This window comes from Thunnus maccoyii, chromosome 3 (assembly GCF_910596095.1).
Source record: "Thunnus maccoyii chromosome 3, fThuMac1.1, whole genome shotgun sequence".
Taxonomy (NCBI): Eukaryota; Metazoa; Chordata; class Actinopteri; order Scombriformes; family Scombridae; genus Thunnus; species Thunnus maccoyii.
The window spans coordinates 26,550,944-27,071,241 of NC_056535.1; the positions used below are offsets into that span (position 1 = coordinate 26,550,944).

Sequence of the window (520,298 nt, forward strand, 5' to 3'; positions counted from 1 at the left end):
ACAACAACCGTCAGTGCGCATGGCACGACCGGGGGGAGGGGGGGGCGGGGGGGTTGTGGGGGGAGGTTGGAGGGGTGGAATGTTTGACGTTGCAACTGCCCGCGCGTCACCTTCGCCAATCACGTAGTGGACGTCGACGTCATCTGTTGCTATTTGCAGCCCCCCTTTTTCATTGGTTTATCAATGAAATCCAAGTTGTTCATGTAGCAGCAGCAGATACATCACACCATTTGATGCACGGCAGAATTTCTAATATAAAAAAATAATCCCCAGAGAAATATCTGATATGGTCAATATCATCGTAATTATGGGTTAATAAAATTAACGTAAAATAATCTTACATTTGCACGTATGTGATCTTTGATATCACATTTCACGTTACATTAAAGCGACCTATTATTATTATTATTATTATTATTATTATTATTATTATTATTATTATTATTATTATTATTATTATTATTATTATTGTTGTTGTTGTTAATTGTGCACTGGTGTTACTTCTGGTCAATATTTTGTATATTTCATCTCATTCTTTTCCATTTAAAATGTAAACATGTAGCCTAGCAGTTCTTCTCACTTAGAATATATTTTACATACAATTTGTTGTATTGTATTTTTTATATTATAAAGGACTACTTAATTTTGTGTATATTTTTGACTGTTATGTACCACAATACCAAGACAAATTCTTTCTATGTGCAAACCTACTGGGCAATAAACCTGATTCTGTAAAATGTAAAAATCAGAAACCCTCACTAACTTGGTTTAGAAATGAATTAAAAGAATTATTTTTCTTCTTTACTAATATTAGCTGATACACACCAGCCAATACAAAAAAGAATTGGCAAACTATTGATTGGCTTTTGATGTCTTACAGAAAGCAGTGTGTAGTCGTATCACATTTCAGATGTGTATGTCAACAGCTACACCAAATAGTGATTTTTCCCTCTAAACTTCTCACATGGTTTCATTTCAATAAATGTTCAAATTATCCAATATTTCACTAAAAATCAAAGATTACAGAAAAATTCCAAAAACTGAAAACAGATTTGTGTATCAGAACTTTGTTTTTTCTTCTTTCCTCTCCCATTAATCATCTCACGACCCCTCAGATTTATCTAGTGACCCTTTGGAGGGCCTGACCCCAAGGTTGGGAACCACTGGACTAAACTAGCTAACTGTGTATAAGCTCCATCTCCAGCACACTGATGCTTCAGTATTAATAATCTAATGATGTCATACCTAATAATATATCAGTCAGAGGGACAAAATGAGTACTTTTACTTTAATACCTGAAGTACATTTTGCTGCTAATACTTATGTACTTTTACTTAAGTGGTATTTTTCATGCAGGACTTTTACTTGTGATGGAGTATTTTTGCATTGCTTAATTGGTACTTTTACTAAAGTAAAGTAAAGAGTACTTCTTCCACTGAATACTAGGATGTGTGTCTAGTGTTGTACACCATTTTTATCAATGAATGTAGACTAAATATCAGAATCAACTCTCATTAATTTAAAATAATCACAATAAAATTCAAACTACAGGCACCCAAATGACAATGAAGTTGAATCAACACCTCTCTAAAACAGTTCAAACAACAACTAAACATTCATGAAAGTAGGACTTATTGCAGGGCTGTTTTAGATTACATTAGGTTTAGCTGGTTATATCTAATAAACTGGCACATAGTTTGCTCAAAATGATTTTTTCCTTTTTTAATTTGTTTGGGACTAATCATCATCGAGTATGCAGCTTACACAAGTGTGATGTGGAAACTTGAAAGCTCCAGTGCACACACAATGATAATGGACTTTTCAGTGAAGTAGGAGATATCATGTCAGTTAAGCTTTTAAAATGAAAAATATTTACATATTCATAGATTCTGAATTTTTCAATGAGTGAGAAGCAGTAGATGTTATTTTAAGGATACTTTAACATGGAAACTGAACATTTTTTGTGGACAAAACATGTCAGACACAATTTATTACTTCAAGCAGAGGATTTTTATTTGTCCTGAAACATGTTTGGAGGGGATCTTTAAGATAAGGCATCACCCAATTCATAGCTGTAAGTTCACGATTAGAATAAAAAATATTTTGGTTTATCAATGAAATCCAAGCTACTTCATATGCAAGTCAGTACCAGAGTATACCAAGTGTTTAAAGACCCCCTGACATGTTTTAAAACTAAGTTTTGTGTGTGATGTTTTTTTTTTCCCCACAAAAAAAGTTAAATTAACTAGTTAAATATTCTTAAAATTGCTGCTTCTTCTCCCTCATTGAAAATCCAGAATTTAGAAATATGCAAATATTTTTCATTCCAAAAGTTTAACTTCTGGATGCAAGAAGCGTCGTACTTCACTGAAAAGTCCATTCTCAGTGTGTGTGCACTGGAGGTTTCTAGTGTCCACATCACACTTGTCAAAGTTGTTTACTGGACCACGATTTCAGTCATGCACTGCTAAGATTCAGATTTAAGGTGAGCGCAAAGAAACGTCTCCCCAACTTTTTTACTGACAGCTACTGATAGAATCATCAACTTAAGACCTAAACAAGTGTTCTGATGCTATCTCAGTTTTCCTAGGAAAGTTGAAAATAATCCTTTATTTTCAAATATTGGTAAGGGTGTGTGTAGCTGTGGACATGCATACATGATTAAGTGTGTAAATGATATACCTTTGTATGTAGGTGTTCTTGTCAGGTAAAAATAATGCTTTCTTTGAACCCCATATTCTTTTTCTCTCTGTTACTACAATGCCATATTTCTTTTTTTTATTGGTATTGAATCTTGGCCGAGTAGAGATTTTTGAGTACTACTACTTAGTAAAATATACTTCTTCTACCACTATTTATTTGCTATACATATGTTCAGTACAATGATATAGCAATGAATTATTTTGATTTGGAGGGCTGACGCTTCATTTTAGCTACATTTTTAAACAGGAGGAGGCTTGAAACAGTCAAGTGAAAATATTCTTGTTTTTCTATACTGATGTAAAATTAAGTCCACTGGGAGAAGAAGGCGTATTTTATGCACAGAAATTTATAACTTGTTCTATTTCTGAAAAAGTTAGGAAAAGTTAGGAAAGACTAAAAAAGGTACAAACAAACAGAACATTTGTAGTAAATATTTTCTCTGTACTTTCAGGCGGAACTTAGTATGGGTACGTCTCATATCTGGTGGGAACATTTATAGGGAACACCGGAAGCGCGCTCTTAGCGGAGGAAGCTTCGAAACATGCCGAAGTAAGTTCAGATTTTCCTTAATGTTAACGCTTAATCTCTGTCTTGTACTTTTCAGCAAAATCAAAAATTGTTTGTATTTGTATAGAGAGACACATTAGGTTAAGATAACCCCTGAAAACCAATGAAACAAATCCGCTTTTATCCTTCTGAACGTTGTGAGCTTTGTTTGGGCTGTGTCTACTTGCTGGAGCAAACCTCGACGTGAACGCAATTTACGAGCAACGGTTGCCACACAAAAGACAATCACAGCACCTTGTTATCAAATAATTTTATCAGCTAGAGGTCGAAATTACGTAGTAACGCAACGCTGGTTTACAAAACAATCTCAATTCAAGATCTGTTTAGTCCCCTGTTCTTGAGTTTTCGACCGTACCCCACGATCCTCATCAGCAGATTGTTTTCTCAGCTTTGATGTAATTGAAAATATGCTCAAACTTTCCATGATTTTGAGTATCTAGGTCCTCTCCTAGCTCAACAATTGTTTTTATAATATTATTATTAACATTGGGTCCATTGTAACTCGGTATACTAACGTTGTAGTTAGTTTTCAGGGGATAGGAGCAGATTATACTGATGGTGCACGAAGCTATAAAACGAAATCAAACGCGTATTGTTAGTAACTGGTTAGCTTCCAAGATTAAGGTTGTTAACTACAAGGTGTCGTCATGCAGCTGCAGAGTCATATCAATAAAATAAGTAGCTACAACTCACAAAGTAAGAACATAGAACTCAGTGATTTAATCAAGCCCCTTTTTAGTCTAACTTGACTAAACATGTTTCATGTCGGTCTTAAAACAACAATCAGGTGCCTGTTTTGGTGGTTTTTCTTGCTTCCTGTTCATGCTGGCCTTTAGAAGATCCCTTCATAATGCAATTACAATGTAAATGATGGGGGACAAAATCCATAATCCTCCTTCTGTGCAAAAATGTATTTAAAAGTCCCTCTTATTGTTCCTATACTTTTACTGCAGCTCAACAGGAAAAAAACTGTCCATCGAGTCACTAAGAGGGACGTTATTACTAAAAAGACTAACTGTTGAAGATATTCACTTTATCTGAAAAATCTGAAAGATGGCTGAAGCCTCATTATCTTCAGATAAACTATTAAATACATTTTTGCTCAAAACACGGAGGATCTTCTAATTGTCAGTATGAACAGTGAGCAAAATCTATTTCAATCTTTATATGGGTACCTGACTGCTGTTTTAAGGCTAACTTGAAAAGTCGTGAACTGGGGGTAGGACCATGTGGGTCCTGGGTGAAGATGTATAAAATATTATATAGATATTCTGCAGGATATTAAACTTTCTTGTTGGACATCTCAAAACTACCTGAATTGTCTTACTGGTGTACTGGAGTGCATTACATTGAAAAGTGTTCCTAATATTTTGCCCCCCTCATGTATGTTAATGAGGTGGACAAAATATTAGGAACACTTTTCAATATAATGCACTCCACCACCAGCAGTCACTATGACCTCAATAATTAACAAAGTAGAATTATCACCTTTTTGACAATGTCAACAAAAAATGAAGATGTATAAGCTTTGTAAAAGTAGAATTAATGGCAGAGCTGTTGTGTTGGATTGCATTAGATTGCACTGGTGTTCCTAATAAAGTGCTCGGTGAGTGTATGTCACGGCTCTAATGTAAAGTATGTTGTGTTAGAACAGGTCATGACTGCAGCTCTGGGATTTGTAACACTACCCTGACTCCTTTTTTTTAATTTTACTGTTCCACAGGTTTTACTGTGACTACTGTGACACCTACCTTACACATGATTCGGTAAGATGTTTGTTTGTATCATATATATTTCATGATTAGCAAAATCAAATACCTGAAAAGCATTAAAGAACTGAACTGTCTGTGATGTATTCTGCTCCTGTTAAATTTTATTCTGTTCTGCGTCTGCTCTAGCCGTCAGTGAGGAAGACACACTGCAGCGGTCGAAAACACAAAGAAAATGTGAAAGATTATTACCAGAAATGGATGGAGGAGCAGGCTCAGAGCTTGATTGATAAAACAAGTAAGTAATTATTGTCTTAACAGTTTTTCGCAGGAGTGAAATTGCTGCTTGATTTTGTTTGAGGGTTTCTTGGACTGTTCAAAGACGTGGGTTTACTCTGTTATCTTGGAAAACTTTTTCTCTTCAAGGCGTTTTACTTAGAGCTGCAAAGATTAGTCAATTAATTGATAGACAGATAGTAAATTTATTGCAACAATTTAGATAATCGTTTGAGGCAGTTTTCAAGCAATAATGCCAAATATTTGGTTTGGTTTTCTGTGTTTTTCTGGTCATGTTTCAATTGGTTCTTCACAGACCGCCACCTGCTCTCACGAAGGTAACAGCATTAAAGAAGAACACAAACTAGTACAGTTGATCCTCAGCTAAAGACAGTTAGTCAGGGGGGCTCAGAGGAGAGACAAAGTCCTCTGTTATTTCTGATAGTTGCTGGAATCTGGATAATAATGTTTGTAGTGTGGCAACAGCCAACATGTGACATGAAGGAGCAGAGTGGACTTTTAATTTGGTGACTGCTTAGCTGGAGTTTACAGATTTAATGGGCTGTTAAAGTGGATTTAAGGTAAATATACTGTAACATGTATATGTCTTAATGTGGAGAATTAACCTACTAGTTGACTCCGTGAGTATGAGAACAACCAGAACAGCCTTATTGTTTTACACAACAATTCCAAGCAAATTGTAATTAAAATTTTAAATTTCAAATTAAAATGCTTTTTTTAAACACAAAGAGTTTGATTACTTTATGAGATTTTACATATGCTTGTTATATAGAGACAATATCTCTATACAAAAATATCTCTATTAATATTGTCAAATTGATTTCAAACAGAAAGCTCAGCCCTAATGAGTATTAGTTTTGCTGTGGAAAGGGTATTAGATTTTCTCTGTAGAGGTCTTAAAAAGCATCAAATTTGATCTGTGTGCTGCAGTCTTGATTGAAGAGGCTTCTTCAGTTCAGAACTGAAGTTCTAGATATCCCATAAACTGAGAATCTTTGTAGGAATTTTGCTGAGTGCCCGGTGTGACCGGAGTTGTTTTGGGCTTTGAAATGTGGACTTCAGTGGATCAGCCCATGACCTGGGATACATTTCATGTGTGCAGCAAGTTAAACTTAAATATGAAAGTGACCTCTAGTGGCCGTTACATATTACTGAGGATTTGTTTAGTGGTGCAGTTAACTGTTCACACACCAGATGTGGGAACAGCAGTCTTTATATAATTAGTACCCTTGTTTGATGTATACAGTAAACTTAGTGTTTAGAGTAAAGCCTGTTACACAGCCCACACTAGTCATGCTTATGTACATGTGTGGGATATCCAAACTCTGCTTAAATAGTGTACTATGTTTCACTGGCTTACTTGGGCCCCCGTTGAGATTACAAACCACTAATCCAAATGAGGGATGCAAAGCCAGTGTAGAAGTAGAGTGTAGTATTGTCCACCGTGGAGAAATATGTTGTTTGACTGACAAAATTCTCCTACGCAAACAAAGAGAGCTTTAAGAAGAGGGAGGGTCAGCTACACATCCTTCCAGCATGTCAGGAATGCAATTTGTTTTTCATAAGTGACTCTTGATTTGTCATCAGTAGTCTGTGTTTAACATTAGCATAGCTTGGACATGTAGACAATGCGTTTCGCTATGCAGAAACGTTACTATACCTCATGCATTTCCCTTTTGGATTGTTTGTTTTTTTTCCATATGTAGCATATGTAACAGGCTACATTTAGGATAGGGTGCTGTACATTATTGATACAATCCATTAAATATTTGTGCACTCATGTTTTGTCTTCTCTCTCGACAGCGGCCGCGTTTCAACAGGGAAAGATTCCTCCCACACCGTTCCCCGGTGGCCCTCCCCCCGGTGAGTCCATCGTCTTTCAGCTCTGCAGTAATTCAATTAACTAACCATAACACGGGTACTGGATCTTTAGAGTTAGATTCCCACTAATATTGGAAAAAAACTGTCCTCATCCTGCTCTATTTCAAGGTCCATTCGAATGCATTTCATTAGAATAACAGAAGTGTGAAGCTTTATTGAATCTAAATGACTGCTGATTTAACTAGCTACCACCTGCTCATAATAGAAACTTAAATAAAATGGTAGTTTTTTTTATCTTTTTACATCCTAGGTGTTGTCATTCATCTTTGTTACAGGGTTTTACTCACCCACTATATCACTGAGTATCAGGATGTGGTGACTCAACTGAAATGAAGGCAGATATTAATATTATATTCAAACTGTCCATTGAATTTCAATCAAATGCAAATAAGCAGCATTCCAAGTTATTAAAATTGTCTTGTTTTCCGTACTTTGATGCGTGATTTTTCAAAGAGACGAAAGGCAGAGCTCCACGGAGAGCAAATCGCTGGTGGCCACATTTGCAGATGTATCAATCAAAGAATTGCAAAAATATTTTATGTGTCAAGGGGCACCGTCTGAAATAATGACAACAAATGCCGAACTCGGATAAAAGGACGCATAAAAGTTAACAACGATTTCCGCTAATTTGCTTGTAGCTTAATATGACCCACATTTGGAAGAGTGTTTGCAAAAGTGGACTTTTTTTTTTTCCAAATAGTGTTTGAATAATTTTATCTATCACTGAAATGTCTGTCTGACAACTGAATAGTTTTACATGACATTTACACAGATGTATGTTTTGCTTCGTCGGAGAGGCCAAATTCAGCTTAAATGTAACGAGATTCCTTGATTCCTGATTCCTCGTATTACACATTTGCCCACTAACACTTACTGTTATGAACACAGGTGGTCCTCCACGCCCAGGTATGCTACCAACACCACCTATGGCAGGTCCTCCTATGATGCCCATGATGGGGCCTCCGCCTCATGGAATGATGCCTGGCGGGCCGGGTAAGACGTGTTTTTCTCTGGGAAAAGCTTTATTACTTTGGAATTTGGTTAACGTAAAGGTTACCTCGGGAGTTTTAGACCCCTAGTAGCCGTTTGAAGTAGGGCTGCAATTACTACTAAGTATTTTCACGATCGATTCATCTGCTTGTTATAACTTCTTAGAGCCCAAGGTGACGTCCTGTATGACACATACAGTCTTCAAATCCTCACATTTATGGCGTTTTCCCTCAAAAACGACTAAAACTCTAAACTAAAGCTCTACTATGGAGTAATGTTTTTGTCGGTGCTGTGTAAGATCCTCATCCTGCCGTCAGTTTCATGCTGTTCCGCTGTCAGTAATTCACCAACGAATGCAGGCAAGAAGAGGACTGCGAGCTAGTTAACATGGATGTAAACAATGCAGGATTTAAAATACTTAAAAATTCAGGTTTGCAAAATGTTTTATGAAGAATGAGATGCATTCAACACATTTTGTTAGGCCTCAAGGACACACATAATCAGAGTTTTCCCAAATGATATGAAGTAGCCAGCCAATGGGGAAAAAAGTAGCCAGCTAGGAGGGTCCAAAGGTTATTTTTATTTATTTATTGACACCTTCACTGTAAGGTTTATCAAGACATGCCGCAGTGATGGTTAATGTATTGTTTTACTAGAAACATAAATGTACTCTTATTCAACGAAAGTAAAGAAGCTTATTTTAAGGGGGAACATGTTTTTAATGCCATGTCTTATCCAGCATATGTATTGGTTTTAAATTAAATTATTTATAGAAATAAATCTATAACAAAGAATGTGAATCACTTGACTCAAATCATGTGACTCTACTGAATCAGCTCAACTTGTAGTCATCTGAAACTATGGATAAAATGTATGATATGGAAAAACATATATCCTTGATCATATATAATACTGCGGGAAGTCCCATTACATCATATTTTATTCAGGGCTTCTGAGGCGTAGTCTACATCTTCCTCATATGACAAAGGCCTGTTACTTTGACAACATCGCCTGTTCTAGTGTGTGTTTGCAACGCGTCTTAAGAGATGGCTCTGCTGTAAAAAAGCACAATGTAAATAAAGATGATTCATTCATTCATTCATTAAGCCCATAAACGTCTGTGTGTGTGTGTGGTGTATATGGGAAAATGCAGCGTTTTTTCTGGACTATTTAATACTGCGCAGTCATCAAGTTGCTGCTCTGTAGTAGCCCGTCTGATGAGGACGTCCCCTGTCTGTGCAGTCAATGCAGTTCTTAATGTGTTTTGTCATCAGTTATTTTGCTTATATTCGTCAAACACTGGAGACGACTCTCTGCTCTCTATGCGGCAGGACACAACCTCTCAGCACACACACACACACACATATATATATATATATAATATATAGAGCATGTGGGGGCAGCACTGATACAGACAGATAGGCACGTTTCTCTCTCGTCACGCTCGCATTGTCTTGAAGCGAATTAATATAATAAAGTACTCGGCTGTTTGGCCGGCAGCAGGCGCTTATGGAAAGCTCTGACACAATACATTTTGGTGAATAACACTCAATGAAAACATAAACATTCACAAGAAAACTCCACAGGGCACCTTTTTTTTTTTTTTTTTTTAAGACAGAATCAAAAACCATGAAGGGAAAAGGAGTAAGAGATTTCATGCCACAGTAGCCCATTAAATATAAACAGGCATTTTAATATGAAACACAATATGAGCTTTAAATACACTGACAAGTAGTTTTAGGCGTGTATAAAGCCATATCTAAGCTCTGTGTCTCTACATTGTTAGGAGGCATGAGGCCGCCAATGGGAGGACCCATGCAGATGATGCCAGGACCACCACACATGATGCGTCACCCTCGTCCAATGATGATGCCAGTCAGACCAGGCATGATGCGACCGGACAGATAAGACAGAGCGTATTTTCTCCGTTCTTCGTTGCCATGAACAGACATTGTCGAGTGAGGACGCTTGGTTTAACACTTGGATTTAACGATGCAACTTTTTTTAAAATTGTCATCCTCTTCAACCTTAAATGTACAACCCCGGATGTAATTATATCATTTTTGTGTAATTACTTTTATTTTTTTTTGCCTGAATCTTGGTATTTATTACTATTCAACTCATTAGAATAAATTTCAGATCACTGTTTGAAAAGATTTTTTTTTATCCTCCTCTGTGTTGGTGTCAAGATTAGAATATCTCTTCTCACTTTGACGTACTGTTCAGCAAATACATCTTAGAGCGTTTTTGATTTGACAATATTTGTTACTACATTGTTTGCTTTGTTTTTAGGTTTTAATTGTTTTTGTTATATTTCATTGCATTGCTTTGTGAAATAAAGCGGTGATTTCAAACCTGTTTCTGTTGTTGTTGTTTTTTAAGGTCCTACACTTCTTTACAGGTGTTACTCTTTAATTACTCTGGCTGATTAGACCTCTTGTTGGGTTGAAGCTGGGTAGAGCTATGCTGAAATTATGTGATGTCACAAAACTCTGTGTGTGTATGTATGTATGTATGTATGTATGTATGTATGTGTAGGACAGGTGCAACAAAACTTAACAGGAGAGAGAGCAAATCTTTCAGACAGAGCTGTTTCTAGTTTTTATGCTAAACTAAGCTAACCATCACCTAGCTGTAGCTTTATATTAACTGGACAAATATGAGAGTGGTATCTCATCGAACTCTTAGCATTAATAAATGCATTTCCCATATGTTGAACTATTCCTTTTAAACCAGTTTGCGGAGTCTGTCGGATTTTGGGAGCTGTATGCTGTTGAAATTCCTTATGATGCTCAGAAATTCTTGTGGTTGTAGTAATGCACCCCTTATTGTTAAATTGACACTCCACCAATATTACACATTAAAGATTTCACAGGTGTCAGCCTATGAAAACAGTTGTTTAATGTCATCTGGCTGTGGAGGAGCTAAAATTTGAGAATAAAAAAATAAAGTTAAAAATTAGAATATTTCAGATTTTGACCTTTTTTTGTCTTTGTCAAGTCCTCCAACTGTATGGAGTTGCAACACTAAAACACTGGAGTGGCCCTTTAATATACCATGTAAGTGGAGCATTCCTGGTTTGATTCTGGCAAGAGACCGTCGTTGCATGTAATACCCCCCGCCCTCTCTCTCTCTCCCTGCATCCTGTCTGTATCTTCACTCTCAGTCTTTCTGATATAAAGGTAAAAAATGCCCCCCAAAGATTTGCCAGAAATTCACCAGATTACAAAGTGTGAAACTGGTACGTTCACAGATTTTTCACTGTGAGCCTGACAAAGCATCGCTGAAAAGAAATGTTTGCTGTAAGAGTAAGACAATGGGAACATTTTTAGTTGAATCTTGACCAAAATGGAGCATCTTTTGTCATTTTTTTAATAAACTTCAACATTCTGCAAACATCAGGTCTATTATTTAATCAAAACTATTAAACTTCAGATTAAAGCTCTCAAAATATTTTAGTATTTTAGGGTTAACCCTTTCACTTCATAGCAGGAAAAGTCCTCAGTTTGAACCCAACCCGGCCACCTGGGATTTCTGTCTGAGTGGCGTTCACATGTTCTCTCTGCCTGTAGGTGTGAATGTATTTGTCAAGTGTGTTAGACAAGTGACCTGTACTGGGTGTCCCCCCTGCGTCCTGCCCAGTGGGAGCTGGGATATACTTCCATCTCCCAAGACCCTGAATAGATTAAGACGATATATAGAAAAAGGGTGTTAAAATTATTGTATCATGAGACATGAAAAACTTGACTCCAACCCTCATTAGTTTATTCAGTCAAGCGTGTTTTGAAGAATTACCGCTGTTATATAAGAATCTGCTGCTGCTGCTGCTGCTGCTGCTGCTCACGAGTCATTATCCCAGCTGACATTAGTATCTACAATGCCTTGCAAGAATTCAGCACTCTCCTCTCGCTAGATTGTAACTTCTGTATCCCGTAATCACAAATGTCTCCCTATAATTATTTAAAAACTTCTCAACAGATGGAGCTAGAGAGTCATAATGCTTTGCAATTAGAACTTCAAGACACTGGAATGATGTGCAATGACTGATTATGTGCTACCATGGACTGTCAAATTTCTTTGTATCTCACACTCCCAGAGGACATTTTTTTGTGGCTTTTATGGTTAAAGAAATTTCTAGGCCACATATAAAAAAGAAACAAATTTGTTGGGGGGGCAATAGCCTTCACACTGTGTTTGCCAATTTATAGCCTATACTTGCAGACCGGAGGGAAAGCACTGCAAAGACAATCCAAACTGCACCGTGCAGCACGTTAGATAATTTTTTTGGTAGCTGTCAGTCATGCATGTTGTAAATTGTGATCTTCAAAGAGACTTTTGTAGATTACATGCAATCTGATGGCCACTCTAAGGGATGGATTCCATTAAATGTACTATAAACATCCACTCTCCACATCGCTGAGACAGGAATAAAACCATGTTAATGCACATTTTATGCATATGTCGAGCAAAGGCAGATGCCCGTGTGTCATCTGAAATCGGAAGAGTCTTTATGAATATTCAATCTAGCCATGAAGTGGAGCATTGCCCTGAAGGGAATGAAGTGGAGTGGGAAAAAGTGTTTGTGATTAGGGCTCAGGAGTTGGGGAAATAAGCCTTGATCATGAGAAATGTGTATTAGAATAAATCTTACAGGAGGGAAACCACTCATGAACAGCCACTGGCTAGCTTGGACAGATACTGTGTTAGATGGGGGGGGAGAAAAACAAACAAACAATTGCTCATAGATATTATCAACAGTAGCAGGAGAAGTGACCTATGTGCTGCATACCTTGATGATGCAATTACTATGAAACACCTGAGAAATCACATTAAATTGTCTAAGTTTTTTTTTGAATTGATGAATTTTCTCAACTTTTTCATTTTTTACAGTGCAGCTCGCACTCAGCTCTTTGATATTCCTGTCATACACGTGAACGCATTAATGTCCCGAATATCAACACTCAGGACTCACAGAGGCACTCCGAAAGCGATTCTCTGCAACCCCCGGACCCATCAGCAAGGCCACGAAGGAGACGAGCATGAAAGGGGGTTTTTGCGGAGGACTGCTGATTGATTAACTGTTTATACCAAAATGGTCTGACTGCGACCGCTGGCCAGTCAGATCCGCCCAAATTTACACTCTCTGAAGGATCATTTGGGTTTTGTATTCATGATGATGCATCTTTTGCTCCCAGCATGCAGTTGGCATTCTTACCACTCAACAGCCTTGGTTGAATGGAAAATGATAATCCGCTGACTGTCGATTCCTCTAAAGCCAATTGGCTCATAACTGCATGAAGACCAGGATGGTGCTTGGAAGTATGGCATGCAGGGGATGATTGCACAGGGATGCTGGGTGGGCTATTGATTAAAAGAATCACAGAGGGGAAGCGGTCTGCAAGGCAAAGATTTTGGTAGACTCTTTCAATACAATACCCCCCCCCCTATCTCTCCTATTCCTCCTGCCTTTTGTCTCTTCCACCATCTATATTCTACCTCCTCCTCCTCCTCCCTCTCATCTCATTCTCTCTGCTGCCCTGCTACCAACACTACTCTGTAATTTAATCCATTTAGTCATGCCTCCAGATCAATATCCATTTTCCTTGGCCTCAGGGAGAGCCTCTTGAATCTGCTGGTTTCGGTGGTTGTGTTGGCTAGCAGGGGCTCCCAAGGGCCCGCGGGCTGATACAGATGTAGTACATCACAGTATCTGAGAAAACAAAGCAAAGCTTACATCTAATCTCTCACTAACCTGCTGTAAAAAAAACAAGTCTGTAGATGCCGTAACTGTATATGCAATTTCACTTTTTTTTTTTTGTTATTGTGCTTTACATACATAAAAGTTTTTTTCAGGATTCACAGACGGATTACCGTCTTCCACAGATGTTGAAATGCAACACCTGGTCAGTTAGCAAATGAATGACATCAAATTATATTCAATTAAGAGTAATTTAATTAGCGGGCCTTGCAAGTGACCCGGAAAAAATGATTATTTCATCTTCTACAAGCAGTGATTTATATCAGCGCAAGTTCTTTGGCTTTACTGAAATGAAACATCACAGGTTCAGTCACCACAAACAGCCTCATGCGTCCTCAAGCAAAATGACAACATAACATCAGCTAAATACTGTAAATGAATGTGACTGTGAGAACTAGTTACTCACTGGGTGAACATCGTGTGCACACATAACATTGTTAGCTGCCCTACTTCAGTATTATCCATCTTGCGTTCGCCCCGCGGTGGCCCGCCACCGGCCAGCTGTACGCACTGTGGACTCTGACAGTGATTCTCCTTCACCTGCTCCACTGCATTGTGCATTGCCATGTTTTATAAATAACCATGTTAAATATTCATCTTTCAGCATTTGCATTGAAAGTATTTTGCACTTCACAGCTGAGTTTCATAAAGTCAAAAGGACGGCAAACAATTTACATAACGATTACACAATTCTAACTACTGGTGTGAAATAAGACATAAATTGGTAACAAATATGTCAAAATGTCATATTAATTTTTGATGGATTTTAAATCTAAAATTCATCCCAAACCACCCACCCTGCTTGTATGTGAAGTCAGATACTGCATTCAGTGATGTTTCCAACCTGGTCTCTTCAGATTCGCAGGTGGTCGTTTTACACCCAAATAATGTTTAAGCTTCAAAGTTCATACTTATTTTTAAGTATATTTTGGGGCATTTTATGTCTTTATTGGAGAGTTGACAGTATAGAGGTGACAGGAAATAACCTGGCTGGGGTGAATGCAACAAAGCCAGGCTCCTCCAGCTGGGGACGTTATGATTGCATGCTCAGTGCATTAAACCTCCAGGCCAAGGGTCTGCAGTTAGATTTAACCAGGAGCCAGTTTTTCACAATCTTTATTTGTGAGGAGGCTTTAACAGACACAGTAAAAAGGCAGGACTATATGGTTTGTTTATTTCTTTGAATCCATTTGAGAAAAAAGATTGATCTATAAGACTGTTTAGGGTTGTATCTGAGGGCAGCTATAAAGTTTTCCATCAGTAAGTGAGGGCTAACAGAGTTACAGCTTTTTTTAATACTTCAAGATGTACTTTATTGGTTATCCGTAGGCCTACACTGTATACATAAACAGTGGACAGCTTCATTTATGGTTGATTGAAAGTAAGGTTGTTGTTGTTGTTGCCTTTGAAAAAATGTCACCAACGCACCATTTCTGTTTGACTGTTCATTAATTAAAATAGTGTTAGAATTCACATTTCTGGTAGATTTATTAGACTTAATTTCAGCACCTTGCACTGTCCTGTTAGCACAGTGCAACCATGGTTTTAATGCCTCTCCTCATGTGAGGACAGTATTAGATGTAACAAGGTTATATTTAGAAAAGGTTAGATTAGTGAAAAATTATGTATCTTCAACATCTGCTGTTGAAGAACATGTTATACAATTGAAAGTTCCAGAAAAGCTACTGCATGATTTGTTTATAATTAATTCTTCTGAAACAGCTTTCTTGTTACTAAAATAGAGCTGAATGCAGGCACAAATTTACATTAATTAAATACAGTACCAGTCAAAAGTTTGGACACGCTTTGTCATTCAAGTGAATGGGAAGGTGTGTCCAAACTTTTGACTGGTACTATATGTTCACTTATTAAATAATGTTAATAGAATCAAGTGAATTCAAACTAATCAAAAACTGTTCACATGTTAAATAATTTTAAATGCAAAACAAAATGTTATTATTATGATTAATGGTTTATCTGGTAAGATAAACAGTATATCTCTCAGGCAACACAAACAAGTCTGACAGGATAATATAATTTCTAAAGGTGGATGAAAAAAAAGAAACAGTCCAGTACACGTTAGGTAATGAGATTCTTATATTCTGTTTTGGAGGTGTGTCCCCCCCCCCCCCCCCCCAATTCTGAAGGTCTAAATTTGGCATAACTTTACTCAATACATTTTTCATATGACCTCACCTCTAAAGGACTTGAATTTTTTATCAGGGTCCTCATCACCTCAAACATATGGTTCGTATCCATACATGCATATAAAAGTAGTTGCAAATTTCTGCCACTTAAGAGTGTCCCCAGCCCATAGCTGATGGGCCATCATATCTATATATAAACATATATATATAAGACATATGTATAAACGCACACACACACACACACACACACACACACACACACACACACACACACACACACACCATTCTAGGTTTTTACTTCATCATACATTTGACACAGTTTGATTTCTATTCCTATTTTATTCTATTTCTATTTTGTTATATTATTTAGTTCTCCTCATAAGCCAAAATGCTGCAAGCACAGATTTGGTCAAAATTTAGTTTGACTACATAAAAATAATTATTTCAAGGATATGTACAATTTCCATGAAAATAGCATGTAAAATTTGTAGTAACTACAAAATGGAAATAAAACCAAGCTGAACAACAGTAACTGTACTCTGGCTACATCAAGTAAAAGCTAGTTTTAGCAGCTAGCCTTGGCTAAAGATAACACTAAATGTACTTATCAATTGTTCCCCAGCTATAAGTTTTAATGAACTGTAAATCTTGGTAATTTATTTTTCTATTCACTACATAAATCCAATAATGATGGAGCTAAATGTCCGCTAAAGCTAATTAGCCTCCTGCTAGCAGAGTAGCAGTAACATTAACAGCTATATACTATCTCAGATTTTGTCTTGAGGAAATCTGTGATTTGGTGTGGTAAAGCCTTTAAATCACATATTTAGTTATTTAATTGATTAATTCATTATACTGATTTCAACATGAATATTATCAGTAGATGGACAGACACTCAACAAAGAGATTTAATCCATATGAATTATGTACTGTAATCAATCAAAATGAAGTTGATTTTCTTAAACAAATTTATTAAAAGACATCTCAATTAATACATTGTGTTGATGCTGCGTTCTGAGAAGATTATCCAAAGGCAGAGAGCAGTATTAGCATTTTTTAGGTATTATGTAAAGTCTATGGCAGTGATTTTTTTTGCATATATTAATCAACCTAAAAAGGAAATAAAATGAAGACATTCAGAATGATAGACATCGAAGTAATTCCTGAATTTAAATGGATAAAGACATAAGAAGTGTGCATGTGTATGTGCATGAAACTGGGTCCTCTGACCTTCTGCTTGTGCTTCAAGTATTTCTTCTCATCAGAAGCAGCACGAACAATCTTAAACCTTCAGTTCAGTCCTCTTTACCTGAACACAAACACTCAACATGAAGGACAATGAAGGTGCAAAATCTGCAGTTTTATTCATAATGATCGTGGAAGATTACCAACCTGCTTGAGCACCACAGAAAGGAGAGAAGTTTCACAAATCACTTCTTTTCCAACCTCAGATGCACACGTACGTAAATGCCTCAAGTAGCCCAAATTGTTTCTATCGGGAAGCTGTCTTTGCAATCAAGTGTCTCTCTGCTTATCTCCCCTACAGAAATTTCTGTTGTTCCCTCCTGTCAGTCAATATGCACCCAAGGTGAAATTGAAAAACCCATCATCTGTTACCATCTCACTCATGCATGTAATGGTGTTTAATACAAGGACTTCGCTCTTGTTAGAAATGTGCAAAATCCATCTAAGCATACAAGAGACTGCTTTCTACTGTTGGGCATTGTTCTCTCTTCACTTCCTTCTTTCTTTTGCCAAAGATTTGAGATAGATAGTCAACTCTCCAATAAATCAACACATTCAAGCCCTTAAAGCAAACCCCAAACCATTTCCACGCACATTTTACTCATTTACCGAGAGATATCCACCAACTTTTGCCATTAGAGCAGTCATGTTTTCAAGTCATGCTTCTCTGGAGATTAGTTCATTTTCACAGTCATTACTGACCGAGCTGTCCAAGATAAAGACAATAACATACTGTCCACAGAACAATAGGAACTTGTTCTAAAATAAGAATCACCAAGTGAATCCAGGTCAAAACAAAAATGTCCAGCAATATTACCTTTTAAATCTGACGTAGTCATGACAGCAAGCTAGGACTGAATACTAGAGTGCTGTCTTGCTTTTTACTCCAGTAACAAGTAAAATTGCTTCTAAAATTGTGCTCAATGTAGAGTCAAGTGCAGGGAGTCTATTTTTAAGGAAGGATTCTTACTCTATAAAATTCTTTGATGTTTGAAAGTTAAAAAGGCTAAGAGCCTTTGGCTAAGCACTGTGTATCTAAAGATGAAGGCAAATTTAGCCACAGCAATACAATTTTGCACATAAAAGAATGCCTTTTTTAAGAGATTTGATTTGAGACAGCGGGCATGGTGTGTGCAACAGGGACAGCAAAGCGATATCAGAGAGACGTTCATGGTATTTTGTACCTTGAGAATGTGCAAACTCTTCTTTTATTAATGGATTTCCCTGCACCTATCTTCAGTGATTAATGTCTTCATTCTCTATGTGTGCTCTTAATCTATCTTAAAGTGCTGTGTGAGCCGTGGAAGTGGATTGTCTAACAGTATCACTTCCCTGAGAATACATTTCTTGACTCTTGGCTGAATATACTGAGCATGTCTGATTGATTCATGACTGCCAATATCATTACTATCATTAAGACATACATCTCCAGTACACACTGGATATGGAGCTTGTCAAGGGCGGCTGTTATGGCGGTGTAACAGTGAAAGTGACCTGGCTGTGAACCGTCAGCATTATCTGTGGATTAATTACCTTGCCTTCTCATCCCCTCCCCTCTACCTGCTCTCTTTTGTGGCTCTCTGCATCTTTTGCTCACTTATTCCCTTTGTACTTTCTTCCCTCCGAATTTGAATGCGTCCCCTCTATATTCTCTCCGCATATACCATCAATAAGATGCAACGGGTTGTTGGTTATTACGCTTAATCGAAAACTTTTGGCCTTTTTATACCTTCCATTCTGGGCCAACTGCAATAAAATAGAATGTGTTTAATCTGTCAGTGGTCTTTGTCATCATCCCCCCCCCCCCCCCCTGATGAGAAACTCAAAAACATGGAGCTGTGCCCATTGTTTTCACTGAGAGCAGAGCACAGAGCATTAACCTAACACAGGAAGCTCTGCGTGCCTCCGGCTTCAGCACAAACATTTACCCCTGCATGAATACACGCACATACACATGCACACATAAACACACGTGCATGCACACATACATGAATACACTGCACACTCACAGGTGAAAACACACCTGCAGGGACACACATCCCTCTTGCACACAGGATGTCATGCCATCGTTTCTCGTCTTACATACAAATGAAGGAACTACAGTTGAATTCCAGGGTGTGCTTTGATTCAGATCTTTCCAGCATGCTAAATTTATCTGTTAAATTTATCTTTATCCTTATGTGGCCGGCAGCTGTTGTTGTGGCACATGATGCCATGCAGTGTGATAGAAAAGAATGAGCAATCCCTTATCACACTAGACCAAAAAATATTTTCCTTTTGGACAGGGATGCAGTATAAGTGCTGTAATAACATCACTGATAACCATTATTTGAAGAATGCATGGCAACAATGCTGGAACGTCCCGCTCAGGATTGATTGCTCTCTATTTCACATTGCGGCAACAATGCATCTTGTTCAAAAGCATCACCACGTTTTCAAGCCTTCAGATTTGGATCACATCCTGGTTGTCCAGCAGCCGTCACACTAAAAACATGATTATTTATTGGAGTGATTAGTATTCCATTGTGTGAGAGCTCTTGTAGTTCGAGGGTAAGATGCTTCCCGAAGCTTTCTCAGCTTTTTTTCGTAAGAGTGTTGATGCACCCTGAATCATTGTTCTTGAATGTACAGGAATATTTCTATCCCTCCCCCCATTAGACAATTACAACTAAGACTGAGACAGCCATGCCAGCAGCTGTCTGAGGCTGTACTCAAGGCACTGAGATGCTTTGAAATGCTAACGTCAGCATGCTGATGTTCAGCAGGTGTAATGTTTACCATCTTAGTTTAGCGTGTTAGCATGCTAATGTTTGCTAATAAGCACTAAACACAAAGTTGTGGCTGAGGCAAATGGCAATGTCATTAGTTTTGCAGGTATTATAAACCAATAAATTAAAAGTTTGACCTGATGATGTCGCTAGATGAACGGTTAGGTAATCACCAAAAGTTATCACAAGTCATCCTGAGGAGGTCATGAATGTCTGCGCCAAAGTTCATAGCAATCCATCCAATAACTGTGAAGATATGTCACTCAAAACTACAAATATCCCCTTTATGGTGGCATCAGAAGAAAAGTCAGGGGATCACAAAAGTCATTAGGATACATAATCTGGGAACTATGAATATGTGTATCAAATTTCATGGCAATGCAGCCAATGGTTTTTGAGACATTTCACTGAAATCAGCCAAGCGACTGACATTAGCATCCCTCAACTGGCTAAAAATGCCAGTAAAACACCCCACACCAGTAGGGATTTGCCAGATCTTTTCTGTGGGGAACTTCATGTTGATTTTCCCATAACCTACAGATGTTGTAGATGATATTAGATACGTGGGTGTTTGAGGAAATTTCACAGATTTTCCCAGTGAGATTACCGACTAAACCCAGTTAGGCGATGAGAAAAGATTGTATCACTACCCTCCGGTCTCTTTTTCTCGCTCCCACTTTCTAATGCTGATGGATATCCAGCGCTACGTCTTCACTCAGCCATGCACACTTGCCCTCCCATTTCCCTGCTGAGAGGTCAGCTCTGTTCGTGTTTGTTGGAAAGCTTTCACAGGAGCCACATCTTTAGCCATCTTGAGCTAACAGCAGGTAGTTTTGCTGTTGTCTCTGTTGAAGTGATTTATTTCATTCCTCGGCTTTGAAGTAACTTTTACAATGAAGTAATATAAAGAGTGTCATTTCAAAGTGAGATACCAGTTCTCAATAGCACCAATATAATGCAAACAGCATTGCTTCTACTGCCTGGATATCGAGTTTGTTTCGGGGGTTTTCATTATTATTATGATATGTTGTTGGCCTTAAATGACCGCTTTATTTATAGTCTTCTGAGCAAAACTTCATCTAGTACATTATTATTTCTGCCTGCACCGGGGAACAAGTGACCTCAAAGGTCAGCATCAGAGCGTTCTTGTCTGTGACTCGGGTTAATGTCCTCTCAGCCTCTCCAAGGAAAAAAACACAAACCAAACAAAATGCAATGGGATTTCATAGAATGAACCATATGACTGCCATTTGGGTCTGTAGATTCCCAGGCATGCTGGAGACACTGATTTGCACCATTTGTAGTTTTCTTGCCATTTGCAGATTTGTTTTGAACCCAAACAACCTATCTGAAGGTAATAGCCTCCTAGGTTGATTAACTTTATTAGATTTTTACCCAGTGGCCTCATTTTTGGTGGGAACTGCAGGGCACCAAATTGCAGACAAGGATAACGATTTATGGGCTGAAGTGGTGAGAGAAGTGGTTTTAGAACTTGCACAGTGTTATTAAAAATGTCAATTGTGGACCTGGGGACACATACAGCAGGTGGAAAGAACGTCACAAACACGCACAAGACTCCTGAAAAGGAATCCATGTGTCAAGGTGCACAAACAATTTATGAGCACACAACCATAAACACAGACATAAACTCTGTGCGCATGAAAACATTGCACTCCAGTGTGTGTGTTTACTGTACACGCTGCCTCTCTGTGACTTGCACAGTGTGCATGTCTTTGCTAGAGAAGAGTGTTCATGAGTCACCATTGTCTTTAGCCTGAGGCTCAGCAGCCAGCCAGCTGAAGAAGGGGATGCATGTTTTATTTTAGTCCCTCTAATATGCCGTGAAGACATCATTATCTTGAAACATGTTGTATTCCAGAGCCTCTATTGTTTAAAATGGCACAGTAGATGTGGATAACTTAAATTGTTTCATCCTCATCATAGTCATAGAGATCATTAGATGTGCAATTCAATTCAACATGCTTCATTAGATGTGGCTTTTGTTATTGCCAGCTAAGCAGTGTGTGGCAGTATGAAACCTTCCTTGGCGGGCGAAGGATGTTATCTTTTCTGTCATGCACATACCAGCGCTACCCATAGGGAAGAGGTGAGCGTGCAAGGAACTTGGCTGATTGAGGGCACAGGGCGCAGAGCCGGGCTGAGCGCGGCTACCGTTGCCTGTGAATACTAAGGATGCCTCACAAGAGCTCCTTTTGTCAGCATCAACTCCCTTTGAGAAGAGTCATGAATAGCAAAGTGTGTAAGATCTTTTCTACATTCCTCCCATATCATCAACATTTCCTATCCTGATTTTTCAACCTCTGCAGATCCCCAGAGTTCATGTTTCTCCCACACATCCAAGTCAAAGAACACAATAGAAAACACTCAGTATCATTTGGTAAATGATATCATCATATTTGCCCTCAAATAAATCACAAAATAGTGGAGAAAATCAGTGTAATCTAATGATTTTGGCATCAAATTCAGTGTGAAGTGTCACCACTTTGGCCTAGACTGGATTTGCGACTATAAAACATGTGCATTAGGTTCTATTAGAGCTTAAGCTCCTGATCAGGCAGAATTTATAGAGGAAAATAGGAGAAGAATCCAGGGGAATATCATAAATTTTATGATATTAGGAAAACACTGACGCTTTAATAGAGTTGGGCCAAATAGTATTCACAATAGACAGATAAACAGACAATCATTTGGCACTTCATGCTGGCTAAATAAAGGCTGGAAATATCATTTACTCCATATATGCTTTACCATAACAAAACTAAGTTCAAGTCAGTCCTCGGTCTCCAGCACACACACTCTAAAACACAGACTCAGACAGCAAAGGAGGAATCCCGTCTCGCCCTCCTTTAAAATGGAGCAGCCACCCAGTGCGTCAGTAACCTGATTACCCCAGCTGTCAGTCTGAATAAGGCCAGGCTTTGGGATCCTTCCGTCCTCTGATGCTCAATACGGGACAGAGCCGGTCCTCCTGAAGAGTCTGGAAACAACCTCGGAACAGGACAGCCACAGATATACAGAGCAAGGAAAGAGGCTAAAATAAGTCAGAAGGTAAGAGGAAGCAGAAAAAGAGGACTTTTTAAATGTTGTAGGTTTTGTGCTCAGTTGATTTCAGATGATAGTGATGAGTTTAAGTTTCTCAAGCATTAGGCAACCGGCTAAATCTTAAAGTACTATGGATACATGTCAATGCATCTCTGTGTCTCTGAGTGGTTTGCACTTGTGTTTTTGCCATATGTAGATGCCCATGGATATATTCATAGCTCTTGTTTCATATAATCCTTTTTGTTTCAGACTACTGGGAATATTCTCTTTCAGGAATTGCATGACCACATAAAATACGAGGAACAATAAAATATTTGGGTAGGAGAAAGTATGAAAAAAGTCACAGCTGAGAGGACGAAGGAGGGGGAGCCCGTCACTAAGGGGAGGGCAACAGGATACAACTGGAGGGTGGATCTTGATGATTGTTTCTCTGCACAACAAGTCTCTCACTTACATGCTCCCTTTCCCTCCAAACAGGAGCACTTTGTTTGAGTTGGCGTCTGTTGGCGCACAGGCAGATTCCCCCAGTCTACAGTACTTATATTTCATTCCTCTGTCTCTTACAGCACTACCATTAATTGGCTTTCCACAACATCCAACTAGACGTTTAAAAGACCCAGGATCACTCTCTGGACTGACCAGTGTCTACAAAAACCAGAACACTGCAGGAAACTGAGGACCCTGAGCTGCTGCACTCAGCAGCTCCAAAACAATGGCACAGTGCACGCCGGATGCCAATCCTGCCAAGGTGATCCAGAATCCAAAGCCTGACATTAAGGACTCGAGTGAAGTTTCAGCTGAGTCTGCATCGGCAGCGGTCAGAGTCAGACCTGCGGACCTGGGGCTGATTCGAAGTTTGTCCAAGTCGGACTCTGACTTGCTGGCTTCACCACTTGGAGAAGAGGATGGAGGTCTGGCTGGCCGCAGTGGATCTGTGTCTAACTGCAGCTCTGGGCAGCCATCCATGGAGCGCATGCCGTCTTTTGCCTCTGAGTGGGATGAGGTAATATTTGAGCTCTGGGGATGGGAAACAAGTGGGAGGGTGTAGAGGACAGAGGGAGTGGCACAGTCAGTGTTAAAGCATGGACAGGCTTTCAAATGGAGTGTGTTATGTCCTTAAGAGAGTGTGTTTTGTGAGTGTGAATGTGTGAGACGGAGAAAAAAAAAGAGAGAGACCGATAAGAGTAGCAACTGGGGATTAGCGTGAAAAAAAGAAAGAAACGGGGAATGGGCGAGGCAGCACATTTCGGGAGAAAGGAAGGAAGGAAGGAAGGAAGTAAGAGCCGGAGAGCAGAGGCAGCAGTATGAGAGCGATCAGGAGTCCAGTGATAGAGTGTAGTAAGTTTACCCAGGCAGTCAGCGTAGAATGCCTGCGGGCGAGTGCTTGAATGCATGAATGGCTTGATCACTTGCACTGACCTCCCTGTAGCAGCCCTGGCATCCAAGACTAATTGGGCTTGTGCTGTCATTCCACATCCACTCAGTACATGTCTCAGGGGCCGACCCACGCTTCCACTGTCTCCTCCTGCACTCCTCTGGCTCCTTTGCGTCGTCTTGCGCCATCTACTTTCAGCCCCAAAAGCCTTAACTTGTGATTTCTGAGCAATTTGGAGTGTCAATGCAGTACACCCTGAAGCACTGCAAAGAGTGAAATTAATCATCATTTCTTACCATAACTTCCAAACACACTTAAATAGTTGAAACCTGTGGCTACAATGGCTGATGACTGACAAGATATGATTATAGCACACAGCTTAGAGGCAATTTTTTTTTCATTTAAAAGAGCAGACTAGAGCATTTCTGACAATTTCTGCTGAGTGCTTAATCCCTATCACAGTGATAGAAAAAATGTAAGGTCATATTCAGAATTAATTAGGCTAAGTTATGGCAAAATGTCTTGTCATACCCAACTAATGAGTCCATTGTCTTGTGTTGCCATATGTTGATATTTGAGTGTTATTGCAATATGTCAGCCTCAGTTTAGGAAGGCTTCTTGTTTATATATAATTACACTGACTGCGTGTATTTCTGTCTGCATGTTTGGCCAAAGACACAAATAATATTCTTGAGAAAATGAGTCACAGGATGGCATATTTCCTGGGCAGAACTGTCATGATTCCAAGGTAACACTTGGGTTGGGCAACATTTATTCTTGTCTTGGTCTTGTGGGTGTTTTGACGCTGACTTGTCTCGGTCAAGGCCGTTAGTCTCCTTATTACAGTCTTTGGTTTCCAGGTCAGGAAACTCAGATCATTTTCTCCGTAATACTGTCTTTCTTTAAATCTGGAAAATTTGGGGGTGTTCATGACATGAAGAGGACTTTACATTCTACGATTACACAGATATTACACATATTGGGTTTGGCTGATTCTGATATAATTTCAGACATAATGTCATAAGATTAGATTGTTTTTAAGGCAAAAAAAAGCTAAACACAACATGTAGACCATAATTATGGGCAATAAACTTTACAGAGAATACTTTTGAACAGTTAAATAAAGAAGTAAAATGTGAAATTTTGTGATTTTTAAAGAGACACTCCCATTCTCTTATTACCGAGTTTGGTTACGGGTTAGTCCATAATTTCTTGGTGGGGCTCTGCTTGGGGAATTTATAGAACTCATGATATTCAGTATTTCTAACATCCTGGCTACAGACCTGTTGGTTTCAACTGATTTCAGTTTCAGTTTGGATCCATTTACCTTTTTTAAAACCTTGTTTCGTGTTTCTATCACATTTCAAACTTTACTAAACATCTTCTTAAGGACTGTACTGAATGATTGACATCACATCACAGTTGACATCCTGAACAACAGTATAAAGAATATTGAATAAGAACTGTTCTGTATTTATGTTCATGCTGTTGGTCTCTTGAGTCCGTTGGGGCTCTTAATGATCTAAAAGATGCTCAGACTTACTTCTATTAGACTCGACTTACGTGGTCTTGACTGAGCCTTGCTAAGGTTATGGTTACATGAACAGGGAATGGCTGAGGAAGCATGTACCTGATTCATCTTTACAACAAGGGCAATCACTTCACAATACTAAGACATCTTGAACTTCAACTTGGCTTTGAGTGCCGCTCTCTATGTCATCTCCCCCTGTCCCGTGCCTGATCTCTGCTCCACCCCTCTGCTCTCTGACAGAACTGTTTATTCAGGCCATGTTGGGTGGGGTGTCCTGTTCTCAAGGGCATCCTGTTTTGCAGCTGCTCTCGAGTGTCTGTTTCTCTTCCAGATTTCAAGGGATTTGTTTGGGTTGGGGATATAGATGTGTGTATGTGCAAGGGCAAAAAAAATGACTCCGGTTTTGTGTGTGTACCTCATGAAGCGATCAGCCACCAGCAAACATTAAAGCCATACACGAGGCTCAGCGGGAGGCTGGTGCTTTAGGTCACATACATAAACACACACATATGTTGGTGCGTGCGCACACAGAGAAAGACAAAGTACTGAATACAATGTTGGCAAAAGGAAGTTATGAGTTGAATGTAACCTTTAAACTCCATTGACATTTTCTGTGGTACATATACATTTGATATTTTATTATGTCTGGCAGCTTGTGTTTTTTTTGCATCGAAGGTACTTGGTTTTATTTAAAAAAAGAGAAAAAGTATGTGGTGAGACAGTTTTTGTTTTTGCACAGTAAAGAGAGGTGGATGTAGGACACCTCAAATCATGGTAAGCCTTTTCTAGGTGTTATTTGTTTAATTAAATGAAACATTAATGAAAGACAGTACTAAATGGGAAACATAATAGACATTCACCACATTCACTAGCAGTCCTGTAATCGTATTGTGAGTGTTACTGTCTATCTGATGGTCCTGATTTATGATGGTGTATTGTGATGTCCTCTACCTGTCCTGTTAGCTTTTGTTGGATTAGTAAATCATTTTTCTCACATCAGACTGAGGCTTATGTGTGAAAGCTCCCTCTGCATTACTGTTTAATATAATGTATAGTCAAATTGTGTAGCCTAAAAAAATATCTATTCAATTAAGTGACAATTAAGTCTACTATGTGAAGTGAGTCAGTTATTTTAAGAAAATTGTTCAAAGAAGTTGCTTAACCATATTTGGAAGATGTTTAATGTGAAGAATATTAAGCTTGTATCGACAACGACTCACTCACTCTCGCGAGATTTCAGAACATGACTTCTCTTTGAGCGATACTTTGTTAGACACACCAATAAACAGACCAGACTAAGTGGAAGGTAAAGAAAAACGTTTTATTTTCCTGTCGCTTTCTTTCCACAATGTTGTCAGACACCTATAATAACAATCTGAGCCTGTTAGTGACAAAACAAGCACTTGTAGTGGACGTACATTGACGGGGCGCTATTGCCCCGTCGGATTACATTGCAGGATTTCGCACCTGCCGGCTGAAGCGCTCTCTCTTAATACTGTTTCCCTTTAACCTTGACAACAACAACCCGCTGGCTGGCTGGGTTAACCCTCCACACATGTTTGACTTCACTGCTGTTACAGACGCTGTCCTCAACTCCTGTGACCATTTTTCCTGCACAATGTCAAATTTATCCATTGACGTTTGCAAGCATAACTACATTTTAGGCTCACTTTTTTTTAGAAGTTTTAAAACCAATATTCCCACCCCCAAATCTATAAATATTCTAAAACAAAGCTGATTAATTCACAGATAAAAACAAAAACACAAAAAACAAAAGTAACCAAAAAATGAGATCATGCAGGGCAGCGCTCATTAGTTATAATAATAAACATAATAATATAATATAATCATAATATCAATGAGCCCTGCATGCTGTGCCATGCCAAACAACTTTCCTGAATTATGGACAATTAAAGCCTCAAACTCAGGAGAAGTCGATAACCAACTAACCAACTCTTGATTAGTTCTTGAGTTTGAGTGAAAGGGTTAATGTCAATGAATTTAATTAAACATTGGTGCACAAATTTGTGTCTGCTACATCTGGCCGAAATTGTATGCTAAAGAGCTAATAATGGTGATATACAGTATATATTCCAATTTTTGCAAACAGTTAACTACATCATGTGCACATTATATGTCCTCCTCCACAATAAGATTAGCTAATATTTCATGTTACCATAGTACATATCTGATTAATCAAGCCATCTTTAATTTTGTCTTCACAAAATGAATCCATGGATACAAGTTACATCAACACTACTTTTTTACTTGCTTTCTCTGTGTGTTCACATGTTTTAAGGTGGATTTTTTTCCTCTCCGTTTTAAGATTAATACCACAAGTAACCTTATTATGCAAGAGTCCTCTATTTTGGTGCACACTTACTATTAATAAAAATGACATCTATGGTTCAGATGCCTGACGTTCTCACTACATCTGTTCAATACTCAAAGGCAAAGGTTAACCACAACAACACAACCACATCTTACAGATGCTTGAGTGGCTTCATTCGTGTGCGTACTCTAAATTTCCTGGTGGTATTCCTGAGGTCATTACACATGCAAGCTTTTAAAATGCATACAGTGTGTGTGTGTGTGTGTGTGTGTGTGTGTGTGTTTATATGCTTCTTCCCTTACTAATGTTAATGGTTTTACATAAGACAAGTAGATTGGGATTGGTAATGAAAATGAAAGGTTTCATGGGAAATGTAAAAAATGTCTAATATTAATATTCTCTAATCTTTTAATATTGAATTTAAATTCTCAGATGTGCATGGTAATCTTTAAAGTATGGGGTTATTCAGAATTTATAAGGGACGATTTCAAAAGTATGCGTAAGCTGGTTTATAATTCATATACAGGGCTACGGCAGAGTGAACACATCCCAAGATCTGGTTAGACAGTTGTGTAATGTGAATATGAGAGTAGGGCTGATGTTGAGGGTGCTGGTGAGGGGGTTGGGGGGGGGCTGGGTAGGTTGAGGCACTGTCCTGTTTCACCTGCCACATTGCCTGTAAAATTTCTCACCAGGTGTAACACGTGGAGACACTACATTGCATTCAGTCAGCTGTTTCATGCTGCTAATCTACATGTGTGCAAGTGTGTGGGTGCCTTTTTAAAAATGCAAGTTTGCATTTGATGCAAGTGCAAGTTTGCAAAATGATGTGAGGATTTAAATTTGAAGGTACAACCATGGAGGCTTCCTAATTTCATAGTAGTGACAAACTTTTAAAGGTTTGTATTATGTTGGGTAGTAAAGGAACTGATTTTAGTTTTTGGGTTATCCATCTGTCCATACGTACGTCCGTATGTATAACCGTCTCATTCTCGTGAACGCAATATCTCAAGAACACCTTTAGGGAATTTCTTCAAATTTGTCACAAACGTCCACTTGGACTCAAGGATGAACTCATTAGAATTTGGTGTTCAAAGGTCAAATGTCAAGATCACTGTGACCTCACAAAACACAGTTTTGGCCATAACTCAGGAATTCATAAGCTAATTATGACAAAGTCTCACACAAATGTCTAATAGGGTAAAATGATGAAGTGATGATATTTTATATCCAAAAGGTCAAAGGTCAACTCTTAATGTTCTGCAAAAACATTTTTCTAGCCATTATTCAATGCCATAACTCAGAAACAGAAGGGGAGATTGTGACCATACTTCACATTTGATCGGATACTGAATTGGTGACACTAATCTTGGGGGCCCACCTTAAAATTGTGGTGATTTTATTAAATTCCTTCAAAATCATCACTACAAATATTATATGAGTCTGGACAGACATGGATGTAAACTGCAACTTGACTGGTTGGCAGAGGCATACAATCGTGAGGCGGTATTTCTAGTTTAATATGAATATAAATTCAGAAACTGAAATCTGTCTTTTCTGTTGTCATACGAAGTAATTGATGTTCTTCAGTCAATGAAAATAATTGCAGCATGCAGTTTATGACTACCTCAGCTGCTCCAATAGCAGCTGCTTCTCTGAAAAGTCAATTAAGTTTCTTAGAAATTACTGTCAGATGTGACTAATTTACATTTGGAAAACACATTTTGTGACACACATATTGCCAACCACTAGCTGTTTTTAGAATAAATTTGCAAAACAGTGATTATATTCATTATCAACCTCTTGAAGTAGTTTAACATTTACAGCAAACACTACAAAGCAAAAACTCGGTGTGAGGTGCAGGGTGATGGATGATTATATAAAGCCTTTCGCTAACACTGGTGACGTGGGTTTGTGTCTTTTTTTATATAGTAAAAGGCATTTTAGTATCTAAACCTTACTACAAGCTATATGACCCTAACCTGAATGAAACAGTTTGTGTCACAGATTAGACCTGCAACTATTAGTCAATTAATTGATTAGTCAATTGACAGAAAATTAATTGGCAACTATTTTGATAATTGACTCGTTGTTTTGAGTCATTAAAAAAAAAAAACTCTCTGGTTCCAGCGTCTTGAGTGAATATTTTCTAGTTTCTTTAGACTTTTATGAATGTGAACTGACTGTTGTGATGACTGAATCTTGGGCTTTGGGGAACAGTGATCCACATTTTTCACCATTTTCTGACATTTTATGGATCAAACAATTAATCAATTCATCAAAATTCATCAGATATTATTCGGGATTGAAAATAATCATTAGTGGCAGCTCTATCAGGTACATACACTTGTGACGTCAAACATAATCAGGGCAGGATTACTTTCTCCCAAAACATAATTGCTAATTAAAGTACAGTAGATTCATATTGTTTCACTTGTAGGAGATAAAGTTGAAAAAATATTTTAGAAATGCTAATGTATGGCTCATACATTAAAATGCATGAAGGTGGATGGCCTAACAAAGTATAATGCACATGCGATAAAGATGTCAAAATAAAAGCCTTAACATTAAAATTCAGCTTTTAACCACCATTCATGTTTAGAGCAGCTAAGTCTCATTTTGCACAGGTGGAAAAATACACATTTTGAAATAAAATATACAATCATTTGACATAATTTGACATCTACTCCCAATTCCACCTGTCAAGCTGTTTTAAGTAAAGCTACATGGGAAAACCTACACAAAAGTAACAGTATATCATATAGCAGATAATTTAACATTTATTCTTATGTCCTTATCCCCATTATTCAATGATAGAACATTAAATAAATTTTTTTCCCATAAAAGATTGCTCATATATACTGTATTTAAACGCATTCATAAATCAGTCTTTGCACATCACCACACCTCGATACATTTACAATACTCCATGACGACCATCATGACTTAAATTTTATCAATCCCATTAGCTTTATTTATGCTATTTGGCTTGAAAGCTGTCAAATAAATAAAAATCAATCCAAATCATGAGCACTGCTGGATAAAATTATGTGATCTGGGTCTTGTACAGTGTAGAGTTACTGGCCCATCTGTCTTTATTGACAATACTGAGGCAGTAATCCGTTCTCCGGACCAGCGCCAGTGAAGCAGGCAGCCTTTTGGGTTAGTTTATTATATCCAGTCATCATTTCCATTATCTTTTCTGTTATGGGCTCACTGCCATTGTTTATGCACAGGAGACATTGGCACTGTCACGATTTCTGGGCCTGTGTCTCCCTACCTGTTGCCACTTTCCCAGTGGCTCTCTCTCTCTCTTTCCCAATGTGTGTGATTGTGTGAGTGGAGACAGGTGTGCTGGAGTCAGAGCAGAGCCCCACCAGCTGCAACCCGTTCCATAATCAAGACCTCTACTCTGGCTCCCTTCCCTGTCTCGGGTAGTCCTGTCTGCTCTCTCTCTGGTCTCTGTCACATCAGCCCTGCTTCCCTGATCCAGAATGCTGCTCTACCTAGCTTCCAGCCCAAGTCTCAGCCCCAGGTCCCCAACTTCCAGCCCCAGCTTTTGCAGGCCTACATTCTCTTTTCCCCTGCCTTAAAATAAATACTTTGTTTCTATCATATCCCAGTCTTGCTTCTGTCTGCACTTGGGTTCACCTGTTCTGCCCCCATGTGACAGTACGATCCAGCCAGAGACTTGAACCAAGCAGACATTCATCCACTCAGCCTGCCGAATACTTGGGAGGCTTTTGGTGTGCCGAGAGACATTCTTCTTGATGAAGAGCTAGAATTTTTGAGGCTACTCACTGCCATCTGGAAGAAGGATCCTCAGTTTGCCCTGGAAGTGGCTTCCTTCATGTGGAAAGTCACTTTAAACCCTGTTCCTCCCAGGCCCACCATTCCAGCTTCCTGTGTTTCTCCCAACTCCTCCCTGGAGCAACCTAGCAATTCACCAGCTCCAAGCTTGTGTTGCATATGGCTAACCTCCAGCTTAGGTCTGTTAGCTTTGGCTTTAGCCCCGACATGGCTAGCCTCCTGCTTTATCCTGCCCCTGAAGAACCCTAGCAGTCCCCTTTCTATGGGTCTTGCCTTTCACCCTTGTTTAGGAGCCCCCAGAAGAAAGCGTGGTTCCCAAGGCCGTCAGCTTTCTCCACTGCCCAGCGCCACTACTGAGGCCCAGCCTATATTCTCGAGCCAGCGGCTGCCTCTGCCGAAGCTCATTCTGTTCCAGTTCCCGAGTCATCTGCCACCTCTGCCGACCCTCAGCCTGTTCCAGTTCTCGAGCCGTTGGCCGCCCCTGCTGACGCTCAGCCTGTTCCAGTTTCTAAGCCATTGGCACCCCTGCCAATGGCTTGGAAACTGGAGCCCAAAGCTTGGCCTGGGTTTCCAGCTATCGGGCCTGCGTTCCCTTTCTCTCGTCTTAATATATATACCTTGTTTCTATCATATCCCGCTCTTGCCTCTGTCTGCACTTGGATTCACCTGATCCACCACATGTGACAGGTTCAAAGGACAGCGTTGTGCTTTGTATCTGTAAAACACGTTGTTTAAGATCATTTCACATTATCCCCATCTTAAGAAGAAAGATGGGAGGAAAGGGAGACCACAAGCAGAATTATAATACGTGAGACATGAATTTAGAGTAATCACATAGTGCCTCTATTACTATTATGCAGGTCAGAAAATGTAGGTGGTTATATCCCTGGCTCCTCCTGTCCACATGTCAAAATGTCCTTAAGCATGATACTGAACCCTAAATTGGTCATAATGGGTGTGCATGCATGGGAAATAATGTACTGTAAGTCGCCTTGGAGGAAAAAAATGAATGTAATGGGAGAAGAAAAATGTGATTGTTGGTGAAGTCAATTAAAATTGTATATCCCTCCAAAGACAGATGCTGTGTTCCAAGTCTATACTACACTAATTAGATGTTTAGCATGTGTTCTTCACACTGGAAAAGTGACAAAATTCAGTATATTCAAATACACACTTCTCTTTACTAAATTCACTTGATGTTTCATTGATCTGGTTGATGAACACTTTTGCCTGACAATAAAATTCATAAAGGAAACTGAGAAGCTCCTCACTGCTTGGCAGATTGTGGATGATGAGACGGCTTTAGGAACGTCTTATAAAAAGAAAGTAAACAATTTACTTTCTCCTTGTGAAGATTAAATGTCAATAGTCTTACAAATTCACAGTTCAATTGGTAGAGCATGTTTTGTCTGTCAGTACAAAATGATCTAGAGAGTGGCAACAATTAGTTGATTAATTGATTAGTTGATCAACAGAAAATTAAGTCTTTTTTTAAAAAGAATAAATGCTAAAATGTTCATAAATGTGAATATTTTCTGGTTTCTTTAATGTTCTATGACAGTAAATTTAATACCTTTGGGTTGTGGACTGTTGGTCAGGACAAGACAAGAAATAGTCTGCATCTTGGGCTTTTGGAAACCTTGATGGACATTTAATCGATAATGAAAATAATCGTTAATTGCAGCCCTAATGACAAAGTCATTTCTTAAATTCTAACTGCAAAAAAAGAATACAATAATGATAAGCATGCTTTGTAGAATTAGTGTGTAATATGGAGTTGGGACACTGCTTCAGTACAACATGTACTCAGACCTCTACAGTATTTGAAAATGTATTGATTGTACTTCAGAGCCTATAGCTGATTGTGATTAATCATGATAGAGGTTGTATATAGGGTAAAGCACTGGAAGTCACTTTTGTTGATACCAGCTGCTGGAATTGATTGTCTCAGTAAGTGTCTAATGTAATTATTCCACAGTTAAATTATGTTGGCAGCGTTTTCACCATTTTGTCTGTTCTCTCTTGCCTCTTGCCATTTCAATAGAGACATCATTGCACTATAACCCTTGGCTCAAAGTGACTGTCAGGACCAATCAGGGAACATTTTAAAGATACAGCATCAGCGATAACAGCTGCCCTTTTACTGTACACATTCATGTCAAAGTGAATGACATAAACCACTAGAAGACACAAGAGATTTCAAATTCCCCACAAGAAATACAAAATATGTCATTCATAGACAACACATTCCTTGCGTTGGCATGGTCAAATATGTCAAATAAGTAGCATTAGAGTATAATTAATGCAGGTTTTCATTTATTCTGAAAGGATCCATGAGCATCTTACCCAAAGCCAACATGGACAAAAAACAAAACACTGACCTAAACTAAACTGACACACCAGAAATATGACTCTATTGTAATCAGAACATTATGGACACTTTTACTCATTCACAATTTGCTGAAGTGTTGCTTCCAGTTCCTGTATTTCACCTTACCCAGCTCAAAATTTCCAATTAAAAATAATAAGCCCTTAACTTGTCTTGTACATTCAAACATTCCTCTTCCTGGTTCATTTTAGCATTTCAGGATTCTAACTTTTCTTTCTTGGAGAATTGCCACATATATATTGTATATTTTTTCAGTGGCAGTGATGCACTTAATGAATGTAGGTATAATAAAGCCTGTAGAGGAACACACTGGGGCTGACTGACTCAGGGAAAAATTGACAGAGAAAAAAAAAACAGGCACAGTTTCTAACATGATGAAGCCACATTGATTCAAGTCAACAATTTGTAGCTATAATTTTACCCGACAAAAGCTGCAGCCTATGTCGCTCATCTGATCTTTCGTGGGTCCTGTTTGGTCCAATCGAAAATTTTCACAGACCCATGATCAGTAAAAATTTAAGTCAGACCAGACTTCGTAACCTATCAAGGTGGACAAGAAAGCGTGGACCCAAGACCCAGTCTTGTTCGGGCCTGCTTTTTTGTTTTTCTAGGGCTCAAATCTGGCTGAAGACCTTTAGTAAACACTCTCTTAGATTGTGCAACTCAAGTCCTTCACCACATCTTTTTTTGAAGGTCTTGCTAAGGGTTTATATATCCTAGACCTAGACTGAAATGACTGAACACCCAGGACTTGTGCTCTAATGTTAATCTCTCAAGATAAATCAAGACCAATCTTTAGAAGAGCTGGTCTCCTAGACAGAAAAGGAGAACATAGAGCTGCTGCTATAGATCTTAGCAGTGCACTCCAACAATTGTCTGTTTGAACTTGTCCTTTGCTCAGTGATTTAGATTTAATAGTCTATAATTCTTCAAAAAAATGTTTCCAATGTATCTGCACCTGTCTTTTGAGTTGAAGAAGAACAAGTCCTGATATCTAGAGGCAATGCAGAAAAAGGCATGTACCAAGGACATTAATTGATCACAAAAATTTGCACGGGAAATACAAAGGACTTCACCTTACTGGCATATCTTTTTGACTATGAGACATGAACATGAAAAGATGACATAAAATGGTTAATTTTTGCAGTGTGTGCAGGAATTGAAGAGCAGATCAACCTGTATTAACATGTAAATCACTTCAGGATGTGGAGCTATCACTCAGAGTGGAGCACCACTGATTTAATGATACAGTCCACTCAGAGCCCCATGTGCTTCATAACTGCACTATCAATCACATTTCTGTGTGGATAGATCTTAGTTGATTATTTCCATCCTGCTCTCAGACATTCTCTGTAAAGTGCACTTTGTGTCAAATTAACTCCCACTGAGAGCTGGTTCATGGCTCAAGATAACTGGACCTTTCCCTTTTCAATACATGTCCAGTACTTAACTCAATTCTATTTATATATCATGTATTTATATGAAGTTATTATTTTGTATACCTGATTGTTAGGCCTGAGTGTTGCTGCGTAAGTGCATTGAGTTGTATAGTAGGTGTTATGCTTTAGTCATTAAAGGAATGACTCAACATTTTGGGAATGACAGATATTTGGTGCCGAGAGTAAGCTGAGATGATCGATACCACGCTAATGTCTGTACATTAAATATAATCCTATAGTCACTGGTAGCTTAACTTAGCATCAAGACTGAAACAGGGAAATGCTTGGCCTGGCTCTGTCCAAAGGTAACAAAATCCGCACCTCTAAGGTGGTGTTTAGACCGACATTAGCTCTGCGTGAAAAACACAGGCCTCTCATTTATTTGAATGGGGTCAGTCTGTTGACGCAATGGTGGTCTAAACTTAGAGGGCTCTGGCAAAACAACGTAGGGTTGTCCTGCAAAAATGTTGAACCTGGTTCAACTTTTGCCGCAACACAGCATCATCTGGCAAGGTGCTACGTTGGTCAATCACATACATGTAAGCAGACATTCCTGGTGAATTACTTTGTAACATGTATGCTGTGTTCCTGCTGTTTACCTCACAATCGTCACAACAAAAGATAAAAATAGTTGCTGCTGCGATAACTTTCCAGAGTTGTAAAATCCTGTCTGTGAGTATTACACGCCACTGTTTAGCGATAAGCATAAGCCTTTAAATGCATTAATTTATAGCTCCAAATGGACTCCCTCTCTTGTATTTCATTGTCTCACTGATATCTTAAACAACACACCCCCACCAACGCAGCCCCTTGCATTGTTTTAACGCTGTTTTCAGGCTGTTTTAACCATGAGGTTGCCAGGCAACTAGCGGAGACTCCAGGAAGTCATTGTGCCTGACCAAGAATTCCCAATGTCCACACTCACGGACTCACAGACTTTAAGTCCACGAGGGCTTAGGGTTGTCCCACTGTCAAATCGTCAAGTGCATGATGGCTCCCCCGCAGACATTTTGAGCCCTTTATGCACACTTTCGGTAAGTCCACATCTCTGCAGACCATTGTGACGTTAGAAGTCCGGAAGCATAAAAACAAAGGTAAACAAATGGGCACATGGGTGTTCAGCCTGGCATAGTGGGTGCGCTAGTATGCCTAAATTTACAAAGAAAAACTACATTAACAAGGATTTAAGATGGTACATCTAAAAACACATGACATCAGAGGAATGCAAGCATAGGTTATATTAAACACCTAGTTTATTCATAAACCTTTTCTTTTAATTTTTGATTAATGATGCTATTTTGACAAAAAATGAGTAAATGGATTATTTGACAATTAGGCTACCTCTGGTCCACTCTGTAAGGCAAGAGCCTGGAAATCAGGTAGTTGGTCCCTTATTTGACTGTCGAGCATATGATTATTTTCTGGGTTGGATACTACCTATCTGTTGTATACTTTGTTCAATGTATTCTGTGCTTTATGAGTGAGCGGTTTTTTGTCTTTTCTGTTTTTGTTTTAAGTGAGCTCACTAAAACAAATTCCAGTCAATCATGTTGAAGAAAGTAAAAAAAGGTGAAATAAAAAAGTCCCAAACCCACAATCATACAAAACATGTTTTGGTGTCGTCAAGATAACATGATATGCTGCAAAGTACTGTCCCATTCCTATTCATACCATTTTGAGCCCTTGCAGCCTCTTGAACTCAAGCACTTACCAGGTGATATCAGTTAAGTCCGTGAGGGTTCAGGGTTTAGGGGGGACATTGGGATCAAACCTTAGTCCAGCACATAACCCTAGTAAAACCACAAATTGCTACACCTACATTCTTCGCTCAACAAAGAAGATATAATGTGTTAATTAGTGAGCTTTAGAGGTGTTTTTTTTTTTCTTTTGGACAGACTAAGGCTAGCTGTTACCCATTGTTTCCATTCTTTATGCTAAGCTAAGCTAACCAGCTGCTAGCTGTAGCTTCATACTTGGTGGGTGGTATCAATCTTGTCATCTAACTCTCTGCAAAGAACGAATAAGCATTATATTTCTTGTGTTGAAAAATTCCTCTCACCTAATCGTCATCTGTAACTTCCATTTAGTTTAGTTTAGTAGTTAAAATTTCTAATGGACCAGTGAATTGACATTGCGTTCACATGGGAACTATTTAATGAAAAGTATGGTCGTATTACAATGTTTGACACCAATTTTCTCATTTGAATAACAAAATATGATATTACTACCATAACCAGTGCCAAATATTTAGCTATTTTCAGTGGATTTCAGCTCTTTAACCATGATGACGTTTCCTTAGAAGCAGCATTTTGATGCCAGGTTTTAATAAAGGTGCACTTAGGCTTAGATGTAATGCAGTGATGTGTGTGTGTGTGTGTGTGTGTGTGTGTGTGTGTGTGTGTGTGTGTGTGTGTGTGTGTGTGTGTGTGTGTGTGTGTGTGATATAGAATGTAACTGGGTTAATTCAAAGAGTAATGTGAGGTCTGTATTGCTGGAGGCATATGCCATGCGTCCCACGTGCCTGACTTCCAAATGAATCAAGGCTTTTCCACAGTGTTGATGCCACTAGCGAAGTGCATAGGGCTTTTTCAAACACTAAATATTACATCAAATAAGCCTGGCTGTGTCTCTGGTGTCACTAGTGAAAGCAGAATCAGCTTTTCAGGCTCTCAAAATTGTCATTGCTGATTGTGAAAAGACTACTCTAGTGATTCTAAATTTAGTTCCCAGTCTGATTTGCAAGTTTGCGTTGAGATTTTTTGTTGACCCCAGCCTGCTAACTGACATGTTTAAAGTTGTCAAAAATGTACCCTGAGCTACAGTCTTCTTTACAAAAGCTAAAGAATATTGAATGTTATTTATATGTATAGTAGTAGTCTGTAGTAGTCTGATCTCTTTATGATGGGATCAATGGTACATTTGTTCAGTCCATGGGGTCCTATTGAAGTGTCAGCAAGTAGTCTGTTGTTCTGTAGACAAATTTCTTATACTTAACCATCAATGAGAGTGATTATTATTCAAATATGCAGTATATATGATCAGTCAGGAATCATGACTATACTATTTTGTATCAATGAGTCGTTATGTGTGGAACATGACATTGTGTGCTTGGAAATGTCTGATCAATCAAGCCAATGCAATCCTTGTATTTGCATGAGATGCACTGATACCGTTTCTCTTTCTCTCTTGACGCAGATTCTGATACCTCAATTCACAGTATTTGCTGATTCACACTAATGATCCGATTGTAATTAAGGCTGCTACTAATGATTATTTTCATTATCAATTAGTTGCTTGATTAGTTTCTGTGTCCGTCACTGTTTCCCAAAGCTGATGATGCAAACGAAAATGTCTTGTCCTGACCAACAGTCCACAACTCAAAGATGTTCAGTTTACTATCATAGAAAACTAAAGAAACCAGAAAATATTCACATTTAAGAAGCTGGAACCAGAGAATTTAAGACAAATGCTCTTAAAAAATGAGTCAAACTGATGAGTCAATTATCAAAATAGTCTGTGACTAATCGATTAATTGACTAATCATTGCGACTCTAATACCAGGCTAATGCTCTTTTTTTCCCAATTTTAAAATCTTTATACTTCACTGCTTGGAAGTCTTTATATTCATTTTTATTTAAGATAACATGAGTTCAGGTATTGCTGTGACACTAAAATCTGAGCACTGAATGAATCATAGCGGAAAGACTTAATTTTATAATGACATTGACATTAAAACTGTATTTTGGTTTTGATTTATTCAAACGTTCTAATATATTTATAAAATACAATGTATCAGACATTGTCAGGGATAGAACTAGACTTATTTTCATCATTGTTAATGAAAATTGGTCACATTACGACAGATACCCAATCCTCTTAATAAGGTCAACATCAGGGCTGATACTAAACCAGTATATTGTACTCAATCCTAGTTTGGGATGAAAACATTAAATGTCATCATTTGTCCTACTTATATTGAATTGAACCAACTATCAGCACTTGATGAAACATGCCGCATCTAACATCGAAAGCATTTTCCTGGAACTTGAGTTTCTATTCATTTATCCAGTCAAATAAAGAAAAGCAAACAACCTGGAAATGTATTTTGGTTCTCCTGGGAAGTCAGAGACTACTTAAATAAACATTTTTGGCTCTAAGCCCCAAACAACTCTTCTCTGAGTTGCTCTGTAATCTCATGGATGCAGCATTGTGCTCACTTAACCTTGCAGTAAGCTGTTGCCTTATTCTGTGAAGTTTAAATAATACAAGTCTGAGAGGGCAATCAAATACTCACCGAGAAACAGTCAGTAATAGATCTGAATCTCTCCAGGTTCAGGTTGTGCAGCTTGGACTTGGCTACAGGACTTCAATAATTTGAAGTTTCAAAGTCTTCTAGATTGTAATTCACTCCATTGTGTTTTTGCTGAGTGGTGAGTTAGTCATTGAATTGCTGTCCACGTTGCACTGTTGCTTGTAATCCATCATTGCAAAGCAGCCCGCCTCCTTCCCAACACTACAGCACTCTGACACTGTGTCCCAACTCCTCACCCAGTGCCATTCCTTCAGTGTTCCTGGTCCATAATTGGTTTGGCTACATGGGGAGTTTAATGCATGTTTGAACATTGAACACCGTTGTTTTACTGTCTTTTTTCCCCCTTCTTTTTAGTAGTTGTTGACATTTCAATCAAATGAAAAGGTGATCTTTTCTTGTGTTTCATACTTCTTCTCTTTAACAGATTGAGAAGATCATGAACTTGATCGGAGCAGGCATTGAAACATCCAAAAACAAACAGCCCACGCCAAGCTCAGGTAATGCTTTACCACCTATCCTGTTTCCATGATGATAGAATTTAATTTATGCGGTATGAAGTAATTTTTCTCCCAGAGATATGTGGTGTGTAATTTATTGGTTACTTAATGCAAAATGACTGGGTCTGGGGGATTAAGTGAGACTTATTCATTAACCATTTATTTTTACTCTTTAATTGCCCCGGTGCTTTATTGATAATAGTCTCATAGAATTTAATGAACGGGAAATATATGTAATGTTAGCAGCAACCCCCTGCAACCATGTGACTGATTACATTTGTGAACCTCAACAGCTTTTCTAAGAGTTGCTATTCAGTATTCAAAGACACCTGAAAGGACGGAGGGTAGTTTTGTTGTCCTTATAAGTCAAAGTGATTCAAACCGACATTTGTTTGGCACGTCACTGTTGTTCTTTGTTACACACAAGCTTTCCAGTTTATGAGGAAATCAAATTCTAAATTCACTGTCATATTTTCTTTTTATTCCTGGTGTTACTGTATATCTCAATAGGGCTTGAATTGATACTACGCTTCATCAAGTGTCCTCCAGGCTGTACAGAGGGAGAAGCCAGCTGGCAAGAGCTCAGTTTGTTTAGATAACACTCCTGAGTTGATACAGTGTAAACCTACCTCCATTAGATACTCTGCCATAAGGGGGTTTCATCATACAGTATTGTGTAACAGCTTCTGTGGGTCTGCGCAGGACCGCCTTTTACAAGTCTCGTTAGATTTATTTAGATAAAATTTTCATCAGCTACAATATGCTCAGTAAGCTTCAAGGACTAACAATGTGCTGACCACGGCAAGGTGTAATTCCACCCAAGCTGAAACAAGACAGAACAGAAATGTGTGGCTGTGATAAAGGGATATAAAGCAAGGACACAGAAGAATAAAGAAAAAAAACGACACTGGAATTAAGAGAATTAAGACTTTTACTGCTGCACCTGAGGTCATGAGGTCTTTATATTATCTCTTACATCGCCGTCTTCCTATAATCCCATTACAAAGGCTGACAGTGTATACTGATAGTTTGACCTACAGTATGCAACCAATTTAAAGATCCCCTCCAGACATGTTTTAAGACATGAAAATCCTCAAGTTGGAATAATAAATTGTGTCTGACATGTTTTTTTCCACAAAAAAATGTTGAGGTAGCTTTTTTAAAAATCCTTTAAATGACATCTACTTCTTCTCCCTCATTGAAAAATACAGAATCTATGAATATGCAAATATTGTTCATTTTAATTGTTTTTAATTGTTTCTTACTGTACAAGTCCATTCTTAGTGTATGTGCAATAGAGGCTTCAAGCGTCCACACTACTGGCCCCTCGATCGGATCCAAACTAGTTGTGATGTCACAAATCATGCTCATAGAGGCACCCCCCTTTATAACTCAGATTTAAGGTGAGCACAGAGACACTTTCCACTTTCAGCAGATGAATGTGGAAACAGCCTTCTAGTGTCAAACTCTGCACCATACATCTTTCTGCACAGTGAAGCTCAAATATCCAACTGAAGGAGCAAGAAGAAAAGCACATTTTTGACTGGAGGGGGACTTTAACTAAATTAATATACAAAATGTCAAGGATTTTACTCATTTCATCAAATTGACTGATGCAGTCGGTGGAAGCTACAAATCTTTTAATTTCACATGTTAAAATTTAGTTTCATTTATGAATTTGACATGTAGATGAATGGTTAAAAAATATTCCCCAATAAATTTATAGAGAGTATACTAATTCATTCTAATATCTTTTTAACCATCATGTAATTCTAATATAATGTAACCAAATTATTATTTACATTTGTTATCATTTTAAGCCAAAAGGAGAAGCAATCTTATAACAAAGCTTGTGTTCATCTATGATTTTAATTGTAACTTGACTTCAAGCATTTTTTAAATTAATTGCTATCCCAACAATTAACACCTGAGGTTATTCCGCGTTACATAAGAGGAAATATGTTGTTTGTTTGTTTTGTTTTCTTCACGTATAGGTGTGTGCTATTTATAGGCCTTGTTTGAAGAACAGCATGCTGAAAGTGTCCCAGATTCAGCTGAGTCATGCAGTTGCTGCTCCGATTTTAATCGGAGATTGTGCACAAGTAGTTTCCAGAGGTTGCGAGGATACTTTTGTTGCTGTTTTTGCATGTGTCGCATAGTAAAGAGGTCATCTTTCTTTTTGCACAATGTAATGAAACGGAACAAACAGATACCCTTCAGAGCCATCGCCAAGAGAGGGAGGGAGAGAGAGGAGAGGAGAGGAGAGGAGAGGAGAGGAGAGGAGAGGAGAGGAGAGGAGAGGAGAGGAGAGGAGAGGAGAGGAGAGGAGAGGAGAGGAGAGGAGAGGATAGGAGAGGAGAGGAGAGGAGAACTATAGAAAGGAGGATTACACAAATATGGAAACCTAAATTGTCACTCTTTATCCCACCTTTATCTTTCTATTGTGACACTACTGGGAAAACCTTATCCTTTATCCTTGTTTTCGTGTAGTTTCCTTCCATCCACCTTTTCCCTCTTAATATCAGGACCCAAGGACGCCCCAATTCATCTCGAAGAAGCACATTTCCGAACATCAGATTTTCAACAAACAAACAGCCCTGCAATTTTGTGCCATTCTGAAATGCTCAAGGATGAGGTTGTTTGTGTTGTGTGGCCATCACGAGTGCCTCGATTGTGTGCTAAGAGAGCACTGAGTAAATGAGCTTAAAAAGAGAGAGGGAGTGGAGAGAGAGCTGAGCTAACAGCACACAGGAGGCATCGGCTCGGTTTGTGTACAGGCACACTCTGACGTTCAAAGGAAAAGAGTCCGCCTTCAGTTTCCCTGAATTAATTCAGCTTTGCGGCTCATTTTCTCCAGTGCTTGGGTGTGTTGACAAGGAGCTAGTGCTTTTCTCCTGCTCTGATAAAGAGGCACGGCTTTATCTAGGCACAACCTCTACCTCTTCTTCTGTAAATAGGTCTTTCTGGGCGCTCCTCAGAGCCAAGTCTAGACCTAGCAGTGCTCAAACAGTACAGAAAGCCACTTGGATAGATTTGACAGCTTGGCCTGTTTAACAGGGGATAAGACAGTGACCCACTTCCCCCCCACGGAGGAGCATTGGATACTCTGTCAGTCAGTAATTAGGTCCTACTACAGTGGGAGGTGTTGCTGTCCCAAATGAATGGAAGTAATTGGAAGGGGTGGCTGGTATTTTTAACAGTCTTTGTCTGGATATTGTGGTGTAAGAGCGGACTTTGGTATGAGGCTCAGGAGGAAAGAGTAAAGAAGGAGGAGGGGGAGTTGTGGGATCTCGTAGTGAATCATAATTAGTCCACTTCAATCCTTCTTACTTCCTATTACCATCTTATCTCGCCCATATGTTTCATCGCCTCCTCCTCTATTAGTCTTTTTCTGTCTCTTATCTGTCTCCTGCTCATTCTCTCTCTCTTTCTCTCTCTCTCTCTCCCTCTTTCCATCATTCTTCTCCTCAGTCAGAGCAAATCTGACAGCAGCCTCTCTCTTCCTGATAACGAATGATGAGCACTGGTCCTTGGTGGATGACTGACGGGTCACGGAAACCTGACCTGGCCTTTTACCTGATCATTAACGCAGAGCAACAGCGGTACAGGCGGGCCAATTATGGAGGAGGTTCAATCAATAGCCCTTCACTTTGCCTCCCTCTGTTGGCACTGCTTCTCCTTGCCCTGACTGCCTTACTGACTGGCTGACTACCCATCTGGGAATGTGTGAGGTGATTGCAAGCAGCTTGAAAGCCTGCATAATTACGCTCTGCCTGCAGCTGTACCCAGATAACACCAGTGACGGACGCAGTAAGCAGCCCTGCATAGGTGGGTGCTATCGCTCCCCGTGTAGACTGTGGCAATTCTTTCCAAGTCTTTTTACCCCACATCTATCTGAATTTTATATCATCTCACTTCTTTATCCGGGCTTTATCCTGTAAGTAGCCACCGTTGTGCTTGAAAAATGGTTGATGTGACATGAACAGCTGGAAGTACATAATGGAATTTGCCTCTTTTCTGTCATGCTGTATGACTGCGTGAGATGGAGAAGAAGACAGCACTTGAAAGAAGTGTGTGCATGTCTTCTCTTCTCTTCTCCCATTCTCCCTCTTCTGTATGAGTGCATTAGAGACTTCTGCTGACTTGAATCAATGCTGCCCCCCCTCGTTCTATCATCAAAGTAAGATGTAAATGAATTAAAGCCATCTGCTAATAAGCAGGGGCTTGAGAAGGCTCTTTATTTCAATATCCCATGTTAACCTAAAAAATTGGCGCCGCTCCTGCAGAACAGGATCAGGTCTCCGTCATCCCATTACATTCTAGTCATTCTTTGCAGAAAGGACTGTGATTTTGGGGGCTCTCAACGCTTGTTCCTTGCCTCTGATGGTAGTGTCCTTTCTGCACTGGCAAGATCAGAGTGCCTCTGTGCAATTCTAATCAGTGCAGTGGGGGGAGAGGTGAGGTAAGGTTAGAGAGAGACAGACAGACAGAGAGGAGCAAGTATATGTGCATTTGTAAAATAGACGAGGGAAAGGGGTAGAGAGACGATGAAGAGTGCATGTGTGTGCGCATCTGTCTGTGTGTTTGAGAGCGAGAGGCAGAGAGCGAGACAGAGCGAGGGAGAGTGCAAGCCGTGCAGAGAGAGAGAGAGAGGTAGAGGGAGGGGAATTGATATAGTGGGAGAGGGAGAGGTGGTTACGTGGAGCAGCACCCCACTTCATCAGGCAGCATACGGCAGCCCTGCAGTGCGATCACACAGTATGGGAATGGGGCTATGAGATCGAGAGCGAGAGAAAGAAAGCAGAGAGACACGAGAGCGAGGAGGGGGGGGGAGTTAAAAAAGAAGAGCTTGAGGGATTTGCTCGGATGAGAAGGGGGGATGATCACTGAGTCTGTTGCCTGTCGTGGATGTGGTAAGGACGTGGCAGCAGTAGCTGAGGCTGAGGCAGATCTGTGGTCTCCTGTGTAGAAGTAGCCGGCGTCAGGACGTTATGCCCTGTGAGCAGTGAGGGGTAGCGTGTGTGAGCCAGGAGCAGCTGCTGTGACTGCATCTGCACTGCCTGCATGTCTCAGACAGGCAGGGGATGCAGCAAACCTCTGCCCTGAGCACACAGGCTGCTAGCTGTACCCAGCGAGGAGAAGAACCAGGTGGGCTAGGGTGGGAGTGGGGGGCGCCTGCCTCAGGAAGGAGCTAGCTTAACCTGCACTGTGGTCCTGCAGTGATACTCGCTTCAGAGTAAAGAGACTCACCTGCCGTCTGTTGGATCTGAACCTGGATTTACTGCTTTGAGAGATGAGAAGCACGTTCTCTGGCGGAGTCGCACAGCCAGCCAGCCAGCCAGCAGCCTGCTGAAGAGTGTGAATGCTGGGCAGCACAGGGAGCACTGGCACCACCAAGGACACCAAGCCTTTTTCCAGTGGCAGACAGTTTACCTGGAGCTTTATCAAGGAATCTATACTTGGATTTGATTATGAATTGAGGAGTTTGGAATCAGCACATCAGCAAATCCTAAGCCAACAATTCTTTTTTGATGTAGGATTTACAATATGTCTACCTAACCATACTCCTTGTGGCTCTGGAGTAAGGACGAAAAATGATTTAAGCAAATGTATATTCCTTGATCAAAAAATAACATGAGTACCTCAACAGTACTTTAGAATGCTGCTACCTTCATTGTATGAGCCGTGTCCTAGCTCTCAAAGAGGTTGACCAATGAAGCCATGGGACTCAGCCAGAGCTTTACAAGTATGTGGTGAAAACCCTGACAAATTTATTTTGGGGGAACTGAATATTTCTGTGTTACACCCTGATGGAGTACTTTCTGATTTTTAGAAAAAAAAAATGATGGGGATAATTTTAGCAGAGTAAATAATGTGTGATGTATGTGAAAATGTCTGATTTAGTGATAATTAATTTCCATTTTCCCTCGGCCTGAAAATGATCTAGTCTCATGACTTGTAGTGTTCATTAATGTTATGTTTTTGGACTAGCCAAGCATTTGTTTTTACACTCGCTCATCTGCTCACTAAAGGAATGTTTAGTGAACCCTGTTTGTTGGAAGATGCCGTAGTGGCTCAGTCCAACATATCTAACAGTACCAACCTTCAGATGGGCTTCTTTCCCTGCACTACCTCCACCCTCGCCTGACATTTCCAGTCAGTCACACTAACACCAGTGGGTGTATATTAGCCTAGTCAGTCCCCTGCAGGGCTTGAGCTGGGCCTGCAGCACTTCCTACCCTCCTCCTGTGTTTGAGTTAGCCGGGCCCCCGCCTGTACCGTGGGAGCCCCTCACCCCCGGCCTGGACCCTGTCTCCCCCCCACCCCGCCTGGTGCTGCTGCACTCGGCTCTGCCTCTGCTGGCCGAGGATGATGTGGCAATGCCATGTGTCGTCCTCTGAGTGCCGCTGCTACCGGCTGAACGGCTTCTCCCTGCTGAAGCGCTTCCCTCTCTCGGCAGATGGGGCCTGTGGTAAAGCCCTGGACCAGCCGGTGGGAGAGTGGCTGGAGCACGTGGGGCTGCCGCAGTACGAGAGCAAGTTCCTGCTCAATGGCTTCGACGACCTACGATTCATGGTGAGTCACCTGCAGCACGTCATCTCAGGGGTCGGGTCCACTTTACATCACTCAATCTCTCCCTCCGTCAACCAAGCTGCATTTGTCTTTTTATGTCACCACTCTGCTCTTTCACCCTCTGCTTGTCTCTTAGCAGCTCCACCCCCCCCACCCCCCCACCCCACCCCCCTCCTTCTCTTTCCCACTCACCCCTGCACCCTCTCTCTTCCTTCCCCTTTTCCCCTCTCCCCTTCATAACTCCTCTTCACCTCCGTGCGATGCATGACCCTGCTAAGATTTATAGCCCCTCACTGAATCCCTTTAAAGAATATGGGCTGTCACCAATGGCAAGACAAATGACAACCAAAACCCATTAACTTTTCCCAGCATTCCCAATCATGCTATCTCATTTACTGTACAATTCTACAGTCACCCCCACCAACCCCTGTATTGAACCTTCTGATTTACAGCCACTGGACTTGACCTCTGCATACAAACAGTCATATAACCTGACATACAGTCCTCAATCTAAATATACTGTGGTTTATTCCAAATACACTTTGCATGGTTGCTTGCCAAATCTCACTAAATCCTCTACCCATTATGCTTTGTACTCTGCTTGTGGTGCTTATGAGCCGGTCTTGCAATAAATGCACAATGTATGATTAGACTGCAGTAGCATGCTCTAATGCTGTATTTATATACTGTACACTTGTAATTTTTAGATTTTAATTACATGTGTTTGCATGCAGACATTCATTTTGGGTTGCAAATGTATCATTTTACCAGTAAGTAGATTATCAAAAGCCACATTATCTGTCCACTGTGATTGTTGAAAAAAATGATCTGACAGATTAGTGTTTCTGGAAAGCATTGACACATTTTTGCATGAATGTTTTGCAGTTTTTAAAGAGCCCCGTCAGATTACATATCGATAAATTCATTTAACTGCAGCTCAAAAGATGCCCACAGTATGACTCAAAGCGTTATTGTGTTTCCCGTAAAGAACATTGCAAGTAAACTTGATATTGCATTTGGCAATGATTGTAGAAAACACCATTACATTTTCAGTGCCCCGGTCATGTTATTCTGAAAAACATGACTGTACACCGTAAATAACTAAGCCCAAAGGGTAAACACGGGCATTTCTCAGACTACAGAGCTGCATTAGCACTATGGGCTATATGTTACATCAGTTTGTCACAGCTGAGCTCAGTTAAGTGAAACCAGTGAGCTCAGAGGGAAAGTGGTTGTATTCACAGAGCGTTCCAGCTGAGGAGTGCTGCTCTCTGATCTGTTTTTCTTTCTGCTAAGGCGTGAGATCACAGCATAATGTGATCACTTTTACTATGAGATGCTGTGCAGATAAAGGCTTTAGACTCAGATTTGTGTTTGTTCACGAAGTGACAACAAGCCCAACAGGTTGCGGTGTGTGTGTAGTCATAGTAAAGGAAGAGTGATATGGATTAGAGCTAGACCAATAAATTGCTGATATATCAGCCAATATGAGCTTATTGCAGATATTTGTGTATACGTTGGCCAATAACTGCAGTACAGAAACGCCAAGGATATGTGATAACAAATTTAAAGGATCTTTTTTTTCTCTTTATAATTATTTTGGGACATTGTATGATTTAATTTGATAGTGGACAGTAGAAAGGTGACAGGAAATGAAGCGAGATAGAGGTGATGAATAAAATTCAAGTCTGTAATCAAACTGGTAACATTGCCTTCATAGTGAATGGTATGAGTCTTAACCATGAGGCCACTTGGATGCCCCCTAAATCTAAATGTCTGTTTATGCTAGTGTATGAGTTATTTTTTAAAAAATCTGCCGATATATTATTATCATATTCAATATCGGTGTCTGCCTTTATATGGATAAAAATCTTTCATCACTGTCTTGTTATATTGCAATAATCAGATATACTTCATCATGATATATTACATTTTCTGTAATTTTAATTGAGAAACAGTTTCTAGATAAAAAATCCTGTTTTTCATTAATTAATCAAAAACAAAGGTAAATAAATAAATTGAAGCAATGATCCAGTAAATCCGATACCTCCATAAATCAGTCCTGCTTACTGATTAGCAACGTTGCCCACAACATCACCACACATCAACAGAGATGTTAAAGAAAGAGCTACCTCACTATAAACTGCACAGCAAAATCTCTACCGGTTGACTGATTTTTATCGCCTCAGGTTGTGTATTGTTATATCGCCCGATACTAATATGCAGTTATCTAGACATAATTTAAAGGAAAACAAAGCCACCGTATTGTTTCAACGACTGGGTCGGATGATTCCATGTTGATCAAGATTTCCGGGGCGTGAGATGAGGACTATGGGTCATTAGGCATTCTGATGTTCATTTTCATGCTAATGTGTCTGCTGGACTTGATGCATCAAGGAGATAAATCATTAGTTTCACAAGGCAAATTACACACGGATATTTACGAGGATGTGGAGGTTGCAAACAAGGGAAAGGTCAGAGTAGTCAGGCAGACATTGTGAATGTTTAATATTGTGCCCTTTTAGATTCTGCCAGACTAGTTTCAAAATGTGATCAATCTAAGTTCATGCTGAACTTAAACATCCAGAGTTTGTTTGCGGGATTCATTGCAAAGAAGAAGGCAGCACAATGTGTCTCTTCATTTAATTCAATGTCATGTTTGAATGCAGTTTTCGCCACAATGAGGAACAAAACTATGAAGCAGATTCTTATCACACTATCCATAACGTCTGTGAGCCAGAGGAAGACAAAATCCCCACCGTGTCTATTCTAATTCTGCAGTGGCAGGGATCTCAGCATGAGAGCTGTACTATACCTACAAACAGCCACTGTCACAGCTTAAGCACAGTGCCGCCTGGGAAGTTTCCTTGGTCCCGCCCACCAGAGCAAGAGAGCAAGCACTCACATGAGTCGGCAAGGCTCTCTGCATGTGATGATTGCTCTGAGATGCAGCTTTTGAGGGATCATAAATTATGAACAGCTGTGTGCCCATTCTCATAATTTTTACACGATGATTATCATTTTGTGCTCCTTTCATGCTACCAGAAGTGGGACGCCCGTAGCTTTCATTCTCTTGGCCTTCATGCCCGCACATTTCATTTACAGTCAAAAATTCCACATCATTTCTTTTTCTTAAGTGTTACGCTTTGTTGCTCTGATGTCCAAACTAATGTGGCGATGAGGAAAATTGTCTACTGCAAAACATCTTAGAAGTTCCCCATCAGGCATTTACATTGCATCTATCCTGCATTAATATTGCATCAGATTCTGCAGCTCCCTCTTTCACAAATGTTATAATATGGAACTCAACATACATATTGTAACACATAAATTAAGTCTTTTTTTTTTTTTTTATTGTCAGATCATTGTCACGCCTACTGACTCTTGAAAAACTAACAAAATTTGATTTTTCTAAACAATTCCTCTGTGGGGCAAAGCAATAGAGCAATTCTAATTCACTATTGCATTAACTGAGTGCATTTAGTGAGATGAAGGACTTCTACCATGGCTACATCTGCAAGTCGTATCAGATTAAATCAAACTACCATAGCTCATAAGCTATGTAAGAACTGAACCATACATTCCCGTCACATGTTTCAAATGCAGCATGAAATAATAAGTTTGCCGAGTCTCCCGAGGCATCATCAAACTTCAAACTGTGTTAATAGAAGTGGAGAATCTATTTTGGGCCTCCCTTACATCAGACCCCGCTTCATTTTGACCTTTATTCTAGCGATCAGCACCCTGATACAGGGCCTGTGAGTACTGCTGCATTGTGCTCTGAAGCCAATCCAGTAAGAGCAGATTGAATAAAGACTACAGAACATTTTAACATTCTTGGCCAAGAAGAATCAATCTGCAGCAGTCCACAGGGAAAAACGCTTAGCTCCACATTTTCAAGGTTCCCCTTGTATCTTTATTCCTGCCTATAAACCGGAATAAGATGACAAAGCAGCTGAAGCTGTGAATATGAACAACTACATGAAATAGACAAGAATCTGCTTGTCAGTCAAGATTTCAGGGACCCAAAAAAACCATTGTTGTTCATTGTGTCTGTTGTTCATTGTTTCGCTCCTAAATTAAGGAATTGTTACAAACTGTAGTGAAGTATTTTTATTCAATTTCCTTGTGGACTGTTTAGTTTCTATCAATGAAACACAGCGGCAAAGAGATCCTGTAGAAGCTGCTGCAGTTATGAACGCTTTGTTCCCACAGAGTTGCACCAGATCAGATTGATTACTCTTGGCATGCACAATTTATTTGACTTCATTGTCCTCCCACTCTGGTGTTACTGCTTGTGTCAGAGATGTGCATATTCTGCGTGTGTGTATGTGTGTGTGTGTGTTTGTGCAGATACAAGTTTGCCCCGGTAGTTATATTGTGGAATATGTCATGATACTTTTATTGACCTATGATCTTACACAGCCGTGTCTCATATGTCAGAATAGTGTGTTTTATGTGTAAATAATGCATGCATGTGTGTAAGTAGGGACATTTAAATTATTGCTTTGATATAGTTCATGATCGATTACTGATTTCTTCTTCTTGTATTGTACTATTGTATGTCCATATTGTATCTTGTCTCTGTGCTTGTGTGTGTGTGTACTTGTGTGTGTATGTGACTATTTGTTTGCATGCATGTGTGTATGAGTGCGGCTGTGTGTGAATGTGTTTATTTGTATTTGTGTCTCTTGCGTTTCCACACATGCAGGGAAGTAACGTGATGGAGGACCAGGATCTCAGAGACATTGGGATCACTGACCCAGGACACAGAAAGAAGATCCTCCACGCGGCACGCAGCTTGCCAAAGGTACTTAACATCATAACTTGACCTCAGCACTGAGAAAGGATAATGAAAAAAAAAAAGAGAAAGAACGTTGAATTGTTAACCTGCTTATGAAAATGAAAGATAAGCCAAAACAAATGGATAATAGTGGAAAATGTTATTTTGATTGTAGATAGATACAGTTGGCATTTTGTAGACCTGAACAATACTTCAGAGTTGAAAACGTCCAATATAGAACAATGGAAAAACATTTTTAAACATGCTAGTGGTGTGGCAAAGTTGGTCGGTCCAGACTGAAATATCTCAGCAACCATGAGGTTGACATTTGTAGTTTTGAGTCAAACACTGTATCTCAACAACTATTGTATGGATTGCCATGGAATTTGGTACATACATTAATGTGACCTTTAGGATGAATTGTAATAACTTTGATGACCCCCACCCCCTGACTATTCATTTAGTGCCATCATCAGGTAACATTTTCAATTTGTCCAATACTTCTTCAGCTTATGACTGAATACTTGCAAAACTAATGACATTCACATCAGCCCAGCTGTGCTAGTGCTAATTAGCAAATGTTAGCATGCTAACAAGCTAATCTTAGATGCGAACATTTGATCTGCTTAGCATCAGTATGTAAATTATAATTGTGAGCATGTGAGCATGCTGATGTTAGCATTTAGCTCAAAGCACCACTGTGTTGATGATGATATAGATTTGGTGGCAAACAAATCAAAAGTATGTTGTTGTTGTATGGGTAATAAGACTGCCTTATTAAAAAATTGAAACTAAGCTAAACTACATATTGCCTAGCCTACTGTATGTTGCTAATTCTAATTTTAAGTTGTACCCTACAAAATGCATTACAATTTTAAAGGGAAAATTTGTACATTATGTAAATGTAAAGGTTAAACATGGGTTGTAATTGAAAAAAATCTAAACATTTAGAATATATCCAAAGTTAGACTGATGTGTGACATATTGAAAAAAGCCGCCAGTGACGTAGAATTACAGACAGCACTGGAAAACAATATTAATATGCTGTATAGTTTCTCCGTTAAGTATTTTTCTGGATACAGAAATTATTTACTGTACTTGTACCTCTTACACTTCTTTCTCTACTCTTTAGGTAAAAGCACTGGGCTGTGATGGCAGCACATCTCTTGCCTCCTGGCTGGACGGCCTCGGCCTACATGAATATCTGCCCAACTTTCTTTCAAGCGGCTACCGCACACTGGAGTGTGTTAAGAACCTGTGGGAGCTGGAGATCGTCAATGTAAGGAAGCCATGGCTTACATTTATCATTTACCCAATAACCGTTGTTTACTCACTCATGTAGCAAAGGCTCATGGGTGGTGATGGACTCTATGTAGCCATCAACTGTCAAACCTGAGCCACACTGAACCATTTCTCAAACGACGGTCTCCTTAATCACATGACCACCTTCATTTATGGATTTTGTTTGAGGTTAAGAAGCACTTTAAAATGCAAGCCTGAAATAACAGAGAAGTGCTTGATGATGGAAGCATTTGCATAGAACTATAGCAGAAACATTTTCAAAATGACTGGGTAATTAGTAGATAACTGTAAATTAAGGAGCTATGTGGTGACTGATGACAGGGAAATATGTAATTATTTTTTATGGAAATAGTGTAGCATTTTATGATAATTTGTAATTACAATGGAGAACTAATTTCTTTGGGGTTAAAATCTGTGGTGGTTATGGAGAAACGCATGTATGAATTTGGTTTAATATTGTGTGTGTGTGTGTGTTTGGGTGAAGGCAGCGTTTTCCACATGTGGCTACAAGGTTAATCTGAATTGAGATGATTAAAGGGATAAGAAAGATTTAGGTTTATTTTTTTGGACTTTTCTCAAATCTTTACTTATCACTATGAAATACAGGATAGTTTTACCTCTTCTGGCTTCTAAAAAGTATTTTAATGATCCAAATTTAGAAGGAAAAGTCACTCTGCGGTTGAATTATTCACAGATATTCAGTATAAAGCCTGCAGTGAGGGGTCACAAGTAGCCGTTGTATCTTTTTTTAGCCACAATTTAAAGTTGGGAACAACTAACCAGATCCATTTATGGACTAACTACACATACAGTGAAATGCTAACATCTTCAAATCTACCAGTTTCCCTTAATGTCAGATACCAGTTTGTTACAGGTGTGATAACCAATCATGTAGAAGTTAGCATTGTTAAGTTTTAGGAGCAGAAGATGAGCATGTTTAAAGCAATCATATTTTTTTCACTTATCAATGCTTATCTATGTGTGTCTGGCTGTGATAAACACAAAGACAGCTGTGGCAAAATGGCAGAAACCGGCAACAGCTGCAGTAACAGCAGCAGCAGCAGCAGCAGCAGCAGCAGCAGCAGCAGCAGCAGCCTAACATACTGTATATGCAGTGTAGGAGGGACAGCGTCCAGCAGACTGCGATGCAGTACAGAAAGATGGGTGTGAGAGCAGGGCACATTACTTTCAGTGAGCAGTGTAGCAAAACTGCCTCTTGGCAGAATTCGCTTTGCCCATTACATCTCCTCCATCCTCTTCAGCATCTTACAGAAAATAGTATCAAGCATCAAGATGATCTATGAGCTGGTTTACATTCCTATATAATCCCAAGGCTCTTTATTACTATTTAAATTTACTCTTATTTCACACACACCTCATGCATACTGGTCTCTCTGGGATTCTGCACATGAGAATAATGAAAACCGCACCAGAAATCCAGACCAGTTGCCTTTTCTGTCTCTGACTCTCACTGAATAAATAATTGAAGCCTTCAGACAAAGAACCATATGAGCCTGTTATAGAATATTTTGTCCCAGCAACATAATTGCGAATGTAACATTAATCACTCGACATCCACCTTTACCGGATGAGCGTGAATGTTAATAGCCAATTATGCAAATATACAGTATTAAGATAATGAGTTTTGACTACATAAAATTAACCTATGTTTCATCCTCTGAGGATTTTAGCCACACAAGCTGAGATGGCTTTTGTAAAAGGTTTTAAGAGACAGAGATACTGTGGATAGGTGATCTTGTAGTCTTAAAATACTGTAAATTGAAAACGTATATTTAAAAAAAATGTGACAAATGAAGTGTAACTATGCCATTCAGTTACCTACAAATCATTTGCTTATTTGCATATTACCTGTATTTGTCCTATAAACCACAGAGTTCCTCTCTGTTATTTAAGCACTGTGTCCAAAAATGAATTGTGAATTATGGAGTGTCCCAGGAAGGAGACAGTGCTGTACTTCAAGCTTACGGCAAAACAGATTGAGGTTGAATTATTGACGAGAGTCATTTCTGTTTGCCTGTGGATGCCTGCCAGTGAGGGGTGCATGCCACCAACTCTGTGTCAGTGTATTTTGGATATATCTCTATTAGTTTTGTCTAGATAAGTTATTTTGTGTGAGTTATTGATGTGACAATGCACTGGGACGTCTGCCTCATATTGTGCGCTGATGTTGTCCTCTTTAGGTTATTAAGATTGGTCCCCTGGGCCACAGGAAGAGGATCATTGCCTCTCTAGCAGAGAGACCCTATGAAGAGGCTCCGACTAAGTCACGTCGTCTATCCCCGATTATGGTAAGACTCATACAGTTTACATTTATTATAGGTCTTCATTACTAGCTCTCCATTACATGGCATTGATTTGATGTCTGCTCGTCCTAGAATCCACAAAAAGACAGCACGATCCAAGAGCGAGGTTTTTATCTAAAGCACTTTATGGCATCAACAGTGTGAATCAGACTGCAGCGATGTTAGTGCCACTATTTAACATACTGTCAACACTTATTTGGTTAATAGATTGGGTATGCTCAATATGCCCAAGTAGAAGAGTAATTCTGCAGATGCCCTCAATATGACCCATATTCACAGTTTCAACATGCATTTGAGAGTTATAGAAAGATATGTATATAAGGTTCATACATTAGTTTAGAAAATAGTTCATAATGCTCAGTATTTCATGTTTGCATGCTGTTATTTTAATTATTGAACAACAATCAAAGCAGAGCTTAAGATGGAAGTTAAACAATGTTGCATGGAAAGCTGTGTTTCTATACCAACATCATTTTGTGAGAAAATGGATCCATTTCTTTCAGCAGCGGATGTCTAATTTTGGAATGAGATTTTTCAATATCGTTATGTTCACAACAGTTAAATACTCAGGGCTGATTTCCCAGGCAGATTAAACCGGGCTAAAAAGAATTGAGAATCTCCATGGAAGAGGCTCTTTTGTCGAGGATTAAGCTTGGATGTAGATCAGGGGAAGCCAGCCCATGTTAGACAGTGCTGTCAAAACATTCATCTGTGGTGTGCGTCTTCGTTTGTGTTTGCTTTTTGTGTGTCTGTGTGTGTGTGTTTGTGTTTGTGTGGCAGTTCCATGACCTCCTGTCCCAGACCACATCTCCCCTCAGTCAGATGGACCCCTACACCAGTCGCTCCATGGACATGCTCCTGCCTCTGACTGAGTCAGACCGGAGGCGGAGAGGAGTCGACCAAGACTGTAGTGTATCTCTGCGTTCCTATAGTGAGAGGCCGCGATCTGTAGTGAGTTCCACCTTCTGTCACTTCTCTGATCTTCCGTGAGGCCACCAAACTTATTCTCCATGAGCTTCTAGATGAAGAGTGAAGGAAGAGGATGCTGTACTGAGTTAAATGTGTCACGGTGTCATTGTATGATAATTTGGAGAGGAGAATTCTGTTAAGCCTAACATGATATGATCATAGCATCATGATATGTCAAAAGTCAAAACACCATAGCATTGAATTATTGCCCAGACCTACCTACCATTGTTTTAACTAGTCATAATAAAGGTGTTAAGGTAAGCTAGCATGCTGACTCTCTATCATAAATACCATGAAAATCAATAAAAAAAAATGAATAGCCAAGTTCCCCTTTTACCTAACTTTTACTGGAAGCACTGCAATCTTCAATGAATTGAATTATAACTCAGCTAGTGAGATCAAGAAAGATCATTTGTCTTCAGAGTAGCTCGAAATTTTAGAAATATTTTAATAACTAAAAATCCGATGCAACACCTCCAATCACTGTCATGATTCGCTGAATTTCTTTGGCTCCTCCATAAGAGAATGAACTAAGAATAACTCGCCGATCAAGTTTTACCATTTGCTAAAGGTCAAACTACGGCTCATACACAAACAAGTCAAGCATGCCTGGTTGGTTGACTCACTGAGGCCAAAGAGAAAATGGTGAGGAGCGACCACAAAAAAGGCGAAATGTTGCACGACTGCAGTACTCAGGGTTCATGATATGTAAAATCAATATTTATCATTTTCCCAAATGCTTAGTGGGTTATTGTGATTGGTATATTTTACTCTGACAAGTGATTTATGGAAGAGCTGAGCACAGTGCACATTAACCTAAAGGCCCAACCCAGTGCATGAATATTTATAAGCCTAACAGCAGATCAAAAAGGACTTCTATTGAAGTGCTGACCAAGCAGACTTCCCTTGCCTTCAAACTAATGTACAGCAGTCAGATGTCTTCCACCTCATCACCTTGACCAAGACACACAGATTTATACTTGGAGTCAGTGTGGCCACGAGTCTGCTTTTCAGCTCTAGTACGATGCACAATACACAGTGTACCATCACATTTCATTTTGTATACTGACTGAGATGTGGCTCTGTGAAAAACAGGGCCCTGACACAAAGACATCAGAGGCTTTCCACTGCCTCACAGAAGAATTTGATATGTTTCATGTCACTGGTGTTAGTTGTGTATTCTCTTTTTACTGCGTTCACCAACCAGTTATTTTGCATCTCTGCAGGACAGACAGAGTGAACGACACAAAGAGTCTCGTTTAAATCTACGGCCACCAAGCCACTCTGCTACCTACGCCACGGTGTCCGCCTGGCATCACCAGCCTGAGAAACTCATCCTGGACTCCTGCGGGTACGAGGCGACTGTAAGTCACTTTTACTATCGTCAACATGGATGCAGTTTATATACAACGCTGTAAAGAATGATACACTGTAAAGAAAATATTAAGCATGCCTACTGTTTCCCATGAAATAGACTGACCAGGGTCTCTATTCTGTACTGTATAGATGATTTGCAGTGTGTCAGCACCCATGTTGAAATTGACCCAACCCTGGTGTGTTTTGATTGTTTTTCCTAGTACCTAGGATCAATGATAATCAGGGATCTACGAGGGATTGAGTCCACACAAGATGCCTGCGCTAAAATTAGGGTAAGTATTACTGAAAAGCTTTAAAGGGGACATATCATGCACATTTCCAGGTCTATATTTTCTTTATTCTGGGGTTCTACTGGAATATCTTTGCATGATTTACAGTTCAAAAAACTGGAAGCTGCCCCTGGGCAGACTTCTGCCAGCTCTGGAGGATACGTAAACAAACAATAGTAGTCGGATTTGACTTCTTTTTCCTGTTCTTTACTCGAAATATAAACTTCTCAAATACATCCATACATGTTTGAATCTGATCTGAAGTATGAGAATGGACATCACGAACAAGTCGTGGAACAACCTTGGCAACAAAGGCTTCAGAATGGACGGCCATTTGTGGTCATGCGTGAGCGATCTAACATCAGTTTTATGGTGAATAAGAGGTAACTTACGAAGCAGGCTGAAGCCCTGGCTTTAGACTTGAAGGCTGCAGTTTTACAAATGTTCACCAGTTTTGGAACTTTGACCATGTTTAACACAGACATCTGAAATTATAACAGTATATAAATGACAGAAAATCACAAAACGCATGTCCCCTTTAAGATTATTTTTTTTGAAAAACAACTGAAAAGGGTTTTATTGATCGTCAAAATTTATTTATTCCAGTAAATAAACATTAATAATGTTGGACATTAAACTTGTTATAGAGGAAAAAACCTGTCTCACAATGACTTTTCCCAGTCTGGGCTCAATCTAGGGCATTCATATTTCTGTTATGCCATTTATAATGCATGAACTATTGTGTTTTGTCATACTAAATGCATTTGCCTTTCACTCTTTTTACCCTTGTTCATTGCAGAAATCAAAGGATTCAAGAAAGGGTCCAGTTGTCATACTGTCCATTACCTACAGAGGGGTCAAGTTCATTGATGCAGCCACAAAGGTAATGGGAAAGTATTTTGGTGTATCTCTCTCTGTTTGTCTCTTTATCGATCTGTCCAACCCAAACATTCCAGTTGATTGTCTCCGTCTCCATTAGTGGTTGGCTTCCAGTTAGCACTCACGTCCTTCCTGTCTCTCTCCTACCATTAGACCATAGTCGCAGAGCACGAGATAAGGAATATCTCATGTGCTGCCCAAGACCCAGATGACCTCTGCACTTTTGCTTACATCACCAAGGATCTGAAGAGTGGCCACCATTTCTGTCATGTCTTCAGCACTGTGGAAGTGGTGAGTACTGTCTCATTCTTAAAGAGTCTTGTATTCACTTTTTCGCTTGATTTAATAGAAATATGGTTCAGCTCTCTAGATAACAGTACACAATATAACTGTAATAGTATAAACAGCCATACAGTCCATTGATGAAAACCTTTAAACCTTTATAATTCTTTAAACTTGAGCTTTTTGTAAATTCACTAGAGAAAGATGTAGAGAAAACAGTGTCCTTTGTGGGATACCAAGTATCCCACAGTTAAAACTGCATGCAGCATCCAACGGACATTATTTTCCGTGATTGGCTCATTGAATGGCTTGATTGAAGCTCTCTCCCGCTATGCATGGCATTTCCATGTATAGACAGAGATTATGTTGTAATTTGTGTCTCAGTTTCTGTAAAGGTCGACAACAATCTTTTATCCCTGGCAGATGGACCACTGTGGAGTGTCAGTTAACTGCAGGGAAATAGCTCAAACTCAACTGTAATGATCAAAGTTTTCAGGCCAAAAGTCAGTTTTCTTTTTTTAGATTTTTTTTTTGGCATTTTTGCCTTTATTTGACAGTGACTAGTGAAGAAACAGGAAAAGGCAGGCAACAAGGTCAGAGAGATGGAGCGAAGGTCTATGGCTGGAATCAAACCAGGGATGTTGCAGTTATGTGGCATGCGCAGCAACCATTTGGCTACAGGGGCGCTCCCAAAACATGTTTGTTTATATTCAACACAACCGCTTTATGTGCACTATGTTCAAAATTGGCCTTTGCTTTTCAGTGAAAATGAGCATGATATTCAACCACGAGCCAGCGGATAATTACACTAAGTAATTATCCTAACAATGTGAGGAGCACTGCTTTTGTGTGCTGCACAATGTTTTTATGTGTGATTCACAACAACAAATTGTAGAAAAACAAGCCCAATGAAAAAATGGTAATTATAAAAGAATATTGTAACCATTTTAGAAGTCAAGATAAAGTATGTGTACCATTGGTTTATATAGACCAAGCTACAGCACTTTGTTAAATCTTTTCACAACACAATTGTAAAACCAGTATTAGAAAAAAAATGTGTGTAGTCTACTGTATGCCTTAAGGTTAATATAAATTCAGTAAAATCAAAAGACAACCGCTATGAGGAAGTTGTTTTGTGTCTTACTGTTTTAAACACACTTAACATTTTTTTTTTTTCATTCACACAGACACAGACCTACGAGATCATCCTGACACTGGGACAGGCGTTTGAGGTGGCTTATCAGATGGCGATCCAGACTAGGGCGAGACACTATGTCCCACCTTCTTCTCTGGGTTCAGAGGTCATAGAGACCAAAACCAGCCGTCCTGTATCTCAGTCATGGAGCAGCATGCGGAGATCAGCAGTGAGTACCACCCTACAAACCCTAAATCAGATGTGAATTTTTGTGTGAATGTGAGCGTGTCCATGAGCATTAAATTTGCTCTACTTGTTAAATGGAAAGAGAGCAGAAACACATCATTGTGCAATCATAATTCAGAAAAGGTACACAGACCTCATGACCGACTTTTTCCCTGCGACTGAATCCCCCATTGGGCCACCTACAAAGGAAGATTTGCTGTCTGTGTGGTAGAAAGTGATGAGTCATTACTTTGCTACCAATTTCATCACGCCCACCCCCCCCAACCCCCAACGCTGTGAGTCACTCAGATCAGCAAAGATTTTCTTTTTGTGCATATGTGAAACATGATGAATGAAGAGTTTTATTTGTTGCTTACAGGCGAACATATAATTTCCTCTGGGACTTTTCTGGGGGCTCATTTCCCCTCTGGTTGGACCCATCCACCTCTTCCTCGCTACTGATTTAGTGTGTTGCGTAAATGTTTGCGTATACGTTGAGCTACGCTTTGATGCATTGACCTCTCAGGCTGCATTGAGCACTCAGTGATCACTGTCACCTGAGAGAGCTGCACAGCTGAGAGCACGCACACTACTGGACCACATGCTTATGCAGAGACACAAATCACTTTGTTTTACTACCTGCCTGTAAAGATAATATATGGAGTAATCACAGAGCTGCATAATGAGCCTGGCTGGTTGTTTAAGTTTGAGATGAGAAGGCGGGAGACTCCTATCTGCTGCAATTTGCTTTGATGCTTTTTATTGCGATGTGAATGTAACCAAATTTAGTTGGTTTAAACAAGAACTGTGACACTTTTTGTAAGTTCCCCAACAAGAAATTGACTGTTTGCTAAGCCCTGTCCCCTTTAGTTACCTTTGCCTATCAAGCTTTCCATTAAAATAATAACGTTCGTAGATTAACCACTCAAAATTATTTGTAATTTCTGAAACAACAGGTCCTTGATTTCAGACAGAGGAAGACGAAAGCAGCCTCCCATTTCTAGCATGCGTTTTTTTTTTCCCTATTCTAACTATCAGTGACAGATTTTATCAGTGGTAGCTAGCTAGCTAATTAACATTAGCTCCTTGAGTTGGTTGAAAACTCTGTTTACGGCCAATGTTTACAGCTGACTCATATTAAAATAAATATCCTGTAAAAGGGGTCTTAAATATACACTCGGTGGCTGCATACATGTGCTAAAAGTCTGAGGATAAAGCTACATGTCCCAGTTAGCACCGTCACCAGCTAATGATCCATGTTAATAAAGAAACTGCATATTTCTTGTTTGGCAGTGAGGAGCTAGTTAGTCCTCTTATTATAAGTATGACATAAGACGTAGAACTGTTACCTAACATAACCCTGTTATCACTTGTAGCATTATGAGAGAAAAGGTTGTTATAATGAGGAGTAACCAATGTGTCTGGCTGTCTCGGGTAAAGCTGGCTGGTGTTTGCTGCAGTGTAAACTTCCCCAACTCCAATAAAGAGCAGGATAGAGCTGCTGACTTTAGCCTAAATTCTGATATCCGTCTATGACCGGCTCCCACACAGTGTGGAGATACTTCACATCGGATGTACTATTGTGCACAGGCTTTTAAAAAAGTAATCTGTAACCCCACAAAACTTTATTAGCTAATTAGCTTTGGTTACTACTGTAGGTAACAAGCCAGTTAGCTGGGCATGCCAACATTTGCAGCTAATGTTAGAGCAATTAAAGACACTATTTAATCAGTTTTGCTCTCGTATTTTGGATTTTTGAAAGACTGAAGCATACCATCCTCCAAATCCCCATCATTTCTTACTACATCCCTGTGCACACTGCTTCACCATGTGAAGAAATGCAAAGCTTGACAGGCCTGCTGTGCTTAATTTCAGTTGCTAAGCTATGACTGGACAATTGCTGTATGTGGGAGTGGTTTAGCCAATGGTCAATTACAAGAACACGAGAAGTGGAAGAAATTTTGTTAATAATTTGCCTTCTTCAACTCTAAACAGGTGATAAACTGCTGCTACTGGATTTCTTCATTGTCCACTCGGTGCATTTAAATGCTCTGTCCCTCTTTTCTGTCCTTTTTTTAACATGTCTTTGTTCTTGTCTTCTTGGTCCTCCTGCCTCCCAGGGTGCCCCTCTGCTCGAATGCCGCTGCTGTCACTGTCACACGTGTACTACCCACCGTCCTTCCTTCCTCCCGTTGCACTCTGTTAGCCCTGGAGTCCAGGTCCTTCTCTTTCCTTTCCTCTATTTAACCCTTAATCATCACACATCTGCTTACACACCACACCACACCACACCCCTCCCCTCTTACCTTTTCTTGTTGTTGGGGTGCCACAGTGCACTTTTTCTCTTTGTTTCGTGCTCCTAATATTTCAACCATAAACGTTCTCCTCATCCCTTTACTTTCCCATCTCTCATCTTCATCTTACATTTTAGGATCTAAGATGCAATTAGTTCAAGTTCTGTTGTTAAACACATTCAGGGAAGAGAGAGTTTCTTGATGTGATTTAGCTTCTCTATATGAGGACTGTTGGCTTAATTGTGCCAGTAAGGGTTTATTCTATAGCGCTCATAAACAAGATGGTTGGAGTGGTCTCTGTTGGATGGTTTTAACCTTTCTTAATTGTTTATATCTATCTTTTTAAGACAAGTTGAACTGAAGATGTCATCCATAAGCAGGGAATATAAAATGGTTTCTAATGCCTACCTCCATTTCAAATTGTAGCTTTAAGTAAATTAATCAGCAACTGTATGTCTTGACTGCTTATGTTATGACAAAAGCCACTGGTGTAGAGCAACATGTTGCTTTTTTGAACTACTAATCAGTATATTTTTTTAACTCCCAGAGGGTTGTAGCTTTGGTTTATTGCTGCGGCTTACAGAGCGTCAGGCTGAGTGTATTTTCTGTCAGACATCATCCATGTTGTGGATTGAGCCCTGAGTGTCTGTGATTATAACATGATCACTGGACTGTACCTCTAATCCACATGCACATGTGTGAGCTGAGGACTTGTCAGTGTGGCGCAGTGGCCTTCACTGCCACCCGTCTCACGTCCTCCTCTCGTCCCTCCTCCCTCCCTCCCCCCGGCAGATCGACCCCCTGGAGATGGACGCAGACATGCAGTCCCTGGGCAGCACCACCTGGCTCTTGGATCAGCGGGACTCCAACAGGCGCCCCGTCAGCACCAAGTACGAGACCACCATATTCTGAGGCCGGATCCCCACAGCTGCCCCTCTGCACCCCCTCGTACTTCCCTCTCCCCATTGCATCCGGTTCTCCATTCTCTCTCTCACACACACACACACACACACACATATATAAACATGCGAGCCCCGTGCCTTCTCACTGTGATGGTATAGCATCCCTCAGGGCTGCCTACTTCCTGCACCCCTCCTTTGCCCTGCCCAGTGACCCACACCAACCTCCCACCCGCCATGACAAACACTCCTGCGGCTCTCCCGTGCCTCCCCAACAACCCCTGGCAGCCTCCCTCGCCTGTTGCTGCTGCAGCCAATGACGGAGCCCTGGAACGGATGATCCTGGACACACATTTTACAGTGGCCCTGCTCTCTCAACCAAACTGCCTCTTCCTCCTCATCCTCCTCTTCCTGACAACTTGCATCTGCCTCCAACCCCCTGATAACTCCCAGAGGTTGCATCTTTATTATTCTTCCTCTTTCAGGCCATTTAAAAAAAAAAAGAAGAAATTGATTCTTTACAGGCAAAACAAGCATGTTCAGTTTTCATTTTGTTCTGTTTCAAGACATCCACTTAAACTAAGATCAAGTTTAAAGTTGATACTGAATTACAGGGGCCAGTGTTTTACACTGTCAACAAGCCCTTTTGATATAAAACAGATTCTAAATCTGTTAAATGAAAGTATAGTTTCTTTTTTGTTTTACCATGATTTAAAACATTTTTATTTTACTGAATGATTTGATTGTTTGGTTGTTTTGCCTCAAGACAGTTATTATTTTTTTTCTTTCTCCATCTGTAGCCTGTCCTGTCTTACCAGGCATCTTCCACTGTGAGGCACTATGAGGAGGCTGCTTTTGCTAGCATGGGATGCAAGACGGACAATTAATCAATGAAAGACAAAACAGCAACATGCAGCAAACAATCTTTTTTTCTACGCATTTGTACAATACTCATATCCATCCAACACCACGATGGATTGGTCATGAATCTGTCGCTGATGTCTGAACTCAAACGGACCAAGAACTGAAACCCTCGTCCCCCCCCGTCCCCCCCGCCGGATACACACAGACAAACACATGCACACACACACACACACACACACACACACGCACACACAGGGGGACACAACTTTTCCTACACTTTACTGAGGACAACAGCCTTACTCCATTTCGGTTATCTATAATCAACGAAGCCCCTTACCCCTCCCCCCTCCCGCCCCGACCTCCCTGAACACCACCCGACAACTGCACGCCTCCCCCCCCCCCCCTTTTGCTTCTAAAAAGACCAAAAGACAACACTTCTGATTTCCTGGTGTATTGAATTGAGACTGAGAAACGTAGGCTGGGATGACGTGTTCTTATGATGGTACAGTTTTGTCCAGATGAGAGTCTTTGCTCTGGCCTTGTACTGCCCTGTGCCTCTCAGCATTCATGGTAGCACCGAGAGACTGCAAATCACAGCATCTTCTTCTTGTCAATTAAAAAAAAACAAAAAAAACAAACACTGTGTTTAAAAGATGGCACTATCCCTTTGAATACCTTTTTCTTTTTCTTACGGTGCAAAATAGGACATTTGTGATACTTTTTGATAGACTGGGGCTGACTGAAATATTTTGGGACAAAATGATTAAGATGGGATCATGAAGGATCTCGACATTGATACAACCAGAAGCAAAAAAAAAAGGAAAAAAAAAAAAAAAAAGAGAGAATGCCACTAAATCGAGTGTACTGACATTGGTTCCACATTTCACAATTTTTGGTAATCTAAACAAAACATCCTCAACACGATTTCATTCGACTCTAGTATATTAATGAGCCCCTAAGCACAATTTGGCGCACATTTCCCAACATAGCATCCTATTATCATGATTACATGGGTTGGTATCCGTGCTGTTTCACACCAATTTAGAATTAGGTGCAGTACACGCAAAGTATGTCACTAGAGAAGAAATGGCAGCGGGAAGATTTAATTCCACCACATTAAAAGAGCCAAATCTAAATGTTGTTCTGGTGTCGTGTTGATGCTAATGGATTTGCTATGCTGAGAACGTGACACCATTTTTTTTTTTTTTTTTTTATTTATTTATTTATTTTTAAAGAATTTTCTTCCTGCACTGTGACTCAAAAATTGCTCGTTGTGGAGTCGACACATATCTGTGGGTTCTCCCTTGTGTGCACTACCTGCTGTGCGTGCTGTATGCCTTGTTTCTCTGTCTGTCCTCATGGGAGTTTGGACTGTTACATCACTGGCCACTGTCCTTGTTTCTGTGTGCTGCAGGAGAAGTGAGGTATTGAGCTCCTCTCCAGAAAAGACGGTTTGTCTGGAGACTGTCTGTTAAGATGTAACTGGTCTGTGTGCGGTACCGTGGCTGTGTCATTGCCACTCTGTTCTGACTGTTAACTGTTAGCTTCCACTGACTGATGCATGTTGGCAGTGTTTTTGTGTTTTGTACCCTTTGATGCACTTGGCCTGAGCAGTCTTTGTATGTACTGTAGCAGTGTCTCGTCTCTTCTCACTCATCTGCCATTTGCTTTTTATGTTCCCTCTCTTTGTTACACCACCAATACAGCGATTCATCTTCATCCCTCCACGTTTCCATTGTCGTCATTCCTCCCAACATTTTGTCACGTATGTATCTTCCATTTTGTGTGTCACCAAGACAACCTGCTCTAGTATGGATGCATAATATAAAAGCATTACATTTTAATGAGCAGCAGCTATTTAAAGCAAGTTTTGGTGGCATGATATGGCTGTGCATGTACCGGTCTTTTAACATTGGTGTTTTCCTTGTGTAGCTCACCCCAGCGTTCAAGTTTCCGGATACCAAGCTGTGAGTTGAAGGGGAGCAGCCGATGTGAGCGTGTGTGCGTGTGTTGAGTTAGTGGGCAGATCAGTGGAAAAGAGATAGAGAGAGAAAATGAGAGGTAAGCCTTTTCGCAAACGTGCAGGGCCAACCAGCGCTGACATTTAGATCTCACTCTGTATATCCCCTGCTCCTCCACTGCCCCTGATATGAATCCCAACACACGGACGAAAGGTAACCTGTTGTCCCACATCACTGGCTAAACAGGACCTGTTTATCACTCCTGTCTTGAGAAAGGTCAGTCAGAAAGGTCAAGTCTATTTCCTGGCCTCCATGTGACTTTCTGATCTTGTCATGTAGGTACTGTAATGTTTAGAGCACTGTAGACCATTAATGATATAGACCATTAATGAGCATTTCTATTGATTCAGGTCTATTGGAGATAGTAACTGTGGGAGTTATTAAGGGTAAACAGAAATGTAACAAAATGTAGAGAAAAAAAAAAAAAAAAAACTGTACCAGCATACAATGCTTTGCCCATGTTTGTGGACAGAGTATGGTTTGTCAATGAAAATGTGATACTGTTTCAAATTTCAAAGCAATATTATATTAATGAAATTAAATAATACAATGACAAAAGAATCCCTCTCAAGTCTGTTGTCAGTATTGATTTTTTTTATGGTTGAGTAATAAAAGACAAAAAGAAACATTAAATCAACTGTTTAAAAATTTAAAGTGACAATTATAACAACATGGTAATTACTGTACAATTATACTATCAGTGTTTCCCCTGCGGTAGACTAGTGGGCGTCGAATCTACTGATCTCATCCAAATGACTAAAACCAGTTTGTGCCTCTGATGTTATAATTACATTCAAGTCACACAGCTAAACATCTGGTTGTTTTTTTTTAAAGGTTAATACCTCACAATCTTTCATAAAACCAAGAAGGTCATTTAACAATAGCTGAAGGTATTTTCAGCATATTTCCATCTCAATAAAAACATCTTAGTTTGTTACTTGATTTTTATAAAAAAAAATGGATTTCCAACCTGTTTCCCAAGTTGCAACTACATTTCCTTGATTTGTATGACTTGAACCAAATTCTTGTTATTAGTTATATTTGTTAATATTAGTGTAAATATATATTTTATTATATTTTCATACATAATAACACATTTGTATTTTTCTTGTGCCCATACCAAACAAGTTAAGAGATATGGAGAGATATCGAGTTGCAACTTAGTAAACCAGTAAAAAAATCTTTTTTTCTGATGCATATTTGGTAAGTTTTATCAAAAAAAACCTTCTGGGTTTTGCAAAAATTGCCAGACATTTATCTTTCAGATGAAGTTCAGCTGTGTCACTCTAATGTAATGATATGGAAGGCATAAATGACATGAAAGGCAGAAACTGGAACCATTAAATGACCACTAATCGCTGCAAGAGTTGTATCAAAATTAGTCGAAGTTAAAGGACGTAATCATTTATATTTCTAATCACAGCTCACCATTCTGCAAATCTTTTGAAAGTTTTATGTATTTTAACATTTATCAAAATTTCAGGTATCCATTGGTGTGTATTTATTTGTGCACAATATGAAAATATGTTAGCTGACTCTCTGAACTTTCTCGAGTTGTGTAATCCATCACAGCAAACGTCGAGTCTGCATTATTTTTTTGTCAAAGTTACATTATTTTTGTGAAGTGATGGAGTGCAGACTGTTCCAAAAACTGATAAAAAAAAAGTGTTAAACTGCGTTACCTCACAAAGATAATGTAACACTTACAAAAATTTATATATAGTAGTATAGACTTGACACTGTAATGGATTACACAATATAAATAAATGACATAAATGAGAGAGTCTGATAAATAATTTCCATAGTGTACAGAAAAAGAAAGGAAACTGTAGGAAAAATGCATATAATCATCAGAAATCTTCTGCTGTGCTCGCATCACAGGCTCCATTAACAGTTGTTTGCCGTTGGCTACGGCGCTTGAATCGCAGCTGTGTAGTAATTTTTCATACACTGGAAAATGTTTCTGGATTCAAGATTCTCTTTAAATTTCAATAATATAGCTTGTAATGCAAAACAAATGAGTTATCTGAACCATTACTCCTTGTAAAAAAAAATAAATACAGTTTTTATAAGAGTAATCTGAAGCTTTTAGTTTGACCTTGAAACTTGCTTTTGTGTTTAGCTTAGTTATAAATCTATTCAGTAAAGATTTTCACCAAATGCTGCTTTAAATTCAACAAGGTGAACAACGATTTGTTACAGAAATTCTGTATTTTCATTTGTTTTGTTTGAATGCCCATTTTTAATTAATCAATTGGGTATGTATCTTATTTACAAAATAAGCCCCGCAACCACTAAAACCACTACAACTGCTGTAGGGGAAACACTGAGTATAATTTTGGTTTGTGATTAAAGGTGCAAGGAAAAAAATAATATTTTTTAAAAGTTTAAAAAAAGTGCACACTATCTTTGGTAAATTATACATTATCTTTGAAAGAGTTTCATATACACATCTATCAACATAAACATAAACCAGCCACATATTAAAACTTCAGTGTTATTTACAGACTGTTAGCATATTTTCTTTGGTACTTTGTGTTTTTCCTGAGGGTGTTTTGTCTTGAGAGTGAAAACCAACTGAGGCTTTTTTCCAAGCATCTGATAATTTCACAAACATTTCTGAGTCACAATCAGTCTCTTGCAATGACTAAAATATGACTCATACAGAATTTCCTCATCAACACGCTACACAAACTATTAGTTACTCTTATCAAGGTGAAAGCTATTACTCATTTCTGTCACACAATCCATCAGGTTTTCTTAATGTTTTCTGCACTCAAATGTGTGGTTAAGAATAATAATTCTGTTCCTGCCTCATGCTTTGATTCAGACTTTTCTTTTTAAACATCTAACAAAATATAATCATAGAAAACAAAATTCCTTTTTTCCAGAGAATATAAATGTCTCTTCAAAAAAACAACAGGACCAACAGAAAGATGCTCTTACGTCAGTCCCTAATTTAGCTTCCTTTTTAAGGCAAATAGTTTTATATTTTGGGTCTGACATCTCACTACCGAGCTCTCCTTGAACATTCTCACTCACTGTATTTACACTCTAAAGCTATATATCTACAATGCGAGACAGCGGCTCATATTAAGGTCATTAATGGTCGTATGGGTCGCCCTTAGCTTAGCGCGAGTCCTCCCCGGTCTCGGCCTCTCCTGGTGGGAAGAGCAGTTTCCTGAGGATGGGTGCGTAGAAGGGGCCAAAGACCGTTCGATTGAAGTGGGCGATTCGCCCAAAGGCCGTCCCCAGCTCAGCTAGCTCAGCACTCACTAGCCTGAGGGCAGCGGGCAGCTCTGGACTCCTTTTAGCGGGGCCGCCCTCCAGCGTGGCCTGGAGGAAGCCCTGTACCCTTTCTCCTATGTTTGATCGAGTGAGGGGGTGGAGAAAGACAGAGAGAGAGAGAGAGAGAGAGAGAGGAGAGCAGTCAGCTTTGCAGCAGGACACATTCAAGTTTAAAAACATCCATGTGGACAAAAATAACCTGAACTAAATGACATTAAAAGGAATGTTCCTCCTGTTGAGTAAAAAATGTTTCATCTCCAAACTGTCAACTAAAAATACAATCCTGTTTTAATCAAAATGTATTTCTAATAAGACTTGAAAGGTTTGTTTTATCAGCCTGAAAGGTCAGAATTGTCTAAACCAATCCTTAAATGAAGTGAAAACTGTTACCATAACAACAGTTTCCAACAATAAATAGATGGAAACTTAAATCTCATATGTAGTACTTTCCCTGTCGGTGCTGGAGCTAAAACAATTGGTCGTTAAGATGATTTATCTGCAACCGTTTGGAGAATAATTTAATCATTTGATTCACTTTCACTTCTCAGATGTGCAGCTTTTCTCTCTGATATGATAGTAAACCGAATAAGACACTGCCTCGGGCTCTAGGAAACTGTAATAGGTATTTTTCAGTCATTTCTGACATTTTATAAACAAATGATTCATTGGTTAATCAAGGAAATAATCAGCGGAAGAATCTATAATGAAAAGGATTAGTTGCAGCTCTATTATATGTTTTTTTTTCCTGTGGAGTGAAAATGGTACTAAAATATACAACTCTGTCTTAAACTAATATTTTCAATAAGCTTTGAACAGATTTATCAGCCTTAAAATGTCAGAATTTTCTAAACCACACCTTAAATGAAGTGAAAACATGACAACCAACAACATGAGGTTATTGGTTATTCCAGGAAATTAATCTGCAACTATTTTGATAATCGACTAATCATTTTAGTAATTTCTCAAGCAAAAAATGTCAAACATTCTCTGGTTCCAGCTTCTAAAATGTCAAGATGTCTTGTATGACAGCAAACTAAAGATTTTGAGGTTAACGAATTGTGGTGGGCATTTCTAATTATTTTCAGGCATTCTACAAAAAAACAATGAATCAATTAATCAAGAAAATATTGAATTGACAATTAAAATAATTGTAAGTTGCAGCCCCGTTGTGCTTCAGTTAATTCATGGCTGACCTATGAGTGTGCGAACAGGGTTGTTGTGCTTCCACAGGTCAGATATTTGTCCTCTCAGCAGATCTTGGCTCTCCTGAGGCATCGCTGCTCCTCCCTGGCCGTTCACAGCTTCGGTCACTTGCTGCAGTACTGTCTCCCCGAGACCCAGCAGCGCCCCCTTCAGGTCGGCTTCCCTGTAGCACCAGACAGCAGCATGAGGCAAATTACCTGCAGGCTTCATTAGATGTGTAATAGGTCACAGGCTTATGAATCTGTCCATTTATAAGGAGCAAAGGGTCTTGGGACTCCCCGGTAAATAGGGGTCTTTAATAACATCTAGTTCTTTCAAAAGGCGTTTAGAATAAATAAAATTACGTTTTAATAAAGTGATTAAGAGAGAAACAGCCTGTGCCGCATTTTATTGCAGCTCGGACCACAGTGTGAACAGGCTGTGAACATCACAAGCTGCTGTTTCACATTTATCCACTAATCATGACGATGCTTCTCTTGAACAGAAAGAATGAGGTTAGCTGGATCCGTTCTGACAAGCTAGTTGCTGCCTGTCACCCCCATTGGTTTCCTCCTCATACAATACCTGTTCCCCATGACAGCCAGTACATGCATCACCACATCCTCCTCTTACCTGGTGTGACTGCCCTCCAGCAGGGCAGTGACGGACTGCCTGAGTTTACCTACAAACCCCTGCAGGGAGAAAACGGCGCCCCCACACTGAGCTTTGGTCAGGAGCAGCACCGACGCCTCCAGGACCAACATCTCGAGCCGCCGACCCAGAGCGTCCAGGCGGGTGCGGTCCATTAGCACGGTCTGTATGCGGAGGTCAGGTCAGGGTCACATGTCATATGGTTACCCACATCTTTAAAATATCTAAATAAAATCAATATGTAGATGACAACGTTCTGGTTGTGGATGCAAACCGCTGCGGTGGATATTCTGTAACGCTACATGAGCTCTAACGTGTTGTCACACGCTTTAACAGGCAGCAGTGTGAGGAGGAGTGTGTAGGGAGACTGAATATTCCCTCATAATCAATAAAATATGGCTCAAATGAAAGGCATAGTGTGATGTAATTTTGCAGGCTGCAGCTGACCTCGGGATATTTCTGGTCTTGCGGGTCCCAGTGTAGCAGACGCATGTAGGCCCGGTTGAGGACGGCGGTGGCGCTGACAGGACCTCTGCTGTCAGGACCGAGAGACTCAGAGCGAGCACTGATGGCCGACGCCTCCTCTGACTCTGCCGCCTGAAGCCAAGCTGTGGTGTTGTCCAGAGAGGCTGAAGAAAAAGAGCCAATAACATAATGAGAAAGTCGTGTACATTAAAAAACAACAATCAACAAGATTAAGATAAACTGCAATGTAACTGAATTATGAGAGAGTTCAAGAGATATTTTGATAAAAAATAAAGAGATAGATACTGAATATACACGTTATCTTTTGAAAAAAAAAACTGACACTGCTATCAAACTTAAATACTGCTGGTATTATGGGAAAATATAGAATACTGTTCTACTTAGAGCTGAAACAATCAGTCAATTAAGTTATTAGTTGATTGACAGAAAAGTAATTGGACAACTATTTTGATAACTGATTAGTAATTTAAGTTTAAACATAAATGCCTAAAATTATTTGGTTTAAGCTTCTCAAATGTGAATACTGGCTGTTTTTTTATAGTCTTTATAGTCTTTTTTTTTTAAAGTTGAAGATTTCACTTCAGTCTCTAGAAACTTGAGACGGACATTTTTTACTTTTTTCTGACATTTTACAGACCAAAAGATTAATGCGTTAAACTTAATTAAGTCATTAACAAAATATATATTTTGAGGGCAGAATCGTTATTTTGTAAAATATGATTAAAGGATGATTAGTACCCCAGCTAACATGATAGGAAGGGCTCTATCACTTTGCCAGTGACTCTGATTAGCCAGATGTGTTTAGATGGAATATCTGAGCCGAACAACCAGAGTTCACTGATCGGCCATCCAGCACCTCAACCAATCAGATTCAAAAAAATGACAGGACGGTGCTTTAGGAAGAGGAGGGTCAAAATTTGTTTAATTGAAAAATTGATAATATCCAATGACCATAAATCCTACAAGTCACAAAGTCACCTTTATCATTCATCTCTCCTGCTGTAACAGTCGTGTTACGTATTGAAAACACTGGAATGAAATCCTTCCTCACCTGGCTGCTTGTCCAGAATCTGCTGGAATTTGGCCCTTTCATACTGCACAGCCTGCTGCAAGAGGTGAGGCCTCAAACTCTGGATGGTGAAGTTGACCATGTCGGTCTTCATGAGCCCCAAGACGCGAAAGATCTCCCTGAGAAAAGAGCAAGGAGTGGATTACTTTTGGGTTAGAGAGCTTTTGGAATGCTTTAGCAAAAAAATACTACAACTGCAAGCAAACTTTATTTATATAGGACATTTCAGAGCACAAGAAGTGCTTGACAGGAGGAAGAAAAGGACACAGGGAGAGAGGATATAAAAAAGTACATCAACCACAGAATAAAGGGCATCAAACAAAAAAGCCAAAAGAAAACAAATTAATTTTAAGATGCTTTTATAAGATTTGCTCTTATTTAGCTTCTCTGGGTTTTTGTGGATGTTCCAGAGTCGAGGAGCAACAATAGCAAAAGCACCTTTTGTCACCTTTGGTTTTGAATGGAAGTAACTGGAAGTATAAATGTAAAAGTGGACGTATCTGAAGACAAGCTGGCATACTAAATGTCAATAATGTCTTCTGCTCTTGGTACATTGACTAAAAATATATTTAACCTGTGGTAGATTTAGAAAGAAATACATTAAAACTGCACAATGAAAACTGTTCTAAAAGGCACTGAGATGTGATGTGAATGAAAGTCAAAAAAGCAAATGTATATATATATATCTATTAGATTTGTTGTAATAATGTAGTAGCAATGATATTATGTAAGGAGATACAGTTGGATGGAGAGTCTGGACTTGTGTTAACTGCAGCAAACAGTGATGAATACATGAGTTTATTTATTCCACATCAGGCACAAGCCTCACCTCAGGAGCTCCACAGGGTCCCTGAGGTCCCTCAGAGCTCTGACCTCTGGGTCACGCACAGGTGCACATAAAGACGCCATGGTGTTGATGACGTATCCTGCCAGTCTGTGGAGGTCCAGAGCTCCGTGATCGACCTCCTGCTGGATCAGATCCATGTCCAGCACCTCGTCCAGCTGAGATCTCAGCCTGACGTGACCGGGAAGCAGCAGGGACTGAAGCATCTGATGGAAAATATCTTTATTTATTATTAAATACCTTTACACGTACATTTTGCTTCATGTAGTTTAGAGTTGGTGTCTTTTTAACAACTACAAGGTTCCTCTACATAAGCAGATACAGAAGCTGACATGTTGTTATCAGGACCTGCACAAAAAAAGGATTTATGGCATCAATGTCTTTGCAGCTTCCTCTCTATTTCTCATTTAATCACTGAATTCAAATTGTGATTAAATGAGAAGTTGGTTCATTGACTATGTGACTGACAATTTTGATAACCAGACATCTTTTTAGTCATTTAATATCAATGCTCGTTCCAGCTTCTCAAATGAGAAGATTTTCTGCTTTTTATATCATTTGTATTTTGGGATTTATTTGAAGATGTCATCTGGAATTCTTCAACTAGTTTTTACACACCAGACAATTAATCAGTTAATTAAAAATAATGTCAGCAGCAGAGCTTTACCAATTAATTCGCAAAATGATATTATCAATCAATTTCAGCTCATATCAGATATTTTGGTGTTGGTGTACATGTTGGCCAATAAGTAACAAGAAAGTTCAGAACAGTAATACCAAAGGTATGTTGGAGGTAATTTAGAAATATATTGCGATTACATACTTTGTCCACCAGGGAGCACTGACAAGGCTAGCGTATTTCTGAACTGTAAAACGTCCCGCGCAGTTTATATCTTGTCCACAATTCCTTAAAACTCAAATTTGAAGGAATACTTTTAAATTTCAGGAAATACTCTCATCAAAAGCACTCTGTGTGTGTGTCGGGTAATTTTGTAGCTAGCAGCTGGTTAGCTTAGCTTAGCATAAAGACTGACAACAGTAAAACAGCTAGCCTGGCTCTGTCCATAAGTAACGTATAAGGTATCAGTTACTGTGCCAAGAAACAGTCCAGCATGTAACATCCTGTAAAACCACAACATGTTGTTTTTATGAGTATTGTCAAGATTATTTATTGTAACATCTCATTACACAAGTATAAGAGAGTAAAAATCTTAGGTTAGCTAAGCTAAGTTAACTGGCTGTTAGTTCCAGCTTAATATTAACTGTACAAACAGTAGAGTGGTATCCATCTTCTTATCTAACTCCTAAGCCTCTAATATTGGCTAGTGTGTCTTTATCTGACTTTTTGAACTCTCAAATATCAGCACCGGCCTCAAAAACCATTAATTAGTGATGTAAATATTCAATAGTTCTATGTATTAATATCACCAACTTAATGTTTATATATTATTTTTCATTGCGAGTAGCAGATATTTCTAATGAAGTCTGACATCACACACTTTTCCCCTTGTGTAAGGTCGGCGTTGTGTTTGTGTTTATCTGACATTTGTCGACAACGTACACGCTTTGGTTTTGATGCTCAAAGCATGTGAGAATGACAGAGGTCAGAGGTCACAGTGTACCCTCTCCCTCTGCTACTACTGCCTCTGAGCTACCAGACACACCAGATACCAGACACACTTACAGTCTTGACCTCCTGCAGCAGAATGACCGCATGGTTGTAGTTTGGAGGGTCGCTGTTCAGCTGCTCATGAAGACTGTCCCAAAACGCCCGGTGAACAATCTCCGTCACTCTGCCCTCCAGGCTGCAAAAGGAAAAATGGTTGGAAAAAAAGACAGCTCAATGGATAAAGAAACTCTCAATTAATTTAGGAAATTAGAATAACCAAGGTCACTTTAGCTGTGGTGGAGTGTTATTTATTTATTTATTTCTTGCCTGTCTGTGGGAGGACTCTTGGGTTTGAAGCTGAAGTCTCCATTCACCACTATCTCATGTGCGAGGCTCAGGTTGGAAACACAGTTTTCCAGCTCCATCAGACTGGAAAGTGAGGCAGTGGGTGGGCTCCCTGACACCAAAGACAGGACACACACGCCCACTGATCATTAAAACTGCCATGCTGCTTATAATTCAATTACTTTCGGTCCCTAAACCTGCCTGAAAACAGTAACTACCACAATAAAGCTCCATACCTGTAGGGGACTCAAGTTTTTCCAGACAGGGAAGGTCAGTGGAGGAATCATCAGGGGCCTCGTCTCTTTGATTTGGCATTTCAGCAATAGCCTAGAGGTTTAAATTAATCAATAAACTCATTGGTCAGTTTGCTTGTTACAACAATGTGTCCAATAAAAATATTAAGAGCTGCAACGATCAGTTGATTAATCGATTGGCCAGTCAACAGAAAATGAATTGGCAACTAAATTTTCTTAAGTGACTAATCGTTTTAATTTTAAAAAAGCCAAACAATGGATAGTTCCAGCTTTTTAAATGTTACAGGGCTGCAAATAATGATTATTTTCATTATTGATTAATCTGTCAATCATTTTCCTGATTAATTGATTAGTTGTTTGGTCCATATAATGTCAGAAAATGGTGTAAAATGTTGATCAGTTTCCCAAAGCCCAAGGTGACGTCTTCATATGTCTTGATATTCAGTTTACTGTCATAGCGGACAGAAAATATTCACATTTAAGAAGCTGGAACAAGAGAATTTTTTACTTTTATTCTTAAAACGATTAATTGATTATAAAAATTGGTGATTTATTTAATAATTGGCAACTGATTGACTAATCGTTGTAGCTCTAAAATTTTAAGATTTGCTTCTTTTCTTTGACACATATGGTTAACGGAATATTTTTGGGTTTGGGACTGTTGGTCAGATAAAACAAGAAATCTGAATACATCTGCTTGAGCTGTGGGGAATTATAACAGCCACTTCCCTTTTTTTATGTAGACAAAACCATTAATCGAGAATATAATCAGCTGCAATTTAATATGTAATGCAAATAATCGTTAGTTGCAGCCCCAAAAATGTTATAATTATAATCTAATGTACTGTCATGACACTTAAAAGCAGCCTACAATGTGATTTTACAGAGGGAAAAAAACCCCCAAATTTTAAATACAATTGGCTAAAACATTCAAAACAAAAACCCAAACGTCACCATATGTTAAAAACAAAACAGCAGGTAAGAAGAAGAGTCAAATTGTCCTGTAGTATGACGCTTTTTAGACAGTCACTTACCTGGTGTTGGTGTGGAGGTGAATTTAATAACACGTAACGTCACACTCACTTCACAACAATATATCGATTACTGTAACTGCCGTTAAAAACCACGTAAAGACACAGGAGCAGCGTTCAAGTTTAAAACCGGACCAAACCATTTTAATCGAGGTACGGGGGGGAGCTTAAAATTTTCACGCTTTAGTGACGTTTTAACTCATAATCTAAACTTGTATTTGGGACACTTTTGTGATACAACATGTTAGTATAAATGCATTAAACGCCGCATTTTGATTCATTCATGCATTAATAACAGGAAATGACGAAGGCTTCATGTGGTTTGGTCCGTTTCTTAAATCAAAACAGTGGGCGTGCCGGTGCTGCATGTTTCTGCTTCTCTCCGCCTGCTCCAACAGCTACAAACACTGCAGCGTGTCACTGCGTTTAAAAAGACAACTCACCCTACCGGTTTCTTGTTTAGTTTATGTGCCCGCACTGTGGTTCAGTGTAAACAAAATGGAAAGCGTCCATTGTAATGAGACACAGAGCGTGTGACAATCACCTGTGAACAGCTGGAAATTTCTCACAAACCAGGAAGTTCTAATGCAAACCAGAAGAGATAGAAATACTACAACTGCAGAGGAAATACATACATTTAGTCATTTGTAGATTATCAACAATACACTTTTGTAAATACTATTTATGTACAGTGTATATAGTACCTATCTGTACTTCTGTTTTTATTTTTGGTTATTTATTTTCACCTGTAGCAGATGCTTCCCTTACTGTTTCACACTATAGTTCTGTCAGAAAACATTTGAAGAATCCCTTCTTTTAAGAAAGTCATGATTTTGTATTTGTTTCCATTTTTGTATTTTGTAAAGGATCTAACTTATTTGACATTTGTAGTTTTGTTCGCACATACTTCCTTTCATCACCGTCTTGTAATGTTATTGCCTTTTTGTAAAGTTGTTTAATACTACTAAAAAAAACTGTTTTTGTCCTTCCTTTTGTTGCTGTGGCACTTTAATTTCCTTGCATGGATTATATAATCTTATGTAAGGCTGAAACAAACTGTTGATTGATTGTAATTTGCCAACAAAAACTTGGATGATTGTTTAATTGTTTCAGTCATTTACTGAGCAAAAGTGCCAAACAATTGCTGGATCCAGATTCTCAATAGATTTGCTGCCTTTTTTTTTTTAATCTCTACTATCACTGAAAACTGAATCTTTAAGTATCAGATTTTTGGTTTCCCACAAACCTCTAATGTCACTGAGAGGACATCAGTGTTATACTACAGCGGGTAAACCGAGAACACAGTAAATGTAAGAAGTGTACAATGTAATACACTCCAAAGCCCTAAAATAAATATTTCCTTCAATATATCACAACAAGCATCAGCGGAGTAATAATTCAACATGAGATGCTTCATACAGCTGGTGTTTGTTGGAGGGCTGTTGTGTCCCTGCATTTGTTTTCCAACCCGACAGTTTCTTTCACACACACGCACAGAAAAATAGTCTAAGACAGAATTGTATTGTAAATTATTTATAATTGCAAAATGTTGTATAACAAACTGCTTTGATAAATACAAGCATTTGACAAAACATTATCTAAAAAAAGTTGACCTTCCATCACAGCCACAAAACACAAATAGATATGATCTAGCTTTCATTAGAAAAAGAAACATTAAAAAACAACTCCCAGGCCATGATATTTATACATTTGCATATTTCAAAATATTAAACAACATTTAATTTCTGTTTTAAAATAACAAGGATAACTTAAAAAAAAAAAAAAAAAGACAGTTTCACACATCGTCTCAGTCTCTTTCCTCACTTGAGCTGCTATGTACATATAAACTTGTTTCCAGATTCCTCACATAAAGTCGGAGTTAGTCGGAGTTCCTCGTGACTCAAACAAAAAGAAAAGTAAGTGCCAAAAACAGAGCTGTGTCGAGAGAGCAGAATGTCCGAACTGTTCGATGGATAACTCGGTGTTCTTCTACGGAACAGACAAGAAATTGATGTTCATATTTTAGTAAATCATTTTGAAAAAGCAGCAGGAAAAAAAAAAAAATCATTTCCAAGCAGTTTAAATCTACAGGAGAAAACTGGCGAGTCCCTTATGAAAGGAAAAAAATCGATGTCACAAAAGAAGCTGCTTAAATGGTTTTCTCCGCATTCGTGCTTTGTATTCAGGAGCTGTGTGAGTCTTATTGTGAGAAAAAAAAAAAAAAAAGGCAAAAGGAGCATCTACTGAATAAAAATGAGCAAATTAATGAATGCAATCTTGTGTTCCCAGCCACACACACACATACAGCCATTTCTCTGTCATTCACAAACTAACAAAACTGTACAAAAAAAACATATCTAATCATATAATAAAAATAATAAATTTAGACTTCACTCATGTTTAGTCTCAATGCCTCGATTCAGCTACGACTGTGTTGCGGTATGACCCGACACGGGGCACGACTGAACAGGTAGTGTGCACTTTTGACACTGCTTGTTCTCTCAGCTCCGTTTTTGTCACGGTTTTCCTTTGAACTTCTACAGATTATTTTTCTATAAGCCAAATCCAAGACTCCGTTTACATCCGGTATTATCATGGAATCTGTATCTATATATGGTATTAATAAGCGCTTGTTATCTCAATTCTACCTACACTTATCGGATCTCAATATGCAAAATAGGTGCGCAGCGCGGCCTGTCACAGGTAAAGGAAAGCAGCTCGACCTTCTACTTGTAGCTTTTTTGACGTGCAGCTTGAGATAGCAGAGACGGGCCGAGTTAGGTGATCTTTCAGTTTGCTGAGCAGGTCCCAGGTACTAACTATGAACCTCAACATCAACATCAGCTCCCGTCATCTCTCAACTGTCGCCTCGCTAATAAAAGCATAAAAAGCATGAATGAAATCCATTCCAACTGTGTGCATTTACACCTGCGTTAACTGGATATAAATGAGATATCTAGATACAGATCACATGTTAATACCCTGTAAATGGGCTCCATAAATCCCTTGTCTTTTCCACATAAATCCACTCGTTTAATCAGAATCCACATTTTGGAATTTGGCACAGCTGTGGATCATTTCATTTCAGTCCACCGTCTAAGAGCTGCTTAACTGGTTTGAGTGCATGTAAACACAGACTTCCTCTTCGCACTGTGGGGTCAGTATGATCCGAGCGCTCCGTTTCGATGAGACGACCACAAAGTTTGAATGGTCACGTGGTTGTTGAGTTGATGCCGGTCGGTATGAGTAGTTTGTGGGGCCGAGTCCAGCTAGAGTGAGAGAAAGCAGCCAGTCCAGTAGTGTGGAGAAGCGAAGCCATAGTGCAGTCAATACTGTGTTGTCAGTGCTACGATGACACCTCCTCTGCCCTGTGCCGAAGCTCTACACTCTGCTCCTCTGTCACACGCTTAAAAACACACACACACACACACACACACACAAACATACAAATACATATGCACTCAGATCAATGCATGTGTGCATGACCACACACACACGCACTTTCCTGCTAAGAGTCTTTGAGCATGTTGATGCGTGCAAAGATCTTGAGTGCAGGTCCCAGTTTAATGTTCATGGTGCTCATGAGGTGGTCTTCCTTTAACAGGAGCAACGCTTGTCCATCGATCTCCTGAGAGCGAAACTCGTCTGCTATCTCCTGACAACCTGGAACAGCAGAAGAAGAAGAAGAAGAAGAAGAAGGCTGCAGTTAATCACACTAAAAAAAACAGGATTCATACACAAAAAGTATGTGAAGCTTTATTGGTTTCTGTTTACTCCGCTGACCTGGCAGTGAACAGATGAACTCGTACACCTCTTCAACATTCCACTTGGTGGGGTCGTTGGGTAAGAAGTGCTGACAGAGCGTAGACGCGTCTCTCCCGGCGCAGCCCTCCTGGTCCGAGGCCCTGCTCGGCTGCCGGTGGACGGAGACCTGAGCTGGGGCCGGGGCGGGAGCCAGGGGTCCTGAGCTGGCGGCTGACAGGGGAGACGGCGGCTCCTCGTAGCTGGACATGTCCGAACACGGGCTGGACTCCTCCTGACTTGGCTGCGACGGATGTGGTGAGGATACAGAACCCCCCTGAGGCTGCTGCGGTGAGGGGGACAGCTTCTAAAAAAGGAAAAAAATGGCGAAAAGGCATGACGTCAAAGCTCAGCATTTGAGAAATGAATGGCTCATCAGTAAAAACACTGCTTGGACATTGTGATAGTACCGGCAAAGATTAAAGGGGTAATAAGTAAGATTGATGCTGTACAACAGCTTCAAATGACTGTAATATACCTGCAGGGAGTTGATAGGTTTGTTGGATCGATACCAATGCCTGGAAGATTACTTTGTCAGGTGCTGAGCCCTCTGGATTATAATGCTCCCATACAGGTCCAAACGAGACAAAAGCACCCCCCACTGGATGTTCACGGCCCCATCCCCAGGACATAACTCTAAGATATAGTCATATTACATCTTCGCTTGACATTTTGGTAGAATTTCTGCTTTAATTATCCAAAATATTTGTCTCTAGTGTAAAGTATTTTGTCAAAGTCTTGGCAAAAAAACCCCAAAACAAAACAAAAAAAAAACAGCAAACCCAGTTGCTTTTGATGTCTAAATAATTTGTGCAGGAGGCAGAAAATCTCTACTAATGCTTTCCCCATTACCTCCGGTCACCAATAAAAGGTTGACAAAGATCATAAAGTACTTAATGACCCTTCAAAGTCAGGGAGATAATCCAGCACTGACAGAAACGATGCTTTAGTTCATTAAGCGTAAGGCATGAAAAGTGCAGGGTATAAAATGTGCAGTGGCAGCAGTATCTGATGGGAGTAGAAGTGTCGATGAGGAACTTTTACAACAGTGAAGAAGCGCCTGCGTCTCTGTACCTGCTTCTTAGCCTCTATACTCGAGCGGCCCTGGGATCTTCTACGCCAGCGGTTTGTTGGTTTACTCCTCTCTGGACGGAAAAGGCCTATCCTCTTTGTACAGCCCACGTTGTACCTGTTCAGAAAGGTCAATTAGAGCTTTTCTTTTTCACATGATATATATGGAGAAACATCAACTCCACTTTGCATATTCATGGATCTGGATTTTTTTTTTAATGAGGAGAAGGAGTAGATGCCAAGATTTTTTTTTTTTTTTACATGATAATTTAACTTAAAAGGTGACTTGCCTCTTTGCACAAACCATGGAGCAGAATCTTTTAGAGCCCTTGAACGTGTAGGCGAAGTCGACCCAGCCGCAGTATTCACACGTCAGTTTGGGCTCTTGCTCTTTTTCTGTAAAAACAGCAAAAATATCAGACATGCACACACAAATATTAAGATTTTCTTCTGAAGTTTAACATTCGCTCTTTGAAAAAGTCTCTCTCCGACTGACTGCGATCATCAAGATAAACAGCTCTGGAAATATATTTAATCGTTATCCCAGTTGCATTTAAAATGAGTCAAGTTTTCGGTGTCCTTGACTTCCACTTGACAAAATCCTTTTCAGCCTAGCACCAGCACAGTGCCGCACAACCTGATATACTTGTCTAATCTTTTTTTTTTTTTTTTTCCCCCTCACCTGGCTGGTTCATGTCCTCAGGCTCAGAGTCAGAGTTCGCCGCGTTGCTGACGGGGGTTTTGTCAGGGTCTGACGAGAGCTGATGATCCAGCTTCTTCGGGCTGTCGATCAGAATGGGCAGACGCTCCACCTGTCGTAAATATAAAAAATATTTACAATTATAAATGAAACATTATGCGCTCCCGGACAAATATCACAACATCAATATGAAGCGCAAAAGATTTCTCTACATGTGTTTATCCTGACAGGCCAGCAGCGTCTCTTTGACCACTCACTAATGAGTCTCCTTGTGCTACTTACGTTACTGTAGTATTGTTGAGATGAAATGAGGTGAATTCAGACACTTTCTCTGTTTAACTCATGGTTTTATGAATGGATTATCAATAGTGCTGAAATTATTATTTGATTGATATATCGAGCATCTAAGTATCTGTTTTCAGTTTCTCAAATATGAGGAATTTCTGTTAATGTCATTTTAAATTGAACACAAATAAGCGTATATTGGACTGCTGGTTGGACAAAACAGTCATTTGAATGTGCACCTTAGGCTCTTAGAACATGTAATAAGTACTTTTTTCAATCATTTCATAGAAAGAGCCAAAAGATCCTGTACACTGTCCATCACTTGTATTCACTTTATTTACGTTGTTCGTCTGATGAAGGTCTGAGGACCAAAATATTGTTAATAAAGTGAGAACAAGTTCTTTGATCCTTTCACAGTCTGTTTATGATCCAACACACCTGCCCATAAAATTTCTACAGTGCAAGAACTTTGCAGTACCCGTTATCATTTCATATAAAAATTAACTATAGAGTCATCAATAATAAAAATGGTAATTAATTTAAGCCCTAATTGAAAATAGCGCACTAACTCCTCTGTGATGTAGATACTGCATTCTCCCATGTTTATCAGTATCAATTCAATGTAACATGTTTGTTCAGCCATATGCATGTAAGTGAACTGTGCATTTACAGCACATGTCCAGTAGGAGGCAGTGAGCCCAAAGTCTTAAAATCACAACAAGCTCTTTATATTACACCTTAAAAATGTTCTGTGTAACATTTCTGCCTCTTTTTTTTAGTTATAATAAAGATGGATGATACAGGTGTCTACACTGTAAACAATATAAGCTATAATAACATCCATTATAGGTTAGATGACATAGATTAAGGAAGGAGATAACTGAGCGCTGCACTGTGCAGCTCATTACACACAAACACCTTCATCCACTTGTATTCTTTCGCGATAATTAACGACTGTATCAAACAGAAGCTGTGAGCTGTCACTACAGCTAGACGCAGAGGTTTTGCTCGCTGACAGCTCCCCGCAGGCGTGTACGCTGGAGACTGTGGTGGCTCTGGGGTTGTTTATAATGTCTCGCTGCTGGTAAAGCAGAGATCGGGGCCACTTACACACACTGGGAACGGTTCGGCTCCCTCCTGGATGACAAAGCCTTCGATGACATGTGTGAGGACCTGGGGCTTGACGATGGCCTGGGGCGGTTTGTTCTCTCCGTTCTGAGGCGTGCTGCCCGTCACCGTGGGCGCCTCGCTCTCGTTTCCTGAGGTCATGGCTGGAGGTGGTGTCCCAGGTGCAGCGCTCGGCCTCTTGGTTGAGCCCCCTCCTGACCGGGAAATTAATACAACATCCCATTAGGGCTGAGTGATATGACAAAATCAAGGAATCAGGAAAAGATGCCACGATATAACAATATCCAAAATCTAAGAGGATGTCTAGTCTCACATCACAATATCAATAATATAATATTGATATATTGCCTGACCCCACATCCTGTTAATACACAAGAGCGTGTACTCTAGTAAAGGTGGTCACTAATGGATTCAGACTGACTGAAATCAGAGCTGACTAATTGTTGAGGTCATTTCTCAGGCAAAATGCCAGCAAAGTTCAAGCTTCTCACGTGTGAGGAATGATACTTTTCCCTCTCGTGTGTGATAGTAAACTGTTTTTACACTGTTAGTTGGACAAAACAAGTATATGTCACCTAATTGTGACATTCTAGATACAAAACATCAACATGTCATTGAGAGAATAATTGGATTAATTGATAATGAAAATAAATTGTTAGTTGCAGCTCCAGATTAATGATTGAAGTCATTTATGAGTAAAAATGGAAACATTTTCTAGTTCCAGCTTCTCAGTTGTGATGATTTTTTGCTTTTCTTTCTCTTATGTAAAAGTAAAGTGATTATCTTTGAGTTTTTAAACTGTTAGTCGTCATATTTCAGTATTTTCTGACATTTTTAAAGACCAAACAATGTATTTTAAGTCAACAATGAACAGATTTACCTATAATGGAAATAATTGTTATTTGCAGCCTTGAAGGAAATTACATTAAAAGTATTTACACCAGGAATGTTGTGGAAGGTAAATACACTGTATATCTACCTGTATTAATTGAATTATACGAGTTGATCCTTACTATCAAACTGGTGAAATGTACAATAATAACAACACGAGCAGCTGATGCGTCATTTATATAATCTGTTTTAGTATTATCAGCGAGCTAGTGCTAGTTTGTCCTCATATAATCACAGATTATAGCACTGACGCATCAGATACGCAGCTATGAACGCTTACAACGTTATTGTTTGCAAACCAGACACATGCTGTAATGATCCTATTATCTACATGCAAACCAGTATCCAGTCATATTCATCTCCCAGCCGCTTATCTAAATAACGTTTCTGTTGTCGACGATCCGACAATAAATCACCATAATGAAGAGACCCAGAGGCAGACTGTTGCTCAACAACAAACACTAAATCCATGATGTATCTCTGCTGCCATCACTGGGACGCCCTCGACTCTTTCACTAAAAAAAAAAAAAAAAAAAAACCCCACAAAGCGAAAGTAAGCATCAAGTCGCCATGCTTTGTCATCTTAAAAGCCACCAGCGTTGAATGACAAGAGTTTTCTTACCGCGCCAACTTCCGCTGTGTTCAGACAGAAAACATGTGCGGTTTGGTTTGTGTTTTTGTTGTTGTGATGATCCGACAGAGACACCGAGCTGCTGTTCGGGACCGTGTTCGGGATTTAAGCTTCAATGCTTGCTTCAGTCCGTAAATGAAACGCCTCATACAGCCGGGATCCGCCTCCCCCCCCCCCCCACCTCTCTTCCTCCCCTCCTCCCTCCCCCCGGCCTGTGTCCTCCCACAGCAGCTCAACGATATGCTGCTGTAGATCAACATGTTTCAATCCGGACTCTCGACTAACAGCAGACTGCCTCCTGCTTCTGCCTGCTAGTTACTGGAAGAATCACTCATTTGTCCCAACGGGTATAACCAAGTTTTACGACAATCGTTATCACTGAAGCGCCAAATAAAAGGTGACACCACTCCATGTTTTTTCAGCAGGGCCGTACCCAGGATTTTAGACACGTGGAGCTCGTAAAAGCCCCCCAATGCACCCTCTCAGAAAAAAAATGTAACCACACACCAAAAAGTGCTCCGAATTGTTTTATTAATCTGGATTTTTTTATTATTTTATTTACTGATGTAAAACTAGCACATTTACCAAATATACCAAGTCTAAAAATTCAGAATTATTTTATTTGATGATGTACTTAACAGTCTAACATAGAAAACAGGTCAGCTGGATGACGTAACAGGTTTGTGTTATGGCAACTTGTTTTATACATTCTTTCTTAGTTCCTGAGAAATCAGTTGCGGTTTCGGTTGCTGTCGCTGCGGAGAAGTGAGTCAGAGGTAACGAATTCAAAACACTACGTCATCGCCGCTGTAAACCAGAAACAGCGCCATGGTTACAAAATGTACGCGAAATTGACTCAGAATCTGAAAGTAAATATATTAAAGCTGCAAACTGTAAAAATCAGTTTTCCGGACACTGTGATCTTTAGCTTCCGACAGCCATTAGTGGCACATGCAAAGTATCTCACATATAATGTAAGTAATAAATAGCCAGTAATAAATCATCAGTAATAGGTTACAAAAAAGTGTTTCAGTAGATAAACACAAAGTCTCGAAATTATAAACTATAGAAACTGTAGTGTCCGCTTAGTATGGTATTAATGCAATTCCCTCTACTCAGTTTATACAAGTATAAAAGACAACTGACAGTTTCTTAGAAAGCAGTAAGCAGCATAGAAACGTATCAAATAAACGTAGTGAAAATAATCTTTGTGGCTGGTAGCTGGTTTGTGAAATCAAGAAGCCACTTTGACTGAAGAAGAACATCTTTTGCCTGAAGGCTTTTCTCTTAAATGTTTAATTTTTCTACAGTTAAAAAAAAACAAAAAAAAAAACTTTGGGAATATCTTCATCAGCCCCTGCGGTCAGTGGATTACAAAAATAGTTTCCTGCTCTGGCGGTGAACAGTGCACCTCCACTGCACATCACACCCAAATCCCCGTCTTAAAACAGTCATTTGTGGCTTTACAGAATGTTTCATTTTACAAGAAACACAATATTAGCACTATTTCCAACCATTTAGGAGAAATGTTACTATAGAAACTGATCCGTGTCAGCCTCTATAAAATACACCAAAATAACTATGCTCAGCAAGAAGAGTTTAACCTCTACATGATGACGTACTACCTCTTATAGAGTGTCATGGTATTGACCGCATGAGCTCTGTAAGTGGAAAATCATTTAAAGTTTCATTGAAGAAAATAATAAAACACTCCCTACTTGCTCTTTGTAAATGACTCAATGTAATTTTAGTTAAAGGTTAAAAAGTAAACATCAAAGGCAACACTGTTAAAGCAGGATATGTGGTTCCCATTTACTAAAATACACTGAAATTACAGTTTACAAGGTATGCCTGTGCAATCTCATTCAATCCCATAGAACAGCCGTGATCTTCTCTTCATGTGAGATGTTCATAGACTGTATATAAAGATGGACGTAGGTGTGACATCATCCATTGGAGCTGGTTTGAAGCCCAGAATAATATAATATATTATTTACAGGCAGCTGTTTATACATCATATTGTCAGTCTGGCTACACTACTGTATTTCTTTCTTAAATTCCACCATTTGTTTGTCTTTGATTGTTACTTTTCTGTGTGCTCAGTACACAGGACAGCAGTGAGTGAATCAGGTAAAACCTTTTGGCCACAGCACAGGGATGTCACAAAGATGACTACAAATAAATAAGAAACAGAACAGTGAAGCTCAACGTGCGTCAGACGCAACATGCACTGAAATAAAAATAAACATCGACTTTTCGTCTCTTCCGTTGCGGATTGAAAGAATAGCCCAATTTAAGGGGGCAGGGGTGGAAACAATGGAACATTTTCTGTGTCAGAAGCTGCCGTAAACACTTAACGAGGTTTTTAAACTGCTACCAGTCTTCTTGTTCCAGTGGCTAATTGGTTTAACAGTTAATTTACCAAAACGTTTGAACACTCCCCAAAGAGTAATCTAGCAGCTTAGAAAATCATGCTGAATCATTACCTTGTGGCTGAACAGCTGGTGTGGCTGGGTCGACCTTGGGCTGCTCTACAGGCTTGGCAGATTGTGATGGTGATGGTGATGTCGCAGGTTGCTGCTGCTGCTGCTGTTGTTGTTGCTGCTGCTGCTGCTGCTGTGTGGCGGGTGTTGGACAGGTCTCTCTCACCACCAGTGAGGTTGGCTTATCTTTACTGTCTTGAACCAGTCGAGAGGCCTGAGATGTGAATTAGGAACAAAAGGTAGAGAGTGTGAGAAAAGATATCTATTAGAGACTGTTAGTTCTTTTAATGTTAGTGGCTCAAAAATATAAAACCATTAGGCTTGGAAAATATCACACCAGCAGGAAAATATTACAGCAGGAATATCAAACTGAGAGGATTCCTGTGTGTTTTTTTTTTTTTTACATGTATGTCTTGGAATCAAAACGGATACTGTGGGTGTCGTCGGAACATCAGTTTTTGTTTTACTAGTTACAGCTTTAAAAAAAAAAAAAAAAAGACGTCAGCATGTGAAGTAGGACAGAAAGCCACATCCCATTAGAAACAAATTGAGGAAAAAAATGGATCACATCCATCGGGCAGTTCTGGAAACACCTACAATGGAAGATTTATGGTATATTACTGTTAGAGATGGACTTTCTTAAATCCTTACATCTACTTGTGTAGAGCTGCAACAATTAGTCAACAGACTTAATTGATTAATCAGCAACTATTTTGATATTTGAATAATTGCTTTTGTCAATTTTTAAGCAAAACTAATGAACATCTGCTGGTTGCAGCTTCTGAAAGAAAGCTTTTCTGTGTCATGCATAACACTAAACTGAAAATGTTTGGAGTTCGGACTGAACAAACTCCAAACTGTTCGGACAAAACAAGACATCTGAAGACGTCACCATGGGACCTAAAAAATCATGTGGACTTTACAGTATTTTCTAACATTTTATAGACAAATAAACAGTGGTGGAAGAAGTATTGAGATATTTTACTTAAGTAAAAGTATCAATAACACAATGAAAAAATAAGCCATTACAAGTAAAAGTCCTGCATTCAAAATCTTACTAAAGTAAAAGTACATAAGTGTTGCAAGCAACATGTACATATGGATATTATTGGCATATAAATATTGATTAATCGACATGTACATTAAAAGCAATACTTGAGTAAATGTACTTAGTTACATTCCACCACTGCAAATAGATTAATCAATTAGCTGAGAAAATAACCTGGAGATTAATCAGTAATGAAAATAATTGTTAGTTGCAGCCCTAGAAAGGTACAAAGTTTATTTTGGACTGTTATTTGCCTGGATTAGAATAATTTTCCCAAGCATATGAAGGTTCTAAAGAAAACCATCTCAAATAATTTTGCTTCTAATTAAGTTACAATTACTAGGACTCCTCTTGAAGACTGGCACAATGGTACTGCACCTTCATATGCCTTTGTAGCACCAATATGTGACTTCACAAACAGGATGTTAAATTCTTGTGTTCCTACCGTTTTACCCTACAAAATGAACTAATACTATCATCTTATGCAGGGATTTTCAGGATCTATGCGTCCAAAACGTCATCAAGTGTGTCAAAACAGCCAGTAACTGGACTTAAGAACAAAGGGCATCTCCCCGCCTGAATTAACACCAACATTAGATCTACTTTTTAGACCTGCTAAAAGGTTTTATCATTATCATTTGATGCTGGCAACAGTTTGGTTTAACAAAACTTAAGCTGTTCAAATGCTCGTTTGTTTGAGACCTTATTGTGTTTAACGATACTTACTGTTGGCTGTATTTGTAGGTTGATGGCAGTGAGCTGGACGGGCTGGGCTTTGGCATGACTGAGGGAGGAGTGGAGTGCGTGGGGGCTGATGGTGGAGTGGAAGATGGTGGCCTGTTGGCTAGGCGTTGAGGGTTGGTGTGGAGCAGGTTTGGGCAACACGGGGACGGGGTGCTGTGATGGCTGAATGGATGCTGTCTGCAGCAGCTGGCCCGGGGTCCTTTGGGAACTTTGGCTCTGATGGACCACAAACTGCTGCTGCTGCTGTTGCTGCTGCTGCTGCTGCTGCTGCTTGTGCTGCTGAACCAGGGAGTGGGGCTGGATCTGGGTGTACGCTGAAACAAGAACAACACTTATCTTTAAAAATGATGAATTCAGATAACTATGTATCCAAAATTCACCAGCCAGTGACTACTTGTAAGTCAATACCTTTAAATTAGGGCCTTCAACTTAGTTCATTGTTAATTGAATATCTGTTAGACGGACGAAACAAGCAATTTGAAGACATCACACCTTGGGCTCATGGAAATTGTAATGAGGGGTTTCACCACTTTGTTTTATTTTGATTAAACGTCAGATTATTCAGTAAGAAAATTAACCATTACTTGCAGTCCTAGAGCTAAACAGAGATTGCACAATTAAAATTGCATACCACAGTCTTTTCTAAAAATTATGTACTTCTATAAGGTAATTCAGAAATATCTTTACAGGTGGAACTGACTTGGGTACTTTATTTCTTTCATATGTGCTCAGATCTGTCAGGACTCCGTGTAAATCAAGAACACTGCGCCACAGGCTCATAAACAGTGAAAAATGTTGACATTTGCACAAAAGAGCTTGTTTTGTAGCGCTCCCTTCACCTGTGTGCCCCTTGTTGACAGGATGTAATATTAAGAGCTTGTTGAAAGGTGCCCAGAGAGGCCCGCTGTTGCAGTTTTGGCCTGACCATTACTCATAAATCGTTTCAAAATGGCCTGTCACCACCTGTCAGTGATGTTGTGGGTAAAAAGACATCCTGAGCCCATAACTTGCCCTGAAGCCCAAGACACAGCACATTAATCTTGTATAGTGGGAGCATGTGTGAGTGGGAGCGTGTTCAGCGGAAGTAGCCTGAGGCTAGTCTAATATTAGCAATGCCTCAGGAACGAGCATACAGAGCCAACTGTCCATGACACTCTTTATAAAGTTAATGGTGAGTCAGAAGGTCCCAGCCTGTGCTACCTCTTTCATCTCTAACAACTCTACCAGGAAATCAATAATAACTAGTTGAGTCATTCTTATTACTGAAACCCAAACATGAAATGAGTTACCCCTGCACAGAGGCACTATACGGTAGCTCCTGCTATATGAGCCGTGTGAACATGGAGGTGTGTTTGGTAATGTTAATAAATCCCCCAATAAATCCATGCATGGAAAACTGCCAAGTACTTAGTGTTTGTCTCAAATCCCCCTCGCCCCCACCCTCCTCCTCCCCCTGTTCTTTTCATGATGTTTTGTGTGGGATAGGCTCCATCTGGTTTCAAAGTTTCCCTGTGAGGCACTAACCGCAGTCTGTACCCTGCTGTGGAAAATATAGATGTTTCTATCCAGCAGAGTTTGCATGTCATTAGTCCCTTTAATGCTACAGGATCTGCTGAAAAACTGTTTTCTTTTTCACATGGTGAGACACAGTGGAACCCACCAAAAGAAAATGTGGTTAGCTATGGTGTACATAGAAGGCCTTCAGTGAATATTTAAAAATGTTCAGAGCAGCATGGATATGAGCCTTGGATGGCATGATACGGCCGCCAGCATGATAATCAAAGATGCGAGCCTATGAGGTGGTTACTTGAAAAGCAATTTAAACAGACACTTCAAGGGATAATAACATCCATCAGTTCTGCAGCGATGCTGGATCTGAGTTGAAGGTGGCAAAAATAATCGATTCTTAGATGCATCATGGGTCTCACTTGAAAGATTCAGCATCAATACACAAACTACATTTCTGGTAAACTTTTTTTTTAATCAAAGGAGTATGTGCGGTACAAAGCAGTAACTACTGCGCTAAAGATGAAGAGAACACATAACATTACACAAATAAAGTTAGGCATGAAAGTTCATTTTTGATGTCGGAAATATAAGTTTGACAAACAATTGAGATCTACTTACTAGCTTTTTCCAGACCTTTCTATCACACAGTCTTTATCAGTGGGTGGATTTTGCTTAGTTGTCTTTCTCAAGTGTGTTGGCTTAAAAATTAAGCATGAAAAATAAGTACCTTAAGTTGGGATTGTTTTGTTAAACTTCTATCTACAAGGTCAAGAATGAACGGTCACACACATTTTAAGCCATCACAGATGAAAAAAACCAACAAAAAGTGTTATGGATGAAATCCTAACAGCTACTGAGCTGTCAGTTGTCATGGAGATGGATCTACACATCAGATTCATCTCCTTGACAACTGAGCAAACTCCATCACCTGATGACGACTGTGCACTGGAAAAAGCTAGTATGTAAGCCGTGACTTGGAATTGTTTTGTCAATTTATAAAATTAGTTACGTCTGCTAGACAATAAGAAATGTGCCATATGAAACGTTTCAACATTACATTTAAAATGGAAACAGGCTACGCAAGGACAATGGAGCATGTTATTAAACTACAAGCTGCAAGGTATCCACACTCGTAATTTGGTATTGAAAACCTGGGTTTTTGCTTAATGTAAATTACATTAGAATCAAGATAAACTGCACTCACTTCATTAAATGACTAATAATGGGAGCAAATTCACCTGATTTTTTTCATGATTGATATTTACACTTTTGCTGTTGTAAATATGGTCATAAAGTAAGAAACACAATAAAAAAACGCCGAGCAAGGGTGAAAATGCATCAAGAATCTCGCCAAATTGTGAGGTAGCAAGAGATTCCCAGCTCCAGTCTGAGTAAAGGAGGGGGATTTTTGAATTGGTGCACACCGGATACAACCGGCCCTCCCCATGAATCCTGACAGCTTTCTCAAGCCCCTAATGAGGAACAGAGAGAAGTCTTGGAAGAACAGGAAGACAGGGGAATTTATTTCAATGCTATTCCGCCTCAAGGTCTTGGGATTAAGGACTGGAATGGCTCAGACCTCCACGCCCACACATGTATATACACATGCAATCATACAATCTTCAGAGTGTGGTAGTGGCCTGGACTCCCTCTTTGGTTTGCGTGGCCCTCTTACTCTATTTGTGCGTTGTTGCGCAATGTCCCGTGGATGAGGACAGTATACGTTCCTGATGAGTTTGTAGCACCAGGCCCTGGAAAATCCCTGAGTTTCCACATTCTCACTGGCTGCCGCTGTGGTCTACTGTCATGAAACACATTCCAACCTAAAACAACAGAGCAACAGCAGGCCTTATGCCATCTTTCCTCAGATGAACACAATTCAACATGCGGTTTGCAGATACTTTATCAAGAAGACATTAGTGTTAAGAACACTAGCTAAAATAATCCAGTTGTTGATTGATTTAAAGACATCTGTTCCAGAGAAAACAAGACCCCTCTCATGTTTGACAGCGAACACCACAATGGCAGGCCCTTAAGGAGGAAACCAAATTACACATCTCAGCATTTTAGTAGTAGGTATATGGTACAGGAAGGATATATTTACAGATCAAAGAAGGAGATTATTTGAAACACTAGATGTCAATAGACTATTAGGCAAGAGATACAAGTAGGTGAATTATTAGCACAGTAAAAAAAAGTTTTGCATAAAGTTTAAGTCTGGGTTTTCACTTTTTAAAAAAAAAGAGGCTTCTTAAGCATATCATTTCTTGCCTTCCAAGAATTTTTGTAATTACAGTCAAGCGAAACTGGCAACTGATACTATTGCCAGCAGCTACATAAATATGCCAAGACACAGACATCATGTGCAGATCTGCTCTTTTCATCTGTAAGCATGGGGCTTTTGGGGGTTCCCTGCTGTGGTATTTATAGTAAGGTGCTGGCTCTTTCCTGCCAAGAGGAGGTGATGATGACAAGCAATTACTCCAACAAGCCAGACAGCATAACATTTGTTTCCAGCCCAATTCGTATTCAAGGGAAAGTGACTGACTCATAATGTTTGTGGCGTTCACATAAACAGAAACATAGCTTCAAAACTCTCTGCCGTCCTTTGGACAGCAAGATGAAAACCGATGACAAAAAATAGCAAGCACAATTCATCACACCTCTACCATTTGTGTTGTTTTCTCAGATCAGGCCAGACTGATCTCTGTTGAGTCACGTTGAACACCAGAAAAGCAAAGATGTGTTTGGTGCCTTCCCTTCTTCCATCTATTCTTGATGCAATGGTGTTGTTCATATCATAAATCAGTTAAGTCTAACAATGTTGGGATTAGTAAAGTGAAGTATTACTGTTCCAATTTTAATAATCACATTATCATCTTTACTGTCGTGCTATATAATCAAAAGATGTTGCAGGTCTAATCTCATCTTCCAAGTCATGTCAGAATTATTCTGGGCAGAGCACATATGGGGCTCTATCTTACGCCTGGCACAAAGCTGCACCAAGTGCGATGCAAGTGTCTTTGTTAGTTTAAGACCTACGCAGTTGTCATTTTCCCGTCCAACACCCACGTTGTTAAAATAGCAAATGCACTTGCCCATCAGAGGGCGTGTTGGTCTTAAAATGAAGTGTGGTCAGGCGCATTGTTGACCCATTGCTATCTTGAGGCAGCAGAGAGTGACTGCACTATCGACCAACAAAAACCTGGTCTGAAGTCAATGACGCAGTGTTTCACTGTTATTTTAAGGGCACATTATCATTATAGTAATATGTGCCTACACAGGCCGGTGCACAACATACACTCTGCTTGTTACACACACAGGAGCGCAGCAGCGCACAGACATGCAAAAGATTACAAATGAAAGGATTACAATGTGAAAGATTATTATTGTGTATATTAATATATTTTAAAAAATACATGTCATAAAGCTGAGTCATAATATTTATCAGAATTAACTAATCTCAGTAATGACAGATTAAATAGTCTAGTTATTTGACCAAATCGTGGCAAAACATGTTGGTATTTAAACAGACGGGCAACGTAGGATCAGACACAGATCGACTTTCCTGCTGCATCAGTACATGATGACATGAGGAACACATGGGGAAATAAATGAGGTGGAAACAATTATTAAACTAAAGAAGGAAATAAATCTGCACAGCTTCTAGCTGCTGCCAGCAGCAGGATCAGCACCTTGGAGAGCTGATCAAGTCCTGATAACTGTGTTGATGATTCTTTACACGATTAAAATTAATGATTTAATTTTTGAACAATATTTTAAAAATATTCTTTAACATTTTTGAGAGTACAGTGATCAGGTATCCATAATTTCAGCAATTAAAACCCCGCTGATTTGACCTGTTACTCCATTACTGAACAAAACGATTTTAAAGAAACCAAAGCTGTAATTAAACAAATTAACCTTTTCATAAACCTAATGAAAATAAATTTTCAACAAATTAATGAACAGGATCTTAAACTGGTGGTCTGGGGCTGGCCACGGGAGGGTCCAGGAGCAGCAGGGGCCAGTGTGCTAGTTATGGTTCATGTGCTTTCACTTTGCGCACAAGCAGATCCGTTTCCTCTGCAGAGAAGTGCTCCTTCTTACTATTTGGCAAATGAGCCATCATAATAGCAACCCACCAAGGTGCAAGTGCACCTGGCTCTTAAAGGGAATAGGAGACGACACTCTGATCGGTTTATTGCGTGTTACGCTGAAAACACACCCATGATTAATTAGGAGACTATGGACAACCCCTTTGAACCATGTGCCTGGTGCATCGACAATTTTTCAGCCGTTAAAATAGCAGAAGTGGATTTGGACACACCCTAAATGCACTTGCGCCATGTGCTTCAGATCATGCGCTTTAGATCATTAAAATAGGGCCCATATTCTCAAAAAGAAAGAATTGAAATAAAAAAGAATGTCATTATTTACCCTAGTTATGCTAGGAAAGTAGGTCTATTTATTGTTTATTTATCCAATGAATGTGAGTTCAGCACAATCAATTTCAGATGGAGGGCAAATATAGCACTGTAAAATAGTATATAGTGGTGAAGAACTGTTACTTAATTAGAGCAATATACTTATTCGAATCATTGTAACAAGTAATGTGTAATTTACTACATATTACAAGAAACAACAGTAATTAAAGCTGCAAGCTGCGTTGGTCGGGACCTCGCACTCTGGCCCGTTGGGATCAGATCATTTTGCTTTTTAAAAATGAGGGATATTTCTTTCTATTTGAAAGTTTGATTGAAATGTGTACTGTCAGGTGTGTAGAGACAATGAGTAACTGCAGCTGGACACAGAAAAATACTCATATATTTGAATGGAGAGTGTGAGCGAACCCACACCTTTTTGATCATTTACTGCTTCCACATAGTTTTAGATACAGACTTCATTTGAACTTTAAATGAATAAAGAGACTTTGACCTACAAATCTTGAATTCACATGTGTTTTCTATCTTTTATTGTTTTTGAGATATTAGAGTGTGAGTTTTAACGTCTTTTCTTGCTCCTCCTGTTATTTTATAATAAGTGTGTATTGCAGAAAGTTTCACAGCACTGAGGGAGTGACATCACCAGGAGCAGTTGGAGAGTGAGAGTACACTTTTTGTGAAATATCCTCATAAATCCCATTACTTTGGCCAAATCTAATATTAAAAATCGTATTTTAGTAGGAAATTTCGTTGTGAATCCATTGATACAGGTTTGAAAGTGGTCAGACTTACAGTTTAGACATCAGAAGCATCTGTTTGACACAAAGTTCATGCCCATAGATTGCCTCCCCATTGGTTTACATTGTAAGGGTGATGTGGCACTACAACTTTCAGGGCTTATAATATCTAAACCATTCAAGTTATTACAAAGTTTTTAACATTCTTTTTTTCAGCACAGTGTCATAAGTCATGTATTAAAGTTTGAAGCTGATACCATTAACGTCCACGGAGGAGATAGCGTTTGTTCAGGGTCCAAAATTGGGTCAAAGTCTTATTTTGAAATTGAGATTGCAGACTTCCTGTTGGATTTAGGTCAGGGATGTCAGCATATGGTTTGTAGGTCTTGATTAGACGAATAATTGAGTTTTGGTTTGATCTCTCTATGACATTCCTACAGGTTGTGGCGGCAATTTTAGTTACATGGGTGGGGCTAGAGAGCACATTTTGGCACTTTAGGGGTTAATTTTTACATTTTATCAAATTTTTCACCAGACCTGATGTGCATGCCAAATTTGGTGAGTTTTTGAGCATGTTTAGGGGGTCAAATTTAGGGTTTAAGTGGCATAATAATAAAGAAAGAAAGAAACAAACAAACGCACAAAAAACAATAGGGTCCTTGCCCTTAGGCGAGAACTACTGTTTTACAGTAGTCCCCTGCCTTTTGGGCTCGGTCCCTAAAAATGACACAGAATCTGGTTACATCTACAGTCTTCTCTTTCAAGCTAAGGTTACATGCAAAATGTGAAAATACCAGCCACCAACAAAATCTCTAATGTCTGATATCTTAAAGGAGATTTCCGGTTTATTTCAACCTGACGAATTTCCCATGACTGTGGCCATTGTTCACTGAATGTGTCATGCCAACTTTTGCACTTACCATCACCAAGATTTAAGGGAAATGAGGACAAAACAATGATAGGTTAGTCAGCAAGAGATAAGCATTTGAAATGATTCATGTGGAAAATCAGGTTTATTTGGAAACCTTTAGGAGGCTAGCACAGCTTGCCCCGATATATGTTGTTTTGCACGAGCCCTTGTTTCCTCTATTACAGAGTTTGGGAGTACAAAGTTAGCATGACCCATAGAGCCACAATGGCCACATTTATGGGAAATACATCAGGTTGAAATTTTCCTTTCATTTGATTTGTCCATTCTATCAACCACTGCAACAGGAAACTAATAATTTATGAAAGTAGTGTAAATGTACGATTTACAAAAGACAGTGTCATATCAGTAGAAAAGGTTTTCTCTGATTTAAGATTAAAAGTCAAAGTGCATAATGACCCAGTCAGGGTCAACCAAGCTTTTATCCTAATCTGAATCCCATCAGCTTTCTACACAGCCTCTCCTCCTCTTGATCCACAGCGTATTAACTCCCCAGCATCTCATGTGCACACCTGTCCCTCATGGCCTGCTGCTATGGCAACCAATGTTAATTTTTTCAGACAGCGTGCTGCCAGATTTTCAGCTTCCATCCTCCCTCTCATTTTATGTGAATCCATTACTGCAACAAAGAAAAACACAGTGGTGCACTGACACGCTCAAATAATCCCTACCCCCCCCTCCCAGATACACAAACACACACACACCACAAAACATACACTCCAGTCTGAATAGGCACACAAAAACAACACCATGCATTAACACAGTGTACAGCAGTGTATGTACAATAAGGTTTACAGTCATGTATACTCACTAGTACGCAGTTACACAGCAAATGTGAACAAATACACATTTAAAAAAGGTCTTACTTTACTTTATCATCCACACAGTAAATTATATTGTGAAATTTGATGTCTTATCAGGGTTTTCTTAAAAATTAGATGATGCATCTCAAGGGGTTTATTTTGCAAACAAACTGGACTTGCACTGCTGGCATATTCACAACCATTCACACTAGAGGTGGGTGGGGGAAAAAGGAGAAAAAAAAAACGATTCACGAAAGAATCTTAATTCTTATCTCCTACAATTCTGAATTGATTCACCAATATCAAAAATTGATTTTCTAAATGTTAGTTAATAACATGATGTTGATGGGAAGAAATATGCAGAACTGAAATGTGAAGGTCAGCGCAGCACCTGACAGTCTACGGCACACACACGCTACAGTTCATCTTATAGTTCACCTTCAAAATAAGTCAAGCATTTAATGGCTAAATAATTACCCTTGCGAGACGAATGTGAAGTATATTTTAGTCATGTTAGCGGAGCAGCAAATTCCGGCAGTAACAAACTGACCGGCTGACCAACACACACTGCAGCATTAAAACAACTTAAACCAAGTCTGAGGTGAAGAAAATAACTCGGTGCACAAGTCTGTTTCACCTCAAAAACCCTGCGCTCACTCAGCGTCCCTGGAGCTAACCGTGCAGCAGAGAGGCTGCTCTCCACAGCAGTAACACAGTGGAGCACTCCACCTCCCCCTCATTTTGTTATTCTCATACAGGAAGGAGACTGTACGATGCTTTGAATGAATTAATTCGTCAATTAATGCAGTTAACTTTTTATCTTAAGTGCCAGCTATGTTTCATATTGTATTTCAGTGGACTAAGAACACCGGTGAATGGTTTGGCACACAGTGTACTGAAGCAAGAGACTGAAAATAGTGCCCCCTTTTCTATTCATTCAATCGAGAGTTGGTTTGATTCTGAATCGAATCAGACACCAAGAATCTGAATCGAATCGATTCATGAGATTCCCAAAGATTCACACTCTTAACTCACACTAAAAAGAAAAAAAGAAAAAATTGACTTTCAATTACACAGTAAGTGGTTTAAAAAGCCTCTTGCATGGCAGCGTGCCTTTCACAGCTTCTAGTTCACAAAGCAGCTCGACTGTTCCAGACACAACGTAACACTCTGTCTTTACGGCTGGTTTCACCCCTATAGTGAGTGAATGGGTTTGTGATGCAGGTCCTGACATGTCACATTAACAGCAGAGAGAACGCTATTAAAAGCTCAAGTGTAAAAAAAAGTCTTTTCTCATCTAATCTAACTATAAGCACAAGAGCATATTTTCTATATGACAGCTGCCTGAAGCCAAGTCTATTTTAAAGTTTTAAATGTACTGTACATCTGTTACCAAAAAAAAAAAAAAAAAAAAGAGGCATGCAGCAGCTGTTCGACAATTTGGCAGCTTAATTTAACTGCCCGCAAAAATGAAAACAAACTTCCCATTGAATTACAGCGTCTGTATAAAAATAACACAAACCATGCATAAAAAAAGTGGATTGTTTACATTTAATATACACACTATTTGCTCTGTAACCAGAGTGGACTCTAGAGGATAAAAGTACTTCAAAAGATCTTGTATTAAAACTGAGGCTGATCTAGGAGAAATTTTGAGGTCCTTGTTTGACTAAAGCTTGTTTGTTAGATTTGGAGAATCTTCTGGTTGACCAACTAGGCAATAAAATATATGAGCGATGAAAAGCAAGTCTCAGAATCTCGATGAGGAATTTGGTTGTGGGGATCAGCGTATTGATCATCTGTATTTAGGTTTGATACCCAGTAGGGTTGCAACTGACAATCATTTTCATTATTGATTAATGCACCAATCATTTTCACAATTCAAAATTGGTGAAAAATGCCCATTACAATTTCCTGAAAGACTAAGTGATGTTTTCTAATTGCTTGTTTTGTCCGACCAAAAGTTAAAAAATACTATTTTTTGTTTACATCACACAAGATAAAGAAAAGCAGAAAATCTACACATTTGAGGAGCTGGAACGAGGGAATGTTTGTCATTTGTGCTTGAAAAAAAAATCATCTTCATTTATTATCAGTTATCAAAACAAGTGCTTATTAAATTGCTGTGGATCAACTAATCTATCAATCGACTAATTGTTTCAGCTCTAGTGCCCATATTATCAATATCCATTATTTTCACTACCTAGACCAACACATCAGACTTGGTCTGGTCTAATGTGGGCACTGTCACAATCAGCTTCATGGATAAGAGACCAGCAAACATTCAGATTTTAACACATTATTTTACGTTTTCAGGCTTTCAGGCTGCATAATTCACTTACCTGGAGCAATCAGAGGCTGGGCACTGACAGCTGTAACACTGCGGCTCATGTTAATAGCTCGGACTTCTGTGACTGCTGCGCTGTCCCCCTTCTTCCCTACTTCAGAGGAGCTGTCGGAGGAGCTGGCCTTCCCTCCCGCAGAGGCTTGGGTCCCCTGACTGGGATTCTTGATCAGTGAGGCAGGCTGGATGGGCACAGGGCTCTGCTTCAGGCTCAGAGCCTGCAGAGTTTGAGTCTGAGAGGAGGACGTGGTCGCCCCCTGCTGGCCACGGATGGCCAGATTCTGTACCTGATTCTTGGAGAGAGAGAATGATAGATTATTAACACAAACAGATGCATAGAAGTGAATTAAAGGAGCAGATTTTATTAGTTTGTCAGAACTGTGATTATTGCAAAAAAAAAAAAAAAATTATATAAAGATTTTATTGTTAATATCACAGCAGTAGGTACAATTTCATTCATTGTTTATCTGCTAAATGCTAACATTTCCATTACCATTTCACATCCTCTGTAGCAATATTTCCAGTCACTGCAGCAACTTTCTCTAAATCTCCAAGTGTCATGCTTACTTCCGCATTTGAATTCGCACTTGACTGATGGATTCGGTGCAGGACGTTGATAATTAATTGTAATTTTTTTTTGTAATCTGAATTTCGGAACATGGACCTACCTGTGAGGAGGCCTGCGTGGAGCTCTCTGACTGGACAGCCGTCACTGTAGCTGTCGGAGTGAAGATGAGCTGTGGGGACAGAGGAACGGCTCTTCCCAGGCTTCTGGCCACTTGTACCAGGTTACTCTGCTGGGCCTAGAGAGCATCACACACAAAACATAAAAAATGAGAAGTGAATGAATAAGACAATGCCTCTTAGATTGTATTTCTCCTCATATTTCTGTGTAAGAGTTAATACAAATCATATGAACTAATTTAACAGCAGGAGACTATACCAGAAACAAAGGCTGTGACAATCTAAATATGTGACAAACATGTTTTGCTATCTGTCATCACACACATCTGATCATGTTGTGTTATTTGTCATAATGAGGTGGCAGGAACAGTCTGTGTGCCAGCTGCACAACTGACGTCAAATTGGAACCAACAAGTTACCCGCAACCAGCTGTACCAAAATAGCACACCAATGAGCATGGGCAACAAAAATGACTTTATATTTCTTCAGCAATTCAGGTTAAAAACAACTGGACCTTAAGCCGCAGTGGAAAGAATAACCTCTGACCTCTGAAAATGTTTTCTGAGCATAGTCATCCTGACCACCTACTCTGGTGTCGAGATGAGAATAAAGCACAATATTTACTATGGCAGAGTGAGCATGCACACATAACACACACACACCAAGTCCAAAATACACACTTAAGCCAAACTTATTGACGTCAAGGACCCTTAAACTGACCCCCCTTTGATAAAATTTTGTTTCAGGGTTCCCCATCTGATAAGATTTTTGCTTTTAAATGTTTTATTACAGAAAGTGTATGAAACCCGTGACCAAAATAGTGATACATTCTGTCACTGCGTTACATATGGATGGAATTATAGTGAAATTAAATTATTCCCCTTTTTACGTGGGACCCTATAGAACCCCCTCAAGGATTCCTGGGGGTCCCCAGACCCCACTTTGAGAATCACTGTTCTAGGAGGGAAAAAAAAAAATCTGTGCTCGAGCATGTTATTTATTCAAGCAGTACGTGTGTGTGCTTGTGTTTATGCATATATGCACGCTCATGTAAATGTGCCGGTGGCTGTGCTCCTTGTGACTGCAGTCTCACCATCTGTGCGCGCAGGTACATCTGTGCCTGGCTGGCCGTGAGAGTGGGGCTAGATGGGCTGCCCAGAAGAACAGCCTGCTGGGAAATACTGGTGGGGGTGGAACTAATGCTCTGAGCCCGGCTGATCAGCTGAGCTGCTGCTGGGGAGGTGGTCAGATTGATCTACGGGGAGAAGATGAACAGGATAATTAGGTTATACGCTTGCTCTTCCACTCCTGATATCTCTACACTAATTTCTTCTAAACAACACATGCCAAATATACAAAACCACAAATTTGATAAGGAAAACATTATTACAGAATATTTTACGAAAAGGCATTTCAGCCTCTTCAAATGTAAAAGGAGCAGAGTGCATAAGAGCAAAGCATCTTAGTGCTGAAATCAATGTAGTTCCATGTTAATCTAATGGATAAAGATAACTTAAACTTCAAGAGGCTTTTAGGAGACAGGCCTGACATTCAAAACTGCACTTACTGTAGCCTGAGTGGATCCAGTTTGCTGAGATGAAGTGCCGTTCTGTGAAGAGCTTTGCCGACCAGCTGCAATACTGGCCTATCACAAGGCAGGAGAGAGGCGAGACAAGAGAAATGTACAATTTCCTGAAACATGTCTTGCAGCAGGTCAACAATAACAGCATTAGTAATCATCTGTACACTGTGAGAATGATTCTTTGGTGTGATGACTGTGGGCTGACCTGCTGTACAGCAGCCAAGCTCTGAAGCTGAGCGGTGCTGAGGTTGTGCTGCTGGAGGGCAGCAGTTTGTAACATCAGATGCTGCTGCTGAGCAGCGTACATCTGCTGCAGGTACTGTGCCGCTGTGTTAGGCTGTCTATGTAACGCTTGCTGGAATACCTGCAAATAAGAACAGAAAAAAAAAACAGAGGTGGTTGAGAAATGTAATCCTAGGCTTCCAGTGCGCCCCAAGAGTGTTCATACATTAAATTTAGATGACTCGTGTGTAAAGATTAATTAAAGATAGAGATTTGGCTATATTTTTACACAACCATAAATCAGGCCCAAATTCTGCATGAAAATTAGGAGAGAAAAATTTATTCATCAAACCTCACTACTCATATTAGAGGGTGATGTGTCCTCTGAAAGTTAAGTCAGAGGAGCTCTAGCATTAGCAAATATGTTAATGTTAATTCCAGTTGGCCCCAACTAATCCTAGTTATTGAAGCCATGTGCGGATTTATTTACTGAAAATGACTGAGGATGACACTGACACCACCCAGTCGGCAGCATTTTAGTGACAATTCATCCTCCTTTGGGACTGGCAAAAATTTTATCCAGTGTATCATGGCCTGTGTTTACTAATGTTTATGTGGCAGATGACATCATTTTATTGGTCATTTCTGATGCATCTGAAATACAAAGGTAATTCATTTTAGTCTCATTTGTTCTCATTAAAAAGTAACAACCATTTCCCAACCATGGCTGAATTTAATTGAATTTGAAATGCAGCAAATTGTATCACCACAAATGTATCTGTATCATTTTTGTAACTGTGGGCTGTGTATCTGGAAATCATTTGAGAAAGAAGGATACACATCACTCATCAACAGTGTTTGAAAATGTCTAAAAGTTTTGATCACTTCAAGCAGACGGACATGAATAAACCAAGTCTCTAAATCACTGTCAGCAAGAAAAGTCTCAACAATTCCATGACCTAATTATGACAGAGCTAAACCTCTGTCTTTGAAAATAACTCTCCTCATTCTTCACCTCTGAAAGCGCCCCCCTGCCTGGTTGCCAAGTAACCAGAGAGGATGTTGACCTGGGGTCCACGGTGTCACAGAAGCATCCGGACCCACACCTCTTGGAATGAGGGTAAAATTAGCAGAGATGCGAAGCATACTTTCATTCAACTCTCGCTGACCATAAATGACCAACAGTCCTTTCTGCTCAGAGGGCTGCTTGGTGACAATAGTGTTTGTCTTTTAAATGTCAGCAGATTGAGTACAAGAAAAGGAGGGCTGAATAGACAAAAACCCTGCTGTCAAAGCATCAGCACTAAAATCTGAGTGGACCTTATTCAGGGAGAGGGTAAGCCTGTGTAGAGGCTAATCCTGGGGTCAGAGGGTCAAGAACACTAAAGCACAGAAAGCATTCCTTCCTTCATCTTGGACAGATCCTGTGAAATTTATTTGAGTTTCCTTTATCAGTAGACCGGTAGATTTATAAAGAACACAAATGCCTCTTATTTCATTCCTTTACTTCAGTTAAAAAAAAAATGGATCAAACATAATTTCCAGAGTACATCTAAGGCCTGTATGTGGCTTCATGTTCACCAACAGAGGGCAGTAGAGCAGAGGAATGTAGGCTGAACTCAAGTGCATTTATATTTTACCAACTTTGTAGGTTTGTGGGCATCTGAACATGTCAGCACATGTCACACACATTACCGCAACTCAGCAATTTTAATCACACAGAAAGGGACTTACCTGCACAGTTTGTCGATCAGGTATCCCACTGTAAACAGATATCTGAGGCACTGCCTGTCTTCCTGTTGTAGTACTACTACTGGAACTACTACTAGTGTTAATACTACTGCTGCTACTACTAGTAGAAGTAGTAGCAGGAGTAGTAGTAGTAGTAGTGTTAGAGGTACTACTGCTGCTGGCAGCTGTGGTGCTGGAGGCGCTGGTGGTGGTGGAGGAGGTGCTGGTCCCAGTATTGCTGGCCGTGGAGGCAGGGCCCCCCGGCTCACTCATGGTGCCCTCTGCTCTTCTCACCTTTGACCCCCGGCTTTTCTGAATGGCTCTCCTGTGCCTGGAAGAAAGAAAAAGGAGAGCACATGAGAAAATGTCAACCAACAAAACATCTTTGAGGCAAAACCCAAGAAATTAAAATATTTTATCTAGTTTAGAAAACACACAACTGACAAGCAAACGACCGAATTCAGTAGCAGAAACTGAACTCACAGTTTGTATATGACGAAAGATGAACGGTCAACTTCAAGGGAAAGCGAGACTAGCAACCCATATAAAATGTCAAGGAAGAAACGCATACGATCTGATAAAGAAATCATGGGGGAGGGAAAATGAGTATGAGCATGTCAGAGATAAAACATTTGATCATTTCAATCTAATGCTGCACTTTGAATAAGCAAATGCAAACTCCTTCATAACCTGCAGTGTTTCCACTATATTCACTCTGCAGCAGCACACCACAGCTGCAGAATGAATATAGGGAATAATATATGACGGTGATTATTCTTTCATCAAGTAATCACTATCATAGACACACGCAAAGAAATTACTGCTTGCTTTTTGTTGTTGTTGGATCATTTTACAGTATGTCATTGTCCTTTCTGTTCTAAAATAGCGATCTGATGCTCTTCTTGTGTTTTTGAAAGCACGATTTGATCACTGTGTATTTATGCATTTAATAAACTGAGCTGAATAGGAATTCAGCCCTACTCTTCAGAATACTGACTACCAGAATGACTCTATTTATCATGCTCAAATCACACCTTTATTATGCCCAGAGTAATACCATATGACTGCAGACGGCCACATTGGTTGCAAATAAAGTTCCGCATTACGCAAATCTGCAGCAGGACATGAGCATCATCTGGGAAATTAATGATTCTTTTGAAGTCTGTTTTCAGGCACAAAATTCATAACAGAAATACTGAATCTAAATTTAGGAAGCCTGTTCAAAGCTTAACTGTCCCTGCACCGTTCTTCTGATTACAGATGAACTCACTTTTTCGAACACAACACAACCAGTCTGACTTCAGAGCAGATTAAAGCTGGGTAGAAACACACACACAAAAATGCAATTTGGGAAGCTCATGAAATCCACTGAATTTAGTATAAAAAAAGGACGGGTAGCTGGCTGACATTAGTGGCCACCCTAAATTACATCCTAAACACTGGAGCAGTTCACATAAACAACAACACACTCATTCAGCGAAAGTTAATTGGGAGGGGAGCAGTGGCTGTTCCGTTCCCATCCAAACAGCTCAAACCATGAGCCAAACACCACATCATCCACTTTAATATACCAATAGACCTAATTATTGCTCAAACTCCTCTGATTAGAGTCCAATATCCTTCCTACTATGTCAAAACCACATTCATGACATACGGAAGGAGGCCTAGCCTAAACGTCTGTGCATTTTTTCCCAATGTGCTAAATTTTGACATTGAATAAAAGAAACAAATCAGAATGATTGCTTTTTTGTACTTTTTTTGACTCTGACATACAGTATCTCGGACCTCTGAAAGAATTTCTCCTTGAAAGTCATGTACACAAGGGAGAAAGGAACGAACGATTTAAGCCCCTTCCATAAAAGCCTTTTTAAAGGTTGGTCCCCTGGTGCTCTGCTATCCATTAGCACAGGAGGAAAAGGTTCAGAGGTGTCCAGGCGGATGAGATGGAGGAGGCCTCAGCATGACAGGTGATAAGACACGGGAGAGCATGGGAGGAGAGAAAGGTTCCTTCTTTGGTAAAGATTATGTTTTGTTAAAAAAAGGATAAGAGGAAAGTTCAGAAGTCTTTGATGAAGCTGAGCTCTAATACAACAAGACGAGAATCCGAAGTCATTAAGAACTTGAGATGCCGGTGTTGTCGAGGAGGGGACTGCTGAGTGTGAGTGTGAGTGTGTGTGTGTGTGGTGGGGGATTCAAACAGCATGACAGCTGATGTAACGGAGCTGAAAAGAGAGGCCAAAATGGGGAGGATGGAATTTTTAGCCTTGAGGTTAGAGGTGTGCACATTAAGTTATAGGGTGGAAAGCTGGAACGGGAAGAGAGCAAGTGAGAACGGGGGGGAAAAGGGGGTGAAGGTTGAGTGAACAGGTTGAGGATTTTAAATGGGTCAGAGTGGGAAGAGGGTGTGATGGAAGTAATTAAATAAGGAGCAATGCTGCCGCCATGCCGCAATTCTTAAGCTATTTCCTCCTCCTCCTCCTCCTCCTCCTCCTCCTCCTCCTCCTCATTATTCGTTTGAGCGGATTAGGGGCCAGCTCTATAGCCCACTTATGCTACAAAGCAGACTCAGAACAAACTGCAATCTTAATAAACCATATGCTATTCCTTTAACCTTCATCCCACCAACATATTTAACATACAAGGACTACTGACCGGGATCCCTGAGGAATCCAAGAATAAACTACTGTTATAGCAAAATGTTAACTTATTTCTTCTCAAAACATTATTAGTTATACAATTAATACAAATTGAAGCTTTTATCCCAAGTACAATCTTCCCACTTCGCCTTCAAAATGACTGACAGAAGTGCCCCTACCCCCCCGATAGTGTGTGATATTTTAAATTAGGACTCATTGCAAACATGAACTCAATAAATAGTCCCATCTATTAAAACTGCATAGGTGGAATTGGCTGCATTGGACTGGGGTCCCCCAGGACTCCAATACACTGGTATTTTTAAAAAGCACAGTAAACAATGATATGAAGTCATTAAGAACAAATTGATTGACAAAGTCATGAAAACTGGAATTATAGAATAAAGCACCTGTGAGATATGACAAAAAGTATATCTCTGAGGTCTGCAGTTACCCCAGTCAGGAGGATTAAGGTTAAAGCAGAACAGCCCTAAATACAGTCCCAAGACATTTAAGTAAACAATCACTAAACGAGGAAAAGACTGGAATTTGAGTGTGACTTGTGTTTGCAGAACTGTTTGTGCTTTACATGACAACTTCAGATTTATAACAATGACAGAAAACACTCCTGCTAGGCAGTTGGCGCATATATATACTTGTTTCAATTAAACATTTTTGAACATACAAAACAGACCAAACTTCAAAGCATCAGAGCATGAATCTAATGGTTCATTGCATTAAATCTGAGAATTAAAACTAAACATAGATAGCAAACCTAGACAAAAACACAATGTAAAAAAATATAAAAACAAATGTAAATTATAAAATTGGTCAAAACAAAGAAACCATGAGTTTGCATTCAGCAGTGTCTCTTGTGAATTTAAATATATATATATTCACGCCTTTGAAAAAGCTGAAATCCAGTCAGACAAAGTGGCTTTCTGGTTGTAAACAAAGCACCACCACTGCCAAAGCCTGTCTGCTGGCCTGTATGCAGTCATTAGCCTACATCCCAGAGCCTGCTTTCCATTGCTTCCTCGTGTGTGTGGAGAGGGGAGGGAAGGGAATCCCCTCTGGTAATGATGCCTTTGGCCCCTGTCTTTCTGAGAGGAGTCACCCATCCATCAGTGAAGGGGTGCGATAGAAAACACCCCCCCCCCCCCCCAATCCTGAATCCCACTTATACATCTGCAACTACGATCGTGCGTTGAGTTGAGGGAAAAACCTGGTACCCATGACAAGTGGTAAAGCCAATGTGTTTGAGAGCACATCAAAGCAGCCCCGGCAGCCTGTAATACACTGCAAAGAGCCAGTCAAAAATCATAACAACACAATTTCAGCTGTTTGCAACCCTCTCAAGAGGACAAACTGATCTACTCATGCTGGCATTACAAGACCACAAAAACTGACTGTCAGATTTATGTCTAGAGGATTTGCATAGCCTGCAGGAAGATGAGAGCCGTTAAGAGACTGTCAGACAGACTGTCTGTCTCTACAGCGCTTAGATCACAGTCAGGGAAGTGCAGGAGCCTCCATCAGTGTCCATCCTTCAGTCCATGTGTAGGAAAACTATCCTGACCCACATTTAAAAAATACCACAAGAACGCATTTGTCAGCTGCACAAATCGATTGATGTGTGATAATGGCTTTAATAGCCAGAAGATCCACAGAGAAATGTAAGCTTGTGTGTTTGTGTATGTGTGGAGGGGTACTCTGCTGCTGAGACAAAGCCCCCTAACCCTGGTGCTCCTACCTCCTCCGGCCCCCCCAACGCGATGCAGGGGTATGATGCCCCATCCCCTGGGAGCGTGCTGTCCTCCTGCAGGATGTTGCTCCTCTTTGTCTGCCAAACTGAGTGGCTGGCTGGTTGGCTGAGTGAGTGAATGAGTGAGCGTGTGCGAGCGTGTTCCTGTACTATATCAAAACCCCCCAGCCCCTCTTGTCTACCCCCAACACACAGCTAGCTCGTCGTCCCAGCATCAACACCCCTCTCCACCAACCAGGCCGCGGCCTGCCTCCTGATTATGTGGTATCCTAGCGACAGCCAACGGGGTGCCTACGGAATCCCCGTGCAGAGCAGCATGCTGATTGGACAACAGGATCCTCTCTAATGAAGATGATGGTAATGATTTTACTCTGTCTCTCCCCTCCCCCTCTGCTGCTGCTTGAATGCTGATTTTTTTTTTTTTTTTTTGCGCATGCATAGATCTTCCAACATAAGGTAAGCTGTAATCATCACCTAAATTAATTTTTTTTAAATGACAAATCCAAAGTAATGAGGTATTTCATTAAAATGACAGGTCTGCAATTACATATTTCCTATTTTGCTTAGTCTAGGTGGAGTCTAGGTCTAGAAGGCTGAAACTGAAGGCTCCATTTCAGTGTCTCAAATTTGAAGACTGCCGGTCTACAAGATAGCTTTTCAACCATTTATAGGAAGTGCCATTTCCACAAATAACCTGCAGCTCTGAGTGGGCCAATTTTGTATCATAACATTCAGCTAAGGACAGGAGCAGTGACTTATGGCCAGACTGAACATCTAACCCATTATCTTACTAGCAGGACAGTAATCAACATCAATTTTGAGACATCACTGACACTGAAGCTCGAGGAGGAGAAGAAAGGAATTGTCATCTATCGAAGAAGCATATAACCTAGCAACAGCCTGTTATGTGAGGTAATGGTGGCCTAAATTGTTACGAAAATTATCCTAATCCCGGTGAAGCGGCGCCATTAAAGCACTAACTAATGATATAAATCAGAATCTATGAGTGACGTGCCAGCCAACTCACAGCAGGAAAGAAACAAACCACCTATTTATAGCAGTCATGGAAATGAAATACAAAACAATAGGGGGAGAAAATTGCAATCCCCTCATAAAAGTGAAATGGGATAGCTTTGCAGTTTAATTCAAACCTCACTTTAATGACAACAGTATTCATTTATGTGAAATAGGGAAGATAAAACCAGAGGATAATGGCATACTTATGGTCTGCCCTGCCACATTAACACGCCACACAAATGTCTGCTTCTATGAAATGCAGCCATTTGAGTCGTTTGCTGGTGCAATGTGGTATTGATTGGGGCCAACCATGCGTAAACCTCATTGATTATTATCTTCTCATTAGCATATAGATTAGCTGGCGGTGCAGCCTGAAACACAAGCCTGGGGGTCTCACGCTAGGCTAACGGAGCTGTGCAGCAGAAGGGGTCAAAAAAAAAAGAAGGAAAAGGACAGTGATGGGGTAATTCAGTTTGTTATGAGCTGCTTGATGATGTACTTCAACATCTGAAAGACCCTGAACTGTCATGAGATACTAGAATAAACAGCGCAGCCGCGGTGAAGTGAAGCGTAAGGGGTGTTCCAGCAAGGGGCTTTAAAAACAAACAAACCCCACCTTTTGTTCAAAGGGCATTCAAGCTCATTATCAATTTCGAGAACGCTGACGCCTAACAAGCTCTTCGAGGGAGAGCGGTATAAAAATAAATGATCTAGGCTCCATATGAGCTTTGCTTTTAGAGTTCGACATCAAAGACACTGCCAGCCAATGCACTAAAAACTTTGCTCGAAAACATACATCAACTCCGTACTCATTACGGATCCATTTAAGAAGTTTGAAATGAAACAAAAGTCTCTTGACACATTAACTGCTGCAGAATAAACTGTACAGGAAATAACACAAGAGTAACCCTAACTGACTTGTCAAACATTAAAATCTTTTATGACAGTAAATAATTTCTTCCTTTAAAGGGGCTGACTACACTCATTAGATGTGTCTGTCTGTCTTTTTCTGCCGTCAGTTATTTTTCTCTTTTTAAAGGCCGACGTAATATCTCTTATCAATTTCTATGGATAGAGTATTCAAGCTGGTTGAAATTAGAGCTGCAACTTCCGATTCATCTGCCAATTATTTATTTGATTGATTGATTGATTGATGATTAATCATCTGGTCTGTAAAATGTTCCCAGAGCCCAGGGTGATGTCTTCAAATGTCTTGATTTGTTTGACCAATAGTCCAAAACTCACAGATTTAATTTACAATGATATTAAAAAAAAAAAAAAAAAAAAAAGAGAGAATAGCAGCAAATCCTAAATGATAATCTGATGATAAACTGATGATAAATGATAAACCACGTAATGTTTGGAGTTTTTGCTTAAAACTGATTTAAACAATGAGACCATATTCAAAATAGTTGCTGATTAATTGTCTGTCGATCTCCTAATAGATTAATTAACTAATTGTTTCTACTCTAGTTGATTTTTTTTTTTTTTTTTTTTTTACAAAATGTAGATAGTGTAACTAGCAGATTTGTCATTGTTTATTTATTGCAGAAGAGGTGATCCATTAAGTCCTTGAAGGAATGTCTGCAGTTATTCTGTAATACAATTTATTAGCATAAAAAAACGACAATAAGACATGTTAGTATGATCTTAGGTTCGATTCATTCTAGACCTGAAACAATTAATCCATAAATTTTCATTTGATCAGTTGATAAAACAGAGAATTATTCAACAACTATTTTCATAATTGAATAATTGTTTAAGTCATTTATCAATGAAAAATTTCAAATATTCTGGTTCCAGCTCCAATAGAAGCTTCTTCTTCTGTACAGACTTGCTGCTTTCCTCCGTTTTAGATGACAGTACTGTGAATTGAATACTTTTGGATTTTGGGCTGTTTGTTGGACAAAACAAGCGACTTGACGACATCACCATTGACTCTGGGAAATTGTGATTGGCATTCTTTGATGTTATAGACTAAAAACAAATCTACAAATTAATAATGAAAATAATATTAATAATACTAATAATGCATAATCAAATAAATAAATGAATAAATAAATACATAATGACTGTTATTGTTATTATTATCATTATTATTATCCAACTCCCAAATCTTTTCTTAGCAGAAAACAATGCATGTAACCCACTTTCTGATAGATGAAAGGGCCTGCGCTGTGAATCTGAACGGTACGAGTCAGCATCCACATCCTGCGCGATAAAGCAGCATCTCCTTAGAGGACTCGTTGGTGATGCTGAGGTCATCCCCTGAGGCTGATGATGGTTGATGGGTCTTGTCCAAACAGAGTAAGCAGGGCAATGCCTTTGTTAGAGTGTGTAAGACAGATACCCCCTGATCCCGAGGCCAGATTGGTCGGGTAGCCGTAATTGAGCCATCTGACTCAGATGGACCTTGCCTTATGCAGCTGAGTAGACCAGTACAAAGAGACTCTGGCTGCCTTCCAGGTTAAGTGTGCCGAGCTTGTGTGTGCCATTCCAGCACACGTAGTCTCACGCTGTGATGATACAAAACACTTTCACTTGACGCTGCCCAGAGGACTGCAGTCTTTTTCTGTTCGGCTTCATTTAGTAAGGCCCCGGCCTGTTATGTGCAAATCTCACCACAAGAATAACAAGAGATGCTAAAAATTGCCTGGACTGTTAATGACTCCCAAAATAAACACAGGAGAAGCAAACAGAAAAGCACTGCGATAGGGCAGGAGACTGACAGAAAAATGAAAGATTCTCACTCTGATCTATAAATACCACAGTTAAATAGTTCTTGCAAATCTTGCAGATTAGCAACTCGCTTCAATCCAGACTGTTTTATCAAAGCAGTCTCTCTGAGACACCAATCTCAGGCGTTTTTCACACCAAGAGAAAAAAAAATAGGTCAGGTGTGAGATTAGATGAGCTGCAGCACTGAGAAATGTAGTGCTTCACTGCGTTCATCGGAAACAAGCAGTTTAAATTTATATCAATGACACAAGTGGACAAGCCAGTCATTAAAAGTTCCACTAATGCGAAGGAGAACAGAAATGCCTCTGGGTCACAAGAGACACATAACTTTTAAGTAGCTTGGCAAACTTAATTATTATATGCGCAAGGATGCATTTCTTTGCTACCCTTCTATGAACTAGATGATTGGCCCCAAAAATGTTTATAGCACAGGAGTTATCTCATGAGGTTAAAAATGCAAACACTCAATTTCTTTTCCCCTGATAACGAGATCTCTATTCTTTTGCATGAATGTTATCTTTATGACAAAAATGCCACATTCTGATAGCGGTATCCTGGTAGAAAAGGTTGGTCACTGCTTAGTATGTTAAAAACAATATTAGTGCTGTTGAAAAGATCAAATTCATCATTACCAGTGTGTCATGTCAAAACATTAGATAATACTCGTAAGAATCTTAATGTGATAAAAAAAGAAACAAAAAAACTCTGCAGTCAGTCAGAGTCAGGTGGGAATGTAAAAGGAAAAAGTCATTGCACAAGCAGTGGAAAGCAGACAGCGCTGCCAGTCAAATAGCAGGCTGAAGTTAGTTTGATAATCACTGGCTGGACAGTCAATACACTGCACTGAAGTTAGTTTAAAGTTCCGTATTGATCAGCTGGACTCAGCTGATTGCTGTCAGTGCAGCAGGTCTGTTTAGATCACAGACTCTGATCAGAGAATTATTTTAAAATCAGAGCACATAGCAACAGCTCTGCCTCTGTCTGCTCTCCCCAAACAACCTGTGAGGAAAGTGAATGTAATATGGATATAAGATGAGGGAGAATCAGGGCCATCTTACATGTAAATCACGTCACAACAAAACACAATAATGTGGCTACAACTCTTGTGAAATAAACAAATCAGCCTTTTCGTAAGACTCAGATAAATAGCACAGAACAAGTCATTTGAATATAAACTTCCTGTATTAGACCAGGTGTGTGCAATAGGAATACATTTGCAAGTAATTGTCTCTGGCCGATTCTCCTGGGCTCTGTGATCGAAGGTTTAAAAAGGAGTCACTTTATTCCATAATAACAGCATGCAATGCTTTTAAGTGGGTAAAGCAATCATCCCCCGACAATTAACCCCAGTAGCCGTGAGAAAAATCTCTGAGCTTCTCCTCTGAGCCTGTAGCCTCTTTTTCGTTTTGAAATAAGCAAATTACTGAGCATGATCTGACCCTCTTAAGAGTGCAGATAATACGAGGAGAGGTGTGTACCATAGGCACCAATTACAGAGATGCTCTGGAGCTCGGGTAAATCAAACTAAGGGGTGACCATATCAGAAGAATATTAATGTTGTCCAATAAAGATAAATAGTGGATAGGACATGGTGGCAAAGCAGTGCAAGCTAAACCTCCAAATTTCTTGGTGTTGTCCAACCCCTGTACAATTCGACCATTCACTGGTTTCAAGTGCTACAAAGCATGTAATTTTGCATTACTTCATGAACCGCCGCTACTCTATTTCACTCTAGTGAATGCACATTAAAAAAAAGCACACAATAACTTCCAAACCAAGGCCCTTGCAAGGAGAGTTAACTGCCAACTCACTCTGTTCATTAACAACCAGACCTTTTGAAGAATGAAATATCTTTCAATAAAACATAAAAAGAACAGAGATGGAAGCTGTGGTAACTTGCACTGACCTGTCAAGTGACACCAGCAATTCGAGGCAATGAAAAGCGACAACTCTTGTGACTGAGCCTGCAGCTGTAGTGGTTTGTCTGGATCAAATGTGCATTTTGGTCCATTGCATTACTTTGCCACTTACTTAAACAGCTTCTAAAATGTACTGATCTAGCATCCAAGCGTGTTTTGTACAAATATTTGAGGAAACCCAATCAATCTTGATTTTATTTGCACTTCTTTTTTTCCAATTTCTATCTGTATTTATTTGACTTGGATTTTTGTGATGAAACTGATGACTGTTTTGACTTAAACTGCAGTTTTACATGTAGAGTGATGTTTAGGGCAAGCCATAGTATAGTGCTGAAATGATTAGTCAATTAATTAATTAGTCAATTGAGAGGGCACGACATTGGCTATTTTGGTAATTCAGTGGGGGTTTTCCCAAGTATTTTTTCAAGCAAAACTGCTCTCAAATACTTCTTAAATATGAGAATTTGCCACTTTTCTATGACATCTATGTTAGTAAACTGAATATCTTTGAGTTTTGGACTATAGAATAGACAAAACAAGCATGCTGAATGTGTCACCTTGTGCTCTGTAAAATAATAACAGGGCATTTTCCACTAATTTATGACTTTTTATAGACAAAATGTACAATCAGTAATGAAAACAATCGTTATTTGCACCTCTAGTGTGTAACGTTACAGTCAATGACACACAACCATGCACTGTGGCTGAACACACATACACGCACACAGTGAAGGGCAGACTTGCTATAGCTGTAGTATTTTTTGACCACACATGGGTCACTGTAAGGCCATGGGCACACTATTCCCGTTCTAGTAGAGGATTATAGCTATCCTTGGTGATGACCTAACGTAACACTTGTCAAAATAACTCCTCCTCTGTGTCAAAGGTCATGACCTATGGGACCCAAGTCCCTCAGGAAAACACCTGGCTAACTTTAGCCAACACTTTAAAAGTGCAGAGTTAATGCAAAAACTAGCAAAGCAGCTATAGCCAAAAGAACAGACGTTAAGTTATTGCTTGTGAGAACAGTTCCTGTAAACGTTTTGCTCACACGCTAATATTCATTCATAGCTAAAATCAAAATAATAGCGCGTAATGAATTCCGTTACAACATTTGCTAACATTAATGCCCCTTAGGTTGTTATTCGTCAATCTACTCCTGTTTTCATCAACTAAGTTAGGCCTATATGAGGCTCTGCAGACTAAAGTTAGCCGTTAAACAAACACCAGCGTTAGCACACGAGCTGTTGCCTGCTGCTGTTTTCGGGGCCTGAGTACACGTTAGCTAGTGCGACCGATTAACCTCGCACGTTCCGACACACAAGGTAACTGACACTCGTGCCAACCGTGACACACCGTGCCAAGAGGCGATTTAGTCGTCCACATACCGTTGTCGTAAGCCGTGTAGACTCGCTCCTCTCTATGGCCCTCTCCCTCGCTGTTTTTCCTGATATTCTACACCATTTCTGGATGGTGGCTGTAAAGAGCAGCAGCAGCAAAGCAGAGCAGGGGCGGGTCGAACAAATCTTTTCATTTGCATTCCACACTGGCAACGTGATGCAAATATGACCAATCAGCAGAGAGTATGACATTAGACCCCACCCCCTCTTGTCTCTTGTTCCACGCGCCTGTCAAGTCCGCGACCGCTGTCTTGATCGCCATGGTAACAACAAGGATTTTTAACCCTTGCACTGGATTCGGTTGTCCAGATGGTAACCCTAGATTTGCGAAACTCTCGCGATATTTGTAAGGCAGTAGTAACTTTGAAGTGATCCTTTTAACCTAAAACATGATCTTTCCCTAACCCTAACCAAGTGGTTTATGTGCCTGAACCGAACCAGACCTTAACCACAGCGTTATCACATCATAAAACAGCGAGACAAGATTTTTTTTAAGTCGAAGAGAGTTTCCCAAATCTAGGGTTACCATTTAGTATTATCTTTGTGCTGTAGGTACCATAAACAGTGGTTCTCAAACTGCGGGTCACGGACGTCCCGTTGATCCTTGATGGTCTTACGGGAGGGCCAGAGATAATAAATAAAAGTAAAGATAATGTGACACTTTATTGCCCCACTTGAAAACTGCCTTTGTACATGTCTACTCCAGGGAGGTCAGAGGTCAGGATCAACACCCCTGGAGCTGGTAAAGAGTTCTGTTCAAGGGCACTTCTGCAGGTCAGATGTTTGTCAAGGTAAAGGCGTATAACCTTTCACTTTTAACTGTGAAGTATTATGTAACCCTGCAGGTTTTGAAAAGTAATATACAATAAGATAAAATAAAACAAGATTTATAGATACCGTAGATGGATAGATTAATAGATAGAATACTTTGTAAATCCCAAAGCAACCACTTGACTTAAATCATAATATAAATACAAAGAAGTAGGCAGAAGAAACAAATGTAGTTAAAGGCTAAATTATATACAATAACTAAATAGACTAACTCAAATATAAAATATAAAAAGAATAGAGATAAATAAATTGGATAAGATTCAATACTATAAGACTAGTGATTCCAAAGGTGTACTTCATATGTTATAGTGGTACAAAAACAATCTAAAGACATGGGATGAGTAAATAAAACAAAAAAAGGAAGAAAGGAATATATATACATTATATACGTTGCAAAGCCTACGCAATCTGTGCAATATACACTGTATGTGAAGTTATGAAGTTATGAGTCTAGTAGTGCAATCTGCAGGCCTTACTGAGGCAGAATTGCGATTATATAAACTTTTGCTCACTGCCTTGAGCCCAGCTTTTGCATTAGAGCGGTTTCTCTACTCACTAAGACACCACATTGACTCAAAGATTATTTTGTTGTCTGTGTGACAAAATAATCTCAATTCAAAATTCACTTATCTATGTTTTCACCAACTTTCCACTTTCCATGAGCTTTCAGAAAGATAAATATTTTAATGGCTTTATAGACCTTTTTCACAGTAAACATTTGGAATAGTCATAGCAGGAAAGGCACAGGTGGAACTAATAAAATTAACGACTACTCCGTTCCGTTAAGGCGTGCCAATAAGACATAATTGAGTCAACATGCAAAATAGGGCTCTACAACTGGAACAGAGTGCAGCCATCATTATATTAAGAAAATGTAGGGAAGGAATGTTTAGGTGAAAACAAACAAGAAAAACCTGTGTTTTCCAAATGCAACCCATTTAAGGCATAATCTGTCATTCAAATGCAAGTAAAAGGACAGTCCCTCTTCCAAAAATCATGTGCTGTTACACCATTAAAAGTCTTATGTCACACAAACAAACATTAGACAAATCTAAATGTCAACCGTGATGGGAAAAATGTAAAAAGTGTATACACAGTAATGTTTGCACCAAAACAGACCCATATTTTGAATTCTCACCATCTCATAAACACAAATAATGATGGTTTTCCATATTTACCTCAAACTTTTAGTTGTCAGAAACTTTTAGATTTGGATTTAGAGACTTTTAGATGAAGACATTTCTTTAACATCAGATAGGATATATGGGATGAGTCTCTTTTTTGACTTTTTTTGTTTGTTTGTTTTATTTAACCTCTTCCACACCATCCCTGTTTTGGAGAAAAAACTAAAATGACATACCCAAATTAAAATGATTGTAGCTCCTGAACCATAGTGACTATATGGATAAATAAGGTCTTGTCAGAAAGAAAACATCCCAAAGTTTCTTGTGAAAGCATCAGAAGCAGTCAAGGTAATACTCAAACAGAGCAGAATGTCTTTGAAATCAGTCCTCCTAAAATAAAAATGCTCTTCAGTCCAAATAACTGCCTTGGGTTTTGTCTCTAAAGATGGAGGGCAGTATGGGATTGTAAACTAAAATACCAGTGAATACCTGCCTCAGATTTGAAGAAGATAGCACACGGTCTGTCAACTCTACAGTGTTTTTTTGTTTGTTTGTTTGTTTGTTTTTTTCATGAAATGTCCCGGCGGATTTCCAAAAAGGACATTTGGAGACTCTATCTTTTTGAGAACACCAAGTCTTCCCGATAATAATATAACTACAAGAAAGAGAGAGAGAGAGGGAGAGGGACAAGTAGCAGACAGCGTCCATGCAGAGTTAATGAGGTTAAAATTATTCTCTTATTTTGGTTAAGTGTGGATTTCTACAATGCACTAATCCATCAGATCTCAATATTCTTCAAACTGTGCCAGACAAGAGTGTACAAGCTTTGAATCCTTAATGCACATACAGATGGAAATGACCCAGCATGGTAATAAAATGGACAGCAATGAATTGCAAATGTTTCAGGGAGTCGCTATTATGTTGCCTGTAATATGAGGAGGGAGTGCATTCATCCGCCTGCAAATACTGAATAATTTATCAGAATATGACTTATTTGGTTGGCCCCCTGAGTTAATTATCTGGTCTTTCATAGCTCCCTTGACACCTCACTCGCAGCATCAGCATGAACACAGTATCATTCCAGTAACTTTAATCCCTAAAGACATATTATAGGCTTACAGCCAGGCAGATTGTGTGATATTCATGCTGTAGCAAAGGTAACGCTGAACTAGAACACTGCTCTGCTGGGCTGGAACATACCTTCAAAGTGATGTTTACACAATATCATGGACCAGATGTAATGGTGTGTAGATAATACATGAGAATCTTAATGGAATATTTATGTGGGCTCCCGTTCAGCTTTGTTGAGCCAACGTTTCAACAAAGTCAGGGATGGGGTGTTTTCCTCTCTCAGATCAAGCAAGTGTCCCTGTGTTTCCACAATGCTGCTCATTGCTTTGACACAGATCAGTGTGCACACACAAAGAGTGCAAAACTAAAACTGATTCACTGTGATAAAGAACTTTAGCACTTTAGTGAAAATGCTCTTTTTCTTGGGCCATACTGCTAGCAACTTCTGACTGTTTTGGGGTTGGTAGTGGATGTTTTTTTCCAAAATATTTCATACACAGCTGCATTTCCGAACCTCTCATTATTTATTATTTTAAGCCAAAACCACAGACAAAGAGAGATGGGTTGTTAGTTAAAATACTGCTGCTTGATGATAAATCTCTTAATGGCTTCAGACCAAAGTATATTTCTGAATGTCTTTTTCTTAATGAACCATCCAGAGTCAAATCAAAACATGAGGAAGCAGCATTTAATTACATTATTATGTTGCACTGAGCTGTAACATACTTCCAGAAGATAATAAAACTTGCCTTTTGATAACTTTTAAAACAGTTTTATATGCAAAATTTTATTTATTTGTCCTTTAAACTTCTTTAAGTTGTGTTTTGACCATTTTAATTGCGTTTAAATGTCTTATGGTATATTACATATTTAATGTCTATGCCTTTATAAAGAATAGAATTTCCTTTGTTGTTGAAATGTGCTATAGCCTATAAGCAAACTTGCCTCTCCTGAATATATAGAATAGTTTGGTCTATAAATGGTATAGTTATGCACCCTACCAGATGTTGACTTGGTAAATTACATGTATTTATTTATGCATTTATTTTCTAGGGAGGCAGTGGCATATTGAGGAAACGATTACTGTGACTACACAATAATACAGCCCCCTGCTGGTGGAAATACTGATACTGTATGATCAAGTAATATTTTTTGATGATAGTTTTTATTAAGAGATGCCACATCACATTTGTGTAAGTTGAATATTGGACCACTACTGGCTCCAAACTAGTCTCAAATCATGCTTGTAGGTGCTCATGTAAAACTTAGATTTAAGGTGAGCAGAGAAAAACTTTCACCTCTTCAACAGATGAGTGTGAAAACAGCCTTCTGGTGTCAAACTCTGCACATACATCGTTCCGCACAGTGAAGCTCAAACATCCAACTGAGATAACAATAAGGAAAACACAGTTCTGAGTGGAGAGGGACTTTAACAAATCAGTCAGCGCTTCAAGGAATCACCCTCAGTCAGACCCCATGATGGGTCAGCTCTTCCCTGAAACATGATAATGACTTCATTGCATTATAAATCAGGTGATGGGTGAAAAGGAAACGGGCACTTTAAGGAAACAGTAAACTGTCTGTGAATGAACAGAAATGGCTACAACTTGGATACTAAAACCACTTTAATTCCTTTCTTTTTATTTATTTCTTCTTTTTTTTATTTTTGATAAATATTACTACACAAGATGGACTTTTGCAGCAGAGAGTGTTGCTGCAGTGAAAGGCCCCCGTGACACCAAGGTAAGTAATATTTTTGCATAATTTCCACTTCACTTGTTTAAAAGGAAATTGAATAGTAATGGACACACTTATCAGAAATAATTAGGCTTCACAGAAGTTTTTTTTTTACATAGAAAAAGCTATTTCCATTTTCCTTTGTTAAAATTCAGACAGATTGATGCAACATAAATGAAGAGATGGTCTGATATTTTGGTGGTAAAAGAAACACAACTCTTATTACACTTACACTATTGGTTTCATGATTGGTATCGTGAGGTTCATTCACCTGAGAACATTGATTCTTTATAACAATACAACTTGCCCTGCATTTGGACAGTTCACTGTTTATATCCAACTGACTGTGACCATGATGTGTCACTAATCATGTGTCACTAAATTTATTGTTATCATAAAATATTTCCTTTCACGTAGCTTCCCTTTATAATCACACGTACTGCGCTGGAAATCTAGTGTCATAATTTGTCACAGAAATCTTTGACCCCAATGTTGAGTCAATCATTCCCACCCTTAGTGATTCATTTTATATGTTTGTGCCCATTCAAATAAAGAGGTTGGGCTATGATGCCATGCGGACGTGACTCCAGACTAATTGATGTTTACCATTCTGGTTATTCCTATTTGTGTACACCGATTGTGTGTACAGCATATATTTTGAATAGTTATCCCTTACAACAGGAACTACACTTCATTCAAATTTGAAAGGCAAAATATACACATATGAGAAATGTGGTGCTGAAGTTATTTACTTCCGTTTAGGTTTACAGCTGCACCATTGATCAGATCACCCACGCAGTGAGACATTGACGCCTTTCAATGAGTCAAAATTAAGTCTGGGATTTACCCGAAATGACGTTGCATTTATTTCATCAAACTATCTGAAATTTGCCTCACTGAAAGCAAACACAATGGCCCTGACTGTGTCTGTCATAGAGGTTAGGGGTGAGCTCTTTATCACTGTTATTCATCTGGGAAAAGCCTGGCACAGATCATTCTCCCATTCAGAAATCACCCCCTCCTCTATGGGACAGATGTATCTTCATCTGGAACTTGGCCAACTGAATCCTTCTCTGACTACTGGATTGACAAAACCCACTAGAGTAGCTGGTGATGTAAATCCCTTACTAAAGGGCAACACAGAAATTGATTTTAAAACCTTTTCTTTTTTTTGTAGGAATGTTTCTTTTAACCTCTCTCCTCCTTGTGTATTTTATGTGTGGGTGATTTTTCTGCAGCTGTACAGCAGAAACAGTGTGTTACATTAACTTTTTCATTGTTGCTGTTGTTGCAGATGCTGTATCTAAATGCTCAAATGCTGCACTACTGCAACACCTTTTCTTTTTTTATAAATCAGATGTTGATAAAATATTGTAATGTTATTGCATTTATATTCCACAAGGGGGTGCCATTATCTTACCAGTCTACAAAGAAAGAGTTCTCAGCCCAGGCGGTACACTCTACTGGGACAAAAATGTACAAGGAAATAAAAATCCAAACAAGCAACAAGCAAAGATAAGACACATCACAAAAGAGAGATGTTCTCAGATGTGCATCAGACACTAAACTTTGCTATCACTACTGGTCAAGACTGATTTTCCAGATCATTTTTTATAATGGAAATGTTTGTGTGAGGATGGTGCACAAAATCCACCGATAGTTTTCAAAACACATATGTAAAGATTTAATTTTCAAGCATGTATGAACATTTGAAAAATAAAAGTTTAAGCAGTAATCTTATTTCCACGTTAAGTCTCGTCTAAAGTCTGAAATGAATGTGAGAATTCTTTTCTCAGTTGTCATCATTCGAGTGAGTAGACGGCGTTCAAAATAGAATCCAGGAACGGGGATAATTGTTCCCCTGAAACAATGAAAATTCCTGAAGTCAAAGGCTGTGTGCGGTTGCTTCCTCTCTGGCCAATCCTGTTGTGTTTGCTTTTATTAATTTCTTCAAAGAGTCTAAACCACCACCTTGATGCCTTTTTGAACTGTGTTGAACTGCATGAAAGAGCTTGGGAATGGCGATAGAGTGGCCTCTCGCATCAAAGTTTGCTTATTAGTTCAGGAATTACTCCGTTTTCTCCTCATTGTTGTGTAGTTCTCCGATTTGTCTCACTCGGTGTTTGTACAGCAGGGATGACTATTGTGAGGAAGGATATTTAGTCTGATGCAGCCCAAGCAGACATCCCCTCCCTACGGCATAAGACAGACTTCACAAAAAAGGTTTGGCGATTACAGACATCCTGTACGTTGGCCTCTGCATTGGACACTTAATCATGGTGCGCTTACACTATTATTACCGACATTTTCACTTATTTACAATTAGTGTAAAGCTATGAAAGGAATCGCCAAGCTTATACGGTGCACACACAGACTGATATATTAACTATGAAATGACCTTAAGGCCTTTCCAGTCACTGTTCTTGACATGTCAAGATCAATTAAGACACCTTTCTGACATGGAAAAATGTTGAGTAGGATTTCCTCTGCATTCTGCTCTCTCATACCTGTGCGTGAGCAGCTTCAAACCTTCTCCTTGTGTGTTTTTTTTTTTTTCTTTCATAAGACCATGTGGTTCTTTATAGTGCCATTACTGGAAAACCTCAGCCCCGGTAGCTGAATTACAGCAGCTTAAAGTGTCTCCGCCTTCTCGGCAGAAACTGAATGGCCGAGTGCATCGAACACACTCATTACTTCAATTCCCTCACACCCGATCAAAATAATAGGATTTTTGCCATCACAATTACAGCGTGCTGGGTAGTGTGCAGCGATGTGTGTGGACGAACAAGGGTCCAGTGTTTTGCAGGGTGTTTCACTGCCAATGAATGGCCCATGCAACTGTTTGTGTGCTGTGGCAGCCTGTGCCTGCGTTTTGGCTCAGCTCACTCTCGTCTTTTTCCTTGCAGTTGTCAGCAGATTATATTTGAATTTCAGCTATGTATAGTATTTGAAACATAATTAAATATACTATTAATGCAATGGATGTTGTGATTTGTGTATTTCTACCTACATTATACTTAAAGTTATTTGTCCACAGCAAAAGTAGCATTCAAAGTCATAATAATAGTAATTCTTCACTACTCCCTCCTGCCTCCAAGCTTGTTAAATACCTGTCAGTCATTTTCACGTGCAGCACAACTTCATTCCAGTGACGCAAAGTGGTATTTAGAAACATGACGCTGTTCCTTAAGATTAAATGTTCCTGTACAATCTTCAGTTAGTTGTCCTTCAATAAAAAAGCTCAGCAGCACAGCGGAAACATTCTTTAAATAAGTGTGAAGGTTGCGTTATTATGTTCTTGCTATTCACTTATTTTTTTTCACACAGCTAAAAACAGGAATCTTTTGGTGCAGTATCATTAAAGTAAATCCTACAGCAGGGTTTCCAATTCCTCTTTTTCCTATCAATATGCAGATTGGTGTCTCGCTGCGAAACTGAAATGATGAAACTGGAAATCACCAGTGTGTCGATTAAAAGCATCCTAGTACGTCAAAGCTGCACAAACATACAAATAAGCGATGAAACTGAAATGATGAAACTTGAAATCAACCTTGTGTCATTCAAAAGCATCCTAATGTGTCAAAGCTGCACAGACATACAAACAAGCAAGCAAACAAACAAACAAAACAAAACCTGACAGTGTGAGAATTTTAATGTGCCCATATCATAATTGTAGACCTCATGAAAGTAGGTGTACTAGTTGTTTATTAGTGTTAAAAGTTGTCAAGTAAAGAACTTGAATATGCAGATACAATTTTGTTCATAACATATGCATCCTTTAAAATGTTAATTCAAAAGAAAACTGTGATGTTGAAGTTAGTGTGAGGAGAGTGCAGGAAACAAAAATACATTATTTTTAGCTTGCTCTGGGATTCTAGTTTATGACAGCTGACAGATGTCAGCTAACAATACTGTTTTGCATAAACCAAGCCAAACAAACCAGTTTTCAAATTCTTTTCTCGTGTGTGTGTGTGTGCATGCATTCATGCATGCGCACATGTGTGTTTGAGCATTTGAGGTTAAATGAGGTGACTTGACGGGGACATTGTACAGTAGGTGGAGCCTCAGACCAACTCTGCACTGCCAGAAATGATGTTGTGGTTTGACCTACTAAGATGCTCGATGTCTTTCTCTTTAAAAACCGAATCACATTGGTTGAAAATGCAGTGTAGTTAATTAGATTGTTCTGCTGTAAGTTTACTCGTTCATTGGGGAAGTCAGCCATAGGTTCACTCAGTGAGTGCGGCATGCCTGCCTGCACGCACACATTTTCTATTTACAGTCAGTGCGAGAGAGTGTGGAGGATTTGAACCACAGCAGCTTGTGAACTGTGAAGAGGCAGAATATGAAAAGAAGTGTGAAGTGTTGGGTAGTCTGGCAACCAGCAGTGACTCAGACAGAAAGAATGAGAGAGTGAACATGAGACTGTGCACGTCTACCATGAGCGCCTAAACCAATGAGAATCAAGGAAATAGAAAGAGTCACCACTTTTTTTGTTTATGTTAATTTGCTTCAGTTCTTCGGAATTATAAGCCGTTCATGATAACTACTTTTAATGCAAAACATTGCTTTGGAAACTGATGTCATTAATATCAAAATAAATGTTTATTTAAGCTGGGCTGAACCAAGTTCCCATCAATCACACTTGAGGATGCACAGTTAGTGCATTCAGCTTCAAATTCCAGTGCAGATGAGATGTTTCTCAGTTTAATTGACCTGCATGAATTGAATTGAAAAAGAGAAAAGGACTGAAGGAAATGGATGCGACAGAAGATGGTGTTTGTCCCCTCAGTGGCATGAGAGTTAGCATACCTGCACAAATAAGGACATGATGTAGGATGTCCAAAGACACACTCTTTTAAAGCACTGTAAATACTGAGAGATCGTTTGTCTGATGCAGACCTTGCTTGTCAAAATGTTGCAATAAATACTTGGGAGCCTGCAAATTTCAGTGTGCGGACAGCATCTCCTTTCCCTTGTTGCTGTTTTTTTGTCCTGTACCTGTACCCAATTAGGGCTGGATGTGCATATGATCCACTTTTTTTGCTAAATATTGAGAGCATGAAATATACATAGATTGCTGTTGGTTGTCTTTTGCACAGTACTTTAATGGCTGGTGTTATTTGACAAATCCCTGAGGAGACTAATTTGTAAATACATTACAGTAAGTGGATCCCTAAAGAGGGAGGGAATGACAAAAGAGAGAAGAAATCGAACGAAGAGAAAGGAGAGACATAGAGGCAGAGATATGGAGAGATGAGATCTAAAAGAGAAAAGAGTAAATACAGAGCAGGCAGACAGAAATGCAGAGTGACAAAAAGGGAGAGAGAGAGAGACAGAGAGAGGCAGGGCCGTCTGGGACCAGTCATAGTCACATGCTGGTGAGTGAGGCTGAACTAGTGTAGTCCTGAATGTGCTGGTTGTTGCACCGGTCCCTCTCAGTGTTTAAATAATACATCATCATCCTGAAAACAACAGCCAGCTCGGGTTTCCTTTTAGTTCCCATGACTCACCATTCACATGGCAACATGTAACAACTAAATATTATTGCATCATCAGGATGCAAACGATAATAAAATCTGTCATTTGAACAAAGGTCTGTCTGTCTGTCCAACACCTCATTGTCCATGAACTTTGGATGGATATTTGATGTAGAGATAATTCTGATTGGAACGTTCCAGTGTTTTTGAGTGTTATTAATAATTTGTGTCTGAAGTGTTTTTTTCCACAACAAAAGTTCAATTATCTTGTTAATATTATTCAAAGTAGAGTATTTTATATACATTTTAAAAGGTGTTTTAAGATTAAGATTATTTTTGTTAACTTCGTTCAACACTTTTGCGTTGTGAGGTGTATAAACAGACTTTCTGACCTTGGGGAAGTGGGTGGAGGCTAAGTTTGATAGCCTGAAATGTCAGTCAATAAAACAAACATACTGCCTTGTAAGCCTGAATATTTGTTTAATGGTTAAATAGTCTTCAATCTTCACACTCAGACACAGTACAAGAAGTGTAGTTTACTAAAGAGATCCTAATATTTATTGTGAATAATTTATCAACCATTTATTTTGAGAGAGACTTTTTCCACTGAATATGATTACTCAGAGAAAATTTGTCATACTTCCCACATAGATGCAGGGAAATGTCCCCTCTGAAGATGATATATAGATAGGAAAAGGTCGATCTGTAACCTCACCCACCCTTTTCAATATGCTACATCCTGTTCATGGTGGTACTGTCTCAAAAATCTATCATTTGAGTATTAAATATTCACACTCGGTAGGATAGGAAGGGTGCTTGTAGCTTGTTCCTTCATGGAGGTCAGTAGCCGCGGTCAGCAGCTCAAACTCCATATATAGGTATTCACTATGTTCCAAACAATCGTCACTTCACCAATAAGTCAATACACTACTTCCAGCTGAGCTTCAGAGCTACGAGGAGACGATAGCATGACAAATAATTACTGTGTTTTACCACCACTATTTATGTATGTTGTATTTCTGAGTCAGTTTTGTTATATGGGGCATGATTCATATCCCTGTAGATAACTGATTGACATAAATGACAGTGAATCTTATCAAAGTCTGAGTAGACTGAGTCTGATTTTCTTAATTATCCTCAAAATGTACACTTTATGTTCAAATATTTGTTATTGATTTTATTGGTTTGATTTTTTATTTATGCCTGTTTGTGCATGAAATAAATATTACAGACACTGTTTTTGAGGAAGAAACAATTTTCTAATAGTTTAATTTTCTCCTTTCGTGGAGACTGTAAGAGGTATTTATGTATTGTAATAACACCACACATTAAGTTGAATTTACTGTATTTCCAAGTAATACTCCCATCGGCAAATTATATATATTTCCACTCTTTTTCACCAATATAGTGTCTTGTTGCACAGACATTGATGGTAAAGTTATCTTGAGAATCAAGCTGTATTCACAAACCTCAGCATCATGTGACAGTGCAGCATAACAGTTGTCATAAATCACTGTACAGTTACATTTCTAATTTACCAAAAAAGGGTTTACCAGGAAGACTGCAGGTTTGCATAGCCTCTCTTTGGCTTCCTTCCACTCTTACGTCATTTGGCTCGGCCTGCAGACCTCAGAGATGCTCCAGTGAATTTCAGCAAACACTCCAGCGCCAAGCTAATGCCATGTGACATTCTGTTTTTCTATTTTGCACGGTTGTGGAGGCAGCAGTGGGAGCGACATTTTTCTAATTGGACATAATGATGAGGAGAGATGGAGGTGGGTTCCCTGTTCAAGATAATGTGCCCATTTCTTTCTCTTTATGAAGGACAATGTGCAAGTTTTAACCCCTTGATAACACTGGTTGGAAGAATAGCATCATATTGAGCTAATATCACATTTGTCAATAATATTATTATTATTTACTACATACAAAATCAGATGTCAACACACCGTCCTCTTCCTCCCCTTACTCTTTTACTTGCATCTAAGCTGGCCTTGTATTTTCAGGCACTCTGCTTGTGACCTTTGCCCCTCCTTGCTACTTAAAAGGAATTTCAGCTTATTCTGCTGCTCTACTGCTAAAAATTCTTCTTCTTCTCCATGAAACCGATACTTGACATGTAAGTTTTCTGTGTCTTCGTGGGTGTGAGGTACAATTTGGTCAAAATCTTTGAGGCACTTTTGGTATTACCTTTTTCATTGCACTCTATAGAACATGAGCATACCAGGAATGTATAAGACCCCAACTCCATGCATTAAACTAACACTAGTGGGCACTCTGTAGAAACCCTTTTTTAAACACATACTAATAAATTAACTCCATCCAAACTACTGTAATAACTCACCCAACAGATACACAGTAAAGTAGAGAAATATTAACCAATAATTCTCTGCAATGTATGTTGGAGGCAATCTCAAACAATGGCAAGAGGGTCATGGGAAAGTTTACCACTAACATTTACGTTAAAGTCTAATATTTCATACTGCCTTCCTTTGTATCTGGCTGTTTCATTACTGTGGGATTAGACACATTCAGCTCTCCCCAGCTCCCTCTCCCTTACAGCACCTCATGGGCGTCTTAATCGGGACCAACTTAGGGGCCCCGTGGCACCAGGGGTGCGGCCTTTGTGGGCCCCGCAAAGAAAGGAAAGGCGTGTGTCAGCGATTTAGCCGAGAGCTACAGCCTCGTTTGGCCTCTCGCCTGCTGCCTGGTCAACTGAGTTTCGGCAGGGGCACTGGGCAAAGTGACAGGACCAGTTACAGTGAATCAAGACCTTGTTGGATGTAGGTGAGTTTGCAAAGATAGATGAGGCGAGGTGGAGAGAATAAGAATGGGCGTTTAGTCCCCGCGCTGTGGTTCTGGCTGCCTCTGAACCAGCCGGTTCATTCTGGTTGGTCTTCGGATTGATCACAGTGCCAGGAGCGATGCTTTGTTCTGTTCCTTCATGTAGTCTGGTTGGTGCTATGCTGGCATGTGCAGGAAAGAGTCTCTAAAACATTTCTGATGTTGCAAAATACATAGATACAGATTGTGCATGTTCATAGATATGGATAAACTACCTGAGAAATTTAGTTATTCCACTTTTATGTTTTTAAAGATGTACATTAAAAACATGTATTGTAAATTGCATTTTCTAATGGCTTAATAATTGCTGGATTCTTCTGACTTTTAATTTATTTTGTTGATTCCTGATTATTCTGAATATATTTTATCTTTTCTATTGTGTACGTTCAACATTGAAATAATAAAAATGTTGTCAAGACAGCAGCAGCATGCAATACAAACAAGTTTTACGTGTATATTATTTCATTGAGGCCTTCCTTGTTAAAAATAAAGTTGTGCAAAATACTTCAAGAGATTAATTGCCTCACATGCAGCCAACACTTTGGCCCTGATATTGTAATCTCTCTAGTTAGTGGGAATGAGTTGTCTGGAAAATATGTTTCCATTCTACCAGTAATTTTAAGATACATACTAAAAAGAAAACCAACAACTTGCCAAACATCACACAGATATTTAAGTACTTCCCTATTTCACATTTGCAGCATTAGCATGTCTAAAAAGATGACAGGATGAGGGAATCAAGGGATTAAGCACCAGTTGAAAGTATCCCTGCGAACTGATATGGGGGCAAAATAAAAATGATATGACTGGGAGAGGCCAGTGGCCTAGTGAGGGCTACACAATCATAGTTTTTCACTTTTTGTCACACATGAACTTTTGGTAGCTGCTGTGCTTTATCTTTCAGTTTCACAACCTCTCTGGCTACGGGTGAAGTGAAATGGATGGCATTGAGAAATCCTTAGTGACTGCAGTTGACACGCCAACTCTCTTAGAGGCCTCCACACACTTTGGCATGCTGCATCACTCTGTTGTCTGTTGCCTCGGTGAACGTTGCTGTTATTTATTTGTCTCCTGAGCTGAAGCGTGCATGTTAATTTTACCACACCTCATGTGTCACATAAATTACATCTCACATTACCTGTTTCTCAAGACACTGTGGCTTCCATGCAAATGATCTAATAGATGTTCATAAACTGTCTGGAGACTATTTCAATACACTTAAACGAGTAAATATTTTCACATGATGAACAAATGAACATTTTTCAGCAGCAGTTCTGCAGCATTTACTGATCTGCTTTTAAATCTCTACAGTATTGTTTGTAGACATAAGACTTACTTAATATATTATATAATCAAAATATCACTGATTACTAATACTGGGTCCAGTGGCTAAAAAGGGGCACCAGTGAATTTGATGCCAGTTGGAGAGCTTCACTGGGAATTGTTGTGCATCTAGTTGATAATACAGAATGAAAATTGTGGACATCATGGAAAGTGTAATGTCAATTTGACAGCTCCTTTCTTCAAAAATGGTGTTCAGTTCTGGCTGTTATTATACTTTATTCATCATTAACATTGACCATAAAACTAGACTTAATTGTGTCAGTATCCCAACAATGGGGAAAAGGCCAGTTTTGGTTTTATACAAATATAATAAATACAGATACAAACACAGATATTAATGTCTGTGAGCATCCCAGCTCATTGCTCTGTGGTAGGTCATTTACTCTTTAGCTGTTTACTTACCATATAAACTGCAGTCTGGGGAAAGGGAAGTGGACTGGAACTTTCTGGGTGATATGTCAGGTTTCTTGCACCAAAGTGTAAAAACTTCCTAAAAGTCTTAACAAATATACAGAACTACTTCCTGATCTCTTTACTGTAGAGATGTCAGTCTAAATTCCTTCTTCCATTGTATTTGATATGCACCATCAACCACCATCAGGCGGTGTAGAAAGATCTTATGCACAGTTATTCAAAAACTTTAACAAATGTGTGAGGACAAAAACCTTCTCTGTGTTAGTGAAAAAAGAGCTTAGCAGACATGGAGTAAACAAATACTGAAACAATGCCCATGTGTTTCCTCATGAGTATGTTCATCAGTCCACCCTGCACTTTTACCTAAGCTGAATTACAGCAACTGATATCCAGTAAGATTTCAAACAATGAGTCCTCACACAGATTTTTTCACTTTTATTGTCACATACTGGGATGATTTATGCAAATAGAGCAATGTGAATAAAATACAGGCCTTTTCCTTGTAATACATAGCAAAATTATTATTATTTTACCTTAAAGAATGTCTTCTGGGTTGGATTTTTCTGCAGCACACTCGTCAATGCTTCTCATAGTTCAGATTTTTGAGCTTCTCACCTGCACATGAACACATCACACAACAGCATTAGTGGCCTGTTACACCAAAAAGTGATGCAAAATTTATTTGGGAGTCCAGATTAAATAGGTGGTGCTGGAAACGTGGTGATGTAATGACTCTTTCTGTATCATGCAGTAGCTACTGTTGGTTTTATTTGTGGCAAAATGAATATGGGGAAGAAAGCTCTAATTGTGTTGTTTCTTATTCAGCAGAGCAATGTTGGGGTTACAGAAAACTGGGTGGTGAGACAGGGCTATTATGAAAGCATCCTCAATTTTAGACTGTACGGTTTTCTGCATTTCCTCAAAGGATTGTGAATCCCACACTGCATAACCTCCAACATATTTATATGAAAAATATTGTATTTATTGTAATGGATAACCTGGTTCAAGCAAGTTTCAGAGTGATTATACTGAAATGAAGCATATGTGAAAAATATTCAATTAATTTGCCGAACATCACACAACTGTGATCCATCTCGTCAATAACACCTGACAAACCACAAACCTTTAGAAGTGAATCTTCCCATTGATGGTCCGCTTTATGTATTTGCAATTATGCTGTTTAGAAATTAATGTGATTTTTTTCCCTATGAAATGCTACATGAAGAAACTTAAATAAAGAAAGTGTCAAATATGAATGTTTCAGAAATGAATAGAAGACAAAAATAATCATGCTTTATTTACCGAGCACAATTTGACAAAAGACATCCCCAGTATTTGACATTGAAGGTTAACAAATCTGGTCAAGGACTCAGGACTTTTCGTAACTAATGGGAATAATTGACAAAAATACGGAAGATTTTTAAACCCAGGATAGTGCTTTCTCAGAAGTTGATATTAAATAGAAAAAATGGGAGTTCTTTACTTTGAATTAGGTGGTGAGCCCGAATACAAATATGTTACACAAATACTGTTTGTTTTTATGAATATTTCTTTCATGCAAATACTTTAAAAATTATTTGTTTTTGGGAAGAAAAAAAAAACATGTCAAATACCAGCACGCAGGTTGGCTATCTCTGTCTCTCTCCTCTTCTCTGCTGTTACGTCTATCAGGTCTCAACAAGGGAAGTCAAAGCCACCTGCTACATGACACACATTTCCTCATTTGGACATCCCTCCCGGAGTTGGGCGTGTTCCCCAGAGATAACGCTGAGCTACTGGCACACGCAAAGTGCTTACAAGGAACTCTCCATTAACCTGTAGTTCCCCTTCTCCTTTCCACAAAGTTATGTTGTAAAAAATAGGCAATAAATGAAAGCAATAATTGCCTTTGAAGTTCTTTGTATTATGGTTATATAAATAGGTAGAGGTCTGTCTGCAATGAGGTGATGAGTAAAGTTTTAGCTCAGTAGTCAGCGCAGTCATCTATGATCTGGGGGACTCCAGTTCGAGACCCAGTGTGGGGACCTCCTTTGAGTTTATTCATGAACAATTGTTGTGACACTTTATTTTCTAAAATTAAAAGTGTAATAAAAACAAAAACAGGATTTTTAAGCGTCTTTCCTCTGTCATTCAAATACAAATACGAATACAAATATTTTGGCTGCCACAACAAATACAGATACAAATACAAATACTGGGTTCTCTGCACATCCCTACTTTGAATTTGACTCATCTGTACCGGAGATGAAGTCCCCAGCTGGGAAGCTCAGTGACCGCCCAACTTTTTCCTGTAAAGAATAGTAAATGTGGACATCATTAAAACAATAATGTGAATTTGACAGCTCCTTGCATTTAATATGGTGCTGGTCAAACCAGCAGGCAATCACCTGACTGTACAGTGGGTTAGTCAGCAGTGACATTTGTTTTCAACAAAAGGAGAGACCAGTAACCCCGCCAAGTACAGCTTTAGCCCTCTTATGTCATAAACCATGGCTTTGGCACAAGTAATAAAAATCAATGCATGCTCATGCTTTAACTCATCTCTCCTGAATGAGACCATTATCTCAATTACAGATGTGCCAAACTGTTTCACAAGACAACTGTTAATGAAGACATAACGAGTGTGAAAACCCTAGTGGTTCTTTATGTGTGAAAGGAATCACTTGGGTGCCACAACAAACTGCAGCATTTTCAACAATTCATTTTCATATAAACTAACAACCGTTAATGAATCGCTGCTCACACAAGTTGAGTGAACATGAGCTTAGATTGTTTTCCTGGGTGTCTGAATTCCACCTCAGTTATGTAACATATTTAGTGTTAATCCTGCCACTCAAACAATACTGGCATGAAAACAAACAAGAAAAGCAGACTTGACAAAAAAAAAAAAATCTACAGGTCTTCCTCATTCTCTCCACGAACTCCTTTTCAGAAGCATAATAACCCTGTTGGCACTTTCTCCCTTTGTTGGAGGAGTTATCAATTTAGAAAGGTAATTTTTTTAAAAACCTGCATTAGCTTCAAGGTGGCTGGGTAGGCTTCCTGGAAGAGGGTCAGATTTATAAGCAGTTGAGAGGGATTCAGATTTGCACAGCTTTAGAAGGTCACAACAGAGGTTCAATTGTAAGGCACTTCTGAGAGAAGTGGAGGATTAAATCAAGGAGAGCTTTTTTTGGAGAACTCTTTCTCATTATTTGTATTTTAAAAGCTGTGAAAGCGTATAAACATTGTCAGATGAGGCCAGGGGCAGAGGTCAGTGAGTAAAAGGTTATCAGTGATCATGAGCACAAAAGCCTGTCAAATGTTATTAGACACACTTCAACTTATGCAACTCAATGTTACTGAATGTTGCATCACATACAATCATGTAGTGTTTAAATAGAAAGGAAAAAGAACAACTTAAAAAAATACAAGATTAACATTGATTACCTTTTTTCAATGCTTTGGAGTTAATTTATTTGCTGCTTCTATGATTAAAATATTTTACTGAAGTTTTTTCTTTTTGCTTGTTAATGATGACATTGCAGTTATTTTTTGTTGGGTGTTTTTTGTGTCAGTGGTTAAAGTGTGAAAAAAAGACTAGATGATCTTTAAGTGTTGTAAAATGATAGCAACATTTCAAACAGGATGTAGCTTCCTCTGTGTTTGTTAATGATGACATTGCAATTATTGTTGGTTGGTTGTTGTGTCAGTGGTTAAACCTCTGTGAAGAAAAAGACGATGATCCCAAAGTGTTGTAAAAGAATAGCAACACTTCAAACAGCAGGTGGCCTCCACCTGGATTTTTAAACCCCTGTGAAACATTCCTTGTAATGAAATGTCAGTCATACAACCTTCATAATCAGGGCTCAGGTCTTTTTCATTTCATGTTGCCCCTGGCTGTTCTTCATTATTACCTTTCCCCCCCAGTATAACCATTGTCCTTTAATCTACATGGAATGCACTGTGCAAAGGTAAATCCAGCAGACAGTCCTAAACTACAATATTCCTGTTGACTGTAGATATTGCCTATTGTGTTGCCTAAAAGGTATGTGACAATACAGTAGATAGTTTTATCCGTGTGTGTGATATTGGATGTTTAAATGGGAATGAGTGCGTGTATGCGCACATATAGTCGAGGTTATCGGTCCTTACTGATAGGCACGGCACAATAGAGATTAGGCAAACAGATGTCCCAATTTTAGACGTGTTGGCATTGTCCTGCAGCAGCTCTGGTTTCAGACCTCAGGGGAGTGTGAATGAAATGAAGCATAGCTTTGTCACAGACAGTGAGCAGATTTTACTCTTCATGTTTTGTTAAATAAAAAGGATTTTGGAGCCAGTGATTGTCTGATTGAATGACACCTCTGTTCTGAGCTAAAAGAATGACCCATCTTTGGTTCGGATAACATGGCACAAATATTAGCATAGCATTCGCTAATTAGCACTAAACACAAAGTACAGCTGATGGCTGATGGTAATGTCATTCTTATAGCAGGTATTTGGTCATAAACCAAAGTGTTTGACAAATTAAAACTTTGACCTGATGACATTTCATTAAGAAACAAAAATGTCAACCTCATGGTGGCGCTAGAGGTAATGTCAGGAGATCACTGAAGTCAGTAGGATTTATCCTGTGGGCACTATTAATATCTGTATAAAATTCCACAGTAATCCGTCCAGTAGTTTTTGAGATATTTCAGTCTAGACCAAAGTGTTGGACAGACCAAGAGACAGACATTGCCATTCCTATAGAGCAAAGCTGCTACTGTAGCTAAAAAATGGTGTGAGTGATTGTGGTCCTTTTTGGCTCGTTCCTTTTGTCCCAGTGTACATTTCTTTCGATTTGCTGTATCCATGGTTTTGTAAGAAATGCCCCTAAGAGTAATGGTTGTCCTGTATACTCCCATTCAGACCGTAGACATCACTCAATATTTTAACAGCCAGCAGTAGGCATGTCTTGGCATGAGATCCTGTTGGCCAATTACCTTCCAAATGTTTGAAAAGATGAATGACAGGTCAGCCTATGGCCTTGCCCTACCAGACACGTTAGTGATGAGCCAAGGGAAAACTTTTAACAAAGAGGCCAAGTCCATAACTCTACGCCAGTGACACAAAACAAGGTCCACAGGAAGGTCACTGCTCACTTACAAGGCTTCACCACAGTTTCGATACTGGAAGCTCCACATATGTAACTACTGACCACAGTTAGATTAAATCATAGAAACCCCAGATGATATGTCGTTTTGCAGGATGTCCAATTCTCCACTTCAGTATGTTAGACTTAGGGGAACACTAAACTGCACTTTTTCCTTTTTTTTTTTTTTTTGTCCACTAGAAGGGCACCCGTACAGACCTTCCAGCTCACCCCACTACAACGGCATCATAGGGCACTGACTGTATTAATTCCCCTTCATTTAAAGTGCACATCATGGTTTCTCGTTTTTGAGGATTCTTTACAGGGCACTATCACATTTTCTTCCACTAAAAGGGCACCATGAGGGCACTTCATTCCAGATTGTCACATATAGAGGTACTCTATTGGGTATTTCATTCTGATTTACCCATAACTTGACAGTCATTACAGAACTTTGGTGTGTTTTCATCCTTGTGCGGGTACTTTAGAAGGAATTTTATCATACTGTGGGGGCACCTTAGAGAGCACTTTTGCGGTATTTTTTGTCCTCAGGGGCACCAGGAGGGTAATATTATGTATTAATATTACTTAAACAATATTACTTGTTTAAGTAATATTTTATTAATGTATATTTAAATGTATGCTGTTGTTCTAATTTTTTTTCCATGTATGATGGCAAAAAATAATCAAAAAATCCAAGCAAAATTGGAAATATTTGGTAACATGACACCTCGCTGTGATGTTTCTATTAAAAGTATTTCTTAGCCAACCATGCAAACTACTCTATACTGTTATCTGTGATGTCTGAAACTTCAGCAGCATCTTTACTGGGGCCACTGAGGCCAAATCTGACATCTCAGGTTCTAATCTTACATGTACTGTAAACAGCAGTGACACGCAGGAACAACAGGCACCAGTGATGTACTGTTATGACCCCATGATGAAAGAAGGCCTTTGATGCATTTGTGTTTTGCAGGACCACAACCCAGGCTGTGCAGAAAAGGAAACAAATCTGATAGACCCAAGCCCAGGCTCTTGGGAGTGCCCGTATTACGTCTGCATGTTCGGTTTACGGAAAAGCTCCAGCAAAGATGCAAAGTATGCCGAACAGGTGGATGCCGTAACACGCATCCTGTTGTCGCATTTCCGCTCATACAGTGACTCCCTTATCTTTGTACATTGGAGATACCAGGGTTGAATGGTGTGATCACGTTAGGTCAGTTTCAGAATTCAGAGTTGAAAGTACAACATCAAGAGAGACAGAAATAATGTCACCACTGTCTTCATTTTTGATGCAGGTGTGAAAAACCTACAACAGCAACAGCGTATTTAGAGCAGATAATTGTTTGTTACTTTGGAAGCAGCCCTGTTGCAATGTTGCATAGGTTCTGTAGTTTTAGAGGAATATTTTGAACATTTTTTTATGGAACAAAGCAGGAACAAAGACAGGCAATAATACAGAAATAAGGATTTTACATATGGTATGGTTACAGGTTAGCTATTAAAACATAAAAAACCAAACATGTATACCTGGATTAGAAAAGAAAGCTGCAGTCACATCAGGACTCTAGGTGAATCAATTATGTCCGACCATGCCCTGATGGTATGAGTTTGTGCGCACTTAAAGGGAGAGTACCACAGCTTAAGAACAGATTTCGTTGCCACTGTAAGACAGTCTAGAAGGAGTATATGCTGGGGGACCAATAGCTGCAGTGGGGAATCGTCATTAAAAAGAAATAGGGTTGGTGAGGATATGATTGTAATGTTTAAAGCAGTGGACAGGACAGAGGATACCTATGACTAAAATTTGGAAACAGGCTGACAGTCCCAAAATCTATGTGACACTGTCCCCACAGTTCTGATATTGCAGAGGTAACTTTAGAGGAATAGTCTCACCTAACTCTCGCCAAGAGAGTTAGGTGAGAAGATTGATACCATTCTTGTATCTATCTGGTAAATATGAACCTACAGCCAGCACCCGGTTGACTTAGCTTAGCATAAAGACTGGAAACAGAGGGAAACAGCTAGCCTGGCTCTGTCCAAAGGAAGAACAAATGAAGTGTAAAAACAACAAGTTTTATAGGGGTTATGTGTGAGACCACTTCAAGAAAGTCACGGCATCTTGCCAAGAAATAGTCAACATTCTCCTAAAACCACATCCTGGGTTAACTAGTGAGCTTTAGAGGTGTTGGTAGGCCGATTTTACTTACTTTGAACAGAGTCAGGCTAGCTGTTTCTTGCTTTTTCCAGTCTTTATGCCAAGCTAAGCCAACCAGCTGCTGGCTGTAGGTTCATATTTATGGGATAGATACAAGAATGGTATCAATCTGCTCATCTAACTCTCACCAAGAAAGTGAATCAGTGCATTTCCCAAAATGTCAAACTGTACCTCTAAAGTTACCTCTGCAATATCAGAACTGTGGGGACAGTATCACATTGCATCAAGGTTTTGGGACTGCCTGTGTCCAGATATTTTTACTACTATATTACACTATATATATATATGTACTTTGTGGTTTAAATACCTTCACTGCCCACATCAATGCCCTGCCAATCTGACACATACCAACAACAGAGAATGAAAAGAAAGTGTATGTTCTTCAGGGATCTCTACATAATTATTTGGCTTTTGTGTTTGGGAATTTTAAGGTATGTAACCTGTTTCTGTCAGTCATGCAAATAAAACAATTGTGAATAGATCTTTCTTGTATTTTATAAATTAAAGACATTCACTGTGTATTTGAATTAAATATACTTCACAGTAAGCATAGGCACTTCATTTCTTTTGTACCAATCATCAGTTTGCTCTCTGGGAGTCACTAGTGTCATTTGTGTGCTACGAGATAGTCAATCACAGTCATTTGAGCATACGCCCCATATAAAAGCTTAAATTAGGATTCCTTGAATTTAAAGATGAGTCAGAGTGTCAAAGTTTGAGGAAGATGCCCTCAGCTGATGAGTCTTACAAGATAAAGAATGGGTGTAGCTCACTGTTTTATAGCAGATAAATAGACAATCCAGTGAAAAGTCACTGAGAGAAAAGCATTGAAAGCCGGTCCTGAGAAGAGTCTTAGCGACACAAAGGCTGGTGATGGACACTGACTCGTGAGAAAACATGCAAGGGGAGCCTACGTGCATGAGGGCACAGTCCCAGTCCCGGGCTCTCATTGTTACAGGAGAATTTGAGCTGCCAGTTGACTCTGGTGAAAATTAGCCTGGTGTTTTTCAGTAGGGGTGCCGTCAGGTACTTGGGAGGTCAGCATGTTGCAGTGAGGGGAGCTTCTGACATGAAATCAACAATGTATTGATCCACCAGATAGAGCAGAACATTATACATTTAAGTTCTAAAATGCAATAAACAACAAACTTTTACAAAAACATTACAAAGAGTAAGATGAGAAAATTGATACCACACCAACCAGTCAAGGCAGATGGCTGCCCACCTAGAGCCCAGTTCTGCTTGAGGTTTCTTCCCCTTAAATAGGGGTTTTTCCTTGCTGCTGTGGCCAAGTGCTTGCTCATGGGGGAATTGTTGGGCCTCTCTAAATAAGTATGTCTGAGTATGGTCTAGACCTACTAACTTTTTGTTATGATTTGGTGCTATAGAAATAAAATTGAATTGAAATTGAATTTATTTATTTTTTATTTCATTTGATAGGGACGATGCAATTTAACATAGTTCCGATACAGAACATGAAACTGATGTGCTGCAACGAGAGTTTATAGCTATTGCTAATTTTCAGCTCTTGTCCCTGGTTGAGCTTTACAAATACAGTGTAATTAAAATATACAGCTTTCATCATCATAAAAAACACAGTGCACTACAGATATGGGAATACAATAAAATACACATACTGAATAACATTGATTGTGATGTACAGTTTGAAAAAAAACAAAATTAACAATACAATACAATTACCTAAAAATGGGTACAGCTCTGGTTTGCTTTTAGCTGGCACTTAACCTTTGTTGTAAAAGATTTTATATCTGGAATTAATTTGATTTCAGTTGGAAATGTGTTCCAGAGTTGACAGCCCTATATGGAGAAGGATAATTGTCCAAATTTAGATCTACGATATGGTATTTTACAGTTGCCATTCAACATGCTCCTAGTTACTCTGGTACTGTCTTGTCTTTGGATATATCCAGAAAGAATTGAATTGAACTGTAGCCCTGATAGCCTTTGGATCAAAGAGGATTCCTCAACAAGGAACAAGGAAACAGCAACCATAATCAGGAATCAGGATTATTATTATGTGTTGCAAAGTGCAAAGGTTTTTTTTAATGCAAAGGCCTTGTCAAAACAGGACAAAACTTGGACTCCTTGTGACTGGCATCCTGAGCGTTTGATTTAGTGCACAATACCATCCGTCAGAACATTCGCTTGGGTCTTTGTTCCCGAAAATGTCTGTTATTGTTTTCACTGGATTTTCAAAGGATTTGCATGTTAAAACCAAACAAACTGTTCCATAATGTGTCATTTTTCCTGATGTCCCCTCGCTGCTGCTGCTGCTGTATGAATACAGGCGTTCTTCCTCCTTTACCATCATGATTATTTTCTCTTCATTTCAATATGCTTCAACCGGATGCCACCCCACCACCTGCAACAAAAGGCATGCATCATGTGTGACGTGATGATGTCACTTCATCTGTGCTTGCGTCTGGGATGTACTGGTCCGGGACAGGCAGAGGAAATGGGGGGAAATGCATTCTCTGGTTTCAACACTCATATAAAAAAGTGTTGTTTACCTTTACTGCAAATGTGTGACTGATGTATGACGCTTTAGAAATGACATAAATGAGAATGATCAGAGCGATTCTTGGAAACATTGTTGCGACAATGTGATACTTGTTGACGTACAAATGAAAACTTGGATGTATTGTTAATTCTTCATTTCAGGCATTTAAAAAAACAAATTATTAGGGGTTCACACTTGACCTTTTCCTCAGTATTTCCCTGTTATTGTTTTCCCAAAGTTTCAAAGGCAGAAGATGAAATGTGAAGGGAACAAATTTTTACAAATGCTACCCCTTACCCCCTCCTTTCCCTTGTGCTTTCGTGCACTGTGCAAACACATGCATTTCCCTTTAAGTGCTCACAATTATTTTCTTAGTTCTTTTTACATACACCCTAACCGGACATCTCCCTTCATTCCCAAACAAAAGGTAGTGCACAGTTTTCATTTTAAAAATTTGTTTTTTCAAGTCTTTTGGTAACAAACATCCCAGATCACAGCAGAAGGGTTGAATGGAGGGCAGACATGTCATATCACCAACGTGGTGAAAGATCATAAGATCACACATGTGGATGAACTCAATAAGCCATTGTTATAAGGCGGAGAACTGAAGGCAGCCAGATAGATGGTGCATTCAAAACCAACTGGAAAGCAACATGGTAATAAAAAAAAACCACAACCATTAATATAAATATAATTATCTCAATGCACATTATTCCAAATACATCTTTGAAATTAAGTGCAATGATCAGACATTTGTAACTTCCTTATATCTGAAACTGACCAAAAAGTAAATAAGAATGAGAGGAACAAACATTGCAAGCGTACTTCCGTTTACGTAGGAGCAACTTGGGCCAAACTTGTTTGAACATACAAACAAATGAAAAAAAAAACTTCAGAGAAGCCTTAAAAAGTTCTCACACATATCAGGTAAATTAAGATTGGGCGATTTTGATGATATATGTACAAAGTATAAATTTATCTATTGTCGATATTGTTTATATCATAGTACTTGTATTTATCCCTTTCATATCTCTAGGTGTATTGGGCCATTGTAGGTAACACTGCAAATCAATAAGCAGAACAGTTTTACAGCAATATATGATTTTTGGATAAATGTGATGATGTACCTCATTTGTCAGATATTTAATTCATTAGTCTGGATTGGCCAAAAACAGACATTCCTGTCTGGCTATTGTATTCATCTACAGTTTTTCTATAGATTTTCAAGGCATGTTACCAATATGATGTGATAATGCTTTAACCAATTTGGGACCCATTTCTAAGTGGTAACTAACACCTTTATTAACACTTGATAAATCATTTGCTTTATAGATCACTTATAAACAATTAAACAAGTTTTGGGTTGCCAGGTTGTGAAAAATGTCTTTGGCTGGTTTTTATCCTTTCTATTTGTTAATAATGCAGTTATACATATTGGTAATCAATACATGCTGAATAAGTCATTAAATGGATTTCAGACCACATCCTCTGCAGCCCTTTTCTGGAGGATAAGTGGTCAAACGGTGCAATCAGTCAAAGGGATTTTTCACAACCTGGCAACCCTTATAACAGTTTTATAAAGCATTAGTAATTGATTTTATTACAACTGTTTGTGAAGGATGCCTCATAACAAAGTGGCACCAAAATTACACTGTGATAGAGGGTTTCATCCATATTGTCCACCCCGACACTTGCACGTTGGAAAGTGAAATACAAGAATAATCACACATATACAATACTTTCAATTGTACATATAAAGTATGAACATATATTTATGTCCATGTTTATGTAAAAACAGCATGTATAGTATATGTATAGTGCACTAATGACCTCTTCATCATGTTGTGTGGTCTCATTCTTTGAGTGAAAATGTCATTTTTATCCAAAAAAATTAAAAAAAAATAAATAAATCTGGCTTTATATTGAGAAAATCACGTGTTTCCACTGTCAGTATCTTAAGAGTTGAAAAAGTGATTCATGACTGAAGAAAATCTTTAAACAAACTGTGACTTTTAGTTCATTTGCATTATAATATATTTTTAAATTGAATGGCACTTATTGCTCAGTGATTTAAGAGGGTTTTTTCCCCTGAAGTTGCCTTTCCTCCGTCAGCCAGCAGTGCTGTATTAATCATACAGAAGCTTTGTCATTGGCTGAAAGGAAGGATGGGCTTCCAGGGACACACCCCACAAAATTGCGTCAGAACGACGAATATATGCTGTATGTCCACAAGGACTAGTTTTCATAAAGCTAGACAGGCGGTACCTACTACCACATCAGCAGCGGTTAGAAAACTACATCCTGGACGACTTTTCACATCCATGAGGCTGTGAATTAAAGCTGCAGGAGCTCTGAAATATAACGACAAAGGACAGAGAAAGAAGAGAGAGAAAGACAGAAACAGATCCGACCTCCAAGTGAGGCTTTTTGTTTTTAAAAAACAAAAAGCCACTTTATAGTGACTTCCTTAAAGAAAACAAACACTCGACTGAAGTTTTGAAGTCATTTCAACGGAGCAAAAAACTCTTTAAGATGACTGCCTTCTGAACGGGACCACCGGGAGACCCCGAGGAAGTTCTTGCATCGCCTTTCAACTAACACGAAGACAAAGAAGAGCAGATATTTGCCTTGACAGTGCAGCCATGGACTCAGGAAAGGTATTTATAACTGTGACTCACAAACAAGCTTTTGAAATCCTGTCAAACCTGTCAGGTTTTTTGCTGTCAAAGTCTGTACGTGTGTGCGTGTGTTTCTACTAACCAACGAGTTCATCGAGTTCACTTTTTAACCATGAGGCACTTCCACATGTGGCATGACGGAGCGTCAGCAGCAACGATACAGCTGATATTAATCAAATCTGTTGCGTCGTTATTATTCAGTAATGTTTCTGACTCTCAGCTGCCATTTAATATAGTTTTAATTGACATTATCGTACTTTTTTTGGCGCCAGTTTACCTCCTTTACGTGAAGGGCTAGGCGATATGGACAAAAACAAATATCACGATACTTTTGACCAAATATCACGATATCGTTATCGCGACAGTAATGTGGGGATGACTGTTGGTGCTTTCACAAAAGATTTACACCATGAGATTTTTGGTAAGTTCAGAAAATTACATCAGCAATTACATCAGCAGTTATTAAAACCAGGAAAAGATGACACTTACGTAGTGTCACGATATTACGATATCCAAAATCTAAGACGATATCTAGTCTCATATCACAATATCGATATATCAATATATTGCAAAGTCGTACTTAACGTTATATTTTAGTATTCCAGTGTGTGATTGCACTTATTACAAAATATATCCATATACTCTCTACATAAGAATCAATAGTTTTTCTGTTAAATTTTAACTTTCTTCTAGTTTTATTGTAAAGTTTTCTTGTGTGTGTGTGTGTGTGTGTGTGTTTCTATGTGTGTTTGGGGGGTATTATGCAGTATTATGTCACTGTAGACTGTAGTTTAAGGCTTAGTGACTAAAGTTTGTCATGAGCTATTCATACCCCGCAGTCTTTTATAACTGTGCCTTAGGCTAAGACCAGTGATGGATCTATTCAGTATTCAGACCGTTTACTTAAGTTAAAGTCGCAATGCAACAACTCCATTACAAATAATGTATTGCTTCGGGACAAAAGGAGATATTTGAGCACATCATTGTAGGTTTTAGGAAACAGTGATGGACACTTTTCACTCTTTTGGGGCATTTTATTGACCAATTGATTAGTTGATTACATATTAAGTAGCAGGTAATTGAAATAATCAAAGTAAAGTACAAACAAGTTCTCAGAGGCCAAGGTGATGTTCTTAAATGTTGTGTTTTTGTCTGACCAAGCATCCAAAATCCAAAGATATTCAATTTAAAATGAAAAGAAACTGAGAAAAGCAGCAAATCCTCACATTTGAGAGAATGGAGCCCCCAAATGACAAATGACTTCAACTATTTATCAAGGATTTTTTGTGAATTGACTCATTGATTAACAGTTTAAGTCTGTGTTTTTTAGTTTTGGACGGACAAAGCAAGACATTTGGAAACATCATCATGGGCTCTGAGAACTCATGAGAGTTACTAGTCGCTGTTTTCTGACATTTTATTAGACTCACTGATTGATTAATCACAAAAATAAAGGTTAGTTGCGGTCATAAATGCAATTCTGAGTATCAAAGAAACACAATTAAACCATTATTGTTTTACTAGTGCATCCAAACTCGATCTACAGTAGATAGTTGCTCTACAGGCGAGGTATCAGTGTTGTACTGTACTGTGTCTTTTTTTATAGACCGTGATGCTCATTGCTCAGAAAGTAAATGTGACTTATCTGGTATCTGATAATACTGTCTCTGTTTTAGTGCTTGTGGTCTCTGTTACATACACAGACCTACAGTACAATTCGGCACGTACACTAAAAGACGTCACTCTTCTTTCTCCCTCTACTTCCTCATTAGTGTAAGTTAAGCCTAGTAGAGCAGTGCAGTGCAGCTCAGTCTGACACAGTGGTCAGAAAATGTTTCCCTAGCTGTTGTTATTTTATCCCTGCACATGCATGTTGTGCTGGGTGGGTTTGCTGTGTGGACGTGATGGGAATGGTCCTCTCTGTTCCCAGTTTCCACTGTGACACCAACACAACAGATATCCAGAGAGAGTGAGAGTCCACCGAGGGAATACGCAGTAGCCGACCCTGCGGTGTCAAAAAGCCTTGACTCTTTCCTTCCCAGGATGTTTGCCTCGCCCCCCTCTTTTATGTTTTGTTGCTTCCAGTGTTGCTAGCAGTGCTGTGTGTAGTTAAACAGCAGTTGAGCACAGGCTAATAAACATCTTAGGGGTCAGAATTTTCATACCTGGCTCGTGCACGGTGTTGCCTAGGTGTGTGCAGATGAAGTCAAGTATGCGGAAACTGCAGCAAGTGATGCCGGTTCACAGGAAAGGATAACATACTGTTGGAAGTTGTAGAACTAGTTAGAAGTAATAATTATTCAGGGAAGTGAAAATGCTTTTGTTTAATAAAGTGTTTGTATTAAAACCTGCCCAAGCAACTATTGTTTTGGTAGAGGTGTGGTCCTGTTCTCAGAGAACAGGCTTGGTCCATGTTTATGAACTGTGCAGTTGTTTCAGCTATAGAAGCACAGACTTACAGATTTTAATTTCTTACTTTTCACTCACATTTCAATTCAATTCTCTCAGTGCTGCTGTAGTCTAATTATAGTGATGTTGTTTACCCTAATCACACAGCTTCTGCACCAAAACATGACGTTAATGATGTCTAACTTCACATTCCTAGCCATCTCGAAGAGCTTAATTCTGAACAAACGGCTTTGTTTTGTGCTGAAAACTCACCCCGGCCCTCTTATGTTCCTCGACAAAGAGTAAAAATGGTAATTGGGGTCAAGCATACAGTTGACCTGGTGTGTTTAGAATGAGACAAGCCTCCAAATATCTGCTTCCTGACAGACTTGACAGCCCAGGTATTTTGATTAGAGTCCAGAGCCAACGACCAGCCTCACATTGTACAGACCTAATTGCACAGGCTTAATTCCTCTCCATCCACTGCTTTTCAGCCATCTGCCAACTCCTGCCCTCCTTAAGACAGTCCTCTAGATTTACTTTCATCTGCATGACTAGCTCCCTTCAGTATATCTTATAGTGTGACTGTCAGCCGTGCTCTAATGAGGCATAATGAGGCTTTGCTGCAAAAGTTGGGATTAAGAGATCTAGCGGGGTTTTAATTGAAATGAACAAGCAAGAGTGCATGTTTAATTCACTTTCTTAGCAAACCCGATGGCTTGGTGCATACTGTACTGCTCACTGTTCACATGGAGGAGATGCAGGGACAGCTAGTACCCCCCCCCCCCTCCCATGAACCACCAGCTGCCAGATTTCATAAATCAGAGCTGATGAGGGGTTTAACGTCTGTGTTCGACCTTTAAATCTTTGGCCTCACCTCTGACTTTCACACATCCGTTTATTTTCATTGATGGTGGTGTATAATCAGTTTGAACTTGTCTGTTACATTTGGCTTTTACTGCATTATGTGACCTGTGCACTGAGAACCTAAGTATCCAAAAATAGTATTGATAGATTAGACTGCTGGGGATTTATTACATGTGGAATCAGAGCTGCAGCTACAGTTTATTTTTATGATTAATGAATTGCTTGGCCTCAAAACACCTGGAAACTGAAAAATGCATCTGAATATCAGTGAAAGAATGTCTAGCGCTCAAGGTGACGTCATCAGCTGTCTTGTTTTGTTCTAAGCAACTGTCTAAAACCCCCAAATATTCAATTTATTATAATGTAACACAAGGAAAAACTGTCAATTCTCCCATTTTGTTAGCTTTAAATTGTGTGTTGCAAACTGCTATATAAATAAAGGTATTATTATACTATTATTTGAGAAGCTGAAGTGTCAAATATTTGGCGTTTTCTTATTGTAAAATGACTTAAACAACTATTCTATTATCTGTTGATCGATTAAATGATTGATTAATCATTGCAGCTTCATGTGAAATATACTTTGTTGACCTGTCAAAGTGTAAACCACATTATATATTCATACGGTTTGGCCACTATGTCACATTGGATCAAAGCCCAGTGCTCTTCCTGGGTGCTCGGTGCTAACAGACACAGACGGAGCACTCACTGTTGCTGCTGCTCCAAGGAGGGAGGGGTTACTGCTATTTGCTAACAGCTGAGTGGACATTTCCATTTGAACAACCCAGAAAAAAAACAGAGATGGAGTCATTCTTTAATCTAATAATTATGCAATTATTACACACTTTACCTCTAACTCGGTGTGTCTACTACCATGATAGCTATGTACGTGTATTTTGTACTCTCCCTCCCTGTAAATGTTCTGCTGTTGATGATGACAATCTTGTTTATCCTGTCTCTTACCTCAATGAAAAATGTCACTCACCACAGTCCTATTGTTTGTATTTGCAACACTAGCCTTCTAAACAAAGAGACAACTGAAAATACATTTTTATCTGATTACACTGCAACAGGCTGGAATGTCACTGGCCCTGGCGGATTAGCATTAAACACTTTCCAGTCGTCTTTACTAATGTTGTATACAGCACATACAGATAATCTCTCTAAGGCCAATAGAGAATGCTTAAGGTCAAACACGCAAAAAAGATAAGCTGTGTTCTTATTGTTCTACGTTGTTTGAATAATAAGTAAAAAGTATGTTTTCATAGGCAAACCTGCCCATCCCTCCTACATTATTCATCTGGGTTTTTTTTCCATAGAGATCAGCCTTTAGAAGAAGGCAGGATGCAAAATTAACTTCTTTTTGTCTACCAGTCAAATGGCTAGTGAAGGTTCAAATTTTACCAGCCACTCTATAGATTACCATTGCTTTTTAGCTGGTGAGTGAAGCAAATCTACCCAGCACTTGCATATTTTACCAGGATTTGGCTGGTAGCCTGTGCTAATTTTGTGCCCTGAAAGAAGCCACAGGCTGCACATTCATTTAAATACAGGATGGCAGGATGGATCTTATCAGAATTATGAAATGAGGTAGATATTCTGTTACAGAAACACAATGCCTTTGTTCTGCTTTGCAGTTCATGCTAATTTCACTTTTTAAACTTCAGTTTATTTACAATGCACATCACCTGAAGCGCAAATGTACAACAGTAACAGAATTGAAGTCAAAAGTTATCAATGTAGAAGTGTTTTATTAATCACATAGCAGTCCCAGGAAAATAATACAAAAAATACAAAAAATGTATAAAATAAAAAGATGTCTTTTTAAAAATACTACATTTAGGCATAGTATTTGGGCCTGAACTTTAATGACAGCAGTGTCCTACAGTCTGACTTGTGCTAATCCAGTGGATTACGTCCATCTCTGCGCCGAAAAAGTTAAAACAAACATTCAAGATGATTTGGAAACTGTCCCCACAACACAGGTCACGATGAGGAGGAATTGGAGCTTAATAGAGCAGAGGGGGGGGGGGGGGGGGGAGTCGGGTGGAGGTGAGGACGAGGCACATATTGGATTCTCCACAGCTGTGTAAGCTGAGACTGAAGAGGTGACGTGTGAAGGGACGTGATGCTCGCTGCGTAGGCCATCACCAAGAATCTGGCTCACTGTGGTTAAGGAGGAACTGAAAGGAGCCGTATTGCAGTCTGCTTCTGCCTTTTTTTTTCTCCTTTTCAATAATTTAACACTGACAGTACTCCTTTAAAGGAAAACCTCTGCGAGTTCAGCAGTGAGTCACAAACTTTGTAGTGTTATAATAAAATGATACAACAGGATCGGCCGTGTAGCTCACAGGAAGAGAGTCATCTACTGATTTTATCAGTTTACTAATATGTGTCATTTAGAAACTACAGCTTCTACATTCGTCCCCTGATGCATCCTGTTGGCTTGAAATTGAGGTGCATTGTGGTTTAGTGTTGAGGTATAGAGTCACCTTATCATCCTTATTTAGATACTTATCTAAATACTTTCCCTTTTTTCAGCCGCTATGCTTTACTTTGAGGAGTAAGAGACACAACTGTAGTGTTTGAGCATACTGCAAGAATAATCCAGCATTACAGACACAAACATGGGGCCAGATAACCACTCACATTTTAGGGAACAACTAATGGTAAATGTATTAAATTATCTAGTGGCTTTAAACAACTACAGTGCACCTAAAAACTATTCTCATCTGTCTTGTTGAAGTTCAAATATTGTAGGTTGTCTTCACTTTAACTTAGACTTGCTGTTTGCAGCACCGTGTCTTTCCTGTTGACATTCTTTGTTGTGGCCAAACCCTGTCATTTTCTTGAAAGAAGACATTTACCGCAACCTCCTTGTGTTTTTAAAAGATTAACGTCACCACTCTGTCAGCTGACTTCGCACGTCAAAGCATAAGTTACCATTTCCTGGTGGTTCTCTAGGTTCTCTGTGTTGAAGCGGAAGTAGATGTGATTTACTGAAAGAAAGAGTCACATTCAATAACTGAACATGTACTTTTAGGGTTAGTGATCAGAGCAGGGTCATGTTTGTTGAATCTCATCGATCAATTTTCTGTTTAAAAGAGGTTTTAGATGTTGGATGGGGCTCAGCTTAAACATAAATACTGGAAAGATGGTTTACATATTAGCTGATATGGTTGCGTAATATCCTAATTTGGACAAAAGAGCTCTTCTAATTCACTCCGTCATTATCAGTAATCCAATAAAGGTTTCTAGAGAAGGAATAGTATTGTAGAGTGTGGGCTGGTTTGTTAATATTTGCACATTTTCCCATCTTTCTACCTGTATCATGTATCAAATGACTTTGTTCACTATCAGTCTTTGTTGGCTGTGTTAGTGTTTACCCAATAAGAGAAGTGAGTCTGTGGTGCCAAGCAACCAAAGCTATTACCAACAGCCAACCTGCATCACATGGTTTACTTTTCACATGCAAAGAGGTTGGATTTGCATGCTGGTTTATCAAAAAATCTGAAGCATTTAAATAAAGTAAAGTCATGAGAGGAGAGAAGGGTTATAACCTTCAACACACCAGGTGCTGATGCAGTATGTCAAATGCTTAAATTAACCTCTGATATCGTGTTAAAAGATACTTAATTTTTTTAAACATCAAGGCTTCAAAATTTGATGTATTTAGTCAGAAAAAAAAAGCACCGATGGAAATTAGCACCAACATCCAATCAAATCCGGTTTGGGTTCGTCTGTTGTATCCACGCCCAACCAGAGTTTTTCTTTTTTTTACATTTCTAATCGGAAGGTAAAATAGTGAAAATGTGAACAAATTCCTAAGCGACATTTTGCATTTTCTATCCGGCCTGTTTGTTGTTGTCAGTTTTCCATTTTTAATGTTCTAAGAGAGTCAATTCCTACTTCTGTAATCAGATTCAAGGGTACACGTGTAGATTAGCATGGTAGTGTGACCGTTAGCGAGGTTGTGAACGCCTAGCTATGCCATTATATGTAAGTAAACGAATACAAAAGCTCCATTCAGAAATGTAAACACGATTGAAAGCTGCTGCTGAGTGAAACGTGGCACGGCGATCACCAAAGGTAGTGTACTGCCAAAGGTAGCGTGTCCTTACCTCTGTGCCTTATTTTATCTTCCTTGTTTGGCTTTGTTTTCTTTTGTAAAGCACTTTGTAACATTGTTAAGAAAAGTGGGATATAGATAAAGTTTGGTATTATTATTATTATAAAGGTCGTCCTTAATGCACAAGAGGAGGACTGGCCATCAGTGGTTAATTCGAGGCTGTGATCATAAAATTGTTTTTTGGGTGTGACATCAATGTTTCCCCAGAGAGGAAGTGCATTCAAAAGAAGAGCAGGGGAGGTTTGGCTGATATCCATGATATGACACTAGAATAAATGTTAACAGTAGAACATTTAGATTTCCTGTAATAGTAGATGAAAGCCTATTTATCACATTTTAAAGAAAATTTTTAATGAAAAATGTTTCTAAACATTTTGATTGCAACATGTTGGACTTAAACTTCTGAACAGTAAACGGTATGTATGCCCTGAGGCCAGGCTGAGGGAGGTCTCCTAGTATGTAGGTTAAAGGTAAAGATGTCACAAAGAAGTGAATTCACACTGCCATCCCCACGTTGACAGCAGCTGGATTCAAACATCCACATTTAAGGGAGTATTAGCAATAGCAAATAACTCCAGCTTTTTTCCCCAGAGACAGTAAAACTCAAACAGACTCCAGCGAAGGCTTTTCCCAGAGACACAGGATTTCTTTGTAAAAAAAGTCAAAAACAGATGGTAGTTCATTGAAACCTTGTGTTGTTTCTTGTTCATGTCCAATCAGTGACAGAATGACATCAGATCTGGTTGGTCTACCCGTCGGTAACGTGGCTCCTTTAAGAGCCCGGCCCACAACGCTGAAAAGTGTATGTGTGTGTTTATATACTGTGTCTAAACAGTCCTGTCATGGACTTGCTGACCCTCCTAACAAGAGTCCTTATTGGCTCAGAAGCGTAGGTGGGTCTTTAAGCGTCCATGCCTCTCTTTTTCGACCGAACACGCTGGAGTGACTGCACCCAAAAACACACAGGACTTTTTTTTTTTTTTTCATCTAGCTTGCCTCGTTCTTCATGCAGGGGAGGAATTCTCATAAACAAAACAAAAAAAAAAACCCTTGTAGACTCATGTTACCCAGGCTACCCCTGTCACCAGGAATACTGCTATTTAAAAGAAGCCTGAAGCACTTTTTTTGATATTACAAAGGAGCATGCATAATCCTTTCAAATAGTTTCTAAAGACTATTCTTTTAATGAAATCTGGTGGGGTCGGTTTGCCTTATTTGTCTTCTTCTTTGGAAACTTAAATGGGAATTCCAGTGAATCAGCCTCAGGGTTTTTTAGTCAGAGTTGTCTGACTGAATCTGAATCAGTACTTAAAGTGGCTATGTTCAATATATTTTTTTAATTTTCATCAACAATAAATCACATGTCTACTCGTGTGTGTGTGTGTGTGAAAGAGGTCACTCATACCGATGAACCCCTTCAGCTCAACAGAGTTTTAATGTCTCTTAAGTTATTGTTTTGGTTTTCCATTCCACGAATTTACTTCAATGTCACCGCTCTCATCACCATCGTTTCCAAGCATCAGGCAGCTGTTTTCAGTGAAAGAGTTGGCAAGAAGCTGGTGAACATAATGGAGCATTTAGCAAGTGCAGAGCACTCAGGAGGTGGCATAGACTAAAAACATAGCCAAAAGGAGAGTGAATATTTGGACTTATATTCACCAGGTGGCCAGAAAATAATGCTAATGTTGCTTTATATTTGCTGGATGTGTAACTAGGCAACTGTTTTCTAATCGCCATATCAACCTAAAAGGTAATATTATGTCAATGTTATGTTTACAGCTTGTTTCTGCTGCCCCCAAGACGGCAAAAAAACCCAGTTAATGCAGGTTTAAAAAAATACTGCTACTTATTATAGTTATATTAGGTGCTGCCATGTTTGCAAAGGTGCAAGTGCAATACAGACATAGACTGAACACTGTCTTGCTGAAGGACACATCACCAGGATAAATGTGGGCTGTCGCAGTTTTTTTGTTAATGCATTGATCTAATATCTTGGTGGGTCATAGGACTTCAGGTACTCCTGGGTTTGTGTCCATTCTCACACATGGTCTACAGGTAAAATTAGAAACATAACCGAAAGGATGTAGGTTTGATCTTTGGAAAAATATGTTCTATTTCTGCCCATTTCTCTGCAAGTAAAGAGTCTGCCACAGGATAAAAATCCTTTGTTGCCATATCATAAGAAACTTATCTGATGTGAATCACTGTGGCGAAGTGCTGGTATGAATCACAGGACTTAAAAACAGTCATCACCCTAACACGATGACTGGTGGTGAGATATTACAGATGGAAAAAGTAGTCAACACTATATTTAATTTGAGACCACGTGCACTTTTGGTAGATAAATCTGAAAACGTGGTGTACGTGCAACATCGACTCGCTAGTGTTTCAGGTGATTTCTCCGTCCTCACTGAAACACATATAGTATAAAAGTAACTTAGGATGGATGACAACAAAAAAGGTAAATCATATCTTGGAGCTGTTGTTCTCCTGTCTGAGAGGAGGAAACAGACAGCGACATACTCCACTCTGGTTTATTAACTTCGTGGTATGAGGAAAATCACTTCTAATCTGCCGGGCTTTACCGAGATCACCTCTGTAATAACAGGAAGAGGAACACAGACAATAACATGCTTAGACCTGGGGTCAACCTGGACCTGTTCCAAGAAGCAGGTTTACTTAGTTATCTGGATAAACTCTGCTGAGTTATACTTGGAAGCCCCTCAGATCTGAAACCTGGACTGAGATGCGGGAAGACATGACCTCAGGAAAGTTATCTGGATAACTCAGTAACCCTCCTTCGTGGAACTAGTGTCTGATTGCTTCATTGTTCAAAGATACATCTCTCCACCTCTTCTCTGCTTCTCTTGAGAATACCCCTCTAGGTGTCATGAGACATCTTTTATGTGCAGTCCGATTTCACCGTATTGCATAACATGGCCTGATACCAAACATCTCCAGGATATTTTAGGACATTTCTCACAGAGCATTCATTATACTGGTTATGAACAGGCAGCGAAGGTAAAATTAGATGCTCCTCAACCTGAACATTCTGTTAAAGAGGACATAACATGCACATTTCCATGACTATATTTTTATTCTGGGGCACTACTGGAATATCTTTGCGTGATTTATGGTTTTAAAAACTCCTTATTTGTCTTATACTGGTCCTTTTAAGCAGTTCCTCAGTTCAGCCTCTGATGAAACGGGCTGTTTTAGCTCCTAAAATATGCAAGTGGACAATGCGAACGACGTTAGCAACAAAGGTAAAACAAGCAATCTGATGTCAGTTCAATGGGGAAATACAGGTAACTTTGCAAATGGAGTGTTCAGAGTTTTGGGACTTTGCACATGTTTAATATAGACATCAAACATCACAACAGTATTTAAATGACAGAATATCTCAAAAAGCATGTTATTTTCCTTTTTAAGTCAGATATTTCCAGGGTTGCTGAGGCATACCAGCAAGAGACAAAGTCAGTCAGTGATACAGCAAGACAGTATACGCTGTATTCCAAAAACATTTTGCATCCGTTTGATTTCATTTCATTTTGTAAACTGATCTGCATGGGAATTTGTTGTCAAGAAAAACATATTGTGCAACTGGAAAGATACAAGTTTGATCATATTTGTTTTCACTCATCCTAGCTCTATTGGATGGTTGTATAAAGAACCTGCCAAAATGGTCTCTTCACTGACAACACTTCCTCCTCTTCTCTCTATTCTCCCTTCCAGCAAATAACGTTCCCGTTGATGATGTGCGTCGGAGCAGCTGTGATCGGCTCTCTGCAGTTCGGCTACAACACGGGTGTCATCAATGCCCCTCAGAAGGTGAGATATGTGTCTGTGTGCATATATTTGAAATGATGTATTCAAGCAAGCAAGATGCCAAAAATCTGGAGTCTGTTTATCATTCATGCAATAGATCACAATTTCAGCTAGGCTGATTCCAGCACTTGGTGTTCCTTCCCTTATGGGACTGGAGAACAAGACAGAAAGTAGGAGTCGGGTGGGTTAAAGGGTGAGATAATAATAGCCGCATTCATGCCTGTCAGATCCAAGGACAGTGATTCCTGTGTAAAACAGCGTGTCCATGCCCAAAAATGGGCCTCCACCGACAGGCAGCAGGCTGGGAAAAATCTAGACAAAGAGTTTTGGAGGAAATTAAATGAAGCAGGTAGACAGCCACCTGTCCCCATGATAATGCAAGTTAGTACAAAAAGCCCCCCCCTCTGAAGTAAATCTAAAGTAGGTTTTATTAACAGAGAGGTACACCTAAGAAACTCATTTCCTGGAGTATATCTACACTGTATTGCGTGTCTGCCAGTTTGCGTTGGTCTGAACACACCCTGTGGCAACGCAGCTGTCTGACCACAGGTCACAGGTGTGTCGCCAGACAATCCAGAGCTCTGCCTTTTATTTACCTTTGACATACGCAGCGTTCTCTGGTGCGCTGCTCCTGACTGTCACAGTGATCTACAGTTGCAGCTGTCAGGGCAGCCTGATTTTCATCTGAACCGCTCACCCAATATCATCACACTGTCAAAGCTGTCCTGGACTTTGATGTGAAGGATGCTTTCGTAAAATGAGGGCAGCTTTCATCAGTTGTCTCTGAAAATCGGGGAAAGGTCAAGTGCGTCCCCTCATTTCTTAAAAGTAAAAAAAAGCTGAAATAGACAGAGGAGAGGGTCTGGCTGGAAATATGATCTTTTATTCTTGTTGCGTCATTAAGGGAAAATGAAACAGGAGGTAGTTGTTAAAGAGGGCGTTCAAGGCCTTACGACATTCAGGCAAAAACTGCAATGGTCATGGATTGTGCAAACACAATAGAAGTGTGACTCAGTCGTAACAAAGCCTTTTATTAAGTTATATGAATTAGTTATAGATGTACCAGACTGCAGTCGGTCTAGAGCTGCAGATAATGATGAATTATTTTCACTGATTAATATGCCAATCGTCTCAATTCATTGATTAATTGTTTGCAAGGTGACGTCTTCAAATTCAATATAATTAAATAAAAAGATATTCAGTTAACAATTATATAAACCAGACAAATCATCACATTTAAAGAGGCTGGGAATGTTTGGTATTTGAAATGTAATTAAGACCTACTGATATTTCATAACAATTAATCCGCTGCGTTTCCTCTACAACACTTCAGTTGTTAGCGTAGCAAAGCTTTGCCTCCACCATGAAAACAGCACGTGTTCAGGTTCACGTAGCTCAGCCGAGTGCCCTGTGAGTGGTGAGTGAGGGGCTGCAGATCGAGAGGGAGGAGGTGAATATGCGGCTTGTTACACACTGGGCCAGTGTGAACATGCCCTCCCAGCTCTTTACAACCCCCCCCAAATAGCCTGCTTAGGTCTCTCTCTCACACACACACATACACATAAGTCTGAGCAGTGTCACGTGCAAACGGAACAAGCTGTTACTCAACACAGGCTCTCATAATCCTTTATTACTAATGACCACTTAAGAGGCTATAGTTTTACAAATAAAACTTTCATACAGCAACAACACTTGAGATTATCGCCAGCGTCTCTCTCCCCCCCGTGCGTGATAAAGGCTGCGGTAAAGGCTGCAGTGATGCTGCTGCCGCTGCTGGTGACGCAGGCCCTTGCAATGTGCAAGAGCGTCTCTGATTAGAGACGCTCTTTCAAGGGCCTTGATCCAGCTTGATGTCCCTCCTCCCTCCTGCATATCTGCTGGTTCCACACCGCAAAAACATCCTTATTTGGGAAGTAATTTAATGGAAGGGTTATTATCTTTGTCTTGTTGTTAGTATTAAAATTCTGGAAACAGAATTGGTAGTTAGGGCTTCTCTGCTTCTTCTGAGATCACTTTTTCTGTTGATGAAGTTAGTTTCTATAGGTTTTACTTTTCTTTAGCTTGAAGCTATGAATTCTAACCACTAAAGTGCTGTTGCTGAAGCAGTACACAGCGCTTAAAGCTCTCAGGCACTATGCATGATTTCAGGCATAGAGCAGTTTTAAATTCATGTCATACTTGATTCAATACATTGTACACATTTCCTCCTGGACAACTTTTCAGGCTCACATATCTTTTCTTGCTTTAATCCCTAGTACATATATAAAATACTGTTCATCACTTCCTGTGTGCTAGATTATTTTTGGACCTATTTGAATCCAAGAAGGGTTAGGATTAATTATTTTTGCCACTTGTTCAAAGATGATTGAAGAAAGATAATTTCATCTGTTAAAGTTGTTTTTGTGCGTGCTACGAAGACAGTGCTCACCTTAACGACCTGGCCACAAGCCAGATCAAACAACATATGCTGACAGCCTGACAGCATGAATAGACAGCTTGTTTCATGGTGTGGTTAGAGCCAGCAGGTGGTTTGGACTATATAGGCCAGTCTATTGACAGGAAGACTGCGGAGGAAGCAGAAAATAACATGATTAGATATTCAGGTTTCCGTCTGCCGATCAGTGGTTGTTAAAGTGTCACGTTAGCAATATAGCCTGATAATTATAGCTCCTATACACTGCGAAATGTGGCTTTTTTGACTCTAATCAACAGAAAAACAAAACAGATACACGTGTATTACTCTACAAACAACCGAAACCGCTTCGACCACACTCTGCTTTAGCTAGAGCTGCAACGATTAGTCAATTAGTCGACTGACAGAAATATACCACAATACCACAAATTGTCTGGTTCCAGCTTCTTAAATGTGAGAATGTGGTTTTTCTTGGACATACTGTATGTAACAGTCAATTGAATATCTTCTGGACGGACGGTTGGATGAAACAAGCGAATCGAAGGCATCACTGTGGGCTCTAAGAAATTTCAAAAATGATCAGCAGATTAATCGATGATGAAAATAATCATTAGTTGCAGCCGTACCCCACTTAAATAATTATGTGACTTCTGAAGCCAATTGGCATGGTGTGTTGTATTAAACCTTATGCAAACATTTATTCTATATTTTATATTTGTCAGTAATCTAGGTCACTTTGTAGAGTCACTCTTGTTGATCAGTTAAAAAAAATCCACATTAAATGTACTTTTATTCAATATTGTAAAACAATAAAATATGAACACCTTCACTTTTTATAAGCACTCTGTATTCATGGGAGTTTTTTTTGTCACAGCCTGGCCTTCCTTGCAAATGTGCAAACTCAGAGCTCAGTAAGAGTTCTTCTAAATAAAGCAGATTTTTTATGGGTAGATGTGATGCAGTGAAGGTCAGGGGGTACAGTACAGGGTATGATGACAAACTTGTAATATCACTGAGCAAGGTCTTGTGAGTGTAAGTTGATAGTGGGTTTGACCCAAGTGCTGTGTTCATAACGTCAAAGTGTCATTCTATATGCATCCCTCCACCATGGAAAAGCCCTTGACGAGATGATAGCCTTACTATTCATAACTGGTTGATAAGGACACTGCTGAGCAAAGGCAGAACATGTATTCCATACGACACCACTGAGCTCTAGTGCATTACAAGTTTTGATACTAGGTCAACAGCCAAGTGTTTCAAAACAACTACGGGTGACCTTACACTATCACAGAGGCGTATAACAGAGCCAGAGTTAACATTTGGTAATGAGCGTGGTAATGATGAACAGAGGTGAGGTCAGAGTTACGGGAGGTTGCAGACAGGGTTGTGACCTTTCTGAATCATATGAGAGGTCTCACTGTGATGTTAACAGGCGGAGGTTGTTCTACTTTACCCGTCACTAGGTCGCCAGGGTGTGTTTGTCAACATAGTCATCTGTAATAGGAGCGGGGGAGGGGAACAGAAACTTGACACTTGGCTCAGTCTGGTAAACTTCCTGGTTGCCAGGAAATAGTCATCATCATGCAGTGCTGCCATCTGCTGGCCACATAGAAAAAGCTCAATTATACAAAGCACATCATCTGGCTCTGAAGATCTTATACAAATGTAATGATGACATTAATACTGTGACATAATACCACTACTATAATGATGAATCCTCTTTTTATTCAGGTTGTGCTTGTGTATTTTTACAAAAAAATACATTCAACTTTTTTTCTTCTTCCCCTTTGGCAGATCATCGAGAACTTCATCAATGAGACATGGTTCGAGCGCTACCAGGAGCCCATCACCAAGAGCGCCCTCACAGCTATCTGGTCCATCTCCGTCTCTATCTTCTCCGTCGGTGGCATCTTCGGCTCCTTCTCCGTCGGACTCTTCGTCAACCGCTTTGGAAGGTAAAAAGTAAACAAAAGCCTTGATGGTATTAAAATAGCACATGCCTCGGGCTTTTGTAAAAGAAACAGACCGTGGTGCATCCATATAAGGTGTAGAAAATTAAAGATCACAGCTGAGATGAGTGATTGTTAGAAGGTTTTTAATTCAAAGAGCAGCTGAACGCTCCATTTTTAGCTTGCATATGTGCCAGACACATAATCAAATGATAAATGATTTACTGTGGAAAAATGCTACAAAATGCGCTGTATGTTGTAATGAACACTGTAGATGAGGACCAGGATCAGTTGATAGCTTTATAAAGTGACTTCACATATAATTTTCTAATTTGAAAAAGTGGATTTAGTGTTAAGTTACTTTTTCATAATGTTATGATATTAATTATATATTGATTATAGCCCATATTCTTATTTCTGGTCCACACAAAAAACTAAAAAAAAGTACATAACACAAAACTGTGACAATCACAAGATAAAGATTAAAATAAAGGACATTAGAACTGTATATGAACAAAGAAAGTTAATTCCAAAATATCAACACTTACTATTGTGCTTGAAGGTATAAACACACATTAATGCAAATCTGTACATTTAGGGTTTAACTTAAATGTGCTAAATCTGTTCTCTGCTGCCTATAGGAGGAACTCTATGCTCATGGCCAACGTCCTGGCCTTCGTGGCGGCCGCCCTGATGGGTTTTTCAAGGATGGCGAGTTCCTGGGAAATGTTGATCATCGGTCGTTTTGTGGTGGGCCTCTACTCCGGCCTCTCCACAGGCTTCGTGCCCATGTACGTGGGCGAGGTTTCTCCAACATCCCTACGAGGAGCGCTGGGCACCCTCCACCAGCTGGGTATCGTCCTGGGGATCCTCATCGCACAGGTCGGTGGATAGTAGCTGTATATTTTCATAACACTGTAACATTGTAACAATACAACCTTGTTGATTTTGTGCAGGTTATTTTTTTACAAATGCGTGCATTGTGTGACGTGTGTCTTGGTTTATTTTGTAGGTGTTTGGATTGGAGTCAATCATGGGCAACGCTGAATTGTGGCCGCTCCTCTTGGCCTTCATCTTCCTCCCCGCTTTGTTGCAGTGTGTCCTGCTGCCTCTCTGCCCTGAGAGCCCTCGTTTTCTGCTCATCAACAAAAATGAAGAGAACAAGGCCAAGACTGGTAGGTTCACACACAAAACAAAACACAAAAGAGGTTACAGAGTCTAAAATGTGAAGCTGTTATTGTGAGGTGACATTTTGATAACTGAGATATTTCTATCCTAAAATTCAAAAGGATTCTCAACTTTCAATAGTCATCACAGATTCCAGTGGGCTTCTAAAATGTCCAAAGATGTTAACAAAAAGAAACAAGGTGACAAAGAAAAGCAGAAGTAAAAAAGCAGACACCTTTTTCCTTGCACCCCTCAGTGCTGAAGAAGCTCAGAGGCACCACAGACGTGAGCGCCGACATGCAGGAGATGAAAGAGGAAAGCCGGCAGATGATGAGGGAGAAGAAGGTGACCATCCCCGAACTGTTCCGCTCGACCCTCTACCGCCAGCCCCTACTCATCGCCGTCGTCCTGCAGCTCTCCCAGCAGCTGTCTGGCATCAACGCTGTGAGTTTCCAGGCCCAGACATTATATCATTATCCACTCTGAAAACTGTCATCGAGGTTCTGAAGAAAAGACACCGAAACCAAAGCATCACTTTCGCTGACATGCTTGCTACACGTTCATACACGTTTCACACTACATCACACACAGCTACATTAGAAACAGAGGAAGACATCCTCAACATATCGACATGTCAACTGTGTAAAAAAAATAAATAAAAAAAAGTAAACTCCCTCATGTTTACTCTCTGTGGTTGTCATATTTTTAGGTATTCTACTACTCCACTCGTATCTTTGAGAAAGCCGGAGTTGAGCAGCCGGTCTATGCCACCATCGGAGCCGGTGTCGTTAACACAGCTTTCACTGTGGTGTCGGTGAGTACAGCGTAAACCTTTTACGTTTATAGCAGAATCATCACAGTATAGAAAGGTAAAAGGTGTCAACAGCATCGAGTTATGGCAACATTTTTACCCAGAAATTATAGTTAGTGTGGTAATTTGGTCATTCCTGTGGGATCACTTGGCAGTCAAACAGTGTCAAGTCTCAGCTTTTGTTGCTGCTGCTAAAAATGTAGAAAGCATCTCTTCTCTTGGTGCACTGGAGTGTTTTCCTTTAGGATGAGTCCTCAGAGTTCAGAGTAGCAAATATAGAAGCTTTATTGAGCAGTAAAGGATAGGTTGAATCACTTTCTTATTTTCTTATTCTCCATCTCTTTTTTTTTGTGCTGTAGCTGTTTGTCGTGGAGCGTGCAGGACGCAGGTCTCTGCACCTGCTGGGGCTGCTGGGAATGGCCGGATCTGCCGTCCTGATGACTATTGCCTTGGCTCTGCTGGTAGGTTTCTCCTCAACAAACACATGCTTTGATGTTGTAATTATTCTAAAATAATGACTCGCTGGAGGTAGTTGCCAGAAAATAACCTCATACTTGTGCTTTGTTCTTGTAGGACCAACTCAAATGGATGTCATATTTGAGCATCGTGGCCATTTTCGCCTTCGTCGCATTCTTTGAGATCGGACCGGGTCCCATCCCCTGGTTCATCGTGGCGGAGTTGTTCTCCCAGGGACCCAGGCCTTCAGCCATCGCTGTAGCTGGTTTCTCCAACTGGACTGCCAACTTCATAGTGGGAATGGGCTTCCAGTATGTAGAGGTGAGTGGAAGAATACACTGGATCTTGTATTTGTAACATTTTTTTTAGTACAAGAAGTCACTTCTCTGTGATGGCCACCTCATTTCACACTATAAGTAAAACACACTTTCACTTTGTTATCACACTGTGTTGAATGATTGGTTGATAAGTTGTTCTGTTCCAACTGATTACGGCCGAGAGCCACCAGTTGTGACCAATCAAATTATCCGCTGCTTAATAATGCTTAATATATATAATAATTAATAATAATATATAATATAGTTAGAATTAGACTGTAATAATTAAAAGTGAAAAGTATGGCAGAGGGAAAGAGTGAATGATAATGATTCAATGTGTTGTAAGTAGATGGTGACATTATAATGTGCAACATTACAGTTGGGCCGATAATCTTTAATCCTAAAATAAAATATGTTTTTCCCCTCAGATTACATGTCCTAACACAAATTACACATATAGGCTTTAATTTCAGTTATGACAAATTTCCACCATTTATGATTTTTAAAAGTTAAAAAGTCTTTTTCTCCTGCAAAATCGATCCTCTCTCACGTTTTCATATAGTTCTACAAACGTCAGTCATAATGGTAGTCACCCGCAGTTTTGAAAATCAAAAAATTTGGTTGTGATGCACAAATCTGGCATATCACCAAGACGAAATGGGGCATAATTGTTGAACGTGTGATGGGAAAGCAACTACATTTAACGTACATGCTTGCGATAGTCACACAAGGGAGATGAATCAGTCTACTCTGACCCATTACCATTAAAAACCTTTAAAAAAATTAATTACAAATTGTCCTGGAAAGTTGCTTCAGTCTTCACAGAATTGGAAACAGGCAGCTTGATCATCATAATGATCATACTTGAAATAATTAATTCACAATGCACTAAAGAAGAAGACGACATAGACATGCAAGTAGGAAAAGAGGCTCAGTTCCTTAATACTACTACAGCCTGAAAGTCATCACATTTAATTTAGCTCTCCATAGTATCTGTGAAATCTACATTTTCAATGATATTCATATGATTAAAGGCTGAACCCTGTTAGGACGCCACTAGATAATTGTTTTTCCTCTTTCTCTTCTCTTTACAGGATCTGTGCGGCCCCTACGTGTTCGTGATCTTCACCCTGCTGCTGCTGATGTTCTTCATCTTCACCTACTTCAAGGTGCCAGAGACCAGGGGCCGGACGTTCGACGAGATCGCGGCCGGCTTCCGCCAGACAGCCGCCACCGGAGGCGAAAAGCATTCGCCAGAGGAGCTCAACAGCCTGGGAGCTGACTCTCAGCTCTGAGTGACCGCCTCTTAACTCTCTTAACAAACTCTTTCTCAGACCGAGGCGGAACGAGAAGGGTCTACTAACTAGAAGTAGACAGATCCATTGGTAGAATAATTTTCTCACTGTCACCACATTTCGGGGTCATTACCAAACACAGAGCAGCCCTGTGTGATTCTCCAACATGACGTCTTCTGCTGCTCCTCTCGTGTCACGCAAAGAAACAGAAACTTGATGAGCAATATCACCTGGTGGATGTGGAGAGGGCAGTTGAGGATAGATTTGGAAGGTTTTTTTTTTTTTTTTTTTAAATATTTTAAAGATATTTTAAAGAAGGAAAATGTGTGTCTGCATCAGTCAAACAACCTTTTTTAATAACTTTTTCACTGAATATATTACTGATATGTGCTTATGCTATGTTCTTTGTAGCCTGTTACAATGCAGTTTCTTATTACCTGCCAAAAGAGCGCGGTAGCTATAGAGATCAGCGTCACTGTGCAAAATACTTGTTCTTATTGATCACACTGTAATACTGTATCACTGTAGACTCTTAGCACTGTAGATTCTGCACAGCTCGACTTTGTTTCCCTCCACCAGATGGAGCACCACCCTTTAAAAAAAAAAAAGGTCGCCACTGATAAGGAGTTGTAAGTTGTGTATATGTACCTTTTTTCAGAGAATGTTACTGAGTGTAAACAAACACACTGTGATATGTTGGCGTATTGCTGTGAGGATTTCAATATCCTCAATTAATTTTTTTTAGATTAATGGTAACACGCCACCTATTACACCTATTTGTTACTTATTTACTTATTCTTTTGTCATTTTATTTTTTAGATTTTTCAGCCACAAAGACAAATCAGTTTCAGTGTGTTCCCGATAACGTATCAAGAAATTCATCCGCTATTTATGTATTTTTTTTTCCACCATTCCTCTTTAGCAATACATTCATATCAAAGTGGGTATGTGCAAGAAAGAACAATATCTGTACAGATCAGATACAGAGCAACGACTCGGCAGTGAAGTTGAATAAATAAATCTTTCATCCGTTTTAACATGACACGAAATAAGTAAACGCTCACAATCAGCAGCCACAAAACCAAAATCTGTCTCTCAAAACCAGAACATTGGTGAGTTTAAGTGCCTGTCTAAAACAATCAAGCCTCGTCTGCCTCCATTTCAGCCTTTATCAGTTTGAGTTTCAGGTCAGACCGGCTTGATCCAGACTGAAAGCTTCAATGGAGGATCTTCACTTAAGTATTTCTGAGTTGAGATTATCTGCGGAGCTTCGACAGTCTGGTGAATCGACTTGAGAGCTGTCCGTTTTTTTTTTTTTTTCTCACACAAATGGGAGTTGCTCTGTGACAACTACGGAGAAAAATGAAAGAAGTAAAGAAATAATGGGGACCAAAAATGAATGTCAGTCTCTTTCAAAAGGTTTTTCGTTGTCCTGAAAGTGCTTGTCACTCAAAATCCCAGTATTCCTTGCACACCATTATGTCCATTATCTGTCCTATGAGGTGGACACTTGTTGCTTTTGTGCAAGGCCTGTTTTTTCGCCTCGTGCACTGAATTCTGCAGTAATGTTTAGCTCTCTCTTTCGGTTGTCTGTGCTGTATGGTATACAGTTGCTGGTGAAATCTCACTCCGCCTAGCTGTACAAGTAGCTGTCTATGACTGCTGTATCACTTCGAACCTTTCTTCTCTTTAAAGAAGGTTATCTTTTTAGCAGCACTTTATTATTCACAGTGATATTTCTTTGTTGCTGAAACAAACACCGCTTGTTTCAGCTGTTTTTTTTTGTTCTTTGTACTGAAGAGAGACTGAAGTACTGCTGATGGATTACTTGATGTTTTTGAAATGGGATTGTATCATTTGTTCATATCTTTTTCTTGGTCTTGTATAGAGCACATTTAGTTGTGTGTGTTAACACACAGGTCAGTTGTAAATTAATACGATAATATTCATAGTCTAATGAAGACTTTGATCCAAATCCAACCCTGTTGTCAAAATTCATCATTCCAAAACAGGTTGTTAATTATTGTATATAGTAGATCTTTATAGTATAGTATGTCATATGATGGGTGACCTTCTTGCCTGTCCTGGAAAGCACTGTGACATCCGCTCTGTGCCTTTTTGTGTGGTGTTCACACACATCTTCACCAGCAGAATCACGTAATGGCACCGCCAACACTGCCAATGACAGCAGACAAAATAAAGATGCACTTCCCCACACAGACCGATGTTTGTTGCAAATAGCTGTATTGTAATGTACATACTGTTGATTCATACTTCTGCTTGGGCATTCGATTTCTTAAATCTCCTTATGGCACAGGTCGGTGGTCTAAACACGCAATGTGATGTAAATATGACACACTACAGCCTCACCCCACTCCAAATTATGAATCAAATCTTTTAAAACCTTTTGGATAGATAAATTAATGATTATCACTGTAGTGCTGTACATCTCTATGCATTTAGCTTCCACACTTTTATTCCCTCTTGATTTGATACCCTAAAGATTAGTTGTGGCCTAATAATACTTTAATAACTTTAATTCAGATTTTACATGTAAGGATTGTGTTAATGATATGCATTCGGTAGTGTTTTCTTTTTAGTGCACAGAGCATATTCTAATGTTTGTAATAAAAAAATGATCTGTGTGCATGGTGTCAGAATGTGTTGGAGAAATATAAATTGTGATGGATGATGTCCTGAATGGTTCTATGGTCTTGTGTAAGTGATTTAATGGATGAATAAAAGAAGTCATGCATACAGATGAGATGTTTTTGGATCAATTTGTTGCTTCTGTGAGTTAAACTTGCATTTTAACTGAGTTTTTTTGGCCACATTGTGGCAGCAGAAACAAGCTGTAAACTCAACATTTGACATATTATTGGATTATAAAGTTGATTTGGTGAACTTTTTACACATCCAGCAGGCACACAGCAACACTTGCATTCATTTGGAGTTGTGCTTCTGGCCACCAGATGAATTTAAGTCCAATAATCACTCTTGTTTTTGCTCTGTTTTTGTTCTCCACCAAATCCTGGAGGAAATTTCTGGATATTTAGTAGCGAAATGCTCCACTATGTTCACCAGCTAGTTGCTAACTTTCTATGTCTGCAGTTCGGTGCTGGTTCAGGTAGCATACAGTAGGTGTTTAGAGTTTTTCCATTGAAAAACCAAAACCCAAAACAATGAGCTGAAGGATGTTAAATGAATGCGTAAAAATGAGAGGAACTGTTGAGTCGAGTGATAAATATCTCTGAGGTTTGTCACCACGGAACGACACCTCGTCACTGTCACAAAGTCATTTGTCATTGATCCGTTGTTGATGCAGAAGAATCCATAATAGCATCTTTAAGAATTGAGGATGGGAAAAGCTCAAACGTCTTATTCAGTGAATGGAGCTGGCTCAGGTGTCATCAAATAAACTATGTCACTTTGCTCATGTAATAACATGGTCATACAGAATATGACCTGAGCTGGCTCCCTTAGCTGGGGAAGATGTTTTGGATCTGGATCTTCATCCTCCAGTAAACTCAGCCACACCTTCTGTCCCTGTCTGAGTATCTCAGACCAACATCTGTATCTGTAGCATCTTTTAAATCACTTTAAGAAATGATAACTTTTATCAGAAAACCTTTACTTAAATTTTAATTATGCTTTTAACCTGTCTTTTTAATGGTTTTGTTCTTATCCGTATTTATATATACAGTATGTAACATATATATCATATTAATACATGTTTACAGTCTATCTACCTCATATTGTCATTCTGTTTTTTGCTAGTGTTATTTCATCTGTACATCTTTGGTGGCCTAAAGGTTAGAGAAGGGTTCAATCCCCTGGTCAGGCATGATACATCTGGGTGGGGAAAGTGAAAAAGAGAGCATCGCTCTCAGAAAAACTCACCTGAATGAGAAAAGGTTTAAAAAAAAAACCCCATCTATTGCACATCCATCAGTCCTGGAAGACGGTTTCCTCCTATGTTGCTCTTCTGGAGGGTTTTCCCTGTTAAAGGGTGTTTCGAGGGTCTAAGGACAGAGTGTTATAAAATATGTTGTACAGATTTTAAAGCCCTTTAAGGGAAATGTGTGAATTAGATTTTTGGCTACAGTATATAAATAAAAGTGACTTGACTTGACAAGACTGTGAGATCCAGTTTAAAGCTCCAAAAAGCTAGTAAGCGTACCTTTGAGCTAAGATTATTTTGTCACAACAATATGAGACAGTTACAATAAAGAAGTGTATTATAGTGTTATTTATGGGTTTCTTCAGGCCTACAAGCATTTTTCAACAAGACAAATATATAAATAAACCAGTGTGATTTTTTTTTCACTATCTGAGTGACCAGATGTGATTCTCTGGCTTCAAAGAAGTCTTTGAAGGTGGCAATACATGAAATATAAGATTATTCCTCAGAGCTTAATTCACAGTTTCTCTCTTTCTGAAACAGTATCCACCTATACCCTGCCGAGATCTTATCTGTGTCCGTGTCTTACAAATAAAAAAACCCCTCACATTTTCCTTTAACCTATTACACAACAGTTATGACATTAGATGACTGGTTTAATGTGCCAACAAGGCCTTTGAAAGGCAAAAGGTTTTTTTTTTTTTTTTTTTTTTAACCACATCTCTAGAGAATATTACAGGTGCACAGACCTTCTCAGAAAATGAGTTCATGTTAACCTCCACAGATGACCTCAAGATGAATGAGATTACGGTTATCATGCTGGAGACATGCTTCACTTCACCCATGTCCTCCAGCTGTCTTTAAAGGGCAAGAGTCTCACCTCCCTTGTGTGTCTTTTTCATAAACCTCTGTTGAATCTCAGCACCAAAATCTCACACGTTGATCTGATGCACCTTTCAGAGCAGCAGCGGCCACACACACACACACACACCGGCAAACATTAGAGTGTAATAGTTATCCATCATCTGTGACCTTTAAGATTTAAACTGTTTGCACAAAACCACTTTGGCAGCAGACGGTAAACAACCAAAACACATTCTGAAGTCCTGGTCTGTTCCTGTGAATTTTAAACAATTCCCAAGGTCGCCAAGAGCAATACACCGACTAATGAGATACAGGAGAGGCCCAGGCAAATACAAGCATTTGAATATGTTTGATCGTGCCATGGCACATGGGCGTTCGTAGCCTCGACAGACAGTGAGGCAGCCAGAACCTCGAGGGTGGAACAAAGCAGAGACGCCTCCAACAACCGGGACCCTGGGCGCAGCTTCCATATCGCACTCCCTTGTTATTATACATATAAATCCCTCCCCCTCCTTGATGGATAGGATCGGTTCAAAGGCGTGTTTCCTGATAAATATAACTGTGACGTCGCCTCGTGTCCTGCCATTATTGATTTCAGCAAGGGGAAACAAGAGAGAGGCTGGAAATTCTCAGGAGGGGAAGAGATATACACAAGGTTAGCTGACCCCTATTAAAAAGCAAATTTACACAATTTCCACGGATTACTGCAGATTCATGCATGTGTAATTGTTGTGACCATTGGAGCCTCTGTCTTTGATTGTCTTCTTTGTTCCCTAATCCTATGCTTATGCGCTATAAAACATATCCTCACTGTGAGTCTATCGATAGAAACAAACGTCCCGCATCCCACACAGAGTTAAAAATATTACTGATAAGGTAAATCCAGGTATAAACCATTATAAGGTTTGAAATGAATCCTTAAAACTCTAAAATAACTGAGCTGAGATGTAAATTATGCTAAATTATGCAGCTGCAGATAATATTTTGTACCTTCAGTTTATGTTTGTGTGTTCTAAACCCACGCATCAACAAGCCACAAACAAACTGTTGATGAAGGGGAAGAAAGATTTAACTGATGATGAAAATGAGACAGAGATGAAATCGATACATGAATACTGATGCGATGAGATGTATGTGAGGAAGTATGGGTGTTGACTTAAAGTCGATCCGGCAACAGAGAATTACAGGGCAGTCAGATAAAAAAAAAAAAACCCAGCAAACAGCAGGGTGTGGGTGATGTCTCTGTAGAACAGCAGCGTTAACCTCTCTGTGATCCCACTGCATATGAGAACAGACATTAGCCGTTACGGGTGGGTGGCGTTGCTCTAAAGTGCACAAAAAAGTCGGTTGTGACCAGAGGAGGATCACTGGCAAACCTGGAAAGTGAATAAGAAGCTCTTTCTGTCGATTTGCCTTCGCGCAAGACGTTTGACCCCAATTTGCTCTGGGAGAAACTGCTCAGGAGCCAATACTAATAGACTGTGGTTTCACGGGAGAGTGAACATCAAACAGGTGGATTCTGACAAGTGAATGTGTGGCCAGATAACCTTCCCTGGAGAAATAAATGTCAGCGTGAGAGAGAGAGAGAGAGAGATGGAAAGATGGTCGAAGAATGGCAAAGGAAAGAGATATAAAAAAAAGGAGACAAAGTGCTTGATAGCACAAAGAAATCCATCAGCAACAGCGGTACGACTGATTAGTTGGAGCTGTGATGTGATATTCATGCATCAAAATGTTGTTTCTTCACCTGATTTCCAGAAGCAGCAGTTCTGAAGTGCTTTTGATTCAATTCCTGCACGAGTCCTGCACTAAACGCTCCAGTCAAGGATAAAGTTTTATCCTTGGTTCCACTCTGCTTTGACAAATACACAACTGTCTCTCAAACAATGAGGTGAACAATTTTGCAAATTAAAAACAAACAAAAAAAACAAAACCATCCATCACAGACATAAAAAGTCTTTGAGCATTTTCCATTCACTAACTCCACAATTCTCTAAAACGTTCTCTATAATTCTCTCTAATGTTTCCATTTTCAAGTGTCTCATAATCATCACAGAAAGAGGATCGTTCTTGTTTTTTCAAGGCCTCATGCTGTGTTACAGTACTTCCCACAAAATGCTCTATCTCTCTATTTCTTGCTACTGGAGGTAATTTTCAGATAAAATGACTCATCCAGATGCTATAAGACGGTTATTTCAATCTTAAGAGTTAGATGTTAGCTGTCAGGAAGGACATGTTTGAAAGGCTGTTAATATATTTTCTTCGTGAACATCCGTGTTGTTTGTTCCTTCGGTGCTTTTTCTCATCCTACCTTGTTCTATTACAATGCCTTTTTTTTTTTTTACTCTCATTTTCTGTGTGTGTAGAACAGATAACTGCATCTCAACAATTGCATTTCATTGTGCAATCCTGTGCTGTAGAATGACAATAAGCTGCCTTTGAACAGTGACAAGCCATGCTTTTGTTGACTTTCATCTAACTGTTCCTGTCTTATCACTGGCTCCTTCTTTTTGAGCTCTAACTTTATAAAACTATTACTTCTGTTGAATGTTTCAGAAGTCTACTTTTCCAAAAAAGTACATTTTTGGCACCATTGCAATAATGAAAGATAATTTTGCTTCTGTATATGCAGGTCTTAATCCATAACACTGGCTCACCAACTCTTGTTTCTGCCTCGTCAGTGACCTTCTCTTGACCCTTTTAAAAAGTCACTGCAGTCTGTCACCAGGTTCTTTCAGACTGGATCTTTATCTATAAAATTCTCCCAGTAGTCAAGGACAAGATACAGGAGAGTCTTCCATGATAAATTAACACAACAACTGAGACACTGAACTGATACCTTTTAATTCACAGTAAGGACAAACACAAATTTGAAGTGGTTTGACAGTCATGACATATGAGAGTACTTGGCTTATAACACTGGAATAAAATACTGAACAGTAAATCAAAATGAATGTGTTTGTGAGAACATGACATATACAATATATACATAATTCTGTAAGTCTGCAGTCCCAGTCAGTGAAAATCCTGCATTTATAAAATACTAGCCTTATAAAAGCTACTCCATAATTTAAAAAAAAGATGAATTATACATCATATAAATAATTCCATAAATAAATTGATGTGAGCCCCCTATTTATGATAATAACACACAAGGTCAAAGAAATAATACACATGGAATGTGAATAGCTACTCCTTAACAATATATACAGTACATACACATGTATACAAGATATACAGACATATACAGGCAATACTGTCTCATGGATTTTCGATTAAGAACATTTGTGAAATGGTGAAGGCGGATTTTACTCCAACAGTATGAGAATCTTTACATATTCAACTGATTTTGAGAACAGAAATCTCTGGGAGGAGAATAACTAAAAGTGCATTGAATGATTAACTAATAGGAAGTGATAGTTTGCTGCCATCTATTGGATAGATCACACAGTAAAAGAGCATAACTTGAGGAAGTTATCAGATATAATATTCTGTTTTACATGCATGATTTACAGAACATACTGTACATGAATTCAAATATTATATGCAATGTGGCATTCCCACATAAAACTGTATGTACTGACAGTGTTATATGAGAAATGTTACATTGTGTGGATGAAGATTGGTACAGACATCAGTGTCCCCCTTAGGATGAATTGTAATAATGTTTGTGACATTTCATCTAGTGCCATCATGAAGTTAAATTTAATTCGTCCAATTCTTTGGTTTAGAACCAAATATCTTCAAAACAAATGTCATTCCCATCAGCTTCAGCTGTACTTTGAAAATGTTAGCATGCTAACAAGCTAAATTAAGACGGTGAACACTCTAAACATTACACCTGCTGGACATCAGGATAATAGCATATCATTGTGAGTATGTTAGCATGTTGATGTTGGCATTTAGCTCAAAGCACCACTGTGTCAAAGTACAGTCTCACAGCGCTGCTAGCGTGACTATAGACTTCAGGATGTTCCTCATTATAAATGTAAACTATCTTGTGTTTTATGAGCCAAGACGATGGGACGACTAATGGCATTGTTCCTTGAAAAAATAATACATTTCCATAAATACCGTATGTAATAATTAATATTATTGGTGGATAATCTAATTGGCTGAGTGATTCGTTCCACTGACAGAACAAATGGATGAGGGGACAGAGGGCAGCCCCGCAATGTGCCTCATGTTATCCTAATGGGACCATTGACTGCCTGTAAATGTAACAGCAGAGGAACTGAAGCAGAAAGTTTTGCTCATACTGTTGAAAGGAATGTGTATACCCATATATTCTATGATATAAAATAAATAAAAACAAATAAAACAACAACAACAAATGAAGACAGATGACAGATGTACAGTAGGTATCCTCTCCCATCCTGTTAGGAGTCGTGGAGCGGAGCCCTCATATTGTTATTGTTTCTGCTGCTCCTGTGGTGTGTTCATTAACCTGGTGCCCCTGGTGATTATGCCATTTCTGAGTCTCCCTGCCTGCCTCTCGGCCCCCCCCCCTCCCCGCCACAGGTGTTCTACCGCCAACTTATGACCTGAGGATAGTCCTGTTTAAACATTGTATGGGTCGATGATGCCAAGTTAAGGTAGAAGATTAACAAAATTTGTAGAAAACGCTTAGATACTGCAGATAATAGAGGTGATAGCAGGGTAAAGTAAAAACAAGTATAGCTCTGTTGGAGGATTACAAAAACATTTTATCAAGTCAGTGACAGCAATTAATATTCGATCCAGCTAGATTGCGCCCCCTGAAGGAATAACAGGTCAACATGTCAGCTGTGTATTCTTGACACGGTGCAAGATTTTACATTATCAAACACCAGTGATTCAGCTCACGCCTTTTTTTTTTTTTTTTTTGCAGTGAATGTCATTGTAAGTCAAAACACTATTTATTATGCACAAGAGCACGAGTGTGCCTTTGATTTCTTTTTTTAATCTTCAAGATATCTCTGCTGAAGTCAGCACTTTGCACCCTCATGAGGAACACATGAGGAAGTAGATTATGATGATGAAGACTGATATCTACTCGGGAAATGCAGCGAGTAACATTTTAGGAATAAATATCGATGAGTGTGGCATACTTAAGATTAAGATTCAGACTTTATTGTCATTTCTCTGCACTCGTATACATTGAAATAAAAGTCATCCTCTGCTTTTCACCCATCCAATACACTACGAGCGATGGGCAGCTGCAGTGGGCGCCCAGGGACCAACTCCAGTTCTTTTTTGTGCCAGTGCCAGTGGTCAGGGGCACTGACAAAAATATTCACATGCATGTCTTTGATGGTAGGAGTAAACCTGGCAGAAACCCACACAAACATGGGGAGAACATGCAAACTCCACACAAGGGGGAACTGGGAAACCCAGGACCTTCTTGCTGTGAGGCAACAGTGTTAAGCACTGAGCCACCATGCTGCCCAATATAAGGATACAAAATGAGTTTACACATATAACATATAACAAACACATATTGTATATACTGTACATTAGCGGCCTTGTTAATTGTGAAGCAGAAACAGAAATTATTTCTCTCTGGAAGTTCTCCAAGACACCTAAAAAATACAGAAACTTGTTAAAAAATAATTATATTTTATTACAACTTGTCTTGCTTTGGTATCGTTTCTATTTGTTATGGTAACATTATACCCACCAAAGTAATTGCTGAAATCTGGGAACATCACTATAATAAAGGTAAGAATGATGACAAAATCTTATAATAATAAAACCTCAAATAAGACCCAATTGTGTAAAAAAAAAAAAAAAAAAAATGCAGCATGAGTTTATGTCAAACAAACAGCTCGGGGTGCATATATGTCAGCTGTATTTAATGTCCTGCAGTTTTAATAATTGTAAAAATCTTTTTTGAGTCATCATTTTTAACAAGCTGTGCACAGTCACTCCTCACAAACAGAGTTGAACTTTGTAAGACTTAGTAACAGCGTACACACGAGGCAGCGTTTATTTTAGCAGTCGATTAAAGATGGAGGGCGGGATGGGGGGCACTGTAAGCTTTTAGCTGACTTTGTATCTTCATGAGGAGTGAGCATTCATCAACTTCAAAATCCCCTCTGATAGCAATTGCAATCACTGTGTGTAATCAAGACTTTGTTATGCAAATCAACTTAGAGATCCCTGATCCCTCTGGGTCATACAGCCATGCTCCAGTGACTTCAGTCAAAATGCAGCCTCTCTTTAGATTTGTGGAAAAAATAAGACATCGCAGCGGGCTTGTATGTAAAATTTCCCCAGAGGCAGAGGACAAATTAATCAAACAGGAATATTTAAGAGAAGAGATTCAATTCTAAAATGTTTCAGCAACAAAAAAAGCTTTAACATAAGCCAAGAAAGTGCAAATCCCTTAATCATAATTATATATATCTATGTAGGGTTAAAACATCCTGTCTTATTCTCGTCTCAGTGTACCTTATTGACCCCGTGCACTGAAAGGAGAGAGATAGAGAGAGAGAGAGAGATGCCTGAGTACACGCTGCTATTCATTTTCTTTCTTGAGCAATTATTTCTGACGTCGCACATCAGCTGTGACAAACTGTGACAGCTTGAGACATTCAGGACTGACACAGTGTGAGCAACATGACGACGAAATGAACCTTGAGATAAAGAAGGAGGGGGCAGTGGGGAGAGTAAGATGGCAAAAAGTGTTAGGAGCAAACAGCCAAACAGCAGCAGGGCATTAGTGGGTGAACAACAAGGAGGTGAAGTGGACATAAAAGGGTGAGGATGACGCTGCTGGGGGAGGGAGCCACAGTTGTGTGTGGACATGATGTGTTCTAGTAAAGGCTATGTGGAGGAAATTATGATGCATTGAAAACACCACAGGAGGCACAGCCCACCCCCTTCGCTTTGTAGTTTCATTTCGAGTCAAGTGCTGGAGAAACTGAAGAAAACCTGTGGTCTATCCATCTATCTATCTATCTATCTATCATGGAAAACTCAGCATGAGGAACAGTAGCCTGCGGTTCGTCTTATAAGGCTCGCCTTCTTGAGACTCTGGTGAATGCTAATGAGGAGCAAAACTAATTCTCATTAGCTGGCCTAATACTGAGCTGGTGGAAACGTGCGGTTGACGCTTTCTGTCTGCGAGGTGAAAAGCAAATTTGGCATTTTGAAGGAGGCTGATGGGAAGGAACAAGTACAAGTGCTCCCTCAAGCATATCCATTTTCTACACAGTATCTAAGGTCAGACAAATTTAGAGCCTCCTATTTATACAGAGGATAGCTTGGCCACTGTTTAACACCACCTCTCAGGAAAGTTGTGTGGGCCTTGAGTGTGAATGTGTGTGTGTGTGTGCTTTTTTGTCAGCACATGAACTTGTGTAAGTGCAAGTAACAGATGTGTGCAGTATGTTTGCTTGAGCAAACAGCTCGCTTGTGGTTTGTATATTCCTACAGTACAAGAAATATTGATTTCAGTGGTGGTGTTTTTATCTTTCCGCTTAAAGTTTAAAATGAACACACAGATTTATGCTCACGCTCACAAAATAAGGGAAGTAAAATAACCTCTGGATCATCCTTTGTGCTAAAGTTTTGGTATTAATTCAGTCCAATTTTGGCACCTGTAATATTCTGTGGTATCATGATGAGTGTATCTAGTAGCCGCCTCCGTACACGTTGCTGCAAAAACCGACAAAGATCCCCCCATTTACGATTTAGTGAAGGGGAAAGACAGATCTTTCATTCACACTGTTATGGAGGTCTCAGTCGATGCACTGCAGAGAGGAATGTAGGCAGGCAGGGTGGGGGGACATGAATAATTCAGCAGCTCCGCCACAGTGAGCCCTGGATTCCCATCCTCCACCCCACAAGCCATGATCCCAGAGGACCCACAGTGGGCTTGTAGTACAGCTCAGCCAGCTCTGCATATGCAGCGGTGCAGCACTCCACTGAGTGGACGACCACAAGACCTTTAGGTCCAAAGGTGACAGTGAGGATATCTCCTGAATTCAGGAATGAGAATATTAAGGCAGAAACCATCGTTTTCAGTCACCGTGACAAACTTGATGAAGCCGCCCACGCCGCCCAAGTTCAACCCTTGAACTTGTGTACTGTATAATTAACATGTACCACACTAATGGGAGGAGTAGTGGTTGGCACGCTAGGAAATTTAGGAAATTTATTCTGTCGGTTCGCTCAGTGTAAGCTGCTTTGGATGAGAGCATAAAAATGCAAATATGATGCAAAATGAAATATGAGCCAAACAAACTTAACCAAAACTCAAAAGCTGTTCAGTTAAATTTCAAGTCCCTGCAATAGAAAGATAGGTATCATCAATAATTTGACTCTATGAATACAAATGAGACACTAAATTATTATAAACCTTTGCCTTCATCTCATGTCATGGGCATTTGAGATTTTAAGTACACAGAATAAGCTTGTGTTGGATGTGGTGATGTAGTGTTACACACACTAAACTGCCTACATAATAAGCACACAAATCACAGTCACATGCACACACACATGTTGTGTGTATCTCATTTAAAAAAAAAAAAAAAACAGGAACTAAGAAAGAAAGCTGTAATTAAACAACGTCACTATGCAAAGCAATTACCAATATCCACTAAATCAGCTGCACTGCAAAGCACAATCCCTTCTCTTTTAAATAGTTGTGTGCAAAGTGTCTCATGCACACACAGACAGACACACACACACACACACACACACACACACACACAGAAGCGCGTGCTGTCTGTTGATATATACAAAGTGAGTTGGAGGGAGGATAAGAAGACAGGCTTAAATACTCTGTTACAGTAAAACAGCGGGTGAATCATCTTCAGTGTTTCTGCGTGGTTTCTTTGAGACAGTATATGTTCTGTTATTATACTGTATATTGCTTTTTATTTATGTGCATTAGATGGTGTCAAAAAGGAGCACAAATTTACATCTTCCATATAGCTCACTTACTCACTGTCACATACAGAAGGGCTGGAGGCTATCCCAGCATGCTTTGGGTGGAAGGCAGAGAAAAGTCCATTGACAGAGCTTTGGGTTGTGGCAGGAAATTAGAGGGCAGCCATGCAAGGATAGGAAGAAATACACACAGGGTGCTCTCTGCTGTTCCGCCTCAACCATGAATGAATGATCGGGAGGAGCACAAATGTAAATGAAGTATAAGCTGAATATGCTGAGTATAAGCTGAGTATTTTATTCATCTGTGTGGTTGTGGAATACTGAAAATGGCGTAAAACTGTGGTGGCAAACCCTCTCTGTGTTCTGATGTTACAGAGTCCTCATTTGCAGAGTCACACCTGTCTGCTCGACCACATAAATTTTTGAAATTCCATCAAATTTCCAGATGCAGCTGTTTTCAGAGGAAGAAGCTTATTCATACTCACTGTATGCTGCATGTCCAGCACCAAACAGCAGAAAGGCAAACTAGTGACTAACATGATGGAGCATTTAGCAGTAAAACCAGAACCAGATATTTCCCTCAGAAGTTAGTGGGGACAAAACAGAGCAAAAAGGAGAGTGAATACTGGACTTATATTTATTAGGTCACCAGAAACACTCTCCTATTGATATGTAAATAATCTACTGTTTGCTAACACATTCAACTTTAAAAGAGGATAATATGTCAATGCTGATTTAGAGCTGGGAAGAAAATAGTAGGTTTAAATTTCATCAATTGCATTTTCATTCCAGCAACCTAACGTTGCAAGCACATGTTGAACCTCTATCATCATTGCTGTATTTTCACAGTAAATGTGCATCTTTGCAGTAATCTTGTATTGCCTCCTACTGTGTGTGCCTGCTACCAATTTATAGGCAGAGAATCTCCATTAGGCTGGTACATAAACTGAACACCTATGTAAAGAAAAGTTCCTTAATCATATCAATGGTTCATACATTTGACAAACCCAAACTTTGCCTTCCACCAGTAAAACATAATTTATGTTTATAGTATATCACCCCCTTTTTTGTCCTCTTTTTTTTGTCTTTGTGGATTTGTTTGTTGTCAACTCTTCTTTTCGGTGGATTATTTATGTCTAACTGTTTTTACTGATGTGCCATTACAATTGTATGAGCGCTTATGTATACGCTTACACAGTGTATATAAAATGTCACGTTAATATTTATATGCTTTGTTGTCAATGCTTAACAAGCCAATAAATTGTTGCTCATAAAATAATAAATGCAGCGCATGTAGCACATGGTTGCCTGGAAAAGTGCTGGAATGAAAAGCAGGAGGTGCACAGTCCGTCATTTCTGACCCCTATAACATCAGAGGTAGAATCCTAGAAATAACACAACCACGCCTTCATGCCGCTCCTGGATTGCAGGTTGTCACTGCCTCCAATCATCCGCAAAACAAGCTGTGTCTCATCTGACCCGTGTTGTCTGACCAGATCAATAAGTCATGAGGTACATGTGTGATGGATGATTCCCACAAATAAACCATCTTGATAGATGAACCCACTGACTCGTCACACATATGTATTCTATGAGGGCCAGCAGTCACAGGGACACTGGGGACGGACATGCTGCTGCAGCCTGACAGTGGTTGTTGAAGTAAAATGCAGATTAACAGAAGCAAGAAAAGCAGTAAAAGAAATATGTTTTTCTCCTTAGTGAAAAGCCTTGGAAACGACCTGTGGTTAAGTTATAGTCTCCTCAGCGGGTGGTTAAATTAAATTCAGAATTGAAATTGGAATCCTCTCTCTCTGCAAAACAACATTACTATAATCTGTTGCGAGATTAGGCTGAGTTATGGTGCCTTACATAGTTTCAGCTCCAGCGTTTTCACTCTTTACGGACGACAAACAGCCTCTTACTCACAGCTGAACTTATTATCCCAACAAAAAATGTACATTCACACCTTCCAACCCACACACACACACACACACACACGCACACTCCACAGATCTGGTTTTCAATCATGGATGGGGGGGTTGGGTGAAGCTCATGGTGGAAGCTCTTTTCTCATACAGAAAGCACCCAGCAGTAATGCACTGGCTTATTACACCAGCACTGAGATTAAACTGGGTTATATCGATCCCAGGCTCAATGGAGCTTGAGGCACGGACGAGCAGAAACAGATCACCCAGCCATGTTGCCCCTGGAGGAAAGGATAAGGATGCTTCTAAAGGGGATAGTGGGTAAAGCGTCTTAGAAAACCTTATCAATCTACTGGAATCATCAAGCGGGAGACCGTACAGATGTTTTATACCTGTGCTCCCTTTGGATCAACATATCTTCCAGCACTGATTAAAACTTCATCTGAGAATCCTGAACATTTTGGCCCTTCACAGATCAGAGGATGTAGCGCTGTAGATAACCTTCTTCCTTTTTTATTTTCCTCTGCAGATAAGGAGCCACGTATTTTGCTCTGAGCATGTTATTGATGGGCGCAATTGTCGTTTTCAAATGCACGAGTGACATTCCTCCCACAGGATTTTTGGGCTTCTATTGTCCTCCTCCATCTATCCTAAAGAGCATCACCCACATGTCAGGATCATGTGGCGTCTGCGGAGCTTAAATTAAAAGCACCTTAGCGGACAAATCAATTTGCACATGCATCTCAGCAGAAACAAATCACCTTTACTGACAACATGCAGCATTATCCAGAAAAAAAAGAGTGCATACAGCCTATGTAGGACTGACAATAAATGTGAGTGCTGTCATGATTTCTTCCTACCGACATCAACATAATTATGACTACAAACTAGTACATTCACAGTAGAGCAAAAGCAGTACTAAAAACAAATCTTTTTGTCCTCTTTGTACAAAAAATTGAATTTGCCAGAGGATGAAACTGATTACTTTCTCATCCACATGAGTCGAGATCTTGCAAAACTTTAATAAGGCCTCTCTTACAGATACAGTAGACATTCAAACAGCAGATAAAACATCAAGTAATGGAAGCACATGCAGACAGGCAGTATAACTGGCATCAGCCAATGTTTATTGAAAAGCCAGCACACATAAAATTGTGTAATTTAGGCATCAGTCCCCCAGTGGTGCACAGTCTCCCACTCTTATGTGAATAAATCGTGACTCATGTAAAGTGGAAAGTCTATGGCACTACACACGCTGGCATGAATAATGGGAAGAATGAGTAATTACCTTTGATTTATGAGATGAAAAGGATTTATAAAAATGTTTTCAAATGAACGTACATGCTTATTCTCCTTTGCATTAAAACATCCATTATCAAACATGTCTCAGACGCCGATGACTCTAAAATGGGGTGACATAAACCGACGAGAGCACATGCAGAGAGGGAGTCACGCTGCTCTACACGGCTATTGAAAAGCCAGCACATAACAATCACAACCAGCGCTTTGACGTTCTCCATCCTCCGGGGTCTGTCTCTCACTCTGAAATGCAAGTGCATCCTGACTCATGTAGAGAGTCTATTTATACGGAAGCTCTGTGCCGAGAGGGACATAAAGTTCTCTGGTTAGCAGGAGAGCCTGGACCTGACTTATGGAGAATAATGACGCCCACTCGCATCTCTGATTTACCTGGCTAAGAGGATTTGTCCTCATTAGATAGGGCTCGTGAACAGCGCAGCTCTGAATTAGTTCACTAAAATGACATGATTAAGGTACTCTAGCATGGGACTTTTTAAAAAATCGAACTGACTGCAGCCTCTGTGAGAGATGGTGCACGGTTTCTGCCAGATACTGGAGTTATAGCCTTCTCATAATTCCCCAAAACCCAATTTACCTACCTTTTGTAAGCACAAGGGTATTAAAATCCTCTCACAAGAATAGTTTGTCATTTTGGGAGTCACTTATCTTGCTGAGCGGCCACATTCAGACCAACATTAGCTCTGCATGAAAAGACGTAGCCCTCTCATTCATTTGGGTCTGTCTGCTGATGGAACAGGGTGAGACCTCCGACAAAACAACGCTAAACAATGTTCAGCTAAAAACTTAAACCAGGCACAACTTTTGCTGCAACGCATTGTGAAGTCATCCAACAAGCTGCTGCGTTGGCTAATCACATACACGCAAGCACATATTCCTGGAGGATCAATTTGTAATGTGAATGCCTTATTTGACTGACATTTGCGATCGTCATGACAAAGGATAATGCAGTTGCCACCGTGATAATTTCCCAGAGTTGTAAAATCCTTTCTGTGAGTGTTACAAACCGCTGTGCAGTGTTTCGGTGTCTGAAAAGCCTTTGAACACGTTGTCTATGAATGAAACAGGACTACATAATTAATTGATGATTCAGTTAATCCATCGACAGAAAATGAACCTGCAGGTATTTGGTTCATGTCTTTATCATTTAGGTCTCATTTTTCAAGCTTCTCTAATGTGAGTATTTGCTGCTTTTCCTCGTTTCATCATTGTAAAGTGAATATCTTTGAGTTTTGGACTGTTTGTCGGATAAAACTAAACATTTTATAGACCAAACAATTAGTCAAGAAAATGAAAGACCGATAATCATCAGATTAATCAATTATGTATTAAACAAACACAATATAACCTGTTAATTAGTGAACAGAGGTGCTGGTAGACAGGTTTTTTAAAAATCTTTGGACAGAATCCAGGTTAGCAGCTTCCCCCTGTTTCCAGTCTTTCAAGTCTTTGTGCTAAGCTAAGCTAACCGGCTGCAGCTTCATATTTACTGTACAAATATTATAGCACTATTGATCTCCTCATCTAACTCTCTACCGGAGGATCAATGAGTACATTTCTCAGAATGTTAAACTATTCCTTGAGAACTATCTAATCAGTGCAATACAAGATTTATGCATACTGTAAAAGCAGATATGTAAAATGAAATACTTGAACCTAAAGTGACTAATGCAACATATATTAATGTACAATGTGTAACGAGAAGAAATCATTATTTTAAAACTCTTGTAACAATTATGTTTTCTGGATCCAATGGCGAAGCTTGTGCTACATGACAGCAAACCAATAAAAAACAACACCTCATCCTTTCAAAAGCCCTATCTCTATCGTGTTATGACAGCGCAGCTCGTTACAGGCACATTATGTTGACATTTCTCTGCAAATTTTCTGTGCAGTGTGGAGCCAAGGTCTGAATAATGAATACAGATCTATTAGGCAGCCTTGATGCCCTTCTCCCGACAGGCAGACCGTGTCCTTGCTCAGCCTGCTGAAACGCGGGCCTGCTCTGTGGATTGTTCACCGACTTCTATGCCTACCATCTTCACATCCTCACTGAGAAGAGCACTGCATTGAAGAGCACATGGTTTATGTTTTATATAAAGATGTTGAAATGATGAATAGACTCAAATTATCCTGATCGTAAGATTTGACATTCAGACGTTGAAGTAGCTCTGAGTAAACTAAGTAACCCTCAGCATCATTATAAAACAAGACACAGTATTACAACACGAGGTCATACTGTAGAGGGACAAAGTCTCATTGAATTAAATCCTAATTTCTTTAAATTGTACATGATTATCACTAATGATCTAAAGACTTAACAAAAGGGCAAACTTATGCTATAATGTTGCGTTTAAAACATCTGTTCAAGTTGTTAAAGCTGTCAAACTCTATACTGACTGGACCATTATTATGACGGAGTGTCTTTTTCCTCAGGCACTTCCACCTGAATGACATTCATAACAACGGCCTGTGCTCTGAATGTCACACTATGATTTCTGAAATTGAATTTTCCAAGGCCACAGAAATCTAATATCCTCCCAGCTAATGACAATTGAGTCAGAAGAGATGACTGAATCGCCTTCAATAAGCTGTAGGTGTTCCAAAAAGTCAATATCCATTTGCTGAATATTTGGGCTCAGACCAATAGGACTTCGTAAAATATGAACATGATTTAAGATTGACTTTTCTCTTGGGGGCAAGCAGGAACAAAATCTCCACATCTCTGACACAGACACTAAAAAAGCTGAATAACGTTAGCTTCACAAAGGTAGCATCAGTGCAGGGATACTGAAATGCATTAGATTGTGTTCATGTTATTTTGTCTATTCCCTATACGTTATACGAGGAATTTTTATTTATTTATTTTCTTCTCTCTCTCTCTTAAATCTTAAAAACTTTCTCTTTTCCTCTTCTTCTACTGTGTCTTGTGTCCTTTCTTTCATTTTGTTTTCCTCTGTGAGCTGTAAAGCACTTTGGATTGAATGTGTTTTGTGTAAAGTGCCACATAAATAAAATCGAGTTTATTGGCTTACAAGAGAAAATTGTTTTTGCAGCAAGGCAGCACAGAAACATTTAACACACACAAAACACAATAAAAACCGAGGACATTCAAAGTGCTGCTACTAGACACGCAATACAGATAATAATACAAAGTTAATGTGATAAAGAAAAACAGCAACAATAAGAATAGGGATAAGATGCTAGGCTGTTCAGAAAAAAGCTAACTAAAATAGTTATAAAAACATCCTCCATTAATAGACCATACTTTAAACAAACATTTATTGTTAAGTGAACTTCCAGATACTTGAAACTGGACAACTGGTAAAAAGATTGTTACTGGATGATTCCTTCCTCATGTTTTCACCTGTTGAAATTTTGCAGTGACTTTTTACATTTTATCTTTTTTTTATACATTGTGCAAATAAACAAACAAAGAATCTGCTACAGAAAGGTATCTCGTGGCAGTTTGTGACCTTTATTATTTTGTCAAAGTGTGATAACGCAGTTTTGATTACGGACAGTTTTAAATGAATGCTCTTTGATGACTCCTTGTACTTAGGAAATCACACTTCAAACAGTTAACACACACACGCCTACACTGAAGTAGTTGTGTTGTTTGTTGCCTACCAAGAGCTGTTAAACAAGTGTTTTTATCCCTCATTATTTCAGACAAAAAAGGGTGATGAAAAAACAAAAGATTGTCAAATCCATACTGAGCAAGAGACATGCCTCTAAGCGGTCAATCATGAGTTTACACTCTAGATAAGATTGATGGTACATTTACTTAAGGTTAGAGAGGTAGCCCTGACAGAGATTGATGAGTATCTTGTACAGTGGACAGGCTGAAGGTGTAAATTCCCGAGGCCTCTTAAAAAAAGTTGATTCTGATTTTCCCCTGATTTTGGACTGATCCTCCTTTGCTTGATAAAATAAATATAAACTTCCGTACTTGATAGACTGTCCCATTTTTATGTTGGTTTAGTGATAAAGTTTTCTGTTATTGTGGTGCAGCCATGACTTGATAAAAGAGTTGAATTAAACTTAAAGCAGGAGCCTTGTAAAAGAGATGACTTGGAAGGAGGTCAGGGTTTTGAAGCCAAAATGTGGGATGAAAGAGAGGTATGTAAGCACCTTTACTCTGTTTATTGTTGCTTTCAGAACAACCCATAAAGGGATTTTTACTGTCCTTGCTCAGAAAAGCAGCTGTGGTAAAGATGATCGACTGTTATTCCAGCGAAGGTGAATTCAACTTATTTCTAAAGGTGTTGACTAACTCCTGAAAAAAAGGAGAAAGATGAGGCTGAGATGACCTGCTGCTAGAAACATACTTTTTGATAAGTGGATGTGTATTGATTTTGCTGTGAATGACGGTCAGTATTGAACCTCAAACAAAAATCTGGCAGCTGGGTTGGCTGCCAACAAAATATGAAGACAGAGAGAAAGAGGTACAGATGAGAGATGACATATAATGGTAAGAGACAAATACCAAGAAGAAAAGATAAAAACTAAGAAAGAGGCAATACTCTGGACACAGCATGGTGCCACAGCTTGTCTGAAATCCTACACAGATACACATGCTCTCAGACTCATTAAGTCTTTTGACACCTCCCTGCTCCAGACATTTCTGTAGCCTCTTATAGTAAGGATCTCTTGTCTCTTTCACACACAGCAGTGCATTAAATAGGGCTGTCTGGATGTTGCCTTAAGCATGCAATCTACACACTGAACACCAAGGCAATCACCTCCCAAACACTGGCTTGGGACTCGAAAAAAGAAGACCTCCAGGCCCTATCCTATCAAGCTGCAGAGGTGGGACTCCACTGTGAGGTTTGGGTTTGAAGTAATAAGCTCTTCATTAAAATGCATCTAAATAATGCTGTTACACAAGAGATACTCAACTGCTGCAGGCAATTTGGCATGTATTATAGAGGAGACAGTCAACAGAGGATTTCCCTCTCAACTCTGCTTTCCATTCATCTTAAAAAATAGATGCAAGCGACTGATGTCACTGTACAGTGTTAACTGCTTTGGCTAGAGGTTCAAGCTTTTACTGTAAAAGAGAGATATTTTTGTTTCCACCACATAGAAGTGTTCTGTCTGGCTGTGAAGGTGATGCAGAGATATGGATGTTTGCCATAAGACACAAAAGCTGATTAAATGGTGACAGTTTTGTCTTTTAGCTTTGTCTAGAATGAAGAGACACTGTCTACCAATGATGAGGTCAGTCTGTCCTTCCATCTGTCCAATTGTCTCAATATATCAACAATAACTGGCCGTAGCCACATTGTCGTGTAATTTGCTGTGAATTTTCATTGTTCTCATTATCTTGGTCCCTAATTATTTTGGTGACCCACTCATATCATTGGTCTAGTGCCACCATCAAGTTAAAATTTCCAGTTGCACAAAATAAATTTCCAATTCTGAAAGACAGACTGCCATGAAATTTACTGAACATATTTATGCTCGCCAGAGGACGAACACTCCCATTTTGGAGACTAGTAGTTTTCCTCTATAGCACCAGCCTGTGGACAAAATGTTGACTTTGAAATCTCATAATATAATAATAAAACAGTCAGCCTGCCATTAAATTAGCTGAGAAAATTAATTCTTCAGAGAGTAAATACAGTGCAAGTACAGTATCAGGTTATTGTTGGTTTTTGGGCATTATACTTTAAAGATTATGATGACAGAGCAAATGTTAGTAATGCTTTACTAATAAGAGTCTGGGCACATGCTATAGGTGGAGGCTGGACTCCGCACGTCTGTACAGGTGGAGATGGAAGTCATCCCTGGATACCAAACCCATTAACCCTGACTAACCTGAACAATCTCTGACAGCAGTCTTTTATGCTAACGTCATCATGCTAACATGCTCACAATGGCAATGCTAATGTGTTGATGTTTAGCAGGTGTAACATTTGCCATGTTTATCATCTTAGTTTAGTATGTTAGCATGCAAAAATTAACTAATTAGCAGTAAATACAATGAACACCTGAGGCTTAATGAGGAATATCATTAGTTATGCAGTTGTTTTATCCTAAACCAAACTGAAATATTGACCTGATGATGGTGCTAGATGTCACTAAAGTCATTACAATTCATCCTGGGGGGACATGAATATCTGAACCAAATTTTAAGGCAATCCATCTAATAGCTGTGGAGACCAAACTGCACGAATTAAATTATATTAATTTGCCAGACGCTTTTGTACAAAGTTAATTACAATAAGTGCATTCAAACCACATGGGAGCAAGACCATCCAAAATTGGCAGTGTTTTAAATAAACGACTGAAAACATGTTCAGTGTCACAGCATAAGTGCTTGAACATGTCTTTTTCCTCTGTTTTTTAAAGAAGTGAGACGTAAGTAAGTGCTAGCGAGGATTAGTGAGATGTAATCTGAAAAGGTGGGTTTTTGGCGTGCGACAGAAGAAGATGGGCAGTGACTCTGCTGTCTTCACTTCAGTGGGGATTTTATTTCACCATTGCAGAGCCAGAACAGAGAAGAGCTTTGACAGAGATGAGTGATGGGGCGGCCAAACGTCCAGAGGCAGAAGAGGGCCAAAGTGTAAGTAAAAAGTGAAAATGTCAAGCTGGCACCGGAGGACAAGTCAAGGGATCATCAAAGTCTTTAGGATTCATCCTCTGGGGACCAAGAGTGTCTTTACAAAATTAAATGGCAATCCATCCAATAGTTGTTGAGATATTTCAGTCTTGACCAAAGGACATTGCCATCTATATAGCAATGTTGCTAGTATGACTAAAAACATTAAATGAACACTGTTTTGCTCCCATAATTATTTATTTTATTATAATTTTTTTAATATTTTGCTGCTGTTGAGCAACTTTCTGATAAGCGATAGATCTTCATCAGGCACAAAACATTTCTACAAGCACATTATATCACGTACATATTAGAAAACGATTGGTCCAGCACCTGTTGAGCTGAAGAGCTTTTTTGAATTACCTTTACTTACCCTTAATATAACCATTGTCAATTTAATATGTAAACATGCCAATCTTAAGGCTTACTCCCAAACATTACCATCTTAATCTTGTGTCTAAATCTAACTTTGTGGTTTGATGGGTCACTCACCGCGCTTCTACCCATAACCCTGACAGAATCCATAATTTCACCTGCTGGATTCACGTGGTTTCACACAGACCGTAGACATCAAATCCCTCACATCAGCAGTGCCTGAGGCGAAATCCAGCCAAACACAAATCGCTGATGGACGAGGAATGACACGAAAGATGGATGATGCTTTAAAGAGAGGATGGTGTGTTGGAAGCCAAGCGGGTTACATCAAGAAGATGTCTCACAAAATGGAGAAAAAGCGTACCCTTGAGTTTGAGTGAATGAGCTTTTCATGTTTTTATGCTTTTAGTAAGTAAACCACCAAAAACCTTAGTGTGTCTTCTAAGAACACCTCACGCAGCATCCCCTCAGCTGTCTGACTGCAGTGAATTATGAACTGTATGAAAATGAGCAGATGTCCTTAAGATCCCTCACAATTATTCAAATTAGTTTTTTTTTGCTTGCAATGCATTCAAATTAGCCAATTATATGCAAAGTATGTAAGTCGAACGTATATCCCCCCCCCCCTCCTGCCGGCTGCTAAAACCTGCATAGTAAGCTGCAGCATTATTTGGTGTGCGTGGATCATAAGACAGTGTGGTGTGTGTGTGGATTGAGGAGTAGTAGGGAGCGCATTGGTCGGTGGGGAATGATCACATGACAGTGACAGCATGTGCGATTTAAAAGAAAGGAAAAGAGAGACTTGAGCATCAGATACGGGCTGATACGTGCGGAGGATCTGTCTGAACATCCGCTCACCTCTCTGCTCTGCCGCCTCCAGCAGGCTGCTGAAAAGGGACAGCAGCTAAAATACGCTTCTTTTTTTTTTTTTTTTTTTTTTTTTAACGCTGTTCCACCTATGCGACAATAATTCCCTCCCTTCATCTTCTGCAAAATTAAAGCATTGACCTACCTTTGTTTCGTTCATCTTCACAGCGGTAAGGAGAGGATCTTTCATAATTCTCCACAAAGGTAAGAGAACTTTTTTTTTTTAAAAAGCAGTCATTTCAGCAAAATTGTTATTGTTCCCTGGGTATAATCTCGCGTTGTTATACGTGATACGAACCCAATTAACAACTGCAATCAGGGATGTTTTTCTTGAAATATTTGGGGGGGAAAAAATCCCATGCATGCTGTGGCAGAGCATGTGCACCTGACAAAGGAGGAGACGATCATATATTCTAAGAGAAATCAGATTCAACTGTATATTGGATATATTGAAAGGTATTTTTTTAATGATGTTTTTACAGGCTACATGATTACTTACAGTTACAGCAGCAGCCTAATTAATTAAACAAATCATGTGTGATTAATTTCGCCTTTGCTATTAAATATAAAATCCCCATTTCCAATTAGGAATGTATATTAAATAACTTACTAAATATAGAAAAATACATTTAATCAACATGCAGAGGCAATCCTGATTTATTTTTGTTCTATTTTAGTTTACTGTGCAATTGCAGTAGATATCCTTTGATATGGCACAAGTGAGTTTAAAACTCAGACAACTCAACTCACTGCAGGAGCAAATATTGCTGATTCTATATTTTTTTCTGCATTTTTCCTTCTGCCAAATATTGTATATTCAATTAAAGGGACATTTTGAAAAGGGCTTTTGTGTTGAAGTCTTCTGGTTTGAATCCCATCTATGAAAATCTTGGAGGGGGAATGAGACAATAGATGACCCACTCTCGCCATCAAACTGTAGTGCCTCTGAGCAAGGCATTCAACAGCCGGTGCTGAGCAGCTCTTGTGTGAATATGTGTATCTGCGTGAATGTGCAAGGTGTCTGTGTCTGTTTGTCCATAAATGGAGGTGACTATTGTGGAGGGGATTTTATCCTTTGCCAGTACAGACACATGAAAGAGTGTCACAACACTCCAGTTCATCCTTTGATCTCTGTAGCGTTACAGCTGTTATTTTAGTAGTTTTCTGGCTGCCAGTTTGTCCAGAAAGTGAAGGAGAATGATGCAGTTGATTCGGTTTTGAGGTAATTGCTTCCATACAGTAGTCCATCTGGGGTACATGTGTCTCTTTGAATCCTAATGACAACCTGCACAGTCCTGGACAACCTGTACAACCCTAGACCTGGGCGTCCTGGATGCCCAGCAGGCTGCAGGCATTTATACCATAACCTCGCTGCACACTGGGCGGTCTGGTCGATCACCTTTGTTGAATGTCAAACATGCTCTCTTCCCCTTCCAACTTGCTTTTTACTTTTCAAAGTGTACCATGTCATTACAAATATGCCTTAAAACTTTGATCTTGACAGCTAAAATGAATAATCCATCTTCTCTGTAATATCCTGCTGACCCCTAAACCATTTTTTTGTAAGTGAAAATGAGGGTGGTATATTCCTTTTTAGTTCATGCACAATCACTGTAATTAAGCCTGCCAGTCAAATGGGTAAAAGGGTCAAGAGCGGCGTGAGAGTGCTTTATTCTGTCCAGAAAGGACGAATAATGTGTTGTTTGTATAGATTAGATCAGTGGATGAAACATGTATGACAGCTGCCTTGCTAGTAATGAGAAGGGTTAGACTTCCTCAACACATGAGCTCTCACTGACTTACAAAACATAATTATTGAATAAACAAAAAACTACATTAATGTAAGAATCAACAACATTTTACACAAGTAAATGTCAGTGGCACAGCTCGCTTTCCCACATTAAATCTAGACTCTGGTTTATCAAAGCTTTAACTTTTATATTTTCTGAAGAGACATAAATAGTATAAAAGACATTGAGTGCCAAGTTGGCTTGGATTTTACTGACCACTTAGGAGCCATAAACCATTCCCTATAGTAATTGGCTTTAGGAATAGTTGAGAATCTATCATCTGTCTTTAATAGTGTTTAATACTTCTCTGACAAATAAAACATATTCTCCCATGGTTATTAATACTCAAGTTATTTTAGTGTAGTGCAAACACTTTGCTCAAAATCTTTCTAAATCATTTGAATGTTCAAATAACGCATTATTTTGCAGGAAAGTGTAGTTTGTATGGCTATATAAATAGAATTTCAGATCCAGATGGGGGTATTTAAAACAACAACTTGGATATTAAAGTGAGTCCTGAATTCACCGAGACTCAAATAGCTTGTTGCTTCATGGTCCATGTTGGGAATCTCCGGTTCCTCATGAAAGAAGGCCAATTAAAGTAACATCAAACCCAGATGGTCAAGTCACCACCTGAAAGTAACCACCACTAATGGTCCAGAGGATTCATGTAGCATTGAACTTTGTTCACACAGGCAGTGATGAATCAGCACGTCACCACAAGTCTGCTTTTCTTTATAGTTGAGTCATACGTTTTTTTTGCCCGTCACCATGTACCTTTTAGTTTTGCCCAAACCCTCCTAAGATCAACGTATTTGGCTTTGCAACTAAAAGATTATAAGGCATTAGAGGATTTGTCACACGCAGCTCAGCAAATGCTACAGCTGTTCCTGTGGCCTTAAATGCATCGATGAAACTGACCGCCAACTCTGCACTCAGATCAATTAACACTGAGGGAAATCATCCATTTTCATTCTCATACTGTGTGCCACACAGTATGAGAATGAAAATGTAGGCACAATACGTACAGTACGTACAATACGCACAAATTCAGAGCAAACAATTTTCAAGTGTGAAGGCAAAGTGATTCATTTAAAAAAAAAAAAAAAACAACCCTTTTTTCTTTGAGCTTAAATTTGCCCTACTTTATGAAGCCTCTCTTTTGTTGTTCTTCTTAATGTAGCTGCAGCTACGTTGTTGCCCCTCTTTTGACATGTTTCTAATTTAAGTGGCATTTATAAATTATTTCCAGTAATCCTTAAAGCTTTCAGTCTGTAGTTTCTCTTCAATTTTCAGGCAGTATCCTAATTTAACATTCACCTTGTGGACTTCTCATGTACCTCTGCACATTTTTACTGTAAACAGACTGCATTTATGCCCCAAGTCAGGCAGTTTTACACAATAAAATACTTTGCAATTATCCTTTGAATGACCCAGGGCCAGGAACTGTTTACACTTGTACCTTTATTGCTTATGTAAGAAATGCCAGTAACTAAGTGATATTACATTATATTCTTACAAATTTTCTCACAGTGTTCTTCACATCTTGTTGACAGTACAGTAAATTAGCACTGAATCACATAATGTAGAAAACTGTTGGAGGATGTTCCTCTGTCCTTCAGTAGATAAGTTCAAGTTGACCATTTGCCTTTGAAAACTGATTAAAAACATTACACTGTCAGTCTGCCACTCTGGTGTTTATTAATTACACAGAAGGTTAAGGATACAGTTAACAAAGATCTAAATTTCAGGTGCTCAGAGGTCATAACTGATGCACCACCAGTCTGATTTTGATGAAATGGGGAGGAACTGGCTGCCTCTAGGGGTGCCTGCATTATTTATGAAGGATGCCTTGTTTGCTTGATTTGTCTTTTTATTTTATTGTCATTATGATTGTACACATCTCTGCACTGTGACATGGAGTCAACCTAGGACTGCAAAACTTTACAGAAACATGGGGCAACATGAGGCAAAACTTTTATTACCCATTTCAAACAAATATTCTGCTACACAATCAACATTCAAAATCTTAAGCAGCTCATTGTAGGGTGTTTTTTTTTTTGAATTTCTTCCATTTCTACATCTTCGACAACTATAACTTTGTATGTATGTTTTGCTGAATGTAGATGAAATGTGGATCTCAGGATACAGGTTCCAATTAGGAAAATCAAGAATAAGGACTAGACAGGGTTAGATTCTTCCTTTTTATGTGTGAACTTGAAGCAGAAAGTGTTTGTAAATCATGAATGCATTGACTCTATGTGTTCATTGAATGTATTTAAAGTGCAAGACTGAATGTGTAGTAAAATGTATAGCATGCTACATGTACTGTACATGGGGGATTTAACAGATTATTATGTTGGACATGGCCTGTCAGATATTGTAATTGTCTCAGAACATGAATGAACATTGTGACCTATGTCCGATCACACGTCCACACACACACACACACACACACACATAAATGTATACTCCTTTGCACATACTGACATCATTTTTGATTCTCAAGTTGACTCATGTTACATTTCATCAAAGAAAAATTCACAATTTGCCTCATTCTGTTGTACTGACATTGATTTTTACAAAGGATGAAAAGATGAAAGAGAAATTTTAGTATGTTAAGCCTATAAGCCATAGATGAGAGCCAAGTGAAAAATGGGGAAAACTGCACAGCTACCATTGTAAAGCTCCTGTAAATGTAAATAGCAAAACGTTGGTTTTCATGTCATGCCATGTTTGCATACATGCGCCCTCCTGCTGAGAGCATGAGCTTGTGTTGTTTTTAGTCCATTTATGCATTTGGCTAGCTACAGTAAGGCCAGACTTCATCTCTGTACTCTTGTGTAAAGATAAACAAAATAGTGAACAAAAGCAAAACAAATTACTGTTTACCTTACAGTCATGATTAATGAGTTTCCCCATTGATATTCCTGAAAGACACTCCAACTGCTGTACTGAAAGAGGATCAATGCTACTGTTGCACAGCAGGAAATCTATTGCTTAACAGCACTTTGCTAAAAAAAAATGTGAGCAGGCCAATTTATAGCTTTTTCTGCCACAGAAAAAGCTATAAATTGGCTATATTTACTATGTTGTTACTTGCAGAAAATAGCAAAACAGCGTATAATAATTTGTCAGCGTGATGCAATAGTTTGAAGTTTGATGTATCTAAATTTAATGGATTGAATCTGTTATTTTATATGTTTTACCATGCACATCCAGTAGCATAATGATACAAATAATAAACATGGTTAGAAATGCAAGTAAGTAAAGAGAAAATTAGACTTTGTGGGAGCAGTATTTAAAGTTGTCAGTCTAAAAACTGTCGCCCACTATTCTCCATAATTACAGACACCTACACTTAATTGAGCCTAATAAGGTGTCTGAATGTGACTCCATTATGTCAGCCAGCTGTGCAGCTCTGTATGTCTCCTGACGCAGGTCTAGTGTTATCACAAATCACTAGTTTTCAGCCTGCAATCATTTAACCACAGCTGATGGCACCTCTAAAGGTAATAGCTTTATTTGTTCCCATTTTCACACAAAGGGCTCTCTTTCCACATTAAGGGTTATAGTTAACGTATTTCCACACAAGGAATTCAATAATAAAAGCTTAAAGTTTGATTCTGCTTTTGGTTATGTGATTCACAGTATGTTGATGTTTCTTTACTATAAGACACTTGTTTTTTGAAACATCATCACTGCTCAGTTCATCTATTTTCTCTTAATTTCCATGCCATACAAATAATGCCGTGTAGATAAATCAACATGTAGGACAAGAAAGAAAACTTAAAAATACAACATTAATGGTGGTAGAAGGGCTGTCATCACTAACATTAATCAAATATATAACTCTAATCTCATCTTAAAAGACAACGACCAAAAAAGTCACAATTGCAGACATACCATTAAGATGTTGTTGCTCAAAATTGTTTTCTTCAAGTCTTTGAATCCTCTTTATGTCCCTATGTTGAACTGTTCCACTCTCAGTGAAACACTAATGCAGCTCCTTACAGTCTGTTGGTAGTACTATAAATCTCAGAAACAGAGGCTCTGAGCTATTATAAACAGGAAACTTGTTTGGTATTCTGTAGTGCTACCAGAGATCCCATTTCATGTAACAGCTTTATTGCCAGATGGAAGCACGAGAGCAGTCCGATCATTTCTAGCTTCCAGTAATAGTAAGGATGTTTTTGCCCGCATACGTAGGTAATGAATGCCTACTAGCCATCTTTGCACTCTCTCAAAGACAGGTCGGCGATAAGCTTTCCCAGAGGCACACTATTTGTTTTTCCTTGTGCCACTGATTTGTTCTTTGATTGCTTTTGTGACAATAGTTCACAGCAACATGAAATCCATTATCCCTCAGGTATCAGCACCTTGGCAGAGACAGAGCATGCTATCAAAAATTCCTCCACTTTCATTATATTCTCGTTTGCCCGGGCAAGACATACAGCACATTTTCACATTTTTCTGTGAGTTCAACAAATCCCCCAGTCTTCACATTCTCAGCTGTAAAATGACTGGATATGAGGTTTCGTTTTGAATTGCAGGAAGCCGAGTCATCCTTTCCTCTTTCCTCCTAAAGAGCATCAGCCCTGATGCTCAGAGAGAAAGCCAGATTTCAATTTACGTGAGACATTGTGTGAAGAGGTCTAGAGGAGCCGTACTCGGCATCTGTGAAACATGAGGTGCAGTAATTCATTAGTATAATACCTGAGACCTGGCGGCATTAACCTGCAGAGAGTGGTTGTGGGAAAGGTTAATTCTCAGCCATTGACCCCAAAGAAGGTCTCTTTTCTCAGTACTGTTGCTTTCTCATTAGTAGTGTGATTTGGCACAGAAGAAATTGAGAATAAAAAGACATAAAAAACATTCCAGTCAAACAATCATCCTGTATTACTAAATAATAGCAGCAAATTACTCTTGTCGTATCAATTCATCCGCACACGTTTGTGAAATATTTGATTCTACAAGCTTAGTCAGGACTACCTGCAGGACTTATTGGAGAACTACTCTGTAGCTGGCAAGCTAACTGCTAATATGCTAGCCAGCTGGTAACATGCTAGTGCCAGACAGTCACAATATGCTCTAACCTTCCTTCTTTTTTATCTATACTGGGCCATTTACTTCCCCCTGTGATTTTGTCCTCAGTGTCATACATTATTTTATTCAATAAATAGTTATTAAAGAGAATAAAAAAGCTAACAGACAGTTAGCAAGCTCATCAGCTCAGTTGCTAAAGAGGAAATAAGTTGTATGAATAAAAAGACATATTTGTGCCATCGACTCCTGTCTCATCACGGTCAGAAAACCTTTCCTCTTTTGTGGTGCAGCATCTACTCCGACAGATGAGGTTAAAAGTGGATGAAACCACTCAGCTAATAAGTTATACGATAGCTTCCTCTGTTTTGGACTCCCTGGCTCTCTGTTCCCCTAAAGGTCAGGATTTCACCTTCATGAGTGAATCCAATGATCAATCAGTCAGTTTATTGAAATTAATTGAAACAATTTTGGAAATACTTGTGAATCCTATCAGACCTCTCTATGGCTCTAGCTTTCCATCTTAATTTCATCTTTAGTGGTTTGTCTTTTTGGTTCAATTTAGATTTTATCTGGCCGCTAGTGGAGCCTCTGTCTTACAATCCATTCACTTTTGGATGGTGTTTTTCTTGTTACTTAATGCAGCAACCTGTAATAAACCTTTATGAGGCTTGTCCTATTCTTGTCATAAACTTGCAAGTTTTATTGAGATTATATCAAAGAGTTGTTTATGCTGTTCTGGATGCTGTAGTTTGTTGCTCTGTTGAAATGTACTGGGATAAATTGTAAAAATGCAATTATTAAGGGCTTATTGTAGGGCTGCTGTAGAGTACACTTTTGAATACAGTATGGAGATGAGATGAGGAAATGCTCTACCTGTCGTGCAGCTTATCACCATTTACAGATTCTCCTTATTAATATGTTCTCGGAATCTCAAATATTTTTCCTGTTAAGGTAAGACTCAGTGAGGTGCAAAATTCCACGGCACAAGAAGGATAGAAGAAAGGATAGCCTTGATTTGAGCTTCAGGGTGTTATTTCATGTAAAATAATAATAAATCTGTATCTTCTTCAGGAATGCTAAGGTGCAACAGAATTGAAATTGACAAATGTGACAAATTATGATAATGACTTCCCATTTATCTCTCATACATATCCTTGAATAATCATGTTTAGAACAATTTAAAATATGCATAATGGTTAGCATATCTAAATTGGTTATGAAACATAGGGTCACAGTAGGAGCCTTTAAATAACACAAACATTACCAGCCTGGGATTATGTGCCAGAGCGTAGGATGACACATTCCTTATGGTCTATATTTGTAAAAACTGTCAAATCCACATGCATGCTGTACCAAGGCAGTGCACAGTAGACAAATGGATCACAGGGTCAACTGGTATTGTTTCAGTTATATCCCTTTTTACATATTTTAGCTGTGGGATGCAATGGGTAGCCTACCAGTTGCAGTACCTCTAATCACAGTAAAAAATAATCACTTCAGTGTATTCAGGGTTTTTATTATCAATCATTCAATCAATCAATCAATCAATTTTTATTTATATAGCGCCATATCACAACAAAAGTCATCTCAAGGCACTTTTCACATAGAGCAGGTCAAGACCGTACTCTTTAATTTACAGAGACCCAACAATTCCCCCATGAGCAAGCACTTGGCGACGGACCCCGGCAGACCCCAAGCAGACCCCGGCTCTTGGTGGGCGGCCATCTGCTTTGACCGGTTGGGTTGAGAGAGAGAAAGAGAGAGGGGAAGGGGGAGGGGGGACAGAAGAACAACAATCATAACAACAACAATAAGTATAAGTATCAATAGCCAGGGAAGGATGCCATCAGGACTGTGAATTATGAGTAGATCAAATCATTGAGATGTTGCATCTGATATCTTGGGATATATAAATTAACTTACCATACCATCCATACCAACTAAGTGTGACCAACTAAGTGTGTGTAGGAGCAGTTATGAGATGTTTTGAAGGTTTTGTAAATGTTTCTGTCCATGTACAGTATAGCAGTGCCAATGAAGCCAGAAACATTTTTCACATTCTTAAAGTGTAACTTAATTTGAGGCTGAAAAGCAGTGTTGTACTGCCCTCTCTGGTCAAAAACTTCAAGTCTGTTGCACCTGTGATCACACAGCATCACTGATGTCTCAATTTACTTACTTTCTCACCTTAGAGTTCACTTCTGGAGGTCAGCAATAATACAATTTTCAGCCAAGCTGCTCTTTAAATCTTCATCAGTTGATTTTTTGGCCATTTGGAGGCAATGCAACAAGTTATAAACACAACTTATTGACATATTATCACCATATAAAGTAGTTGCAGCCAATGTGTTAGCAAACAGTACAATTCTTTTGGAGTTATGTTTGTACAAGGCCAATATTCACTCTACTTTTAGCTCGGGTTTGGACTCCCTTCTCCACTCCTGAGAAAAATGTTTTGCTTTTAGCTGCTAAATGCTTCGATATATTCACCAGCCAGTCACTAACTTTGTCTGTCTTCTGATTGGTACTGGGTAGCAGCCTGTGCTGTTGGAAACTATGCGGAGAGTGATGAGAAAACGTGAAACAAAACAATGAGCTGAAAGACACTAAAACTTTGCTGAGGTGAAATGCAAATTCTGGTGATAATTCTCTGTGAGTTGGTCACTATGTGACACTTTTCACATTACAGTAGTCATTTGATTAGTTGTTGATATGAACCAGTCAAAAGTTTGGACATACCTTCCTATTCACTTGAACGAGAAAGTGTGTCCAAACTGACTGGTACTGTATTTTTGTGCTTTAAAGTTGTAGTTGTAACTGTATATAACATTGTCATGCATCAGCATGCCAAAGAAGTCTGACACTCTTGATTTATTACTAGATAGATCCACTCCTTCATGCTGAGAGCTGTGCAGTGTTAATCGATTAGGCAGGATCTCCTAAGTGAAAACCTTTGCAGCTTCTCTGGTCGTTAACCTGTTATGCGAATGGAGTATAGTCTCTTGTGCTGTGATTTCTGTGGAAGGGTGAGAAAGGGTAATGGACAACTCTGGAACTGTGGAAAGGTCAGGAGCCAGGAATGAGTTCACTGATAAGAGTCATAATGTGCTCTGGGGCTGATGGGCAATGTTGGCGGCACAATCCCTTCCATTAGTCATGCAGCATGAGGACTTTGAATCAGTCACCTCTGTAATTAAGTTGTGTAATGACAGACACCTCCGTACACACCATTAAGAAAAAAAAGACATCAAGTCCTCATTGGGGCACTTGATTGAAACCACTTACCTGTTTGCCACAAAGCCACCATAATTATTCATTTATACATTATTACCTTTATAGGTGGTTATTATTACCATAGGTGGTTGATAAAGCAGATAGTTCACATGTAATCAACCTTTCTAATTTCAAGCTAGATTAACAAAAATATAAAGGAAAAGTATAGATGGACAATAGCAAAGGCCTTAATTATGCAGCTAACCCTCTGAACAGGTGAGTTGTGTTTTTTTGTTTGGTAACATCCTTAACATTAAATACATTTTTGAGGTAACATGCTGTGTCTAGCTAACTGGAAAAATCTACAGTGACTAAAAAAAAACAACAGAAGAAAGCACTCAGTAAACTTATTTCAGAGCTTACAATCATCCAATCAGTCTCCAATCAATTTCCTTTAAGATTGCTTTTGCTGTAAATTTTCAAATAAAAGCTGCAGAGAAATGGGATGTTTAAAAAAACTGCAATCAACAGCTCATACATTTTTCATGTACTAGGGGGAACTGTTTTGCAATAAGATCACATCAACAGGGAAACAAAAAAATCACAGAATTCTGTTTGGTTGTTGATGACAATTACATTTCAGCCATGGGAAACTTTTCTCAGCTGAAAAACAGGCAACACAAAAGTATTTAGTGATTAAACCATATACAGTAAAGTCATATTTTGTATTTAAACAGTACTATGCAAAGGTTGTAGGCACTAAAAGGAGGATGCTTTCAAAAATAATGCCATGAATAGTTTTTATTTATCAATTATAACTTTATACCAAGTTCAATAAACAGGAAAACATAAATGAAACCAATATCTGCTGTGACCATGCTGTGCCTTTAAAACAGCACCAGTTTTCTCGGTACACTTGCACACAGTTTTTCAAGGTACTTGGCAGGTAGGTTGTTCCAAACATTTTGGGGAACTTGCCACAGTTCTTCTCTGAGTTTAGGCTTATGAAGCCAGTGCAAACAAGCAGGAGAGCAAGAACAACTTGCCCTGGCCGAGCTGACAACTATCTTGAGGCAGAAGATCAGGGGCCTGCGCCGGGCTGAGGGGCACTGGAAGCGTCACTGAGAAAGAGCAAAGAGAAGAGCTGCTTTCATTTCCAACCCCTTCCACTTCACCAAGGAGCTTTTGGGCAAGAAATGCAGTGGCAAGCTGAGCTGCTCTGAAGAAGAAATGAACACCTATATCAGGAGGGTGTACAGCGACCCACGACAACACAAAGATGATGTTTTGCATTGTTAGACCCACCTGAGCCAAGCAAGCAGTTTGATGAATCAGAACAGAAGCTGAAAGAGGTGAAAGATGTGGTACACAAAGCAAAACCCAGCTGTGCACCAGGCCCTAGTGGCCTCCCATACAAGGTATATAAGAACTGCCCAAACCTAAGGGTCATCTGGAGAAGAGGCAGGATTGCAGAGCAGTAGAGAGTAGCTGAGGGAGTCTGGATTCCAAAAGAAGATGACTCATCAAGGTTAGACCTGTTCTGCATAATCTCCCTGCTGAGCATTGAAGCAAAGATCTTCCTCAGCATTATCTCAAACAAACTCAGCTCATACCTGGCAGATAACAACTACATTGACACTTCAATAAAAAAAGGAGGAATTGGGGGTATGTCTGGGCGTCTCAAACACACAGGAGTGGTGACACAGATAATCAGAAAGGCCAGAGGAGAGAACAAGGGCAATCTGACTGTGCTGTGGCTTGACCTGCCCAACGCCTACGCTCCCTCCCTCACAAGCCAGTGCAACACACTTTGCTGATACATCATATACCAAGCAGAACCAGAGACCTCATCAGCAACTATTACAAGTTGAGTGGAAGTCGAAGTGGGGATAATAACTGGCTGCACCATTTCAGTCACCTTGTTTTAACTGGCGGTGTACATGCTCATACGATCAGCAGAACTGGAATGCACAGGGCCTAAAATGAGATCTGGCCTATGTCAGCCTCCCATACAGGCTTACATGGATGATCAAAGTCACCACAAAGTTTGCACCAGGTGGCCAGTGAATTCTTCAAGGTCTGGAGACACTAATGGACTGGGCGAGAATGAGCTTCAAACCAGCCAAGTCAAGTGGTTGTTTCATTCCACTTCACCATGGCAGGAACAGCTATCCCCACCATCTCTGAGAAGCCTGTGAACAAGTCTCAGCAAAGTGTTCAACACCTCACTGAGAGATTCAACATCCATTCAGACTGCGTGTGCAGAGCTACATGAGTGGCTGAAATCAGTGGACAGATCAGGCCGGGTGGGAAAGTTCAAAGCTTGGATATACCAGCATGCGATTCTCCTAAGAATCCTTTGGCCTCTCCCGGTGTATGAAGTGCCTGTCTCAACAGTAGAGGCTTTAGAAAGACAGGCAAGCTCCCAGCTTTGAGGATGGCTTGGGCTGCCAAAGTTCTTAACTAACATCACACTCTATGGCAACAGCAACAAACTCAAGCTTCCATTCAAACCCTTGGAAGAGGAATTCAAGGTAATGAGGAACAGAGAAGTACTGCAATACCAAGGAAGAACCCATGGGTGGCCAAAGCAGGAATTGAGGTCAGAATGGGCAAAAAATGGCAGGCAGCAGAAGAGGTCCAGCAGGTCGAAGCATGACTCTGCTGGTAGGCATGGTCACACGTGGCGGAGCTGGACTGAGATCATTCCCTGCTCCTCACATGAACACCAGCGGTCAGGAAAACTGGCACCTGGTACAGCAGGAGGCGAGGGCAGCCATGGAGGATATAGGAGCTTGTAGAGCTGTTGGCATGAAGAAGCAAGGAGCCAGGACAAAATGGGACAATGCTCTTGAAAGGAAAGTGACCTGGGCAGACCTGTGGAAGTCTATGCCCCACAGAGTAAAGTTCCTAATCCAGGCAGTGTATGACCAAGACCCAGCCCAGCTAACCTCCACACATAGGGCAAAACAGAGTCAAGAGCATGCCCACTGTACTCAGGACATGTAACACTCAAGCACATACTGAGTGGCTGCTCAAAAGCCCTAGTAGGCAGGAAATATTGCTAGCACCACGATCAGGTTCTGAAGGTCATTGCCCAAACCGTCAATGAAGGACTGGAGATGAACAGGCACACCCGTTCTTCCAAGCTCATCAACTTTGTCAGAGCTGGGGCACAAACACACCTGCCATTAGGAAATCTGCAGGAATCATGGCCTCAGCAAAAGAATGGAAGATGTCTGTGGCCCTGGAGACACAGCTAAACTTCCCCCAGCACATTCCCACCACCTTTCTACATCCTGATGTGGTTCTCTGGTCAGACCCCACCAAGCATGTCATCCTATTGGAGCTCACAGTATTGTGGGAGAAAAACCTGGATGAAGCCTATGAGAGAAAACTGGCCAAGCATGAAGATCGTATCAGCCAGTGCAGAGAATCAGAATGGAAGGGGAAGTGTCTTCCGATAGAGGTTGGATGTTGGGGGTTTGCTTCCCATTCACTGGCCCTCAGCACACTGAGCATTGGAGGAAAAAAGAAGACAACAGCCATTCGTGAGACCACTAGCACAGCAGAAAAAGCCTCTACATGGTTATAGCTGAAGAGAGAACAACCCTGGGTGGACACAAGCAGGGGTCTGATCAGCCACTGGTGGATCGCTTGGGGGAAGGAGTATGATGTTGAAAGACCCGAAATTCCCGATGATTCCAGGAACATCACTGACGATGCGTCCAGCAGCATCAGAAGATGTTTTTTACTCACCACTGTGACAGGATTTTTCCTGTTGTAAGAAAAGATTTCCAGCCTAAATCAGAGACAAAATGACTGGAGACACATATTTTATAGAGGGTGCATGTGCACATGGAGGTTCTGCCAAAGTCTCTGTAGTACAGTAATTAATGGCCTGTGTAGGAAGTAAGCCAGTGGTGTAAATCTAAGCCCTCTTTTTATATAAACCTCGACCTGACATAGTAACTGTAATAAAATGACAGAATGGAAGCTACATCCAGTCCAGGGCCAGACAGTCTAGTGATGCACTGTGATGATGATGTAATGAGAGATAGAAATTTAAGGTTGGAAGAGTCTGGACCTCAGTGCATCGCTTACAAGCCTGCGGGAGAAATGAGTCAGACCTCATGATGATGATGACCTGTTTGACATCCCACTGCATCCCCAGTGAAATGTCTCAGTTTCTCTTCATTTACTATTCCACTGGCTCAGAAATGCAGATTTTGAAATACTTTTACTCTTGAGGGCAATAAGTCACTGAGGTGATGTAAAGTTTTTTTGTTTCTTAAGTTTCTTGAGATAGACAAGACAGTGATAAAGCATATACACATATTTTGCCACTTTTTGAAAGAGTGAAAGAAGATTTCTACCTCCAAAATACATAATGCATTTATGCAGGGAACAGGCGACTCCATCCACAATTTAAACAGCCCACATGGGAAATCTGATTTAACAAGACAGGCAGCAAGGTTGCAATTGTAAACACGATAGCAGGAAATCTGATTAACATTAACATAAGCCAACATGGATGTTTAAATTGTGATTTGTGTATTAATGCAGTAGTCGCTTGTAATGATAATCTTTGGATATATTTATTTTTGTATAGTATCCACAATGTGTAAAAAGTAGCAGTAGTTAAACTCTGTTTTTTTGTGTACAACTAAAAAAAGAAACAATTGTACGTCATCTATAACCTCACTGCCACTCTCACCACATACAGTTACTTCTTATGCTCAGTCACACACAGCCATGCAGAGAGCATGCTGTTGTGAAATGTCAGCGAGATAAGCAACACTGCCTTGCTGCTCCCCAGAGTGCAAAGAGAGGAAAACACAATTACTGTAATGAGGAGTTAGTGCTGTCTGCACTGCAGCCTCATCACAGCAGGTAGACCTCTAACTATGATTGCAAGGGACAGCATTTACATCAGGAAGGTGCTAGTTGAGGGACCTGAGCTATGTTTGCACATTTATTTTATATTTTTCCAGTCTCCTGATGGTCTATTATGACTGTTCGTGACACAGAGAAAATCTTGAGGCTGCTGTTGCTTATGATTGATTGCTCTGGTAAGACATCATCGTCATTTATCTAAAACATGCCTATACTATGTATCAGACTGATTGGAAACGCCTTTTCAGTCATGAGTTTGTGGTTCTTTGATGTGCTGTCAAACAGTGATTATTCCTGGATCTCATTGGTAGTGTAGATGATTCTCTTTACTATGTATGTGCAATTTTAATCAATTTCTCTCCTCCAAACTCACTTTTGAAGTAAAATTCCATCTCAACCACGGACCCATATTTGTAGTTTTGGCCATTATATACAAGGTCTATTATAACATTTTACTCAAAAACTTGACTGTTAAACTGGGAGTTTATTGATTAATCAGTTCATTTTTCAACATAGTATTAATCAGCAGCAATTTTGATAAGCAATTATTTGTTAGTAAAAGTTATTTTTAAGAAAAAATGTCAACATTCTCGGGTTGCAGCCTCTCAAATATAAATATTTTCTGGTTTTCTCAGTCATATATGATAGTAAACTGTGGTTTAGGACTATTTGTTGACTATTTGTTGACTTTTGACTTGGGCTCTGGGAACTTATGAGCATTTCTCACAATTTGCTGACCTTTTATAGACCAAATTATTAATTGATAAAATAATCAGTAATTAGGAGTAATCAGTGGTAATTGTCAATTGCCTGACAATTGTTTGATCATCTCACTGCTCACGTTGTTTGCCCTACTGGTCTCACCTTTAGCGATGTTGGCACATCCCATGATCTTACTAATAAAGCTGGTGATTAAAATGTTATGTTGACTAATATGAACAATGGCAAAATCTACAAAAATATAACTCAGGTTGGAAAAAAAACCTTTAAATTATTGAATAGTATCAATTCTGTACAAAATGTCTTACCATCACTTACTTTGAATAATTACTCCACACAGCATTTCCCTCTGGTCCTGTATTTTGAGAATATGAACACTTAATTGTAAAGGCTTTGTTTACTTCAGCGTTTTCCATGTTTTTTCTTTTTCTACCTCCTGGCTACTGATTGTTTCTCTTGTCTCATCTTCCAAATGTTTTCCACGCCTGCAGCTCTCAGGGACATCTGCTGTTGCCAGCGCAGCTTCGATATGTTTTTATTTCCCTTATTGTTTCGCTACGTCAATCCTCGGGGGACATTAGACAAGGCGCACTATCAAATATTCATTAGCACGTTATTTGATAGGCTTTTAAAAATTCTAATTAAGCAATTGTAGTGTCTTAACTGCTTTACAAGTTCAATAATCCGGTATTTATTGACACAGTGCGTGTTGTGACCTTTGTGCGTTGTTTTCATTTTGTTCTCAGCGGTGTCAGATCAAAAGCTTATTGTTTACTTGTGTTAAAGAGACAATTGCACACATGCTGTATTACGTTTACCCTGTAGTTTTGCTGCAGTCGGGGCGTTTGGGATGCTGCTCTACTGATCCTCATCCTCCGCCCTGCTTCGATCCATAGAGATGTTTCTGTGTGAGAGGGATGAGAGCAGCTTTCTTCTAAATCGGACGGTGTGAGCGATGCTTCCTAAGAGCTTTGCCCCCTAGTGTAGGAGGTACCGTTGTGGAGAAGTTTAAAGCTGAGTTTTATTTGTGTCATAACTTTTCAAACAACAGCTGTATTGATCTTGCTGTCCAGTCACAGGAGACTTATTTCTATAGTGAAGGTGAGAGAAGTAACCAAGAGAAGAGAGTTTCGACAAACAGTGTTTGCCTCAGCAGTGAGCTACACTGCTAAAGATAATGAAAAGGATCCCTGACAGACAAATGGAACATTACCTCAAACAGCCCACATCCCAAATACCTGACAGAGTGTAAAAAGTATAGAGCAGACTGAGCAATACGTCTGTCTTCTTCATTCCCGACACCGCTGCACTTTTAAGAGTAATTACTTGCTGCATCAGTCATTGTGTTGTATGAGATGCCAGAGTCTCTTTAAAGCAGACAGATTTCATTGTGAGCATGAATTTTCTTTATTGTGAGTCTTAATACGTCGTCCTTGATTGAGTTCGGAATTCATTTATTAAAGAAAATGTCTCACAGTCACTACTCTGATGTTTACTCTTGTTTCCATTAAAGAAGTCAATGTCAAGAATTTTAAAAGGCCAGTAAAACAAATTGGGAAAAAAGATACACTATGTACAAAGTGCAACGTTTAATTTTCTCCCATGATGATAACTACCAAGTTTAGATGTTGGACCTGAGGCTGAAATCCATTTCAACCAGGCTATTTTAACACCCTGTGGTGAGCTGCTTATGCAGACTCTGGGCATCAGGTGTATGCAGAGGTTTAGATAGAAAAGCAGAATATTTATGTTGTTTATTTATGTTTATGTTGATCAGCCCTCCCCAGTTACAATTACACAGCAAGATATATGTTTCTCTCCTGCAAACTGCTTGATACCGGGGTTGATGCGAAGCTGAAAGTAAGGCAAATAAGCTGAAATTTCTGACTTTTTTTAATCACAGTTAAGGCTGCTTTATCTTCTCGACTCAGAGAATCTCTCTACTCCAGCCAGGCAATTCATATTTAAATCATTTATTGTGCTCTTCCTGCACCTGAAAGCACGCCGTATCAGTGATGATTAGCCCATTTCTCTCATCAAGACATTGTGATTACAGTTGTGGTTGACTCAATTATGTTCATTCCTTCTCCGTTTTCTCCTTAGCGGAATAGGTAAATTAAGATAACTGGACTGACTGATTAGCCCCACCTCCTACCTATTAATTAGCATTAGCGCGCCCACCAGTCATATCATTGATGGTGGTGATAATGATAATGGCTCTACAGTCTGAAATTAGGGATAATGTGTGAGGTACTGTTGTGTGAAGAAATTATGTTTATTCATATTTAATGAAATATGAATTAATGTACACCTTGGGATGCATTATAGAAACAGAGTGAATTGTGAGTGAAGCATGGGTTGAACTCCTAGTGACTTGAGTTTTTGTGGTTTTCTCTATACTCTGTGGCAGAATATATCCACATAGAGTCAAAAACTTACATTTATTTTCACTGGAGGCTTCTAGTCTGGAAGACATCACAATTGATTAGTTTGAAGCCAGGCCAGTCAGCAAACTGTGTCCCCAGAGCTCATTTCATTAGGACACTGGGTGTACTCTAGGTGATGATGTGACTCGCCACCTCTCAAAACTCTCAGACTTTGGCTTTTCCAGGTAACTGGAAATGGAGAGATGAAGACTGCTACCCAAATAATGGCCAGGTCTCAAATCAGAGCCTGGGGAAAAAGGAAGAAAAAGACAAACATTTATAGATTTTTTTCTTTTATATAACAAATCCCATGACTAACAGTGTGTTAGGCTTTGTACTTTTCTGACTTTCCTACACAGTTAGCTGGCAGTCAGCCCCAAGCCCATTCATTCCTACTGAGGGTGTACTTTTTTAAGAAAAATGTCATAAATATATTGATGCATGCTGAATAAACAGTTTGTTTTATTGTTCTTATTTGCTTGTTTTTCCACACTTTTAATAAATCCAATGTTTTGTGCATGTCGCTAACCAATGATATAGGCCCACACACATTTTCAATTTATTATTCAAGCTTAAGGACAGAATTGTCGTGGTGGCTTAGTACTGGCATTAACCCAACAGTTAAACGCCTGTCTGAGTTTCCATTAACCTACACAATAGAACCGCCCTGCTAATTTTCACAGCTCCACTTAAGCAATAATTGATATTCATGATGTGTGTTCTTGCAGCTGCCAGTTAAATTCAGTGTACACAAACTAAGGGGCGGTGGGTGGTTTAATCTGCTTGGGGATATGTGTCATATTTACGTAAGTCAACAAATCAGTGGAATTCAAGCCAAATAAGGCAAAACATAGTAATGTTTTTTGGAGCACATAAGATATGATTCACTGTATATCATACTGACAAATGAATATGCTATTAATTGTTATAAAATGGGGAGATTCAGCCAAGCATCCTGCTTAGTGATGCATGGGCGTATGCAACTGTGGCTTCGTGTGCTTTTCAGAAAATTTAATATATTGCTTTCTAGCTCTTGTGGTGCTTTTTTCCACTGCTGTCAGTTAAGCTTAAGACCTATAGCTAAAGCCTTTTTAATTATTTATTTAGATATGTCTTTTCTCTTTTTCCACAGGAACAGCTGACAAGAGGAGCATACAACTTGGCAGTTTACAGGTTGGCCAACAATCACTTGTACATATCATTACCCCGATCACGTCACAACCTCTTACTGAGAGCAAAAGTGAATATAGAATTCAAGCATAGATATTGTCACTTACTCTGCGGGGGAGACGGTCAGAAAGTTGAAGTGCGGAGAAAAAAAAAGAACACATGCTATGGTACTGCCACACATTTATGCCGAGCTGCCATGTTGTGGGATCGCTCCTGGTCACTTCCTGTGGTGTTTGAGATGGCTGTGACCGCTATTTGTTGAGATTATTGCCTCTGCATGGAGGCAGCAACAGAGGCACCAAGCAGTATGCAGCTCTTTATACCCTGCTGTCTTTATACAGACTGTGTGCTTTAGTACAGAAACTACCTCAACAAAGATGTGATACTTAATAAGAGAGGAAACATGGCCGAACCCTTTATGCATTTCATTTGTTTGTAAATAGAGGGTTTCTACCTTTTTATTAAATGCACCGTCTCATTTCTGTTTGCTTCGGGTCAATATGTCGATCTACACATTTTTTTGAGGTATTTATAAATGATTCAGTGAACCGCCTTAAAAGCTCAAAGCTGCTGTTGTGTCTTTTTCATCAAGCGGCTTTACTTTTACAATGAAGCTGAACTCCTGATATCCCCTAACTGCACCTTATTTCTGGCTCTCCCACTTCTCAGTTTGATCATTTTCAGTTTTTATAGTCTCCAGTATATACATGAATCCCATTTCCCATTTGTACCATAACCATAGTCAGGTAAAAGCTCAGATCTTTCATGAAATATCTAAACCAAATATCAGTGTTTTCTGGTGCAGAGATTACAAATTTACAAACAGAAAATGATTTTTTTGTGTCGGCTTATTTGGAACCAGTCTGTGGTATTCAATTTACAAATCAGGAAACTATGACAACTTTTCAATTTGTTTTCTGTTGCTTGTGTTATTTTTCCAGGAGTTGTTTTATTTTGTGTCATACTAGCAGTGAGAAAACAGTTGGGTTGTCATAGAAACTCCTGTAGACCAGGCAGTCTTTAATGTGTATGACATATCCTGTAGCTGAGGAAAATAATCACTGTTGTATAAACTCAGCTGTCAGTCCGTTGTCACCTTTTCTAACTCCACCCCGCTCTGCAGCCATTTATGCAGAGCTTTGACAACTTTTCAAGCTGCTGATTATTGCCAATACTACAGTTGAGTGCCTCTATCCTTGAGTTATTGACAGTCAGGGTAGTGAAAGCCACTTCAGTAAACAAGGAAGCAATCTGTATTGGTTGTCTGTGTACCTCAGGTTGAATAATTCATGACTTGGCCTACTGTCAGCTCAGGTTTCAGAGTGCATAAACTGTACCCTGTGTTGAATGCCAAGGCTGGGTTACATGAAAATGACGTGAAGTTTTTTTATTCATTTTCATAGAACTGTCATGCTTGACAATGTACAAGGTTTACTATATTTCCAGTTAAAATCTCTAACTGACCACAGAAAACATGAAACCCCATGCTAGCCCCCACCCATAGTGTTATTTTAATCTGAAGTCACACAGCACAACTCAGCTGAATATTTGAATCACACCTCAGATAAACGTAGTATATTTCACGTTTTTTATTTCCTCTTCTCCCAACCACTGTGTCTTACATCTTGCTGCAACAACATTCATACTGTACGTGTCCAGAGTGCTTACAAACATTTATGTAAGGAGGGCTAGCTTTGAGAATGGGTTTCGAAAAAACAGTCAATCATTATTGACAAATTTGGCTGAATGATTTGACCGTTAACAGATTTGTACATTGATGGCTGACTCTGTGCAGAGGCAGCATTTATTTCACATTCTGTGTTGTCCTCTTGAGAGTAACAGTATGTAGGAATATGACTCTGATAACAATAGAGTGGGATGTTTTTCTTCCCCCCTCGGTATCCACATTTCTTGTGTGCTGCAGATCTCCTCACATGCACTGCTGTGTAGGCTCCGACCTCAGCTGTGAGGGACTCCAGTTTTATGAACCTTGGGTCAAAGAATGATGCAGTAAGCAGTAGCAGCAGAGGGTCCAGCTTATCAAGCTTGAAATGACAGATGAGCCTGTCAAGAGGGGTGTGTTGCACGTTCTAGGCTACATTTCTCACTGCAGGGTCATCTTCATCGCTTGTATTTTTCAAGTGCAACATTGCCTACCCCTGCAAAGAGACCACTGTATTAGATATCCAGCAAACAGACAATATAAATCTACACAGAACCGGTTTACTTACAGTAACAAACCTAGTTATTGGCTGCAATAGAGCTTGCAAAATGATTCTAAGGCTTCCAAAAAATAAATATAAAGAAGTAAAATGTTGCGGTACAAATGTGACAAAGCTTTTATCCTTAATGTAGTGGAATCATTTGCTCCAGTCGCTCACTGGATGACTATCCTCAGTGCATACAATGAAGAAGTCATTATATTTCCCATTCAGGCAGCAGTGCTCTTTGCATAATAACTAATGTGGCTGCAAATTGTCTGCAGCAAGCGGTGAGATAGCTGCAGGATGTGTTTTTCTGAAGTTTAGTTTGGTTGTTACAAATCTTGGTTGTGCCGTGACTCAGCAAAGGGTGATAGGAAATGTTCAGACAAGATGAAATGTCTGCGTTTCACTTCATCATTACTATTGATTTTATCTTATTATTCACACAGACATCCTATTGTTTGCACTGAATTTCTCTTGCACACACAAACATACACACATTGTTTGCTAACCCCTAACCGGCTCTACTTGACTTCCCCTGGTGATGTGAAGCATCACACTGTACATTATACACATGGCCAATTGCAGTGCCAAGGCCAAAAACGCACTTACCTTTATGCAACCAAATCAGAAATAATATAAAAGTACCCCATTCATTTTTATTTATTGTGTATTCTTCCATAGCGGGTCATAAAGGGGAAATCCCAAACATTCATTATGTATTCTGTGCAGTACATTGTGTCTACAAACATCTTCTTTCTGTGCTCAAGAAGTCTATTTTAGAATATTTACTTGAGTTAACAGAAAAGTGACAGAATTTAAATGGCATCATGGATTCCCTGGATGGTACCAAGGTGAAACAAATAATGAAAAAGGTTTCTGAATCACAGCCATGTTTAGTGAGACTCTGACCTCTCTGGGGATGGGTAAGAGGAAAGAGGAGTTCTCTTTGGGGAGCAGTGGGGTATGAGGTCATTGTTGTGATCCAAGCTATGGCGAATGTAATATGTCAGCATTCATTACAACACTTTTTAATTAATTTTAGCACTCAAGAGCAAACTGCCGTAGGTATTAATCCTAACTCACTTCCATATTGCTACTGCAGGATGTACCTTTTAGACAATTTGTGTTCCTTCACTGCTGTAACAGATTACGCTCTTCATTTTTGATTCATGCAGTGGTTTATAAAGAAATATTTTATTTCATTTGCATTAAGCTACACTTTGCCTGTTGGCTTAATGCTCTTAAATACAGCTCTTTATTCAAAGCCCAGTCACCAAGGAAACATTGAATTTAAATTGAATTTCATCATGTGTTTCTTTCCCCCCGTCGTCTTTGATATGACCTTGTGTCGCCCATCATCCATCATTCCAAAACATACTCTTTTTCCCTTTTCATTCATGAGCTGAATACTATTTATAAGAAATGGATGATGACCCACACCCCTGACACTCCTCTTCCTCTCTCCCTGTATGCTTGGAAGCATGTCTACATTAAAAGATTGGTAGCATCAGAGCTGGAGAGTGTAAATGCTATTTCTGCACAGAAATTGATAAGGCAGCAAAGAGGTAGAATTGGGCTTCAGTGTTGTTAACGGCTGAAATACGGTACAGTGTATACTGCTCCTGCTTTATCATACAGAGTCCAGATGGACATCTGTGTTTTAGCTGGCACTAGGCCGGCTATTGTTAGGAATTTTTGAGCACTGAAACCTGTCGTGAGTGTACAATTTGATAAGGATGATTGTCGTTATTGTTAGAGTGGGGAGGCAGGAGTGGACACAAACACAGAGGCTGGAATGCAGATTTGATGAAAATCTCATTTAATCGTGGATGGTCAAGAACAGGCAAACAGAGCTGAACAGAACTAGCAGACTAAACAAAACGAATGATCCAACAAAGACTCAACTCAAAACCAGACTTTAAATACAGACTAAACTAATCAGGGAATGGGGAACAGGTGATGAGACACAAGGGCAGGCTGGGAGTGATTGGCTGAGGAAACACAGCAAGCAGGGCAGGGCTGACGAGACTGATACAGGGCAGGTGTGGGGAAGTACATGAACACACAAGGGAAACACAGTAACAAAACCAAAACCCAGAAAACACGATATTCTAAATACAACCCACACCAACCTGTCCAAGAACCACCATGAATCTTAACTAAAGTATACAACACACCAGGCTAAACAACAAAAGGCAGTCCAAACCCACCACCCAAATATAACAAGAAAACCCATATGAACTGAAGGACTAAACAGAGGTGCAAACCAGGAGACCCCAAAGAACACAAGAACATAAAAAGACCAAAAAACACACAAAGTCCAGGCAGGGTGTGACAGTTACTTATTTAGTATTCTTTGTGCAATAGAGTTGATGTCCTGTTTATTATTTGTACATCCAATCTGTCATAATAAATAGTTGCTCAGTTAATTCCCTGGCTAATCAGAAAGTAGCAATTAGGTTGGCAATCTTGACATTTGAAGCTATTCATAACATTTCTATATTAGATTAGATTAAATTTTACTTTCATTGCACACAGTAAGTACCAGGGCAACAAAAAGCAGCTTATATATATATATATATATATACACATATATAACAAACCAATGTACAGACTGAACAATAAACCAATGAGGCACTGTTAGAAAGAAGTGATGTAACAGTGAAATACAACAAAACAATATACAAAGTATAGAGTCAATGAATGCAGCTATGTTATGTAATGTAAGTATGAAATATACAGTATGAGCAGAAACCAATACACAGTAGAATGGATGTCATATTATATACAGTATGAACAATACGCATGGATATAATACAGTGTAAAAGAAGACGAAATGTACAGTTGTCAGAGTTAAATACAATCAGTTAAATATAGATAATGGGAAGTGCAAATACAGCAGACAATGAGCCTTGGTGGCAGCAGCAGCAGTAATAGTGAGGTAAAAGTGATGTAAAGCTAAAGAGCCTGAGGTAAACAGAGATGTCTTAGGTCAATGTCAATACTAATATTTACTAAAATGCTAATAGGTGCCGTTATTTAAATACTCAGAGTCCCTGTAGAAATAAATTTCAGGCCATATGTTCACAGGCCTGTCAGAACATACCTGTGGTGCGTGTTTGGCTTATAAAACTCAGAGTGTATCACAGCAAGTCGTCACCACACAGGAACAAGCATAGCAATTCCCAGCTGGGGTCTGCAGGCCCTCAAAGGGTCAGGGTCACAGCAGGGATTGGACAGTGCCAGCACCGTCAGATTTTGGTAAAATGCCACAGTGGGAACAAAGGCAAATGAAAGAGCTGTCCTGCTCTTTGATGCAGGAATTGAAGTCGAAGGCTATTGCCAAGAGACGTAGAGCTGTACAAACACAGGGATCACACTGCACACTGAGACACCATGCCACAAAGGACATTCCCTCACCTTCAGCAGCTGTTTCACTCTGGCATATCTGAGGGTTGTAAAATTTGTGGAAATACTGTTGTTGTGTAGGAAAAGCATGCAAAATTATCAGTGAGAGACTCATCCATTTAGAGCCCAGTAAAATTACGTCAGGTTCTTACTGGCTCTAATAGATTTAGCCAAGATTAAAATTTGATTTGATTGATCCATCCCTTCTCTTTTATAGACTTGCTGATTAATGTATCACAGGAATTGTGTCTGATTGGGTCCAGGATACATCATTTGAATCGATCCATGCCTGGAAAGCCTCCTCTGAGCTTTAGTTTATCCAAGTTTATTTAAAAGTTTATCTGAGATTAATTAAATTAGCTGATATTGCCATGTCTGTACTGTAAGGATGTAGTTCTCAAATTCATTTAATCAAGTGAAGTAATTAGAACGCTAAATAGTCTGTGATTCTTACCAGCTAAAACTGCTATAATTTATCATAGCTTCAGTATGACATCAAATGAGAATACATCTCCCTGTAATTTATCATAACACATGTAGTGTTTTTAGGAATCTTCACTAGATTTTAAAAGTAAACAGTAAATAGTATTCAGTGGGGTTGGACAATGTTGCCCCACACAGTATGACCTTGGAGTGATGCACAAACACATTCAATGAGCTCTGTATCTGTATAGAACTGCAGCTGCTGTCCGTGGTGCTGAAAGCTTTCAGCATCAGCACCCCTCAAAAGCACAATATAGTTCATTGTCTTGCAAGTCCTGTGTTACCAGGAGACCGCATGAGATGGCTTATTGTCAAGCAATGCTGGTCACAGTCTCAACATCTTGCTCAAATAGAAATGTTGCTGATTTAAAATTGCTTGTAATTTGTTTGATTTGATGCACTGTGAATTCTCAACCCAGTCTCACATGAGTAATAGCTACGTTGGTCCACAGCACAAAAAGTATTAGTTTCACAATAACAGCTCTAAAATTGTAAGATGCCTTTTTTTTTAGCATATTCTTTTCTATTAGCCTGCGTCCACGTGACGTGACTGTCAAGTTTCTGTCAGTGAAAACAAACAAAATGGCTGACATTCCTTTTATTCTCAGTGGAAAATGCAATATTTTAAGATAGTTTCAGTATTAAAATGCATTTTGATAACATTTTAAAGAGATTTATTTTCATAATCTTTGTTCAGTGAATGTATATGATGTTTAGTTTGTTAATTATTATTAAGAAAATTGATAGAATGCAACATTTTCTATTGTTGATATGGTGGTTGCTATGGACACTGCTATCGCTGAAAACATGTAGCTTGCATGTTGTTCATTAATCATTGTCTTTGCGTTGTGTAGTTATCTGAGCTGGTGTGTTATTTGCATTATTTTCTGTAACTGTTTGATGTTCTTTCAATAAAAAATCATAGATTTTAGAGCGCTTCTTCTTCTTTGGATTTCCGACAGATCATATCAGTCAGGTGGGCGGCCCAGAGGACCTGCTGCTAGGAAGTAGCCCATTTTCCTCACTGTTGGAAATCCAAAGAAGAAGAAATATCTCATCCCTGGGGGTCTCTAAAATCTGTTTTTTTTTATTGAAAGGATATCATCAAACAGTTACAGAAAATAATGCAAATAACATGACAGCTCAGATAACTACACAACACAAAGAAAATAATTAAAACAACTTGCAAGCTATGTGTTTTCAGTGATAGCAGTGTTCATAGCAAACACCATAGCAACAAAATGTTGCATTCCAACAATTTTCTGGGGTGACCTGAAGCAATCTTCGTAAAAACTGACAAACTAAACATCATACACATTCTCTGAACAAAGATTATAAAAGTAAAATGCACATTTCTCGCTATAAAATGTAATCAAAATGCATTTTAATGCCAAAACTATCCTAAAATATTGCATTTTTCACTAAGAATAAAAAGAATTACAGCCATTTTGTTTGTTTTTGGAGACAGACACTTGACAGTCATGTGACGTGGATGCAAGCCAATAGAAAAAAAATAGGTTAAAAAAACATAGGCATCATATATGATGGTTCTGTCCCAGTTTCTATGTCCCTTCACCCGTCCACCAGATGCTCTCAGGCTTTCCTGCCTGTTTCAGACTGGACTGAGTGGGCAGCAGGACAGATAAGAGAGGTTGCAGATTATGTTTGAGGACCACTTGAGAAACTGTTGCTTCTACATTGACTCTCATTGGAACTAAGGGCAAAAATGAACTGAATGAACTTGCCTTAATATGCAGACCACTACATTTGACAGATTTATTGGTTCTTGTTCGTCTTGTTTGTCTTGTTCTGTGCACAGGTTCCTGGGTTAGCAATGTAACGCTGAAGTTTATTTACATGTTTATTTGCTGTGTTTGCTCAGTGTGATATGTGCACATTTAAGTTTATTATTTAATGCATAATGGTTTTAATTATTAACAGGTTTGTGCATGGTTTTATTGTGTTTTCTGGGTTTTTGGTTTTCTGTTTGCTCTGTTTCCCTTCTGTATTCCTGTGCTCCACACCTGTCCTGCATCAGTCTCAGCCCTGATCCCTGTGTCTCCCAGCCAATCAGCTCAAAGCCCGCCCTTGTGTCTTGCCACCTGTTCCTTGTTGTTTCATTAGTTCAGTTTGTATTTAAGTCCTGTTTTTTAGCTCAGAATTTTTAGATCCTTTGTACAGTTTGTTCAGCACTACATTGTTCAGTTTTGTTTTTGACTTGCCAGCTTTGTTTTTGCCTTCCCAAGCCGAGAATAAATAAGTTGATCTTCATCTTTGGTCTGCCTGATGTCTCCTGCATTTGGCTCCACCTGCTCCGCTCCACCTAGCATCTCACAATTTTAGAGCATTTATTGTGAAACTAATTTGTTTTGTGCTATGGACCAACGTAGCTATTACACATTTTGTTGTGAGACTGGGTTGGCATTCTATGTCTCGTGAGCATAGGGGAGACAAAACAAAACATGCAAAACAAATAACATTCAATTGTTTTCCAAATGGTGCTGCTGCACTTTCATTAGGAGGAAAACATCAACAACAAACACGGCTTATAAAAAGGATAAATTGCCCCAAAATTTAAAAAAAAAGTAGAACAATTCAGATCTTATGTTTATTGTTTACTGCTATGACTCCTCTTATCGGCCATGAAATGAACCCTCTCCAACATAACTCCAATGTAAGAGATGAGGGACAAAATCCACAGTCCTCATTGAGTGCAAAAACACATTTTAAAGATTAACTGAAGCTATTATCACACGTCAGTTAGTCAAATCAAGTGGATGTCTTCCAGAGCTACAATCTTTTTTTTGTACAAATTCCTCTTACACTAGGGAAGGATCCCTCTGGTGCCAGAATGAAAAGGAGGAATGATAAACTCCAATAACTTCCAACGTGCAGATGGGCTGCAAGTGACAATAATTTCATTATCAGTTAATTTGCTGATTATTTTCTTGATTAATCAAATAATCATTGTCCTTCAAATGCTCTTCACAATGTACTAAGGTGAGGCCACTTTACCAATTAAGGTCATGTCATCAAATTGCTTAGTTTTGTCTAACCGACTGTCCAAAACACACAGATGTTCAGTTAATGATCACATAAGAAATGCAGCAAATCTTCACATTGAAGAAGCTGTTATTTTCTTATTGACTGACTAGAATATTGTATTAATATACACTTGAAAAAATCTGACCCAATCATTTCAACCATTTTGACAGTATTTGCGTACTAGTTCCTCTATGTTAAAGGCATAAAATATGATACTCTTTAAACAAAGGTCAGTATTTAGGAAACATGGAGATAATCTGATCACATAATCTGACATTCTCTCTTCCTCTCTGACATTCTTTCTTACTCTTTAAATGTCATTTTATTGGAAAGTGACAGCTCATTTGCATAGTGCCAGTTCCCAATGAAATGTTACATCCACACATGTTAACAACAGAGGACAAAAAAAAAAAAAAAATCAACATATTTGCTGATAACTGACAGCTTTGCTTGATAACCCCTGTCTCTCTGTAGCATTGCAACATCTTGTTGATCTATAATGTCTGGTCTTAGTTTGCGGAAGTTTCTTGAAGAATAAGGACTTCTCATTTAATGGCAGAAACAAGGAAGGAGGAGAAGCTCCAAACAGCCGGTGCAGGTCATGTCGAGGTTGTTGACAGTGGACAGACCTTGGGGCCTGAATGAATTTGATGAGGCTGCATGATTAGAAATCTTTCCCTGCCTTCTCTTGCTCCCTGTCTAGCCCTCTCATGTGGATAAATCAAAGTCAGCCCCCTAACTGAGTCTCTGTTGCTCCTCTGTCTGCAAAGTCATTAATCCAAGGATGTGGCCCACGGGGTTCTCTCCTCCTGCTTGACTCAATAGTTGTTACATTAAAAATAAGCTTCTCTCTCCCTCGCCTCTCCACGACTCTCAGAATCTCTCTGTTATTTGTTCTAATGGGCGTCTTCTCTTGGATTTCACCCGAGAGGATGAGTTATATGTCCTGCTGGGGTTTTTCAGTCAGATTGTGTGTGTGTGTGTGTGTGTAACACTGCTGTAAATTGCTACGCCGTGCCCACACTCACACATTGCTCTAAGGGCACATTCACAGAATCTCCCACTCAGTTGGTGTGATTTGTGTCCTCATATTTCTTCTTTGTCTGCACTTCAACACGCCTCTCATGGCTGTAAATGGGCTGTATAAAGACAGATAAAGTAGAAATCAAGGCAACTAGGTCTTGTTAGGCCCACACCCATGTCACCAGTGTCAGTCCCACTCTTTCTTTTCCCTCTGTCTCTCCTCCCTCTGTCACCCTAATTTTTTTTTTTTTTTTCCTGCAACTCCCCCACTTCCCTCCTCCTCTGTTATCATGGCCCGGAGAGGAGTTGTGAAACTCATGACATTCAGATCTAGAGGGGCTGGGTGATAGGAGACAAGAATAGTCTCCCCAGTTCCTGCTGGAATCTATCTGTCTTTGATGAGCAAGTTATACAATGTCAGCACCCCCGATAATCTCGCTCTTGCAATTTGTGGCAGAGAGAGAGAATCTCATTTGTTGCGTTTGGTTACGGAAGAGTGGCTTCCTCAGCAGGGCCTGTTTCTGTTCCGTAACCGCACAACCGTAGTGACCGGTAACGTGTGCACAACCTGAAATGGAATAACGGCCAGTGTCATGAAGATAAAAGGAGATAAAATCTTAATGCTTTGTTCGTGAGCTAGTGTGTCTTTTCTCTCTCTCCTTCGCTTCTTTTCTCTTCCTCTCTAGTGTGAAACTCATCATAGGCAGTAGATTCTGTTGCTTGGATGGCAGTTGAGTCTATCTGCTTAAAATTCAAAGTTGTGTGTGTCAAACAGAGCTCTCACACAGCCCCTTAGACTCAGTAGCCTGAGAGGATGGAAAGTAGTTCCTCTGGCTAACAGCAAGAGGTAGTGTTGCTCCAAGACAACTTCATTAGTATTTTGACGTCCTTTCTCCTGTTTGCTATTCTTACATAAAACCCTATCCATAGTGAGTATGATGATTATTCAGCTTCATAGTGAGTGGTGAATACATGGTGAGGTTTTTTTGCATTAGAAATTTGAAGTTTGCTATTAAACTGCCTTTTAAAATACAATTGATTAAAAGTCAGAACTTTAAAATGTAATTAACTATTGATGATTTTGTGATGTTTGCCTAAACATGATTTTGAGCATTTCAGGCCACTGAGGCAGGAGCCTGTTGTCCTTGTGATCTTGTCAGGGAAGTTGTTGTGTGCACAGATGGTAAATATTTAATGTGTCTGTGTCCTGCTTTGCTGTTGCCACAGGGGAGGGACTGTACAGTAACTATGTAATAGCTCCTTAGCCCTTAAGACCCACATTAGCAGAGCTGTTGCTGCACTTGAAGGTTTACTGACTATTCTCACCTGAGGAGAGTGTGGTTTGTTTGGATGGCGGCTACTCCATAAGCCACATCCAGATCAATTTGTTTGTGCTCAACTCCTAGTACATCAGCAGTTATCTGTTGTAGGGGCAGGGATGTCAACTGCAGTATGAACCACATCATAGGATCTGTGTTTTTGTTGATTATTATCTTGCCTTTTTTGAGTACAAACTATTGTAGACAAGAAAATCAGTGCAAAATTTCCTTCACCAATAATTTACTAATCAAGTTCCTTCACATAGTTTCTAATCTTCATTCCGTGCAATTATTATTTCACTCTCCATATTTTTCCTCCTTACAGCATCCTGTATTGATCATTTTCTGCTCGATATAGTATGTGGATAACAAGCTACTTTACTCTGCGCTGTAACTCTGTCTCTTGGTCTGGAGGTGATTTGTTAGTAAATTTTTTATCTACCATCGTGACAGCAGTATTTCAAGGTGCCCTGAACCCCCATCTGACAGAGGTCAGCCTGTCATTACTGTCCCGCTCCTCCCGTCGTCAGTCAAGTCCTCAAAGTCAAGGCTGACCCTGACCCAGTTTAGAGGAGCGCTCCAACCAGCATGCTACATCTCCCGAAAGAAACCTGCAGACATAGACTAATTACACCAAACCGCCCTTTCCTTTTCACCTGCCTCACACAAATCACTCTGGGTAAATAGCTTTTTTTTCTTTTTTCCCACATCCTCACTAGGGACATCTTTTGAGGGACACGAGGGATAAGCAATGGTGAAAAGGGCTCTTGAAACTACATTACTGAAGTGACAATAACAAGTTTGTGAGCAGAAGTCTGGCTCTGGAGAATCTCTCTGTTAGAGACATTACATTTCAGTGCCATTATCAGCAGAGGAACCAGGGCAAGCTGACTAGAAAGGAGGAGCAGTCATTCATGTCCCCTTTGATTGAAATAAAAAAGATCTTACAAGAGGAGGATGTAAATTTTTGCCTGTGGATTACAGTACACTATGCCTTGAAAATACATGTGTATACTTTTTCCAGTGCAATAAAGAAAAGCATAGCAAAGCTGGCAAATTTCAAATGTTTACAAAAGATAAATACAAAGACTAAAATAATGAACCCTCCTAATACTCAGATCCTGCAAGAGTGAACCACCTCCGCTGAGAAGAGATCTTGAATGTCTGTTTCATTCAGGCTCAAATATATTTGATGTCAGCCCTAGGTCATGACCTAAATATATCAGATGAGACACACTGTTCAATGAATTTGCTCTTCATTTCCAATGCCATCAATTTATCTTACAGTATAATTTTTCTATTGTATTTAGGTCCATTTTCGCAACAGATGCCTGATTTGAAAGACAGAATAGTCAAATGTAATGCATCAATGCTGGGTAATCAACATCAATATCAATCAATAAAGGAGCTGAAGCACCTTGGTGGGGACACATTCCTGTGTCCTTTCCTCCAAACTTCTGATTTGATTTATAGCTCGTGTCTGGACAGAGTCTAGTCAGACCTAATAGAATCAAGAAAGGTTGACTGAGGAGTCATCAGGGCACCCAGACATTACCACTGACGTGAGGTAGGACAAGAGGACAATCAGTGCACTTGAACCAGACAAGGCAGGGAAGGATATACTGTCCCATCATAGCAGAAAACTTAATAATTTACTCAGATAAACAATATATAAGACAGGTAGTGGAAAAAGCAGCCAGAGGCACAGGGAGGACATGAAAGGAGAGAAGGGCAGCGGGGAGGATCGAGAGAGGGAGGTGAAATGGAGAGGAAAGAAAATGAGAAGAGACAAGAAGAAGATATCAGAAGATTGTCTCTTCTTGTTTGACTATAAGCAGATAAGTGCTCTGCAAGCAGATTGAAAGAGATATCACTTTAACCACACCCTGACACGGGTGTCACTTTGACATGCCTCTCCTTTTGATTTATTCAGGACATTCAAGGAAGACTTTGAGAAGTGTGATCGGAGCAGAATGTTTAAATGTTAGCTACAGAGCTAGAATTTCCAGGCCAAAATAGTTCAGGTAACATGAGAGGTTTGGTGTGGCAGATGATCTTTTGGCATGCCTTCTTTTCAGTCTAACTCAATTTCAGGGGGAGTTGTAATCTAAGACGTGAACCTGGTAATTTTCTAGCAGAGTAAGGTGTTGTTGGACAAAATGTTCCAATTACAGAAGAGATTTATTTGGCTCATACAGTTGGTGAATCTCAAATATGCTCTTTCAAATCATCATGTTGAACATGTAGAGTCCAATGAATCAAATTAAAATGAAAAGGAGGTGTGCCAAATAAGCTAGCATGGCACCTTGATATTGCATTTAATTTCCAGCTCAATGCAAAGTTTCTGCCAGATCACAGGAACATTTCAGTCCTGAACATGTGCAGCATTCCACCTCATATCTACAGAGAGGTTTAAAAAGTTGCTTAATACTGTATATAAATGATCAAGCTGTCAAATTCGGTTTAGTGACTGCCGCCTCTGTCATGGCAGTTTCTCTACTTGGACCATACCACATGTCTTACTTTGATGTTTAATCCTTACTTATTTTCAAAATGTATACGGTGTGTTGTGTTTAAACAAGACAGAATCTACAGCCACGTTTGCAGCACTGTCAGGCTGTACCTAGCCAGAGGCGCCTGAGCAATGGATCTCTCCTTTCATCCAGCAGCTCTGCGCTGTGCTTTCATTATTATGATTATTCTCTCATTTTCTCATATAGGGTAAAGGAGAGGTGCAAGTTTACTCTAAGGTTTGGTTTGGCTGTAAGGTCTGGTTTTTGACTAAAATGGCCCCTTTTTTAAGTCTTGAAGAGCAAAAGCCAGGTTCTGAATTGTGCATTAAAATAGTCTTTGATTTGAGATAATTTAGGTTCAAATGATCTGCTTTTGAAGTTATGATTATTCATTCCTGTATAACATTACAACTACATCAGCTAGTGGTGCTATTGAGAAAAGTTACCACTAGAGCCTGTGTGTAAAATAAATAGCTGCAATGCAAAAAACTTTGCTGCAATTGTTAGACTTTGGAGATGGCCTTGTGAGTATTGAGAATAACAACCCTCAGGTTTATCCAGATTTAATTATCCAAATCATATTGTGTTGTAAGGCTATTTCATTTATATAATTTGTTTGTCCTTGTTTAACCTTGAAGATGTCCTAGTAGCCTGCATCATTTTAGGCTACATAATAAATTTCATTAATATAATTTCAAATATGAAATAGCCATTCTTCTAATAATCATTTCCTGTCCTGATCCACTAAATTATATACTCTTCTTGATGCATTCTTGGTTTTCGTAGCAACCTCAATTTAACTAATCTAGACTAATGCAGGTGGCTGTTTCTTGACCTAATCCAAGAGGTTAGGTGGTTTAGAAAAGCAGAAAATTTGTTTTAAATTACATTATTTTTTTCTGGGGGAGGATCCACAGACACCCCCGCCCCGCCAATTATGTATCTTTCCAAGGTTGTTCCCCCATTTGAAAACATAACCAGGTGCCCATGTACCTAGCCACAACAGTGAGCAGCATGCTAATGTGCTGAAGTCAAGCAAGTTTATCATGTGGGTGTTAGCATGCTAATATTAGCTAATTAAACACAAAGTACAGCTGTGGCTAATGATCATGTGATTTGTTTAGCAGGTATTAAGTCAAAGTATTGATTATGGCGCTAGATGAAAAGTCAACAGATCACCAAAGTGCTTACATTCATCGTACCAAATTGAATGGCAATCCATTCAATAGTTGTCAGCCTCATGGTGGTGCTAGAGGAAAAGTCAGGGGGAGTCACCAAAGTCAGTAGGATTCAACCTCTTGGGACCATGAATGTCTGTCAATCCATCCAATATTTGTTGAGATATTTCACCTGCCATCCATAGAGGCACTCAGCTAGCATGGCAAAAAGGTCAGATTCATTTATGTCAACAGAAGCCCTGTCATGTCTCTCTGGCCAACCTCCAAGTGTGTTGTTACCTCTACATGCCTATTTCCCACAAAACCATTGAGCAAAGAGCTCTTATGATTCACATCATGAGAATTGCTTGTCAGAGGTGAACAGCAGGGGGACGTTGCCAGGACATGCTGTAGGTAGGAAATATAAGTATTGTGTGCCATCCTCCTGCTGAACATGAAAAAAATATTAGTCAGATAGCGGCTGAGAAATCATCCTGTTTGTTACCAGGACAACAGGACAGCCGGACGCACCTTTCTCTTAATCTGGCAAGGATAGGAGCTATTTAGTCAGAGAGCACAGAGGAGAAACAAGGAGGGAGGGCCTGGACGTGTACACACATAAAATACTCTCAGAAAAAAAAAAAACACACACACCCAATGAGGGCTCAGACAAGGAGGGAGGAGAGAAGAGAAATAGTTAGAGGTGTAGAAAGAGAGGAGAGGTGCACAGAGAAACAAACAGAGATAGAAAAAGGTAGAGGTATGACTGTTATTCTGTAGCCCTGTGTTGTAAACAGCACTGATATTCTGCACACCCCTGGGAAGCCTCATCAGCCATTCAGCAGGATGCCTCAGAGGAAAAGGAGTTTCACATTTGGAGCTTATGGAGGGTAAGATGATAGAGAATTAATCTCTCAAATGTGCATTGATTATGGAGTTTGCCAGCTAACTAGGAATGAAACTGTAAGGCAATACTAATGCACCTGTCGCACCCTGTTATTAACCCACCTTACTCTGTCTAAGAGGAGTAGTGAGAGGAAGGTGTGAGACTGCTCTGGGACTTGCACTGCATCTGCTCAGCAACTGCAGAACTAGATGACTCTGACAAGGTCATTGACTGTCAGCACCGTGCTCTCCTAATTTACAGCACGAACCATTAATAGTGAATAGCTGCCTTGATGCCGAAATAATGAGATCAGTTTATGAATGTTCAAAGCCAAAAAGGTAGAGGTTAAAGAGATTCCTTTTGTGCATGTGATTGGCTCATCAGGATCATGATTGTCTCATGTCTCATGTTGACCTATTCCAGCGTGTTTTTTTTTTTCTGAGACTTCTCATAAGTTGTTGGGCAGACAGTAAAGACTACTCACCAAAATATCAATGCACTGCTAGTTTGAGAAAATTCATCCGGCCTTTAGTTGTAAATAAAGATCAAGACACAAGGTGACGTTCTCGTCTCTACTGGATTCCTGTAGGAGGAAACAAACACATTAAAAATGAATCACTGGTCATTCGTCATCAACAACAGTGTTGTTTCATTTTCAGACAGACAATTAAATGTTGCTAATATTGCGTTATTGTGAGATAAAGTATTCAATTAAAGGCAAATTTAGGCAGTGCATTTCACTCTAAGGGAAGAAACAGAGAGCTTTCAGCAGCATCCTTACTAAGTTAAATATATCATCAGCATGTTTGAAAAGAGGATATAAAAGAGAAAAGTATCTACATGTGAATGCCGACTTTGGATAGTCACAGTCTTGCATGAGTGTAAGTGATGATTTTGTAGCAGTAAGAAGAACGTGAATTTTTGAGATATGAAAATACTTTGGTTTATGAGCAGTGAGCCGCTCAGCCACACAGTGCATTAGAATTCATGAGGCAATGAAATTACTTTTTACTATTGTGTTTTGCTGCTCGTGGGCTCTGCCAAGTCTGCTTAGACTCATGAGGCTCAATTTGACATTTTTGTGGTAGAAGTCAGGTTTAAAACTAGCCTGAGTGCACAGGCAGATGCCGCTAACCAGTACTACACTAGAAAGTGCTATGTAGGGCACAGAAAGCAACATTTCTGGAGCAGCATCAGACACTTTGTTACTAACATGTGCAGTGAGACTTTAGGAATAGTAGTCCAAAATAAATATGCAGTTATTCTCAAAAATGCACTTGAATGCACACCCTGACTGTGATCTAAATTATATACTGAAACTATGTTCAGAGTCTTATGTGTAAAGTTACTAAAAAGTTTACATTTTATTAATCATTTTTTAGTGTCAAGTCTGATCTGGAACAACGTTTTCTTTAGAGTTTGTAGTTTTAAATAAGGCTATAGGGTTTTTATTTCCACATATATGAACTAAATGATTCACTCATTGAGCCAATTGAAGCTATTCAGTCACAAGTCTCCACCCCACCGACAGAGTTTCAAAAGATGAGACCTCCACTACGGCTATCAGACAGTCTTCCCTCACTTAAAAACCCAGCCTGTAGTAAGAAAATGGACACTGATGAGCTGGTAATATCGACTCAACTATTAGGTGCCAGATGGTCCAGGTCAACTTATGGGATTTTGGCTAATTGGAAGCCATGAAGTGCTTTGCTTTTCCACATCCTTGTTACCTCTACTAATGAAAACCCTAGTGGACTGCACATCATTTACGAGTCTATGAGTTTGGAATTTAGGTGCAAAAAGGGCCATTGAGGCTCTGTTAACTGCTGTTACCTTTTACATCCCATCAAGAGTCCATAAGTAGGGAAAGTCCCAAAAACAACAACAAAAATGTTTGGTTGTTTCTGTGCTTGTTGTTTTTTTTTCTTCAGTACTGTTTGTTTCTAGAAATACATCTTAATTAAAGCACCATGCCAGGACTTTTTGTGAACCCAACTATGAGACAGGGGGATGGATTATGGCTGTTATCCACATTATGGTTGATCTTGTTTTTGGGAAATTATTCCATTGCCCCATTTTGGCATCTTTTTTTTTTTTAACTGCACTAATCAAGAATTTTTATTAACAATGGATCAAACAGCTATGTGTGAGGTGTTGCTCATAGTGACAAAGCCATAGGGAATTATCACCTGACTCTGCGGTCATGGAGCTTTATAGCATCTCTCAATTCATTGTTTTGGTTTTACTGCCTGTGACTTTGCTGTTTTTGTTCTCTCTCAACCTTCAGCTACAACCAGCAGCCGGTTTCAGCAAAAAAAACCCCTGATAAACCCACTGTAAACAACTTGCACAACACCAAACAGCATAGATATAGATACAAATGAAGTTAGCGACCAGCTGGTGAACATAGTGAGATAGAGATATTTACATCAGAAGTTGGTGGATGCCAAAGTAGAGCTAAAAGGACACATTCATCACCAGAAACAAGACTCCAAATGAAGGCTGACTGAGTAAATAGATAACTGTGTGCCTTAAGTTGTGTTGTGCCTTAAGACGATGATTGCAAGTGATGACCTGTGAGATTCATGTTGATAAACTTGTTTTATTCATTTACCTTGCTCCAAAAATTTCAAGCAATCTATGATCCAATCTGATACCCTTCTAGTCACAGGCAGCTCCTCTAATCTTGCAACTACAAATGTCTCGATGTAGTTCGAAAACATGTCGCTGTCTGATTTGAATGAACATGTTTGTTTCAAGAAAAGTAATGATTCGCTTTTTTCACTTTAATGTGTCGAACAGTTTCAGTTTGTTTGCAGTTGCCAACAAAATGTGTCCCTGTTGTTAAAAGCCTTGTTGCTCATAAGCAGTGTCTCCAGGGAAATTAATGCCTAATGAATAAAAGGAAAAGGATTCTCTAACAAAAATGGATGAAGCCCAGACTTGGACCATCAAATTACCAGTCTCCATTTGTTTCAGGATCTGTCCTTGAAGAAGTTATTTGGTTGCAGCATAATTTCCGCTTACAATTTAATGGAAATTGCTGTTAGCAAATAACGTGGCTGTTTTCTACATGTTTTTCATCATGTCTTGTTAGCAGTAAGAAACTGCTAACAAGACATGATGAGCTGAAAGAACAACTGGAAATCGTGCCCTATTTGAGCATCAGTTTTACTGTCACCTGTGCCGGTTTCCTTGTGGATGTGACACTCTTTTTTGTTGTATGCAAATTAAGAGCAGGCAATTATGTGAACTACGCAACATGGTTTAAGAAACAATAGATGGTAGAGTGCTGTGTGGGTGAATGGGTATTTTTAACGTTGTTTGCTAGGTTGATGTTCAGTAAACTTTTTCTTTAAACCTCCCACTTGTACTTAAAATCCATAAACCCTAGGAATGAGCAGGCGAGGTCAGTGCCCCCTCATAAACACCCCTACACAAGCAGAAGCTTAAAGGCCTTGTTTGATTTGAGTGAGTTGTCTATTTTGAGATTTGAGGATGTGGTGCTGGTGTTTTTAACAGGCTCAAAATTATTGCTGGCTGGTTCCCTGCTGGTGAGTAAAGTCAGCTTTAAGCCTGAAGACAACTGGCAAATATTCAGCCTTGTGAAATATTATAGTATTGTGCACATAAACCAACTGCTCTGTTACAGTTTCCCTCGCAGGTATTATACCTAATTAGGAGGACGATGGTGTGATTGTGCATTCAGTACACCTTCACTTTCAGGCATTTCTGCTTTTCATCTCTACTGTATTTTGTTATTCATCTCTTAGATCCGTGTAATTGTTTTATAGAGCCATTAGTATGCTTATACAGATGCATTTAATGATAGCATGTTTATGAGCATGCAGATGCACGTAGCAAGAGTTTTTATCTGTTAGTTTAATTTGATGTCTCTCATTCTTATTCCACCCCTGACAACATTGTGGAAATGTAGCTCTCTTGCTTCAGTCAGTCCACATATCGTATTGGAGATTTATTCTGTAGTCTTGTCTATTCAACTATTCACATGATTTTGAGAAGATTAAAATGTTTACTATTAGCATTATCAGCAAGCTGCCAAGCTGCATCCTTTCCTAGCAGCCAGCCAAATGCTGCCTTTTGCCCCCTCAGGGCTTTGGTGGTCACTTCCACTAGAGCTGCATTCAATTTAGTCCAATTATTTTAAAAAAAAGTTTTATGGCAGATAGAAAATTGAATTAGCTGGTGAAATTCTGGTTTGCCACTTGAGCTGCAGATGCTCATGCAGCTCAAGCTGGTATGAGAGTGGACTGCTTGAAAAATAGAGAAAATGTGAAAACTGTAGATTTATGTCAATCACAGTATGTCATAAATCAGACTTTACTACTGTGAATGTTTGAGTCCTGCATACAGAACCTAACAGCCCTAATTTACTGAGCCTAGCAGAGGAAGAGTGCTGATGTAGGATAATTACTGAAGTGCTCTTGACAATCTCGTTCTGAATGGTAACACTGCCTAGTCCTTCCACTCAAAGACAGCTTGATGAATACACTTAGCTGCATCTTATATTGATTTTCTCGCATTTAACATAATTAATTGAGCTTATTGTCTGAATGGTTGAATTTTCTATTGTTGCTTTTCCTGGTAGAGGAAGACATGCTGTGATTTAAGGTTAGGTTTTATTCTCTCAGCTGTCCACATTATTCTCAAAAGATATTTGTCATTATAAGACAAAACAAAATAATCAATTGAAGTACCCACCTCACCAAGGTTATTTGAGCTAATGTAATATCAAATTATCTTTCTACATCGGGAGATAATTAATATGATTATAAGAACATGGAGGCATTTAACATGGGAAATTAGCCATTAAGTGAGGTTGTTAATCTATTTTTATGTCTTTCTAATGAGCAGAAAATCTTTAAAACACTTCAATTATATAAAAGCTCTGTGTTGAATGTTTAAATTGTCATTTTAGCCAAGCTCACTGTGTTACCTTCTACCTATTTATGTGTCCTTCCTTGAGTGATGGTAGGATGGAGGTGTAGTTGTTTATGTGACGCTCTGTTTCTCACCAAAACAGTATGTTGCCTGTGTCAGCAGTGGGATAATCACTAACCGTACTGCTGACTGGCAAGCTAATATTTCCATTCGCAACACTGGGCAACAAACACAACAAAGGAACAGAGCCCTTACCAGCAACACACTTAATGTCAGTGTTTGCATGTCAAATACATTTTACATTCAGTGTTCAAAGGTGACTTGTATCTAACAGCAATACCAAGTACTAAGAGTGTGCACTGCAAAAGGTTCATGAAATAACATGTTTGATGTCAGACACACTGGGGAGATACTGTTTCAATTTCTTACATCATCCCATCATCTCTCATATAGTTTTATCCAATATTTTGACAACGGGCACACGTACTGAAATAAAGATGGGAGGAAGGGAGGTAGAAAGCTACACAGCTGGCAGAAACAGATGGATATCAGGACGGAGGCAGAGGTGTGCACAAATACACAGATAAGACATGCAACAGCCCTCTGAGCTCTATCCTGCCACCTAGTGGTGTGGGCATGTTATTGAATATTGACCCACTGCTGCCTAAAGGATGGATTCACAATTTTTCAAGTCTGTCTTAAAACAATAGACAGGATCCCAAAGGAACATTGAAACTGGTTTTTCTTGCCATAATCATGCCTCCTGTTGATGCTGGCTGTTTAGAGATCCCTTCCTAATCCCCTTTAAATGTAAGTTACAAAATCCAGTTCTTTTTTTGTGTAAAAAATTAAAGTTTATCTGAAGCTATAAGCCTTCAGCTATGTAAATTAGTCAAATCAAGTGGATATCTCCCAAAATGATCCTCTTTTTAGTACAAAATTCTCTCTTTTTGCTATTATCCCTCTAGTGCAGCTCAACAGGGGAACATTGTCTAGGGAAACAAAAAGAGGAAATTTTGTACTTTGAAAGATATCCACTTGATTTGACTAACTCAGCTTAGCTTCAGATAAACTTTTAAAAAACATTTTTGCACCAAATGAGGACTGTAGACTTTGTCACCCATCACTTACATTGACAGTGGATTAGGAAGGGATCTTTAAACAGCCAGTATAAACAGAAGGAATGATTACAGCAAATCTGGTTCAATGTTCATATGGGCACCTGACTATTGATTTAAGACAGACTTGAAAAATTGTAAACCTATCCTTTTAATGCTGAATCCACATTTTTTAAGTTAATAAATTGTATGTACAGTAGAGCTGAAACGATTAGTCGATTAAGTGATTAGTGATTTCATGTATTTTTCTTGTGACTTGGGGCTCTGAGGAAATATGACGGGCATTTTCACAACTTTCTAACTTAAAATAATTGTCAGACTAATTAATAATGGAAACTGTTAGTTGCAACCTCAATGCATTTATTGTACTACTGTATCAAATGATCCTGCGCCCAGTCTATAGTGTTCATTGTAACAGTACTTCTTTGTCTTTTTAGGGAAAATCAATTAGTCTTGTATCTTGTATCTTGTATATGTTGGGGTGGTGGGGTATAGCTGTGTGTCTGGAGGCATTTTTCAAATATGTGAAGGAGGTGTGTTCCAGTTAAACCAAGGATTTTGTTGAAAACACATACAGTACCATACTGTTCACTCTGTTCTCATGCATCCCTAACCCTCCATGGCATAAATAAATTATTTTAAAACTGAATAAGATGCCTGTCTACGGTATGAATATTTCATGGAGGTGATAATAACTCACATGAGATGAGCGGTATAAGTGTATGCTTGCGAATGCAATTATTCCAAACTCTCCTTGGTTAAATCTTAAATGGTTTTTTGACATTGAGGAGAATCTCATTTATCATTTTGAAAGGTTTCTCGTGGGATGAAGCAAGGATAAGTAAAAACCAGTGTCAATGTCAACAGATTGGTGACAAAATGTTAGTGAATAGCAAGCATGTATGTTGTTTTTGTAGCATTTATCTATGCATGATGTCAGTCAGTATTTTAGTATTTTACTTCTATAGAAATCTTGTAAGGTTGAGAGATTATCTTTAAGATTGACATCTTACTCAGATGGCCCTGCAGTAACCCCACACAGAGTTAAAATCGAGTCTCCCTGACACAAGGAATGGCTTCAATTACATTTATGGTATTTTAATTTTGTTGTTTACCGTTGAATGCAGCGAGTGCCTGTGAGTGTGTCGGCATCAAATGACAATGGTAATTATTTGATTGGCTTAGCCCTGGGGAGGACAGGATAAGCGGTGATAATCAGTAGATTGATTGTCCACAGCCAGCGTCTACTCTGGGGCTGCTTCAAAGATTTATCCAGGTGGGAGAATTTGCCCTGCAAAATTGTTATGCAGTGTAAATGTAGAGAGAGAGAGAGAGCACCAACCATCCAAAACTCACACCAGCAGAGGAAAACAGACAAAACACTTTTTTTCTTTCTATTGCTGGCTCTTCTTTTCCCTCTTTCTCTTTTCCTAGCAGTTAATTTCACTCATGAACACACACACACTTTCTTTCTCTCTGTGTAATTACACATGCCAACCTACGTTTTCCTCTCAGGAAAAAGAAAATATTTCTTGTTATATCCTACTTGCTTTGTCAGCTTCCTGCTTTAATTTACCCTTTTGATAGTGATATTTGAACCTCCTTTTGGTGAAACCTGCACTAAACCACCCCCTCATTCAGACATTTCTAGACTCCAGTGCTTTGTCTGTCTGCCTGCGCAGCACATCTGCCAGCCGCCCTTTTCCATCCTTGAGACGATCCCACTCTAGATGTACTTAGCGAGTGGCTGGCAGGCAGAGGAGTAGATAAAGGAAGTGGAGGGAAGAAAAGGGATCAGTGGAGGGAGGCGATGTGGATCACATTCATCTGGCTTTCATTGAGCCACATTTTGGTGTAAATTGTTGAAAACATTAAAGCTGCTCTAATCTAAAAAGTTTTATATTACAAATGGATCTAATCACCGTGTGTAATTTAAAAGGGGTTGCCTGTAGTGACAAACCCACAGAGAATTATCGCTCAACTCTGCAGTTTTCCTGAGCTCTGCGGAGCATTTCAGCATCTTTTAGCTCACTGTTTTGGTTTTAGAAACCCGCAACTTTGTGGTTTTTGTTCAGTCTCAGCATCATTTTTGGCTGCAGCAGACAGTTGTATTCAGGAGAGAAAAAAAAAAAGCATTACACACTACCTGCCTCGCACCACACTGGAGAGAGATTAAGGTTGTGACTAGCTGGTGAATGCAGATGTACCTTAATAAATTGGATAGAAACACAATTCCATGTCTGCTTGATGTGTAAATTGGCGAAAAGTTTGCTTAGAACTTAATGAGTTGATATTGTGCTGCCCCAGGTGGCCAAAAAAGGACAGGAACAATAAGCATGTTTACATTTGAGGTTTTTTATCAAGTATTTTCATTGATATGGTAAACAATAAACTCATTAAAACTTCATATCTTTATAAGTTTATATCTACTGTTAATTAGTCTAAAGAAAAAGGGAAAATGCCCATTATCAGATAAAACTCTAATAATAATAAGATTGCTCAGTTATCAGTAAGCCTACTTTACACATCTTTCTTTGTTTTGCCTCAACTTTCATCTCTCAGTGATGGGAACCAAGATTAATCTGCTGTCAATTTATTTCTTTCCAGAGTTGACAAGAGCTTCTCCAGGAGCAGAAACTTATGGTGAGTCCTCTCCCAACTGAAAAACAACATTATGCATCAAAAATCTTTTTATCATGCTTGACAGCCTGCAACACATCCTTATCCAATGATTCCAACTATTGAAGTCTTTGAGATACAGGCTATTTCAACCACCATCTTGATTACATATCCAACTTCAATCATCTAAAAGCAGAACAAAACATGACTTGGATGTCATGGCTTAGCTCTAATTCTGTATTCTGTGTCTATCGAGGGATACAATTTCACTTTATGTGAACATTCATGTTGTCCTTGTATTCCAACAGTGTTCACCTTCAGCACGGCTGCCTGTTGTGTGCTGCAGCAACAAACAAGAACTTTGCCGTACTTGTATGTTAGGGGCGGTTGACTCTACATGAAGAGCATATAGCAAGGCTTTGGTTTGTCCATCAGTTTTATGCTTAGTATTTTTAGTAAAGGCACGCCTCTCCACTTTAATATCCTTAAAAGAGAATTAAGTGTTGATAACATGACGACAAAAAAGGGTGAAAGGATGATAAGACGTATATTTTTAGAGCAGTAAAACTAGGAGCAGGCCTTCCTTCCTCTTTATCTCAACCCTGGCTTTTTCCTGGCTCATTATGAGATTTCCAATTTATGCATACAATTATTTTCACACTGAGAAAACGTATCTCTTCTAAAGGCTTTTGACATCTGCATATGATGAAAATGGAGATTGTGGAGCTTGTAATGTTCCCTGCTTGGCAGGTAGTCTCTCAGCACGGAGAAGGGAATGTGTGACTGTAAATACAGGGGCAAGAGCAGATGGAGGAAGACAGGGAGCAGAGGTATGTGTGTAATGCCAGCTGGGCATGTAGAGCACGAACCTTTGAGATCACAACCTCCACAGAACAACAGATACCACTATGATTTGCAATATTTCAATTATGTTCCACTCTAGCAAGGAATCCATGAGCATATTTGTTTATAGGGCTATGAGTTATGTACCTTTTTATTCAAGTCCATGTTTATATGCTTTTGTGATATTTTATTGATATTATTATTATGGTATAAATATAGTAATAAGCATATTAACAGTTTCAATGGTATGGAATGAAGGCAGCAAATGTCAATGTCATAACAAACACATCACCTGCTATAATGATGAGTAATAATAGAATTTTTCTATTTACTAATCTAACACTGAACACAGTCCGTCCCGAACACAGTGAGGGAGACGAAATCTTATTTATATTTGTAACTTTCTGCTAGAGTTTTTGTGTTTGTCTCTGTGTCATAAAGCAAAAGAATGTATTCTTTTCTTCAGAGGGATTTCATCCTTTTGTTTACCAGGCTGTCGGCCAGCTCGCCAGCAGCTAAAAAAATCATGTTGTTTCATCATTATATATCAAATGGGGCATAGACTCATAAAAAACTGAGTCATAATGAGTCTGAAAAGGACAATGGGAGGGTATACTGGGAAGGGGAAATTGAAGGTGCAGTGATGATCCAGACTCATCAGAGGAGAATTCACCCTTGCACACCCGCTGAATTTCATTATGAGGATTCGGGTTTCTCTCTGTTGCGAACAGGTCTGTAGTGCATGCTAATGTCGCCTCAGGGCTGGGTTGTGCAGTTCCTAGCTATCCACAGTACAGCTCTCTGATTATAATCACTGAGTCATTATGACAATTGTGTATTCCATCACTAGGAGGGATTTCTTGAAGATTCCATTTTTCTCCACATCCAGTAGGGTTTGTTTCAATATCATATATGGTTGCATCACTTTAGAAAAGGTTTATGACTTAATTAGGACATGTCTCAGTTTTTGTCCGTAAGGAAGTTGGTGAAGGGGGTCTCTCCATCTCCGTTACCAAGCCTGTCACACAGCTCTTGTGTTAGGAACAGCACCATGACAGCAAGATTTACACCAGTGGCTTCAAACCACAGTGTCTGTCGTTAAAAATTGGCTTTCCTGGATCCCCTGCCATGTGCCTCAAATCCATCACAGCATTATCCTCAACCAGCCAGGTGTGTGCATGTGTGTGTTTTTGTGTGTACAAACAAACACACAATGCCCACACTTTTCTGTCACTCTTACCGTGCACCATCATCACCATCTCCATCATCTCACCTTGGCACACAAACACTTTCTGCTCGTGTTGATTTGACTTGAGTAGCCCAGAATCATTTGGGCACGGTGGTGCTCTCCATGAAAGGTGAGAACACACTTATTTCACTGTGCTAAACTGCTCACAGCACAGTGTTCCCAATTAAACACTCATTAACTTGATTGCTCTCGATAATGGTGGTGCTTATCTTCCTCAGTCTAAAGCTCCTGCTGTGCTGCACTAAGGAGGCCAGAATAAATGCCATGGCATTTCTGCAAGATGTGTCATTCTGGATGTAGGGTTTTTGTCCCTAACAACTATTCTTCAGTAAAAGGGGGCAAGCATTAGAATGGCATATTGCAATTAAAATTACTGTCTAGTTGCATGCAAAGAAAGTAAAACAACACGATCAGCATGTTTATTGTAATCTAACTATAAATTAAAATCATTTCTTAATTAACTTGTTTGGTTAGGAACAGCCTTCAAGGGGGTCCTCTTTGAGATAATGTGATATATTATGTATGTGCACAGCTGGAAGTACGCCTGTTGCCTTGCAGCCATCTCCTCTGAGCTGTGCCAGGGCCATGAGCCTGAGACACTCTTTGACTGACATGAGGAGCTGGGTGGTAATGAAGTGGTCCTCAGTGTTGAACGATGAGGAAGAGTCAATTGAAGAGGTCTCTGATTGGGTATTTTTGCCTCTTCAGATTGCTGTTAATGGCCGCTCTCCATCCTAATATAGGAATCAGTGTCATGAGGAGAAAGCAAACAGGAAAAGGAAGCAGCAAACTGTGGCTCAGTAGGCGGATGCAGGTTGATATACTGAGTCAGGTCATGGCTTTACTGTCATGGGGATATACAAACCGTTTACATTTAACATATTAGATAAGATAAGATAAGATATACTTTATTGTTCCCTTGGGGAATTTTTTCTCGGCCATCACAAAACATTTTAAATATTTATCTCCCAAACATACTTACATGCATACATACCTTACATCATTCATACAAAACAAACAAACAAAAAAAAACGCAATGACATTGATAAAAACCACTACAGCTTATAAAACAAGATAAATAATATTGCACCAGTATTGCACATTGTAGCAGGATATTGCATGTTCAACATAAGACCAACATACACACATAGTGTGTGTATACATATATAGACATATGCAGACATTCTGGATGGATAATGGCAGTCACCATATGAACAAAATATAAGTAGAGCCTTCCTGATATTGAGTTTCACCCAATTTTACCTCCTGAACAGCCTGGATGACTTGCTCCATCTCATCTCGCAGATGTTCAATTGGACTGAGATCTGATGGCTGAGCGGGTCAGTGCATCAAACTGAACTCATTGCAATGTTCATTGAACCATTCCTGGACAGTCATAGGCTAGAAGTACAGGGCAGAACCCTGCTGCCAAGATATCCCTGAGCTTCATTTTTTTTTTTACCATGGAGCACCAGAGGAGCCCACAACAACGTTTCTGTTGTGTATTGCTCCCATTAATGTGATGGATCCTTTAACTGTGTCAATGTTTCCACAGTTCCACAGTGTAGTACTATATAGTTCTATTAATTAATGAGTCTGTGGAGCCCTGTAAGATCTTTGGCTGCCATACCCCAGTCTTCGGTTCGACAACTTTATGTGTTCCTCAATAAGTCTCTCAGCACCACTTTTAGATCAGACTTAATGAATGTCACTTGGCTGGACCATCTGTTGCTCTGCACAGTTCATTTCAGCCTCCTCTGACCTCATCCTTTCCCCCCATCTACACTGATTGAAATGGATTATACAGGTTAGGTCAGTTAATGTAGGAACCATAGCTTTCACCTGGGTTCACCCCACCTCACTATTACCCTTGTAGTTTTCCTCACACCACTAAGTGTCAGTTCAATCAATAAATTAAATTATTGTCTCCTAGAGTCAGTGATCAAATTATTCCACTTTGAGTGCCATGTGAGACAAACAGCTCCTGTTCATTCTTCATTCTACATTTGTGTATAAGGTTCTGATGATGTTTTAATTATAGAAACTTTAGAGATCTGGACACATAGCTACTGTATGGCACCTACTGGGAACACAGAGCCCATGCCTCAGGCAGTTTAAACAAGTCCAATATGGCTTGACTATCTAATCCACGTAAGAACTCAAATGCAAAAATTAAAAGGCATCGCTTAGAATTTCCATTAAATTACTGTAGTACTACTGTACCTCTTTCAGGAACGGCAGAGTCGTATAGTAGACAGTATATGGCTCACTTATATCCAACCTACAGTACACCTGCACAGTAGATTTGGAATAGCATGGGAGATGCTGTTGCTGAGGTGTGTCTAGTGATGTTCCCGTGTCTACAATAACCCTGACTAAAATCTTTTCATGATGATAAAAAACTAAAAATCCTACAGTATTACACTTGAGCTCAAGGCTTTACAGAAATATGCCCCTTCCAAATATGCAGTTGTTTTATGAATCCTCCTATCTTATTATTCATATCTTGCATAATAAAATTAATGTGACTAATGTTAATTATCTCTGGAGGCTTACAATGAGAACAGAACAAAATCCTTTCTGAGCCTTTTTTGTATCCATCAGAGTGGGGACGACAGCGCTCATTAGACCCAGGTTGTGTCTCTGGGAATGTTTTACTGAGAGAGAGTGTAGCTGAGCTTTATCATGGGTAAAAAGCACTGAGGCTCTGGCTTTTTTTTGGGGGGGGGGGGGGGTGATGGACTTACTGTGTGCTATTTTGGCTGCATCAAAACCGGACAGGAAAGAGACCCCCACCACGACCCAGACGGGTGTGTCCAGTCCTCAGTGAATTCACAGAGGAAAACATTATGATCCAATGCAGTTGCAATGTGGTCTGTTCATGCAGGTTGCGTAGAGGGCACAGTCAGAGTGCAGCGCGATGATGGTAGTGGTTATTTTAGCAGATGGGGTTCGCCTGTTACTCGGTGCACCTGTTCAGTTAAATACATGCTAGACTGCAGCTGCCATGGCAAATGAGGAAAGAGCCATGCGTGTTAAGATATTTTTGAAGTACTTGTCCACTCTCTTGCCACACTGCAATCACGCTTTTTTGAAGATTAAAATGTTCACTTTTACACACTGTGACAGAGAGGTGTTGTTGCTGTTTTGAAATGTATTACTGCATATTGAAAAGTGTTTTTGCCCACTCTCCATTTACACATATTATTAAAAACACCAATTATGATAATACAACAAACACACATAAGCACCTACAGTACAGCACATCCCTCCCAGTTGGGCTTCATTAGCCTCCCCACTTAGTAAAATCATATTCATGTAATTAATTGAAAAGCTCGGACTTACTGAGGGGGTAATGTTGCTTGCAGTTGCAGCCATTTAACATTATCAGGAGGTCGACTCCATGTAATCAAGCTCTATTACATCTCAGTTGAGGAGACACTTCAATTAGGCACCATACATACCTCACTGAGTCAGATGACAGTGAGCAAAGGAGAATGATGGTGGAGGAAATGATGCGTTTCTGGAGTCACTCTTACAGTGCAATAGTTTCTCTCAGGCGTGTTTGGTTTGCTTTGTGACAATGTGAATCATCACATTGGTTCAACAATGCATATGCGAGTCAATGTTGTCATTGACATATTTCTAAGACCATCTCTGGGGCCAAGTTGTCACATGCAGATGAAATGTGGCACATTCTTTTGTCTGAAAAATGGAGAAGACAGTGTAACGTGTTGGTGATGAGATTTCCAAATGACAGTTGCAGCACGGTTCATAAACACTCGGCAGTGGCAGATGGTTTTAGTTTTTGTTCATTTTCTATAAAATCGTGAACGTACTTCACTGTATTGAGCCTCTAAACAAAACAACGTTAAGTAGAAAGGGTGCGTGCTGGTTTTATGCTTCAACATTACCATATTAGCATGTCAACATTTCTCCGCTTCAGTCTCAGCTTGACGACAGCGGTGTTGTTTACTGTTTTTTCTCATTTTGTGCTCAGCAGCCACTGTGCCCACCTGAAGCATCTGCTGGCAGCTCTGCAAGTCCACATAATGACTCTAATCACACAATTAGTCACCGGGGCACTCAGAGACACCACAAACTGGGATTAGGTTCAATCCACTTGCCATTCAGTCAATTCAGGATGAGAACATACTGGTAGAATTTTAATTTTGAAAACCTTATGTTTGGGAAAGTTTGACTTTATTCACCTGCTGATAGATAATTTGGAATCGTACAGTATATTGTAAGGAAATTAAATGCTGAAATGCTGATTATGTTAGCTGTTTATATGTTTTGTTAAAGTAATTGAATCTAAAGCTCTATATTGACCTGTGCCTTGGTGTTCCTAGAAGCAAACAAGAAAACTTCGGTAGCTCTTATTATCTTATTTTTAACCAATGCCCAGTCCTTCTGTAACACACCCATTAGGCTAAATTAAGCTCCCAATTAACGTCTTTCTGGTTCTCAAATTATGTCAAGATGATAATAGGCTAACAGTTTTGGTACAGTTTAATTTTGCAGTGCTTCAAGAAGTGATATTTACAGAAACTTGTTTTCTAAGGCATGTTAAACACTCACCTACTGACAATTTATGAGTTTCCAGTTCCTGTTGGTGTGCACGTCAGCATGTTTGTCTAAATGTACATAATGTTAGACTCATAACCTGTCCAGGTGTACCCTATCTGTTGCCAAATACATACTGAGATAGACTCCAGCCCCACAGAAACCCTGAACAAGATAAGCTGTATGGAAGATAGATAAAGAATAACAATAACAATAACAATAACATGTCACACATTACTGTTAAGTTATGTTTTGTAATACAGTGAAAGCCTGACAGCAGCTCTGTAGTTTCAGTCGTCCTTGATATATTTAAATGTAATATAAATCTGAATTTTGGTTTAGTGGATCCACATAAATTCTATCTAATGTGAAGAACAAAAGATGACAGTTGAGTTCAGCCTGACAGGAAATCAGGGAATTGCTGTGTTGTTGAACTGTGGATGAGCTACAGCTTGTCTTCCATATGTTACCTGCCTTTCTGACGGTCCTGTGGTTTCACACTCAGTTTGGGTCCAGATCTATCACTGCCAAAATCAATAGAGAGGGCCACCCAAACGCAAGGTAATTATGAGAGCCAGCGGGGTTCTGGGAGTGCTGACAACACTGTTGTTGTGTTGTGTTGAAGAACGGCTTCCTTTCCTACCATTCAAGCTGTGAGGGAATGAGGGCCACAACCAAGTCCTGCACCCCTAAAGCTGCTCATGTTAATTGTATTTTAGAAAGTGGTTTGGGGCGTTGACTCTTGTATCAGCCTGATCCCACTCCCTTTTTTTCCTTCAGTACCAAACATAGTGGAAAAGGTGTCAAAGTGATTTATTTTTTTCATCACAGGTTTCTTTAGGCTTAAACTATCCCTATTAAAAGCAAACAAGGACTTGTAAACTAAGTTATTGAAGGCTCCCAAACAACTTGCTATGTTTTTTCTAATTTGTTGACCCACGAACTGGGGAATTTTAACAACAGGGGGAGTCAAAATCCAAATCTGATTCTACTTCTATAACTTACTAAAATAATCACAATGTCAATTTTTCAGCTCTTTTCTGTATTTGCCTTTTCTGGTTTTCATACCGTGTTAAAAATGAGTAAATCTTGGTTTGGTTAATTGGAAACATTTCTGTGCATATCCCCTGGAAACTGAACATTTCACTACCTAGCTCTGGATTACAACACAGGAGGGAAATCATGCACAAATATGTAATTAAAAATATTTTGATTAATTTAGTCAAATTAAATCAACATTACCTCTACACCGTGGGTTATATGCATATGTCAATTATACAGGAGTATGATTTTTCTACAGTAAAGCACGTACTTTTAATTTTCCAACCACATGAACCTTAAATCTTTCATCCATCAATGGGCAGACCTGAGAGGAGCCTTTACATTTTTAAAGGACTACTGACAATAAAGTGTCTCCACCTTTGAACTGAGAAGTTCACTGAGAGGAGAAACAGCTGCAGAGACATTTTCAGAAATTTCATCTGTACCCTAGGTGTCACTAGAGTTCAAATAACATTGTTCACACTTGAGGAAAACTGAGTTGATCCAAAGGTCGGGGGGATGGAGAAAAGAAAGCTCTGGATAAGAAGTATGAGGTTGCAGCTGCTACACTGCGTTGGAGGAGGGGGACTTAACGCTTGAGCTTGTCCTTATGTATATCATGGGTAAAATTCTTGTAAATTTAAGTGTTACCAAGGCTGTTTCAAAGAGTTTTTTGCTACAGTTGGGTGGTGTGTAAGTGTTAAATTTAGTCAGGCTGCCTCAGGAGAGGACTCTGAACAGAGTGGGAAGCAGACAGTCACAGTGAGAGACAAAGACAGAAAGGGGGATGAAACTAATGAAATGAGAAATGGAAAAAAAAAAAAAGTCAGAAGAATCTCAGCATGACCCACATACAATTGCTGCTGTAACTGCACACCATCTGATTAACTTGACAATTGTGAATTCTGAAGTACTCACTTGGAAAAGAACACACTGATAATTTGTTTAGTCAACCTCTTCATAACCTGGTTTGACTCTGATTTGTTCTGCCCAGTTGTAAGCAAAGATCCCCTTTCATCTTCAGCTCCACCCCACTGGCACCTCAGAGGCTTGAAACAGACAGGAAGGTGTCAATTGTACCTGCATGTGTCATGCTCACTTTCTGCCTGTTGGAGTTCAACTATGTTCAGGTGACTCCTGCTCTCACTGGGGTAACACTATCCTCCCTGGGTGAGTGGTAGAGCAGCTTATCTGGGACCTGTGCTGGAAAACCACAATGCAGGTTATCCAGTGTAATTCAGAACCTCCTGAGTAGTAAATGAAAAGAAAACAGGCTTTGTGTGCTCTTAGCTAGCTAGCTCTGGGCTACCTGTAACATTATACTCACATGAGGGTGTGGACGAGCCAACCGGCCGCCAAAAGGCTCAGCTCACATCCCCTTATGGGTTTGTTTAAAGGGCCTGCAGCCATGCTTATTGATTGGCACTACCACCATTACATTTTTGTGCAGCCCTGGTATTCCTAGCAGAACTACAACTCTTAGTCCTGCAGGCAGCTAAATCTATTCAGAGGTCATGCTTCAGAGTAAAGATGCAGGAGGAGGAAAGGTGGGCATGAGATTCTGGAGAGGCGGCTTTTCTGACACTGTTTTCCAAAAGGTGGAGCATATTTGGTAAGGTGATGGGTTACTTATTACATATCTATAGATGTTTTTCACACTTTTGTTTCGTCCTGCATGGAGCACTAAATATGTGGGATGATTCAAATTAGAAAGTTGAGTCACAGCAAAGACATGTATGTGACGCACCCTGAATCATTCTTTAAATCTGAAAACATCAGCCCCTGTTGCCTATTTTTGTGCTACTACCATTTATGCACATCCTACATTGGACCTATTTCAGATGATATTACTTAGAATTTAAACTGTTCTTTGTAGATATTGTATTAGGTTTGGTGCAGAGAGGTGGACATGAGCAGGTGGTGTGATATTGAAATCCAGTGAATGCCTTTTATGTGAGACTACTTTCCTGTGACTGGGCATTTAATGCGTAGCGATGTCTTTTACTGTCTTACACATGAGGATTTTGCCTCCCACCAAATAGGAAAATGTGATTACTCAATAATACATCGGACAACACTGACCTGTGCTTATTCCCCTGTGGGCTGAGCAAGTGATTTTCTCCATTATGTGTGAATGTGCTACGAAATCTGCAGCATTTGAGAGCTTTTCAGCCAACTGCCTGCCACTAATGTGTCAAATGGACAATGGGATGGTTAGGCTAATTTCTGCAGAAGGGGTTTTATGATGTTGGAACAAGCTGTCACAGTGAGGCAGATAATAGGACAGAGAGCTTTGATGTCGCCTTTCAGATGAGGTAATGTCCCTTTTTTTTTTTTGAAAACTTTGCTTTCAAGCCTACATCCGGCTGCATTTGTCCTATTGAATGAGCAGAATCTGTTATTAACTAGCAGGCTCACTGAAGCAATAAGCAAAGCAACACCCACAGCTTGGATGGGCAGCTCTCTGTCATAGACAGATCAAGAGAGAAGACAGGAGGTGGAGATGGAAAGCAAACAAAGGGGAGACATCGGGAGAGAGAGCAAGAGATAGAGAGAAGAGAGCATTTGTTAGCTCGCCTCAGAGTAAAAACAGTCAGGAAAATGCACGCATGTATGTGAGGAAGGGGGAGAGAGGAAAACAGGGAGGGGAGGACGGAAAGAGAGGATAGAGGGAGGGCTGCTCTCAGCATCATCTGACAGGAGAGAGGCTGATCTCCAACAGCAGGTGTTGGAGGATAGAGAGATTGAGTCAGACACACGGAGGGAGCGATACGTAGAGGAGCACCAAGTTGTTGAGGAGGAGAGACTGAGCTGCAAGTGAGGCAGCACTACACACGGGTAAGCATGGATGGCTGCGCTTGTAGGGAAAAAACTGTTGAAAGATAGATACATTTTTGAAGAAGGAAGTCGATACGAGTTAGATAAGAGAGAGAAACTGACATAGCACCTTGTATTTCTGTGTCCAGCTCCAGCTGATCTGCCCTGATCTCTTCATCCTATGTCACTCTAGACCCCGAACTTTCTCTGCTGCGTCTCTCTTCCTCTCTCCTTCTCTCTTGTCCAGCCAGGAAGTGGCTGTCTGGCATCTCGAATAAATGACTCTGCTTTCATTGTGCATTAGCTGCTGTACTTGATTAGATTAGTTGCTCTCCACTAAGTGGACCTGCGAAGCTTAGAGGTTTATGTGTAGTTGTCTCTGTTGGACCGAATGTGTCTTTCTGTACGTGTGTGTGTGTGTGTGTGTGTGTCCGCATGTCAGGCAGCCAAGAAAGACATTACTCTTAAAGCAAAAAATATGATCTAAATATTATTTTTGTTCAGTATTTACGAATACTAGGAACCGGAGCCCAGAGCAAGAATTTAATCTATAATGCCACTGAAAGGCAAAACCTGGAGCCACTCCAATTGGAAAATAATGTTCTGGTCTCGAAGATTGCTTTGAGCACTCACATCCAATTGAGCTTCATTTGATTGCTCTGTCAACAATTATCAAGCAGAAAATGTGCCAGTATCTCTTCAAAGTTTGTACTTTGCCAAAGCCAGTTTCCAACTCACTCTTACTGGAGCAACTCCAGGATTTGTCTTTTCTCCACATCAAGAAGAGGAAGTGACTGATGATGATAATGATGATGATGACCCTGTATAGTATTAGCAAAACACAGTTACAGCTCTGCACCCAGTAAAATGAGTGCAAGCAAAATAAGAAAAATACAAGCACTTTTGAGCTGCAGTAAGAAAGGGCTAATCATTTAATCTTTTCAGTCTGGTATTTTGAGCAACAGTTCGAGCCAAAAGGGTGCATGCTTACAGACAAACAGACAGATTGCTCCAAAATCTTTAGATTAACGTTGACATTAAAGTATTGTTGCTGACTGACTGAGGTTTACAGTCACTGATTGATTTACTTGCCGATCTGCATCAGAGTTGCTGTTTTTTTATTGTTGTTATTGCTGTTCAGAGGGGTTTGAATTGGAAATATCTTCAAAATATAAGTCCTATTTCATGTGCAGCACAGATTGTGCAGTTGAGCATTTTATTCTATCAAACCTTTAATAACAGAATCTTGTAATAATCACTGACTTACTGTCATTAGTAACAGAATTGAGTATAGCAAGATCATTATGGTGGCCCTCTATTTCCCATCAGATACATCAACATTTTTGTTTCACATCTCGCTGCAAATCATTACTCATTTGGGATATAGTTACAAAACGATGGATAGCACTAATGATCCCTTTATTAATGCAAGATGGCCCAAGGTCTTCTTGCAGAGGGAGACTTGTCTGCTGAAGCCCATTTGGCTTTAATGGACAAAGTTACTCTACCATTAACAGACAAGGTTACTCTACCATAGCAGCACTCAATGCAATGTCTGACTCTTCCTGCAATGCCCGTGGCTATCTTTTGTTTGCCAAAGAAACAAATGCATCCGTTGAGCTGGCGCACATGCAGTCGACATGTTCGCATTGTAATTAGCCTGGGGTCAAGTATTCACTAGAACTGTTGTAGTTTTCTGCTGATGAGCCTTCCAGATTGGCCTTTAGATTAACCTCATAATTCTTTGTCTTTTATACTGTATTCTTTTTCATTTTTTATCCTAATTGATTTAGTCTTATAACATATTTTGGTAACCCTATGGTGATTTGTTTTTCTGCTGCAGTGAAGAATATCATACCAGCACATGCTGGCAGGCCTGATGTTCAGCTGACTGTGGTTACTCTGCCGAGACATTGTGGGGCTAACCACAACTGATAAAATGGTAATGACAAATTATTTGTACACTGACTTATGTAGTGCAAAATCAATGCAATTATTGTAGTCTAATATGATTTACGTTATAATCACCTCATCTTTAGATATACCCAATTATCCTACAACACTATCAATGTAATATTAAGATGAATTGGATGGTGGAAATGCTGTTTTAAAATGCTTTTGCTAGGGTTAGCAGTATGCCAAGGATAATCAGTAATGAATTATCACAATATACAATAGATACAGCAAACCACACATGTTGCTTCTGGGACATGGAAGTTACAACCTTCAGTCCAAAGATTACAAGACTTACCTTTAAAGGAAATGCATACCGTATTTTATTGGACAGCAGATTGTATAGTTGACACCTTGACCCTTAAAGTGTAAAATGATTGTACAACTGGTTTGACTGACCTTGACCATCTCCACTCTCTTCTCTACCTCTGACTACAGCAACACACTACAAAGTCACCCCACTTAAACGTATGTTTTAAATTCAGTTTGCGGAGCGTTCAGTGTTGCACTGCTCCTTTGTAGTTGCAGGTGCTGCACAGCCTGAGCCATGATTGGGCTACAGAAAGCTTGAATTCTTATCAGAGCTCATGACCCACTGGTCCATAGAGACAGCTGCTGCAACTCACAGGATTTATTGGTGGATTTTGTTTCAGAATGCTTTGTGTCCATTTTAGAAACGATCTCCTGACAATAATTATAATTAGATACATAAAAACATGTGATTCTATCTTGAAAATTATCTTAATTCAGCAAGCTAAGGGCTTGAGTGTATATACTAGATTTTTGGTGTTTGGTTCTCTGGTCTTTGTAGATACAGCAGATGGCAAAGTTAACCATTTGTTCCTGGTAGATTATTTTTTTTCTGGTTTGGACACTTAAGAAAAGGTAGTATTATGAGTAACCAAAGGTGACTAGTGGTGTGTTAAAAACAAAAACCTGTAGCGTCTTTTAGAAAGCAGTTTGAAATGAAATGATTAACATTTAAATGATTTTTCGAAGTCAGTTTCCTTGCCTCTGATGATGATAGTGAGCTAATATCTTTCATCAGTGTAATGCATGGTAATGTATGTTATATGTTTTATTCAGCAAGGCAGCACATGATCTCCCGGACACCTGGGGCTCATTGTTTAAAAAATAAACTGGTCAGTCTCCCAAAACCAGCATATTCCTTTAAATTGACTCATGAGTTTTAGTAATAACGCCTACAGTTTTCTTTAATTTTATGCTAACATTTATTCCGTGCAGTAGATTTTGTTTTGATCGTCAAATGGAACATCTCTCAGTATTTCTGGGGATAGGTAATGTTGCTAGGTGACACACACATTTATACAACTGCAGCTGTAACAAGACATCAACTTCAATATGGAGAGAAAAATAGGAAGGAGGTTTGCGCACAGTGTTTGTACCACAGAGCAAGAGGTGATGATAACTGCAAGATGAATGTGTAGTTAAAAAAAAACACAAATGGCAGCAGACTCAGGAAGGATCTTTTATCAACACTGGCATGAGAAATGTGTTTTGCGTGGCAAAGGACAGAGAGAAAGTGACACATCATGTCACACCGTAACTCTTTTCTGTTTCTCTCATGGCTCTTTGCATGTGAACTTATACCCACAAGATGGTAAATAGTTAATCAGATGTGATTGAAGAATGAACCTTTCACCTTGGATTATGTGTGGGCTGGCTAACTGTCATTGTTTAAGCTGGCTCAATAAGTGTTACTTGGGATGTGCCTCCGATGTGCCAATCATCCTGTCAATGTGACACAGCAAACCTGCCACCTGGCTGCTGCTCTGCACAGGATTGACCTTTGCCAGTCACCAGGTCCAAAACTCATTAGGATGTACGAGAGAAGGCTATTTAATGAAGCAGTTATTTAATTTTATGTATGTGTCCTTCTAATTTCAATAAGATTATTAATACAATAGGCCTTTGTCAGTGTAGACATTGTGGCTTGCCAAACACATAGTAGTTGCTTTATTAATGTGAGTAATTACATGAAAATTAATAATGGCTGCATTCCACCTAGGAATGCATCCAGACCAACAGCGCAATGAGAACATTCATCCCAAAATGAAAGGAAAGGGGGGGAAATGCAGAAATGAGCGTAATACAAAAGAAGCGTAATGAAGAATGTGTTCTTAGTTTAGTGAATCACAAAGATCAAAAGCACTTTTTTAATCCGGAAAGCACTTTGTGCTCCTGCCTAAAAAGTGCTGTGTGAATAAAATTAGTTGTAGTGTTAGTAGTAGTAGTGTTAGTAGTAGTAGTAGTAGTAGTAGTAGTAGTAGTAGTAGTAGTGGTGGTAGTGGTAGTAGTGGTGGTAGTGGTAGTATCACTGATGGTGTACAGGTATATTGAATATATATTGAATATACAGGATTTGTAGCAGAACTCCAGTCAACCACTGAAATGAATGATAGAGCAGCTTAATAACAGCTTCTATAACCTTGTTAATAACCATTAGTCCAGACTATACAGTTCATGCTTTCTTCACACGATTATGTGAATGCTAATAATTTATCTACTTCACAAGAGCACCCCAGTGCCTTCACAGCAGATGAAAAATTACTGAATATTCCTCTTTGATTTGAGACTTAATTAATCCATATCATACTGTATCATCATGTCATCTGTCAGGATGGTGGCATTTGATAATGTGTGCTCCCTGTGATAGTCAGAATATGCCAGCGTGAAAATTTTCTCTGATTCAAACTTAGCATTTACCCCTTTCACTGGATATATTCCTGTTATCTGCCATGTACATCAATGCCCTGATGGTATAAACAGACACACACACACATAGCCACAGAAACATTATTCATCTTGTGTGATGAGAGCCACCAAGCATGCCATCAGTAGTGAAAGTGGCAGGCTGTCAGGCAGCCTTCATCTCTCTGTCTGTTGAGTCTTCTCAATCAAGATAGATGTGCACCTTTGTGCTTTTATCATGGATATGGGAGGTTTGGGTTTGCTATTTGCATACTGAAGCAATGGGCAGGTGACATGTACCTACTGTACAAACTTGAATAAAGAAACCACCACAGGTACAATTTTACATTACTATGTTTTAATAAAATATTCATGTCCCCCAGTCATTGACTTTTCCTCAAATAATGTTGTGTTGCACCCCCTATTGTTAAAAATAGTGAAGATAAATCCAGATTAAAAACATGGGCATTTATAATTGCCATGAGTTATGGAAGCCTATAGGGGACTATATTAAAATGATAATGTAAACTTGAAAATGAACATGTAATTCCACAAATATTATAATTTTCCACATATGTATGTGTTATTTGAGTAAAATTTAAAATGAAAATGCAATGATACAATTTGCATTTTCATTTTCATATACTCGTATAGGCGCTCTATGACCAAAATGAAAATGGAAAAACTGTTTGACATTTAATTTTCAAAGTCATATCCACTGTACAGTGGACAATATTCAAATGCAGTAAGTGAAACAGTGCCCCCAGGCTATTGCATTTACATTTACATGTCACCACACTCTTTTGATGTCAAAATGAAAATACAATCTGTCATTCCTTTCATGAAGGTGGGTCTTCAGTTAGGACGTCACTTCCTCGTTTAGTAACTTGGTTCATTAACATTTACAAGTTCTACCATTGACTGTATATGGACGACAAATGAAGCCAAAAATAACCTCATTGACAGAGAGATGCAGTAAATTTATGTTATTCAGTCTGTAATGTAGCTATAATAAAAATCATGTGGCTTAACAAAATAAGATCAAATTTAATATAGACTGATCTGTTCATTTTAATACATTTATATTTATTGAAATGTGGTGACATTTGAACATATAGAGACCCAGAGGAAGCGCTGGAATTAATGTGGCAGCTACAATTGTTAGATTTCATCTGTGAGACCAACATTTATCTTTCAAAAGGAATTACATCATATATCAAAATGCTACAAAGACATTAGAGCTGCTCAGATCATTTCATCGGATCATGTTCTCCCAGAGATGATGAAAGATGTTGACCTGCCGACCATCTCAGGAGTCGGGCTGCTAGCGGCCGAGATGACTGGCCGGACTCACCCGGCCAGCGGCTCTGAAACATCTCCCAACACGTTACAGCAAATTTCCAAACAGGTGTTATTTAGATAAACTGACTACATATTGGGAATCTAAATTACTACTTTCTTGCCTGAAAAATATGTAACATATTAACAATCCTAGACTGAAAATTACAACTGCCTGGCTCAAGATCACTCAGGTATCTACCAAGTCACTGAATGAGGAAGTGACGTCTTTACTGAAGACCCGCCTTGATGAGAGGACTGACAGTTACATGTTCATTTTCATTTTGACACCATAAAGGAGCGGTGGCATAAATGTAAATTGGACTGGGGGCGCTGTTTCATTTATTGTATTTGAATATTGTCCACTAGACAGCAGGTTAAGTCTTTGAAAATGAAATGTCAAATGCGTTTTCATTTTCATTTTCAAATGGTTAGAAATTTTAATTGTGATTTAAATATTGCTTGCATAAATGAAAGGCCAGGTTACTTGGTTTATATTGCATTTTAGTTTTCAAATTTGAATTAATATTGTCACTGTACAGCAGGTACGACTTTGAAAATTAAATGTCAAACAGCTTTTCCATTTTCATTTTAATATGGTCATAGAACGCTCATATGGGTATATGAAAATGAAAATTTAAATTGGATTATTGCATTTTCATTTAATTTTTTACTAAAATAACACATACATACATTATGTGGAAAAATTATAATGAGGCTATTTTGTTTTGTGAATTAATTTTCATTTTCAAGTTTACATTATCAATTTAATATAGTCCCCTATAGGCTTCCATAGTTTTGCCACGTTACCATGTATTGTTTATAGGCTATTGAGCCTAATTTGCCAGTTGATTTCCTCTGTTTTCATGAGTGGAACCAAAAGAGAAATATATATTTGCGTTATGATGTTATAAATTTAAAAAAGCTTTAATTGTTACCTCAAGTTTCTTCGTGATGTTCTCTTATTCAAACATTGTTGAAATGCCTAAATTGTGCACTTGACTTTGTTGTGTCGATTTTGATGCAACATTAAATCACCCGTAAGTGCGGTGGTTGTTAATTTTTATTATTATGGCTCATTATTGTCCACTTGGGGTATTTAGGCTACTTTGGTAATTTAAATAACATAGGTCATATGATGAATGTCGTTTTATAATAACATCACACCACCCAAATATGCAAATATTTCCTTTTAATACCCATTTTCAGTGTAATTTAGAATGAATTATACTGACGGCCATGCAAAGCGATTAGTACTCTTAAAGATACTTAGATTTAAAAACGAGGACCAAAACACAGGTGATGATTAAACAAAATCATTTCAAGATTTTAGACATTCCTTTGCGAAGACAATGCCTTAATACAATTACAGAGTACACTTTTTAGTTTTAGAAATGTGGTTGCTAGGTACACGGATAAATTTTACCCGTTGGCAGTTTTAGGTATATAGCACCCCTTGGCGGTTCTAGTGTTGAAACAAAAACACCTTCCAATTTAGTCTGTGTCAGAAAAATATTAATCAAGCTTCAGTATGCAACCCTGACAGACATAAAGAAGGTGTCACCTCAGTATAAGCAGATTTCTGACTGAACAAGCTCAGTAAGCCACTTCCTTGTAGGCAGATATTAATGCATCGTTCTTGGCTCGAAGCAGTGTTTGACATCATATTTTCATTGTGTTCCGGCTGCATTATATAAAAGACGCAACAAAGTTCACACTCTGGAGGAATGTCAGTTCTGAGAGGCTGAAGATGCTCCAGGAAAGATCTGACAGCCCCATTCAGTCATTTATATGGATTCAGCAGAGATCAGAAGGAACAATGAACAGTGTTCCTGCTATGTTACAAATAGATTTACTAACCTCAACTCCAGGTCAGCAGTCTGTTGTCATAAAAATGCAGCTCTGTTTACTCAGAGTTACTCAGATTCTCCCCAGCCGTAATAGGCAAGGTCTTGCAGTCGGGGAGAGCTGCAACATCTAATAACGGACTGTGTGCAGAAGAAAGACTACTCAGAAAATGATTAGATTTCAACCTCTCCAACTTCTGTGCCAAGATGGTAGAATGGAGGAAATATCTGAGTGCATTTGTCCTCACCAATTCTCACTCCATTCTCACCAAGAAATCAGATTGTGCTCTTGTTCTGGGTTTCTTCTTCTCCTGAGTTTAGAAATGTCGTGTGCTGCAGGTTTATGAACAGGATGCATGCACAGACGGGCTGCCAGTTCTAGCAACTGACTGTTGTGTGAGACAAAGTGTGAAGTAATATGATGAGACCAGAACCCTGGTCAGACTGGTAATTCACTCCAATCATACAGAGAAGAGAAGGGCTGAGAGGATCAGAGAAAGAGAGGTGAAGGCGGCGAGTTAAGATATGAAAGCTGAGGGTTCTTCTGCTTTATATCAATTTTCACTTGGTTCTCCCTCTTCGCTACCACGCTACCCTCCTCCTCTGTGTAGTTCTACAAATGTCTACTGCTTCACAGTCTAATCACACTCATCTCTTTGCATTCAACTTAGCTGAGGGTAAAAAAAAACTGCAGGCAAGTTATACGCAAAGGACAAAGAGATTTTGTTTGAACAGAGGAATACTCTCAGGACAGCGGCGTAACGATAGCACCATTCTCATTGTAGTAAGATTTGAATGATCCTCTTTGATGGGATGAGTCAATTGTGTTACAGACATTTTCCTGTGCTCTTACTGCTTAAATGAGAAACTCAGCTCAAGGCTAACCGTAACCTCTCTCCCCACCCCTCTCTCCCTCTCTGACTCACAGGAAACAAGATGGAAGGATTCCTCGTATCTCTGATGAAGTAGAGCCCTCACTAGAACACTCAAATTCTCCATTTCCTCTTTCAAAGGTAACGCAAGGCTTCAACCCGCTGCTGTTCTCCTTCCCATTCAGGTTTTCCACTAGTGCCGTCACTGAAATAAAGAGTCTGACCAGATAAACCTTAAACTTGATGGCAAAATAACTATGTTACTCTTATATTTTCATATAATTTGATCCCACTAACAAGTATTGTATACGTGGCTAAAGCCTGATAGAGCTGTGCCATAAAGCTCCATTGTTGTTCTCCATAAAAATTACAACAACCTGCTGCCGTCAATACTACACCAAACATGTGTTAATGTGCAGCTGAAAATACTACCCAACAAATATAGTTTTGTTCTTTTCAACGGACAGTAAGAAAATACTTAGATACTCAAATACATAGATGCTCCCCACTGGTTTCCTTCCTCGTCCCATCATATCCTTTAGTTGTTATATACAGGTGAAAGGTGCCTCTAATGCCCCACCCCCACCCCCGTAACACTTGGCAGGCTGTTGTGGTGCCTGACAGAGGAGTCCATGCCCTCTGTCACAGGCTTCTGAGACAAATATAGATTACAGCAGTTGTTCCTCTTTGATACATACCATAGGAGGCACATTGGTGTTATTTCTGTCTCTGCATGCCCATGCACTGGGAAAACATTTCTCAAGGGATTAATAATGTGTAGTTGTAAAGAATAGACTTCCAAGTATACATCTGATTTTATTTTTCACATGTTGTTCCCATGTCTTCTTGTGAAGTGTTCACATATTTTCATATTTTGTTGCGCCAAATTGTAGATTAATGACTTTATGATGCTACAAGTGATATGGAGACCAGTGTGATTTCTAGTAAGGTAGCTTCTTGTTACACATGCAAAAATAGATGTGTCTGTAATGACATGTAGCTGTAATATCTATATATATCCTTATTTGCTGCACACAATAGAGTTGTTAAGGCCAAGCACATAAGAGAGCAGCTCATTATAGTTTTATTGCTGTAGAAATTGCTGGCGGTTGGAGTTTAAAAGCTCCTTATGTAATTCAACAAGTGTTTCTGAATTGAACAGAGCTGACCCACTGTGCATTCTTATGACCAATTCATATAGTGGTGCTTGGATCAGAGAGATGCAGAAAATACTGAAGATGAAATACTTTATATTGAATTTTATATATTGCAAGATGGTCTTTTCATACATAACACACAAATGTTAGCTTGTAGGTTGCAGCATAACCTTCTGTACATAGACACAGCTACAGAGAACTGTGGGGGTTTACAACCCAGTCTCAAAATGTGTAATAGCTAAGTTGGTCCACAGCGCCAAATGTATTAGTTTTACAATGATTGCTCTAAAATTGTGAGATGCCTATGTTTTTTTGTTGTTGTTGTTTGTTTTTTTGTTTTGGCCTATTCTTTTCTATTGATCTGTGTCCACGTCACATGACTGTCAAGTTTCTGTCCGCGAAAATATTCCTTTTATTCTCAGTGGAAAATGCAATACTTTAAGATAATAGATTTGATAATATTTCTAGTGAGAAATGTGCATTTTATTTTCTTCGTTTAGTGATTGTTTATGATGCTTAGTTTGTCAGTTATTACAAAAAAATCATTCAGGCTTTCTATCAATGCTATGGTGTTTGATGCTATGGAGTTTGACATTTGTGTTTTTTAGTGAAATATCTTAACAGCTGTCATGTCATTTGCTACACACATTCATGCCCCCCGTGGGATGATTGTAATCACTTTAGTGATCCCTTTCTTTTCATATATCACCACCAGCAGGTCAGAATTTCAGTTCATCCACTTCGGTTTATGACCAATTATCTGCAAAACTAGTGACATTCCCATCTGTCTCAGTTGCAGTTGTGTTTCAGTTGTGTTTTGTGAATATGAGATGGTGAATATGGTAAATGATACACCTGCCTCACAGAGCCACTAGCATGGCTGTAGATTCATGAACTCATTCATGTTACATTATTACCCCCAAGTCAGGGGGTAATAATGAAATACAGAAATCCTTTTTCAAACAACATCATATGTTCATCCACTCATGCTGATGAGGATCCATGCACATACTTTATGTGTTTTTGTCTTAATGTTTTTATTAACCTGCATACCTTGTCAAGGTCAACAGTAATAAATGGCTACTAATGGATTCAGCAGCTTTGTGCTTTAAGTTCAAAGTTTTTGCTTTCTGAATAAAGCACTTAACGCTAATAATGCATTGTGCATGCCAATGCCCGACAGATGTGAATCAAAATGCAAGTAGTGTTTTATATTACAGACAGATAAAGCACCTCATTGTCTATACTGGTTGTTCACTGCTTTTTGCTTTTTTGAAGATAGTAGGAGATCTGCTTCAGAATACAGAAAACTCAGTTGTGTAGACCCTCACCTCTGTGGCAATCAACCAGCACATGAGGCATTGATGGGGTGGAGGCGGCCATCTGTGTGAACTCTGTTTGTGTCCCCCCTAGGCCCTGGTGGCCACAGCAAGGTCAGGCTAGTGTCTGCAGCCAGACCTGATGAATTGACCCCAATGGATTTTCTCTGGCTGAAATGATAGGCTTATGTGCCCATTGATTGACTGTCTTTGAAGTTTAGTTTTCCATTTTACTATATTGCCTTTGAGGATGCGGCTAAACCAGAGAGCATAAATGGAGGGATCTGGAGTGAGTAGGCGTAGGGATATTGCTTTGGATGCAAATCATTTGCAATTTTCCTGTGTAAAATCAAATGGGGCTCTGGTCGCGGGGAGTTAATGAAGTACTGGAGTCAGAGCTTTACTCCTCAGCTTGCAGACTGAAGAGAAAGTTCTGGACTGTATGGTTCATGGATATTATGTAATGCCCCTCAAATGTACTCTCTTACATACTGTACTCACTCAGCCATTGAGACAAGTCAGTCAGTCCATGAGTGAATCAATTGATCTGTCAGCCACTCGCTCTGCCTCTCTCATGTACTCTCACTCTCATTCTTAGGCACACACACATGCTGCAATTGCTGGTAATCAACTCAAGAAAAAGAGATGTGTAGCTCTCAACCCCTCAAGCTTTTAAAACAGTGAGGGTGTTCTCTGTAGTGGCTCCATATTTTGTCACTATGACTAAGGCTTTGTTCAGACTGCAGGCAAATCAGATTTGTTTCTCAAATCAGATCTTTAAGACAGATTGTCCGCACTGTTATTTGCAAGTGATCAGATCGGATTTGTGTGTCCAGACATCATCAACCTATCTGCATGTGTTGCTGTGGTAACGACGTAGGTGTCAGTAACTACGTACTCCGGTGACGCCACTTTCCAACGTAGAAGCATGAGAAATGGAGATCCAAGCCTCTCCCCAAAGTGCCAGCAGACAATTTATTCCAGCGTCTGTCCACAGACTGTTGCTCTCTGTGTTGTCCTCCGTACCGCTCTGATAGTAGCAACATGGATTCTGCTCAGTGCTCTCATGCAATTCCATCACTCTGGATTTCACATCATTGGAGCCACAGAAGTATTTATACAACTTTTTTTTAAAAATATATAGTATTGCTCCCCAAGGCATGTAAATGAACTCTGATGTGTAAAATCTGTGGAGTTGCGAAGTCTGGAAGTCCAGAGAAGACACCAAGTCAAACCTGTGGTTCTTTCCACTTGTTTGTCGCTGGTCTTGGTCTTCTTTAGTACATATTGTTCTATCAGATTACACCACATAATCTAGTATGACTGTACAACAGCAGGTTGACTTTCTTAACAGCTTGAGCTCAAATGTCGCACTGATCGATACAGCTTCGTAATCAGTATGCTTTATAACTGAAGGGTGCATAGTTTGAATCTGAATAGCAATTAATATCTCTCTCACACTTTACCGTCATGTAACAATTAAATGTGATTAGCAGCCAGGTATGCAATTAGTATTCAGCATTCCTCTGTAAATGTTCTCAAATCCCCGTTTGGCATTTAACTTAAGCCAGTCTAGACTTGGGTAAACAGTCAGTGATGTAATGTAACCTCAAGATGAGCCAGTGTTATAATGGCAAGACTATTTTGGTGCGGTATAATTTGTTCCTGCACTCTCCTGAAAGTTACCTCCATCCATATAAAATCCATATTTGCGTTCACTTATTATACAAACCATGTAACCTCTCCTCCTTTTGTGTACTTCCTATCGATTTTCTTCAAGGGAAATCAATGGGGACGGTTAGCTGAGTGTGTTTATCTTCTATTACAAACTGAAAAAACGCTTAACATATATGGCTAGAATCTATCTTCTTGAAAGCTTTCAGCGGTATTGTTTTAAGAAGTAGGTCAGTGTTTGTTGATATCTGATGTTGGATGTGCATCTGATGGAGAGAGCTGCACAGAAAAGGCTCTGCTTTCACAGAACGACAGCTCCCCTTTCATCCCACAGTGCTTCCCTTCTCTTTTTATCTCTGCTTTCCTACTCTGTCTCCCACTATCTCTTGTACTCTCATGTCATACCAATGTTTAACTATGCACAGATGATTTCAGAGATGCTGAGGTTGGCTAAGTCCTCCATCCGACTGTAGCATCTACACATGCGGGGCTGCTTGCCTGTCTCACATATCTTCCCCTAATGGAAGTGATAACACTTTTTTTTATGTTGTTGTTTTTTACCAAGGACATGATGCGGTGAAAACTTTCTGTTGCATCCCCATGAACACCAGAACCTCATTTATTACGTTTTCTCATCCATTTACGATTGCTGCTTGATCTTATTAAGCATTAAATTAAGAAACTATCTATGCAAGAAAAGGATTGGAAATATGTCTGAGTGCCTCCACTGCAATATAGAAGCATATGAAAAACAGCTCATAATCAGTATTTTGAATCTATAAGAGCACTGCAGGTATAATTAACCTACTTCTCAACATGTGCTGTAAAATGTATGGAAACATAAACTGTAAAATGGAAATGGAAATTTCTAGGTTTGTCCTTAATTACAGTTGAGGTAAAACAAATGCCTCCACTGACCTCTTTACATTTTTATAGCTGCCTTTATGTGTGGAACAGAAGAGAGGTGTTTCTGATGTGAAGACTTGGCAACTATGAGATAAAAAAAAAAAGAGGAAGAGAATCATATTGTAATTCAACAAAAAAGAGAACTGTGCAGTTTTGTGTATGTCCTCGTGAGAGTCTGTATGTCTAAGTGTGTGTGTGCATTAAAAAGAGAAGATAGTGGTGTAGAGTACACAGGGAGGGGAGAAGCATTGTCACATCCTCCTCCCTTCCTCCTACAGTTGTGTGTGTCTACGGGAGGTGGAGTGACAGGAAAGAGGAAGGAAAGGAAATTATATTCTGATATTACACCACATCTTTTTACCGCACACACGGATATATGGATCCTGATTGACAGCTATCAACTTTTTCTCTACTAGTTTATCGCCTGTGCAACAGTGAGTGCAAAGTGTCATTGTCAATCTCGCCTTTCTCCTTGTGGCTGAGAGTGACATCAACACCGTTGCTCTTGTCAGCTCGCCTGCATCTGTAACTTGTGGAATGATGACTGAGCTCAGGATAGCAAAGAATGCCTTACCGGAGGGACGATTCAGCAGTCCCTCCAGTAAACCTTTTCTCAAGAGACGATGCCTCAGTGATGTGAGTATTTTTCGCTTGCTAGAAGTGAGAGATTCTTTTAGCTCTGTTGAATTCTTAAGGTGGCTTAGAGACAGACATATATATGTTTGGTGTTGTAGAACAGTAGATAATTGATTTTTGCTCTTTGTATAGATATATACATGCTCCATTGCTCCAAGATTTTTTAGCCCAACACACACAGAATCAACTATGTCTGGGGAGAAAATGAAAGTGTGTTTTTTTTAACTAATGCATTGTCAAAACCCTTTTATAAGCTTTAATTCTGTTACGATGCTTCTTTCATTAAGAACATTTAAATAATGGCTCCAGTTCTGCAGCACCTTCACAATCCAGCGGTGGGTTGCTTCCTTTCTTCCTCAGGAGCGATTAAGTCCTGATAATGTCACTGTGGCGTCTGTGTGGTTCACTGATAATCTGGTCAACATAGAACAGTGTTTGTTGATGTTTGTTTTGCAGTCAGGAGAGCAGCATCTCCCTGAATATCATATGGCACTGTTTATTTTCACATGCAACAATAGATTGAGGCTGCACCTTTGGCTTTACTAGGTCAGGGTCAGGTGGGAGTGTTTGTGCGAGTGTGCTTTTATATGCGTACGTCAAAGAATATGAGTATGTTTTAGTACATGCGTGCGTGAAAAAATGTTTATATGCATGCATGTGTGGCTTTGTGTGTATGTGTGTGTGTGTGTGTTTTGCAAACCATGCAGTGCCCCTCAGTAAATTTAAGCTGTTGTGGAAACATCAGCTTGGCACTTCAGTCCACTTGTGTTACATGGTGAGCAGAGGGCTCAACCCACTACAAGCATTGCCTTCAGAATCGTCTCCTCCTTCATCTCAGCCTGGAGCTGCATCCAAAATCTATAATGTGGCCTCTGCAGATGAGAATTGCATGCCTGCAGGCGTTTTCTTCTACTTTAAGCTGTACCACTACCTTTACCATTGGACAAAACACTGAATTATGGTCTGTGGCAGTGCTTGGTCAGGGTGTAATTATAAATCCAGTAGTTGGATTGATGCCTCTTTATTTAATGAGCAGCACTGCTATCAGTACACCACCTGGACACATGTTGATTACAAAACATCAAGATTAAACACGGCTGACAGGAAAAACCAGTTGCCAGACCATCCATGTCAATTTATTTTTACTGCCTGCTTTTTACATTCTGTATCTGCTTCTTACCTGGTACGTTGAATGTGTCTCTTTCATACATTAAATGAACCGAGTACTTCAGACACCAAAACAACACTGTCTTCCAGCTAATTTGGCTGTTGAGCACAGTCAGATGAGCTGTTGGCTGTAGCAACAGAGAGAAGCTCCGTGGAGCTTTGAGTCTCATTTCCCCCTAAGAGTTACTTGTTTACAGTGTGTTTGTCTTGAAGCATGGAGGAACGATTCTCTTGGCGTTGAATGAAGCCTCAGTGAGATCGGTGTCAAGTGGGGTAGGGAATGCATTAGAGAGCGCTGTCATAGTGAAATATGGAATTAGAGGGTGTCAGAGATTCCAACAGGAGGTCTCGTGTCTTGAGACTGCACAGCCTGCTTTTGTAGCGAGCAGAGTTGAAGGATGAGTGAAGACAGCAGGGAAAGCATATCAACACAGCTCTGCAAACTATCAAATCCATGTCCTTTTTTTGGATCTGTGTCAACTCTCTCCCCCAGAACTCGGACCTGTTTGCCATGATCGAGAGGATGCAGGTACTGTTCGAGGCCTCCGACTCTGCCTTTTCTACTCACTGCCTAAACTCGTCTGTTCTCCTTCTCAGGCTTTAATCAAACACCATCCTCAAAGTTTCACTCGATTTGGACTTAAAACTTCCATTTATTTCTATTTTGAGACTCAAGTTATTCTGCTTTTCCTGCTATTTTTGTATTCCAGATCACAACCCTGCAACTGCAACACTTTTATGTGCGTGTCTATGTATTCTTCTATTTGCCATGAATGTGGTTTTTGTATTTTAGCAGTGACAGCCTCAGGCTGTCTTTAGAAACCTGATGCTTCTGAATGTGTTGAACAGGGCCTTTGTGTCTTCTCTACAGCTGAGTAGTTTTGCCTGCATCATCAGATATGTGAAATATTGTTGTGTTTCTTTAGTATACTGAGGTATCTGTAGGAATATAGTTTGTTTTGTAGCTGTTGATGTTCAACTCCAAAGTAACGTGAACCTGAAGTAAGAACAGTAGATTCTAAATAAGCCAATGAAAAGACATCAACACAGTTTAATAAGAAACTTTGATCTGAGAGTGTCTCTGACAGTTAAAAGGGACAAAATGTACCTTTTAACTGAATTATAATAGAATTTTCTATTTCTATTTCTTTTGATCTTGAATTAAATAGACAAAGTCTATTTTTTCTTACATGCATAGTCTCTTAAGTGGTGAAATTAACCATTTAGCATTGGCATTGCAATCAACATAACATTGGAAGGACCATTTCTATCTGAATAGTCACATCTTCAGCATACATCCTGTTATTTTGGCTTAGAATATGTAAAACACTGAGATCTCAAACAATAACATCTTTTAGAAGTTGCTGGAAACAAAGAATCACAGGCATGAAAGGCATGATGATGTGTAGGTGTGAAAATATGTATTGCTAATGCATTCATTTTGGTTATAAAGCTATTCTGAGTGATTTGGAGATTTTTGAGGGGATTCAAAATCAAAAAAATATTTTTCCTGTTTATCTTTGGTTGTTCAGCACCTGAATAACAGCGAACAGACAGCGGTAGCATATTTTATTATTAGAAATGCAGATTCTCCAACAAAAAGTAAAGGGAATGTTGGAGGGAAACAGAAACAGAAGCAGTGGAACAGTCTTCAAAGAATGAATTTAATGAAAGCATTTCCAATTTCCATTTGATTCATCGTCCTTATAGCCCTAAAAAATTGTGCATCAAATTTGATAAGTTTCAAATCTTACTGTAGGGTATTAGACACAAAGGGGGCACTGATCATTAATGCTTCCCTCTGGGCTTTGGGAACTGTCAGTAGTTATGAGTCAGCAGAATAAGAATAGATAGAGTACATGGAAAGCTCTTTTTGGCACTTTATGGCCCGCTATTGACCCTGAGATATCACTCCTCTTTTACTTCCTCTTTCTGCTGCCCATCTGATTGCACTTGTGTCGGGTAAACATGAATTATTGTCACAAGGAATAATCTGGCGCTGTCATGCTTTGCAAGAAATTTCATGGAACTTGACCTGTGTGTACCTTTGCACATGTGTAAACAAGTTTTGTACATATTTCACCTGCTCTGTGAATGTGCTATTATTTTTTTTTTCTCTTCCTCTACAGGGTTGCAGAATGGATGAGCAAAGATGTCCCCTCCCTCCCCCCCTCAAAGTGAGTCGCAAATCCTCACATCTCCTCATAGACCACAGTCTGGTAAAACATCCGTAATGGCAGAGTTATAAACCTTTCCTTATCAGCTGTCAGACAGGCTTTAGGATGCTCACCGGCTGAGTTATAAACTCGACGGGGACTAGAACTTCAAAATCTGCCGCTGTCCTATTACCTAGACAGGCTACCGCAGTTGGCATTGAAGACTGGGGGATATTCTCAGCAGGGGGTCTGGGGTCAAGTCAGAAAGGGCACACAATAGATGATAATCGTTAGAAAGAAGGATATAAAACTATTTATAGCTGTGGACTGAGAACAATCAGGCAAGTTGGTGAGGGTTGGGCAATACCCTCAAATCTGTGTAATGTAGTTTTAGAGTTTTAAGTAAAAACTCTAAAAAATATAAAGGCTCCTATACAGCATAATGTGGAAATATCCATTGTTCTATAGGAATAAATAATTAAAGGGGAATGCCACCTATATATTATGGCCAAAAGTGTATCACTCGAACGCTTTGTGAGTTTGTGAGTGTTAACCTGACTGCAGGGATTTGCTCCCTTTCAGCCAAAAGAGCATTAGTGACGTTGGGCTCTGATGTTGGGGCGATAAGACCTGTGCACACCAAACCTGAAAACCATTTCTTTTTGGTTTGCTTTGCACATGGGAGTCATTGTCATGCTGAAACAGGAAAGGGCTTTCTGTAAATCCAATAGTTGCTGCAATGTTTAAGCACACTATTGTCTAAACTATCAGTATATGTTGTAGACTTCTTGTATGACATTAAACTAAATATTGAGCAAATATTGGTTGGACAGAAGCAATTCAGGAAATTGTGATCTGCACTTTTTACCAGTTACGGACCAAACAATTATTCGATTAATTGAGAAATGTGGATATGTAACGCTGCTACAGTGGAGACTGTGTTTTTCATCTATCTTAAACAGCAATAAAAACATCTGGATTTCCCTTTTTAGAGTCAACAATAAGCAACAGCTTCTGTCTAGAGCCAGCATTTTAAAAAATGTCTTTAATGCAGTGGCATAAGAAGTGTTGTATTGTGGGACTTTCACTTCGTTGAATGAAAACATTTGCTTTCCTGATCTTGCTGTCACTTCTGCTACATATAGTCATAAATTTGTAATGGGCCAAGTGCAGGCATGCTCTGCTCGGGTTGTCGAAAGGCATTCTGTGGAAATAGAGAAAATCACTATTTAAAACTGAGAGAAAGTGGATAAGCCAAAAGTAAATAGCAGCAGCATGTATCAGGAGGTGAAATTGGAGATGAAAGGTTCATTATTATGTGATGTCCAGCGAGCAGTGAGCTTCCGCAATATAAATTTATCTCACACTAACACATGCATATCTAGTAGGAAGCAAGACTTTCTTTTTCAGAGTGAAAGATTATGCTGTCCTTATTTTCACATCAACACTTAGAGGTTTTAGCACCGAGTCTCTCTTAAATGGGTCCCAACAGTTACATAATAATAACAAATGCAATGAGTACAAATTGAAGTATCAGATAACTGTTACCTGCTAACAAAAAAAGGGTTATGTATTCACTAGAGTGGAATAAGAAATTTGTCAGCAAGGCTGCTAATGTTGCCTCTGTCAGGTTTGAAGGATAAGAAAAGTTACCATGGAAAATGTAGAACTGCATGATAGTTGATCACTTGTCACGGTATTTATATTCATTTTTATGTTTCTCAAAAAACCAAAACTGAAAGTTTAACTGTCAGCATGACTCATATTCGTTTCCCCCCCTGCAGACAGAAGAGGACTACATCCCTTATCCCAGCGTTCATGAGGTACACACAGTTTACTTTCTGCACAAATAACTCACACTACACTCTATATATTTTATAGATGTCAAAAACTGTAAAGCTACGGTAAAAGGCAAAAGTCAAAAAAAGAAGATGGTTTTCTGCAACAATGAAAGAGTTGCTATGCTTGAGGCAACACATCAACTAGTAGTTAGGTATCAGTGTTCTTTCTCAACATTATTATTTTCCATCACTGTCAGGTTCTGGGTCGTCGTAGCCCTTTTCCACTCATCCTGCTGCCCCAGTTTGGAGGTTACTGGATTGAGGGAACCAATCATGAGCCTAAAGACCCACCAGAGGCAGATCAACCTCCCTGTCCTACCTCCCACATCAAACTGGAGACCAATAGCACCGCCAAGATCTACAGGAAACAATTCATGGGCAAGGTGAGGATGAGAAAAATGGGTAAACAAAATATCCATCTTGATTCGTTTAAACTAGTTTAACTTCTCACTTTATACCAATAGGCTGGGGAAAGTGCACTTGAAATCAACTTTTCTCAACTTTTCTCTGACTACATTGAAAAGAATTTATATTATTTTATACGAATAAAGGGGATGAAGGAAAAGAAAAATGTTCTGGGTTTGTATGTGGGTCCATTTGTTATCATTTGCATGTGGGTTAGCTATTATTCAGTCACCTTTACAACTACTAGGACATTTTTTTCAGGAACATGAAGCAACATGTGGGCTTTCCGAAAAGATAAAAACAAAGAACCACTGTCTGCTTCTGAGTTTTACTTTATTTTGTTTAGCTATGCCATTAGTATTCGTTCCCAAACTGATAAAATAAAGAAGTACATGTACAAGTGCGTACACCACACAAAGTGAAAAAAAAAATTCACAGTGTTGACATATTATGCTATATGATAGTAAACTGTGAAACAATTTGCATACTTGAAAACACTGAATTGTGCATTCAGTATACTGTAAGATTTGTAGAAGTTGGTACATTGTACCTTGTTTCACACCTTTCTCTCAAGGGCAGTTCCACCACTTTCCTTAATTAGAGGACGATTAATCTCCCTTCTCCATTTCTAATTTATTATAGCATTTTTTATTATTGTGTTACCCACTACTGTCAGCAGCACATCCTTGTACTAAAGCTTCTTCTACTTATCTGCCCCCAGGAACACTTTAATTATTACACCATGGATGCTGCCCTGGGCCACTTGGTCTTCTCCATGAAGTATGATGTCATTGGGGATCAAGAGCATCTGCGCTTGATGCTTCGGTACAATTTCCTATTATCTTTATCCCTGACCTGTTTTCTCTCCTATTCGTGCTTCTGTTGCTTAGTCTTCATGGTCCTTGCCTTTTCAATATCCGGCGCAATTTGTCTTTGCCTTTATCCCCTTTTCCTTTTTCTGGTCTCTCTTTCTATTTTCCTCTCTGCAATGCAGCTTTCTTCCCATAACCCTGCAACAATCATGGCTTCAAACATCCATGTAATGCTGTGATTTTTGGCATATACACATAATTTTCCCAAACAGAACAATTCCATACAGTCTTTCCACCCATGACTTGACTGTTCTGGGTTGATTAAGTTTTTTTTTTGTTGTTTTTTTCCCCATTGTGAATAACTTTGAGTTGAGTAATAATGACTCACAGGAAGAAGAGCATTCCCACAGTGATGAATTAAAAAGTATTTCACAATTTGATTGCTATTAATAGGCTATGCTTCAGCGTAACGTCACAAGCCACCAAATAACTGTTCCCATCAGTTTCATCTTCAGTTAGATATGACTTCACATTTGTGCTGCTTATATTACACAGGCAAACAATGTCCACACCACTATTGTTAAAAGGATTGTTACTTTTATGAATGTGCTTATCTGTCTTCTACAACATGAAATTGGCTCATTAACAGTATCTTGTTTGTGAAATATGCTATTTAAACAATTCCATTATAGAAAGTGCTTCATAATACCTGACTAGGTGGACATTTGTTCCATTGAGCTTCTGTTGGTCTTTGTTGAAGTCACAGTGACGTGAAAAATAAGGTTTTCATCACAACTAGTCCTGCTTCTCATAACCTGCAGTTATGTCACAATAAATAGTTCAGAACAACCCTTTCTCCTATAAATTATGTCTATATATGTCTAAATTGTTTACTCAGTTACTTTGTGTTGGCCAATGTAATCGCTGCCTGAATTCTGTACACAGGTCATGAAGTGCAACGTTAGTGAAAGACTGTGATTTTAGTTCAATGTTAATAAACCTGTTGTACTTCAATTCACTGTGGACTTTTTTAAACCAGCCATGATCTTTTCCAAACTTTAACCAAGTTCTGCTGGTGCTTAAACACATAACTATAAAAAAGTTTAGTACGATTGGATACTTTGACGCAAAAAATGAAATATGTTGTCACTGAACATTGGTTTGGCAGAACTTCCCAGATACGTTTACCTTGTGAGGCAGCTGGATTCGTGAGATCACGTCATCCACAAGATCACGTGAGAATACATTTTGTCAGGCTTGTACCAATCAGTGTCACGAATCCAGCTGGCTCGCAAGGTAAGACGGTGATAGACAGATGGTTCATCCAATCACCTGCCAAGTATTTTTTTGAAAGTGCCTGCCCGTTTCCAAACAATTTCGAGATGACTTCTCAGATGGTTCTATATAACAAACCATCTGGCGTGTCAGGTTACAGACACATTGTGATTTAGGCGGTATTACATTTCCTGTAAAATATTTATTTGCTGCTGCAATTTAGTAGTATATAAATGTAATATCTCGGCTTGCCAGGAAATAGTTTTATTCATGTTTTTTTATTAAGTAAATAATGAATGAATCTAATGAAAATTAATTGAAATAATTCAATTAATCTGTTGAAATAAGAAGACAATCATAGATTAGCAAAAGATGCTGCTTTCGTATCCTTAGAAACACAACAAAACATGTCCCTGAGTCCAATAGAGATGTGTGTTAGTCATTTATGTTCTAATCGTTGTGTAATACTGTGAGTACAAATATAAGCGTTCAAATGTTTGTGTGGTACAGCACTCAAGCCTCTCCCTATAAATATTGACGTAAAAAACTGTGCCACAAAGTGCTCAACAATCAGCACACTATTCATTCGTGTTGTACAAGTATAATGCCTCCCACCCACCCAACCTCGTACTCACTCTCTGAAATGCTCTCCTCCTTCACACTCGGCTAAAGACAGACGAGGGGGAGAGAGGCAGAACTCAATGCACCACATAACCTGTGAATTAATTTTAGCACCCGAGAGACTCCACTCCAGATTTTAATAGCTGCATTCCCTCTTTGTTAATGGAGCTTTAGAGTGGATGAGTATGTAGCGAGGTAACAGTCACTCAGCCCTCAACATTTTTTACCTGGTGATGTTTTCCATTGGGTGGGCACCACCCACACTCACTCCATCACCCCAGTCAAACTCACTCCCCTCAGCTGTTGTAGTCACACGCACTGACTCACAGTCCATATTTAAAGTACTGACTGTATGCAAAGATCTACACTAGCCTTTTTTAAAATTTTACCATTAATACACTATACACAGCAAAAACACCAACTTATATTCTTTAAGTTTATATTCTTAAAAGTTGTTTAGTGTTTGGATTCTTCTGTTTAAAATGGCAACTGTTACTCGCAGATTTTAACAGTTGTAGCTAGCTAGCTAATGAGGATAACTTTAGCTCCATGAATTGATTGAAAACTGACCTTCTAATGTTTCCAGCTGATTGGTTTTAAAACAAGAATCTTGTCAAAGGGGTCTTAAAAATACATTTGATAACTCAGAGGATATTGTGCTAAAAGACTGAGGCTAAAGCTGTATGTCCCGGGTCAAACGGTCAGCATCCATTAGTTAGATATGGAAATGAAAAATAAGCATTGTTCTTGTATTGCAGTGTAGAGATGGTTCATCTTAGTATGATAACTTGGATTATAGTCTAACCCTGTGTGGCTGCTTAGCTTACACTCTCAGTATGTTTTCACTTTTTAAGCGAAACTGCTTTTAGGACTAACCACTGTGTTTGGCAAATGTAACGCTATCTCAGGAAATAATTGGCTTGGGTTGCTGGAGTGTAAACTTCCCCAAATCCAATAAAAATCCATTCCTTACACACTTATGTTTTTGGAAAGGCTCAAAATTGTTGCTCTTATTACAGGCCCATGCACACCACTTCAGCATGTGAGGAAATCTGAAGCTTACCTGCGGTGCCTAGTTATGGTTGCTAAGCTATGATTGGACAATCGGTGTTCATGGGAGGGGCTTGGGGAGCAGTCAATTATCAGCATTTTGTGGCTTGTTTGTTGCCTTGAAATTCAGCGTTTTCTCTAAATGTACATTTTTTCGATTTAGTGAACAGTTGTGGCAATTGTATTGTGATGCTTTTGGGGCAACAAGGATGTGAACAGTGTATGCGATCCTGCATTGGTCAATACACTAAGTGGCTGCTGTATAACTAACCCCTGAGAATAATTGTTAAGTAATTTAAAGTACTCCAGTAATTATCTCACTAAATGTGAGCTACTATCAATTGTTCTGACTTTCTACACATAGATCACTTTGTAGAACTCACTGGCTTTTCCTCTTTGGATAGATCAGTGACCCCCTAGAAAAGTAATTTGACTTTCTCATAAGCAATCTTTGCACAAATACATGAAGTGTAAAGACCATTATGTTCCCAGCTCCACACAGCATCTATTGGAAAGGTCCCCTTGGAATTTGTGATTCACTTGCATGACTGCAAGAAAGCATCAAAGAAAGAAACCATTAAAGCAGGAGAATTGATTTGGATTAGTAATAAAACAGCGAGCATGTTGACTTTTCAAGCTGTTTGACTTTCAGCACCAAGCTAAAAACCCACCATGATGTGATTCCCATCTCCTGCCTTACCGAGTTCCCCAATGTGGTTCAGATGGCCAAGGTAGGCAGTTGATATTGTGCCAAAAAGATTGTCATAAAAATATTTTTCTGCATACAGTATAATTAAAACGTACCTTTTCACTTACAGCTTGTTTGTGAAGAGGTAAACGTGGATAGGTTTTACCCTGTCCTCTACCCAAAGGTAGGCCCTATTTTTCATTGTGATATTTTTCAATTATAATTATTTCTCTTGGCACTTACCTCCATGTAACTTACTGGACACTTTACCCTCTCGTCCTCAGGCATCAAGGCTCATTGTCACCTTTGATGAGCATGTGATCAGCAATAACTTCAAATTTGGGGTTATTTATCAAAAGTTTGGCCAGGTGTGTACACTGCGGAGATACTGCTCCTAATCTTTGCTTTTGAAGTCACTCCTCCTGAAAATGTCCTTCACTTCCTCCTTACAGACATCAGAGGAGGAGCTGTTTGGCAACATGGAAGAAAGCCCTGCCTTTGTCGAGTTCTTGGAATTTCTGGGCCACAAGATCGAGCTTCATGACTTTAAAGGGTTTGGATGTTTTTCAGTTCAATTCCCTTCCTATTTCTCAACAGCAGACTAAGCGCTTTTTGGTTCATTCTTAGTATAGCGCTCTACATCATGTCTTGTCAGAAGCGGGCCATCATTCATTTTGCTATTGATCAGACTTGGCTTTAAATTAATCCCTGAAAAAGCGAGTTAGAGTGTCCTGATATTTGTAGTGTTGCTGACATCATGATTGAATAGGCAGAAGAAGTGCCCTTGGCATTCCCTCAGTGATGAATGAGCGTAGAAGGACCGGGTGTTCTGACGGCACGTACTTATGTTCCACTCCTAACACTGCTTTGTTCTTCTCTATCTTGCTCTTAGTTGGTCACCTCAATCCCCTCCTTGCCATCTCCTATCATTTTATTCTCTTTCTTTTTCATGCTTCTGCCCTTAAATCTCCTCTTTCTGCTTCTCCTTTTCTTCTCCAGGTTTCGGGGTGGGCTGGATGTCACTCACGGGCAGACGGGGACAGAATCTTACTACACAAGTTTCCATAATAAGGAGATTATGTTCCATGTGTCCACCAAGCTGCCTTACACAGAGGGAGACTCGCAGCAGGTATAGTTACATTCCAGTGATTAATTAACAGGGTAACTAATAGCTGTTTCAGCACAGTTTTCAATATCCTCGACTAATTGATTTGTAAAGGTCTCTTCTTGTGACTTCTTCATGTGTCGGACTGTAGCAGCAGCAGAAGCTAATGAGTCAGGGTGGTTGAAATCCAAAGTGTTGATTAAGTAAGACGAATAATTATAATCTGTAATTGCCCTAGTTCTGAGGTGCGAAGTGATAACTAAAATCATAAATGGAATATTCAAGAACTTTTACTTTACCTTTAAATCCCTACTTGTGCTTTACAAGTGTGCCACAGATATTACTGAAATGTAGGTTTGCAGGTTTGATGTCCTCACTTACTCTCCTGTCCTAGAGAAACATCATTTTTTGAGGGTTGTCATTTCCACACATTGCAGTTTTATCTTCTGGCACTTTAGTTACTGTAGTTTTGAAGCTGAAGACTTCTTTGACACCATGTTGCAATAAGCTTGCATTAGTCCTCAGCTGCTCTTCGCTGCCTCTCAGAGTGGTTTGAACTTAGTTACCACAGTAACCCTGCACAGACTGTCCATATTGCCAAGGCATGAAGAGAAACAGAAGACATAAACAACACCCACATGGGATGATTCATGAGGGAACTCGAGAAAAGGAGGCAAGGTGCAGCCATAATAACATAGCATTATTTCAGGATGGAGAAAGCGCAGAATTAATGGAGCCTGATTTGACTGAATTTGATCTGATTTGAGCGGATATACAGCATTAACAGATGTCATGTGTCTCAATCCAGACCCACGCTTGCTGAGTTCATTTTAAGTGTCTAACTGTCCGTGATGACGCTCGAGTTACGCAGTCCATCTGCACAGAGAAAGTGGGATGAATGTTATTCAGCTATCTGGGTTCAGAAAGCCCTTGTGTGAGTAAATATTAAATCTGACAGCCAGTAAGCTCAGGGATGATGCAGTAGTAACCCGGCCGCTCTGCTTTTGCAGCCACATGTATCCTGTTCCCCTTTCAGCCTTCACCACTGTCTTACATGCTAAGACATTTCTTCAAAATGGGAAAAGGTACATTTTTGACAAAAAAAGTACCCAGAATTTCATCGTCTTTTTGAGTATTTAAAACATTTTCTATTCATTAGGCATGTACTTAATGTGTATGGCATATGTATGGCTGTTATAACTTCAACAAGCCTGAAACAGATGGTTGATTGCTCTTATGTGAACAAACAGAATGACATAACAGACAGAGGCTGTAAAGTAATCGGGCTGATATACTGGAAAAGAATCATATATAAAGCCCAGATTAAATATTTGCTGTGTTGTACTGTGCCCACAATTGATCTACTCTTGAGACATTTTATAGCAGCACCAGCTAACACTAAAGTCAATATCACCAAATGTGAAGTGGCTTTGTTAAAAGGCAGTACTAGTGTAGTGCTAAATAGCATGATGATTGATGGAGGGTAATCAACGCTCGCTGTTGCTGAGCAGGTGTCACGATGTTGGAGGCTTTTACTGAGGAGCAACACGGGAGCTGGGTCTGTTTTTGCCAAGACTGTCTTCACTGAGCATTTCTGTTTATCACCAAACTCTATCTGGTTGCAAAATCTGATAAATGTGCTTCCACTCACATGCTGTTGAAAGGCCTGGGTCACACTGTCTCCATGATAAGAATCTATTTTGGTGGGCTGAACAGAATTCATTTTGACGTTCTTCCAGCATCATAGTATTTTTTGAGTATTTTACTGTTTGATTGCGACATTTCTGGACAACATTTAACAAGTCTCAAACAAGAAATTCACCCCAATGAAGACAGAAAAGTCATATGTTCTCTCATATTTATGTGAGCTTGCAAGCCCGAAATAAGAGTTCTTAGCGAAAGGCAACAAGGTGAAGACATCGATTCATGTTTCAGCAGAGGAAGAAGCCCCTAATGCTTGGCAAACACCAAGCTTTTTAAAAGATATTGCTTGGATAAAATTTTAATATCAGGCGCTCCGTCCTCCAAGTGCACGAATGTCCTTCTGGTTACTTCGAGCTTTTTGGCAACAAGGAGAATACAGCCATTCAACAGCAATGATTTTGGTCACTAACACTCAGCCATTTGTATTATCATTAACTATTTCTGTTTTACTTTGTGTTGCCTCCACTGGTATTCAGGTTCATTCATGTTCACACCATCAACAGCCTTTGAAAGCTTGGATCTAAATTATTCAAGCATAGTCATGGCTACATTCAGTGTATAGGGACTTTTAACAAAATACCAATGAAGACATGATACAGCACTGGATCAACTTTAACTGGTGTCACAGTAGCAATTCACAAAAACAGTCAGTTAATAGGTGTGCTATATTTATTCCCAGTCAATCTTTCAGTGCAAATCCTTGAAGTGATTCTGTGACAGACAGACCTGTGTTTGTGATTCTCTAACTGGTTATTAAAGATGTGTCTGCTCTTGTTAGTTTTGTTTATCTGTGTCATCCAGCTGCAGAGGAAGAGGCACATAGGCAACGACATTGTGGCCATCGTGTTCCAGGAGGAGAACACACCCTTTGTACCAGACATGATCCAGTCCAACTTCCTGCATGCATATGTGGTGGTGCAGGTGGAGAACGCTTGTACAGACAATGTCACCTACAAGGTTGGTTTTGAGGACATGTGTGACCTGTAAAACCCTTTTTGCATTCACTCATTCATTATTCAGGAGCTTGTATTCTTCTGTGTGTCTTTTTTAAAAGTGTCACCAGTGATATGTATCATGTATCACAGTGTGTCTCGCAAAGGGGTTTCATAGCCTCTGGTCATCTGAGCTCTCCTCTCTCCTCCAGATGTCTGTGACAGCGAGGGATGATGTACCTTTCTTTGGGCCTGCTCTGCCTGACCCTGCCATCTTCAAAAAGGTCAGTGGTCACACCAGTGCACAAAGTAAATTCCACTTTACAAGCAGACATCATAAACCTTCCTTCACTCTGCATTCTCTTCTCTATGTATGCCTTCCTCAGGGCCCAGAGTTGCGTGAGTTCCTCTTCACCAAGCTCATCAATGCGGAGTACGCCTGCTACAAGGCTGAGAAGTTTGCCAAGCTAGAGGTGAGAAGAGTGTTACAATGCAAACATCGGCATGGAGGTGTGAATACTTGTAGTGTGTGTGTACATGTGTGCACACATAAGCACACACCTGCATAGATGTGCATCCTGCTGGCTGTATTCTTCAAAGGAAGTAATTTCAAGTGACAACATAGATTTATTTCATCTATGCTTTCTCAACCAACCACAAAGCAAATGAGCTCTAGTCCTGATGTTTAACATCCTGATGTGGTGATGTTGTATCATTTTCTTCTGTGCTAACCACATGATTTAATTTTAAATCACTAACTAATTTGCATCTGTCAAATTTCAGATAAGTGCCAGTACTTGTGTGAACTGTCCTTGTTGTTTGGTTTCAGGAGCGTACACGTTCAGCCCTGTTGGAGACTCTGTATGAGGAGCTGCACATCAACAGCCAATCCATGATGGGTATGGGTGGAGATGAAGATAAGCTGGAGAACGGAGGCGGAGGAGGAGGAGGAGGCTTCTTTGAATCCTTTAAGGTACAGCTCCATCCCTCATTTGATGAGACGCACTGTTAATCTGCAACTCCACATGCATGAGAGAGAATGGTAATGAGTGGAGAAACTTTTAGGATGCTTTTTTTTCCTCCCCTGTCTCTTGGCTGGGATTCTGGGTATTCACACATGAGAAAACAAAGCATAAAAAATTGTCAGTATCTCAAAGGACCAGTCCTGTGGCATTTGATTCCCTCACTTGGCTTGGACTGCTGAACTCGGTGTGTTTTCACATGATGGTGTGGTTTTGAGACTGGGAAGCATCCTGTTGTGTATGAAGGGCACTGACTGAGAGTGCTCCATCAATGACCATTAGGGGTGGTGGAGCGTAGCCCAGCCGCTGAGGCACAGCAGTGGGAGCTGTGATTGTGTGTGCCTGATGAACGATTTAATGACCCCTCATTAGGGAGCTGATGATGCAGTTTGCATGTCTCCCCATGGGCAAGTGTTCCCTTGCTGTTTTTCCTCTTTTCTCTGAGTCGCTGACTAGTTCTCAGCCATCTTTTCTGTATTTCTCTGCAATGTGAGAGAAATGAATCCACTTTTATCTCAGTCTCTCTGTCTCTCTGTTGTCTCTTTGGATCCATCTGTTTCCCATACCATCCCACAAATCCTCTCTCTCTTTTTCTTTCTACCTGTCGAGAGCTATCGTGCCGCCTCTCCTTCTCTCTTTCACACCTCCACAAATTACATGTGCAAAGATGCCACACGCTCTCTCTCTTTCTCTCTCTCTCTCTCTCTGCCTCTGTCAAGCTGTGTAGATTCTGCCGTCCTGCTGTCTCTCCTACTTTCTCTCATAGTCCTGGTCTCCCTTGCTCACGCTGTGTCTCATCTCCCCCTCCCATGACATAAAACCCCACTATAGACTCACCTTTGTTGAATGACGACTCAGTACATAGGAAATGCGGTTTCATCCTCCTACACTTCAAAGCCTACACTCATCTCGACCTTCTGTGAACCTACATTTCTTTCACGCAGTCTCTCCCTCCTGCCTGTTGACCTGCACTGCCCCTAAGTGTTCAAAAATATTCCTGCATACAAACATGTATATGTACATGTGCACACACAAATACAGACACATTAAACACATTTGTGCCCTCAGAAATTCATCACGTTTATTCTACAGTGATCACATGTATAAGCTCTTCGAAATAGGTTCAGTATGTAGTCATATTGACAGTATGAGTAGCAGTAGACAAAACTAAATATTTATTTAAAAATAATTGGCCAAATGGAGCAGTCTATTAAAAAAATGAACATTTCTGACAATGCATAAAATATATCTGCATACGTAATATAATTAGGAACATATTAGTCAATATGTTCCAGTGATTATGACCAAAATTTGTGAAATAACAGTGGGAATAAAACACACTGTGTGTATTTATTTACTAATATGCACATGTACAGTACATCCGCATTTGAAATGGACTTAATTTGGACTTAATTTGAGCATAGATTCATATATACTGTACGTGTGTGGTATATAATGCCTTGAAATATTGGTCAGTGTGTTGCGTTTCCACATAGTATCAAAGTGGATCCACTGACAGTATCTCCTCGTTTCTCTCTGTAGCGGGTCATCCGCAGCAGAAGCCAGTCTATGGACGCCATGGGCCTCAGTAACAAGAAGTCACACACAGTCTCCACTAGTCACAGTGGCAGCTTTACCCACAATCCCGCAGAGAGCCCCAAAACCCCAGGGATTGTAAGTAACGCAGTTTGGTTCACATATGATGCCCACCCAACACATACATTCATGATACAAAATTTCTACAGTATTTCTACCTTTTCACAGCAGTGGGTAAATACACATACGCACACCTCTAACCCCGGTTCTTTCTTACCAGCAGCATTTTAACACTTTACTTACATCAGTAGTTTAACATCAAAGCGCTCGCTTTCATTCCTGACATTTTAAATTCATTCTTGCTTTGTACTAAAGCAGCTTTCACTGATTACCTTTTTTCCATTTACAGCTTATAGAGTTCCTATTAATGACAAGTTTTTTTGTTTGGAAAATTAACAGCATAATTCATTCTCAGCATTTCATCCATTCTCATCTGTTGAGAGAATCCTCATCACCCCATAGTGTGACAGTTAAAAATCTAGTATTAAAAAAAAAAATAGTGTGTCCATTGTGGAATGAATTCAACAATTTCCTTCCTCAGTACAAGGTGACTCTGATTGTTTGTGAGCCCCGGTTTAGTCTCTGTCCTGGGTCTTGAAGTGAGCTCAGTGTAGCAGCTGTTTGACTACCCAGACTCCCTCCCTCTTTAATGTGCTTTTGTCATGACTGCACCCTCCTGTAAATGTTATAACTTCTCTACGCAGTCGTGTATATGTGCATGTGTCGCTGTAGTATATGCATGGCACAAGCCACAAATATAAGAAGCTCACTGTCCTGTTTGTATTTCTTTCAAAGGTGGGGTTGATTATGTTTCAACTCAGTTCATTTGCAGTGTGGAATTTGGTTATTGACGATATTTTGAATTAGAATTAAATTAACCCCAATTCTGAAAGAATTAAAGTTTTCTAAAAGCTACCCATTTGGATTGTGTCCTCTTTGCCCTTTTGTTACTTCTGAATGCATCACTAAACCGACCTGTATCCTTCAGGGCAGAAACTGCTGACATGCCTGCTACCTCGGTGGCCCTCTTACTGCTGTCATCTACTGCTGTGCCCTCCTGTGTCGAACCCCAGGCTGCTTTTGCTCCAAAAAGCTTCTCACTGTTATTTTAATATCATGTGTCCTCTATTAAGTCATGCTGTGAGCTCCTTTTTAAGCTCTTTTGCACCGTGTTGTTGAAATTCTGTGTGTTGTGCGCATGAGATCTTATGATGTATTCTTTTCTTTTCTTTACCCCTCCTGCTTTTTCAATCTATCATCTCTTTTCTCTCTCTGCTTCCCCTGCCCTGCCTTGTTGGTCCTAAGTCATTGCTTGTCCCAGGGAAAAGTCCCAGTAAATATGGACGGCGAGGCAGTGCCATAGGGATAGGAACCATAGAAGAGGTTCATGTATATTTTCTCCCTTCTTGTTTACTATTTTTTTTGTCTCTGGTCTTAACTTTTCTAATGTCTTTTTATCATGTGAGTGTACAATTAGTAGTTTTTAGAGTCAAATGTGCCTGCTCAATGTTTTAGTTCCTGTGGCTGTGAGAGATTTTCTGATATGTAGGTTTAATAAATTATGCCATTTGCTTAGTTATAGTTTTAATTATAATTTCATTCATTTCATTGATTCATACAGTGACTAAACCCCCTTGCATTCATGTATTATGACAGAGGGAATGATTTATCATGGACTGAGAGATGCTATAGCTCATTTACTTTGGCCTAAATCCTTCCTGTATTGTAAATACTTTTTACAGTTAGATGATTTCATTTTTAATGATTCCTGTTTTCTTGTTTCATGTTATGCTTTCCATGGCAGCAGATCTCAGGGCCTCATGCATGAATTCCTTCACTTCATTTGACTTTTAAAGTTGTTATCAAACACTTTGAGATAAAAGCAATAACGTCAGTAAAGAAAATGGTGCGCAGACTCCCACTTATGTTCTTATACATAGTAACTCATGATGAATCATACCGCATCTTAAATTAGAAGTGTGTACCAGACATTTTGAAATTTGAACAAGTAAACTCTTCAATCTGACCTCAATACTTAAATCATAACTAAATAGAAAACCCAGCAGAAGGCTTTCTAAAGGGAAAAAAGGCGCTAAAGCCTGATATAAAAGTTAAAATAAGAGAATTAATCTGAAAATCTATCTTAACTTGTGTGTTAATATAAAATAAATTCCTGTCTGAAGCCCACTGCATCATGGATTTGTAAAACATGTTGCCAAATGTGTCATTACATCATCAGTCCATCAGTTCATAATTTCTTCACAGTACATATATTTTACATGTAGATACTTCCAGTAGCCTACCTTGTCATGTACTGTATTTCATTTCTACTGTGGTTGTGAAACGGTTACACTGTCCCCATAGTGTGTCTGACTTTCCTCTCCCTACCTGCTGTCAGTCATTGATAATTCCTGGAAAAAGCCCAACCAGGAAAAAGTCTGGGCCCTTCAGCTCCCGTCGCAGCAGCGCCATTGGCATCGAGAACATCCAGGAGGTCCAAGAGAGGAGGTGAGAGGACGGAGCAGAACTGATAAGCAGGGAGTGGGTAGTGAGGAGAGAGTAGTGTTGCAACAGATGGAAACAAGGACATTAAAATGAGGAATTCAGCTAATGGAAGATACACTGTGGAAGATACAGGCTCTTGTTGGATAGCTGTCTTGATTAAGAAAGGGGATTATGAATGATTTACGCTGTTTGTTGTGCTTTGGTGTTTCTTGAATTACAGAACTATTAAAATGTTACATGATTTCTGGGTTGTAACAACTGAACAGGAGCTTCATAGCAACCAAAATCACCTAATGGATTATGCTTAATACTAATTACTTACTTATATGAGGTTTAAATCCATGGAATATTACTGTCTCTGGATGTAGGAGATAGGAGCTGTCAGACCAGATAGACAGATGCTTTCTTTAACAATGGTTTGCTATATAGAACAGACTTTTCTGTTTAATACCAGTGATTTTTCTGCAGATATTTACCACCCTAGACCATTTTCTTTTAGACAGTGAGGGAAGTATACTAACAGGTAAAAGTGAATGTAAGAACTGATTCATTAAAAGATCTATCGACATGAAACTTGACCAGCTTCCTCAAAGTAGATGCTGCTGGGTTTTTTTATAGATCATGTAAGTATTGCTGTCAAAGGTTAACTTATTGTCTACTGTAGTACCAAAGTACTCATAAGACTCTGTGATTTCTACCTCTTGGCCAGTAATCACATTGTTGCCTGCGGTGTAGTGGTGACAGCTAAAATCAAAGAACACTTTCTTGGTTTTTGTCACATTTAGTTCTAAAAGGTCAACTAAAATGTCAACAATAGTCAAGTCTCAGGTTGTGGATTGTGGCACTTTAAGACCACTTTTTCTGATCAGGTAATGTGCATGTGTTGTAACATTAACTTACAGTATTTTGATGTCTCAATCTCCATCCCAATCTCCGTCCCTGAAGCCGGGAGGTGTCACCCAGCACCCAGAGGTTACCGGACAGCAGCCTCTTGTCACAGGAAAACAAATCAGACAACTCCTCCAATCATAGTTCTCCAGAGTTTGCTGCTACTAAGAACAGGTGACTATTATTTAAATATATGATCTTATCTTATACAATATAATATTCCTGCAAATTGGGAAGTTATTTGTGGTGGTTTATGCCTTAGATGTGTGGGGTTGCATTTGTATACATTGAAAAAACTGATTATCTCCTCGAGCATCCACCTTAAAAGCCTAGTTTCTAATGCTTTCTAGCATTTGTAATGCAACATGCTGAAGCATTTACATGTCCCATTTCAAAATGTCCCTTTCTGGTTATTTTTTCTCAAATTATTTTCCAAATGTAGCTTGTTAATTTGTCATCTCTCATTTTACAGACATTACCCACATGACAGGTTTGATTTAAATGTCTAGTTTAGATGAAAGGGTAGAATACATTTTTGACTTTGTATTTACATCATGCATAAACATGGGGATTGTGCAATGCATAATGTTGTTAAGTAATGTTCTCAGTCATAATTAAGTCAGTGCACGCTTAATCTTTAGAAGATTAGGTACATGCATATACCTGAGTTAATCTGAGACAAGATATCTGACACAGATGCAAACACACCTCTGTCTACTATCTAAGGGGAATAGATGCGGAACAAAGATGCTGAATTAATTTGACTCTTGAAATGAAAAATAATAAACACAAAAATGGAAAAAAGACCATTGTGATCATGCCGCCCAAATAAATTCAATGTAAGGGAAACACAGGCGTTTGTGCGGTCAGAGTGACCCAGGTGTGTAGTTTGGCGATGTGTTGCAGGGCGCCGTCCATCCCCGAGGCTCAGGACCTTTCCCGCTCCTCCTCCAACGCCAGCAGCTTTGCCAGCGTTGTGGAGGAGCACGAGAACGAGCATGAGGCCGAGGAGGAGTACGACACTGGACTGGTGGGTAGAGAGTGATAACACATCATTAAAGTGCATGTCTCTTCCCTAATCCAAAACAGCAGGCAACCTCTCCCAGTTGATGACATGTTTATATTACCATTTGTTTAACTAATTTTATTTGTTTTTTTCTTTGTTGTTCGCTGTTACCTGAACAGCTGAAAGGATGTGAGATGGTTTGATGGATTTCACCACATCCCAGTAATGACAGGTTTCAAAATGTATTGCATAGAAATGCATATTACTAGGTCCATGTGTTTCTTTCGCCATTTTGTATTCAAAAACAAAAGAAAAAAAAGTAAATGCATATACAGCCGCAGAGTAGAGCTATGATTCTGATTATGTTCCCTGTCAGACACCAAATTGCTTGTTCTTGTTGTTGGTATCTTGTATTGTTGGTAAAAAAAGGAAATATTTCTAACTTCCTTTTACCACTCCTGCAGGAAAGTGTATCCTCTGTTACGCCACTGAAGAGAGACTCATTTGGGTACAGCTCTGGGGTGGAGGACAGTGCGTGCAGTACCAGCCAGGGAGGTTTTTCAGGTGAGTTAAATAGAAGAAGAGGAAAGGGCTCCTCATATTACTAGGCCAGTGATAGCCTGAAGGTGTGGGAAGCAGACAAGTTACTAAAAGGTCGACTGTTTCACACATCCAGAGTATCTGGGGGAAAATCTAGATGAGGCATATTTAAGAATAACACTCTCTGCTTCCTGAGCAATTAATATTTGAGTGCCCTTCAGTGATGAGTGCACCAGTCCAGCTCAGTGCCAGCAACAGAAGGCCTGCGAAAAAAGAGCTCTGACTCTTCTTAAATGAGTGAAGTTCACTATGCCTAAAAATTACAACGTTATCTATGATTCCCACACAACTTCTGTTATGCTGCACTTTTTTTTTCTGTCACTAATGATTCACCCTGAACCATTAATCTTTTGGATGCTGGGGTATCCTTTTTTTGGCTAGAACAGCTGGCAGCATTATGTGCTTGAGTTTATTAACCATGACAGCAACACATCTGTCGCCTCCCTCCCAGCAGCTTCTCGTCCTCAGCAGCAACCTGACGGAGTGAAGGCGTCAGAGCCAAAAGCGACAGACAGCCGGCCCAAGACAGAGCGCCCCCCGCAGGAGCACAAGTTCTCAGCGGTGAGACAAAGTGCTTGGCGTCAGTCATTAGGTGACACTCAGATGGTGTCGTTGCATGTGGAGATTTTACAACGTCACTCGAATGAGTGTTCCCTCTGATGTAGTACTCAATTATCTTATTGAGATTCAAAGTTCATTGTTTCCTCAGGGTCCGTTTAGTAGCTTTTCTGGGGCTTTCGATCCTGTCACATGATAGTAGATGTTCACATTGCCATTGTTTCTGAGCACTCTAAAATCATCTTTTTAAAACAACATGGATGAAGATGTCGAAAGCTTCAAAACAGTTACTAAATGGATCTTGAGGTGAGATTGTTTTGTCAATAACAGTTTGATTAACAATGAAAGTATTCAGCAGAAAGACCACAAATTCATCGGTGCCAGTTTCATAGGTGTGAGGATTTGCTGCTTGGTCTATTTGATATATCTGGTTGTTATGGATACTCTTTTATTGCATATGTTGATATTAACGATGTCATCATCTCTCCTTGTGTGTATGCAGAACTGTTAGCCACGCCCCACTGATCACTACATCGACATCCATTTTCAGGTTGGACATAACGTTGATATGTTAATTAAAGTATAGGTTTGCAATTTTTCAAGTCTGGCCTAAAACAATAGTCAGGTGCTTAAATGAACATTGACATGTTTTTCTTGCTGTAATCATTCCTCCTGTTCATACTGGCCACTAAGAGACCCCTTCATGATGCACTTTAAATGTAACTGATGGGGGACAAAATCCCCAGCCCTCCGTCTGTGCAAAAATGTATTTAAGAGTTTATTTGAAGCTAATATGAGGCTTCAGCTGTCCAACTTAGTCAAATCAAGTCAATATCTTTCAAAGTTACCAATTTTTTAGTGCCATATTATGCAGCTGAACAGGAAAATACTGTCCGTCGAGACACAAAAAGAGGGACTGTTTAACTAAAACGACTGGAACTGTTGAAGATTTTTTATTTGACAAGCTCCTTATATTATCTTCAGATAAAGTTTTAAATACATTTTTGCTCAAAACTTAGGGATCTTCTAATGGTCAATATAAATGGGAGGAATCATGACAGCAAGCAAAACCTGACTATTGTTTTAAGACAAACTTGAAAAATTGTGAGCATATCCTTTAATGACAGCACGACTGCAAAGATATCTTTCTTTATCTTTTTTAGGCTGTTTTCCTCTCTCTCCTCATCTTTTTACCCTTCACTCACTTTCTCTTCTTTTATGTTCATCTGTGTATCTCTCCCATTTCCCTTTCTCTGTCTCAGCTTTCCCTCAAGAGGCACATCTTGCCAAAAACGAGCCAAGGGCATGTGAACTCAAACACAGACGCAGAACAGGAGCAGGAGTTAGAAGCCAGATGAAGAGACTGACTGATCTTCCTTTGTATGTTTGGCATGGATCTGCTGCCTGTCATGACAGACACCTCGCTCCATGGACATGTACCTATAGCCTCCATTCCAGCTCCATCTGGCACCCTTCTTGAAAGCTCAAGGCAAAGGAAAAGAGACCTCCGCACCCACGCAGCATCACTACTGACTGTCATCTGTCAGCTGGTTTAACAGAATAACTCTGCCCGCCTGCTCATTCTTCAGGCCAGTAAGCTCCAAAACCTTGTTTGCCCTCTTTTAAAGATCAGGATTTGAATGAAGGTTTAATCTTGTGACTGAAAGCACGATGAAAGAAACCAATCAAACCATTTAGCTTGTGAAACAGTGGGTCTGCAGAGAGGAGAGTTGTACTAGAAAGGAAAATGGTTTATTTTTTAATGTCAACCTCACATCCCACTGTGATATTGTACATGGGTCCAACTTTGATGTGCTGAGTGTGTGTTTGTGTGGCTGTCTGTCGGGCCATGTTTTTGTGTTTAATTAATGATCTATTCTTCTGAGTATTCTGCAGTGGATATTTGTCGTGTTTTACGACAGCTTCCGTACATTTGTCACGTTTTTGATGGAGGGCATTTCTTTGATGCGGTTGTTGGTGGCTGTAATAGCATCAATCACCTTCTTCTTAGGTGAGTGAGGGATGAAATATACTACAAAAAATGTATCTGCAATTTTTAAATTCAAATTCTAATTGTACAACAGTAAATCTGTAGATAAAAAATACATATTTTAACATAACTGTTGATGCTATATGGTTATAGTAAAAAGCAGAATTACTGTAATGCCCCAACCAGCAACATGCATCCTCAATCCACAATTCAAGGTACTGCTGTTTAGAAGTTTGTCTCCAAAATGCTCTTTGTCACGCACCACTTGTTGATTTGATGTCTGTGTACAGGTGTGTATACAACGATACTGTGCATGGTGTAAATCTGCTTGCAAAAAAAACTCTCCTCTGTACACTGGTGCCATGCTTGACATAGAAGTGTTGTCCCTGTGATTTGTGTTTTATTGAAAACCAGCCAACATCTCCAGATGCAGTGCACATTGCTGATAGAGAGCCAAAAACCAGTTTCCTACTTCATTTGTAAAGTGTAATATACATATGTGACCTAAGCACTACATTTTCAGAGTTATACCGAAATGGTGACCTTTTGAAAAACCTGATTTGTCGCTGAATATGAATTACACTGTGACTCGTCTTGAAGTTGCCTTTATCATGATTGTGTCACATGAGCTGCTGTGAAGGAGGGTCATATTTAAAGGCTTTGCGTTGCCAGCTGGCTTGAATGTAAAACAAGGTAGACATGTATTTATTTGTACATATCTGCTGCAGCGAATGGTGATAATGTGTTGACTGCTGACCACAGTAAACCTGAGTCTGAAACAGCTCACCTTTCCTGAGTGGAGAGGCTTTTCCCTATCTTCAGTTTGTTATGAAGGAAAGAACTGACACAAGGATTTTTTTTTTGTTATTTCAGTGATGAGAGTGAAGCAGACATGATATTTATTGTCTAAAGTGAATTAATGATAGCATTTACAGTATGTGAAATTACAACAGATTTGAAGACACTGGAAACAAATGCAAAACACAGCCTGTTAATGTATACATATAGCTACAAATCACTCAGAACAAATTAAAATATTCAGCATTTGACTCTACTGGAAAATGGCTTAGTTCACTTTTTAGTTCATAATGACACATTTGTGTATTACAGCCTTTTGAAGTCAATATTATGAATTGAAGGACATGATTTCAAATGATTTTCCTCTGGGCTGGAAATGCTTGAGTAGATGGATTACGCCCTCTTGTGGCTCTGTATTATTATTGCACATCACTATGTGGTTCCATTCATCTAACTGTGCTTGCACTGTACGCCAATGGCCGATCCAAACCACAACAGATTGGGAGCGAATCTTCTATGTGCTCAATTCAAATGATTGTATTTCTGTTCTTGTCTGCTTAAGCCCTTGTTCAAAATATTTGTTTGTAAATATTGCTTTACATCCTTTTTTTGTAAATAAAGCCAACAAAAAGGTTTAATAAAGATGAAGATACAAACAATATATCAAAACACTGCGGTTATGTTTCCTTAATAAATGTTGATTGTTACTTATTGCAAATACTTTGGTATGAAATTAGGCATACATTATATGGAGAAAAAAAGTGGCACTTATTGAAAAATGATTGAGGTAATGTAAGGCTTTGACAAAAAAATCCCTCTTCAAACATAATCATTCCTATGAAATAGGTTTTCCAAAACAATTTACAATTTTTGAAAATAAAGCCCTCTATCTGCCTCTCTAACCAATCTCCATACAGTTTTCATTCACATCTCCAGATTCCACCACTTGAAGTCAAACGGTTCCCTGCGGACATTGGAGCCACAATGGACCTCTCCCAGCAGTTTGTGGTAAGAGGCGAAGTCGTCAATGAATGTGCACGTGAGGCCCAAGCCCTCCATCAGTGAGCACATCTCAGCCTCCAGGGCACAGCGTCCATTCACCTTGGGGCCGAAGGGCTTCGGGATGCCAAGGTTTTTCCCCAAGACAATCATGTTCACCTGGAAACGTGACGGATCATGTGAAAACCACAAGTGCTATCAGCTCCTAGAGTTACTTACATCTTGTTAACTGATGAGTGCTTTAATGCCTCTAAAATGGAAACAAGCTTTGGAAAATTAGCCAAGTCATATGCCAGTTTACTGGCAAACCTACCATGTCAGGGTAGTAAGCCACTGCTCTGTACTCGTCCTCGAACTTGAAGAGGATTGGCAGGTCAATGATGTCCTCATCATCCAGGCCCAGCTCTCTCTTCAGTACATCCCTGTTCCAGTCGATGCAGCTCTGAGAGAGAGTAACCAGTAAAAAAGACACCATGCATTGTTTATGTAAACAAATTTGCTGGTAGCATGCAAAAGAATTGACCACAATAAACTGTTTTATTTTAAAGATAATTACTTCTTTGATTTTCACTTGGAGGTCATGCTCCAGTACTTAAATTCATTTTGTTTAAGCTACTTTGACTTCAAACAAAAAAAGACACTATGTGACCAAAAGTATATGGAAACCCCTGCTAATTGTGAAGTGCAAACAACAACAGCTCATCGTAAAGCGATAGGCCACACAAGCTCATAAAATGAGGCTGCCAAGTGCTGAAGCATGTAGCAAGTAAAAATCATCCACTACCAAGTACCAACCTACTTCAGGAAGCAACATCAGTGCAATAACAGTTTGTCAGGAGCTCCATGACATGGGTTTCCACAGCAAAGCAGAGGCACACAAGAATAAAATCACTATGTCCAATGCCAAGTGTCATCTGGGATGATGTAAAGCAAGTGTGTTTTCTGGAGAGATCAATCATTCTTTACTGGCTTTCTGATGGACAAGTCTGGGTTTAGCTGATGCCAGTGCTGTCTGAATGCATAGTGTCAACTGTTAAGATTGGTGGAGAAGGAATAATGACGTGGGCTGTTTTTGGGTTGTTTGGGTTAAGTCCCTTAGTTCCAAAGGGTAACCTTAATGCTACAGTATATCATATTATATCACACGACAGTGTGATTCCAACTTTGTGGCGACAGGTTAGCCTGTCTAGCCCTTACTTTTTAAGATGCACACCACATAACTGCAACATCATACCCTTCTCTCTACTCATGTTTCCGGTCTCTCCTAAAAACATAAAGGGAAAATACTGCAGATAACAGCTGCAGATGGCTGCAAGAATTTATGTTATGATTTTCACAGATTGAACTAGTCTATCAACTTTTTGATATGTCTCATCTTATAATGTGACTCACCTGTACGTAGTTATTTTCAGCTTGCAAACTTCTATCACTAAGTATCTCATCCAAAGTGACTGGTTCTTCATCTCTCCGACCTTTTTTAAAAGTATGGTAGAAGTATTGTAGAAGTGAGTGTCAGGAGTTTTATTATGAATTTGTTCATTACACATTGTAGATTTGCCACAGATAAATTGCTGAAGACAGGCTTACCCTCAAACATTTTGGCTTGTCCGTGACCATCGTTCTGTAAGTCTCTGAATAGTTTGTAGGCCGCATCTGGGCTAGCCAGCAGCAGCCGGAAGCCCTGTGAACAGATACACAAGAGACAAAGACAACACTGGCTGTTTCATATCCTGAGAGTTTATGCAATCCCACTGTGTAGGTTACAGCATTTCAGTATGGGCTAGTAACAGCTAAAGGCTTCCTGTTCCACCTGTATTCTCCCTATTTCTATTTGTCTATTTAAGAGGAAACATTTACCTTTCTGTCAGGTGCAGGAACAAAAGACATGAATTCATCTACGTGGCCGACAACGAGCCAGTCAGAAAATAAGGCAATGGGCTCCTGAACCTTCTGGGCCCACAGGAAGTCTTGAACTACTTTGGTCATGTTCCGTCCTTTAGTTGCCCTTAAAGAAAGACAAATATGTCGGTTTGTATGACGAAAGTCTTCTGTCACATGTTCTGTTTACTGTGCCATCCTACAACAAGGAACTGGATTTATTAATCATTTGCAAAGCAATGACTGAATAACTCATATTCTTAATAAGTAAGGGGCTTATCTCTGAATCTGTTGCAAACTCACGTAGGAAAGGCCACTCCAATGATAATTCTGCCCAGGGGATAGTTTTTCCCGTTCACAGTGACGGGAGGACTGACCTCCAGATTACCGAATGAGTCCAGACCGCTCACATCCTTGGCCACCCTTGTCACATATCCAAAGTCGGGTCCCTGAAGACATGAATTTGGTTGAGATAAAACTCAAAAAGCTTTTCCATTTCTAAAAGCATTATATATCTCCAAACATTAGATTTAAAGAGAAATCTGAATCCGTCACTCACCAGTAGCTCTTTATATGGAAAGTCCTTGAGTCCTCTATCTCGAGGGGAATCCAGAACAACAGGGAACCGGTGGTGTGGTGCGTCGATATAACCAAACTCCAGCTCGTCCTAGAAAATTGTAGAATTAAATACTTTTTCTTTCATTCAGAGGATTTAACATATTTTTTCAGTTTTTGCCTAAATGTTTTATGTGAATTTGACAAATTTTTCTAAGTTTCACTTCTCTTTCTTGTGACGGGGCGGTTGTGAAAGATCCCTCTGATATAATTATGAATATAATTACAGTTACCAGATAAACTTGGTGGTGTGACTTATCATATTTCCAGTTCCTCTTTCTTTTTCTAAGACGTGTCTCTCTTTCTATGAGGAAGACATAATACCTGTAATTCTTTCTAATTTTTTTGGTATCATCATGCAAGGATTGTGAAACACAACCACATACTGACTGTAGCTGCTGTCAGATAAACCTTTCATGACTTGGCTTATTGGTTTGGTTGGATTCGCAGGCACTCTTAAGGCTTTCCACATTCTACCAAAATTTATAACATGTTTTTTTGAATTTTGATTGAAGAGATAATCGTAAGTAGCTGTAATCTCCATGATATTTATTGCCTGTAGAAACATAAATTTAATGTGAGGTTGGGTTCTCAAATTAGTTCATTGACAGTCAATTCAAATGAAGTTGTACAGCCTTTAATCAAAGGCTCAGAGGGCATGATTTCACATGATTAAAAGCTCTCAGTGAGACACACAAAGACTTCTGCAATTTTCTGTTGTGGTTCCAGTAATATTTGCTGTTAAAGTGCAGTTCTAAAAACAATACTTTGCACTCATATTTTGGAATGTTTGATTTAATCAAAGGCTCAGCGGGCCTCACCCACCCATGTTTTCACATGATTAAAAGCTCTAAGTGAGACACACAAAGACTCCTAAGAAAACTCCATTTAAAAAGAAATAAAAAGTAATCCCAATGAGGAGCTTCCCAAAAACAGAAAAGGTGAGAATGAGGAGCAAACATCAAATGATTGTTTATCACAGGTAAAGCTAAGCTCCACATGAAAGTGTGACACGAAGCTTGCATTTAGTTTTCTTGCCTGCATCCAGCGATCTCCTCTGTTCATGTATTCGCGGCAAATCTTAAGTTGGTACCCACTCCTGGCTACAAGGTTTCTCATTCCTTTCAGGAATTGATGGTTGTCAGATGTTCTGAGAAGACAACCACAAACAGAGAAGTGATTCTCATTAAGAAATCTTTTGCAAAATGCAAATTCATGAGTATGAGTCAAAATTAAGGGGAGTGTGCTGTTGAAATAGCAGCTCTCTAACATCCTATTGACACATCTATTGTCATCATTATCTTAATAATTCACCAGTCAGCTTTTACCTGCAGACAAACACCTCTAGAGGCTTGAGGGTGTTGGGTGTCATGATCCAGGGTGCCACTCTGAACATAACTTTGTCTGTGAAAATAGGCGTCTCTGGAAGTCCCTGTCAAAACACGAGAGAGGCTGCTGAGCTTCATGTCTGTTTACACTGAATCTGCGTTTGATCACTTAAATATAATAAGACACCAAATTAACTCAAAGAGAGATTTTGTTATTTCCAAGTAGTGACACAGACACAGCAATTGACCTTTGCTTATTTAGAAGCAAATTGACTTATAAAAATCTATCTAGTTAAGTTATATTATTGATATGCATGAAAGTTCATTCTGGGCCTCTCAGCATAGTTTAACATAAAATATTGAATAGAAATGAGATTAAACTGTAAAACCCTGTAAAAATAAAGATGTGTAAAATGGTGGATGCCATGTTGCAGGTCTTACTGTAAAGATGGGCTCTAACAGACTGAGGTTGATGCTGATGAGCCCGTCGAAATCTTTGTCAGGAAACCTGAGGCCCTCCACATAAAAGTTCATCTCTCCTACACCTCCAAGGTAAGGCACTTCCTGGGACAAGGAGTCACTGCTCAGCACCAGTGGATAGTCTTTCCCAAATTGGTTGTGTAGCATATCTGCCAAATTAAGAAAAGCGTAAACAAGGTTAATTAAAGGCATTTGCTTTGGGGAAAAAAAGTGATTAAAACAGCACAAAGCCTTAAATAACCAACTGAATTACTTGCATGTTACATCATCTGTTTTGGGGCTTTCTCCGCCCTAATCTTTACTCACACAGGACATTATTCCCCACTTCAGAGGATCTGGCCCTGAAGACTCTGACACTCTCTGCATCTCCCTGAGAGATGTGCATTGTGAGCTTGTAGCCCTCTGGGAGCTTGGCAGGGCCTCTGGTCCGCAGCACCATGACAGACATGTCCTTCAGATCTGAACATCCACAAATAGTCATCGGTTTATCAAACCGACCTCACACATCACCACTTTAATCCGGTGACTAATATGAGCAAATATGAGTGACCTTTTGATGCCGATAACAGTTATGAAAGTTAATGATACAGAGGGAAGAAAGACTGGAGTAAGAGTATTCACTAGTGAACAAGAAGCTGTATTGATTCTCTTTTACCTGACACTCTGGAGATGTAGTCCTGCTCTGTGTCTGGCTTCTTTCCATAGGACCGCTCTGAGTCACAGTTGACCAAAACGATGGCTCCATGCCCATTAGGACCCCATTTCCAGGACCCCTAACAAGTTTTCAACAAACACGATACCCCTCCCCCACATTATGATTCAAGTTTTTATCTACAGGTACATGTAAATGAATTAGATTGACAGTTCCCTTGAAAATCTAAATGCAAAAAGTTTAATAAAAAGTGTAGAGTTTAGACTTGCACACACCAAACTGCTGAAACACAAATATTGCAAAAGCACAGTTTAGGTATTGGAGCAACACATTTATAATAATATCAACAGACAGACAAACGGAAGATAAATCAAGATGACAGAGCAAGGCAAACCTCAGCTACTGACTACAGCCTTATAAGGCTTGTAAAGAGAAATTATCTCACACACAGTGTGCAACATGACAAGCATAAAAACCTTTAAAATAATTCATACACAGCATAAAATCTGCTCCATAAATATAATCCAGGTTGTTGTACACAGCATGTTATTTATTGTCTATCAGAAAGTGAAAAGAAGAAAAAATATCTCCTTCATTAGGTGTCACACTTTGCGCTGCCGTCTAAAACTGACACATTTGAGCTCACCTTATTGGGGTTGTTCTTCTCCACAAAACCGTCTCTGTCCGCATCCACATCCAGAGAGATCTCTGTGAGACAGACATACAAATATTCCAGATATTGTCTCATAACACAACACAATTATTGTTTTTTAAAAGGCTGTTTAAATACATTTATATTTCACAAATCTGAACATCACCATGTACATGAGTCAACTTGATATCCAAAATAAAGACCATTACAGCTTATATATGAGTCATGTTCAGATTACGATGTGCACTTAAACACACCACTAACGCTGACAGAAGAACAAATCAGAGTTAAAGATTAAACTAATAGTTTGTACATATCTCTTATATATTTTTCTTTGGTAAAATGCATCTTGTTTTATTATGTTTTCACATACCAAGTGCAGTCAGGTGCAGGACTGCTCTCCCCAGAACATCTTTATTCTTCCCATAGTACCGGATTGACAGCTTATAAAGTAAAGGCACAAGTCATTTATACACACAACATTATTATTTTTGGTACCACTTTTATCGTTAAGTCTTAGAGGAGCATGACTGAATGCTGTACATTACAAAGCTCTTGAGTCCTGTTCAGTATGTAATATCTCCTCTTATTTGAAAAGTGATAAATGAATCATCAAAATAACAAAAGGTACAGATGCTGCAGGGAGGGTGAGTGGACTTTGGCCACTCTAATTATAAAATTGATTTATCCAATGACTGCAGACAATTGAGTTAAAACAAGAATGTCACAGATTTTTATTGTAGCGGTTTGCTTTCAGGTTCTGCAACTTACTCATATTTAATATCTGAAATGCAGATATTTTACTTTATTTTAAAGTACTTTATTATTTTTTATTATTTCATCTGAATTATAAATAATGATGATCATTTTACATGACTACAGTTTTCACACGAACTTGAATCATGTTCCTGAGTTTGCATTTTTTTCATTTATGAGCAGTTGTTTCCTGGAGCTGGTTATGACCCATACGTTAGCACATATTCATCAAGAAATACGATTAATTGTTTTATCATCAGCATCTAAGGCCATTCACTTCTGTCCTACTTTACCTTGTTATCATTTTCATACTGGCTGGCACGGCTCATGCTGATGTGTAGCACTGAGTTTCCATTGAGAGGGATGGGAGAGAGGTGGGATGTTTCCTGGGACGGTGGGCTGATGCTGTACTGAACATTGGCAGTGCACTTCACAGAGAAGAACTTGGACCCGGGAGGGGCACTCCTGAGAATCAGAAAAATAACATATTCTGATGCATGTCTGAGCTGTTTACACAACACAGGCCTAGTGTATTAAACATAAAGAGCATGTCTAAGAGCAGATATTTGTTCCTATACAAGTAAGGAAGAGCATTGACTGTAATGGGAAAAAATACAATATGTTATACTTAGAAGTATAAGAAGCCTACTCTTGATTCAGGTGTTTTAGCCAATTATAGACCTATATCTAACCTTGCATTTCTATCTAAGATCCTTGAGAAAGCAGTCTCTAATCAGCTATGTGACTTTCTACATAACAATAGTTTATTTGAGGATTTTCAGTCAAGATTTAGAGCGCATCATAGCACAGAGACAGCACTGGTGAAAGTCACAAATGACCTCCTAACTGCATCGGACAAAGGATTTGTCTCTATACTTGTCCTGTTAGATCTTAGTGCCGCATTCGACACAATTGACCATCAAATCCTTTTGCAGAGACTGGAACATTTAATTGGCATTAAAGGAACTGCATTAAGCTGGTTTAAGTCCTATTTATCAGACCGATTTCAGTTTGTACATGTTAATGATGAATCCTCCGTGAAGGCAAGGGTTAGACATGGAGTTCCACAAGGTTCTGTACTTGGACCAATTCTATTCACCCTGTATATGCTTCCTTTAGGTAATATTATTAGGAAACACTCCATAAATGTTCATTGTTATGCAGATGACACCCAATTATATTTATCAATGAAGCCAGATGAACCCAATCAATTAAACAAACTCCAAGCATGCCTTAACGACATAAAGACCTGGATGACCTGCAATTTTCTACTACTAAATTCAGATAAAACTGAAGTTACCTTGCTTGGCCCTAAACACCTTAGAAACACATTATCTAATGATATAGCTACTCTGGATGGCATTACCCTGGCCTCCAGCACCACCGTAAGGAATCTGGGAGTTATCTTTGATCAGGATATGTCCTTTAACTCCCACATAAATCAAATTTCAAAGACTGCCTTTTTTCACTTACGTAATATCGCAAAAATCAGGCACATCCTGTCCCTAAAAGATGCAGAAAAACTAGTCCACGCATTTGTTACTTCTAGGCTGGATTATTGCAGTTCTTTATTATCACGCTGCTCTAATAAGTCTGTAAAGACTCTTCAGCTGGTCCAAAATGCAGCTGCACGATTGACTAAAACTAGAAAAAGAGATCACATTTCTCCCATTTTAGCTTCGCTACATTGGCTTCCTGTAAAATCTAGAATAGAATTTAAAATACTTCTCCTAACTTACAAAGCCCTTAATGGTCAGGCACCATCATATCTTGAAGAGCTCATAATACCGTATTATCCCACTAGAGCACTGCGCTCCCAGGATGCAGGCCTACTGGTGGTCCCTAAAGTCTTTAAAAGTAGAATGGGAGGCAGAGCCTTCAGCTATCAGGCTCCTCTTCTATGGAACCGTCTACCAGATTCGGTCCGGGGTGCAGACACCCTCTCTATGTTTAAGAGTAGGCTTAAAACTTTCCTTTTTGATAAAGCTTATAGTTGGGGCCGACCAGGCTCGCCTTGGATCAGCCCTTAGTTATGCTGCTATAGGCCTAGACTTCTGGGGGACTTCCCATGATGCACTGAGCTCCTCTCTCCTCCTCCTCCTCTCCATCTGTATGCATTCATGTAACATCAATGCATGTCAATAACCAAAGTAGCAGCTGTAGTCATGTTTAAGTTATTCAGTCTATATTCTTTATTGGTTGGAGCGGAGCAGAGCAGGGGGAAAATACTTTAAAGACATACTGTTGGTTTTATTAAAATGAAAATTAGGATAGTGTTTGAGTTCATGCATGATGAAAAATTAAGTTGCAAATAGCAGCTACAGAAAACCCGCAGATAACATCTAAACTTTTAGCTCTGAATTTTAGATTGGACTGTTTTTCTGACCTCATATTATTAATAAATAACTCCAAAAAAGGAATGGGACATATAGACTAGACTTTAACTGTCAGTTAAGTCTCTAACATAACAACATAGCAGTGGTAACCAAAATAATGGACTAGGGTCTAAGGATAGAGGATGTTCAGCCTGGTCGCCAGAATAAAACGTTGGCACTGTACGTTTCTGCAAACCACAGAAACGTTGAATATCTACGTTTCAACACGGGAAATACTTAGTATATTAACATTTCGACAAAACGTATCATCTCAACATTTCTAAAGTGGCGTAGTTCACATGTGATCTATATGAATTGATCTTTCCTATATATAGGAGGAGGAGGGCCAGGTTGATGGATAGTAAGTTTCTTGGCAGCAAGTTGGAAATCAGCAGAGAACTCGGTTCGAGACCACCTCGAAACCGAAACCAATGTCCGCTTCCCGTTTCAACCGACAAAAGCGGGTGTTTTTACCACGTCAGGACATTTGCAGCCGTTTTTCTGGCGAGAAAACCGTTTTTTTTTTTCAGTGAGACATCGGCCGTTTTTATTTTATTTTTTATTTTAATTTTAACCCAAACCATGATCTTTCCCTAACCCTAATCAAGTGGTCTTTGTGCCTAAACCTAACCAGACCTTAACCACAGCGTTGTCACACCATAAAACATCTATTCAACGGGTAGAAATGTTAATATGCTACGTTTGTAGAAATGTTGATATGATACGTAATTCACGTGTTAAAACGTATTCAGCGTTTCTGTGGTTTGCAGAAACATTCAATGCCAACGTTTTCTTCTGGCGACTGTTGTATGCTGTACAGATTGTAAAGCCCCCTGAGGCAAATTTGTGATATTGGGCTATATAAATAAAAATTGAATATATTATACTATTCTATATATTTATATACTATACTAGAATAGAATAGGATATTTCCAGAACCTAATATTTATTCCATAAAGACCCAATTTTAACAGAAGAGATCGGAATAAAGCAAAATAGCATATGTATCTTTGTGTGTGTGTCGCTGTATATAAGAGCAGGTTGAACATATGCTCCTACCTGTGCAGCTTCACCTTCAGTTCGTAGCCGACAACGCATACAACTTGTGTAGGTTTGTCATAATCTACTCTCAGAGTCCGGGAGTGCATCATTGCGCAGTCAGTCAGAGTGGTACAAACGCCGTACAGCTGATCCGTTACCAGCACAAGTGGAGAAGAAGACTAGTCTTGCATACAGACTAGTCTGAGAGCAACAGGTGATTATGAGGGCTGCAGGCTGGAGATTTTAAACCTCTGGGTTCTGGGCGGTGTTTGTTCAGAGAAGGTTGGGATATTTCCTGGGACGGTGGGCTGACGCAGTACTGAACATTCGTAGTGCAGAAAAATAGCATATTCTGATGCATGTGTGGGCTGTTTACACAACACAGGCCTACTGTATTGCCATTTACGGGACTACAGTATGTTTTCACACGAACTTGAATCATGTTCCTGAGTTTTTTTTCATTTATGAGCAGTTGTTTCCTGGAGCTGGTTATGACCTATACGTTAGCACACATATCAAGAAATATGACTAATTGTTTTATCATCAGCATATAAGGCTGTTCACTTCTGTCCTACTTTACCTTGTTATCATTTTCATACTGGCTGGCACGGCACATACAGATGAGTAGCACTGAGTTTCCATTGAGAGGGATGGGAGAGAGGTGGGATGTTTCCTGGGACGGTGGGCTGATGCAGTACTGAAGATCAGCAGTGCACTTCACAGAGAAGAACTTGGACCCGGGAGGGGCACTCCTGAGAATCAGAAAAATAGCATATTCTGATGCATGTCTGGGCTGTTTACACAACACAGGCCTACTGTATTAAACATAAAGAGCATGTCTAAGAGCAGATATTTGTTCCTATACAAGTAAGGAAGAGCATTGACTGTGATGGGAAAAAATACAATATGTTATACTTATTCTGATACTTTGCCAGGTACACTAAACTCAGATGATGTTTTATAATCTGATTTATGGTGAAACCATTTTGCAGATAACAGGCCAGTCGCATCTGTCTGTTGAAAGGATAATGACAGACTGTGTGTGTCTGTAGAGTTAGGAAAAGGAGTCCAACTGACCTGTCCGTTGAGAGAACAATAAAGAACTGTGAGTGGAGACATAACTGAAGAAGAAGCTGACTGTATCTATCTGCTGAGAGTATAATGGACTGCTCAGAGCATAACTTTATACTTTACCTAAGACAGCTCTCTGTATCTGTTGCTGATATTGTACCTGCTTGCAGATGTATTAACCAAGAAAGACATCCTGGTTTGTGAGTCTTTGTTACAGAAACTGCCACCACACTTCCATATGAATATAAGCCACAAGCTCATATTTTGTAACAGATGGAAAACCAAAGTAGCAGCTGTAGTCATGTTTAAGTTATTCAGTCTATATTCTTTATTGGTTGGAGCAGAGCAGAGCAGGGGGAAAAAATGCTTTGAAGACATACTGTTGGTTTTATTAAAATGAAAATTAGGATGGTGTGGGTTCATGCATGATGAAAAAAAAGTTGCAAATAGCAGCTACAGAAGATGTAAAAACTGTCAAGACAGAATAAAGACCAAGATCAGCTGGTGGGAGAATTGCCCTCATGTTTCAGTTGCAGTTCAATCATTAACTGAAAGGAGCCTCCAGGAAATACAATGGGCCCATATTTACCGGTATGTTTGCAGAATCTGAAGCTTTTCCTGGTATGAGACTGAGATGAGGACATTCCTACATTCAATCTAAGGACCAAGACACGTGATAGCCCCTAACACTCCATCTCAGGTTTTCCATGAGTCAGCTATCTTGTGGTATTGTAATTACCATACATACATACATTGTAACTAAACTTTTGTGTAGTGCTAGTCAACACTCCTGTCAGAACAGCAGGAAGCCTGTGGCCTGTGAAGCGAGCCAAAAATTGTGTGCTGGGTATCCATCAGTCTCTCAAAGGCAGTAGATACAATACTACTACAATACTAGTACTATCAAATGCTGTCATTTTTTCCCAAACCCTCAAAATATTCATATCCACATCCATTGTCATGTCAGCTGTTTAAATACCAAAACACCATCACAATTTAAAATACTTTTTAAGTGATTTAAGTTATTTAAACTTAAAGTAATCAATTTCCCTGCTGCCTCAAAATTTTTAATTAATTGATCTAGTGGATAATGGGCCATTCAGAGTTAAGTTGTTGAAATATGAAACTCACTGGACTCAAGAAGAAACATTTAACACCCTGCTGCATGTGTATAGATTGATTGCATTGACAGGAGGTAAAGTCAGCAGCAGATAAACTGTGCACAGACCCATATACATACATTACAAGCAGGCAGGACATTGGATTATAATTAGATTTTAGTATTCTTCATTGTGAGATTTAATAATCTTAAACCCCACCAATTCATTCGTTTGAACTTGAACAACTTCAGCTTTAACAGTTGGACTCCCTGGCTCCTCCATAATTTGCTGACACATTGTTAGACAAAACTATATCATTTAAGAAAAAGGGGTCCATGTATCATCTGTTGAATCAATTATTTCATTCAATCTGAAAAAACTGTCTCACAGGGCTGATCAAGTAAGTCATCCTCTGCCACAATGTTCACAGACATGTTGAGTTGTTGGTTTCTGAGGATTTCCTCTTGGTACTCAATAATCTTGTCCAGTTTCATGAGCACTCATCTGAAAATCTGAAAAAAGAATAAAAAAGATTAGTTTTACTAGTTTGAAAACATAATCTTGTATACAGACCGTCCATTATACGTGCATTTTAATAAAAGTAAAGGCCCTGCACATCCACAAGTGTTTTTCTTGATTCTGGCTGATTAGACCTCTGCTCAGGTTTAAGTTAGGCAAAGCTACAATGGGAATTGTGCATATTTATAAAACTAAGAACTAATAAGAATGGCTGTGCTCTTTCTGGCTATGCTATGTGCTGTATGTTACAGAGTGGCAATGGTAACTTCTAAAATAAAGTGCATGTTGCATGTGAGGTCGCAGGTATGAATCTCTGTTAGTTTATGATTAAACACCAGCGGGTACTGTGGAATATGCTGTCCTTTGTTCTTGGTGGGGAAAACAATTATTTGTGTGTATGTAACCAATGAAGCTTTCACAGCAGCCTCACATCAATTCAGTCTTTTGACAGCTTTGAAGTGTTTGGATTCAGCAACGGCAAACCATAAAAAAGATATGTTTACCAGTCTCCACTTTTTACAGTGCAGTTGGTCTTTGTTTTATTTTGTTTACTTGCCACATGAGCCATCTATTCAATATGGCATAAGTGACATTTGTCATTTGTTTAAGTCTAACGGACACAAAAAAAGTAACAGAAGATGATTTGCTTAAATGTGTTTGAGATGCAGTGAGTTCTGTGCACCTGTTCTCCTGACGCTGTGTTCAGGAACTTGCTGATGGCAGAAAGATAACGCCAACTCTCTTATCTAGAAGACAGAAGAGAGAAAGAGAAAATTTATTGAAACAATTAAAAATTTAGGTTACCGCACCAGCCATAGTAAAAAAAAAAAAGGAGCGGTCCTATCACCTTCTTATCCAGGTCGTTGTTGATGAAGGCTGTGGCTGCCTACTGAGGTTAAACATCGTCTCCCTCTCCTCTCCAAACAGCTACTAGCTGCTCCACCCAGCGGCAAGGGTACAGCAGGTGGTCTTCAGTGTGACCTATAGGTGTATACATACATTTGAAAAAGAGAATGAGTGTGCGTGGAATGTAGGTGTATGTAAGTGATAGAGAGGTGGTGTGTCAGTCTTTAACCCCAGATACGATAGAGTGTGTTGTATGGCTTGCTGAGCTCCAGCAGGCCGCAGTGTTTGCTCAGTTTGGTGACAAGTGTCAGATAACGGCACAACATCTTGTCTGCTCCTCTCTCATCCTGCTCCTCCTAGATCTGAAAGAGAGTTTTCCTGTTACAAAAATACTCCTTTTTCTTCATATTTCAAACAAAAAATGTAATCATTTTCATTTATTCTACAAAAGTAAATGATGTCTAAATCTTGACCCGCATCTTCATAGTTGTCAGGGTTGATCGCTCTCTCCAGCAGCAAGTCGTCCACGCAATGGGTAAACTTCTCCTCCAACCCCCTTCACATACAGACCACAGACCTGGGCCTGGGAGAGGGGACAGATGGGAAAATTATAGATCACATTCTATATTATTTAAGACACTGAGATATATGAGTCAGTAGAGTGAAACTGCATTAAAAAAGTACAAGATAATAAACAATGAATTATTTCATGTTCAATTGATAAAAATAACCTTGAAGAACGTAAATGTGAGCGAGTGGATGTATGCTTTTTCTGCATTCAGCCAGAATATATAAGGTGGTAGCCTGGCGAGACTGATCAGAGATGTCCTCCTCAGCGTATCCCAGCAGCACCTGCAGTTGCATCTCTGAAATCATATTGCTTTTGACATTCTTCACCAGTATGGTGATGGCCTGAGAGAGACATTGAACAACAGAAAAAACAGTCCACGTCAATACAATTTAAAACACACACACTAACATTATCATAAATGAAATTTAAATTTGTAGTAATGTAGTGTTTTAATTAATTGCTGTTATAGGAAAACACAATGACATTCAACTGAGGATATTTTGAATATACATGAGAATAGATTTTTTTTTTTTAAAGTTTATGAAATTGAATGGCGTCTTTCTCTTTAATTTATCCTCTAACTCTGGAGCTCCTTGTATGTCTCACAGAGCTGATCGATGATATCATTCACAGCCAGTGTTAGCAGACATGGAAGCAGACAAGTTACTAAAAGGTCGACTGTTTCACACATCCAGAGTATCTGGGGGAAATCTAGATGGGGCATATTTAAGAATAACACTCTCTGCTTCCTGAGCAATTAATATCTGAGTGCCCTTCAGTGATGAGTGCACCAGTCGAGCTCAGTGCCAGCAACAGAAGGCCTGTGAAAAAAAGAGCTCTGACTCTTCTTAAATGAGTGAAATTCACTATGCCTAAAAACTGCAAAGTTATCAATGATTCCCACACATTTTTTCTGTTGCACTTTTTTTTGTCACTAATGATTCACCCTGAACCATTAATCTTTTGGATGCTGGGGTATCCTTTTTTTGGCTGGAACAGCTGGCAGCATTAAAGCGACAGACAGCCGGCCTGGGACAGAGCACCCCCCGCAGGAGCACAAGTTCTCAGTGGTGAGACAAAGTGCTTGCCGTCAGTCATTTGGTGACACTCAGATGGGTTCACATTATGTGGAGATTATCTTATTGAGATTCAAAGTTCATTGTTTCCTCAGGGTCCGTTTAGTAGCTTTTCTGGGGTTTTCGATCCTGTCACATGATTGTAGATGTTCACATTTCCATTGTTTCTGAGCACATTAAGAACATCTTTTTAAAAAACGTAGATGAAGATGTCGAAAGCTTCAAATCAGCTACTACATTGATCTTGAGGTGAGATTGTTTTGTCAACAACAGTTTGATTAACGATGAAAGTATTCAGCAGAAAGACCACACATTCACTGGTTCCAGTTTCATAGGTGTGAGGATTTGCTACTTGGTCTATTTGATATATCTGGTTGTTATGGATACTCTTTTATTGCATATGTTGATATTAACGATGTCATCATCTCTCCATGTGTGTATGCAGAACTGTTAGCCACGCCCCACTGATCACTACATCGACATCCATTTCCTCCTGTTCATACTGGCCATTAAGAGACCCCTTCATAATGCACTTTAGTGATGGGGGACAAAATCCCCAGCCCTCACTCTGTGCAAAAATGTATTTAAGAGTTTATTTGAAGCTAATATGAAGCTTCAGCTGTCCAACTTAGTCAAATCAAGTCAATATTTTTAAGTTATCCATTTTTAGTGCCATATTCCCTCTTTTTGATCCTTCCACTGCAGCTGTCCGTCGAGACACAAAAAGAGGGACTGTTTAATTAAAATGACTGGAACTGTGGAAGATTTTTTATTAGACAAACTCCTTATATTATCTTCAGATAAAGTTTTAAATGCATTTTTGCTCAAAATGTGGGGATCTTCTCATGGTCCATATAAACAGGAGGAATCATGACAGCAAGCAAAACCTGACTATTGTTTTAAGACACACTTGAAAAATTGTGAGCGTATCCTTTAATGACAGCACGACTGCAAAGATATCTTTCTTTATCTTTTTTAAGCTGTTTTCCTCTCTCTCCTCATCTTTTTACCTTTCACTCACTTTCTCTTCTTTTATGTTCATCTGTGTATCTCTCCCATTTCCCTTTCTCTGTCTCAGCTTTCCCTCAAGAGGCATATCTTGCCAAAAACGAGCCAAGGGCATGTGAACTCAAACACAGACGCAGAACAGGAGCAGGAGTTAGAAGCCAGATGAAGAGACTGACTAATCTTCCTTTGTATGTTTGGCATGGATCTGCTGCCTGTCATGACAGACACCTCGCTCCATGGACATGTACCTATAGCCCCCATTCCAGCTCCATCTGGCACCCTTCTTGAAAGCTCAAGGCAAAGGAAGAGATCTCCGCACCCACGCAGCATCACTACTGACTGTTATCTGTCAGCTGGTTTAACAGAATAACTCTGCCTGCCTGCTCATTCTTCAGGGCAGTAAGCTCCAAAATCTTGTTTGCCCTCTTTTAAAGATCAGGATTTGAATGAAGGTTTAATCTTGTGACTGAAAGCACGATGAAAGAAACCAATCAAACCATTTAGCTTGTGAAACAGTGGGTCTGCAGAAAGGAGAGTTGTACTAGAGAGGAAAATGGTTTATTTTTTAATGTCAACCTCACATCCCACTGTGATATTGTACATGGGTCCAACTTTGATGTGCTGAGTGTGTGTTTCTGTGGCTGTCTGTCGGGTACATATCTGCTGCAGTGAATGGTGATAATGTGTTGACTGCTGACCACAGTAAACCTGAGTCTGAAACAGCTCACCTTTCCTGAGTGGAGAGGCTTTTCCCTATCTTCAGTTTGTTATGAAGGAAAGAACTGACACAAGAATTTTTTTTTGTTATTTCAGTGATAAGAGTGAAGCAGACATGAGATTTATTGTCTAAAGTGAATTAATGATAATTAATTTACAGTATGTGAAAGTACAACAGATTTGAAGACACTGGACCAAATGCAAAACACAGCCTGTTAATGTATACATATAGCTACAAATCACTCAGAACAAATTCAAATATTCAGCATTTGACTCTACTGGAAAATGGCTTAGTTCACTTTTTAGTTCATAATGACACATTTGTGTATTACAGCCTTTTGAAGTCAATATTATGAATTGAAGGACATGATTTCAAATGATTTTCCTCTGGGCTGGAAATGCTTGAGTAGATGGATTACGCCCTCTTGTGGCTCTGTATTATTATTGCACATCACTATGTGGTTCCATTCATCTAACTGTGCTTGCACTGTACGCCAATGGCCGATCCAAACCACAACAGATTGGGAGCGAGTCTTCTATGTGCTCAATTCAAATGATTGTATTTCTGTTCTTGTCTGCTTTAGCCCTTCAGAAGATGTTAATATTGCTTTACATCCTTTTTTTGTAAATAGAGCCAACAAAAAGGTTTAATAAAGATGAAGATACAAACAATATATCAAAACACTGCGGTTATGTTTCCTTAATAAATGTTGATTGTTACTTATTGCAAATACTTTGGTATGAAATTAGGCATACATTATTTGGAAAAAAAAGTGGCACTTATTGCAAAATGATTGAGGTAATGTAAGGCTTTGACAAAAAAATTCCCTCTTCAAACATAATCATTCCTATGAAATAGGTTTTCCAAAACAATTTACAATTTTTGAAAATAAAGCCCTCTATCTGCCTCTCTAACCAATCTCCATACAGTTTTCATTCACATCTCCAGATTCCACCACTTGAAGTCAAACGGTTCCCTGCGGACATTGGAGCCACAATGGACCTCTCCCAGCAGTTTGTGGTAGGAGGCGAAGTCGTCAATGAATGTGCATGTGAGGCCCAGGCCTTCCATCAGTGAGCACATCTCAGCCTCCAGGGCACAGCGTCCATTCACCTTGGGGCCGAAGGGCTTCGGGATGCCAAGGTTTTTCCCCAAGACAATCATGTTCACCTGGAAACAGATGTGACGGATCATGTGAAAACCACAAGTGCTATCAGCTCCTAGATTTACTTACATCTTGTTAACTGATGAGTGCTTTAATGCCTCTAAAATGGAAACAAGCATTGGAAAATGATCATAGCTGAGTCATATGCCAGTTTACTGGCAAACATACCATGTCTGGGTAGTAAGCCACTGCTCTGTACTCGTCCTTCATTTCCTCCATCAACTTGAAGAGGATTGGCAGGTCGATGATGTCCTCATCATCCAGGCCCAGCTCTCTCTTCAGTACATCCCTGTTCCAGTCGATGCAGCTCTGAGAGAGAGTAACCAGTAAAAAGGACACCATGCATTGCACATACTGCATAATACACAAGTTAAAAAGCCATTTTTTCTCATCTAATTCCATATTAATTGTTTCTGTAAACAAATGTGCTGGTAGCATGCAGAAGAATTGACCACAATAAACTGTGTTTTATTTTAATGATAATTTCTTCTTTGATTTTCACTTGGAGGTCATGCTCCAGTACTCAAATTCATTTTGTTTAAGCTACTTTGACTTCAAACAAAAAACCACACTATGTGACCAAAAGTATATGGACACCCCTGCTAATGAGTAAGTTCAACTGCCTTGGCCACACCCAGTGCTAAAAGGTTCATGACATGAAGCATACAGCCAAGCAATATCCATTGACAAACATTTGGTTATACTGAAGCACTCAGTGGTTTTCAATGTGGCACTGTCATAGGATGCCATCTTTCTAAAAATGTCAACCCTGTGAGACATGCATCAATCAGCTGTAAGTGCTGTTATTGTGAAGTGCAAACAACAACAGCTCATTGTAAAGCGATAGGCCACACAAGCTCATAAAATGAGGCTGCCAAGTGTTGAAGCATGTAGCAAGTAAAAATGGTTTGTTCTCATCCACTACCAAGTACCAACCCACTTCAGGAAGCAACATCAGTGCAATAACAGTTTGTCAGGAGCTCCATGACATGGGTTTCCACAGCAAAGCAGAGGCACACAAGACTAAAATCACTATGTGCAATGCTAAGTGTCGTCTAGGATGATGTAAAGCAAGTGTGTTTTCTGGAGAGATCAATCATTCTTTACTGGCTTTCTGATGGACAAGTCTGGGTTTAGCTGATGCCAGTGCTGTCTGAATGCATAGTGTCAACTGTTAAGATTGGTGGAGAAGGAATAATGATGTGGGCTGTTTTTGGGTTGTTTGGGTTAAGTCCCTTAGTTCCAAAGGGTAACCTTAATGCTACAGTATATCATATTATATCACACGACAGTGTGATTCCAACTTTGTGGCGACAGGTTAGCCTGTCTAGCCTTTACTTTTTAAGATGCACACCACATAACTGCAACATCATACCCTTCTCTCTACTCATGTTTCCAGTCTCTCCTAAAAACATAAAGGGAAAATGGAACGACATATTCATCAATCACATATGAGACTTATGTTTGGCTGTCCACATACTTATGGCAGATACAGATTACAGCTGCAGTAGGCTGCAAGAATTTATGTTATAATTTTCACAGATTGAACCAAGTCTATCATCTTTCTGAGCTGGAAAGATTTTTTTTTTTTTGAGAAATTGATATGTCTCATCGTATAATGTGACTCACCTGTACGTAGTTATTTTCAGCTTGCAAACTTTCATTACTAAGTATCTCATCCAAAGTGACTGGTTCTTCATCTCTCTGACCTTTTTTAAAAGTATGGTAGAAGTATTGTAGAAGTGAGTGTCAGGACTTTTTATGATGAATTTGTTCATTACATATTGTAGATTTGCCACAGATAAATTGCTGAAGACAGGCTTACCCTCAAACAGTTTGGCTTGTCCGTGACCATCGTTCTGTAAGTCTCTGAATAGTTTGTAGCCAGCGTCTGGGCTAGCCAGCAGCAGCCGGAAGCCCTGTGAACAGATACACAAGAGACAAAGACAACACTGGCTGTTTCATATCCTGAGAGTTTATGCAATCCCACTGTGTAGGTTACAGCATTTCAGTATGGGCCAGTAACAGCTAAATGCTTCCTGTTCCACCTGTATTCTCACTATTTCTATTTGTCTGTTTAAGAGGAAACATTTACCTTTCTGTCAGGTGCAGGAACAAAAGACATGAATTCATCTACGTGGCCGACAACAAGCCAGTCAGAAAATAAGGCAATGGGCTCCTGAACCTTCTGGGCCCACAGGAAGTCTTGAACTACTTTGGTCATGTTCCGTCCTTTAGTTGCCCTTAAAGAAAGACAAATATGTCGGTTTGTATGACAAAAGTCTTCTGTCACATGTTCTGTTTACTGTGCCATCCTATAACAAGGAACTGGATTTATTAATCATTTGCAAAGCTGCTCATGCATAACTGAATGACTCATATTCTCAAGAAGTAAGGGGCTTATCTCTGAATCTGTTGCAAACTCACGTAGGAAAGGCCACTCCAATGATAATTCTGCCCAGGGGATAGTTTTTCCCGTTCACAGTGACGGGAGGACTGACCTCCAGATTACCGAATGAGTCCAAACTGCTCACATCCTTTCTCTGGGCCACCCTTGTCACATATCCAAAGTCGGGTCCCTGAAGACATGAATTTGGTTGAGATAAAACTCAAAAAGCTTTTCCATTTCTAAAAGCATTATATATCTCCAAACATTAGATTTAAAGAGAAATCTGAATCCATCACTCACCAGTAGCTCATTATATGGAAAGTCCATGAGTTCTCCATCTCGAGGGGAATCCAGAACAACAGGGAACCGGTGGTGTGGTGCGTCGATATAACCAAACTCCAGCTCGTCCTAGAAAATTGTAGAATTAAATACTTTTTCTTTCATTCAGAGGATTTAACATATTTTTTCAGTTTTTGCCTAAATGTTTTATGTGAATTTGACAAATTTTTCTAAGTTTCACTTCTCTTTCTTGTGACGTGGCGGTTGTGAAAGATCCCTCTGACATAATTATGAATATAATTACAGTTACCAGATAAACTTGGTGGTGTGACTTGTCATATTTCCAGTTCCTCTTTCTTTTTCTAAGACGTGTCTCTCTTTCTATGAGGAAGACATAATACTTCATAGTAATTCTTTCTAATTTTTTTGGTATCATCATGCAATTATTGTGAAACACAACCACATACTGACTGTAGCTGCTGTCAGATAAACCTTTCATGACTTGGCTTATTGGTTTGGTTGGATTCGCAGGCACTCTTAAGGCTTTCCACATTCTACCAAAATGTATAACATGTTATAAATTAACATGAGATAATCGTAAGTAGCTGTAATCTCCATTATATGTATTGCCTGTAGAAACATAAATTAAATGTGAGGTTGGGTTCTCAAATTAGTTCATTGACAGTCAATTCAAATGAAGTTGTACAGCCTTTAATCAAAGGCTCAGAGGGCATGATTTCACATGATTAAAAGCTCTCAATGAGACACACAAAGACTTCTGCAATTTTCTGTTGTGGTTCCAGTAATATTTGCTGTTAAAGTGCAGTTGTAAAAACAATACTTTGCACTCATATTTTGGAATGTTTGATTTAATGAAAGGCTCAGCGGGCCTCACCCACCCATGTTTTCACATGATTAAAAGCTCTCAGTGAGACACACAAAGACTTCTAAGACTTAAACTCCATTTAAAAAGAAATAAAAAGTAATCCCAATGAGGAGCTTCCCAAAAACAGAAAAGGTGAGAATGAGGAGCAAACATCAAATGATTGTTTATCACAGGTAAAGCTAAGCTCCACATGAAAGTGTGACACGAAGCTTGCATTTAGTTTCCTTGCCTGCATCCAGCGATCTCCTCTGTTCATGTATTCGTGGCAAATCTTAAGTTTGTACCCACTCCTGGCTACAAGGTTTCTCATTCCTTTCAGGAACTGATGGTTGTCAGATGTGCTGAGAAGGCAACCACAGACAGAGAAGTGATTCTCATTAAGAAATCTTTTGCAAAATGCAAATTCATGAGTATGAGTCAAAATTAAGGGGAGTGTGCTGTTGAAATAGCAGCTCTCTAACATCCTATTGACACATCTATTGTCATCATCATCTTAATTATTCATCAGTCAGCTTTTACCTGCAAACAAACACCTCTAGAGGCTTGAGGGTGTTGGGTGTCATGATCCAGGGTGCCACTCTGAAAATAACTTTGTCTGTGAAAATAGGCGTTTCTGGAAGTCCCTGTCAAAACAAGAGAGAGGCTGCTGAGCTTCATGTCTGTTTACACTGAATCTGCGTTTGATCACTTAAATATAATAAGACACCAAATTAACTCAAAGAGAGATTTTGTCATTTCCAAGTAGTGACACAGACACAGCAATTGACCTTTGCTTATTTAGAAGCAAATTGACTTATAAAAATCTATCTAGTTAAGTTATATTATTGATATGCATGAAAGTTCATTCTTGGCCTCTCAGCATAGTTTAACATAAAATATTGAATAGAAATGAGCTGTAAAACCCTTGGTGGAAATGAAATAAAGATGTGTAAAATGGTGGATGCCATGTTGCAGGTCTTACTGTAGAGATGGGCTCTAACAGACTGAGGTTGATGCTGATGAGCCCGTCGAAATCTTTGTCAGGAAACCTGAGGCCCTCCACATAAAAGTTCATCTCTCCTACACCTCCAACGTAAGGCACTTCCTGGGACAAGGAGTCACTGCTCAGCACCAGTGGATAGTCTTTCACAAATTGGTTGTATAGTTTATCTGCCAAATTAAGAAAAGCATAAACAAGGTTAATTAAAGGCATTTGCTTTGGGGAAAAAAAGTGATTAAAACAGCACAAAGCCTTAAATAACCAACTGAATTACTTGCATGTTACATCATCTGTTTTGGGGCTTTCTCCGCCCTAATCTTTACTCACACAGGACATTATTCCCCACTTCAGAGGATCTGGCCCTGAAGACTCTGACACTCTCTGCATCTCCCTGAGAGATGTGCATTGTGAGCTTGTAGCCCTCTGGGAGCTTGGCAGGGCCTCTGGTCCGCAGCACCATGACAGACATGTCCTTCAGATCTGAACATCCACAAAGAGTCATATTAATGTTGTTTGAGCTGTTCATTTCTAACCTTGATACCACAGATGTTAGAAAATACACATGTAATATGTACAGGACTACATGAATGTAATTGAGTGACTTTTTGACTTTAAGTTTTAATGCTAAAGCCACATACTGTCAGTTTGTGGTAATATTTATGATAAATGAAAATACAAGGACAAATTAAACTGATTAAACTGCAACATGACGCCTGTTTTTTATTATCAAATTTTAGTTTAACTGGTTTATCTACATCAGAGGCCTAGGGTTAGTTTATCAAACCACTACAGTCACCCACACAGAGTTCTCTAGAATTGTAGGTTTATCAAACCGACCTCACACATCACCACTTTAATCTGGTGACTAATATGAGCAAATATGAGTGACCTTTTGATGCCGATAACAGTTATAAAAGTTAATGATACAGAGGGAAGAAAGACTGGAGTAAGAGTATTCACTAGTGAACAAGAAGCTGTATTGATTCTCTTTTACCTGACACTCTGGAGATGTAGTCCTGCTCTGTGTCTGGCTTCTTTCCATAGGACCGCTCTGAGTCACAGTTGACCAAAACGATGGCTCCATGCCCATTAGGACCCCATTTCCAGGACCCCTAACAAGTTTTCAACAAACACGATACCCCTCCCCCACATTATGATTCAAGTTTTTATCTACAGGTACATGTAAATGAATTAGATTGACAATTCCCTTGAAAATCTAAACGCAAAAAGTTTAATAAACAGTGTAGAGTTTAGACTTGCACACACCAAACTGCTGAAACACAAATATTGCAAAAGCACAGTTTAGGTATTGGAGCAACACATTTATAATAATATCAACAGACAGACAAACGGAAGATAAATCAAGATGACAGAGCAAGGCAAACCTCAGCTACTGACTACAACCTTATAAAGCTTGTAAAGAGAAATTATCTCACACATAGTGTGCAACATGACAAGCATAAAAACCTTTAAAATAATTCATACACAGCATAAAATCTGCTCCATAAATATAATCCAGGTTGTTGTACACAGCATGTTATTTATTGTCTATCAGAAAGTGAAAAGAAGAAAAAATATCTCCTTCATTAGGTGTCACACTTTGCGCTGCCGCCTAAAACTGAGCTCACCTTATTGGGGTTGTTCTTCTCCACAAAACCGTCTCTGTCTGCATCCACATCCAGAGAGATCTCTGTGAGACAGACATACAAATATTCCAGATATTGTCTCATAACACAATACAATTATTGTTTTTTAAAAGGCTGTTTAAATACATTTATATTTCACAAATCTGAAAATCACCATGTACGTGAGTTAACTGGATATCCAAAATAAAGACCATTACAGCTTATATATGAGTCATGTTCAGATTACGATGTGCACTTAAACACACCACTAACGCTGACAGAAGAACAAATCAGAGTTAGAGATTAAACTAATAGTTTGTACATATCTCTTATATATTTTTCTTTGGTAAAATGCATCTTGTTTTATTATGTTTTCACATACCAAGTGCAGTCAGGTGCAGGACTGCTCTCCCCAGAACATCTTTATTCTTCCCATAGTACCGGATTGACAGCTTATAAAGTAAAGGCACAAGTCATTTATACACACAACATTATTATTTTTGGTACCACTTTTATCGCAAAGTCTTAGAGGAGCATGACTGAATGCTGTACATTATAAAGCTCTTGAGTCCTGTTCAGTATGTAATATCTCCTCTTATCTGAAAAGTGATAAATGAATCATCAAAATAACAAAAGGTACACATGCTGCAGGGAGGGTGAGAGGACTTTGGCCAAATAAAAAAATATATTTCTCCAGACAAGAGTTAAAAAAACTTAGTCATAGATTTTTTTTGTAACAGTTTGCTTTCAGGCTCTGAAACTTACTCATATTTAATATCTGAAATGCAGATATTAATTACTTCATCTGAATTATAAATAATGATGATCATTTACATGACTACAGTTTTCACACAAACTTGAATCATGTTCCTGAGTGTGCATTTTTTTCATTTATGAGCAGTTGTTTCCTGGAGCTGGTCATATGTTGGCACATATTCATCAAGAAATACGACTAATTGTTTTATCATCAGCATACCTTGTTATCATTTTCATACTGGCTGGCACGGCTCATGCTGATGAATAGCACTGAGTTTCCATTGAGAGGGATGGGAGAGAGGTGGGATGTTTCCTGGGACGGCGGCCTGATGCTGTACTGAACATTAGCAGTGCACTTCACAGAGAAGAACTTGGACCCGGGAGGGGCACTCCTGAGAATCAGAAAAATAGCATATTCTGATGCATGTCTGGGCTGTTTACACAACACAGGCCTACTGTATTAAACAAAAATAGTGTGTCTAAGAGCAGATATTTGTTCCTATACAAATGAGGAAGTGCACTGACATATGAATATAAGCAACAAGCTCATATGTCGTAGCAGGTGGCAAACCAAAATAGCAGCTGTAGTCAATCTATATTCCTTATTGCCAAGAAGACAGCAGAGCGGGAAAAAAGACTTTAAAAACATATTGTCGGTTTTATCAAAATGAAAATTAGGATGGTGTGAGTTCATACATGATGAAAAATTTGCGAATTGCAACTGCAAAATATGTAAAAACTGTCAAGACAGAATGAAGAACTAAATCAGCAGGTGGGAGAATTGCCCTCATGTTTCAGTTACAGTTCAATCATTAACTGAAAGGAGCATCCGGGAAATACAATGGGCCCATATTTACTTGCATGTTTACAGAATCTGACGCTTTTCCTTGTATGAGACCGAGGTGAGGGCGTGCCTACATTCAGCCTAAGGACCAAGACACCTGATAGCCTCTAACGCTCCATCTCAGGTTTTCCATGAGTCAGCTATCTTGTGGTATTGTAATTACCATACATTTATGCTAGAATAAGCACTATGCTGTCAAAATACCCACTGAACAGTACTGGCATGCCCATTGTACATTGAAATTTGCATGAGAAAGTATCTCTTGTTTTACAATAAACAAGTGAACTAAACTAAAACAAGGCACCTTTACATAATCACTGGAATGGATATCCTTTCAAATGATATCAGCCTTTTATTTCTGGCTAGTCCGAAAAGACCTCAGAGCCCCTGGGGGTCCAGGCCATGTCCTAGTTTCCAGCTCTGCCCAGTCAGTAATCCAGCCTCGCTCTATGGTGTTGTGTTGTGTAGGTTGGTATTTGGCAGAACAGATAGCCTGCATTTCTTTGGGACAACAAAGTCTCTCCTGTTGGCCAGTAACAAAAGAGGGCTGTTGATTCTCCCCATTGTACAAAAAAAAACAACCCATGAGATCTGTCACCACCAGGATCTACAAATGATATCCTTCCCACAACACTCTCTGTGGGTTAACAATGGAGTTCTTACTATATACGTTTCATAAAAAAGGAAATAAAGTAAAATTAATAAAAAAGGAAAAAAGGAACATATAGATTAGACTTTAACTGTCAGTCTCTAACATAACAACATAGCAGTGGTAAAGAAAATAATACACTAAGGTCTAAGGATAGAAGATGTTGTATGCTGTACAGATTGTAAAGCCCCCTGAGGCAAATTTGTGATATTAGACTATATAAATAAAAATTGAATTCTATACATTTATATACTAAACTATAATACAATATAATATTTTTTTTCCAAAAATAAACATTTTTTTCTGGAAATTAACATAAGAGATCAGAATAAAGCAAAATAGCATATGAGTCTTTGTGTGTGTGTGTCGCTGTATATGACAGCAGGTTGAACATATGGTCCTACCTGTGCAGCTTCACGTTAAGCTCAGAGCCGACCACGCATATGACATTTGTAGTTTTGTCATAATCTACTCTGAGAGTCCGGGGGTGCATCATGGCTGCGGTCGCCCCACAGAGTGTGAGGCAGTCAGTCAGAGAGTTAACAAATACCACCGGCTGATCCGTTGACAAGACAAGCTGAGACACGAACTAGCCTTGTTTACGGTCCGGTGTGAATGCAACAAGTGATTATGAAGGCTGCCTGTTGAAGATTTTGCCCATCTGGGCGGTGATTGGTCAGACCCCCACCCCCTCTGTCCTTCGTCACCACTGGGCTACCTCCTGTGTCGTCTCTCTCTCTCTCTCTCTCTCTCTCTCTGTTATCTCTCTCTCTCTCTCGTCTCGTCTAGTCTCTCAGATTATGTGTCTCTCTTTATGTTGTCTTTGGTGTCTTTTTGTGTGTGTGTGTTTATTTTTCTCGAGGCAATATTTCGCATAAAGAAACCGAGATAGGACAAACAAATACTGTAGCCAATTTTACAAATAATTAATTATAGCCTACAGCGTCTTTCACGTGAATTCTACTGTATATTACAGTAATTATAGCAGGCTGTACCGTAGTTTTATTTAGTTTGATCACCTAATTGTAGCTAAAAACTCGGAAGCAGCACAACAGCTTTTCCTAAATTACATGAAAAATGTAAAGTTAGTTAAAAACAAAAAAGCTCGTGCCAAAACGCAAAAGCCACCTCCTGCTCAATCATCACCACCATCATCGATAATAACAAGCACAATGTATGTATTTTACAGGTTAAAGTTTTCTTGCCCAGTGGATAATTACGAAACAGCTCACCTGTACAGGTTTGCCTTCAGAGAGGTGCCAACAATATGGAGAACACTTTGGGCGTTTTCTGTGTCCAGACGACATGTTCGAAGATATTCTTGTTCAACTCTTTTCCTCTTGTTTAAGAAAGCAGGAATGTCGGTTTGGGTTGTTTGTTGAAACATGGCTGGTTGGTTGATCTCCTCAGACTAATGACAGATTTGTGGAGCGATAGTTTTTGTTGCTTCTAAGTGCTTCCAATTTGTAATTTGAGATAGGAGGGACTCTGCCTTTTGAATCACATATTTGGCAGGAAACCAAAAAAAGAAAAACCTGTTAAATATGGCATTAAGTTCTCTTGTGAATTGTATGGAAGCCCAGTACTGCCAGTAAAAAAAAAAAGATGTTACCTGATAATTTGAAAAAAAATGTTCATTGTAAGTCAAAATTATGATATTAAAAAGCCAAAAGTACAAGATAAAAAGTCACAAATATGAAATAAAAAGTCAAAATTATGAGTTAAAAAGTCGAAATAATGGGTGTTAGTTCAGTGCACATGCGCTCTAGTGGCGCTGTTTTCCAAAGGTCCTTCCATCAGGTCAGTATTGCATTGTCAGCATTGTAGTTGATTCAACATCCAGCCTAACATGTTATTATAAACTGCAATAACTACCAGTAGTAGATCATCCAGTGTTGTCATAAACTGCCTCAAACTAAAATCAAATGGAGTGATTATGCCCCCTTACCCACTTTAAAGTATTGAATATGTGATAATAACAGAGGGCAGCCTCAGAAAATCAGAAACCAAGGGACCTACTTTAAATATTAAAAGGAAAATATAATATGAAATAATGCTCCCTTTCTCCCTTGTTGAAGGATTTAAGATTTAAATTTAAATTTAAGCTTTAATGTTATTCCTCAGAGGTGCAGAGGTTCTTTGAACTGCCACAAGATAGATGAGCTAAGTGCATACATGAGGTAACAGCATGTGTCTGAGGAAGATATACAGCAAATGGAACAGGAGAAGGTAGTTAATATAGGAAAGGCTTAATTCTGACAAAGGCCACATAAACATTCAAAAACGCAAAGTTTGAAAGAACTTTGTAAATAATATCTGGTGCTATGCAGGTTGTTCATTGTTATAATTTAATGCACTTGACATTACCTCCCTGCTCTTATGGAATAACCGCTCTGCAAATGTCAGACAATCTGAGTCCTTTAAATGTAAACTTAAAACTCATCTTTTTGCCTTAAACCACAATTAGTTGCCTTTAATTAAGTACTTCATGACCTTGTACTGCATGGCAGGTCGGTTTCTGTCTCAATGAAATTACTGAGCGCCGTCCTGCTGACGAGACTATTGATTATTGCAACTGTTCTGACAACCATTGCATCTCTCTAACCTTCTGTTTGTTCCACAAGCACATGAGTGTCCCCGCTGTGTGCCCCTCTCTCTTCTCTCCCTTTTTTCTACTCCTATCCTCTCTTGTCTCTGTGACATCTCCTGCTGGACCAGCACCCATCCTGGAACCACTCTGCTTCGCTGGCTGTCGGTGCCATTCCCTGAGGTTTTGGATCTGGTTCCCCATCAATGATGTCTTTATCCTTCTCTCTCTCTCCTGTGTGAATAATGTCTTTTCTTGTCTCTTCTCCTGTGTGTGTGAGTGCTGTGATGTGAGTCTCCCCTGTCCTCCTGCCAGGTCTCCATGGTGATGGAGGTCACGCGGCTCAGGTCCTATTCTGTTCTGGTGGCACCTTAAAACAGCTTGGCGTCCACTTCATCACATTCTTCATATTGTAAATCCATTATAATTTTGTTGTAGAATAATGCTGTATTCTGTAATTGTGTTCTATTCTGTATACACAACATCTATTGCACATCTGTCCGTGCTGGGAGAGGGATCCTTTCTCTGTTGCTCTTCCTGAGGTTTCTTCCATTTTTCCCCTGTTAAAGGATTTTTTAGGGAGTTTTTCCTTATTCGAATTGAGGGTCTAAGGACAGAGGTTGTTGTATTGCTGTACAGACTGTAAAGTCACCTGGGGCAAATTTGTGATTTATGATATTGAGCTATACAAATAAAATTGACTCGACTAAGAATTCATGAGATATTTCTTCATTTTAGATTGATCCATTGTCATAGGCCTCATGACAGATGACCAGCTAAGAGAGTAACTGCCATCCTATGGTGATCGACTGGCTGTTTTTGGATACTGCAGATGGAAGGAAAAAGAAGCCAGCAGTCACAAATCAAAAGTCTTTGAGTGACTGAGAGGAAACCTGTCAAGCAATAAAGGTGATCGTGAACATGTGTCTGAGAGAGAGTATCAAACCACTCCAAAGAATGCACAGAAGAATCAGCGAAAAATTGAGTTGGGATGGATGCATTTCAGACACAGGGAATTGGGCAAGTGCGAATCAGAAAGGATGGAGGAACCAGAAAAGAGAGTGTGCCGAAGGACAGTAAAAAACAGAGCTTGAAAAGGCTGTGCAGCTGATTTTTTCAGGTGGAAAAAATGCAGAGGGGAGCCCAACTGATTTTGACACTGACTTAACTGACTTTCAGTAGAATTCATTGGAGGATAGTACCACAGTCAGGGAAGTGTATGAAAAGACAAAGTTACCTATACAACCAAGAAGAAAGACATTGCCTGTGACTTAAATCAGGAGGAGGAGAATAGTGATGCAACTGCACAAGAAGGTGAAAAGACACATGACAGACGTGATATCTATTGCGACTCACCAGACACTTCTGCAGTAGGCACTGTAGAGATAAATACTTTAGATGTCAGTTATTTTTAATCATCGTTCAATCTGCTGGTTTCCAGTGCTCGTCACACTGTCTGTTCAGTTTGGTTCTCAGAAAACTTCAAAAAAGTTGATGCATTTCAGCCATATGGCCATTTTCTGTTCCTAAATCAAGTCTAAATCTGGCAGGGCATCCACTAGCATGATCATAGCATCCACTAAGTAGCCAGTGATGATGTTTGGGTCACTGGTTGTTTTATAAGCTTCAAGCCATATCATCTTTCTGGAAAACCCTTCAATGCATCCACTGGTTGCAATTCCAGATGGCTTAAGCTTTTCATAGCCATCAGTGTGCCAGACATAGTTTGGACCAGAGCTGTGGTAAACACGCCTTCGCAGTCTGTGACTTGACCTCAGGTCATCACCTTCACCATTCAATAACTGTAGCAATATTCAAACTGTTTCTCTGTCACAATTCCATACAATATTTTTGGTGCATTCATCTGTAACTGTGACACTGACCAGATATTTCCAGTTGCTGTTCAATGAAGGTTGCCATGTCAGCCACATTGGTTTTATTCTTTCTACGCCAGAGCTGCTTCTTGCTTAAAATCTGTCCAAGAATGTGTTTGCTTAGTACACTCTCATGTGAATCAGCAAGCAAATGAAGTATTTTATCTGTTGTAGAGCCATGTTTAAAGTATTCCTCAATGACCTCACAATCCATTTCTGTATCAAATTGAATAGGAGGCCTCATGCCAAAGAGCTGCTACCTTGTCTGTTTATCTTATTTTATTGTGGCGTATTTTATTCTACCTAACCTTCTGTACCTTATTTGCTTGATTTTATTTTATAGTAGTGCTGAAATATTTAGTCTTTTCTGTACATTCATGTAGAGAACATCATGTAAATTACTATTTACAGTGCTGCTTGGAAGTTTGTGAACCCTCTAGAATTTGCCCTCTTTCTGCATAAATATGACCTAAAATGTGATCAGATTTCCATTCAAGTCCTAAAACTAGATAAAGAGACATCAGTTAAACAAATGAGACAAAAACCTTACACTTGTTCATGTATGTGAACCCCTAGGATTATCAATTCATTTGAAGGGGAAATCACAGCCAGTTGTTTCAATCAATGGGATGACAATCACGTGTGAGACTGGGAGGCCCTACCTTATTTAAAGAAGAGAGATCTGGGTCTTCACTGTCAAACTCTGAGCTTCACAACACAGGTTTGTGGAAGTGTGTCATGGCTCAAACAAAGGATATTTCCGAGGATCTTAGAAGAAGAGTTGCTGATACTCACCAGGCTGGAAATGGTTACAAAACCATTTCGAAAGGGTTTGGACTCCACCAGTCGACTGTCAGGCAGATTGTGTACAAATGGATGACATTCAACACCATTGTTACCCTCCCCAGGAGTAGTCGAACAACAAAGATCACACCAAGAGTAGGTGTGTAATAGTCTGGGAGGCCACAACGGACCCCAGGGTAACATCTAGGAAACTAAAGATCTCTCTTGCAGTGGCTACAGTCGATGTTAATGAGTCCACCATCAGGATAACATTGAACATCAATGGTGTGCATGGCAGAGTTGCAAGGAGAAACCCACTACTCTCCAAAAAGAACATTGCTGCTGTCTACGATTCGCTCAAGACCACTTGGATAGCCAGAAGGTGATTAGAACAATGTTCTGTGGATGGATGAGACCAAAATTGAACTTTTTGGCTTGAATGAGAAGCGCTATGTTTTGCAATAAGCAAACATTGCATTCCAGCATAAGAACCTTAGCCCATCTGTGAAACATGGTGATGGTAGTATCATGGTTTGGGCTGCTTCACTGCCTCTGAACCAGGACAGCTTGCAACCATTGATGGAGCTATGAGTTCTGAGTCGTACCAGCCAATTCTACGGGAAAATGTCAAGGTATCCGACTGAAGTTCAACAGGAAGTGTGTCTTGCAGTAGGACAACGACCCTAAACACGCAAGTCATTCTACAAGAGAATGGTTGAAGCAGAAGAAAGATAATGTTTTGGAATGGCCGAGTCAAAGTCCTGTCAGGACGAAAGAAATGCAGTGGAAGGACCTGAAGCATGTAGTTCATGCAAAGACGCCCACCAACATCCCTGAGTTGAGACTGTTCTGTAAGAAGGAATGGGCTAAAATTCCTCCAAGCTGATGTGCAGAGCTGATAAACAGTTACCGGAAATGTTTGGTTGAAATTATTGCTGCAAAAGGAGGTCACACCAGTTACCAAAAGCAAGGGTTCACATACTTTTGCCTCTCACAAATATATAAGATTGGATAATTTTCCTCAATAAATAAATGAAAAAATATTTGTTTACATTTGTTTAATTGGGTTTCTCTTATCTAGTTTTAGGACTTGTGTAAATATCCAATCGTGTTTTAGGTCATATTTATGCAGCAATACAGAAAATTCTAAAGGGTTCACAATCTTTCAAGCAGCACTGTATGTTCTGAAAGGCACTAAATACACTTTGTTAATATTATTGCTAGAACTACCTCTAACATTAGTAATAACCCCATGACATTGGCTCCAGGCACATGTTGCATACCTTTATTTCTACAAACTATTGTCATCCTTTTTTCACTCATAGGACCATAGATTGTATATAAAGATTTTCATATATCCACATAAAATATTTATGTGCAGTCTAGATGAGGTCGAAGACTTTTATATTTCTATATAAAAATATTTATGTGTAGTCTAGATGAGACTTTGACTTTGAAGAGGACTTTTCTGTTTGTATATAAAAATATTTATATACAGTCTATGTGTAGGACTCATACAGTCTATGGTAGGACTCTCGATTTAAAAAGGGCATTGTGCGTTTACGTAAATTGCTTTTACACATGTGAAATTACCTTATGTGGGTTACTATATAGACCACATAAGATTATTGAAGAACTATGTGATGAACTCAAAAGGCACCATAACATCACACCAGAAATCACCACCAATAACCACAACGATGTGAAATACTAACTGTTAACTCACTCCAGCAGTTCTGAAAAAAAACTTTCTGCTGTGTACAGTATAGGCTACAACGAAAACATATTGGAATGAGATCCAATCAAATTGGTGCATATTTTTGACAAGCTTGAGTACGGACCAATAGAATCACTCCAAACACGCTGGAAAGGGGCGGGACGTAGGATATCCTATGTCATCAACTCAAGGCGCTTTGTTGTTCTTTCGGGATAGAAAGACAGAGAAAATGAATTTAAACTCGTTGTAAACAGCGTGGGTCAAGCAAAGATATCGTGCCATTTGGCTCAGTATAATCAAACGCCAACCAGGTGTGGAGTTAATCCGGTGTCGTCTGCAGGAAAACTGGCATATTTGTGGGACTAAACAATCTCAACAGTGAGCTAGCATTAGCCTCTCCGGGAGGGTTTCCAGATTGGAGCGGAAGGGATTCCAGGCACTGGGAAGAAGGGGGTAAATCTTTGCTAGGATGCCTCACGCAAGTTGGAAAAAAACTGTATTTTACAGATCAGCTTGGAATCGTGGCACTTCAACCCTGAAGTATGTGTTTGTTTGACTGATAATCAAACTGCAGGTACAATTTTATGGTGGTTTTGTAACTGTTAACGTGCTAGTTTAGCGAGTTAGCCACGTAGCTACGTAGCCTTCTTCTGTAGGAAGACATTTAAAATGGCGGAAGACTGGCCCATTCCTTCGGCCCTCGTCTTCATGCTTTTGAGTTTGAGTGCCTGGGCCCTTGAGTCCTGTCCGGCTCCGTGCTCATGTTCTGAAGGACAAGATGGGCTCCATATCCTGGACTGTAATAGAAAAAGGCTGTCGACGGCTCCCCTGGACCCACCAGATGGGATAACCCAAGTGTAAGTAGACACCCAAAGACGCAGATGTATTGAAGTTGGTCCTGTACTGAATCCAGTCCACTGATTTGTTGCTCAGCCCAGGGATGCACCATAATATACCCTGAATCCCCCTTTTACATGTCTATAAGCCCCTTGACCCTCACTTGATTAGATTTATATAAGTTTATTTCTGCTTTGGTATACACACACACTTAAGATAAGATAAGAATTATCATCACATCCACACTCAATCATTTAATAACTGTGTAAACTTTGTGTATAAAATAAAACAGAATTTATGCACAGTTGATAGTTTATTATGTAGGTTATAATGTTAGGTTTTTATGGAAACTGCTCTATTGCTCTTTAGTCGATTGACTAAAAAAAAAATAAAAGTAATTATTTTGATAATTGAATAATTGTTTTAGTAATTTTTTTTAAGCAAAAATGCCAAACTTTTGGTGCTTGGAGCTTATCCAATGTGAGAAGGTAAAGTATTTTTGTGTGATGCATGATAGTAAACTGAGTATCTTTGGATTTTGGACTGTTGACCAGTCAAAACAAGACGTTTGAAGACGTCACCATGGGCTCTAAGAAGTTAAATATCTATTTTCTGACATTTTATAGACAAAATGATTAATTTAGAAAATAATTGGCAGATTAGTTGATAATAATTGTTAGTTACATCCCTATTACAGTTTGTGGTGCAGTTTCGTTGTAATGTTTCCAATATTTAGTCTACCTTTTATCAGTGTAATGCAAAATATTAGAAACACCCGTCAATGCAATACAGGTCAACAGAACTACAATTACAACCTCCAGAATGACATAAAGTCAATTAACATGTCTTAAAACCTGAGCCGGTTAGTTTGGGAAGGAGTTGTATAATCCATGATTAGACTGATGCAAAGGAGTTTGCTAATTTCATTCATACTGCAGCAGGTCTTCCAAAGGTTTTTTTCCAATCCTGATACTAATGTTTTGTTGAATTTCATTTCAGCACCATGAACCACAATGAGCTGACTGCTCTTCCGTATCTTGGAGATGTTTCCTCAAACATCACGTCGCTGTCACTGTAAGTACACAATCCCCTTCAGGTTTTCTTGCCTCTCCTGTCATCACTTAAACCAACTGTTACATGTTAATACAAACTCTACTTTATCTTAAATAAAGACAAATTACAATCATTTTCTGTATAGTTTAGACACTGTTGATGAAATGGAAGATTTTAAGGCTTTTCATACCATTTTTATGCATGGTATACTAATATACTGACTGGTTAGGTACCATTTGGTATTGTCTTTTTTTGTCTTTCCTCATGTTGATATGATTTGGGTATAGCATAGCTATAGCTTGAAATAGTAATCTGTGTCATTGTGACTTACACAATAATACCTCTTTTTTTTTTTTATTATTGTTTCAGAGTCCACAATCGGATCTCAGAGCTGTCGATGCATCAGCTGCAGCCATACGTTTCCTTGGAGACGCTGGACCTGACATCTAACTCCATCTCTGAGCTCAAAGTTGGATCCTTTCCCTCCATGCAACTGAAATATCTGTGAGTGGACACATTTAAAATAATCTTCATTTAACCTTTACTTTATGCAGGGAGGTAAGAACAAATTATTTACAGGATAAAGCATGACATTACAGGTTGAAAGTCAAATAAAAGAACAGAGTGCATACCTCTGCTAAGGGTGCATATTTTTATATTATATTTTATAGTTTGTTGTTGGTAAGAAAGCGTCTTATTGTAGACAGACTGGCTTTGTGGTGCCTCCTGATTGTGTCTGTAATGTTTCTGCTCTTTTATCTCATAGGAATTTGACTAATAACAAGATCAGTGTCCTCGAGCCTGGCTGCTTTGAAAACATCTCTAGCTCCCTGCTGGTGCTGAAGCTGAACAGGAACAGATTAGCTGTGCTGACATCCAAAGTCTTCAAACTTCCACAGCTTCAGTTCCTGTAAGTATCATATATAATGTGTTTGTGGTGCAAAACCAGAATCATCAGTCAAGAGTTAAGTGGTGGATAATTGGCAGACAAAACAGTGGATCTTAATTCTGTTGTAACAACTCTTATTTAACTAGCTGGCTGAATTACCTGGAAATCCAAATGAATGCACTTAGTCATAGAAAAATGATGCTTATTCTCTTTGTAGTGAAATGAAGCGTAACAAGATCAAGACAGTGGACAGCCTGACATTCAAAGGGATGGACTCACTGAGGTCACTGAAGATGCAAAGGAACGGCATCTCTAAGCTCATGGATGGAGCCTTTTTTGGACTTAATAACATCGAAGAACTGTGAGTACAGTGTTATTGGCTCCTTTAAATTGACATTAATAGCATGTTCATCAGCAGTTCTGTACGGTATATTGTAAAAGTACAGAGTAAAACCCTGTTTCCTGGAAGCATCTTGGGGCTTAAATGATCTTTGTCCCATTGTACGTCTATATTCTAAGATCATATCAGATAGCCTTAAGATGCTTCTTGGAAATGGGGCCTCGGTCTGTAAATGGACACAGATAGAAGAAGGGAAAAAAACTCACAACCTCTACTGTATTTCTCTGAAACAAACCTGTCCATCTGTTGTCAACATTTTTAGAGCATGTCATGTTGTTAGCCAGTCGATCATGTTAACAGATTTGTTATTAAAACAAATCCTTCCTCTCTTTTAATGCCATTTTATTTTCCCCATCTGTGTCTCAGAGAGTTGGAGCACAACAACCTAACCGAGGTCAACAAGGGTTGGCTGTATGGCCTGCGCATGCTGCGTATCCTGCGGGTCAGCCAGAATGCTGTCGGCATCATCCGACCAGACGCCTGGGAGTTTTGCCAAAAGCTGGAGGAATTGTGAGTGTGTTCGCTTCATAGCTAAAATCCCCACGCAGCTAAGAGTCCCCACTTTCTTTCCCTTGCTCCAGGCTCTGAAATTCATTCTGTGTGCTCAGAGGACTTACTGTTATCTTTCTACAGTACTGTTCTAGAGCTGATTCACTGTTGTCTCGCCTCTGGTGGATATATACTGTATTTGTTTATAATAATTCTGCAGAAACATCTCATTTTGGAGTATCATTCTTGAATGCGGTGTCACATTAACATTCAAGAGCGGTGTTAAATAGGTCATTGTCGGAACTGATTTGTATCATATATGCTTTTTTTTTTTTTTTTTGTGCAGAGACCTGTCCTTCAATCATCTGACTAGACTGGAGGAGACAGCTTTTGTAGGATTAGGTCTCCTGGAGAGCCTGAACCTGGGAGAGAACTCTATCAGCCATTTGGGAGAGGGAGTGTTCAGCAGCCTGGCCAGTCTGCGCACGTTGTAAGTGCCACACTTCAAAGAAATCTGTCTGAATTATGTATTACCTGTTTGATCCAAGAAAGGTAATGAAGCTCAGTTTGAAATATAACCCAAGTTCCAACTTGTTCTTGGCTCTGTGCATTCTGAAGAAAGCTGCAGACTACAGTAGGTTCGTGTTTGCTTCACTCTCCGTGTGTAGTTCTGGTCCTGTCTTGAATATATTTCCCAAGTAATCCTCAGTAGTTTGCAGAAATAACAGTAGATATTGCCACGATTTTAAGTCTGGATCCTCTTAATATAGTCTGTTGATTTCTAATCCTTCTTGTCATTAGTCATCTGTTTAGTCTCAAATCAAACCACCCAGTATGTGATTTCTTAGAATCCTCTTCCCTTGGGTTCTTGGTCCTCCATCCTACCATTCACTGTGGGCATAACTTCAAATGAGTCGAAATGTTCTGCTCATCCATTAGAGCAGCAAGCCTAGGTGTTGTATTTTTTAAAGCACTGAAAGCTTTATCACTATGCACAAACACAAACAAAATCACAGATTTTCAGTAGCGGCGGTGCCATGTCATTCTTGTGAAACATGTACAGGAGATTGTTGTAATATGTCACAGGTGAGAGAGCAGACTTGAGTCTTCACACTCTAGCTGAGGCAGAGGACAAGAGATGAGTCGTTATTCGCATTGTCAGTTTCGATGACAGGGGGAAAAACTGGAATACGCTTTCTCGGGTGTTGAAATTCATTGACACTGATCTGTTTCAGTAATAGTCCTCCCTGTTTACGCTACCAAATGTATTGCTAACAAATACATGAATCGGTGCAAATGTGGTAAAAGTCAGCTCGCACAAAATGTGTGTGTTTTCAGGAGAGTAGATTCATTAATACCACCCCAAAAGCTTTGAAAATACCTCACATCTCAGGTCCATAATATCAGCCTAATTAAGCAAATTTCCTCTCCTGTCATACATCCTATCTGCAAGGTAAGAAGTACTGAGAAGAGAGGAAGTTGCGAACTGAATTATTTTGCCACACGAAATCCCACTCGAGCCGCCGAGAGCTGCAACAAGAAGGAGGTCAGCCGTGGGAGGGCTGACACACCATCCTGGGTGCTTTCATGGGAGAGGGGAATCGGAGAGTGCCGAAGTTCTTTCAGAGGTGGCCAGGCATGAGGAAAGAGAAACAAAAGAGCCCATGACCCATCCTGTAAACACAAGGCCTCTCTGGGCTTCCAGCGGACCCATGAATTGTCCCAGTGCTAAACAGAGCCAATTAATTTCCCTTCATCAGAGCAGCAGGGGCAGTGAACTGTGGCTCACTGTGGAATTATGGTGTCTCAGATTGTTAGTCTCCCAACTGAGAGTCACTGCCTCTGACAACCACGGTAGAGATAATGTGCCTTATCTGTGGTCTTTATATAAAAAAAAAACCTATTCAGTCAATGTAGATTGTGTTTAATATCTAACACGCAACTCTTTTGTTTTTCAGAGATATCCGTAATAATGAAATCTCCTGGGCGATTGAAGATTCCATCGGTGTGTTTGATGGGATGAAAAAGCTGAACACACTGTAAGGACATTTAAATTCTTCTATAGATGAGTAGAAATATTCATAGATTTGAATTTAATACATAAATGTCTATTTAGACAAATGTAGCAGGTGCATCTTAAATTAAGATTGTTCCAGAGATTTGACTGTGTACTACCGGATCTGTTGTTAATTCTACAGGTTTTATTTTGCTCTATTCTAACTTGTATTGAAAGGCCGGTCAAACGTTTTAATTTAGTTTAAGCAAAAGCTGCAGATAAAGTGTACAATAAAACGTTACCCAGGAGAGGCTTTGTGTAGCAGCCGTTTACTGAACACCGTATGAAATATTTTTATTTTCCAGAATCCTTCAGCGGAACAAAATTAAATCGATCACTAAGAAAGCGTTCGAGGGACTGGAGGAGCTGGAGCACCTGTGAGTGAAACCTTTTTCTCTCCACATATACTCATACTCATGTCTGGGAAGGAGCTGCTGTTATTGTGGAATGATTAAAGATAGCAGAAGGCTTTTATCACCATGCGCTGTTGTTGTCTTATGCTTGTGAAACAGGATGCCATTTCGATCGAATCACACGGAAGGTATGTCTAATCATATTTCTGTCCCCTTCGCAGGGACCTCAGCAAGAACGGCATCATGTCGATACACCCTGAGGCGTTGTCCCACATGAAGCTCAGAGTGTTGTGAGTAGACGCAAAACGAATCTTACAGCTCTCATAAGCACATTGGGAAGCTAACATTTCCGGATTTATCAGTGCCGCCTTCATTAAAAAGGAATCACGATGATCAAGTAACATTGCAATTAAGGGACATGATTAGTATTTTAAAGCGGCCTTTTATATAGTTGTGTGAAGAAAAGCTCAACCAGTGAAATGGGAAGTTAATGAAAGTTATTGATCTACCAGTAGCTTTCATAGTGAACAAATAAAGGAGCACTAAACTTTTTGAGCCTTTGACATAATTGGTTTTTGGTGATGACATTTAAAAATATGCACAATTGCTACTTCATTGCATTGTTGTTTTTATCAAAACGGTAACATCTGTGTAGGCTCAATTAGACAACAAAGATTTCCCATTCAGCTTTTGAGTTGCAACAACACCCTCCCTTCTATCTGTGAGAGAAGACAGTGGAAATGTTAAGTCTCCTGCCTTTTTTAAAGGTTTTGATCAGCCCATCATAGGAGTGTCTCAAGCAGCGGCTAACAAAATGCCCCAGCAGCTGTCAAACTCAAAAAATATACCATGACAGTAGTCATATCCTCTTGTTATTAATTAAGTCTGCTGCTTTAATAGAACATTGGCGAGCGGATAAAGTGGCTTTGCTTAATAACTTAGCTAGAAGAACATAATGACAACACCCTCGTAACTGAAGTGTATTTTAGGACAAAGTGTATTAAAAACAGGGTGTTTGACATTTCGGTGTCACTGCCTGTCTGGTCTAAAAAGTAGAGCCCTGGTGTTGTTATGCTTAGAAAATCATTAAATGATCCCTTTCATTCGTGTGAACCTGGATCAATGATTTTCTGTATGATTAATTTGATCATTCACAATCGTTTTTAGTTTGTGGTGTTGTTTTGAGTTGTCTAGTAGGATTTTATTTTTTATGCATCTGAACTGTCACACAAATCATCTCAGTGTGATGTTAAAGTTTTATTAAGACAGTGTTCGGTTTATCAATAATATTTCACGTTGGGATTCAGAGAAAAAGGACAGTCTTTAGAAAATATGCCACAGCTTTCATTATCTGAAGTATGATATACCATACAGCTACTCTCGCTCGCATGTTTATTGAAAGTTCATACAAATCCTGCAAATCATAAAAATTTATATTCACGTGTCGAGTGAGTTCATCTCCTCCTTTTATCTCTAGAGTAGTTTGATGATTGCGACTAATTTGACAGTGACTCATCTCACTAATTTCCTCTCTGTTCTCAGTGTCCTGAACACGAGCAGCCTGCTGTGTGACTGCCACATGCAGTGGCTGGGGCCTTGGCTGACTGACAGCCAGTTCCAGCAGTCTGTGTCCGCTATCTGCGCCCATCCTGCCAGCCTACTCGGTCGCAATGTTCTTTCCATCAGCCCAGAAGAGTTTGTTTGTGGTCAGTCCCTTTTTTTTTTTATACTTACAATGCTTCCAATAAAACGGCACAGCTTACTATCACGTTTCCTGTATTAGCATACAGGAAACGTCATGTTGAACTAAGTTGCATACCCTCTGCTCCCGCTCCTCCACAGATGATTTCCCCAAACCGCAGATCACAAGTCACCCGGAGACGTCCGTGGCACTGCGGGGGAACAACGTGACTCTGAGCTGCGTCGCGTCCAGCAGCAGCGATTCGCCGATGACCACGGCGTGGCGGAAAGACGGGGAGGTGCTGTATGATGCAGAAGTGCAAAACTATGCGCAATACCAGGAGGGAGAGCTGATCTACACCACCGTGCTTCACCTCCTCAATGTCAACTTCACCGATGAAGGGCGCTACCAGTGTGTGGTATCCAATCACTTTGGCTCCAACTACTCCAACAGGGCCAAGCTTACCGTCAACGGTGAGGATGTCGATGATCTCCTGTAACTTTGGCTTACTTTTTCTCTGTTTTTGCCGTCTTAAGCCTCAAAGTGCTGCTCTATACACTGACTTTTGATACTGCTGAAATGATTTTATACTCTTGAGGGATATTTCTTGTACATGACTTTCTCTACTATATCTTTCAGAACTGCCATCCTTTCTTAAGACACCCATGGATCTGACTATCCGGACTGGGACCATGGCCAGGTTAGAGTGTGCCGCCGAAGGCCATCCATCACCCCAGATTGCTTGGCAGAAGGACGGAGGCACCGACTTCCCCGCCGCCCGAGAGCGCAGGATGCACGTGATGCCCGACGACGACATCTTCTTCATCGCTAACGTGAAGACGGAAGACATGGGAGTGTACAGCTGCACGGCTCAAAATGCAGCTGGCAGCCTGTCAGCGAACGCTACGCTCACCGTCCTGGGTGAGTCACCCACCTGATTAGTAGAGTGTGTTACCGATGTATTACTACTGGGTCATTTCAGCTGACTCACTCCGCTCAAATTGGCTGCTCATTCATGTCTGTCACTCATTACACACACACACACACACACGTGTTTGTGTCGCCTCCTCTGCAATTTTAACTAAGGCAGATGTAAATGCAAAGCTTGTTATACTGTGGCTGTGGAGAATATTTAAAGGTATAGTCAGTGATTCTAATCCAATATACTTTTTTTGTCAGATTCAGTGAATATCTCCTCACGGTCCACTAGCTGTCTGTTCTGTGTGTGTGCACTGAAACAGTGGTCATACACAGCAGCGGTTCTGTAAATGGGCATGTAAACACAGTGGCTTGGAGCAAGCCACACAGCACTGTTCTGGCCAATCAGCAGCAAGGGGGGGGGGGGGCATTCGTGCTCGTGCACAGGACATCACAGCAGCTACTTACGCTTGTTCATTTCTGTTGCGTTTATTGAAGCCTAATCCGAGCAGGCAGCTGTTCAAATCACACAAATGCCCCGCCGTGCATGTGTTTTGAACTTATTGACAATATCAATATATCAATAAACACAAACACTGTTGAGTTCTTCCCATGGAGAGTGTGGATGGACTGTTGTGCTCAATTGTTGTGATAATGTGTGAGAGGAACAGAAATGACTGACGCATTGTTCTGGATTCCACCGTATTTCTCTTTTGGTCGTTTTGCGTCCATGAATTTGGGGGGGCAGAGCTTCCGAAGGAGCACGAAGGGGTATTTGCTTGGATGTTTAGTTCAAATATCAGCAATCTTTCTCCAGAATGACTGATTATACCTTTTTTAAATCTGTGTGGCCGGAGCATCTCTGACACACCTGTTCGATCACATTTCTTAATGAGTGTGCTTTAGAGATTTAAGGTTTAAGGCTGTGTGCCGGTATATAATCAATCCCTCAAGGTGAAGTCTGTGATCAAAGCTTAAACATTGGTTTATTAGAAAAATATCAAACTCAACTTCATACACATCTATCCAAACAGTTTGACACAAATGCCTCTCGGATAATCCTCGTCAAATCAAAAATCAATGAAATCCTCTTTTTATTCCAGAAACTCCATCCTTCATGCGGCCGCTCGAAGACAGAACGGTGGCTCGCGGCGAAACCGCCGTGCTTCAGTGTATAGCCGGAGGCAGCCCCGCCCCCCGCCTCAACTGGACCAAAGACGACGGGCCTCTGGTACTCACAGAGCGTCACTTCTTCGCCGCCGCTAACCAGCTCCTTATCATAGTCGACGCCGGTCCCGCCGACGCCGGGAAATACACCTGCATCATGTCTAATACTCTGGGAACAGAACGCGGTCACATCTACCTGAGCGTCTCACCGTCACCAAACTGCGATACCGGCGTGGGGTACGACCAGGACGGGTGGACCACCGTGGGCATCGTGGTGATCGTGGTCGTGTGCTGCGTGGTCGGAACCTCGCTGGTCTGGGTCATCGTCATCTACCACATGCGCAGGAAGAGCGAAGACTACAGTATCACCAACACAGGTCAGCACAGCGTGTCACATAACCATCTGTGATTATAAAACACCTTATTTGAAGCTTTACCCTATAGCAATGCTTCATAAATCATGAAATGCGTCCACGGGGACATGTTGTGTGGATAAAACTGCTTCACAGAACTTAGCGTCTAATAAAATATGTCTCCGTCGGTTCCAGATGAGATGAATTTACCAGCAGACATCCCCAGCTACCTGTCCTCTCAGGGTACTTTGTCAGAGCCTCAGGAGGGCTACAGTAACTCTGAGGCCGGCAGCCACCAGCAGCTCATGCCTCCTCTCTCTAATGGATATGTCCATAAGGGCACAGACGGTGAGTAATCTTCCCTTTTTAGATTTGGTGAATTCCACCATGTTCGAGTCTGTAACACAAACCTTTTTTTTCCCTCAGGGCCACGTATGATGATGCGATCAGAAGTATTTTATCATCTCTACATTACAAGCTTCAGTTTATCATAATCATAAAATAATTGTTTCATGATCTGGATATAACAAACATCGTTTCCTTGATTGTCATAAGCATACGAGATATAATAATAATCTTCAGTAAACTGCAGATATAAGGTGAAGTATAAGGCTGTTATCGCTGCATACACCTTACATCAGCAGATAACAGTGATCGGTGCCTGTTACAGCTGGAAACCAGTCCAATGTCCTTTATAATAGTTCAATATAGACTGATACCTACTCAACAGTTAACTTAATATATATTATAAATTAGATGTAGGGCTTTGAAGTAATGTTATTTATGATAAGTAGTAATGGTGTGCCTTTTTAATAGTGAATAATTCACTAGTTTGCATTATAGTGACCTTTGATTAGGCTTAAAGATATCTCTGGTAGAGACTGACTATATCTGTTTTATTATATGTGATTATCAGCACATTACATTCTTGTGGATTTTTATCTAACAGGTTGGGTTATGTCAGCATTGTGATCACAAGGAAACGAAGCTTGTTATCTCAACATCACAAAGAATATTGTGTGATCAAGAGAAATCAAAGTAATAAAAAAAAAAATACACCGCAGACTCGCCTGCCTTCCGTCACAAGTACCTCTGGCATGAAAGGCAAACAAAAATTTCAAATGTCTCAAAACAAAATGTCTCAAACAAGGATGTGAGTCTTAACATTCAGCAGTTTCGGACACTCCTGTCTTTATTCGTTTCTAAATCGGAACACCTTATTTTGTTTTGTCCTTTTTTTTTTTTCCGGATAAGATTCTCGCTGAAACGAGACAATGACTAATTATCATGTATGTCCCAGGCGTGTGTTACGGAGACACGGGCAGCGAGGTGGAAACCGAGGGCAACGGCATGCTGCACTGCAGGGTCGGCTCTCTGTTCACTGGCCGTAGCAGCTTCCACCCCGGAGAGGCTCGCGAGGGACTAGCTGGAGTCCCTGCAGGTCAGTGTCACCTACTCACAAATGGTCATGTGACTTTTATTTATCTTTATAGTATTTTTTTTTTTTCTGCATTCTTCTTCTTCACATTTTTTTTTTATGGTTTCTTCAGGTTTTAGAGATTTTGAAAAGGCTATATTCCTGCAGCTCAACTTCAGTATATATGTCATAATTATGTAATGTTGATATATTATATAACAGTTGAGCTAATTAAATCGAGAGGCCTTTTTTTCCCAGCCATTGTCGGGATACATAATACTGACCAAATCTCCAAACGGAGCCACAGTCCGGAAAAAGTGGATCGTAACACTCACGAAGATGCTCGTCTTCTCTTGTCAGGTGGCGCGGTCCCGCTGGTCATCTGCTCCGACTGCTACGACAACGCCAACATCTACTCTCGCACGCGGGACTACTGCCCCTACGCCTATCTGGGGGAAGACGACCCGCTAGACAAGACTCTACCGGGCCTGAAGGAGAGCTTCAGTGAACACGCCCAGCATGAGGACACGACACTGGAGAGCCTCATCAACAACCGAGACTCCTCCGTCTTTCTCACCTCACACGACAAAAGGTTGAGCAGCCACACTCCTCCAGAGCACTACGCTAACGGTGAGACTTTCCAACCATCTCGGTGCAAACTATTATCTCCCCCTGCTGAGAGGTTTTGGGCAACACACTGAATCTTTTTCCATCCTGCAGCCACTAAAAAAATTTTAAAAACCCTGTTGGATTCTGTAAACATTCTCTTCTACTGACCTGGTGCTCAGGCAGCTTTTCTTTTATCTTTCCTTTTTTATATATAAACACTGAGGGCATTGAGTCAGTCAAGCCAAGTGTTTTACAGATGAGAGATTTCCCAAAGAACTGGTAAACCCATGAGATCATATTTCTTGGAGATATTGATCTTCCGGATATAATATGTTTAGATACACAGAGGCTTCTTAAACGGGTTGTTCAGGTGATCAGAGGAGGAGGAGAAAGCCGACAGTCAGCACGGCTACCTAAATGAAACACTTGATATTTAAACTTGTCGGGTGATAATTCCTCACTACAGGTGATCCCTCAAACTCAAAAGCAGTCATTTGATCCATCGTTAGTGTAAAAATATTAATTACGTTTCACCACATATCAAAATGCATGCTGTTTGTGAGCGGATAGAGATGCGTAGCCTTCTAAATATTTTCTCTCTCGCTTGTCTTTGCAGATTCTCTTAGCAGGTCATTCTGGGGAGAAGGGGAAGATCCATCTTCAAAACCCCAACCAGGCATGTCCCAGCACCCAGTGACTGTACACAGGACACCCCCTCTGACTTCCTCTACCGACGGGGCAGAGGAACAGAGTGAAGCAGAGGCGGCGGACTGCTTTCCCAACCAATGCACACAGAACCACAGAAGTGCCTCTAATAGGACTAACCCTCAGGAGCATCCCGCTCCCACATAGGTCCTAACACTACACCCGTGTTCTGCCTCTGACTCCTCGTCGCTGCACCCCTCCTCCTTCACCCACTACCTCCTCACATTCTGCCAAAGATGCTCTCTTGTATGTTTACATTCCCCTTTTCACTCAAGAGGACATGCTGAATTTCTCTACTGTGGAAAAAGACTGCTGTGTCAGGCTGGGAAAAAAAAAAAACGGACAGGTGATTTAAAGCGACCTCCTCCTCCTCGACACCTCCACCTCTGCAGGACCCCCTCACTCACACACACACACTCCACTATATTCTTTGTTCTCTTTTTCTAGAGAAAGCTATGAATGTATGCTTCAAAGAGCCATGTCGGATGCTGCCATGAGAGAAGATATGGTAGTGTCTTCACAAGCTCTCTCTCCTCTCCTTCCCTGCTGCTGTGAGGATCAAATTCTCGTGCCGGTGCGCATCACACTGGCAATTTTTGTCTCATCACACCCGGTACAGACACCCGTCGGAGCAGCCCGCATGACGTCGGTAGAATCAGGAACCACCTCTTCCCAAGTGGGTAAAAAAAAAAAGGGGTTTAAATAGGGGACAATTCCCTGACCAGCAGTTTTGTGGTTGTTCATACAGGAAAGAACCTTGAAAGCATACATCCTCACATTCCCCACAGCCATCCCTACTGACTCCAAACGATGCTATCTGGTTATCCTGTTATGCAAATCCCAGAGACAGTGACACCAAAACGTGGTGTATATTATGAATATATATGAATATATCCTATATCATCTTTATCTGAGTTTGTTTTTTGTCATACGTCAAAACGGAATCGTTTATTCCTTCATTTCGTGTCTTTGTAATAATAAGCAGTTTGGGGAGAAAGCGTACAATTTTTTTTGCACATGTGACAATCATGGTTTTGCTGGCTATTTGTTTCATGGTTGTCTGTCGGATGGCCTTTTTTTTTTGTTTTTTTTAATAAGCATTCTCAGTAACCTCCATCAGGTGACTTTTATGGTTTATATAGACAGTATGCACTGACTTCTTTTTCCCTTTATATCTTACAGGCACTTAATTTAATGGTGGTAAACTTTATTATGCAGTGTGCATGTCATTTTACATCGTGAGGATTTATCGTCACAGTTTTCTCTCAAAAAAAGTTCATGATCCTTCCGTAGATGTCGATAAAGGTTTTCACTTGGGACTGTGAAAAAAAAATGAGAATGTATTATATTATTTTCTACATGTATGTATGTTATTTTATACATGTACGTGTATGTATGCGTGCGTGTGTGTGTGTGTGTGTGTGTGTGTGTGTATTAGGGCTGAACAATTTTGAAATATATCTAATTATTTTTACTGATATTGCACTCGCGATATGATTTGCAATATTAGAGGGAATGATCACTTTTACATCATTATTTTCATCTTAATTGAAAAACATTCAAATGATTATGGTGTGATTATTGCAGAGATCTGTACCAAACAAAGATGTTTTCTTAAGCCTGTAGAATATATATGATATATATATATATGATGTGTAGGCCAGGACGTCTCCGCAGCACCACAATATTTAATTTAAAATGGTATATTGACACACAAAATTGCAGTAGGTCATGTTGCGATTTTGATAAAAATTTGATTAATTGTTCAGCTCTTATATGTATGTATGTATATGTATGTGTGTGTGTGTGTGTGTGTGTGTGTGTGCGCGTGTACATAAGGCTAGTAATCTATTAAGTTCCATGTCTGTTTGCAGAGAGGTTCGAGACATAAGCTGCAGTAACTTTTAAAACACTCATTGTAAGCCTTTTATTGTCCCAGAGTTATCATTGTTTTCTACGTGTCATGTCAGGTAACAGGATGAAAACATTTTCTTTAAAAAAAATGGGCGTCATAGCGATTAAACAGCTGCCAACTTCAGCTATCTGTACTGTTTTCAAGGCGTCAGCTATTAAACCGCTTTGAGGATTTGAAAATGCTTCTTCTTGTGCAAAGGAAATTAGTCTTGTTTGATCTTATGAGTTCTCCTTAAAAATCCTCTTGATTATTGCACTTCAGAGTTGCTCAGATGTGATTGGTTTTGGCTTTGTTTGTGACAGAAATCTCACATTTCCTCAATATATTAAGCAAATGATATTCTACTCATTCTTCATGGGTATGGTGTCTGACAACAGATTGCTTTCCAGATTTGAAAGTTTTTCATTTTCGTTATTTCCATTATGGTGATAATCGGTACTGTCTGCTCTTCTCTGTTTGATCAAGAGAGGACCCGTCATGTTAAAGTAGTGCTACACTGAGTGTTCGAGGGTACTGAGTTCAGACACTAAAAAATCAAAAATGCTGAAAAGTTAATCTACAGGGCAAAAACGTGTGATTGTGTAAGTCGATGCTACATTTTGGATTTAATGTCACAAAGTGGAAACATGGCCGAACAAGTTGTTGTTGTTATTTTTGTTTTATCACATGTATGTGATAAGCATCGGTACACCTCCACCTCCTCAGTGGTACTTGCATAAATGACTTTCATGTCAGTCTTGCACTCTCTCTTTTTTTTTTTGTTCTAACTTATTTGTTCAATCATGTTTGCCTTTTTATTACCAAATCAGCACATTCCAAGCCTTTTCCTCTGAATTTAGCCAGAAAGGTGTCAACCAAGTGGGTATGTTTTGGTTTTGTTGTTCAAGCCAACTTGACTCTGACTTTTTCCTCTGTATTTTGACAGTCCTTGTTTCAGTGGAAGCAGATTCTCATTGTTGATGTTTTTTCCTGACTATCGGCCAGGGTCAATTTCATGCGCCTCTTGAGCAATTGAGCATTTGAAATGAAAACTTGCAGTGATAAGTCATCCTAATGGAGCTACATGTCCTGGGGGGGGCATACATCGATTCACTGTTCAATATTTTCTGCCAACGCAGCGCAATATAATGTGCATTTGTATTGTTTTATTCTCTGAACGTCCTTTTATGACTTTATACCAAAGTTTAGCAGTAAATGCTCTGGCAATATTCCATGCTGCTTTTTTTTTTTTTTTTTTTTTGTATTGTTGAAGTTTTGCATTTTATTTTCAATAGTATTTTGTTTACCTGTACATTCTGTAAAGCATGTCTAAAGAGCCTTTTTTTGTTACGTAGCCATTACTCAAACATTAAACATGAATTCTGATAATTTGGTTTGAATCATGAATGTGTGCCTCAACGCTCTGCTTAGGTAGAAAATATGAAATCAGGGCTGACACTTAATTATTTTCTTCATTATTTATGTTGTCAGTTATTGACTTGAGTAATTACTTTTCTATAAAATGCCAGAAAATAGTGAAAAATGGCCATCAAGAGTTTTCCGGAGGCAAAGGTGCGTGACAAGAGTAGATTGTGGGAGATGCTCACATTTTAGAACTCAGTTTGGAAAGACTCAAGTTTGGCAACTATTAGGATAATAATCAATGTTTGTTGATTTATTAACTGACTAATTAGTTCAGCTCAATATTAGTAGTAGTGTCTGTCTTTACTTAAAGCTGAGAGAAAATGTTCTTGTCGGATTTGATGTAGGTTGCGTGTAATTCCCGAGGCAGGGGTCTTAACCACAACATGATTCCTGGGCACACCATGGAATTATTTAAAAGGCCAAACCATCTGTAATCTGGATTTAGTCATGTCAAACCAACACAAAGCCAGCTAATGTGGGCCTTAAAAAATTATTAATCTATCATCAGTCATGACGTTGAGAGAAAAAAAAAAAGACCCTCCTCCGTAAATCCGGTAGAATCTCAGGAAACGGCGGATACGAGTTGAACCTGACAATTTCCGTTTCAGCCTTTTTAAAGTTCAGTTTAGTTTGGATCTGCGCTCCGCTGCCCGGTCCCCATCAAAGACATGATAGCATTGTTAATCATCCTCTACACGGCTATGAATTATTCAGCACAATGTCCAGGGTGGCAACTCTGTATTTAAAGACTTCTACTGCATCACACCCAGAGAACAGAAACTACTGCTGCTTCATAAATACCACAGAAGGTGTGTTCCCCGCTTCCAGTTATAAAGTTAATTAACTCCACTGACATCGCTACACAGCGCTGACATATGACTGTACTGTGAGTCAACATGCCCAAATTGTCAAAATCCATCATCCTCTATTCCAGAGATTTTGGCAAAAAAGGAGTCGTGCATCATTTATAACATGCTGTGAAACATGACCAGTTGTCCCTGGAGCTGAAGTGATATTTACAAAGTTTAATTAACTACCAAAGCTACACTTAAACACAACTTCAGTTTTGCATCATCTTGCAGCTTTTTTTCTCTTTTACATTAACATCTGTCACAAAACCAACATTTAAAGACAAAGGAGCTGTTGTATCTCATGAATCCTTTCATGCACAGTTCCACAACAACACACTGTTACAAGTTTATGTAAATGTATGAGCTCATGAAAAACCTGTGCTTTCAGGCCATGAAATGTGTAGGCTTCGCATGTAGGTGGGAGAACAGTTACCCCTTGAGTAAAAGGTCAGATATACAGCACCGGTCCTACTTATATGATGGTAATGTATGCATGAACATACAGTAACAGCACTCTGCACAAGTATACAGGCTACTGGAAGCATTTCATGTATGAACAATTGGAAAACTAATCTGTAGATAACAGTCTAGTGGTAGTTAATGATTAAATCAATTAATTATCTATAAATCATGCATGGATAAATGCAGTTGAATGCAGTCAAGTGAAATGGCATGTAGGTATGCAAATGTAAATCAAAAACCTCAGGGGGGGATGAACTGGAGCAGTAAATCGTTTGAAATGATCTGATTACGTCAGTAGGTGGCGCTGTGGAGACACTGATCCTGGTCGATTTTACGGAATTTCCTCCTCAAGAATACCTGCTTCAGTCTTAATTAGGTGTAATTTGTTTTCCTCGCTTAATGTTATGTTTATTTTATTTAACAATGCACATTAAGTAACATTAGCACTTGTGTCCATTAAATGTGCCAGATTTAGCCATACAGGCTAGTTTCTCCCTGGCAGGTTGATGGCATATAAAAAAACATGTAAAGAAAACATACAAGAGCACATAAGCACAGACAAAAGCATGATAATATGCTTTGTGTTTTTCAGTTAGTCTTTTGTGTTGCACTTCTGATATGCAAGACAGGTCCTGTACATGTTGAAAACATTCAGATAAACGCAGGGATTGTGTATTTTAAACGAGGGCCAAAATAACAATAAGTTACACTGAACATTTCTGGACTGATACAGTATGTTTTTCTCATTTAGTACCACAGCACACCGGAGGATGGAGCCCGCCTGAGCGACTAGGAACCCACTGCTGCTGCTGCTGAGCGTAAAAAGGGGCGTTTCGGAGCCTGGCTACATCTCTCCTGGCGGTGCCAGGTGTGTTCAAACCTGTAGCAGACAAACGTTTGCAGATGTGTCTCGTCGACTCAGTCATCATGGGTTGGATTTCACCGCATAAACCGCCTACCTGTGAACGCTGCCGCCGTCTATGTTCAGCCTGCCCACAGGTATGAGGGATTTTTCGTTGACGCACTACATTACAGCGACAGACACTCCACAGTCTACCGCCGAATGAGTAAAATAGTCTCTGTTTACGTTTTTGTCTTGACAACTTGGTAATCGGGAGGCTCCTCCAGAGACGAAGAGCAGCGCGGATATGTTTCCACAGTAGCGATGAAGAGCATAAAACCTTGATTGTTTCCCTTTTAACCATCTCGCCGCTATCAACTCTTCTGTTTTACGCACAAGGAGCGCTTGGAATTACTGCAACCGAGGCAACTGCGCGCACACCGGAGCATATATACCCGTGGGATGACAGACCTGTTTAACCTCAGACCTCAACGGCAGATTCACGGGTGATATTCAGCCTCGTAAATGTCAGGAAGATGAAATCACCAGCAGGTCGGGAGGATAACTCAGGAGGGTTTATTAGGCCGCGTCATTTCGCGCTCATTTAACAACAGAAAGCCGAGGCGACTGTTTCCAGTTAGATCGTTAGTTATTCGATAAAGGGAGTAACCATGTCCAGAACACTGAAGAAGAAGAAACACTGGTCCAGTAAAGTGGTGGAGTGCGCGGTGTCATGGGGCAACCTGGGAGACTTTGGTTCCGTGGTGGAGGTCCTTGGAGGAGCAGAGCTGGGACAGTTCCCCCACCTGGGCCAGATGAAGCTGGACGTGCTGGTGTGTCACGTCGGGAAGCTGCCCTACTACGGGGACGTTTTGCTGGAGGTGAACGGGACGCCCGTCAGTGGACTTACAAACCGTGACACTCTGGCTGTCATACGCCACTTTCGGGAGCCGATTCGTTTGAAGACGGTCAAACCAGGTGCGTCCCTGCTTTTTCTGTTGTCCCCGCTGCTGCTGTGTCTCCTGAGCTCTGTTTGTAAGATGAGCGTTTTTTTTTTTGACATGTGGCATCCACTAAACACAGTAATCCTCATAATAATACACACACACACACACACACACACACACACACACACACACACACACACACAGTAATAGGGATCAACAGAAAAAATGGTACCAATTACTGTCAGTATATGATCATCTCAAGACAAACATCCTACAATTAGAAAAATCAGAATTAATATGAAAAAAAAACATACATTTGTAGATTCATCCTTAAAGATTCCCTCTTCATATAACTTGCATTAGGTTCATATGTCTCCATGTGATGTATGAATTTATACATGTCAGCTAAAGTTGACTAAACCTTGGCAAAATAAGAAGGCAAATTAAGCGAGTTTAGTTGTGCCCACCCACCATGACATCCCTACATACTTCCAAAAGGACATCCCAGATTTCTGCTCTAAACGTCCTACTGTCCCATAATATCTAATTGGCCAATTCTCTCACCACTTTCTCAGGGAGATCAAATAGTGATAATGGTAATAATGGCATGTAGCCCAGTTGGAGCCTTCTAGCCTAAGTGCACTTACATGCATAGAAATAAGGCCTAATTACATCCTCCATTATTCAAGCTACTCTGGTGCCCATTGGCCACAGAAGCTGGAGTGGTTAGCTGTGTTGTATCCTGTTGTCCCATCACTACGCATCCAGCTCTCCAAGGATGCTGCCTGTAATGTCCAAACACTCTTATAATGAGGTCTAATGGCTGCGATGGCTGTACTGTACTGCTTCTGACTCAACCAGAATGGCTCAGGTAAAGGGTTTTAATGGCACTGGAGGGACAGTTGTGTGTTTACGGATGAGAGAGACGGCCCCGCTCGCTGCTTTGCTTATGTGCCTGAGCTTGAATGTCTAAACAGCAACTGAGACCGTTCAAAAGGTTACATCAGCAGCAGCAGCTGAGTCCCAGGACCCCAGGCCAGGATCCCTGAAGATCAGCTGTACTGTATGTGCGCACATGCATACTTATAGATAGTGTGTGCATGTGTGTGTATGTGTAGTCATTCCTAGGAGCTACCCAGCATTTTTTTGTTAATATTTTATTGGATTTTTTTTTATGTTTTATAAGCAAACAAGAGATGAAAGGGGGGGAAAAAACATGTTTGCTTAGATTTATGAGTCCAGTGCCTATTAGTGTGCATGCACATGAAGGTGTGTGTGTGTGTGTGTATGTGTGTGTGTATTTCATGGCTCTACACTCCCCAGAGCTCCTAACACCACGCTCTCTGCCCCACTAACCAAGGATGATTAATAAAGGGCATGGAGGAACGAGAGAGAGAGCGAGTGAGGGGAGAGAGACACAAAGAAACAGTGGGAGAGAGACGTAAAGAAAGATGGGGAGAAAATCGGCTCTGCATTTGGCTCCAGGCTCGACTCCCACGCGAGGCTGTTTTTGCTCTTTTAAAGCTCACAGGGAAGTAATAGGTGGCAAAGATGGCAAAATTCCTCATCACCCATATCCTCACTGTCATACTTACCATTCTGCCCTAGTTGTCCATGTTGTCTGTGCTCATGAATGTGGCATTCGGTCACAAGTAAATCTACATCCACTATAGATCAGTTCGGTTTGTAAAAAGGCCTCACAAAGCCCCCCCTGGCATCAGCATACAGATGGGGTTGTTGTATTGTATGATTACGTATTGTGCACGTCTGTGTGCTGTGTGTGTATACATTCCTGTGTGGTAGCCTCATGTTTAATTCACACCTCTTGCATAATTGAGTTGAGCGAGTGAATTTTCTCCACTCTGATGGAGGCAGTGGGCCTGGAGGATCAGCTGTTACCAGGAAGCCCGGGAAAGCTGCGATGACATGACGGCGGGCCGGCAGCGACGGACAGGCTCTCTGGGTCTACCAGATGTTCCTCTGTGCTCTTCCCAAGATCCTCTGTGCTCTTCCTGCCTTGCCCTCTGGAGCTGGTGGGCTTCCTGTGCCACCGCTGACAGCTGGGGCGGAGCTTGGAGGGAAGAGACGGAGAGTGCAGAGAGGCAAAGGCAAAAAAAAATGGGGATTTGAGGCAGAGATGGAGAGAGACAGGATGCAAGTCTCTATGGAGGCTATTATCTATCTCAGCCATTGATCGAAAAGGAATGTGCGCTGAAAGAGTTGCGCGCAGCACTTCACTTACTTTTCTACAGCTGCCTCTAGTGCATCATATATTCTCTAGGGGCTACCAAGAGGCTGCACTCGCATACGTATGTCCTCACGTATACCTTTTTTTTTTTATATATAGCTTTGAAATAAAGAAGCTCACACCAAGCCTACGCCAAGACTTCACAATGTAGCATGAGGTGGATGTGCCCATTTCCTGGGTATCTTTGATTAAGCTGGGAGATGCCTCTATTAAAAGCTCTGTGCTCGGTACAGGAATCTATTTCAGCCGGTACCCCCAGCTAAGGATTGGAAAAGATGCCTGATGAAAAGGTTCATGAATGGCATCCCAGAATTTCCTCTTCCGCTGTGTAGTTATTTTCTGCTCTGCCCCCTATATGTCTGTAGCTTCAATCGCTGTGCAATCAAAAAAAATACGTACAACCTGTAGCCATTTATTTGCAGCTGAATGGATGATGACTTTGACATCAGATGAATAATTTCACATCGCAGTACAGTGGAGCCAGTTGAACAAGCTTTCTTTAGTCTTTTACTAATATTAGCTGTGTGAATGTATGAAACACGTGTGTACAAGCCTCATCTTCCTTCTGCAGCTGTTTGTGTCTCAGTCAGGTAATTAATTGATGGAACACCTTTGTGGTGTGGTAAAACAGCATTATGATTGAGGATGATGTCATTATATCGTAAGTAATCTTAATGGATGGTAATTGTTGGTGTGATAATGTGGACATATTAAGTTAGCAGAATGGTTCTGTAAGCTACTGAGCTTTAGATACTAATTTGATTGTCTTTGAATACTGAAGACAAATTACATAATCGAGTTTGAACACAGCAGCGATGGATTCCGCTATTGATAATAATTTGTTGCTTACTCTAGATTACATTTTGAGTTTCAGTGGCTTCTCCTCAGACATCAGCATATTTTCCATTACCTGCTGATCATGCCAATAGAGAAGAATACAGAGTGACATGAGCCCCTAAGCCCCTGTATCAAACGGCAATAGTGAGTGTGGGTTAATCACATTAATGCACCTCTCATATCAGGAAGTGCCTCTCAATGGAATCATCCTCTTGACAGGCGATGCTTTGTCACTGCAAAGAGATTTGCAGTCGGCTGCAAAAAAAAAAAAAAAGAAAAAAAAAAAAAGGAGGGGTAAGGGATTGAGAGCGAGAGTGGGAATACAGCAGCCCAGAGAGCCCGGTCGAATAACTAGAGACATCTTTTCTCGCCTTAGAGATGTTTCTGACAATCAGCTGAATGAAGCAGGAGAGCCATCACGTACACCGCTGCTTAGTTCCTTTTGGCACAGAACTCATAACAAAGTAATTTAAAGCTGAATGAGTTATTTCTTAGTGAGTGTAAAGTGATTATGAGTGGGTTTTTTTTTTTTTAATGCCGTTTCATGAAGAAGTCAGCTATGTTTTGTTTTGCTAAGATGTGTTTAGGCTTGGGCACCGATCCTGCTGTTCTGCTATTAGACTGCTCATTCCTTTATGTAGATATGTTTGCACCTCTTTTATGATTTTAATTACCTTGTTGCATTGTATACATGTTACTGTATGTTGCCTACAACTGCCTTGATACCGCTTTCTGGGCCAGATCTCCCCTTTGGAAAAAACATTCGTAATCTCATTGGTGCCAACTGGCTAGATAAGAAGTGAATGGAGAAATAGACAGGTAGATAAATTGATTACTGCATACATAATAAACTGTAGGTGGTAGTGAATTCTCAAGTGTCTCATTAATAATTTGAAATGTGGGTAACACCGAATATAAAACCCAAACTTGGCAAAGCTCTGCTAGACACTTATATGAATGAAATATAAGCAGAATATTGCACCAGCGAAATTCTGCTGCACACACATCGCAAATGGATTATTTATTACAACACCACCGCTCCTGGACAAGCTTAAAGAACCATAGCAGTGTTTTTGCATGTTTCAGCCCGTTTAATACAAATACATATGCTCTGTATTACTGCCGACAATTTTTTAAAGCACAGTGTAGTGTTTTCGATTGCTAAATATGTGTTTCCTTCCTTCCGGGCTTCCGCTGTTTTCAGTTCATTTCAATACAGTATGAAAATCAGCCCAGCAGAAAGTTTCATTGAGGTAATCCATCACAGCGGATATATGTTTGCTTTTATTGTTGTCTCAGTTACATTATCATTGTGTGGCATTTCAGCAGAGATTTCCCACTTCCACACCTGCATTTCCACACGATTACAATGTGACATCAATAAAAGCAGACATGATGTTCACTCTGATCAAGTTTTAGGTCTCTATAATTTGATTTTCACACTGATATCAATAACTACCTGGAAATGAGCAACACAAATTGACATTGATGCGTTTGTAAAAAAAAAAAGTGGCATTAAACTTTGCTTTTTGCAGAGCTTCCATATCATACAATCTTCATTAGCGGATGGAGTTGGCATGGTTGTCATGGAGACGGATCTGTTGACTATTGGTACGGCCCTTTTAAAGCAGCATTTCCCAGCCAAGAGTACGTGTACCCCAGAGGGAACTTCTGTAGTTGCCGGGGGCTACGTGGAAAGATTGTGGAGTAGCTCAGCTAATTTGAGGAAAAATATATAATTTGTTTAAAAAACATATTCACATATTTCTGTATAGGAGGCAAATAAACATACAAATCGGATAACAAACTGGTGTGACACTAATCTTTAGTAGATTTTATTGTTACAATCACCAGTAGGTTAAACTACCAGGTATGATAAGGCGACTGCGAAGGACACACCTATCACCACATGCTGCCAATAAGAGTGTTAGCAAGAGACTAGACAAGGCTATAGTTAAAAATAATGAATAATTCATTGAAACATCAACTTTTATATAGTTATTAATAGTGTTAAATAGCATCCAGATTGAAATCCACTTAGAAGAACACATTTTGACCGTTTGTGTTGATGAAGGGCTACTTGAGCTCATCTAATTAAGTGCCGTTGGGGTACATCAAATAAAAAAAAAAAGGTTGTTAACCACTGCTTTAAAGCTTACTCCCAGCATGTGCTGATTATCTGATCGTTATAATATTTAACCCCGAGCGGTGTTCGAGATGAGAAGTGCAGCAGCAAACTCTTGATCACAAGCCCTCTTGTTTTGTTAACACGAGCAGGGCACTGGCATGTCACCACACTCATCAGCCAGTGTGGGTTGTTTGTGCTGCGAGGGGACACTTGAGGAAGACTTTCACGGTAAATGCAAGACGGTTGCCACGGCGGCAGAGTATGACAATTAGCAGGGGTGTCGTTCCATAGCTGAATATTGTCAACCTTCTCACCTCGTCTCATTTATGTCTTACTAACCTTCGCTGCTGCTTTCTCTCAGAGCTCTCTTCCCTTCACTCTTTGGATCAGAGAGATGTTGCTCTGTCAATAGTCTTTATCAGAGTAATGTTAATCTTCTTTTAAGAATATTAGTATCCAAGTCCTTGTGATGACTATGATGCAGTTTCCAGCATAATTTGAAGCCCTTCACCAGTAATTGATTTTAATGTGACATTGTCATTAGAAATGTGTGGTAATGATTATTATATTCATAACCATTAACGATATTTAAAGAGACTTTTGGACTCTAATAGGTGGAAATAGGGATTTGTCTGTTTTCCCTTTTTAGTTAATTTATTTCTTTGTAACCACGCTACGCTTCTTTGTATCTGTTTGGTCTTTCGCTATATCATCCTACAAAGTATTTTGTTGATATACAGCTTGTTTGTCCTCTGTGACTCTCATCAAGCGTCTCCCATATGTGCCTGAGGCAGCTGTCAGGCTTGTAGTGAAGTGATGCTGTCTTACTACACACACACACACACACATGCACGCACATACACAGAAATAGATCTAAAAGTACACTGTACAAAGTGTCCATCTTGACACATGATTTAAAATGAAACTAAGGCTTAAAATCATCATTTTTCCTAAAGACCTGCCTGACTGCTATATATCTTTTTAAAAAAAAACATGGATTCTTAGGAAATTTGGCAGCTAGATGGGGTGAAGAAATCGATTAATTTTTGGTGGTTGTGGAGGAGTTTCCAACATAACACGATTAACAAAGGTGAAGAAATCAGTTCTTTTTAACACGTGTGTGTGTGTGAATAGTATAGTTGAGGCTTTGCTCTCTAAGTGCTTAATGACTTTTACATTTCCCCATGCAGTTTAACTCATTTCAAATTGTTTTGCAAGAGAAAAAAAAACTTAAAATGGGGTAAACAAATGATCTCGATCTGCTTCAGAAACAGATCTTCCTGCTATTTTCAGCAAAGTAAGATATTAACACTAAATACCAGGGTTTATGACTTGTTTTTTGCAGTACAATACTGCACCAGTTTCCTAATAATGCTACTGCAAAGCATTCTAGTAGAGAGCCCATTCTCTTGTGCCACGCAGTGTGTTTGTGGGGGCTGAGGAGGGGGGGGGGGAGTCGGTGGGGGAAGGTGGGTGGAGGCGTAATGCGACTACAAAACAAACGAGCGTAAAGTTGCTCCCAACCCTACTCCAAGTCCTCAATAATTCATCTATACTAGAGCCACTGGTATGTGTGTGTGTATGTGCGTGCGTGCGCATGTGAGTGATAACTGATGGTATTAGAGTAAAGCAGTAAGCTTTAAAAAAAGCATAACATGACTCCCAGTCCCCAGCTCTCTCATCATTCCCACTTTAATCAAATTGGTGCTGCTCTACACACACACTCCACCAACACCTGCAATGATCACAATGTAAACAGCTTGCTTGATGACATGGTTTGAGGTTGGAATGATACATTTTGAGATTGATGATAAGAGTGTTTCATGATTGCTTGGTATAATGTAAAGTGTAGTTGTGAAACGTACGCACAGATTTGTTTCATGGATGTCGGTTAGGCTTACATTTAGTGTTGTGGGTGGGTAGAACCGCTCCTAAACCATGATTTCTAGATAATTTCAGTGCATTACAAACAAACCATTGTAAGAAATCATTAACGGTTTTTTGTCATACACAGTGTTTTTCCCTATAATCACATCAGTTACTGCTGCATTCTGCAAATAAGCAAGAAAAACAGTTGAGTGTAAATGGGTTTACCCTCCACTACATCCCTGTTTGGATTCGCTGAACTAGAAATCCTTCCTGGCATCTGTCCTGAGGCCACCAATAGGAAAAAGTGTTTTTAGTGTATAAAAAAAGAAAGAAAAAACCATATTGGAGCCTCTGTAAGAGTGCGAGTTGCATTGTAAACCTTAATTTTGGCCCCGGCATCATAAATTAATTTGTCACTGGGCGGCGTTGGGTCAGGACTCAGGACATATTACGGTGATCAAATACCCAGGGAGCTGAGAGTGGTGGACTCAGGTCATAGTGGCAGTGTTTAATGAGCAGTGTGTGTATTGGATCGAGAGAAGGGGGATGGAGAGGGGATGGTGGGGGGGCCGAGGGTGGGGGGGGGCATACCAGTACAAGCAAACAACATAATCTCTCCAACGCAAACCTACACTACATAGAAAAAGCCCATTATGGGAAGTTGCATCTTCAACATAGGAGAATTATCTCTCTAATTGCATTGTCTATAGTAGCTTACAATAGCATTGGTCATACAGCCATAAAGCATACAAATAGCATTTGGGTGTTTACAGTATGTACAATTTCCTCTGGGATATTTTTTTTTTTTTTTTTTTATCAGTGGGAGGTTCTGGGGATTTCAGTTCCTCGGTGCCTTCAGTCCCTGTTCCAATTAAAGACCCTGTTGTCATCTTAAATGCCTGTTAGTGTTCATACTGCCATATAATGACTGCTTCTAATCCTGGCTCGGTAAATATGTATTTATTATGGGGTTATAAAATAATTTTTTTGCAATTTTAGTTGGATATAGTGTTCTAACAGAGGAGTTAAATTTGCAGTTGGGGGTGGGTTTCACTGCTGACTGAATAGACGAGGAGTAATGGGTACTGAAAGTGGTTATTTTTTCTTTGACCTGCATCCTATTTGCCCTCATTACCCACTGTTCCCTCTGCCTGCATTGTGGGGAGCTCTGCTTCTCTCTGCCCATCACCACAGCTGCCTCTAGTCATTAATCTCTCTCTTTTTCTAAAATGTTTTATACACTAGCTGTCTATCAATTCAGTAAATGTCCAGAGATACTTTGGTGTACAGCTCCAGTACCTGATGGTTTCACAAAAAACAGATTTAGTCTTATCATTTTATCCCCTGGAAACAGAAAAGACCCCTAAATATGTAATCATCAAAAAAGGATCATAGCAGGAGCTCAAAAATCCCCAAAAGAAGTTTATGTGTGATATGTAGCTACAATCTGAAGATACAAGTGTTTATCCCACGTGTAATAATTCCAGCTCTTTTCCTGCTGTCTGCTTCCCAGAGTGCATCAGTCACCTCCTGTGAAACTGGATTTGGGGAGGGGGGGTATAAAGGGCCAGATGTGAGTCTGGCATGGGTCGTCTTTTGGTTGAGCATTGTCTCCGTCAGTGTCTGAGAGCAGATTGGAGGGGACGGCTGGTGAGGAGTCACTCCTCGGTCTGAGAGCCTTGTTTATTTTACCAGAGGCACAGAAGCCATACGGTGGCTGACTGACCCAGCGCTGTCATGAAGGACGTTATCTTTATGCAACAATGATTGCTACACGCCATAGCCCCCCACTCCCACCCCCCCTTCAGCTCCCTTCAGTGATTGCACACTTAGCCAGCATGTCACTTCCTACTTTCCTATTATCCAGATGTGCATTATCCTCCAACTGGTGTTTATCACCGCAAGATAGGGGCTCAGGTCACCTCTAGACAGCTCACAGGTAATGGGCCTTGACATCTGAATTAGTCTGCTCTTTCAAAGGGTGATTAGCAAGCAGCTTAGGATTCTGGGGGGATGTCGATAGGCAGACATAAACACAGGCAGGGTTGGTGGGCTGGGGGGTTGCTGTCTCTCAGAGGTTCATGATGGGAGGCTTGCCAGTAATACGCCTCATCATGAAGTGGTCACGGTGTGGTTTTGTAGATGACAGAGGGTGGGATGGAGGGGCTGACTGGGGCCAATGCGATTATGCGTTTGTACTGGTGATTTAGCCACTTGAAGTATATAATTTTCTTTAGTAGATACTGCAGTGTGAACAGCAAACCAAGCCACTGCCCTCATAAACTTTATGAATAGTGGAGCTTTCAGATTTTATACCAAAATCCTTTTCCCATCACTGTATCTTGGCTGTGTGACTGGCTGGCCCAGCTGTTACGCTCATCCCTTCCCCAGCTCTTTTATTATTCCTTGGCTGTGTGATTCGCTGTGTGCTTGTGGCGGCAGGGGAACGGCTGGCTTTGTAGAATCTTAATAGCGGTGAGCTAGCTCCAAGCTTTCCATTCGCCATTTGCTGCAGGCGTGTGACTGAATGCCAATGAGACATTAGGGTTGAGGCAGGATGGATCAGGCCAGGCCGAGGCAGGCAGGATCTGAGTGGCTGTAGAGCCCTTTACCAGGTGTGGAGCGTACATGTCTGCTCCTAGAGGCTGCACAGCAAGAGGCACTCTGTGTCCTAGGGTTATCTCAGCGCACCTAATTGTCAAGATGTGCCCTCGCTTGTACTTCTCTGTCAAGAGGAAGATAATCTAGATTCTGATTCAGTAATGATACAATGATAAATGGCATCGAAGCCGGGGACACAGCCCAAGCTAAATCTACACAGGTATTCTAGACAACCATATACGACCTCTTCTCTTCTCTTCTCTCCTCTCCTCTCCTCTCCTCTCCTCTCCTCTCCTCTCCTCTCCTCTCCTCTCCTCTCCTCTCCTCTTCTCTTCTCTTCTCTTCTCAGGACTTAAATGTAATTTTCACTTTTTCTTTTAGGTCGGACTGGGAAATAAAGTCTGATATTTTCCTTAATTTCCAGTGTATGATGATGTTTGCGTCCTTTCTATTGAAAATGCATCAATGTGATGTCTTGTTTAAGCCTTTTCTTGTAATAACACTGTTTATACTTTTATTCAGATATAATCTCCTCTCGTTTGATTGTCACCACAAATGATTTATTATTGCCTCTATATAATTTTATGGTGAGTGAATACAAAACACATCACTGAGGACAGCATTATAAAACGACACTAGTTATGCAAATAACATTTTATACCTCATATCATACATTGCCCAGCCTTTGTGCTTGGTTTCCATTGCAGTATAGTACATACCCGGTATCACTGCAAAGGCAAGGGATGACTGAAGTGTGGCTGTCTGTGTGTGTGTGTGTGTGTGTGTGTGTGTGTGTGTGTGTCTGTATGTGGATGTATGTGTTATGTCACATCTTGAACATAGAGCATCCTTAATTCTGAAGGTGACACCAACAGCACAGACTGTGAATGTCAACATTGGACCTGTTAATGTAACAAAAATGGAGAGCTGTAACACTTATTCTCTCCTGTCTAAGCACACGTGCGCACACACATACACACACACACACACAACACACACACACACACCAGCACATTAATCTGTCTCTTTCGCAGCATGCACATGGTTCTCCACATGACGCAGATGTTACTAACAGTGGGATGGAATGATGGGTGGATGCAGAAGCCCCAGTCACCCAGTCGCTGCTTAATCTGATTACAGACAGCTTCACACAGTCGTCCTGCCTGATGAAGGGAGGGCATCAGGGAGGGGACAGATGGACGAGCCATGGTTGTTAACAGCTGTGGTTAACTCTGTTGTGTAATATACAGTTGTGGTGTGCAGGAAGAGGAAGGCATATGATAGACTTTGCACTGCATTATATTGTAACCATACTATCAGCATCCATCCTGTGCTGACAGAGAGATCTGTCGGTCCATTCTCTTAATACTTTGAACCTCACATTACTTAACAACACTTCCCATAATAAGTAATTGACAGTAGCTGCTATGACCTGTAATGTTAACCTCTTTCATAGTGCACACAGTGAAGTAGGAAGAACTAAGTTTGTTTATACTACATTGCATAAAACACATGTTTCACCACTGATTTAAATACATAAAATCAAGAAGCAGAGTGGCTTGTGCTGATTAACATCACATTCATTATGCTTTTTAGCCTCTCTAGCCATCCACCATCCAAAATGTGTTTCACAGCAGCACGTAAGAGTAGCAGGAGTACCAGAGCTGAGTGGTGGCAGCTGGAGCTGGAGGAGCCCTCTGTCAGGTGTGTAGGCAACTACCACAGCTTGAGGTTGAGGCCAATGCAGGAGTGCCTTAAAGTGCAATGCCACCGACGGACGCTAGATGCTGGCTACAAAAAACACCAACTCCATCTGAGTCCCATTCAAAAAGCATCTACTTCTCTCCAGAAATACTGAGTCAATAATTGTTTTTCAATGAGTAATTATGGTCTCAACTGCTAATTTTTTCCCTGTAATTAGTGTGCTGTTGGTCATTTTGGAAATTATTGCTCCATTAATAAGATTTGAAGACTGGTTGATTGACAGTTGGCTCACCTGCTGCTCTCCAAGGCTCCGGGACTCGCACTGAGTTGGACTATTGTTGCAATATTTCTGTAAGTTTAATCTTACTTGATAATGATACCTGATGTGTTAGTTAGTTAATGTTAGCAGCACTCTGTGTTCCCAGTAAGCTAGTGTGAACTTTGGTCTGAAGTAGCGGGATGTGTTTCCACTTTCCAGGGGGCAGAGCTTATGAGATTTATTATCATTTAATTATTATCTGTTACATTTTTAAGATAAGATATATTTTATTGTCCCCTTAGGGAAATTTTTCTTGGAAACCATACTTGTGGTGCATCACAGAACATTTATCTCCTATACAATCATTCATACATAACAAAAACAACACGCACAAGACCAATGAAATCAATAAAGCCATGACAGCTTATAAATCCAGTAAAATAATATTGCACTAGTATTGCACATTGTACCAGTATATTGCACATTCAATATAAGACCAACGACAAATACTGCACATGCCAATACTCTGCTGCTCGTATACTATTTCATAAGCAAACCCGCCCTCCAACAGTACAATCATGTCTTCAGTTTGGCTTTAAATAGCTGCGTCAAACTTGTACTTGAAGCCAGAAGCAGGATTTCCTGTCCTGCTGTTGGCAGCTTGGGATCACATCAGCATCTCTTCCTCAAGGGTTTAGTCCTGGTTGAGATGCCAGGAATTACTGCTACACTCGATCAAATTAAAAATATTTGCTGCTCGTACTAATATGCATAATGTGAGTTGATGTCTTGGCTTTGTTCAGTCAGTGTTTGTGGGCTTGGCAATCGCAATAAGCTAACGTTACAAGGTTACTGGCTGTTTTATTTCTCTCGCAGATCTTGTGGGTGATGCCATTGCTGCTCACTAATTTCTGCTTTCTTGTGCTGCTGCTAGCTTTGTGCAATTAATTTGCATTGGTAGTAATTAATTCTGAATTAATTTTTTGTAGTGGCTTAGCTTTTTTTTTTCTTTTGTTATTTGATATGTGCATTATGATGCTTTGCTGTCATGCTGTTTAAGGAAGACATTTTTTCGAGTCTGTCTTTAAACAAATGTACAAACCCAAATGTACATTTAAAGTTATTGGTTGCTGTACTTTAACTCAGGTAGTGATGGAATATAAATCTCTATCTGTAATTGATTATTATGACTGTTGGATTGGCTGAATTGGTTTTAAAGCACGTTTCCTTCTGTCAAAGTTCAACCTTTCCTGCACTAATATCACTTACTAAAGAAAGCTAACTTAAAAAATCCTAGTGTGGTAGCTAATACTCATTTTCTCCTCTCTGGTGGCAGTTTTCAGGGTTAAGGTCAATTCCCTGCAGTCTATTTAAAATGCAGTGTTAAACTGTGATTCATTCATTCTTTATTAGTTCATCATGATGATAGGTTTTCTTGCTCAGTTGAGGGATTTGAAAGAAAATTTCTCTCTGTGAAGTTGTTCAGATTAAATTGAGGTGAGATTGCGATAATACTGCTCTGAAGTACTTTAGTTTAATTTGAGAAGATATCCCTGGACAACATCACTGCGGCTCTGAAAGTTGCATACTGAACTGCTGGTAGCAAAATAAAAATGTTATACAACAAATCTTAAAAAAAAAACAAAAAAAAAAAACATGAAAAACAATCTGTAATAGCAATCTTCCCTAGATGTGACAGTCATAGCCCTTCCTCTGGTTAGGGAAAGCTGTCTTACTGTGTTTAAGCTTTAAAGACAGTCAGCAACAATGAATCCTGAGCTCCACATTTCTGACTAATTTAGACTCATAAATATGAAGGAAGCTTTCCTAAAGTGGCCTTTATAAATAATTATATAGCAGTGACTAAGCCTATGCATGTCTAGAGAAGGCAGACCGGCCTCAGCATGCAAGGTACAATGATGAGTCAGGTATTTACAATATTTGAAAATTGTATCTCAAAGCAGCGACATGAACAACGTCTGACATCCAAAGGATCTGAGCTCATAATCAAGTAAAACAGGTTTAAAAAAAAAAAAAGAACACCACAGTATTTATTTGTTCCTAGACTCAACATAAAAGCAAGCAACATAAGTTTGTTTCCGAGGTAAAATCCTACAGTAAGCCTTTGAAAAAGTTTTCATAGTGTGGATTAAAAGACAGACAGTCATCAATTAGAATCCAGTTTGACACCCGACTGCTGCTGCTTCCCTTTTGTGTGCTTACAATATGTGAGCGCTTTGAAGATTTGTTTCTCACACTGGAATACAACTTCTTTTGATTCATCTGCATTTCAAACAAGCTTGAGATCATATAGCGGCAACCGCACAAAACATAAAACCTCACTTGTGTATATACATTCGCTGTGGGTGCAGACGAATCCATGTCACCAGTCTCTAAATTAAAACGTGTTCATACAGGCCCGTGTTGCTGACAGCCTTTTATCTCGTCTTGTAGTTAAGTGACGAATAAAATTTAACAATCCAGCACTCTCCTCTGTCAACTTTCTCTTCCCGTCGTTCAAGGGCGTGCTGTTGTCTGCTCCGTTGCGCTCGGTTCTGTGTCTGCGATTTCATACGCAACGTCAGTGACGCGTTCACAAATTGTGGTTTTACCTCTGAAATTTTGATACAGATCTGTTGACTCCATCTGTGTTTCTTCCCTCTCTCTCTCTCTCTCTGACCTCCCTATCTTGTACAAGTCCAGGCCTGTTGTGTGTAGTGTTGCAGAGGGATTTAGTGCTGGCGGTACATCATCTCACTATTTCTTTGGAAAATTGGACTTTGTTTTAAAGCAACAAAGGACCGTGTTACATAAATTGATATAAAGTGTATAACAAAGCATCTGACTCCTGTAATTTACACATTTATAGAGCCGTAACCACTATTTTTTTTATTGTGAATCAATCTGATGATTGTTTTCTTGATAAATAGATTAATTATTTGGTCTATAATGTCAGGAAATAATGAAAAATGCCCATAACAATTTCTTAGAGCCCAAGGTGATGTCTTCAAAGTTCTTGTTTTGTCCAACCAACAGTCTAAATCATAAAGGGATTCAGTTTACTATCATAGATGACTAAGAAAACTAGAAAATATTCACATTTAGGAAGCTGGTGCTTCAATTACTCTCAAAACTGTCATTTTTAACTGCTTTCTACTTGATCATAAAGTAAAGACATAGTTATGCAACAAATATATGTTTAAGTACTTTCTTCTTGTTTTTACCCAGTTAAAGTTTACAAAGCCTATAACATATTTATCTACCCTCTCAAGACATTTGTTAGCTTTGATACGAGGTACTGGGGCTGTGCTTTGGTGCTTGAGGCCATATGATGCAGTGTGGCATCATGATCTCTCCTCTGATTCATTACAGACTGAGCCAGTTTGTGTTTTGACATAGCTGACTGTGACCCCGAGCCCTAGTCTGTCTGGATGGCTGTTTTTATACCTGGCTGAGCAACCCTGCCATTGGCATTCACCCACACATGAACATACCTACAAACAAATCCAAAAAGACACACTCACATGTGCACCCTCACACATAAGAGTATGCACACACACACACTCACACACACACACATGCACAAAGCTCCTGGGCTGGACAAGAAGTTGAAAGTGGAAGTCGGTAAAAGGCTGTTCAGCCGTCCATCAAACTGAAGTTTATTTCCAGATGATTTGTGTAGCATGATAGTTTTTTTTTTTTTTGGTTTGTTTTTTTTCTACCTTGAAATTAGCATCAAACATTAGCAATATTATTATTATTATGTGTATGTGTATGTGATTGTGGTGACAGACTTTCTCTGGGTAGACTAATGCAGGAGCCAGTAGAGGCAATGCTCCTAAAAGTTAATTTAAAATATGGATGATGAAAATTACATTTTTAGCTCCCTCCAATATCGTGAAATGGATGTTCATTCTCATACTTTCCTTGTTTGGTGCTGTCATTTTTAATAATGCATAGAATCACTTATGAGGGTACATCCTTGCACATTATTAAATTAAGGGAAATGGAATCTTGCATGCTAGTGAATCACAAATTACGGACTCTCCTCTTTTATTGTATTTTACACTTCGTATGATATCCAATTAACAAAAAAGAATGAGTTAGAAAACAGACATTGTTTCTCTGCACCTCAAAACACAGAATCAGCCTTGCGAGGGATCCCGCTTTCTATTGTCTGACAGTGTTGTTCACATAAATATACTTAAAATGACTGCATTGTCTGCATCTCCACAGACAAAATTGATTATAAAATCTCTGACTCACTTAAGATTTGCAATTTGTATGTTAAATGTAACAGGAGTTGCAAATGTCCACCACATAGTCGTGTATATTCGTGTTCTAATTTCCTTACCCGCGTTTTTCATCTTGCACTTCTGAAGCACCAAAACTCCTCAAAACAAAGCATTTTTGTGGAGGGATTTGTGAAAAGAAAAAAATCCAATTTTTGTGTTGATAAAAATCCCATTTACGGTCCAGCATTGCAGATATATATTTTTCCATTTGTGAGTCAGATGCTTTGGAAAGACCTCTGCCGTTTGGAATTTTAGATTGTATTTGCAGTAAAAGGATGCAAGATTGAAAGAACAATCCAGCCCAGGAAAATAGTCTGTTTGGCTAGCACACTCACACAATGTCTCAGGCTCAAGGCCACGAACCAAACCAATTTTGTCACTCTGGCACATAGAAACAAAAATTGATCTGTGTAAATGGACTGGATTGCTGTTTCACTGGAGGGGCCTAACTGAGGAACACAGACGAATATATCCACTTATCCATCCATCCGTCCATCTATCCATCTGTCCATTCACCCATCCCTCCAGACATCGGTTTTCCTGACAGGGATGTTGCTCACTGTGACAGGCTTATTGGCAGGCCCGAGAGAAGCAAAAGATTATGGGACTATAGAACGACACAAGTGCTTGTCAGCCTGATGTGGAGAGAAGGGTTTAGACGCTGTCAACAGGCTGAACACACCTCTGCGGTATGCATGGAATCCACGTGGCTGCGCCTTGACAGGGAAAAAAAGGCTTTTTGATAAAAACCAGTTGAACCAGTAGCCTTGGACATGGACGGTTGCTGTTGTATATTTTGTTTATTTATCTGTCTCGCTCAGAAGAAGGGGAGATATATGTGAGTTGATTTAATTGCGTTCCTGACCTTTAAAGGGGAAAGAAAAAAGCTATTCAATTAATTAATTTCATGGTCTAGCTGGTAAACCACTGAGGGTAAAAAACTCCTGTACTTAAAGTATCTTGTATATGCTCCATCAGGAAAGATCTGCCTTAAATAGAAAGAAATAACACCACAAATGTGGCTGTTAGCTTATAAGGTAGTCTTTTTTTACTGTTAATACTATTTTTTTAAGGATTATGAGATAATATCTTGAAAGATGTCAAGTACTGACGGATAGCCTCCATTATGTTGAATGAGTTCTTAAAAATGAACCACACGTTCAGGTTTTCACATGTCGTTACCTTGTTGTTTCAACCAGATTGCGTAAAACCAGCTGCTTTCTGGTTGCTACTGTCTAACCAAACCCTTTTGTTTTGTGATTCTAGTTGCTAACAGCTGACTGGAGGCCAACTTCCCCCCAAGCTGTGTCTTAACATTGCAATTCCATGTCCAAATGTTCTAAATGCATACATTATATATACGTAAAATATAAACACACATGCAATATGTAATGCATATGTGTAAGATGAAATCATACAATGCTTTTCATTCAACCGCCGACGAGTTAGTCTATTATTGAGATGTATCACGCAGTACATTTTTTGTGGAGAGCTCAGAGGCTTTGACAAACATACTTTCTTATAAAGTCAGACATTTTAAGCATGTTGTTGAACAGAACATGGATGAGTGATCACATTACTTTTCATCTCCCCTCCAGGACATAAACTCCAACCTGACACTCCATATAACTTGCAATGTTCAGGACAGAGTTAGCCCTGGGTTATTTGTCAATTCTAATGTTCATATGTGCGCGGACACTTCTGCATGTTTTTATGTATGTGGCAGCCGACAGAGAAACGCGGTATCAGCTGATGTCTGCGCCTTCAATGTTTTCACAGGATTCATGTGTTAATCCATGTAACTAATTGGTGTAATTCCTGAGAAAACACCTTTTTTTAAATGGGGAAAGGTGGAGATGCAGGTGTGGGGGAGATAGACTGGATTTGTTTTTTTGACCGTTTTATCCTGATAGTAGAATTCCACAAACGTGTCTGAACCACAGGTGTGGAGAGGAACAAGCTGCCACTACAAGGCCCTGCCTGCCTCTGTGCACAGAATGGGCTGAATCATCCCGTTTTGTAAAGCCAGTGATTAAGGCATTGGTATTCAGATCCACCCAGCCACACCGATGATGTTCTCTGGCTTCATATTCGAACTGCACCCTCCTGCAACAGGTTTCATTCTCCTCTCAAACGCGAACATATTAAAAGACTCTAGACGACATAGTATCCAAAAACAACATCATTTTTGATATATTCGGAGGGCCATTCAGCAGAATGTGAATTTGTAAATCTAATTTTACAGTCATATTGTGGTAGTGTGGTGTCACATTGTGAGGCTTCCAGTTTATGTCTGAAAAGCAATTGTAGCTGTGATAGAGCTGGATTTCATTTTGTAGCTGCAGCCAATGCCCTCTTATCACTGCTTTCACTTTGACGGCTATTATAATAGCTTTACTCAAACATGGGAAGAAACCCAGCAGCCTATTACCCCTACCTGCATTCAATTTATGTCAGCTCAGCCTGAATTGCTAGCTCCACCCTACCCCACACTGCATCGCAATACTTTTTTTTATTTAATTATTTATTTTTTTTAACCTCTTTTATCAGAGATAAGAGGTAGAAAAAGAGAAAAATCTGGAAAGGAGGATTGGGGTGTACATGCTTAAATGTATAATTTATATGTTTGGTCTAAGCTGTCAGAAGCTTAGTCAAAACATAGTTAAATATGTAAAATTAACCACCTTAGATAATATGCCTAGACTTAAGGTACAATTTCCATGGGAACAGCATTAAAGCCTGCTCAGTGGAACTAAAACGTTAACCAGTCTTATTGAGATAAATCAGACTTTATACCGCATACAGGTCTTTATATTTGGCGTTCTGTGTTTGCGTCAGCTGCTGAGACGGACTATCATGGAGACGGCTGACCCTTGGCTACCCCCTGCCATCCTTACGCATCCGCTCGCATGCCGGAGCTCCTCCCCGTCATCCAGGCGTTTATTCCCGAGCATTTCTATTATCAGGCTCTCCTGCATTCATCTGTCAGCGGATGCTCTGTGATACAAGGTGGCAGGCCGCAGAGGCACTGAAGCATTTCCGCTCCAAGTGCCCTCTCTCCTCTTCTTCTCTTTTCTGTGCTATCATCCTTTTTTATTTGGCTCTGTTCCTCTCCTTTTGCCCATCTGGCCCCTTTCCGCAGACAAGTGCATGCAGACACACAAAACTGTACACGAATGTAATGTACTCTCAGTCTCACACACACTCTTGCATTGCCATGGGGGAACTGTACTAAGGTATGTGTCTGTGTCGAACCACTTGCCCTGGAGTCAAAGAGTAGATCACTCAAGCATTGCCTGTAAAGAGGAAAACGGTATTTCTTTTTTTACTCGTAGCTTTTAATGCATGCTTACATTGTGCTTACATAGATGGAATGAAAAGCTCTGTGTGCGTGCGTGTGTGTGTGTGTGTGTGTGTGTGTGTGTGTGTGTGTGTGTGTGTGTGTGTGTGTGTGTGTGTGTGTGTGTGTGTGTGTGTGTGTGTGTGTGTGTGTGTGTGTGTGTGTGTATATGGATGAAAGAACATGCCCATATGTGTCCCCGGTCCTGACAGAAAGAGAGTGTTGAGATAAATAGTCCATTGTCTGCTGCAGAGCTGGACGGGAGTGCACTGCTCTTGTTGAGGGACTGGAAAGCCAAGGTGGATAACTGGATGTGCCTACCGTACTGTTGACTTAGAGGGAGGCTATGATCCACCTCTGGCAAGTTTCTGCTCCTCTCTGAGCCTGAATTTCCAGATCCAAGGCGAGTCATTTACCAGAAAATGTGAGCTCCCATGTGTGTTCTAGTATTTGTGTACTCAGGAGGCAGTGGTGGAAGAAGCATTCAGGTAATTTACTTTGTGAAACCACATTGTGAAACTACATGGCTACAAGTGAAAGTCCTTGCTTTCAAAATGGTATTATGCTCAAAATATACTCATGTATCAAAAGTACTCATTATCCAGAATAGCCCCTAATTAGAATGTTAAATTATCATAGATTATTATATTGCCAGAGGGTTATTATTGATGCATTAACATGTAAGCAGCGATATGTTGTAGCTAAGGAGGTGAAGCAAATTTTAACTGTTTCATTTAGTTTAATCTATCACACATCAACATTTTAAAGGCTTATAATATGTTTTGTATGTATCTTAATCTGCAAAACAACATGTAACTACAACCGTCAAAAATATATTTCCTTTTGAAATGTAGTGGAGCAAATTCTATATACTAACTTAAATACAATACTTAAGAAAAGGCCCTTAGTTACTTAGCACCCCTGCTTATGAGGACCAAATGTCTTCACTGGGGGTTGTGAGATCAGTGGAAAACCTCCATAGTTGGGACAGTTTTTCTGGTTTGCTTTTCGTCTCGCAGGATTTGCATTCAGGGTTAAGGTCAGAATTAGAATCAGGGTTGTGGACTGAATATAGTCAATGAATATAGTTTGTCAGTTACATAATGCTGTGTGTATTTAGATATGTGTGTTGCTGCTGGCAGAGTGAGATCTTCCATCTGAAAGCTTTACGCGTTCCCTTGATGGATGACAGAGATGGAGATGACTCCATCGCATGCACGTTCAGGTCAATAGTCAGGGGTATTACAGCGAGGCTCTCGGAGCTTATATGTACGTTAAATAATCAAATACAGCTCGGTTCAGGACCCAAGTTGAGTAACTGTATTTGAAAATATAAGTAGTGTTATATTTTTAGCCTGTTTTTTGCTGCATTGGAGGTTTTCCATTATGAGGGAGACAAAATGTCAAAGCACTGGAAAATAGAGATAATGACAGGATGTGACCGTCCAAACTTTTCGAACTGATTATCATGTTATAGGTGCGTTTTCAGTGTTCTGCAGCAGAAATGTCAGTAGATTTAGCTGTTAATGGTAGACTAGCATTCAAAGAACAAAAACTTTTAGTTTGTTAAGATTTGACCAAAAAATAAAAGAGAAAAAAAAGACAGTAGATGAAAGATTTTATTTTACACTCAGCGCTTAATGAATCCGGGCATTTTACCAACTTGGAGCTGGATCTAAAATTGAAGCCATTATTTGCACCCAACACTAGTGGTTTGATTGTCAAACGCTAACAGTGGCTCATTAACTCACCAGATGCTGAGATTTTCTGCTTTTGAAAAATTACACAACTTGGAGACAAATAAAAGTTATAGATTGTTTGATGTCCCTTCTAAAGTTATTTATTGTTTTCCAGTTTAATAGCCTGTTATAACTTGAATTGTTCTACGGCAGTAAACTGCATCTGCATCGTCACTGGAAACTAAAGCTGCTGAGAAACATGTAAAATATATGACCCATTTTTGATGCAGACATCATAAAATGCGATCTTAAATGGCAGCCTCTGCAGAGTTTTTTTTTTTTTTTTTTTACAGTGGAGATATTTCTCTGAAAGTTTGATAGTTATCTGATATATCCCTCAGTGATGAAATCTCATCTCCATCTGCTCTGTCGAGCTGCTAAGATCCTGCTGTAGATTTCACGTCACGTACAATCAGCATGCTTTGAGCCACTGGCTCACATTCAGTCTTTGAAGTAGTCTGCCTTTCCCTTCCCTGGTCCCTTCTCCCATGCCAATACTTTACCTCCCTCAAAGCTGTGTTCCCATCAGTCCCTGCTTATAACTGGAGCACGGCTGCAATTGTTGTGCAGCCATATATACTGAATTGTGTAGAGTTTTGTGATAAATGCATACATCAGGATTGTCTCTCATGTATGCAGCTTTAAATCCTGCTATGATGTCTGTGTGCGCACATGCAGGCCAAAAGAGAGAACCATACAAATAGTTACACTGATACACACACCTTTTACTGCTGTTACTGCATAGAAAGAGGTGAGAATTTGGTTTGCATAACAGCGTGTTGTGCTTGACTGACTTTCGGTGTCGGTAGCGTACATGTGATGCGGATCGTGATTTGTGTTTGGCTCTTCTCGGCTTCTCCTGTGAGGTGCTTAAACGCAGAATTGATCTGTTTATTTCGCCCTCAAACATAGAGCTGGTTCAATTGGAGCTGGAGCTGATGGGAGATTTTTGGAGTCAATTGGACCAAACTGAAAATCACTAACCAGTTAAGTCTCTCTCTCTCTCTCTCTCTCTCTCTCTCTCTCTCTCTCTCTCTCTCTCTCTCTCTCTCTCTCTCTCTCTCTCTGTCTCTCTCTCTCTCTCTCTCTGTCTCCCTCTCTCTCTCTCTCTCTCTCGATAATTAGAGGACTTCAGTCAACTTTATTTTTTTCTAAATCATTTCCCCCGCAGACTATTATGTTTATACATGTTGTATGCATTTGGTGTTTTTTTTAAAGCCAAGAATTCCTGCAGCGTTTATTGAGTAAAATGCCAAATATTTTCTCGTTCTGGCTTCTGAAATGTGAGGATTTTCTGTTTCATATCAAAGTAAATCTGATAAATTTGATTCGTTTTAGACTTGTCGGTTGGACAATACTAGCAATTTGAAGATGTTGCATTTATCTCTTAGAAATTGTGATGGACATTTTTCGCTATTTTCTCATATTTTATGGACCAAACCATTATTCAATTCAATTAATCACACAATAATCGACAGAGGAGAAGACAAATAAAGATGCCTGCGCTCTTTTAGAATAGCAGTAGGCATGCATTTTCCTAACTATGTGAGTGGGCATCAACTTAGATCAGCGACACATAAAAATCCAGCCTTAATCCAATCAGATTTAATGTTTTACCACTGTATTATGCCCGAGGAATGCTCGTCCATCCTGGTGGACACTGCTTATTGACTTGTGAGACTCAGTACATGACTCGCATAGCATACGTGTCTAATAGATTTGCAAGGAATCATTTCCAGCTCCGGCTGAAATAATTAAGTTGACATTCTCTCCCCAATGCAATTAACAATGAGCACTGTCCAATCTATGACCTGTTAGATGTTTGATTTCATGGACTGTGTCTTAAATTACAAGCCCAAGACACAGAGCACTTTCTAACAGGAGGCAGCATGTGAAATTCATCAGGGATACATGGTGTTAAGAGGACGCTGCCTGTGAGGCATATCTGGTTCACTTAGCTAATTTTCTTGAGGTGTTGTGAGCTCCGCTCGCTTGTGTACAAATTAATGTCACGTTGCACTGCTGTTGGTGCAAATTAGGAGGCTTGCATAATAAGTGCTTTTGAGTATTTTTATCGGATTTGGAGTATGAAGGAGCATTAGGCAACTTTTTAAAATCATGGCTATAATTTTCTGTAAATATGTCAACATATGAATGTTTCTTCTCTGTGTGTTCTTTGTTGTTTTGATTAAATATATCTTTGTCCCTTTGTGCATCTGTGACATTTTATGCTGCTTGTGAGCCCGTGTGTGTGTGTCTGTGTGCACGTTCGTTACCTTGATGTACAGTAGATCAAGCAGCTCCTCAGATCAGACTGAGCGGCTGAGACTAGGTTGCTGTGAAATTCAGATGCACCATGTGCTGGAAGGGAGGCAGCCTCTGATGTATTTTTAGACGGGCTAAATAATGAATGCCTGAAAAGACTGCTAGGACCCCAGCTGCCAAACCTTCCCCTCTCCTCTGTGCTCACCTGTTCTTCATGTATGCGCCTTGAGAAGGAGGGTAAGGGGGAGGGCGTCTCCACCTTCACCAAAGCTGTTGTGAAGCAACCTGCTGCCTCTGTCACCGGCTGTCACCGGGAATGGCATAAGATGTTTTTTTTTTTTTTTAGAGACTTTCAAAGATGGAACACAGGATAAAAAAAACATTTTGAGATGAGATTTTTTTTATCTGTACACACTTTTTATTCAATCAACAGAAACATTTACAGCTATTTTGATAATTAAGTCAATCATTAAGCAAACATGCTGAACATTTGCTTGTTCCAGTCACTACAATGTGAGGACTGGCTTTGCTTTTCTCTGTTTTTTATGGTTTTAAACTGAATATCGATGCTGTTTTGGACTGTTTGTTGGGAAAACAAGCAATTTGAAGACATAATCTTTGGCTCTGGGAAATTGTGATGGCTATTTTCCCTTATTTTCTGACATTTAATACACTAATTGAGTCAACCAATCAAAAAAAACCCATCAATAATTAAAATAATCATGTGTTGTAGCCCTGATGTAGTGAATTGTGTTATAACACCATTCTTAACCATGCAGATCTATACCTCACACTCTTCTTTTAAACAACCCTGGCACGAATAGCTTGTGTTGTAATTGTGATGTAATTACTTAAGTAATTGTTTTTGATTTTTCCTCCCTCCACAAGAATGTAACTTGTTTGTCTATATCAGCAGAGCTATTTTTAAATTTTAAAAATTGTCAAGCAATTCCAGTCAATCGAGCTGCACCACCCCCCCCTTTGCACACAGACCAGCCACAGAATGATGGAGGATCAGATTATAAAGATGCTGTTGGGCTCGAGGCATGGCGAGGGAAGATCAATGAAGACAGATGATTAAGGAAGAATGGATGGGAAAAAATGAGAGATACTGAGTGTGTGTGTGTGCGCTCTTCAGATGGCAAGTGGCAGACCTGGGCCCTGAGAGGAGGAACCCGGCTGAGCTTCTTCACAAACTAAATGTCTTAAATTCCACTCCATAAATGCTGTGGGGCAGATTAAAGGGATGATTACACAGACAGCGGGGTACTCATTAAAATATACCACGGATAACAATGGCAGTGTCACAATCTATATTCCCACTGCTCTATCACCACCAATTTATGGTTAAATTTAGAAAATGAGAATCTGTTGGCTTGTGAAAAACATCCTACATTGATATATTTTTTTATTTTTTTACTGTCTAAAACAGTTTACAATTTTTTTACAGTTTACAATCATTTTAGAAAATTGGGTTTTTCCCCTTAACTGGCTTCCACAATGTGTGCACTGACGTAAAAAAGCCTTGGTTGGTTGGTGGTTCCATCTTCATTTCTCTGTTGTGAAAGACAAACTGAGATTTGGTAAATCTCTCATCATGAGCTCATTAGTCAGAGTTGGAGAAGTAAGATCAGAGATGGTTGTACTGGCTCTGTGTGAGCCCTGGAGGTGTGTGTGTGTGTGTGTGTGTGTGTGTGTGTGTGTGTGTGTGCGTGCGTGTCACAACAACTTCCCTTGTGTTGGTTGGTATTCAGTACCAGGAGTTTTTTTTTCTCCTTTTTTGCTCTAGTGAGTATTACTGAAGGATTTGTCACTGTTGCCATGACGCCAAGTGACCAAAATCAGGTCGGTCAGACAAGTATAGACTCACAACACTTTCATACTGTACCTGTCGTGTTTTCTGAACCTGAGAAAGTTATTTTCTTCAAATGGTTTGACCTCTTAACAGGGCTCAATTGCTTTCTTCAGTGTATTTCATTGTAAAGGCAGCATATGAACTTCAGCTATTGATATTTCAATTGAAAACACATTATATCAAAAGGTGTTTTCAATCTACTGCATTTATTCATATTCGTCCCTGTTTCCATTTGTTGTATCCCCTGTGGCTGAGTCTATTCATCTTTAATATAAAGATAGTAGTAGTGGTAGTAGTAGTAGTAGTAGTAGTAGTAGTAGTAGTACTTTTTTAGGTTGGTAGTTTACCTTCAGAAGTCTTTACTCATCTGTCTTTTGACATTCTTCTTCTTTTGTCTCTGAATCACAGTGAGAAAATGCTATATAATCACCAGTTAACCTCACCAAATTATAATCACCAACCACCACGATAATCAACACCCAAACTCAGAAGATACATGTACATGACAAAGGGAATCTAATCATCTAACATCATCTTAATACTAACATTAGTATCTGTAGTGCATTCTTTTAACAGAATACTGTTGTTAAAGTTATTTTTTAATATGTAACACTTGACAGGAGCTTTGTTATAATGCAACCCTGAGGTCTAGGTAAGAAGCATCTAACCATTTATCTAAACAAATGTTTTATTAGTATAAAAATCAATATACATTAGGGTCCAAACGTTTGAGACAATTTCCCAAATGGGGAAATATGTTTTCACCCAACTCCCACCATGTTATTATATTCACACATAATCAAATCAGCATTACACATTTTCACAATACACCATAATAAGCCTGTTGTTATCTCTAGTGGAACAGTTCAAGTTATGATGATTCTTTAATTTCAGCGCTAATCAGACCTGCTTCTTGGAAATAACATGTCATTAATCAATACAATCAATACGCTGCATCTACTAGATAACAGATTGGACTGCCTGCAAACTGAAACTAAACAGAAAAAATGAAAACACTTTGGTGCATACAAACCAAAACGAGGCTAATGGGGCCCATAAAAAAATATAATCTCATTCAGTAGCAGATGGTGCAGTTGGGAGATGGCAGATGAAGAACACGCTGGTCAGGAAACCTTCAGGTAACATCCCAGCTCCACTCTGAATCAATAAGGCCAGCCATTGTCATGTTTTCTCTGCTACCAGCAAACAGAATCATCAGCTCCTTCCTTGTTTCACTTTTATCAGTATGACTCCTTTGATCTTTGTTTTTTTGGAGCCGTATCTCCGAGGTCAGCCTTTCTCCTTATTATCTCCGTGTCAGCACTTCTCTTGATGTAGTTGAGGAGGCCTGTACGTGTCCTGAGGGTTCTGTCCAACTTTCGAGCTTCACTAGTCAGAGCTAAACACCTGTCACTTCACCGCTCGACTTCCGCCCCCTTGTCACCGGCAGCACAGGGGTTTTGATGGGGCCTTGTCCCGGCTGTTTAGTGTCAAAATATATGAAATGGGAAAGACTTTCCTCTTCCATTTCCCTGGAACACAAGAACACACAATAAAGCAGGCAATCTGTTATATCCAATTCACTTCATCACAAGATTTGTTCAGTTAGGATGTTTTGCTGCACTGACTGATTAAAATAAATTGTTTTATGATTTGTCTAGCGAAGTAATCAAGAAACCTCTCTGTCTTTCCTAATAATCTTAAAGAAATTTGTTTTAAATGAGCAGAAACAAATTCTCATCATCAAACAATCGAGAGCTCTACAGCTGCAATGATTGGTCTGATGACTGTTACAGCTGTATGAAATTGCAACATGAAAATAACCACCTTATTTTGCGTATGCTTTAATGCACATAAGGATATTTAGGGCTATAATGTGCTTATTCCATGATAACATCCCTGAGTAGCTGGCTACTAAGTTAACGTCCTAATACCATAAGAGGAGATTTGCTCGGCTTGGTTACAGTGACCAGCTTTTAGCTCGAAAAACCTCTTTACTCTGGCAACAGTATCTTAAGAGTGTGGAGGCAAAACATTTTTGTTTGTGCTAAATATTACTGCATGTCTCTCTATTATTTGACTTTGTGCAACAGAAAGCCTGAAGCTTGAATCCAAAATATCATACTTTGGCTAAATTCAAACGGACAGATGCAGGGAATTTTAAATCATGTGAGACCAAATTATTAATATCCAAGAACGAGACAGCGTGTTTACATTCAACAAAGAGCACAGAAACAAACATCATAATATACTCCAAGAATGGAAAAAACATCCCATAGTCTCCTCATGCTACCATAACACATGTCATCAGTACAGAGAAGCGTAATTGTCTCAATGATGTAACTAACTTTAGCTAGAAAAAATTAAGTGATCTTGTCCCCGCTGCGGTTGCCATAGATACCCAATGTGCCCTACAGGACAGAGACACTCATCAAAATGTTTAGACACCAGACTGGTTAGGAGCAGATTAACAGCTCCATCAGACGAACAGCACATGGCTGAAAAACACTAAAAGAACAACCAAGTACAGAGAAAGCAACCACCTAAACCCAGCTGCTCTCAGACTTGTATTACATCATATTTAAGACATTTTTGAACCCGTCTACCAGAGAAGCTCCAAGTGTTGACCGCTGAGAAAGCTTAAAACATGGCTGTAACCAATAATACGAAGGCTTCATGAGATGCAACAAGTTAATCAAATCTCCCTGTATCTCTGCAGCCTTTTTTTTGTCCATTCTGATGCACAGATTTTTACTCTTATGACAAAATTTAGCTCCTCATTAAAGAGAAAGAAAGAAAACATTTGTCCTCCAACCAGATCTTGTGATATCACCCACCCTTAACAAACAGCGTTTTGTTAGCAATGGTTTGTGAACGATATGTGGACAACACCGTTTAGTGTTTAAAATTTCAAGCTGTTTAAAGTGCTACAGCTTACTAACTAAAAGCTATCTAGCCTGACAGTAGACTGTGTACTTTCCCCTGGTGGATGCTTGTACTTCAGTTCATTCAGCATGCAAGAGGTGTCCACGCTTATAGATAAGAAAGGGACATTAGCTAGAAAAATGTTTTATTTGGACACCTGCTGTCTGGCTGTTAGCCAGTGTCATCATCAGCCAACTACGGTACAGTGACATTGCCGCTTAATGCTGCTCTATCTTAAATCATACAATTGTGGGATTAAATTTCAACCAAAATTTATGTCATACATATAAAATCATTATGATACATAGCCTTTTTTGCAGTGTATTGAACCTTTTTGGTTTTTACAAGGTGTAAAAATGCTATAAACTAAATTCTTAATTGTAATTATTCTTCACAGTCAGTCATTTTCATTTCCTGACAGAATCTTGGATGAAGTCAGTAGACTTTTTTTATTTATAATTCCAGAGGCTCTTTCCTTGTATATGTGACAGAGGCAGCAGCAGTAGCAGTGGCGGTGTTGTGTCAGACTATCTGTCTCTTCCAGACAGACTAGCCATGCATGCGGCTCAGAATAGAGCAGCTGGGTTGGCTCTTCGACTGGAGCAGTGAGTGCTGTCTGTAGTCAAAGAAGAGCAGGCAGAGATATGCCCTGTTAAGCTGAAGCCAGACACGGCCCTGTTGAGAGCCTGTATCAGCTATTCAGAAAAGCCGGAGCTGTGAGCGGTGGAGAGGCACTGGAGTAATATGAGACAGATAGAGACGGCCACCAGATAGGCAAACTGGATGAAGAGACATGACTGACGGTGCTCTGAATACATCCTGGTCATATAATCATATAAACAAGAAAATTTCACTCAAAAACATGCAGCAACACCCTCACTACACACTTCTACTTCTGCTCCGAGACACACACTCATTCTACACCCACTGTGTAGCGTAGCTTTAGCGTCTGTGCAGAGCATCTTAGTTTGTGTCTCTGCTGGAGTCTGGACATGCTCGCTGCACCAGAGAGCTGGGTCACAGGTGTCCCGACAACCACATAGGCTGATCGATCAATTAGGAGAATAAATAATCCCCCTACAAACTCTGTCCCGGCTTGTTCTCTCTGTGATTGATTCTCCACATGCCAAACAACATCGAATGGATTATTGGCTGATTATTTGAAGAGCCACAACCTTTCTTTTTCCACAGATCTTCTAAAAGCCAGCTCTTTATCTAAAATAACATGTATACAAACTGAGGATATTGATCACAGAGCTGTAATTCAGTCTGACAGAGTTATTAAAGGGGAGTTGAGTTATGATGGAGCTGCCGGTGAATGGAGGAGTCAGTCACCAATACTCTAGCTCTTCAGATCTGAAAGGCTCTTTGTTTCGTCCTTGTGTCTCTCTTACACACATGGCTGATGATTTTTGCTCTCTCTCTGTCTTTCCTTTCTTCTTCCTTATCTGTCACATCTATTCCTGTTATCTCTTCTTTGTTTCAATTTTGGATACTCCACATAGCTGGCATTGAAAAGCTTTGCAATGTTTCTCCAAAAAAACATTTGAATACCTCAAATAGAAGCTTATCTCTGTGGAAGAGCCAGCCAATTCTGTCTTTGTCACAGAGAACGGGAGGGGAGGACTTTAAAAACTTTTTCAATTACGGAATTGACTGGTGCTCCCTGTTTGATTCAGAATGCTCAATGATTCACTAATTGTCTCGAAACTGATGTGGCTTTGTTTGTCCGGTCTTTATGTACGAGGCACAAAAAGTCAAGCCAGATTATGCGAGGGAGAGAACTGAAGAGGGAAACAGCATTTGTGGGGGTGAGATGTCCGCACAGAGTGGATTGAAAAAGCTGCTGCAAACAAATGAAAGCATTTATGTTAAACACCATCCAGTCAATGGCTGTCCACGTGTAATTGAGTGCTTGCAGTCAAATTAAACACGAAAGCTCGCACAGGAGAGGTTAAGGAGCTAGTAAAAGATATCGATGCACCTATCCCACTATCCAATACCTGAACTCGGGGTGGTTGATACCAAATATGGATCCAGTACCAGCGGTTTCCTCTTTTTCAATTTAAAATGTTGATACTTCACTCCGTGAAACTGATTGGGATCATTTTTCAATGTGTGACGTAAAATAAATTCTGCTAAACCCTTAACTTTTAAATGTTCAGTGCCATTTTTTTTGTATTCATTATTCTCACATTATCTGAATTGCAACTACTCTATGATTAATTCACAATTAAGGTCAGGGAAAAAAATGTGGCCACGGTTAACAAAACAATAATGGTCTGCAACAGAATTTGCCTTTGGCTTATTTATTTGTCAAATTGCTCTTTGGGCTCACATTTACTAAATGTCCTGAATGTCCTGGATCAGAATCTGAAAGCTTAAGTTGAGATTCTGCTGGTTTTTGAGACTATTTTTCTCATGTCACGCTTAAAGAAATAGTTCAACATTATGGAAAATATGCTTCTTTGACGAGATTAATACCATAATACATATCTCCTGTGTGTGTGTGTGTGTGTGTGTGTGTGTGTGTGTGTGTGTGTGTGTGTGTATGTATAAAGTATGAAGTTTTCCTTTTAATTTGTTCTGTACAAGCCCTTGATCACATGCTTTTAGCCAATTATTCACCATTTTAAGCAGAAACTTCCATTTATGTGCAACGTTTTTTTTTAAACCCATACCATCATAAACATTTCACTATAACATTATATTTCCATTTTCAGTGCATGCTATGTGTACTTCGGCTTGTTTTTTTCTATAATGACACCTCATAGTTGTTGCTGCAATTCTGAGCTAGCAGGACAGACATATTTGCAGGTGCATTTCACTCAGCACTATAGTCCCCCTGGCACTTCACCGCCCCATCAGGCTCATTGAGGTTTTGGACATACTGTAATACTGACTTGTTTCTGAAAAAATGACCTTAAATCTTACCAACTCTAGCAGTGGTCAAGTATTCAAGAAATAAATGTATTGAAAAATATTCCTTGTTACTGGTTTGTCAAGACAAAATTGGTAATGCTGGGGCCCCTTTTACCCACTGACTGTATTACTTCATTAATTTTTTTCACCCTCCACAGGAACAAGAGAGGAGCTATTTTTCTCATTTGGCTCATTTCAGGCCAGGTTGATGGCCCCCTGCCTACAGACAAAATGTGGTTTGCCACTGTTTATTCCTCTTGTCTCTGGAGTGGAGTCACTTTATACAACCTTTCATTACATCAACAGAAACAGGAACGAGCTCTCTCTCTCTCTCTCTCTGGTAACCTTGACCACACTGACCAATCACACCGTAAACAAGCGCTCTTTGTTTTTTAGGCATGTTTGTTATTACTTTGGAGGAGGCAGACACACTCAAGTAATAACATCAGAGCCATGGTGATTGTCTCTCTTTGGGGCAGACAGCAGACTAATTGGTCCCATCTCTTCTTGAGTAGATGTTCCAGGAGCTGGGCATAATCTCATTAGGCAGAGGCAAGCAGCGGCCGCCGGGCTGTGTTGGGAGAAAAAGGAAGTCCCCTCGTCCATGTTGAGCTGGCCAGAGGCAAAAATCCTCCTATGGAGACCGCTGGGCATATGGAAACTGTGTCAGCTAGGAGCTCAGGCTGGCTTGCAGTTCCTTGTGTGTGTGTGTGCACATGTGCATGTATGCGTTCATGCAAATGTTAGAACCAAAAATGGATGATGTTCTTTCTAGGCATCTCCTTATGAATAGCACAGGTGCAGCTGAGCTCTGCTGCTGCCACAGTGACCAGCTTTGCTATCAACTATACGTATTTCCCTCTTCAGTAAAGCTACAGGTGCCAGAAGGCTGAGTAATGCTCAACGTGTCTGACAAATTATTTGTGAAGAGCCATCCAAAGGTTAGCCTCACAACTTAGCCAAATTTCTCCTTACCATAATTGTACTTGAAAAACAACCGGCTAAGAGGCTCGTTTTCTTGCCAACATTTAGGCTGGAACATTTCATTAGAATTTAGATGTGACAGCCTATTTTGGTCAGCAAGTTTAATTAAGACAAATAGTTTTTTTCAGGGTGATATTTAAGGAAAAGTTAAACTTTCGGTAAAGCAAACTTACTGCAAACTTCTGAATCAAGTATTTTGTGAGGTATAAACGCCACATGGAAGATCCCTGCCTGTGCTGACACTAGCAGCTCGCAGAATGACAACTAAAGTTGACACTACTCATTTCGCATGCATGTTAAAGTCAGTACAGGACATGCATTATGTCTTTACACATTATAGAGGGGTGCTTGTGCTGTCATTTTCAGCTTTGCTGTTTGTTCTTCACGGAAGAGCAGGAGAAAGCGCAGAAATAGCCTTGAGTGGCAAATACCTTCACCGTTTAGACATCACCTAGAAATTACTCTGACACATTCAAATCCAGACAGTTCCTCACTGTACAGTGTAAAGATACAGAGAAGCTGTTTCACCGAGTGCGGGAAATGCTTTGCACAAATCCCTTTCCTAAGTACCATATTTCCTCTAAAATGCATGAGTGTATTCACTGTTGGTTCTACCTCTATAAACATACTCTTTTTCCATCAATTATTAATAAATGTGTTTTGCAAAGAGCATACTCTTCAATTTTCAGCCACAAGCCTTGTCGCCACCAATCACTTAGAGATATAGTGTGATCTCACATTCTTATTTCTAATAAAGGTCCTCTGCATCCCCTTCCCTTACATCTAAAGTTATTGCAGTGTCAGGGAAAGCAAACCATCATCACCACTAATCATTCTCTCAGCCAGCAGGTCTGACTAAGTACTCAGTTGAAGCTATTAAGGTACTTGTCAACAGCATTTTCCAGAGTGTGCTGCCTTTGGCTTTCAATCTAATCAGCCTTGATAGGAGCCTGCTGACACCGCACAGGATATCTCCTCTTCACCTCCAGCTCATCGTATGAGGGCATTAAACGTCTGTTTATCATCACCTACCGGCGTGATTAGGCATGAATCCAGTTTTCTTTTTCATCTGGTTTTTAATTGATTGGGCTCTTATAGGAGGTGGTGTTAATAACCTGCTACCTCTGTTGCTCAGGCACTGAAGAGCTCCAGATCTTTGGCTTCATTATAGCAAGCAAAGAACTCCACCTGTGAGTTATCTACCTCATTAGACTTCTATCCATCTGACAAGAAGGATGGACAGGTAGTCTGTTCTACTTCAGCTGAGAAGAAAAGGCAACTAGCATCAGATTACAAACAGGATTTCCTGCAGTCCTTTTCTCCTCGCCTTCCCTCAGAGCTCCTGCCAAAGCGATGGCACCTTAATACATCTTATCAATCTTATAGCAAACACGTAGTCTTTAACTGTCTTTTGGAGTGGGAAAACTTTTTCCCATTTGTTATAGTCTCTTTGTTTCCATCTGTTGTTTGTCTATCTTCATACCAGCAATTAACATATAGCCAAGTTGGGAAATACAATCCTTTTATTGACTTAACTCTCATAATAAAAGTGGGTGGATAGCCATGGATGAATGCAGTTTTGGTGGGAAAAAAAACAAAACCAAAAGCCAACAAAATACATTTGGGAAATATTCATGAGACGAAAGAGCAGAGTGTAAGACTGCATGTTGCCAATGGTAACTGGCAGAGACCATTCAGCCTATTAGAAAAGGTACACTAAAATGCCAGCAGTGCTTTTATTTGAGACTTGAGCGATTATAATACACAAGAACTGATTTTTACTATTCTGCATGGTCAGGTTTCACTGCCTTGTGCCTTCTTTTCAGTGTCAAAAAAAAAATCAACCTTGAATGAGACCGAAGACTCGCACATGAGTTCTTCCGTCTTCTATATTAATTCGATCTACACTCATACACTGTGACAAAATCTTTGAAAGCGCCACTAAGGCTTGATTATGCAGTGCCTACATTCATATTTAATGAATAATATGCCTAATATCAATGACATTAACAACTCATAGCATTCTCATTGAAGATGGGCATTGATTTAGTACAAGAGAACCACCGAAACAGATTACATACCGTTACTAAAATCACAATTCAAACCCTCCATACACATTAATCAACATGCCAGTATTATTAAACCTCTATATTAGCTGTACTACTTTTACCATATGATACACTGTGGGAAGTGCCTTTTTCTTCCGTTCCACATCTGAAGAAGTGTGTTGTTACCATGGCAACGGCAGCCTTATCACACTTTCATGAGCATAATTTAAGCTGCTAAAATGTATTAGAAAAATGCAGAGTTTAAAAGTGCAAATGTAAGTCAAAGGAAACTTGTTAAGGCATCTTTATGAGTTCCTTAACTGTTAATTACTTGTTGGCATAATATGTCCGTTTACATCACTTACTAATTATAAAAATGACAGCTGAAACTGTTCAACTATATAAATAAGAATTGATTAAATGCGGTATGCATTGTGTCGGCAGTTACAGCTGTTTAATATATTAAGTGTGTGAATTGAAAATACTTTCTGTATTATGTAATATGATAAATATTATATAATCATAAGAATATAAATATGCAATGTATGAAGAGTATTATAATATGAAGAAAACTGTTTAAAGCTTCAGCACATATGCATGAGATAATATATCGTTATGAATATTCCTGCAGGCGGATATACATCCATACATTAAACAGAAAAGATCTAAAACTCTACACATTTCAAATGTTTTTATGAATAATATATAGAATGTGCATGTTTAGATATCTGCATATGAAGAGTCCTAGATGGAGATATCATACTGCACAGAAAAAAAAGTCTGCAAGTCACTTTGCTCTGCACACTGCACTGCTCTCTATTGTGATTATCACTATGATAATCACAGCATATTTGTGACTTGAGATAACGAAACAAACAAACAAAACAGTGACTCACTGTAGAACCATTAGTAAAGAATATTTTGACATGGATGCCATATATTTTGTAAATTGATGCAAGATCATGGAAGATGATACTGGTTTCATGTCTCCACGCCGCTCTGTTTACTGAGGCTGAGACTGTTTAGGCAGGAAATATTGTGCAGTCTGATGGCCGTTGGCACACACACACAAAAAAAAACAACAACAAACACCCAGAGTGCTCAGTATTGCACCTTAGAGAAATGAAGCTGAGGGAGATGCTTCAACGAACTGTAGAGCCGGTGGAATTTGTTGCTCAGGATGAAGTTAAGTCCTCGCCATCTTCTCTGTTACTGCCTCCTGGGGGTTCAGAACCGGCCATATGATATACTGTACTCATTCTCACAAGTTTATTTATCCTGCCTGCTGCCTCGGCTTTGCTTCTCCAGCTCTGCACAACAAAGAAACAAATTGATAACGTGTATATGCAGCTGTAAACGTTGCAAGACTCGAGCCACCTCAAGAGGAATAGTGCTTCGAGTGCTTCCGTGTTATGAATCTCAGGTACTTGTACCATAGGTCGGCAGCGTCTCCACCTCTCACCCTGCACGGTGACGGGCGTCAGAGATTTCCTGCGCTGTCACAAATACCGCAGCAGCTCTCTCAGCTTACTGATGCTATAGTTCTCTGTACAAAAGGTCTCCCCGAGATTCCTACACTCCGCCTCCTCAACTGTGTTTTTATTTGGGTAACCGGCACACAGGAAATTGTCTTCAGGCGCCCAAACAGTTATCGATTATGTAATCCTTCGCCAGCATTATTGCAAGATTCTCAGTGAGCAGATGTGGCTAGATGGAAAGAATTACACAAACTTACTGTCACAGTGTTTTTTTTGGCCCAGATTAGTCCTGTGGAGCAAATGAATCCTTAAAAGCAACTTTCATTGTTGCTGTGATGGTGATGTCTCAGCAGTCTTTGTGGTGCCTGCTTAGGAATTTACTGTAATTCAAATTTTAACATTATTTGAAGGGAAACTATGAATAATTATTATAGCTACGTAACTTAAATTTGAAAATATTCTTCCTCTGAGAGCTTGTATAACAATAAAAAAAAAATGTCCCTTCTTTCTAAAAGGCTGATCAGTGCTGTTTTGGTTATTATTTGCTATTATTGTTAGAATTAATAATCTTAATCATTATGTGCAACAGCAGGTCTTTTTCAGGTTTAGTGATTAATTTCCAAGCACAAGAAAACCGTTCAATTTCTCTGCACGCACAGGGGGAAAGAAAAGCTTAACTACACCTGGTAAATCAATAAATGGCAGGGGTTATGGATTTGGAGTTATTAAGAACAGTTGACAGATGAAATGAACTTTACCTGAGCAGCAGCGAATCAAATCAACAGCACAACGACGTGAGGATTAATTGTCAATTTAGGTTACAAGCTACCGAAAGCTCCAGTTATTAGACGGTTTGTGAGGACGCTCGTGCGCACCCTCGGGAGTCTTCTTGTTGACATATTGACTTTGATGTGGAGCTGCGATTCTACTGGAGTCTACTGGTCTGGACAGATTTGGTTGGATGGCTATCTCCAGTTATCTTAAGTAAGGAGTTTTTGTAGTGGTTTTGGTTTGACCAACTGAGATTCATGAGGATAACGCTCTCTGTGCTGAGTCAGCCCCTCCTACTGTCCTGTGAATGCAGATTTTAGATCACATGTTAAGGACTAGATGATCAGAATAACACCAAATTCTGAATTAATAAAGAGAATAAATTGGTCTGCTTGGGTGGTGGGTGTGTTTGTGGCTAGACCGCATGTTTTTCTCTGTGTATTTTTACTGAAAGTTGCTTCGGTTTGGTGCCTGTGTGTCTGTGTGTCACTAGGGCAAAGACTTTGTTGTGCACTAAGTCTGGATACTGTTCTTCCTTGACTAATTGTTGCAAGGTTGCATTCTTTGGAGTCTGGCACCGACGTGTTTATGTTTGCATTCCTTATGCCTGTTTGTGCGATGATCCGTATCGGCTCTGTCCTCCAGTGTTTGACTTCCACTGAAACATAATTCATCTAATGTTTGAATATTGTCACCGGCTGACGTTGTCTGCTTATTCTCAGGTGTTGATAAAAACGAGGGATGAGCTGATATTTACCAGGTTACAATAGGATGCTCAACAGGCAATGAGGAGTAAATTGAATTGTTTAAGGTGATCGGCTGATCACTGGAGGAGGTCTGTAGATCAAAGATGGCTGGTGCCGGTTGTTGCCTAGACGACTAGACCCTCTACATACTCGTGTCGGCCAGCATCATGTGGGCTCTTTCTATAAAGTGCTGGTGATGTTGAGGTGTGTAAACACTTTCAAAATGTTTTCTAAAAGCATTGCCAACATTACTGTGGAGTACAGAGAGTAAAATTCATCTGCACATGATAAGGTCATAAAAACCAAGAATCTCAGTGGACTCATTTTCACTATTCTACGGTTTTTTGAATTAATTTATTTTCTTTGTGCATTAGAGACCATGATTAAATGACAAATTAATTACAAATGTGTAATGTATTATCTCTCTGCATATTAGCTTTGTGCACGTGGCCTTTCCTTGAATGTGCCTGCATTCAATTCAGGCTTTAGTCGTGTTAAAAATGTTACAGAAATGTTACCAGTCCTAGCTAATACAAATTCCTTTTTAATATTTATAGAAAAAAATGACTCAGTGGCTCTTATCTAAACATGAATCTTTAAATTGATAAACAGAAACCGTTTCTTGCCTTTAATCTTACCTTAAGCTGATTGTTTTAGTAATGGATGCTTAGTGTTGTTTATCACACTTTACTTGTAGGCATTGCAGATACTGTTTTCACAGTCTGCTCTAAATCTGGATTAAATATAACACCCTCTGTTACTAGTGTTAGCAGGAGTTTTATAACATAAACCCAGCGTTGGATCTTTAGAGGACATCTTGAAGTATGTTTTTTTCAATGTCGGATCTCTTTATATTAGCCCGGAGATGCTCTGGTCCTCCTCTGGGCCTGTATGAGTGCCTTGTCAGGCATCAGTTTTAGCTGCTTGTTGGACCAATTTGTGGCCGGCATTAGGCTTTCATTACAGCCGTCCCAGTGCACGCACACCTTGTAAGATGGGACTTAATTAAGTTTATGCTTTCCCTGGCAGACCCAAGGGCTGGCTGCTTGCTTCTGCTGCCGATTGTTGATTTATGTTGAGTCCTCAAGGACAATCTGCTTCCTCTTCCACAGAGCAGGACAGAAAACAAACGCTAGTTCATCGCCAGCTGTTTGGGGATCATATCTCCCAAATTCTGTGTCAATATTCAATTTTTCATCTGGTTTCTTTTCCCATCCTTTTAAGAGAGTTTACTGAAAGTTGCAAACATTTGATCTGCTAAGTATTTTAAGCCTTCTCAGCTTCAAGTGCTTTTAGACTCTTTCAGATGATACTTCTCACAGCCAGTTCCTGATGGTATTTATGTATTCTCAAGTATCTGGTTTGAGTAGATGGTTAAAGTGTTTGCATTTCATCGCTACATGAAGCAACCATTCAAAGAATATTTCCAGCTTACTTCATGAACCTCGAGGCCATCAAACGTTTAAGACAGGAAACTCGACTCGATCTTTGCCATTCACATCGTAGAGTCTGTAGTGAAATATGAATGCAATGCAACGAAAAGATACGGTGTCATTTTGATTGACGGAAAGTCTCACAAACAATGACATCAGCAGTCTGATGTCTGTGCAAGAGGTTCAGTTTCTGTGTAGCAGTTCATCATGTTTCTTTCAGCAGCCGTTGTAAAAAGAGAATATTAATCTGTGAAATGCCTCTTAATGTTTATAAGGATTGATTTGTCTGCTTTTGCCCTTTGTCTGTTTGGCTTCAGCATTTCCACAAGAGGACCTGCTTCTCGTTCTTCATAAAAAAAAAAAAAACTAAAAAAAAAAACATTTGTCTGTGCTGGGTTCCTCTTTGATGTGCACTTCCCTTGCTGTCAGCCACAATAAATGAGATTCATCTGAGAAGCCGAGCAAGACAAATAAATCCAATAAGGTTTTGTCACTCACTCCGTGTGTCCTTTAGTGACATCCTCCCCTCCTCTTTCCTCCTGTGCTCTCTCTCTCTCTCTCTCTATGTGTTTCTCAATCTCTCTCATTCCCTTTTCACTTTATGTTTGCTTCTTTTTACACACTCTTTTCCATTCTAGTGAAGCATAGCAATTGTTTACCTTTTTCAGATGGCAAACCGGTGCCTGCTTTAATGAACAAATGTACCCCTCTGCCACCCTGCCACCACAAGGAATCTTAAAGAGAGCCTGACTGCTTAGCATTTTTTGTCTGTTTTAGAAGGTGCTGATGCTTATGTAGCGCAAAGACCCAAAGAGTGACAGAGTAACAGGATAAGGTCTGCCAGACGCCACATGTCTGAAAGAACAGCACATCCATCAGCTGCCTTCCCGACATGTCTTTGCCGTGCCCAGGTTCCTGCTCTGAATCCTGGCAGGCAGCGAGCTTCTAGCAGGTTGTTGATGTTCCACATGACGCCGGGCGCAGGTACAAAAGACGGCTGCTGGCTTTAAATGCGTAGCTGCATCCAATTTAACTGCGACACGCTCATGCTACGTTCAAACACAACATTGGCATGGCTCCAAGGAGCAGGGACAAACCTGTAGATGCACCAGGGAAGCACAGCAATAAGGAGAGATTTGGGCTCATGCCCAGAAGATTCTTTGTTCATGTCACGGGGTTACTTGCGCAACACGTTCTTAGACACAAAAAAAGGCACTCTGAGGGAGAAGGTGTAGTGTGATAGTTTACAAGTATTGGTGTGCAAACTTTGAGCCCATCTGTGATTAAACTGTTTTTTGACACTAATTAGATGTGCTGATGATAACACAGCTGGGACAAGACTTGAAGCAGCTGAGAGGTGAACCAAGAAGGGTTTGTCTAAACTCACGGCACACCAACATACCCCCAAAAACATCTGGAGGAGTCTGGCTAGCCATTGTGCTCACCCAGCAGAGAATTTTCATCTTACTAATTGACTTTGATGCTTGAGCACATTGTAGGAGCTGTTTTTTTTTTTTTGAGTTGTTTTTAAGTGCTGGTGTTTGGTTTAAACTTGGTGTTTGGTGTCACTGAGGCTGGTGCTGGGCCAGAATACTAAGACACTGCACACAGATTTGTTTTTGGAAAAGCTTCTGTTCTTCTGGCTCGCTCATCTGTGACTAACTGTTCTCATGCGTAAGTTGGGAAATCCATACGAGAGTGCTCATCACAGTATTTGCAGGTGTAGCAATATTGGGATATAAAGTCTTAGTCAAAATACATTTTCCTGAGTGCCTAAGATATTAAAAACAGCGTACTGACTTGTTGGATACTGGTTTGATGGGGTAATAAATGCCCTAATCCGTTTTCTCAAAGACATGTTTGGAATAGTTTTCCAAATGTGATACAAAGGCTTATATTGAACATCATTTCACTTACAGCCCAAAAATCTTTTAATCATTTCCAAAACCACATCTTAGTTTAAATGTCAAATGGGTTTTTTTGCAACAAATGATGAGCAATAATTCAAACAACTTAAAAAGACATATTGTGTGTGAGGCATTAAAATTAAGCAAAGACCCAAAATTGGGTGTTGTGTGATTGCTGGGAGCTTTGTAAAACTTGTAATGAGCCTAAGAAGTTTTTCTTTGAGGTGAAAACACTGCAGGCTGTAATGACATTGGAATTATAAATAATCTCAATTGGAATTGCAGAAAGTTCTTCAAGCGTGTTTTCACAGAAAAACCACATTGATTTCATGATTAGCTGCAAGGGTAGAACGTGGGTTTAGCTTCCCTCTCCTGGCTCATTGACTAAACTAGATGCACATCCTTGCATCTCTGTAGAGCAGTAAAAAAAAAGTCTCAGAACATATCAAGAGATGCAACACCCACAGAATTAGGATCTGTTAATCAGACTGAATGAATATGCAACAAGGTGCTGCTGGGATGCAGCATGCTGCCTGTGTGGCTAACAAGGCTGGCTTCCCTGCAGCTTCCCTCTAAAAAGAAACATATATCTTTTTCAATGGACTGAGTTCTGAGCAGCAGGCGTCTGTGCTGTCGCTTCCTGTTAGCTGTCTCCCTCACTTCTTCTTCGCCTGCTATTCTCAGTCTTTCTGTCTGATGCTTTCAAGCGCTCATTCATTCACTCACTCCCACTCTCACTCACTCACCAACAGAATCACTGACTATCAATAGTAAACTTTTCTTTGGTATTACAAGACAGGGAGAATTGGTGTGTAGGTGCTGGAATGAACAGTTGCATGAGCTCAATAGAAACCCTGGTCTAACATGAAAAGCATTAAAGGACGACACTACTGGTTTTGCATCTTTAAGGCCATTTACTAACCAAAAAACGACTCCCGCACACTGCCAAGTCTTGTGGTAATTCTATTAAATGTCTAGAAATTCATACAAAATAAATTGATCCACTTGGCTTGACCGAAATGTAGCTAATTATTTTAATAAAGTGTGACAGTGTGCAGGAGTCTATTTTGTGTCTTGTACTAGTGATTTTTCTCTTATGCATTTGTCTGTTTATAGGTGTAAAAGACTATTTAGGCCATTTACTACAAATCACACACACTGTACATCATACATAACTGTTTTGCAAACCATAAATTGTTGAATGTGTTTTCCCCCACCTGCCAAGTAGTCATTATTTTCCATTAATTCTTTGTACGATATGAAAATGAATCAGCAGACTGTTAAAATTGGCTGGAGTTGTGTAACCCATCACAAGAAAGATGGAGTCTGCTTTAATTTTTTTGCTCTGTTTTGGCAAGTTAGTATTGTGGCATGGTGTAGTTTAAGTCTGCACTGCATTGCCTCCATTACCAACAATATTCACTGATATGGGTTAAACAACTCAAGCAAGTTTTTGAGTCTAATACTGTACCTGGCCTCAGACCATATGCCATGAGGAAACTAATATGATTCTGAAAAAAAAAACCAGACCTGAAAAATAATCATATAACCTGATAGGCTATTACAGGCCATTTTTGCAGTACTTTTTTTACTTGACATAGTTCATGCTTCATTTTTCCTCATTACTGCCAGTCATGACCTCCAACTACAGTATGGAGATTTAAACTAAAGCAAGTAATCAGTAGTTGGGTAACTGCCCGTCATTATCATCTTTTAGCATTCCTTTTAGCATGCAAAAAAAGGTTGGGATGGGTTAGATGATTGACAGAAAGTTAAACTACAACAGTATAGATAATTGTTTATTGATAAATTATTTAAGCAATTTAGGGGAAAAAAAGGCAAAAGATTTTCTGGTTCAAGCTTCTGGAGAATGAGAATTTACTGCTTTTCTGCAGCTTTTATTTTAAATTGAATCTCTTTGTGTTTGACAGTGGTCACACAAAATAAACAAATAACCAAACACTTGTATGGTTCTTTTAAGTCTTTCCTTTAATTCCTCCTCCATTACTTTCTGACACTCATTCTGCATTCCAAAAAAAAATGATCCATCTAACACGTACTGCAATCTAACCTCAGCTTGATCATATAAATTGAACAGAGCCTCAATACGAGATGATCAAGCTTCATACCAAGCTCTGTTGCAGCCATTCCTTCAGGCTACAATGTGCAGATGATGCCTCCGTAGATCCCGGTGACCTTTCTGCCCTTAATGTGCTAGTTGTCCAGACAGATAACAGTCATTTTACATCAGTTACATCTGTTGCAGCAATACTGAATCACAGAAGCAACGTGGAGAGGGCCAGGGAGAGGTCGCCGGTGTGTAATAATAAATGTTAGATATGGCTTTAATTGCTGGCATCAGTCAAGGCAGCATTAACCTGGTTAAATGGAACAGTCATAAAGCAGATTCTGGGCTTCTTTCATACACCAGCCAATAAGGATTCAGTCTCCCGGGTGCTCCAAGAAATGCTCTTTCTCAGCCGCAGGGTTTTTCTGTGTTGAGGACTCTAAAACCTGTGTTATTGAAAACGCTATCTTCCCTCTGCCTCTGGAGTCTGAGTCACATGAAAACACATAAGCCTGGCTTTCCATGTAAATCACAGAGGATTACATTTAAAGTGACACAGAGGGATGATCAATATGCCTGTGTTGTCCTCCTCCAAACTCTCTCACAACATAGCTCTTGTAAGTTCATCACTTCATATTCTCCAGAAAGGAAAAAAAAAAACAAAAAAAACAAACTGACCTACTTAAAGTTGACTCTGTATTCTCTCACTCTTTCTGTGAGGAAGAAGGGGAATCTGGGGGTGGGCAACTGCAGAGCTCATCTTCCATGGATTTGTGTTTCATATGCAGTCTCAAACTTGTAACTGGCACATTTATTTTTCTGTGCACACTCTGTGATGTGCGCATGCCTCCGAAATTAAATGAATCACAGTTAAACCAGCTGGCATTTGTATTACCTTCATTCTGCTGCCTCAGAAAGATTTACTTCACACAATGTTCATCTTTGACCACAGTTACTTTGAAAATGTGCCAAAAGAACTTGTGTCTCCCTCGGAAAGGGAGCCGACAGGGGATGTGATTCTCTTTGTGGTTAACATGTAGCCGGTTGATTTTCATCGATGTTGTCATTGTTTCATCACATTCGCCAAACGGGCAACTGTAGAGTTGAAACCGTAGCAAGCAGGTGACAGGAGCACCCATTAGGCTCCGATCCTCCTCGACCGCTGAGACGTAGCACACAGTATGAGGGACAGTGCTGTCATCGGGGAGCAAGATTGTGTCATGTGGAGCTTTCACAAAAAAAAAAGGAGCTATCACACAGTCTGACATGCAGCCTTTAGAAGCAGGATTGAGATGCAATCCATTATGATATTTAAAAGTTCAACTTACAAGGAGTCCGTTAAGACGTAAGGTTGTATTAAGGCTTATTCATAAGTTAACACCCCCAACCTGAGCCAGTTTGTATAAATCCGTCCGTGTGCACAGACACAATACACACAGACATTCCTCACTTCACCATTTTTTTTTTTTATGGCAGATGGCATGAGTCTCAGTATCTCCATAGACATCTGTTATAGGGAGGAACTGTTTGCACTGTGTGAAATCCAATGCATCCTCTGGCTGTGATGAATCAGACAGTGAAGAATGTGTTGGTCAACTCAGAGACAACAGGTTTTAACACTGTCCTGCATCACAACCACCACAGGGACAGTGAGCCATCCATCTACATTATATTGCAACCACAACGGCCGAGCACTGATGTCACAGCACAGATGCCTTAAGCTCCATTTGGCTCTAATGATTTGTTTTTTTTTTTAAGTTAGGGTCACTTATCCTCACGTGTGTCTTGGCTTTGAGTTTTCAAGCTCCTTGTTTTCAGATTTTAAGGATTAAACTCTGGAATCCTGATTTGCCCCTTTCTTTAAAGTTAGAAAAATATTCATTTTCTACACTGTATGCTGTTTACATATGATCTTTACTGTAAATAAAAGCTTGTAATTATGGTTCTAAGGGCTTTTTTTAAATGGCTGCATCACAACTAGCGGCACAAACACTAGATAATGTGTACAAAGACATCCAAGAGATGTTGTTTTCATTCATAAAAGTTATTTTTTTCTTTTACTATGGGGGGTAATTTATTGTAAAAATGTGTGATTTCTCGAAGAGTAAGGGATTATAGTGAGCTGTGTGCAAAAGGTTAATTTGGACAAAAGAGGGTGTGATGATAAGTGATTATCTTTTCAGTCAGTCACATTAGTCATCTTATATGTTTTAAACAGTTCCACCCATAACCGAAGCTCATGACGATAACGACTCACCGAACTGAGAGTCCAGACCGGCTTTTCCTGGTAGGAAAATAATGATGCTGTTTGGCAGGTGCAGAGTTGCAAGGTGACCACAGATATGCAACCGAAACAGTTGTGCAACGTCTTACAGAGATACTTAGTCTGGTCACCATGTACTTTCTATCTAGTGTATAACTGTACTGATTTCATGTCAGTGGAGCTCGTATAACAGTGTAAGGATGCCGGTGAAACTACATATGATGGCTTATTTTGTTAATAATTGTGTCAAAATGGACAAAGCAACCTCAACAGAACTGGAAATTCATAGTTGCCATTTTCCAAAATTATTGTATCTGCTTGTTCCACCCCTTATTGAGGTTATATGATGTGCTGTTATGTGTAAAGTGTAATTATGGATTTAGGAGTTGGGAGTTAGATTTATGCTTAAAAAAACTTTATAAATCCGTAGGTGGTCAGTGGTGAACCCTGATATCATCCACACAGGCTGACACTGTCTCCCCAGGGAGCCCAGACTTGACCATCGCTCCTTTCTGGTCCACCATACTTCATATCTAGTTCTGTCAACCTCACAGCCAGGAGACAATATTATTCCACTGCTGTGAAGGTTTGAGTTTGGAGGTTGTTTCTAGGCCTAGTCAACAGTAATGACCTCTAGCCAGATGTCAGTTGACCTTAACTTCTTTACGCAGCCATTGTCCTTCCCTTTGGTGATGGTGCTAAAACAATAAAAGTCCACAGAGACTTGCAAGTATTTGGTGGCGAATTTGTGAATTTGAAGGGTTAATTGCTTGTTAGTTATGAGGTGAGTGTGAAAGGTGCTGTTTCAGTCAGCCATGACAGTACTCTGTCTTTTTCTTTTCTTTTTTTTGTTGCTTTTTTTTTGCTTAGTACAAATAGAGACCACTCATTTTGTTCTTGTCATTTCTCCATTTGTAGGAGACATTCAGCAAAAAAGTAATGGAGTCCCTGTGGAGACAGCCAGCCGATATGGGTCTCCTGTGGGGAGAGTTGTACTGGATGGATAATGTCACGGACCAGTGCTTAGAGAGAGAGGGAGGAGGGGTGTATGAAGGAGTAAGGGGGGGGGGGGGGGGGTAGTGAAAAGGAGATAGAGATAGAAGGAAATGAGAGGGTGTAGGAGTATGGGACTGCAGGTAGCAATCACAAAAAAAAAGAGTCTGAATCATCACTGCCATACACATACATGCTGTACAATCTCACAGACACATCACACACTCCCTCTCTCTTTTACTTGTCAATTACCCCAAATTGCTCAGGTGGCGAGTATTAAATTAAGCAGAAGTGTCACATGCTGTCACATGCAGAGAATGTGCTTATAATAGATTTTACCTGCAGATTGATGTGTTATTTCAATTAAACATTTGCCCTAAATTACAGGAGTCTGTCATGTGTTGCTTTATTTTACACAGTACATATAGAGTTTTTAGTGTTCTTGTTTTATTCTATTCTTTGTCGCTCATAAGGAAGCCCTGAATTCATCATAAAGACTGTTAGTCAGTGAAGAAAAATTTGGGTGACAGGCAAGCAAGAAAGCTTTGATGGCAATATTCGGTGCTCCTTTTGCACCCTTATGTGTGTGTGTGTGTGTGTGTTGTGTGGGTGTATGGGTACGTATGTGTGCCTGTGTATTAGTCCCAGGAGAGGCCTTGCAGCAGCTACATACCTCCCAGGGAGCACAGAGAAACGGGGGCGGCATGCATGTACTTGTTCTCTCTTTTCGCACTTTCCAGGTGACGCGCACACACGCAGCAATGCCGCGCCTTACTGTAGTGGCAGTTAAGGGTGTGTGTGTGTGTGTGTGTGTGTGTGTGTGTATGTAAGTAGGTCATGCATCCAGAGTGAGAAAATAATGGATTCACATTCAACTTAAGTCAAAGAAAATGAGTTGGGATTCTATCCCCACTATAAGAAATGTTTTTCAGTTACCACAAAAAGCAAGTTGCACAGCCTACTCAATAAGACAGCTTTGCATTTGTGCGCAGATGCATGTGCACAAACGCAATGTGTGTACGCATGCGGCAGTGTTGTTGTCTTGTATGTTTAATAAATCTGCTGTCCTGACCGATGGTCGGAGCTTGTTTTTGGTTTCCAAGCATGGTTTCAGAACCTCGGGGGGTAGAGGGAGGAGACGGTATGAATTTGACAAGTTCCATTTTCACATAAAACAAGTTACTAGAAATCACAGATACACAGAGCTAAGTAGAGGAGACATCATAGAGTTAGCATTACCATAAAAGGTACTGTGATGATGATGAGGACCACAGCATATTTGCAGCCTGCATGTGTGTGTGTGTGAGGGAGAGACAGAGAGAGAAAGAGAAAGGAAGTCAGGGGCTGCTAATATGTTAATATTTGCACATATTTGAATTTGCTTCTAGAAACAAATGTGTGTCAGAGAAATAATCAATTTTGCAGCATACCGTGAAAGGGGGTTGTGAAGTGTTATTGATATAATGGCACCTATACTGTCATATGTTCTCTAGTGATAACAAAGCAAAGTATGTCCTTCCTTTAGGTAATTTGAATTGTTTTTCTATCTGGCAGCTCAGCTTATTGCCGTTTTATTGCTTTTTGATATTTGAATAAAGACACATGTGTTTAATGTTTGTAAGAAGACTAAAACACTTAAACTTCATCTCAGTTTTTCTATTTTTATTTCCACACGCTATTTTTATTGCACAAGCTGCTATGACGTTTAAATATGATGTTACATATAGGCTTATAGAGCTAAGCTAGCTGTTTCCAGTCTTGGAGTGCTAAGATAGGCTAATATGTTAGATTAACATTCTAAGCAAGTGTTTTTTGTAAATGCTTCCTTCTTGACCAGACCTTTCTTGAGAAACAGATTTTACTTGGTTTGATAAAGACAAGAAAACCACCCAATGGTGATGTCACAGTGTACTGACACACCCTGGAGTGCACTTCTACAACACTGCTACAAGGTTAGAAGTTAAGCCACTTACCGGAGATCAGTACAAATAAGATTTTCAGCTGCTATTAAGTTGTTCATGAAATGTTTTTTTTTTTTTTTTTTTCCAAACTCCATTCTTACTTGGGGAACCAACATTTATAAAATGTCATGAGAGCACAGGTTTTTGCTTTCTGAGCATATCACAAGTAAAAGCAACCCAGCGTAAGGAGGGATTAAGGATATATATAAATAAACAACCAGTGGGTATACCTGTGTGCTACAGTGGTGTGCAAGATAGCTGCAATCCTTTAAAAGTAACTACAACCAAGCTGAGAATCTTGCTTATGCTGCCATCAACTCAGAAAACACATTTTCAGTGCAACGGTCAGTGCAACAAGGCATTTTCTCCATAAGAGATTTAGTTTTGAGTACCTCTTTAAAGGACCAGTGTATAGAATTTAGTGTCATCTAGTGGTGAGGTTGCAGATTGCAACCAACTGAGTAACCCTCCCCTCACCCTCCCCTTCCAAGTGTGTAAGAGAACCTACGGTGGCTGTGAAAGTCGTGAAAAACCGAAAAGGCCCTTCCTGCCCTGTAGAGCCAGTTTTTGGTTTGTCCATTCTGGGCTACTGTAGAAACATGGCGGTGCAACATGGCGGGCTCCGTGGATGAGGGCCTTCTCCCTATATAGATATAAAGGGCTCATTCTAAGGTAACAAAATACAACGATTCTCATTTTCATGGGATTATACACTAATAAAAACATACTTATGAATTTTATGTTCCATTTCTGCCAAGTATGTTCTGCTAGATACCACTAAATTCTACACATGGCATCTTTAAGTTAAACTGCTGAGTTTAAGTCTTACTGAGAGAGACAGCTCTTTAGAGTTTGACGCTGCAGAGGAGCCTGACAGACCTGATTTGTGATCTGATTTTTGTGATCGGCAGGACAAGACATCCAGCTGTGGGTACACAGCCTGAAATATTCAATAAGTGACTGAGAAGTGTTAAAGAGGAACACCACTCAGCTGAAGTTCTCAGTTTAGTTTTATGGTCAATTGTAAAGAGATTTATATTCACATATTGAAGAAGCTGTCCTTGTCCATATAGGGATTCTTAAATGGAGAAGTGTCCTCATTTTAGGGAGTGGTGAAAAGACCAAAAGATAGCTGGAACTGTTATCATGTCTTTCCTGTTGACAGTACACTGTTAAATGAGTTTTATCTGTCAAAACAGTTTGTAGTATTGTTAGAAACTGCCTTTAGGCACTGCTGAATATATTCTGTGTGATGTTATGCAATTCTTTTGTCAAGTTCACCCAGCAGCTATTCTATCTTAACAAGCACCAGTGAGTGTTGACACTGATCCTGTTGTAGCTCACCTTTTATTAAAATGCAGAAGGGTTTGACAAACGGCATGTTTTGTTTTACAGTGTAGGTGAGGATTTCAATTAAAATGTATCTAATAATTGCATGTGTATAGCAGTAGCGGAAAATCAATGACTCAAAAAGAAAGTGAGTGGGAGACTGTTACAAATGTTTCTATACAGGAGTATAAAAGCTTGGCTCCCTTAGTGATGCTTGGGGATTGTTAAAAAATAAAAATAAAGCAAAAAAAGGAAAGTGGCATTCATTCTGCCTCTGCTGTTGTTTTATGTGTCACGCATACATATACGCATGCGTCGGTGTGTCTCTCTGTCGGCCGAAGCTCTGTCACAAATTTATTCAGTTTTAAGCCAAAGTTTTATGACGCACTTTTAGAACCTTGCAGTTTTATATTCTTGTTTTAATCTGGTATACGTTTTTTGGTCATTGGACGTTTGGATTTTTAACTACACAACCTGACAGCCGACACCAGCGCATATATAAATATATATATATATATGTATGTATGTATGTATATATATATATATATATATATACATAACTTTTTTACATTTTTCAGGTGCTTGTTTAACTTTTAAGTTGTCAGTATCTGTTGAACCATCTCATATACATACAGTTTGTACAAAAATACATAACTTTTTGTAATCCCATAATGGATTATACGTTAGTTAGACAAGGTTGTTTGACATTTCTCCAAAATGAATTGTTTGTGTAAACAATTTTGTCTCCATTCTGCACATTTTTATTCACTTTTATTCACCGGAAGGAGACATATTTAGGTAAATCTCGTGCATTATCGAGAATACATTACATGCACGCTTTATGTCTCCCCAAATCCATTTAATTAGAAAGAAAATCATGCAGTGTTATTGCTTCCTTTTGTTCAAGTTTGATTCTCACACAGTTATGATAAATGTTTGAAGTGAGTCAATACCTCTGCTGTGAGTCAGATCAACTTGTTCTAGTAGAGATGTTTTTGGGAAAAAAAATATTTCCTCTCAGCTTTTATCTATACTGTCCTCTGTGTTGTTAGTCAGACAGGTGTAATTGATTGAGAGCTCAGTGTGCTAGACAGAAACTGCATGCACACTACATTTCCACTTCTAAAAATGTTACTTTCCTCACGCTGAAGTGATAGACTGTCTAGACAGAGCAATGTAGCATTGTTCAGTTTTATTGTGTGCTCCATATCTGTGACATAAACCCTGTAGGAAATACTTGTTGTTTTCTTGACATAAGCCACAGATAACTACTTCTTGTCTTCTGTCGAGAAGCTGTTATTTTGTCCACTGGCAAAGAAAATGTCATGTGGAACGTGCATGCCGTGGGTCCCAGCCCATTTCAGCCAGTATCAGCCAGTTAACACCTTAGTCAGACTTAAAGGTCACCTCCCTTACAAATCTCCTCATGCATATTCATCCCTGCTCCTCTTCGAGACTTTGCAGAACGAGAGCTTAAGCATTTCTTTCATCCCCCTTAACTGTAGGAAACCAGCATCTAGTTCACATCCTCTTCTTTTTTGGAGCCCTCTACTCTCATCTCAGCTCCTTAGCCAGCCAGCTTCTTCTCTGAGGAGGCTGAGTTAGCACCCTTGGATCGTAAAATGCCTGTTTGGCCTTCAGGAAGAGCGGAGAGAGGAAGATGGAGCTTAAAGTGGGCTGCTGAGCTAGCTGGCAAAGTGATCTACTCTAACTCCTCTCTCTGCCCTCAACATTACTTTAGCACCAGCAAACTATCCCCTAATTAGCAACTAATCTATTATAGATGAACCTCTAATGGATCTGTAGAAATAACTACACGGCCGTCCCTGCGTGGGTGTTTGTGGGTTTGTATGCAGATACTCAATCATGTTGTATCAACCATGCATGCGCTGGTGTTTGTGTGGCTACGTGCCCACCTCTTTGCATGTGTGCGTTATCGTGTCTACACGCATGTGGTTCCAAGCAGTTGGATATCGCCGTCAGCGTTAGTGTCTGATGCTGCCCAGCTCATTAAAAGCACCCTGCACTCAAACCACAGGCAAGAACAGAACAGTAGTGGATAATCTCATAAAAAATGTAGGGGAGCAGCAGCCTTATCTCTCGGGCCCTGTGCTGGGGTGGTTTGTGTGCTGCTCCAGCCCTTTGATGTAGTCCATTGATCTCCCCTTGCTGACATGTTCTCCCATGCCCATGGCTGCACCAGCCGGAGGGGTGATTAGCCTTATTAGTGTAATGGAGGGGAGTAAAGGGCTTTAGAGGTGGAAAGGATGGAGGAGAGAGCGAAGGAGGAGGAGGAGTAGAGGGGAGGAGGGATGTTTGGCCAGAAGATGATGATGATCAAGCTCTAGCCCATAAGTTTCTCTGCCTGTAATCAACGCAAGGGAGCGAGAGAGGAAGGGAGGAGGCCAGCTGCAGCAGTGCGAGCAGCTTTGTGACTGGGTTGGGTTAAAGTGCAGCACTGCAGTCCTTTGTTGTACTGCATGCTTCACTGCCGTGATTTATCATCTGTCTCAGAGGATGAGTGCTACTATAGAATACAGAATTGGTTTTGACTTTCAAGGAGGGGTCGAGGGGATTTGGCCACCTTTATGCTGAAAACTATGATAAACACTGGAGCACTGTGGCTTTTGGCTTAGCTGGCAGGTGACTCTGAGGGCAGTGTGTTGTGAGTAGATATCATTTAATATGAGAGGATAGGTCAGCAGCAGGAAACCAAATGAATGACAGCAGAACACCACAGGGGTTTGCTAGTGGACCGGTAGTGACGTCAGTGTTTCGTTGTTTTGGTGTTTTGTTCTGTTAAGGCATGTGGAGATGCATAAATGTCAGGATAAACTGTATTCAGAAAGATTAGGATTCCCTATAAATTGCTGTGTTACACTCACTGAAACTATTACATTTTATAGAGGGAAGCTGTAAACTGTCAATTTAGGAAGATCATTTCAGAGAAGAGACTGAATTTATGCTTTTCTCTCTCAAACAAGAGCCTAGTTTGAACCAAATCATTTCCTCTCAGCCATGACAAGGCTGACCACTCCTCCCATATGACTTTCCCATCATTCACCGCACAAGTATATAGACAATGAATGTGATTTATTGCGATGCATTACAGTGGCAATCCAGCCAGAGTAGCTGGTCTTAGTGAATTCCATTAAAGCACATTGGTTACAGTGAGAAAGCTGAGCGGTTCAATAACCCCGCTTTCAACATGCTGCAGTCTCACTCATCAGATTCTCCACCAGCTGCTGTAAAACTACACATCTGCACTCACGCTGGCGAAGGTGGCCACAGAAAGAAGGTCACGGTGGGGTGGAGGAGCGGAGGCTGGAAGAGAGGGGGGGCTGTTTGTGATCGTAGTGAGAATAAACAGTCTGGAGGGGATGGGAGGGTGCTGATGTTTGACAGACAACCGATGAAGTCGTGTCGCCCTTTACTCATTTCTTCTTCTGTCATTTCATCCCTCTTCTTTCGCCGCCATGTTTTTTGGCAGCTGCTTGGGGCTTGACTACTTGTGTGTGCGCCGTGTCCTTCAAACGGACATGGCCATGCCACAGTGTCAAAAGGAGGGCTGCATGCAGCAGAGGGACATAGCTTCTGTCTGTAAGAATAAAGTAGCCTGTCGCTCACACCTTCAGCTTTCTCACCAAAGTCAGCCCCCAGCTGGATTAACCTCACAGTCCAGCTCGGCACAAACCTGGCACCTCTGTCCAAACACTTGAATCATTGCACTAGTGTGAAAATAGCCTTCACTACTGGTAACATCAGAACCCTTGGATTATATATTATTGTGTGTTGGGGGACAGCAAGGCTGAAAACAATATCATACGAGGAATGTTTTCCAATATCTATTTATATCACAATATGGTAAATATGCAGAATTTCCTTCAAATTGAATGTTCGATGCAATTGTTTTGCATTACATCAGAGAAAATGTATTACATGTCTAACACTAAAACCTCCATCACTCATTTTAATTGGTTTTAAATACAATTTGTTTGTCTATTTATTTGGACAACAGAATTTTGTAAAATGAGACACAATTTCATGATATATTGAATTTATGTTAGGTTCTTCTTTTGGTATATTATTGACCAAATTATAATGCTGTTTCTCCAAAAAATGAAACAGCATGAAACACACGCACTCTGTCCTGTCAGTGTCTTGGAAGCAGGGTTCATAATTAACCTTTGTTCATTAGCCACTTGGCTAGTGAACGTTCAAATCTACCAGCCACTTGCTTATTTCACCAGCATTTGACTGGTGGCTGGTGCTAATTTTGTGCCCTGCTTTGGAAGTGTATTGGTTTTGGAACCACAGAAAGATTTTCTCTCACTCTCATCTTTCAGACCTAATTTGGCTTACTATCTTCTAACGTGACATTTTGTGACACCATCTTTTTCAGCCGCTCCACAGACGACTCTGTAATGGTCATCGCTGTGGTTAAAAAAAGTTCAAAGATGCTTTAAACTCAACAACAAAACACGCATATCATTAGCTAGCAGATGACTCCGCAGATACTTACTCACTTTGTAACACAAGAGCTGGTACACACACTCGCTATTCAAAGAGAAAATGTGCAGTTTTGATTACATAAATGTCTAGTCCTTATATACAATATGATCACCAGTTTTTCCAAATGCAATTTCTACAACAAACTAACTATACTCTGGCTAATACAGTAATGATCAACCCCTTCTAACTGCTTTGTGTGCTCGTGTTCAAAACCTCTTTTTCTCTCTCGGTCTGTCTCTGCGTCTGCCTCTTTCTCACAGCCAAACACATTCACAGATGATGACACATTGTGAGAATAAACAAGTCCTCTTCTCTCAGTTGTTTTCACTCTTTCTCTCTGCCCATCCCCCCCCCCAACCCTAACCCCCCACACACACACACACACACACATCTCGTCGTCCATGTTGCTTTATCACCAATAGACCGTGAAGAGAGACCTTTTTTTTAATGAACACAGTAAACACTAACAGGACGACAATCTGTCTCTGATGGGAACCTTTTCTTTTTCCATCAGACTGTGAGACCATCGCTATATCACACCTCAATAATCTCAGGTCAATTGCTTTGACCACAGCACCTGCTGGCTGCAAGATTACCTGCTAACATTTTAATGGATCGCCACTCTAGATACACTTTAATTATGCGTCACTCCTGACACACAGCACAGAATGTCAGTCTTTTTAAATGGTTAAAGTGCAAGATAAGCAAGAAGTTGAGAAGACAGGCTCTTTCTTCTTTCTCCTCTTTAAATCTGCATCTGACTGATAGCGCAGAGAGTAAATATTTGCTAAACCATGACATCTTGTTTCTTCTCCCGCAGCAATTTTCTCAGGGCGGCCGGGCTCTTGCTGTGACAAGATGACAAGCTGTGTCATGGCCCTGTAGCAGGCCATGATTTACACACACACTCATGAGGACGTTGACATGCAAAGGCCACATGTTAAAAAATGCACACACATACTACACACAGGGAATAAGGATCATGCAACACACATATTATTACATGCAAAAAATGACCTAAATCCTTGTGTATGTGTGTGTGTGTGTGTGACTCTTTAGCCCCCAAACTATAGACCAACATCACATACCAGCCTCTAACACCACACACCCGCAAGTGTCGATGACACACATCGGGCACCGTGGCAACCCCATCTGTCCGCCAGCATCAGCACCACAGTGGGCGAAACACGGATGGTCTTTGCTCTGAACTCGGCCAGTCTGTTCCTCTTCCTACTCCCCTCTTGTCCCTGCTGCAAGAGCGCCAGGAGGCACTTCAATCCAACAAAGTACACTGTCTCCACTCAGGAGCACTGACTAATTTGGTTTCATTGTAAGCTAGTCTGTTTGTGTTGGAACTAGCGAAGGGTAACATAAGTTCAAGTGCCAATAATCTATTTTGTTTATATACACAGGAAGAAGGTCTAGATATTTGATTTCAAAAGTCCTTCCTTTGTGTTCAGTATCTGCCACAGCTCTCCCCTTTTTGTTTTATATTTATAAGGAGGTTTACTGGATGTTTTTAATGCTGCACCATCAATGCTAAGTCAACTGTAAAAAGACAGAGGTCTGGTTTATGAGACGTGATGTCTAATGAATCCTGAAGCCATTTACATGCTGTCGTGTGGTGAACAGAACGGGCAGAGTAGAAGAGCTCTGGAGTGTCTCAGCGGAAATTTACTGTTATAACGTCTAAGACAAACACTGAAGGGACAGTGTGTCTTGATAACAGCAGATCTTCACTCCACCCTCAACAACGCTTGAAACTCATTCAACCATAGCCCAGCGACCGTATTATTTCCATGTTGGAGTTTGCATGTTAGTGGCAGTGTGGAATAATGAGCGAATAATGCCAAAGTTGGGTTTTTGTGTGGAGAGGAAGAGTTGACATAAGGGAACAGTCTGTGTTGTGGTGATATGCTCTCATATCGTATTCTGCCTGCACGAACGGCTGTCATCCAAGGCAGATCAGGAAGACTAATTCAAAGGGCTTATGCATGCTTAACAGCACTCTGCTTGGTTTTAGCAGTTTATTTACACACTGTATCTGTTTGCATAGAATTCTCTTTTTCCTTTTTCTCCCCGACCTTCAGACTGGAGAGTGGGGATTTTTTTATTTTTTTTATTTTTTATTTGGACTCACAAAATGGTTCTTGTAACCATTTTCTATTGTTTTCAGAGCGTTTATTTTTATAGGAATTAAGTTGAAAAAGGACGTTCACATTTAAATTGATACATTTTAGATCTTTATCTAGAGTGATGACTGAGCTGCTTAAGTGTCCTGCTCAAGGACACTTGTATCAAACACACTGTCCGTAGTAGAAATCAAAATTGTGCCTCTTTTTATGAGCTGTCCCTGCAGAATACTGTTGAGCAGCAGCTACAACGGCTAAGTAATTTCAAACATTAGATTTATTAGTAACTAAAGTATGTGAAGAGCATACTGAGTAGCACTCTGCTTTTTCTGGCTTGTTAACACAACATGCAGAACCGCTGCCTCCTCTCTAGCTCAACACGATGCAAATTACACACTCCTCCAACCTCGGTTGCCAAATCACAGCGCACTGCTCACTAAGCTAAACTGAACCTACAGAAAAGAAGCAAACACCGTATTACTCTTCATCTTCATCCTGTTCCTCAAGTATTCGCCTGTTGGTGAAAGCCAACCCTTAGATTGACTTTCGTTTTGGAACCAGCCTCGTCTGCTTGGCGTTCAGCCTTGCTGGGCTTGAGATTTTTGGTGTTTTGTCCACCATGATCATTCCATCCTCTTGTCCACGCACTGAATATTGTTCAGTAAGATTAACACGCTCAAAGTATCCTTTGAAATTAAAATGAAGTATTCACATCACTTGTGAAAATGTTGTGTCCTTGCATCCCACACAGCAGAAATACCAACATGGAGGCTGAATTGGAATCGCACATCAGATCTCTTCTTCATAACTGTGTAACCTTGAATATTTTAGGCCCGCTAAGCCTTCACAGTGAGTATGATAGATTCTGAAGGTGTGAATTGGACTTTTAAAGTGATGCTACACCGGAAAGTGATAAATGAGCCTGTATGACATGCAACACCCTCGGGAAAATCAGTTCCTTAATTGCGTAGAGGGAGAGCTGTGTGCTGGCATGCTAAAACCACAGTGGTGTTGATTACACAATACACCACATGCAATCATGTGACACAGAGATCATTATCTTAAGTGTATTAGAATTAATTATCACCAGCAAAATTAATTATGATCCTGCTTATGGTGGCTAAATAACTCAAATAGATCTAAAAAATCCCGATTATAATCCATCCCCGTGCTGTATTCACTCCTCTGTGACCCTTACTGACTTTCTAATTCTTTGTGTGGCGATGTCCTCCACTTGTCATTTCCCTTGAAATTGAAAGAAGCTGTGCTTAAGCTCTGATGGATGAATAGAAAGGAAGCGGCAGATAGATGAGGAGGGGTTGTGGCCGGAGAGTGCCCTGGCATGGGAGCACGGCGATTTGGCAACATCGGCGTTGAGCTGCCTGCCTCTGATCCCCTTTCTCTAATTCTGTCTTCCCACGACAGAGAGCACCCAGCCCCAGTCATCCATTATGCATGGATGAGTTTTATTGCATTATGTTTTTTTTAGGCTAACACACTTAGCAAGCTTGTAGCATGCACAACCCCTCTCCACCAACTCGGTGAATAATTCAAGGCCAGGGCATTAGGCTTGGAATAGAGGAGCTTAATCAAAGGCTACAGCTTTCAGTGCAGCTCAGCGCCGCCCCATTGGCAGTTGTAACCTCAAGCTTGGCACAGCATAGATTTTAAATAGGAAGTTGAATTATCAGGCCAGAGGCGGACTTTGGAGAGCTGCGTGAAGCTTTGTGAGACTCCTGAGATTGTAATGCAATTCAGAAATCTTACATTCAGCAAAACTCCTTAGCTTTATAATTGTGAGCAGTCAGGACACCTTGTACTGTACAAGCTGCTGCTGAAGCTGCCGTAAAGGCAATTCTGCTCAGCTCCACCCCCTTTTCTATTTCAACTTTAATGCACAAATCTGATTTATGCTGTGTTTTAGTTCTTTTTAAGATCTTTTGCCTATAAGCACTCTGTGGGAATATTTGCCTACTATTGTGGATTTTGGAATATTATTTAATAATAAGGCTTCATTTCATCTTGTTTCCTACAGCTTCTGGGCCACGGAACATAATGTTGCCGTGATATGAAAAACTTGAATTTTCAAAAGGTGAGCTTTTTAGGAATTTCTAAAATCTGCCTAGTTTTCAGATTGTGAAGCATTCTTTTTTTAATTCAACACGGGTTTACAGAAGTGTTTTCACGGCCTCTCAGGACAGGGAACAACCTCTTGCAGATGAGAAACTTTCAATTCAAGTCGAAATATACCGAATTACAAAACTACATTTGAGACGCATTTTCCAGAACGGCAGCGATATGGTATAAGCCCTTCTCGTCTGTCATGTGTCTGACCCTGCCTGACCCGTTCAACTGCTTTAAAGGTCCAAGGAGCATGCAGAGCTCATATGAAGTAACACTCTATCTCACATTTACACTCACAGCTGACCAGTACCAGAACTAAAGTCTGCTGCCGTTGGAAAGTGAGCAGCTCTGCTGGTCCAGTTGAAATTGAGGAAAAGTTGAAGGAGAAAAAATCATGTTATTCATTCACTTTCCCACCCAGGTATGACCTCATGCCCTCGTCCCACTCCACCACTTTTAATGACCTCCATCCATTGCTCCTCCCTTTTAAATCTCTTTCACTTTATCTCTCCTCTCACCCTTTATTAATCTATCTTTATTCTTTATATTTTGATTATATTTTTTTCCTTTTTTTCCAACCATGTCTTTCTTTCCTCCATTGTACCTTATTCTCCAACCTCTCCCTCTATTCTGCCTGTCTTTCTGTCCTTCCCTCTATCTCTTTCTCCTCTATATGTCTCCCTCTCTGCCTTCTTTTTTCCCATCTATTTTCTTTCTTTCTCTCTTGCTTTCCCTCTCTCTCATTCTCTACAGTAAAACGCATCCAGGCTTCCCTCGGGGGCTAATCCTGTTGGAAACGTTTCAGGGAAAGCGGATTATCTGTCGGAGCGGCATGATTTTTGGAGAAAGTTCACTCACACTTGATTAAATTAATCATTGTCCTCCAAAACCCCTTATGGTCTTTCCTTGTGGATATTGGTGGAGATAAATAACCGTCCTCAAACAGCATAATTCAGCTCTAATTGATTTGGGGTGGTGCACGCTCTCTTTAGGTGGAGGGGTGTGATGTGGGGGTTGGCGTTGGGCTGTTGAACCACACAGAGTGGGTGGCGGAGCTGTCTAGAGACTATTGGCAAAGCTTTTGTAGGCAGAGTTACTATTTTAATCTGGCAGTTTGCAGGTCAATGCAAAATCTTTGACAGCTTGATTTATCCTTGCTTTTTAATTCACCATTGGCTTGCTTGAAGGTGGCCCCAGTGTGCTTTTGTTAGCGCTAGACAGAGACTAATGCCTGATTTGGTCTACGCTTCCATAATTTATATAGAGGTGTCAGCATGCTTCATGCTGCCACTGCAGAGATTTGCTGCAGAACACATTAGAGGGAGGAATTAGTGTGTAAATACAGGTGTGTATGTGTGTGAGTGTGAGTGTGTGTGTGTGTGAGTGTGTGTGTGTGTGGCCAGCAGGTAATTGTTAGTTTGTTGTTTATAGCCCATGAAGAACAGTGTGGTCAATGAAGCTTCACAGGTGGATAGGATACAACATAACCTTGAGATGATGATAAACTTTCCACTTCCTTGCATACAGCTATCCCTCCCTCCCACCCACCCTCTCATCCTCTCTTCCCCTTCCTCTTTCTCTCCCGCACTCTTTCAAACCAACACCACCCTTTCAAAAGAAAGCCTGCCGAGGCTCCATTTAACAAGAATATCCCCTCATTACACAACTGCAAAACCTTAAAAGTTACCATCCGCTAAGTGGTTTCATTGAAGGCAATGAAAAATTCCCTTTCAAAGGAAATAATTACAGCTGATTCTTCAGGGGGCATGTAGCAGCAGTGTTTACGGAGGATAATTACTATGCAGAGCAATTACTCTACAGCAACAATTGGTAGCTTTACCCCACATGAGTATGGGGATTAGAGCTGTGATCATCCTGGGTGTCGAGCACTTGTCTGGGTGTGATTATTGGAAAGGTCCAAGGTTTGGAGTGAATCGGGAGTAAGGATTTTCTGTCTGCCCTCTGTGCACCACGGTGTGGGCACTTGTATTTGCATTTACATATGTGCGACAAATGCAGCTTTAAATTGAGTGTTGCTGAAGATATCTGCAGATATAAGCTTTAAAAGTATATTAATATTTCAGTAGTATTTTTATTAGTATTTTTGTTATGGATGCAAATCCTACAAATCTGTCACCTATTTAATAATCAATAGGTTCCATTTTTTGTTTTGTGTACCACATGTTTGATAGACTCTCTTGTGTTTGGAGTAATAGTATCTTAATACAGCTAAATTGTATGATATACTGTATGTATTGCATAAGTGTGACCATTTGTTGATTATACTGTATTTTTTAAATATGGACTAGGTGGAGTGATTGTTGCCAATTTAACAATGAATGGGGATCCAAATGAGCAATAATCAATAAACAATCAATAGAATACAATAGAAGAGAGGCATCTCTGTCATTTTTAATCTGTTTTGTGGGTGCACATGTGAAGATTCTTATGAAAATGCACATAAGTAATGAGCAGTGTGGGTGGGAAAATGCTCATTGTATCAACCTCTAGATGAAATATTGGTGCGTGTTGCTTTATGCATAGACGTGGGTGCGTTTGCATGTGTGCAAGTGTGTGTGCGCCATATTTCTCATGCAGCCTTGTTGCAGTACAGGTTCCTGTCTGAAAAATGGCAGCCCCTAACAACCTTACTCTGTGTCTCCAGAGATTCATCACGTTACATCATGATCCACTTGCTCAGCAGACATCCAGGCTGAAATGCCTTTCAGGTTTGACTCCTCGGGTCTGGATACCATAGTCTGTCTGTTACATAATTTGTCTGCAGGAAAGATGTGTCTCTTTTTTCCCGCTGCTTTCAACTCCATGCACATACCTGAGGTTGTCTGTCTTCCAGAATCAATGTATCTGTTGCAGATTTCACTGTGGATTGCAGAGATGGGATTGAGACTGCAGTGTATTTGCATGCTTTTTGAACTGGGCCATGTGCAAATGGGGGAGAAAAAAATAGATTCCGGTGTCTTGTGCACATTCACTGGTTTAGAGAGGTTATGAAAACACATTGTTTCTACTTCACAGACTGCTGCTACAAGCCACCCTGATTGTGATTTGTGTAGAGATTTTGGGGGAATGAGTATTCATATGAGCACATATAAACTCATACATACATGCATATTAGAGCCCAACCAATATTTCAGCAGGGCTGATAATGTTGTCCAATTGTGTTAAAATGCTTAGTCAAATAATCGAATAGCTCACTGACAGAAAATGAATGAACAATTTTAATAATTGATGAAAAGTTTCAATAATTTATCAAGCAAACATGCCAAACATTTGCTCATCTCAGCTTTTGTTTTGTGTTTTATACCATTGTAAATTGAAGATCTTTGGACTGTTGGTTGGGCCAAATAAGCAAATTGGAAATGTGATTAATTTTTTCCCCCCCTATTTTTGGACATTGAATGATGAATTATTGATTAATCAGATACATAATCAACATATTCATTAGGAAAAGAATCATGTGTTGCAGTTCCTTCGGCCAATTTAATTATATCCACATTAGCTGTAAATACAGTATGTCAAAAGAAATTATAGTTTTAATTTTTAAAATGCTTCAATACATTTTTATTGGCTGCAGTTACAATTATTTTCATCTTTGATAATTAAGTTTATTGATGTACTGTAAAACATTGTGCCCCAGACATCTTCATCACAACTCTTTCATTGAGAGTTTTCTCGAAATTTTAAGGATTTTTGCCGAAAAGTGTTTAACATATATCTGCATCTGATATTTATTGTTCTCAAATATCATTCTAATTTAAGTTTGATAACATGGTTGTTTGCATCCGAGCTGTCTGCGCTCATGCACTGTCTCTCCACCTTTGTTGTAAACAACCTATGTGAGATTATTAACAGGTCATGGGACACACCTGAGCTTGGGCGTCATGGGGTCGTCATGGGGATTATCAACATACCCAGCCAGCCCTAACAGCTCCTCTTCTTTTGCCCTCCTCACGTGTTACCTCCTCTTCCATTCAACTCCAGGCTGTGCTGACTCATTCTCCCTCCTGTCCTGACAGTTAGTGTGTGTGTGTGTGTGTGTGTGTGTCTAGCTAACTTTCCCCTAAGCCATAGACATGTCAAAGCTTACCCTCCATGCTTGTCTCCATTGACTTCTCGCCCAGTAAGTGTCAACACAACTGGCAGAAATCCCTCAGCCTCTGCAGCAGACTCCTTCCTTCTTTGGCCACTCTGTCCTTCTCCCCACTTGTCTCCCTTGGAGCACACGCCTAATTTCCCTGAGTTCCTGGTCAGAAACATGAAATCTCTACCCTGTCACATGTGTTGAGAGTCACCCCAGAACCTACTGTATAGCGCAGGCATGAAAGAAACCCAATGCTGTACAACGCTGCAGGTTAACTGGAATTCTGAGAACTTAATGCTTCTTCCCTCGCCTTTCTGTTCTCATTGTTTAGGCTTTCTTTTCTTCCATTGCTAGATACCTTTAGTGGTATCTACATAATCTGGTTTTGGTTTTATTGGTCCAAGTTTTGATATATTGTCTCTGAGATTCCTGCTGTCACCCCTGATACAATGGAGTTGAATGGAATTTAATTTGTGGTGCTCACAGCATCATCAACAGCAACATTTCTCCAAACATTATGCCGCTTTTTCACAGGATACACCAATCCACAGACACTCACTGTCAATGATTTCATTTCAGATTTGACAGACACCAAGTAGCCCAATAAGAGCCTAAATTGTCTTAAAAGTAGCACAATTTTCTTTTTATTTCCAGTTGGGGGAGGTTTTGTCCATCCTGTGTATATATATACATGGGGCTGAAGAGGAGCTTCAGAGTATCCCTGTTGTGTAGCTGAATATGAATGCAGAAAAAGAAAAAGTGTTCCCCCAGTCTTCTGTTTAATTAGTATAGTAAGGCCAACCCCAAAACACCGTTATCAGTTATGTAAAATTATCTCCACCAAGTCTTTTGGATAAAAGACTTGGTTCACTTATATGAACAGACGTGCTGTAAGCTTTTACAAGGTTTTTATCACAGCGCTATGACAGAATAATAATTTGAATAGGAGAAACAGTGTTTTTTTTTTATCTTGGTTATAAAAAGTCATTTTTTGTCAGTTATCAGAATTGCATGTTGAGTTGTGAACCCAATCGGGAGAAAAAAAACAACCAATCTGGCAACACTGTTTATGTGGACTATTTATTCTTTAGAAAATGGTTCCAAAGAAACCTGCTCCCAGTGAGATCTGTTGATTGTCCAGAGTAACTGTGACTTTGTTACCAGTAAGACACATTGTTGGATTTTTCTATATAATTCCCCAATGTTGTGAGCCCCATACAAAATATCATTCGCCTCCATTGTACTACAGAGAAGGCAGATATCTCACAACCAAAGCTATCTGCAGGGCTAGAAAGCAGTAATCGAGAAAATATACAGTAAATGTTTTGGTTATTTGGTTGAACCATCCTGTATACAGTATGTACCTTGATCTGGGGCTGAGAATTGTTAGTGCCAGTGCCAAGTCTGAGAAACCTTGCGTGCCAACTTGGTACTTCACAGTTTTTGATACTCTGTTCTATGGTATTATGATCGCTATCAATAAAGCATTGAAGTTCGATACCCATCAATGCCCTAACCTATCTTAGATGACTTTTAAGCCAAAGCTTAAGTCATACATCTTTCCACAGTCACAAGGGAATACAGTTAAGCTCCATATCTGCATACATATGTACGCACTTAAATACATTATATAAACAGCAAAAACATTTCTGGCTGGAAGACTCATAGGTAGTCTGGCAGTCCAAACCATGTGGCTGCTTTTTTGATTCACAGAAACTATTTTTCAGAAAGCCACCAAGAGACCCTCTATCCCTCAGCACCTAATTCCCGCAATCCCTCAAACTCTGTCAGCCTTTTGCCAATTAGGAGAGCTGCACATTCAGTTTCTGACTGTTCCCCTGCAGATTCCCCAGCTGTAAATGGTAGTTATAGCCAATATGGCTTCATGATGGGAGTGAGCAGTTAATCCCTGCAGATACACAAACACACCTCCACGGTCTAATCAGCATGGGCAGTTTTCACCTTTGATGAAATTTCTCTGTCACTTCTCCGCTCTGTGTGTAATATCCTAGCATGATGCCGCCACATTGTTCACCCATTCACAGTGTGGGGGGTCGGTCTAGACAAATGCGTCATCGCAATCTGTGTGGAAGGCTGAATTGGAATTAGACTGCATAGCACATAAATATACATGAATCAGAGACTTGATGGCAGTTAAAACATGAAGCAACAAGGTCTGGCATATAGCTGTGTTGCACTTTAGTTCTTTTCCCTGCTGACGTAATCTGGATGTCCTGTCATAAACACTGCAGGGATGTATTTTGTGCTGTCTTCTTTATTACTTGCATTGTTATAAATGGCTTCCTGTGTCTTCTCAGTCAGCAGGATTAGAGCCCAGGATTAAGATTCTGCACGGTGAGCGAGTGGGTGTGCAGGGAGCGAGGCGAGTTATTGGAATTGCCATCATTATCCTCTGGATATCTCATCATGAAGTTCTCACCTCAGTGCTCCTTCAGCTGCACTGTACACTGCACTTGCTGAATGCACACAGCTGCAGGACATTAAATGTACAGATGTTCAAGAAGTTTCACTTTTTGTTGAACTACTGTGGCACTCTTTTTTTCTCTCATTTTCTTCTGTACATTATCTAAAACTTTCTCTTAAGCAAAATCTTAGTTTGGCTTTATAGGATGCTGCAGGTTAATTGCACAAGCCAGGATGACCCATATCCATATAGCAAGATATGGTATGTATAGTGCATTGCATGTTGTATGTTTTGCACTGAGGGAGGGCTGCTTTTGTCCTCTAAAGTAGTGGATCTCAACCTGGCGGTCAGGACTCTCATGAAGGGTGGCAAGATTTTCCCCTTTTTTCTTACTGTTTAATTATGGATATTTTTACTTTTCAGGCCTTAAAACACTACTGAAATGAAACATTCTAGAGAGGACTATAACTCTTGAGCTGCTCACAAGTCATAGATGTGTAACCTGTGACAAGAGTTGCATGTAGGTGTTGCTTTGTATTACATGGTCACATGCAAAAGGATTGGAAACCAGCACTCTCACAGGAAAACCAATATTTTTTCTAAATCTGCTGTTAGTCTGTGAATACCTGGCCATAGTCAGACTGGTGTTGTTTTTGATTAGTTTCAGCAAAGCAGTTTTGTGTTTGATAGCAGAACCATTTCCAGATGTTCCAAACATCACCGGTAAGTGCCAGGTGTTGTCAGTCCTTCAGAATGACAGATGAAGAAGGGCTTATTTATAGGCTCACCATTTTGCACCAGCATTCAACAATCGTATTGTCATAAGTTTGACATAGAATAACTTTCCTCACTGACAGTGACCTCAACAGATATAATTCAGTATAGCCCCATGTTCACAAACTAGTTATATAGCACATATGTTTATCAGTGATTGAAAGCATTAAGCCCTACCCTTTCTTGAAGGGTCTTTGAAAAGCATCACAAATGTTTAACTGAAGCAGGTGAGACAAGGTAAAAGTCATTCCACCCAAATCACAAAAAAACATATTCTGTCTTACCCTTACCAGTGTGTAGCCATGCAGATAGTTTTTTTTTGCACAATTTTTCACTATTCGATTCCGAAACTTTTTCCACCTCATTACAATCAAGGTGAAGGTCACTTTTTTACATTACATTTGAAAAACTCAAAACGTACAAGTGTTTCCAGAAACAAGGTCCCATTACTCAGAATAATCCAAAGACCTCACATTGGTAAAAGGTCAGATATGTCAAAACCCACCATGAAACAAGAAACATTCTTTAAAACTAAACTATTTCTACAGCAATATCACCCGGACAAATACCTGAAGTATGTGTTGTAAGTGATAGATGTGATGGAATCACTTTGCAGGACTGTTGAGTAACGGGACGCTGTAGTTGAATAAGGGTGTGTGTATGTGTGTGTAAGAAGTGAAACGTATGTATGCGTCGTGCTCTCTTAGCACAGTGCACTTTCATAAGATGCCCCGTTGCCCCCAGGATGCTCTTTGCTCACTCAACAATAAAATGCATGGTATTGGAGGCGATGGAGTGGCATTTCAGGCGGCACGGAAATGACGACCTTCGCCTTCCACAAGAAGCCACGATGATAAAAGAGAAAGTGGAAGAGGAGTTTTCGCCTGGAGAGTAGAATTAGGCGGTGAGCTGCACCTTTTGTTCACTGCTGAGTTTTTGTATGATGACAAACAAATCCAGATTGTCTTGTCTTTTAGTCCAGACCTTGGGCAGTTACTTTTAATGACAGCAAACTGTAATGATCTCCAGAGCAGAGGAGTAGAGCATGCTGAGTGACACACGAATTCTCTCTCTCCGCTTTGGCACATACACCGTCTTGCTCTCTTTAGCTTTCTTCCTCTGCAAAATCTGGCGAGGCAGCTGCTGTCTGAAAACAACGAGGATAGCACATCTCATCACCACAGCAACAATTACGGTTCTATTTCAAGCTTATCTTTGCCTGCGTGTGCATGTGGTTGAATTAATAATATGATCCTTCTCTGTCAATCTGTCAGTCACTTAAACGCCTCACAGAGAGAGAAACAGAGGAACAGTGAGGCAGAGATTTCCCTGATTCCCTTCTTCTGCTCTGCGATGGCCTGCATTAACGAGCACTTTGTAGTTTGACTCCTATCTGCCGCCGTTGAGGAAGATGACTACGATAGCCCACATTTCTCTCATCATTCCCTGACGGCTGGCAGGATTAATGGCAAAGCCGCAGACTATGACACTCGACAGCCATCTTGGGTTGAGGATGACTCAGCCCTTTTTGCTCATTGTAGACTCATTAAACATCAAAAGGAATGCCTGATGAGCTTGGTAGTTGCAATAATGCACAGAATTTGTTACGCAGTAATGAGTAAACAGTATTTAAAGCGGTCCTTATTGGAGCCTGTTTCAGGTTACTGCTGCATTTCCCACTTGGAGTGTCTGCTAGCAGGTTTCCCAGTGCACGTTGTGAGATACTTGTGTTTACTTGTGCCTCGGTGTGACATTTTAAAGGGAAAAACAGACTGTGCCATTAGGTCTGAGGAAGATGTAAGTGTTGGTGAGAGATTAGGAACCACGCTTTTTGTCTCATGTTCTTGAGCGACTGAGCATGTTGGTTTGCTTCCACCTCATTTCGGTGGCTAATACATTCCCTTTCTTACCGTTTTCTCCGCTCTCAATAATTGAATACGTCTGGACGAGTCCTTGCTCCACAAAAAAAACATGACTTCACTTTTATGGAGACATGATTTGACAACAAGCTTGGGATTAGACGGACCCTCTCACAAGCCGAGAGCAACGCGGCTCACTTGAGTCACACTTGTTTTTTAGATATAACTTGAAAACTCATTTCTCTCTAGAAGAAACAGTGTTTACATGCATTTGTGCCAGATGTAGTTTTGCATGTGAAACAGGTAAGCGTGGAGAGCAGTGGGGGAATAAGGAATGCATGAATACACCAGTGGATACTAAACTGAGAGGGAATAAAGCCAGGTTGGAACAAAAGCTGAATAAATCTAAATCATTTGGGAGCAATAAAAAAAACAACTAAGAGTACTCTGATGCCACGAAGGCTGTCAAGGTTCAGTTTAGGGAGATTATTCAGAGATCAAAACAACTTTTAAGTACAAAATGGACAGATTTTTGACAGGCAAAACAAAAACTAGTGGTGCTTATTGATCAAACATGTCAATCAAATTGAAAATGTTCAAAAGCTTGTCTACTAATATAATTTAGTGGGAGAGGCTGTTTTATTTTGAGTCTAATACCTCTGGCTGTGGCAAAGTTTAACTTGGCAATGTTTAATGTCAGTCCACCACTTTGGTCCAGACAGCACTATCTCAACATCTATCAGATGGATTACCAAGAAATTTTGTACAGACATTCATGCTTCCCAGAGGATGAATTTACTGACTTTGGACTTTCCTTCCAGTGCACCATGAGTTTAACATTTAGTGTTCTTTTCTGAAATGTCTCCACTATTGGATGGATGACATTTTGTACAATTAGCAAATGTCAGCATGCTAACACCCTAAAGCAGTGATTCTCAACCAGCGGCCGTGGCCCACAGGTGGGCCTCACAGTGCCATCTAGTGGGCCACGGCAGCAGTGGTATATATATATATATATATATATATATATATATATATATTTTTTTTTTTTTTTTTTTAATCTAAATTTGCTCAAGAATTCACATGAGTAAGAAATGTCAAATTAAAATGCATAATTGCAATAACCAGTTACATTTGAATATTACCACGCAGATCATGACAGATCATTAGGTAGAGACAAACATGTTTTGCCACTGTTAGCTAGCCTGCTAGCTTTCTCTGTAGATCCTGCTTCAGAAGACATGGCTCTATCCATTCTGTTGGAAAATGAACTGAGCTATCAGCAGACAGCAGCCTGAAGCTTCAGCTCACACAAGTTGACCTTGCTTCACTCTGGATACTGGCTGCCAGTCAATATCCCTCTGTCAAAATGGGCAATCAAATTTCTGTTGCCTTTAAGCACTTTTTTATGTGAGTCAGGGTTTCCATTGTGACTGTCACAAAGGCAAGGAACAAACTGAAAGCAACTTTGAATGCCACTCTGTGTGTCAGCCTCTTACCCATCCCACCATGACTTGATCTTATTGTTTCCCAGAAACAAGCCCAACCGTCTCGCTGAGGGTAAGCAGAATATTTATTTTGGTCATTACAGCTGACAGTGGCATAACACATATTTACAGCCCAGTGTTTTTGTCATGTTGTGTTTTTTCTTTTTTTTGGGAGGGGGGGGGGGGGTTCATTTATTTGGGCAGGTAGTCCTCGGATTTTTATTAACAAGCAGAAGTGGGGCTTAAGTTCCAAAAGGTTGAGAACCCCTGCCCTAAAGTAAGATGGTCAACATGGCAAACATGTCTGCTAAACATCAGCTTGCTGTGCTTGGAGCTGAATGCTAGGAGAAGTCCAAGGAGTCCAAAAATTTAAAAATGCCCTTTTATATGAGTCTTTGAACTCTGAATGTGAAATTCATGCATTTATATATATATATATATATATATATATATATATATATATATATAGTGCCCTCGAAATTTTCCACAGTAGAATGAAAAAATACTTTGTGCTAGCAGTCCCACAATGCAATGTGTCGCCTTTGATATGAAAATTAAGTCAAATTCAAACTATTAAACAAGTATTTTATGCCTTTTATGTTCTTGATAATGTCATCTGGATTCTTTTGTTTCAATTTTTTCCAACTATTGTCACATGCTGATAAAAATTCAATTGATCAACATGTCAGGGAGGACTGTGAGCTGTGAGTCACTGGGGTCGCAATTTATTTTACGGTAGAAATAATTTGTTCTTCATTAGAAAGTAAACAAACACAATTATACCCTATTTAGACACCATACACCTATATTATGCTGTTATTAGAAACCGCATATAATGAATACCATATTAGGCCCAAAATATACTAAACTTAGACACAATTATACCAAATTATACTCTAATTAGAAACCAAATAGGAGATCCTAATACACAATTAGACACCATTTTACAAGATCAAAGTCTGATTAGAAATCAAATACAATGCCAAAATGTGCTAGTTAGATGCTATTCTACCCTTACAACCAAATTATGCTGTAATTAGACACCGCATTTAATGCAACCAACATGGGCCTATGATAGCTTAATGAGACAGCACAGGCTGTAATTAGACAAATTTAATGTCATATTATATTTATAATAGACAAAACACTGAGAGCTCAGAGGACAATACATTTAATTGGCCTTTATTTAACTTAGTTTCACTTTTTTATAGAGACATTAAAAACTATGCCGTAACCCAAAGTCAAACCACACCTGGTCACATCTGGTCACTACTTCACATGCCCCTCGTAGCCTGGATGTTCTCTGGAGTCCTGTGGAGTTTGTAGGTAGTAATACATAGCCTAATACATGCTTCCTCGATGCTCTACTCTCATACCAGTTAAGACATCAGACCATTTAATGCCATGTCACTATCCAATCCCAGTAACATTAAGCTATTGAAGCTACCAACACATTGGATCTAATATTTCCCACTATTAGACCCTTATTAGACTTTCTTAAAGGGTAATTTGCAACACATTACAACAGAACTGTACGGTTAACCAAAGTAAAATCACATATGTAACCCTAACCCAAAGCACATATTAAAGCATTTAGTATTACTAGACGAAAATGGTTGTTCGTGTTTTATGGTTCACTGGGTCTGGTGTTTCACAGCGGGGACGCTGGGCTGTTCCACCTTGTCATTCGCATGTGAATGAGCAAATAATGTGAACTGATTTATGATGCAATGGTAGCAAAATATTTGTTAATTGAGGAGTATAATGTAAGACTCATGCTAAGTTAATTTTTGATAGTAAATTGAAGTCTTCAAATTTGATCAGTGTCATCTAAAGTTCCTTTGCAATGCAAAGTTATCAAAACTGTGACTTTTCATGGAACACCGTTGCCCTGGCAACGCAATGAATTTTGATGTTTCGTCGTGAAACAGGAAGCTGTTGTAACACGTGTTTGTGTATGTACATTGTCCAATCTGGTCCATATTTCTCATGCTTTCTCATGAGTCCCAGCCTGAACACATCTACATGTCAATTTTGAGTCATAGTCATAACACCACCTACTGACAACAGGAAGTCTGCCTTATTTGACAAACATCACCTTATTTACTTGAAATTTACATAGTGTGGTCTACACATAATATACTGCTACATGACATATAATTAGTGGGTGTTCTCTAGCACCATATTGTGGACACAGGAAGTGGTATTTAACTCCTTCGTGCAACATCTGATAAGAGTCCAGGCCTGAAGACATCAACATGCCAATTTTGAGTCATAAGTCATAACACCACCTACTGACAACAGGAAGTCTGCCTTATCTGACAAACATCACCTGATTTACTTGAAATTTAAATAGTGTGGTCCACACATAATATACAGCTACATGACATGTGGTATTTAACTCCTTCGTGCAACATCTGATAAGAGTCCAGGCCTGAAGACATCAACATGCCTGCAATAAAAGCCCTTCGACTGCAGTGGTCCCCAACGTGCACAAAGGTGTGAGGGCTCGATCATCACTGCTTGCAGCTTTAATATGACATTAAATTTGTCTAATTACAGCCTGTGCTGTCTCATTAAGCTATCATAGGCCCATGTTGGTAGCATTAAATGTGGTGTCTAATTACAGCATAATTTGGTAGTAAGGATAGAATAGCATCTAACTAGCATATTTTGGATCTGAAATGGCATTGTATTTGATTTCTAATTGGACTATGATCTTGTAAAATGATGTCTAATTGTATATTAGGATCTCCTAATTGGTTTCTAATGAGAGTATAATTTGGTATAATTGTGTCTAAGTTTAGAATATTTTGGGTCTATTAAGGCATTATATGCAGTTTCTAATTACAGCATAATTTAGATGTATGGTGTCTAATTAGGGTATAACTGTGTTTATTTACTGTCTAATAAAGAACATGTTATTTCTAGTTTTGGTCTTATTTGATACAAAGTACGGTTTATTACGTCTTATTAGTGTACCGTAAAATAAAGTGCAACCATAACTGTTACTCTCACGCACACGCAGCCAGGGAGAGCAAAGTTTAAGATTTTGCTATCGATGTGTTGCAAACTTTGGTTCGATGGATAAATGTTCTCTTATTTTGAGGTTTTGCAGACATGTTGTCTGAGCCAGATGCTAAGTAAGGACCCACATGGGGCGTAATGTGTTTGTGTATGTGTGTTTTGTGTATCTGTGTCTGTGAGTTAATTCTCCAGCTGTCTCATTCTGCACAGGCCACATTAAAGATAGAACAGAGGCATGGACCATAGACTGCTCATTAAAGAGAGAGTGAAAGAAGAAATGTGAAATGGAGAGGAGCCAGACTGTAGACAATTATGAGGCAGCAAAAAAAAAAAAAGAGACAGCTAGAACTGGAGTCTAAAGATTTGAGAAATACGCAAAAACAGCGCAAAATAGAGCAACAACATGACTCAGCACCTGCAGGGCATCACTCCTCCTTCTCGTTCTTTCCTCCTCCTTCCTTTATCTTCCTTCTCGTCCTGTCTCTCTGGTAGCATGGCTCCTTGATTCCCTTCACATTATCACAGTGGCTCTGGCACTCCTGCTGTTCATGCTGCTGTTAATTCGTCTCCCCCCCCCCCACCTCTCCAGTTCTGCTGAGATGGGCTAATCTGGCCTTTACTTTACAGGAGGAAGGTCATCTTCCATCTCCTGAGTGGTGATGGACAGAGAGGAGGGTGTGGAGAGCAGAGGGGAGCATCTGGTTGGTTAACTTTAATGCAGAGTCCGATGTCTCCCTTTGTACTTGTGAGATCAGTGGGCTGGAGATGTGTCATGCTATGATCATACGAGAAAATATTTGTAGTCTTTATTGTCGGGCTGGAGGGGAGGGCTCTGACCTTTGCACAGTGTTGGTGGAAAGGGATTTAAGCCTTTTCTCCTTTTTAGTATGAAAATAAATACTAATTTCCTGCTTAAAATATTTGACTTGACTAAAATAGAATTGTGTACGCCATTTGGAGACTGGAGTAATATTGTAATTAAATGCGCAACAGTACCACAACACTTTTGTCTACACACTATCTTCACACTGCCCTTTTGTGTCTCTCCTCCTGACGAAGACACACGTTCAAAAATAATTAAACCTTGCCTTGGAATACTTTTAATTTGTTGGAGTCATGCCAACATTCCAAACACAAATCTAATCACCTTGCGGGAGTTTTTTATTTTGTCTTGTTTTTTTCTCTCCCTTTTAGTTCATCCTTTTAAGCTGCTTAGACTTCTGTCCCAGCGCAGGCACACTGCTAAAATGAGGTGAAATGAAGTGTGTACAGAGAGGTTTGGGCGTGTGAGACCACTGCCTGTTTAACTTTGCATAGCCCTGTAGCCAGTCAGCCAAGCAGACAGACTGGAAACACAACTATACACTCCTGTAATGCAGAATGCTCCAGTCATAGTAACACCCCACATTCCAGTTATATAAGTGAAGAGAATTCATCTGATGGTACTGCATGAGGTGTGAGATTATAAGACAGGCTTATGGCACACCACTCACACTCTTTGCTTCTGTCAGCGGAGTCACCAAGATGCCCCTTGATCCCAGTCTCACGTACAGCTGTCTGAAAAATTGAGAGGAGGCCCTGCTGTAAACCTGCCGCTCAAAGGTGCCCTGAGGCAATTTTGTCCCCTAAAAATGGCCACAGGAAGCTACAAGGTTAGGGCAGGTTGGAGGAGGTGGAGTGGGGAGTCTGTGCTGTCGGGCCAGGAGAGCGATGAGAGGAGCAAAACCAGAGGTCTTGCAGGTGTTAGTGCCTTAGCAGGCCCAGTTTGACTTAGTGCCACAGGGGAAGAGGAGAGCCTGATGAAGAGGATGTTGGTGACCTGTCATACATCACATGATGGATGGGGAGGGAGGCCAGGATTGGGGGGCTAAAGTAGCATGTGTCTGCCTGGGAGTGTTGGTAAAGCAGAGCATCAGGGAAGGGGATTTAAAAAGCAGTGTGTGAGAAACACCTCAGGATAAAATCTCCTGTATAAATGTAGAGAATGCAGGAAACAGGACACATGCAAGGCAGAAGTGGCCATAAACATTAAAAATGTTGCTGCCATGTCGGATAATACTTTTCTCTGCTCAGATAAAAGGTGCTTGTGTTATTTTACATTCCGTATTTCTTTAGCTATTGACAAAAACAAATCTAAAACAGACAAAAAGAACAATAGTTTCCCCCCCTCCCCATAAACACAATATTCCACACAGCTTGACAGTATATTCATTCTGTATTAGCTTGTTCTGACTCTTCCTTGAAGCCAGTGGGGGGTGATATGGATAAAATCCCCTATCATAGTATTTGTACTTTTATATTACAGTGGTGACATATGCTGTGGTATAACACATTTTCTAGTTTTCGACTAATAAATCAAAGTAAATACCTGACAAAGTCGAGGCACATCTCTACATAGATGCAAAAATCACATAAAAATCCAATATTGCTATTAATCAGTCCTGCTTATTTGCAACTTTGGCCTCAATGGTCCACTACACAGAGATATGAAAGAGAAGACTATTACTGTATGAACGTAAAGGACGTATATCACCCACCACTAATTGGAGCTATTTTCACTGAGTGAAATATTCAAACCCAAGACTCTGTTTTCATTATAAACACATTTCCCCACAGTTCAGCCTGACACACTTGATATCTCCTGGAGAATTTACAATAATGTTACGTGGGTATGTGGTTGCACAGTTTAAGTTTGTTATCACTGACCCATTGGTGGGTCAATGAGACCTAAGGGTTTAATAAGTGATGAGTTTGTATATAACCGGTTATTTCTCATGGTAATTAACAAAGCAAAGTATTACCTTTTTATAAGAAAATTTTGACAGTGCTGCTCCTCCACTTCACTTCCACTACACAGTGAAGATCTTTAAAGCATACTGTCTGTTGCATTCCAGCAACTGTCTGGAGGTCCCATGTGTATCTATTAGAGAGGGAAAAGAAAGGAGGGTGTTCAGTCACATAAATGTGTTGCATAGCAAAAACAGAGATTGCGGATTCCTGTATATGTGTAGCATGCGTGTGCAGCTGTGACTTTCTATGCGTCTTTGGGCAAAATGTGTAGAATTCCTGTCTCGTTGTCTCTATATGAGATGACCCAGTGCACTGAGAAAGGTGTCAGGGTACAGCTCTAGACCCGATGACGTATTCCCTATTCAGAGGATTGTTAATTAAGTGACAGTCAGACAACAGAGATAATGACCTCCCAGTGGACGTCCCGCATGCCAGGGGGAGAATGTCTCAGAATGAAATGTTGCAATAGACACCAGGCGTTTGCTCACATTTCACTGTGCTTGGAAAAAGACCCATTAAGAAGAAACAAAGAATTTCTATACATAGCCATGCCCTTTCAAAGGAATAGTTCAACATTTTGGGAAATATGCTCACTCACTCTCTTGGCGAGATGAGAAGATCGATACCTACTCTCATATTTGTTTGCCAAATGTGAGAGTGAAGCTACCACCAGTAGCAGGTTAGCTTAGTTTAGCACAAAGACTGGAAACAGCAAGCCTGGCTCTGTCCAAAAGTAACAAAAGCCGACCACCAACATCTTTAAAGCTCACTAATTAATATATTATATCTCACCTTTTTAATCTGTATGAAAACTAAAGTGTAAAAATGTCAGGTTGCTGTAACTTGGCTGAAATGCTTCCTATGCTTTAACTCTCTCCAAAAAAGCAAAAAAGTGAATTTATCAAAATGTGTTTCTTGTGTTTCTTGGTTACTCACACTACAGTAGTAGTAGTTTTGTATCATCAGACTACTGCTAACATGCAATCCAGTGATTGATAGATAGATTTGTACCTATAAGATAACATAATTGCACAAACTCTTACATTTTTAATCGACTGAGGCAATTTTAAACCTCTCCTATGTGAGTTCTTACTTACTGACTACATTAAACTTCACTAGAATGAAATGAACATCACTAATGTAACTGATGGTAATCTCTGTACTTCAGTTTAAAAGTGACAGTCTTACGGTCTTACGTAATCATTGTAACAGTGAATGAGTCTGCTTTTTTCTTATAATAACATGTTGGATTCTGAAATTCACAGACTAAATATTTTCAAAGAGACAGATGCGTGACATTTGCTTGTGTGTGAGAGAGAAAGAGAGTTACGTGTTGAGCTTGAAGTGTTAATCTAACTCTGTGGCTTCTGAGTGAGGTGTTGGTCTAAGTGAGGATGTTAGCAGCCTGCCGCTTCGCTAGGGGTGCTAGGCACAGCTTCCGTCCCCGCAGATATTTTTTCTGAGCCTCCAGTTTTTGAAAAGAGTGAGGTTTTTTTGGGGGGGGCATACTGCTGATGCAAGGTGAAATGGTAACACGGTGCTGAATGATTCCTCTGGGTGACCTTGCTCTTTTCTGACACATCCCCGTCAGCCTTCACTTCATGCAAAAATGACAAGGTAGCAGAGATCAGAGGAGAGCAGAGGACCTTTTATATGAGTTGAGTATAAAGCAACAGCTTAAATTTAAGGGGATCCATCCGTTTGATTAGACTACTGTCTCCCAGATTGGAGGAAGCCTGAGAAGAAAGCTTCTGATATAACTTTCAGGAAATAAATTGCAGACAGTATTTTGACTGCAGTATAGTGGAATTAAATTAATCATGACAACATCTGACACAGTAAAAGCTGAGAGAAGAGAGGAAATAAGAGACGTTATTTCAAAGGGAGGAACTGTCTGGACAAAATTTTCTCTCAACTCAATCGTGAAAAGACATTTGCTGTACTGCATGTTCATCTTCCTGGCTGGCTTTGGAGAAATGCACTACAACTGAGTGGATTGCTGAAGGGACACAATAGAGCCCATTGAACCCCCATCACAGAGAAATGAGGCCTGCTACAATAGCAGCGTTATCTGTGGGGAGGAGGAATGAGGAACTTCTCTGATGTGACAGCCTCACTAACAGTCTCTGACAGGACCCAGGAAGCCACAAAGACCACACTGTAGCACTGTACTTGTACCGCAACAAACAGATCAGAGCACTGTGTGTCTATGTGCATTCTTTTTTTTTTTTTTCTTTTATTTATCCAGTGAAGTATGAATGAGCCTGCTTGCTCTACTGTCTTACAGTCAGTCCCATTTACACCTGGTGGCTCCACTGTACAGCCACAAATACTGACTGCAGAGGACTGTTTGCTACTGACCGGTGAGGCATGATGTTGCATGAGTGTGTGTGTGTGGGGAAAAAAAGATACAGAAAGCTACTGTAAGAATATTCTATTCTTTCATCATGAAAGAGTGAGTTTCATCATCACAAATTCAAAGTTTTTAGCCCACAGTTAAGAGTTCAATATGTAGAGCAATATTTGATGGGATTGGCTCGTGCTCAGAGACAGTTTGAGAACAAGAAAAGATCAAAAACATGTCAAGTCAAGTTTATTTGCGAAGCCCAAAATCACACACAAAGTCTAGATGAGCTTTACAGGCCCACAACATCAAAGATTCCCGACCGAGCGAGCTCAAGCTCTCAAAGAAGACAAGCAAAAATATTAAAAAGAAAAATAAATCTTAAAGAATACAAAACTGGAAAATATCTCAGGGAGGAAATTCAAAGAGCAAAAATCAGGTCATCAGGGAAAAAGGCATCGAAATGATTTTTACAAAAACCCGCCAGCATGGCATGTGTTAATTTCTGAATCAGATTTTTAGCCCTACCCTCCTCCTCTCCCTCGGCTTCTGGCTCAGGATTTGCCAGTCCTGATTTGTCTACCTCTAATTTGAGGCTGAAATATCTGCATCCATGTGAAAAGTCAAACAAAGGCAGCAAAAAGGCCACACTCAATCATGTTTTTTTACTGGTTTTATCTGACATACGCTTAATCTTGATGTTCTTGTGGTTGCAATAGGCTGTTGTCGACAGCAAATACTGCAGTGCGTTCCTCAAAACATCATGAAGATCACTGGAAAGCTAATTTCACATTAGCAGATAGGGGTACTTAGTCTTATGTAATCTCTACAGAGACAAGTTGGTGATGTTACACATATTTTATTTATTTACTGTGGGTTTAAATACTCCAAAAAAGTGCATTTTGTTACTTTATGACAAGGATATTTTACCAATCTGACGCTGACTTTGTTGAAATCCCCCTATGGGCAATATGTCACAGGCCTTCAGGAAGCATATGGACGACATGTAGTTGAAACGGCCTTGTTTCCCTATAAATTCCTGTGTGTGTGTGCAAGCAGGATTTGAACAAAAAGGATATTCTGGGACAGTTTTGAGATGGAGTTGCCAGATTGGGCCTTGGTTCCCCAGTCTCAGTCTGTTTGTGTGCTAGACCAGCTGTGATGCAGCCCTCTTTGGAGAGGCAGACGGAGCACATGCAACCTTTATTCTGAAAAGGCAAGCCCGCCGGGATGATGGCTCCTAAAACTGCGTCAGATGGCAGCAAGGCCTTTGGACATGAGGGGCATTTTGATGCGAGTCAACAACAGCTTCCAAAACTTGGAACATGAGCACGTTTAGAACACAAAATAATAGGATCACTGTGCTGTCACAACAACGACCTGTGTTGGTTTCCGTCGCGAGTGGAGAAGGAAAAGAGGATTTGAGGGTTGAGAAAGCTTGCCGAAATATTCCCAGTGCTCATCATTATTCTATCACCCCTCCATAGTCAAGTACATCACCCCTCTCTATGAGCACATACAGTACATCTACAGTAGCAAGATCTCATCTTTAGTCCTGCTGATTGGTATTCATAGCTATGCAGAAAGGAGTCATGCTGAGCAGAGTTTGGTATGTGTGCGCAACATAGAGGGAGAGAGAGACAGACAGAGAATAGGAGAGAGAAATGGGGGGAAAAAATGATTATTTCTCTGAAGCAAACTGTTTCAAAGCCTGCTCTCCCCCTTCTGTCAAGAGATGAGGCTCACGCTGAAGCTGAGGGCAGGCAGACACCGAAGATCTCTTCCTGTTTTCCAAACTCCTCATCATGTTCTTTCAGAGAAAAACTTTTTTTTTTCCCTGCTTGTGTATGACGAGTCTGAAGTCTTCCTCTGCCTCAAACTTTGCATGAACTTCCTTTATTTTTACAAAGACTTCTGGGAGTTGAGAGCAAAGGCGAAATCTTTTCAGATTTTTCTCTTCTTTCCTTTTGAGGTTGTGGCATTGCACATCTTTGGTGAAAAGTTTTTGAGGCTTGTGTGAGGATGTTGAAACTGTAAAGACACTGGAGCGTGAACATGACATCCATCATCTGTCACTTAGCAGTTTGGATTTCAGATTTGTTCCTTCAGACGAATGGAGGCAACAATGACAATGGATTCAGCTCAGTCCAGTTTGTTCTTGGTATTTTTTACCGAGCAGTCTTCACTCAGTATGGAAAAATAATCAGAAAAGCATTCTAGTACATCATTGCACTACATTTTTAGGTGTTTCTAGGCCAAACATCCTAGTGTAACCTCTCTTGTACCATAAATCTCCATTTACCCTTAATGACTGAAGTGGATTTAACAGAAGAGATCAGAGTTGAAAAATCTGTTTAACCTTCGTCCTCCCCCCCCTCAGCTACAATCTCCTCTCAGTGATCAAACTGGAATTAAAAGGTAGATCAACAAGGCTCTCAGCTGGAAATAACATGTGGTCGTATATCGTTGTCTACATATAGGCATGTGTTGCCGCTATGAGTGATATTCTGTGTTGGAGCTAAGAATAGGCACCTTGTGTTTACCTCAACCACTGTGAGTTTTGAGTTTATCCAAAGGGCTTTGAGGCTTTATCCAGTCAGGAAGGTGCTACAGAGTAAACCAGTGTCACACAATCTGAAAAGAATCCACTTCTACCCAGAGGAATACATTTTGATTAGAATGGTGATGGTTTTAACACTAATGACCATCATTATTTTGGTAATTCGCCTTTTATATCCCTTGTATGTGACATGTGGCCTGTATTCTATAGTATGACTTAATTGTATCTCCTTTATATAAAATTACCCCACAAGAAAACAGCATGGTACTTTGAAATTATGTAAAATTTCTGTTGAATCCTGCAGAAAGGAATCCATGATATGATAATAACAACTCAGTGTCAACTTTGTGCTGCTACATGTCACTTGCATTGATTTCCTTTTACACATAAACCCTTCAGAGAGAGCACCACCATGTTTTTATTGACCCTCCCTGCCTCTGCCTCTGTTGTTGCAGGTAAAGTATTGAACACGGACCTGCGCCACTACCTCAGTCTGCAGTTTCAGAAGGGCTCGCTGGACCACAAGCTCCAACAGATCATACGGGACAACCTCTACCTACGCACCATTCCCTGTAGGTACACCACGCAGGATGGCATACGTAACATCTCATTCACTGCACTCAAAAGCACCTGCAAGCACAAAGCCAACCAGGAATGTACAATATAACCTACTTTCAATGCATATATGCTTTTATCTGAAGCACGTTACAGGAACAATGAGGATGTTCTGTATGCGTCACCCAGCTGGAACCCACTAGAAGGCCTAATGTGTTACCTCTCTACACAGAACCGTATACACACACACACTGCATTCAAGCATTGTCATCCTCTCACAGCTATCTGTCACACACTCACACACACACACATACACACACACACACACACACATACACTTTAATGTAACCATAGCAACCTCACCAAGGACATCTCTCTAATCCCCATGCAACTTATTTACTTCTGCACCGTATCATCACAGTGATCAAAGTCATATTCTTTCCATAAATAACCCTGCCTTTTCCCTCTGCTGCTCTGCTTTCCCTTGCTGACATTCTGCTCAGCGGGGTCGTCACCAACTGTTATTCTTTGCTGAAATCAGTAACGGAGTGGTAAATAAAACGTCGGTACAGTAGGCTGCCAACATGCACTGCAATGAACAGCAGCCGTTTACATTTTCAGACTAATGGTAATTCATACATAATGAGAATGCATATTGATTGCCACATTTTCTCAAATATTAATATTGCAAAAGAGCTGTTGATCTCAAGGTCTTTAATTACCGCTTAAAATAGCACCGTACATCATTGTATAGAGTGGAGATGTTTCATGAATCACCAGTATTTTGTCGGGCAAAAACCTTGTATGTGTGAAATTTCACTTTCCAGGAGCACAGGAAATAAAAGCAGCACATTTTTAGCTTGATGGCCTTGTATTTTTTTTTTTTTTTAGATTATTCAAAGGGTTTCATAAGCTTGAATGTTGTAATCCTTTAAGTGAAAGCCTTACAATTACCAAAATTAGAGCGACAAGGCTGTTAGTACAGCAAAGGTGCAAATTAATATCCTGATTATGGTTTGTGTGGGTTGCAGTAATGTAGGTTATTTGCCACAGTGGTGCAAATGCCTTCAAATTTAGAAATACAGATTTATTTTCATGAAAAGGCTTTTATTCATATAAAATACATCTGACTGCTGCTACTATAATTTACACACTGGATTTCCATTTATATACAAAGATGATTATCAACTTAAGACGAAAAATTCTATTTCACTTACTATAAAGGAGGAAAAGCGAACTAAATTCATGTGGTTTCCTCTGTAGTGATGCTTCTTGATGTTTAACAAGAAAAAAGACAGCATTTTTAAAGCACTAGATGACATATGGAATTGAAATTGTAGGAACAGAAGACGTGACTATGACACAGCATCTGTAATTCTGAAACTGCAATGATGTTCAGGCAGATATATTGGCCTAAATATTTACCACGTCTTGTTGAAGACTGACTCTGCTCAGAGGAGCACCATAATTGAGTGTAGTCAAGGTTTTAGTCACATGCAGAGCGACTGTTCCTGAGGCGATGACAGACTCTTAGGCACAGCACTGTCACAAACAAGCAGCATCTCTTCTCTCTAACCCCAAGGGGCTGGAAGTTGCTCTGTCTTGTTCAGAGAGGACTTGCATGCACAAGTGTGAAATTTTTCAGGAAGTAAGCTGCTTACCTTTCATGTATATTTAATTTCTTGGTTTTCATTTTTCGTCTTGGAGGGGCAGAAATATCTTTCCCACCACCACCACCACCGCTTCTTTTTTTTTTTCCTTTGCTTTTTCCCCTCTTTCTTTGTTTCATTGTCTATTTCTGTCATCTTGTCTTTTCCTCCTTTCACTCAGTCTCCCTCTTTCTTTCATATACCTGAAAATCTGAGTGTTTCCTAGGTGGTTACATTCCACTTGAATTGTTATTGAATTTATCTTTTTTAAACCTCAGTTGCACTTGGGAGCATCTCAGGTCAGTAACAGTGGATGGAGAGAAGATGATAGAAGATGATATACAGTTTTATAAAACTCATGACATCAGTGACTCCTCTCAACTTGTCATTCTCACCTACTCTTTCCTCCACAGACACACATACAGACATGCACACTCGCACTGCTTTCTGTCGCCCACGTTCAACTGTACATACGCCCTGATCTTAAATACCACAGCGAACACGGCTTTCTTTTTTTTTTCATGTACAATAGTGGCGGTCATTGAGGTTTTGCCCGTCGCCACCATTCATCATCAGCAACCAGTGGGCTCGCTGCACGAGTCTGACTCTCTAATCCCCTGCTTGAATTACTGTCTTAATGAGCAGGAGACCAGGACTCGCACAGTGACGACACCTCCATCATTCACTTGCTCGCTTTTCAGTCTCTCATCCCTCAACCTCTCTCTTTCACTTTCCCTTTTTCTCTGTTTCAATTACCCTTGCCTGTCTTTTTTTTTTTTTTAACTCTGTTTACTCAGTTTTCCTCTCTTTTTGCAGCTTTCTTCATATTTACAGGTGGATTTTCCTTACATAATCAATATAAACACGCAAAAAGTTTGAATAAGAAAAACATTCGAAGTGTTGTTTTTAACTGGGTTGACCACTATAATAACCACTAAACAAAACACATGGAGTAATCGCATAAATATGCAATTCTGTTGTATTGTTTAAATAAAAAATCGAATCTACAACCTAATGTTTGCACTTTCCAATATAAGGTAAATTGATAGAGGAAGGTTCGTGTATAGACTTCTCTTGATTCAAAGCAAATGTGGGTTCCAGACTGAGCCCTACAGTACCATTAGCATATAACTATAAGTTATCTAAACATCAGCTCCATTTGGGAGCATTAACTCACTGTGCAGGTGCTTTTCTTCAAGAATTGTGAATTACAAAAACCCAAAAGAATGCAATCTACATGTATTTCCATTTTGTACATGTACAGTAATTTACTGTAATGTAAAATATTTTCTACATGTGTTACTTCTGCAGACAACTGACCAAAATGACATGAACCACAGTGGCCCACGGTGCAATGCAGCCACAAAACAAGCTACGTTTTGCTCTCACTACAGTTATTTTGCTTTAGAAGCTTCAACCTCTGAATGTGCTGCACAGGCGTGAATCTTTCATCTCCTCTTGATGTTGTACACTGAAACTTGAGAAGTAATTTTCTCATTGTGGGAAATCGATACTATTGGAGTGTAAGTATAGAAGGTAGGTTGAGAGAGTAGTGGTTTGCCACAAAATTACAAATGACAACAAAAAACAATTTCTTGAATATGTTGAACATTCAAGAAATGTATTTATTCATCATTACGAATTGATGATTTATCATCACAAATTGATGATAAATAAGCATATTTGAGGGTGGATTTATACCCAAAATGTGTGTGACAATCATGCAGACAGCAAGAGGATTAGCAGGGGCGGTTTGTGTCACTGTGCCAATGGTCCACTTTACTTAACTACCAGTCATGCTGCTGGACTCTCATATGACTGTAGCTGATCTATGCTGTCCTGTTTGTGTGGCACACCAACACCACAGGGTCATTTCTGCCGGGCCATAATGAAAGTATTTGTTTCTACTTTTAGTCCAGTTACGAAACCCCAAACAGGAAACTTCAAATTAAAAAAAAAAAAGGAAGAAAGGCAGTGAGAGTGGTCTGTAAATGAGGGATAGGAGGAAAAACTGAGGAGCAGAGAGACAAAGAGAGCAAGGTCTGTTACTGTCTTTGTGTGGTAAATCCCTGAGTCTCCTTCACTGGGTCTTGGGATGGGCTCCATCTCATTTGGTCTCTTACAAAAACGCTGGAGGAGGTTCTCAAGAGCTCTGGAGAGGACAAAAGGAGGAGGATTTTTCTAAGAGGACAGAGAGCTCAGGGTCACACGCAGTCCCTTGACTCCCAGCTGAGATCAGAGATGAGCAGAAAGAGTTTGATCTCACACAAACTCTCATTCTCACTCATGCGCACACAATGCACTGGCGTAGGTACACATGCACGGAAATGCAGGGACAAATTGGAACAAATCAGGGACACATACAGTTGTACTCTCTGACCTTTCTGCCTACTTAGACAGATTCTGCAACTATTTCAGGAGCTGATTCCTTTTTCTCCTACTCCTTAGGCTCCTTCTCCTTCTTCTCCTCCTCAGTTGAATATTATTGTATATATTTTTGATGCAAAAGTTGTTTTGTATTTCTTGTTAAATGTTAATAGCTGTGCCTTAATTTACAACACGACAACAGAGCAGTAAGTGGGGTGACAGAGCTTGCCTCAGAGTCTTTTCTTAAAAGCGAAACACTCCACAAAAGGACCAAAAGACTTTTGCCTTTGTAATGATCCTCTTTCCTCTCTCGTTCTGTTTCTTTCTCGCCATTTCAACAGCAAAGCCCAAAGCAATCTTTTTTGAAGTACCAACATAAAACTATGCACGAAATCAGCATGTTAAATTTATGGCCTGCCATTTCTGACTGACTACCTCTGATGTTCAAGTCGTGACATCCTCTCACACCAGACAGTTAAAAGAATAGGTCTCAGCAGTGCACAGATATAAGACCTTGCAAAACTAAGGTGACAATTTATTTCAGTCCAGGATAGTGAGACACGTACAGATACACGGCTATAACTACTGTCCAAATACATTCCCTGTTTTATTAAACACTTTGTATGACTTTGTACGCTGGCAGAAAATCTTTTTTTCTTCAATTAAAGCTTCTCTACTTCCACACTCTTCTCTTGACTGGCTTAATTACCTGCAGTGTAATGACTGCACCTTTTTCAACATACGCTGAGCGTTTTGTGGCCAGCCCCCAACTCTCTATTTGAAGGCATAAAAATATTGTCAGCGTCTGTGTTGAAAAGAGAGCTACAATATGACAGGACATTACAAAGTTCTGCTTTTAAAAGATTTGCTGCTCTCGCTCGGATGCATCCTCAAACATCAGCAGGCCCTCATTATATTCTCGGTGACTGATCCCCGATAGGATGCTTATGGTATATATCGGTGTGACATGCTGGACGATGGCTCAGGGAGATACTTGGCAGGTACATAACTATGGCTCAAGTAATTGGGCTACAGGGGACATGTCTGAGGGACCAATGCCAGCACCGGAAGGCAGACGAGTTGGTAATGAGAGGAGGCAGAGACTGGCATTCTCACACATGATGCAATGAGGAGGAACTAAGAACTGGTAATGCAAGAGATTGCTGGAGGGGATTGAACAAAATGATGGGCAGGCAGCAGAAAGAAGCCCCTCAGCCTCTCAAATAATCTGAACTCGTTTTATTCCAAATTGAATAAACAGGACTTCAGTGATGAGTGTGAGGCTGTCTGCACTGGAATGACCCAATGCCCTGTGATCGTACAGGAAAGGGAGGTCATCTCTGTGTTTCAAAGGATCAACCCCCACAAGGCTCCCGGCTCAGATTGACTCAGGAGGACTGTTCTAAGGGAATGTGTGGCTCAATTGGGACTTATTTTAAACCCAACTGTTACAAATATTCCTCAACTCGAACTTTGTCCCCCACGCCTGGAGGACAACGACCATAATCCCTTTACCTTTACCAAAAACACCTCACACCAAATCTCTTACTGACTTCAGACCCATCGCTCTCACACCTCTACTTAGCAAACGTATAGAGCATCTACTGTATAAAGAACTCTCATTTCAAACAGCTGAGTGTATGTATCCTGTGCAATGTACCTACTGAACTAATCAAGATGTTGAAGATGCTACACTCACTCTCCTGGATAAAGTCCACTGTCATCTAGACAAAGCCAACACTCATGTATGTATTCTTTTTATGGACTTTTCCTCTGCTTTTAATACAGTCCAGCCCACCTCCTCTTAAAGCACCTGTGTGACCCGAACCTCAGCAGCAGTCTGGTCAGGGAATTCCTGAGAACAATCCTGGTGTTGTTGATGCATGTCCACATCAGCAACACCCTTTCTGAGTGCCTTGTCCTTAACACAGGACTCCCTGAGAGATGTGTACTATCTCTCCTGCTGTTCTCAATTTACACAAATGAAGTGCAGTGTGACAGCAGTGACCTCTCCCTTATCAAATATGCGGATGATATGGTCCTGGTCACCTGCCAGCAGGATAACAACAGCGCCTCCTTCTGCCAGTACATCAACAGCCTTGTCTCCTGGTTTGACGACAGCTTCTTAGACCTTAATGTCACCGAGACCAAGGAGCTGTGTCAAGGAGGCAATAGGAGAGTATGTGGCACAGGTCCTACCCACAAGCCAATCCATATGAAGGTCCAGGAAGTGGAGCAGGTCACCCACTTCAAATATCTGAGAACAGTAATAGATTGTCACCTTTCGGGACAATGTCGACTGCCTCTACAAGAAAGCAAGACAATGCCTCGCTCTTCTCAGGAAACTGAGGAGCTTTAACACCAGCCAGCACACCCTGTCCATGGTCTACAAATCCCTAACTGAGAGTGTTTTCACATTTAACATTGTCTCATGGTATGGAAACCTCTCAGTCAAACAAAAGAAGAAACTGACACAGGTGGTCAACCAAAAAGGCAATCCAGATCTATAATGATCCCACCCATCCTCTACATTCACCATTGCAGTTGCTGCCATCAGGCCGCAGACTGAAAATCCCAATGGCCAGGCAGAATGGTTACAAGAAATCCTTTATTCCATCAGCTGTGACCATCCTCAGTAAGAGCCTGTTTAAATAGGTCCCTTGGAAATCCCCCCCACCCCACCCCACACAGACACACATGCACACTTTTAACCTCTTCCATTATTGTTAAGTACTGCTCTGTTTTATACATTGTTGTGATGGTAATGACGGCCTTACATGCCAGTAGAAGAGCAATCCACTCATCACTTTTATTATGGCCGCTCGCCACTTAGTCACTTTAAGATTCCATCTTACCTTAGTGTATAATTATTGTGTATAGCTGTGTATGATGTGCATTGTCTTATATACCAGTGCCAAAGGCGAGTTTCAATTTTATGTAAATTTAACGGACAATAAAGTAATCTGAATCTGAATCTGAATCTGAATGTTTGCTAACAGAAAACTGTGGTATCAAGGCACACTAAAGAAAGAAACGTCTCTGATGGCTTTTTCTCTTTCAAACGATGTTTTTACTTTTCTGCTCGGGTGCTCTGGAGCTGTCACAGTCCAATTAGTGACAAAATATGAGAGTGGAAAAACAAAAGGAAATGGCAACATCAAGTTACTTAACAGGCCATTGGGCCACCACAATCTGCAGTCGTTCTCTGCTAATTGGCACAGACTCTACAAGTGTCAAGAAATCTACTGAGGAGATAGAACAACATATTTCAATGATTATATCATAGCTGTACCAGAATATGATATTTAAGGTGTTGATCCAATGCAACCTTGCCATCAAAGAGATCATAAGATGTCCTTAATTTATCATACCCAATACACAACACACTGCTGTTTGTTTTCTTCCAAATCTTCCACGTGCTGATACACACAGGTACACTGAGGGTCAAACTGCTTGAATGTGTGAAAGAGTATTTAGTCATTAAATGCTGATCCTGATACATAGTCTGCTTCTGACTCACTCACAGAAAGTCATTCCTGGCCTTAGTTGATAATCCTCTCTGTGTTGAGTTTGTATCATCTCTGTTTTCATCTCCTCCTGGTTCCAGTGCAGAGCTCCTCAGGGTGCTCTGATTTTCTCTGACATTGACGTCAGGTTCATTTAAAATTGCCTGTTTGTCTGAATGTAAATGACCATTTATGTTAGCCCCTATGATTGACTGGTGACTGGGCGGATTGTTTCCCAGCCTTCCTCATACAGTCGCCCAACTGTCCTCCCCATGACCCTGAAAAGGATTCACCGAATGGATGAATGAATTTGCTCCACAACCATGGGTGACAGTAAATTTAGGTGACAGAGATTGGCATGGAATGTGACACTGATGACCAGTTGACTTTGTGTTTTGTTCTGCCTCTCATGCAATAAATAACTGTTGTCCTGACTACTGCTCAGCTGTGGTTATTTCTGTGGAGTTTACAAGTATGGTGACACACAACCTAATTAGCCTTGAGTGCAATGGTGGCACAGTCCTAATTATTTATTCATGGAATATGGTTTACATAATCCTCATGCTAATGTAATCATTTGGTGTCCATTTGTGCTTTGTGGATATCCATCCTGGAAGAAAATAAACTCCCCTCAGTATTGAAATAGACTGTGGCTTCACCACAGGAGCAAAGACTGCTCTCCTCTGTGTCATTTGCATTGATGCTGCCCTCTGTGGGACCGAATGCATCTAAACCACACCAGGAGGCTACTCAACCCAGGCTTCCATCATATTTCATATCCCTAATTTACTCAGCTGTTGCCTTCATTTCAGCTGCAGCCAGTACATACATCAAGATCTTCCCAATAATAACTTGTTAGCAGAAGCCACAGTTACTCATAGAGGATTAAATGAATTATGCCTCTCAGTGCTCCACAGGCCTTCATCAATTATCCATCTTTCACAGGAGGGCACCAAGTTGGATTTTTGTTCCAAAATAAGATATCCACCCTTCTGAACAATGTGCAGTCTTACACAGAGGGAGATAACAAAAACACTTACAAACTAGATGCTCTGTGTTTTATGAATCATGAATGGGTAAATTTCAGTGAAACGTTTTTGTTTAAAATGAAATAAAGCTCTTTTATTTACAAGTTGATCATTATCTTATACACTTGCTATCCTGTAAGACAAAAAAAACATGTCTCATGAATAACTAGAGCTAAATCCAGCAAAATTTGCTTTTGGAACTCCAGCTTTTCAGGTTAATATTTCAGTTTTTGAATTCAGTTCAAGACCTGTCAGCTGAGAAAAATCTTCAAAGTCTTGTGTGTGTTCATAATGTCATTAACCTAAAAATGGATTGTTTCCTTAGATTCTCAGAAGTTGATGTCTTGGAGATATCTCAACCCAACAGCAACATTTTCCCCCTCCTGTCTTTTCAAAATATTTCTGCGCTGTGTCTTATCTAGAAGTTTGTTCAAGCATTTTTCTTTTCTGTTTGTTTTTTCAGGCACCACACGGCTTCCTCGAGAGGGGGAGGTGCCAGGCGTGGACTACAACTTCATCAGTGTCGGAGACTTTCGGATCCTTGAGGAAAGTGGACTTCTTCTGGAGAGTGGGACCTATGATGGTAGGTATCGTCACAGTGTCAAAGTTATTCTGTGTGTGTTTTCTGGGTGTGTGTCTGCATGCATTTACATACATGACTCACAGTGACAGCACACTATGATGGAGTGAGTGTATGCTCGATATTCTCATTCATTGTGACTTACAGCTGGCCTTAGTGAAATGTGACAAGCAGGACGAAACGTATTGATTAGTGAAACATGACTAAAGACTGGTTGGAAGTGACAGTCAGATTAGCAGCGATACTCCGAACCCTCAAGTTTCCCCACAGTGTGTGTAGAGTGGGCCACTTATGGATTAACTACTCAGACTTTAGATTTAAATACAACTGCAAATTACTGTAGAAATCTGGACAAGGGTATAAGTTTTCTTGTCAGCAGGGATTAAAATAAAAATTCCTTTTGCCAGACAGGAAATGTTATACCTGCCAGCTTTTTAAAATAACAAAAACCCAGCATATGATGGTAAGTGTGGTAAGCAGGTGCAAACATCTTATTCTGTTGCAGACATGCAAACACTCAGTGGGATAAACTGTGAATTACAGGACTATAGATACAATTGCGGACACCAAGGCCAAATCCTTGGTATTGTTTTTGAGACTGTGGAAGTTTGAATGCCTTGAGGGAAAAAAAATACATTTTACAAATGCAAACAAATTACACTTTTTCTGCTCAATATCATTAAATTTGGCTGGTTTTGGCAATAAAATAGAAACACAGTTAGTAGTTTTCACCAGAAATAATATTTCTGGCAGTGTGTAAAAGGCTTTGAAACAGCCTTCAGAGAGATTAATAAATATATGAATTTAACAAACTTTTTCAAGGTGGGTAGTCCAAAATTTCAAAGGAGTGTGAGGTTGTGCCGGGGGAATTTGGACTCTAAAATCCGGGTTTCAAATTTTGTTTGAATCAGGCCAAGGAAGACTTTTTGATGCAATTACGAAGTGAGAGAAGCTGCTGGTTCCAGAAGTGTTTTTCCTAATTCTGTATTTCATTTTAGATGAAAATGATGAAATGGTATCCTCAATGTTGAGAATGTCCTTCCAAGAAAAACAAAAGGATCAATGGTTCAAGCAAGTCCTCCAAAACAACATATATTTACATTCAAGTGTGACTGGAGCAAAGGAGGAAATCAAGTGATGTTAATATATAGCGATAATGTACATAAAGTGAGGAGGTAGATGTAGCCTACAGTACAGGTCAACAAAACATCAGGCAAAAACGGGATTGCTGTGCATTTCCAGTCACCCGCTTAATGTAGCGATCCTATGGGTTTATGTAATAGCCATTAGTTTTTATTATCTCAACTCAACTACAGTATAACACCCATGTCTCACAGCTGCCAGTGCTATGCAGTCAAGAAGTCAGTCAGATGCATGAATTACAGCTGTAATGAATTAAAAACTTTCTGTTTTTGAATTTGCTAAATTATTCCAAAATTGACCCAGATTACAAAAATAAACCAATTGCAGATTGTATTGTCAGTGTTCTCAACATCGCAATCTTTAGTTTTCAGCAGCAGTTAGCAGTGCATGTCAAAGAATTTTAACTTCAGAGATTGGATGCGTCTTGCTGAAATGTATCTTGGGAGTCGTAATTAAATAGGCTTGTACCTTCAACTTTTTATCAAAGGACGGGAGCGTTGCATGCTTACTCAAGCCGTAGAAGTTCTCCAACTGTGAGTCAGGTAACATTGTCTAATGGAAGACAAATTGGACTTTTACTTAAGGAACCAGAGACGACGAAAATAGCTTCTCCCCCTTTCATCCTGTCTGTCACCCCATCATTCTTGTCACTTTAAACTGTAACTACAGTGTATCAGGAGGGCAAAATTTCATAAAGGTAGAAATATGTTGAGCGGTAGAGCTCTTAAATCAACATTCTCTAAAATATAAATGTGCAATATAAAAGTTCTACCAACTGCATCTGCACAGTCAGGCTGTCTGCATGTGTTTATGTATAAATGAGTGTGTATGTTCATGCTCAGATGCTTTTCTAAATACACATTCATGTCATGCAAGCATCAGTTTGTTTTGTCTATGCTCGCGATGTGCTCCCCTCTGTGTGTTTACATGACCCTCTTTGTCCAGTCTTGCCAACATACAGCATATATTCACGCAACAGTGTGTGAGCATGCAAGCAGCTGTAGCACCTAATGGTGACCTTATGTAAACCAGTCAACCTGCTGATCCCACCGGCTGGCTGCACAGTCACACATCAGGAGGTCCCACTTGTGTTCTTACTCTCGAGTCATGCTTTATTCATGGGATAAACCAGCCTCCACTTTTTTCCTCTCTCACAGATACAACCAGTGAGCTTTGGCTCATCAGCAGCATTTAAACTTGAACTTGAACTTGTAAAGCTATTTAAAGTACTCCTCCACCCCTATCTCATCTTGAAAAACTGCTTGTAAATGTTCATGTGACAGCACCTGGCTGCACTAAGCATGTCAGTGGCGACTGATATTTCACAGCAAGTAGACAAGCAGTCATGTTCTTTTCAGTAAGAAGTTTACACAACGAGGGAAATTTCGGCTTTGCAAACGGCTGAATGGCCAAGTATTTACCATTTCTAACACCTTATACTACAATGGAGCATAAGCACTTGCCCTGCATTCAGAGGTCTTGGAAAGTCAGACCGTCGCAGTGTATTTGTGTCATGAAGGGATTGGAATGGAGGATTTCTCTCACATTGCGCAATGATTATGGCAATAACATGATAATCTTCCCGCTCTCTTTAAGCTCATTCTTTCTTTCTGCAAATCCTGGCTGCTGTGAAATGGGAGAGGATTTTTCTAAATATTTGAGGGGCAACCTCTGGTCGCGTGAATGGACCTTCTGTGCACCATTCTCTCATTCCCATTCAGCTGCGTCTCACACTTCCTATATGATGAAGAATTAAAAGATAAAGTCAAATCCTCATCCAAGAGAGAAAGCGCCTTAAGGCTGAGAGCAGCTTCCTCTGAGTGTGCACAAGTGTGTTTCTGCTTATGTGTATTTGTTGAGGTTTGTGTGCGCACATCCAGAGATGGTGGAGTGCATATTTCGATGATCTGGACCTGTTGAGGCAGGTTCTTCCAACAGTCTCTGATCCCAGTGATAAGGTGTCTGCCCCCCCACCCCTCATCCTTATAGCATGGTGGCAGCAATGACATTAAACACACACACACACAAGTACACACTCACACAAGCACACAGAGCAAATCTTGCCCTTCCTTGTGTCGGAATAGATCATCTAAGAACTCGAAGATCAGGTTTCAGGAGCTGCCAAGTCGCCCACGAGCTGTCCTTCATCTGTGAACTGAAGCCAGGCGGGATTTACACCTTTATAGAGAGGTTGACTATGGGTAGAGAGGGAGAGATGGAGAGCAAACTGAGGAAGTGCATATAACAGAGAGAAAGAGAGAGATGATATACAGTAGAGGCGTGCTGAGCTCCCAATGGAAACCCACTTTGCAGTGGAAGCAGGACTGCCTTGGCTGTGCATAGATGTGTGGATTAGCTAAAAGTTGGAAGGTTTCAGTATACTATCCCTGAGAGAGGACTAAACACTCTGATAGTGGTTGCCCCCTCCTCCTTCCTTCCTGTAAAGCCCAGTCAGCACAAGCTCTGTACGGCTACTGTGGCAGAGAGTGTTGATCTCTCAGCAGCACAGTGAACTCAAAGAGGAGCTGGAAGTAATCGGATCGAGGAATGGGATTTAGTCCATTTAGTTGTACTTGAAGTGCAGCCTCTTTTTTTCTCTGAAAAGAGGAAAATAAACAAGGTCAGACATCCTCTTGTATAGGTTAGATGAGTTGCATTCCTTCTGTGAAGATCTTATGCGTTACCTTCAGTTTATAAGTGTACAGTAAGTGAACTGTGCTCAAGGTACTGAGCTAATGGGATTCTTAGCTAATCATAATGGTCTCACTAATAGTCCCAATTGACTTGCCTGAATGCTCATTATGTTAATGGTTCATGTATAACGGTTTTTCTCTACTACAAAATATTTTACAGGAGTCATTTAATGTGTTGTACACATAATTCCAACTTAAATACACGCTCCTCCACTTTTTATCCATCCTGCTATCCAACGGGTAAATCTCCCACTCTGTCTAAAGTAAGGCTGATCAGAGGTTACAACACAGCACACATCCATTCCCATAGCCAGGGTAATACAGTTTCTGTGAGTCCTGCCTGCTCTATGATTTGTAGGGTACATGCTGGCGGCTCCATGTTGGTCTAGAGGGTCCCAGTTGTCTGCCAAGCAGACACATCAGCCATCTGCGCCAAGTGCTGAGAGCGAGTCTTTCTGGGATTTTGGTCCCTCCTCAGTCTCGGCGCCTCATAGGTTCAGGTTAGGTCACAGAACAGAGCAGCCGGACAACAACTGAATAGTCCAGTGCAGTGAAGTGCAAGACTGGAGGGATAGTTGCCAGAAAAATGAACTCCGACACATGCTGAGGGTGTTGTTTTGGGTTTTTCTGACAAATGTCATCTGTAATCTGCTACCAGGAACACAAAATTCTGCCAAATAAAGATCCACTTCAAACCTGTTGTTGGAATCCCCATCGTGATGATAAGTAGTATTTTAACGAGGAAGTAAAACACACCTGGAGATCCAATTGGACATGAATGGGTATGCAAAATTCATGCATTGGTAGAAATATATGCTATACTGAGTGGCTGGTTGTGTGGCTGTGTGACTGTGTAAGTGTCAGTGTCTGTTCATGATCTTGGCAAGATAAAAGTCTGCTCATGACCTTGTGTAGCTTATGCATAGTGCCCTTGAGAACAGGAGCCTTTTCATTACCAGTAGCTGATTCCACCACCATGAAATTGCTTGCACGCAGTTTGAAAGGGGAGGCTCACTCTTTCTGGCTCATCAACCCTGTGACATGAGGATCACAAGTAACGTCGGACAAGCTCCCCTGCTCATCAGCTTATGAGGCTTCCCTCCATTTATAAAGGCAAATGGTACCACAAATCTTCTCTGACGCGCTGCATTCACACACCTCTATATCTGCGACACACATTTATCAGGGGCCAAGAGACATGTTTGTTAGTAATTAATCACGGAGGTAGCGTCTGGCTGATGAATGTCAGCGTGTGGCAGGAGACAGGCGGGGATTAGCCAGCAGACCCAATCTCTCCTTGCTATCGTTGTGCCACCCCTGTTAATGAAGCCATCTTTGACAAATGCGGATGAGTGTCGCTTAGTAAACAGAGAGTTGAGCAACAAGGGGGGAGGGGCAGGCTTTCATCCAGCCTCCTTCTCCTCCTCAACCTTCCCACTGCTTTGAGGAAGACGAGCATAGCTGCATTAACCCAGTTTGCTGTATATTGTAGTTGGCACGCCTGAGGAGATGAGGCCGGCCTCGAGATGGGCTCACTTATCAAAAAAGCTGTTGCGGTGTTACAGTATCGTGCTGTAAAGCTGCTGAAATGACTGTGATGTTTTCCTCCGAGCCCTCTGTTCTTCCTGGCATGCATGCGGTTGTCAGCTTTCCCTCTTTGTACCAAGCTATAAAAAGATCTGGAGTTGATAAATGTTGCTCTTACAGTACAGCATTTGTGATGTCTACATGTTCACAGTTAAGTACATCAAAGGTTGATAATACCATGGTCCCATACGCAGCTGGGTCCAAATGAAAATAAGATCAAGTTTATGGAGGCTAATTAAATTGCTGAAAATCCCTATTTCCCAGCGGTATCTCTCTCTATTCTTTAATTAATCTAATTATAAATCATGATTTAGCTGAGTAGGCTCAATCTGATGATTGCTTATTGTAAGAACCGAGTAAATATTTGACCTTAACAAATGGATTGCCAAAAAGTAATTTGATATTAATGCGTAAACATATCTGACAGAGCAGCATTTAGCAAACAAATAATCATTATAAATGGTAGGGATATAAATTAGTATGCACATTATTTATAATCCTAATGGAGGTTGAATAATTACTTATTCTATACCTAAATTGAGTTCCACATACTGCTCACCAACCATACATACTGTAGATGGATCACCTCATGTGCTAAATGAGCAAATAATTTACCAGAGTTTTGCACTCTCCCCCCTCTCTTTACGGAGCACTGTTATCCCACTGAATATTTATAATCCGTAACACAAGGTTTTTCTTCATTAGAAAAAAAAAGCAAGCTGAGAGATAGATAATTGCTGTATTCAATGATCAGTGTAATTAGTTGCTGGCAAATTCCAAGTGAAGTGATTTTAATGTTACATGAGTCATGACAGCCCTGTGGTGCAGTTATTGAAGGAAAACAAAGCAGGGGGTTAAGAGACGTGAAAATCATGCAGAGGAAGCAGACCTCTGAATCTTGTAAATAGTCAACCTTGACTGCTGGTGTGTGACATTTAGAGAATTATTTTTTGATTTAAATCAAGTGAATTTGGATGATGTTAGATACAGTGAATGATCTTCCTAACTGTGTCTCCTTCCTTCACATTACGTATAGATAGATATTGTACCATTTATGACATACCTGTAGCTTTTTTTTTACATGTTGGACCACATTCCAGCTTCATTTTATATGGTTCCTTATCTGTTTGTGATTATATTGTTTTAAAACCAAGTCTCTGTCCCCTGCTCTCCCTCTTCTCTTCCTCTCTCTGTTCCTCCAATCCTTTTGCTTTGTAAGGTAACTACTATGGGACCCCGAAGCCTCCGGCGGAACCTAACCTGGTTCAGCCTGACCTGGTGGATCAGGTGCTGTTTGATGAAGACTATGGTGGCGAGGTCCCCAGGAAACGCACCACCTCAGTCAGTAAGATGGACAGGAAGGACAGCGCTGTCCCCGAGGAGGAGGACGATGATGAGAGGCCACCGCTGGTCAATGGATTGCCTGGTCAGTAAATGTCAAAGCACAGAATGTCACGTTAAATAACTTGATTTCTGCCATACTCTGTCCTTTGGTTGTGGAATTGCTACGTTGGGTCAGTGTCACTCTTAGGTTTCTTTCATAAGACTTAAAGACGTCGGCTTGTTGCAGATTGTACAGTTTGATGGACACAGTGGATGTTTGTGGACACTACAATACTATGCATATCTCAATCTGTCACATAAAACAGCATTAAAAGATCAAATGATATTTACACATTTTCTTCTTAATTAAATGCCATATGGGGGAGATACAGTATGTTACAGATATAAATCTAGCTATTGGTGAAAACTCTATAAGTCAGTTTCAAATATTTATTTGCGTTAAACAACTAATATGAAACTGAAGGGATTTGAACTGCATTGCTGTTTAAAGGGCCAGGTAACCCAAATTAAAAAACAACATACTGAACTTACCTCTGCTACTATCTAGCAATGCAGATACTTTGGGCTGTATTTGCTCTGATAGCCATCTTTGTTTCTGATTTTTGCAAGCACCCCGGTACAATGGCGGTGCTCAAGGTAATGAATCCAAAATGCTGGACCAGACATATACACACTGACCCAAGGATAGTTTGATTAGATTTGTTGACTCAAACAGATCCAAATAAAGAGACAATAACAGCTCTGATTATTTTCTCAATGTCGCCAGTCGGATCTTGGATCCATCCTACCCAACCTGATTAGACTGAATATAATTTGAACCTGGCCTTGGTTGAGTTTGGCCTTGATTAGTTGGATTTACTTTACCCATGAAGACCTCTAGCTCACATTATAAAAATTATAAATATTCAACATTTCTTTCCAAAACCAGTTTCCCCAGATAATCCTCTGCCCTCTTTCACCACAGTTAAATTTCAAATTCTAGGTAAATAAAACACAAAAAATCTGCATGGCTAGATACCACAAGAGGTATAATTAATATAATTTGGATGAACTGACCTTTTAATACTGATCTCTAAGCCACATTTAGTGACTGCACATGACTGATATGCAGTGTTACATTAAACACTTATTCAAATGTGATCGCTATACCTTTGATAAACTTTCCACTTGCAATGTCGTTACTGTTAATTTAACAAAAGTTAACAAAGTGCAGGTCACCTTGAAAAAATCTCATACTGAGAGCAGGGCACTGTGTGTGTGATCAATCAGGACAACTCCTCAGCTCTCCGAGGAGCGAATCTGTCCTTAATGCTCACAAGGAGAACAACCGTGCAACAGAAATAGGTTACATACTGTGCACAATACCTGAGCTGTTACAGAAAGAGAATTGGGGTTAACATTGAGGCAAGTCCAAGCTGAAAATGTTTTGAGTTGTTTTTTTTTTTCTTTTTTTTTTTTTTTTTTTGACAGAATGAAACATTGTTTTGACAGTCATGGCTCAAACACTGCTTGCTCAGCTGTACAGATTCACAGAAATCCAAAGCCTGTTTACCCAACTGCTCTGTCATATTGAAATCAAACACAAAACGATGCCCAGACATCCAGGAGTTCTTTTTATGGAAAGAAACCAGTCATAAATGACTGCTCAGCTTCAGCCCACAGCTGTAGCAGAGAAGACCAGCCATAGATGGGCAGGGTTATGGTCGAATGAAAAAAGAGGTTAATGGAAAATGTGAGCTCTAAGTCTCTAAACTCTTGACTGCAGCTTCCCCCATCTTTCCTCAGACTGTCCTTATCATCCCTCCTCTACCCCTGCAGACGCTCCATAACCCATCTGACTTGTATCATCAAGTGGGCTCTCACCCCACTGTGAACGGTGCCATGCCATTGGTCTGACAGCCCATTATTCTGAAACTCCAATAGTTTGAAGAAACTTCCCATTGAACCAAAAGCCCATAGTCCGACGGCACGTTATCCTGAAAACAAAAGCCCACTGCTCCAAACGCCTGTTGCTCCGAAAATACACACTCTCCCTGGAGTTTTTTGCCCTTAAAATCTTATTATATTTTGACGTGCGAACACCAAGGTACCATTTACAAAATGTTTGCTTTTTAGTGTATTTTGTGCATTTAGCACATACTAACCCTAACCATAACCTAAAAAACACCGTAATCAGAACACCTAACCATAAATAATGGCAGTGTACCCCCTCAGAGTGTGTATTTTCGGAGCAAAATGGAGCAATGGGCGTTTGTTTTCGGGATGACAGGCCATCAGACTAATGGGCAATGGGACATTTTTTGAACTATTAGGGTTTCGGAACAATGGGTCTTCAGACCAATGGGCTTTCCCCCGGTGAACCTTACTGATGACTTCAGCTCTCCTTCAGGCACTGCCCTCAAGCTGGTTCTCGAAGTGTTTGCATGGCTAGAGCACATAACGGCATCTTCAAACATGCCATCTGCATTTCCTCCACGTGTTTGTGTCTTTAAATATGTAGCACAAATGTTTATTTTTTGATCGGAGAGGGTATAGAAGAAAGTGTTTCAGATTCTTCAAATAACCAGCATGTTGATGCTGCTGTGGGGCTCTGTGATTGGATTTTTATCAATTTTTGACTCAGTCTAAAATTCAGGTGGAATGATCTTTAGGAAATACATCCCCCAGAAATGCTTTTTTGTGGTGTGCGTAACATCTTTTGGCATCATACTCTGTTGTGAGAAGGTTAGTTCCACATAAAAAGAAAGGGATGAAAAGCACTTGCGTTTCATCCCTTTATAACCATCTTCTGAGGGAAGGCATGAAGTGCTAAGTGAATTAGGATGGCCTTTGTTGTATGTTTCATGTGTATTGTAGAGCAGTTTCTCATTAAAAAGGAGTGTCTACCAATTCAGTAGAATATATGTGAAATGCAATATTATCATACAGAAACTGCCTTGGGGCTCAAATGGCCCTTTCTAATGTGAATCCCTGCCTCTATCGTTGCAACCCACAGGGAATGTACACATACACATAGGGAGAAGAATTAACAGTATGTGCACATGCAAATGCAAAACAGCCCTTTGGCAAACACACATACACCATCACTCACATGCAAATCCTATGAACGACATATTCCCTCCCTCTGCTCCCTGCAGCAGGCAGGAAAGCAAGAGAGCAGAGGTACTTCTGTAGGCTAACCTTCTGCTCTGTCTTCTCTGTTTTCTCCTGGTTTTTCCCCCTTTCCTTGGCCTTCCACCCCTCTCTTTCCAGAGCACAAAGAGGGGGCAGACTGGAGGAAAGCGGTTCCCAGCTACACTCAGTCCAGCAGCACCATGGACTTCCGCACATGGAGCTCACTTCCCCGCGATGACAGCCTGGAGCCCCTGCCCCTTAACTGGGAGATGGCTTACACTGAGACCGGCATGGTTTACTTCATAGAGTAAGTTAAAGACACAACCCATGGGTCATGTGACCATTTAGAGCTGAAACAGTTAGTACACTAACTAATTGATCATCACCAATTCAGCATTTTTAGCAATCAGTCAACTAATTTTAAGTGTTTTATCAGATAAAAATGCCAGATGTTTGAAGATTCCGTCATCTTCCAATATGAAGATTTGCGGCTTTCTGTATCTTACACAATTATAAACTGAGTTCTTATGGATTTTAAACTATCATTCAGACAGAATAAAAAAATTGGGAGAGACACCTTTGGGCTCAGAAAGAGCTTCTACCTTCAGGCCACAAGGATCCTGAACAAGGTCACTGCCTAAGGCCGTATTCAGACCAAATCAGGTGGTGCAGCGGAGGTGTGTGGAGATTTTGGCGTGTTTGTGCTCTAGAAAGTAACCGCTGTGAAACAATCAGAAAATGACATTTTATTGATCTGATTCACTGGCCTTCTCACTACCACTGCTCCCTCTCTTCATTCACTCTCTAGCTCACTCGACCACTCTTTCTCTCTCTCTTTCTCTCTCTCATCTTTTTTAAAATGGGTCAGGAAGCCGACAGCAAAATCTAACTTTACTTTTAACGTTATCAAACGAAGAGATATGTCCTCCCCTCCTCCTAGTAACATCTTTGTACTCCCTAATGGCAGGGTTTTTTCTGCTCTGATCAGTCTGATCGCTGGCTGTGATTGGCCACCACAGTGTGACGTTGGGTTGCGATTCTCCAAAAGTTGACTCTGGATCAACTTTCTTTCCATATGCCAGTGCAACAGCGCTGCAGCCAAAACCCTGCAGCCTAAACACACAACTCCCATTCAAATGAATGGGAGGACTGGCGTTTTCACTGCACTGCCTGATTTGGTCCATCATACACATATATTTATTTAAATATACTTTACTTTACACAAATTGAAGGAAATGGCAGGATTACATTTCACTGTGATTGTACCTTATATGATTACATGTGACAAACTTGATTGATTGATTTGTCCTTATTCTCTGACATTTTATAAACAATAAAATTATTAATGTAAAAAAAATAATCAATAGATAAATTGACAATGAAAATAGTAATTACTTGCACCACATTTTGCACTTTTACTTCTAAATTAGCTCGCATTAACCGAAACTAGTGGTCTGCCTTGCAAACAGTAGAAGTGCGAACATGAAAAGACTTCAGTTGTACCCAAATTGCCCCTCAACCTCTACATTTACTCAGCTGATATCAAGAAACTAAGAAAACAAACAGAGAATCCCTTTGTTTTGAATGCAATTAATGTTTGGTTTGAGGCACGGAAATTTCAGGGTGAAATACATTCTTTCTCATGCTTTAGTCCCATATGGGGAAAGCAGAGTTTCACTCCAGGGAGAACTGATCCAGGTTTCCAACTTTGGGCCAGTAAGGGACTGGAATGTTCTAGACTTGTATAAAGATAAGATTTTTATGACATTTGAGAACTATGACATTCCTAAAAATCTTCTTCTTTTTTTTTTTGAATATTTACTGCTAAGGAGAACCCCCCCGTCTTTCCACTTTAGAAAATAATATCTCAAACCATTGTAATGATAAGGGCAGAATTTCAGCTGTGTACAATATGCCAGTGTCTGGCTCAACTGAATCATCTGTGCACAAACTGAATTCTTGGAGGGAAGATACCCAGGAGGATATATCACTAGATGAGTGGAGTAGCATCTGCACTAAGTCTCAGACACAGACTGTGAATGCTCAGCTAACACTATTACAATACAACTGGTTAATGCAAACGTATGTAACTCCTGCTAAGCTAAATAGGTTTAATAGTACTAAGTCAGATGTGTGCAGTCACTCTAAAGGGACTCTGTTTCACTGTTTGTGGGACTGTGAAAAAATGAAAGACTTTTGGAAGGAGGTATCCTATACGATATCCCAAATAATATCAGTAAATTTGCCTCTCCATCCCAAAGTGTATATCCTGGGGTTATATCCATCCAATCCTTATCTAAAGAACAATGTAGCTACAAGCACTTATAGATGTGTGCTTATTGCAAGCAAAGCGCCTGATTGCTCTCACTTGGAAAAGTGTGAACAGGCCTAGCATTGGCAAATAGCTCAGGAAATGTCGTCTTGCCGGACAATTGAAAAGATAACATATATGGTTAAAGGTAAACAAGACACTTTCAAAAAGATTTGAAGCAACTATTTTTGGATTTTGTTAAGCAAAGTAATGTGGATGAAATACTGGCTAATGATGGGAATTCTGGGTAACTCGCTCTGCTTCGTGTCTGTGTGGGTTGGTGGAGAGAGTTATCTGACTGGCTTTGTGGCACTGTAATTCATTTGAAACATGTCCCAATTATGTTCTATCCTATTGGATCAGTCCGCTGTCAAAGGTCATTTTGTTTGTTTTTCTGCTTCAGTACCACGTCTTTTTTTGCTTGAAATGTTTCATTTTTGTTTTTATTATTTATTTATTTTAGTTTACTTTTTTTTTCTTTTCATGCTGTTGATTTCTTTTTGTGGTTATTGCCCTGTGTTTGTCGTATGCAGATGTTATTTTTCATGTAATATATTTACTTATACATTTTCTGTTGAAAAAGAAAAATCAATAAACATATTGTTAAAAAAAAAAGTGCAAACATAATCCTCTGTACCATAGAGCTCCATTGTTGTCCAAAACCTATTAAAAACACTGTTGCACTGGGTGACATGTTCCTACATTATGATGAACAGGGTCATCATAGTTTATTTTGTGTCAATCCCACATACGCCATCCTGCTGCCATAAATAATCATTAGAGCATCAAATGCGTATAAATCCATGGCTGAAAATGGTCCCCAACAAATACACTATATAATCCTGTTAAAGTAATGTGGCCAGCTGCTTTTGGAAATTACAGGACCTTTTTTAAAATGTAATAAACAATATATATTTTTTAAAGATTTACTGTACATCTTCAGTAGGTGCCATGGGCTTGGGGCGTTGGAAAGTACTAAGAAATGGACAAAATACATGGTTTTGATCTTTAAATGGGATTTGATGACAATAAGAACAGTATAGAATAACAACAGCCTCATCTTTTCTGTTTTTGTTTGTTTGTTTGTTTGTTTTGTTTTTTGTTTTTTTACCCTTTTTTTGCTGATCTAAACTGAATATAAATTGTACAGTGTTGATGGGCAATAACATATCTACAGGTAAGTATGATGTTTGCTTGATCAGGTAAAGTTTGTTTGTTTATTCAGATCTCCATTAGCCACTGTATTATGACAGTGGCTACTCTTCCTGGGGTCCCCATAAGTAAACAATACTTCAATAACAGAAATACATCAATACACAACCATAACATTCATACTCACAATAAGACTCATAATGCATAACTCAAAGCCATCTAATACATACAGTAGCTCTATATAATAATGTCATCTCTTAAATAATTGAGAAAAGAAATAACTTAGCAACTCATTAACTAAATCACAAATAAAAGTGGGATGGATAGCTCCATACATCCTGTCACATCTTCGAGAACAGAAAAAACATATGTCATATAATGTTCTACACTATTCCTTGTGTAAACAAATTCAATCTTAACTTTTTGTTTAAACTTGTTGTATTACTTTCTGAAACCAAAAAACTCAGTAATTCCATGCCACTATTGCTCGATAATTAACTATCCCCTGTATCAAACTAGTTCTACATGGAGGGAACAGAAAACGACCCTGTGATGACTGCTGAGTAGAATAATGATGTCTTTCTGAAAAAAAACAAGGTTTTAGTTATGATGATATTTTTAATAAAGCACACTAGAGTACAGTCCATGTTCTGCATGGGTTGAAATATAGGGCAACTGACAACTTGAGTGCTGTTACTTACGTTAATTGTGTCATCTTACAATTGCAAAGGGGTATGTTGTAAGCTGTGATATTAAAAATTAAAATGTCGTTTGTATATCTGATGTCATACAGCATTGTATTTACCGGTATCTTCCTTTTGCATAATGAAACACAGATAAATGTTTCTGTCAGTATCTCATCAGCCTGACAGTAGGTTTAAGAAAGATCTTTGGTGGGTAATGATGGGTTTGTGATGTACAAGAAACATTATTTCTCATCTCAGAGTGATGAAAACATTTGCAGCTCATCAAAAACAATTTATAATGAAAAGGAAATAAGAGTGAATTGAATAAATATACACGTACTCATCCGTCCATGATAACAAACTTGACCAACAGGAGTTTAAATTATTCAAGGCCTCAAATTGATGGTGTAAATAAATCCCAGAGCTTCAGGAAGGTATAAATACTCAACTGCATTCCAAGTTAATGCTACAGTTGTTTCAAATGGTTTTTCTTACCTACAGTAACAACACAGCTTTTGAATCTCTCATAAAGATACGTTAAGCTCTTTCACTAAACCAATCAATACTTAGATTTTTGAACAAATGAGTAAACAAACCTCTCTTAGAAGCCTATATGTGGGTGGGTGTACATACATGCACGCCTGCGTGCACGTGAAAGCCTGTGTGTTTTATTCATGTTTGGCTCTAAGCCACTTGTCTCTGAAGATATCAGAAGACCATTGTGATTTTCCTCCTGATTACACACCCTAGTTGTGTAACACATTTGAGTATAAATGAGTTTGTCGTGTTTCACATTCAGAGGGTTTTCCTCCCCTCTGAAAAGGCCACCTAACCATAAACACGGTAATGTGACAGCTGAATGTAAACCAATGGATCAGATGTTTGTTGATGAATCCAGTAAGCCTTGTGCACAAGAGCATATTACACATGAGACTACGGTTGCTGTGTTTCTGTCACTGGCTACTCGTCTCGTGCCTCAATAGTGCTTTCTCTGCTGGCGCAGCTCTTTATTGTTGATGTTTACTGGCTGCTCTGTGTGCTCTGCAGTCACAATACCAAGACGACCACGTGGTTGGACCCCCGCTTGGCGAAGAAGGCGAAGCCCCCTGAGAAGTGTGAGGATGGAGGTATGTAGACTGCACTACTCAGCAGGTCCACTCAAGCATAGACATTCCATTAACTACTGCACATGTATTTACACAAGGGCATACCTCTGCTGTACGTGCATTACATGATCCATCACACATTTTCACACAGTTAATCAAATCACCAACCAGGGTCAAATATGAGTATAACATCCTTTTGAAATTACATGTCACTTAAGAGTAACCCTAAGCATCAGTCATGTGGCCTAATTTTTTTGGGAATTCTAGAGCTGGGGTCTAGTTTAAGGAATTCCAGAGGTGCTTTTGTATCCCCAGGATGCTAATGTGGGCTTAAGTGCAAGCAGAGACAGAGAGTGGCCACAGCTGAAAGAGTGGGACCCTTCCAGCTTGGTTTTAATGGATTTTTTACAGGCGGTCGGAAAGCTAGTTGGTGTGTTGCTTCTGAAAAGCAACTCGAAAGCTCTCTCTTGCGTGAAGAGCTCTTTTCTCTCTCTCTTTTTTTTTTCTCCCCTTCTGCCTGATATGTTCATCAGGGCATAACGTACATCAGCCATTCCAGCCGGCCTGCTTGTCGAAACCACAGAAATGTTCACTAAATTATTGTAGGCTATTTTCATGGCTACTTTCTTATGCTAAATGTCCCAGTCAAGGGGAAAAAATACACTGGTAACTACCACACCACCAAGCTGACTGGGTTACAACTCTCAGATGACTATCTACCAAATACTGAGCCCGCTCTTCCTCTTCTTTCTTCCATTTTGTGATCTTTCTGCTTGCCCTTTATTTGCATCTTTCCCCTTGCGACTAAACACAATAGCACTCATTTCTCTTCTTGCAGAGTTACCTTACGGTTGGGAGGAAATTGACGATCCACAGTACGGCACATACTACGTTGAGTAAGTTTTATTGATTTATTGATTCATGTAATTTTCAAGCACTTCAGCTGCCATCATCACAAACAGCGCTATCACACTCGTTCCTCACAGATGCACACAACGCACAAGTGAATTTCACCAGAAGGATCAGAGTATGAGTGCATATTACACTGCTTAGTGTACATTAGCAGTGGACCGGCATAAATCAATATTGTCTAAAAATAAATAAATGGATCTAGCGCATGGCTCATTTTGTTTATCTCGGGTGAGGATGCTCTGAGTTATGTAACAGATAGAAGCATTTACCTGGAGAACAGTTGAAGATCCTGATCAGGATTTTCCCATTGTTTATCAGTGGGTGGCAAAATGAAACTCTGTGGGTAACATTGCAGTGACCTGTATACGAACACAACGCTGATTGTGCTCTCACTGTGTTCTGCCAATGTTTGTGTAAGTATGCGTGTCAGCATGTGTGTATAGAATGTAAGTCTGTGTGTACGTCTCTTTATATTGTCTGTGTGAAAAATTTGTTTTTGTGCTCAAAACCCCAGCAGGAAATCAGTGAAACACAGCCATTGTAGCAGCAGTAGAGAGAAGTGGGGAGCTTTTCAACAAGAATGCATGGAGGGAGGAGAGAGGGAGCTGGAAGGAGAGGTAGCAATCTGTTGTGATGAAAAGAAAATAGGAATGGTCACGTTGTTTTATTGCTCAGACTGCAGAAGGATCCCTCTTAGGTAGACATGACATGAGAGAGAAACTTTGGACAAGGAGAGTCAATGGCATATAGATGGAGCTTGTTGCTGCCAGTGCTTTAGCTTGAAATGAGCTCACTGTGAAACAATGGCTTTGGTTTGTATAGGGACAGCAGGCTGTTTACTTTGTTGTAGAGGAACAGGATGTTGCTGGCAGTCGGGAGCTTCATTTCCTACAATATTAAATGGCAAGCCAAGCCAATCTATACTGTATACGTGCAGTGTTAATGAATATATCTATAATGGCGCCACTATAGCATCCCTCTATTAGAAAAATTAGAAAAGGTTTATGTGCATACATAATTAATTGCAGAAAAATGGTCTATAAGTGAGAGGTGGGTATGTATATATTGTGTAGGTGTTTGTAAGTTTCTATTCCCTACATCTGAGCCTGTTTATGTTGCAGCCACATCAACCAAAAAACCCAGTTTGAGAACCCGGTCCTAGAGGCAAAGAAGAAGCTGAGCCAGGAGACAGCTGTGATCCAACAAGCCACAGCAGCACCCGTTCAAGGTAAAAACAGCACTGCAGAAGATGTCACCCTTTTCAACCTCATCTCTATTTGGATTGTTAGGTGGAAAAAAAAACACCCAATATGTCATAACTGCAGAGGATTTGTTTAAAGGACTCACAGAATTAGATTTTGCACACATGGAAATCTGCAAATGCCACATTGCAATTCTAACACATGGGATGGTGACCTTTAAAAACATCATGACATATTGAGCCCTGTCTCATGGGTTTCACCTCTCTCAGGTCTCCAAGACATGCAAATACATGTATAACTATACGCTTCCACCAGCTTTCTGACTGTCATTGTCTGTCTGGGTAAAAACAACATCCCAAAAAATTTCAGTGAGTATGAAGTCATCTAAAATGAAAAATGATGAAAGTCTTTTTTGATACTCTATTACCTTCTGCTACCCTTTGTATGCTAATTCGGCCTCTATTGTCTGCTTATGAATTGAGAGAATTGTCAGAGACTTGATACTGTTTCACTGAGCTTATTCTATTTTCGTGCTCACTACAAATCACTCTTGACATGAGCATCAGCTAATTGTCTAAAATATAACTGTAGTTTAATTACTTTGGCTTATGCATTGTGTGTAGGCCGAGCCTTTCACCTAAGTCAGTGTGATGATAAATATGTTTTCTGGGAAAAGAAAGCAGTAGGCACATCATTGTTTCATGCAAGGTCAGCCTAATGCGTCAACCTTCAAGCAGCCTCAACCATTAATAGGTTGTCAAAATGGGCCTTTTCTTCCATTGTTCGCTCATATAATAAAAGTTTTTGTCAGTGCTGCAGTGATGGTCTGCTCTTTAGGTTGACAAGCCATTTTTCTCCTGCAATAAACATTATGAATTAAGTATGTTTTCATTACAATGGATGTATAATAGATTACAGTGCGGCAGCAGTGGAGATAGACAGGCTCGTAACGCTGGCAGGGTTTCAGGGAGTGAGAGAGGGAATGCAAGGGAGGAGGCTTGCTTTTAGCAGTGCATGTGGCAACAGCTGGTGGAACAGCACGTCAGAGAGGCCAAGCATAATCAGACATCCCTCTGCTCAGGTGTGTGAGGACTGAGGAAATTCACCACCTCGCCCCTGATTACCCATTACACAACCTAGTGAGCTGTCAGACAGTTGCTATGATGAAACCAAAGCATCATCAGTCGACGGTTACACCTCAGGCATTTCTTGCCTGAGGTGTAACTAACTATAAAAGAGACTTTTGTAGTATTCCAAGGTATGAGATTCCCTGGGAGTTTTATGGAAATGACTACTATTAAAGAAAGGAATTAGACATATGATTATGTACAGAAACCTATTAAAATGAACCAAAAAAATCTGATGAATTATTAAAACTCAACTCATTTTTATGAATAATTTATGAAACATTCTTATTTCCACAGTAACTGTTTTACTGGAGTTCATTTACTTCATTATAGTATTTTCTGTTTCTGTTTTCAAAAGATTTTATTTGATAGTGGCTTCTTTTCTAGTGTCACTTTTATTTCAAGATGTATTATTTATGTACAGTATTCATTATTGGCAGCTTTGGAATTCCATATTATTTGAGGTGTTTGCTGCAGCTAAGCGTGTGGAGAAGACTGTGCTTAATGTTTGTCAGTTAGCCAACATGGCAGGCTTTGTGCCCGCATGTTCAATATCTGCTTTGTTCTGACTGGTTGTTGACATTATGTACTTGGTACTTTCCCTGTTAGTCAACTATTGACCTTGCAAGGGCAGTTCTTTTTAAATCCTGCTGATGAAGGTGCATTCAACAGCAGCTGCTGTTGCTCTATTGATGTAGTAAGAGAGGTGTCTTCCCAATTATGCTGAATAATGTCACTGGAGATTTAAAACACAATTTAGTCACACATGAGAAATCAAAAACCATGGCTGTATGATGCGGTGGATCTGATGGTTTTGTCTGCCTCTGGCTTTCAAAGTCTGCCCACAAACATTGGCATGGGGACCTTCCTTGGACTCTCCCACACAAGTACAGGCTTGCACATGCCATACTCACTTCCTTCATCTATTTCTTTCTCTTTCTCCTTCCACTACTTATTTTTCTTCACACACAAATGGTTATTTCAGCTCTCACTGGGAGGAAGCAAAAGAAAAAAAAACATTCCATGATGAGTTTATCAAGCAATTTGAATGTGATTATGTAAATGAGCTTTTCTTGATCCATGCAGCATTGTGGACATGTGGAGTCCATACTGACTGTGATAACTTACACTGACTCACAGCCGTTCATGTCTGCAGTGGATGTTTATGACCGCTGAACCATTTGATAGCATGAGAGTGCCTGCATTTAAATTCCTCACACATGCCTCAGAAAGTTAGTGTTTATAAATCTGAAGGGAAAGAGGGAAAGTGTGCAGTTGTTACTTTCCAGCCAAACTAGAAAGTTGCTGTTGTGATCTTAAAAAAAATAGATATGTAAATAGAAACATGTACAGTCACCATGTGCATACAGGCAATGGAAAAAGATAAAGAGAGAGGAGGAAGATATGCAACTGTAGATTTACATACACAGAGCAGCTATTTTAGGCGAGGTGTAGACATACACTCACCAGCCACTTCATTAGGAACACCTGTGCAATCTAATGCAATCCATTACAACAACTCTGCCATAAATTCTACATTTACGAAGCTTACACATTTTCAGTTTTTCTTGATATTGTCACAAAGTTGATAATTCTACTTTATATTTATTATTGAGGTCAAAATATTAGACAAAATATTAGGATTACCATCCAATATAATGTACCCCAATACACCACCACCACCCACTACAACCTCAATAATAAACATAAAGTAGAATTATCAAATTTCTGGCAATGTCAACAAAAAGTGAAAATCTATAAGCTTTGTAAAAGTGGAATTTATGACAGAGTTGTTGTATTGGATTGCATTAGATTGCACAGGTGTACCTAATGAAGTGGCCAGTGAATGTACATTGACATGGTCTTTTAAAATCCAATTTTAGCAGCAGATCTCAAAAGTCACATTGAAGTGACAAGTGTAAATTTAGCCAAAGTATGAATCATAACCTTTGACATGTTACCTTAAAGGATAAGGCTGTTGATATTTATATTTTTGTTATTGTTAATAAATCACTGAAAATACAAAAATTTACAACAAATTGGACCTACTAGCAAATATTTTCTGTGTTGCCAAAGCCTGATTAATCTTATTCCTCAGTGCTACAGACCTCCATTGTTGTCCAAAAATTAGAAACACATAAATGAGCCACATGGTTGCACTGGGTGATGTGTTCTGTCAATATGATGTACATTGGCACTGAAGGTTATTTGAGTATATCTCACATACACCGCTACGCTGCCAATGTTCACAAGAGCACCAAAATAGTGTCCTGTTTGAGTAAATTTTTTCTAAAAACTTTAGGGAGGAGGGGTACGTGTAACCAAATCACAAGGTCAAAAGCCCAAAAAAGGGGTTCACACACCCAAATCAATTAGATACTTTCTTTTCATTTAAATTGTCCAATACAGGCACGTGGAGGGGGGGGGACACACAGACATTTTGTTTTTTTCATTCTGGTGGGATTGTTTTGCAGCAGTTCATTCCTCTTTGAATATACAAGAATTGGTAGCTTGTTCAGTAAAATGACTAAGCGATAATAAAATGATTTTTTGTGGCATCTCAGCGACTGACAGCCACATCACATTCTCTCAGTATACAGCACAGTCGCTGGAATGAGCATCATTTGTCATGGGCTGGCTTCAGTTTTACTGTTTTTGAGCCGAAGCTATAACACAGCACCGGCCAGAGACCAACAGGCAGGGAGGGAAAAACGGTGTGTCCATGATCTAAAGTGCTGATACCACAGTAATGCCAGATAGGGAAGCTGCTCAGTTTAATTCAGTGTGACCCTGACAGTTGGTTATCTACTGTATTGCGTATGCCACAGCCAAGCTGCTGGTACATATTGATGTTGCCACTGACCTTAAGTTGTTCCTTACTCAAGTTATAAAAAGTTTACAATGACAAACCTCTTTTTTTTTGGAGTCACTGACTGCAGTATGGAGGGGATGGGAGGACATCATGCTAAACTGGATGCAGTCAGGGGTGTTATATCACTGTTCTGCTCTATAGTTTTGTAATAGAGGGAAGCACATAATGGTTACAAGTTAAAAGGAAATAAGCATCTTAAGCTAACATTTTATTTCATTTTACCTGTCTATTTGTGCTCTTGTCTCAGTGAGGTTGTACAAAAAGGCCTCTGTTGAAGGGGTTTATCTAGTTTAGGAATGTACATTATGCCTGTTAATTAGAAATGACTAATTGCTATGTTGATCCTTAGGATATTATGCATATAATTGACGTTCAATGCAGACATGGATGGATTTTGCTGTCTTTCAAGAAGGATATGAATTCATTAATGAGTGTTTCTGCGTTTGATGTGGAGCACAGTTTTGAGATCTGAGTTTTGTTTGATAAGGCCCGTCATTCACTCAGGCTTTCTATACCTTTTTACAACCATTTTACATTTGCTCACACGTACACTTTGTTCACAGGTAAAGGAGGTATGTCTGGCTTCACTGCAGACCCCAGCCAGCTGAAGGGTGAGATGTACCACACAGCACTGAAGAAGAGCTCCCAGGGATTTGGATTCACCATCATTGGAGGTGACCGCACAGATGAGTTTCTGCAAGTGAAAAACGTGCTCAGTGACGGGCCTGCTGCCCACGACAACAAGATGGCATCTGGTGAGCAAAAATCCTGCAGATGTACTCTCACTAGAAATTGCATTCTTGCTCAAATAAACATTGAAATCTCATTTATCTGAGTGGTAGATCTATTAATTTATAACTGCTAATTGCTGCCATATTACAGAAAACTCTTTTGCAGCCAACATATACCAACTGTTCTACCATGATGCACTTGGAGATATTAATTCTACCTCTGTGGTGTTCCCTTACGCCAACACTGTCCCATGAGTTCAACAAGGCAATAACAACAACTCTAGCACTGTCAAGGGCATAGTTTTATAGCAGACAGACTGATTATAGTGGGCGTGAAGCCATCCAACTTCTTTGTTGTTTAGTTTCTGATCTTGCCATTGCCTTGCGGCTGTCTACACAAACCAACAGCTGTGAGCTCTGAGTTTGTGAGTGTGATGGTTACAATAGTACAATGTGACAGAAATCTACACCCGTCTCCCCTCCGCGTAGTTGTGGCTCAGAGCGCTGTTCAGGTCTGTTCAACAATGCAGCGAGTGAAGGAGGGACAGGAATAAAGTGGGAAATGAATGGTAGACTGACAATAAAAGGAATGGGAAGAGGTACAGGGAGCTGCCAGAATGAAAATATAAGAGCAGTGAAGAGGAAAGGAACATTTTAGAGGAAAGATCTATCTGACAAAGGAAGGAGTTAAGTGCTTTCCAATGAAATGTAGAGACGTGATGTCTAGATTAAATACCAGGGGACAAACTCTCACTGTCACTTGCTTTCTTTTCTCACTCTGTGTCTTAGGTGATGTGATCGTTGAGATCAATGGGATGTGTGTGCTGGGGAAGACCCATCCAGAGGTGGTGCAGATGTTCCAGTCCATCCCCATTAACCAGTATGTGGATATGGTTCTTTGTCGTGGCTACCCGCTTCCCCCAGACGTGGATCTAGACAGCGATGACCCTCTCCCGCCTCCTCCTCCCCCACCGGCTGCCCAGCCCCAGCAGGCTTTGCACGGTGGAGAGGTGGTGACAGCTGTGCCCCTCATCAATGGACAGCCACTGCTTGTGAAAGGTGACGTCCTCCACGGCTCCTCCCAGGAGCTCCACTATGTCACTACGGATGCCAGTGGCCGGCCGGTCGTTGCAGCCATGCCCAATGGGAGGCAGGGGGAGCGGGGAGAGGTGGTTTCAGGGATGCTGCAGCCAGAGCTTGTGAGCGTGCCGCTGGTTAAAGGACCTGGAGGATTTGGGTTTGCCATCGCCGACTGCCCATTGGGCCAGAAGGTGAAGATGATCCTGGATGCCCAGTGGTGCCGTGGCCTTCAGAAAGGAGATGTCATTAAAGAGATCAACAGGCAAAATGTCCAAACGCTGAGCCACGCCCAAGTGGTGGACATTCTTAAGGACCTACCAGTGGGCAGTGAGGTCAACGTGCTGGTGCTACGAGGAGGTAAGACACTGAAACAACAAACAAATGCATCTGTGTTTTTGTATTGTAGGTCTGCCTGGGTCTATGTGTTTGTCCATGTTCTGTGTATCTTCATCCTGTCATTCTATTTGCTCACCCATCATTCTCATGCTTTTAATGCCATCTATGTGTGACGTAATTTGCTATTGCTGTCAATGCAACTCCAACAGTGCCCATGGGAGGTGAGGTCAGCGTGCTGACACTGACAGGAGGTGAGGTGATGTTGTGGCTGGTTGGGGGGCATTGACTGACCACACACTGTTGTTCAGTAGAAGCCTGGGTGATGCCACTGTGTCTGCGGTCTGCATAAGGTCATCACAGCAGAGACTGCTGCCTTTTTAGCTTAAATAGATGCACCTGCACCCCTGTAGCTGTAGCATACGATGATCAGGCTTGATCTGGTTGAGCCCTATTTCTCTTTTTCTCACATGCATATGAGGGAACATTTCTCGAGCAATCCTCCTGTGTGCCTCCGCTCAAACCGCCTCTGTTTATGATGACTCCCATTGAGGCGTAATGCAGTCTGTTACAAGTCTGAGAACGGGAATTACATAAGTGTGGGGATGTGCTTGATTCCAAGGGAGAGAGGGAGGAGGGTAGGCACCCTTCAAATGTCTCCTACATCCATCTCCAGCCGCCCCAGGGATTCACTGCGCAAGTCGATGAACCCTGGATTGGCTTTGATCATCAGCAGAGCGCTGGGGATCTGTGCATGCCTCTATATCCATGGCCCCTTAAAGAGCCATAGCTAAATGGCTATAGAGGGAAGGTCCCCAGGGGTCTCCTCCCCATAGCCGCGCCCCAACCCTCCTTACTCCTCTCCCAAACAGCCATACTACGCACCCTCACTGCTGTGCCACCATCACCATGTCCTATGCCAGTGACGCACTGCATGACCCCACAGTCAAAGCAGCGCTGGGCTCAGCCTCACCCAGTCTGCCCAACTGAAGAGCTAATGCCTGTTTTAACCCTCATTAGACAATGGCCTTTGGCTTAGAAGGGGATCCCTCTGTGTGTATGTGTGTGTGTCTGTATATGTGTGTGTGTGTAAATGTGAGTGTTGGGCATTAGTGGTGAGCAGAAAAAGAGCAAAGCTAAGAGAGGATGAAAGGAAAAGAGTGGTGTGGGTGGGTGTGTTTCAGGTGTGTGCATTTGTCTTATTTCATGACTTTGATGGCTCTAAGGTTGAATTGGGAATTTCGTAGTGAAGCGAAAAATGCCGCTGCGTCTCCCCTTTTAGATCAGACTCCATTAAACCCTCATCAGGCCAAGTGTTGGTCCAGCCCCACAGGGCTGTAGGCTCCAGAGGAGTGTTTGTTAATCCAGTTAATGCAGGGCATTGAGGGGAAGGGAGGAGGGGGCTGTAAGAGATGATCTGTAGGGAACAATCTGAGCGCCTGAGATGGAACGTGTGGGTGTACTGTACAGCGAGCAGAGAGAGGGAAGAGAATTATCGGTCATTGAATTATATGCATGAATCTCTAATGCTCTCACCCGCTTCCTTAGCCCTGCAGTGGGCTTGAACCATGTAGTCTACACTCTAGCACATGCACTACCTTTATATTCCCTATCTATCTTTAACCACACATGGATGTATATTCCCTAATGGAGCATTCTTTAGTGAGTTTAGAGCAACTCACTAGTTTATTTTTATGCTCACTGCTGCTGTTTCTCAGTCAGAGAGGCAGTGCCATCTGGTGGACGTTGGTTCAGTGGTTGTTGTTGCTCCAAATCATATATCTGCATTTCTTACCATATTCATGTTGTCTCTCTGTGTCTCTCCATAGGTCAAACATCCCCTGTCAAGAGTCTAAAGCCTGTGAGTAAAAACATATCTTCTCCTTTTTCCTAACTATTGTTTCCCCTTGAGGAATTATCCCTCAATTTAATTTCAAAGCTTTTTGTCCTTCAGCTTAACCAGTAAGCCTCTGTTGCATCGAATTAAATAAATTTGAATATTGATTATGTTTCTGGGCGCCTCCTTTTGTTTGCTCTGAAAAACGGTCTTAATTACTTCCTTTCAGTATTCATATTCTTAGGGCTATTGTCAGGGGATTGCAATGGTAATGAAGCATGGATGAGCCTCTTTAGATATTGTGGTATTATTAATACAACAGTTTTAGATAAAGAAGTTGCCCTTTCTGGCTCAAAAGGCCTGTCACAGCCACAGGGAAATCTTTAGTTTTAGGATTTTAAATTACATTAAAATCTTATTGCTTAGCCCTCAAAACAATAGGATGACTGTATAGTGAAAACAGTCTATGTTTTTTTTTTTTTTTTTCAAAAAGAGAGTCAGTGAAGTGACCTTTGTTGCATTTGATAATTTATCACCGTTAGATGCTCATCCACTGGGATAATGAGCTACAGAGACTATCAATAAAATGTGTGATGTCTTTCATAGGCAAACACCAAAGGAAGTGTGATCCTTTAAAACATAAAAAAGAAAATTGTAATTACAATACTTGAACCAACATGTTGTGTTTATGGCCAATGTAATCTTTACAGAGACAGGAAATGACAGCCAGTACAGAGACTTTGGACGGTATCGCTGACTCAGCCCCCCAGGCCCTTGCTTACCACTCCAACACGAGCACACTGCGCTCTGCCGACTCCCCCAAACGAGATGCCACAGAGATGTACCTGAAGTCTAAAGCCCTACTGGAGAGCAGACGTAAGTGTAGACCAAAGACTTCATCAGTTGTTCTCAGATATTGCTTTTTAACCTTATGTCCAGTGCAGCTTGAAACCTTGATCTCTTTACACAATAGTGATGGAGTATTACTCATCCACAGAGCCTCACACCAAAGACATAGATGTTTTTCTAAAGAGAGACATTGAGACGGGCTTTGGCTTCCGTGTTCTGGGAGGAGAAGGTCCACAACAGCCAGTAAGTATATAATAACACTGGACAGCTGTGGCTCAGGAGGTAGAGCGGGTCGTTCACAAATCAGAAGGTTGTTAGTTTGATCCCCGGCTCCTACAGTCTGCATGTTGAAGTGTCCTTGGGCAAGATACTGAACTCGAAATTGCTGTGAGTGTGTGTGTTAATGGGTGAGTGAGCATTAGTGAGTGCTATATCACTCCTGATGAGTAGCTTGGCACCTTGCATGGCAGCCTCTGCCATCAGCGTGTGAATGTGTGGTGAGTGGGTAAATGCTGGCATGTGCTGTAAAGTGCTTGAGTGGTCGGTAGACTGGAAAAACTTGTGTAGCTTTTCAAAACTAAAAACTGTCTTTAAGATTGTACTGGAAGGTCTAATATACATCAGAGCTAGTGATGTGAACTGACAAATAACAATTTTTCTGTGCTTTGTAAAAAGGTTTTCTAAGCCTTAGTAATGACAATAATGTCTGCTTCCTCAATGGCTAGTTCTCCATTATACTGACCCTCTATCAGAATGTCTTTCCCCAGGTGTACATTGGGGCCATTGTGCCCAACGGAGCTGCAGAGAAAGATGGTCGTCTGAGAGCAGGAGATGAGCTCATTGGCATCGATGGTGTGATGGTCAAGGGTCGTTCCCACAAGCAGGTGCTGGATTTGATGACCAATGCTGCCCGTAATGGTCAAGTTATGCTGACTGTGCGCAGGAAGGTCATCTACAGAGGTGAGTAACAAGCAAAACACCACGTTATCAACAACATCAATAACAGCCTATAGTATGCCCAAATCATTAAAACTTTAAAAATCCTCGGACACACAAGAGGTGATGCATTTAAGATTTTTATAGAAACAGCAGTTTGTTGAAAAATAGATGTATGAGTCAAACATAGATATGGACTCGGTGTTAAGCATGAGCAGTTGGCATAGCTGACCAAGTAAAGGAACACAACTCACACTTAATGAGTAGAAAATCCAGAGAAGATGTGTTCTTTAAATGATCTGGAGAATCACCACCTCAATTATGACTTCAGGCAATAGAGGCTTTGCACAGAATGTCTGTGTAGTCGTCTGTCCACCAACATAGCCACCAGTAGCCGTTGGTAATCACTTTCATCATCCATGTCCTATTGATCCTATTGCCCCACTGTGACTTTGTTTATAAAACCCAGTAACAAGACACTACTTTGTTACTTTTATTTAAATATTTCTCATACATGAAAAAAAATCCTCAGAAATGCATACACCCCACACACACAAATACAGACATACGTACACACAATACAAAAAAGTACACCAAAAAAAAGTACATTAACATCTGTATCCTTTCATATCAGACGTGACCGAGGAAGAGATACAGGAAATGGCTCCAGTGTTAGTGAACGGTTCTCCCAAACTACCTCGCCTACCGATGCCCAGCGCTCTGGACCACGAGTCTTTTGATATCACTCTCCACCGCAAGGACACTGAGGGCTTTGGCTTCGTCATCCTCACCTCCAAGAGCAAACCCCCGCACGGAGGTGAGAGTCAAATCTGTCAGTACCAAAATTATTATTTGATTTTTTTTAAACTCATTTTAAAATTGAATTATCTAAATTCTAAGCTCACATACAGTAAGATGTATTGATGGGATTTTGGTCCTGTTCAGTCCAAAATATAGATTCACTTCTGAATGTAACAGGCATTACATGTAACCCAACCATTCAACAGCCTCCAAGTACGCTGGAAATGTTTGTCATACTACAAATGGATGGGGCCATGATAATATTTTATTTCCATTAAACATGCTGTAATAGTTATTAAAAGAATATTAAAATGAATAAATTTTGGTTTCAAGACTTCATAAGAAAAAACATTAAGAAAATACACATTGAAGACAATGGGAAAGACTTATTGATCACTCATTTCTGTTGTCATGGCAAGATATAATACTGTATGTTAGCTACTGTGTATTTAGAGGTATGAACCAATTTAAAGAGGAATAAAGTGAAATTATGAATGTCAGGAGTGAGATATAACAGCCATGTGTTTCTCCTTTATTTTAGCAAAACAAAGCAAAGTTATTGTGGGACCATGCTCACTGCCTTTCGTGTTAACTTTCTAGATGTATTTCAAGGTTTTCATTATGGTCGATACATCTGGGGTCTTAATGTCTCATTTGTCCTCATATCTGCCTTTTCAGTCATCCCGCACAAAATTGGCCGAATCATTGAGGGCAGTCCCACCGACCGCTGTGGCCTGCTGCATGTTGGAGATCGTATCTCAGCGGTCAACGGACGCTCCATCATAGAGCTCTCTCACAATGACATTGTACAGCTCATCAAGGAGGCCGGCAATGTTGTCACCCTCACTGTGGTTCCTGAGGATGGTGAGTATCTCTGTGTGCCCAATTGTACCTTTTATTAAAGTTTGTAGGTCTTGTGATGAATTTGGTTTAATCAAATTTTCAACTTTTTTGTCTGCCTGGGGGGAATTGGTTGATTGGTTAGTCTTCTACTGATGAATTAAGTAGTCTGTTTATAATTCCTATAATTTTGCAGGCTTAATTTTCTTCAAGTAAAGAAAATTAAATGATTAACTTTTTAACCTGAAATGAATGTGAAAGTTGTTGTGGAAGAATTATATATGTGGGCGTCTTAATGTCTTAAGATTATAAAATCATAAAATGTATTTCAGAATACAAGGGCCCTCCATCTGGAGCCAGTTCAGCTAAACAGAGTCCAGCTCTTCAACACAGAGCGATGGGGCAACGATCTGCACTACAGGATGAGCGGTAAGGATCTGCTTGCACAAAAGAAATGTTGAAGTAAACAGGGGAAAAGGCCCTTGAAACAGCTTTTGCATAGTTGATTTGAAGTTCACTCTCAGGACAAAAGCAGAGCAGAACTTTTGCTGCATCTGTACCCTATACAATTTTATTAGGATACAATTTTTTTGCACTTAGTTTTGGACAACCAATATTAAACTTGTACTTTAACAGTACAAAATGTACACCAAGTGACCAAAATTGGGCTCAATTGGGCAAAATTGAGAAAATGATTGTTCCACCTTTTTATGTTTTTTCTCCATAAATTCTTCCTGTCGATGCACCCCACTGCTCCTACTCTCCCTTTTGGCCTGGTGGATGATTTAGACAGTGCAGACAGGAAATACAACAGAAACCCCTTCTTAAGTTGAAAACAAATCATAATACAGGGTGGTTATGGTGATATTAATAAAATGATGGCGCTGCCTGCCTTGATTAATTATCATAAATCCACAAACACCATCTGTAATTAGACTCAACATGAAATAATGTGTGGAAAGAGGAGGGTTGCCTTCAGAGCAAAAAGCTGGTGTAATAAAAGTGTATAAGATAATAAAATCATAGAACATACTGTATATAGTACAATACAGCACAAACATTTAAAAATCCATATAAAAAATGCATCCCTCATCCATTTAACATTATGCAGTACATTAGGTTTTATGTTTTGCGTGATGGCTCAGTTTTTCGCCTGCAGCATGCTGTATACAACATGTATTACTGAAGAATCACATCTGTTGTTTGTTGTAGTTATAACCTCGACTTGGAGGAGAAAACAGATGGAGTCAACTGGTCTGACCACAAGACTCTTCCACTAAGTGAGCAGGGAACGCTGTGTGTGACAGGACCGAACCAGGTAAGAATAATTATTTTATTCCTTCCACTGTATGTTGTCTTAACAACAATCTGAAGGTTAAAGCTTCTGAAGGCATATAACATGCAATCTTTATGACTATATGAAAAGAAATATTCAAAACAAATAGTATTTACTGTGTGCTTACAACATAACATCCTGGTGTCATCAAATACAACTCAGTGGGTCCATGCATCCATTAAAGTTCCAAATAATGTAACTTAAAGTCCAATAGACAAAGATTAAAGCCATTCAGAAAAGAGCAGGGATTATTAATGACATCTAAAATCAATTTAGATGTCATCAAGGAAATTCTCCACAATCTGATGAGACATTACTGTTGTCAAGGCAACTTCAGGCTGAACAGATATGTGTGATTAAAAACAGGCACATTCCGTAAACAGGAAGGTGTTTTATGGTTTCAGGTCTTTTATTACAGGAATTATTCATCAAGACCTGCTTACGTATTTGTGTGTGTGTTGCTGCATGTCTTCATATGTCTGCATATGAGTTTAGCAATGTGTTATCTTTATGCTGTGCAGGGTTGTCTGACAGTGGAGTTAGAGAGGGGTCCCAGGGGCTTTGGCTTTAGTCTGCGAGGTGGAACCGAGTACAACATGGGTCTGTACATCCTGAGACTGGCTGAAGACGGACCTGCTCAGCTGGACGGAAGGATCCATGTGAGTGGTCATTTTATTATACAGCATGTCTTTTTCTACCTTAAATTATGCCATAGTGACCTGACAGTGGATAGGTAATCTTTGTCTTGATAGAAAATGTTTTATCTTATGATTACCTGACTTGCAGAAAGTTTAGTTTGGAAAGTTTGCCACTGTGGCTGGATGAAACAAACTCAAAAGGTCTATAACACTGCTAGTGCCCCCTAGAGGCTGAAATATTCATTACACCCCACAACACATTGAGTTGAGAGGACAACATACTGCTGAATTTGCTTTTTTAAGAATCTTAGTAGTAGTGGGGCAAAAAATTTTAAATGTTAGATTTTCCCTCAGAAGAAGATAGAAGAAGGGTCACTGAAATTGAATTTCATTTAAATTTGAGCATCTTGTGTGCAAAGTTGAACTATAGGAAAGTTCATGGAATTTCCTGAAGTAGAAATTTTGGTGTGATGGTGGGGCTACAGGAAAGGTCAGGGGGTCATCAAATTAATTTGGGAGTCATTCTCCCTGGACTGTTAATATTCACACCAAATGTCATGGACATTTAGCTGAGATTTTTGGACAGTTTGCAGGAGTTTTGGAAAGACAAACCATTTGCCAACAGAAAGAAATCATCAGCCTCGGGGCATGCAGACTTGGTTTCTTGATTGAATAAAAGTCACTGCATTCTTCGGTTACGTCTAAGCTCCTTTTGTTACACTCAACATTGTTAGATACAGTTTTGCGAGCTTTTATGAAAACCATTACATTGCTGGAATCTAATTTTGAACATTTACTAGTTTATAAATCACAGAGGTAAATTAGAGTAAATAAAATTTCTTTTAGTGTGCACTGGAGATTAAACTAATTGAATTGTGTTTCAACAAATGCAGTTACAGTGTTAAGGGTATCATGCTGTAGATGCTCTCATCTGTAATGTGTCTGCAATTTTTGAGTTTCCATTTAGCAAAGTAACTCAAGCACTCGACACAGCAAACAGGAAAGATATAGTGGATCAGCGATATGGGTTATGGTCTTTATTATATATTATTATATGGTCTCTATTTTCGTATTGTATTTTGTTCTTATTAATTGTATATTATTTAAACATTTTTTCTCTATTTACTGTATGTATATCTTACCTACATCCTCAAGTGTCTTTTTTTTCGTTATGTGTGTTACTTGGCTGCTGTAACACTGCAGTTTCTCATCTTATCTATCTATCTGTCAGCAAGTGTCCATCCCTCTTAAGACACTGACCATATCCAGGAAGGTCACACTGTAACTGACCCTGCACTCTTTCAGTTTTAGCAAAAAATAGAATTTCCCCATGGGGATGAAATTATCACATTATTATAAGGATGAGAGGGGAGACGGTGCAGAGAAGGATAGAAGAAGAATAGAACCTCCTAGCGGCAATCAATCTTAGGCTTGCCAGACTGTGATCTCTGGGCATGACTTTGCATATCCAAGGGTGGAGAGGAATGTCAACACTGATTAGAGCCTAACAGACTGACATGTTTACATGCTTTATCCTGAGTTATTTTGTCATCTCCAATAATAGAGGGTACCTCTAGGGTATTACAAGGCTGTGTATGTGTGGCATGAAATTTAGATTCTTTGATTATGCATATTTGTGTGTAAGCACACAGCATCTGTATGTTTTAGTTTTCTGTGCATACATAGCAGAGTATGCTAAGCTTTGATAGGTGGGTTTCTGTTTAATAACTGCATAATCTGTATTACTGACAGGTTGGAGATGAGATAGTGGAGATTAATGGGGAGCCGGCTCGCGGCATCTCCCATACACGCGCTATTGAACTGATCCAGGCTGGAGGAAACAAAGTGGTACTGCTGCTGAGACCTGGGGCGGGCCTGGCTCAAGATGGCAGTAAGTGCTGTATACAAACAATTAATAGTAACAACAGATGATAGGTTCAACATGCAGTACGTAGTTCAATTCAAGTTTTTGTTCTAAGTGCTATGCTACTGTTTTTAAAGGGCATTTTACCCCATAAAAAGTTATTGCTCAGTGCTCAATTTAAAAGACAAGTCTGGTGATATTCTATATTTTTCTTACTGTAAACAAATCCCATGAAAAGACCAAAACCAACAATGAATTGATTTTATTAACAAGTATTGTGTGTGTATTCAAAGGCTAATATCTTATTCCTCTGTGCCACAGACCTCCATTGCTCCAAAAACTATTAAAGGGGGCATATTTTTTGAGATTTAGTTATTTTTATACTGTTATGATGTAGAATATCTATGTTTAACATGGTCAAAGTTCATAAACTTGAGGTGAATATTTGTAAAAATTCTCCCTGCAAGTCAAAAGCGCAGGCTTCAGCCTGCTCTGAACGCTCCGTTTGCAATGTTACTTCTATTTCCTCCTCTTGATGACATCAGATTGTTCATGAATGCCCAACATACATCAATGAGCACCTTCATTACGATAAACATGGGAACTCTAGTTTATTATGAGTCCCACATACAGTATCCTCTTCCGTAACCACTCACTAGTGCACCAAATGTGCAGCTAAAATAGTACCCAAGAAGTGCACTATTTACTCCTGATTTTAGAAATATTTGTTAAAAACTAACACTGCTTAGGAAATTATTTAACTTATTTAGACAGACAGACTCTCCCAAAACTGGGAGAGTTAGGAAGTGTTTTTATGGGATTTATCAGCCACAAGAAAAATATAGAATATTGCCAGCCTTATCTTTTAAAACCTTACTACGTTGTGACAGATAGTAGGCAATGACATTTATAAATTGGGTCAAGGCTAGGGTAAAGTCTCTCAGCATGTCATGTTTGATTAATGTTATTTAACAATAAAAAAAATTGTTAGGGATTGGATATATTTCCTATATAAGTTTACAAGGAGGGACACTGACAGTAGTTAAATACATACTGAATCCACCTAAAGTTTAGCTAATGATAATGACTCTATCCGTTTGTTAATTGATGGAGACTATTTTGGCATGTTATAATAGATGAATGTTCTTTTTTAATTGTTTTTTTATTTATTAATTTAATCTCTAACCATCTGCTTCCTTTTGGCTTTTCTTCTTTTGCCCATGATGCAGGTAGTACAGCTTCTTCTACTGTGTGCTACTACACTGAGCACCAACACTAACATCTTCACTGCTTTTATTGGCCTCTTCTCTTTTACCTTGGTAATTCTTCTCTTTCTCATATGCCTTTCCACTATTAACCTCTACAAATAATCTAATTTTCTTGCCTCATTCAGAATTTCAGTCTTTCATCTAATATCAGTGTATACACATGGTGTCTCCAAGTAAAATGTGTGGCTCTTTTACAGGTCAACATGATCAAAAACTCATTTCACCCACGAGCTATTCCAGAGGTGTGTTTTCCTCTAACGCATCACCCTCGTCCTCTCCATATCCCACCGGGGCTTCCATCTATGTTTCCTCTCCCTCCTCCAGCAAACTGAAACATTCCCGCAGCTGGAGCACCCTATCCCCACAAGACCTCAAGCCCTGCAGCAGCAGGGTTTTAAGCTCAGTGGAGGAGAGTGGTGAGTGGGCAGACAAGGAAGTGGAAAGGCTCTCTCCAGCAACCCTTGAGCATATCACCTTCTACAAGAGGACCAGGCCCGCAAAAGACTCCAGAGAGCTAAGCAGCCCAAAGAAAACAGGGGAGACATTTCCTAAAGCCAAAGAGCAACATCAGAGTCCCAAAAAGACTGACAGCCTGGCACAGGAAGCAACACTGAGCAAGAATAGGATGTCTCAGATGCAGACAAAAACACGATCCGCAAGCACTAGGAACTCTCCTCAAGCTGGACAGCAAGTGTCTTTGGCCCTGCAGCGTGTCGAGCATCAGCAAGGCCCTCAGAGGAGATTAAAGGACTCTTCCAGCAGAGAGAGCTTGAATCATGAAATGAAAAACTGCAAAGGGGCGAATCTTGAGATCAGAAGAGGCTCACAAGGAAGGGAGATGGGAGGGAGGGGGGGGAGGACCGGGCCTGGCCAAGAGAAAGAAAGTTTCAAAAAGAGAGTGGTGGGAGAGTCTCACCACCACAGGACATCTCATATAGTCAGAGAGAGCGAGACAGGCACTGGTAAAGACTCAGGGCAGAGAGATGCTAATGGCAAGAGCAAACCTAGAGAAGATAGGAATATAAGTAAAGAGACTATCAACAAAAGAGAATCATTGTCATCTTTTAAAGACATGTTAAGAAGAAAAGGCTCTGTAGTTTCTCCAAGAGAGGCAAAAGGAAGCGAAGACACATTTTTCTACTCCAAAGAAGACATTCGTAAGGAAGACTTTGTGGCCTCTATAAACAGTATTCCAGGGACCCCGCAGAGCCCAAAGGGACCTATTAGCCCTGGCCCTTGGAAAATGCCCAGCTCAGCCAGAATCCTCTCCCAGGCAGAGGTCCTTCGTGACCCTTTGTGATAGAATATTGGATTGCCCAGACTTGAGCTGTGCCATGGAATATTTAACAGTACCCTCAGTGGATTGTTTTTCTGAGTTCTTCCATAAAACAGAGAAGTGCAACATGGTGCCACTTTTATTACCTTTGGACCATGTCCAGATTCGTCTTTTTTGGGAGTCCTGTGAAATTACATGTGGCATGTAGCAGCTCCCCTCTGTCTTGTCCGCTGCTTCAGCATCTTTGATGTGGGATTTAAGCATGTGCGGCATGCTCGGGGCCTCGCCAGACAAGACATTTTGAAATGTGAATATGTGCCAATCCTGGGAGCCTTCTGTGGAACAACAACTACCAACAGCGCTTCACCCATTACAATGCAATGACCCATATGCAAAGAAAGGAGAAAGGCCTCGCCTCTCGCCTGTAGTATACACCAAGTGTGACTGTCATCTATGGTTTAATTTTGCTCTCGGCCTCATTGTGGGATATTTTGACTGTCTTTTTCTTAAAAGTTTGCTCAACTGCATGCAGTCGGTCCTTCTGTTTGTTTTACTGCACGTGTTCTGCACAACACTGAGGATGATCCTGTTTCTTGTTTATAATTCTCATTCTGGACACCAGGTGGATTTCAAATACAATCCAGCAAGCGTTCACTTTACCGGGGAATCTAACTGTTCTATGGTTATAGACATGACTCTACTCCATACAAACAGTACCATTAAAAAGACCAGAAACTTGTGGTTTGAGATCTTGTTTACCATGTGTATGATAACCAACCAGTGTGTAATTTATTGAGATAATAGATGAGTATAAGTATATGTAGCTGTACCAAGCCATTCCACATTTTGATATAGACTTCAACGGTTTGTCCCATGTTATTTGAGCTTTCACCATCCTTCCGATGTACTTCAGTGGTAGGAATTACCATGGATCTTTGTAGTTCATGAAATGTATAGGTAACATGCAAACCGCTGTACCAAATGTTTGCAATCGCTCAAAACGTGTCTCATTGTGAAATATAATATATATATATATATTTGAATGTGTCATGTTTTGTAGATTCTAACTTTAAAATATCTATTGAATTCCATTGCACTGCATCTGCCCTTGTAGCATAACAGAATGACCATGAGTTGTATTTAATTTGTGATGTTGACTTGCTACCAATGCATTGCCGTTATTATTTTATAAAGCTGTAATTTTTTCTAAAAGGTTCACTGTTTAATGCCAAAATGGCAATTTATATAATACTGTGCACATTCTGAGTCATGTCCCTGGTGATTTTACCTTTGACTATTGAGAAAAGAAAAATGAGGGTTTTAAATCTATGTATTTGTCAGTCCTGCTGTGTGATTATGTGCCAGGGTAGCTTGAAGGATAATGGAGCATAGAAAGTGATGTAGTGGTTTACTGAGATATTGAACATGCTGCAGATGTAAGGCAGGTATACAGAGATCCCACCTTCTTACATATTTCAAGGGTAGTTGAAATGATGGCTTTTAGATTAACAATTGGTTCCAATAATGGGGTCTGTAAAAATGAGTCAACAGTGAAATTTCAGTGTTAGTTTACAACATTTTTGAAGCTTCTGCTGTAAAATCTGAGAAAAAAAAACGTACTCAGCATACCTGCTTATACAACTGACTACATTATGAGATTAAGACATATTCAGATAAGCTCAGGGAACACAGTATCGTAGCAAATGTGTGATAAAGTCAATATCAGTGACAGTGAAATGATGGTTAAGGTCTGTAATTGACTGTGATGAGAGTGTGTGACTGTATAATGGAGCTTTCAGGTTAAAATCACTAGAGGATGCGCTATGAGCCAATCAGTGGTAGGTTTTTGTGCAATAGTTTGGTTGGTTGAATGAGTAAATCCAACCCTGAGCGTCAGGTAGCCTACAGGCAGTTTACTCTGGTCCAGAATCAGATAATGCCCTTTTTATTGTATGTCCCCTGCACTGTTGTACTCCTTTATGCTTTTATTTTGACCATTTTGTATCTCATCTCTGTATCATACTGTGGCCTTGCATCGCTTCATTAGAAAAAAACAATCCTTGTGGTATCTTCTACATTCTGTAGGAACAGTAGATGTAAATGTTTGTACATTGTACAGCACCTTTATAAATACTTACTGAGTGCTCTTTCGGGGAGAAAATAGAGGTATATTAAATTGCTCCATTATTTTTTTATGTAAAAAAAAAGAGAAAATATTTAAAAATGGATCGAAAAGGATAGGCTGTAACCTTGACATGGTGTTCCGTTCATGCACTGAAAAATAAAGTTTTACTGAAAACACCTCCTGGACTTATTAATACATTTTAATAATAGTAATGCATTTTATTTATAGAGCGCTTTTTAAGATACTCAAAGACGCTTTATACAACAAGTTGAAAGGATCCTAAACTACAAAGAACACAGTAAAAGCACAAAGTAGCACAGGACATTAATAATTAACATCTTTACAGTTGTTGACAGAATAATCATTTAGGTGTCATATTTTGTGGATGAATACCGTGCACACTAGCGTCCAACAATACTGTCCTTTCATACAGTACGACAAAGCAGCATAAGCTAGTTGCCAGTTGTCATGGTAGCCGACTTCTTTTCACGGCAGAGCAAGGAGAGAGCTTGACTGCACAAAGTAGATGCTTTTTTTTTCAATTACAAGAGAAAGCTCAGAGGCATCTTATGCCATGAATGCGTTCTTCTCTATGAAATATCCATATTTCAAAAGCAGGCATGAATCACAGGGCTGTATTTGGAATGAGAACGCAAATTAAATAAGTTCAGAGCCCCAGTAAAGCTATCAGACTGGTTTCAAATCCTCTGTGAAATTCCAGTGCCATGAGAGGTATAAATTATAATGGTTATATAAGCTATGCATCTGGTTAAATACCGTACTGTATGTTTTACGTAAGGTTGAAACACATGACTGAAGGGCACATACCAAATTAGAAACAAGTCAGACTTGTGTTACTGCAAAACACGAATTAAAATCTGTTTGTCAAGGCTTCTACAGTACATATTTGTTCTTGTGAATTACTCATGTACATGATTTTTAAGCATTTGTAAATTATAATTGGATTAGCCGCAGGAAACTCCTCCAAGTCGAGATCCCTGACTGACACAATTTTACTTTGTAATAATGAAAATTTGCTGGTCTGTTGTCAAGGAATAGACCAAGTATTAATGTTTAACCATTTTAACCTTTACCTAAGGAAGGTTGCCCTCCATCAAATTCACACAGGCAGAAGATTACACCTGAGTGCTGCCCAGTGTCACCACAGATGCCCCCAGCTGATCACTGACCAGCTTAAGCAGAGCAGTTAAGGGCACCTTAACAGTTGATTTTAATGCTTAAGTGATGTATGGGTCCAATCTTTCTGTAAATGACTGCCGAGAACCTCCGCATTTCCATTATGTTAGTGACTTTGACCCTGGTTTTGAAAAGACTTGCTCAGTCATTCAAAACTGGATAAGCTGGTAGATGAGCAGCTTTAATGGCCACTGAATGACTTGTAATTGCATGAGGGGTGATGATTGAATAAATTGCTTAAAAATGACTGGAATACGAATGGATATATCTTATGCTCTATTTCAGGCACAGGCATGAATATGATATGTAGAACTGGATTGCATTGACAATTACATAGTGGTTAATGTTTTGCAAAGAGCCTTCTACTGTACTTGTCTTTGACCTTCCTTTTAAACCTGTGCCGTTTTACACTCCGCCTTACAAAGATTTTTTTGATCACAAATATTGTGTCTTTATTGCATGTTCTGTCTTGAAATAATTATTGTATGCCTCTTTCATGTGAAAAAGATCACATTCTCTGTTCCTGTTCAACCATAAACAAAAAAGCTGATGATCTCAAGACTGATGTCTATAGTTTAGATTTATGCAAAGAGACATGGATTAGCAGGTTTTATACTTTAACCAGCGCCATTCACACATACAGAGCATATAGTACATTGTTTAAAACTAGTGCGGTACTTATCAGTAATATCAATTAGTCAAATGGCCAAGTTACCCTTGTGAAGAAGTGACATTGTGCAAGTATTTTTGTGTTTTCATGTCAGAGCAGATGTCATGTGGTGCACACTGATCTATTTTTTTGCTCTGTGTATAAATTAGGAAGGAACCTCTGTATTAAATAATGGAGAGCACAAGAAGAAAACAGCACCACATGATTTTTGTATTCTAATATCATTACTCCGGTATTACCTTCAGCACTTTGGGTTTTTGTGTTTTAATGCAGTTTATTTTTTTCCCCACTAGATGTCACTGACTTACATTGCAGAGTTACATCAGTTCAGCTGTGGGAAAAAAAGGTCTTGTACATCAATCAGTCACTTGCTGTGGGTTAGGGTTCTTGTTTTCTGAAGAAGTCATCATGATAAGAATGCATACAGCGCGCCAAAGATGCAATATTTGAGATTATCCTTGTGAAAAATGTACACTGTGGCAGCAGGAAATTAGTAATTATGAGTCAGCTAATGGCTTTTGGCCCTGCAGTTTTGTGAAAATGTGATAGGCCTACATGAGGGAAAGTTATCCAAAATGAGGCCCTTCATGCAGTAAGGAGTTATGTCATAGAGATTCAGGCCTGGTGCCAGAATGAAGTGATGAGGGGGCAGTTTCTTTCATAAAATAAAATTCATTGATTCATTGACAGTGCGATAATCTCAGAAAGGCCAAATAACAACCACATAAGGCTACTGCTTCAAAATCAAATAATACATATATTAATCAGGGCACTCACATAAGCATGTAGCACTAGCTATTAGCTGACTGTACTTGTGGAAAGGGCCATGTCTTATGTGGTTTGCAGCTCAGTGTCAGCTAGCTCGATCTCTGTGATATTATCGCTGCTGCTGGGGCCGGCCTTGTCTGCGGTCTCTACCGTGTTTGGTTTTTTTCCTTACAAAACCACATTCTGATATCCGTCCTTATTCCTTTACTGCATTGTACAGCTGAGCAAACAAGTGCAGGCGATACATTAATGTTAGTTAAACTACGAGTAAACAAGCTAGCTTGGGTTTTGCGTGGCTTTTTTTTTTTATCATGTTGCCCCCTACACACAACAAACAGCATTGTCTATGGGTCTGAAACAACAGCAGTACTATCTATTGTTCTGAAACAACAGCCAAGCGATAGTCACACGTATCTTGGCCAGTAATTTTGTTGTTTTTGCTATTTTTCTATAGATACATAAAGCTTAAGCAGAGGGGGCAAAAAATACAACTGAGGGGGCTAAGCCCCCTTAAAACCCCTCGTGGCACCGGGCCTGTAGATATATATATATGTAAACACACACACACACACACATATATATATGTATATATATGTATGTGTGTGTATGTGTGTGTGTGTGTGTGCATATATATATATATATATATATATATATATATATATATATATATATATATATATATATATATATGTTTACGTCACATCCTTGGCATGCATGAACATGAGAAAGGCAGGTGAACTATGCAGCAGTGGGTTGATATTAATGTCTTGGTGACAACCTTTTTCCTCATTATCAGATGTGAAGAGAGGCAGATGCATTCCTCTAGGCTGGCTGTTGAGAAGGGAGGTGTCTTAATCTTTAACTTGGACAGGGTGTTTGGAGAGATAAGAACGGCAGGCTGTGCCTCAGCAGGTTTGAAAGGCTTGGAAAAGGAGAGGTTGCTTGGTCAAATAACATCAGTTACCAACTGATACGAGTTTTCTAAACACCTTAAAAGGGCATGAGGTGTGCCACACAGTTTTTACAGGTCACATTTAATTGGCTTTACATAAGTTAGCGTGTGCTGTGGCATTTTCCACTCAGTTAAAAAGGTAATCATCAAAATGTGATGTCCTTACATCCTACACTAGTGATTCCTCACTTGTTTAAAAATACACTAAAGGGTACAGACACGGGCCAGTAAACTTTGTTAGCTCTTTGTTGCCAGGTTTCTGTGTAACACATTTGTGGGTTTCTCAGGCAACTCTGAGTGGAGGAAAAAAACAGTCCCTGTCAACAAACTGCTGTGGTTGAAACTGGTGGAGTGAAGTGATTGGAATTTACCCCAGTGTGTGTGAGGTAATGAGGCACAGCTTTCTTGTTGGAAACAACTGTGTATCCATGACAATAACCCAAACCCAAGAAAACGACTCACTACAACTGTGAATCCTCACAATTACAACCCCTAACTTACTCTTTGTTTTGTATTATTATTATTATTATTATTATTATTATTATTATTATCTTAAATTTATTATGAATCATGTAGTAGATCACTATCATACTAGGATAATAACAAAGGTTTTCCCATGAGGACTCAGACAGGGAGTTCCCTTTAAGTTTTTTTTTTTTTTTTTTCTTAAGGACACACCCATCATGTTTTCACTTATGGCTATTGCAACTGCGATTGCAACTCTTCAGGAGACGTCTCCGTGTTTCAGAGCTGGGGCTGCTTTAAATGTCGGACAGGCCTGGCGTTTGCGTTCATCCATTGTTCAAATAACACTTTCATCTTTGAATTAAGACGTTTAAATATGATCGTTTTGTCCTCGTTCACCTTTGAAACTGTTGTTGTCTGTGTCTGTTTCCTACCCTGACTCAGTTGAAGACGCTGCGACATGATAACGTCAAGGCAGCACATTTTTAAAAGCAGAACTTCCTGTCCTTCCTTTCCAAATAGGCTACTTGTGAGATCAATATTATGTAATATTACACATTAATCCCAACCGGAAATGACCGTGTCACACGTCAATCAATCACGCAATCAAACTTTATTTGTATAGCACCTTCCCCCAATAAGACAGAACAAATGTAGACAGCACAAACAATTTGAGACTAATGCACAACAGAAAGTCAAATGATGAGTGAGTGACGAATGATTTTATTTTTTATAAATAAATAAAATAAAATCACAACATAAACAACATAGCTAAAGATACACAAAGAGGTAGATATGAAATAAACAACCAAAGTCCTAACTACACAGTGAATGTATACATGCACAGGTAGGCCTACAGGAATGTGTATACAGGTGTGTATTATAACCATCAGTAGCAGGATTTATCAAATGTAATGTATTACAATAGAGAAACGGAGCACTGTGTTAATTATGAATGGATATTAAGACAGCCAATGACTGGAGAGAATGTCTTCTATTATTATGAAGGCATTTCTCTCACTTCCTGTAAGTATTAACGTGAACTTGACGTCAGACAACAATAAGAGTAGGGGTGCATTCATGGGAGAGTCAGTTTTGACCGGCAGCCGAGCAGGTCGCGTCTCCACTCTGCCCCTGAGCAACTTTGACAGAAGGGAAAGTTTCTCTATCAGGATTTTTAACCTTCCGCTGCAGCCCGCCATGGAAGTTTTACTGGACACTTGTGGACGACAGAACGTCAAATCTCTGCTTTTACTAACGTTATGCCTCTTTTTATGGAAGGCAGCAGGTCAGTATGACACCGGCGTAACATAAAGCCTCACAGTCTGGTTAATGAGATAATATTTATCAACGTACCAGTCACATGAGAGTGTCGGCAGGAATAGCCATGGCTGCATTTTCTGTCAGCTCCACCAAAGAAGAACTGTCACTGACTGTAATGTCAGCTGTTCTATAAAAGTACTTTACAATCATTTTAAATTGCAATAGTTTATTTGATATGTAAGGAAAAATAATCCCTCTATAGGCTATATTGTTTGTGTGTGTGTGTGTGTGTGTGTTGATTTTTCTAAAGCCAAAGAAACTAAATATATTTGCATTTTCACAAAAATAGGAATATTTTTGTAAGATGATCTGTCAAGAGAAAAGAGCCATTAAGTGCTCTATGATATTAGAATATTATTGAATTACACATAAGACAAGGTTGTAGACTGCAGTTGACTATCACAGACACACCGCCCAAATAATTTTGGACTGCTGTTGTGATTTTACATAAGAGAAGCTAAAAAATAGAGGGAAATGAAGATCATTGTAAGATTGCAGAGTCATATCCTCACATCCCTTGTTTCATTTCTAGAAATGACAGTATATTAAGTCTGTAGCTTTATTAATGTGCTTATTACTCATGGTCTGTCATCTGCCTTTGAAGTTTAAAGTTTTTTTGGCATGTCCAATTTTGAAACAAAAAAGATGTGTTGTTGATGTTGCCTCTTTGTCTCTTTTTATTCTCCCAGCCGACTGTCCTAGACCGGAGGGAGGGGATAATACTGTCTTAACAGATGAAGCTCTTCTAATGAATTCTTTTGAGGAAGGTATAGAAATCACTTTAGAGTGTGCTAACGGATATGAAAAAGAAAGTGGCTCTGGGAGTATGAGCTGCATTAGTGGACATTGGTCTGAACCAGATCTCACCTGCAAAAGTGAGTTGTTTTCTTTTACTGTAATTATAACTCTACTTACACATACACCAAACTCTGCCTCCCAGTGTGCTTTAGCAATGAGCTTTTTGCTGCAGTTTGATGGATAAACTGCTGGCATGAAGTTCAGAAACTTGGGTGAGCCGTGTTCTGTTTTTTGTTTTCATATTACAGAGAAGGACTGTGGTCTACCTAAGGCTCAGCCGCATATGAGCTTTGATACCAGCGGGGGTACCCTGTTTGGTGCTGTAATAAGAGTAATTTGTGATGAAGGGTGAGTGTAAATGTAAAATCTTCCCATTTCATTGCTCTCTGGTTGAATTACATCTGAAAAAAGTTATGTCAGGGAGGGGCTCAGAAAATAGTCGTGCACAGTTACATACAAAGTATTTCTTGTTCTGTACTGCCAAAAGTTGTCTACCAGACAGTGCTTTTACTGACCAGTAGATTTAGCTGACTTAAGTCTGTATAAGATGGATTTGCTAATGGAAAAGTAGTCTGGAAAGACAAAGAGAGTCATTGCCAGAAGGTATTTAATGGTTTTACTGATTAGAAATGTGACTTTCCTTTTGTCAACATTTGAGTTGTTGTTTGACAGTTCTTGACTAAACTCTGTAAGAATTTAGTTTCAATGTTACCATTCCATTGCATCATAATGCCATTCATTATGGCCATTCAGTACTAATTCCTCCTTAAATAAACTGTCCTGCTTTATTTTACTCTTTTCAACAGTTACCAGATTAGTGGACCAAGCTACAAACAGTGCTTTGCCGGGGGGTGGACTGGAAAACCCAAGTGTGAAAGTAAATGTTTCTCATTTTGTATTTCTTGAAGCCACAACCAGAAACAATGAAACACTATTGTTTGGTGTATTCTTACAAAAAAAGCTCATTTTTAAATACGATCTGTGTACACTCTTCCTGCAGATCATTTTAATACACAGTTTATGCAGCACTGTGGTTTTTCCGTTTTTTCTTTTTCTTTTGTTTTGTTCTTCTCCCTCAATCAGCGAGAAACATACACTTATATGGCAATAATGTAGATTATTTGTTTTTCCTCATAAGTATTTTATAGTGTATGAAAATAACAGTTTTTCTGATTCCCCAGTCATAACATGTGAGAAACCTGGTAATGTGACCAATGGCGCACACTTATGGGAAGCTGAACGTGACCCAAAATATCAAGAGATCATACAGTATGTCTGCAATGATGGATACACCCTCATTGGGAGTGACCGTATAATGTGCAGCGAAACTGGTGAATATGATCCTCAGCCTCCTGAATGCAAAGGTAAGCCCACTGCATCCATGTGGTTGACTTGTTACTCTACAGCTTACTGGTTACACTGATGAGAGGCAGGCTGAGTTGGAGAAAACTTAATGCTGATCAAATATTGTTATTCTGGCACCATACAGGTGATTTTGCTTGTTTTAACCCTTTACTTAACTCTTTACACTACTGTTTTCCAAAGCAGACAAAAAATGTAGATTGATTTCAAGTCCTTCAGGCAACCAGAGGTTTTCAACTCATTTCACTGTGAAAATCATCTTGCAGGCATGAACTTGAGAAGTAAACCATCACATTGAACATTTGTCACCTTTACATCATTGTTTGGTAATTTATGTATGTTATCATTTCATGATAATTCAGTTGTAAGCATAGCAACTTTCCAGGGTGGTGCATTCAAGGACATTTTGAGATATAATTTAAGAGCCAAGTGGTGAAAATTGTTGTATTCATCAGCTACAGTAAAGATACTCTGTATTTGGCCATTTCTTCAATGAAAACCATTGCTGACCAGCAATTGACTCTCAAGTTGTAGATGTCAGAGCCTTGGAAATGTCCCGATGAGGAAAGTTTTCATAAATTATTGAATTACCTATCTGGAGCAAATTTCAAGGCTCTGCAAGTTGATTTTCATACTGTAGTGAAATTAATTCAAAACAATGGCTGCTTAGAAGGTCATGAATCCATCTGGAAATGTCTGGTAAGCTTTGGGCTGAAACTTGCAAAACCACAGGCATGGTCTTTTAATTATTTCCTAATCTGATCACTAGCGAGTTTGCAGTATGCTTTCAAGCATCCAAGATGAAGTGTTTATCTGTAATTAACTGAATTTAATTAATACCATGCACATGGGTGTTGCCTTGGTGTCACTGAGGACACTCAGAATTGAACACACAGTTGGCATGTTTGAACATCATCACTTATCCCCGCTTTACAACATTTCTCTGTGCTCACTCCAAGTCATTCTGTTTACTAACTCCCACACTCATACTCACCATACTGAACAAATTACCTGTGTATTGACTTAAGAGCAGCCTAACACAACACTGAGTGTAGTTTCCTGTAAGAGAATGGTTAAGTAAATGGATGACTTTGCCCATTTGATTTCCACTGCTGACATAACATTCAGTACATCAAGAAGCATTTATAGTTGCAGCACAAATTGCATGTTAAAAGAATTCTACGTGCATGCTCCACCACCAGTCTCATAAAACACAGATGAACAATATTAACAATATATTTATCTTAATCCCAGAAAACGTATTCATCAGTGTGACAACAGAAGATAGGATTACCACACACGTGGTAACACCAACTCCTACACCTCCAACACAAGGTATAAGTATTTTACAAACAGAAATCAAGAAATCCTTCAATTTTTTAAATAATTTAATAATTTTACATTGAAGAATTAAGAGATAATTTATATACCAACCTCCCTCACTACATGGAATCCAGTATATTAAGAAGACTTCTCTTTAAAGGTGCAAAAATATTATGACAACCGTGGTTATTTTTCATGTTACAGAAGCATCCACTACCACAGAGGCACCTCACAGAGATAAAACTATCGCAGCCAGTACTGTCTCACCTTCAGCACGAGGTACAGAAAAATGTCTCAAAACAACCAATCAGCATGCAATTAATTTGAAAACTGTCTAGGCACTTTTAGCACTTGGAATGGGTTATGTGGATGCTGTATGCATCTCAGAATTCCTGTCCAAACTGGAGAGAGAAATTGCGAGTCATTCTGATTACTCTGTTCAAAGGTGGCAAAGACATTATGACAGCTGAGGATAAATCTACCAAAACCAGCATAACATCATCAACACCTTCAACATTTCCAGGTATGGAGAGATTTCATGAAAGCAGTCTTGAGTTTCCAGCTGGGAGATGTATGATGACAAGCTTTATTAACAGACTTCTGTATCATGGATTTTTACTATACATTTCATAGGCAGATGATCCCCTAGATACCCTCAGAGGACTCAGATTTTTGGTTGGAGGAAAAGCATAAGATCTTCTCATCAATGACTAAGACCTCCAATGAAATTCAGTTGCTAGTCACAGTAGATTTAATGGAGGCCTTCAAAACTGGTCATCATGAGAAAGAAACAGGATGCATATTTGTCAGCTATAGTGTTTACATGTGCTCATATAGCTAATTGAACTGGATTTATTCTTATGTATTTTTCTGGGATACTTTAACCAACAAACTTAACTTACAATCATTTTTGCAAAGGGGATATGTGGAGAATATAATGGCTGTTTTAATTTACTGACTTAAGAGAAATGTCATTTAATATTCTTAAATGTGTCTCATTCCCTGTTCCGGTTAATTTATTAATATATTGGTGTGTTGCCCCCCCCCCCCCCCCCCCTAATATTATTATGTAACATCTTATAACATATAGTGGCTTTAAATAACAAAACATCCCATTAGGAATACACTTATGGGAACTGTCTGACAAATGGCATTAGGTAAAGGAAATGCTCAGACTGTAAAAGACCTTCTTGTATGTGTTGATAATGTTTTACTGATGTAGTTTGAATTAGTCCTGTTGTCTATAGTAGTTTAACTAGTTTGCATACTTATGAAGCTGTTTTATACCTGACAGATCTTGAAAAGCATGATACAGCTGTAGATGCCAACAAGAACACTGGTGAGTTATTGAGCCCCAGTCCCAGCACGATATTTACATGGTTGATGATTTATGTTTCATTTTCTGCATTAAACCTTGCATGTGTCTTTCAGATTATGCACCTGTTATAATCAGTGTGATAGCTGTTGTAACAGGTAATGTACAGTTTTCTTTTTGGAATTCACACTTTCACCAAATATTGCAGTTGGCATACAAAATAACATTAATCTGTTTGAAATTTTCTTTACAGTTGTAACCATATTCGTGTTCGTTATTCATAAATTTTTCCTGAGGAGAAAAGGGTGAGATTCAATATTCTACTCTAACTTCTTTATGCATGGCTCATACTTGATTATGCTTTTCATCCTCTTGTTGCCTTTTATCTCTATCCTTCTTAACTTTTGAGACTTTACATACTATTTTTACACTCAGAACGTGAATGCACACATATACAGTATATAGGTACTGTTGAGGAAGCCTTTCAGGCAACCTCCCCGAGTTGGTTGATGCGAGAAGAACGAAACCACAGTCGAGTAATGTCTTTGTATCAGCTGAATTTATTTATCGAAGATCTTCGGAGAACACTTCACAGAAAAACCTGCATTTGGCAAAGCGCCCTGTGTTCTGAGCTTTTGTCTACGTGCCAGAGCATTTTATACCTTGTTTTGGGTGTATCTATTGTTTGGACCCCAATTGGCTCTTTGTCTATCATTTCTTAGAAAAGGAGCTGTCTTCCTCCTTCATTTTTTGATCTAGGTCTCTATATGCTCTTAATCCACATATCTAACCACATACTTTGTGTCTGCAGACACAATACTCAGAAAACAGTGAACTTTTAACTTCCACTTATTGTTGGATTAACTCATCCTGTTGACAGTGACAGTGGCAAGCAAAGGACATGACCTTTCGATATCACTTCTCAATTGAACAAGGCATATAAAACATACTTGGTTAACATAAGTTTAAATCAGCATTGGGATTAATATGACAATGTGTGTTTCCCATTACCTCTCACAGTACAAATTAGCACGTACAGTAGCATAGAGCATGCATAGCACAACATGTTGTAACTTTTGGCAGCTAATTCTGCAGCATTTTCAGTTTCTCTGCTGCTTTTTTGTTTTTCTAACTGTTTACGGAAATCTGTCCTTGTCTCTGGACTTGTGTCACGGTATTAGGGAAGTCAACAGGAAACAGAAAAAAATCCATTTGGGCTTGAATGAATCATGTTGTCTTGCATGATCAACTGCAATACATGTACAAGAATTTGTCATAGTCACAAACATGTAGAAATAGGCTGATGTACAGTGTTTTGCAATTTTATGTGACAGCTTTCAGGTGCTCAAAGCTCAAAACCGCGAAAAACAACTTCAAATCCTTTTTACGAAACTGACTTTTAATTTTAACTTTAAACTTGTCTTAAACATAAATCTTTCATCATCTATATAAACATATACAAGTTTACAAAGCTTACTTAACAAATAATCATTATTGTACTAACATTGCAGAATGCTTATTAAGAATGCAACAAAACACCAAATTGCAATGTGGTGAACTAATGCAATTTTAACATAAAAATAACAAAATTCAACAATTCTGATACAAATTCCTCATTTGATGACACCATAGCTCATATGACACCGGAGAAGACCTGAAGCCGGAGTTATTACAGTTCCAAAATCCTTAGCTTGCCTGCCTCAATAAGGTATCTGTCAATTCCTGTGTATTTACCATAAAACCACCAAAAATACCTTTAATAATATATTGAAGCATGTTTTACCTGTTCAGTTTACTTCTCAGAGCTAACACACAGTATTAAAGTGGGAACATTACACATTACAAGTGACGTGTGCCACCATTCATGTTTTTTTTTGGTTTTTCATATCACTATGTGAATGGAGTGTGGCTTTAACATATTTCTCTTCATCTCTTATCAACACTAGCTGTACAGTTGGAAACTCGCCTATCTAATAAAGAGCATCTGTGACCCAGGACGGACATGCCAACAAACTGTAGCAGTGCCTCTCTGGGTGGATGAAAAAAAGAAGAGAAGTCACTTAAATATTATTGCGCTTCATATAGCAAAAAAAAAAAAATTTAAATGGTCAATTGTCATAATGAATATCCACTGTTGAAAAGCACTTTTTGTTATGATATTTTTACTGCCGCATTATTTTAAACAAATAATTGTAAATATTTAATACCACTGATGTATTTCTATTTTGTACATTATTTATTATAAAAACTGGAATAAACAGTTTTATATTGCCTCCATGTGTTATGAAGTATTCCAAAATTATCTTAAACATTTTAGTTCAAAGATTCTGAGAAATTCTACTCGTTGATAATGTGCTGTTTTGTTAGGACAGAACCATGAAAAAGGTGATTCAAGAGACTTACAATGTGGTTAATTCAGTTTGCAGACTGCAATGGCGACTGATAAAGATACAATCAACTGCATTCTTCACCTCCTGACTTTCTTTTCGTCGTTGTTTATTGTTCTGAGGCCTTTGAGTAAGCAAAATAATGGGAAACCTTTCATGAGAAAAGAATGCAGTAGATAACCTACCATCAACAAACCATGTCACTAAAGGAAGAACATTTTTTAAGTTTGAATGTGGTAATGAATGGGCTCATTGAGCCAGTGGAGCAGAAACCATTTATTTGATATGTCAAAGGGCTGATTTTATTAATGCAGCCATGGCTGAACAGAACTGTTCTATATCTATACTATAATGATACATTAATTACTAGATCTAAAAGAAGCATAAGATTTTACCAACAAAATGTCAAATCAAAATCATTTTTTGTGTTGTATTACACTGCACAACACAGATGAAAGAGGAAAAGCCTCTATTCAGAAACTTGTAGAAAAAGCACATGTTGAAACATTGTTCACATCTCACAAAGTAGTAGTTTTTGTTCCTCGGAGGAGAAACTCAAGGAATACATTCACAGTTGTGACAGCAGGGAAGGACCAAGCCATTATCCTAACAGGGGTGTGGAGCAGCACAGACTCAGCAAGCCCCATAATAAAATGTGGTTACGCTGATTCATTGCACCCTGGTCTGCTGTCATGTCAGAGGCTTGAACTGTGCCTTTTGGGGATCAAAAGAGAAGGGTTCTAGTCTCTACTTCAACAGAACTTATAGACTACAAACTATAATAAACTACAGGACTTTATGTGGTTGGATTGAAAATGCCTTGATTAAATTGTGAAATCTTTTGGAAGAGGAAAACATGGGTTATAAGCAGGATATGCACTCGTCATCAAAGCTATTCATCTTAGTTATCCAGTCAGTTAGCAGAGAAGAGGGTGTTGTGATTTTTTCTAGAGAAACCTCGACAACAGTGATGGCATTTGTTGAATTCCTCAACCTCCAGTTCCTCCCAGAAAAGAAAAAAAAGAAGCTTTTATGGTGTTCCTCACTGTTTTCACATTAGTGAGACATCACTTAGTCTGTGGGGTTCTTTTGTAAAGGATAAGCCTGATGATATTCTGTGTATTTTTTAATGTCAACAAATCTCATGTAAAGACCAAAACCAACAATGATCTGATCCTACAAACATGTAGCATTCGTAGTGTGAAAAATCAGCAGCTGAAAATACTCCCCAACAAAAACAAAATTTACTCCTGTTTGAGTAACATATCCTTAAAAACTACAGTAACAAGTTTTTTAGGCAAGACACAGGCTGGTGAAGTCCAAAAATATAGAGAGATAGACAGACTAACACATTGTTGGTTTTAGGCTTCCTATGAGATTTGTTGACAATAACAAAAAACATAGAACATTGCCAGCTGGATCAATCATGTGACCTTCTGGTTACAGGACAGTCTTTCTCAGTAATTAGTCACCATACAGTTGTCACAATGGACTTCCTTTTTTCACACACACACCAGACTCTGACTCATTGAATCAGCTTTACAACCAGAGTCGCGTTGTACGATACGGACCGACTTTTTTGTCAGTTTACACTAAAATTCATTTTACGTCCTTAAGCAGTTCTGTTCAAGAGGTTTAAACACAGATTAAACATACAGTCACACCTATGACACTTCACAAAACACATCAAACTATCATGACAATACATATCACATCATATCCTCTGGATTCAGATCTCAGTTAGCAGCACACTGATCTTGGTTTAGCAACAGGATAGACTGTTGTATAAAATAATTCTTCTAAATCACCTATTAGAGGGCAGAAGTTGGTATTTGCCATTTAAAACATAAGAGGAGTCAGAAGAGGTCTGAGCATGCTCTTATTGTGAGCTACTTGAAAGGAGTGTGCCACAGATTGGTCAATAATCTTCACACAAATTCTTAAAAAATCCCCGGTCAGATTTGACAGCTGCATGGGATGTGAAATGACCTTAGTGATAGCAGGAAACTGGGATGCTGGGAGTCGTCCCTGTTTCAGCTTGTTTTCCATTCTCTGGGATCACCAGCATTCATGCCTCTTCCTTTTCCAAACACTGTTTTTCCACGGTTGTGTGCAGCACCACACCCGTTCTTACGAATTTTGTATCATTCCTGTCAGATAACCTCAAAAAACTTCTCCTAAACATCATGTTTCCAGGAACTGCTCAAAGCGTTGTAGAATTTTCTTTTTATGTTATCTTTCAGTTCAAAATTGAATTATGAAAATCACCATAACTGGAGTTAAACATTTTCCACATGACAACAGCAATACATTAATCAACACCTGCTGGGCCTCCATAAGTCCAAATCCTGTTTGTGAAGGAAGGACAGGAACTCCGTGGAAACATATCTGTTCTTCCTCTTTGTCTCTTTATACTAATCTGGGGATTCAATCTGTGCTTAGATGACACATTTTCAAAGATGATGAAGACATTAATGTTAAACTTTTGAGAGGTTAACAAGACTTATGTAACATGTGATACTTTTATGCTGTAAGTGATGTGCTGTATAAATAGTCAATGAAATCACCATGAAGTGGCTGTAACAACATATCAAGATAGAGGTGTTTTTTTGTCGTTGGTTTTTTTGTTCATATACAAATGAACCCCATCATATAAAGCCTGTATAAAAACGTCTATTCAAAGAATTGTAACCCTTCCCATTAAGCATTTGTACACACAAATACACATTAATTAAATGTACAGTAATACAGTAAAACTACTATACTAATACTGTTGGAGAAATCTTGTGCTTGATCAATATCTGCCTAATAACACTTTGATGCAGAATAGAGATGAAAGAACTCCACAGGCTCCAAGTGATTCTTACTTGAATATATGAAGTTTATTGAAAACAAATATCTTACGTCAGGGAAGCCTTTGGCACAATGTAAACATGGATACAGTCTCACCAACAAATTAAAGGATTAAAGGAAATAGTCAGTTCATATAGTACAGGACAGGTCATGTAACCTGAGAGGAGGGAACAATCTGGCACACAGGATCAGAGCGACCTCTAATTGTAAATAACGAAGATAGCTTTGTTACTCATCCAAGGTTACCACCTTATCTCATATGCTGGCACCCAGAGCATAAAACATCTTTTGTGAGAGACCATGAATGTCAGAGAGACATTAAATCATTATGGTAGGACATTTATTAGAACATTCTTTTATGAACATATATCCATATAATGAAGATCATTTCTTTCACAAATACTATACTAAGATATTGCTGCATGAACACTAGATGAAGCTACAAGTGAGCTGGAGAATTTATCTGACAAAAATGAGCGGAACCGCAGCACGCAGGCCCAGATAATCAAAATATTTTAATCATTAAAATAACACACACACGAAAAAATGTGCACAACATTTTAATTAATGCTTGATTCTCCTCTTAGGTGTGTTTCAAGCTTGCCTGTGAGCATAATACACTCCCTATAAATTATTTTGGTGTGTCTTTTTCATGGATTGTCTTCAGTAATGGCCAAAAACACATAAATAATTGAGCAATGTAAATACTGAGACACTCTACTCCCTATAGAAGCGTTTGCCAGTAACAGATACAAACTTAATTTGAACAGAGTTTCGAAGGAACTAAAGTTGTTTACGTGACGCCCACATGAGCTATGTGTCTTAGCATGTCTTGTTGCTCTATCGTGAGTTTAAAGATCATTGAAAGACAAACAAAACTTCAGGCACTCACTTGTGGAACAGGAACAAAAAACACTAGGATTAAGTTAAAAAGCCTTTATTCAAAACAGGGTACGGAAGGTTATATACCCTGAAGACCTTTGAAGTCAAAAATGGTCAGTTTTAATTGTAGCCATGTTTTGAATAAAGGCTTTTTAACTTAATCCTAGCGTTTTTGTTCCTGCTCCACACATGAATGCCTGAAGTTTTGCTTTTCCTTCCATGTGATGACCCTTTTCTTCAAGAGCGCCAAGTTTTTCTTGAGTTTTATACGATAAAGACAGTCCTCGATCACACCGCTACCTCTTTTTTCACAAGTTTGAAGGTCATATACTATATATACACTCATACTTATTGGGAAGTTAACTTGAAGTGACACTGAGTTGGATAAATTGAAAATTAATCTGTCGTTCTCTTTTAGGAAGTTTTAAGTTAAATACAGTGTGTAGCTGGCTCCCATTAAATTAATTCACATTACAATCCCATGATCTTTTTACTGTGTTAGGGCACGTAGAGTGGGAAATCTACCCGTCAAGCCCTGCGTGAGACAATCCAGTTCATCCTGTTCCAGACACATGGCCAAGCACACATCTCACCACAGAGGAGGTGATGCAATTTTACATGAGGTAAACAAACACACACACGTACGCAGATAGTATAAGTAATGTTTTTGTAGTACTGCAGAGTCAGCTAGGTAGCCTGAGTGGGAACAATACTGGGGCAAACATAGCTTTGTTTGTGATTCCTGTGTCTTTACTGAATCACTTATATGCCTACACATAATGTGCTAAGTGTGGTGAGATTGGTTATGGGACAACAGACTTGGCTGTGGGAAAAAAAGAATGAAAAAGGGAATAAACACTTGTTGGTAACAGACTTGACACTCCTCTTTGACTCCTCTCGAACTTCTCCTTCTCGTCAGTGGGGCGGATGGAGATCTTTAAGCTTAAGACAAACAAGACATAAATGGTTCCCACTGAGGCCTCTTCATTAGACCAGAAACAGATGTGTGAATACCTTACCGTTAGCGTAGCAGTGATCTCACAGTAAATGTTTACATGCTCTTAATAGCACTGCTCTAAATGTAAGCCCATTAAACAATATGGACTGTTGGTTTTACTTGAGTAGCTTACTCTCATTTTTACTTTTATAATGCGGGCTTTTATATCACACAACTGATACTGACATGTATGATCTAAACAAAATGATTATATCAGCAACATTAGCAAGATTTCACTTTTGACTGTATAGAGTGGTTCTAATTTTCATTAACCTAACCATAGCTGTCGGTTCAGAGCTAGCCTTTGTAACTTTGTTTAACAATGGCCACTTGTTCACACAGAATAATGACAAATGTAACAGTAACACAAGTAGAGAAGGGTTAAAAAGTCAACCAACTGACCAATTAAGATCTGCTATACAGCAGTACTTATCTCAAACTTGTTGACATTAGCCACCATAAGTTAATGGTTACATCAGACCGAGGCTGCGGCAACAAAACCCAGAGTACATCGAATGGAGCAAGGGTGCATTTTAATGCTTTACCTTTTGATTTGTAGGAGAATTGAATGTGCTATATTTTCTCTCAAAAGTATCAAAAGTATCCTGTTTCTATTCCTACAGTACTTCTAAATCATCACGTATACAATGATCAAACTATCAGCCCTCCTCCCACATCTGCTGAGGTTAAGTGGAAAGTCTGAATCTAACGTTGTGGAAACCAGATACCAGTCACACATACCACATCATAGAGAACCAGCCATGCCAAGTCAGAGCAGTGCTGGGTGGAATTAGAAATTGATGATTTTATGTCACGCTCAATTTAGGCACTCCCTATGACTCACTCTCACTGACGTGGAAGATCATGTAAGTGTTTTACGAATGGTTATGTTCCTCTTTGCTGTTGATATGGCAACACACCCTACTATAAATATATATTCTTAACAGTTCACCAGTTTGGCTGCTTGCAGACACCAGTGATAAAAATAAGGTCATGAGATTTCTCTCCATTTCAAGGCTAGCCATTCAGTATTTTAAGCTTTTACAATTTATAAGCTTTGACTTAGCAAGCTGTTTGAGAAGGTCAGCAGGCAGTGTAGAGTCATTAGAAAGCCGTGGTGGATGACACTACTTAGCATCTAACCTTGTTTTGGGCACTGTTGCTCTCTTGTAAGAAAAACAATATATAAGAGGAGGATTTGAGAAGCTATAAGGAGACTGGTGAGAAAGTGGTTCAAGAGTGTCAAATGAGGTTTAAAGTGTGACTGCCCATCTGTAAGTCATTGCTCTAACAGTAGAAAGGCAAACTCAAAATAACTGAAATAGAAGCAGAGCATGACTCGGCTGGTGCAGTGACTATCACTGCTCGTTTTATTAGGTCATTTCTACATATTTCTATGATTAAAGAGAATTAGTCTCCATAAAAACATAAAACAAATGAAGGCTGGCATTGGCGTTGATTGTAGGTGGTTTGTTCACACAATGCAAACACACTTAAATATGGATGGACTTACAATAGATGTATTATATTTTATTCATTTATTTATTACAAACAAAGCACATTTCAATCAGTGCAATAATTTCCTTTACTGCGAGGGTATACAAAAGCAGACTGCATTAATACTGCATGGCCAGGTGCACGTACCTAAGCAGACAGACGCAGAATTAAACAGAATAGCTTAGAGGGAAAACCCAAACAAAACAAAACTAGGACAGTAACAACAAATAATTATAGCAAACTCTAGTTAGTCACACTGGAATCTGTCTTTATTTAACTCCAACCTATATCCAGCTTACACAATTTTGAAAAGGATATTAAATGGATGAATAACATGCAGCATGAAAAATGGTTTTAAAATCAGAGCGATATCCATATGACGGTGAAGTTTAGTCTCATTCTAGAGTCACAATTCTAAACACTAAAATGAATCTTTATGTATTAGAACTAGACTACAAAGATTCATAATCACTTCTCCTATTAACCTCCAGTTAACCTTGACAGTGAGGGTTAATCATTCATGAATTTTAATTAAGAATTTTCACTCAGTTATCCAAAAGACAGCTGTGTTAATGTGAATGTCAACCATACAACACGTGAAGGGTAACAAGGTTGACACTTATAGGCTTGATGTTTTAGGCTAATATCGGGCCTTATTCTCTGTCCTTTCTCCATGTGATGTAGCATGAGAGCATCAGGCAGCCGTGTATTAAAGGATTACATGCTATAATTAAATTTAATTTAAAGCTCAAAAACTCAAAAGCATTGCTTTTTGAACTCTGGTGTGGGAGAAGTGACAGGTTATAATTAGAAATTGTTCAGACAACTTACTTGATGTGAGACTTCTGACTCTTAAAAATTGACTGAGGTGGCATGGTTAATAACTAAAGGGTGCAAAAACATCATCATTAATCATTAATATATTAATCACAAAGAACCTATTTGTTACGTGTGAATAAAACTTTCCAGTAACATTGTTAGGACTGAAATGGTTTCATATGAATTAAGCTTAACAAACAAAACACTGCTCAACCTCAAGTGAAACACTTTATTCATAGATATTACATCATATAGCCATGAACAATGTATGTTAATTTAACTGTAATCTCACATTTTGCACTATTTCTATATTTAAGTCTATGAAAAAAACTTGCATAACTTTGACAGCTACACTGGGCTGATACCATAACCTCTGGACTGCTGAAGTATTTAACTAAATAATCTCCTTATCATCTGTTGCTGAAAGAAAAGTAAAGGAAAATATTATCGTAGCTGGAATTTGCATCAACATGAACAGCAAAAGAAAAAAAAACAAGTCTTAAAAAAGCAAACATCAGAACAAAGAAATCAATTCCATGGAATAAAGATCTGTTTTGTTCCAGAGCTTTGTTGGCCATGTACCTGATAAGGGACATCCAGTAAGGCCTTTGCTGCTGCAAGGTTTCCAAATAACTTGGCAGCCTTGGGTGATGGTATGTATAGTAGCACAATACTGCCATCTTCTGGTAGGAGGAAGTGCATCATGAAGCTGCTGACAAAATCTTTTGTTGATAGTCCCTCCACATTGTAACCGATTTCAAATGGTGCTAGACATGATGGAAACTCTGAACACCAGAGGAAAACGGTCAGCCTTGGTTAGAGGGGGGGGGGGGGGGGGGTTAGGAGGCTGGACTCATCCGAGACTTTTCCTTTTTTCACTGGAACGTATGCTGTGTAGCCATATTGCCGTCATCAGTGTATATCTTGTTTTTTAATCTACCTAAATTGATTCATTTGACTGAAGGTATCATAAATATGGCAAATTGAAGTAAACAACGCCACCAAACTGCAGTTGTAAACCTTTGACCGCAGTCATCATCCCTGAAGTCTGTTCCTGCTCAAGAACACCGATTTCAAATGGTGCTAGATAGGATTTTATACTCTAAAACACCATCTGAAACCAGTTCCCTGGGGAGGATGCGTTTATGAAAATCCTCGGTCTGAAACTATGCCCCAATCTGCAGTAAAAAAAAAATTCTTGTCATCCCTTTCGGAAAGTACCTTTTATTGTTGATTTGCATGTTAGTGTCACAGTTTACTGAGACTCAATAAACTGTGACATTATGAAAATAGGCAGTGAAATTAATTAACATGTGGAATGCATTTTCCCAACTTAATTATTCTTAATGCAATTATTAAAAGTGGCCAATCAGTAGGTACATTTGATTGTTTAAAGGAATATAATTAATACAGTTTTAATTTAGTGTTTGGCAGTTGCGTCTTTTGCTTTGTAATGATGGACAACTTTTAGAGGACGCAGGCTGTAGTCCTTATAGATCCATTATCTGCAAGAATCCTATTTAAATGAAAACAAAAAAAGACTGCCATGAGAAAAAAAAAGGATGGTAATAGCATGTAGCCCTGGATAAAAAAAAAGTTCTAATCCCAATAAAACAGGAAAATACTATGTGGCTACTTATTTTGTGTAAATATTTTTGCTCTGAATGAACTTAGAGAGGAAAATTAATTCCAACTCTTTGAAGTGCAGATCTGTTCATCTCATGCCCGTTTCACAGAGAAAAGTCTGATTTCTGACCTCTGCAGTTTGTTTGGATCGCTGCCTTCCAGTTAGGCCTGGTGTTGAAATTACATAAAAGAATGTTTGATAACCATCATTTCAACTTTTGCTTATTTAACTGGAAACAGTAAACATACCTGTTTTATCGTACATGCTGTGAAGAGAAATCTTTGCGCAAACTAAATTCGACTGAATACAAAAACTGATACGTGCAACAAACGTAGCATATGTTAGCCTATAGATTGATAAGTTTGAGATATTTTCCAAGGCCCATGTGTTAGTTATTACGCTCTTAAAACCTGGAGTTATAGCTCTTTCCAAAGTGGGAGAGACAGACAGAGAAATGACCAGAAACTTAGAAAGTTGCACATGCAGACTCTTTGCTGGCACGGAGAGCAAAGAGAAGAACCACTGAGTCATGGCCAGCAACTCTAAGAATGACACATCTCATCTCTTTGCATTAGAAGTGCATCAAGTGGCCAAAACTCGGACACAGCAGCAGACTGGCACCAGAGATGAACCCCAACAAAAACTGTCGATGAATCATACTGTGGAAAAATAGATCTCCGCAGCTCCCTGTAGACTTCTTTGCAATGCACAATAGGATACTGTGTCGTCTCTTGGGTCTGCCTCAGGCATCCAGTCCTGCTCCCGGTCCAAATGGGTTTGACTGTGGTGCAAGATAGAAAAAACAGGTCCTGGAATAGGTGAGGATACATTACTATGAACCCATGTTGTCCATCCTTATGCGGCATGCAGTACAGTGCTTTCTGTCACTATTACCGTGTCTGTTTTCTGTTGAAATGAAAGCAGAATACTGAGACAATTAATATGGAAAAACTCACTGGATTCTATTTGTAGGTCTTGCATTAAAAGGCTGCCATTATCCTGCTTTGTCAGTGTCTCAGACGTTGTTGTCCTGTTGATGCGAAAAGGTGACGTAGCAACTAATCCAAAACCTTCATGTGTATTTCGGGGACAATTTCCCTGTCTGTCACTCCCTAATCCTCTTCACTGCTAGTTTAGTTTCTTGGCTTCAACAGCAGCTGTACTGTTTGCGTATATTTTGATATTGAAATGTAGTCTTAAAACGGTGGCCATTATTGTTGCACAGACGTGGACTTCGACCGGCAACAAAAGCTTAAAATATTCACTTGCAGTATTTACATGAATACCGTGTCAGCTTCGAGAGTAACTCAGGCAGACAGTGTAGTCTGAAGGCCACAACACAGCTTTCATCTGTCTTTTCCTTGTTTTGCTATTCTGACTCCTCCCATGTAACACTGCTATGAGAATACTATGTGAACTCTGTATCTACCTCTCTTTTGCTCTCCTGCTCTTCTTACTATGAGCTCTTTTTGCTGTCTATTGTGTGCAGTGGCTGCTTTCGGCATCGGAGCACTTTTTTCTGCCCAGTCACCTGACCATCTATTGCTTGTTAAAGGCGCATCAGCCCCTTTAAAAACCAAAACAAAAGTGAATTACGCAACTACTGGTTTATTTTAAAGCCTTTCTCTTTCAAACTGTTTGCATTGTCTGACAACAAATTGCAGACAGGGCACAGATGCTACAAAAAAAAAAAAAAAACGTTAAGGGAAAGTCACCAACATTAACAATGATTCACTCTAAAACAAATTAAATGATTAAATCTTTCTGATTTAGGAGAATGCTAATATAATATATCCCTTTGGTTTACAAAAAGAGATCAATTCCTCCCACTATGCATCAGGCAACGCAGACTATTAGCGGCTAAATTGTGTCACAGGGAGAGCCACTGGGTTGGGTCACATTAGAGCAGGTGACGTAAAATGAACCCTGAATGCTTGTATGTGTGTGACATTGTGTGTGCGTGTGTGTAACAGTGGGAGGGGGGGGGAGGGAGGGTGGGGTTGTGTGCATGTGTGCACGTGTAAACAGGGTAGGTGCTTAATCCTCTTACAGATTAGAGGTCCTAATTTATCAGGAGTGAGAGGGGCAAACTCATCGAGGTAATGTGTTTTTAAACCACCTCTAAACATTTATGCAATCATGGAAAAATACTGAATATCTTGACTCAAAATTCTCAGTATATTGTTTACATTATATATAATCGTATAATATGTAACTATATATATAAACAATATGCTGGGATAGACTGTATGTAAATATATATATGGGTGCCTCCATAACTTTCCTGTCTCTCAACAGTTGAAGTTATTATTAATATATTTTCATCAATTCAATGGAATTACAAAGGAGTCACATGATACTAGAGTAGACCAATCAAAGCTATTGCGTAGACTTTGTAAAAAATGTCTTAATAGGAGCGATTGTATTTGGATAGTGTAATAAGTTGGATCTCCTTCTACATTGCGCCACCATCTAAACAACAAATTGCGAAACGTTTGGGGACACGAGAGCCTCAACAGGCTCAGATGAGCCCGATATTTTGTTTGTTCTATCTACTGCACGATGGGTGAAAATAGATGGGAAGGCCACAGACGGAAGAGCTGATTTACACTTTGTCACACTCTTCTGGCTCCCACTCTGCCTGTTGGGAAATATCAGATGTCTTGCTCAAAGCAGAAGTGACTTTATGAGTTGAATAAGTAGAGATAAAAAAGAATACATAAAGATTTGAAATGCGTCTGACGGGGTGTCTTCATAAAAGCAAATCAAGTTTCAAGAAAGACAGATTAAACCTGGCTGGTATCCCTATTTGATTAGCCTTAATTTAGTGACAAAAACACTAAAGCAACAACAAGCTATCTCACTATTTCACTCTCCTACGCACTTCTGCATATATCTTTAAGAACTGTTTACGAAAGTACGCACGTACCTCTGCAAAGAGAAAAAATCAAGGCCGTCATTACTGACAGTTACAAGAGGTTGCTTCTGGGAGTCAGAACAGTAGCTTACAGTAGAGCGTTTTTATGTCCCCTTTGCAGCATGTTAGGTGTCTAGCTGCTAATGATACCTGCAAATGAATGCTGCCTTACACTTGTCTATTAATACATCATCATCTAGCGAGGCCAGCAGTGCTCCGAGTTTAATTTTAGCACTGTCATCTCTCGGCTCTGTGCCACCTCCTATTCTATAATCTCTGTGTAGGAGGGATCTGTTTTAAAAGGCAGTGGGTCGCTCACCGTTTTTTTTTTTCTGAAGGTTTATGTGGGCTACAGGTGATGCTGGCCCCCCTGCTGTAAACACATCCATCAGTAGATTCACATAGCCTCTCCTCTGGAGTCTTTTTACAGTGCCTGTTTGCTGCATCTCATTTTGGCCTGGCAACATCTGCTGAATTGCATTTGCTCCAGCTGAAAAAGCAGAGATTGTTTTGTTTTTTTTAGTACTCAGTAACGGCATCATTGTGAAATTTATCAGAGAAATTGAATAAAACTAGGTGAATGCTAGCGCTTCGTATTTAGCCCGCTTGTACTGGGCTCCTCTGTTTGTTTGACTTGAGAGGCAGTGCCCCTCCCCGAAAGAATAGCAAAATAACTATTGAGGTCACGTTTCCTTGTCTGTGAAAGTGGGTCATTTGTTGTACCGGTCAGCTTCGGAAGACGTGGTAAACATTATGACTGCAAAGGACATGATATTCACAATCCGTAAAAACATTTGATGAGCTTTGGCAGCCCTAACCGTCTGACATAAAGTATATTATTGGTGTATATTTGCATAATACTGCAAATAAACACGAGGGATGTTCTGCTGTAAGGCCAGCCCTGACACTCTTTCTATGATCAGGTTGTGCTTCCTCCTGTGACCTTTACCTGTTTGTTTCGAAACGACTACAATCACATTCCCTCGGGAGTCAAGTTTCTATTCAGTACACATAATTAAAGTTCTAAAGCTCCCCTTCCCTCCCCTCCCTCTCTCTCTGTCTCTCTCTCTTTCCATTTCCTTGCCAGTAGTTTAGCAACTCGTGAGGCCTTCTGCTGATTCACCCATTGACCAAACAAATCCACCTGACAGGAAGGAGTTCGGTACTGCCTGTGCGGCTCATTTTCACCTCACGAGCTCTGAGAGGTGAGGACGCACTTCATCTCCTGTCCCTCTGACAGGTGAGCAACAGGAGGCACCACACCCTCTTTTACTTGAGTCATTGGGAACGTACGAGAGGCCTGTGGTCTCAGTGTCAACAACAACGGTGTCATCGCATGAGGTGCGTCAGTAAGCTGTTGTTCTCTGGCAGGTGTGCATTACAAGCTCTAGTACATGGAGACAAATGTGTTAAATGGCTCTCTAATGGCCCAGTTTTAAGAAATACAAAACAACAACTCCGACTAAACACATTATTTTTGTTTATGGCATCAACACTTAATGGATCGAGATAAAAATTGTTTCAATAAGATCAAAAGTAAAAACCTGTGAGTGTTCAGGGGAGATGGGGGACACCTGTATGTCAACATCCCTTTACAGCAGATGATACAGCCCAAGAATTATACTCAATAGCACCCCCTGTGTTTGGGAAATGTAGCTTGTTTTCATCATATCAAGTGCGCACTAAGAAGCCAGATTACTATTAAGGACATCCTGGGATCTCTGTGACGCAGCAAATGTTGTTTGACACCTGAAACACAACACAAGCTGCGTCACCATTGTGTTACTCGCTTAAAGCTGAAGTTTTTATTTCCTTAGAAATTACGCAAACAATAGAGCAGCCATATATGTCTAGCGTGGGCATGTTTAAAAGTTCCTTTATCTGTTTTATATAAAAAAGTGACAGTTAATTCTCATAACTTTTGAAAAAAGACCACGGGGCCACGAGGTGTTAAATGATCGTGCCAATATGAACTGCGTAACATCGTCCTCTCCCACAACAGGATTACGCACTATTCATCTCTTGCGCAGCATCCTATTCGGAGCTCTTCCTTCACACGCCATCCCCGCCGATTCCACGCTTTGTTTACATCTCCGTTTTATCATTAAAAAAGGACACAAGTCAAGTTTCTGACCGAGCACAACTACGCTGTCATGCCGTCGCAGCATGTTTCCACCATCGCAGCGGAAATTCCCACTGGATTGTGGCTTGTCGGTGCTTCTCGCTGACGCAGTTTAATTTACCTGTTGTCATGTCGATGATGAAACACTCGTGATTTTAAAAAGTGTTTATGACCCTTTTCCTCAACGAGCCCCCGCTTGATTATTTGACTGCGTATACAGGGCTTTTATTTTCTTTCTTTCTTATGTTTTTACACTTTTACAACATCGCCTCTTTGCTTTTAGTATTACCTTTTCACCCAGCACTGGAGTGGTTATGAATTACATAGTGGTATTCTCTACGTAACATACGCAGCAAAATGTCACTCTCGACCCATAATAACATAAATAACTTACGTGTTTATCCCAAGCCTGTTTTCCTCCAGTGCAGCAGGAGTCTCATCTGTTCTCCGGCCGGTGCCGCTCAGACATGGTTCTCTGTGAATGGTCAGTCCTCCAGATTCCCCTTTCAGTCCTATTGTTGCTATTATAAATCTCGGTGCGCACGTTTATCACAGTGTATCCCCCTAACGATTTTCCATAGCGCAACACGGGAACCCCGCCCCTGACACTCCCCCGGCTGCTGGTTGGCCGAGCGGCTGGAGAGTCTTCCCTCATAGTCAGAATCACATGTGGTTGACGCATGTTTACAAACATCGGTGAAATCACATGGTAATGGGCGCCGTTTTACCGTAAACTACCTCCCTTTGACGCAGCTTCCAGATGTCGTGCCGAGAGCTCATTATTCTTTTTTTTTTTAATAATGAAAAAAATTAAATAAACATTTCTGTTTACAAGGGCACAAACAATGTATACCACAGCATGTCAATGACCATCCATATAGGACACATAATACTATATGGAACTGCAGACTCACTGTGTAGGGTCCCAACACGGTTGGGGGGGGGGGGGGGGGGGGTTCATGATAAAGATATGGTCTGAAGATAAATCTCAGCTGTCGCCTGATCATCATCATCCATAATTTTAGCTTTTTTTTTTCTTGTGAAATTCTGGATAATTTGGCCTCTGCTGGTCTTTACAAATCCTTCAAATAAGACAAATCCGAGAGAGGAAAATCCCTCTTGGATTTGTCTGGACGCTCACCTTTTTAAATGGGTCACAAGCCAAATTGGTTGAGAACAGCTGTCCTTTCTAACAATTAATTGTGAGATTTCATGAATATAGGTTATAATAATTAAAGACATTTTTCCTACAAATACAAAAATCTGTTTTTGATACTTTAATACTGACCTCCTGTCATAATTGGGTGTCATAATATCCACGTTATATCCTAAGATAGGGACTTTTATGGCTTATTTGTCTTATTTGTCTTATATAATAAGTTAAAATGATTACTTATCTGTTGTAAGGGTACGTGTCAAATGTTGTGAGATCCAGCAATTTGTGGGGTGACAAGACAAAAAATAATGTAATACTGTTTTTCTTACAATAGATGGCGGTGTAACACTCTAAATAGGTTAGTGGCGGCTTTATGCTTTTTAAATGTACTTCGGGGTCACCATATTCCCGATATTGGATAGGCTATAATGTGTCTGAAGTGACATAGACGTCGCAATATACATGTTATGACTTAGTGGAGTGGGTCCCAACCTGGAGGGTCAGCACATCGATAGGCCAAAGGGTCCAAAGATAAATCTCAGCTGTTGCTAGATGATTATAAGAAGGAAGGAAATGCAGAAAAACAAAAGGTTAGGAACATCTGTCCTTTATAGCAATAAATTGTGGGATTTTATCAGATACCAGTCACAAATAATGAAAGAGGAATTTTGCTACAAAAAGTCATTTTTAATACTTTAATACTGTCCTGCCCTAGCCTGTGGTAATCTTTGGTAGTCATAATATCCACATTAAATTAGTTATATAAGATAGGGTCTTTTATGGCCTTATTTGTCTAGTATCTTTATTAAGTCAAAATGAGTCAAAACTATTTTTTTGTAAGGGTCCATGTCCGTGTGATCCAGCAATTTATGAGGTGACAAGACAAAAAAAAAATATTGCAATGCTGTTTTTCTTACAATAGATGGCAATGTAACACTCTAAATAAGTTAATGGTGGCTTAATGCTTTTCAAATAGGTGGAAGAAGTATTCAGATCCTTTACTTTCTTACCAATACAGCAATATAAAAATACCCCATTACAAGTAAAAGTCCTGCATGAAAAATCCTACTGAAGTAAAGTATCAGCAGCAAAATGTAGTTAAAGTATTGAAGTAAAAGTAGTGGTTTGGTCCCTCTGACTGATATATTATTATATATGACATCATTAGATTATTAATAGTGTGTAAGCGTCATGTCACTGTTGTAGCTGCTGGATGTGGGGCTAGTTTGAACTACTTTATATACAATTAGCTACTTTAGTCCAGTGGTACCCAACCTTGGAGCCAGACCCCTAACGGTTCGCCAGATAAATCTGAGGGGTCGTGAGATGATTAATGGGAAAGGAAAGAAGAAAAAACAAAGTTCTGATACACAATGTTGTGTAGGTTTTTGAAAATTTTCTCTAATCTTTTGGTGAAATATTGGCCCATTTGAACATTTATTGAAATGAAACCATGTGAGAAGTTTAGAGGGAAAAATCACTATTTGGTGGAGCTGTTAACAACTCATGGACATCTCAAATGTGACCCTGACTACGCACTGCTCTCTGTAAGACGTCTAAAACTAAAAAGGTTGGAAACCACTGGCTTCATCTTTAACAATGTGTTGTATTTTAAAAACTTGTTATGTTATCCATTGTGTCAAATCTTCATCTGAAAAGTAACTTAAGCTGTCAAATAAATGTAGTGGAGTGAAAGTATAAAGTAGCATAAAGTGGAAACACTAAAGTACAAGTACCTCAAAATTTTACTTAATACAGTACTTGAGTAAATGTACTTAATTACTTTCCACCACTGGGTATGATCACACTATATGGGTATGCTATATCCCCTCATAATACCTCATAATGTAGATTCTATATGATTTTTGCAGACTCAATGGTGAATCGTAAGTGACTTAAAAATACTGCCTTTTCCCTTTACAAGACCAAAACCACGACCAACCAGCTGTTTGATTAGAAGGCACAAACTGTCCTGCACAGGGCCCTCACCATATGCTGCCTGAAGTCAAAAAACCACTCAAAAACACTTCTGAGAATAAACAGACACCAATATAAGAAATAGGCTACTAAAAGTAGGCCTAATGGGCTGCATAATACTTTTAATACTCTGTTCTAAAACAATGTATGTTCTAATTTTGACTCTGATATTGGTCATAAAAGCCATAAAACCAGTATTACGTCATATGTACAAGCCCATTTACCTCACTGAGTGTTATTTACGGTAACTGATGTGACTCACGAACGCTCACGAATCCACTTCTCTGTTCCTTACGGTAATTGGTAACTTACGTCATGTAATCACGCTTTGGCAGGGTATCACCTGTCTGAGACCATGCAAAGTGAAAACAGAGTGTCCCCGACATAGTTAAACTTTCATCAAGTAAGTAATTGATCCGGTGCCTCGTGGATTGTGTAGTTAATAAAGCTTTAGATCAGGAAGTATTTTGGTTTGGTTGAAATAAACCGAACACTGAAATATTCACCTTTTCTGTAGGCACCAAGCCAACATCTGTTTTAAAAGTCGCCTAGCAACAGTGTTCATGCGACATAAAGCACTTTAAAGTAATAAAGCTAATTACTGTATGCTCGACTTAATGTTAAAAACAGAACAGCCATTGGGTTCAGTTTAAATGCAGTGTTCAGCACGGTCTCTCGGGGTCAAATCGGGAATATATCAGTCCCTGTTTTTTTTGATAATAGTCCCTGTTGTTATTCAACACCCTAAGGTGGAAATACGGTATTTATTTATTTACTATTTTTCAGGGAGGAAACTATTGTTTTGTTGTTTTTTTTAACTTTACTTGCGCTACAGTATTTGACAGCTGTGGGCTACTTGCTCTTATGCAGAGTAAGGTTTTACATACAAAATATATGACCATCTTAGTGGCCAAAATGAGCTCCACCTCAACCAGCTACAACACTAACACTAATGTATCAGTAATATTAAATTAATTAATTAATTAATATAGAGTCCTACCTGAAACTGGCCATTCTGTATAATGAGTGCTTTTACTTAAGACTTTAATACATTTGCTGCCAATACTGTACTTTTACTTGGGTAACATTTTGAATGCAGGACATATACTTGTAATAGAGTATTTTACACAGTAGTATTACCACCAATGGCCGGCTTAGGTGAAAGATCTGAATACCTCTTTGACTATTGCATGGCTAATTTTGGGAAGTTTGGGATTGAATGAGAGATGCACCTGATTATTTCCATGTCTTGTTAAGTTTGGGTTGGCTGTAGCTCAGGTGGTGGGTAGGTCATTAATCATAGGGTTGGTGGTATTTGCTTCTGTCCACATCTCAAAGTGTACTTTAGCAAGGCACTGAACCTGCAATGTATGTGTGTGTGTATGTGTAGAAAAAAATATATGTGAGGCAAATTAATAGAGTGGTACTTGCACAAGAAATATAAACAAGTGAGAGATGTGACAAAGGAGATATATGATGTTGGCACAGTATAAAGCTTTGACATTTTACATGTTGTGATATTTGTTGTTGTAGGAATCTTCAACATCGGACTGATTTGACCTTGTTTGGAGTCATTGCTTAGCTGTTATCAGCAAACACCACGCTGACCTTTGCACCCGCTCAGCTTTACAGCAAGCTGTACAGCAGCTGTATAGACACTGTTGGCCTCCAGCGCAGTGGACACACAATGGGTTTGGTAAGTGAACCGTTACAGTATAGGCTGTCAGATGGTAACAACAAGGGTTGAAAAAGGTCACATCAGCTAGAATGACAGCAATGGGTAATTTGCTATGGCTACATCAACTGCCCACACACACGCAGGGAGAGTCAGGCTTTTCACACAAACATACTTGCTCTCTAGTGTATCCAAACCCAGAGTGACAGGTGACCTTGTGACCATGTGTTGTGTGACCGAATCTTTGTGGCCATCAGGAGCTCATAGTTCATTGCCTCGTTGTCCCAAAACACTTGCTGGCGTTAGCACTGGACCATTACTGACATTAACAGAAAAAACAAAAAATCTTTCCCATCACAGAGACACTTTTTTTTCCCTTTTAATACAAATACTCTTCAAACATTACCTTGAAAATGCTGAGAAGATGCTTTATGAGAGTAGTCCCAGATAGTATATTAAACTAAATAATTAATGTAAGACATCATATGAGTCAACCAGACAGCAGGATGCTTAGTTTTCATAGTCTTTCCTTTTCACCTTAATTAAAGTAAAAACACACGTTGGCTTTGATGAATAATATTTGCACTCAGGATTCATAAATAAAATCATAATTGAATATTTTTGTGGAAATAAAACTACACAATAAGAAGGTTATGACCAAAAATAAAGCTATTTAGTGACTTATATTTAATAATTACCAGTAACATGCATAACATGGGTTTACAGTTTGATTAAAATCACCTCACAATCGTTTCTTCACTTAGTGTGTTTGTAAAGACATAAATATATCAGTAGCAGCTTAAGCACGGCTTTGAGCACAAATCATTTTCTAATTGCTTAGGGAGATTATTAGTATTTGATTATTATTTCAACCTTTGCTGCATGTATTCATTATACTACCTTCATTACTTTTCTAATCTAGGAACAAATACTAGCAGAGCCTCATAACCATAATCCTCTCTATCTTGCAAAGAATATGTACATATACACTTAAGCTGACATGACAGTACCTGCAGTGTGTTTCAAGTCAAGTCATACTTCAATAATTTTATGGCAGACAAAGTTGAGTTTGTCCTCACAGTCCCAACTGTTCCAGTGCTGTCCCTCCAGTGAGAGGACCCCACACTGGTGATTCCTGGTGGGGCAATCCGGCGTCTCCCCTCGGCTCCAGGCCTGGTACTCTACATCATTTCCGTCCATCCACAGCCAGCTGCCAGCCAGGTAGCGCAGGCCGGTCCACACATGGTCTGTCTGGGCTTCCCTGCTAATCTGCAGGGTTTGAACCAGAACAGATTCAGAGAGCAGGCTGACCAGGTTAGAGCTCTGCTGGCGACATTGCTCCATCGCTTCCTCCCAAGTCTTCTGTTCCTTCACCAAAACCAGGCTGCTCTCAAAACAGTAGAAGCAAAATTTGTTCTCACACTGCTTTGCCCTCCAGCCATTTTTGCTAAGTACCACACATTTGTTGTCTTCACTCATGTTGTGCAATGATGACCAGCTGAAGAAGGATGCATTTTCCCCTCCTGACCACTTCCAAGTATTGCCATCTTTGTAGAGACCAATCCAAGCATCCACAAGCTTTTGGTCTTCTGCGTTTGTGAAGAGCCCTTTGTCTTCCTCCTGGTTGTGGATAGAAGCCAGATCAGTGTATTGCTCTCTGCAGTATTGTCTGGCCTCCGGCCAAGTCTTTTTTATGGGGACATAAATATTCCACCCAAAAAAACAGAGGGCCACCTTGAAGAGATCTGTGAGAATAAGAAACCTAAGAGCACTTTTCTTCATGTTGAGTTGATGAGGCTCACTTCTGTGAAATTATCCCATTCTGTCAAGGCTCTTTAAGACACAAGGCGAAACAAGTCACCCAATCACAGTGCATCCCAGGCTGTTATGAAAATACGCTGGAAGGCATACACAGGCTTAGTGATACAAATTGCGGGCATTCAAATGTTCACAAATAAGGGAAGTTTCCACTGAAGATAGCCTTGAATTTGTTGGCAAAATTTCATGCTATACTCAACATCTCTCCTATTCATTTACCACCAAATAATGGTCAAGACACCAGATAATAACTCTAAAATTGTGGATTTTTTTGCCATTCTGCATGTAAAATTGTTGCATCATTTATTTAATCAGGATTTTTTTATTTGGATATTCTGTACAGTACATACAGTGATGTATACATCCAGTTTACTGGATTGTAAGTGCTGCTGATACTGGCCTGGATCTGGTATTGATCAGATATGACCGATCTGCATCAGAAATACTTTGTAACAGTGGTCATAAAGTTACAACAATACAATTCTAAAAACTTCAAATACAGTATAATTACATTTTGTGCAAGCTACAACATTGAACTCTTAGATTGTGTGTGTTTTGTTGGGTTTGTCTGCTGTACATGAAACCCTGGAGTCACCATTACTCCACTGACTTCACTGAAGCGCTTCGCTAATGGTATGTTTTGAATACCAGATTTGCTTTTCACAATGAAAATTTAAATGACATGCTTTGTTTCTGCAGGCTATTTTCTGCTCTGCCTTAGTCAAAATATTGATTTGCATCTCAGTAGATGGCCATGACTGAAAACCTTGCATAATTACACCATGTAATCAAAGGAGAAAGAGTTTTCTTGTACCTGTATTAAATTCTATTATTCTTTCTAATATTCTTTGACATTTACTTCATATAACATTATTAATTCATGTTCAATATAGAAAGTGAAAATCAAGTCCAAGTGACTATTTTAAAACACGCTTGTTTAATTTGTCATCACCTTGGGTGGAGATTATATCAAGAACCGTTTGCTTGCAATAAATCACATTTTGGTTAATTAGATTTGCATGGATCCAGAGACTTCTGCTTATCATGATGTCCACTGTGTTAGCAGTGTTGAACAGTTTAAAGCAGCCTGGAACATCCTGTGTTTTACTGTTGCTCTTTTGTTTAAGATAACAGGTATACAGTACTTCACAACACAGGTGATGGCTGTATATTTAGATGGCAGACAACATATGGTAAATTGTTAGGTTAACTTTAGGAGATCATAGATCTTGGATATGCAGTACAAGTGTATATGTTAACAATCCTTTGCTGTACTATCCAGAATTTAAAGCTTGTTTATGTTGCACACACTAGAATTTCCATACAAACTGTTAATCTGCCAGTCAATTCATCATTTCCTTCAGAGAAATGTGTTTGTGAATGTGCTTGCTTTCCTGAGTCAATATGTGCATAACACGTGAAAAAAAGGTATTTCATTGTAACTGGTGTGGATGATTTTTGATGTATGGATGTATATGTCAAACATTTGAAATGTTTGTGTTCATAAATCAAGTAAGCACAACACAAAAGCTGAAGAGACGCTTGAAGATATTGTCAACAATCACAGTTTATGAGTCAGTCACAGATACTACTAACAGTAAAAGCAGGCTATTTACACATGCAGTACATTATGAAAGCAGTCAGTCATTCAAAAGAGAAGCTAAAAAATGTGTATCACTGTAAAGAAATGTTTTATATCAACAAGAGGATAGAGGTGGTCTTAGGAATGCTGAACCTGCTGTATGGTGTGGAAGAATTGTATTACAGTGATTTTGTTTAGCAGCCTGGAAACTAAAACAACCTCCCTGTCTGTTTTGTGTTTTTTGTGTGTATTTAAAAATGCTGTTGCAGTTTACCATTCCCAAAAACAGTGGTAACAGTTGGAATTCTGCCTTTGATTGTTTGCAGCTGATATTTGCACATTAATAATAGCTTGGCAGCATTATTTCATTCCTCAGTAAAACCAAAGAACATGCTTTCTATCTAATGGTTTTGTAGCTTGCTAATGCTATAACAACCGGTCTTTGGTTTCTATGATGAATGCTAAGAATGATAACAAGCCATTTTTTGCAAATATGGCATAATTTCTGTATCAAAGTGTGACAGTTGTCGACGGGGAAAAATACAGCCAACGGGTAAATAAAAAAATATTGGATCTCCAATCTCCACTTTATACAGTACCTGTCAAAAGTCCGGACACACCTTCCCATTCATTCAAGTGTGTTTAAACCTTTGGCTGGTACTGTAGGCGTTAACAAGCTTTAGGCAAATAGGGAGGCTACGAAAGCATTTTCTCAATCACATAGAAAATAAAAAACAATCAAGCAATTAGTGTCAATCCTTTTTACAAGAGTACAAAATCTGGTCTCCTTTCAACTGCCTGGCTTCGTTGGTTTCATTGCACCACAATTGTAGATTGAAATAATAGAGAATTCTGTGCTTCTCTGTCAGGGATCAACAGCATATATTTGACATTACTTTGATTCTATAATAATTGTTACTGCTAGACTGAAGTTAGGGCAGCTAACTAATCCCAGTCAGTGCCCTGCTGGCCAGTCCCAAACACAGCATACATAGGCTCCTCTTGACACCAGCAAAGGCCAGTGATCCCAAACTTTTCACATTACAGGCATTGTCATTATTGTTATCGTAGTCATCAGCGTTGTAGTCATCATTGTCCCGAGAGGTGTAGGTTGAGGTGAATCTATCTGGTGGATTCATGGTGAATTTGTTTCAGTGTGTGGATAGTCTCTGAGGCAGCGGATGGGCTTGTGAGTTATGTGTCTGGGTGGGTGATGGGTAGAACAGGAGGTCAGGGGTGTTATGATTCACATCTCAGTGTCAGCCACCGGGGTCTGGGTGGCAGGGTGTCCGTTAGTGGTGGGGGCGGCATTGGTCCCATTTTCTGGTGGAGACTCTCCATTAACAGTGGGCTTGTCAATGGGTTCCTGGGGCAGGGGGGCCACAGACACCAAAGTGTTGGCCTGGTTCTCCTCATCCACCTGGAAAGACTCGGCCTAAGGAAAGCACAGAGCCGACATTGGATTAGTTTAGGTTTAAGATACAGATTTAACATCAACATGTTTCATTTTACTGTTCAAATATAACATGCAAACGCAAGTGTCTGATTGAAAATGTATTTGTTTTTGTGGGTGTAGTTCAAAAACAAACAAATGCGTTCCTCGTTAATGAGGTTTATGGGTTTCAGCTGTGTGAGCTCAGGTGGGTGTTGGGAATTGTTTTAGTGTTGGGAGGTTAACAGTATGCAAGAAAGCTGCTTTTTTTTAACTTTAATTCTATCTGAAAATATTAACTCTTTCAAAGGATACAATCTGAAATAACTTAGTTCAGGTTTGTTGAGGTGCTTTATTGGCAAGACCTTTATGGATAATATATGATGCCTGTGACAGAAACTTATTCAATAAATGAGGCAGCAAACGAAGGCAATTCAACAAGCTGCTCCATCCAAACCATTACATGGGTGTGTCCCCATATGTTAACTCTTTAAAAAATGATGTCATGAGCATTTGAGAAAAAAGAAACTAAAACCATGTGTAGCCCCCTAGCAAAGGGCTGAAGTAAAAAGGACTTATTGCTGCTTTGAGTTAAGGAGTTAAGGGACATGTGAATCTAGCATGTCCTCCCTTGAGTGAGGAATTGACCAGAGGATAACCATATGTTTGACCTGAAATCCATATGTACTTTTTAAAAATAAACAGTCACTGTGTACAATTTCCTCAGTGAATTGGATCCTGTGGGGCCACATTATCTTAGGTAAGGTCAGAAAAGGTGCTTGCTTTAATGCCAGCCCATATTTTACTCACTAACTAATAAGGCCAATACAGGGAAGAAAGAGGATGTTGGTCAAGGCAACATATCTTTTAAGGTAGCCATGGTCTCTGTCAGTTCAGTACACTTTGTCTAATAGCTCACCTTATTGAGTGCATTCGAATTTAACTTAAACAAGATGATGATGTCCGTGAGCTTAAAAAGCTTTCCTGATCGCATGTTGTGCTCCTTGTGATTTATAGAATATCTTGTGATTTAATGTGAATTTCCTTGTGGTCCTTATATATATAATAGCAACTACAGAATTTTGGCTCATGTGGCATTGGATAACACTGAAACACCTCTAATCTACTCACCAGTCTGACTCCTTTGGAGTTCTTGCGGTGGGTCTTGAGGTAATACCCAGCTACCAGCAGCGCAGCCAGCAATAGACCTGTCAGCAGCAGGGAAACCAGCACCAACTTTGAATTCTTCCCCCAACGAGGAACAGCCTCCTCAATGTCAGTCTGATAACAAAAATGAGAACAGAAAAACATGAGTCAAGACGAAATTATTGGGCTTATGGCAAACCAAACAATGAATCAAACACTGTGTACAGACTGAAACTGACACATACAAAAACATGAGATGCGATGCAGATGTATGGTGTATATTGTGGATAATTGTTTTACTGGCAAAGAAATTCATCATAAAGTTCCTGTTGTTCTTGTCTTTCATGACTCAACTCCACCCAAAGCCTCTGTTTATGGGGGTGTACCCACAGAAATTACAGTACATCCTCTGGTTTCAGGCAGTGTCAGAACAAAAATATGCCAGTTAGTAGACTTTAGATAGTGTTATGAAGAGTGACTAAATCACTATTGCTAATATGGTCGTTCAGTATATGATGTAGGGAGGGAAATGTAGTGTATGTCAAATGCAGAGACAGAAGGGTGTGGCAGGAACAACCATAACCCCAAATTGTTCCCTAGGTGCAAGAAAAAATGTTTTGCAGCTGACAAGTAGATTGATTGTTGGCTTTTTGTTTGTCACAAAAACTGTCATCCTGGCAGCTTGAAGCCTTTGGGAAGGTCTTACTCAGGGAGTGTTTTTCCCATCTAGTTTGATTGTGAATCAACCAAGAATTTTACAGTAGCTGAGTGTAGTGGGTATAACTTATAGGCCCTCCATGGTGCATGGTATGATTTACTGTGTTGGCTGGACATGTGATATTGACTACCGGCTTGGTCCATGCCCATAGAAAATAATATTACATTTGGAGTAGAAATCCAGTCACAAACCTAATCATAGCTCCGCTGTTCCCAACGGCACATATTTTTGAATGTGATATATCATTTTCTACAATACAGGTTCAGTGGTTCTGTACCTTATCTTTGATGTTGTCGTTGTTGAACTTGTTGGCCATGCCTGCAACATCACCTGCAAATACAAAAACAAAAGTTGGTTTGTGTTTTTCTTGTTACAGAAGGATTTTATTCACATAGGAGTAAAGGTAGAGATGCTACTTAACTCAAGCTACTTAACAGAAAGATAGATATAATCTATTCTGTCAGTAAATTAAATAGGAGATTTTATAGTTTGGAGCAATGAAGCTAATATTAATACAGGCTTGAGAACTGAAAAATGCTACTTACAAAACAGCCTCATAATGGCTGCTGATCAGAGGTTAAAACACAGTATCATCTGAGGACAGCTTAACAATGCACTTTGTCTATCTTTTGCCATCATATAAATTACAACAAGAATGTTACTGACCTTCAACATACGGTCCAGATACAAGGATTTGGTCTGAGTTGTCCTCCTGGTAGATTTGTAGTTTACAGTCTTCACCACACAGCTCCTGCAGAACGCTTTGAATCTTCATTTTTGTGTCTTGCTGCAAGGAGACCAAAATGAAAGATACTTAGTATTGAAACTTTTATTTTTAAACATGTGAACGGTTTAATTGATCCAATTACAGATTTCACATTTCACAATATTGCATTCATCACTAATCGTAAATCTTTTTGTGCCCTACAAAATCACAACACCCAACCTTGAATCTTCCACTCCTGCTCTAATCCCTTCACCCTCCTGTTTCCTCATCTTGCTTTGTCTCTAATCCAATAAGGGCTATCACAACCTGGTGCAGCTCTTTCCCCTGATGTAATCTGATCCAAACAACATCAGAATTTTCCACACTGCAGAACCCCTCGATCCCAGTTTATGAGTGGACAGCTGGCTCTGTTACAAAACTGCATAGCTGTGGGCAGGACATAGTGACCTCTATCCAGAGATTTTTGTCTTTAGAAGGGATCTTTTGGTTTTTCTTTATATGACATTTGGTCTCATATCTACAGTAGCAGTCAAAAGTAATGACAAAGTGTGTCCAAACTTTAACTGCTACTGTATATATACATATATTACATATACATACATACATAAATGATTTGCATACTGTATATGGAGACACTAGATAAGCCCCTTCCATTACCCGGACTGATGTGAGATATCTCCAACACTTGTTTTATTTACAACTCTATCATCCTTTTATACAGTATCTCAGATCAGGAATTCCAAATGTAATTACTCAACTAATCCACTCCTTAAACAACACAAGCATCAACGCTTTCAGACTGTCCTTAGTGCTTCAGTCCTCCTCAGTGTTATATTTATAATGTGCTTAAGACAGATTAAAATGTTTGTAAGTATACAAGATGATGTTGCACCAAATTAGATTCAGTTTAAACCTGGATTTAATGATGGTACAATTAAAGTAACAAGTGCAGTGCAACAGGATTCATTTTAGATCTCAATTTAATCTTCTCTAAACCTCTTTTCACATCAGTTTCATTGCCCAAACTTTTAATAAACTTCAGACTGACATTTGCAGTGATTAAATTTGCAAAAATAGATACATTTTTATATATTTTGGGATGGGTGATGTTCTCTAGTAAAGAAATTAGTGGAAAACATATTAAGGTAATTCTTTAGTTTACTGTTGATGTCTTACTACACAGCATGTATGTTTTTGCAACATACAGCCAGCTGTTTATGCACTGTTTGAATAAAAAATGATGCATTTACTGCTCAGGCAATATGAGAGCTAATGTTTAGCTGAAATGAAATCCTGTGGGATCGGACCACCACATAGAAGCTGTAATTCCTGTAAACCTCAAAGCTGTTATCCTGAGACACAGAAGAACTTGTGTTTCTAAACACAAACAAACCCACACGCACCCACACTACTGCCCTAGGCTTCTATACATTACACATTATACAGCAGGAGTGAGCCCACCCATTGTGCTCCCCTGCTCTCTGCCCTCACAGCTCAATCCATGCCCTGGTTCACATGCAACAGAAATCTCTTGGACTTTCCTCTGAATGTAAGAAGTAGATGTTAAGAAGGATGGGTTCAGTGTTTCTCTGGCTTCACTGATTTATGGGCATCAGGGATGTAACAGTCTCTGCTTCTTAAATAAGGAAGAATTTCCTGTGGAGCTTATGTTTAGCAAGCCGATGGCCAGCTGGGAATGGCATCAAATCCACGATAGAGACTATTTTCCTTTCTAGAGCAGTTTGTTGGTTTGTGAGTGTGTGTATTAAGTGTATGTGTGTAAGAAAAGGAAGGTGTTTGTCCATGAATATTTTGCACTCCTGTAGGATTGTGTGACCTCTGTAGGATTCTTCCCTGCCCTCTTTGCTGTATCGTCAATATCACTGAAATTGTGTGTTTTTTTCTGTTTTACCTCACATATCACAACATATCACACATAAGCATGTGCAGAAGAAAGACAGAATGGAGTGTTTTCTGAACTTACACAGTTGGAGGAGGCCTTGAGTTTCAGATTGACAGCGTTTTTATCCTGGACCGCCTCTTTGCTAACACAGACGACATCATCCTGTGGCACCGGCTGCAGAGAGAAACCAAATTGAGTTATCCTGTGACCTCTGCTTTTTACTGCTCATGACTTCTGTATGACATCAATTTTTGAACGTTGATTTTATTTGGTTTTATTCTGTTTAAACAATGTGAGATGAAATACAAATGTGCAGCCACAGCATAGCATACATACTTTATATGATAACAACTGAGTTTGACCATCACATAAAAACTAACAAATCAAAGTGTCCCACTGGTTATGGGATTGAGATCAATTATTCATAAACCGCGCATTTTTATTCATTTTTGCTGTAAGCACCACACTTGTAAACAAGTGTAAATATATGTGGGGCATGGAGAGACAGTTCTCAGTAGTATGAAAATACATCCTTATTTTCTTATGCCAAAAATACTACCACTCTTCCTTCTCTGCTTTGAGAATCATTTACAAATAGTGTCTTGTCTCAGTGTCATTACAAACATTTGAAATTGTTATGCACAAAAATTTGTCTCAACATGCCAAAGTAACACCAGTAATGAATGATACTAGGGCTGCAACTAATGATTATTTTCATTATTGATTAATCTGGTAATCATTTTCTTAATCAATCAATTAATTATGTATTCATTACTTTCTTAATTAATCAATTAGTTGTTTGGTTTATGAAATGCCAGAATATGATCAAAAATGTCTATTCTGATTCCCAAAGCCCAAGGTGAAATCCTCCACCCTCTTGTTTTGTCCCAACCATCAGTCCACACCCAAAGATATTCAGTTTATTATCATAGAAGACTAAATAAACTAGAAAATATTCACTTCTGAGACGCTGGAATTGGAGACTTTGGACATTTTCTCAACGATGGCTCGATTATCAAAATAGTAAATTATTATACCTGTGGATATAATAATTAATTTTCTGTGGACTACTACTAATTACTAATATTTAGTCATTATTCTGAACTCTATATTTGAAGTTACTGACTTACAGAGGATGGTAGTCATCCCTTTTATTTGTGGCATTTACCAATAAATATCAGATACCATGTTTTTCTCAGTGTAGCTCTACTGATACAGCCACAATGCCTACATTATGACAGACTGAGTGATCTGAAGGTACTCCTTTATCTTACCTGTGGTATGATGTTGGGGCCGCCGTCGCCTCTCGAAGGCAGGGGAGCATGGGTCTCTGGTTCCGCGATTTTGGGTTTGACAGTATGTACCTCAACTGTGAACTCTGTTCCCTTGTCAGCCGCCTCTTCTGTAGCTGGAGGGTTGCCCTCTGCCTCTGCCTCTGCTGTCTCCTCTGTTGTCATTGCTGCTGTAGTCTGCTCGGTAGTTTCCTCAGATGTCATAGTAGGGAAAAGGAGGATTTGGCCTTGTGGGTCCTCTGACTCTGAAAAATCTATTCCATTTAAATGGTAAATTAGTTAGATATTTAAACAGTACATAAAAACTTTGTGATGTTAACAACAGAAGAAGGTTGTTTATTTGTGTTCTACATTTATGTAATTTGACGTTTGGTTTGGTTTAGGCACACACATCAATAGGCTATCTATTCAGGGGAATGGTCTGAGATTACAATATAGATAATTCTGGAAAGTGATGTTGACATTTCAGGTACAGTGATCTGATGACAAACAAGTTCACACCCTAGTTATAGGCTACTTTTAATGTTTTTGAATATTATTCTCAACCACATGTTAATGGGATTAAATCTATCAGGTTTATGCAATACAGTAGTACTGCTTATCAAGGACATGTACAATTCTTTCTTTATCGTCCTCTGTTTGATCAAGTGACTGTTGCCCCGGCCTGTTTTTGTTTCCCCTTCTACAGTATAAGTTAACCTTTCAAATGTTGATCTGTTTCACAGCAGACATTTTGACTTGTCATAGTAGGAAAAGAAAATGTGTTACTAATAACATGAATGATGGTTCCTCTCAAGACATGACAGCGTGACGGTGAGCCTGCATATTTATTATACCAGGACCCTGAAACCAAAGTGGCGGAATACAATTCAGCCATCATTAATTTTATATTCTTATTTACACCTGATCTTGTCCTACTTTGATGTACCAAAATGTCTTCTGTGAAAAAAGCTTTTTACATTTTATGATGTGGTTAATGGCATGTCTGTTATTGGTAGGCACACATGGTTGGACTGGGCTGTATTTTCAGATGAATGGTCTGAGGTTATAATATGTAAACTCTGATAATGAAGTTAATTCTGTCACTGCGAGTACATTTTAATGTAAGCAAGCACACACACGCAGAGTGACTGTCCTCTTACCAGGAGCTATAGTTGTCTTTGGAATCATGTCTCCTCGTACGTATGCGTCTGCTTCCAGAGGTGGCGCTGTCTCCTCGACAACTTCCTCTTCCTGTGCCATGACTCCTGCTGTAAAATCAATAAGGCTTAATGTCGTTTTGTTTGAAAATTTTCTCATTGACATAGATGCGATGACATATAATTAAATCAATGAAAAACCCAACCACAGACTGGCATACTTACAATGATTATATTGTATTGTTCAAATGATCCTCCCATCTAAATCCCACAAATATATTACAAAGCTTAGTGATAGGCTGCAGTTGTCTATTAAACACGGTCCACTTGAAAGTTTTTTCTGTTGTGTAACTCTTATCTGCTTTGTCAATTTGTCAATGTGCTTTGCTGTAAAACATTATGACAACTCTCACATCATAACCTTAAATCGATGAGTCTCAGTACTGAGGAACTGTCTGTAATTAATAACCCCCTGGTAGACCAGTTCCTCTGCACAGCCTGAGTAAATAAACCGTCCCTCAGTACAAGGCCTGGACTGGTACTGCCAGCAAAAAGCTCTCACCTCCTGATCACTCCCACTGGGACCAGTGCTATGAGCTTCTCATGGAAATCTGTCAGCTCATGGCAAATATGCAGTTAGCTATACAATGGACTTGTGCCAAATAGTTTAAAAGTACAAAAGATGTGCTGTGCAGTTCCCACTAGATAGAATCATATGAACTGTCAATCGCACCAAAGAGTTCTGTTTAGTTTTTGAATGCTCTTCCATGATTGTCTATCTACAACTTGGATTTTTTTTTTTTTTTTTTACTGTACACTGAAGGTTCAGTTTATGCTTTTAAAGCTGCACAGGGCGGCTCTGTTCCTTACTGCCTCCAAATGGTGGTAAGACATACAGTACATTTATGGACATTTTCAAGCTCAGTATCCAGATGTCTTGTCTAGTGATGTGATGTTAGTAAACTTGCACAAAGCAAACTCACATTTACTAAAGGGGGCAATCTGTGATCACGTTATCACAGTGGAAATAAAGATTCAACAAAAAAGTGTCAAATGTTACTGTCATAGGAAAGGTCTTTTTAAGAATCTTGCCTAGTATGTGTTTTTGAGTGCAGCCCCTCAGAAGAATCATGTGGTATTGTCCTACAGCAGCTCATTACAGTTCTGCAGGCATTATTTAATCAAGTTGTGAGGTAGTAGCTCATAGCTCAGATGGTTTACAGTTTTCACCAGTGTGCTATCTTTACACCAGTTATCATCGTAATGCAGAAACCCATGCAGTGTATAAGAGCTCTTCGGTGTGCTCACAGGGATTGCTTATAGCCTCTGCAGTGATGGACGATGAGGTAATAGATCTTACTGCAGCAGATAACTGATGCTCACAGATTCATGGAACACATCATGAAGTAATTTACGTTGAAATACGATCTTTCTCACTCTGACGTTTTTCAGGAGATCCTGTGGTTACAGTGACTCACTTTAGGTTAAGCATAAATGGGATATACAAAGTACATTTCTTGATATATGAGTGTGAGTGAAATGATTTTCCATCTACTCTGTTAAACAATTTAATGCCCTCATTAAATGTGCTGCTGAAAGATGCCAGGTAATGATGCCATTGAAAACATCACTTTTTCCAAATTTTTGAATTATGTAATATGTCAATATACCGTTTCAGCAAGTCTATGGGGTAAGAGCTATTGATAAATTGCAACACTAAAACAGAGCCTTGATAGGATATTTCTAGTCAGGTACCTTCAGCTGTAAATCATTTCACCTACAAAGTTTGATTCTCTGCTAATTTTTTAAATATGTTTCCTCATCTTGCAGTCACTGAGCTAAAGAGCCTGAGGTCTTTATTGCTGTGATTTGTTCAGGTCAAATTGCAAGGGTAGAATCCAGAAATCAAACCAGAATGCCAAGCATGCATTCCTTTTACCCAGATCACTCTGACTTGAACAACACCAGCATTACCTCACTTTGAAAACATTCCCGTAGTCCCTTAACTCTGCAGATGTCATTACTTCTGGTTCTCTCACCCTGTCATTCCTCACTGACTGCTGAGCTAAATTTTACTTGTACATTTGTTCATATACACCTTTAATTTAAACGCAAGCTTTCTTTTCAGTTTGCACTTTTGTGACAGTAGTAAATGAGCTTCACATATGTTTTAAATTTGTTTGCATAGATAATATATTTTTGAGTAAGTAAGCATTTTGTGTATTTGCAGAACTTTTTGACTCTTGTGTGTAGAAATATAAGTGATATAACTAGTAATTATACGTTTTTTCTGGTGGTTCTAATCGTTAGTTAGGGTAGATAGTTTCCCCTTTCTACCTTTTTGCTGTTCACTGCTCTGACCTGCCAAGGGACTACAGATGTGAATTAGCTTGAATCTATAATATGGTAAAGTACATCAAGTGGTGACATTTATGCTTGAGCTGTACACTGTCCATTTCAAAATAAATAAATAACTTGTCATCCCATTTAACAAAAGAAAAATGAAAAAAAAAAAAAGTGATGGGAGAAAAAAAGAGTGATACGTTCCAACTTCAATTTTTTTTTGTCTTGATTAAATCCTGTACGCTACTTAAACTATCAGTCATTTTGAGATTATCTGCCCCAATTGAGATGAGCTGTGATAACCCAAAAAGATCTATCACTAAACTATTGACCACTCCATCTTGGCAAAACGATTAATCACTTATTGTTGGTGGAACATTTTTGTAATATACTACACAAAAAGCTTTATTTTAATTATTTTTGGCTTAATTTATTGCCCCCTTTTTCTTCTTTTACCCTCTGCACATTGTCTCCTCATGGACTACTCATAGTATTTTTGGTCACTACTTGAGGTTTTCACACATGTGGCACATTATATATTCACACAGTGGTGGCACTGTGACACATGTCCACTGACTTCCTTTGATAAATCATTGTGACAGACAGTGCCACCAGTACAGCGTAAACACTGTGTGTTGTGTGCTAGCAGGTGGGGCAGTAATCTCCAAGGAGGTCTTCTGGCATGCTCAGTGTTAGCAACTGTCCATTGCAGCTGTCCATTATACAGTATCTAAATAGGGTAAATAAATCTTCTACACTTTTCCACTGATTCAAATAAATGAGAAAAAACATCAGAGTCACTGACCTGGCAGTTTTGCAGTTTCTGCATCTGTGTCAAACTTACAACAAAAGCTCTCTAGTAGACGTGCTCAAATTTTATTGGTGAGCCTGAATTTAGAGACTCATGTCACTATTCTTGGGGTATTTAGTTAACTATTAGGAGCAGCCTGGGTGTGTAAAAGCAACAGGTCAAGAACTCTCTAACCTTGAGAGTCTGTCCTTTATACCCCTGGTCTAGAGACTGTAGCCTACAGCTGCCATGCCTCCTCCATCTCTGGGTGGTCTTTCAGTTTATTTTACTGGACAAGGATGAGGTTCGAAATGGGTGAGATGGTCGGGCATAAATCAGGTTTTCTAATACAAATGTGACACACAGGAGTACCTGAGTGCATAGGCTGAGATGTGTTGTTTCAGCTCTGTGATCGCTTTCTGTCAATGGGTTGAGTTGTAGCAGACTGGGAGGTAAAACATCTAAAGATAGACACTGTGGCTGATGGGTATGTTTAATTTTGGGTTTGGGGCAGTCTCTGATGGGATATTGGGGAGATATTGTGATGAGTGACTGGAAATGAATTTCCACTTCCTTTAATTTAAACTGTACCACAATGGAAATTACATTATTTTAAAACAAATGTCCTGTTTATAAAATAGATGAGTTTGAATGATTTAGGAGGATTTTAAGTACATACTGTAAAAAGCAACTATGTTTTACTGGCCTTGTGCTAATGATGTCATGGCACCTCAAACGCTCTTGTAAAACATGGCTGCCACATTTTTATAAGGCAAAACATGCTTGTTTAGCTTCAGACACAGACACAAGGCCTGTTTTTCGGCAACAGTGCCAACAGAGCCAGTAAACCCTGCCTAGCTTTCTGACCAGCCATAACTCACATAATACACACAAACAAACTTTCCTGACAAACTAGAACCCAAATGGAATGAAGACTCTGCATATAATTACCTCTTATGACAAACATTTACCCAGACAGCAAGATCTGAATGACCGCCTTTTATTGTTTTGTTCTGATTGTAAACCCAACGGCTTCAAGTCTGGCTATTATTCATTTCAGGCTGGTTACACAATAATGGATTGTTGTCTCTCGGCTCATTTGCTTTATTTATCTTGTGTGAAGACAAGAGGAACTGCGAGTAGCTTTCCTGTTCCTCTTGACATTGTATTGTAGCCTTGACCTGCACTTTTGTGCTGTAATTGATACAGTGATGTGTCTGGTGTTTGCTGCAGCCCTGCTCCTTACGTGAGATCAGCACACTTCCTGACAGCGTGACCTCTGAACCCATCACCACTTCACTGCCCTCTACCCTCCATTCACTCACTCAACAGGAGCCATGACTAAAGGTGATTATTCACTAATTTTACTGATCCATCCCACGGACATAAGTCAAGTCAAGTCAAGTTTATTTATAGGGCACATTTAAAAACAACCATAATTGACCAAAGTGCTGTGCAAATTACAGTGAAAGGCACAACAGTAGATTACTACTGTACATTAGAGATGGATGTTCAAAACCCCAGAGCATCATATTGTCTCTGTTACACACAAATAACCACACACAGCATGTTCTTTAATTCCTTCTTTTTGTGTAATGTTCGAAAGTAGAAAAGATATCAGTCATCAGTTTGTGCAATGATAGCAAGACTGTGTCTTGCTATCATTGCACAAACATGACAAGCCTAACACCAGTGTTCTTAATCAGTCCTGACTCCATATGTTATTTAGCATAGGCCTTGACTTCATTGCTCTCTTGAAGATTTTCCCACCAGATTGCTCTGAGTGACGGCTGTGGTCTGGATATGCTCCACCCCGCACCCCCCATCTCTTGGGACCCCAGATGGAGGAATGTGGCAGGCTTTGGAAGAAGACAAGCCTGCAGCTCCACGCCCTCCTTTCCCCGAACCCTCCCTGTCTACTCGCCCTCTCCCAGTCACGCACAGCTAATCCCAGCCATCTACCGAGGTGAGGTGCACACACCTCCCACACTATATACTGTAATGTAAAGCAACATGCCAAGAGCCCATATCATACCAGCTACATTCTCTCTCATAGCCCCAGGGAGCTTCGCTTGCCTGGTTTTCACATGGCTAACATGCAAATGTCCCCATGAAGGCACTTTGCATAATTTTGCATTTATGCGTCTTGTTCTTCTTATAATGACTACAAGGCTGAAAACTCTACCAGCTGAGTAGTTCACTGACCAGAATTGCTCCTCTGAACATAAAGGCTTTCATGTAACTAGTTACGTTCTTGTAGTTTTGTGCAACTTTGCATGCAACTCCTAAATGCAGCAAATGCATTCATACATCTTCTTTTACTTTACATCTCTTTGACTGTGCACCCTGTATTGTATGTTGTTGTATGTGAAACATGAACCAGCTGTTGGATGTTTAAAATGGGTGGACGTTCCTTTTGGTTGTGGCCTCCCTGGCTTCCAGAGAAGCTACATGGTCATGAGGGACAAACTCCAAAAATATGGCCTTATACCCCTGGGGCCCTTTCCTCTCCCTTGTTCTGTTGAGGAAAACCTTGTGGTGTGTAATGGGGCGCAGTGAGGTGATAATGGTCTGCACACGTCAGTGGACCACCGTGTCAAAATCCCAAAGATCGAGGTTCTACTAACACCCTCCCTGCCACATGCAGCATGTGATAGTTACCATATGACACAGACTTTTCATAGGTAACAAAGACACTAATTTGTCTTGGAATACCTCAGATTAAGTTTGCAGCTTTGGCCAGTGGCAAAACCAATTTCTCTGCTGGATTTGAGGCTGAATGTTGATCTTTTAGCTGTCCTGACCGAGTGTTTGAGAATCTATTTAGCCAAGACATGCCATGTACAGTGTGGATTTAGCTTGGGCCAAGGGCAGCTTGGACAGTCCAGCATGACTCCCTTAAGGCCCCTTCTCAGGGACTTGCATGTTGGTCAATCACCGACGGGTCAACCACCACCAATACCAGTACGTTTTAAGAGTAGTATTCAAGTAGAATTTTGAAAAGGTAATTTCAGTGTAGGTGTTCTGTAACTGTAAACATGTTGTTATGCCTTCTACATAGTGAAACATGATGTATGAAATTATTTCAGTATGTGTGAAACAGTGCCTCATTGTGCTGTCATTAAATGGAAATTTCCTTCATCTGCCGACTCTGGCCCCATCCACAATTACACAGTACTTCTGTAGAGGTTCTCTTACATCACTCTGGCATCAATTGAATAGAAATTTAATCAGAGTACACCTCCTTCACCCCACCCCTCCTTCACTTACCTCATCGTGGATTTTCAAAGGTGGAAACGTGGAGTGTAGTCACTCTTAAATATCTTTTCTTGCTAAGTTCATCAATCTGATCTACTCTAATTATGTGATGAGTTTAGATGTATATAATATGTATACACAGACATTTTACAGAGGGGCCATGTACACTAGTGGGAAAAATAGTATAGATGGATCAAATGAAGCTCTAGTGGTTAAAATCTTCAGTGAAATGATATAATTTTTGATAGAATGTATATTGTAATGTTATTTTTTTAATCTTGTTCAGCCCTATAAAAACTTCCTTTGTGCTTTTCTTGATAGTAATCTGTAATAATTAACACGTAATTCATTCAGAATGTTGTTTTCTTATTGGAGTGTTTTTATGATTTAATATCCTGCTACTCCTAAGGAATCTGAATTTGAGAGTTAATAGCGTGCCAAGGAATGTGACATTGGAGCCCTGTCCCTTAGGGTTAAACATGCTCTGCAACTCTACACTCTTTGAAACAACAGACTGCTGACCCCACTATCTTGACCCCCACCGCTGCGCCCCCACCCCTGTCGTTCCTGTCACAGCGATTAATAGCAGAACCCAGCCCATTCTCCTCTCTTGGCAGAAAAGCAACCGGATCTCATGGTTTCAATCAGGCCCGTGGAAGTTGCGCTTACTTCACCCAGTGCTGCCCGGCTACAGCGTTCACCCAACCCGACCCTGAGGCCACTGCAGCTCCTTATCAAAAGCATGATGCCCGTTTCTGGGGACCACAATCAGGAAACATGACATCTGCTTTCAATTGAGAGCATTATATCACCCCTCCTCCCCCCCAACACACAGACGCTCACAATTGCCCACTACAGTTTCACTGCTGTGTGCTTTACCTTGAATGAGCCTGTCTGGTTTGAGTGTATGCAGGTAGACTGTTATGGGATCTTGTTGCAGAGTGAGTCAGATCTGGGCGTCAACAGCTCAGAGGCTCAACATTGATTTTGTGCAGAAAGAATTGGAGACATACTATATCGTTCAAAAATCTGAGTAATGACTTGCACTCACATCCACGGGTGGTATTGAAAAACAACTGTAATAGGCTATTAAGACGCTGAACTAGAGCGCACTTAGTCGATGTGCAAAGATTTGTTCTCTGCTTCTGAAACATCAATTGCTTCCATTCAGAGTGTTTTTTTTTCTTTACAGTGCTTGTTGCTTTCAGATACTCAGACACTGGCCTCTCTTTCCCTTCTATGGATCTAATTTATCAGGACAGAAAACCAGCACCTTCTGGTTGTTTCATAAAGCAGCATTTTTAGCCGTACTATGTCAGCACTTACTGTATGTGAATAAGGTAAATACTAAATAGAATCTGCAAATACAGAGGCTGGAAAATGTTCAAAGACACGTCGTTAAGAGTTGAGAGTAAAAGCAGCCTTTCTCTTAAAAGGAGAAGATAAAAAAACACTATCCCTTGTGAATGAAATCATGTGTGAGTGAGTATGTGTATGCACCCAAACGTCTACATGCCACCACCGGCTCACTTGACACTGGGATTTGACTTGGCTCACTCTACTTTCTTCATGAGAGGAATGAGCTCTGTTGTTATTATTGTCTCAGTGATTCTTTAGTGCATCTGTTACTTCAATGGGTACTAGACAAACAATGATTTACATAATTACATGCTCTGGGGTTGGCAGTGAGGTTGGGCAGGGTTTGTTGCTTAATTAGAGAGTCTCCTAAAACCACTTCACAGCGTAGACAGAGCTTAAACTGTATTACGAAAGTTGTTTATAAGAACAGTTTTAAAACCGAAAGCATCCGAGCAAGAGACATTCCAGTTCTGTCACTGACAACAAAGTAAAACTGAGCTTCTTTCATTTCCCGTACGTTGCTTTGTCTCACGCCTCTCACTGCTTTTCCAAAAGAAGTCTGCTAAACATTCTCTGCAGGGGTTTCCCCCGAGTGTTTCTGATCATCTCCTGTTTAGCCTCTGCCACCACGACCCCCCTCCATGTTGTCAGGGTAACTGTTACGCTCACTACCATCTGTGAATCCGCTCTGACCTCATCACACTAAAGTTGTACAGTAAACCCATCTTTACTCCACTTACGTAACACTGCCCTGCTCCCATCTCCCATGTTGACAAGACAGTTCAGCAAGAGGGATTTTTTTTTCTGACTCGGGAGACAGATGTTTTATCCTGTGGTTGAAATATAGTTCAACTTAAGTGGTCATCTTTTTCCTTTTCTTTGTTTTCCCATCTGTATGATATCTGATATCTGCTCCATGACGATTCATCTTTTTTTTGATGGAAATTTGGCTCAACTGCGTGTCACATGTTTTGAGTTGCTTTGTGTTAGCAACTTGTGATTTTCAGACAAGATAAACATTGGAGTGCACTCCAGAGAGACACTTATTCCCAAAAGAAAACTAAACGTTTTGCTGCCTCTGATTCAGTGTCTATAGGTTGAAGTGATGTCAAGGCAGTTTTATTTTTCAAAGCAGATGCAGCTGCCTCTCACTGCTGATGATCTCATTCCCATAAGCTATATCCCATAAATAACACAGGAGGTTTGAATTAAGTAATCCAGTGCGTGGTCCGTTTCCAGCCACAACAGAGAGCACTGTAGATAGAAGTAAAGCTGTAGTACATTCTCAGCTCCATTTTTGAGGTCTTGGACTTGACCTGTGTTTATTTTGATTTGAACTTGGCTTATCCAGCTAAAGCATTTCACAAATATGTTGTTTATGAGTTAAAACTGGAGTCAGTTGTAATCATACGTCCACTCTGAGCCACATCTTAATGCTGAAGCAAATCCTTGAGCAGTATTTTTATTTATGGAGAAACATAAACAGTGTTTGTTGCCTTATTTGGTTCTTGATTTCCGGTCATATCATATTAAAAAAAGTTAAAAAGTTCATCATGGTGATAATGCCATCAGTGAATGAGTGATTAAACCCAAACAACAGACTGTATTGTGCAAAATTTGGTGATGTTATTAAACAAATACCTACATTTGAATCAACCAACCCCTGCTGATTGATTAAGAATGAGCTAATATGTTTATACAGGCAATAAATGAATGTTATTGCGTTTGATGAAACAATTATTATATTATTCTTTCAGTGGAGCTCAGCCATGTGAGCTACATGTTGTTTTTACACTTTGTTTAACATCATCAGTCATCCCCGATGCCTCACTAAAGCTCCACCATTACTACTCCACACCCTCCTCTCACACATGCTTTAACGGGCTTCACATTACAACCAGCTAAATATAAATACATACATTTCTCTAAGTCTTTGAAGATCAATATGAATCAGGTCAATGAAATAGCAAGCATAGCTCCACAGGATGTTTCACAAAAAGGTTTCAATTTAACTAGTAAAAATATATATATATATATATATATATATATATATATATATATATATATATATATATATATATATATATATATATATATATATATAATTAGAAGCAAATGCAGAAAGCTCTATTTTGTCGGCATATTGTAAAGTTCAGAAAAGAGATCTCAACTTCAAACCATCATTCAAGACTTCCTTACATCTCAACATAATTTAAAACCCATCTCACTAAAATGATCCCTTTGTTTGCCAAGGTATACCCCAAAGTAAAAAAAATTTTTCTGTCGGCATCTTGGTAAAAAAAAAAAAAAAAAAAACTTTTTAAAAACATCTCAAGTTGCACATGTTCTAGCTTTGTTTTTACAATTGAGATAATATATTAGCATTCCAGAGAACAGAAAGGTTGTAGGGTTAAAACCAGGATTCAACTCAAAGACCATTCAAACAAACACTACTCCACCCCAACCCCACCCCTCCTTGCTCTCCTGCTCTCCCTGTAGATGGTCATACAATCGCTGAGAAGTTGCGCCTGTGTGCAATAAGCATTTTTACTACTTACCATTTAAGAGTGAGCTGATGAGAAGCAACGCAAAAGCCAACGTTTTGCAGGGCCCGTTTGTTCTCCGTGCAGATGATGCTGCCATTCTTGTCCTGAGCTTGCACACGTCTGATGGGTGTGAGTGAAAAAGGAGGGAAAAGAAAAAGAGAAAAGGTAAAGCTGGTTCAGCCTGAGCAGTTTAGGGTTTCCTCTTACCCAGAGCGGTACAGGGTGGATAAAGCACCACTTGTGTTCTGTCAGTTTTTATATAGCCCCCCCCCTCCTCCTTAACTGAGGCCCAGCCCTACACCCCGTCTTCCACTGGTTACTTTAACCCTTCCTCTGTGCCCCCACCCCTCCAGAAGACGCAAGGCAGATGGAGGGAAGGAGGAGAATGGGGTCTTGTTGGGATGTTGTGTATTTCCAAAAAAAAAAAAAACTGTGCAGCATTCTTCAAATACCTCTCAATGTTTACACTTATATATAGACATTAAATGTGCAGTTTTAGTGCTTAAATCCACTGTAACTGGGCTGTAGCGTGTGTGTGGTTCGTGTTACAGCAGTGCAGAAAATGTTTTGGTGATCAATACTCATTACTCAATCCTTTGCTCACACTGGGTTACAATGTCTGCTTGAACTGTGAACCCTGTCTGGACGGGAGCAGTAATTCACCACACAATGGAAGGTGATTGCTGACAATAGGCTGTGACACTCTGGTCCTTAATAGGCTTATGGAGATAGACCATGGAGCAGAATATTATGCTCGAAACAAAGGTGCGATCCAGTGTTATGCTAATGATATTAATCCATTTCAGTGGCCTGAAGCTGCCACCACTCAGCCAGGCCATCAATCAACAACAGAAGTGAAGACACCACAGGATCCGCTTAAACCTTTCACACTTCCACGGAGTTCTGAAAGTAGACCCCCCCCTCCCACACACACACCCACACACACAACTTGAGGATCTTTACATTTGTTAGCTCCTTTGCTAGCAGTTCTCATGCTCTCTCACACATCTGGAACCACTGGTGAAGGTATGCTAAATTACTTGTTAAAAAAAAAAATCTCCACCCTCCTAGGCAAAGAAAATTATAACAACAACAGCGAGTCAAGAGAAGTAAACTGGACCACAGCTTAATCTTACATGCTTGAGAAAGAGTTGTGTAATTTGATACCAGTCCCATTGCCTGTCATCCCCCTGTCCCTGTTTTGGCCCCATTCCCCTCCACCCCCACCCCCCACCCCATCACCCCATTTCCTCCCCCTACCCCCTCTTCCTCACCAGACCCCTATCAAACATTCAGCTCAAACAGCGGGGCGTTGAGGTGGGCAATTGGCCCCTCACTGTGACTCAAGATGAGCTTTGCCAAAGACCCCATGAGAAAAAGCAGTGGTGTGCCCATTACAGCAGCCGCAGCTGGACAGCAGCAGTCGTGTCACCCCAGTAAAACATTCATTAGACTGTTAGCTAGTTCAAGTATTTCTGCTACTTGAGTCCTCGTGAATCACAGCTTCCTGTCAGATGGCACTATTAAGGCACAGAATAGACCTTTTACCCTCAACAAAGGGTAGCAAGACTAATCCTGGCAATGTTGTTTTCTTTTTCCTTTTATATATATTTTTTTCATATACCTTTCTTTCGTTCATCCTTTCAAAGAGCTTAATGCTTTCGTTTTTAGCCTAGTTTTGTGTGATGTAAGTATAGGGAATTATAGGGGGCATTTATTTAATTTATATATTTATTCTCACCTTTTGTGTCCTTGAATTCTGATGGTAATAATAAATCTTTGTGCGCAAGTACAGTCAGAACTCCTTTACTCTCCGTCACTGGACACCTCACTTCCTTATCTCTTATCTCTTGTCTTCTTTTGTGACAGCATTTGGTTTCACGTGTCACAGAGTGGCTCATCGTGGTCACAGAGCAGGAAACCAACACAGACAGCAAGTGCATTCCTCCCAAGACCTTACAGAAAGCCAATCTGGAAAACATTTCTACCACTGGCATCCTGTGATTTAAAGCCTATATTGTAGCCTCGGCTTCATATGGCTTTATTTGTTTATAGTGTATTGACTGTTCTGCACATCTGTTGCAGCTTATGGAGTTTGAAAACATAGCCTCCTTTTTTCCTTTTAGCTGCTACACTGTTTCTTCAGTAACAGTACATTGCAATCACCATATATCTGCTGGTGTCATAGATTATTTCTGACAGCAGTGTGTATTTTGGTTTAGCTTGCAAGTGTGTTTTAACTAGATTTGAGTATTGAATTTTTTTTAGTTCCATGCATTATGTGTATACAACTCTGAGCGTGTGTGTTAAATGCTTTCTGAAGTGTATGATAGAGTGTCTCAGGAGAACATAGGCATCCAGGCTCAATATCAAAAGACAAGCGTTGTGCTTTTTTGCTCATACTTTCTCACGAGGAGTCCCCTTTAGACGTACCCTGTACTTTAAAGACCACAGAAATTCTGCTTACTTACTTAAGCCCTTTGCTCCTCTGGGGAGCATAGGCCATTGACAAATGTCCTCCACCTCACTCGGTAGCAGAAATCCTGAGCTGTTGCCAAACATTTTTGCACTTTCACGCAAGTATGCGCTTTCCATTTTCTTTCCTTTCCTTTCCTTTTTTTTTTTCTCCGCTGCAGTGACACCCTTTTTTATACTATGAAAGCATACACATGCATTCACACGTACAGACCTCAACCAGAAAACAACAAACTGTTCAAAAAAAATTACTATGACACTACAACCTGTTTTCTCAGTGCAGGAACCATTAGAACAGATTTATAATGGGCAGCTACTATAACCAGTTTCTTCAGGGCATACCAAAGACTATACTTTAGACTATGATGGTGATGTTATTAATTTGATGACTCATGAGCACAATGTCTTAAATATGTCATTGAGCATTACCAGTGATGTTCCTTCTGCTGATGTAGATGCATCCAACAGCTTGGCTTGAACCTAATCCGAATATTTCACGTCTTGGATGTGTTTTAGGTAAAAGATAACAAGTGTTTTATCCAAGAAGTCTTATTTTAAGTTAATGAAAGTTTAAGCTGCTAATTGGACACTAATCCAGGATCAGTAGGCTATTTTAACAGGGAAGGTCCTCCTCACTATTATTATTCTGCCAATAACAAATATTTTTCTATTTTCCGTACACAGAACTTAATGTTTTACAGATAAACTGATAAGGTCAACATCTTATGAAAGGCAGTGAGTCATTATCAATTTTTATGGCTGTGTTTAAAATGTAAAACCTTCAATATGTTGTGCAGTACCAAAACCGTTGGCTATTTATTCTGTCTGAGAACAAGAGTCCACTAGCAATGGATTATTTGTGAGAGCCCCAGGCAGAGCTTTGAACAGGAAGTTGTAAAACAGCGACTCTCCCAATGTGATGATCTTTTGTGGGACTAGAAATTCTTGGCCACCCGTTCATAATTAACAATATAGCTTCAGTGATTCATGGTGCTGTTTTGACTTAAGTCACAGGAACAAGCAAAAAGCATTCGACATGCCCTGTTAAATTAATGGTGAGGGTATTTTTTAAAGTACTCATTAAAAGCGTGTTCTTAATTTAATTTTGGTTAATTTATTTGTACAAACACATGCAGACACACACAGTCACAGAAATACATACACGTTGTAATGCACGTTTTATGGAGCTTTGAAAATGAGAGCCATAAATCCCACAAAGCTCACCGATTGGCTACGTAGGAGGGAGCCTGTCTTGAAGTGATTTCAGGAGTGCAGGAGAGGGGAGCTGAGAAGAAGGGGAAGTTAGGGAAGGTTTGGGAGGAGGTGGAGGAGGAGGAGGAGGAGTAGTGGGAGGGGATTTAATTTCAAACTGCAGCATGAGTTGACCGTTACCTCTCTGTGGTCCAAGCGGTGAGGTCTCTACCCTCGAGTGAGCGGGAAGAAGAAAAAGGGAAGAAAAACTGTAATGAAGGAGAAGAAAAGGAAGTGACCCAACTCTTTAGCGAACACCTCCGCACTTGATGGACGGAAAAGAAAAAGAAAAAAGAAAAAAATCAAACCTTACTTTATGGCACTACTTGTTCTCTCTTGACTAGATCCTTGCTTGTGTTGAATCAACTCTCAAATGTACGTCGCTTTAAATTGTAAATTGCAATTGAAGTGCAGGATCGATGAAGTCACCGCTTCCCAAAACATAATGTGCGTCAGGGAAGTCCCTGTATGGGTTCTTTTCACGGTCTCAGAGTGCAATTTATGCTCTGAGCATGTCTGTGTCGTGACCTACAGGATCACCGCATGGCCCTGCAGATGTTCCATACGCACCCTCAGGCAGCAGTGCTGAACAGACACTTTTTGTCACCGACACATCCTGACCCTTTGCCCTCTATCTGCATCACATTGTCGCAGCCTCTCACATGATCTCCTTCTCTCCAATTCCAGTTTGTGGTCAAACTGATCGAATGAATGAAGAATGCTCATGCTGTCTCTTTCAGCCTGTTTCCAAGTCATGCTTGTAATTACATTTTAAGCCAGAAGATGGCACCACTTGACTGGTGTGCTATCCAGATTAACCCACTGGACATTATCCTCAGCAGTACATTATTAAACACTTTGATTATTCATTTCCTGATACTGGATTTTTTGTGTGGAATTTCTACCTACATATATTTACAGAATCCAATTGTGAGTTAGTGAGCAATAAAGTCAGTTAATGCTATAGAGTCTGTGAATGACAACATCTTTGCCAGTGGACAAAAGGAAAATAACTACAGCAAACTGGGGAAATCAAATGCCGTCATGGATTAGCTCATTCAGTAAATCCTGAAACAAGTTGTTACTGATAGAGGCTGAGCTGTGGTCATTTGAGATTTATTCCATATAGTTCCCCCTGGTTTGGACAGCTGCCTCTTGTCCTTGGCAGGAACAAACATATCAGAGCATGTTTGATTGTGTGCACTCTGATAATGCAGTATGCATTTAATTAAAGCAGCAGGAGACTGATGCACACAGATCTCAACAGCCTCACTGTTTTCCAGTGGTGCTTAAGGGAATTTGATGCTTGATTGCACAGTAGAGAGAGTGTACATTATGGAGGAGGAAAAACCAAAGGTATGACACATCTATATCTTTATCCACTGTGCATTTGAAGTTATTGAGATTGGCTGCTGGTGTTCTTCCAAGCTGAAAGGAACCACAACTTAGGGGAAAAAAACAAACCACTCTGTATAAAATATCAAGAAAGGAAGGCAAACAAAGAGAATGAAAGTATCTACTATAGTATCATGCAATCCTATACAATGATCATTATATATAAGCTTTAGTTGGGTAGCAGTGCTATTTTACT

General features: G+C 39.6%; 13 protein-coding genes and 2 long non-coding RNA genes across 31 annotated transcripts in view; 8 read left to right on the forward strand and 7 right to left on the reverse strand.

The window, feature by feature from the left end:
- The window catches only part of ilrun (inflammation and lipid regulator with UBA-like and NBR1-like domains), an 8,121-nt gene extending 8,084 nt beyond the window's left edge, over positions 1 to 37 (reverse strand). The window contains exon 1 of the mRNA XM_042406000.1: positions 1 to 37. This exon is cut by the window's left edge and continues 259 nt beyond it. The gene's annotated coding sequence lies outside the window, so the exon portion shown is untranslated.
- Positions 38 to 3,184: 3,147 nt separating this feature from the next.
- Positions 3,185 to 10,501, forward strand: snrpc (small nuclear ribonucleoprotein polypeptide C). Its single transcript, XM_042406002.1, has 6 exons — positions 3,185 to 3,252; positions 4,994 to 5,036; positions 5,169 to 5,277; positions 7,080 to 7,139; positions 8,046 to 8,150; positions 9,934 to 10,501. Exons 1-6 carry the CDS (start codon positions 3,245 to 3,247, stop codon positions 10,053 to 10,055), a joined length of 447 nt encoding a protein of 148 aa, XP_042261936.1. The 5' UTR covers positions 3,185 to 3,244; the 3' UTR covers positions 10,056 to 10,501.
- Positions 10,502 to 23,596: 13,095 nt separating this feature from the next.
- On the forward strand, positions 23,597 to 67,566 carry anks1ab (ankyrin repeat and sterile alpha motif domain containing 1Ab). Of its 9 annotated transcripts, none has more exons than XR_006095427.1 (14): positions 23,597 to 24,131; positions 40,741 to 40,813; positions 47,274 to 47,389; positions 52,098 to 52,196; positions 53,302 to 53,448; positions 55,673 to 55,780; positions 56,576 to 56,746; positions 57,991 to 58,128; positions 58,342 to 58,413; positions 59,210 to 59,293; positions 59,443 to 59,580; positions 60,759 to 60,935; positions 64,018 to 64,579; positions 64,925 to 65,014. XR_006095427.1 is itself a non-coding variant. In XM_042405852.1 (14 exons), exons 1-14 carry the CDS (start codon positions 23,841 to 23,843, stop codon positions 67,000 to 67,002), a joined length of 1,755 nt encoding a protein of 584 aa, XP_042261786.1. In that variant the 5' UTR covers positions 23,597 to 23,840; the 3' UTR covers positions 67,003 to 67,566. The 9 variants fall into 9 exon arrangements, 8 of the variants coding, with proteins under 8 accessions (XP_042261786.1, XP_042261789.1, XP_042261788.1 ...); XM_042405852.1 differs by lacking the exons at positions 64,018 to 64,579; positions 64,925 to 65,014 and adding exons at positions 66,695 to 66,753; positions 66,921 to 67,566; XM_042405858.1 differs by lacking the exons at positions 23,597 to 24,131; positions 64,018 to 64,579; positions 64,925 to 65,014 and adding exons at positions 27,287 to 27,340; positions 66,695 to 66,753; positions 66,921 to 67,564.
- Positions 67,567 to 67,581: 15 nt separating this feature from the next.
- Positions 67,582 to 77,994, reverse strand: LOC121893793 (T-complex protein 11-like protein 1). Its single transcript, XM_042405861.1, has 10 exons — positions 77,772 to 77,994; positions 76,720 to 76,810; positions 76,466 to 76,595; positions 76,214 to 76,334; positions 74,515 to 74,735; positions 73,668 to 73,804; positions 72,578 to 72,759; positions 72,113 to 72,294; positions 71,491 to 71,663; positions 67,582 to 70,371 (listed from the first exon to the last, which is right to left on the reverse strand). Exons 2-10 carry the CDS (start codon positions 76,796 to 76,798, stop codon positions 70,139 to 70,141), a joined length of 1,458 nt encoding a protein of 485 aa, XP_042261795.1. The 5' UTR covers positions 76,799 to 76,810; positions 77,772 to 77,994; the 3' UTR covers positions 67,582 to 70,138.
- Positions 77,995 to 79,971: 1,977 nt separating this feature from the next.
- Positions 79,972 to 117,143, reverse strand: phc2b (polyhomeotic homolog 2b (Drosophila)). Its single transcript, XM_042406841.1, has 15 exons — positions 116,997 to 117,143; positions 105,539 to 105,866; positions 103,788 to 103,946; positions 103,568 to 103,645; positions 103,094 to 103,255; positions 101,985 to 102,119; positions 101,315 to 101,609; positions 90,533 to 90,864; positions 88,762 to 88,972; positions 84,736 to 84,947; positions 83,323 to 83,452; positions 82,931 to 83,036; positions 82,644 to 82,758; positions 81,552 to 81,876; positions 79,972 to 81,431 (listed from the first exon to the last, which is right to left on the reverse strand). The coding sequence occupies exons 2-15, from the start codon at positions 105,806 to 105,808 to the stop codon at positions 81,277 to 81,279; spliced, it is 2,685 nt and encodes an 894-aa protein (XP_042262775.1). The 5' UTR covers positions 105,809 to 105,866; positions 116,997 to 117,143; the 3' UTR covers positions 79,972 to 81,276.
- A 26,776-nt stretch (positions 117,144 to 143,919) lies between these two features.
- slc2a1b (solute carrier family 2 member 1b) lies at positions 143,920 to 166,770 on the forward strand. Its single transcript, XM_042407110.1, has 10 exons — positions 143,920 to 144,365; positions 155,506 to 155,601; positions 159,806 to 159,966; positions 160,602 to 160,842; positions 160,973 to 161,135; positions 161,384 to 161,571; positions 161,837 to 161,941; positions 162,298 to 162,399; positions 162,512 to 162,715; positions 163,806 to 166,770. Exons 1-10 carry the CDS (start codon positions 144,351 to 144,353, stop codon positions 164,004 to 164,006), a joined length of 1,476 nt encoding a protein of 491 aa, XP_042263044.1. The 5' UTR covers positions 143,920 to 144,350; the 3' UTR covers positions 164,007 to 166,770.
- Positions 166,771 to 188,631: 21,861 nt separating this feature from the next.
- On the forward strand, positions 188,632 to 260,954 carry LOC121894491. 2 transcript variants are annotated; one of them, XR_006095546.1, is made up of 6 exons: positions 188,632 to 188,943; positions 207,963 to 208,003; positions 232,669 to 232,704; positions 233,431 to 233,510; positions 251,975 to 252,059; positions 260,907 to 260,954. It is a non-coding gene; the product is annotated as an uncharacterized LOC121894491 (long non-coding RNA). The 2 variants fall into 2 exon arrangements; XR_006095545.1 differs by lacking the exon at positions 233,431 to 233,510.
- Positions 260,955 to 262,716: 1,762 nt separating this feature from the next.
- On the forward strand, positions 262,717 to 280,888 carry rap1gapb (RAP1 GTPase activating protein b). 2 transcript variants are annotated; one of them, XM_042407107.1, is made up of 21 exons: positions 262,717 to 262,756; positions 262,972 to 263,157; positions 263,901 to 264,004; positions 267,590 to 267,668; positions 267,756 to 267,809; positions 267,910 to 267,993; positions 268,078 to 268,178; positions 268,625 to 268,754; positions 271,236 to 271,391; positions 271,579 to 271,650; positions 271,753 to 271,839; positions 272,196 to 272,339; positions 273,931 to 274,062; positions 275,290 to 275,367; positions 276,383 to 276,492; positions 277,435 to 277,551; positions 278,266 to 278,407; positions 278,848 to 278,947; positions 279,435 to 279,544; positions 280,044 to 280,091; positions 280,804 to 280,888. In XM_042407107.1, the coding sequence occupies exons 2-20, from the start codon at positions 263,149 to 263,151 to the stop codon at positions 280,050 to 280,052; spliced, it is 1,818 nt and encodes a 605-aa protein (XP_042263041.1). In that variant the 5' UTR covers positions 262,717 to 262,756; positions 262,972 to 263,148; the 3' UTR covers positions 280,053 to 280,091; positions 280,804 to 280,888. The 2 variants fall into 2 exon arrangements, with proteins under 2 accessions (XP_042263041.1, XP_042263043.1); XM_042407109.1 differs by lacking the exon at positions 275,290 to 275,367.
- Positions 280,848 to 293,353, reverse strand: LOC121894488 (protein-arginine deiminase type-2-like). The gene is made up of 16 exons (XM_042407106.1): positions 293,124 to 293,353; positions 289,983 to 290,154; positions 289,307 to 289,376; positions 288,928 to 288,989; positions 288,285 to 288,402; positions 287,936 to 288,088; positions 287,591 to 287,778; positions 287,150 to 287,253; positions 286,860 to 286,971; positions 285,766 to 285,873; positions 285,510 to 285,655; positions 285,186 to 285,333; positions 284,916 to 285,009; positions 284,721 to 284,800; positions 283,642 to 283,770; positions 280,848 to 283,487 (listed from the first exon to the last, which is right to left on the reverse strand). Exons 1-16 carry the CDS (start codon positions 293,213 to 293,215, stop codon positions 283,254 to 283,256), a joined length of 2,010 nt encoding a protein of 669 aa, XP_042263040.1. The 5' UTR covers positions 293,216 to 293,353; the 3' UTR covers positions 280,848 to 283,253.
- A 6,620-nt stretch (positions 293,354 to 299,973) lies between these two features.
- Positions 299,974 to 311,246, reverse strand: LOC121894487 (protein-arginine deiminase type-2-like). 2 transcript variants are annotated; one of them, XM_042407104.1, is made up of 16 exons: positions 310,819 to 311,246; positions 308,314 to 308,485; positions 307,720 to 307,789; positions 307,341 to 307,402; positions 306,707 to 306,824; positions 306,040 to 306,192; positions 305,695 to 305,882; positions 305,253 to 305,356; positions 304,963 to 305,074; positions 303,869 to 303,976; positions 303,607 to 303,758; positions 303,275 to 303,422; positions 303,005 to 303,098; positions 302,809 to 302,888; positions 301,348 to 301,488; positions 299,974 to 301,184 (listed from the first exon to the last, which is right to left on the reverse strand). In XM_042407104.1, exons 1-16 carry the CDS (start codon positions 310,971 to 310,973, stop codon positions 300,951 to 300,953), a joined length of 2,091 nt encoding a protein of 696 aa, XP_042263038.1. In that variant the 5' UTR covers positions 310,974 to 311,246; the 3' UTR covers positions 299,974 to 300,950. The 2 variants fall into 2 exon arrangements, with proteins under 2 accessions (XP_042263038.1, XP_042263039.1); XM_042407105.1 differs by lacking the exon at positions 310,819 to 311,246 and adding an exon at positions 309,991 to 310,224.
- Positions 311,247 to 316,718: 5,472 nt separating this feature from the next.
- lrig2 (leucine-rich repeats and immunoglobulin-like domains 2) lies at positions 316,719 to 332,757 on the forward strand. Its single transcript, XM_042406876.1, has 18 exons — positions 316,719 to 317,404; positions 318,384 to 318,458; positions 318,807 to 318,941; positions 319,204 to 319,347; positions 319,544 to 319,687; positions 320,093 to 320,236; positions 320,562 to 320,705; positions 322,174 to 322,254; positions 322,577 to 322,648; positions 322,846 to 322,914; positions 324,167 to 324,330; positions 324,467 to 324,778; positions 324,945 to 325,226; positions 326,327 to 326,767; positions 326,939 to 327,091; positions 328,044 to 328,184; positions 328,521 to 328,790; positions 329,386 to 332,757. Exons 1-18 carry the CDS (start codon positions 317,217 to 317,219, stop codon positions 329,619 to 329,621), a joined length of 3,195 nt encoding a protein of 1,064 aa, XP_042262810.1. The 5' UTR covers positions 316,719 to 317,216; the 3' UTR covers positions 329,622 to 332,757.
- Positions 332,758 to 334,653: 1,896 nt separating this feature from the next.
- LOC121894358 (membrane-associated guanylate kinase, WW and PDZ domain-containing protein 3-like) lies at positions 334,654 to 462,023 on the forward strand. 4 transcript variants are annotated; one of them, XM_042406902.1, is made up of 22 exons: positions 334,655 to 335,925; positions 415,454 to 415,570; positions 424,567 to 424,686; positions 431,326 to 431,532; positions 434,703 to 434,871; positions 439,761 to 439,840; positions 440,658 to 440,715; positions 441,853 to 441,959; positions 446,496 to 446,687; positions 447,453 to 448,100; positions 449,906 to 449,937; positions 450,624 to 450,789; positions 450,887 to 451,005; positions 451,515 to 451,722; positions 452,333 to 452,515; positions 453,178 to 453,363; positions 453,672 to 453,768; positions 454,552 to 454,657; positions 455,197 to 455,334; positions 457,066 to 457,204; positions 458,407 to 458,496; positions 458,643 to 458,733. In XM_042406902.1, exons 1-21 carry the CDS (start codon positions 335,619 to 335,621, stop codon positions 458,454 to 458,456), a joined length of 3,429 nt encoding a protein of 1,142 aa, XP_042262836.1. In that variant the 5' UTR covers positions 334,655 to 335,618; the 3' UTR covers positions 458,457 to 458,496; positions 458,643 to 458,733. The 4 variants fall into 4 exon arrangements, with proteins under 4 accessions (XP_042262833.1, XP_042262836.1, XP_042262835.1 ...); XM_042406903.1 differs by having other exon boundaries at positions 334,656 to 335,925; positions 450,911 to 451,005; XM_042406899.1 differs by lacking the exon at positions 458,407 to 458,496 and having other exon boundaries at positions 334,654 to 335,925; positions 458,643 to 462,023.
- Positions 462,024 to 466,959: 4,936 nt separating this feature from the next.
- On the forward strand, positions 466,960 to 474,292 carry im:7151449 (complement decay-accelerating factor). 2 transcript variants are annotated; one of them, XM_042407597.1, is made up of 13 exons: positions 466,961 to 467,186; positions 467,911 to 468,096; positions 468,268 to 468,367; positions 468,826 to 468,896; positions 469,201 to 469,383; positions 470,636 to 470,716; positions 470,909 to 470,983; positions 471,150 to 471,227; positions 471,999 to 472,043; positions 472,136 to 472,177; positions 472,273 to 472,324; positions 473,652 to 473,727; positions 473,966 to 474,292. In XM_042407597.1, the coding sequence occupies exons 1-12, from the start codon at positions 466,979 to 466,981 to the stop codon at positions 473,707 to 473,709; spliced, it is 1,179 nt and encodes a 392-aa protein (XP_042263531.1). In that variant the 5' UTR covers positions 466,961 to 466,978; the 3' UTR covers positions 473,710 to 473,727; positions 473,966 to 474,292. The 2 variants fall into 2 exon arrangements, with proteins under 2 accessions (XP_042263532.1, XP_042263531.1); XM_042407598.1 differs by lacking the exon at positions 473,652 to 473,727 and having other exon boundaries at positions 466,960 to 467,186.
- A 6,266-nt stretch (positions 474,293 to 480,558) lies between these two features.
- On the reverse strand, positions 480,559 to 488,747 carry LOC121892517. 2 transcript variants are annotated; one of them, XR_006094496.1, is made up of 4 exons: positions 488,515 to 488,747; positions 486,318 to 486,488; positions 483,802 to 483,862; positions 480,559 to 481,874 (listed from the first exon to the last, which is right to left on the reverse strand). It is a non-coding gene; the product is annotated as an uncharacterized LOC121892517 (long non-coding RNA). The 2 variants fall into 2 exon arrangements; XR_006094502.1 differs by lacking the exon at positions 486,318 to 486,488.
- Positions 488,748 to 496,295: 7,548 nt separating this feature from the next.
- Positions 496,296 to 515,029, reverse strand: si:ch211-286o17.1 (hematopoietic progenitor cell antigen CD34). The gene is made up of 8 exons (XM_042405485.1): positions 514,994 to 515,029; positions 504,689 to 504,796; positions 503,529 to 503,800; positions 502,336 to 502,428; positions 500,291 to 500,411; positions 499,902 to 499,954; positions 498,892 to 499,041; positions 496,296 to 497,763 (listed from the first exon to the last, which is right to left on the reverse strand). Exons 2-8 carry the CDS (start codon positions 504,786 to 504,788, stop codon positions 497,575 to 497,577), a joined length of 978 nt encoding a protein of 325 aa, XP_042261419.1. The 5' UTR covers positions 504,789 to 504,796; positions 514,994 to 515,029; the 3' UTR covers positions 496,296 to 497,574.
- Positions 515,030 to 520,298: the final 5,269 nt, after the last annotated feature.

Bases quoted from the DNA above. Each gene is read 5' to 3' on its own strand.
- im:7151449 (XM_042407597.1), top strand. From the start codon at position 466,979: ATGGGAGAGTCAGTTTTGACCGGCAGCCGAGCAGGTCGCGTCTCCACT. The intron at 468,097-468,267 runs GTGAGTTGTTTT...TTCATATTACAG, and splicing joins ACCAGATCTCACCTGCAAAA to AGAAGGACTGTGGTCTACCT. The intron at 470,717-470,908 runs GTATAAGTATTT...TTCATGTTACAG, and splicing joins TCCTACACCTCCAACACAAG to AAGCATCCACTACCACAGAG.
- si:ch211-286o17.1 (XM_042405485.1), bottom strand. From the start codon at position 504,788: ATGGCACAGGAAGAGGAAGTTGTCGAGGAGACAGCGCCACCTCTGGAA. The intron at 499,042-499,901 runs GTACAGAACCAC...TTTTGTTATCAG, and splicing joins ACGACAACATCAAAGATAAG to ACTGACATTGAGGAGGCTGT. The intron at 497,764-498,891 runs GTGAGTAGATTA...TGCTTTCCTTAG, and splicing joins ACTCCAAAGGAGTCAGACTG to GCCGAGTCTTTCCAGGTGGA.
- LOC121894358 (XM_042406899.1), top strand. From the start codon at position 335,619: ATGTCCAGAACACTGAAGAAGAAGAAACACTGGTCCAGTAAAGTGGTG. The intron at 439,841-440,657 runs GTATGTAGACTG...CTCTTCTTGCAG, and splicing joins TGAGAAGTGTGAGGATGGAG to AGTTACCTTACGGTTGGGAG. The intron at 446,688-447,452 runs GTGAGCAAAAAT...TCTGTGTCTTAG, and splicing joins CGACAACAAGATGGCATCTG to GTGATGTGATCGTTGAGATC.
- LOC121894488 (XM_042407106.1), bottom strand. From the start codon at position 293,215: ATGATGCACTCCCGGACTCTGAGAGTAGATTATGACAAACCTACACAA. The intron at 286,972-287,149 runs GTAAAAGCTGAC...TTGTCTTCTCAG, and splicing joins CTAGAGGTGTTTGTCTGCAG to AACATCTGACAACCATCAAT. The intron at 285,656-285,765 runs GTGAGTGACGGA...TCATGTCTTCAG, and splicing joins TTCCATATAAAGAGCTACTG to GGACCCGACTTTGGATATGT.
- LOC121893793 (XM_042405861.1), bottom strand. From the start codon at position 76,798: ATGCCAAATCAAAGAGACGAGGCCCCTGATGATTCCTCCACTGACCTT. The intron at 72,760-73,667 runs GTGAGGAAGGAT...CTTTTTCTTCAG, and splicing joins GATTCTGGACAAGCAGCCAG to CCTCTCTGGACAACACCACA. The intron at 72,295-72,577 runs GTCAGCTGCAGC...CTCCGCATACAG, and splicing joins AAGACCAGAAATATCCCGAG to ACCGTGCTAATGGACCGCAC.
- lrig2 (XM_042406876.1), top strand. From the start codon at position 317,217: ATGGCGGAAGACTGGCCCATTCCTTCGGCCCTCGTCTTCATGCTTTTG. The intron at 318,459-318,806 runs GTAAGTACACAA...TTATTGTTTCAG, and splicing joins AACATCACGTCGCTGTCACT to AGTCCACAATCGGATCTCAG. The intron at 325,227-326,326 runs GTGAGTCACCCA...TTTTTATTCCAG, and splicing joins CGCTACGCTCACCGTCCTGG to AAACTCCATCCTTCATGCGG.
- rap1gapb (XM_042407107.1), top strand. The intron at 268,755-271,235 runs GTATAGTTACAT...TGTGTCATCCAG, and splicing joins CAGAGGGAGACTCGCAGCAG to CTGCAGAGGAAGAGGCACAT. The intron at 271,651-271,752 runs GTCAGTGGTCAC...TGCCTTCCTCAG, and splicing joins ACCCTGCCATCTTCAAAAAG to GGCCCAGAGTTGCGTGAGTT.
- snrpc (XM_042406002.1), top strand. The intron at 5,037-5,168 runs GTAAGATGTTTG...CGTCTGCTCTAG, and splicing joins CCTACCTTACACATGATTCG to CCGTCAGTGAGGAAGACACA. The intron at 8,151-9,933 runs GTAAGACGTGTT...CTACATTGTTAG, and splicing joins AATGATGCCTGGCGGGCCGG to GAGGCATGAGGCCGCCAATG.
- anks1ab (XM_042405852.1), top strand. From the start codon at position 23,841: ATGGCACAGTGCACGCCGGATGCCAATCCTGCCAAGGTGATCCAGAAT. The intron at 52,197-53,301 runs GTACTTAACATC...TCTACTCTTTAG, and splicing joins CGGCACGCAGCTTGCCAAAG to GTAAAAGCACTGGGCTGTGA. The intron at 59,294-59,442 runs GTAATGGGAAAG...TCCTACCATTAG, and splicing joins TCATTGATGCAGCCACAAAG to ACCATAGTCGCAGAGCACGA.
- LOC121894487 (XM_042407104.1), bottom strand. From the start codon at position 310,973: ATGTTTCAACAAACAACCCAAACCGACATTCCTGCTTTCTTAAACAAG. The intron at 308,486-310,818 runs GTGAGCTGTTTC...TCTGATTCTCAG, and splicing joins CTGAAGGCAAACCTGTACAG to GAGTGCCCCTCCCGGGTCCA. The intron at 301,185-301,347 runs GTATGTTTGCCA...ATCTGTTTCCAG, and splicing joins TGGCTTACTACCCAGACATG to GTGAACATGATTGTCTTGGG.
- slc2a1b (XM_042407110.1), top strand. The intron at 160,843-160,972 runs GTCGGTGGATAG...TTTATTTTGTAG, and splicing joins TGGGGATCCTCATCGCACAG to GTGTTTGGATTGGAGTCAAT. The intron at 162,400-162,511 runs GTAGGTTTCTCC...TTGTTCTTGTAG, and splicing joins CTATTGCCTTGGCTCTGCTG to GACCAACTCAAATGGATGTC.
- phc2b (XM_042406841.1), bottom strand. From the start codon at position 105,808: ATGAGTGAGCCGGGGGGCCCTGCCTCCACGGCCAGCAATACTGGGACC. The intron at 103,947-105,538 runs GTAAGTCCCTTT...TCTTATTTGCAG, and splicing joins CTGATCGACAAACTGTGCAG to GTATTCCAGCAAGCGTTACA. The intron at 101,610-101,984 runs GTAGGTCCATGT...TCTCTCTCCAAG, and splicing joins CCACGCAGGCCTCCTCACAG to AATCAGGTACAGAATCTGGC.